Source organism: Acinonyx jubatus, chromosome B4, assembly GCF_027475565.1.
Source record: "Acinonyx jubatus isolate Ajub_Pintada_27869175 chromosome B4, VMU_Ajub_asm_v1.0, whole genome shotgun sequence".
NCBI classification, from domain to species: domain Eukaryota; kingdom Metazoa; phylum Chordata; class Mammalia; order Carnivora; family Felidae; genus Acinonyx; species Acinonyx jubatus.
Genome location: NC_069387.1, coordinates 76,507,570 through 77,076,440, shown reverse-complemented (window position 1 = coordinate 77,076,440; position 568,871 = coordinate 76,507,570). Strand labels below are relative to the sequence as shown.

At 49.6% G+C, this 568,871-nt stretch overlaps 11 protein-coding genes, 7 long non-coding RNA genes and 1 pseudogene across 41 annotated transcripts; 7 read left to right on the top strand and 12 right to left on the bottom strand.

Annotated features, from left to right (window-relative positions):
- The first annotated feature begins 22,471 nt into the window (after positions 1–22,471).
- Positions 22,472–23,816, top strand: LOC113592961 (uncharacterized). Its single transcript, XR_003412957.2, has 2 exons — positions 22,472–22,564; positions 22,735–23,816. It is a non-coding gene; the product is annotated as an uncharacterized LOC113592961 (long non-coding RNA).
- A 4,224-nt stretch (positions 23,817–28,040) lies between these two features.
- KRT80 (keratin 80) lies at positions 28,041–50,493 on the top strand. 2 transcript variants are annotated; one of them, XM_027036216.2, is made up of 9 exons: positions 28,041–28,645; positions 34,499–34,707; positions 39,293–39,353; positions 39,616–39,711; positions 46,342–46,506; positions 46,958–47,083; positions 47,725–47,945; positions 48,415–48,470; positions 48,561–50,493. In XM_027036216.2, exons 1-9 carry the CDS (start codon positions 28,211–28,213, stop codon positions 48,593–48,595), a joined length of 1,404 nt encoding a protein of 467 aa, XP_026892017.1. In that variant the 5' UTR covers positions 28,041–28,210; the 3' UTR covers positions 48,596–50,493. The 2 variants fall into 2 exon arrangements, with proteins under 2 accessions (XP_026892017.1, XP_026892016.1); XM_027036215.2 differs by having other exon boundaries at positions 28,042–28,645; positions 48,596–50,493.
- LOC113593068 (uncharacterized) lies at positions 37,097–41,441 on the bottom strand. Its single transcript, XR_008300251.1, has 4 exons — positions 40,449–41,441; positions 39,598–40,237; positions 38,664–38,847; positions 37,097–37,974 (listed from the first exon to the last, which is right to left on the bottom strand). It is a non-coding gene; the product is annotated as an uncharacterized LOC113593068 (long non-coding RNA).
- Positions 50,494–55,332: 4,839 nt separating the features above from the next.
- On the bottom strand, positions 55,333–69,796 carry LOC113593067 (uncharacterized). Its single transcript, XR_008300253.1, has 4 exons — positions 66,289–69,796; positions 66,099–66,182; positions 55,602–55,663; positions 55,333–55,515 (listed from the first exon to the last, which is right to left on the bottom strand). It is a non-coding gene; the product is annotated as an uncharacterized LOC113593067 (long non-coding RNA).
- Positions 69,797–96,106: 26,310 nt separating this feature from the next.
- Positions 96,107–96,976, bottom strand: SMIM41 (small integral membrane protein 41). Its single transcript, XM_053226282.1, has one exon. It carries the CDS (start codon positions 96,637–96,639, stop codon positions 96,220–96,222), a length of 420 nt encoding a protein of 139 aa, XP_053082257.1. The 5' UTR covers positions 96,640–96,976; the 3' UTR covers positions 96,107–96,219.
- A 1,441-nt stretch (positions 96,977–98,417) lies between these two features.
- ATG101 (autophagy related 101) lies at positions 98,418–104,701 on the bottom strand. 2 transcript variants are annotated; one of them, XM_027036212.2, is made up of 4 exons: positions 104,550–104,701; positions 104,165–104,287; positions 100,830–101,157; positions 98,418–99,125 (listed from the first exon to the last, which is right to left on the bottom strand). In XM_027036212.2, the coding sequence occupies exons 3-4, from the start codon at positions 101,079–101,081 to the stop codon at positions 98,721–98,723; spliced, it is 657 nt and encodes a 218-aa protein (XP_026892013.1). In that variant the 5' UTR covers positions 101,082–101,157; positions 104,165–104,287; positions 104,550–104,701; the 3' UTR covers positions 98,418–98,720. The 2 variants fall into 2 exon arrangements, with proteins under 2 accessions (XP_026892013.1, XP_026892014.1); XM_027036213.2 differs by having other exon boundaries at positions 100,830–101,106.
- An 8,625-nt stretch (positions 104,702–113,326) lies between these two features.
- Positions 113,327–134,474, bottom strand: NR4A1 (nuclear receptor subfamily 4 group A member 1). 5 transcript variants are annotated; one of them, XM_027036208.2, is made up of 9 exons: positions 134,312–134,474; positions 130,623–130,744; positions 128,509–128,615; positions 117,453–118,330; positions 116,473–116,602; positions 116,035–116,186; positions 115,492–115,694; positions 115,227–115,405; positions 113,327–114,152 (listed from the first exon to the last, which is right to left on the bottom strand). In XM_027036208.2, the coding sequence occupies exons 4-9, from the start codon at positions 118,326–118,328 to the stop codon at positions 113,896–113,898; spliced, it is 1,797 nt and encodes a 598-aa protein (XP_026892009.1). In that variant the 5' UTR covers positions 118,329–118,330; positions 128,509–128,615; positions 130,623–130,744; positions 134,312–134,474; the 3' UTR covers positions 113,327–113,895. The 5 variants fall into 5 exon arrangements, with proteins under 5 accessions (XP_026892009.1, XP_026892010.1, XP_026892011.1 ...); XM_027036209.2 differs by lacking the exon at positions 128,509–128,615; XM_027036210.2 differs by lacking the exons at positions 130,623–130,744; positions 134,312–134,474 and having other exon boundaries at positions 128,509–130,137.
- LOC113593064 (uncharacterized) lies at positions 130,349–138,965 on the top strand. The gene is made up of 4 exons (XR_003413121.2): positions 130,349–131,673; positions 132,569–132,655; positions 135,396–135,518; positions 138,497–138,965. It is a non-coding gene; the product is annotated as an uncharacterized LOC113593064 (long non-coding RNA).
- Positions 138,966–145,341: 6,376 nt separating this feature from the next.
- Positions 145,342–161,101, top strand: LOC106986445 (uncharacterized). Its single transcript, XR_008300250.1, has 6 exons — positions 145,342–145,589; positions 145,744–145,861; positions 150,319–150,425; positions 152,760–152,844; positions 153,820–154,112; positions 159,052–161,101. It is a non-coding gene; the product is annotated as an uncharacterized LOC106986445 (long non-coding RNA).
- TAMALIN (trafficking regulator and scaffold protein tamalin) lies at positions 157,336–165,098 on the bottom strand. Of its 2 annotated transcripts, XM_053226278.1 has the most exons (8): positions 164,749–165,098; positions 162,572–162,621; positions 160,895–160,949; positions 160,688–160,790; positions 159,444–159,537; positions 159,273–159,339; positions 158,991–159,057; positions 157,336–158,549 (listed from the first exon to the last, which is right to left on the bottom strand). In XM_053226278.1, exons 1-8 carry the CDS (start codon positions 164,998–165,000, stop codon positions 158,041–158,043), a joined length of 1,197 nt encoding a protein of 398 aa, XP_053082253.1. In that variant the 5' UTR covers positions 165,001–165,098; the 3' UTR covers positions 157,336–158,040. The 2 variants fall into 2 exon arrangements, with proteins under 2 accessions (XP_053082253.1, XP_053082254.1); XM_053226279.1 differs by lacking the exons at positions 162,572–162,621; positions 164,749–165,098 and adding an exon at positions 161,073–161,203.
- Positions 163,822–175,353, top strand: LOC106969204 (uncharacterized). Of its 2 annotated transcripts, XR_008300252.1 has the most exons (4): positions 163,822–164,125; positions 171,091–171,294; positions 171,486–171,987; positions 173,253–175,353. It is a non-coding gene; the product is annotated as an uncharacterized LOC106969204 (long non-coding RNA). The 2 variants fall into 2 exon arrangements; XR_001429301.3 differs by lacking the exon at positions 163,822–164,125 and having other exon boundaries at positions 169,761–171,294.
- On the bottom strand, positions 173,806–208,774 carry ACVR1B (activin A receptor type 1B). Of its 3 annotated transcripts, XM_027036206.2 has the most exons (10): positions 208,584–208,774; positions 191,857–192,096; positions 190,811–191,059; positions 187,406–187,636; positions 186,060–186,182; positions 184,413–184,580; positions 183,203–183,359; positions 181,849–181,973; positions 178,517–178,647; positions 173,806–177,013 (listed from the first exon to the last, which is right to left on the bottom strand). In XM_027036206.2, the coding sequence occupies exons 1-10, from the start codon at positions 208,672–208,674 to the stop codon at positions 176,888–176,890; spliced, it is 1,641 nt and encodes a 546-aa protein (XP_026892007.1). In that variant the 5' UTR covers positions 208,675–208,774; the 3' UTR covers positions 173,806–176,887. The 3 variants fall into 3 exon arrangements, with proteins under 3 accessions (XP_026892007.1, XP_026892005.1, XP_053082250.1); XM_027036204.2 differs by lacking the exon at positions 186,060–186,182 and having other exon boundaries at positions 208,584–208,769; XM_053226275.1 differs by lacking the exons at positions 186,060–186,182; positions 208,584–208,774 and adding an exon at positions 207,203–207,351.
- Positions 208,775–210,013: 1,239 nt separating this feature from the next.
- On the bottom strand, positions 210,014–215,030 carry LOC113592960 (uncharacterized). The gene is made up of 3 exons (XR_008288968.1): positions 214,957–215,030; positions 211,880–211,987; positions 210,014–210,953 (listed from the first exon to the last, which is right to left on the bottom strand). It is a non-coding gene; the product is annotated as an uncharacterized LOC113592960 (long non-coding RNA).
- Positions 215,031–238,621: 23,591 nt separating this feature from the next.
- ACVRL1 (activin A receptor like type 1) lies at positions 238,622–254,852 on the bottom strand. Of its 5 annotated transcripts, XM_053226271.1 has the most exons (11): positions 254,362–254,852; positions 253,693–253,870; positions 248,566–248,634; positions 247,757–248,008; positions 247,348–247,562; positions 246,985–247,084; positions 246,481–246,627; positions 245,937–246,212; positions 245,136–245,333; positions 242,139–242,269; positions 238,622–240,937 (listed from the first exon to the last, which is right to left on the bottom strand). In XM_053226271.1, exons 3-11 carry the CDS (start codon positions 248,627–248,629, stop codon positions 240,803–240,805), a joined length of 1,518 nt encoding a protein of 505 aa, XP_053082246.1. In that variant the 5' UTR covers positions 248,630–248,634; positions 253,693–253,870; positions 254,362–254,852; the 3' UTR covers positions 238,622–240,802. The 5 variants fall into 5 exon arrangements, with proteins under 5 accessions (XP_053082246.1, XP_026892002.1, XP_053082247.1 ...); XM_027036201.2 differs by lacking the exon at positions 254,362–254,852 and having other exon boundaries at positions 253,693–253,963; XM_053226272.1 differs by lacking the exons at positions 253,693–253,870; positions 254,362–254,852 and adding an exon at positions 252,436–253,392.
- Positions 254,853–265,037: 10,185 nt separating this feature from the next.
- ANKRD33 (ankyrin repeat domain 33) lies at positions 265,038–307,814 on the bottom strand. 6 transcript variants are annotated; one of them, XM_053226266.1, is made up of 7 exons: positions 306,948–307,814; positions 306,254–306,752; positions 281,343–281,512; positions 269,179–269,431; positions 268,834–268,963; positions 268,510–268,650; positions 265,038–266,839 (listed from the first exon to the last, which is right to left on the bottom strand). In XM_053226266.1, the coding sequence occupies exons 4-7, from the start codon at positions 269,341–269,343 to the stop codon at positions 266,109–266,111; spliced, it is 1,167 nt and encodes a 388-aa protein (XP_053082241.1). In that variant the 5' UTR covers positions 269,344–269,431; positions 281,343–281,512; positions 306,254–306,752; positions 306,948–307,814; the 3' UTR covers positions 265,038–266,108. The 6 variants fall into 6 exon arrangements, with proteins under 6 accessions (XP_053082241.1, XP_026891998.1, XP_053082242.1 ...); XM_027036197.2 differs by lacking the exons at positions 306,254–306,752; positions 306,948–307,814 and adding an exon at positions 286,311–287,935; XM_053226267.1 differs by lacking the exons at positions 306,254–306,752; positions 306,948–307,814 and adding an exon at positions 285,685–286,122.
- On the top strand, positions 306,028–336,227 carry FIGNL2 (fidgetin like 2). Its single transcript, XM_027036195.2, has 2 exons — positions 306,028–306,277; positions 333,306–336,227. The coding sequence occupies exon 2, from the start codon at positions 333,317–333,319 to the stop codon at positions 335,294–335,296; it is 1,980 nt and encodes a 659-aa protein (XP_026891996.1). The 5' UTR covers positions 306,028–306,277; positions 333,306–333,316; the 3' UTR covers positions 335,297–336,227.
- A 141-nt stretch (positions 336,228–336,368) lies between these two features.
- Positions 336,369–341,330, top strand: TMDD1 (transmembrane and death domain 1). Its single transcript, XM_053226269.1, has one exon. It carries the CDS (start codon positions 340,327–340,329, stop codon positions 341,308–341,310), a length of 984 nt encoding a protein of 327 aa, XP_053082244.1. The 5' UTR covers positions 336,369–340,326; the 3' UTR covers positions 341,311–341,330.
- Positions 341,331–342,105: 775 nt separating this feature from the next.
- On the bottom strand, positions 342,106–517,695 carry SCN8A (sodium voltage-gated channel alpha subunit 8). 5 transcript variants are annotated; one of them, XM_053226263.1, is made up of 27 exons: positions 517,548–517,695; positions 462,798–463,127; positions 437,245–437,362; positions 435,253–435,343; positions 434,465–434,593; positions 432,541–432,632; positions 421,886–422,107; positions 420,489–420,552; positions 418,449–418,590; positions 416,284–416,490; positions 415,124–415,417; positions 403,432–403,794; positions 389,995–390,127; positions 384,038–384,276; positions 380,490–380,663; positions 378,198–378,554; positions 374,430–374,900; positions 373,781–373,898; positions 373,105–373,259; positions 370,672–370,845; positions 364,692–364,814; positions 358,634–358,918; positions 356,712–356,765; positions 356,093–356,230; positions 355,019–355,123; positions 352,333–352,603; positions 342,106–348,706 (listed from the first exon to the last, which is right to left on the bottom strand). In XM_053226263.1, exons 2-27 carry the CDS (start codon positions 463,071–463,073, stop codon positions 347,559–347,561), a joined length of 5,943 nt encoding a protein of 1,980 aa, XP_053082238.1. In that variant the 5' UTR covers positions 463,074–463,127; positions 517,548–517,695; the 3' UTR covers positions 342,106–347,558. The 5 variants fall into 5 exon arrangements, with proteins under 5 accessions (XP_053082238.1, XP_053082237.1, XP_053082236.1 ...); XM_053226262.1 differs by lacking the exons at positions 432,541–432,632; positions 517,548–517,695 and adding exons at positions 432,790–432,881; positions 517,221–517,379; XM_053226261.1 differs by lacking the exon at positions 517,548–517,695 and adding an exon at positions 517,221–517,379.
- Positions 496,082–515,017, bottom strand: LOC113592937 (cytoplasmic dynein 2 light intermediate chain 1-like; annotated as a pseudogene).
- Positions 517,696–568,871: the final 51,176 nt, after the last annotated feature.

Here is a 568,871-nt window from a genome sequence, read left to right as displayed (position 1 = left end):
AAGTATTTCTGTGGGGGCACATGGTTTTCAAGTTCTATTTGTTCCCTTCCCATTTTCCCCAGTAGGAGGCACTGACTCTGATTGTGCACATTGGCGTTGTCTCTTCAGGCTGGCAGTGAGGGGGCAGGTAGACATTTCTCCTCGCCTGAAAACTGGAGAGAGCTTCTAGGTTCTTCGGGGGCTCCGGGTATGAACAGATAAGGGCAGTTTTGTCCCAGCTCAGGCAGAGTGGGTCCTCGCTAGGGCGACCACTGTCAGTAGGTTGAGGGGGCTTCTCCCCAGATCTTTTGCACAGTGGCCAGGGCTGAGTCCTTTCCTTGCCCTGAAGGAGTGGATCTACTCACTGAGATGCCTCGGGGGTGGAGGGGGTCTTGGCCCTGCTGGGCAAATAAGCTTCTACCCGGCCTCTGGTTCCTCCTTTGCTTCCTGTGTAGCCCTCTTCTTTCCCACCACTGGCTCAACATTCAACTTGTTTGCCTTAATTAGTGTGTTTAAAAAACCTACAGTTCTCTTCCTGCGTGTCCCCTTTACTACTCACACAGAGCACTTCACTTCTGACACTTCCAGTCACAGGGAGTGGGAGTCTTTCCCATACAATGCAATTCTGTGACACCAGCTAGGTGTCCTGTGACCTAACTCCATTCTGACCCTATCTAGACTTGAGATGGTGTCAGCTCCCACAGGCTAAGGGCTCGGTCCTACCAGGCTGTCCCTCTTCAGAGATCTGAGGCTTCCACGGCCCCCTCCCTGGATTCAATTTGCCAGAATGGCTCACAGAACTAAAGGAAACACTTATGTTTACCAGGTTATTAAAGGATGTGATAGGGGCGCCTGGGTGGCTCAGTCAGTTAAACGTCCGACTTCGGCTCAGGTCATGATCTCACGGTTCGTGGGTTCAAGCCCCACATCGGGCTCTGTGCTGACAGCTCAGAGCCTGGAGCCTGCTTCGGATTCTGTGTCTCCCTCTCTCTCTGCCCCTCCCCCACTCGTGCTCTGTCTCCCTCTGTCTCAAAAATAAATAAAAACATTAAAAGAAAAAAAGGATGTGATAAAAGATACGTATGAACAACCAGATAGGGCAAAGGGCAAAGTCTGGGAGGGTCCTGAGTCCAGGAGCTTCTGTCCCTATAGGGTCGGGGTACGTCACTCCCCCAGTACGTGAATATGTCCACCAACCTGGGAGTCCCCCCAAAACCCCGACTATTAGGATTTTATGGAGGCTTCCTCACATAAACATGATCAATTATTAACTCCATTTCCAGCCCCTCTCCCCTCTCTGGAGGACAGAAACTTGAAAATTACAAGTTTCTAATCATGCTCAGTTTTGTGGTCGGCCCCCATCCAGCAGCCATCCGGGAGCCCATCCAGAGTCGCCTCAGTAGAATAAAAGATGCTCCCTAGTGCTCTTATCACTTAAGAATTTGGGGCGCCTGGGTGGCTCAGTCAGTTGAGTGTCCAACTTCGGCTCAGGTCATGATCTCATGATCTCATGGTTCATGGGTTCAAGCCCTGCTTCGGGCTCTGTGCTGACAGCTTGGAGCCTGGAGCCTGCTTTGGGTTCTGTGTCTCCCTCTCTCTCTGTCCCTCCCCCACTCGTGCTCTGTCTCTCTCTCTTTCTCTCTAAAAAATAAATAAACATTTTAAAAAATTTAAAAAAAAGAATTTACAAGGGCTTAGGAGCTGTCCTAATGTTCTTGTCCCTTAGGAATTTACAAGGGTTTTAGGAGTTCTGTGCTGGAAACTGGGATCAGAGAGCAATACACATTTTTTTTTGTGTGTTATCTCACAATTAATTACGATTTGTTCTACTTTCTAGCTTCCAGAAGCATTCTACAATCATCTCCTTTGCTGTTTTCTCGGTCTTATGTGTAATCGGTTCTGCTATAACACAACATAAGCATTCCTAAAAAACACCCCACCGTGCAAAACCCTGCAACACGACCACAGGGCTTATGAGGGAAAAAATAGGGTTCGGAGCACAATACTTAAAAACTTCATCAGTGACACGTTAAAAAAAGATAAGAACCTAATGAAAATGGTAGCACGGTTTTACACATACGAAATGGTTAAGAAACACATAAAGACTACAATAAATTAGGCATTTTACCTGGAAAGAGACTCAGTTGGCTTGTGGATGTGGGCGTGGGAAGGGCTGCAGCCTTGTTAGCTATGGTGAGGTTGCTGCAAGTTACCTGCGAGAGGAAGGTTATCTGAAGTCCAGTGAAGGGTGGTCCCGCCTGGTGTGGGTGGGCGGCACTGGATAGATGTTAGAGTTGTACGCATTTTGTTATTCCTACACGACCCAGTTAGACTGGGTGCAGTTTTCTGTGTTCATCCACGTTCCTCACAGACAAAATTGTGCGTGAGGAAACCTGAAATGCATACTACGCACGAATCGATCCATAATATATCGTGTCAAAACCAATTCTCATTTTCAAAACAACAACATCTAAATTTTTATTTGTTTTAATTATTTATGTTTATTTATTTACTTTGAGAGAGAGAGAGAGTGAACACAAGTGGGGGAGGGGCAGAGAAGAGAGACAGAATCCCAAGCAGGCTCCACGCCATCAGTGCAGAGCTCGATGCGGGGCTCGAACTCACGAACTGTGAGATCATGACCTAGGCTGAGATGAAAAGTCAAATGCTTACCAACGGAGCCACCCAGGTGCCCCTCAGTTTTTAAAATAAACAAACCTCACCTCAGTGTCGTGGGTTTCAGAAGGGAGCAGAGTTAAATATGTGTGTTCAATCTGCGAGATTTAACTGGAAGCTGTCATTTTTTTTACCTGAATGTCACCCACAAGTAGACAGCGGGATCTTAGGGCCTAAGGACTGGTGACTCTATCTGCACGTCCCCATTGTCTGGCACAGCATCTGACCTTCATTTGGTGCTCACTAATGTTTATTAAACACAATTGACAGGAGGAGAGCCTGGGTGGCTCAGTTGGTTAAGTGTCCAGCTCTTGGTTTCAGCTCAGGTCATGATCTCATGGTTCATGGATGGAGTCCTACTCGGGATTCTCGCCCTCTCCCTCTCTCTGCCTCTCCCCCACTCGTGTTCTCCCTCTCTCCCTCTCTATCTCTGTCAAACATAAACGTTTTATTTAAAATCTGTAAAAAAAAAAAAAAAGTTGACATGAAAGTTGTTGTGTAACCATTGAATGCATCAAACACAAAATATTTGTGTAAATTTATGAGGACAGACTCTTTTCGATAGATTCCTGTCTCCAGGAGATGCCCTTGACTTCAAGGAACATACAGCCGCCAAACGTTCCAGCTGGAATTTCTCCAGTCAACAGTCCTTCAGCCCAGCTAGACACTTCCTGTTTGAAACCTAACAAGAGAGACCCAGAATGCTCTGGAAGGGGCTGCCTTCTCTCGGCCAACATTGCAGCTCCCACAGGCCCACTGGCAGGGAGCTATCTCTTCCTGGTATCTCCACATACACTGACATGGGGAGAAAGTACGTAGGCACCCCATGAGCCTCTGCGCATCAGGGCTCAAGGCCCACCTCTGTCAGTCAGGCTCCAATAAAGAGACAGCAGTCACACTATTTGAACAGAGAGAACTCAATGTAAGGAATTGTTAACCCGGTGTAGAGTGTTGAGCGGGCACTTGAAAGGGTAAAAAGAGATATGATGGGATGGGCCCAAGGGGAAGCAGCTCCCATAACTAGGTCTGAGGGAACAAAGAAAAGAGATTAGGGTTGTGTTCCCAGCAGGAGCAGGCAGGGGCCCTGCTGGTGCAGTAGCCAGGGGAACCAGGAGAGGGCTTCCTTTCTTCCTGCCTAATCCAATTCCAAAGCTACTAGGTGGGAAAGCAGGCATCCAGGCCAAGGTTCCTTGGGGGAGTTTCTTGTCCCAACACAAAAGACATCTGTGCTGAGGACAGTGGCTGCAAGGGGAGATTGGTTGTACACAAAGGAATGCTGGAAGAGGGAAACTAGAATGAACCATGTGGTACTGAGATTCAGATTGAAGGTATAAGCGTGCTCATGACCTTCAAGATAGACAAATACATGACAATACATAGACTTTGGGGTGCCTAGGTGGCTCAGTTGGTTACGCGTCCGACATCGGCTCAGGTCAGGATCTCACAATTGGTGGGTTCGAGCCCCACGTTGGGATCTGCACTGACAGTGCAGAGCCTGCTTGGGATTCTCTCTCTCTGTCTTACTCTCTCTCTCTCTGCCCCTCCCCTGCTCTTCTTCTCTCTCAAAATAAATAAATACACTTAAAAAATTTTTTTAAATCACAATAGACTTAAAAAAAAGAAACTACATAGATTTAAACTGTATATGTGTATATACATATACACATATGCATATATATACATATAGTCCCTTACTTTCTCCATTGATGATGTTTTAGATTTTATAAAATATTATGTTTACTCTATATATCATATATTTCCATTAAGTCTCTTTATCAGTTGATGGGGGTGGGGGGGAGGGGAAAGTGGGTGATGGGCAACGAGGAGAGCACCTGTTGGGATGAGCACTGGGTGTTGTATGGAAACCAAGTTGACAATAAATTTCATTTTTTAAAAAAGTCTCTTTGTCTCCACATTGTCCACTACCTGAACAAGTTTAGAATCACTGATCTAGAATGTTGGTCTAGAATGTTGGAGCTTGAAGGCATACTCATTCCTGTCTTAAGGGTCAAAAACTCATGGACAAGATTTCAAAAGCCATCAGCCCAGATCATGATTTCTAAATACCATTCCCCCCATAAAAGAAACCAAAGTTCCTTGGAGAAATGGCTAATTCCAGTGCCGGCAGCAAAGATATCACAAAATGTTTCAAGATTATCTTCATCCAGAAAGTTAGGAAGTGTTTCAAGAATGGAGGGGATTAAAAAAAAAATTTTTTTTAGGGGCACCTGGGTGGTTCAGTCAGTTGAGCGTCTGACTTCAGCTCCAGTCATGATCTCATGGTCAGTGAGTTTGAGCCCCACATCAGGCTCTGTGCTGACAGCTCAGAGCCTAGAGCCTGCTTTGGATTCTCTCTCTCTCTCTCTCTCTCTCTCTCTCTCTCTGCCCCTCCTCCACTCACACTCTGTCTCTCTCTCTCTCAAAAATGAAATAAAAACATAAAAAAAATTTTATATTTATTTTTGAGACAGAGACAGAGTGCGAGCAGGGAAAGGGCAGAGAGAGAGGGAGACACAGAAAGAGGGAGACACAGAATCTGAAACAGACTCCAGGCTCTGAACTGTCAGCACAGAGCCTGACGCAGAGCTCAAACTCTGGAACAGTGAGATCATGACCTAGGCCAAAGTCAGACGCTTAACCAACTGAACCACCCAGGTGCCCCTTCACAAAGTGCATTTTAAATACAAAGAGGAAAAAAGTAACTTACAGTGGTGGAACCTGGAAGACAGTCATCAAAGTTAACATCACCAGGGAGGCCTCGGGTGGCTCAGTCAGTTAAGCGTCCAACTTCGGCTCAGGTCATAATCTTGGAGTTTGTGGGTTTGAGCCCCGCATCCGGCTCTATGCTGACAGCTCTGAGCCTGGAGCCTGCTTCGGATTCTGTGTCTCCTTCTCTCTCTGCCCCTCCCCTGCTCATGCTCTGTCTCTGTCTCTCAAAAATAAAAAAACATTTAAAAGGTTTTTTAATATTAAAAAAAAAAGCCAACATCACCAGAAATGGAATAAATTGAAATCGTGCACTGCGTGATAGAATTCAGCACCTGTCACTTCTGCGATACTCCTGCCAAAAAGGCATAACACAAGTCTAATCACGACAAGACATCAGACAAACCCAAACCAAGGGACCTTCTACAAAATAGCTGGCTTGTCATCCTCAGAAGTGTCAAGGTCATGAAAATCAAGACTCAGGAACTATTCCAGACTGAAGGGGACCAAGAAGACTGACAACCAAATACACTAAGGCCTGATTTTGAATGGCATCCTTTTGCTAAAAAGGACGTTATTGGGACAACTGGTAAAACTCGAATAGGGTCTCAGGATCAGATGGCAGTAATGTATCCATGTTAATCTCCTGATTTTGATGGCTGTAATGTGGCTAAGTGAGAGAGAGAGAATGTCCTTGTTTGTAGAAGATACACATTAAAGTAGTTGGGAGTAAGGAGACATCAGGTCAGCAACTAACTCTCAAATGACCAAAAAATTTTTTTCTTTGTACTATTCTTGCCACTTTTCCATACATTAAAAATGATTCCAAAGAAAATAAATGCAAAAGTTTATTTCCGCTGTGGCCAAAACTCTGACGCTTTATCTCGCGAAAAACAAAGACTGTAGCCAGTTTGATCGGCCAAACCTGTTCATCTTGACGGTCTGGGTCAGGCTGCCAGGCGTGGGCTGGGCAAACAGTTCTCTGTCCAGAGGATCAGACTGGAGGTAGGGCCGGGGAGGGCTGGAATGGCAGCTTGAGCCATGGCTTATGCAAGGAAACTCAGTACTGAGCATTCAGGAGGACGTTAGAAGCTATGGCCTCTAGGGTTTGGAATAGGAGAGGAAGCAAGCCAGGATTCTTTCCACACCCCACTAGGACTAAGCTCATCCTATCAAGCCCCAAAGGCTCAGAGAATGAGGAGCCCAAGGAAGAAAAGGGGAGATAGGGAGAGTGGAGAGAGAATATAACCTTTGATTTCTGGTATCGTCACACTGTTGACACATCAGTATGTATTTAATCCATAAAGTCATCAAATTCTGTTGTCCTTGGACCTCTGTGCCATTTCCCTGGGTTGTGTCCCCAGCAGGAGCAGGCAGGGGCCCTGCTGGTGCAGCAGCCAGGGGAACCAGGAGAAGGCTTCCCTGAAAGCAGGCATTCCAGACGCTAGTCACGCAGGGTTTAAGAGGGTTTTTTTCTTTCCACCAAGCAAAGCTGACACTTCATTTTTGCATGTCTTTAACAGGCTTGATAATTTCCCAGAAATAGTTCTGCAAATTTCATAAATGGGAAAGAAATACGTGTTTGTTGATGCGTACCTCTTCGGTGCAACTGAGAGCCACCGTAAGGCCAGAAGAATGCAAGGACAACCTCATGTTGCACTCTTCCCACTCCCTCCCAGTCCCTAACAAGGGCTGGTCCACAGCAGGTGCTCAAGGAATGATTTTTTTTTTCCTGCCTGTATGTGTTTTAACTGACTTTCTTCATGTTGGGGTGGCAGAGATCAGTCAAATCACTACACCACTTCCTACCATTTTTCTGCCTGTGAAGGCTCTCTAGAGCACCTCATGCCAATCCCACCGTGTATGTGAATGGCTAGAATGGTGTGTTTAATTACTGAGAGATGCAGCTGCAGCAATTTCTTACTTGACACATCCCCAAAGGCAAGGGAATTAAAAGCAAAAATGAACTATTGGAACCTCATAAAGATAAAAAGCTTCTGCACAACAAAGGAAGCAATCAACAAAACTGAAAGGCAACCAACGGAATGGGAAAAGGTATTTGCAAATGACATATCGGACAAAGGGCCAGTATCCAAAATCTATAAAGAGCCCACCAAACTCCACACCCGAAAAACAAATAATCCAGTGAAGAAATGGGCAGAAAACATGAATAGACACTTCTCTAAAGAAGACATCCGGATGGCCAACAGGCACATGAAAAGATGCTCAACGTCGCTCCTCATCAGGGAAATACAAATCAAAACCACACTCAGATATCACCTCACACCAGTCAGAGTGGCCAAAATGAACAAATCAGGAGACTATAGATGCTGGAGAGGATGTGGAGAAACGGGAACCCTCTTGCACTCTTGGTGGGAATGCAAACTGGTGCAGCCGCTCTGGAAAACAGTGTGGAGGTTCCTCAAAAAATTAAAAATATACCTACCCTATGACCCAGCAGTAGCACTGCTAGGAATTTACCCAAGGGATATAGGAGTACTGATGCATAGGGGCACTTGTACCCCAATGTTTATAGCAGCACTCTCAACAACAGCCAAATTATGGGAAGAGCCTAAATGTCCATCAACTGATGAATGGATAAAGAAATTGTGGTTTATATACACAATGGAGTACTACGTGGCAATGAGAAAATGAAATATGGCCCTTTGTAGCAACGTGGATGGAACTGGAGAGTGTGATGCTAAGTGAAATAAACCATACAGGGAAAGACAGATACCATATGTTTTCACTCTTATGTGGATCCTGAGAAACTTAACAGAAACCCATGGGGGAGGGGAAGAAAAAAAAAAAGAGGTTAGAGTGGGAGAGAGCCAAAGCATAAGAGACTCTTAAAAACTGAGAACAAACTGAGGGTTGATGGGGGGTGGGAGGGAGGGGAGGGTGGGTGATGGGTATTGAAGAGGGCACCTTTTGGGATGAGCACTGGGTGTTGTATGGAAACCAATTTGACAATAAATTTCATATATTAACAAAATAATAATAATAATAATAATAATTACTGAGAGATGGATAGTTAGCTGCCCTAAGAAACCAGTACGTTCTGGCTCTTGGAGATAAGAAGCTGACACTGGGGACAGAATAGTATGGCTAAAATATTGACTACTGCTAGGCTCACAGACCCTCCTCCCCACCATGGCCCACCCACGTGGGTCGCTGTCCGTTGTGCTGAATGGTCAGTTTGCTGCAACAAGGAAGGACAGATCCCCTGCCCAGAATCAGGAGTATAGGAGGGAGTTGAAAGTAGGCTTTCCCCATCATAGATATTCACGAAAGCCTGAAGAAAGCTCAATGGGCCCTGATTGGAAACTGCTGGAATCTAGATAAAGGAGAGAGGTTCTCAGGGAACCAAGATGGAGCTTCAGATCTGGCGAGCTGGATTTGGGAGCTCTGAGGGCAGTGAGGGAGTCCTCAGCCTGGGCCCATCCCCAGGGCTAGGGGTTCTGCCCCCGGGGAGCAGCAACAGCAACAATGAACACAATGCCTTCTAGGACTTGGCTGGGCCCTTTTCAGGCGGTTGTATCTGAAAAGCATCTGCATATCACAGAGCCCCAGTCAACAACACCATCAGCCCACAGAGGTAGGGGTGCTCAGTTCAGCCCCAGGACCTTACCCTCCCAGCCCTTGGGATCCAGTTACTGGCAACGGACATCACATATATCCCATCCCATCGTGATAAGGTGGCAGCCAGGCGCGTGTCTGCTCCTGCCTGGGTCCAGCATCTGACCCCAGTGTGACCTTTCTCCTCCCCAACCTGGGCCTGACTCATGCCTCCAGAATGGGAACCTGGGGATTCCTGCTGCCCAGCAGTAGCTGACTCATAGCTAGTCCAGGGGTAGCTGTGGAAGGGACTCAGGGCGGCTGTCGGCAATCAGGGAGGAGATCCCTGTCATGTCCTGAGTATGTACCATGTACCATATACTGCCACATTTCATTGGTATCCTGGGTGGGGGGGGGGATGGATTTCTGCCCGTTTTCTGCATGAATGAATGACATGTTATGCCCTGTGGTCCGCACACGATTCCCACACTCATGTGCACCCTGGACACACACGTATGGACTTCGGGATGCCTGGGTTGCGAACAGGAGGAGGGAAGGAGCTGAAGCTGGCAGGAAGCCGCGATCCCCAACCTCGCCTGCAGAGGCTGCTGCCGCAGACGGGAGCTCCAAAGGGGGAGAGCTGGCCTAGGGCACAGTCCTCCCGCTGGCCTGAGGCAGCAGGTGGCACCATGGGGCTGCAGGCGGCCTGCTAGTCTTCAGGAGAAGGGGGACATTCTGGAGAGAAGACAGCCTGATTCCCTGCATTATCTGGGATGACCTCCTGCCAAGATGGGCAGGGGGCTCCAAGAGAAAGGAATAGACAGCTTGAACTCGGGAAGGGGAGAGTGGGGGGGAGGGGAGGGCAAGCGAGTGGAATTGAGCCCGGGGGAACAAGGAGGAGGAGAAAGGGAAGAGGAGGAGGTGTGGAGGGGACGGAGGAGCCAGGGGAAGGATAAGGGGAAGAAGAGAGAAATAGAGGGAGCTAGAAAGGAAACCAGAGAGAGGAGTAAGGAGGGTTGTGGGAGAGAAGAGGAAGAAGAAAAGTGGAAAGAGGATTCGCAGAGATGGCACGAGGAGCCTGAGAGAGTGCCTTTTCCAGAACCAGGAGCTGTCCTGGCAGGCCTCCCTTTCCCCTCTCCTGAGCTAGTCAGACAAGACCACCGTCCACCTCGCCCCACCAGCAGCATCCCCCAGGGGCTGCACTCTGCCCCAGGCCCATGTGAGGACAACCTCCAAGGAAACACGGGTGGCAGATGCCCCAGGAGGGCAGAGGCGGGGGCACTGGGTCAGGGCATCTCTCGACCTCACTCACTCAGCAGCTCCCCCGGGGTGCGGAGAAAGCAGGGACCCCTGAGATGGAGCTGGAAGTTCTTCTTATCGTCCGAACACCATTGGTCTGCTCTGGGTGGGTCCCTTCCCTCCGATTTCTGCTTCTGCGGAGTCAGAAGACGAGCAGTAAATTGCAGAGATTTGGAGACTTTCGGAGCTAGGTGAGTCCAGGTGCCTAAACTGTCACCCCTTTGTGCCTAAACTGTCACCCCATCTTCCCCATCCTCCCAGCCCTGGGGGCCTGGGTAATGAGAGAGCAGTTGAGGCCACAGAGGAGAGAAGGAGGTCTCGGCCAGGACCGCGTCCACTGCTTTTCACTTTGGACGTGCCCCCGGCCCCTCCCAGGGCACTCCGAGAGCTTAGTGAGCATGCCCAGAGCCCACCCCCAGCCATTGTGTGGCTAGCGGAGGCCTGTATGTCCATGGGCTCTTCCCCTTCCGGTTTCTGTGCCCTGGAACCAGGCCCAGGTAGAGAAAGCGTGTTCTTAATGGGCTACTCCAAGTTGCAGGGAGAACGTTGCCCCACTCTCCATGTCTCAGATGAGAACACTGAGGTTTTGAGAAACGACCTGTCTTATCTAAGGGCCTGTGGAACAAACCAGTCTTTGAGGCTTACAGGGGAGAGGTGATAGAGCCAAGGCCATGGTGGGGACCCTGGCCTGCTCTTCCTCCAGCTCTGGCTCCCTGCCTCAGGGTCAGAGCCTGGCTCAGCCCCCACCCCCAGATCCATACCCGCTCCTCAATCCTCCCTCCCTGAAACCTGAAGTCGGATCACCCCATCCTTCCCCATTCACGTAGCACTGCAGACCCTGCATCTGACCACAGCTCTCCCCGGCCTAAAAAGCCTTCAGTGGCTCCCACCTACACTTGAGACACAGTACACACTCCTCAATGTGGTCGCCAAGACTGCTGGGTCACTTTCTGGCCTCATCTCTACCCACTCCCGGCCCAACTCCCCCCAGGGCCCTCCAGCCACACAAATGCTTTCAGGTCCCTCAGCTCAGTCTGCAGGGCTCCGCTAAGCCTTACTCCACACAGCCTCACATCACCATTCTGGGGGGTTCGAGGGCAGCCTTCACAGGTCCTGTAGCCCGTCGTGCTCCCCCTCTGAATGCCTTTCTGAGTCCCGCTCTATGCAGGCAGGACCCACCCAATCTTTGCCAAACGATTGTCCTCAGCCCCTGGCACACTGCTCAGCACTTAGTAGGTGTTTTATAAGTTTTGTGTAATAATGGTTAGACTCTGTTTCAATGATGGTGTGTGTGGCGCCCCTCTCCACCAGCGCAGGCCAAGGAGATGCTCAGGGGGGTGGGGTAACCGGCAGCCACTTTCCTCTTGCCCTCCCCCCCCCCATGCTCCCTCTCTGGGCACTAAGCCTGCCCCTCCTCACAGGCCCACTGCAGTGCCGGAGGCCCTGAGGTCTATGCCCGGGACAGTTGGCTGGACAATGAGAAAGTTGGGTGCACACCTCATCAACGCAAAGCTCCCTGCACACCTCGATCCTCTGGGACACTATGGTGGGTGGCCGAGACCGCCTGAGACTCCCCTCCCACCACCTGCTGGCAGGTCTCTGGGCCTCTGCAGAGCCCCCCCAGGGGCTCCAAAGGGCAACATCACCTTGTTCTCAAGAGCTCTCCCCCACTTCACTCCCTGGAGCCGCCAGAGCAGGGAGATGATGCACGCAGGCCCCACCCTTGGGAAGCTTCCTGGCTGGCAAATGAGGAATGAGCCCCTCACCCTGGGCCCAGACAGACCCAGCGACAAAGCCAGGCCAAGATGCGGGCAGACGGGTGCTGTTGGATGACGACAGCCCACAGTTCTAATGGCTACTTCTCATTAAGCACTTACTAAGTACAAGACTCCACGCTAAGCGATTTATAGATGTTTTTGCACCTACTCTTTCCCACAAGTCTATGGTGTAGGCATCCTCCTTATTTTTGCAGATTGGAAGAGGAAGCTGCGAGAGCTCTAGCAATCACCCTGGTTAGGCATCACACAGCTAACCAGTGGGAGGGCCGAAATTCAAATCTATGTCTGCCAACTCCAAAGCCTCTGTGCTTCCATCCACCCCAATTCATGGCCACCCCAAACTCTAGGTGATGGGGAGGGGGGTCCAGAAAAGCCTCAAGGACTCCTCACTGCCAATAGCATAACCTATCCCAGCCGAGGTGCCCCACAACCTGGCCCCTGCCTGCCTTTCCGCCATCACCCCGCCCACACCCACCACGCCTCAGATTTCTATCTGGACTTTTTCCAAGTCGAGCCCCCCAAGCTTGCTTCTGCTATTCACGCAAGCTCAAATGCCTGCCGCATTTTACATATGAGAAAACAGAGGATTAAGAAGGCTAAGTAACTAGCCCAAGGTCACACGGTTGCTTAGAACCCAGGTCATTACAGCATCAAGTAATAAAGCATTAATTTGTGTTACAGACAATTAGGGAATGGGAATTAGCAGGACGTGCTGCTAATGGGGCAGAAGAAAGTAGAGGAGAGAGATCAGGTGAATTCCAGAGTGGAGGGGACCAGGCCAGGCCTTGAGGAATGGCAGGAGACAGATGGGCTAACTTTAGAGAGAACAGTGTAAGAAAAGTATAAGGGCAAGAGAAAAAAGAGAGGGAGAGAGAGCGTCTGGGAGGCCCAGTCCGTTAAGCATCTGACTCTTGATTTCTGCTCAGGTCATGATCTCACGGTTCATGAGATCGAGCCCCACATGGGGCTCCGTGCTGACAGTGCAGAGCCTGCTGGGGATTCTTCTCTCTCTCTCTCTCTCTCTCTCTCTCTCTCTCTCTCTCTCTCTGCCTCTCCCCTCCTGGCATGCACATACACATGCACTCATGCTCTCTCTCTCTCTCTTCCTCTTTTTCAAAATAAATAAATAGACTTTTTAAAAAAGCTTTAAAAGAGAGAGAGAGGTAGAGTAAGGTGTGTCAAAATTAAGAAGGCAATGTGACATGGTGGCAAGAGTAGTGGCATGGGGGCGAGGACACCCAATGTGTCTCACAAACGACTCTGTGATGTTGGACAAGGCCCTTCCCTCTCTGGGAGATGCCTTCTCTATAAATGAAAGACTGATGAGCCTTGGTGGTCTCCAGAGTCCCACCAGGCCCAGTCATCCTAGGATTCGGACTGTGTGTGTTGCCACTGGGCCTCAAAACACAGGATCTAACCCCAGACTCACTGACGTGGGGCATAGATTTGGACACCAAGTTCAGGCAGGAGCCAGCAGCCAACATGGCACCTGAAAGGACACACCGGAGGGCTGGTCTCAGCTACACACCAGGAGCTGTCCCTGTATCCCCCTTCTCCATGAATGAATCCGTGCTCTAAGCATGTCTGGGCTCCCCACAGCGAGTCCAGTCCTGGAACAGAGGGGTGAATGAGTCAAGGCAGAATTGGGTGCTCTGCCCACCAGTAGCTAAAAGCCTGGACCCCAGTTTATCCTTAGGAAAGGGGAAGAAAATGGGGATCGTTGACGAAGGGACAGAGAAAATTTCCTGGGAGTAAGGGAGGGGGTATCAGGACTAGAATAAGCTGGAGGACATTTGGGGAACAAGAATGGTCCCCAGTCAAGACAGTGCTGCACTCAAGTACAGACTACGTTCCAGAACGCTCTTCCTTGAGTGTCTGCGGTAGAAGAGATGCCACTGGAGGGCTCCGAGTCAGCAGGGGCAGCAGGTGCATCACTAGAGACTGCGGACACGCACATGTGTGTACACACACACACACACAAGCATCTGCACTAAGACCCCCATGTCAGGTCGCCCATCTCCCCACCTCCAAACTGAGCCCTTCCGACTTCTCCCACTGTCCAGAGAACATGTCCCTCCTGTGCCGATGACAGGGAGCTCTGGAACCCAAAGATCTCGCTGCCTCGCCCTGCTCCCTAGAGCTGCAATTCTGATGCATTTGCTTCCTTTCTGACTCAAGAGGCGCCAAACAGAAACAGGCCCACCCACCTCTGCGTGGCTGACTTCCACCCTCTGGAATGTGCACTCACCTCTTATCTTTCCTGCCTGTTTGACCTCCCAGTCTTGCCCTCGAGAACCCCGTCTCACTCACCCCTGAACGCTCAGTGAAGAATGAATGAGCCCTCGGGAGCCCCGCTCCCTGGATGCTTGTGATTTATCAGAAGGTCAGAGACTTGAGTGCAAGTTCCAGCTCCTTCACTTACTGGCGGTGAAAGCTGTAGCCTGAGTTTCCAGGTCCTACGGTGTCATGGTGAAGGCCACCGTGCTGCCCACAAAGCACGTAGCGCAGAGCCCCCAAACAAGCGCAGAATGAGCCCCAAATGAAGAGTGCTACACTTATTGCTGACACGCGTCCTGAATTTGAACTCCTTCCCTTGTCCCACTTGCCCTGCTCTTGAATAGGAAGTCCTTCTTGAAGTCTAACCTCAAGCCTTCATGACAAGGCACAAGCCGATGTTCCGCCTCTGTTGGAGTCTGAGGACAGAGGCGGACGAGACTACACTGGCTGTTGGGAGAAGCCGCCTCCCTGCAAGGGGATGGGGCCAGGAGGGAGATTACGGAGGCGCCGGGCCCAGGGATCCGCCATGCACCTGCCACGGCTCCAGTGAAGATCAGGAACCTGCCAGCTTACCCCACCCCATGATCTCATGGCTGTGCCTGCCAGGCGCTGGCTCAGGGAGCAGGTGCTGATGGCAGGGCCTGGGCACAGAGCCCAAGGACAAGAAGGCGGGAAGGCTGCGAAGGCCAACAACAGGGCTGTCCCCGAAGGGCTCCAACGCCAGGTCCCTCCGACCTCCGTGTGCGGCAGTTGGCTAGTGACCCACCGTCCAGGCTCCTCCTCCCAAGCCCCCTCCCACTGCGCAATCCCCTAGACCAACGGATACGGGGAGGAGAGGCTCCCTCTTCTTCCCCAAGCGTCAGTGTCTCCCTTAGCATCTCTTTCAGCATCTCCCTGCGCCCAACTGCTGGCCCCCGGGCGGGATGCCACTGTTTTAAAGCATGGAGTTTGTTGGGTGGGAGATGAATGGCCAAATCCTATCATTCCTGAGGCTAAGTGCCAGTTTATAAAGTGACTATGAAGCCCCAAGTAGATGCCTCTGTCCCAGTTTCGGGGCGTCCTTAGAGGTGAGGACTGGGCAGGAGTCAACCTCAGTCCCGTGTTCTCCCGTGTCTTGATCCTCAGTCACTCCTTCCCCAAAGCTCCCCTCCACCCACCGCAAAATCCACAAAATCCATGACTGAGGTCGAGACGCCCTCCGCCCAGCCTCAGCTGGATAGGCGGCAGCCCGTGGAAGGCAGCAGGGGGACACCTGGTGGTAAGCCCAGGCCTTGGCCTTTCTGATTCCATCCCAGGGGTGAAGGGTCACCAGGGGCTCTGGACCACCAGAGGCTCCATTTGCCTCTTGATTCCAAGGTGAAGCCCTCAACCTGGGCCCAGAGCTCTATCCCTCAGGGTACTCGTTCTGTTCCCCACCTCACTGTCATCTCAGCCCGGCCCCCTGCCCATGCTTCCCTCCCCCCACCAGGGAGCTCCTACCCAGCCCCCCACCTTCCAGCAGCTCGGCCCTTCTTCTCTGCCCCATCTCCTCCAGGGTTTGCCCCTCCCCCTCCTCAAACACCACACCAGCGCCAGTGCCCAGCTGTACTGTGGCCCCCACCTTGGACTGTGGGCTGAGATGTGCCAGCCACCTTCCAGGGAATCCCCGAAAACCATGACAGCGCCCTCCCTCCAATCCTGGCTGTGTCCTCATCCCCCCTCCCCCCCCAACACACACACCAGTCCATCCTCCCCTCCCTACCCCTGCCCTCCAGTCCCTCTCTGTAAAGGAAGGGGCTGGACTGAGGGCCTCTCCTGCTCAGGAGCTCTGTGAACTTGGTACTTCTCTACACTGCCCCAGGCCCAGGCCCAGCCCCAAAGCAGCCGAGCATGGAGACAGGTTGACTGTGGGCCTGCTATCTCCCCATTAGCACCCTGGCCCCCCTGAGAAGGAGGCAGCAGGCCTGATTAAGCACCCCCTGCACTTCTCAGGATCCCCCTCCGCCTCCCCAGGGGCTCCATGCTTCCCCCTCATCTCTCTCCCCAGACATCCCAAGGGAAGACAGCCAGGCAGACCTGGGCCACACTCCCGGAGAGAGAACCTGGCTCAAGGCCGCACCATATTTCCACGTCATTTCCAAGTGGCCCCAGGTGGGCTGGGCAGGCGTGAGGCCGGACAATCCCCACCCAGGAGGCAGGGCAAATTCTCAGGGTAGCAGGTCACGGAGCCAAGGCTCTGGGGCACGGCTCCTAGGGACTGGCAGGTTCCAGAATAATGATGCTGCTGGGATGCGAGGCGCTTGCTGCTCCCCCTGCCTGTCCGCACCCCAAGGAAACCCTTGTCCCTCCCCAGCCTGGTCCACACACACCCCTCACTCCACTCTGGGAAGCTTTCCCCAGCCAACCCCACCCAGCTCTTACCACCGCTTATTCCGCGTCCCCTTGGCAATTAGACCAGAGTTTTCCCTGTGTTCAGTTGTCCTCGGTTTATGTGTTGCTTTGCAAACGTTCTCAGAAAGCTTCATATTCCACAGTCATCACTAGCTGTGAGTCCCTCTCTCTGTTAATGAAGCCCGTTTTGCCGGGATATGAGTCCCTGCCCTACAGAAGTACCAAGAAAAGCTCTGGAATCGAAGTCACATCTCTCTTCCTGCAACTTGTTTCTCTTGAGAAGCAACCCATCTCAGCAATGAAATTCTCAAAAATCAGCAGCTTCTCCCCAAGTCCAAGTTCCTGCCTTGATCGCCAGAGAGACCCCAGATAAGGTTGCATCAGAGCAGGAGTCTCCGGGGAGAACCTGGCAGGGGTCTGCTCTTCCTCAGGGGAAGCTTCTCCCTCCAGAGCACTGCAAACCTTCAGAGACCAGGTTCCCCCTTCCTGGCTGCTGGAGCCAAGCTGAGGGCTCATGCTGTGTCCCCACCACCACCACCCCTCGGTCTGCAGTAAGATGTAAGGACAGCCTGGCCTGGTATTGAATCTGCACCCTAGCACTTGCTAGTTGTGTGGACATGAGTGCTCTGGACCTCGGCTCCCTCCTCTATAAAATGGGCACAATAATAAGAACACTTGGAGAAGGTGGTCAAGACCGGAGTTGACATGCGTAAACCAGCCCGAAGCAGGCACCGTCGCGTCCCCATTTTGCAGAGGAGGATGCTGCGGGTCACTTCAAGGTGACACGGCCGGTTCAGGGGGGTGCATTCATTAACCTGGAAAACCGTCAGTGGGGCCCCACTGACCCCGGCAGAGTGCGAAGCTCATCTGCTTCTGCACAGAAACTTACGGCGGGAGGAGGCAGACGCGTAAGTTAGAACCCTCCGTAGGACGGAGCAGGTGCAAAGCTGGAGGAGAGTATGAACGAATTGTGGCGGGCTCGCAGAAAGCCACCAGCGGCCCCTCCCTGGCTCCCTCATCCATTCCAAAAGGCTATTTGAATTTCATTTCAACCATAGCAGATGGATCTGTGGGGTCAGCAAAGGAGGCTTCAGCCACCAGGGTGGCTTGCCCTGGACCCTGTGAACTCCTGGGCCGCCCAGCTCCCCTCACCCTCCAGGGGCGGCCCTGGACTGGAGCCTCTTGGGCACAGCCGAGCCCGCTCAGAGACACCATTCGCATTGGGGGAAGCGCGGAGGGTGTGGGGGTTGTGTGTGGGGAGGCAGACTCCCGTCTGTGGGAGCTGATGCAGGTCAGGCTGCCAGAGTTCCAGGGCACCTGGTGGGTGGGAGAGGGGCCGCGGGGAGCCGCCCAGCCCCGCCAGCGACAGAGGGCGGGGCCCAGACCTGGAGCTTCCCGCCCGCCCGGGAATGCCATCCGCCAGCCACAGGTCCCAGCCCACACTGGGCACCCAGAGGGCTGCGGGGGAGGGTGGGATGTGAGCTCCTCCCCACCCCCCGTGGACACCCAGTGGGGAATGTGTTGAGCTCGTCAACATCTCTCTGGCCACAGGCTGAGGGCTCCTGTGGCTCCTAAATGGTGGGGCAGAAGCCAGGTCATTAGACAGGGGAGACTGTCATTAGTGCGGGCGATGCCACCACCACACAGACAATGGCAAACAGTCATTAGTGGCTGTGTCACAGGGGTGAGGCAACGTTGGCGGGGTGCAGGGAGCTGGGCTGAGGGAGCACACACTCGCACACTCACACACTCACGCACACCCACGTGCGCGCACCCACACACCCACGTTCACTCACAAACGGAAGTGGGAGTAGATCCACTCACGCCCTCACGTGGGCGTGTGAGTAGACACACGTCCACACTCTTGCGTGGCCACACACTCACACGGAGGCATAGAGAGACACACTTGCATGATTGCACACTCACCCATTTACAAGGGACGTGAGCGGGTATGCGCTCGCACACGTACACGTCCACACGGGGACAGCTGGGTGCCATCGCACACTTACGCGTTCACTTGTTCGTGCGCGGGTGCGAGCAGACGCGCTCACACTCTCACAAGTCCACGCTCACGTGCGGAACGCGAGTAGGCACGCTCACACACTTGCACACTTACATGCTCACACCTGTTCCCACACCTCACATCAGTGTGATAGATACACTCATACGTTCACACCCTCCCACGGGGGCGCCAGAGACACATGTTCACACACTTGCACAGTCACACAATCGCTCACACACATGAGGTGTGAGGAGACACGCCCTCCCACCAGGGGCACGAGTACTTGCCCATTCCCACATTCACACACTCAAGGGCTGAACAGACATACTGCCCAGAAGGGCCCACAGGATCCAAGAGATGCCCCACACGCACCAGAGGGAAGGGCCATAGATCCTCCTACAGCCGGGTATCCAGACACACAGATATCTCCCCACTGCCTTGAGATAGATTCACAGACACCCCCTCTCACACACCCCCTCCCATGCCACCCACCCCTCGCTTCAAAGGACCAGCACCCAGGATGGAGAAGGCACACGAAGCAGAAGCAGAGAGGCTGGCTGTGCCCTAAGGGCAGAGACCAGGTCTGTTTTAACACCGTAGCCCCTGCACACCCCCATCCTCACGGCTAGCCGTGCCCTGCCTTACTCGACTCCCCCCCCACACACAAAATGGGCCACCGTAGGCATGTTTCTAAGAACTCCTGAGCCCCGCAGTCGGGGAGAGACAGGAAGAGGAGGCTGGGATCCAAGGAGGAGGAGAGCTCCTGAAATCCAGCCTCGGTCCCAGTTTTAACACTTCCCTCCCACCCACCCACCCCCCATCAGTGGTTTTCACGTGGCAAGTCGTGGGCCCAGCTTCCCGTTCAGAGCATGAGGGCGGGGGCGGGAGGGAAGAGAGGCGGCCTGGAGCTTACTCATCAGACGCGGAAGGTGGAAGGCAGTGGAGGCTGAGTCCTGGGTGCAGATCCTAGCTCGGCCACGAGTTGGGCGTGTTGGTTTCCTGTTGCTGCTGTAACAAATAAATCACCATGAATTTGATGGCTTCAAACAACAGAATTTCATCAGCTCACAGTTTGAAGGTCAGAGTTCCAAAATGGAACGAAATGGGCTAAAATCAAGGCGCCAAGAGGGCCGTGCCCCTGCAGAAAGTGCTAGAGGAAGAACATTTCTTCGTTCTTTTCTAGCCTCCACAGGCCACCCACTTCCTTGGCCCTTCCTCTCGAAGGCAATGGCCAGACGAGGCGGTCTCACTGCCCCATCCTTCTGCCCCCCCTCTTCGCATTAGAAAGACCCTTGTGATGACCCTGAGCCCACCCAGATAGTTCAGGATAATCTCCCCATCTCAAGCCCCTTGACTTAATCATGACAGCAAAGTCCGGAGGTTAGCGCAGACATATTTGGGGCGGAGCATCTTGCTGCCTGCCACACCAGGTGATCTTGGACAAGTCACTTCCCCTCCCAGAGCCTCAGCGTCGTCAACGCAATCTGGAAATCACTCCTACCACACGGGTGGTCATGGGGATTTAGAAAAGCCACGTGGATGAAGCACTGTGCCTCCCCGGTGTGGGGGGGGGGGGCGCGGGGAGGGAGGGCAGGGGGACTGGGTCCACGGTACCAGCCTTCCCTTTGCAGCTTCCTGAGCATAAAGGATTCAGCATGCTGCAGGAGAAGGGTGGCTGAGGGGCCGCAGAGACTAGCAAGGGGGTCTCTGTGGGCTTGGGCAGGGGCAAGAACTGGGAGGGGCTGTGGGTATCTGTGAGGGTCCCTGGATCTGGGCGGCCGCGAGCCCCTGACGTGAGGGGAGCCACCCCGCGAGGCTAGGGGCCCCCCCGCACCTGCAGTGACCTGAGCTAGGAAGCAGGGTGGGGCTGGGCCTGCCGCTCCTGCCTTCCTGCCCCTCATCTGCTGCCATCTGTTTGCAGGGCCCCGGGGCCAGCGGGTGGGCAGGAGCCCCAGCCCAGGCTGCTATTACCCTGCTAAGTGCAGACGGCAGAATGATGACCCAGGAAGATAAACCCCACATAGTGGAATCGCCCGCTCGAAAACACTCATTAGTCCCCACATCTGCCCTGTGCTGTTTGCCCGCTCAGGATGCAGCTGTGGCATCTCAGAGAGGAGCTGAGGTCATCGCATTCCCACTGGCCGCCCTGCTCCAGCCAGTGGCCCTGGCTGGGCACCCTGTCCGGAGTCCCCCCCCGCCACCCACCGCAGTCACCTCACTGGCCCAGCCCTGCACCCCGCTCCCTCTGCTCCTCCACCCACCCCCCTCCTCCCCCAGCTAACCATACAACCCCAGCTCTTCTCGCACCATCCCAGCCCCACCTCCTCCCAGCTTCCGCCACAACCTCAGGGTCTAACCCAGAGACTAAGACTCCAGTCAGCATGAAGACGCAATTGGGGGCACGTGGATGCTGAGTGCGTCAAGTTCAACCGCCGAGCTCCCACTGTGCTCAGTACGGGGGATACAGAGATGAATGAACCAACCACCATAGCTCAGGCTTCCGTTCTCAAGATCCCTCCTCCTGTGTGCCCTGAAAGGCCCTGAGGATCCCTGGATGAGCGGGCAGCCCCACATGTGGGGTGGTGTGCAAGCTGGTGGCTGGCTGGCCCAGCTGTGCCTTTCCAGGACTGGCTGGCCTGTGTCAGCGGGCACAGTGCCCAGCACCACCGTGAGCTGCCACCATCCTGGCAGGCTCACAGAGGCCGGGCACTGATCGCTCAACAGAGAGCCGGACACAGTTTCGGTCTATTATCAGGGCAGATAAAGCAGCCGCCGAAGCTCAGGGAGTAGTTCGGGCTCACAAATAGGCGGCTCCAGATGCCCTCCCCCCTCCCCCACCCTGCCTTTGTCAGCCACCCCAGCCTTCCAGTCCCTCTTTGTTCCTCTCTGAAAGCAGCCCCAGGGAGGGGGACACCTCCTAAATACTGCGTGCACGGTGCCAGGAATGAAAGGGTGAGGAGGCTGGAAACAGCCGGGCAGCAGGCCCAGAGGCAGGGGCTAAACGGAAAGAGATTCCAGAGTTCAGGAAAGAGATTCCAGAGTTCAGAAAGCACTAGACGGGGAGGCTGCAGGGACCCGGAATGTGGGGAGAACACCCAAGTCATCACCCTGCCTGTATTCGCCCCACTGCTCAGTAGAGACCCAGGCACCCAGGAGAGACGCAGAACGCATTCCCTGAGTGAAGGCACAGCAGGAGGGGTGGATAGAATTGGCTGGTTTCTTCAGTGGCCAAGACCTGGCGGGAGTTGGGGGGGGGGGGTGCAACACGGGGACAGAATAGAGAAGAGACAGGGTTCCAGACCCTGTCTAGTGGTGGTGGGGGCCTGGGGGAGGGAAGAAACCTTTACCTAAGTGAGCCGTAGAAACAAGTGCTAAAGAATAAGAGGGCACACTGTGTGTTAATTCAACAACTGTTTCTTGCACACCTATTATGTGCCGCTGATGCTAGAGCAATGAACAAAGCAAAGTCCTGCCATCATGAAGGCTGCTTTTGAGAGCTCCTGGCTCAGAGGGCAAGTGAGGGGGCCATTTGGGGAGACTTCCTACAGGGAGGGAGCAGGCGGACCTAGAGCTGGCTGGGTGGCTGAGCGAGGCTCAGAGCAGACAGGGTTGTTGGAAGGCCCAGGGCCAAGCACAGTGGGAGGCATGGAGAGCGAGGGGAGGCCACCAAGACCCCTGCTGCTGGGGGCAGCAGACAGCAGATGAGAAGGCGTGGTCTTTCCCAGGGAACCCAGGGGCCCCTTGGCCCTCCTTGGGAGGCAGTGAACCATGGAGGAAGCAGGGCCCTCCCACCAGCTTCCCTTTGTGCAATTCTTTTTCCTGCTCCTCTCCACCCAGAAGCAGGCCTGGCAACCAGGCTGAAACACCACTGGCAGAAACCCAGCACCCACACAGCCAGGCATGGGCTGGGGTTCCCCAGGTAGGCCGGGCCTATCCTACCTCTGGACCAGGGGAACCTCCCCCATATGTCCTACCCTCAGGTCCTACAGTGAGGGAGGGACTGGGGAGCTTATGGCTTGGTCCCAGCCCTGCCCCAAATGCATGCCTGACCAGCTCAGAGAGGCCTCTTCCTTCCTCTTTCTTTTGCAGGGAGGACCATCAATCTTCTCACCCACCTAAGGCATTTGGCTGCGGCAGGAGGGCCTCAGAGTTCCTACCCGATGCGGAGTGGGACCCAAAGGAACAGGATGCCAGGCCTCTGCGGGTCACCCGTGGTGGTATGTGTGAAACCCCCGGCAGAGAACCCAACGTGGGCCATGGGCCCATCCCCATCGGCCCAGCTCAGCCTGGCAAGGAGGCAGCCAGGTCCCGGAGAGCAGGGGCCCCAGAGCCAGCTTCCAGAATTGGGGGTGTCTCCCCATCCTGACTTTCCTCCACAACCCACCTGGGGTCTGTCACTCTACACCACCCAAAGCTCTTTACATCGTGCCCTGTGTTGCAATTCAGTACAAGTGCCCTGTGCAGAAGGGTGGCCTTTTACTCATTCCAGAAATAAATGGCCATCAAGCACCCACTACATGTGATGCACTGTGCCGGGCACTGGGACACCGAGGGACTAAACCACCACACCATCCCCGTGTTCACAGAGCTTCCCAGGAGAGGCACAGGTAAACAACCAACAACAAATAATTACAAATTGGGTTAAGTGCTATGAAGACAGGAAAGTGTAATTAGCCTGTGCTCACCTCTCTCTGGCCCCCGAGGCCTGCCCTCATTATGGAATACCCACAACTGCCTGACCTCTCCAGCACGCTGCTCGGCCGAGGACCTCGCTTACACCTGGCATAGCAAAGGATGTGACAACAGTTTAAGGAACATTTGCTGAGCCCAACTGGAGACAAAAACAATTTTTTTTAATTTTTTTAACGTGTATTTATTTATTTTTGAGAGAGAGAGAGAGAGAGAGAGAGACAGAGCATGAGTGGGGGAGGGGCAGAGAGCGAGGAAGACACAGAATCCGAAGCAAGGCTCCAGGCTCCGAGCTGTCAGCACCGAGCCCGACGCGGGGCTCGAACCCACGCACCGTGAGATCATGACCTGAGCCAGACACTTAACCGCCTGAGCCACCAGGTGCCCCCCAAATTTTTTTTAATTAAAAAAACAGCAAACTATATGCTAACTAATTTGGATGTAAATTTTAAAAAATAAAAAATAAAATTAAAAAAAAAAAACCCGGCAATCATGCAGGTGGATTGTACGATCGAAGTTTACAGCCACTGAAGCCCAGAGAGGCCGAACATTTGGCCCCGGAACCACACAGCTGGTGCGTGGTAGAGCCCAGACCGGAAACCAGGGTTGCCATCCCCGGGTCCAGAGGTCTGCCACCACCATGCGGCCCTGCTGGCATATCCCGAACCACCTCACAGCCTGCGGGAGCCTCACAGCCTCCTGGCCCGTCTCCGATGCCTACTTGGCAGGGCAGCAGGGTCCGGTGGCCTCACACGCGATGATGGAAGTGTTCCAAGCCTGTGCTCTCCAACACGGACTCATGACATCACTCAGCAGGTTCAGGGAAATAGGGCCAGAGTGGTGGAGTGGAAATCAGCAGGGGCTGTGGACAGAAGGAAGGTATGGAGGTGATGAGACCCCGAGAAGAAGGAGAGTAGGAGCAAAGGATCCCAAGGAATCTTCCAGACTTTATCCCATAACACACAGGAAGCCACTGAAACACTTTATGCAAAGTAATGAAACGCCTTGAATGCAGCTTCCCTGGGCCCCCAAGGCGGTCACTGCTCCTCTGAACTCCTCAGCGTCATTGATACCTGCCCCCTCTGGGGATGTATCCCTGTATCCCAGACGCCCTCAGCCAGCTCAGTGCCTCTCCCGGGTCCCCATGGCCTGCTTGGCATGTGGAGGAGGCTTACATGGTCGCCCCATTCCTGAGATGTGACCACTGGGCAGAGCCTCCTTCCTGCGGCCTCAGAGCAGGCCTGCTCAAAGGGAGAGCCCAGAGGAATTAGGTGGGAGTTTCTCACCTCATCGGGCCAGAGGGTCCTGACCCAGTGAGCCTAGATGTGGATGTGCATTTAGGAAAGAGGAAGAGAGATAGCAGGAACCTGAACAGGATCATCTGGGAAGTCTTCCTAGAGGGGTCGCCAGGCCTCCCATCATGCCCTGGAGTGAGACTAAGATTCTTCCCCACATGGAGAGTCCCTACCCGTCTCCCCAAGAGCCACATCCCGCCCCACAGCCCCAGCTGGGCTGAGGACTGGAACATTCATCCAGGAACTATGCATTGCTGTTCTGAGTGATCCCAGGCCCGCCTGCTCGACGGGCCAAGCCTCAGGCCAAGTGCGGAGCAGAGCACGTGGAGGAGACACTGAAACTGTGACACATGGATGCCATTCCCACAAGGCCACCTAGGCAGGCTGCGGGGGCTCCGAGAGGCGAAGGAGCCCTGGGCCCGGGCCCTGAGTGGGCAGGACGCTCTGAGTGCAATGGGTAGACAGGGAGGCAAGAGAGAAGAGGTGGATGAGAAAGAAGGAGACAGATCAGAGGTTGGGAGGGAGTGACATAGAGAAACAGAAGGAAAAGAAGAAGCAGAGAAAATGAGAAACTCCCCTTTGCTTCTTGGGGGACCGATTTCAGGGGCCTTTAGGACATTCAGACAGTCCCGCCCACACCTCCCCCACCCCCTCCCCCGAAGCCCCACCTCTGGCCAGACCGTGCCTCCCGCTTCTCTGCCTGGGGGGGGGGGGCGGGGGGGGCGGGGATCAGGATTGCATCCTGTCACCAGTTACAGGAGATCAGGGCGAAGGAGGGAGACACAGGTTGAGGGAGGGGCACTGAGATCTCCGTCCCTGGACCATGTAAGGACCAACCAGGACCGGACTCCAGAACCCCAGAGGCACAGTGTCCTGATGCTGTCTCCAGCTGGGGGTCACCCATGCTCGCACCCCACCTGAAACCCGAAGCGAGTTTGTTGTCAGTACCTCCAGGAGGGGTTTGGAGACTGCCCAGGTACCCGAACATCCCCAGAGAGAATGAAAATTCCGCCCACCTTCCGTCTTCCCTCTCCCAACCCCTGCCAGGCGTCCTGATTCCTGGGAGGCCTGAGCCCCTAGGTGGTTTGGCTCTGAATGGAGGCCAGGAAAGGGTCACATCGGGTCCTCTGTAAGGGTGGAGAAGCAGGGGACTGTGTAGTTGACCCCAAGGATGCCATCATGGAGGTAGAGGATGATGTGGGTGGAGCTTGGAGCTGGAAGTGGGAGGGGCAGGGGAGGAGGAGGGGCTGGGTGTTTGGAGGAGTTTTGTTTGTTTGGAGCTTTTTCCGCTGCTCTTCCTGTTTGGCAGCCAGAGCTGTGACGGCCAATGGCCACCGGGACCCACACCCACCTCCGGCCAGGGCCCCAGGCCAACATGCCCTCCATGCCTCCAAGAGGCCCAGCCGCCCCCAAGGAAAGCCATGCAACGCTCAGGCCCCAGAGACGGGCCAGCCAGGCCAGCCTGGAAGCCGGGGACTAGGCCATTAACTGTGCCTTGTTAAAAGCTCTGAGGCTGACAGAGGTCAGCACAAGTCAGCAAGAAACAGCAGACTTAAGTCAGGCAGAGGCATTTTTGAGAATTGGAGCACCCAGCTCAAAGAAAATTAGGAGGCACAGTAAGAAGGCCCTTCCTCTCATTATCACGCTGCCCTTTCCAGGGGTCACCAGGCCCAGAGGCCAAGAGAAGAGGGAGGGCTCATAACTCCAACTGTCTGGGCCCAAATCCATCCCTGCCAAGTTGTGTGACCTTAGACAGGTGCTGAACCCCTCTGAGCCTCAGTTTCATCCTCTGTAAATTGGGGCTGATGAGAACGAATTCCTCTACCTCAAATGTCACGAGGATTCAGGGAGCTAATCCGCGTGAAGCATTCGGGACATACCTGGCGTGTCGGCTGTCATTTTGGCAGAGCCCCCATGCCACTGCCTGCGTCCCCCGTCCCCACAGAGCACACAGGGGTGGCCAGCGTGGGGGAGGGCAGGCTGCTGAGGTGGACCACATGCCATATGGATACGAGGTCGGGGAGGCCGGGGTGGGCCATGCAGCGGGTGCCGAGTGGGGAATGGACAGCACGTGTCAGAAGTGGGGACACAGACACCATCACAGTGACCTGGTCACCCAGAAGTACCTTGCCGGCCTGCCTCCAACATCAGAGCTGGGAACTCAGCCTCGGGATAGTCGTGGCTTCGGAGCAGATTGCTGTGCCCTAGTGAGCCAGAAATGCCCAGTCTGTGGGAAGGAGGTCTGGCCTGGGAGGCGGGAGGCCTGGACGGGGCCGTGTCATCCGGGCACTGGCTCTCATCTCCAGCCCGTCTCTTCCTTCAGTCCCGGAGGGGCCGAGAGCTCTCCTACCCCTGACCCCCTGAGCCTCTCCTAGACACTCTCTCTGCTGGGGTCCCACGGCCCCAGAGTGGTACGCCAGGCCCAGGGAGGGCACACAGGGCCAGCCAGCCAGGGCAAGAGTGCCCAGGACCATCAGGCCAGGCAGGAAGGAAAAGCAGGCCCCAGAGAGCCAGCAACCCAGGAAGGGAAAGAGCAGGGTCTCTGGAACTGCAGCAGGGTGGCACGGAGGGGGCACTCTGGGCTGACTGAACTTTCTGCCACCCCACCAGAGGTTCTCTGGGAACCATGGGGCATCTTTTCTATAGATACTTCATTCTGAAGATGAAACAGGGGAAGGAGAAGGGAGGACGGAGGAAAGGAGAGGAGAGAAAGGGCAGGAGGCAGGGCCACATTCCCACAGCCCTTGAGGAAGAGCTGCATGTGACCCCTGCCATCTCCTCCATTAGACCCACCCCCCCCCCCCCGAAGGCAGGCCCTGGGTCTTAGCCACCATTTACTGAGGGCTTCGTGCCCTGCCCTCCGCTGAGTTCCGTGCATACACCGACTCCCGTGGCGGTGGTATTTTCATCCTCGACACAGAAGTCAAATGACCTGCCTGAGCTCACAGGGGCGGCGGGCAGCCAAGCTGAGTCTGGAGCCCAGGCCTCACTTGGCCTTGGCCATCTGTTTCCTCCCCAGCCCCTGAAGAGTAAGTTGTCCCAGTAGGTGCTCAATAAACGATAGATCAAAGGAGGGAAGGAGGGAGAGAGGGAGGATGACAGGAAGAGGCGATAAGCCGGGTCGACTCTCAGGCAGCTAGAAAACAAATAAGAGGGTGCTGTTTCCCAGTATCAGGATGGCACGCTGCCCGGAACGGCTGCCCTACACTCAGGGAGCGCAGGGCCCGCGCTTGCCTCATCTTTTCCAGAAGTATGTGAGCCCAGATACGTCAGCCTTCAGGTATGCAGTGAGGTCTGTGGTGAGAGGAGCGCTCTCTCTCTCTCTTTCTCTCTCTCTCCTCGCTCTCCTTCCTCCTCAAATCTGCCCTTCCCCTGCAGCCACCCCATCCCACCCAGCCGCCAGCCAGCCCAGCCAGCCCCAGCTCCATGGAGGGGGGGTGGGCGGCTGTGAACAGCCCCCTCAGGCAGGCAGGTCTCAGGCCCTGGGACGAGCTGGGTGCGTGGTGCCGGGGGAGGGGCGGAAGCATCGCATCATCTAACAGGTTGGTCGGGCTGGGAGGCGTCCCGCCCTCCCGGAGCTAATGAGCACTGTAGGACAGGTGTTTGCTCCTCAGTCCCCAGCCTGCCCTGCCTGCGACCAGAGCCAGCTGCCCGCCACCCCTCAAAGGCTCACTCACACCCCCGTGCCCTCCCGAGTCCCGGGCCCGGGGGCCGCGATGGCCTGCCGCTCCTGCGTCGTTGGCTTCAGCAGCCTTAGCAGCTGTGAGGTGACCCCTGCGGGCGGCCCCCGGCCTGGGACCTCGGGATGGGACAGCTGCGGAACCCCCGGGCCAGCCTTCAGCTCCCGCAGCCTCACAGGCTGTGGGCCGGCCGGCACCATCCCCAAGGTAACCGTGAACTCCAACCTGCTGGTGCCCCTGGACCTCAAAGTGGACCCAGCCATCCAGCAGCAGAAGAACCAGGAGAAGGAGGAGATGAAGGTCCTCAACGATAAATTTGCCTCCCTGATTGGCAAGGTGAGCAGATGTGGGGGGGGTCCCAAAAACTAAGGACCTTCAGACCTCGGCAGGTGGCTGAACTCTGTATTTCTGGAGCATCCTGCCCCACCCCTGACCCCAGCCAATGAGGAGCCAGCAAGCTAGGTCTGAGCAGAGAGATGGTGAGGGAAGTCCCTGAGCTATCCTAGCACTGGGGAAAAAGAGGCCCCAGGATGGTTCTAAGGGATGTCTGGATAATGATGTGCTTCATGGCTTGGGGTCACTGACACCAGGGAGGAGCTCTAAGTGCGGCCAGAAGGATACCCTCTCATAGGAACAGCTGATGGAGGCATGCTTGGCCGTCCTACACCAAGGCAGGTGGACAGAGGAGATAAGTCCCCAAGTCCATGCTTCACACCGGGCCTTGGCCCTACTCAGCTCCTGGAGATGTGCCAGCAGGGCCAAAGGGGCATGTGCGGCCTCCAGAAGGAGGCTTCAGGGTAGGGATGCCGAGGTACCATGTCAGGAGATAAGAATGCAGAGATTGGGTGTTGCGAGTCAGAAGCAGACAGGCAGCCAAGCCTCCCCAGCACCCACGTGAGAGAGGGAGTGAGTCCCCAGCACCCAGACTTCCTAGACCCCACTGCCATGGCTGGTGTGCTGGTCCGGGGGCACTCCTGTCCATCTCTGCCCCAGGGCAAGGGCTTCAAGAGCTCTGAGAAAGTCCCGTCCACCTCCCAAGCCCACTCCTCATTCACCTCCTCCAGGAGACCTCTCCCGATCAGCCCTCCCTGGGCTCTGCACCCCCTGCCCTGCCCAGAAACGATGATCACAAAAGTAACAGCTGCATTCACCGCTTACTACAGGCCAGCCGCTGTGCTGGAGGCTTCACAGATTTATCTCAACTTCCCTCGACAACCTTATGAACGCAGTCATAATTTTAGGCCCATTTTACAGATGAGGAAAACTCAACGTCTCCTTCCTGCTCAGCAAACCAGAGCCCCATCCTTCTGCCCCTGCCTCCATCCTTCTCTGCACTTGGCCTCTCTGCTTCGGTGCTCCTCTGCACGTGGCTAGTGTCCCCCATCAGGTGGGCGTTTGCGGAGAGGGGCAGAGGGAAGAAAGTAACGGGCATGGAACGCCTGCTTGTGCCCAGCTCTCTGCGGGACCTTTGCAAATATGTGTCCTTTAGCCCACACAGCCACACTCCCCCGCGGCTATGTCCCCTGCTGTAAAGATGAGGAGACAGCCGCCCAGAGGTTAAGCCCTGTGCCCAAAGTCACATGACCACCTAGTGTACAGTCTGGACTCGGGTTTGTTTCCCGCCCCCCCCACCCCTCCCCCCACAGCTCATGTGCCCAGACCAGCATTCCCGTGCCCACAGCCGGGGTGGCTGCGGTGGGGGGGGGGGGGGGGTGGGATGAGGAGGGAAACGACAGCTGGAGAAGGACAACCATCCACTGAGGTGGCACATTCCCTCCCCCGGCCCCCGCCCGGCCGGTTGTGCAGAGTCCCGTGCTGCTGGGCCGTGTGCCCTAGGAAAACAGCCTGCTACCCTGGGGAGGCAGGTCCCTGCACAGCCACCTCCTCTCGAAACCCGCTCTAATCCCTTAAAAGGAATGCTTCATGAGCTATGTAATTTGGCTCAGATGGGTGGCTTTTCTCTCTGAACGCCAGGGCTGATATCACCTTATGCCTCTGCCATGGGGACAGGAAAGGTACATAGGCACAGGGAAGGGGCCCAAAGGGTTGGGGTCCTGTGCCCGGGGCCAGGGCGACGCCCTCTAAGGTCTTCAGCAGAACTGGAGCCTCCTAACCCGAGAGCCTTGGCCTTGAGATGGATGTTCTTCAGGGTAGGACGCAAGGAGCCATGGGTGCTAGCCTCTTGGGGACCCTGATCATTGGGGCCAAAAAGTCCCAGCTGGTCCACCGGCTCCCCAGAGAAGGTCTGTGAGCTCAGTCGGTTAGCTCGTGTCCCTTCCCATCTCCTTGTAAAGGCCTCCGGGGCCCAAGGGAAAGCCCCATTTCTGGATTTGAGTCCTGGTGCCACCTCTGACCAGCTGTTCAATCTCAGGCAAATTATTTAACCTCTCTGTTTCTCAGTACACATCTGTGCAGTCGTCTTGTCAGGATCAAATGGGGTAATTTTTGAAGAGCATTTATAAAGCACTTACCATGTGCCAGGTGGGTTCTGTGCATTAAATTAAAAATCACATAAATGGGCCCAACCCAGGGAGCTCTTGAACCCAGGTGGTGCCTTCTAGGCAGGAGCCTGAGGGAAGGAGTGGGGAGAGCTTCGTGGGTAGCAGCACAGCATAGGGCTAGAAGGAAACGTATGGGCCCAGCAGCGAGATGCCATAACCAATGCAGGGGTGGGGGCTCTAGGCAAGGAGCAGGAACGGGCAGAGACCCTCCAGCTTTACATCCCCTCTGGGCCCTCTGAGGCACCAAGAGAAATCAGAGAGCACCAAGGAAGAGAAGGAGGAAGAGGTTGGGGGGTGACCCCCAGGAGTCGGCCGGGGGTCCTTGGAGCAGTGTTATTCCTTCCATTTGCAGGCTCTGTTTCCTTGAGCAAGCTACTCGCCCTCTCTGAGCTTCAGATTCCCCTGCCTGCTCTGCTCCTGCTCTGAAAGTGGCCCTGAGCTGTGCCCAGCAGGACAGGGACAGATACAGCCCAGAGAGGAGGGGGAGTGGGCAGAGGCAGCAGGGGGGAGAGGAGGCTGAGGCAGGCAGGGAGAGGCATGCTGACCGCCAGCAGAGGCAGCCGGCCAGGAACTCTCACCCTCACATGCAGACAGCAGAGGGGATGGAGACAGGACAAGAGAAAGGACAGCCAGTAGTACCCCTGAGGGAACCTAAGAGGGGTGGTGAAGTGCCTGGAGACAGAGCCATGGGCACAATGTCTTCCCCAGGCCTGTGGGGCCTCTGGAAGCCTCTGGAGCCATCAACCTGCTTGCACACAGAAGGGCACGAGCCAGTGCTGCATGGAAGGCAGGGGATGTGACAGCCCCACCTCCCCACCACCACCACCCATGTGGGGAGAAGGACCTGCTAGCCCCAGAGTCACCTCTGTAAGCTCACCTGCTGGGACCGTGAGCTGGGGATCTGAATCCTCCCTCCCCAGAGGCCCCTAGCCGGGAGCCCCAGCCTGGCCTGTTCAGGTTCCTCTACCAACAGGACGTGTCTCCCCACCCTGGCTGGGCCTACTGCTCAGCCGGGCAGTGGAGTTGGGTCACAATGAGTTCTGTGCTGCCGGGCTTCAGTGTCTTCATCTGTAAAGTGGGACGCAGGCAGACCAGGGCTTTGCTCTCCGAGGCCTCTCCTAGAGCTGTCACCTGCGATCTAAGGGCGGGGGGGGGGGGGGTCATCCAGAATAGGAAGGAAGGGGAGTAAGAGGTGACTGCTCACCAACCTTGACAGGTTAGGGGCAATTAACTGGTTACCTGGCCCTCCCTAGGTCTTTGTGGCAGAAAGGGAGGAGCCTTTGGGCAGGGGAGATTCTGGATGGGGGATGAGTTTCCATCCCCTCCCACCAAGACAACGAGAAACCACCCCCCTCCGGAGGCAGCCTGCTCCATTTGTCACAACCAAAAGTGGCCTCTGACTGGCCTGCCTGGTCACATGTACAGCAAGCGTCTCCCAGCAGGCTCATAGCGAAGCATAGGAAATGGAGGTTAGGCTAAGGGAAGGACTTCCTGGTGTAAAGGGGGTTTTGCTGCTTATGGGTGGAGGAAGGAGCCTCACATCTCTGCTCTCACCTCACCCTCAGTGTAAACACAGGGCTCTGGCTTGTCAAAACAGACGGAAGGTGGAGTGAGCAAATAGCGCCCCCACCAGAGATCCCTTACACACACACACACACACACACACACACACACACACACACACACGAGTGGGACCGAAACCTTCTGCGCCTCCATCCCTCCTGCACCTGTTTGGCTGTGACAACAGCGGACGGCAGGCTCAGGTTGGCTGTAGGCAGAACTTGCCAGAACAAATGGGAGCTAAGAAAGGAAATGATGGCGCGGCCTACCGGGCCCCATGGCCCAGTAGCCCAGCTGGTGTTATCTAACACAAATGTCACAGGGGACTTCTCAAGGGTATTACGGTCTCTCAGAAAACCCAAGAAGGTGGGCAGGGCAGAAAGAAAGAGGAGGACCCACCCGGCACCCAAATTCAAAAGAAACAGGGAGTCCACGAAGGTCCAGAGTGGGCGGGGGCATCAGACGGGCCCGTCTGGGAAGCTTGACCACCAAGTCGCCACGTGATCCTGGACAAGTCGCTTGACCACCCTGGGCCCTCACCTCCTTCTTTATAGGTGACGAGCACAAACCAGCTGATCAAAAGGCTCCTGGCTATGATTCTGGCTCTTTCAGCTATGATTCTGAGAGCTGGTGCCAGCAGTGGTCAGGGGAGCGGCCAGCTACCTGCTTGCGGCTAGAGGGAACGTCACCGGGCTGGTTATCTATCACAGCATCCCCGTGACAACAGCCTGCCTGTCCAGGAGCCAGGCCCCTGCCGTCTCTCCCCGCTGCCCCTGTCGTGGGCACCAAGTGGTAGGGATCCCACGAAGGGACCAGGCATCTCCCAGTCTGACGGGGAGGGTGGTAGGTCTGGACAAGTAAGGAGCAGATGACCTGAGAACCTCGTAAGGAAAGGAAGGGGGGCGTCTTTTGAGCTGTGAGGCTTCCTGCAGGAGGGGTGCTGGGAGCGCATACAGGAGGGGCAGGGATGGTGGAAGAGGAGGGGCAGAGAAAAGCTGGAGCCCCGAGAGGACAGGCAGCCTGGGGGAAAGCCGGGGGCCCCCTCAGGCTGCGCTGGGCTGGACTGGGTGGAGGGAAGGACAGGAGTCAAGAGGGATCCCGACAGCACGCGGTGGCTGGGGTGGGAGCCGCGGGAAGCCCTGCATCAGTGTACGAAGGAGGCAGGATGGAGGCAGTTTGAGAGAGGCCGCTGTGCCCAGAGCCCGCCCAGTCGTCACCCTCTTGGCAAAACTGGCCCCAACTAGAGGCAGAAACCAGTCCGGGAAAGGCAGGTGGGTCCCAGGGCCCGCGGCGACTCCAGCAGCAGACAGGGGGCCGCATGTTGTAGGGGGTAAAAGATCCTAAACCCCAACCGCCTGGATTCCACACCTGGCTCTGCCGCTTGCCAATTTTGTGACCTTAACCTCTCTGTGAAGTGTGGCAGAAGATAACCGTACCCAGCCCGTCAGGTTGCTAATGAAGCAAAGATGCCAAGCACATAGAACAAGGTTCCAGCACACAGTAGGGGCCGCGGAAACATTAGCTAGTAGGACTGTTCCAAAGCGCCTCCCCGGCTTCCTCTCCCAAATAGCCCCGAGAGACGGCCAGGGCAGGCCATCGCATCCCCAACTTCTAGCTGGGGAAACTGAGGCTTGGAGAGGCTACAAGTCCAAAGTTGTCGAGAGGATTAGCATTTCAGTACTAACCAGGCCCTCCCCTGCTGAGTTTCCAAGGCAAGATGAGACTAGGCCTGTCAGGTGGGGGGGGGGGGGGGTGGGATGGCAGACAGGCCTCTGACACCCTACGTTCCCTGGGTCTCCCACCCAAGCCCCAGGCGGGCGTGGAGGGCCTCTCACATCATTGGCACATTCAGCCCCTTCCCTCCTCTCTCCGACCCCGCTCCTCCCCTAGGAAATCTTTTGCTAATTGGCCCCGCCTCTCTCTGATGCCTCACCTTATCTCTCCATCTTCTGTTGGAACCATCAGTAAGTGGAGATGTGATCTGAATGTGCCGAGTGGGGCGAGCACAGAGCAGATGAGCCACCACTGTGCAGGGAGGCCCCCATGCGGGCAGGCGAGCTGGCCCTGGGCGCCCGCGCACAGCCTGTCTGCACCCGACCCTCACACCGCTGCTCCCCTGTTCTTTCAGGTGCAGGCCCTGGAGCGGCGCAACCAGCTGCTGGAGACCCGCTGGCACTTCCTGCAGGGCCAGGACTCCGCCACCTTCGACCTCGGGCACCTCTATGAGGAGTACCAGGGCCGGCTGCAAGACGAAGCGCGCAAAGTGAGCCAGGAGCGGGCCCAGCTGGAGGCCAACCTGCTGCAGGTGCTGGAGAAAGTCGAGGAGTTTCGAATCAGGTAGGGCGCGCCTTACAGGGGCCGGGGGCAGGGACTGGGGTGGGGGGCAACCTGCACTCAGACGCAAAGGCCAGGGCACCAAGCCACGAAAAGAGAAGACTTCCTTGAAGAACATTCCCTTCCTAAGACTGACTGACCGAGGACGTACTATATGGCAGCCAGCATTCTAAATATTGGGAGGATATGACAGTGAACCCACAGCCACCTTTCCAAACGGTGGCCATGCAACAGAGTCAGTCTTGCACTGGCTGACAGCTAAGCACCCGGGCACCATCGCAGCCCCCGTCCCCTATCCCCTCCTCTTCTGCCCGTAAACACGCTCGCTCTCGCCCACACATCCCACTGGCAATGGGAAGTGGTCACCAGCTAGAGCGACAAATGGGCTCCTGCCTGGGATACGGTTTGGAAATTCGATCTCGGTGGGGGCTGGAAAGGGAAGCAGGTGCAGGCAGGAGGCAGACACGGCGGGGTTTGGTGGAATAAAGAAACAATCCCCGGGGCGCCTGGGTGGCTCAGTCGGTTAAGCGGCCGACTTCGGCTCAGGTCATGATCTCACGGTCCGTGAGTGCGAGCCCCGCGTCGGGCTCTGTGCTGACAGCTCAGAGCCTGGAGCCTGTTTCGGATTCTGTGTCTCCCTCTCTCTGACCCTCCCCTGTTCATGCTCTGTCTCTCCCTGTCTCAAAAATAAATAAAACGTTAAAAAAAATTAAAAAAAAAAAAAAAAGAAACAATCCCCTGTAGTGACACGTGCCTGACCTCAGTGGTCACCTTGCGATCTCAAGAGACGAGGGAGCCCCAGCCCCAGCCTGCAAGATGCTTATGGACCGAAAGGGGCTCCCTCTTTGCCTCCATCCCCTCACTAGGTCCGCGACCGCGGGCAAGTTGCTTAACGTCCACACCTCATTTCCCCCTGTCTGGAGGGGTGATGGTGATGCTGAGCCAGCCTGAGCCTGGTGTGAGAAGGCAGGGGGCTCATCATGGTGCCCGGCAGCCAGACATGCCAAGTCTTCTGTCCCCTAGAAAGAAGGCTAAAGTGGCCGTCACACGGTAGTGACCTTGACACAGGTTTGCTGAACCGAACTGGGCAGTCTGGAAAGGCAGACCAGGCGCTTGGGTAACTCGGAGGGGAGGTGACATCTTTGACCAGATAGTGGGCAGGGATTCCAGGACGAGGGAGGCTGAGACAGAGCAGAGAGGCACCCCTTCCTGTGGTGGTCTCCTCTGGAGGAGGGGGGGTGGGGCAGGAGGCTCCTGAACCCCTCCCCTCACCTCCTCCAGCACTTGGCCCAGCCCCAAAGCCTTGCCAACCCAAGGCGAGGCCTGCAGTCTTGGGAGAAGCCAGCCAGGTGGGGCTGGAGCATAGAGCACCCTATCGGGAGTCCAGGGGTCTGGACTGTGGCTCAGCTCTCCCACCACCTCTCTGTGTGACCTCCCCTGCTCAGGCCATATTCAGAGGAGATGCTCACATGGGAAGCTCTCCCCATTCTAGAGGCCTCAATTTCGTCATCTATCAATCTAGATGGAACTTGCTGGCCAACAGGCATGATCTGCAGGCCTGGCCAGGGCTCGTCCTCATGGTTGAGCCCCTTTGTGGCCTAGGGGCCACCTATCCCCAGCCCTGCCCTACCAGTTCCTATGGAAACCCATAGAAACCCTCACTGCCCATTCTGGGCTGCCTGGCTTCAATGCCTGACCATGATGAGGAGAACAGGGTCGGCAGACCAGAACCCAAGACTCTATTCACTGATATCCAGCCAGTCTTCGGCCCCCAGAGAATCAGAGAATGGCCGGATGGGGGCCTTGGATCTTCCCTTCATGGGGATGGAAACACAGGCCCAGAGAGGGCAGGGAGTTGTCCTCAGTCACACATGCATGTTAAGTCCCATGCATGCTAAGTCCCATGTCTAACCCCAGCCAGCCGCGGTACAAGGCCTGCTCCTGTGAGCCCAGCCAGATCACATCCATGGAGGCGCTTTGTAAGTGGAAGTTCTGTACAAACACTACTTGTTGTTTTAATCTGGCTCAGCCTCCTCGTTTGGCCCGCTGCCCGCCTTCCATCTGCTACCTGAGCTTTGCTGTTTGGGCTCAGGGCCTCTCTTCCCCTCTCTGGGTAGGGAACCCACCAGGGTTGAGGAAGATGAGTTTGGAGGGCTTCTCCGGATCCACAGGCCAGAGCCAGGGAAGCTCCAGCCTGGCTGTGCAGAGCCCGGGGGCCCCCAGGAGCCAGGAGATGCCAGGCCAAGCCCTAACAAGGAGGGGTGTGCCCTGCCTCTATAAGGCCGATGAGATCAGCTTCACTTCTGGAAATAAACAAGTTGCGGGGGGGGGGGGGGGGGGCGGGTGCCGGGGTGGGTGTGACAAGCTGAAAAGGGCTGAGAAGGGGTTTGGGAATTGGTGGCTGGCAGACTGGCAGGGGATTGGGAGTGCAGCGGGGGAGATGGCATTTACCCAAGTCTCCATGAGGATGGAGACCTCCAAAAGCTTTGATGTAGCCAGGACCCCAAGGATCAGGTAGCTAACTCTTCTATTTATTAAGGATGAAGCAGGGGCCGGGCAAAGCCTCTTGGGAAACCACTTGCCCAAGGCCACACAGCAAGTGACTCAGGGGTACCATGTACAATTGTGCAAGAGGTTCACTGCACAAAAGCATCTGGTTGAGGAGGTGATCTAGGGCTGAAATCCAATGGAGTTGGTGAAGAGGGAGGAGGGAAGCCTACACAAAAGGATGGAAAGGGCAGTGAGGAGTAAGGAGGAGGTTTGACACCTCAGAGAACCCCCACTGGACACCTCTCCCCATGGTCCTGCCCCCCAGGCAGGCAGAACTCTGCTATCCAGATGGGAGGAGAGAGAGAGAGAGCCTTGAGCACTGGGCTTATGTGGAGAGGGCCAGTCAATGAGGGGCTTCTCAGCTTGGGACTTCCTCAGTGGTCACCAAATTTCCAGTGGGAAGTCTAGGAAGGAAGTGCAGAGAACCACCCACACTCCCTCTGCAAAGAGGCCTCCCATGGTTTCTCTCCAGAAATGCTAGAGGCCAAGGCAGAAGGGTTGGAGGCCGGGGCCTGGCATTAGATAGAGCAGAGCTCCGGTAATAATAATAGCTTTAGCCGGTAACATGCACTTTGTAAACACTCCATGTATTAACTTATATAACCCTCGTGACATCACAATTATCACGACCGAGGCGCACGCAAGTAGCTTCTTCAAGGTCACGTGGCTAGGGAGCGAGGAGCCAGGATCTGAGCCCCAGTAGTGTGGCTCTGGAGCCCGCTTGCACAGGAAAGAGTGCAAGTAAACTTCCCGGGCTTCCCGGGCTCTGTTGGGCCCCAGACTGCAGGCCAGTCTCCCTGGCCCACCCTCCTCCCCACCCCCACGACCTGCATCCTAAGAGCCCCCCAGCCCTACAGACAGACTCTCGGAAGCCAGGGCAGTGTCTGGGGAGCCGGCGTGTGCTCAGCACACGGAGTTTCAGAGACCCCGTGCCCAGCGGGCTCTTGTCGGCTTGGGTCCACTCCCCTGGGTGTCTCAGGGAGGCTGGTGGAAAAGAGGGGGCCGTTCCAGCCAGCTGCTGTGTGCAATGGGTGACGCTGCCTCCGTGAGGTCAGGGACCTGGGAAGGCGGGCGGCTGTAATTAGAGCCGCCAGTGATTCAGGCATTCCCTGGGGAGGAGGGAAGAAAACAGGAAGCGCAGAATCCCCACATCCACCCATCACCCTCAGCCCCAGGGGCCAAGATTAGAGGCAGGGGTTAAGATCAGTGACCCAGAGATCCCGTCTCCCATCCAGCAACGTTCTTATTCCAAACACAAGGTGGGCCTGAGTAAGGAGGAGACAAATCTAAGAAGAGAGAGAAGTCACCTGTGTTGAGTTCTGACTCTGCAATATCTGTCATGCATCAGGGGTGGGCTTGGTCCAACCCCACCCCTGATAGACAGGCGAGCCGAGGAAGGAGGGCTTCACCTGCCCAAGAGCACACTGTGGGTCCCTCTGGCTGCAATGTCCACACTCTCCCCTCCAGAGGGACCATGATGGAATGGTGTCCTACCAGCGAGCAAAGCAGACGAGGTGGAGGGAGAGGGTGAGCGGTGAGTGGGCATCTTGGAGCAGACTTGACCGAAGGCACAGCTTGCTGGAAATGGAGGTTCTTGGGGGGAGGAGATAGGGAAAAGAGGAGAGAACAAAGTTAGGATGAAAGGGTGCTGTGCAATCCAGAGAGGCTTCCTGAAGGAGGCAGATATGAGGAAGAGCCAGGAAGGGGGACAGATGCCCCCAGGAGAGGAGTGGCTGATCATCTGGAAGGAGCGCGAGAATGGGGAGCAGATGTGCCTGCCTCCCCGGAGCCCGCACCACGTGTCTTGGGCCTAGAAGGGATGTGTCACAGAAGATGAGGGGCTACATCCACCTGAGGCAAGGGCCGCTTTTTTTTTCCAATTGGCACAAGGCACCAAATGGGACAGCAGAGGCCCTGAGCCCCACTGAGGAGAGTTCATCGTCCCCCGAGTTCCTGCCACATGCGGCTGAACGGCCTCTCTCTCTCTCTCTTTCTCTCTCTGCCGCTGCCTCGCCCCCCCACCCCAACCCCATCCCAGGTATGAGGACGAGATCTCCAAGCGCACAGACATGGAGTTCACCTTCGTCCAGCTGAAGAAGGTAGCCTACGCTGCATGTCCCAGGGGCTCCTTCCCCGTGGACCCTCTGCCCTTGTCCCCCGAGGATCCCCCAGCAAAGCCCTCAGAGGCTTGAGTCCCGGGACCATAGACAGACACCAATATCTGTCCTCACCCTGCTGCTTCTCCCCGGCACTGAGCCAGGGCCCCCCTGGGAACCACCCCCAGCTCCCTCAGGATGGGCACCGCTCTCCCGCCCTGGGACGCCGCCCTCCCGCATCACTCACCACTGCTCCCACCCTCAGGACCTGGATGCGGAGTGTCTCCGGCGGACCGAACTGGAGACCAAATTAAAAGGCTTGCAGAGCTTCGTGGAGCTGATGAGAAACATCTACGAGCAGGTGAGGAAAGGGGACCGGTGAGGAAAGGGGGCCAAGAGCTCGGGGGAGGGAAGGGCGGCCAGCAACAATTTCCTCAACCCCTTCCTGCACTGCGGTCAATAATCCCACGTGTCCCCACATCACTCATTTCGTGGAGCACAGGCAGGTTCCCAAGAGGCCTCTCTCTCAAGGAGAACCTGTTCCTTGGAGTGTGCTGGTGTGCGGAGGGCATGTGGGGGACCGGTGCATCCAGGCAAGGGTTGGGAAGTGGCCTTAGGGGCAGAGAATCAGGGGGCCTTGACCAGCTGTCCTTATGGAACTGATCTCTTCCCATCGCTGCAGCCTAAATGGTGGGCACCCCCAGGCCCGGGTCTGAGAGGCACGCACTTCCCCCTCCCCTGTTTTGGGCTGAGGCAGAGAAGACCTGTAGTCAGATCCTTTGGTTCCCAGACAATGCTAGCTTCTGCCGGAACAAAAATGACCCAGGAAATGCAGACAGGGGAGCCTCCAGATCCCTTCTGATTTGTTCCCAAGTCCTCAGCTGAGCCTGGGGAGAAAACGGCCCCGCAAGGCCGAGGGCACGGCCAGTGCGGTCAGCAGATGGGCCCTGCTGCTGGCCGGAGCCGCCGGCCCGTCCGCGCCACTCTGCCTCCAGGGCGTCCTCTGGGATAGATGTTCTTCTCCCCACCTGCCCAGCCCATGAGCCCGGCCCATGACTAGGAATACACCTGGGCGGTGCCAGAGGCACACCCACCCACCTTCTTGGTCCGTGCTCCATTTGGATTTAGCAGCTCTTGGACCCCAAATCCTGACTCTTCATTTTTCCCCCCATTCCTGTGCCTTTGGGCAAATTGTTTCTCCTCCCTCTGCCTCAGTTTTTTCATCTGTAAAATGGGCTGAGTCATAACACGGGGCCCATAAGGTTGTGCTGATTATTCAATGCAGTCATCCAGGTAACAAATGGCGTTGGCAAGCCTGCCGGGCCCCTAGCACCGATATCACAGCAGTGGGCACGATGGGCAAAGTCCACGCTCTCGGGGGCTACCTGAGAGCTAAGAGGGGACAGGTAACCCGCCAGTGAACGAACATGTGAGCGAGATCGTTTGGGAGGGTGAAAAGTGCCAGGCTGCAGAAAGCCAGATGTGGTAAAATGCTGGAGAGGGAGGGGAAGGTCAAGGATGGGAAGGGGGGGCGGGGTCTCAGCGGAGGTGTGAGTGAGCGAAGGCCCCCGCTGGGGAGGTCCGGCCCAGGGGAGAGCTCAGTGGGTTTCGTGCAGAAGATCTGTGTAAAGCACCGAAGACACGAGGGGTCTGGTGAGGAAGGGGAGAGGGAGAAGTGGCTGTGGCTAGGACGGAGCGGGCAGGGGTCGGCTCACACGGGGGCTCGGCCCCCCAGTCGGAGTTTGGAGCTCATTCTAAGAGCGCCGGGCGGCTCCCGGGGTGGGGGGGGGGGGGGCATTGGGAGGGGTGGTACAGAGCGGGGAGGGGTCTGGCCTGTGCCGTCACGAGACCGCCGTGCACGCGGGGGTGCTCAGTGCGCATGGCAAATGTTAGCGCGAGGTGCCTAGTCGGCGTCGGGTCGTAACGTCCGCGTGTCCACCGACTGCCGCAGGCTAAGAAGGCAACACTGACCCTGCGCTCCAAACTCTCCCCACGCCCGTGGGCCTCTAAGCTGGCACTCACAGAAATAGAACGCGAGCCACGTATGTGATTGTTTTTCCAGTAGCCACATTTAAAAAAAAAAAAAAGCAGAAAAATTTAATTTTTTCCCCTCCCGCCCCGAAAAATTTAATTTTAATAATACGATTCATTCGGCCCGTATATCCACAATGTGATTATTCAGCATGTAATCGATACAAAAAAGTAAGAGGCTGTTTTACATTCTCTTTCTCACGCAACAGCTCATCTCCGTTCTGACTAGCCACATTTCAAGGGCGGGCTACCACACGTGGCTAGTGGCTACCCCAAGGGGCCAGGCAGGTCTAAGCAAAGGGAGGTGCCAGCCACAGCTGGCTCAGGGGCCAGAGAAGCACAGTGGGACGTGAGTAACCCCAGGAGGGCTGGACGCTCTAGTTTTGACTTGGAGCAGACACCAGATCAGCAAAGCACGGCTACAGGGGCGCCTGGGTGGTTCAGTCGGTTAAGGGTCCGACTTCAGCCCAGGTCATGATCTCACGGTTCATGGGTTCGAGCCCCGCATCAGGCTCTGTGCTGACAGCCCAGAGCCTGGAGCTTGCTTCCGATTGTGTCTCCCTCTTTCTCTGCCCCTCCCCTGCTCACGCTGTCTCTCTCTGTCTCTTAAAAATAAATAAATGCAAAAAAAAAAAAAAAAAGCGTGGCTATGTAGCCCACCTCTGCATTTCAGAAAACAGGCCTTCCCTCTCCCAACACACACACACACACACACGCACACACACACACAGGCCAGGAAGCCTCAAAAGCGGATGACCAGGGGCTGCTCTGGGCCTCATCTATACACTACAGCTGCCTGGGCAGCCCTCTGCCCCTCACCTCCGGGGAGATTAGCCGAGGGATCTACTGACAACCCCCTGCAGGCAGGCGCCCCTCCTAAAATGCCGACAAAGAGAACCTGATGGGTCTAAGTTGATTTGGTTCCTGCCTGCCTGCCTTCATAGTGCCAGGGAGGCTGCTCCAGGAATATAGGCTGCTTTGCCTCCGGACATTTCACCCGGTTTCATCACCTATCACAACAACAGTATGGTTAGCTACTGTTTATTGAGTACCTACTATATCCCAGGCACTGTGCTAAGTGCTTTCCAGATGTAATCTCATTCACTCCTCACAGCAACCCTATAAAGGTAGGCATGATGATTAAGAGAGCACAAACTTTAGAGCAGCTTGGATTTGAATCCTGGCTCAGTAATTATGTGAGCTCCAGCACGTTCTTTTATCTCTCTCTAGACCCCAATTTCCCTATCTATAAAATGGGAAAATAATAGAGCCTAGCTTACTGGCCTGTTGTGAGGATCTATTTTGTTACTATACGCTAAAGCAGGGGCGCCTGGGTGTCTCAGTCGGTTAAGCGCTGACTTCAGCTCAGGTCGTGATCTCGCGGTTTGTGAGTTCGAGCCCCGCGTCGGGCTCTATGCTGACAGCTCCGAGCCTGGAGCCTGCTTCAGATTCTGTGTCTCCCTCTCTCTCTGCCCCGCCCCTGCTCACACTCTCTCTCTTTCTCTCTCTCTATCAAAAATAAATGAACATTTAAAACTCGCATATATATATATATATATATATGCTAAAGCAGTCAGAACAGTATCTGGTATATGGTAAATATTAAATGTTAGCTCGTTTTGGTTCTACAATTACACCCATTTTACAGATGAGAACATGGAGGCTCAGAGAGGTTTTTAAAAAACCTGGCCAGGATCGCACAGCTAGCAAGAGGTGGCAGCGTTCAGAGCCCAGTGCCATTAAGCACTCTATTTTACTGAGCGGCAGTCAATTACCCCCGCAGAGTCACCGCCTCCCCTGACGCGGGAACCACAAAGAGGGTCGTCACGCACGTGGCGGTCTCCTCTGGCTCTGGCTCCGAAGAGAAGCTCTAAACTGCACATTGGCTCATTTGTTGCCAACTTGGAGGTGCACATGCTCTGTAGGGCCCATCCCGTGGCGGCTGCCTGCACACAGCCTGCATTGTTATGTCCTCTGCAGCCCAGCAGGGCCCAGCGTGTCGCAACAGGTCTACAGATGTTCTGCACCCTCCGTTTCCTACTTCTGTTTACCGAGCTCATGCTTACTCTGCCTCTTTCCAGAAAGGGACTGAGTCTGCGCCATCGGCTCTATTTTGCCGATCCCTTTTCCCTCCCTCCCGACAGTGCGTTCTGACAGTGCCCTGGCCTTTTCCTGGCCTGTGACAAGGGCCAGCTCCTGCCTGGGCTAGAGGGCTTTACGTGAAACTTCCTATGCCCGCTGACCGGCCCCCCCCGCAACGTGTTGACCAAGGAAGCCCCAAAGCTGCATTCCCGAAACCATCCACAGCCAAGCCCTGGCTGGGATACTGGTTCCAGGTGGGAAATGTCAGCCTCCAGTGGTGACCTGGGAACAGCAGAGGTGGGACATGGGTCTGTAGGGACCATCAAGCTTATTCTGACAAAGGGGTGGGGCTTCCCCCTGCTTTTGCCCAGAGATCTTTGTTAAGTGCATTTGAAGAGCAGTGAAAATCCTTCATCAGGAGACTTCAAGGGGCAGCTGGCCACCAGGCTCAGGGTCCTGCCAGCTCCAGGATGGGGACAGGTTGCCCCCAGCGGGCCTTCTGTACACCCACCACTGCCTTAAGCTTCCTTCTGCACGTTCCTTGTCCCCCGGGAAACCGGCGGGTGAGGTTGGGCAGCCAGCAGACAGGGCGGGGGGGTGCCTTCCTCCTCTGGTCTCCAACCTCTCTGTGCATAAAGACAGACCGAGGCTCAGGAGGGGGCCCGAAGTCAGCAACGAAGGTCAAAATATGGTCACGAGACAAAAACTGAACGTGGATCCAAGCAGGCCTCACCAACTGCCAGTTTTCAGGAAATGCAGGGGGCACGGGAGCGGGTTTAACACCAGCACATGGAGCAATCAGTAAAATCCAGACTGCGGGGCTCGCTACAAGGCAAGCAACCCAATGTTTCCAATAAGAATAGCGAGGCGACTGGGTGGCTCAGTCGGCCAAGTGTCCGATTCTAGGTTTCAGCTCATGATCTCATGGTTCGTGAGTTCAGGCCCCACACCAGGTTCCATGTTGACAGTGCGGAGCCTGCTCAGGATTCTCTCTTTCTCTGCCCCTCCCCCACTTGCTCTCTCTGTCTCTCTCTCAATAAAAGTAAATAAATAAACTTAAAAATTTTTATTTAAATAAGAAAAATAGCAAAAGAGAGAGAGAGAGAGAGAGAGAGGAAGAGCAAAAGTTGGAAGGGTATCTATAGAATAAGAGAGACTTAGAGACATATGGCCCAGTTGCACTAGAGGGACCTTCTTTGGATCCTGATTCAAACAAGCGAGCAAGACAGAGAGAGGGAATATATATATCTCAGAAAAATGGGAACAGGGACCAAAATTTGCTGACTGAGGCAAAGGCCAAGAGTGAACTGTGAATGCCAGTAGGAGTAATTGTGCCGTCTGTGCCCCACGCCCTCCCTCCCCCCAAGTGAGCCCCACCCCTGCCTCCCAGGGGGCCCGCCCCCCTCCCTGCCACCTGACTCACTCTGTCTGTACAATGCTGGCCACGGACCCTCGCTCCTCCTTCCCGCACCAGCCCTGCCCAGGCCTGGGTTGTTCCGCACCTCCAGGGGAGGTGGCCCAGGGCCTGAAAGGTGACACCGTGCAGCCCCTTATGAAGACCCCTGTCCCCACCTGCCTCTCTCTACGTACCCCTGAGCATTCAGGCTGGAAGCTGTCAGGCTGCAGCCTGGGGCTAGAAAGAGAGACTGGCTTCCGCCCCTGTCCCTGCCTGCCTCTCTAGGGGAGCTTAGCTAGAGCAGCAAGGGCTCTTGGAAGGCGGTCTGCACCCACGGCTGTCTCCATAACCTCTCTGTGCCGCATTCTCTTTCCTGTCTGTGACCTGGGTCCCGCCAGCCTGGCGAGGATGAAATGTGAGGTCTGGAAAGCACTTAGCACACAGCCTGGCCCGTAATAAGCCCCCCGAGAGCTGTTACCACTTCCAGGGGTCTCTGAAGATGTGGGCTGGCGTTTCCTTTTTTTTTTTTTCTTCTCTGACAAAGTGAGGGAGCAAGGGCAGAGGGAGAGACAGAATCCCAAGCAGGCTCCACGTTCAGCGTGGAGCCCGACGGTGGGGCTCAGTCCCACGAACCGTGAGATCATGACCTGACCTGAGCCGAAATCAAGAGTCCGACACTCAACCAACCGCGCCGGGCTGGCGTTTTCGAAGCAGAGGAAAGGACAGAGAGGAGGAGGAAAGAAGGACCCTAAAAGATGGGGAGAAAATGAAAATATCGAGGCTAAATTGTGTTGTCGTGGGCAAGCTCCTCAGCCAGATTGGGGGGGGGGGCAGGTTGTGGCAAGTCCCTGGGGTGACTCTGAAGTCACCTCGGCCTCTGCCCCTGGCAGGGGAGCAAGGAAGACAGTTTTGTCAGCCTCCAGCCCCATTCCCGCCTCTCATCATTCACAGGCTCCCATTCCAATACTTATTCAACAGTGTTCACTTCCAGATGTGGGGGGGCAGGGAACAGAGAGGGCAGTGGCTCCCCAGGCCCTCAGGGAGCTCCCATCCAGAGGGGGAGGCCAGGCTGCATTACCACTGAGCCACGACAGAGTAGAGGGGCCACAGCCCCCCACCAGGCATCCCAGGCCTTTGCCCCATCAGCCAGGAGCAAAGTGTCCCACCCTGGGAGAGGTGGGGACACTGAAGAGAAATAGGCTTTCAGGATGAGCCTCTGGAGCCAGGGGTCCCTCACTGCCCCGTCCCCTCTACCCAGAGAGGAAGGCGATACTGGGTGAGCAGGGGCAGCGAGCTGCTTCCCAAGAGTCGGAGCTGGGGGCAAGTGGCCGAGAGGCGCCCATCACTGGGTCATCCCTCTAGGAGGCACAGAGCGTCACTCTCCACTCACCCTGGGGACGCAGGGACCACGGGGGACTATGGCTGGCTGCGGGTGTGGTCCACCTCCACCAGCCCTGAGCCCCCGCGTCTGTGCCCGGCCAGGAGCTGAAGGACCTGACAGCCCAAGTGAAGGACGTGTCGGTGACCGTGGGCATGGACAGCCGCTGCCACATTGACCTGAGCGGCATCGTGGAGGAGGTGAAGGTCCAGTATGATGCCATCGCGGCCCGCAGCCTGGAGGAAGCCGAGGCGTACTCCCGGAGACAGGTGCGGGGCTGACTGAGCCGGGCGGGGAGGGGCTGAAGTCACCATCAGCTCTGTGCGCTGACAGTCTGTGAGAGGGAGGTGGGGAGCACAGGGGCGGCGTGGGGAGCACAGAGGCGGCACAGCCGGTTCACGGGCAGGTGTGGACAATGTGAGAGCCCAGCACTCCAGCACTCCAGCACTGCCGGCCGAGAGCTGATGCGCTGGGGACAGGTCACGGTCGACGCCCTCCAGAAGCCACCCAGTAACACCAGGCCAGGGGTGGGTCCAGCCAGAGTCAGGCGTGGAGGGGGTAGGAGGGCGAGGCTGGCCTGGGAGTGGTGGCTGCAGAGGAAGTGGAGCTGGGGAGGGGGGCGCTGGTAAGAGAGAAAGGGAGCAGCAAGGGACAAGGGCAAGGGCACAGGGAGGGATGCAGTGAGCTGCCCCTCACTGCCACCTCCTCCGCGCCCTCCAGCTGGAGGAGCGAGCCGCCTGCTCAGCTGAGTTTGGGAACAGCCTCCAGAGCAGCCGCAGCGAGATCGCTGACCTCAACGTGCGCATCCAGAAGCTTCGATCCCAGATCCTCTCCATCAAGAGCCATGTGAGTATCTTGAGGCCCCTCCTGGGCGTGAGGCAGGGAGGAGTGCAGGGGCACACACGCTCTCACCCTCACGCACGGACACACGCAGACACACACTCACATGCTGAGAGCATGCAAAGCCCTGGGCAGGTCACTTAGCAACTCTGTGCCTCAGTATCCTCACCTGTCCTAAGATGGCTGTGAGGATCACGTGAGCATTGCATGTAAAGGTGCTCTGTAAACTGGCCAGCGCCGTGGGAACGGTGCAGAGCACCAGCACAAATACCCAGAACCCACCTCCTCCCTCCCAGGCCTCTGGCCAATGATACAGAGAAGAGAGCGGACGCCCAAGCCCAGCGACAAGGCTTAGAGCAAGTGCTGCCCTCTCAAGACAGCTGAGACCGGCTCCCGGGGGGGGGGGGGGGGGGGGGGGGGGGGAGGCTGCAGAACTTCCCTCTCTCGTGGCCTCCGGAAAGGGTCTCCTTAGGTCTAACTGGACTCCCTCTTGCCTCAGGGCAACCCGGCACCACACCCAAGAATAAACCGCCGCATAGCCCTCCCTGCCGTGCATACCTCCCCCTTGGACAGAGGTGGGCTCCCGGCCCACTCTCTCCTCCCGCCCAGTGCTCGCTAACCCCTTCCCTCTGTCGTCCTGGCTGCAGTGCCTGAAACTGGAGGAGAACATCAAGGTGGCCGAGGAGCAGGGGGAGCTGGCCTTCCAGGACGCCAAAGCCAAACTGGCCGAGCTGGAGGCCGCCCTGCACCAGGCCAAGAAGGACATGGCCCGGCAGCTGCGGGAGTACCAGGAGCTCATGAACACCAAGCTGGCCCTGGACATCGAGATCGCCACCTACCGCAAGCTGGTGGAGGGCGAGGAGTGCAGGTGAGGGCTGGGGCTGGCGGGGTGGGGCTGCAGGACGGACTGGACACGGGTCCCACGCAAAGCCAGCCTCCCCTTCCAGCAGGATACGTGAGCCGGGAAGACCTGGGGTCGTGTCCTGGCTCAGCCGCTTACAAACTGGGACCTTGGCCCGTTCGTTAAATCCTGTTTCCTTATCTGGAAAAGGAACTGACCGTAACACAGCCTGCGGTGGGGAGGATTGATAACGATTCTGCATGCAAATGTCTGTCGTAATTAAGTGCTCAGTAAATGTTAGGTACTTAGGCAGGGGAGAGGAAACAGAGGCCCGGAGAGGACAAACTGCCTAGCCAGGGCCACACAGCAGGCCAGCCCAGGACTGCGAATAACAGCCCAAGAACTGCCCTCCACTTGCCACTCCCCAGGGCCCCAGGCCCAAGGGGGCTTAAGCCACAGGCCCCCTTCACATCCTACCATTTCCCTCCTCCCCCAGGATGGACTTGCCTTCTACCGCCATGGTCAGCGTTGTGCAGTCCAGATCCAGAACCGGTGAGTCCACTTGCCCTAGGAGGTGGGGAAGGGGACACGGGAGGGGGGATGCCCTGAAGGCATCATTTTAAGTGGCTCCCAAACCTCCAGCCCCTTCCCTGCCCCACCCCTTATGTTCCCTGTAGCTGCCTCCAAGTCTGGCCTTTCAAGAGCCCCCTCCCGGATCAAGAAGAACAGAAAAGGCCCTGTGATCCAAATCACCGAAATGTCTGAGAAGTTCCTCTCGCAGGAGTCGGAGGCCTCAGAGTAAGGCAGCTGGACCCCGGGAGCCCAAGTCACCCCCCTGCAGCAGGAGGGACTTAAGCTAGGCTCAAGAAAGCAGCTTGGAGCCGCTAGGTTGGGAGGGGAGGCAAACCTGACTCTGAATGAGACAGAGAAGGGTTCACAGCAAGGCCTGCTTTTTCGTGGGCTGCCTGGGGTGGCACGGGACTGTCGCCGGCTCTTGGGAATCACGCCACTCCATCTCGGTATTGCAGTCCTGCCCTTCCCACCTCCTGGCCGGAGGCTTTCCCAACTGGGTAAACTGGTATCAGGGGTCAGTTTTATCACCATCTCCTTGCTCTTCTGAGGCTCCTCCGCAAACAGAGGGCTCTGACCGAGGAATCTTTGGCCCTTTCGCCCAACCCTTGCCCTAAACTCGCATCTCAAGCCTTGCCTTGCCTCTGCCCCAGGACTGAGGCGGGTGCCCTCGCTCACCCAGCCCCAACCAGCCATGAATCAGGGGCTGGTGTTCCTGGGTGCTGAGCACCCCCGGGGCCCCCAGAGACCTGACAGTATTAGGGAGTGAAAGGAGGAAGTTCCCCAGGTGTGTGGGCCCTGAGCCCGGGGGTCAGCCCAGACACCTGTGCCTCTTCCCTCCTCCTGTGGGTCCAGTCAGAACTGGACAGGCTGCCCAGCCTGCTCCCGGCTCCTTCTCCAGAAGCTATTCTTGCCATGATAAACCCCCCACGGGAGGGAAGCCCGATGGCAGCCTGGGACCAAGCAGGAGAATGTGGCCCTCCCCTCTCCTCCCTGACATCCGGCGGTTCACCATCCTGCCCAGGATCCAAGCTCTCTGCACCCCCATCTCCCGCCTAGGTGTTTCCAAGCCTGGAACTTGGCCCTGGTGTGCCAGGCCCTGGAGACCCCTAGGCCCACCCCTATCATGAAACCCTGGGCCATTTCCCATGAATCCCACCTCTCGGGGTCTCTGTTCTCTCCATCAGGCCGATCAGATTGACCCTTCCCTCCTTTGTATCACTGAGGGGCCCAGGAACACCCCCGCACCTGTGGGGTGAGAGCCCCCTCCTCCCACCACGCCCACTCCCCTGCCTACAGTGGGGCCATGAAGAAGGCACAGTCCAGGCAGGTCTGGGAGCTTCTGAGCCCTTCAGATTGGGCGGGGGAGCCCCAGCGACAACCAAAAGGAATTCCGCATCCAAAGAGAAGATCAGGGCTGGGAGGAGCGTTCTCTTTCCTCACCTTGGCTCTCACCTCTGGGGCTCACAGGGGGATCCTGGCAGCTCCAGCCCCCCGGGTCCACGAACCACCCTCTGTCCTTCCCTCCCTTCTCCCTACCTGCCCTTGCCTCTCTCCACTGCTAGCCTCAGTCTTCCTTTCCTTCATCTCAATTTCCAGGACATGGTCCCCCAAGGCCCCTGCGAGGCCTCAAGGTCCTCCAGCCTGCGGGGGGCGCTGAAGGGCCACTGACTCTCAGGCTGGAGGAAACTCAGACATAGACTCATCCCTGAAGTCCCCAAAGGGTGCTGATTGCTGCTCTTTCTCTGCCTATTTATTGGTTTCCAAGGGAGCAAGTCTTCAGTGGGGATGCAAGGTATATAAAGTATATATATTATTTTTCATAACTTATGTGGCTTTTAACTTATTGCTTCCCTTCCTGTTTCTGCATAGTCAGTGCTATATTTACTATCTGGATAAACAACACATATCCCAGCCACCCCGCTGGCTGGCAGACTATCTCGGGGCAGTGCCCCCTTCTCCCTCCAGGGGATGAATAAAATGCTGAGATTTGTCCGTGGAAAAAGCTGTGTGTCTGTTTTGATCTGTCCTCTCTGGATTGGCCAGTCACTCACTGATCACATAGGTTGACCACAGGACTTTGGGGATCCTCCAATTATGGGGAAAGGGGTCCAGGGACTTATACCTTCAGACCAATGCAAACGTGGACACAAAAAGGTCTCCTGCCCCACCACCCTATAATAAGACTTGCCCAGTGTCAACCTACGTTCCCGACACCTCCTGAGGTGTCTAGGCACCACGTGGCCACCTCAGCAAGCACAGACAATGGGGGATTCCCCCCAAGCTCTTCACTGCGACCGTGGGGGTTGGCACAGCCCAGAATATATTCTGATGGGTACAGGCCTAATCCTGTCAAATCAAATTTTAGATCAACAAACAAGGATTCAAGGACCTTCTCCAAGCCCAGCCCTGCACTAAGGCACCCACAATTGTTCCCCACCCCTCCATCTCAGGAAGCTCACAGTCAAGTCGAAAGATAAGCTATCTACCTAAGATAGCCAGCCCGAACTTCCTAACCAAGTGAGAAGTCCAAGGAACCAGAGAATCAGCACAGGCTTCTTGGAGGAAGAGGGGCTTTAAGTGAGCACGAAGGAGCTAGCTAGATAGAAGGAAGAGCAGGTGTCTCAATGACAGGACGCTTGAGAGCAAAGAAGGGACTTTGAAGCGTTCGTGTCCTGGCTCACCCACTCACTGAGACCCCAGACAAGTGGAGCTTCATTTTCCTCATCTGTGAAATGGAGCATAGACCTCCCCTACTCACCAGATAGGGTGTTTGAGGATCTGACAAGATAGCTGTGTTCTTTCCTATCAGGAATACCACATCCTTCATTTCCAGCACTCTGAACTATAACAGGATTGTGAGAAATGTCACTATTATTATAGCACGTGTTGTGGATTAAACCCACTAGTTTGAATACCAAATAACAGGCAAAAAATGGGCCTCGGGCTGGTCCTCTTGGGGCACAGTACAGCCAGTCCCCCGGACTGGAAGTTCTGAGACTTCTATTCAGGGTTGATCCATTCTTCTGAGGCCCCTGAGGTGTGGGCTCTGCTCTCGAAATTCAGCAGAAACTGCTGGATAATCCACATTCCCATCTAGGAGAGGTCTAGATCTGAGACTAACTCGCTCCTTACTCTATTCTATTACTTTCTGGATTATGAATTTCTAAATACTAATTTGAATTTCTGGATCTGAATATGAATTTCAGAGCCAAAAATTACACACACACTTGTTATTTCCTTCCTTCTGCTTTCTTTGAATTTATTATTTTTGTTAAGCCATCTCTGTGCCCAACTTGGGACTTGAATTCATGACCCTGAGATCAAGAGTCGCATGCTCTACCAACTGAGCCAGCCAGGTGCCCCTGAATTTGTTATTTTTACCATTTTCAATTTCTTGAGTTGAATGCTTTAGTTTCCCACCTTTCTTCTTTTTCAATATAAGATTCTTTGAAGACCATAAGTTTGCTTTTGAGAACCATTTTGACTGCTTCCTATTTTCCCATGTAGCATTTTTATCAGCATTTCATTAAAAGAACTTTACTCTTTAACTCATAAGTTATCTAGAAATTTCCCCACACCTGGGTCGCTCATCTCCAGACATTTATTGAGTGCATACTTAGTCTGTGCCTAGACCTACATGGATGCTGAGGGAGACATTAGATTCACCCAACACTTATCCCTAACTGTCTGCTTTAGCCATGTTTCACTTGCCTGCTTTGGTGCCTTTTATCTCCAGAAGACTCTCAACTCCTTGCGGGTGGGGATGGCATCTTATCACATCCCCAGGGCCTTGCACGGTGCCTGGCATGGGAGGTTTTCACTAAAAAGTGAAACTGATGACAGAATGAATGAACAGTGTACCTTCCCAACTGAGGCCTCCTGGCCTAAATGAGCCATGCAAGTGAGGGTGCGGCTCCTTGACCTTTGTATCTCCAGTGCTAATGCAATGCTTGGCACATTGAAGGAGCACAGTTAGTGCAGGGAGGGAGGGAAGAAAAAGAAGGAGGGAGGGAAGGAAAAGAAGGAGGGAGGAAAGGAAGGGAGGGAGGGGGGGAGAAAGAAAGAAAGAAAGAAAGAAAGAAAGAAAGAAAGAAAGAAAGAAGAAAGGAAAGAAAGAAAGAAGAAAAGGGAAAGAAGAAAGAGAACAAAATAAGAAAGGAAGAGAAAGAAGAAAGAAAGAAAGAAAGAAAGAAAGAAAGAAAGAAAGAAAGAAAAGGAAAGAAGAAGAGAACAAAATAAGAAAGGAAGAGAAAGAAGGAAAGAAAGAAAGAAGAGAAAGAAAGAAAGAAAAGGAAAGAAGAGAACAAAATAAGAAAGGAAGAAAAAGAAAGAAAGAAAGAAGGAAGAGGAAGAAACAAAGAAAGAAAGAAAGAAGAAAAGGGAAAGAAGAAAGAGAACAAAATAAGAAAGGAAGAGAAAGAAGGAAAGAAAGAAAGAAAGAAAGAAAAGGAAAGAAGAGAACAAAATAAGAAAGGAAGAAAAAAACAAACAAAGAAAGAAAGAAAGAAAGAAGAAAGGAAAGAAAGAAAGAAGAAAAGGGAAAGAAGAAAGAGAACAAAATAAGAAAGGAAGAGAAAGAAGAAAGAAAGAAAGAAAGAAAGAGAACAAAATAAGAAAGGAAGAGAAAGAAGGAAAGAAAGAAAGAAGAGAAAGAAAGAAAGAAAAGGAAAGAAGAGAACAAAATAAGAAAGGAAGAAAAAGAAACAAAGAAAGAAAGAAAGAAAGAGGGAAGGAAGGAAGAGGAAGAAAGAAAGAAAGAAAGAAAGAAAGAAAGAAAGAATTAAGTGCCGCTTTCCTAAAGGTGCATGGGAGAAGAATGAGACACAAACAAGTCAGCTGCAAGAGAAAGGGAGCAGGGGACGACAGTTTGGAAGGACGGTCACCGCGAGCAACTCCTTATTCTCATATTTATTGGGAAAATCATATCAATCACCAATAGACATCACTATTCATTATATTGTTTAAAGAGTGTTCTCGGGAGGAAAACAGAACTTGTTGAAGCATGTAGCGGGAGTAATCTATGGTTGAGCAAGCACAAAGAATCTGATTAGACCCATAACAGGTGGTCATGGTCTCTGAGAAAGTGGAGAAGTACGAAGAAACAGGCGGTGTTCCACCCTGAGCAGGCCAGGCGTTCCCAGCTGCTCAGCTTCAGCAACATAAATCAACCGCCTCCCTGGAGAGACATTTCAATAGATGTTTTTCTTAGAGCTATCTTGTGTATTGTACAGTTCTAGTTAATGTTTTCCTCCAGTATTATGTTTGAAGCATCACATTGTTCTGAGGGGCCATTACAAGGAGGGGAGAGGAAGGAAAGGAAAGGAAAGGAAAGGAAAGGAAAGGAAAGGAAAGGAAAGGAAAGGAAAGGAAAGGAAAGGAAAGGAAGAAAGATGAAAGAAAGAAAGAAAGAAAGAAAGAAAGAAAGAAAGAAAGAAAAGAAAGAGAAAGGAAGGAAGAAAGAAAAGAAGAAAGAAGGCAAGAAAGAAAGAAAGAAAGAAAGAAAGAAAGGGAAGGAGGAAAGAAAAAAAGAGAAAGGAAGGAAGGGAAGGAGGAAAGAAAGAAAGAAAGAAAGAAAGAAAGAAAGAAAAAGGAAGGAAGGAAGAAAGCAGGAAGGAAAGAAAATTATTATCTGCTGTACCTTTCTCACTCCCCCTCCCTGAGCAAGCCCCCTCCTTCCTCCTCCTTCCCACTCCCACCCTCTAGAGGGATTCACTGAACACTTGGCCAAGGATGGACCCCTGCTCTGAGTAGAACAAAACCAAGCCCCTGCTTGGGTTGGGCTCTTTCTTCTCCTTGATCTCTGGTCCTCCTAACTACCTGTGAGACGGACAGGACAGGTATCGTTAGCTGAGGCCCAGAGAGGCCAATCACTATAACTTTGGTCGTCCAGCAGGTGAAAAAAAAGCATTGTGGTTTCATGGAACCATTTTTTACCTGCAGACTGCGTGCCATAAGGGCATGAAAAATGACCAACCCCGGGAGCTGGTGAAATGGAGACTAAAGACCTCCACCTTCAAACATAAAGGGTGGTGAGGTTGAGCAGTTACCCAATGGCTGGTGCCCAGCCTAAGCCCCTGGGGCTCGGCGTGGATGATCAGAGCTCAGAGGTCTTGGGCCAGGACTAGCAAATCAGCACCCTGGTGGCAACAGGGGGTCACCCTTCCTCTAAGGGAGTCCTGGGGGCAGAACCCAAGAGAGGCCCGGTGTGCTAGGGATTGACAGCATGACCTCCCCTCCTGCCCCTTCTGCTGGTCTGTTTAGGCCTTAGAAAAAACAGCCAGAAGGCAGGTGATCCCTATACTTGGAAAACTCCAGAGGCTGATGGGGGGTAGGGGGTACCCACAAAGAAACAGAGAACAGGAGATGCCTGGGCAGAGCTCAAGACCTCCACACTGGGGTCTGCAGAGCAGCTGGGGGATATTAGTCAAAGAGGGCTTGGAGAAGGGGAAGGAAGCAGCTTGGAAGGAGGTAAGGAATAAGGAGCAGAAGTGGCCCGGAAGAGGGAAGTGGAACAGATTTGCTCAGCCTCCTGCGCGGGGAAAAGGGTAAAGTCACCAGACAGGAGCACAGGAAGCCCGCACTGAGAATGAGGAAAACCACAGAAGCGCATGTCATGAGGTGGGGGAACCCCTGAAATCCCCACCAGAAGGTGAGCCAGCTGTGCACCGTGTCATTCAGCTGTGCATCGCGCTGTCTCGCAGGGCGCCAAGCATACAAGCGGTGCTTACTAAATGCTGGATAAATGAATGGAGGCATGAATGGCAGGTGACTGCAGCTACTGCAGGACGGAAGATGTCCCCCCCCCCCAGGACTTCCGGAGCCCCTACTGTGAGCGGCCCCCGTAGGGAGGGAGGAGGGCATAAAGGGTAAAATGGAGTCCTTGTCCTCAAGGGGCTTCTGGCGTCCGGCCGGGATCGGGCTCAGGGTCTCCGGTTGTGCCGAAGGCCCCTCTGTCGTGATTGGCCGTGTGCTCGCTGCGGGACCTTGGGCAAGTCATGTCCCCTCTCTGGAGTTTTTTCTCTGTCTGCAAAATAAAGGAGTAAGCTGGGTGCTCCTTCAAGTCCCTTGGCTGTCAACACCTCAGCGCCCGCCCATCCCCTCCCTACCCACCTTGATTCCATGAGCACCTCACCCTCCTACAGAGGCAGAAATCAGAGCGGCTGAGACGTGGCCTGTAGAGAAAACTCGGGTTCTAGCTGTGTGGTCTTGGGCAACCTCCGGGAGATAAGAGCACCTGCCCCCTGGGTCTGTTGTGAAGCTTTAGAGAGATGACGGACGCACAATAAAAGACATTTAGCCCAGTGCCTGGCACATGCTCGGTGCTTTAAAACAGCAGTAACACAGCAAGCGTGAGAATTCTGAAAATCTCCCCCCTTATCCCGAGGGGAGTTGCAACCGGTCCCCTACCTGGCCCAGGTCCCCACCATCTGCCCAGCCTCACCCGCCCCATCCCCCCTCCAGGAGAGACCAGGGCTCAGAGCTGTGTTTGGGAGCAGCTGAGGATTGGAGGGGGCAGGGAAGGGGCCCGTGCCTCAGTCCCTCCGGTTGCCTGCCTGCGGGAGCGTCAGCCCACGTTGCGTTAGGGGAAGGTCAGCGCCAGCCGGCGAGCACCGCGATAACCACTGCCCCCTGCCGGCCGCGGCGAGACAAGCACTTCCCGGGAGCCAGGCCTCCTTGGGCTTCCCGACCAGACCGAGGGAGGAGGAGGCGGCAGGGCAGAAAGGAGGCGGGGCGGGGCACCTGGTGGCTCAACGGGTTAAGCATCCGACTTGCGCTCAGGTCGCGATCTCAGGGTTTGTGGGTTTGAGCCCCGCCTCAGGCTCTGTGTGCTGACAGCTCGGAGCCTGGAGCCTGCTTCGGATTCTGTGTACCCCTATCCCTGTGCCCCTCCCCTATTCACGCTGTCTCTCTCAAAAAAAAAAAATTTTTTTTTTTAAAGAAGGGAGGCGGGGCTGCGCTTCCCAGCGTTCAACCTGGATCTCCAGTCCCCACACACTTAGCTCAAACCCTCAGGCCTCAGTGGTCGGAGGCTCTCAGGGCTGAGCGAGCTCTCTGCCCACCTGTCAGGGGCAGGGGCAGCGCCCTGCCATGGGAGGGCGGCCACGGCCCGCGGGCCCCAGTGAGCCTGTGCCCACCAGAGATGTGGCTCCCTTCCCCCAGCTTTGGCTCCTCTCACTTGTTGATCTCTTTTTGTCCGTTCAGGTGTCGCCTCCTCAGAGAGAGACCCGCCCACCCGAACTAGCCCCTACTACCTCCAAACCACTTTTTCTTTCTGGCTCGGTTAGCGCCCCCCCATCTGGTGTTCTCACAGCACTTAGCACAACCTGCTTTTATTGATTTTTCTTTCTCTGGTCTATCAGTTGGTACCTCATCATTTCACACAGAAGGGATTCCATGCAAGTAGCTGATAGTGTGGGTACTGAAAGCTGCAAGGACAAAGGGGAGGTGGGTGCTGAGGAATTCTAGGAGGGTAAGCACAGGAGATAGTCCCATTTCTAGGGCGGAAAGAGGCGCCTTAACCAAACCCAGGGCCTCAGGTGAGGGCCCCAAGGAGCTCCTTCTTGGACACCGGGGCAGGGGCTTTGGACAGAGTAAAATGTTTTCCTTCTGAGGGAACAGCTGGGACTTAAAGCCTGGGCCACTGTTCTACCAAGACGGCTAAGGTTCCCTGGGCTTCCAGAAGGCAACCTGCACGTGTGCCCCAGCTGGAGAGAGTGTAACACCTGCAAATCCCCTACTACAACCCCTCTGTTCAGAAACGACCAACATCTCCCCAAAATCAACAAGTGGGGCCACATCAAACTAAAAAGTTTCTGCACGACAGGATCAACAAAATGAAAAGGCAACCCACAAAACGGGAGAAGATGTTTGCAAATCACGTATCTGATAAGGGGCTTATCCAAAATATATAAAGAATTCATACAAGTCAGTAGCAAAACACACACACACACACACACACACACACACAGCCAATTTTTAAAATGGGCAGAGATGGTCAACAGGAACATGAAAAGGTGCCCAACATCACTGATCATCAGGGAAGTTTAAATCAAAACCACAGTGAGGTATCACCTCACACACGTGTCAGAATGTCTAGTATGAAAAATACAAGAAATAACAAGTGTTGGGGAGGGTGTGAAGAAAGGGAACCCTCGTGAACGGTTGGTGGGAATATAAATTGGTACAGCCACTATGGAAAGTATGGAGGTTCCTCCAAAAATCAAGACTAGAACTTTCATATGACCTGGCAATTCCACTTCTGGGAATACATGCAAAGGAAATGAAATCACTACCTCAAAGAGATATCTGGACCCTCATTTTCACCGCAGCATTATTCACAGTAGCCAAGATATGGAAATAACCTAAGTGGCCATCTATGGATGGATGGCTAAAGAAATTGTGCTATACTGTACATATACAATGGAATACTATTTGGCCATAAAAAGAAGGAAATCCTGCCGTTGGTGAACATGGATGGACCTTGAGAGCATTGTGCTAAGTGAAATGTCAGACAGAAAGACAAATACTGTATGATCTCACTTATATGTGGAATCCAAACAAACAAAATCATAGAAGCAGAGAACAGAATGGTGGTTGTCAGAGATGGGGGGGGGGGGAAGGAGGGAATGAGAAAGGAGAAAAAGGAAAGGAAGGAAGGAAGGAAGGAAGAAGAAAAGAAAAGAAACAAGGAAAGAAAAGGAGGGAGAGAGAAGGAAAGGAAAGGAAATGAAAAAAGAAAGAGAAAGAAAGAAAGAAAGAAAGAAAGAAAGAAAGAAAGAGGAGGGAATAAAGAAGGAGGTTGGGGGAGGGAAGAAAAAGGGAGGGAGGGAGGGTGGAAGGATCACCTACCACCCTACTTTGATCGCTAGATTTTTTACATCTTTGATTTCTTTCAAAGGAAGAAACCTGCCTCTCAACTATGTCCCAACTAAGGCATGTGAGTTTGGGGGAGGTTACCACGGCCACTCAACTTCTGTCCCCAAAAGAGCAAGAAAGAACCAGAATGCTCCCGCCTTCTCCTCCCCATCCCCCAGTCCTCCAGCCCCTAACAGGTTTGTGCCAGTGGTGGCCCAGCTGCAGCTGCAAAGCCGGGCACCTCCCTCCAAGGAACGATGCTCCCAGCACCGAGGAACGCATGCCTCAGAACCAGCACTGAGCATTCCCTTGACAAATATTTGTTGATGCCTGCGACGCGCCAGGCACGTGTTAGGCTCTGATGACACAGCGAGAACAAATCTGCCCGAAGTCTGCCCTCACGCGGACTTTGCATTCTTGCGGGGGGAGGCAGATAAGAAAGAAATGTATTGTAAAAGAGATCGTTGGCCAGATGGCAATGAGAACCACTGCGGGGAAACATACAGGAGAAAGGAGCACGGGGAGTGTTGGAGGGAGGATCGCTTAATAGGGAGGGCAGGGAAAGCCTCGCTGAGAAGAGGACATTTCGTCAAAACCCAGGAGGGGAAGAAGCAAGCCACGTGGACGCCCTGGAAGAGCATTCCAGCAGAGGGGGCTGGCCGAGGGCAACAGCCCTGGGGCAGGACCCCGCCTAGCACGTTTGAGGACCTGCAAAGGAGGCCAGCGTGGCTGCAGCGGAGGGAGAGGGGAGCGCGGGAGGACACTGGCCAGAAGCAGGACTCCAGCTTGGACTGAGTGACGTGAGGATCTGCAGTGGGGAGTGGCTGGATCTGTCTCTGTGCCAAGAGGTAGAGGGCCAGAGCAGAACAGTACGATCTGGAATTTTCCCAGCCCTGCACTTGACAAGAAATAAAAGGGCCCTCTCTGCCAGTCTTTCTTTTAATCCACAATTTCCGTTTTAAAGCATCAAAACGAGGGGGTTAGTTTTCAGTTCAACAAGCCCTAGGACACCCCCTCCCATCAGAATGTTAGCTCCCAGAGGCAGGTGCTATGTGATTTGCTTATCACTGGACCCTCAGTGGTTCACTAAAGGGCCTGGCACTTAGCAGGTGCTCATTAAATATTTGTTGAAGGAAAGTGAGGACATCCCCGGGACAGCGTGCTCAGGCAACTTGTCATGACCCCCATGGCCACGTTGTGGGTCGAGGCCTGTGTGGGGCACTGAGCGCCCATCACCCCCATTTCAGGAGAGGTTGAGTGACTTGTGGCCGGCCACCCCCGGGCAGAGCTGGAATCTGACCTAAGCCTGCCTGACTCCAGGGCCGTTGCTGTCTCAAAGCTGTCACACTGTCACAAAGGCCCAGCACCCTTGCCAGGTCACTCCCAGCTCCACCCTGTTCACCCAGGGCCCTCTAACACCAGCCCAGAATGCTCCAGAGGGGGAGGGGGCTGTCCCTGTGCCTGTCCCTCTGAAGGTCTGAGAATCTGTTGGTGGAGGAATTAAGTCTGTCCCTCCGGGGTAGGGGCGTATATCTGTCCCTCTGGGAGTCTGCCCCAAGTGGTGGGAAGTCTGTGCTTCCACTCCTACCCCCACCCCACCTGCAGGTGGGTCTCTACCGTGGTTCAGCCCTGCCCTGCCCTGCCCTGCCCTGCCCATCCTGGTCCCGCTGCCTGCCTGCAACGCTTCTCCCCGCCATCCGCAGGTCCCGAGCGCCCCCTGCTGACCGCGGCTCCGCCTGCACCTCCTTGCCCCGCAGGAGCGGGAGAGCAACTGTGCCAAGAGCAGTGCGGTGGGCTACAATTTGGCTTCAGCCCTTCTCTCCCACACCCAAAGGATCCCTTCTTGGGTCCTCTCACCTCTCCATCCCCTCCGAGGCTGAGGGAGGATTACCTAGCACGAACAGAAAGGGGGACAGGACACAGCCAAGTCCCCCAGGGCCCCAGGACTCTCCCGCCGTCTCCCTGGGGAGCCTTGAGAGAGGCGGGTAGAAGAAGGGAGGCAGGATCAGGGTTCCCTGAGCCAGTCCTCTGCTCAAGGGCTGAAGAAAACCCAGGCCAGCCCAGCCCCAGCCTTAACCCCTCTCATTCTATGCACCCTCCTCTTATCCAACTCTGTGCCTGCCCATCCTATCTCTCCCCAAAATTACCTTCTTTCAAATCCTCCCAAGTCCCAGGGCTACCCACAAGGCCATCAGATGTCCTGTTGGGGCACTGACACCTGTGCCAAGGCAGGAGCCCAAGAAGGGGACGGAAGGTGGGTGAGCTGGAGAGGAGCACGTCTGCGCAGGCACATGGCTAGGCGTGGATGTGCACACACACACCATGCACAAGTGTGCACACAGGGATGCAGGTGCACTCTGCGCACACATGTGCTTGTGCACGCGAGCATGGAATATGTGTCACATGCTCATGCACGGGCATCGTGGGCACGCCTCCACGGATGGGCACGGGCGTCTACACCTAAGCAAGCATCCTTAGAAGCAGGCCAGTACGGGGCCGCCATCCAAGCACACATCTCCACACGCGTTGATGCTCCTGTGCACATGCGTCCACACACATCTGGGGGGGGAAACTACACTCCAGAGTCAGAGAGACCACAGTCTGAACCCTGTCTTTGCCTTTACCACTGAGTTGCTCTGTGGCCTTGCATGTGTGTTACCTTTCAGAGCCTCAGTTTCCCTGTCTCACAGACAGGTTAGAGGGGGTACCTGTGGGTTGTAAGGATCAAAGGAGCTAATGAATGGATGGGGCCGGTGCACGGTAAGCGCTCAGTGGGTGTCAGCAGGCGGAACCCCTGCCTCAGGCCTGCGTGTGACTGCAACTGTAAAGCGACAAGAAGGGCTCCCATCCGCAGTTTGAGGCCATGGGTCCCGGAGTCTGGAGGCCCCCCGGCACAGGCACACACATGTGCATGCACACAGGGGCTGCTCTGTGTGTCTCCGCTGTTTGCACGGGCTGCTTAGCTACCAGCCGAGTCGAAGGGCACATGGGCCCACTCGGAGCCCGGCCCTCCCACCCCGGCCTGTTGGGACAGGGCCTGGCCAGGATTCCTGCATTCCTGCTGCCTTCCCTCCTCCTCCTGGCCACAGATACGGGTACAAAATGGAAGACTCCGGGACCTACTCGTCCTCCAAGCCACCATAGGCTTTGCCCTGCCCACAGCAAGTTGGGGGTGTTTTAGGGGGCCTTCCCCGAGACTGGAAAACTTGAGGGTCCTCCTGGGGACTCTGCAGCCTGCCTAACAGCCCCCTCCCCAACTCCGTCACTTCCACAAGCAGGAGGTTTCTGAGACCATGCCTCAGGCAGGTGGGAGGTGGGAGGCCCGCAGGCCCATAGTGCCCTGCCCCCCACACAAGCTGCCCCCACGGCCTCCTGAAAAAAGGAAGCCAGCTGATACCCCTGTGACCTCCTCTCCCTAGGACCCAAATCCCCTCACAAAACTGTGTCCCACCAGGCCACCCCTCCATGGCCACCCCAGTGCCTGGGCCCAGAGGAAGAGGAGCTCCTCGTCCTGGGTCCCAAGCAGGGAACAACCTGGGCTGACAAGCTAATTTGAAGAACTTTCCAAGGGATCAGGGACAGCCACATGGCAGGCTACCCCTTAAAAGTGTCCCATTCAGTCCCCAAGCCCCCAGCCCATCAGGCCCCAAAAGAATGATCTAGGATCCTTCCCCTTGCCCATTCTTACCCCCAGGTGGTCAGGGAGCACCCAGCAGGACTGCTGCCATATTTAGTGGACAGTGAGAGCCACATTCTTTTGTCCTCTGGAAACTAAACTGGCCCAAAGGTAAGCAGTGCAACGCACTTAGGCCCTTCCCCTGCCGGGTCCCTCCAAAACAGCTCAGGGCCACCTCAGATGTGGGGGCATAGAGAGTAGCACAGGCATCCCAGGAGTGATATCCCAGCACGTAAATACAGCCTACTGCCCCGTTTTACATATAGATAAACGGAGGCCCAGAGAGAACAGGGGCCTTGCTAGAATCGCACAACGGAAGTGAACTTTAGGCAGGGAGCTGGGCCTCCTGATCCCTCCCCACACTCTCTGGAGACAGCCAGGGCTCCAGTGGATCTCTCACTCTGAGCTTTGCTCTGTGTGCTGGAACAGTCCAGCTGGTGGGGTAGAAAGGCACATGGGGGACACACACACCAAAATCAGTGGGTATTGTGCTGGGAGAAGGAACAGGCTGCAGGAGGCTTCTTCCCAGGGCCCAGCCTTAGAGCTGACAGCGTTAACACTGCCCGGAAAGGGTCCCTTCTGGAACTTCTGCAGCCTGGACTATGGCCAGAATGAGCAGGTCACTGGTGTGACCACAGACAGACCTGAGTTTGGGAAAGGGGACCCTGAAGATATTCGAGATCCACACCCTCTCCACTACTATGGCTGTGCAATTTTAAACCAACCAAAAAAAAAAAAAAAAGTGGTGATAAGGAAAGGGGAAAAGAGCCTCAGTATACCCATCTGTCAAATGGAAATGGGGTTTGTATTCTCCCTGACCCCTACCCCCACCCAACGCTGCCAGAGCCTGCCCTCCATGGTCTGAGCCTCTCCCTCTAAGCCAGGAATGTGCCTTCCCACTCCTCTGTTTCAGCCCTGCAGGCCAAGGGCAGAGTCAGCAGGACTTGAGGGACTGAGCCAATGTCCAGTCCCCTCCGGGCTCCATGCGTCTGGCTTCCACTCAGTGACACCAGACAGGAGAAGCCAGACCCAGGCTGTAACCAAAACAGGCCAAAGCTGGCATTTCTCTTTTCAGCTACTTTGTGCCCCCCGCCCCCCACCCACCCCCATCCACACCCAATCTGAGGACCACAGTTATGGGACAGGGTGGGAGTGCCGTGTCCCTATGGGGAGGACCATAGGGCTTTATTCTGGGGAGCCGCCTGGCCAACCTGCCAGTCTGCTGGGGGAGGTGAGGAGGGACCACCACCCTTTGGCACTGTCCTGGACCACCGTCCATGAACGTCTGGGATCATTGCCCACAACAGTCCTGCAAGATAGTGCCCTCGCTCTCTTTTAACAGATCAGGAAAACGATGCCCAGGACTCTAGCGCAGCTCCCGCTGCCTCCAGCAGGACAGGTAGAAGGCCGCCGAAAGGGTGCCGGGGACCTAGGTGGCCCGGAGCCACCCACCAACGGGGCAGGTGTGTGTGCCAGGCCGCTGTCCGACGAGGGTCCCCCGGACCCTGAAACTCAGTACCTCGGGGCCCGTGGCCCTGGCAGCCGCCCCAGCGCCAGTGCCCACCCCCTCGGCGCCCGGACGGGGGCTGGGCCGGGTGTGGCGCCAGGTCCCGGGGCGGGGCTCGGAAGCCTCTGTTCCCGCAGCGCCGACACCTGGTGTCCGCCCGCCCGCGGGCCGGCGTGCCCGGGCAGGGAGGCCGCTCCGGGCCGCCCGGACCGGACGGGACGGGACGCGGGCGGCGCCGCCACATCTGAGCCCCGCCGCATTCCGGGGCGCCCCGCCGGGGGCGGGGAAGGAGGAGCTTCCCAAAGCCTGTCGGGCACCGCCTCCTGCCGGCCGCCGCGGGCTACTGCAGGCCCCGAGCCGGTGGCCTTGAACACGTGACAAGGGGCCTCCACTGGAGGGGGGGCGGGGGGCAGCTCAGGGGCGCCTCCCATGGTCCCACCACCCCCACCAATCACTCACCAAACACTTCAAAGTGACAAAGCCAGAGCCTTGTGGAGGTCTTGCCCTCTACCCTCTTTGACTCTGCCAGGCTGAGCCACCCCCCCAACACCCAGTAATACCCCTGAGATCACACTAGCCACACACTCTGCACACAGCCCGACTCCAGAAGTGACCTCCAATTTCCAGACTCCCCTTACCTACGAAGAGACAGAGCTGGAGACTCCTTCTCTCCCTGACTCTGAGCGGCTCGGACATCTGCCAAAGCCCACCTGTCATGCTATCCTCGATGCCCACTCCGACGTCTGCCTAGCCTGCCCCCTGGGAGGCAGAAGAGACAGCCAGGGTTCTGACAGGCTGCTGTGTGGCCTTGGCTAAGTGATGGCTCCTTTCTGAGCCTGTTTCCTCTTCCATGCTCTGAGGGGGTGGGCTTGGGGCTGTGAATTCACATAAGGATCTTAAGCCCTGTGGAGCATCCCTTCACTTATAGACAATAAGATGAGGCCACGCCAGCCAACTTCTCCACCTGGAATGTCTGCCCAATCCTTACCTGGACACTCTAAGACCCCTCAATGTGTCAACAGCAAAATGCTTATACAGCAACCACTGTTCTTTCTGCTTTATAAGTACTCACATGTAGCAAATCTGCTCAGAACAGTCTGCATGGCCCATACCTCTCAATCTCTCTCTCTCTCTCTCTCTCTCTCTCTCTCTCTCTCTCTCTCTCTGTCTCTCTCTCTCTCCTTGGGTCTGTCAGTAAGCCTGAGTCTGGGCTTCCATGGATTTCGTGTCTGGGCCACCGCCAGGGGCCACAGTGTGTCAGAACACTGCACACCCTGTCTGTCCCTCAGCCGGAGCCCCCTTCCCTGCCATGGTGCCCACTACTCAGGCAGCACTGTGGGCAACAGGTGCTGGGGAAGGAACGTGGACTCTAGTCCCAGCCACAGTGGATGCCATGTGGCCCAGGGCAATGCATGAGTCTCTCTAAGCCCTGGGTTTCTGAGCTGGTTGGAAGAGGCCATTTCGAAAACCATGTTAGAGATGCCCATCTGGGATTCAGGGTGGCCCTGGGGGTGTTTGCTTCACAATGTGCTTTCCTCTCCTGGGGTCACGGTGCTTTGTACACAGGAAGTGCTCACTAAATGCATGAACTAACAGCTGTTCACAGACTGCGACCCTGCTCTCAACCCCACTCCGAGCCAGGGGAACTAGGAGGGGCTATACCCTCTGCCTTCCATGCCCTGGCCCTCCTGGCTTCTAGAATCTCCTCATGGATCAAGGTCCAGGCCCAAAGAAGTCAGTGACGGGGAGGTGCTAGGGCCAAGCACCAGCCTACAGGCCAGGAAAGAAAGCTAGCCCAAGTTCACACATGTTCAGATGCCCCCATTAGAGCACTCTGAACCAAAGGTCCCTGTGGGCAGAACCTACAGGGCTTACCCCGGAGCTTCCCATTTGGAAAGTCTGGGAGAGTCCACTGACCACAGTTTCAGCTGCCCTTAATAAGCCCGTTACAAACATTTATTGAGCACCAACCAGCATCAGCAACTGCCCAAGACACTGGGAATACAGGCTAGTTCAGAACACAGAGAAGATGCTGGAAACCAGCTCAGGTGCAGAGTCAAAGAAAAATCTGGGGCAGGAGGCAGCACTTCCTGGAGAGGGGCGTGTGTGCAAGGTGTGGGAAGCCAGGACAGGGCCAGCAGGCTGGGGAAGGGGCGTGGCGAAGGGCATTCCCCGTGGGAATTCAGAATGGAGCCTCAGGCTTCCCCAGACCCTGCAAGTGGAAGCGGGAATGAGGGTACTTGCAATCCTGACCTCCAAATTAAGGTGGCCTGAGCACTGGGCAGTCTGCATCCTCCAGTGGACATGGCAAGAAGAGAGGGGGTTCAACACACAGCAGGAGAGACTTGAGTCAGACAACAGGCAGAACTTCCTGCGAAAACTTCTGAATTCCAAACTGACAAGACACTGTGGGGTTCCCTGTCCCCCAGGGCCTTCAGGAACAGGTGCCACCCCGGGGGCTTCAGGAGGGGTCCTTTCTGCACCATGGCAGGGGGTTGGGGCAGGACTCTAAGGACTGCTCCACACAGGGGAGGCTGGGAATGGGAGAGGACAACTCAACCATTCTTACGTGTTTGGCCTGGTTTCCTTCACACAGAAGTTGCTTCGTCAGCTCCCTGAAAAAGCTCTGTGCAATCACTGTGCTGGGAAGCTCCTACACCAGAACGGAGGGAGGAAAGGAAGAGATGGGCGCAGGGCTCCTCCCTCAAGCCAGGCCCCCACCCCGTCCTCTCCCAGCAGGGCCATCTCAGTATACTCACCAAGCAGAACCTAGCGCCCCGCAAGGCCCAGGGCTAGACGGACAAAGAGGGAGAAGGCTCCCCCAGGAAACAGGCAGGACTGGGGGTCAGAAGCCCTGGGCTCTAGTCCCAGCTCTGGGGCTCAGTTGCCCAAGGTCCACGGTGAGGGGTTGGATTAGATAGCATCCAAGGACACTCCCAGCTCTGAAATTTCTAGGACCAACAGGAAGACACGCTCCCTTCCTTCACTGTGCCCACAGGGGGTCCATGGCTAGAGCATGGACTGACTCCAGGCCCGGCCCTGTCCCTACCATGAGGTCAAACCTCTCTGATAAACTCACCACCACGTGTCCTGGCAGAGGGCTGTTACCAGGGTCAAATTCAACAATGCTTGTAAAATGTAGAAATTTCGAGTCAGTGCTTTTATCTCCAGGGCGAAATTCCAAGACGGGGCACACACAGGATGACCATCGCCATGGAAGGATACAAAACACATTGCACCCGAGGGCTGGGGCGGGGTGGGGGCTTCTGGGGAAGGTCAGCTTCTAAGACAAGTATTACAGGCAGGAAGGCAGGTCTGTGGAGAGAGAGAGAGCGCCTGCTTCTTTGGGCTGTCTCCACTGGACCCCATTGCTGGCAAACAGGCAAACTGAGGTAGGCCACGTCACCTGGAGAACTGACCAGAACTGCCCCGGGAACCCCAGCTTCCTTGGAACAGAGAGGGTAGGCCTTTGCCTAGGGAGCCAAACAGTGCAGGAAAGGAGGATCCTGGGCTTGGGGAAAGTGGCTGGCATGGCCCGGTCTTATCAAGCGTCTATAAGTGAAGGGACCCTCCGTAGGGCTTAAGATCCTCATGTGACTTCACACCCCTAGCTCACCCCCTCACTGCACAGAAGAGAAAACAGGCTCAGAAAGGAGCAGTCACTTAGCCAAAGGTCATACAGCAGCCTCTCTGAGCTCTAGCTGCCTCTTCTGCCTCCCCGGGGGGCGGGCTAGGCCTCCCCATGCCAGAGGCCCTCACCTGAGTCTGGGCTGGTAGCAGATGCCCCCTGAGGTAAGGAGGTGGGGGCAGGGGGACACTGTAAGGCACAGGGCCAGAACTGGGATACCACCCCAGCCTAAGCTGCTGTCCTGCCTGGGTAGGGCGGGGAGGCCTGGAGGCAGGGAGGTACCTCTCCTCTCACCTGGCGGACAGCATTTGTTACCTTATAAGGTGCTTTCTCCTCTCCCTCGAACAGCTTCTGACAAAGAACCAGGTGGGGTTGTGGGTGGAGGGGGGGTGAGGCCAGCTCTTTGAACTGCACCCTGTTCACCTACCCGATGGCACCCCGGTAACCAGCTACCCAGGCAGCCCCTGGTCTGTTGGAGAACATCCACTAACCTACAGGTAGTCTCTGAGCCCCAAGCCTGGCCTGGAAACAGGACCCGTGGGCTCTCCTGCCCCCTCACATTCACACAGGAACATACACACACTTGTGGGGAAGGCTGGCGGTCATGTAGAAGCCACACTTCCTGTCCTTCCCCGGGAACAGTGAAGCCTGGCTCCCCAAAGAGGGAGCTGGCCCTCCTACCCCTTCCCCCAGAGAAGACAGATGGGGACGGTCCAGGACTCCAGCAGGTCCGTGTCTGTCTCCATCCTCAGAGGTCTAGAAGGGCCTGGGACCCAGGCCCAGTGGCTGGGAGGGGCTGCTTCCTCGCCCTAACCCTATGGGACGCCTGCCTGACTCTGAGTGAGAGGGGCTGTTGAGGGGGTCCCAGTGATGAGCTACCCTGAAGCAGAGGCCGGGGGGGGGGGGGGGGGGCAGGCCGCTACCGCAGTACCCGCACACGTGGCAAGGAGGTTGAAGGCAGGCTGGCCACTCACTAGCATCTCTAAGCCCCAGGTCCTTCATCTGTAGTGGGAATGATAGTTTCCTCCTCTCAGAGTTGTTTTCGGGGTCCCGTGGGTTGACACTTTGGAGAGGAGTGCATAGTGGCCTTTATCGGGCAGCTGGGGGAAGGGTCAGCACCCCCTCAGGGTCTGGTTGTGTCTGTGGGGCCCAAACCCTGTTCCAGCTCCTCTAAGCCTCTAATTGGAGGTCACAGAGCCGTTGGTCACCGAGGAACACCTTGGAAAGTGCTCACAGCACCACTGTGCCCCAGGTTGCCGAGTCCTGGCCTCAGCGCTGGCTGTGCATGTGGCTCTGTGTGTGTGTGTGTGTGTGTGTGTGTGTGTGTGTGTGTGTGTCTGGGGTGCCGCCAGGCCGGCTGGGCCACACCCTGGTGATTCAGGGCTGCAGCATGCACCCTACCCGGCTAGTGGGAGAACAAAGCCACCAGCTCAAGTCCCCGGCATCCAGCCTGAGTCACACTCAGACACACCCAGCCAGGTACCCCTTGCCTCCTGAGCCAGACCCACCCCAAGGGATCTGCGGTGCAGCAGAGGCAGCCCCTCACCCTGCCGACCAGGGCCACGCCTGGGTGCAGCCGGCTGAGACAGGAGCCACGCCCAGGGAAGCCCGGAGGTCTCTGGCCCAGACCAGGACCACCAGCCCACCGCTAGGGCCCCCAGACTCCAACTCATTCCAGGTGGCAGAGTACAGCCCCTGTGGAAGCCCAGGCCTGAGGTTCAGGAGGCTAGCTCTTTAGGAGGCTAGACTCAGGGAGGGTAATGGAGGACAGGGGAGAGGCCGTCTATGAGGGCCGTGGGCCCTGGTCAGTCTGGGTTGGGGGCATATGCTGCGGACACAGCCTTAATCCTGGGCCCCCAAGTTGGGCCCTGAAATGTGTGGGGGATCATGACAAGGTGAGACAGCCAGGCCTTCCGGGTACCACTGTGGTGAAGGCCAAGTGGAGAGCAGGCCCGGTTTCCCCACCAGGGCCTGGGAGTGAGGGTTGTCAGGAGAGGGGCTAGAACTCACCCTATGAAGCCCCCCACCCTCAGCCAGCAGTGGCTCAAAGAAGCCAAGGTCCCAAGACAAGCATCCTGGGTAAGAGAGGAGGCCCGGGCAGGAGGCCAGGTAGCCAGCCGGTGGGGCAGGGGACTGCATTCACTGGCAGGGTGTAGCCCCAAACCCAGGCTCTGTTCCGTGTGAAATGGGGCCCCTGCTTCAGCTGATACCCAGGCTCCTGAGTTCAGGGCTCAGCTGCAGAACGCTGCTTCTTCTGGCCCCAGCCTGGGCTCAGAGGCCAGAGGGGGTCCTGCCACCATGAGGGCCATAGCACCTGGTCTCCAGCCAAGGCCATGGCTGAGAGCACCCCACCGAAGAGGGCAGGGACGCCACAGGGCAGACAACCAGATCCCCAAGACCCTCAACAGGTTCCAGGCGCACCTAACCTTAACATGTCAGCCTGACCCTGACCCTGACCCAACCTGACCTGACCCCAAACTGCGCCTCAAGCTAACTTGTGTCTGCCCCACCTCACCCCTGAACCCATCTCCAGATCTGACGTTTCGCTAACCCCAACCCTATCGCCACATCAGAACCATACCCCAGCTCTCCCCTAAATCCCAACCTCGGTGTTTCCCTATGCCCAAACCCTAGCCCGTCCCAACCCCCCGATCTGATCGGCACCCACCATCAGTCCACACTTCTGCCCACGGTTCCCGCATCAGCCCTGCCCCTGCCCTAACCCCACAACAGCGCTCCAAACCCTGCCTTCCCAGGCCCTCCCTGATCCTAACCCCTCTTCCACATCCCAGCGGCACCCCACACCGGCCTCTGCCCTCACCCCAGCCCTACCCTCAGCCCCCCCACAGACCCACTTCCACCCCAGCTGTCCACGTGCACCCAGCGCATGGCCACGTCAGCCCATCTGACAGTCAGCGACCTCTGCCAGATCAGGCTTGCCTGCGTGCGTCAGGCCTGGCAGGGACCCAGAGCAGCAGGTCAGATCCCACACGGCCAGGCTGGGAGACGAGATGGAAGGACCTTCCCCCCGGGTACGAGCATCAGGCCCTCTGCCGACAGCACCAGCTCCTGCAGCTGGGGCTCCTGGAGGCCCCGTGCTAAGACTTCTGTGGGGGATCACTCAGACCCCGGGCCTACCCTGGCCCTCCTCCCCTCCTGGCAGTGAGGGGGTTGGGGGGCAACTGAGAGAAGTCCAGTGCCTACCCGGGTCAGAAACCCGCTGCAGCACCGCCCCTGCCCCACTGAGGTTGGGGTCAGGGTACCAGCACCTCAAGGAAGAGGGTCAAAGCCAGCCCCTGGAACTTGTGCCAGCATCCCCCCGAGTGCCACAGCCCCTCTCCCAGCACCCCCAGCCTCTGCCCCTGGACCTTAGGCCCAGCAGGCTGAGCTCAAGGCCGTCCTGTGCCATCTGCGGAAGGAGGAGCGGGGCTGGCTGGTGTCAGCACCCCCTCCTTCCCCTGGGCCCAGGCTGCATTCCCGGCAAGCCAGGACCTGCCACTCGGATAAACAAGCGAGCTCAGCACCCTCCTCCGCCTGTCCCCCGAGCCGCCTCCGAGCCTTGAGCCTCCACAGCGGCAGCTGCTACAGCCAGCTGCGATCTGTCCCTCAGCTCTAGCCTGAGGCCCTCATGCTGCATTCCAAGACTCCCCATGACCCCTCTCGGCCAGGCCCACGTCCCCCAAATCATCAGGCCTACACAGCCCCTCTCACTCCCAGATGCCTTGCACCCACAGCAGCAAGATGATCCCGGGGAGTTCTTTCCTTAGCCCGTCCCCTTCCTACCAGAAGTAGGAGTGGAGTGGGAGAGTCAGAGCCACAGCTCCACAGTGGGCAAGGGTGGCCCAGAGAGGTCACAGCCAATCACATATCACCCCGCACTGTTAGGGCCTAGACTCCCTTGCCCCACCTCAGGCCTCAGCCGGTCCAGGGCTCACCCCAGAAGCCTGGATAAGCAAATGGGGCCTCTGGAGGGAGGCTAGGGAGAGGCGGGGGACTCAGGGGATGGTTATGCAGGGTCAGGCCCCTAGACCAGGGCTTCCCCAGACAAGGGCCGTCTCACCAGCCATCTAACCTGATTCCTTGCAGTCCACAGGGAGAAGTTTTTCCTCCTCGCCATCCATCTAGGCACCAGCCACGTCAAGGAGGCCCAGGCACCTGTGGCCCGGGGACCACTCCGTGCCACCCCAGCTGGTCTCCTGGCTCTGGCCCTGTCCCTCCGCTCCAGCCCCGTGCCGAGCACAGCAACCTCCCTGCTCCGGCAGCCCAGAGTCTTCCCGAAGCTCAGTTCTATCATGGGGCCACGGCCCCCCACCCCAGACACTTCTCATTGCCTGCTGCCTATGGAATTCGCTGCAGGCCTCATCACCAGCAGCCAAGGACCCCCACAACAGGCCAACCCACCGTGGCAACCTGACCCTGCTGCTCTCCAGCCACCCCCTGCCCTGGCCACACAGGGCCCCCCAGCCTAGAGCCCTCCCCTCTGAGAGAAGCTCCCCTTCTCCAAAGCCCAGACCACTGTATTCTGTCTCTGATGGCATCCCCATGTCCCCTGTCCTGTGGCTTGATGGTAGGTCTTTGCTACCCCCTGACCTCCAGCTTCCTGAGGGCTGGAAGATGGTCTGGACACAATTCTTGCTCTCTGGTGCATCATCTTGGCAGGAGACGGGGCTGTGATCTCACAGTGGTCTTGTCTGATACCTCCATCCCTCCCCAGTCGGCTGCGGACCACTGGGGGTCAGCCAGGGGCTGGGCGCCTAATGCCAGTTCTCACGACAGCCTTAGATGACATTGGTGTTATTGTCCCCATCTTACTTATAAGGACAGTAAGGCCGCAGCAGAGTGAGTTATTGACCGTGTGGCAGAATGGGGATTAGAGGTCAAGGCCCACCCTCCAAAGAATGGAGGACCTGCCCCAGGTGGCTGTGGAGGTGGAGTCCCCTGGGGAAGGGCCAAGAGGGGTGGCAGGGCCAAGGCCAGACTTTCACCTAAGTCCTTATAACCATATCATGGGGTCCCCCAGGCCTGCAGGGACAGCCAGGAACCTCCACTGCAAGCCATAAGGCACAAACCCAGCCCTCAAAGTCCCACGTGCCCTCATCCCTGCCCCCACTCCTGGCCTCCGCCCTCAACACCCAGACCAGCCAGACCAGCCTGGCCAGCCCAGGCTGAGAGAGGCTCCAGAGGCTCCCCGCATCCACCTGGAGCCAGGATACAAGGATTCCATGGGGCAGGAGCGCCCCCAGCTGACCAGTGTGGGACAGGCAGGGGACAAGGACCCAATCCAGGCCCTGGGACAGAAAGGAGTCCTGAGTGCCCCCGGACCTGTGCATGCCCACCATTTCTTGACCTTCTTGAGCACCCAGGGCCAAACCAGAGGAGGTGACCCAGGAGCAGAGGAGAGGGAAGAGTCGACCTGGGAAGCACACAAGCACAAACATTCAGGAGAGAAACAGCAGGGCGCAGGGCCAGAGGCAGATGGGGGTGTCTGGAGCGTGGTTTTCAGCCTTGGACTTGGTGATGCAATAGGCTGGACTGGAAGAGTCAAATACAACTCCTAGATTTCTGGGACTGGGTGGGTAGAGAGACTGAAGGACTTGCCTTGAACATGTTGGCCTTGAGGGACCAGAGCAGCATCAGGTACGGACCCGCAGGAGTTGGACCAAAGCTCTGGAGAGTACTTGGACGGGGCAGGGAAGCAGCCTTCCCTTCCAGCACTGTTCCCCTCTCTGGCTTCTGACCTCAGGCTTGGGCAAGTCTATTCTCAAAATGGGCTTGGTGTGGATAAGCCGCCCCTAAGGACCCTTCCCGCCCTGGACTTGCCATTCCCTGGGCCTCAGTCCCCTGCAGAGGCCTCCTGAAAACACACCGAGGACACAGATCATGTCAACTCCCATCCACTGAGCACACACCAAGTTTATTGAGCACATGCTAAGGCAATGTGCTAGGGTGGCCTCACCAGCCTGTGTGGAAAAGTGACCACTTTAACATCAGTGCCAAAATCAGAGGGGCTCCTGGACCACCACCCTTCCCCCCCCCCCCCGCTGTGTGTTGCAGGACCTCATGCTGTCCCCTGAAAGTCCCCCCAGTTACTTCCAGGCCCAGCCAAGGTCAAGGGTTCACGCACAGATACCCACACCCCACCCCACCTCGAGCTCGTCCATTCCTAAGTATTGACGGGGAGGGTAAAGGCTGCCTCTCCCTTGCTGTCCCTCTGTCTCTTCCTACCCACCTCCACCCTTGATGAGGGGGCCTTCCTCTCCTATTCCCTTCTGGCCTTCCCAGCCCCTCTTGCCCCTCTCACCACGTCAGGGAGGTGACGGCCCCAGCAATAGTTGATCAGCGTTCCACTTAGAAATACAGCCAGCAGACAGGGCTACCCAGACCCAGTCCCGCCTTGAACCAGCACCCTGCAGCATCCTGACGAGCAGGTGCTCTCCCCTTGCACACATCCGGTACCCTCTTACCAGAAAGCCCATACCATGTGGGGACAGCGCAGACTGTCGACCAGCCCCTCACCTACCCTCCCTGTCGGTCCCCACCTGCTCTTCTCTGAAGCCACACGGAACACAGAGGCTTGCTCCTCCGCGTGATGGGGGCAGCCGGGGAGACAACTATCTTACTAAGCACCTGCTATTGGCCAGGCACTTGGGGTGCAGAGGTGAGCAGCAAGCTGTGGCCCCTGCCCTCACAGGATGTGACAGGTCCCTGCAATACAAATCGAAACGGAAACGAAAAAGAGCAAATCTTATTGGGCATTTGCTATGTACCAGACACAAATTATCCCCAAAGCCCTCTTTTTATCTTCACATATGCTGTTAGCCCCAAGTCCCGCAGACACGACGGTGAGCCAGGATTCCAGTCAAAGGGGCTAGCAGCTAGAATTAGCAACTAACTCTGCGTGTTTTAAGTGTTGGCTAGAGTTTCACCTCTCAATTTAAAGCGTTCTTCTCTTCCATCATGTCCAAAACACTAAATTTGCCTGTGCTCCCCAGAATGGCCCGGGGGCCATTGGAAAGCGGCACCGTCCAGCGGTGCCATCTAGGGGCAGAAATGTGCGTTGCAGAGGTTTCAGTGCAGTAGAGCTGGCCGGTGGTGCAGGAACCCAAAGGACCAAGTGCAGAAAAAGATCCTGTTAGAATGCCAAGCACCAACCACCACCCCCACCATGTATGTGCTGTGTGTGCCGTTCGGAGTTGTGATCAGGTGTGCGGTTCCCAATCAGGAGGCAGTTCACTGTACAACTGCGTCTCTAAAACCGTCATTTCTTCAGGGGTCCCAAGTTCTTTTTAGTATGAACCCAGGTGACTTCAAGAGTTCTGAAAGCTGGGGCGCCTGGGTGGCTCAGTCAGTTAAGCATCCAACTCTTGATTTCAGCTCAGGTCATCATCTCCCGGTTCGTGAGATCGAACCCCACGTTGGGCTCCATGCTGACATCGCAGAGCCTGCTTGGGATTCTCTCCCCCTCTCTCTGCCCCTCCCCCCCTCTCAAAATAAATCAATAAATAAACTTTTTTTAAAAAGAGAGAGAGAGAGTTCTGAGAGTGAATTATCTGACCAAGGACTTCATACAGTCCCTGAGCAATGTACAGTTGTACCTGTTTCTGGAGTTAGGTAGACTGGAAACAGTGACCTTACTGGGGGATGTTAGGGAAGGGACATCACTCACAATACTGGCAGTGTTCCTTTCCTTAGGCTGGGTGGTGGGTATATGGATGTTCATTTTATTATCCATTAAGCTTTTTATATATTTTTATAGATATGAAATATTTTTTTAAATGGATTAAGTCTTGGGGCACCTGGGTGGCTCAGGCAGTTAAGTGACCGACTTTGGCTCAAGTCATGATCTCACAGTTCATGAGTTCGAGCCCCGTGTCAGTCTCTGTGCTGAATGCTTGCTCGGAGCCTGGAGCCTGCTTCGGATTCTGTGTCTCCTTCTCTCTCTGCCCCTCCCCCGCTCGTGCTTTGTCTCAATCTGTCTCTCAAAAATAAATAAATGTAAAAAAAAATTTTTTGTTTTGATGTATTAAGTCTTGGGGCACCGGGTGGCTCAATCGGCTGAGTGTCCAACTTCAGGCTCAGGTCATGATCTTGCGGTTTGTGAGTTTGAGCCCAGCATCGGGCTCTGTGTTGACAGCTCAGAGCCAGGAGACTGCTTCGGATTCTGTGTCTCCCTCTGTCTCTGGGCTTGGTGTGGATAAGCCGCCCTAAGGACCCTTCCCACCCTGGACTTGCCATTGCCTGGGCCTCCCTTCCCCCACTCATGCTCTCTCTCTCTCTCTCTCTCTCAAAAATGAATAAATGTTAAAAAGAATTTTTTTAATGTAGTAAGTCTTTAGGACAAACTTCCCAACATTTGAGACCAACTCAGTATCACCCCAGTGTTTGTGATGAGAGGTCTACAGGGAAATCTCAGCACGTAACCCAGCACTGGCCATCCAGAGAAGAAAACCAAGCCCCAAGGTCAGGAAGCTATGTGCAGCTCCGTCCTGAGAACACAGCCCCTTCAGCTCCTGAAGTCTAACGGACAAGAACTACAACGGATATCTTACTCATTTGAAAAACAGTAAGTACTTACGATGTGCTCAGCACCCCGTGCGGTGCTGGGAATCCAAAAGTAAGCTAGATGGGGCTCCTTCCAACACAGAAGTGGCTTCATACTGGAAATGAGTCCTGACCAGAAACAATGGGACAAGACAGAGGGTGGGAGGTGTCATCAGAGGAACACTGGGGACCAAATGAGCACCTGCACCTGGAATTGGCTGCTTGGAGGAAGGGGCACAAAGCTGGGCCTTTCAGAAGATTTGCTGGAAGGAAGAGACCTGTCCCAGAAGGAGAGAACAGTGCCAGGAAACAGCAGAAGGTGAGGCTCCAGGGATAGGTTTGGGGAAGAGCAAGCAGAAGATAGATTTTGGAAAAGGAATCCTGGATTCTCAAGTCAGAGAAGGAGCTGAGGCCCCCTGGCGGCAGGCCTGGGAGAAGTTTAGACTTGACTCCGCCAGGATGGGGAGCCATGGCAGGTGTCTGAGCAGGAGAGGGCCCATCGGCATTACTGCGGTGTACTGGTGGTCAGGACAGGGAGCAGCTTGAGGCAGGGAGACCTCTAGGCCCGACCAGCAAGTCAGCAGTGTGGGCCTGTGCCAGGAGGGGCGAGCGGAGGAGGAAAGGGGTCCCATCTTGGGTCTGTCTCTGTCAGGGAGTCCACATGTCCTGGGTGAGGAGTCAGCTGGCAGACTCTCCCCGCCGCCAGAGGAGATACAAGTTTAGCAGCCCAAAGTCAAGCACACCCATCCCTTTCCCACCTTCTCCGTTCAGCCCCACTTCTCGACGCCTTCTTATACCCTCAGGCTCGTGCGTCCCCCGCCCCATCCTCCGAGCACCCTCAGACATTTCCACAAGCACTGAGCACCTGGTGTGTGCACAGCACCCACTGGGCCCTGAGGGGGTCGCAAGAGAGGCTCAAGCCCCGCCCTTCGGAGCTTACATCTGCACACACCAGAGGGACAGCCGGAGTCTGTAAGGTGGAGCCTCTATGGTGCCCCTTCCTCCCACCAAAAGAAAATCCCCCCACCTATCTGCCCACTAAGGACCCACCAGGAGAGATGTATTGCTTAGATCCCAAACTTGAGTCCTTGTAGTAGATGGAATGGTGGCCCCAAAAAGAGATGCCCACATCCCAGAATCTGTGAACGTGAGCTTATTTGGCAAAAGCGTCTCTGCGGACGCAATTCAGTTAAGGTCCTTGAAGTGAGATCATCCTGGATTATCCAGGTGGGCCTCAAATCCAACGACAAGTGTCCTTATAAGATACAGAAGAGGAGATGTGGACACAAGGAGGAGGAGGCGATATGAAGACCGAAGAAGGAGAGACTGCAGTGATGCAGCCACGGGCCAGCAGTTATCATTACTTCCCTGATACACAGAGAGGTTAAGCGGCCCACCCAGGGTCACACAGCTTCTGAGTGGTGGAGCTGGGATCAGTGCCCTCACCCTGAACAATTGCAGGGGCCCCTCTCGCCAGCTAAGGGCTCTTGGAACATTGCTCTGCTTTCTTCTTTCTGAGGACAGCCTTGTAAGCACCCTTTCTGCCCCAGCTGCTGCGAAACTCAAGTCAACACTGACCCTCAAGGACAGCAATGGGACTACCCCTCGTGGCCACCCGTTTTGTTTCCTTGTCGATTCAGGGCCTCTGGCTTGCTATCTCATCATTAGTGACAGCCTGCTTCTTTCTAGAGAGGATGCGGGAGGCAACACGTGTCAAAGGCACAAGAGTGAGACCAACACGTGGAACTGAGGCCGGACCCACAGAACACAGAGATTGTACAGGCGGCCTGGAGCGGCAGCAGGTGCTGTGATATAGCCTCAAGGCCGCCAGGGTGGAAGAGGAAATCTGATCTGTTACTATCTGCACGAAGCAGACTATTTTCTCTGTGGTAACAAAGTGCTCCCCTTATAATAAATTCTGATGAAAACTGCTCCCATGGGCCTTAATATAGGGAATGCTGAGCAAGGCAGGGGGCCGCCCGTGTCCTGAAAAACCTTTGTTTGCTGCAAAGGGAAAGTCTTCTTCCGTGTTTCCCTTTGTTTGCTGCAAAGGGAAAGTCTTCTTCCGTGTGACTGTTGACCAATGCCGAGGGCGTGGCACCAAAGGACACTTGGGGAAGGAGAGTCCTCTAGGAGGGCGACCAACATCATCCAAGGACAGACTCTCCCGGGGCAGGACAGTCCAGTCAGGACCAGGACTCGGAGACCTAGCCTGGCTGGACAGCACGGCCCTTCAAAGCCATGCCCTAAACACCCTGCCCCGGCTTTGGTTTGTGAGGAACTGACTGTTCCCTGAGGGCAGGGTCCGGGCCTTCCCGCGGCAGCCTTCTGGCTCAGCGACCTCAACCGCTGAGCTGGTTGGAAAAGTGGGCAGATGGATGGTTGAGGCCAGCCGCCCGCGCCCCCTTGCCTACTGTGGCAGACCCTTCCTTTGTCCCCTAATCTCTGCTGTCCCTTCGGTAGAAGTAGTGAAACTTCTAGTCTGTAGTTTATAGCTGGGCCCGCGGGCGCCCGTGGTGTTGCCCAGCACCCCAGGCAGCTGGGTGTAGCCTTGTGACTGACTACAGGCGACAAGATGTGAGTGGAGGTCATGAGTTCAGCCCTACACTGGGGGCACGCTTTCCCCCGGCCCTGTCCCCTCCTGTTGGCTGGAACCCAGAGGTGGTGGTGACAGCCAGCTTAGATCAAACTTGCCTGTCAGCCTGTGAAGGAACAAGACAGAAAAAGCCCAAGACCTGGTTCTGGGGAGCTGCCATTCCAGTCCGGGAACGCTCCCGCCAGGACGGTTAGGGGAGAGGAAACCGAGCTCCCCTCTTAAGCCACTGTTGCTTTGAGTCTCTGATGCACTAGGAGAATAGACAGGCTGCCTATATCCCAGTGAACCCAGGAACTGCCATGAAGAGCCACCGCCTTCCGTCCCTGGGCACTCCTTTCCACTACATGGTCTCCTGGCTGCTCGGTTCCACTATCTACACTTCCAAGTCGGGGGCTCGCTGGTCCCACCGGGGCCATCACTGCGCCTGAGGCTTTTCACAGCAACCCTGCAAGAGACTTTCTATTCCTGTTTTACAGATGGGGAAAACTGAGGCTCGGAGACACGACCAAAACTGTGAGAGCTCAGAGGCAAGAAGAACTGGTAGAGGGGGCGTCTGGGTGGCTCCATCGGTTAAACAGCCGACTTCGGCTCAGGTCATGATCTCGCGGTCTACGAGTTCGAGCTCCGCGTCGGGCTCTGTGCTGACGGCTCGGAGCCTGGAGCCTGCTTCGGATTCTGTGTCTCCCTCTCTCTCTGCCTCTACCCTGCTCGCACTGTGTCTCTCTCTCAAAAATAAATAAACATTAAAAAATAATAATAAATAAATAAACAAACATTAAAAGAAAGAAAGAAGGAAAGGAAGAAAGGAAGGAAGGAAGAAATTGGTGGAACCAGTCTCAAATCCAGGTCTGGCTGCTCCCAAGGCTCTGCTCTCTCTGACAGAAAGAAGGATTGTTCACCCAACTCGGCCAAATGTCCAGTGGTTGTTTTCGTATCGGGAGAGAGGGTGTCTGTGGGAGAGGTCCTGGTGAACCTGTCCAGAGGCTAAGCTCAGTCCCCCACGAGCTAGGGAGCTTGTGATAAGATTTCAGAGGGAAGCTATTCTGTATCAAACAGGGAGAAGACTGGGACCAGGAGGAGGCTGGAGGGAGAGAGGAAGATCAGGGCGGGGGGGGGGGGGTTGCAGGGAGGGCTGGGCAGACCTCCAAGAGCTGTGACAGGGTGCTGCCCACCACCCAGTAAAATCTCAGTAGGACCCTCCAAAAGTCACAGAACACTGGAAGGAGGTGGCTTTCTCGTGCAAACGGGGTAAGACACCAGCCCTGGGCCAGGGTTGAGGCCTCAGCTGCCACGTCGTGAGAGGGACACGTGGTGGAGGGAGGGCCTGCGTTCTGCTGTGTGGCCATGACCTTCCCAGCCGGCCAGCTGGCAGATCCCACCAAGTGCACGGGGACTTTGCGACCCTGAAAGGACCTCATTCCACAACAGCCCATGGCGCGTAGGACCTGGCAGAAGCCCCCTTGCCCTCCGGAAGGGCCCTGCGTGAACCAGGTTGCAGTTAGCTACTGCAATGTTTCAAACCTCCTCCAACCTAGCGGCGTGAGCAGCCCCCCTTGTGTCATGCTCACAGAGTCTGGGGGTCAGGGCTTTGGGACAGGGTGTGTGTCAGGGACGGAGCCTGGAGCCTCAGTTTGGGAGGGCTCGACGGGGTGGGGGCGACTCGGACGTCTGGGGCTGGAACCCTTCTTCCGGCTTCTTCACGCACATCTCTTTCCAGAGAGCACCTGTGGCTAGGACTGGGGGAGTGAGCCCCCGGGTCACTGCGCTTCCCCAAGAGTCCGTCCTGACTAGATGCCTGGGAAGAGAAACGGAAGGAAAGAAGGGGCGATGTCTAAGGTCCTGAAGGTGAACTTGGCCGGTGCCGCCACCGTTTCACCAGTCTGGTCCTCCCATGAGCTTCTGCTTCACCGCCACCTCCACTTTCCCGGCTCCCCATGCCCCTGGCCTCTGAAACAGGACTCCGGTCCAGCCCTGTACCCCTGCGGGGTCCCTCCACCTCCTGTCCTCCAGCCTGCTGGGGCTCTCTCTCTTGTTTAGAACCAACGGGCCCAAAGATCTGTTTTAGGAGTTGATTCAACGTTCTATTTTCGTCCATTCCAACCAGCCTCATCTGCGTGCCTACTGCACAGCCAGTGCAGGAAACAAACCATTCTAGGGAAAAGAGGGGATTCAGTTCAAGGGAATTCGGTGCTTGTAAAATCGCGGGGTGGAGGTGGCAGGCGTCAGGAGGCGTCCCAGGGAATCGCTGAGTTCAAGGACACACCAACAGACCCCCAGGTCACCATCCACAGATCCGGAATCACCACCACCAGAGCTACCACCGGACGCCCAAGGCAGTCGTGCGCGGACCCCGGAGTCTCCGTCGCACAACCTTGCTGGTGGGCAGAGGACGGCCCCCGCCAAACCTGCAACTCACAAGCCCTGCACAAGTGCATCTATCTGACGGCACGTTGCTGCAAGGGAGCCTGAGGAGCATGGTGTCTGATTTCCTGGCCCCCGCAGGACACATTGGGGATGAGGACACATTGAAGGATGAGGGAATGGATGCTGAGATCCAGTGCACAGTCCCCAGCCCAGACGAGAAGGCAGGAGTTCGCCGGACCCCTCTCTCAGGGGTGGGGGTGACAGGACTCTCTGTTCCCTGGGCACCATCTGAACGTTGGGGCTCATCTCCCCAGTACCTGACTTCTGGTCTATTTTTCCTGCCGTTGCTTTGGTACCTCTAGAGCCCTCCATCACCCATGGACCTCTTGCCTCAATAGACTGACGTCCTCTCTGCTGGAAAGTGTAAAGAGGCGGGTGGAAAGCGCAAAGAGGCGGGTGATACTGGCTCCTTTTGCCACCAGGTCCCTTTAATCTCCCCCAAAGGCACATCTACTCCATATGCAAATGTCTTTACCGAGGTACTTGCATGAAAGGGAATTACCCCTTCTGAGAGGAAACATTAAAGCCCCAGCTGACTTGGAGTTTCCCTTGAGTTTCACTAAGAAATGCACTTAAAAACAAGGGCGTTTCCAAGGCAGGGACTCCTCACACGGAGTTTCCCAGTCTGGGCTGCCCTCCTGCCTCCAACACCCCCCTCTCCTTCCCTCTCCCTCGGACATCCACCCCTTCCCGCCATGGGCCCCTCACCTGCCTTCAGAACAGGCCTCAAGTCTGGCTCCTGCAGCCTTAAATAGATTCCAAGCCTGGAGGGCGGCTTGGAGGAGGTGGGGAGCAGTCCCCAGGGGACAAGGACAGCAAACCTCCCATAAATTTCCTAGTCCCACTAAGGGAACTAGAGACACCCCGTTCCTTCTCAGGTGGCTCCAGGCTACATGAACGTGGAAGCAACTCCCAGGGACAAGAAGGTCAGACGAATGTGACTGCAAGAACAACTCCACACTTGCAAGGCGCCTGTCCTGCTCCAGAGGTCATCAGGGCCCCGTTACCCTGTCCGGGATCCTTCAGGGCCTCCTGGCATCAGAACAGGGCCCTGGCCTGGGTTACCTTCTTTAATCCAGAGCCTTCCCTATGCAGAAATGAAGGGTGCCTCCACTCCCCTAGCACACTCTCAAGGTGCCTTGGGAGCTCATTCAAGGGAGTTGAGGCTGAGACAGTGGCCCTCCCCTCCCTCACCCCTACTTACTTACTGCATAAGTAAGGGGGTGTGGGCAGGGGTGGGGTATGCCAGGGGAAGTGCTGTGGGCAAGAGCACAGCCTTGAGGCTGGCAAGGGCTGGAAGGAAGGCTCAGAGGAAGAGATAGTGGCCGGTGTGGCTGGAGTCGAGAGGGAGGAGTGGGCAGGGAGCCTCTAAAACGAACTCCTTAGGCACGACCTCCCCAGACTTCTCCATCAAGTAGCGGTGGACCGAGGCTGTCCCTCTCTGAGGCTTGGGGAGGGGAAGAATGGGGTGGCCATCCCGTTTTCACCCACTCCTGCATGGGAAGCTGCTGCTGCCCTCTGGCTAACAACCAAGGCGAGAGCCTGCTGGGCTGCGGTGGCCCTCCGATGCCTCCCCAGCGACCATTCCCCTTTTCTTGGTAATGTTTTCCTAATATTCTGTCCACACTGCCCCCAACAACGCATTGTGCTTTGTGGGGAACTGACGCCCCCATGGGTTCTAGGGTGGGCGTGCAAGACCATGCCTGCTCCCCACCAGTTATGGGCTCAGGATGGGAATATGACCCATGTGGGTCAAGTGGGCTGCTTGGAAAGTCGCTTCCTCACCCTCTCAGGAGAGCCTCCCAAAGCCGCCCTCCCTCTCGACCTGGACCTGAACCAGGGAGCCGCAAGTGCGGGAGCTGCTGTACCCCTTTGGGCCACACGAGGGCACCAATCTCAGGTGGCTGCCACGTTCACGCCCGGCTGTAGAGAGACTGACTATCCAGACTTTGCCCATCTGAGCTACAGACTACCCCGGTCTTGACTGGCGGAGCCTGAGTCAAACCAGCCCTGAGGTCCATCTTCCTCTGTACTAGCCAGTTGGCTGAGCTCCTAAACCTTTTTTACTGCTTAGCCCAGTGTGAGTGAGGTGCGTGTGTCCTTGCAAAGGAAAGCCTTCTGCTAACTCCACGGTGCTTCTCAAGCTGCAAAAAGCAAGTGTGCCCAGGCATGAAGCAGGAGAGAATCGACATAGGCAGGGAGCTGCCGAGAGTTTGGTGGCCGGAACAAAGGATGCATGTGGGAACAAGGGGGCTGGGTGCACCCAGGCGACATGGAGGTGTAAGCTAGGTTAAGGGGACACAGAGAAACGGGCAACCAGGGAGGTTTGAGGCAGTAATGTGATGACAGAGCAACACTGTCCCATAAAATTTTCTGCAGTGACGAAAATGTTCTGTACCTTCACTGTCCGATATGGAAGCCATGAGCCACACATGGCGACTGAGTACTTGGAATAGGACTTGAACTAGGACTGAGGGACTGAATTTTTAAATTGTATTTCATTTTAATTAATTTAAATTTAAGCAGCCACAGATGGCTAGCGGCTACAACATTGGACAGCGCCGCTCTCAAGGAAGGGCCGGAAGGCAGAAGATTTGGAGGCAGGGACCCCTGTGGAAATGGTCCAGGAAAGAGAGGGAAGACACTGGCAAAGACACGGAGAGGACAGGACGGATGCCAGAGGTTGTTAATAACTAGAACCAGGAAGCAAGTCATGATGATGAACTGAGAGTGGGGAGGAGGGAGGGAGAGCCTCGGGGGTTCCCAGGCAGGATGCTTGCTATAGCATCACTAGGAGCAGGTGTAGAGATGATGAGCTCCATTTCGGACATGGGGAAACCGACATGCTTTGGGACATACAGGTGGGGGCATCTGGTGGGCACTTCTGTATGCGGCTCTGGTGCTCAGGAGAGAATCAGAGCTGGAGAGAGATTTGTCAATCCCTAGTGCTCACGAACTGACAGCCCACAGGCCACGTGAGACCACACGTGGAAGTTTGGACTGGCTCACATTGTTTTCGAATGGAAGCTACTCTTCAAATTCATGGTATTTGAAAATCTGTATTTCCATCTCTTCTTGAAAAACCGAAAGATCTGACACCATCAGGCCTGATCCCTCCTGCAAGAGCCACCTCTGGTTGCCTAGCGGCCCCTCCCTTAGAGGGACACCCTCCCTTGCCCACCTAGCCCTGTGGGCACTGTCTTTGATCACCCCTGATAGAATATTTGGTAGTTGTGGTAGATTGTTTCAAAAGACTCACAAGGCTTCCTCTTCCATCCTACAGGCCCCTTTGCAAAGTGACTTGCTCACTACTGTCCTCAAGAGGTGCCATCTAGGGGCACCTGGGTAGCTCAGGCCATAAAGGTTGAGCGTCTGACTCTTGATTTCAGCTCGGGTCATGATCTCATGTTTCGTGAGATCGAGCCCTGCGTGGGGCTCTGCGCTGACAGCTCGGAGCCTGCGTGGGGTTATCTGTCTCTCCCTCTCTATCTCTCTGCCCTTCCCCTGCTCGCTCACATGTGCATGCATACACTCTCTCAAAATAAATAAATAAATAAATAAATAAATAAATAAATAAATAAATACTTTTTTAAAAGGCCACCTATGTCCTCCTCTTGAATCTGGGTTGACTTTATGACTTGCTTTGACCAAATGCAACAGAGGTGATATCAGGTAACTTCTCAGGACCCAGCACCATGTCAAAGAAGCTCAGGTTAGGGGCACCTGGGTGGCTCAGTCAGGTAAGCATCCAACTCTTGTTTCGGCTCAGGTAGTGATCTCGAGGTTTCGTGGGTTCGGGCTCCACATCAGGCTTCGTGCTGACAGTGTGGAGCCTGCTTGGATTCTCTGTCTCCCTCTCTCTCTGCCTCTCCCCAGCTTGCGCTGTAACTGTCTCTCTCAAAATAAATAAACTTAAAAAAAAAAAAACTCGGGCTAGATTACAAGAATGACAGATCAAGGGAAGAGAAAAGTGCCCCAGCCATTCCATTGCCCTCCCCCCATGTGGGGTACCAGTCATGGGGGTGAAAGCAGTGGAACTGCCCAGAATGCCTCTCGGAGCCCTGCAAAAAGTCCTAGAATCGTGAGCAAATAAGAAACGAGGGTGGTGGTCCTTTGAAGCCACTACAGTTTGGAGGAGTTTGTCCTGCAGCAACAGAAAGCTGAAACAGTAGTTAAACGCACCGGATGGACAAGATCAGGCAGGGAAAAGAGAGTGAGGACAATGCAGGATATGACCAGTATCCAGGGGTGGACAAAGGACAAGCTCCCGAGATGTGCTGGGGGAGAGGTCCCTCTCCGAGCGAAACTGAACTCAACAGAGAAAAAGTTTTGTGAGGAATTTTCCAGTTGAGCTCTTCCCCCCCAAAATTACGTGATTTTTAATAGTAAAATAGTTCCATAAAGAACCTGTGCATTTCCATTATTTTAGTACAGCAACAGAACCAACGTGACAGCTCCCAGCCATAACCACAGCAGCCAGAGTTATGGCTCAGAAATTAACGTGCAGAATGTATAATATGACAAAGCCTACCAAGGTACGCTCAGATTAGTCTAGTAAAACATTACCAATCTCTCAGCCGATGCAGTCAACTTCCCCACAGAGTGGGTAGGTCAGGCCCTCGGGCTTCCTCGGCATGGCGCCTGGGTCCCCACACCTCAGCCAACAGCCCCAGGCCACTGACGCCCGTCTGTGGGTCAGTTCACTTTAGGCAACACAGTGGCGGACCTGCTATAGAGATTGGTCAAACCAAGCCAACAAAAGTCCACTCGAGGAATGGACTTTCTTTGAGACAACCACGCTGCAGGAAAACCAGCCAAGATCTATTGCGTTGCAGGAACCGCAGAGCACAGTCAACTTTGGGTAAAATAGTTGTGGCAAAATTGAAGTTCTGGGATTACATTTACATCCTGTATAAAATTCTTGAACATATTTGGCCATTGCTCCCTGTAGAGGTTTGTTTCACATAAGGAGCAGTTCCGAAATGTGTTTTTTAAAACACTCTTTGGGGGAAACGTGAATTTAAATTTAGTAATGTGGCATTATAGTCCTTGGAAAGAAAATTAATTTTATACTGTTGTTCTGACAAAGTAAGGGAAATGCACTATCTGAAGTAATGTGATCTAATTTTTTCCAAAATGTTTCTTCTCTTCAAAAGGGAAGATTTTAAATGACGTTTCCAAAAGTCTGTTTGTTGGAATGGTGGTCCCATGAGATGCTCCTTAAAAAGAAAACAAGGGCAGGGGGGAGGGAGGACAAAGGAGAAAAAAGAATTCTTTGGTCACATCTACCTATTTAACTTTGCTTAACACAGTACTCCCAGATTGATTAGACCACAGAACCTTTGTTTTCAAGTACTGCCCATTAAAGTCCCTTGAAACTAAAGCAACCAACCGTGGAACCCACTTTAAGAAACACTGCCTGGGGTGCCTGGGTGGCTCAGTCAGTTAAGCGTTCAACTTTGACTCAGGTCATGATCTCACAGTTTGTGAGTTCAAGCCCAGACTTCAGATTCTATGTCTCCCTCTCCCTCTCTCTCTCCCCGTCTCCTGCTCACACTCTGTGTCTCTCTCTCAAAAACAAATAAACATTAAAAAATATTTTTTGGAAGGAAGGAAGGAAGGAAGGAAGGAAGGAAGGAAGGAAGGAAGGAAGATTGCCTTAGCCACTGGAGGAGGGATTCTGCCAAATGGTTTTGAAATATTCATCAATTAATTCATTTCGCCTACAATTCCTGTAACATTTGGTATCTGATAAAGAAATTTTAAACAAGAAGATACATTCAAAATTGGGAACCAACAGACAACAAACTGTCCCAGTCACCAGCCACCTGTGTGTTTAAAGTGACTGGTTCTGCTCCCACTGTTTCCGTAACTTCTGGAACACACCGCCTCTCCCCACCTCCGTACTGAAGTGTGTTGCTCAAATCTTCAACCAATCACACAGCTCTGCCCCTCTCTGCCCTGCTTGCTCACCGGGAAAAATGTGCTGATTTTTTCCACAAACCCATGCAGAGTAGTGTCTAAAAGAACGGACAGTGCTGAAAGCGTTTTGGAGTTATTTGATTTCCTCCACCAACTTCACTGTTCGTTGATTTGTTATTGCTAAATCCAACAGGTGAACATGACAATCGATAGCTGGAAGGCTGCCAACTGCCCCCCTTAAACTTTGCTGTCATTTCTCCAAAGCCTCTGTTCATGCCAGCAGCATAGCATATGATCAACTCCCGTGTGCCTCAGTTAGGTTCTAGTCCATTTCCGGAGTTAACACATCTTTTGCTAGAGAAAACTAAGGGGCTATGATGCATTTATAGTTTCTCCCTCCTCCCCACCCTGTGATTAAAGAAGTAATCTAAGAGACGATGTCATTTACTCAAAAATACATTTCCTACCGGCCCTCTATGTGCAGCGAACAAAGCAGCAAAAACCCCTCTCCTAATGGAGCTGACATTTGAGCAGATGGCTCAGGCAGAGAAGTTTCCAGCTAATATGGTGGCTCTTATCATGAAAAGCAGTCCAAGAAAGAGGCAAATCTGTGCCTTTAGCCAGGTTGTTGTTCTGCAAGGAAGGGGTCCAAAGTTAGGAGAATAGGAAGGTTCCCGTCGACTTTCAACTGCGAATGAAGAGCAGCTAGCTCTCACACGGGTGGGAGAGTCTAGGTGGCTCAGAAGGAGAAAGACCCCGGCAGAGAAATGGAGCTGGGGTTGAAGCCTCTGCCTGTGGAAACAACAGAAGCCCAGGCTGAGGGCACCCCCATGGACCGCCAGTGAAATGAAACCCTTAGGGACCCTCACGTGGTGCAAGGGAGTGAGGTAGTTAAGACGAGTCGCCTACACAGCTTTGGAATCCCAACCAGATCCTTCACTAAAATATATCTTGGGGACGCCTGGGTGGCTCAGTGAGTGGGTTGAGCGTCCAACTTCGGCTTGGGTCATGATCTCACCGTTCACGAGTTCGAGCCCCACGTTGGGCTGGGCCTGCTGCTGTCAGCAAAGAGCTTGGAGCCTGCTTCGGATCCTCTGTCCCCCTCTCTCTCTGCCCCTCCCCACTCGCGATCCCTCTCTCTCTCTCTCTCTCTCTCTCTCTCTCTCAAAACTAAACATTTAATTAATTAACTAACTAATTAAATACATCTTGGACCATCAGAGAAGCTCAGTGTGTTCTGGGCCAGGGGAGGGTGGCAGCCAGGGACAGGAACAGCTTCTTCTGTCCCACTCACTGGCCATCGGTGGGTTGTTGGCCAAGAAGAGTGCAGGCCCTCCGGCCTGAGAGCTCAGGAGATGACGCCCAGGCTTCCCTCTCTCCCAGAGTGTGTGACATGGTTTTGTGGCCATCATGTCTGGGTCACTCTTCGGTTTGGGTAGAAGAGCACGCTCCCTGCGCAGGGTAGGGAGGCTGGGGCTTCCGTGGCCCTGTCAGGACGCCTGCGCTCCCTGGGCCACCTTGCTGTGTCTTAACCACACAGGGGACACAGGGCCCCCCACGTGTCTCTATTGATTCTCTCCTTCAGGTCTTTGGCCAAATGTCTCCTCCTCGGTGACACCTTCCCTGATGACCCCGACTTAAAATGTCAGTCGTTCCCCACACTGCGCAGGCACCTCCCTCTTTTGTTCTCCTAGGCGCTTATTACCAACTGTTACCAGTTGAGTTGTGACCCGCCCCCCTCACCCCGCCGCCAAAAGACATGTTGGAGTCCTAACCCCTAGCACCTCAGAATGGGAACTTATTAGGAAACAGGGTCAGGGCAGACATAATTAAATTAAAATGAGGTCATGCTGGATTAGGGTGGGCCCCCTAATCCAACCTGACTGGTATTTTTCTAAGAAGAAAGAAATTTGGAAACAGAGACACGTGGCAGGAGAACGCCGCGCCCCATGACCACGGAGGCAGCTGACATTTCAGAGCCTGGCAGAGAGGTGGCGATTTCAGCTCCAGAAGGTGGGGGGAGCACCCCAGGCGAGAGGGCAGGGGAAGGGGAAGGCCAAGGACAGAGTCCTGAGGAACTGAGCACGCAGGGCTGGGAGGGGCAGGAGGAGGGGCTGGCACAGGGATCTGCCAGAGAGGTGAGCCGGGGCAGGGGTAAAGCAAGACTCCCCCAGGGGCACGCAGCCGGGAGCTGGGGGGCCCAGGTTCCACCCAGGCTGGCGCCCCCACACTCTGGACCACATCGTCTGGCAGCTTCCCTCAGTGGGTGTTAGCATTATCCAATTTTACCGGTGAGAGAGAGGATTTCCATTACTAAGTGATGGACCCAGGGGGAGCCCAGAGTCACAGCCTCCTCTCTCCAAGGCCCGGAGCTTCCTGTAGAAGCTGGCATGGGGGAGGGGAGGGAGGGGGCAGCAGTCCCCTGCAAGTGGCCAGGTGGGCCGCTGAGATAAGAACTACGAGGCGGCCTCAACGACCAACCCCCCCCCCCCACCCACACACACACACCGCATCCCCCCAGGGCTTGGATCTCCTGCCGCCAGCTCGTACAGAGGCCAGGCTGGAGAGGAGCGAAGGGTGCACACGTGGGCGCAAGTGCGGGCCACTCTTTGGAAAAGTCTGCTTACAAAGATGAAGCGAGACGCGGGGTAGTAACTGGAGGAGCACTGGGTGAGGAGGAGGGCTATTTTAAGCTGGAAGAAACCTGAGTGTGTTTGGAAGCCAGAGTCAGTGGAGAAGAAGCCACTAAAGGAGCATTAAAGAACCGAGTGGAGCAGCAGAGGGCACTGAGCCGGAGGAGGGGGAGGGGTGCGCCGCGGCAGGAGCACATCCTCAGCACGGGGACAGTCCACAGGAAAGCCCCTGGTTCCCAGGAGGCGCGCTACAGATCTGGGGACAGAAGCGGAGGCAGAGGGCGTTGTCTGCTGGCGCCTCTGTTCCGTGAGAAGCAGGCGGCGGCGAGGACGTCGGAGCAGAGAGCAGAGCGCAGGGGGGAAGAGGGAGGGCAGGGCTTGAGAGTGGGGAAGTCTTGCCGAAATTCAGCTGGGAGACAGAGCCAGCCGCAGGGAGGGAGGGCCAGGCGTGGCAAGGGTCCACGGGGGGGGGGGGGGGGGGGGGCACTCTTGGTGCCTCCAGTCTGCCCCGGGCTGCGATGTTCTTTGGAGGCATGCAGCGGCCAGGTGCGAGTTCAAAGAACAGAGAGTTGCATCCATCCAGGGCTGAGGCTCTAGCAGGAGGGCTGCGTGGGAAGAGTGAAGTCAGGAGATGGGCAGGAGCAGGACTGAGGTAACCCACATGGACTCCAAACTGGAGAGGAGGGACGTGGGGGCCGGCTGGGGCTGCGCCACAGGGAGGGCCTAGAAAGGGAGAGGTCAAGGGACCATCGTGAAAATGTGTGAATGAGCAGGCTGAAGGAATAGAAAGCACAGCAGCATCTGAAGGGGTCTCAGAGGCGGAGTCACCCTGGGTCACCCGGCAGGATGCGGGACTCTCACCAGTGTGCCTGCTGCGCCTTGGAAGGGCGGCTCAGTAGCCGCGGAGTAGGATGAGGTGCCTTTGTGAGTGTTCGTTCTGTGTTGCTTTATTTCGCCCGGGTACGATGAGCGTGTGGTAAGCATTCACACGGTACCGGGAAGGGTGCTACAAAAAATAAACCCAACCTTTTCCTGACCGTGGGTCCACCGTTTCCACTTTGTTCTGGACGGGGGCTCCTTTTTCCCCCCCGAGGTTGAGGGTAGTGGCCCGGTGGCTCAGGCTGGCCACACGGCCTAGCAAGAAGCCCTCCCCACTCTGTCCCTGCAAGGTCTCAGGCCGAGGCCCCCTCCCAGGACACCAGAACTGCTGGGACGGACGCTCCTGGCCGCCCACTCGGTTCCGAAGTCTTTCCTTCCCTGACTGCCAAGATAGCAGTTGCCCTGGTTTCCCACCCACCTCCCCGGGATCTCCTCCTCTGCCTCCTTGACGGGCCCCTCTTCTGTCTTGCCTTTAAGTGGCGTCCTGCGGGGTGGCATGCCAAGTCTCCTCCCATCTTGCCCCAACCACTCCCCCAAAGCTGACCCGTTCCCACAGCTCCGCTTTCTGTCTCTAGCAGCACCGCGTCCAGAATGCACCGGAACTGGACACATCCGCGGTCCCCTCTGCAGCAGCCACAGGTTGGTTTATGGCCACCCTGCATCTGTTCACCCCAGGACTGAAACAGGCCTAGATCTGGTGAGGAGACATCCCTTCCTTTGGGCCCTGTGGTTTGTCAAGACACCCCACACACATACACTGTGAGTAGAGCATGGGACTGAGGCCTCCAACATTCTCTCCTTGCAGCACAGCGATTCAGGGTGAGCACAGAGTCAAACAGGCCCGGTCTCAGCTGCTCCAGGGGTTCGGCCTGGCTGACCTGGGAGATGACCCCCCCTCTTTCCTGATAGATTTGAACCTGAGAATAAAGCCAACATCCTGCCTTACACAGAGGCTGGGACTAATAACAGGCACACGGACTGTGCATTTGCTCCCTGCCAGGCACCCTGCATGCGTGAATCTCATCCATCCCAAAAATGCACTAGCGAGGCCCTGCCTCTCCCCGCTCTAGCCACCGAGGGATTGAGCCCCTTGCACAGATCACACGGCTGGCGAATGAGGTGCCAGAGTTCACATCCAGCTGTGTGATTCCAAGTCCTCGCTCTTAACACCAGACCACTCTGTCAGAGGCTGACAGCAGTGAGCAGACCAAGCCACGGAAGGAGGAGGAACCAACATTGACTGAGACCTGAGTCACAGCAGGCCTGAGGTGAGAGCTACCCCTGGGCTTTTCAGTTACATGGGCCAATAAATTCCCTCTGCTCAAGCCAGGTATCATTTGGGTTTCCAGTAAATGCAGACCAGCTGATAACATGTCACCTCAGTCGGTGGCAGGCATCTCCAACGGCCCAGGACTTCACAGCAGGACCCAGATCCCGCGTCCCTCACATCCAACTAGTGACCAAAGCTTGGGCCCCAAATACTGCTTGGATCTGTGCCCTTGCTTTCCCCCTCCTGGTCCAGGCCACTATTGCTTTGCCGGGTTTTGATCACAGCCTCCTTGCTGTCCAGCCTGCTCCCCCCTCCCCCAACACACAAACTTCTGTCACGACCCCCTGAGGTCCAGAGCTCACAGTGTCACCCGGCAGCCTGAAGCCCTCTGGATACCTCACCACCCCCAGGGTAAATTCCACTCCTCTTCAGCCGCCTTGCCTCTGGTCTCATCTCCCTTCACACCCTGCTCCTAGGGTACCCCCAGCCCCACGCCTCTCTGCGCCTCTGTCCAGAATGTTCCTTCGCCTTCTTCACCCCATACGTGTCCATTCTGCACACCACCTTCTCTATGAGCAGGTTACTCTCTGCTCTTGGCTCCGTTGACACTGGCCACTTCTTATTGTCTCTTTTAACTTCAGTTTTGTGAGCATGCCTGGCACAGAGCAGTCACTCAGTGAATACTCATGGAAAAGATGAATAAATGAAGTGTTCCCAGGAACCGGGTGGGTGGTTCTACACCTCTTCTCTGGGGATGGTCAGGTTCGGGGAGCGGGAAGTAACATCACATGATAATTACCGTGCAGAAAACCTTTCATCTATAGACAAGCACATTACCTGTTGGATCCTCACCATGACATTGCTGCCCCCATTTTATAGATGGAGAGACCGAGGTTCAGGACGGTTTTACCATCTAGAATTCAGTGCACACGCTCACAAACCCCCTCTCATTTCAAAGCACCTCAGGTTAACGCTGGCCTGTGTGTGATTAGACCCCAGTTCAGCGCTTGAAGGAAGTGGTGTTCTTGCCCACACTGGCCACAGGGGGGCAGTCGAGTGCTGGCACGAGAGCGGCCACCTGGCCGCACCTCCTACCCACCCTTAGATTTGGATCAGGGTGTTGACAGGGAATAGCCACCACTGAGGAGAGACCCGGGCAGAGGGGCCACCGCTGGAGCTGCTCTTTCAGCATCAGCCAGAAAATGTTCAAACTGCAGGGAGGGTGGGAGCAGGGTACCACAAATACCAAGAGTCTGGAGCTGGAAACACAGACTGTATATGCCAAAGTTGCATGACCAACGTGTTTAATAACAAGCCACAGGAAGTGATAGGGCCTTGCTGGGACACCCAAGATCTCCGAATGGGTGACAGTGACCACAGCCCTCAGCAGGGATGGGTCACCGGCCTGTCGGACCACAGCAGCCCTGTATCAGAGATGGGACAGGGACTGCACTCATGTCCTCAGAGGCCTGGAAGTCAGGAGGCACAGCCGGCATCGGCTGCATGGAGTATGCAGGGTATATGTCTGCTTCAGTGCCCTGGACGCGCGGTGGATGCTCAAGGGATTTGGTCATTCCGGGAGCCGCGCCCAGGCGGACTGCAGGAGGCTGAGTGGAGCACATCGGAGGCCGGGTTGAATGCGAGGATCCCGGTGGAGGCCTCACCCCAATCCAGATCTCTCCCGGGCTGCTGTCCGCAACACTCACGGCTCAAAGGAGCGGGAGCTCCCCAGCATGGCAGGCTGGCAGCTCTCCGGGAGACAGACCAACAGACCACGCAAGGCTCAGGATCTGTAACAGAGAGCGACCCCCACCTTCGCTGGAAAGGGAGTTGTACCGCATGGAAGGGGAGGAGAACCCGACACGGACCGGAAAAACCCGACAGCTTTTTCCAACTCAGGGTCAAACTCACAGGCGGCAGGAAGGGTGAGGGAAGATCACCCATCTCCGGCCCCAGCTTTTCCCTCAGGGACAGTGCAGGCTAATGGAGCATGCTGGGGGGGTCCAGATGCCCAGCCTCACTCCATGGCACTCAGCCCACACCCACTCCCCCCACCTGTCACTCCAAGTTGGAGCCTGACAGATGGGGGCGACAGTGGCACTCATTCCCCAGTTTTCTAAATCTTTTTCCTCCCCAGCCTTGACAGCCTTGGCCAGGGTCAGAGTTCCATAGGAAACATCTCAGTATCTTGCCCCAAGAACATCGAAGTCCCCGGCACATCCCACCATCTGGCTCTCCAAGCACTGAGTTGAACAGACAGCAAAGGCAGGAAGTTGGATGAAGAAAGCCTTTGCCAGTGCAGCCGGGTGGCTCAGTCCATTGAGCATCCGACTTCAGCTCAGGTCATGATCTCGCGGCTCTCAAGTTCGAGCCCCGTATCCGGCTCGGAGCTGTCAGCACAGAGCCCGGGGCCGGCTTCAGATTGTGTCTCCCTCTCTCTCTACCCCTCCCCCGCTCGCACTCTGTCTCCTTCTCAAAAATAAATAAACATTAAACATATAAAGCCTTTGCCTACCCCCTTGGCTTGCCCCCTCCAGCAGACACATGACGCTGGAGGCACAGCCCTTCCTTCCACTGGATCTCTCAGTACACCCCTACCACCACCCAGACTTGAATCCAAATGCCAGTCCAAAAGTCATGGCCCTCACCTCTGATCCCCCTGCTCTGCCCATCTGGATTGTTCTCCATAGATACATATTCCAGTTGACTCTCTGAGCCCACCCCCACCCTCAGGTTCAGGCCGGGAAAGCTGAGCCCAGCTGGCTGGGGAGCAGCTGCGGGTTCCTGGAAGGCTGTCCCCAGCAATGAACGGCTGTCTAACAAGGCCACTGGGGAAGAAGGGTCAGGAGCGAGGCAGTAACGTGGGGGTTTTGGGTTCCGGTCCCAGAAGCCATATGCCAAATGCGGGTGTGTATGTGAAGGTTCATTCCTTCACAGGCAGAGGTCCTATTCTGCACCAGCATCTCAAACAGTGGTGGGAAACGAAGGAGGACAGGGCAAGAGGAATAACCCAGGGATGGGCCTTCTCACTCAGGGATGCCGCCCCCAACCCCTAAGCTCGGAATCGGGAGCCCCCAGCGGTCAGTTCCAGCTCTGTCGTTCCCTTGAGCGCGTCACTCTCTTCTCTCCGAGCAGCCCCATTTGTAAAATACAGGGTTCACAGCACACGCGGGAATTCTACAATCCCAGCTAGGGAAGGAGGGGAGAGCACAGGGCACAGGAAGGGGAGAAAAACAGCAGGATGTGACCAGGCAAGGGGGGGGGGGGGGTGAAGGAACCTGGATACAATAAAAAGAGGGCATTCTCACCCCTCGTCCGGGACACAGCAAAGGGAGGTGGGAGGTGGGAGGTGTCCCCCAGGCCCAGCCTGCTGCCCTTGTGCCAGAGCAGACACACACACACACACACACACACACACCCCGCACTGCCCTGGCCAGCCCTCTCCCTCCAAGGGGGTGGCAGTGGTGTCCCTGAGGTGAGAAGTCCACAGCTCAGCAAGGCCAGCATGGCACAACTGCCTGGGATTAGCGCTAAACCCTGGGCTGCTCTGTCACAGATCACACGTCGTCAGCTTCACAGCTGCTCAGCCACACGCTGCCCATGCTGTCACCTTCCCCTCACCAGGCTCTCCTCACGTGCACCGACTGTCTTCTCAGAAGGAAGCTAGGACCCTGCCTCTGCCCGTGACAAGCTACAGGTCCGAGACACCCCCAAAGAACAGCCATACCCACAGAAACCTCCCAGGGGCCCATGGGTACAACACTGAGCAGAGGAGAGAGACAGTGAAGGCTTCCCTGCCCAACTCCTGGGGCTGTGTCCCAGGTGGCCTTGGCCTGGAATTACCTTGTCTTTAGGCCACCCAGGCCCTTCCTTCCAGATGGTTCTTGTCCTTGGAGAGCCAGATGGAGCCTCCACAGCTGGGAATCCTCAGCCCCAGCTTCCTGCAGCAACGTGCTCATGAGGCCCCCCAGCTGTCAGGAATCTTGCCATCCACCGCCTTCCCCACACATACCACAAAGCTCCTTGCTCAGGGCCACCTCTGTGCCCCAACAACCAGAAAAGGGACTGGGAGAGGGGGGACCCCGGCCATACCTCCCCATCCCCCAGAGACCTCCAGGCCCCTGGCTCTGCCATAAAACAGGACCCACACTCCCATCCCTGCCTGAAGAGGGGGGCCATAGCGAGGAATCTTACTCAAACCCCCTTCTGGGGACAAGGCTTCAGGAAGGAGAGGAGGAGGAAGCAGCAAAGGTCTGGGTTGTCCGAGTTTCCGTGACAGTGTCTCTCCTCAGCCTCCCAGCGGCATGGGCAGTGCTGGGGCACCCCTGAGTTGGGTCTCAGTTCCCTTGGGGCTAAGCAATGGCTGGGGGGGGGGGGGGGGGGGGTGGTGCGTGCAGGGTAGAAGAGCTCCAAAGCACACTGAGGCCCCTCTGTGATCCGCCCCGCCTCCCCCTCATGCAGGGTGACCCGCTCTTCTAGAAAAAGTACATGGGTGAGGCGCCGCTGGAGAGACACGAGATCGGGAGAAGAGAGGGTGGCAGCCTCTTCCCTCGGGTCCTAGCACGCTTGGGGTGCCTGCAGGCCCCACCCTGGGGACATGCAGAGCCCAGGCAGAGTCCCTGAAAAGCTGCCCCCCAACTCCGCCCCCGGCACTCACCTGCGCAGCGCCAGGCTCACGGAGGGTGGGGAGGGCGGGGTGGGCGCCGAGCCCTCCCACCCCCACCCCTCTCCGCAGCAGGGCCGAGTCGTGTGGGCCGCCCCGGAGGCCGCGACCCCCGCCCTCGAGCGCATGGGTGCCTAGGAGTTGTGGTCGCCTCGGCCGGCGCTGCTGGACTCGGCCTCGCGGGACGCGCGCCGCTCGCGGAGCACCATCGCCGTCAGGCCCTCCGCACGCAGGAGCAGGCCACCGCCCAGGAACAGGACCCCGCAGAGCACGAGCAGTGACAGCACGCCCAGCACCGCCGCCTGCACGACGGGCGGCCCCTCGGGGGGCTCGGGCAGCACCCCTGACTGGTTGCAGCAGGAGCTCAGCCAAGTGGCTGGGGCCGCGGCGCCCGTCCCAGAGCCGTTCATGCTAAGGCGCCGGCTGCCCAGATGTGCGCAGAAGGGCCAGATGTGCGGGAGCCCAAGCCAGCAGGCGGGCCTCGCTGGGCTGCGTAGGGGAGGTCCCCGAGGGGCGGATCCCAGGCGCTGTAGGCTCCCTCGGGCGCTGAGCATTCAATATCCTCCAGTGTGGACTATGGCCCAGACCCCCAGGGCCCAGGGTTGTTTCTTCTCGTCCCAAGGGCCTCTACACCCACGCGTGGGAATCCGGCCCATGCATTCAACCAAACCCAGGAGTCGGGTCCGCAAGGCTTTCCCTCTCTCCCTTGACAAAGGAAGTCAAGATAGCACCTCCCTCAGAACCCTGAAAAGTCCTTCCAGACCCCACCCCAGGTGCTGGCTGGGGTGCCACCGCACTAAGCAGGACACAAGACAAGCAAGCATTCCTGGCTGTCCTTGGGCCAAAGCTCAATACTGCTAGGTGACCCAGGGGGCCACTTGAACAGGAGGCAAATGAGCAGCCTCCAAGACCTGAGGGATGTGTATCCTTACTCCTCCATCATCACCTCTGGGAGCCTCTCAGAGCTGGACAAGCAGGCCAGTGCCTCCTTGGGCTGACAGCAAGTGGGGGGGGGGGGGGGGGGTTCAAGTCCTACTCCCATTCTTTTGCTCAGGTCCCAGAGATCAAGGAGTTACCAACCAATGAGAAAGCATATTTGAGTCACCAGGGCTCCTGCCCTGACCTTGAGTAAATCAGTCCCCTACATACAGGAAATTATAATGTCAAAAGGAATGGAAATGTTACTGTTCTGTCCACCAAAGGGAGTTCACTGCCAGCTGGGTGGCCCACAGCCAACCTGGAGCAGGGGTGGGCAGTGTGGAGCAGAGTCTCAGAGTCTGGCTGCAGACAAGTAGAAAGTCTCAAAAAGCCGGGATGGAGTCAAGACCCTTCTGCTCAGGTCTCCTGAAAGACAGCAACGCTATGCTTTTTAAAAACAAAGTCACGGCCAACAAACAGCTCTATCAGTCAACGAACCCCTCAGGAGGGATTAGCTAACGGCCAGCTAGGAGGAAAACAAGGTCTCGAGGGTTGCAGTGGGGCCAGGTGGGGATTACACACCATCAAGGACTTGCTAGGAAATGGCCTTCCCCATCTCCAAAGCCCCGAGAACCTCCTGAATTCTCCCAATGCTCCGGAGATCAAGGGCAAGACCGTACTAGATCTGTTGTGAAATATCACAGGGCTAAGGTGACTTGGAATGAGAAAAATGTGGTGAACGCTTCCTGGCCATCCTATCTACCGGCTCCAGGGGCAAGACCCCCACCCACCCACGCCATTTGGCCTAGCAGAACCGCCCATATACAACCAAAAAGCATTGTAAAATATAGACTAACTCAGTAAAAAGTACGAAATAAGGAGTTCACTGATCTTGAGTATGCTGATGTAGAAATGAGCGTGTTAACAAAGCAGTGTCCTAACAACCAGCCAGGGCCAGCCAGACCTGGAACACCTCTCAGACACCTGCCTCAAGCTGGCCGATCTCTCTCCAGGGAAAGAAACCCCAAATCAGATGAGCTTTCTGATGCACATGGGGACCTGTACGTGCTCTATGAAGACAGAAAAGGTACTTTTTGAGGCAATCATGAAATAAGACCAGATAATACAAAGGGCAGGGCTATCACCGCTTCCTTAAGGAGGGAGAAGAAACGGCACAGTCCTATCCAAAAGCAACAGATCCTGATCTGTGTCATCATTCATAGGACTGACGTGGTGACACCTGAATGGTTAACACCTGCTTACATGAATGTCCCACAAAGTACAAAATTGGTCAGTTTTAATCCCATCCCCCCATCACGCTGGAATAACACCCCCAACACACACCTGTATCCTCATAGGTCTGTCAGAAAGTGTGAATGTTTCCGGGCCGAACACAAGCCAAGGGAGCGATGGCTCAACCTGAACTCACATTCTCAACTTTATTCACCATCCTAGCGATGGCTCTTCCATACAGCAGAGAAGGAAGGGGAACCCCCACCAGGGGTGTGGAGAGACAGTGAAGGCCAGACTTGACCATCAGCCAAGGTTAAAAGAATGACCAGAGACTGGCAACCACAAAACAAGGAAGCCAGGGGTGGCCATTCCAAGTCTCATCAAGGACCTGGGGCAGGTTCCCGAGCCCCAAGGGGCCAACGGTACGATCCCCAGAAGCCAAGGTCTGCAAGCCATCAAGGAGAGCCCACGGCCCCAGTAAGGCCTAGAGGGCAAGGGTGTCTTTGATGAGCCTGCGCATGGTCGTGGTGACCGAGGTGCCCAGGGCATCAGTGATCTGGAAGGAAATCTTGTAGAGGTAGGGCTGCACGTCCCGCAAGCCTGTGTCAAACACGTTGTCCACCTCCGACTGCGTGGGCATCTTGGGCAGGTACTCGTGCCGGTTCATCACCTCCACGATGTTGATGATCTTCTCACAGAGCTTCTCACCCACCTTCTCCCGACAAATCTGCCGCTCCTGCTCTGTGGCCAGAGCTACCACATGCACCTTGACCGTCCACACCTCCCAGGGGATGCATTCGTCTGAGAAAGGCCAGCGAGACTTCTTCTTCTGGTAGAACTCCAGGGACATCTGCCCCAGCCCATCACCCCCAGAGTTGCGCAGTGCATCCTGGGGAAGGAGGGAGAACGGATGAGCAGGCCAAGACCTTGGAGGAGCTCTCACTGCGTGCTTTCTACACCCCAGGGAATTAGGCTCTCCTAGCTTTATTAGTCCTTCAGGGAGGGCGGGGAATGAGACCCACAGAGGGTAAAGGATTCGTGTGAAATGACACAGCGACCTGCCAGCCTAAACTTGAGTGCTCCAAGCAAATCAACAAAATCTGACGCTAAAGAAAAGCGGGAGGGGCACCTAGGTGGCTTAGTTGGTTGCGCGTCTGACTCCTGATTTCGGCTCAGGTCATGATCTCATGGTTTCGGGAGTTCGAGCCCCGCACCGGGCTCTGTGCTGGCAGCTCGGAGCCTGCTAGGGATTCTCTCTCTCTCCCTCTGTCTCTGCCCCTCCCCCATTCACACTGTCTCTGTCTCTCCCAAAATAAATAAACTTAAAAAAAAAAAAAAAAGAAACAAACACAAGGGGGAAGGGAAGGACATACCAGACCCAGCTTCTCCCTTTTCTCTTCTGAGAAGCAAATGAGACCATTTCATCCAATAATTCTGCCTATCCCCTACCTCCAGGGGCTGTGGTGGCCCCACACTCCTAAGGCAGGTGGGACCCTGAAGCACCCTTCCATCTGAATTTTAGGGCCAACTCGGAGGGTAAGGATGCTTCCCTCAAGTCCTGAACTGTCTATCAAGGAACCATTCTCTCCTTTGTGGACACACTGAGGTCACGTGACTTTGACTGGTAGTCGTAAGGGCTAACACTTCTACGATGCTTACTGGGGTGCCAGGCTGGTTCACCCACTTGACACATTCGATTCATTTAATCCTCATAGTGCGTAGTACCTGCCCCGTGAAGCAGGTACGACTGTCGTTCCAATTTTACATACAGGGGAACCGAGGGCGAGAGAAGCGGAGTCACCTGCCCAAGGTCACACGCTCGTTGGGTGGCAGAGCCTGGCTCCAGAATCCATGCTCTTAACCATTACGTTCCACGTGTCTCTTAGAGGCATCTGGAGGACAGTGACGACCACTGCCTCCCTTGACGAGGGACGGGGAAACTCATGAATTTGCCCTTTCTGGTCTCAGAGGGGCTGGGGAGTGAGGGTGGGGAGACACTGTGGCCTCCCGCCATGAGCATAGGCCATGGTGCCTGGCACAGTGTAGGGACCCTCCAAACATTTGTGGACTGGAAGTCAGACAGACAACCCTCCTCCACTGACCTCAGAGACGGCACCTTAAAAAAATTCCCTCTTACTTTAAAACCTAAAAAAAAATCACATCCCCATTCCCACCGCTGGCAGCCTGATGTGCCCTCCCACCTTTCTCCACGCCTACACAAGGCACATACAACCACAGGCCCGGGGCGCCCCACCCGAGCCCAGCAACCCTCCCTCCCAGGGAACTTCGCATAGGAAAGGCCCAGACTGCTGAAGGGAAAAGTACAAGCAAGAAGAGGCGTCTGCAGGGAGAGCCGGACAGTCAGATAGAAGGTCAAGACCATGCGGGCAGCGATCACCCCGTGGGACCTGACGCCTCCCTGCCGTCACTCCCTGCCCTCGCCCAAAGCCATCCTCCCCACAAGGAGCGCCGAACATGCCCGTCCCTTAGAACCTGGAAGAAGCTGACGTGAACACCCGGGAAGGGTCCAACAGCAAGCCAGGGTGGAGGGGCGTTCGAGGTCCACCTGCCACCCCCCGGGCCACACCCCTACCTTGAATTCCCCGACAACCTTGCGCAGGGCACGGTCCAGCTCCTCAGAGGAGACACGCACGTAGGTGAAGTCGATGAAGTCACAGTCCACATCCTGGGTGCCCACGGTGCCGATGGAGTAGGTGCCCTCCTTCTTGTAGTGGAACTTGCCCGTGCTGCGGTGCAGGAGCACGGTGTGCAGCACGGCCAGCATGGCCTCCTCCACCTGCCGCCCTTCCACCGACACCTCCAGCACCTCCGAGCGACAGTTCATCCTGCAGCCGGCAGCCCACACCGCGCTGGGGGACAAGAATAAAGACGGGGGAGCTTCACCCCAGCCAGGGGCCACCCTGCAAGAGCAGCCAGGTCAGAAAGCGGACACCTTCTCGATGACCTGCATGTCACCTGTCACGTCCTTTCTGGCCCAGCCAGCCTCCGCCTACGTGGCCCTCCTCTGCATTTCAAAGACACATACCATCAAAAAGACTCTTGGGATCAGAAAGGGAGGGAGCCTCAAAGTCACAGTCCAAACAACCAGCCAAGGCTTGACTTCAGTACAGCGTCCAGCGCAGTTTATGGCAAATGTTCACTGTGCGACAGGTGTCAGGCACTGGCCGTTCAAAGGCAAGAACAGCCCCTGCCCTTGACAGGCCACAGGAATGTGAGAGAGAAAGGCAGGTAAATGTTACCTGAGTGGCAAGAGTACAAGGTGGGAGTAAAAAGAAGAGATTGAGGTCTGACTGCCTGGGACCTTGAACGACCAGGTTAAGGCATCTGGATGGTGCTGAGGGCAGTGAAGAGTCGATGCATCACTGTGCCAAGGTCAAATCTGTGCATCAGAAAGTTAACTCTGGGGCCCCTGGGTGGTTCAGTCAGTTAAGTGTCCGACTTCGGCTCAGGTCATGATATCACGGTTTGTGAGTTCGAGCCCCGCGTCGGGCTCTGTGCTGAACAGCTCGGAACCTGGAGCCTGCTTCGGATTCTGTGTCTCCCTCTCTCTGTGCCTCTCCCCCACTTGTGCTCTCTGTCTCTCTCGGTCTCTCTCTCAAAAATAAATAAAATGTAAAAAAAAAAAAAAAAAATTTAGGAACTTAACTCTGGATAAAAACCAAAGGATGGCTCTGAACTATTTTGTGGTCAGAAACTACTCTGAGAAAGCAGTAAAAACTATGAAGACTGGGCTTTAACACCTGACTCACACACACACACACACCCCAAATCTCACCTAGTTCCAGAGCCATCCACAGACTCTGAAGTAGAAACTCTCAGATTTAAAGCAGAAAGGCTGGGCAAGAAGTCCAGTTAGAGGCCACAACAGCAGGGACGGTTACAAGGGCAGCACCATAGGATGTGGGGGAGTGAAGTGCAAAGTGTGGGAGTTTTCATGTCCACCAGTCCTGGTTTGGACCCCAGCTCTCCTCTACCTTGCTCTGTGGTCTTACGCAAATCACTCAACCTCTCTGAGGGTGTTTTATCCGTCAATTGGATTCTTGTGAGGATCAAATAAAATTGTATACGTAAAACGCAGTAGAACAGTGGTTAAGAACAATGCCAGACAGCCCAGGTTGGAACCCCAGCCGTGCCACCTGCTCACCGCGTGATCTCAGGCAAGCTGCTTAACCCCACTGTGCCTCAGTTTCCCAAATCTATATAAAGGGGCTATTAATAAAAGCTACCTCGCAAGGACTGTCTCAGGGACTGGATGAGTTAGCATCTGTAAAGCACTTAAAGCAGTACCTGCCAAGGAGTAAACAGTAAGTGTTAGCCACTATAATTCGTTATAGTATCATTTCCGCTGAGAGAGGACACACGCTACAATACAGCACCGGGGGACAGACTGGAAAGGGAAGAACAGACTGGAGAACCAGACCTTGGGAAGTAACTGAACAGGAGCCCTGAAGGAGAAGGAAGTGTCAAGTTCCCTCCTGCGGGTTCGGCTTAACACACCTCTCCTGACAGGGAGCTCGGCCACCCCTCACAGCAGACCATTCCATCTTCAGACAGCTCTACCCAGTTGTTCCTTCTACAGAAAGGATCTGCCCCTTACTGCTTCAAACCACTGGCCACAGTGTTTTTTGTTTTGGTTTTAAGTAATCTTTACACCCAACCCGGGCCTCAAACTCACAACCCTGAGATCAAGAGTCATGTGCTCTACCGACTGAGCCAGCCAGGCGCCCCTAACCACCGGTCATAGACTGGATGTCAGGAGCCACACAGAGTAAGTCTCACCCCTTTTCCACTAATGTGCCTTTCTGATACCTGGAAGCGACTCTTTCAAATCACCCCTTACCCCAACCACGGGTTAAGGGTCCCCAGTCCCCATAACACGCCAGCTGGACATGACATCTTATCTGGCGGCTCTCTTCTAAGTGTATTTGTCTCAATCCCCATAATACAGCAGTGCTCAGCAGTGAACACGAGGCAGTCTGTGGACAGCTCAGAGATCAAGCTGGTTCTGCCTCTCACTCGGCTATCAGCCCAGGTCTACCTGTCCTAGCAGGCATCTCTTCACGAGATGTTATACAGTCTTGTCTCTCCCACTAGACCTTTCCTGGACGGCAGGGACCCGATCATACTCGAAACTGGAAACTCAGTACTCAGAAAGTACTTACAAAGTAACTGCTCAATTCACCCTGACCCAGGAGCTCCAGGTCCTTCCGAGGGCTACTGAATTGGCTTCTACACTCAGGAGGAGGGGGGTTCTCCCGCTCATTCCTGCCCTCTATTCACACCCTTCCATTCATACTCCCAGTTCTGGTCCAGCTCCCCCTTCTTCCGCCACTTCCCCCTCTTGCGTCCCCCACAAACCTCCAAACAGGCCACTGGAGCGCCTGGGTGGCTCAGTCAGTCGAGCGTGGGACTTCGGCTCAGGTCATGATCTCGGCGCTGGTGGGTTTGAGCCCCACATCCGGCTCTGTGCTGACAGCTCAGAGCCTGGAGCCTGCTTCGCGTTCTGTGTTTCCCTCTCTCTCTGCCCCTCCCCCCCCCTTGTGTTCGTTCGTTCTCTCTCTCTCTCAAAAATAAACAAACATTTTTTAAAACTTAAAAAAAAAAAAAAAATACAGGCCACTTTTTTCTTTTGCCCCACGCCCAGGCTCTTCCCTCATTCTAAGCACTGTTGTAGGAAACACTCCTGCAGGAGGCCAGTTCTGACCAACTCCAGCCTCCTTCCCACAGCAAGCCACCTCTGGTCTGTGATGAGCCTGTCTGTCCCCTTCCCCTCACCCCCGCCTCCGGTGAGCAGCGAGCCCTCCAGAGCAGGGCGCGAGAAGTCGCCTCCCTCTGGTCCCCCTCCAGGCCCAGGTCTGCAGAGCACTGGGCCATGCTGGAGCCCCAGGCACCCCCATGCCCACTTACGTGTACAGGCTGGAGCGCGGGTGACTCAGGCTCTGCCCATGCCCTTCCTCCTCCCCACGCGCAGGCGCCCGCTCCGCAGGTGAGCTCCGACCTCCGCGCCTGCGGCTGAGCGCTAGGAATGGACTAAAAGCAAAAACAAGGCTCGGTGTCAAGACACTCTGGCGGGTCGCAGGAAGGACCCTCCTCCCGGGTCCCGTTTCTCCCACCGCCACTACTCCAAGGTCCAGGGTCCGGGGAGGAGCTGCCTCCTGAGGTCCCGGGGGCGGCGCCCCGCGCCCACCCCGGCCGCGCTCTGGAGTTCGAGGCGCGCCGTCCCTCCCGCCGGCCTGGGGAGTGCCCGCGCTTGCACCCGGGAAGGGGGCAGACGGTTAAAACGGTGCCCCACCTCCGGAGCCCGCGTCCGAGAGCCCACGACGGTTCGGTCCCCTAGCCGCGGGCGCCAGACCACCGCGGCAGGAGGCGGCGCCGGCGGCGGAAGTTCGCGCCTCGGCACCCCCCCCCTCCCAGCGGGGCGGGTTCCACCGGCTCCATCGGCCTCCGGCGGGGGCGCGAACTCCCGTCCGGCCGGGCCCCGCAGCCAGCGCAGCCGCTCGGTCCGCCTTACAGTCACGCCGGCGGACACAGGGAGCCACATAGTGCTCCGCAAAAACATGCTACTTTTTTTTTCATTACCTCTCGCGTTTTAAGATTTGAGGGTGAGAAGTATCCCCCTCTTTTGGACGAGTCCATTCACTCCCACCACCGAGAATGTTGTTGTGTTTCGGCTGGGACCACGCACTTCCGCCATAGAGATGAGAGGGAAGGAGAGGCCAGTGAGCTCTGTGCCGCCTCCCAAGGCGGAGAGGAGTCATCGGCGGCGAGCCAATCCCCAACTCTGGGCGCAGAGCCCTGACGGGGCGTCTATCCCCTAAGATGAAGGGGGTGCCATTTGGAGAGGTGGCCTGGAGATGAGTCCAAGCCAGGGCGCTGCATGATGCTGAATGGATGGCAAAACTTTAGCTTGGCCAGTGTGCACAATACACAGGATCCCTTGCCCCACAATGCTGGAGAAAGAGGCTTAACCTTAGTCTGTTATCTCCATCCAGGGGCATTACTTAATGCTCTACCGTGACCGATCTGGTAACAATTGTAAGGCTCGTAATTCTGCCATCGCCCCCTGTGTCAGCATCTTGACATCACTCATCTTTTCTGTATCACTCATTTTCTCCTGTATAAGGGAGGCGCTGTTGTGACGATCACAAGAAATAATTCATATGAAAGACCTCTGTGGAATGTAAAGTGTTATGCGAATAAGAGTGCGTTTTTAGTGCTCTGTAACTTCTGGGAGCATATCTGGTATTCCATGTAGATTGTAAGCCCAGGGCAGGCAGAAGTTTGTCTGTTGTTTTGTTAGTGGTCACAGAACCTGGCATGCCGCAAAGGAGACACTCCTGAGTTGTTTACCTGAGGATTAGGATGCTCATTTTCCTAACACACATTTACTCTCCCCAAATCATAATAGATAACGTTTATTGAGTGGAATGTGAAGAGTATAATTCTAAGTGTTTTGTATATATTAATTAATGTAAGCCTGATATCAATCAATCCTAGAAGGCCGATAAAGAAATGGACACTGGGAAAGGTTACGTAACTTGCCCAAATTCACCCAGTAAGCAGCAGAGCCTGGGATTCAAATGCAGGAGTCCTCACGACTACCAAAGTTCTCTTTCTGGTTTCTCCACCCTAACCCTCCCCATACACTACCATTCTCCAATACACCCCATCCAAAGCCTGCTCTCTAGTGGGAAAATGCCTTCATTAGTAACGTTTGCCAGTGATGGCTGATTTGAAGCTACAGGACATCACTGAATGCAGAGTCCAGAATGAATGAAGGATCACATTTTGATCATCAGAGATAAAATGGGCTCTCGAGTAGTAGTACCAGCACCAGCTGGCTCCAGCACACCACTACCACCACCTACCCCCACCACCCCCCACGCACTTAAGGCTTCCCCTCTCCCATCCAGTTTTTCTAAACTCCTTTTCTGGCTGACCTTTACCCCCTCCTCATCTGTTCCCTATCCCTTCCCCCATCGCCCCCTAGTTGTGCCCTTGTGAAGCCTTGGTCTCTGGTTTGTCTCTGTCCCAGGTGCAGCTACCTCTCCCCAGGCAGCCTGGGAGTACCTCCAGGGCCTCAGCAAGAAGAAAGCTGCCTGCCTTACAGACCAGCAACCTCTTCCAGAGCATGGTCTTAACCAGGAGGGAATCAGCATAAAATATTGGGAGGGGAGAGTGTGTGAAGAGCCAAAAGAGGGGGGACCCAAGGAGGTTAGAACCAGCCCTGGGTGGGTGGGGGGATCAGAGCTTAACTCCCAGAGGCTGCCAGTCAGTGAAGGGAGTGGCTGATCTCTCCTCTACCCTTGAGACCCTCCATCTCAGGGCCCTTTAAGGCCACTGTCCTGACTTCACAATCATCCCTGGTACCAATACTGATCCTTACGAGGCACACTGCCAGCAGTTCAAATGCACTACTGTGTTGATTTCTCCAGCTACCTTTGAAGGTAAATACAATTTGCTCCCAATTTACAGATAATGAAACTGAAGCTCAATGATAAGTAGTAACTTACTTTGATAGCTAATTTTATGTGTCAACGTGACTGTGCCTCAGAGTGCCCAGATATGTGGTCAAACATTCTGGATGTGTCTGTGCAAGGGTGTTTTCTAAATGAGATTAACATTTGAATCTAGTAGACTTGAGTAAATCAGACTACTGCCTCCCCTAATGAGAGTGGGCCGTATGAAATCAGTTGAAGGCCCGACTAGCATAAAAGGGCTGACCCTGCCATGAGTAAAGAGAACTCCTGTCTGGCTGCTTTCAAGTTCAAGTTGGGACATTGTTTTTGGGGTTTTTTTGTGTTTTTTTTGGGGGGGGGTTGTTTTTTTTTTCTACTTTCACACTTGAGCTGTAGCTGCTCTTCCTGGGTCTCCCACTTGTCAGCATCTGGAACTATACCCTCAGCTCTCCTGAGTCTCCAGCTTGCTAGCTGCAGATCTTGGGACTTGTCATCCTCCATAATTACATCAGCCAATTCCTCATAATAAATCTCTTCCTATAGATCTGCATTCTATTAATTCTGTTTCCCTGTAGAACCCTGACTTATACACTTGCCAAGGCTGCATGCTTCTCCGGCCTCATTCCACTCACTCTTGTCCCTCCTCCAAAACTCATCCTGTCCCTGGAGCCTTCCCTGCCTGAGGATGAAGCCCTCCTCAGGGCCCTATGCCCATGTGGGCGATCCTGTCAGGGAGAGAGGGTCTTGGCTCAAAAAGTGAGTCGTGTGGAATGAATTATCCCACCCTGTGCCACTCCTTTGATGAGCAAGATGTAATCTTTTTTTTTTTTTTTAAGATTTTATTTTTAAGCAATGTCTACACCTAACCACGGGACTGGAACTTACAACCCCGAGATCAAGAGCCGCATGCTCTACCGACTGAGCCAGCCAGGTGCTTCTTCAAGATGTAATCGTTTATTCGTTCACTCGTTCGTTCATTCATACCACACACAGGTAACTGTCCACACGCTGTGCCCATGCCATACCAAGGTGGACAAATCCCAACGTGGCCCTCTGGGAGCTCAAAGTCTTGCAGAGGAAATGGACCAAGGGATACACCTGAGCAAGAGAACACAAGACACAGTATAAAAGAAGCGGCAGCTGTCTCTACCGGGACCAGAGGGGCCCAAGATTGAGACTACTGCTGTCAATCTCCGAGGGATGCCTGTGGGAGAGAAAGTGACTCACTGAGAGTGGAGAAGAAGCCGAAGCACTGCTCTCGGCAAGGTGGGAGGTGACTGGACACCAGAAGAAAAATGGAAAGGCTGCGCTCCAGAGAGCACAGGATAGCAATGTGAAGGGACAGGCAAGAAGGAGGGACGGGTTCCAGAAAGAAGTGGAGCTACAGGGCATTATGGGAGGGGGGGGCTTCCTGGAGAAGGGGAAACACAAAGGCTTGGGGAGAGAGGTCTCATTGAGAGCGGAGGGTGGAAACTGAGGCTTCTGAGGCAGGAGAGACAAAGACAGAGAGAGCAGACTTCTCGGTCAGAGCCCAGCACCATGGCCAGCCAGGGAGCCGGGTGACTGGCTGAGGCCCTCGGAGCCAGGACGGCAGCAAAGGCCTGTGGAGGGCCCTTGAAGGCCAACCCAAGACCTTGGGAGTAAGCAGCTGGCTTTGCGCGGTGAGTGTGGCCTTGGATGGCCCCACCCCATTCTAGCATGTGCCCAGGGGAGAGCTGAGCCCTGAAGCTGGCCCTGCAGGCCACCCCCAGTCGCTCCGGAGCTGACCCCAGTGGCGTCACAGGGAGTGACTCAAGCCCCAGCAACAACAATGAGTGGGACTGACGTCAGGCCGGGGGCTCCTGACGGTGCCTAGCCTGGCCGGGTAGCCAGCACCCTGTCTGCTGACCCTGTAACCCTGGCCAGGCTGTGGGGCTGAGGAGAATCAGCTGTCGGACTTCTGACATCTGCCCCCTGGGATTCTGGGCAGGGGCTCCAACACCTCCCACCCCCAACACCCCCTCCTCCGAGGCAGAGGAAATGGCTGGGCTTCCGACAGAGTGGCAAAGAGCGTGAGAAAGAGGCACCTCCCAGCCCCGACCTCATCAGGCAGCCTCTAGACCTGGCCCCGGCTCGGAGTTACCATGTCCGCAGCCTATTCTGGAGGCTGCGGGGATCTGTCCCTCGTGTTGGGGAAGGGTGGTGGGTGTCTTTCTCCGGGAAGGTCTCTGTGTTTGTCTCTCTGGCCAAGTTCGGGTGGGGATGGGGCTTTATTTCTGTGTCTGTCCTCAGGGCTAAGGGGCCTGTCATCTCTCTGTCCTGCAAGGTCTATGCATCTGTCTCTTTGGGAGGCATGTGTGTATCTGTTCTTTGGGCCAGAGGATGCTGTGTGACTGTCTTTGCAAAAGGAGAGGGCTATTTACCGCCGCCCCCACCCCCAGTAAGGGGATCTCTCTATGTACCCCCTGGTTTCTTGTCAGGCCAGGGGCATCTATCTATCCTCATGGTACCCCAGTTTACCTAGATTGGGGTCCAGGTCTCCAAGGCTGGGCTGGGTGGGGGCCTCGTCCCTCTGATGTGCCAGACCAGGAGGGCAGCTACAGTCAGCACGTTGCCTGCCTGGCTTGCAGCTGGGCACCGCTCCCTGCTAACACAGCATGAACCAGAACAGCGCCCCACCCTTCCCCCACTGCCTCCCCTCCTGGCCCCGCTGGTGCCTCCAGGTGCCTGAGTAGGGGCTGGACAGTGCCAGTGCCTGGGTCAGACCTTGAGGAGGCCTCGAGTGGCCCCCCAGCCTGGCAGGATCAGGGCCCAGCAGGCGGCAGAGGGGAGCCAGGGTGGTAGGGAGAACAACGGGCACATGGGGTGGAGGAAAGGAGGCAGAAACCCAGGCCGAGGCCTCCAGGGCCCCCTAGTCCTCAGACCCACTCTGAGTCTAGCTGGGGACCCTGGAATAGGCCACCTGCCCTCGGAATGTCCCTGGCTGTGTGGGGAAGGAGATATTGGGGTGGGGGAGTGCTTTTGCTCAGCCTCGCACTAACTCCTTCCTGCCCTCATAACTGGAGCCTGGAGGTTTTAAAGTCCCACTGGCCAGCCTAGGCCTTACCCAAACGGCCCCTAACCTGGGGCCAGCCTGGAGCAGGGGTGAAGGCAGAGGTTTGGGGCTGGGCTCTGGCTGCTCCCGGGAGGACCGGGGAGGGGGGCAGTGGGGACGCTGCAAGGAAGGCCAGGCCTGGACAGGGCTGGAAGGTGGAGTCACAGAAGCTCACCCCATTAGCCTTATCTTCTGAGGAGGCCCAGTGGTTCTGGGGTCTCCACTGGCATCAGAGACTCTGGTGGGGGCTGGGGCTAGTTCAGATTTAAGCTAAAACTCCCTGGGGATCCCTAGGCCTGGCTAGTACAGAAGGACATGCCTAACACAGCTGCCTCAGGTCTGTGAAAGGACATCACTAACAACCTGCTGACTGTCCAGCCACCACACGTGGCCTCCCACCTCTGATGGGCTCTCACAGGCTCCCCTCCGCGGCCGCACAACAGCTACCTCACAGCTTGGCACACTGGGAACTCGGAGCCGACCATGTGGCACAATACGCCTGGAGCACAGGGTGGTTGCCCGTGACCTTCAGAAGCTTCTCAGCTTCCTTGAGGCCAATGTTTTGCCACCTCCCTCCATAACCAAGTCCTGGTGACCAGAGCCCAGGGATGAAGCAGTTTCCTCCATTCCAGGCCCCAGAGGAGGGTCGTTAGGCACAGACTCTGGGGTATAGAGCACCCACTCAGATCCTAGACCTCAGAGCCACCCAACCCCAGTCACAATGGCACTTCAGGGCTGGGGAGGGGGCCAGGGCCTCTGGGCACAGGGCCCAGCGTGGGTGGGGTGGGGGGAGACAGGGAGGCAGGCTTCCTGGGTCTCCATGTGAGGACAAACGGCAGGCTTTGAGGCCTCGGAAAATCCCGCCTGGGATTCCAGGCCCTGCCAGCGTCACTGCCTTTTGACTATTGTCCCCGTCGGAAATGGGCCCAGCCCCCGGCTAGCTGGGACAGAGCAGCCATTGTGAGGCCCCACCAGGCTCAATGCCCCCTTGTTTGCCCTCCCAGCCCCTAGCAAGACTCGGAGGCCAGTTCTTCCAGTTGCTCAGTGGAAAGAAAGGGCCTGCCTCCAGGCTCCAGCCCTTGGGCGGGGCAGGGTGGGGCAGGGCGGGGCTGGAGAAATCAGCCTCCCACCGTGCACCCCAATCCCCCAGCGCTGGAAAGTAGCCACCGTCCCTGATGGAGTGTCTTTTCATTTACAAGGCCCTGGGCAGGGAGACCTAGCGGGTTAGCGGTTAGGTAGTTAGACACACCCTGCTCAGCCACTTCGAAGCCAAGTGACCTTGGCAAAGTCATTTCCTTTCCTCCTCTTTTGTAAAAGCAGCAGCTATCATTTCTTGGGTGTTTGCTTCACACCAGGCACTGTTTGAAACACTTTGCATGCATGCTTTCCTGTGATCGTTATAGTAACTTTATGAAATAGATACAATTACTTCCCCCTTTATAGCTGAAGGTACTAAGGCACAGAAAGGTTAAGTAACTTACCCAAAATTCTACAGCTAGGAAGAGCTGGAGCCAAGATTTAAAGCCAGGCAGTCCGGTTCCAGGCTCCTTGCTCTGTAGAACTTTGCTGCCCTCATAGGGTGGTAGTGAGGGCTAGAAATAACAAATATCATATGAAAGAACTTAGTGGGTGATGGAACATTGTACGGGGTAGCTATTTTCACTTTGGGGCTTAGATATCCATACAGACCAAGATTCTCCATTGCCCGCCCCCTGCCCAACCCCTGCCAGAGTTCAAGCACCTAAGTGGCCCTTTTGCCTTCCTCCCAGGGCCTGCCTTGTGCTCCACATCTATCTTTGCTAAAGTCAGGGATATAGAAGAGAGTGACCCAAAGGGAGAAGAGTCAGTTCAGTCCCACAACTGGTGGGAGATTTCCCAGCAAGCTCTGCTCCCAGCCAGAGTACTGCCCGACCCACCTTCCCACTGCGCAAACGGGAAAACCAAGGCTCAGGGAGGAAGAGGGGCTTTTCAGAGAGCAGCATGGAGTTGGAGGCAGGGCTAAGAATAAAATCAGATCTCCTCACTGAAACTGAACCCCCACCCCGCACCTTGTGAAGTGCTGTGCTTTAACAAAGGCTCACTCAGGGACTCGGGCGCGGGGCACTAGGAACACATGCTTCCAGAAGTCCACCCACTGTTGGAGGTGGTGGTCACCATGCACAGAGCCAAGGGCTCCCCACCCCAACCACATGTGGACTCTTCAGAAGGCCTGGGGTTAGACTGTCTTCCTGGATCCCAAGTGAGAGCATGTGGTTGAAGGCTTCTTGGGGAACCTGCAGGCTATGGCTAGAGCACTGGGAAAGGCACCTGATTCTAGCTTTGGAAGAAAAGCCCTATTTTGTATGACTTCTATCCAGCCAGGGGCCCCAAGGTGGAGAGTCAAGAGTCCCGGGGCAAGTGTTGTGAGAAACAGGTGTAAGGGGCTTTGCTTTCAGGTCTCTTGCCAAGTCCTCGAGAAGGAATCAATGCAGCTAGACTGAGCTCAGTGAAGGGGGCTAGACGCTGCCAGCAACCTTGGGCCTCAGGTTGGGGTTGATCTAGGTTCATGTTTCTCAAAAAAGTGGCCCTGAGACCACTTGCATCACAAGCACTGTGGCTGCTTAGTGAAAGTGTAGATTTGTAGGCCCTACCCCTCACCAAATCTGAATTTATGACATAGATCCTAGGAATCTGGGAGCCCCTGGGTGGCTCCATCAGGCGACCAACTTCGGCTCAGGTCATGATCTCATGGTTTGTGAGTTCAGGCCCTGAGTCAGGCTTTGTGCTGATGGCTCGGAGCCTGGAGCCTGCTTCAGATTCTGTCTCCCTCTCTTTCTCTGCCTCTCCCCTGCTTGGGCTCTCTCAAAAATAAATAAATGCACATTTTAAAAACTTAAAAAAAAAAAAAAAAGCTCCTAGGAATCTTCATTTTAGGCCAGCTCTAAGCAACTGATGAGCTTGGGAGTTGGGAGGACCTCACAGGGGCACTTGGGCACAGATAGGAACCCTCTTCTTACCAAGAGGGCAAGGGCCACCAGCAACCTGGATCTTCTTGCTAGGGCACTAGGCTGGGTCAGAGAAATGTCAAAAACACAGAGGGAAAACAACATCTTGTACTCACAACAGCTAACGGCATCCCAGGCTGCCCTGTACCCAGCCCCCCACCCACGCTCCTGTAGCCCCAGCAGCAACATGAGGTTGGCTCTGCCCCTCATCCTGTTTTACACACATAGAAGCCAAATCAGAGACCACGCCCCGGGTGAGGAACTGACAGCCAGAGCCGTGCTCCCTCCCCTCAGCCAGTCAGACTCCACCACAGGCCCCCTCCACATGGGCTCATCACAGGCTTTCCACACCTCCCAAACCAGTCTGAGTGCTTTGTGTCACCATCCCAAGAAGCAGGTGCCATCATTATCTGTGTCTTACAAAAGAGTAAACTGAGGCCTGTTAGCTCAGGTGGATAACGTCCGAGATTTATCCAGTCACTTCTGTCTCTTAAGTAATTACAGGGCACGTGTGGTGTCGGGGAGGACGTCAGAGAGACAGACGGGGTCCCAGTTTCAGCTACATGTCTATTTTTTATTCAATATATTAAATATATTAATCAGAAAAGTCACATACTATAAATCCAGGAAAATACACAAATATAAATGTCAGAATCTGTCATTTGTCTTCTTCCTAGAGTAAGTTTCTGTACATGTGGAAAAGAGGGCGAGGAGAGAGAGCAGGTGCAAGGAGGCAGGAAAGGGCTCGCCCAGGCTGGTGGGGGCCACCGCTCCCTCCCGAACCCCCTCTCCCAACGCAGCCTCTTCCTTCCTGTATTTACAGCAGCATTCGGCTTATTTACAGCACAGCGGTGTGTGTTAAAAACGGTTTATCTTACAAAAACATGAAGGCCGGGGCTGGGCTAGGGGGTAAGACAAATAGTAGGGGTCACCCCCGTGAGTGCATCCCCCTCCCCCAGGGCATCAGCTCCCTGCCAACCACCCAGAGCGAGTGGGGAGGCCGGCCAGTCTGCAGCTCAAGGCCAGGCCAGGGTGGGGGTGCTCCGAGGGTCCGTGGGCTAAAGGCACGTGGGGTGGTGTAGGAGGGCGCACACACGGTGCACGCGTGTTCCTGGGCTGGGGTCAGAAGGGCAGCGTGTCCATAAAGATCTTGTCGACGATAGGTGGAGGGGGCACCAGGTCCTCCAGCTTGAGGTAGAAGATGCGTTGCAGGCCCTGGGTGCACAGGGTCCGAAGCTCGGGCAGCTTGCCCAGCAGGCGTGACAGGCAGCTGGCTGGCTGGGGCTCGCCCGCCACGGCCGAGACGTGCTCCTTCAGGCAGCTGGCAATGCGGTTCTGAAGTTCCTCCACCCGCCGGGGCTCCTGCAGCCCGTGCCGGTCTGCGAGGAAGGCGAAGGCTTAGGGATTAGCTGTCCATCCAAGGCTCAGAGCCCTGCCCCGAGCCCCGGCCGCCCCCACTTGCCCCCTGCTCTAGACCTGTCGCCACTGACCATCCCCCACACTCTGCTGGCACCTTGCAAAAGCAAGTTCACGCGCGAACCCCATTGGAAGTCTAGTGGTAGCCTCAGGAATACTCATTATCCTCATCTTCCAAATGACAAACTGAGGCCCAGAGAGATTAAATGACTTGCCCAAGGTCACAAAAACGAAATAAAACCCTAACCGGATTTTCAGACGAGGCCAGTAGCTTTTTTTGCACCCCCCCCCCCCAGACGGTTCCAAGAAGCCCTGGAATTGAGCACTATGTTTTAGAGGCCACCTCCAGGGAAAGCTGGTTTCAAAACCACCACCCCTTCAGCCCAAAGTGCCTTGGATTCTGTCCTATATGGCTGGGCCCCCTGTGAAATTTAAGCACAAAGGGGGATGGGGGCAGACTAGTGCTTTAAAAAGTAAGAAAAGAGATCTGAAGACCTCCACATTCAACTCCAAAACATCCATCCCGAATAACCATACTTACACAAAGTAGACAACAAGCACACTTAATCTATGCTGATAGAAACCAGGGTAGTAGTTACCCTCAGGGGAGCAGATGACCACAGGGGACCCAAGACCCCTTGGGTAGTGACCCCGTCTGCTTCCTGATCTAGGTAACGTTTACATGAGTGTGCTTGGTGCGTGAAAGTATGTCATTTGCGTGCCTTCCTGCACGTGACATCATTCAGGAAGATTTTAAAAACAAACCAGAACCCTAGGCCATACACGATGACCTACACGAGTCTGCATCTTGGGTAGTATGGGATTAGTTCACAGACTGCCTTGGGCTCTGCCTCGGGCACAGCGGGGCCCGAACCCCGGCTCTGCCGCCCACCAGCTGGGTCACTCTGAGCAAATGCTTGCCCCTCTCTGCATCTAGGTCCCCTCACTTCACCATATGGGGGCCCACCAAGTGCCAGATGCCAGCCCACCCAGGGCCAGGCCCTCAAGCCCACCCCAGCTCCCCGCTGGCCACTCACCCGTGATGAGGACGAGTGCAGAGAGGCAGGCGAAGGCAGGGACGTCGACCACCAAGCCGTGCAGGGACCGAGAGAAGGCCAGGATACTGTCGATCCAGTCGCCAAAGCCAGGGGCGCACTGGAGCCGGTGCAGCACCAGGCCTGAGCAGAAGATGAGTTTCCCCTCGGCAGGCTTGGACCTGGTGGGCAGGGATGCAGACGTTGGTCAGGGGGCGCTTGAGGACAGGGCAGCAGAGAAGGAGCTGAGGGGGCAACGGCAACTCACCGGTAGGCCAGGCGGAGGATGAAGAGTTCCAGGAAGGCTGACTCCAGCAGCAGGTCCTGGTCGCCCGGGGACAGCTCAGCAAAGCCGGGGATCTTCTCAGCCCACTTGCGGATAACCTCCAGGGAACTCGAAAGCAGGTCATAGAACTGCTGCACGTCCCCAGCATCCTCCTTCCCAAAGTGGGGCAGCACCAGCTCCTGGAACTGAGGGTGGTCCGCTGGGGTCAGCACCCCACGAAGGGCCCCGCACTGGGGCCACAACCACACACGGCCATGTCACGCACTCGGATGACGGCCAGATCCCGGGGGCGAGGGAGGAACTGCGATTCTGCCCGTGGTCCTACTCGCCAATCCTCCCATGTTAACCCAGGGCTGAGGCTGCTGGAAGGAGCACATTTTTTTCTAATTGGCCGCCCACCCGAGGGGGTACATTTTTCCATCTGGTCAGCCCAAAAGGGGCTCCTCTTTTTTCAGTACGTCCAACTGGGGAGGAGCCTTATGCGGTGTTCACAAAGCCACTGAATGTGGAGTGGGCGGGGCTCACCTTGGAGTAATCCAGTTTGGCCGTGCTGGGCCCCGAGTCCAGGTGCGCCCTGACCAGGGAGGTGAGGAGATTGGCAGGAGAGGCATCTGGGGGCTGCTTGGGCTTTGAAGGGAGCCGCCCCCGCCGTCCCTTCAGGCTGTCTGTCCGGACAACTGCAGAGAAACGGGGAGGGCTGAGGAAGGGAGGAAGGGGTCCAGGGAAGGGACTCTCAGCCCAAGCTGTGCATGTCATGCTGGGAAGTACCCTGGAGTCTAAGGACCTAGAGCCCCTGAGACCCTACAGAGAGCACCCCTCCATGAGCCAGGCAGGTGGACCCGAGGTGCAGTGGAGATAAGCCATCTGTGGGGGCCCACCAGGACAGATGTCTGGGGACACTCTGTCTGCCCCACCCCACTCAGGCCTGCCTCTCTCTCCCACAAGCCCATCCCAGCCACCCACCTTCCTTCACCATGCCTACGGCCAGGCACTTCTGGAAGCGGCAGAACTGGCAGCGGTTTCGCCGCCTCTTGTCCACAGGGCAGTCCTTGTTAGCCAGGCAGATGTACTTGGCGTTTTTCTGCACTGTGCGCTGGATGGGGGGGCAACACGGAACAGGCTGTCAGAGCCGGGCGGGGTGAAGGGGGGGGGGGAGACCAGGGGAGGGGACCGTCCAGATCGTGCTGCCATCACAGACAAAAGCACTCTCTGTTCACAGCTATTTTTCTAACATTTGGGTGGCAGGGGAGGGAGAGATGGCAGGGGGGTTGGGGGGGGGGGGAGAGGAAGAAGAAAATCTTGGGGACACTGGGAGAGGTTTTTGCCTAAGGAGGGAGACCCCCCCCCCAGGACACAAGATTAGGGGCCAGGGGTTTGGGGCTCCCAGGTAGCCCAGGTACCTGTACATGTAAATGTGCCTCCCTGGGGCAGACAAGAGAGAGTGGAGGAGGGATGGGGGGTGGGGACGGGAAGCTGAGCAGGCACCCAGAGCTGGGACAAACACACAGCCTGTTCCCCAGTCCGCCCCCAGCCCTCAAGCATCAAGCCCTCTTCCCAGATCCTTTTATCTCACGCCAAGAACATGAGTGCCTGGGGCCCCCGTCCCACTAAGACCTTGAGTTGGGAGAGGACAGGCAGAGGAAACCAGAGGCTGGCCATTAGTACACGCCCTCCTGGAGGCACCCCTGCAGCCTGCACCCTCGCCCATATCTCACCGTCCCTTCACCCCTCAGCAGGCAGCCCCAATGGTGCACGAAGGTCCCAGCCCCCGGCCATCTGTGGGTCCCCAGGAGGGCGGCCCACCTGCAGATCAGACCCCTTCCTGAAGGGCAGAATGGGTTGGGAAGAGAACCCCAGGGAGGCTACCGCACAGAGCCTACTGGGAAGAGAGACCAGCCTCGCCCACTTCCCATAAAAAGCTGCACCCAGGGGCAGCCCAGTACCTTGAAGAAGCCCTTGCAGCCCTCGCAGGTGCGGACACCATAATGCTGGCACGAAGCATTGTCCCCACACACGGCACAGCGGCCCTCGCTTCCACCTGGAGCCCCGCTCCGGGCCTTGGCAGAGGGCACAGGTACATCCAGCATCCCTGGGCCATCCAGGTGTGGAGAAGTGGGCGCCAGGCCTGGGAAAGCCGCCGACATGGAATAACTCTCTCTCTCCCCCAGCTGGCAGGGGGCCTGTGTGGGGAATAGCTTCAAGGGGCTTTGGACAAGGCTGGGGCTGGGGCCGGCGGGGGGGCTGAAGGAAAAGAAGGCCGGTGGCTGGGGGTGCCCAGAAGCCTTGGGCAGCTGCTCTGTCCATGCCCGCAGGCCTTCATACGTCTGGCTGGGTGAGAAGGGGCCGAATGAGCCATCCCAGGGAGACAGCTGGGGCGGCTGGAAGCTGGGCGTGGACGGTGACGGTGCTGAGCAGGGGCTGCCATAGTAGTCGGAGCCACTGGAGGACAGGGTCTCATCCAGGGGGGCGCTCAACGGGCCAGGATAGCAGCCGTACACCTGGAAGTCCTCAAACTTGAAAGAAGCAGAGGCAGGGGAGGTGGCCGAGGATGAGGATGTGGAGGAGGCCGAAGAGGAGGCCGAGGAACATGGCTGGGCTGTTCCCGGCAGCTGGTAGAGGAAGGTGTCAAACTCTCCTGTGTAGCCATCCATGAAGGTGCTGAAGCTAGGCAGGGCAGTGGGGGCAGTGGGGGCTGCCTCAGGGCTGGCCAGGTCCATGGTGGGCTTGCTGAGCTCGGGGGTCAGGGGGTCGCTTGCCAGATGGTCACGGGATCCTGGGCTCGGTGCTGGTGTCCCATATTGGGCTTGGATACAGGGCATCTCTGAAGTGGGGGGAGACCAAGATTGAAGAGGTGAGAGTCAGTGAAGGAAGTCTGAAGCCTGACCTCTAAATAAGTGTAGGTCTCTAAGCAGCCAGGTGGCAGGAATCCCGGCCAGACACAGGACACTGAGGCGCTGGCACCATGGGCCACCACAGAACCCAGGAATCCTGGTCCCCGGCTGGAGTACCATCTCAACCCCCATGTCACAAAGTCCCCGGGCAGTGGCCCAGCAAGAGTGGGCTCAGTTGGAAAGCCAGCCACACCCCAGGCAGCCTGGGAACCCTAGGGAAGGCACCCAGCCAGCATTTCTCTGCTGGAACAGGGGGAGGCTGTGTTCCTCCAGCCCCCTGCCCTCCCGCATCGGGTAAGGCATGGGTGGGGGCTGGGAGAAGGGTGAGGAGGAGAGGCAGACAGGCAAAGCCTTACTTAGCCCATTCTCTGGGTGCAGAGATGTTGTTTCCCTAACCTGGCACTTCTGGGAATATTCCCAGGCACGGCCCAGCCTTTGCAAAACCCCCTCTCCTCCTCCCCGCACAGTGCCTGGGAAGGACATCCTCAAAATGGAAGAGGAGCTAGGAATGAAGGCCCAGCTGCCTAAGAAACAGGCCTAAGCAGCCATGAGCCTGTCCCCCATCCCTGCCCCCACCCTACACATTGAACAAAGGCTGCAGCTCCCACGCGCACCCCAGTCCTGCCATCTGGGGATGGGCGCCCGCTCTGCGCTGCCTGGGATGCTCTCAAAAGCATAAAGGAAGGGAGCCCAGACCTCCTCACCCAGTTCCCCACTCCCTGGGGGATCAAGTAACCGGGCTCCAGACCTTTAAAGGCCAAATGCTAGCGGGAGGCCCAGTGGGGATAGGAGGGAGGAGAGAACAGCCCCCCTGGACTTCCAGGAGAAGGGACAGTCCCTAAGAAGAATTTTTCTGCTATCCCCAAAGCATTTCCCCTTGTTATTTTTATAAGAGAACACTCGGAGCCCAGCAGACTTGAGGTGGCTTTACAAGGAAGAGGAGGCTGTCGGCGGGCAGAGGGAAGACAGTCCGTCCTTGCCTGAGTCCCTCAACTAAGGGATGTCTATGCCCTGACGAACCCAGGAGCTCAGGCAAAGAGGGCTACACCCTCACTCCTGAGAAGCCTGAAGGAGCAGAGATGGCACCATGTAGGGGGAATCTGTAAGTTTGCAGACTAACACAGAGAAGGCTCTGGGGCAGTTTGCCACCCCACATCCATGCCTGGGGTCTGCACAGCTCCGGCCCACCCAGTTAGGGTGGGTACGAAAGCAAACTGGAACAGAGAGTGCCACAATCAAGGAAACAGTGAGGGGGGCAAAGGCTGGCACCACTTCCTGGCCAGGAGCCCAGGGGGTCCTCTGGTTATAGCCTTTCCCCCCACCTCCATGGGCCCTGGACAGGGCAGCTCCACCCCTGGCCTGTCACTCCCACAGCCAGCCCTGGCACCGAAGCCCCTTGGAGCTCTGGCACCGCCCACCCAGCGGTGCGCATCCACATGCACATATAGCACCTGCAGGATATGAGGGTGGCCACGTCTCCCTGCACTAGGACGGTCTAGGTAGGGATGGGTTTAGGGTGGCAGCCACACGGGGCTGGGCGTTCCAGCCTTATTCAAATCCTGTTTCTCCACCTGGACGTCCCACATCCGGATCAACCCCCACCAACTTATAACCCCCCCCCCCCTTTGTGCAGGTACTTAACTACACCAGATATGGACCTACATCTAGCCTCAGGGGGGAGGCGGGGAAGCAGTCCCACAGGGAGGAGGAAGAGGCGGGGTTGAAGGAGGGAGCAGGGAGAATCCGGCTTCAGGCAGGTCCTGGCAACAATGTGGTTTGCACCTGTTATGCTGAACAAGCTACAGGCTGCACCCTACCTGTATGATCCAACAGGGACTGGGGGAGGGGGGTACAGATGTGATCAGCATGTGAGGCTAGGACGGTGAGTAGGGGGGATATCCTTCAGGTACCACACCAGAGATTCCAACGTTAGCAACTCCCACACAGGATCCCCAAGGACCAATGTTTCCACATCTCCCCCCCCCACCCCCCGCGCTCACACACACACACACACACACACACACACACACGCTCCAAGCTACAGCTAAAACAATCTTCCCTGTACTTCCAGAGATCCTGCCCCTAGGAAGACTCGTTTAATCCAACACAAGCAGTACCCCTCCGCAGTTCAGCCACCAATCCTGGCCATTTCCTTCAGCAATCCAGAAGTCTCCTGACACAGTTCAGGCAGCAACTTCGGGCTGGGGACCCTGGCAAACTAAGCCATGGCCTCTACAGTGTTAAGAAAACAACTAAGGGAATAGGGAAGGAGGCGAACAAGCGGGAGGAAGAAGACCCTTTTAGAAATCCAATCCTGACAGGAGTTGGATGGATCCCAGCAGTTAAAGCTCTGCGTATCTTTTCCTCTACTGTACTGAGACTCCATCAGCACCCCAGTCCAGGGCGCACTTTGCCACTTGGACACCCTGGAGGCTGAACTACAGCCAGCCTCCTACTAAACAAGTCCCCACTCCTGGCCCCGACTCTAACCCCCTGCGGTTTCCACCTTCCACCTTGCACGGACACTCCCCCCCCCAACCCCCACCCCCACCCCCGGCCCAGCAGACTGAAGTCCGACCCGGGTCCTCATCCCATTCCAACCGGCCCCCTCCCACGTCAGAGCTGCACCCTACACCCGCCCTCCTGCATGCTGACCCCACAACATCCTTTCTGCCCGCGCGTACGCCCATCTCCTTCATGCAACACCGCTAATAACCAAAGCAGAGAGCGCTGCTGAGATGCACGCTCCTCGCGGGGGCACCTACCCGGCTGGCTCCTGCTCCCCCTGCCCGGGACCGGCACCCCGAGTCGCAGTCTGGTCCCTCGTGCGCTCCCGCGGTCCTGCACACTCCCCCAAGTTCCGCAGTCTCTGCCACTGGGGCTCCCCGGCCCGGCCCGACCCTCCTCTTAAGTGCTCCGTGACGCACGGAGAGGGGCGGGGGCGCCACTGACGCACGCGGCCCGGCGAGCTATGGCCATACAAGGGCGCGGGGGGCGGCGCGGTTCCGGCGGGAGGCGGCCAGGGGGAGGCGCGGGACGGGGAGCCCGAGGGGGCGGGGCGAGAGGGGGCCTGGAATGTCTGCGCGCGTGACGCACGCGGGGTTCCATTGACGCAGGGAGCGCGGATTGTTTGATCTATAAATAGCCCCCTCGCGCCCGCCGGGCCGGCTAAAAATAGCTGCTCGCGGACTCCCGAGGCTCCCCCCGCCGGACCCAGGACCCGACCCGGGTCCCCCAGGTCCGAAATAACCGGCCCAGAGGGCCAGAGCCCGAGAAGGGGGCGCTCTAGAGCCTCAGCCGCAGGGCTTCCCCGGACTAGGCTGTCCTCAGCCTCCGGCTGCCCCGGGGAGCCACGGCCGCGCCCGCTCCCTCCGGCTCCCTCCACACCCGGCTCCGCCTTTGCACTCACTCTCCCAGCCCTTCCTGGACGCCTGAGGCGGGGGGTGGGGGGGTGGGCACCCACTGCCGCAACTGGGCTGCTGGAGCAGGCAACTAAGGAACCCACCCCGGGCAACCTGCGCCCCCACTGAAGCCCAAGGCACAGCCAAGTGCACTTGACCCGTCTTCCCCAGCAGGGTCGATGGCCGAGAGTTTGGCCCAGGGACATCAGAGCCCACCGCTTATTTCCGCCCCCTACTCTCCCATGCAAAGTACCTTCCAAGGGCAAGGGTTCGCCAGGCCCAAAATGGGCTGATAGGCTCCGCTCCACACGCTGAACTTGATTTCTCACCAGTCCCCTTCCCAGTCCCTTGCAGAGTGGGTGCACTATAGTTGGGAAATTACCGAATTTCAGAACCGGGTGGAGCCTGAGAAATCTTGTCAAATTTGTGGCGACTCTTCCCCATTTTATAAATAAACAAGCTCAGAGAAATAATGGCACTTGCTCAAGGTCACACGGCGAGGTGGTGACACACTGGGGTGGAACCCGGGACCTCTGATAGCATCTCTAGGGGATTTTTCCACGACCTCCCCTGTCCATGACTCCCACCTCACCTCCAGCACCTGTGGAGAGAGCAGCTCTGACCTGCCCCACCGAGCAGGAAGGGACTGCCAGGGCTGTATCTGGACACAGACCACGCTGCAGCCACCGGAGACTTCTCTGGTCTGGCTGTCACCCTTCCACCCCCATTCTATCCCAGACCTGGGGAGGCCTGCACCTGCTAGGTCAGAGAGAGGGGAAGTAGGCCTAACGTTTACAAGGAGGAGAAATGCCCCCACCAACACTTGGGTCCCAGCCAGCCAGCCAGCCCCCTTCTCCCCTGTAAGTCAGTTTGAAGGGTTTCTGCTAACACTTTCACTGCGCCTTAGCCTTAGCCTGCTGGGGCAGCCCAACTCTCACCTCATCTGGTCATCCCACAGCACTTCCCCTACCCTTGAGCCACTTCCTGTTCCTCACCTCCCATCTCGGATTTCCCACGCCCTTGTCCCCTGCCCCCACTTCTGCCCACTCAAAGGTCCTGCCAGCATTTCAAACTTTACCCGTTGCAGACGGAGCTCGTCGTCGCTGTACTCCGGGCCCACCACCCCATCTCTGCTCCTGATGCCCCCCATGCAACTTCTCATTTTTTCTTGAAATTCTATTTTGGGACATCTCTTGGATCCCCTGTTTCTACTCCAACCACACGCAGCCCAGCCTCACTGGTGCAGGAAGACAGCAGACCAGCTGAGTGAGGCCAGTGACCTCTGCTTCTCCTTGCCCACACCCAATAAGGAAACTGCCCCTTAACCAGCTTGTCTCCTCTTCCCAAATCCTCCTGCTCACCAGTGGAGTAGTCTTCATGCAACACGGATCTCATTCAGTGATCCGGTCACAACCTGCCGTAGCTCCCCCACCTCAGCATATAATCTCAATGTGGACCAGTCTTCAGAGAGCTCTGGTTTTCCCCAAACCATCTTCCAGAGACCCTTCAAGGCCACCCGGGGGAAGGTGAAGCATGGGTAGAGTAATGCAAGGGGACCCATACAAGATCCCCATCCCACCTCAAGCCAAAGTTTTGTGTTCCTTTGTGTTGGGCTCTTGCATAGGGTTTGCTTGGAAAAAAGAGATTCCACAGGAAAAAGTGGGGGGGGGGGGAGGGGGCTTTAAAACTGCTAATATAATTCACATCCTCCCATTTTACAGATTAGGACCCAAGAGTTCCCAGAGGAGCTGCACCTTGCTCAGAAGTGCACGGCAAGTTTGGGTTGGTGAAGCCAGTCCCAGGCACATCAAGGGCTGGCTTGCCACCTAGCCTGTCACCCCAACCTGGAATGCCTCCCTCCACCCCAACAGGGCCTTCCTCAAAAACTAAAAACAATTTGGGGCACCTGGGAAGCTCAGTCAGTTGAGCGACTGGTTTTGGCTCAGGTCATGATCTCGTGGTTTGTGAGTTTGAGCCCCACATCGGGTTCTGTGCTAACAGCTCAGAGCCTGGAGTCTGCTTCAGATTCTGTGTCTCCCTCTCTCTGCCTCTCCCATGCTCGTGCCCTGTCTCTGTCTCTCAATAAGAAGTAAACGTTAAAAAAAATTAAAAAAAAAAAAACAATTTTAATGTTAGCAAAAGATGATTAGCCAAGTCAATGTTCCCCTAAACAGGTGTATTAGCTGCAGCTTGACCAATCTGTGCTCAAGCCCAGCCTTACCAGTCCTCTGCAAGCTGAGCCAGCCTTGAGCCCTGGCACCTCCCTGTCCTCCCCACCACTTTCCATTTGTGAAACGCAACACAGACCCATCCCTACCCTGGGGGGGTAGGCATCAGTCCACCCAGGAGCCTCAGGGAACTGAGTGTGGTGAGGAGCTGCCCCAGGCCCTGGACTACACCTCCAAATCTCATCATTTAGCCTCCAGATGTGTGCCTGCAGCCCAGGCCCCACTTCCCCGGGGTCCCAATAATGGAGGGGAAGACAACCACAGCCGCCATTTGGCCACGCATGTGGAGGCAAGGATGCCAGGGGGTCTGAATCTACTATGCACTGAAAGTAAGTAAATAAGGAGAAAAAGGCAGAGTCCCTCTGTGGGAACACAGCCAGGGCCACCCATTCAGGCACCCATGTGGAGCATCAAGCTTAAGGCACAGGGGAGAGGGAAGAGGGGCTTGGGGACCCCAGACCTTATCCCTGCTGGCCAGAGGCCCTCCAGGGAGGGTATCCTGGGGCTCTGAGGAGGGTAGAATCTAAGGTGGAACTCTGGGGAAAGGCATACTTCATGCAGACTTTGGGAGGCCTAGAGCATAAGCTGGTCCCAGGCTCCCAAGGGATCCCCAAATCCAGTCCCCAAGAGCAAGGTCAGAGTGAGCAGCCCCTTATGGGAGAAGGGGTGGGATGGGAGGGGGAGGGGTAACGATGAAGGAGGTAATGACGGGAGAGATGTCCAAAACTACAGGCGAGGACCAGAAGGTAAAGCAGGACCACGATAACAACACAGGAAGCGCAGGGAGAGAAGAGGTCATGTTGGGAATGAGACAACAGTCCGCACGGGGCTCCCACAGCATGGCCTGGCTCAGCCCACCAATCTGCCCTCATTACCCACCACCACCACTCTCCACTGCTCCCATAAAGGACCTCAGGCTAAACTTCCCACCACTCAGTGGGCATAGTGCCCCTCTTCCTCCCTTCTGCTCTGATCCTGCTCGTCCCCCAAGACTTCTGGCCATTGCCCTCCCCCTGCCTGACTCTTAATGCTAAGCACCTTCTCATAGGTCGAGGGAGTCATGGGGAGTACCAACCAAGGGTCAGACCTCGGTCCACGGCACTTCACGTGGATTCCTTCACTAAACCCTCCACTCAACCGTCCAAGTTTAGAATTGTGACCCAAATTTTATAAACGAGGAAATGGAAGTTGGGGGGGCAAGACTCAAATGCAAGTCCAGGAACTCCCAGTTTGGGGCTGGACCCACCACCTTTGACTCTGAACTGCGAAGACTGTGGCTTTGGACCTTGATTGTTCTAAGTACACCACAGAACCAGGTGTACGCACGCGCGCGCGCACACACACACACACACACACACACACAGCCTGTAAACTGAAAACAGCAGTTCCTATGGGCGGGGGGTGGGGGTGGGTGTTGGGGGTGTCTTTGGTGGGACTGGATGAAGTCCGGCTCCCAATCTCACAACAATCACGCAGGTCTGTTTGCTGTGGAAAAGTCATCAAACTACATACTCTCAAGGTTTCACACCCATGATTTGTGCACTTTTCTGCATGTACATTTTCAAAAACAAAAAGTTTATTTTAAAAATAACCACCCCTACTCAGTCGGTTGAGTGTCTGACTTCGGCTCAGGTCATGATCTCGCGGTTTGTGGGTTCGAGCCCTGCGTCGGGCTCTGCGCTGACAGCTGGGAGCCTAGAGCCTGCTTCGGATTCTGTGTCTCCTTCTCTCTCTGCCCCTCCCCTACTCATGCTCTGTGTCTCTCTCTCTGTCTCTCTCTCTCTCAAAAATAAATAAATGTAAAAAAAAAAAATTTTTTTTTTAAATAACCACCCCTAAATGGGAGAGACTTATTTATTCACAGGGACACAGATGCCGATGCAATTTACCGAGTACACGTTCATTCAAGTGTGTGTTACTGAAATCAGAGAAACAGTGGCTGCTTCTCATTATATATTTGTTCTACCGACTACTCAGGGCACCGCTACAGTTAGAAGAGGTTACAATGTCTAGCATTAGAAAGGGATCTTCACACAGTGTGTTTTCTGTCCACCCAGCAGGTTTTCTGAAACACTCACTAGGCCCTGGCCCCTCCTAGTCAAATCTTATGGGGCCTGGGGACTTATGTGCTGACTCACCCCCTCCTTCACCTGTGTGTGAACATGAGGGGAAGGCCCTGTCTCCCTGACCTTGGCAGGGGGTAGCCTTCATGCATCTTTAATAGTAACCGGCCCAGGGCAGGCCCCAAACGGGCAGCCGATGTCCACCATCGTTCATCGGCCAGAACGGTTGGTGTCAGTTTGGGTAAACAGGGATGGAAAAAGTAGAAGTATACAGCCCCTTTCCCACACTGCCCCCCACCCCCAGCCTTGGACTGTGCCACCCCTCCCCACCCCCCAGCAGAGGGCAGGAGCTTGCCCTACTTTCTTCAAGACCATCGCCACCCACATACCTCCACACGCTTCCCGAGTGGTGGGCAGAGGGAGTGAGCTTTGCCTCCTCTCGCTGAGAAGTGGCCACGAGAGCTTCCCCTCCTCAGCCCCAGGACCTACTGCCAGCCCTGACCTAGCCACTTCCTTTTCCTGCCTTGGCAATGGGTAGGGGGATTTGTGCCGTGGGCACAGAAGCAGTGCCTGCTGCCCCAGGGGGCTTCTGGAAACTGGGGGGTGCAGGGTGAGGCCCTGGCGTCTGGTCTCCCGGCCCTTACCCAGGCCCTGCCACAACCACGCATGTTGTTACCTCTGAACAGAGCCCGCCAAGGATGTGAGCAGGTAAGCCACGGTCTGCCACCTCTCACCCCAGCCCCCAGCAGGGACAAAAGATGGAGGGACTCTCAGAAGCATCTGTGACCAGGAGCCAGCAAGCCTGGTGTCTCACCTGGGGCCAGTCCCTCGCCCTCTCCAAGACTGTTCTTCCTCTGCCCAGTGTAGACAACATCACGCTCTGGGGCCATGAGAACTCAGTTCATTAGGGGAAGGGAGAAGCACAACAGTGAAATGGAGCACTGCCTGAGGGCCTAGACTCTAGGAACCTGCAGTAGGACCCTCGGGGGGTGGGGGGCAGGCAGGGAAAGGAGATATAAGGGTCTTCAGCTGGACTGGGGAGCCAGCACCCCCTTCTTCAAGAATTAGAGAACAGTAACCCCATCCACACCTCTCCCCCTCCACGGCTGAGTGAGAGGAAATGAGTGTGCGCCCAGAGATGGGGCTCCACCTAGCACCGGGAAGATTTCAGACTCTGCATGCAGCAAGTGCTCAACTAATACTCTGGAGGAAAGCTTGTGAGTTAAGGAGGTCAGGCCTCTCTCCACAGAGGCTATCTTTAGTCCAGTGACTTCTCGACCCTCACCTCCTTCTCAGGCTAGGAGGAATTAACATACAGCACAAAAAAAGAAGATCAGACTTTGGGAAGAAGAGCCAGACAGTGCTGGAAAAACGCAAAGATCGTGGAGTGCCTTCGGGAAAGGTCGGCCCACGCCTCATCTGCGCCCTCCCCAAGCCTCCTTCCGTGCCCCTCAGTCTGCTCAGCTCCTGGCCAGCTCCTCTCCTCCACCCTTGGAGGGGCTCCCACCAACTTGCAGAACATCACCACCACCCACCAAATTCTCGTGCCCCTGCCCAAGGTCTCCACCCAGCCTCCTTGGGCAAAATTTCAAATTCCAAAATAAAAACCCTCTGATAACGAGCCCCAGCCGGAAAGACTGATGCATTTTCCTATTGTTAAAGTATTTTTAGTCGCAGGCTCTGGATTCGTTTAGAGACTCACGTTCAGAAAGGAGGAGGGGGATTCTTTTTTTTTTTTTTTTTTTTTGAGAACTGAGAAGGAAGGCCCAAGAGCCTCCCACGTAAGGAGCTGCCACTTCTTCCAGGCCGGGCTGCAGCCCCTGGCCCGGGGCCCGGGGAGCGTGTTTGTGGCAAGATGGTTGGTGCAGTTGCCAGACCTCGTTCCAGCCGTGCTTCGCAGGCACCAAGACCAGCTGGGAGGCCAAGAAAGGAGAGCGGGGCAGGGGCTCAGGGCTCAGGGAAGCCGAGCCCCCCCCCCCCCCCGTCCCAACCAGTTGTGGCAGAGAGGTGGGGACCCTACTCAGGGACCGATGCCGAGGCTCCCCGATGGACACCTAGCTCATTCCAGCGTCCCTCCCCAGCCCGAGCAGACTAGTACCTCACCCAGGCTGGGTCAACAGGACAGGAGGACTGAGATCGTACTGGAAGTCTCCAAGGAAGGAGAGAGACAGAAGCAGCACCTGTCTATTTCCACACCTCCCAGTGCCAGGTCACAGCGTGCTCCCAAGTACAGCTCCCACCACCATCCAACTCAGGTCTAGCTTTACTTTTACTCCTCGGGAAGGCCTGCCACCCTTGCTTCCTCCTTCACACCCCTCCTCTCAGGGCCGAAGAAACCGCAGTGTAGATCGTCACAATGGAAAGAGACCAAACAGCCCAGCTCCCGTGCCTCAGTTTCCCCATCCCTACGACTCACCAGCTATCTCTTCACGATCTGCTTAGACTCTCAGAGGTCCTGGACAACTGCACCAGGCGAGAATCCTGGGGTTGGTTAGGGGCTCTTCCTGGCGGCCTCAGGGAGCCCTGCGGGAAGAGACGGGACTGCCCAGTCAGCCCGGCCTGCCCGGCCAAGGCTATGCACCAGCTGAGCGGACTTAGGACGTAGAGCTGTCTCCAAGCCAGCTTGTCCTCCTCTGTTTATATAGCCGAAACCAGAGCCGGCCTCTGGGGACAGAGGGAGCTGCCTCGGGGCCCTCTTGGCTGAAGCCTGACTTTGGCCCAGGTCAGCAAGAGCCCAAAATAGTCAGCTGACGGGAGCCCCGGCGTGAGCGTGACCCTGGGCCCATGCCCGGGCCTGGCAGACAGGTGCCCACGTCACAAGACCAGCGGCTCTAGCACTCATGGGGCCCCGGCTGGCAGCCCCTCAGGGTGGCCCTGGCATTGTATTAGGCATGGGGGTTCCACCCAGTCACCACCCAGTCACCACCATCACCCCGACAACAAGGTGAACACGAGGAATTCTGCCCATGGGGGCCGCTCTGTACCCATGGGAAGGCCAGGCGCTCAGGAGGCAGTCTGAGCTGATGGTAGAGGTGGGGGCCGGGTTGGGGGAAGCCATCTGGCCCGCTGCTGTCATCATCACTCACGTGCCTCCCCGGTCCAGATCCCTGGCTGACCAGGGACACCTGCCTCTCCCACTTACAGTAATTCCTCTCCCTGCCCCCAGCCCAAGGTTGGTGGCACAGAGCCTGCGGCCAGTAGACGGCCAGGTGCACACCCAGCTCAGCCTCTGGAACAGGAGGCCCTGCTTCCTAGGGCTTCCCCTCCTTCCACCCAGGCTCAGGCTGGACACCTCCTCCTCCCCTGTCGCAGCCACCTCTGTGGGACTCCCTGTGCCCTGAACACGAACTCCACATGAGGCAACAGTGTTTGGGGGGTTGGGGGAGATATGAAACCAGCTCCTACTTCATCCAGGGATCCCTCAAGTCCTGAAGGGGGCTGTGGCCTGGAGATAGCCCCCTGTTCTGGGGAAGGAAGAAGGGCATCACAGATCCCTGGCCAGGGTGCCAGGCTGAATTTCAGCTCTCCCAAGTAAACATGGTAACCAGGCCCATGGTGCCCTTGGCCCCATCCTAGTATCTGAGATCCCCAGGGAAAGGCCTGGTGGAAATTTCATTCCCACACTCCATTCTTCACCCCTAGATCTGCTTGTACCTTCTCCAGAAGTGTCCTCAGGCAAGGAAAGTAGGTCCTCCACCAGCCAACCAGACCTCTGGGCTCGCCCAGACTCCAGGAGACCTTGATTCTAAGTTTGGCTCTATATGCCCTCACTATAGGATCTTGAAAAGTCGCTTCTTGCCTCCGTGACTCCGTTTCTTCATCCATAAGGGGAGGAGGTGAACTAGATGGCCTAGAATCCCTCTGGCCATGGCCACAAGTCTGAGATTTTCCCCCTTGGGGATGCTGTCTGAATAGCGGAGGGCCCGTCCTTGCCCTTTGCCAGTAAGATCTTCCCCATTCATAGAAGCACCTTCCCATACCAGACCCCACAGGCCTGCCATACAGGCCTGCCATAGTAGGAAGGGTGTGGTCATCCCCTTTTGCGGGGGAGATGATCCCAGGCTTCCCTTTGTGCATTCCAGTGTGCATGCCCTAGAAACAAGCCAGCTTCCCATCCCCCATGCCTGCCCCGCCCCCCAACCCCCATGCTCCTAGCCTGGCCTTGAGCTGGCCAATCCCACCCCATCAGCTTCCTGGAACCAGAACGTGTTGCCTTGGCAACGGCGGCCATCTACCCACATCCCTGCCCCTCTCCTCCCACACCAGCCCATGCCCCCAGGCCCAGAGCCCCGAAGCCTATCCTGCTGAGAAAGCTAGGCTTCCCCCTTCCCCACCCCCACATTGCCCCCATCACTGAAGAAATCGGATCTCCCCAAGCAGAGCAGAACCTCACCCGCCACCTCTGCAGGGCTTCCCCCTCCATCCCCCAAACCACATCCACTTAGGGCAGCTCCACACCCACCTCTGTCCCCCAACCTCACCTGCTTGAAGGCCCCAGGGGTGTACAAAGGACAACAGTAGAGCACTTACCAATCTGGATGAACCAACAGACCTCAGACAACACTCAACCATCCCTTGTGCCTTCAGGGCCTGGCAGGCGGAGCTGGGATGCCTGAGAGGGGCCAGGGCTGGCCTCTGTCCATGGTGGAAGCCTACGGAGGGAGAGTCCGTGTGAGTGAGGAATAACCAGCCAGTAGGGACACTCCCTGGAGGCAGCACAGCCAGGAAACACAGAAGTGGGAATAGAGGCAGGACCCGGGCCGTGAGAGCTGACAAGCCAGCCCAAGGATTTTCCTGGGCTGGGCATCAGAACCTGGGGGCACACACCCTAGGCAAACAGCTCTTGGGGATGTGAGGTGTGACCAGGAACAGCTGATATTGTGTGGGACATCTCAGGACCATGGAGACACATGCCAGCACCCAGCCCCTCAGCCTCATGCCTCACTCCTGGATTGGGGTGGGGGGGTGGCTTTAGTCCAGCACTCAGCCCTGATGTGCACAAAAGGGCACTTCGTAGGCAGAGAAAAGAGAGCTATTGTGAGGATAGAGTAAAATAACCTCTCTCTCCTTAAGGGGCTCCAACTTGGCCCCCAAAGCCTCAGACAACCCCACAGGGCAGGGGCTCCATCACTCCATCTCCAGGCAGCCAGCCTTCCAACCAGAGCAGTGGGGACTCCCAGGAAATATTCTGTGAAGGCACTCCAGTCCCCAGACAGGAAGGCCCAGCCTGGAGCAAAGAGGTTAAGGGCCCAGATGCCAGATCCCAGATGCCTGTGTTCAAATCATGGCTCTATCACTTATGATCTTGGGCAGGTTACATAACCTCTCTGTGCCTCCTGTTCTTCAACTGTGAGAATGACACTCCGTAGTTGTCTCTGATATTAACAACCACAAGGCTATCACAGAGCTTAAAATGAGTTCATACGTGTACAGGACATAGAACAATGCTGGATACGTATACACATGTATGTGCTATCACTGTTAGGAAAAATCAAACGAGGACGAATCAAAGCCAGCCCCAGACTCTGCTTCCTACTCCAAGCCACTTCTGGGCACCTGGCCTCCACTTCCAGAGCCAACTGTGAGTACCACCCTTCCAGCCTCTTTAAGCTCTTGCCTGCCCCCTCACTGGTGCCAAAGCCTCCCTCAACCAGGGTACCCCAGACCCCACTTCTTTTTCCACCCTAATTCAGCTTTCTCCTCTCTCAACTGAGTCCCAGAGTGAGAGTAGGACCAGGTGCTTCAGGCCAAGATGAGGTCTGGGAGAAAGGAAGTAAATGTCTCCATGATGGGAGGTGGAGGGAGTAAGGAGGAGGAGGGCCCAGAGGGTGGACAATGGGCTTCCTGGCCTTCCTGACCTCTGCCCCAGGGTCCACGGGCTAAAAGGAGCTACTCTGGACCATGGTACTCAGATTCTCCTCTTACAGAGCTACTAGAACTCCCATGTTCCTGTGGGTAATGGAGACCAGGCTGCAGGAAAGAGAGGGGGGCAGTCTAGAAGTCTGGAGGGCTTCCAACCCCATACTGAAAGCAAAATCAGGCTTAAAATCAGGCAGTGAGCCACGAGCCACAGAAGGTCCAAGAAGGAGCAAACCAACATCTCTGGACCCCAGGAGGTTCCTCTGGGGGAACAGATCAAAGTCCATTACACTCAACACAGAGCAGAGGGCAAACCTCTGAGTATGCCATAGGACTGGGCAGGTGTGGAGAAGAGAGGGATGTCCCCTTAAGGGAGTGGGAGCATCAGGCCACACCGCAGGACCCAGCCCTTGCTCCCCCTCCTTGCTGTGCTCTAAGCACCTGGGCTTTCTTTCCCCAGTCAGGGCCTTTGCACTGGCTGCCTCCTCTTCCAGGAAAGTCACTGCCCCGGTATGTCTGCCCCTTGTCACCAGTCAGGTTTCCAGTCCCATTCCATCTCCTTGGAGAGCCTCCACCCCCACCCCCACCGCATTAACCTGTTCGTATTATCACCATAGGGCTAATGCTGTTCATCTGTTCACGTGTCTATCTCGATCCCGCAGTCTGCAGTCTCCAAAACAGAGCTCAGCACTAGTAGGTACTCGGTAAGTATTTGTGGAATGCAGGAGAAAAGGATTCACACAGGCCTGCACCAGAGCTGGGCTGGGAGAAGGGGCCAGCTAGCTTGGAAGGAGGTGAGGAGAACACTGTCGCTAAGGAACTGCCCTTTCCACTTGAGGGCGGATCCAAAGTCTGAGGGCTCTTCCCAATGCTGAGCTACAACCTGGACTCCAAGAGCCCCAGCCCTGGATCCCAGCTCTGCCCGGGCCCATCCAAAACCTCCTTCTCCTCCTTCCTATCAAGTATTTCAGTCTGCTAACTAAACTCCTCCTTGCCCCCAGGACACGGCTGACACACCAAGCCGTGCATTGGCCAAGTCCCCACCCAGAAATGGGCACATTGCTCATTATCAACAAGAACAATGGCAGACAATATTTACTGAACACCATGTGCTAGATATATCACCAAGCCTTTTACATGCATTTTCTCACTTCAGCCTCCTCACTACGAGGAGGAGATTATTGTAGGGAACATTTTACCAGTGGAGAAACTAAGGCACAGAAATGTCAAGTAACTTGCCAAAGGTCACACAGCTAGGAAGTGGCAAAACTGGGATTAGAAAGAATCCAGGGAGCCCAACCAGCGAGCCCAGGGCCAGGCATCCGTCTTCCCACCTTGGGATTCCTCTGGTGGGTAGAGGCCTTAGATTGCACAAAGCAGTTTGGCAGCCAACATCGGAAAGCAAGTGAGAAGCTCCCGGCCCTGGGTTGCTGGGCCTCGGAGCCAGGTGCTAGGCCTGAACCCCTGAGCTCATTTTTTTCACTCCAGCACAGGCCCCAACATTTATAATCAGTCCTGTTCATCTTGTCAGTCTTGGGCCATCCTTCAGCCTGGCTGCCATCATTCCGAATCTTGATTTTATCTTGCTGTGCACTTGTCATTCCCCTGGGCCCTAGGGCTTTCCAGTCAGCCGGCTCCCCTTTTAAGTCTCCATCCCTCGCTGATCTAAACATTCGCTTGAAGTGGGTGTTGGACCACTGCTGTAGCCGCCACTGGAGGCCCTGCCCGGGCTGTTATCTGCCCCCTAATCGATCGGCACCCTTTGGGCACAACGGTTGCTTAGCCACCTACCTCTGCCCAGTCTTCCTTTTCCCCCGGCATGCCCAGAACTCTAGCCCCCCACCCAAATGAAGCCTCCACCGTAAGCCATTGTAAATGCCACTTCTGCACCACTTCTAATCCCAGGTCCTGGCGCCTGACTCGAGGAGACCCTCTCCGGCCTCGATTTCTTCACTCGGTCCCACAAAGGGGCCGCCCCGGGCATTTCTGGTCCCGGTCCCTCCCCTCCCGAACTCCTGGAACCCATTCCCCGCAGCCGGGGGCGGGGAGGGGGGGGGGATTGGAAGGAATTTCTCCGGCCCGGCCATCTCCAGCGCCCCTCACGGGCCAAACCCCACCCTTGGCGGGCCAGGGAGAAAAAGCGTTGGCCGCCGCACTCGGGGGGGGGGGGGGGGGGGGGGGCTGAGTCTGGGTCAGCAGGTTCCGCAGGGAATCCAGTCCCTCCCCGCCCCACACTCCCACGATCCCCAGCAGGACTCCCAGCGTGGCTCCCAGGCCACTCCACCGCATAGGCGGAGACCCCATTCTCCACGGGCAGCTCCCGGAGACCCCCTCATCGCTCCCCACCCGGGCCCCCTCACCTGGCCGGTCGAGCTCTGCTCGCCTCTGCACCCCCGCCTTCCGGGGTCGCGCACCGGCCAGCGGGGAGCTGCTCCGCACCGCAAGGCGCAGGGGCGCCCATGCCTGGAGGCCGGGGGGTCGCGGGCGCCGCGCGGGGCCCCCTACCAGTTCCGCCGCCGCCGCTGCGAGCTCCTGCAGCCACGCGGCCGCGGCTCCGCGCCCCCCACCCCGGGAAGCCCCCCGCCCCGCAGTTCCGGCCGCGGCCGCGCCCCCCGCCCCCGCAGCCCGCGGCCGCCAGCGCAGCCTTCCCGGCCCCGGGCGCGCCTCCCCCGGTGGGCGGGCGGGGACCGTGACGCGCGCCCACTGACGTCTCCGGAATCCCGGCGGCGGCGGCCGACGCAGCCTCATCAATGGGGCTAAAAATAGCGGCGCCCGGAATAGCCGTGAGCGCCCCGCCCCGCGCCCCCGCCCCCCCCCCCCCAACTCGCCGCACACCCAGTTACATAATCCGCCTCGCTGTGGCTGGGGTGGGGGAGCCGTTTTGCAGGTGAGGGTTCTGCGGCCTCGCTAACACCTTCCGAGGCAGCAAACCTGGAGCTGGGTTATAAATAAATTACCCAGGGGCTTCCCCGGAAACAGAGGTGGGAAAAGTGAGGCCCAGAGAGGCCCCGCGGCGGCCCAAAGTCACACAGCCATTAGGCTGGCTTAAGAGGTCAGGGCCCCCGCCCTCTGAGCCTTGGGCACCCTCACCAGCATCGACTGGTTGGCCTGCATGCCACCCCAAGGGCAAGGAATCCGACTAGCAGGACGCCCCAGCTTCCACACGGGAGGGCAGTTTAGAGAGGGAGAGCTTGGGAGGGTAAAATTTCTCCTGAAGAGAAGCGTTTCCAGAGGCGGTGGGAGTGCGAGGCCAAGGCTGGTGGTGGATTCACTGATCAGGCTGTTCCTGTACTATGGGGTGACAGAGGGCAAGTCACTTCACCTCTCTGAGCCTGGGTTTCCTTACCTATTAAATGAGGGTGATCATATTGTCCACCTTCTCTGGTTATCAGGAGACTGAGCAGCAGTGGAGAGGCCTTATACTTTCTTCTTACTCTCCTCTAGGAATCCGACTTCCCCCCAGTCCACTGGAGTGCTCCCTGCGGGAAGTACACGAAGGCTCACCTCAGTGGCCAGGAAGCCCTGAGTGGCCCACCCTCTTCTGGCCATAGTCTCCAAGTCTCCTCAGTTAGAACCTTCCTGGGGGTGGGAGTACTTGGAAGGTTTCTCTCTCACCCTGGACTGAGACATTCTTTGGAGATGGGAGAACCACCTTGTTCTGAACATATCCTTCTGCCCCAACAGCCCCCCGCTTTTGGAGTGGCTGGTGCAGGGAAGCCAGGCCAACGCTGGAGCAGTGGGACTGGGGGGCTGGCTGGGGGGTGTGGGGTGTGGGGTGTGTTATAATGTCTGTTCCTGTACTGCCAGGCAGGCGAAGCTCCTGGGGAGGAGCCATTAGGCGGGACCCAGTCCTGTGCTCTGCTACACCAGCCACCAGCGCCTGCTCATTTTTGGAACCACCTTAAATTACAAGCATGCTATCATATCCCCAGCACAGAGGCCAGGCCCCACGCAACAAAGAATCTCTTCTGCATTCAAAACTCTCCAAAAGAGGCCCCACACCCCCACTTAGCCCTCATTCCAGGGGCCACATTCTTGTCCCCACCGCCCTGCCCACCAGCAGAAATCCTTTTCTGGACCTGGTCCTTAACTGCTGCAACTCAGAAGCCCCTTTCTCTCCATCCTCATCATGATCCCAAGAATCGTTGCTTTGTCTCAAAATCAAGGTTCTTCTCAGACCCTTTACATTCCTTTCCCAGATTCGACATGGAATCTGGTGGACGCAGAAATAAAGAAACCGAGACTTCAAAATGGCAAGGTGGGAGGGGGGGAAGGCTTGGGACTAGTTCCCCCTTCTCCTTCCTACCCCATGAGCTCCTTCCAAATGGGCATTTTAAAGAAGCCACTACCCCCACCCTCTCTTTTTCTTTTTCCAGCAATCTAACTTTTGAAATACATTTTAAAAATATTTGCCTGTGTAGGAGAAATACATTTATTTGGACAGGAAAAATAAAAAAAAAATTAAAAAAAAGAAAGAAAGAAAAAGAAAAAGCTCAATTACCAGTTTTTCCATGAAGGCTTCCAGCCCACAGAGGTCTCTCCCTTCCATAAATACTTTAACACAACTTGGCTTTATATATCTTCTCCTGTTTTATAATCAAGTAAAACATATACTAAAATATGTAATGGCAAAACACACACACCTGTGTGGCTTATTATGGCAGCTTGAGGTGGGAGAAGGAACTTGGGCTCAAGAGGCCTGGGATTGACACTGGTCCCACCTGTGACCAACTGTGTGACTTCAAGGAAGTTACTCACCTGGACTGGGCTTCAGTTTCTTCATTTCTTCATTTGAAACAAGAAGATGAAAATGTACCCTTGTTGCGAAGAGTGTATCTTTGACGGTAGATACAAAGAATGTAGCAAGTAGGGGCCACCGGGGTGGCTCGGTCGGGTGTCCGACTTTGGTTCAGGTCATGATCTCACGGCTTATGACTTTGAGCCCCATGTTAGGCTCCGGGGCTCTGTGCTGACAGCTCTGAGCCTGCTTGGGATTCTGTGTCTCCCTCTCTCTGCCCCTCCCCTCCTCTCGCTTGCTCACTCTCTCTCAAAAAAAAAAAAAAAAAAAAAAAAAAGAATGTAGCAAGTAGTCTGGCACATAGTAGCAGACCTGCTATTTCTATACAGGAGGCCTTAGGGGAAGGCAGGCCTGGGGACCCTATCTTGAATCTTCAGATGCAGACTACTGACCATAGCTTTGCCAAGCTGGTATGTTTATTTGGGGGGCTTGAAGAGCTGCACAGGTGACCGAGGCAATACCACCTTTTAGTGTCATTACAGATGTCCAGTAAATTCCGGCCCCCTTGTTGCCTCTTTGACCCAGCTGGCTCAGCTAGCAATGTCCAAGCCAGGATCAGAGCCCGGGTCTTCTGACCAGTGCTCTAGTTTCTACTCACCATCTTGTTCCTTCATGCCTAGCCCCTCTTCTTTCTACACAAACTCCAGGAACACAAGCCCCTTTCACAGATGGGAAAATTGACGAGAGAGAAGTTCAACCACTTGCATGGCTCAGGAGCTAGGACCAGAGGGGGGAAACAGGTGCTCTGGTCAGTTGCTGTGACACATTCTGGGAAATTCCTAAGGGAGAAGGACAAGATCTTGCTACAGAAAGTTGCTTCCTAGTCTGATGGGGAGGTAGAACACGAGAACAGTTATGAACACATTGCCAGAAGACCCAAAAGGTAGCCTCCAAGAGGCCTCCAGCCGACATTGGGGTGGGAATCCAGAAGGTTAATCTGAGAGGCCTCCCTTGAAGAAGAGAACATGGGGCACTGTGTGAAGGTAAAGAGAGGACCAGGCAAGACACAGAGAAGGGAGCACATGCACATCGTATGGAGGAAAAGGCTGACTTCAGAGTTCTTAGATATGGGGTGGGGGCAGGGTTGAGACCCAGAACAACCAGCCAGACCTCTAGTGGTGTTCCCCACATGCCCCTCCAATCTCACAGTAGCAAAAAACGTTGATGCAACTCCACCCAGTCAGGGAGACACTATTCCACCTCACCTCCACCCTGGCCCAATGGGGTTGCCAGTAAAAGTATGTCAAGGGGGTTCCCCAGCCCTTTTGTGCCCGGAAGGGGCTCCCCTGCCCAGGGCCTAGCCCTGAGTGAGGAGAGGGGTTGTGGAGGGGATTCCCTTCGTGGTTCCTTTTCTCATCTGAGGATGGAGAAATACTTTGCAGGGGTCTTCCCACCCTTCCCCAGTTTTAGGAGCAATTAAAGGGGGAAATGGGGGTACAAAGACAGAGCAGGGCCTTCCTGGGGTTGTCCCAGGGATCAGGGTCCTTCCAGGGACACCACCCGGATGGGGTTACCTGCTCTGAATTACATAAGGATGAGGAGGCCTCGTACTTTAGACGGTACCTCCACATTTTCTATTCCCTGGTTGCCATGAGAGGCCATCAGGGCTAGCAAGAAAAAGTGACCAAGTTCACCAGGCTGGAAGTGACAGAGCTAGAATTAATGCCAAGCTTTCCCCTAAATCCAAGCCAGGCTCTGTATTAAAAACAAGCAGAAAACCTCTATAACTTTATTTTTTTAATTACAGAATCAAACAGGCTCGTTGTAAACAAAGGCAAAACGTTACAGAACTACGTGATTTATGAAGCGAGAGGCTGGTAATCAACTCCCCAAGGAGTAGAGTTTGGTAATCCTCCGGTGTCCGCTTCCAGATTTCTCTCCACGTCGCCGGAGATCAGGTCTGGCCCGGCGGGCCCTCCCCCAGGGGCCGGGACCGGAACGCCAGGCCGGAAGGAACAGGGCCGGGCCCCGCCGCAGCAGTGCAGCCTCGGCCGTGCCCCACGCCACCGTCCCGGGGGCGGCCGCGCTGCCCCGCGCCTGGCCCGGCTGGGCCGGGTGGGGCCCGGGGAAGCCGCTACGTCAGGAGGCGGACGGGAGGGAGCCCGCGCCGCCCCAGCCAGGCTTCCATTACATCACTCGGCGGCTCGGAGCCGCGCCGGGGTAAACACCGCTGCAAACCATTGGCTACCTTGCGGCCCTTCCAACCAATTACACGATTGTATGCAAATCAGCCGTTGGGCGTTTGCTTCCTTCTCGTCGGGTGCATGCAAATAGACGCCTTGGCGAAGGCGGGGGCGGGGCCGGGGCCGAGGCCGGGGCGCGGGGGCGGGGCGCGCGCGGGGTGGGGGGCGCCCCGGGAGGAGGCAGAAGAGAGGTCCCGGAGTTGGCTGGGGCTGGTTTGCGATTTGCCATCCCAGACCTGGTCCAGCCAGTCCTGTGGGGAATGGAGTGGAATTAAGGGCAAGCGCCCTTAAATCTTGAGCTGCCTTCCCAGTTAGACCCCGTTTCCTGCAGATTCAGTGAACCTGAGAAAAGATGCAAAAAATTATTGAGGTCAATATAGAGATGAGGAAAAGGAAGAAATAAGAAATAAAGAGATACAGAAAGCTAGGACGTACTTTGGGGAACACCTAAGCCAAACTCTCTTCGCTTGTGACATCGCAAAGAACAAAACGGACACAGCCCCTGTCCTGGCCCACTGATTCTTAGAGCCCGGGAGGGGAGACTAATGTTAAACCGTCTGGAGAATAGATAAGTGCCATAAAGAGAAAACGGGAGGGCTGCCCCTCCAGAGGGCAGGATGGGTAAGAAGCAGTGTGCAGTAAATCATTTGAGGAGGCCCGGAAAAAAAAAAAAAGAGAAAAAGAGAGAGAGAACAAAATGCTGGATGCCAGTGAGCTATTTAATGGGGAGCTGTAATTCAGAAGGGGTGGTGGGTGAGGGAATGCTTCTCCAAGGAAATCATTTTTCAACTGAGGAGTATTTCTCAAGTGGGGGGAAGGGCCGAGTATTCCAGGGAAAGGAAACAATATTCAAGAGAGCCCCGAGTCGGGGAGAAAGTTTGGTCCACAGCAGGGGAGTAAGGCAAGTGCAGAGCCCAGTGACTAAGGGAGGGTGCTGGACAGGAGGCCAGAGAGGAGGGCCTGGCCAAATCATGTGGAGGCCCGTGCCAGGCAGGCACTAGGCCAAGCACTTTCCTTACTTTGTCTCTTCTTTCCACAGCCCTCTAAGGGGGGTACTATTTAGTATTGAGGGAACTGAGGCTCCCAGGGGTTAAATAACATGCTGGATGTCTCACAGCTGAAAAATGGGCTGTGGATTAGCATCCAGGCCCTTGTGGCCTCAAAGGCCATGCACTGAACCAGTGGCTGTTGCCTCCCAGATTGGAGTGTAAGGTTCAGACAGGCGAACAGATTTGCCTCTAATTTCATGACTTGCAACAGAGCCTGAGATCCCCAGAGAAGTCTGTAGATTTTTCACCATGCTGTGAAGGGAGCTAGGGCTCAAGAAAATGGATAGGGACAGAAGGGTAGGGAAGATGGGGAGATAAAGTGTCCTCCCTGCCCAGACCTTGGGGTTTGCTAGAACTTGCCTAGAAGTTGGGGGTTGCTGAAGTGGAAATAGGTAGAAGTTTTTAAGCATCTGTCTCCGGGGGGGGGGGGGGGGGGGGCTGCTGCTAGCCAGCAGGCAGCTGCCTGCCCTGCTGGGGCAACCCAGATTAGCTGGATCTTGTGTGCCGTCCTTGTTACCAAGCGACACCTCCTCCAGCTTGCACCAGCTTCGGTTACCGGGGACGACTCCCAGGGGAGCACTGGGAGAGACATGGAGGCAGACAGGAGAACAGGAGAGGCCCAGCCCTTCTCCCACACAGGTTTCCTGGGCAGTGGCGTGGGTATTCCCTAGCCCCCAGGTGTACCTTTGGGGCTCGTCTCTTCTTTGCCCCCTCCACGGGCTCAGAAGTCCCAGACCCACAGGCACGCAAGGAGGGTGGCCGAGACAGGGGCACTACCTGGGCACAGGCAGAGCTTTCCAGAGAGTGCTCCTATAGGGGTTTGGAGGGGAGTCCTGGCCCCACACCTGAGCACCAACAAGAGTGGCTCTGTGTCTGTGCGACCATCTGATCACTGAGCAGGGAACCTCTCTCAGCAGGAAGGTTGTTGGGCGGCTCACCTGCCTTCCGTTGCTTTTGTAAAATTCCCCACACTTCTCCAATTGGGAGGTTCCTACCCGTCAGAGGGCTCTGGAGTCATGGAGCAAAAGAGGTCCTCACTCCCTGGGATGGGAGTACCCATTCCACCCAAGGATTTGGGGGCGAATAATTAGGTGATTTAACTGGTGTAGGTGATACAAAGCATTAATTTGATATTTTTTAGGAGGAAGGTTTTTATTTTTGGTTTGGGGTGGGTTTTTGGTGGTGGTTTTTGTTTTGGAGGGGTAGGTATCTCAAAGGCACAGAATTGGAAGAGCCATAATCATAATTCTTACCATGTGATCACTGTGCACTGGGAGAACAGCCTCCTGTGCCCCGGGGAGGGAGGGCTGGCAGGGCGGGGGGGGGGGGGGGGGGGGAGGGGGAGGGGCGGGCATCTGGGAAAGTCTGCCCAAGTTGCTTTCGGGAGTAGGGGTGTATACCTGGCGACTGGAGGGGTCTTGTGGCTCTGCCCTTTCCAGTGGGCATCAGAGCATATGGGCACCTCCTTGGATCAAGGGGCCCTTAGTGCAGTGTCAGGGTGTGCTGCAAACTGGGAGGCAAGGGGATGGGGTGGAGTGGGCAGCCCTGGAATAAGGCAGCCTGTGGCCTCCAGCAGCCCCCACGCCCCACCCCTGATTTCTCAATCTCCTCTTGCTCTCTGCTGGTGCCCTTAGTGGAGGACCCAGAGGAGCAGAGCTCCAGCTGTCTCTGGTGCTGGCTCCAGGGATCCCGAAGCACTTTCTCTGGGCAAGGCTCTGGCACCCAGCATCCGGGGGTGGGGGTTGGGGGGGGGGGTGTTGCAGCGGCCCAGTGTGGCTGTGAACTGCCTTAGCCACTCAGGCTTGTGAGTAGGATGATCCCTCAGACACTCACACCATAAATGTCCAGATGCAGAGTCACTTTGGAACTGTCCTCTGCAAGCCTCCTCCCAGGGAGGGCTAGGTAACTTGAGCTGCCGGCAGGCCCTCAGGTCACTTAGGGAGCAGTCAGCTGATGCTCCTGGGGACCATTCATCATGCCCCCGGCCCAGCCCGTCACTGCCATGGCTATTTCCAGTCCCTGGGTATGGAGCAGCTTATGTAACAGGCTGGGAGCCAGGGGCTGGGTTGGGGGCTCTTGTGGCAAGGGATGGGGCTGTTCCCACCTCGCCCTATCAAGACAGCCACTCAGTGCCCCTTTTCTCCCTGTGTGTGTGGGGGGGGGGTGGGAGGGTTGCAGGAGGGAGACCATAGGCCTGGGTGGGATCACTGTGGATGGTGTCTACCAAAACACTTTGTACTTCCTTCCTTCCCTCCCATCCTGGCCCACAAGGTGGCCCAGCCTCCTTCCTTCCACGAATCTGAGACCACCAAGCAGCCTCTCTTTCAGCCACGCAGCCCTACGCAGCCTGTGTTCTCTCACCCGGCCCTGACCCTCAGAGGAAGAAGCAGGCGTGCCAGCTGCGAGCCCCGCCTGAGAGCACCCTGTCCCTGTCTCCGCAGCCCCTTTCCTGACTCCATGGGGACTGGCAGGTATCATCTGGTCGTTAAGCAGGGCTCAAATACACTTATTTGCCTCGTGGCCTTAGCAGCCTTTGTGAGCTCGCTGAGCCTCAGTTTCCCCCCGGGGAACGAGAACAAGAATACCTTCTTTTCAGAGTGGTTGTGACCACGAGGGCTTGGGGAGCACATTCCAGGGGGCAGATTGCTTAGGTCTGAATCCCAGCCCTGTCTGTGTGGTTTGGGGCAAGTTCCTCAAGCTATTTGGTTAATTTTCCTCATGCATAGAATGGACACAGAGATCCCAAGGACCCAGCTCCCCGAGTGGTGAGGATCCGATGAGTGTGTGTGCACAAAGCGCTTGAACAGTGCCTGGCACAGGTCAGCACCATCTAAGTGTCAGCTATAATTAGACAATGTTTGGAGGTCGCTTTCCTCAGCCTTGGCTCCTAATAAGCTCTTGGTGAAAGGTACTTGTTATTTTTAACTTCTTCATTCTCCTTCACTGTCTTGAGCTTCTTCACAAGCCCACCTTCATTTAGCCTGGCAATTCCCTTGAAGAGCTCTCTGGTCTCTCCTCTTCGATTGCCCATCTGCCTCCGCCACCAGTAAAAGCGTGTCTAAATTACATCCGCCTTGGCGTTCACACTCACAAAACATTTCACACGCACTTCTGTCTGGGCCTTGCAGCACACCCGGGAACAAGCAATGCGCCTCATGGTACTGGTCTCATTTTTGCACAGCCCAGGGCAGGGTGTGATCCACCCAGAAGCATCAGCTGCCAAGGGACGTGTGTCCAGCAGTCAGGGCACCGGAGCGCGCTGGAGGATGTGGCCGGGGCTTGCCAGCTCCACGCTGCCAAGACAGATGAGTGCAGGGGGCCCTCTTTCTTCCAATCCCAGCCCCCACGGAGCGCCCACAGGGTGGGAGGCCCACGGGCTTTATAAATGTCTCCCATCCTAGCGCCAGCCCAGACTTCCAAACGCTGTGTGGTGGCGCCCTCTGCTGGACACAAGTGGCCTCTAGGAAACTGTTGCCTCTGAAGGGAGAATGGTGAGTGGTGGATTTATTCATATTCACACAACAATCTATCCAGGGCCTACTACGTGCCAGGCAGTCTTGTAGGAACCGCAGAGATGGGCGAGAAATAAACTCAGAAGCTCTCTACTTTCCTTGGACATATATCGGCGGGGAAAGGGGAGATACTGATAAAAACATATATAACATAATGCCTCATACTGAGAAGTGCTATGAAGACAGACAGGGCAGGTAAGTGGCTAGAAAATGACTAAGGCTGTCGATTTTAAAGGAACAGTCAGAGAGGCTTCTCTGCCGAGGCAACAGATAGTAGGAACCCCAGGGAAGGGAGGGAAGGAGCCCTAACCTGGGGAAAAGGCCAGCGAGGCAGAGGGCAGTTGCAGTTCACTAAGAAGGGGAATTCTGAGTGTGCTTGAAGGATAACGAGACCCATGTGTCCAAGAGCAGTGCTGGGGTGGGGGCAAGCTCAGAGATGGAGATCTCCCTTTCTTACCGTGATGGCACCTGTAGAAGGGAGAACGTCTCGCACACTGAGAATCACGGGGCTGGAGAAGAGTCTTGCTCAAAATACAAGCCACGACGGACGCCTGGGTGGCTCAGTCGGTTAAGCGTCCGACTCTTGATTTCTGCTCAGGTCATGATGTCACGGCTTGTGGGATCCAGCCCCGTGTCCGGTTCTGTGCTGATAGTGCAGACCCTGCTTGGGATTCTCTGTTTCCCTCTCCCTCTGCCCCTCCCCCACTGTGCACTCATGGACCCATGCACTCACTCTCTTTCAAAATAAATAAATAAACATTGAAAACAAAACAAAATCCAAGCATGAGATAACACCTGCTAACACATGCTGAGCTGGAAATGCCCAGGGGCTGTGAAGTGTGTATTCCCCACATTAGCACCATTTTGTGTTTTTATTTATTACAAAATTTTTTTTAACCTTTATTTATTTTTGAGAGAGAGACAGCATGTGAGCAGGGGAATAGCAGCGAGAGAGGGAGACACAGAATCGGAAGCAGGCTCTAGGCTCTGAGCTGTCAGCACAGAGCCTGACGTGGGGCTCGAACCCACAAACTGTGAAATCATGATCTGAGCCGAAGTTGGACGCTCAACCGACTGAGCCACCCAGGTGCCCCAGCACCACTTTGTAGATGAGGAGACTGAGGCTGAGAAGGGTAGAGGTTATGTGGTTTGCCTAAGGACAGGGAGACTTGAATCCAGGTTTGTCTGACTTCAGAATCCAGGCTTTTAACCATGACTTGTGCACTTGAAGGGGGGGGGGGGGACCAGACATAAAACTGCATGTAGAGTATGGTCACATTTGTATTTAAAAAAAAAAAAAAATATATATATATATATATATATATATATATATATATATATATATATATTTGCTTCTCTATATGGGGGAAAAGACGGGAAGGCAATATATCAAAATGTGATGATCCCTAGAGATTTGTGCCTCTAGTTCCACTGTGGGCCAAGGACGGGGGGGGGAAATGCCCCCCCCCCCGGATCCACACCCCAGAAAGTATGAGAGACTGCCCTTAGCATTAACAACAGCCACACCTCTTACCCAGATGCTCCCTATCGGTTTACAAAGTGTCTTCTTTCACTGTCCTGCATTTGGTCTTCATGACTGCTATCACCAGGAAGAAACCCGAGCCTAGCCTGTGACAGAGCCGGGACTAGGACCGACACCTACATATTCGAAGTTCTCCAGGGGTCAGGTCAAGGAAAGAAGAGAGATGGCAGAGAGGTCAAGGAAGGTCCGAAACCAGGTGGCCAAGGGGGGCAGGAAAAATACGACAGAGAGGTGAAGCAATTCCCAAGTCTTCCCAGCAGAGGGCGATAGTACCCCAGAGCTCCGCAAACCTGCCCAGGCCACGCCCCCTGCCCGGCCCGGCCCGGCCCGGCCCGGCCCCTCCCGGGACCCGGGAGCCACAGGGACCCTTCCCGGGTTTCTAAAGGGTCTGAAGGGCGAGAGGATGGGCGGCGGGTGGGGTGTGGCAAGAGAAAAAGGGAGGATCCGCCGGAGAGGTTGCCCGGGGCACGGTGTGGGTGTCTGCAACGGGGTCAAGTGTGCTGGGGCGCCGCGCGTCTGCGCCGGAAGAGCAAGCGCGTAAAGCGAGCTGGAGGTGCGGAGCTCGGGTGGGCGTTTGCCAGGAGAAGGTCCCGGCGTGGGCGGGGGGAGGGGGTGCAGAATGTCTGTGGGACTTCCTGGGGCGGCAAGATTTGCTGCTCTGGGGAGGCGGTTACTCACTCAAGCTTTGCCACCTGCTTCCCTTCCAGCTTCCAGCCAAACACAACCCAGAGTCCCCGTCTCCACCCCCACCCCAGCTAATGATGGCTGCACCCCCAAGCTGGAACCTGCCTCTGCAAAATCAGCCCTCAGCCTCTCAGCTTCAGGGTAGGCGAGGGTGGGGAGGGGGGCGCCCCGCTGATTCCAGTTGGTGCACTGAAGTGGCACCCAGCTCACGGTCTGATCTTCCCCCTGCCAACCCCCAACTATTGGTCTAGACCAGAACCTTTGAGGAGCAGCTGCAGGGAAGACCTAGCCTGCCAGCTTCTCAGGCTGGGGTCTCCGCTCCCCTCCCCTTCCCCATTGAGCTCTGGCCACACACAGCCAGCAGGTCCCGGATACCTCTGTTGTGTGCCAACGGCCGCTGCAGCCAAGATGGGGACACACGGGTCTCCAACGGGATCTCCCTGCCCTCCAAGAGCTCGGAGTCAATGGGGGAGCCGCCACCACACCACGGGCCAGAAAGTGCCAGTGGGAGGCACAGGTCATCAGCTCCCTGTGGATGATAGGACCTCAGGGGAACCAGAGTTCTGTCCGTGATTGGAGTGCCAAGGTTCTAGCTGGGAGGGAGCTCAGAGGTCTCTAGAGTCGACTTCAGTCAACTTGTGTTCAGTAATTCTTTATTGAACATAAAGATCGTTTTTAAAATATGGAAGCTCCAGCCTGCCACAGAACGCCTGAATCAGAACCTTAAGGGAAGGAGCAGGGTCCTGGCTACTTTTAAATGTCTCGCCGGTGATTTGTTGCTGTAGTTGGTAATCACTGGCCTTACATTCACTTAACCAGAGACGAGTTTCCCAGAAAGTGGGGTTAGCGCCAGGCTTTCAATCAGAGTGAGATTTGGAGAGAGCTGAATATGCTAGTGTGCTGGGACCTAGGTGGCCTGTCACTCTGGTGGGGGGGGGGGGGGCGGTGCTGCATGGACTTCACCAGCTGTGAGGGGGGTGGCTTTCAAGTGACTCTGCAGGGGAGTATGGGGGAAAGAGGCCCAGAGGGCCAGAATTTGCCTAATTTTTACTTTGTAGGAAGAGTTTTGTTTAACTTATTTAAACTAAAAAAAAAAAAAAAGAAAAAACAGTCACCCATTTCTCCCACCTCCCATCTCCTGCCTCTTGCAACCACCAGTTATCGGTACCTGTGAGCTTGGGTTGTTTTTGTTTTTGCTTGGGATTCCATATCTAAGAGAGATCCTACCACATTTGTCTCTCCCTGTATGACTTAACTTCATTTAGCATAATGCCCTTGACCTTCATCCATGTTGTCGCAAATGGCAAGATTTCGTTCTTTTTTACGGCTGAGCAATACATATGTGTACCACAATTTCTTTATCCATTCAGCCATTGATGGATACTTTAGAGTGTTTCCCTATCTTGGCTGTTGTAAATAACGCTGCAGGGAACGCGGGGGTGCAAATAGCTTTTCGAATGGCCGTTTTCATTTTCTTTGGATAAATACCCAGCAGTAGAATTACTGGGTCATATGGTATTTCTACTTTTAATTTCTTTGAGGAACCTCATACTGTTTTCCACTGTGACTGCGCCAGGTTACATTCCCACTGACAGTGCGTGAGAGTTCCCTTTTCTGCACACCCTTGCCAACACTTGTTATTTCTTGTTTTTTCTGATACTGGCCATGCTGACAGGTGTGAGGTGATACCTCACTGTGGTTTTGATTTGCATTTCCCTGAGGAGTCGTGCTGTTGCGCATGTCTTCATGTGTCTGTAGGCCATCTGCGTGTCTTTTTTGGAAAAATGTCTGTTCAGATCCTCTGCCCGTTTTTAAACTGGATTTCGGGGGGTTTTTTTTGCTATTGGATTATATGAGTTCTGTATATAGTTTGGATATTAGCCCGTCGTTAGATACATGATTTGTAACTATTTTCTCCCATTTCGTAGGTTGTCTTTTCATGTTGTTAATGGTTTCCTTCGTGGGCAGAAGCTTCTCAGTTTGATGTGGCCAGCCCCACGTATTTATTTTTGCTTTTGTCGCTTTTGTTTTCGGTGTCAGATCCTCGCCAAGAGCTATGTCAGGGAGCTTAGCGCCTAAGTTTTCTTCTAGGAGTGTTGTGGTTTCAGGTCTTATGCTCATATCTTAGTCCATTCTGAGTTAATGTTTGTGTACAGTGTAAGAGAGAGGTCCATTTTTAGTTTTTTACATGTGGCTTTCCAGTTTTTCCCAGCACCATTTTTGAAACAGCTGTCCTTTCTCCGCTGAAAAACATTCTTGGCTCCTTTGTAGTAAACTAATTAACCACCTATGCGTGGACTTATGCCTCGAGCTCTCCATTCTGTTCTGTTGATCCATGTGTCTGTTTTTATGTCAGTACCGCACTATTTGCGTTCCTATTGCTTTGTAATATAGTTTGAAATCAGGGAGAGTGATGCCTCCAACTTTGTTCTTTCTCAAGATTGCTTTGGCTATTTGGGGTCTTTTGTGATTCCGTACAGATTTTAGGAGTGTTCCATTTCTGTGAAAAACACCGTTGGAATTTTGATAACGGATTCACTGAATCTGTACGTTGTTTGGGGCCGTACAGACCTTTTACCAATATAATTCTCCCAATCCATGAGTGTGGAATATCTTTCCATTTACTCGTCTTTTTCAGTTTCTTTCATTCATGTCTCGTGGGTTTCAACATACAGATCTTTCACTTCCTTGGTTAGATTTATTCTCAGGCACTTTATTCTTTTTGATGAAATTGCAAACGGGATTATTTTCTTAATTTCTCTTTCTGACAGTTCATTAGTGTTTAGAAGCACAACAGATTTTTGTGTCTTCGTTTTGTATCCTGCAACCTCACTGAATCTATTTATTAGTTCTGACACTTTGGGGATGGAGTCTTTTGGGTTTCTGTGTGTAATACCGTGTCATCCACAGGTACTGAGAGTTTTTATCCCTTCCTTTCCAATTGGATACATTTTTCATTATTTTGCTGAATTGCTCTTGACGAGGACTTCCAATAATATGTTAAGTCAAAGGGGCAAGAGTAGATATCTTTGTCATATTCCTGATCTCAGGGGAAAAGCTTTCAGCTTTTCACTGTTGAGCATGATGTTACCTGTGGGTTTTTTTCATACGTGGCCTTTACTGTGTTGAGGTACTGATCGTGTTCACAGTTTTTATCATAAATGGATGTTGAGCTTTGTCAAATGCTCTTTCTGCATCTATCTGTTGAGACAATCAGGTGATTTCTGTCCCCCATTGTGTTTATGTGGTGTATTGCGTTCACTAATTTGTGGATGTTGAGCCATCCTTGCATCCCTGGAATAAATCCCACGTAATCATGGTGTATGACTCTTTTTAACGTACTGTTGCATTCAGTTTGCTAATATTTTGTTGAGGATTTTTGCCTCTGTATTCATCAGGGATATTGGCCTGGAATCTCCTTGTTTTGTGGCATTTACGTCTGGTTTGGCATCAGGGTAAGGCTGGCCTTGTAAACTGTGCTCAGAATTCCCCTCTTGTATTTTCTGGAAGAATTTGAGAAAGATTGATACTAATTCTTTGAATGCTGGGTACTTTTCACCAGTGAGGGTTTCTGGTCCCGGACTTTTGTTTGTTGGCAGGTTTTGGATGACTGGTTTAATCCCTTTGCTGGTAATCAGTGTGTTCAGATTTTCTGTTTCACCATGACTCAGTCTGGGTAGGTTGTGAGTTTCTAGGAATGTGACCACTTCTTCTAGGTTGTCTAGTTCATTGCATAGAATTGTTCATAGTAGTCCCTTCTGAGCCTTGGCATTTCTGTGGGGTCACTTGTAACATCTCTTCTTTCATTTCTGTTTCCATTTATTGGACTCCTCTCTTTTTACTGTCTTGGTGAGTCTAGCTAAAGGTTTGTCCGTATTATGTTTTTAATGTTTGTTTATTTTCGAGAGAAAGCGAGAGAGAGAGAGGGAGAGAAAGCATGAGCAGGGAAGGGGCAGAGAGAGAGGAAGAGAGAAAAAATCCTAAGCAGGCTCCACACTGTCAGCACAGAGCCTGCCAGGGGGCTCGAATTCATGAACCAGGAGATCATGACCCGAGTCAAGAGCTAGAGTTGGACGCTTAACCGACTGAGCCACCCAGGGGGCCCCAATGTTGTTTTTTTTAACGTTTACTTATTTTTGAGAGAGGGAGCATGAGCAAGTGGGGGAGGGGCACAGAGATAAGGAGACAGAGGACCTGAAGCGGGCTCTGCGATGACAGCAGAGAGCCCAGTGTCGGGCTCAGACCCACGAACCATGAAATCATGACCTGAGCCAAAGTCAGAGACTTAAGGAACTGAACCCCCCGGGCGCCTGTCAATATTATCTTTTCAAAGAACCAGCTCTTGATCTTTTCTATGGGGTTTTTTGTCTCTATTTCCTTTATTTCTTCTCTAGTCTTTGTTATTTCCTTTCTTTACTAAATTTGGGCTTCATTTGTTCTTTTTTAAGGTCCTTGAGGTATCAAGGTAGGTTATTTATTTGAGGCTTTTCTTGTTTCTTGAGGTAGGCATTTATCACTATGAACTTCCCTCTTAGAATTGCTTTGGCTGCATCCCATAAATTTTGGTATATTCTATTTCCATTTTCATTTGTCTCTAGGTATTTTTTGTTAAGTAAGCTCCACACCCAGCGTGAGGCTTGAACGCATGACCCTGAGATCAAGAGTCACAAGCTCTACCAAAGGAGCCAGCCAGCTGCCCCTCGAGGTATTTTTTTTTTTTTTGTATTTCTCCTTTTTCAAGTTTATTTATTTATTTATTTAGTAATCTCTGGACCCAACGTGGGGCTCAAACCCACAACCCCAAGATCAAGAGTTGCACGCTCTTCCAACTGAGCCAGTCAGGCACCCCTATTTCTCCTTTGACTTTTTCTTTGGCCCGCTGGTTGTTCAGTAGCATGTTGTTTGATCTCCACATAGCTGTGAATCTTTAAGCTTTCTTCATGTAATTAATTTTTAATTTCATACCATCATGGTCACAAAAGACGCTTGATATGATTTTAGTTCTCTTCAACTTATTAAGATTTGTTTTGTGGTCTAACATATCTGTCCTAGAGAATGTTCCTTGTGCGTTTGAGACGATGTGTATTCTGTTGCTTTTGGGTGGAATGTTCTGTAAATATCCATTAAGTTCATCTGGTCTAACGTATCATTTAAGGCCATTGTTTCCTTATTGATTTTATATCTGGATTATCTACCCATTGATGTAAATGAGGTATTAAAACCCCTACTAGGGGCGCCTGGGTGGCTCGGTTGGTTGGGCGTCTGACTTCGGCTCAGGTCATGATCTCGCGGTCCATGAGTTCGAGCCCCGCGTCGGGCTCTGTGCTGACAGCTCAGAGCCTGGAGCCTGTTTCAGATTCTGTGTCTCCCTCTCTCTCTGCCCCTCCCCTGTTCATGCTCTGTCTCTCTCTGTCTCAAAAATAAATAAACGTTAAAGAAAAAAAAAAACCCTACTATTATTATATTGCTGTCAATTTCTCCCTTTAGGTCTATTAATATTTGCTTTATACATTTAGGTGCTTCTGTGTTGGGTGCGTTAATATTTACAATTGTTACATCCTCTTGTTGGACTGATGCCTTTATCATGGTGTAACAGCCTTCTTTATGTCTTATTACAGTCTTTGTTTTAAAGTCTATTTTGGGCGCCTGGGTGGCTCAGTCATTTAAGCATCTGACTTCGGTTCAGGTCATGATCTCGCAGTGCACAAGTTCGAGCCCTGTGTCAGGCTCTGACAGCTCAGAGCCAGGAGTCTGTTTCAGATTCTGTGCCTCCCTCTCTCTCTGCCCCTCCCCTGCTCATACTCTGTATCTCTCTCTTTCTCTCAAAAATAAATAAAACATTAAAAAATTTTTAATAAAAAAATACAGTCTATTTTGTCTTATATAAGCATAGCTGCTCCAGCTTTCTTTTGGTTTCCATTTGCCTGAAATATCTTTTTCCATTCCTTCACTTTCAGCCTGTGTTGTTCTTATATCTAAAGTATGTCTCTTGATGGGGCACCTGGGTGGCTCAGTTGGTTTGGCAACCGACTTTGGCTCAGGTCATGATCTTGTGGTTTGTGAGTTCGAGCCCCACATCCAGCTCTGTGCTGACACCTCAGAGCCTGGAGCTTGCTTCAGATTCTGTGTCTCCCCCTCTCTCTGCCCCTCTCCTGCTCATGCTCTGTCTCTCTGTCTCTCTCTCAATAGTAAATAAACGTTAAAAAACTTTTTTAAAGTATGTCTCTTGGGGTGCTTGGGTGCCTCAGTCAGTTGAGCGTCCCTCTCCCTGTGCCCTTCCCCCACTTGCAGGGACATGCATGCTCTCTCTCAAAAATTTTAAAATAAATAAATAAATAAAGTGTGTCTTTTGTGGGCAGAATATAGATGGGTCTTGTTTTTTTCTTAATTCATTCAGCCACTATATGTCTTTTGATTGGAGAATTTAGTCCATTTACATTTAAAGTCATTATGGATAGGTATGTGCTTCTTGCCATTTTGTTAATTGTTTTCTGGCTGTTTTTGTAATTCCTCTCTGTTCCTTTCTTCTTCTCTTGATCTTATCCTTTGTGGTTTAATGACTTTCTTTATGGTATGCTTATGTTCCCTTTTCTTTATTTTTTGTGTATTTACTATAGTTTTTTGCTTTGTGGTTACCATGAGGCTTACGTATCACAACATTCTAAAGAGATAACTTAAGCTGGATCCCATTCTAATGCTCAAAATGTTTACTCTCCCCCCACCTACACTTTGTTTTTGATGCCTCGTTTTACATCTTTTTACCTTTGTGTCCCTTACCTGATTATTGTAATCATAGTTATTGTTACTACTGTTGTCTTTTAACCTTCACACTAGCTTTATAATTAATCTACTACCTGTAGTATATATTTACTTTTCCAATGAGATTTATTCTTACGTGTCTTCTTGTTACTAATTAGCACCCCTTCTTTTCCATAATTTTTACTTTTTGCATAAATGTGTGTGTTCTATAAATTCCAGGAACGAAACAGTCACTGAAGTTTAGGAGGTCTCCCTTATGGAAAAATTCTGTGTCTTGCAGGTTAGCAGATGTGATTCCTCCCCACTTCCCCCACTCCAGCCCAGTCTCTAAGCCTTCAGACTAAGTGGGGTTCCACGCAGAGAAGGTATGTTGGTTGAAATAAATTCAGTTTGATCATGTATAAGTTCCGAATGCATTATTCATTCATTCAGAACACACGTGCCTTCAGTCGATGTTGTTTGAATGCATACTCAGTGCTGGGCAAATTCAGATGGCAGAGAGCTTCAGATGGGTTGTGTGATTCAGAGGAGACTCTGCTTTGTGAGAGTGTGGGGCAGGGCACTAGGCTGATGGGGCACCCCCCTTCTGCCAGATCTGGTGCCTGTTAAGGTCAGGGCCAAGAGAGATGCAGTGTTCTGAGGCCACCACCAGGGGTCAGGCACACCTCTACTCTGGCCATTTCATTGCAAGGAGGAGCCCTCCTTGGTCCCCTGCCTTCTCAACCTCAAGGTCTTTTCTCTCACTTCCCTCAGCCCATTCCTCCTTCCTCTAGGCCATCCCATCCCGCCGTCACTACAGGGCCAAGCAGCCTCCCAACTAGACAGCCTGGCATTTCTCCTGACCCTTGGGGAGTCCCACAGCCTCTCACTTCCCCAATTTTAGGAGTGACTGACTGACTGGTGAGCAGAGAGTGCCTTCTACTATCTTATCTCTTCTTATCCTGCCGCCATTCAGCTCAAGTTCTCTGGTTTTGTCTCCGAGCAAAATGGGAGTGTTTATGGATTACTCCTAATAAGTTTTCTTATGTGTGTCAACAAAGCTCTTCTCCAAGCCCAAGCCCCTTTTGTGGCCCCCAGAATCCAGTGTCAAGAGCCCCTCGATGTTTTGATGGGAATGTTCTCACCTCACTCCAGCACAGCACCCACATCCATGGAGCCTTGATCCCTCTGGACCTGATCTCCTTCTGCTGTCTGGCACATATCAGACCCTGCTCCCTCAGGTCCCCCCTTTCATCCACCCTCCATGCTCCCACTTTCCCTTCCCACACATGAGTTGCACAGCCTTAGAGGTTTAGCTCCTCTAACCGGTTTCTTACCATCTTTTTTTTGTTTGTTTTTAGTGTTTACTTATTTTTGAGAGAGAGAGCGGGGAAGGAGCAGAGAGAGGGGTACAGAGGATCTGAAGCAAGCACTGTGCTGATAGCAGAAAGCCTGATGCAGGGCTTGAACTCATGAATTGAACCGTGAGATCATGACCTGAGCCGACGTTGGACGCTTAACCGACTGAACCACCCAGGCTCCCTGGTTCCTTACCATCTTGACATCCTGTCCTCATACTCCCTCGGGACGCCTTCCCTCTGCCCAGTCCGGGCCCTTCAGACGAACATAGATGAGGGAATGCTGTCTCTTCCAGGTACCACCTATGTTCCCTTAACCTCTCCACTTCTTAGTTTCTTCATCTGTGAAACAGGGACAGTGGCGAATGGCTCTCGGATATGCGGTGAGGCCTAAGCGGCCGATGGCTCTGGAAGCGTTCAGTACAGTACCAGTACGTAGAGGTGCTCTGGGATAGGGTCCCTCATCCTTTCCTTCAGGTACAGCTCCTGCCTCCACTGCCACCCCCCACTCCACCCGCCAGTGGAAACCTTCCCTTGTCTCTGTGCACTGGCTACTCCTGCCCCATCCCCCCACTTCTGAGCAGAGCGGTGGCCCCGGGCAGAGTGGGAGGAGAACCAGGGGACTCTGGGGCACGCCGCCACCATGCTGAGGAGATGGGGGCAGACGCAGAGAGCTCTGCAGGGACCTCAGACCAGAACTCCCATCTGCAGGGCTGGCGTCCACTCTTGTCCCTGGGGTTATTGGGGACCGCTCTTCTGGCCTGGGGATGGGGAAGGGCTCCCACAGAGTCCCCCGAGGCACCGAAAGGACCAGAAGACTGGTGGGAGATGAAGGAGGGGAGGCAGGGCAGGGGAATACCAACCACACACTATTCCCCGTCCCTGCTCCCTTCCCATCCACCCCCATCCTCCACCAAACACGATCCCTGGGTTAATTTTTAGCATCGCAGCTCGTACATTAGTCACTCCCTGTCACCCACCTACACGGCAGGAGGCTGCTGTGCTGGTGCCGTCATCCCATCATCTGTGAGGTGGGATCCAGCCCCGCTCTGGGCACCCCCTCAGCCTCCTCCAGGAGCCCCTTCAGCCTGGGTGAGGGGTACCGACATCACCCCCAAGACTAGCCGCAGGGGAGGAGGGGAGGAACAGGCTGGTCAGAGAGAGGCTGGGTGTCCCTGCTAGGAGGCAAAAGCCGGGGAGGCCCCTGCAGACCCCGCCCCCAGTAAGGTGCTAGGCTCTGCCCAGGCAGCTGGTCTTCTGGCAGTCCCAGGCTCTGGGAACAAAGGTATGAGAGGGCCCCTCCCTTAGACCTGAGCCTCTAAGAGCTGCTGTTTGTCATGGCTGCAGAGCAGCTGCTCAAACAGGGAGCTTAGGGAGGCTCCATTTGCTTAATCAAATGTCTTCCCTTCCCCGGAACGAGGGAGGGCAGCGCGGCCAGGTGCAGGGACCCTGGCTGGAGCTGATACCCAGCCCCAAAGGGACAGCAGGAGAGGGGCTCACAGTTGCCAGCATCAGCTGGAGCAGAGGTGGGGCCTCCTCACCACCCCTACCCCAGGGCTGAGAGCTGGGGAGGTGGCCAGTCAACCCTCTGCTGGCCTGGCCCCAAGGAAGCATTCCTGTTTATTGAGCACCTGCTGTGTACCACACCAGTGTTAGGCCCTGGAGGCACAATGTCAACAGGGCTGAGTTTCCTGCCTTAGGAAGGCAAAAGATCTATACAAAGGAAGTCAGTGTAATCACCAACGGGGAGTTAAGTGTGGTAAAGAAAAGAAAATTAAATAAATAAGTAAATAACTAGAGGGCTCAAGATAAAGAATAATGAGGACAGGGGAACTACTGATCTGATCTGGGAAAGCTGAGGAAGTGTTTAAGCTGAAGTCACTATGGAGGAATCAGTCTTGTGAAGAAGAGTGTCCAGGCAGAGAGCACAGCATAGGCAAAGGGCAGAGACAGGAAAGAGTTGGGCATATTTGAGGATTAGGACTAGGAAGAACAGTGTGGCTTACGCATGAGAAGTGACATGGAAGGAGAAACAACTTGAGCTTGAAGAGAGAGATAGGGACCTGACCCCCGAGGGCCTCCTACAAGGCATCCCAATACAATTGCAGAGGTTGTGCACTGCACAAAGGCTCCCAGTTGCCAAATTCTGGGACCTGCGTGGCTGCTGTCAACTCAGAGGAAGGGATGCCTTGTTGTAATTTGTCTGCCCAGAGGGACAACATGTTATGGATAAGCATAGGAAGTAGTTTGGAATTTATTCTTTTATTCCAGGGGAAGCCATGATGGATTTTAAGTGAGGAGGGTTGTGATCCGATTTCCTTTTTGGAAAGATCACCCTAATACTAGGTGAAGGGATGGTCCAGGGGCAAGAGAGGAAGCAGGGGGCACATTCAAGTGCAGTGGGGCAGGAGGGGGAGGGTAGGAGGTGGCCTGGCGGGGGGAGGGTGCCACTTAGACCTCTTGAAGCCACCCTTTGCGTGCTGGTTACTGCCAGGGAGGAACACTGGCATGGAGCCTCAAGTCTCAGGCCTAGCTCTGCTACTTACTCTCTGACCCTAGACAGGTCACTTGCCCTGGGTCACTTCAAAGAAAGGTGGCGTCCACCTCTGCTGTGAGCACACATTATAGTTCTTGAGCTATAGTTCTTGAGCTAGCATCTACTATGAGCTAGTATCAGGCATGAAATAAAGCAGCAGAGGAGACAGGAAAGGTCCCTGGGCTCTGCTACAAGGAGTGTATGTCGTAATGGAGAGGGGAGCCAGGCAAACACCAAAATCCCCCAAAGTCGAGACAGTTGTGGCTGGTCAGGAGTAGTATGTCAGAAAAAGCCAGTGGAAGGTGTGACTGCATTTTGGACTGGGTGAGGAGGCCTTTGGGAGGCAGAGCGGAGTACTGAAGGGGCCGATTAGAAGAGTGAATGCAGAGGCCTCCAGTGGATGGGGTCTGAAACATACCAGGTACAGCAAGGGAGCCAGAGCAGAAAGCGAGAAGGGAGACAAAATGAGGCAGGCAAGGGTCAGAGAACCCAGCATAGGAGTTAGAATCTTCTTGTAGGAATGCTGGGGAACCGGTGAGGAGTCCTAGAACAATGGAATAGTCCCTGGTTAGGCCTGTCACAGGTTGGGTGGCTGGTTGCTAAGGTCTCTGTGGGAGACCCAGGCCCTGAGGGTTCCAGGCACCGGTTATTTATTTGCACAGGGATAGTTAAGGACTTTAGACAAGCCTTGGGCACCACCTGTTGTGGGTATTTGGGAAGGGAGGCTCCAGATACATTTAAACAAGAGGCCCAAGTTCTGAAGAGGGTGTGGGGCCTCTAGTTCAGGTTCATACATGTAAGTTAAAATCCACCAGACTGTTTCCCTGGCTGCAGGCTCCAAGCAAATAAGATGTAAAATATAGTGTGTGTGTGTGTGTGTGTGTGTGTGTGTGTGTGTTGGGGGAGGTGTTGGGGGGCAGGGAGTCAGAGCATGCGGGACCCCAATCCTGCCCCCCACCAGGCAGTCACCACGCTGACACAGATGCAAAAAACCATCAATTTTATACAGTTTGTGGTTCAGAAGCAACAATATGCAAAATGCTGGAACAGTCTGTGCTGCCCCCACCCAACTGGACATGCCCATTCCTGTCCCCCAAGGGTTAGAGAACCCAGGACCCCTGCCCGGCAGGACCCAACTTAGTTATAGGCCCCTGGGAGGGGGCCAAGCCCTTAGGGGTCAAGGCCGGGAAGGAGGGGGACCAGCACCTTTGGCCGGTTAACTGGAACTCTGTATGTGTGTGGAGGGTGGGCGAGCGACCGGCCATCGGCCATTGCCGCCCCAGGCCAAGGGTGAGGAGCAAGTAAAGCTGAGGAGAGGGCTTCGTGGGACAGGGTTCCTCCCCTCCAGGGGAGTTGTTTCCCTGGACACCCCACAAGGCACTACTGACCCAGATGTAGGATGAACGCCCCCAAACCTCTCCCAACCCAAGCTCGCCTGGTTCTCCCTGCCCCGCCTCCCACTGTGGTTTAGGGGAGGAGGAGTAAAGGGTACTGGGGCCTGGGGTCAGCGGTCCGCAGAGGCAGCCAGGCACCGGCAGGCCAGCTGGGGCTGGCAAGGACCCTCTCCCGCTGCTGCGCTGGGCTCCTGGGGTCCCCTCGGACCCAGCCCCCCGCCCCTTCCCCCCGCCCCCTTTTTGCACTGGCTGGAACGAATAAATAAATAAATACCTCCCCCGCCCGCCCCGCCCCTACAGCTGGCTCTCCTCCTCCTCCAGGGAGCGATTGAGTCCGGGGATGAACTTGAGCAGCCGCCGGCGGAAGCTGCGGTACTTGGCTTTGCGCAGGCCGGGGCCGCACAGGGCCTGCTCGCGGGCCTCAGTCCAGAGCGCGCCCGGCGCCCCGCCGCCGCCGCCGCCGCCGCCGCCGCCCCCGGGGCCCGCGCACCGCACGCTGGCGCTGCGGCTCAGCGCGGCCCGGGGCGCGGACGCCAGAGCCTCGGCGGGGCCCCGGCCCGGCGCGCGGGTGGGGGGCGGGGGCGGCGGCGGCGGGGCGGGCGGCTCCGCGCCCCCGAAGAAGCACGTGTGGTAGACGGCGTCGTCCGCGTCGCGCCCAGCCCGCCGCGCGCCCCCGCGGGGACCCCCGGGCGCGGCCAGCAGGGGGCCGAAGGGCAGCGAGCCCGGGAGCAGGCCCGCGCCGTACAGGCAGGAGCGCACGGACTCCAATGTATCATAAATGCTCGGGTCCTTCACCACCAGGCCTGCAGGGGCAGAAAAGACACGAGGAAGCGTTGTCAGAGGGCATGGAGAGGGGACCTCAGCTCCTTCCTGCTGAGCATCCGTGTGGCCCCTGGCCTAAGCCCCGCTTCCCTCCTCTGTAAAACAGGAATTATACACTCGAGTCCTTATGAGGACCACTGTGACACAAGAGCCCCGGAAGGCATTTGAAACGAGCTCACGGAGCCTCGCTGTTCCTACGGGTAAAATGGAGAAGATACTAACGCTCGCCTTCAGAAAGCTGTTGGGAGAAGGAACTAAAAATGTGTGTGCAGCGGCCCAGGGCAATATTGTACCCATAGCAGTAGCTCAACAAACTTTTCTTCACTTTGGAGAGGGAAGTAACCCACGAGTGCTGAGGGGGGAGCATGCATAGGGACATCAGTAGGGGTGAAAGGGACCCTTTGCACCCCCAATCTACTCACCGTGCACCAGCCGCTGCTCTTGGACCATTAGGGACCTGTATTCTCCCCACTTCTCATACAGGGTTTGCTGCAAGAGACACCCCCCGCCTCACTGTCAGGAGCTAAGCAAGAAACAAGCAGGAGGTGGGTATAGACGGAGGGATCAGGCAGTGCACAGAAGAAATCTGAAGGTTAAAAGCATATTCGGACAGGTAAATGAGCCCCTAAAAAAAGAGTGAGGGCCAGAGGGGCAGGAGCTTGGAAGAAGAGGGTGGAGGCTGGACGTTAACTGGGCTGCCCTACCTTTAGGTACTGCAGACGTGCCTCCAATTCAGCCTTCCGGATTGACGTCCCATACAGAGTTTCCAGCCTGAGGAGGGAGAGTGAATTAAAGGCTAAGTGAGCCCATAGGGTGCGGACACACTGAGAGAAGCTGGGCTCAGGAGCCCTCAGGATGGCAGCGTCCAGACATACCTGAGAACATTGCCAGACGCCTTAATGATGTCAACAATCTCTCGATGCCGGATACCTTCCACGTTCAGGCCATTAACGCTGGCGATGGTGTCCCCTGCCAGGCAGAGAGGGGGTGAGCTTGTGTTCCACGGGGCAGGATGGAAGGATTGCAGCCCCCTACCCTAGCCAGGAAGGGTAGGGGTAATACACAGAACGCTCCTGAATTGCCTCCTTCCACTCCTGATGGCTGTGTGGAAACCTTGTCCTGGCCCAGCAACCCCAGCATAGGGCCCTCATAGACCCAACACCTCCACTCCCCCCTCAGGAAACTGTCCCCAAAGGCTGAGCCCTCTCAGCAACCCTGGGTTGCCTGCCCCCAGAGTTGGTTGTTTCTGTCTGGCCCACAGGCTATCATGAGACCCAGCCGAGACAGGAAGGGGTCAGGGTGAGCAGCACCACGCTGAGAGCTAACAGTGGCCGCAGGCATGAGAGGCCTCAGCTTCTGACACCCTGTGCCGCTGCGGAACCTTCTGACTTCAGACAGGGCAAGCCACATTCTCTACGGGTCCATTTCCCGTCTATAAAAAGGGCGTGTGATCCCTACTGTGGCTACTTCAGGGATCAGGAGGGAGAGTGAATATGAAACTATTTTGCAAAGTTGCAACATACCACTTGGCTACCGGGGGCTGCTGGTAAGTGGGCAAGGAGGTGAGGGCTTAGGGAAGAAAGTGGTGCTAGAAGGGGGCTTAGCTCTTGCATTCTCAATCCCCTTCCTGGGGCCTGGGGACTCTAGATTTGGCTAATCCCAAGGGCCCCCAGTGGAGGCATCATTTCCTTGTTAGAGGACGTCACGCAGGTACCCCAGAGTTGGGCCGGGTCGGCACAGGAGAGGCCCTGATGTCCAGTATCTGAGCAGATTTAAGGGAATGTCTCCCCCTCCCCGGCTCCTGCACGGGCTGGGTCGCCAGACGGCCAGGAGACAAAACAGCAGCAGCGACATCTGCCATTTACCAGGTCCTGGCTCTGTGCCTAGGGAACCCCTAGGCATGTTAGTGCCCCCATTTCGCAGATGGGACTGCTCCATGTCACACAGTCAATGGCAAGTTTGCCTGGATCCCAAGCCCGCACTCTATCCATTCTTCTTGGCCTTCTCAAAACAGGAGGAGGAAAGGAAATGGGTTTCAGAAGCAATTTCTCACCCCCTCTGCTTGGGAGCAAGGTCCTACCCTCTCCCCAGGGCCCTGTATCCCAGGCTCGGGCCTCACCTGGTGTGAGCCCAGCCAGCTGGGCAGGGCTGGAGTCATGAACCCGGCAGACAAAGGTCACCATCTCCACCCGCTGCTCCTCCCGGTGGTGAAGGCCGTAAGTCTGTAACAGACAAGGGGCCCATCAGCCAGGGGTGTGGCAGGGCCCGGCCATCTGTCAGAGTGGCCTTCCAACCCTGCGCTCCCTCTGTGCCCAGCTTCTCCCACCTGGATCTCAAAGCCGAAGGTCTGGTTCTCCTCCTTCTCCAAAGTCAGCACTTTCCTGCAAAGGGACACAGGGGCCATCTCATCAAGACTGTCAGGACTAAGAGGAGCTTGGCTGTCCCACAGCGTGGTCTTCCGCTGACGCTGGAGGTCTGCTCCAGAACATCCAGGCAGGGCTCACCGTCTCCAGCGCCAATTCAACTCTCCTCGCGGGTTGTCGGAATGCCCGTCCCGATCCCCTTCTGACCTCCGCCCCACGGAGCCGTGGAGACTCAATCTCGCCTCCAGTGGAGGCAGGCTCTGGAAATGGCTGGCCCCCGGAGGGAATGGGCTTCCCGAGTTTTTCAGCCACACCTCCAGCTTTCTAGTGAGCCCGAGAGACTAGCCGACTAGCCGAGGCCCCACATTCGGCCCCAGCCCTGAGCCTCTCGGCTCCACAGCCTTGGGGAGAGGGCTGGCCCCACCCCCAGAGGCCAGTCACGAGGCTCGACCACAGCTGCTCCTCCCAGCTGCGACGGGCCAGCCCACCAGATGTGAGGCTGGGGGGGGGGGGGGGCGGGGGGGGGGGAGCCTCGAGGCCGCCCCTTCCCGCACTGAAGGCCTGCCCACTGGACACAATGGTCTGGAGCGCCTCCAGATCCCCGCCTGCTGGGGGAGCCCAGAGTTTCCTCTGCCCACCCCCACCCCCTTCCTTCCCGCCCTGCCAGGGGCAGAGTGAAAGCAGCCTCCAAAGGCCCCTTCAAGTCTCGGCCGCTGAAAGGCCCTGGAGACCCAGGCCCGCAGCGCCCAGCCTGACCCAGATGCCCCTCAAATGCCGCACAGCAACTCCGTGCCCTGACTCCTCCCCACTGTAAACGCAGGCCTTTCCCCCCTCTGTGTGAGCTGGGGCGGGGAAGAGGGTGACCCAAGTGCTGTGTTACCCCGGCGCGCTCTCGGGGTTTTCTGCAAGTGTTGGCGAACTTTTTCTGTAAAGGGCCAGAGAGTAAATATTTTGGGCTTTCTTTGTGGGCTCCATTCGGCCTCTGTCATACATTGTTCTGTTTTTATTTTTACAACCCTTTAGAAATATAAAAACAACTCTTAGCTCAAGGGCCAAACAGGCCAATCCGGCTGGCAGGCTGCAGTCAGCTGATCTATTTTAGAAGCCAGGCCCAAGTCTGCATGGGCCAGGGCCAGGGCCAGCACGAGGCCCGAGGTCAGGGCCTACTTCTTCCCCTCACCTCCGATGCTTCCTCAGAGGGCCGCCACAGGCTGGGACCAGCATAGGACTGGACTTCTGCAGGCAGGGCAGCCAGACTCAAGCAGCTGGACCCAGCTGGGCTGTGGTCTGGGCCCCCGGGGCTTGCTGGGGCTGGGAGAACTCAGGGGAGCCCGAAGGCTTCTGCTTCCTCCACCTCCCAGATCCAGATCTCCCCAGGGAGGGCTAACTGGCAGGGACTGCGGGTGGCATGAGGAACACCTGATGACTCAAAAGTCCCTACCTCCTTTCTCTGCCACCCCCTTAGCACAGCCCACACCCCCACCTGCCCCTCACTCCTAGCAAGGGAGCCGTGCAGAAAGGGTGGGAGAGTGACGCCCCCTGGGCTGACAGCGGTGTCGTGCTGCCCCCCCACCCCCATCCCCACCCCAGCACCTCACACTTTTGGACCAGGGCAGGGGCTGGGGGTGCTGGTGACTTACCTCTGCTGTTCGGGACTCTGGCTGAGATTCTTCCAGCGGAATCCTGAGCCCTGCGGGGGAAGACAGAGGAAGGAGCAGGTGAGAGGGGAACTGTTCTTGAGCAGGTACTGAGAATCCTATTCTGGAAGGTCCCTCCCCTGGGCTCCAGCCCTGGACCGTGCACCTCACTTCCTGCTGCCTGCCTGTCGGGTCCCAGTTCCACACCTGCTTTGCTGCCAGTGTAACTGTTTGCCCAGTACCACTCCAGCATCACTCCACAGTTCTCCCTAGGGCTCCACCCCATAACTGAGACTGTGGGGACACAACAGTCCTACCAGTTTCCAGATGCATGAACTTTAATGGTTCTGTGCTAGCTCCCAGGTTGGGAGGCAAGGGGGACTCATTAATCTGGATAGAATAGTCTCTGTCCTCAGGGCGTACGTCTGCAGGGCTCAGGCCTCCCAAACCCGGCAAGCTGAGGCAGGGGCTCTTTCCAGAGGTTCCCCAAGAAGGGCTGGGGTCTCCTGGGCTTGCCTGTCAAGGGACTCCAGAGACCCGTGCCAGTCGGGCATGTCCTCCTAATGTCTCAGCCACAGACAGTAACTTGGGGGAGCTGCGGTCAGAGGCCCAAGCGTGGAGGGGCAGGCAATCCCAGCCTGAACATGGAAAGGCAGGGGACAGTGGGGCCAAGGCTGTTTCAGGGAGCAACTGTGGATCCCAGCTGTAGGTGGCCAGCTACACCCACCTCCACCTGTGTCTCTCGACATTGCCATATATTTTGTTGCTCTCTGGGACAAAAGCAAAAAACACAGATCTCAAACTTGTCCTTAAGTCTCACTATACTTAGGAGAGAGATTAGGAGGTTTTGTTTGGTTGGCTGGGGGTGGGTGGGGGGGGTGGTGACAGGGAATGTCAGAGCTGAGGGTTCCTGCCTCCCTAGGGCCCTTGAGAAACTAGTCTCTCTCCCTCCCTAAATTATTGGTCTTTGGGAGAAGCCATCCCAGGCCAGCCCTTGTCCTGTGTGCCCTCAACAGCCCAGGGCCTTCCTGGTCTGTGCCCTAGTTAACCCTCCCCCCAGGCTGCTCCAAGGCTAGGAAGTGAAGTGAGCCCTCTTTTCTCCAGAACCAAAGACCAGCCTCAGGGGTGAGGGGAGTTCCCAAATGGGCCAGGGTGGAAGGACTGGGCAGCATAGAGAGACCCCTTTGTCTTTCAACCCGATTTTCATAAAATGCAAATTCTCAACAAGCTGTTCATTGTGTGTGGTGGGGGGAAGCCAAGGGCCAGGGGAGGGGGGAACTGAGCGGGGAAGGCCACCCCCCCCCCCTTAACCTGGGTCTTCTGTCCCTCTTTCTGAGCGCTCAGGTCCCCCCAGGCCAAAGGAAGAGTCTCGCGGAGGGGGAGACTCAGAGGGCGGGCGCGGCTCGCATCCTTCCTGCCCCGCGGGCGCCCTGCGACCCCTCCCACTGCGTCCGGTCCCAGCGAAGTCCCCGGAGCGGTAGCCTCGCGCCCCGCACCTCCGACGCAGGGCCAGGCGGCAGGCCCGGAGCCTAGCAATCCGAGCGTCCCCTCCGAAGGGTGAGCTCTCGGGAGTCCGCGGCGCTACACACTTTGTCGTCCACCCGCCTCTCCCCCCCCCCCCCCCGGGGCTCTCGGACCCTCAACTCGTCCGGGAGAGCGGCGGGACCCCAGCTCTAGGCCTTCACGTTCCAAATGGAGAAGCCCAGGCTGGGGGCCTGGGGGCCTAGAGACACCTGAGCGGGGGGCGGGGGGGGGGGGAGTAAGGGGCGGGGCACAGGGGTGTTGAGGGCAGCTGGAGCGAGTAGGAGAAGGGGGTTCTGGGGAGGAGTCGGGAAGGAGAGGAGCGAGACGCGACGGCGGCGCGTGGGGAGTGGGGAGCCGCCGAGATTGGGGGCGGCGTGGAGGCGGGGGCCGCGGCGCGGGGAGGCTTGCGCCTTCGGAGGAGGGGGCCCGGGAGACTGGCCGAAGGACAGCAGGTTCTGAAACGTGTCGGTGGGGAAGAGCGGGCTGGGGGGGGGGGCGGGGAAAATGGGGGACCCGGTGGCTCCCGAGGAATATATTGTGGGGTCAGCGGGCATAGATGCGGGATGTTGAGGGGCTGAGCAGGTCTCGGGGCAGGGAGGGACACCGGAGGGTACCTAGAGCTGGGGGGGCACGGGAATTGGGGGGTGGGGACGCACCTTTCGGCGGGGCAGGGTGCCCCCGGACACGGCGAGCGCGCGATACAGCTCGGCCGGGTGATAGTCCTCCAGCGCCGCGTACAGCTCGTCCCCGGGGGCTCCGGGGCTGGCGGCTGCAGCACGGGGACCGGAGGCCGGGGTCGGGGCCGGAGCGGCGGGAGCGACTTCCGAGTCGGGAGCCCTGGCGGCGGGGTCCGGGGCGGCCGCCGCCTCCTCCTTCTGCTGCAGCTTCCTGAGTCGGCGTAGGGTCATGGCTCCGGCGACCGGCGACCCTCGGTGGCGGCGCTCGCTCCGCGCGGCGGGAATACCAGCGGCTCGGAGACGCCAGCCGGGCGGGCGGCAGGTCGCTTCCCTTTATAGGATCGGCGAGCTGGGCGGGCTGGGGGGCGGGCTGGGGGGCGGGCTGGGGGGCGGGCGGGGAGCGGCCTCGGGTGGCCTCGCCCCTGGAGCGGCAGGCCCCGCCCCCAGGGGGGGGGCTGCTGCCCTGGAGCCCCGCCCACAGCGTCCGACACCCTGCCAGGCTGGGGAAAGTCTTGACCCGAATACCCGCTAGGGGAAAACCTAGCCAAGGAGGAGTGGGGCAGGGCATCCTGGGGCGGGGCCAGGGGTCTCCCGGATACCTGAAGAGGGGATGAGTGTGTGTGTGTGTGTGTGTGTGTGTGTGTGTGTGTGTGTGTATCTGTGAAGGGGCTTGTGCACGAGATTTGAAATGTAGAGATGGATGGCTTTGGAGATTCATGGAGGATCTGGTGGTGAGGGTACAGAAAGGGATCACTGTAAGGAGGTTGGGAGGCTCAGGGAAAGATTCTAAGAGATCCAGGGATCTGCAGGAGGCTTTAGGCAAGGGAAGAGTGGTGGCTGCGCTTTGCAGGGGGAAAAGGATGTACAGGGGGAAGGGTGAGATCCCTGAAGGAGGTTAGAGATAACCCTGAGCTGACTGTGCAGAACCCCCCCAGGAAGTGAGGGCCCGGGATCTCCCCTCTACACCGCTGCCCCAGAAGAGGTGAAAGGCTGCCTCCCCTTCTCTGTCAAGGGGAGAGGGAAGCGGTGGAAACCCGGGATCCCGTGGGCGTAGTTCTGGCGTGTCCCCTGGGAGAGTCTGGAGAGTGGTCCCTCCTAGATAAACTTTCCCCCAGCTCCTGATGTTGGAGCTCAGATACCCCTTTTCCCAGCAGAAAGATCTTAACTGTGTGTTGACTCATGGAGAGGGGAATGTGCCTGAGCTGAGTGGGTGCTCAGGGTTGGGGGATGTGCTCAACCATTCTCTGACCCTGTCTTCGGGACCATCCCCCCCACCCCCCACCCCCGCCCTGTGTTACCGTGGATGCCAGGCAGTGGGAGAGACTGGAACAGCCCAGCTGAAGTCTCTGTCGTCAGTGGTGCCCAAATAAGAAGTGAGAGGAGGAAGTGGAAGGCCAGTCTTGGCGTCTAAAGAGCAGCTAGCCACCACAAGGCGTCAGCATCACAAGCTGGGGGCCTCCGCATCCCACCATTGGCCACTAAACAGAGGCTGGGGAGGTACAGTCCCCATCTGTCCCCTTCTCCTCCAGTCTTCCCAAATCTGTGTTATGCCTTTACAGCTGACATTTATTGAGCATTTACCATGGGCCGTGCACACCGTTCTGTGGGTGCTGTTACATACATGTATTAACTCATTTGGCCTTCGTAACAACCCTAGGAAATCGGTACCTCACGGATGAGGAAACTGAGGCCCAGGGAGGTTAAATAACGTGCTCTAGGCCACTGAGTGCCAGAACGGAGGCTCAAAGCCAGGCAGCCCGGCACCGGAGCCTGCCATCCTAACCCCTATGTGATGCTGTCTTCTTCAGTTTCTCCTTCCCCCTACATTTATGCCCTGATCCATGCCGGGTACCGGCTGGGCACTGGGGCTACAGAGTCTATGGTCTGGTTATATATACATGCGCTGTGTTAGACGGGTGGCATGAACGGTCCAGAGAGGCAAGTGGCCACATCCGACAGGAAGGAAAGGCTGTCTCCTGTCTCGGTGCCCTGGTCTGTCTCAGTCGCTGTCCTTCCTTGTCTCCTTGACTCTGTCTTTCCCTCAGCCCCCCATCCCTGGGGCCCCAGCTCCTGCAGGAGCTATGGGTGGGAGCGGTCTGTGCCACCCCTCAGTAATTACACAAGTCCAGATGGCAGGATGCTTGTTGGGTGGGGGGCAGAGGGTAGACTGGGGGCTGCTGGGAGCCAAGAGCTGAGTCCCTTCGTCTCCCTCCTGCCACCTCCCCCTGGGCACCACCAAGTGGCCATCGGCTGAGGGGCCGAGGGGGTGTTGGTGGGGAAACATGGGACTCTATTGTGAAGCATCAGCACAGATGGACCCCTGGACCGTCTGCTGCCTGCTCCTGACAGACGGCATCTGGGGTGGGGGTGGGGGTGGGGGTGGGGATGGGGATGGGGAGGAGAGCAAAGGCAGGGGAGGCAGTGGTTTGGTTTCTTTTCTCTTCACTCCTGTGCGTATCCCTGAAGAGACCAGCAAAAGGGCACCCTGTAGGATCCCTTGTGCGAAGGACCACCACCTTACCTATCCCAGGGATGACCTAAAGGACACCTCCTTGCCTGAAAGCTGGACAAGTGAACACCACGGGTGTCACGGCACCCGCGTCTAACAGCCCTGTTGACACATTCCTCCTTCAGGGGCGCCTGCGTGGCTCCGTTGGTTAAGCGTCCAGCTCTTGATTTCAGCTCAGGTCACGATCTCACAGTTCATGTGATTGAGCCGCGTGTCAGGCTCTGTGCCGTCAGCGCAGCGGCTGCTTGGGATTCTCTTTCTCCTCCCACCTCTCTGCCCCTCCACCTGCTGGCATGTGTGGTCTCTCTCTCGAAATAAATAAACATTAAAAAAAAAAAAATAGACATTCGTCCTTCAGGTTTCCCCCTCTTCCAGGCAGAGCTCCAGAGAACCAAAGAGTAAGTGTGGGCCCAGGAAATGCAATTTCTGGGAGGCACGTGGCATGATTTCTTCCAGTCCTGGAATCCAAGAGCTGGAAAAGAAGGGCCTGCCCTGTGGCCTGGCAACGATACGACGTGGTCCAAGCACTCATTGAACACAGGAGGCAAACTGAGACCCGTGGGGGGGTAAGGATGGAGGCAGGACAGGCCCTAGTACCCACTAGACCCAAGGTCTCCGGCCTCCAGAGACTATTTAATTCAGCTGCTAGTTGCTCCCCTGAGAATTCAGAGAGTTCAGAGATATGTGTGTGTGCCTGCTTCCTTCTCCCAATCTCCTCAGTACCTCCAGGGAGGGGATGGGGGGCCCAGGATGCCACACTATGGGGTGGTGATGCCCTCTGCTGGCCGTGGGTCTCTGGGTGGAAAATCTTCAAACCAGAGCGAAGGGCTGTCTGGCTAGTGCCTGGCTCCACTCAGGATCTGAGTGGGGTTTAGGGAATCCCCCACATCTCCTCTCCTGCGCAAGAGGGTCCGTGTCCCACTGAGATGCCAAGCTCCCCTTCGGCCACAGAGTTCCGGAGTCTCACCGCTGGCCCAGTTAGGAAGTTGCGTTTTTGATCTCCACCAGGGCTGCCGGGCTGCAGGTGAAGTTCAACAAGGAGAGGGCGGACAGCTGGAGGGGCCTCCTCTGTGCAAGAGTCTCCACACGCCAGACACGTGAGGTCGCTGGCGCTTTGCCTTTTCCCACCCTCCGCGACTTCCTCCTAAGCTCTTGCATGGCATCTGCTCCCCCCATCCTATCTTCCGCGGCTCCTTAAACCTCGGGGGTGGAGGGGAGGGTGGGGAGGAGCCTGCTGCACACGCTGCCTGCCTGCTGGGACACCTCTCTCTGGGAGGCCTCCTTGCAAAAGCCCCATGACTCTGGCCCCTCAGACATCTGCACTCAATCTGTGGCTCATCCCGAGCCAGTCTGTGTTTGAGAAGAGCTCCCCAGCTTTTCCTCCGTTCGCTCCAGTTGCCCTGGCTCTTAGCTCTTGGGATAGGGCTCGCTGCGGCGTGGGCTCGCCTAATGGACAAGGTCTGCGGAAGACCCCTCCCCTTTGGGACGAGCCCCGGCCTGGATACCTAACAGTCAACAGTGCCCGGTGGAGGAAGTGGGGAGAGCCGACTCTTGTCCCCACCGTCGTGCTCCGTGTGCTCGAGCTCTAGGGTGCCATCAGGAAGCCGGGGCACTTAGGGCGAGAGCTCCGGCAGCTCAGGCCGCTCTGCAGTCTAGCTCGATGTCCGCTCCAGCATCATCGTTTGCTTCCAGAACGGGGAGAATGAATAATAAATAGCGTGCTGGGATTCCCCTCTGGGTACTGCTGCTGCTCCTAAGCTGGGGAACTGGGAGAGAGAGGGCCTGGGACTCAGCTGGCGCTCTGGTCAGGAATGAGGGGCTGGGCCCCCAGTTGCATGACACAGAGGGAGGCACAGACAGCCGGTGGGCAGCTGACTGGGCAGGGAGTGGTTGTTTTTCCTAATGGCGCCTATTGCCCAACAGTTTCCACTGGATAGTGTCTGTGTGTGGCACTGGGGCCCAGGGGAGCCTGGCAGCAGGATCTGGCACAGCCCAAAGAGCCGATTCTAGGGGGTCTGGGAGTAAGGGCGAAGCAGATATGGTAGTTTGTTTATGTTGGAGACGGGTGGCCTCTGGGCCTAGTGTGGCCCAGAGGCCTGGGACCACCTTGCCTCTTGGGTGGGGAGGACGGGGTGTCCCCAGCTATGTAAACAGGAGAGATAGAAGAAGGGAGGGTTAGCCCCCCAGCCTGCCTCACAGCACCCATGTGCTACTTACTCCTAGGACACAGGGCACGTGTTATTTTACCTGCCTTGCTCGTTTCAGAGCACGTACAGTGAGAAACAGAAAACAACTGTTCTTGGGGAGCCTGGGTGGCTCAGCGGGTTGAGCGTCGGACTCGGCTCAGGTCATGATCTCACAGCTCATGGGTGCGAGCCCCGCATCCGGCTCTGTGCTGACAGCTCAGAGCCTGGAGCCTGCTTCCGATTCTGTGTCTCCCTCTCTCTCTGCCCCACCCGCAACAGCGCGCACGGGCATGCTCTCAAAAATAAACATTAAAAAAAATTTTTTTTTTAAGGGAAGAAAAAAACACACGCACAACAGTTCTTAGGGCCCCAGATACCCCAGTCCTCCGCCCTCTTGGCAAACACAGTTGCTCTGGTGGCTCGTCCCTGGTTCCCTCCCCAGGAGACAGGGTTGTGCACCCAACTATGGTTCTCCCATCGACTCCAAACTGAAGCTGGCTCCCCTCTTTCCCTGCCTGTTCACATGTGATCATGCCCCAAATTTGTGCGTTCTCCCATGGTCTCTCCCTGCCCTCCAGCTGTCCCTGCGCCACCACCACAGCGGTTGCCTCCCACAGTCTGCACTGTGATCATCCCGAACACAAACAGGATCTCTTCCCCCGCCTCCCCGCCCCGCCCCTGCTAAAACCCACCAATGGCCTATTCCCTCCATCGCGAATCAGGAACCCCACAGAGGTTTTAACTTAAGGGCGGCTCCACATACTCATGCTATAGAGGACAATTTGGAGATCAAGTCCAGACTCAAGAGGAAAAAGTGCTGATTTGCACAGGCTGAGGCAGCTGTCACAGGACAAGTGATGGCACTGGTGGCCCCCAGGATGAAGTCTTATTTCCTCAGCACGTGACAGCCCCAACGGACTCCCTCATTGCGGCTCTGGCCTTGCCTCTAGCCTTAGCTGAGGACATCTGTGGTTCTTGAAGGGTGACACACGTTTTGATTAAAACCCTCTCCTCCTCTCCTCTGCCAGCAGGCCAACGCCTACAACAAAATAGAGATGTCACCTCCCTTGACCCCAACCCACTGGCAGTCCTATGCTCGCAGGACGTCCTGTATCTGCCCCTATCCTAGCATGTACTTCACCCCATTGTGGTTATCTACATGCCAGTCCGTTCTGCTAGTTTGGGAGCCCCTGGAGGGCAGGGGTGCCTCCTTTCTTTCCCCAGGCACCTGGTGTAGGCTTCCATGATACGTTACGTATAATTCTATAACGGGACTTGCCAGAATCTGCCTTATTGTCCTCTCTGTACAAACCCTCTCTCTGTCTTGAAGGGCAAGGCCACAGACTGCATTCTGCCTGCTTTATACTTTTAGGGTTGCTCAACAAATTAAAGAGAGCCTAGGCCATCCAATTGTTCCTTAAACCTTCCCACCCCATTAGCACCCATCCTTGGTTCCCAAGGAGCATTCCTAGAGGGACCCACGGCTCTCTGCCATATTCCTGAAGTCCCATCCTGTCGGACCAGGGGATGCTCAACGACTTCCGGCTCATGGTGCTGTTTGAGTAAACACGTCTAGATGTTGCTATGAGGGTATGTTTTAGATGTGATTAACATTTCAATCAGCAGATTCTGAGGAAAGCAGATTACCCTCGGTAACACAGATGGGCCTCATCCAATCAGTTGAAGGCCCTAAAAAACCCTGCAGTTCTCTGAGGAAGAAGGAATTCTGCCTCCAGACTGCCTTTGGACTCAAGACTGCACCATCAACTCTTCCCTGCATCTCTAGCTGTCGGCTTGATTTGAAACTTGCCAGCCTCCACAGTCAAGTGAGTCAATTCCTTGAACGATCCCTCCATCCGTCCACCCTATTGGTTCTGCTCCTCGGGAGAACCCCAGTACACCACTCCAGGCTTGACCCAAAGCCTCCCCCCTTCAGGCCACCTTCATTATGCATCCCTCCTAAGTTCCTGAGTGCCTCCTCAATTCTACTTTACCCTTCATTCTGTTTTGGTCCTATTTAGCAAGCACGTTCTCCAGACTGTAAACCTCAGAAGACACGACCTGCCAGGGACAAAAATTTAAGAGTTGTGAAAAAAACCCCAAGTGAGACATTATTCCAAAGAATTCAGGTCTCCTGTGTCACAGGGGCCTTGCAAAGGTGAAACAGTGTCGGTAACCTTCAAGGCACACAAAGAGGTACCAGCAAAGTTGCCCTTCTGATGTTCAGAATGGTGCAGGTGAAGCTGCAATCCATAGCCTGGTGGATTTTCGATCCACGCCTGGCAAGATGACTGATCCGTCACAGGATGGCTTTTTAACGGGGTTGAGATTCACTACGAGCCACCACATCTTTTTCAACAGAGAGCTTCAACAGCCACAATACCTTGTCACTTCAGAGACACCTGGATTTCTGCAGCTATCTTTGTCCATAAATGAATTATGGCTAGGGCACAAGGACAATTTAATTAGCAGCTGATCCGGGTTATTGGGCTATGTGCCAAACTTCAAGCCAACTTCTTAGAGGTGAGTTACTTGATTTTCTCCAGCCCGACAGTCTCAGATGAGAGAACAATGGAAAACTGTGGATAACCGTCAGAATGTTTTTTAGATTATTTATTATTAAATTTATTTATTTATTGAGAGAGAGAGGTGGGGAGGGGCAGTGAGAGGCAGAGAGGGGGGGAGGGGGAGAGAGAGAGACAGAGAGAGAGAGAGAGAGAGAGAGAGAGAGAGAGAAAGCCCAAGCAGGCTCCACACTGTCAGTGCAGAGCCCGACACAGGACTTGAACCCACGAACTGAGATTGTGACCTGAGCCGAAATCAAGAGTCGGACGCTTAACTGACTGAGCCACCCAGGTGCCCCTAGATTTTAAGTAATCTCTACACTCAGTGCGGAGCTCGACCTTGTAACCCCAGGAGTCACATGCTCTACCGACTGAGCCAGCCAGGTGCCCCAACAGTCAGAATTTTTAAATACTGACAGGCTGGGAGCAACGAGCACACTCTCTGATAAATTTAACAGGGTAAACATAGAAGGTCTTGCACTTGAGTTCAAAATACCAACTTCCCATACATGGGCTGAAGGACAAGGCGGCTGGGCTTTCCTCAGCCCATGAGATGCAGTCCTGGGGTCCTCGGATGTGACCCGCAGGAGTCAGGCACAGTCTGGGATTCGTATCCCAGCCTGTGCTTTCAGTTACTGCCTGGATGGAATGTCGTGTGCCCTCCTGGCCCCAGGCTCTAGCTGGGTTCAGTGGGGAGCAGCTGGCCCGGGGGGAGGGGGGGGGGGAGGGACATGGGACCGTGCAGGCGGGAAGGTGCAGACGGCTTAGGGGCTGCAGCCTGGGATGAGACACCCTGGACCCAAGGTCTTTTCCACCCTGTGAGCTACACTGACAATTTATCAACTTTCCGACCCTCCTCCGTTCCTAATCTGTGAAGACAGGATAATAATGCTGTTTGAGGATTGGAGCAGTTAATATACACAGATCAACTCTGGGTTCATTGCTTAGCCACACAGTAAGTTTTCAATAATGCTAACTAATGTTAACTGAAGGGACCTTATATGGAAGAGAAAGGGACCGCTCTCAACCACCTGAGGAGAAGTCACCTGGAGGCTTCCGGTTCCACAGAGGAGGGGCCTGCTACTGAGCAGATGGCCTGCGGGTGAAGGCGTGGGCCTGCCAGCACGGGGAGGATGCTGCAGGGGAGTCCAGTGCCCGATGCCGATGCCGAGGGACTAGGCGGCCTCTAGGGTCCCGGCTAAACTCGAGCTTCTGCGCCTCTAGGACTCGCTATCCTGGGTTCCCGCGGCCGCCGAGAGGAGGAAAGATCTGCCCCGCCACCCACACACTGAAAAGACGACGAAGCACGGGAAGACTCCCACCTCAAATCACCCGAGTCCCCCGAGATTCGCATTTATTCTCCAATCTACAAGGGGAGAAGCACAATCTGAGCAGGGCTCTTAGGCAGCCTTCAAGGCTAGGTGGCTGCTGACACACCAGGATCGAGATCCTCTTTTGTACAGAGAAAAAAATGCTGAAAGACAAAGGCAGACACAGACAAAGCCCAAGAAAACGTGTGTGGTTTGCGCCACCCCACCCTCCACCCCCCTGCCCTGCACACTCCAGGCCAGGCCGCTCCCGGTGTTTCAGGGAGGGGAGACCCTGCACTCAGACTGGCTCCTCTTCTGATGCGACCTGCTTCGACATGCTGTCGTCATTCCGGCCAACGAGGAAGGCAGCAAGGCCACCTCAGCACGCGTCTGCTCCCTTCCCCGCTCCCCTGACAAGAACTGGGCGGTCAGTCTACACACATGGAAGACACAGGGCACCAAAAAGCTCTGTGAATAAAACTTTAATAATGTACAGCAGAAATTGGACAGGCTCATTCTTATATTAAAACAAAAGATTTCCTATATTACAACTTATTTACATTTGCATACTGAAGAGGTAAAGTGTCTAAGTGGCTATTTTACAGTCCTTTCTAATAAAATGTACAAAAACAAACAGAAGTACCGAGAATGCCGTTCGGGGGCCTTGATGGCGACGTAAGAACGGGCTTTGACTTGGTCTGTGAATCCAGAATCCAGAGGTGTAGGTAGCCCTACGGATCAGGGTTAGTTAGCCCCAGGGGCCAAACACCACGGCTTTAGGCTTTAGTTTCTCCCCAACTCTCTAACTCCTAACCCTTGGTGTTAAGAGCGATGGGGACAGGGGTGGGAGCTTCCCAAAAAACTGCTCAGTCTTCCCCGAGGTGTGGTGAGGCCAGGAGGTCCCCCTGGGGAGAGGGCTAGAGGCTTGGGAGTCCCTGGGTCGAGGAGTGTTGGCAGATCCCAGAGGCTGGTTGTGACCGGGGCACAGGAGTCTAAGTTCCATTACTACCCACACCCTGCCTGGGTCTGCTGCAGAGCAGGTAGGTGGGGGGTCAGCAGGGCTGGGGAAAGAAGGTCCCCCTAATGACACCATTGGTATTCAAGGGAAATTAGTCAGTAGCCAGCAAACTGGCCCAAAGGGTGAGGCGAAGATCTCCTTTAACGCAAGGGAAGAAGCAACACATCAGGAAAATAAATAGGAAGACCGGGAGCATCTGGGAGACCCGTGTAAGCAGGGAGAGGCGTGCCCCTCCTCCACAAGCTTTGGCAGAGAATCACTGGGCTGGAGGCAGGCATGCTCTCAGGCTGCAGACATCATATGCCTCCCCTGGGGGCAGGAAGGGGGCTCAGAATGAATGCAGTAATTTAGGGTCTCACTGCCCACTGCAGGGCTCTTTGGGGGTATGGAGGGATCCTGGTCCTTGGTGGTCTTTTCTAAGAGCAATCATTCCAGGCTCAAAAGGCTCTCAGAACCAACGGTACAAACTTCTGGTCTTGAAACAGGCACCCACTAACTTGAATCGGCAACTTCTTCAGTGTTCCAAGAGTAGGACCCAAGCCTGTCTTGCTCACATACGTATTCCAAGTGCCCAGCACAGTGCCTGACACACAACAGGTACGCAGCAAACATCTGTTGAGTAAATGCCTGGAGGAGAAGGTGCAACCGGCTGGACAATGCACAAAAGGCCAGGGCCCTGAAGCAAAAACCACTCACAGAATTGAGGGGTGGGGGGCACAGTGCAAGAGAGACTAACCTCCAGGGCAAAGAGGGAGGGACTCTCGCTGCTCGGTGGGAACAGGCTCAGGTGCAAGGACAAACATTTCCAGTGTGACTGAGCTATGTGCGCTTGATTGGAGCATTTTTTTTTTTTTGTGGTTGTTTTGTAGCAATTTCTTTAAAAACAAAGAGGTAATCATCACATAGAGATGGTTTTCCTTTTATAAAAACTTAACAATATTAAAAAAAGTTAAAATTCAGACCCTTCCAATAAAATTAAAAAAAAGAAAAAAGAAAAGAAGAGAAAAGGAAAAAGAAAAAAGAAAAGAAAAGAAAAGAAAAGAAAAGAAAAGAAAAGAAAAACAAACTACTCCAGTTAAAAGTTATGGCTTCAAAGTTATTATATACCTAAGATACGCTGACCAAACCACCACCCATAAACGTGCTTCTAGACATCATTAAATACTATACTCAGGTTAAAATAACAGGTTTGGCTCGGGCTTTTCCCTTTCACAGGCCCCTGAAGTGGGTACGTGTCTCCCATCTCCCCTCCACCGCGATCAGATAATCCAGTAAAAGACCCATGCAGATGCCTCCCTCCCACCCCGACTCCCCCGCCACTGCTTGCCCCCCCTTCCCCTTCCCCACCCTAAACCCATCACCACCAAAAATATACACTGCTGTTTCCAGAATCTGGGATATGAAAGACAGATGTGACATTCCAATGTGAGTCCCAGGATCAGGGCCTCAAGTCCCTTGGCCCTTCTTGATGCTGTTGAGGATGATGCCCTTGGGCTGGCTCATTTCCCACGGTTGCCGCTGACCACAACACCCGAGACTTCCACCGAGATTCTTTCCCTGCCCACCCCCGCCTGTCCCTGCCTCACATTTGGACCCCAAAATCTCCCCCACCTGCCACGGACAACCGGGCCAGCTTTGGTTCCACGGTCTGAAATGGAGGTGCCGACACATGGGCAGGCGGAGCAGCCTGCTGGGAAGGGGGTCCCACCGTGGCGTGGGGGTTCTGGGGGGAAGGGGCCAGGAGAGAGACCTTCGGGAAGGGCACCAGGGAGACTAGACGCTGCTCACTACCAAACAGAGGCACCAGCACGCAGAGACGGCATGACAACCACACCCCCGACCTGCACATGCACAGAAAGCTCAAGCAGGTAAGTGCGCACCTACAGACACACACATACACACACACGTGTAAGGGCGTGGCACGGACCAGGCACAACAGGGGACGCACCTCGGCACATGCACACACGGCTGGACAGACAGGCGGCAGGCCCCGCCTCCACCGGCGGTCCCTCCGGAGGCCTGCGTGAGACAGGAGGGGAGCCCAGGGCCCAGAGCTGCCCGTGTCAGGGGCTGTACTCGTGGCTCCTCTGGGCCACCGCAGAGCGCCGCCCGCCTCGGCGGAGCTGGTCCCTGGAGGACACTGTCGGTGCTGTTCAGCAATGGCGACACGCGGCTCCCCCGGGGTCCTCTCGGGGGGGGGGGGGGGGGGGCCCGTCGCCACCCTGGCTATCCGCCAGACGCACCGGGTTTTGCGGGACTTCCCACTACAGCCAGTTCGAGTTGTGGCATCGAGTTCTCCACACCATCCGCTCTCAGAGTCTCCGTGCCGTTAGGAGGTAAATATAAAAGGTGTCTGTGTCTCAAACCCAACATGGGAGTGAGGGAGTCTCCCGGGCTCTGTCCCTCTTTGGGACCAGGGCTCCTGGCCACCGAGGGCTGGGCAGAAACGAGAGGTAGGCCTCCGTCGTACGCTCAACGCGGCAGCTGTGTGTAGTTCCCGCTGCCAGGGCTGCGTGTGGGGAGGGAGAGGCTTAGATCTTCACGTCTTCCTGCACGCTGAGCTGTGAGAGGGTCTTCTTAATGCGCAGGGCAGTCAGGCGGGCCGCGCCGTTGGCGTACCAGCACTCTCGCATCATCTTCCCCATGACCCGCAGTGCCTGCATGGAGACCCGGAGACCGGAGGCCGCGTCAGCCAGACCCCGCCCCGGGAGGCCCTCCTGGCCTCGCTCCACCTCGCCTCTCAGCAGAGCCTGGCACCATCTCCCCTCCCCTCTGAGCCCGGGGAGCGCTCTGCGAGCCTCTGTTTCCCCTCGGCCCTCCCTTCCTCGGGGACCAGGAGAAAGGGGAGGACTGGCCCGCGAGTGCAGCCAGCCGGCCCACCATCGGGGTACTCCGGACGGGGGTACCCGAAGTAGCCTGTGCTCCGAAAATCACTTCTCTCAGGTCTGAGAATCCGTTTGTACGCTTCCGTACTAACTGTGTTCTTTGAAGGAGCGCGTGAAGCAGGCACACCAGGAACGCGCCTGGGTGCAAGCAAGCACACGGCCGGAATCCCGGGGCTCATGTGCACGGACGGGATGGGGGTGGGGAAGAAGCAGGACAGGAGCCCCTAAAAAGCAATCCTGTCAGAGGCGGAAAGCCACACTGCCACCGCCTGGACCACACGGGCGACCACTGTGGTCAGGCCAAGAGATGGGTTTGGAAGGCCGCCTATGGACCTCTACCGGTGACCAAGGGTGACAAAGGTCCCTGACTGCTGTCCTAGGCCAGTGATTTTCAAAATTTCAAAAACTGACTGAAGAGGTTGTGGGATGGGGGAAGCTGAAGACCGGTTCTCTCAGCCTCACCCTCATCCTCTGAAACCCTGACCTGAGGGCTCCAAGGAACATTTTGGAAAATGCTGCTCTATTATGCGACGAGAAGACACCACCTAAAATGTGAGCTCAGCGATTCTGTTCTAAAATGCAGAAATGCCCTCTAGTGGTTAGAGTCCTTTCTAAAAGCAGAGCCACGAGGGCCCTGAAGACTCTAAGACCCCAGAATGCCATGTTTATTTGGAACCTGTATCATGAATTTGTCCTCATTTCAATTATTTCCCCCAAATGCTGTCCCTGACCCACTCCATCTGTATCTCCCCCAAATTCCAATCCTCCACACCCTCCTCCCTTCTGAGTTTTTAGAAAGGCCACCTCCCTCACAGACATGCCTTCTAAGTCCTGTCCTGCCATTCTTCTATGCCCAGTCTGAGCTTCGCTTCTTTTCTGGATGCCTCTATTTGATTCTTCCACAGAGCTCAGCTCGTCCCTGTGGTTCCAGAGCCATCTTTCTAGCTAGACCGGTCTAACGGTTCCCACCCAGTTTTTATTTCTGTCTTTTGCTGACCACCTCTTATCTGTGTCCTGGGGACCAAGCCTTTTCTTCTACTAGGCTGTCCATTCCCAAGAGGACCCTACAGTGCCCAGGACAAGGCACTGTGGCCCCTCTGGGATTCGTAGACAACAGCACATAACAGTATATAAGTGACACAGGGGGTACCTCTGGGCATGGCCTCATTGGCAAGCTCTTTCTCTCTCTCTTTTTTTTTTACTTGGGAAACCCTTTTTCTAAAGTAGAGAAATCAGGCAGATGGAAAAGCCACAGGAGGCAGGGAAGCTTCCTACCTCGTAACTCTGCCACCAGTTGGGGATGTTGGGACGTAGCTTCTGGTCACATACGACCTTTCGCATTTCCTCAATGGAAGGGTCAGAGGGCACTAAGTCATAATATGGTAGCTGATACTCTTCATGGACTCCTGGGAGAAAAGAAAATACCCACCTGAGTTATCAACAGAAGGAGGGCATTACTCAAAAACCTGTAACAACACTCACACCATGATCTGTAAATACCACTTCCCACTAAGAAGAGCTAGGGCTCTTGGAAAGGTTGGTGGGTTCCAGGAATGGGATTAAGAGACACACGAGATTAGTAAGGAACATCTCTGTCATACCAAAAGCAAGCAAACTATCAAAGACTACTGAGGTCATGTTAAAAGGCACCAACTTGAAAAGCTCCCACTGGCCAAAGATGAGAATATTTAAGCAGAAGTAAGACTAATCACTTCAATGGAAGCAAATATTTTAAGTCCACCAGTTCATTATACTTAAAGAAAAAAAAAAAAAGGACACCCAAATCCTTAGTCACCTTTGTAAGACGAGAGGTAACAAGTTCACTGTTTTGAAAAATGGTAAATAAATGGGAAGAATCAAGTATTTTTCCTGGTTTCCCTATTCAAACTACATATCTTGGTAACCAAATGGGACAATTACGGGAAGTTTCTCTTTAGAGAAGAAATCTAGCTAATACATGACGATTGACAGTATCAGAATATTGGCATTTTTCAACCTCTAATGAATATGCTCATGAACAATGATCACTGGTGGCTGTTAACATCACAAAAAGAGAAATGACTGGTATTATGTGCCTTGTAACAGAACTCTGGGGGAAAAACATACATGATCCTAGTCATTAGATGCAACTATCATAGGAAAGTCACAGGACAAGAACACGTGAATGCCATAAAAATGTAGTTGCCAAAATCTAGACAGGAAAACTTTACAGGACAAATGACCTGGCTTCTCAACTAAACTGCAGAAGAAAAACAGTGGAGGGGGAAACTATACACTACAAGAAACTTAAGATGTGTATCAATCAACTGCAGTGGATGGACATGATTTGAACCCTGATTTGAAGAAACCGTTTTAAAAAAATTATGAGACAGCTGGGGAAATCCCAACACTAACTGATGTTAAATGATATTAATGTTCAGTTTTTAAAGTGTGATAACTGTATTGTATTTAAGTCCTTATCTTTTAGAGCTACAAACTGAAACAGTTTCCATAATAAGCTAATTTGAAAAATCCAACATAACTTTCCCATGCCTTTTTCCAGGAAAAATTCTGCTGTTCTGAGCTACTAGGACAGATATTTTTTTAAAATGCTTATTTATTTTGAGAGACAGAGACAGAGCACGAGCAGGGGAGGGGCAGAGACAGAGAGCGAGAGAGTGAGAGAGTGAGAGAGCGAGCGAGCGAGCGAGAGAGAGAGAGAGAATCCCAAGCAAGGGGCTCAATCTCATGACCTGAGCCAAAACCAAGAGTCAGACGCTTAACCAACGGAGCCACCCAGGTGTCCTGCAGTAGGGCAGATTTTTAAATAGAGTCTTGGTAAACATCTAAGGGATGCTTTAGAACCTATGCTCTGGCCTCAGTCTGCCGGAGTTTGAATCCGAGTTTACTAGCCGTGTGACCTTGGACAAATTACCTATCTCTGTGACTCATTTTCTTCATCTGAAAAATTATGACAGTAATAGTCCCCACCTCTTAGGTTTGTAGTACAGATTAAGTGAGCTTATACACAGTGAATGGTGAATAAATGTTAGTATTATTTAGGGGTGCCTGGGTGGCTCAGTCGGTTAAGCATCCGACTTCAGCTCAGGTCATGATCTCACAGTTTGTGAGTTTGAGCCCCGTGTCGGGCTCTGTGCTGACCGCTCAGGGCCTGGAGCCTGCTTCCGATTCTGTGTCTCCCTCTCTCTGCCCCCCTCCCTGCTCACACTCTATCTCAAAAATAAATAAATATTAAAAAAATTTTTTAATCTATTATTATAATACTTAGCCCCAATTTCTGAATGGTGTAAGAAGGAAAAAAATTAACTTATTGACAGTTTAAGACCTGTATGACCAGATTTTTCTTAATCTGTTTTATCTGCATAGAATGATCAAAGTTTTAGGGTGGCCTGGCTGGCTTAGTCAGTAGAGGATGTGACTCTTAATCTCAGAGTTTTGAGTTCAATCCCCACATTTGGGGTAAAGCTCACCTAAGAAAATAAATTTTATTTTTTTAAATTTTTAATGTTTATTTATTTTTAAGAGAGAGAGAGAGTGTGAGCAGGGGAGGGGCAGAGAGAGGGAGACACAGAATCTGAAGCTGGCTGCAGGCTCTGAACTGTCAGCACAGAGCCCAATGAGGGGCTCGAACCCACGAACCGTGAGATCATGACCTGAGCCGAAGTCGGATGCCCCACCGACTGAGCCACCCAGGTGCCCCAGAAAATAAATTAAAAAAAAATTTTTAATGTACAATTCCATGAGTAATACCTGTGTGGCTACTCCATAATTTGGATCTTCCCAAACACATCAGAGATGGAAAAGGGCAGTAATACAGAAGAGGGTTCTGCTGGAAGACTTGTCAGTTTTAATTCATTTAATTTAAATTTAATTTATTTCATTTCCAATGACCTGGAATCTCTTACATCAAAGATAAATAGCTGAGGGAAAGGTTCTAGTGGTTCCTGAACACATTCACATGGCAGAATACTTGGAAGTCGCTGTAAAGTACTGATGTGCTAAGTTAATGATAAAAACTGTTTCCTGCTAGGTCTGATACTACCTTTTACTAGATTCTGGCATGGGTTAACAGGTGCAAATGCCAAAAATGTAAGAAAAAATTACAGGAAGAAAAAACCTCATTTTGAGAAAATTCTACGTATAAGAAACTTTCTGCTCCAGATTCAGAAATTACCACTATTATTTTATCAACGAACCCCCACATTTCCCAGCACTGTGGCTAGAGAGCCATGTCAGAACACACTTAGTGCCTCTTGTGTAAAGGAGACCCCCTGAATTAGTCTGGAACTATTCCTGCCCAGGGCTTTCCCAACCTCTTAAGGATCAATAAGGACGATGTGTTTTTTTTTAAAAAAAAAAAAAAGCCAGACAAGCCTCCGGAATGGTTACTTCTATGCAAAACACTATCCAACAGAGTCAACACACCCTTGTACAACCCCCTCCAACGTTCCCTCATCTTTGAGAGAACTCTGAGTTGTGACAGGCTCTGGCACTAGGCATCCAACAGGTTGTAAAAAGAAAGGAGGCAGTAAGGCACCAGCACCCTCAGGTGATCTGGCATTCTAGACTGGGAGGTAGGAGCAAGAGAAGGCCAAAAAGAAAGGTACCTCCAGAATTGCATCTTCGAGCAATCTCCCAATACACAAGGCCGAGCGCATAGATATCGGCGCATTTGAAGGAGTCAAAGTGCTTCATATTAATGGTCTCATCGAGTACTTCGGGGGCCATGTATCTGCAATAGCAAAGGAAACAAGATCATGCACAGAAAAGGATTTCGTTACTTAAATCAAAGTCATGATTCAGGGGCCCTCTGAACTTGGGAATGCATCCCCCCAAGAATGGCCCTTGGGGAGGAGCAAGTGATCGAATTTCTTTATTGCAAACTCCCATGTTTTGGATTAGAATCTAAATACTTCAGCACAGGTTAGGTGATACCAGGCTGCTCTTATTTGTACCTCTATTTTTCAGCCACCGGGATTTATTTTAATCATGTCTTGATTTCTTGGCAGAGGGATCTGTACTGCGGGTCACAGGGCAATAACAGTGCCCAGTATCTGGTTGCCACTAGGGTCCTGGACTTTATTAAATGTAGCCAGTGATGGGTTGAGTTTAAATTTCATTTTGAACCTCTTTTGTTATCTTACCTAATTACACATATATGAAAATTAATTCTAGCTGATCATCAAAGTCTCCCTCAGTTAATTAGTACTACTCAAGCCACTCCCCTCCCCCCCCACCCTCCCCAACACACAGAGTAAGGCAAATCAGGGGATCACCTCAGGCCTCACACTTTGGGGCCTGGGTAGCTGCACTCATTCATGTCAAAAGGGGAAAACCAGCAGCACAATTTAGTGAAGTTCATGGAGATTTGACAGGTAAACAGATCTCCTCTTCTGTCCCATTACAAGACAGTTCCATTTTCAGCTCACAAAGTCAGTCTGCCATCACAATTCCTTACTTCTTACTTCACTTCTGTATGAAGTGGGAAGTAGGCCCATCATCCTAAAGGTGCCCCCAAACTCCACCCTAAGATCACCTCTGCTCTGGCTTGGCAGACTTGCTCTCTAACCCCCAAGCAAGACACAATCCCTACCTCCTCGGGGTCTCCACACAAGTACCCCTTTGGACTGCACATGCTTCCTCTTGTCCTAGCCAAGCCGGGTGCCTGTCCCCCCTCCAAATCTTCTTCTAGATTCTCTTTCTCTGCTGCCTCCCCCTGCCCAGGAACAGCTATGTGTATATAGTTCTACGAAGCTGTGCTCATGGCACTCGTATCTGTTAGATGCAACCAGTTCAGCTTTCCACTGTGGGGAGTGGGGCTTCAGTTCAGCTTTCAGTTGTCTGAGAGCAAGGGCCACACCTCCTTTTCTATGCTTCTTTCTCCCGTGCACATGGGAAAGGGCACACAGGTGCTACTCAGTACAAGGGTATGACAATGGCAGAGGCCCAGGGCCTTCCTACCGTTTGGTTCCCACCCTCTGATTTGGGGCAATGTCAATGGTGTCAGTGACCGCATCATGGCGGACAGCCAGGCCCAGGTCTGCAATGGCGCACATGCCATTTTTCTTCACCAGGATGTTCTTTGATTTTAAGTCTCGATGAGCAATTCCAGGCTTCCCTGACAGAGAAAAACATAGGGATCTTTACAGAGAGATAGTATAAATGTTAAAAGCATAGTCTCTGCAGCCAGATTATGTGGGTTCGAGTCCTGGCTTTGCCTCCCACTAATCCAGTAACCCTAAAAAAGCGACTTAACCCATCTGCACCTCTGCCTTCTCATCCATAAGGCTACCCCAGTCCTTACTTCATGGTAATGTGAGGATTAAACGCATTAGTGTAGGTAAGTGAAGAGCTTAGAAGGGCATGTGTATTAGCTGTTACCACTATCACTACCCCCGCCCCCGCTTTCCCTGAACGGATATGCTCCAGGATAGAACGGCTAAGGAATTCCAAGGAAAGCTGCTGCACTGGCTAGGTTCTCACCGTCAAACAGGTGAAGATCAGGACTACTATTACTACATTCACGGGAGCTAGGAACAGGATCAAACATCAATGGTTGGCTTTCTGTCAGGGCCAGCACACGCTGTTGCCCTGGTCAACCAGGAATCAGGGAGCACACCACACCTGCTACCTTGACGAGAACCACGATCCCCCAGAGAACTGATGCTACAGTCAACAAACGAGGAAGCCTGAGGTCTTCTTCCTCCAGGAGAACCCTCCCAGGTCAGTAAAGACCAGTGTCTAATCCATCATGCAGTCCGTAAGCCAGCTGCTTCCAACGGTGAACGCTGAAATTACCAAACCGGTGCTCCTTTGCACTAGCTTGTTTCATCTTCTGGGTTCCGTGCTTTTACCCATGTACTGTGGGCTCCTGAGAGGGCAACTCAGAACACTAGCTCACCAACCAACACCCGTGCCAGGCCATCAAATGACAGACAACGGAATCTTTATGTTCTAGAGCCCCTGAGGGCATTCTAAAGACAGAGGTGAAGGGACCCCAATGGAAATACCTCTTGTTCTCATGTAGAACTCAGACCTCTCTCCCTTAGATTAGGCCACAGTTCCTGAGGCTCACCTCCAACTTCCTCAGTAAAGGCGAATTCTGGGAACTAAATCAGGATGGTACAGGCTTTTAAAGTCTACTCAACTTCACTCACCAGGGTTCACTCACCTTGGGTACCCACAATCTCCATGTGCAGGTGGGCTAACCCACTAGCCGCAGACAAGGCCAGCTTAATCATCCCCTCGATTGTCACCGTGTACCGGTTAAGATAATCAAACAGGGAGCCATGCTCATGGTAGTCTGAGACGAGCCACAGCTGTGTCCAGGTGCCATTATCTGCAGAGAACCACAGAGGAGTTCTGGAACAGGCACAACTACCAGCAAAAAGGTTAAAGCAGGAAAAAAAGAATATGTAAACGACACAAACTCCAACTAGACTCCTGAATTCACGCTTCCAGTCTCCACACTTCCTGAGGCCCCCCTCTATACCCGTTTCATCTACACTTGTCCACCAACGTGGGGCTCCGGGAAGGACAGAAGAGCAACATTCTTAGACCTGCTCCCTTATTTCTTGCAGGTGGCTGTCTTAGTCTGAAAAAGATCTACTCATCTACACGTTAGACCATGACTGGCTGCACCCACCACTGCCAAGGAGGAGGGCTTCACAGACCCTCGCAGTGTGCTCCGGGACCCTGTGAGCACAACCTAGCCCCAGCAGCTGTCTCATCTGTAATGTCTGCTTTCAGTCCACTGCTCCCAGTAGGCAATGAACTCTCTGGGAGAAGAGCAAAGAGCTCCTCTATGCGTTACTGTATTCCAAACAACAACAACAACAAAATGCTTAATTTATTTATTTTGAGAGACAGCATGTGCATGCACACGCATATATGCAGGAGAGGGGCAGAGAGAGAGAGACAGAGAGGGAGAGAGGGAGAGAGGGAGGGAGGGAGAGAGAGGGAGGGAAGGAAAGAGAGAGAGAGAGAGAGAGAGAGAAAGAGAGAAAGAGAGAAAGAGAAAGAAAGAAAGAAAGAAAGAAAGAAAGAAAGAAAGAAAGAAAGAAAGAAAGAAAGAAAGAAAGAAAGAAAGAAAATCCCAAGCAGGCTCTGAGCAGTCAGCACAGAGTCCAACATGGAGCTCGATCTCACAAACCATGAGATCATGACCTGAGCGGAAATCAAGAGTCAGATGCTCAAGTGACTGAGCCACCCAAGTGCCCCCCAAAATGTTTTTCAATGCAGGAAGGGCACACTTCCAAGTATTCCAGAGAGGTCATCTTATCCTCAGAAGAGCAATGGAAGGTGGACACCATGCACTTTTATATGAGGTGACAGGTAGGAGGCGGCGTGTGGTGGGAAGGAGGAAGGAGAAAAAGAAAAACCCAAAACTGGTAATCTAATTAGGTTATGCTTCTGTCAACAGGAAGATTGGAAATTGGATTGAGATCTCCCAATTCCAGGCTGGTGCTAGTTCCAGGACACTATACTATATATATCATGCTAAAAAGGCAGAAACGAAGGAGTCCGATTTTTCTTCTCCCTTGGCCCTGATGTGAGTTTTTACGGCCAGATCCCTACTCACACAAGCTGCCAGAATCAATAAAGGGAGTGGCTCTTGGAAGAGCACCAACCTTGGTTTCTCTGATTACAAACAAGGGTTCCACCCAACACACCATTCCTGCACTCCAATCAGCCCTGAAGTCGTGAGGACCCTGGCAGTTAAGTTAAAGTTAAGGGAAGACGTCTTCTGATCCTTGAAGCTACATGTAAAATTGAAACGTTATCAAAGGTGCTGCTGTTTTTAAAAAGCACAGCTTACGCAGAGGGAGTATACAATTCTCTCTTCCCCTTCTTCCCTTGTGTTTAAGTCTGAGCCTCTTCAGCCTGGGGGCAGCTGAGGCCGTTACAAAGCCCCACAGCAATATGAGGAACCAGCAGTCCGATGTCGTTTTTGGAAAGAAAAATAAATACTTAGCATCTTCCATAGGCTTTGTAGACACTAACTTCTAAAAATTGCCATGTCACGGGAGCAGACTGTGTCACAAGGGCCAGAGAGACTCTTCTAAAATGTAAACACAAACATCTCAGGGTCTTTCTGACTCCACACACACCACCTGCCCATGTGTCTGCTGTCCCCTCTATCTGGAAGCTGCGAGGGCAAGGACTGTGTCCGGTTCTCGTGTGTGGTGATCGGAGCAGCGGGAAGTAGTCAATAAACGTTAGTGAATCAAAGAACGAAATGCCAATTACTACCCACTACCTCAGAATAAGATGTAATCCTCTCAAAAAGGTCCTTCATAATCTGGTGTCTACCTCTCCACCCACACAGCCAACCCACGTTACTTGTAGGGTCCCAAACACACCTTCCCTCTACACGTGTGTCTCAAGTGCCCTTCCCACTGATTTTTCTTCCTGACCAACTCCTGATACTTCCTGATGCCTCAATGAAGTTCAGGTATGACCTCCCTGACGCCCATCTCAGCCCCAATTTGTGCTCACCAGAACAGTGTGCTGTTTGACTACTTCCTATAATCAACTGTTAGTTTGCTTCTCGCTTTGCTAGTCAGTGAGGTTCTCCAAAACGAGGAATGCTCCTGGCCATACAAGAGACTCAAAAAGTAAAAAATCAGAAGGTAGAGGAAGGAGGAGCTCAGGGACTCAGATACAAACAGACCAAACACTGAGCTGGAAAGACCATCGGGGAGCAACGTTCTGGGTAGCCAGGTCATCCCTGCCGTGCCTGCTCCACTGCAAGGGTGGACGATGCTGATTATGTCACAGAACATGGACCGCATGCTTTTCCGGGCTATCCCTCCCTGGCGGGGCAGAGACCACGGTTCTTCATTCTAGCGGTTTTCAAGGTAAATTAACTGGAACCCCTACAGGGACTCCACTAGGGGGGAGGGGAAGGGCGCAGGCGGGCTAAGGGGTTCATCTTGTTTATCTGCTTAGTAACTGCTTGCTTAATAGCCTGGCTTTCTGTATAAGCTTTGCATAGAAGAAAAGTTGGAAGGACTCGCAGCTTATTCAGATTCTCTTTCTACTGGTAACAACCACGAAGGCAAACAGAGCAGTGCAGTCCCACAGCTGTTCAACTTCCCCAGTCACCCCCTGCATCTGGGACTACTGTTGGCTTTGGGACACGCTCCCAGCCCAGCTCTTTACCTTTATTGTCAGCAGCAATAAATCCAAGGATGTTTTCGTGGCGCAGCATGACTGTCTGGTAGATCTCTGCTTCCCGGAACCAAGACCGTTCTTCACGAGAAGAGAAAATCTTCACCGCGACATCGCCACCCCTCCAGCGGCCACGCCACACTTCCCCAAACCGGCCCTTGCCAATAATCTCCTGCAAAACGATGGTTCGGGCCACTGTGCGCTGGACAAAAAGGGGCAACCCTGGGGACCAAAGAATGGAAAGAAAGCAGATGCCGTAAATTCGCTAAACTCTGCAACTCCCACCCTCACTGCCACACTGGAAAGGCCGGTACCACACAGTGCCCCCGCTCTACCCTGGCCCGCTGACCGTGGAGAGCTGAGGGTGCCCCACACCACATCCAGGTAAGCCAGCAGGGGCGAAGCCAGGCAGAGACTGGGGGTGAATGAACACAGAAAGGGAAACATATGCGATCAGCTGTGCCTCATTTAAACAATTTCTCTTTTCAGTTAGTACGGACGACAGACTTGCACCCAACCCCTGATCAGATTTATCAACTCTGCAGCCGGCCTCTTGTGGGCCAGTCCACCCACATCTGCTTTATGCAGACTGAAGAGGAAAGAGGGCAGAGAGGATGAGAGAGACGGGGCTTGAGCCCCAGGGGTGCCTCCGGCCATTCTGCTCAGTGGCCACTAGAGGGCGGTGCCATGTGGCCCATGAGAACCAAACTGGGCCTACGAGGCTCCCACCTCTTTCCTAAGAGATCAAAGCTCTGCTCACAGGTCAAGCTCCAGACACAGAATTCAAGACTACCCATGCTTATCCTAAGATTAATTTTACTGTCTTTGTAGGGCTCATTTATTGCTTCATGCAATCTATCCAATCACACTTACTATCATGACTGACTCTGAATTCTCACTTCCTCTCCCAGACCAAATAAACATGTTATTAATCCCTAAGTCCTGTGGATGTGGATGCTTACTACACACTAGGCACTATGATAAAAGCTTTAGATAAATTATCTCCTTTCCTCACAACCACCTATATAAGTTAGATGGTGTTATTATCCCCATTTCACAGATGAGAAAACTAAGGCTCGAAAGGGAAAGTTAAGGGGTGCCTGGGTGGCTCAGTCGGTTGAACGTCTGATTTCAGCTCAGGTCATGATCTCATGGTTCGTGAGTTTGAGCCTCGCATCAGGCTCTCTGCTGTCAGCACAGAGCCTGGAGCCTGCTTCGGATCCTTTGTCCCCTTCTCTCTCTACCCCTCCCCTACTTGCTCTCTCTCTCCCCTTCAAAAATAAACAAACATTAAAAAAAAAAGGGGGGGGGAAGTTAAGTAACTCATTTGAATTCACACAAGCTGCAAGAGGCAAAGAAGGGATTAAAACCTAGACCTACAGAACTGTCTGACTCCAAAGTTGATGCTTTTAACTACAACAGTATAGAATCACCAAAATGTCTCCCATCAGACCCTTCCTCTCCATCCCCGCTGTGCCCGTCCAAGTTCTGACCCTTCTTTAAAAGATTCCCAACTGGTCTCTCCACCTCCCTCGTCACCCTGCTCCTGCCCTGCATACCCACAGACAGCCCTGCCTCACCCTACCCTCCCTAACAGGAGGTTGGTAAATGAGTGAATTCACCCTCCACACCACTGCCAGAATTCCTTCCACAGGAAAATACGAACATTTACTTTGCCACATGAAAACTTCCAGTGGATGCCTCTCACCTTACTGGATAAAGCACAGCACCCAAGGTCCTTCCCACCTGGCCTGGCCTGCCAGTCCCCATCCTCCAGTTGGACAGGCCATGCCTAAACACACAGTGAACTTTCGTGCCTTTTTGTCCTTTTGCTCAAGGGGTTTTCCTTGGTCTGGAACGTTCCCTGTCCTCTTACTTCCTTAAACCTCCAACTCAGTCTTCAAGACCCCTTTAAGTGCATCCTCCCCCATGAGGCCCTTCCCAGCAATCCCTATCTCTTCTACCCAATTCTGGGTCAGCTTTTTTCATCTTTGTTTACCCTGTATCACCTGGAGGGTATTCAGCATATATTTGTTAAAGGGAATCGAAAGTCACATAAGCAGCATGGACTTATTGCTTTAAAAACCACAGTATTAAAACTCCAGCACCTTGGAAACTCTGCATATTTGGGATTGATAACGGACTATACCATCCAGGGAGAAATAGTTATTAATCATTTTACTCCGGATGACTAAGTAACCACCATGGACCTTCGCTAGCTTCAGCTAGTTCTGATCTTAAAAAAGACCCCAGAAAACCTGAGGTACCCTCCTGTGACAGCAAATCAAGTCACAGAGTCAGTCAGGCAGTTCTAACCACTGCCCTACCTCTTTCAGCAAAGAACAAGACATATATTTTCTCTCTTCCTAAAAATATGCAGCTTTTAAATATATCCATCATTTTGGCACTCTCTACTGCAGAGCTTAATAAAGGCAAAACCACTGAAATTCAGGAGATGTCACAGCTCAAAGTATTCCTTGTGTTCAAGGAGGAATGTCTGCCCATGACTGATGGCATAATTTCCCTACAGAACAATAGTCTTGTCACATGGCAAGGAAACCTACATAAACACGTACAAAATCCTCACAATATAATTCTGTGTGTTTTAGCTAGAATGGCGATAGTGACCTTTGCAAATGACTTTTTTTTTTTACAAGAACAGAATACCACCATCACTAAAATAATTGTTTATTTTCATAAAAAGACTCTTTTGTAGTCATTTCACATCTAATAGCCAGCTGAGGTATACCCTGAGACGTGAGCGACCCCAGCCCCTTTATCCTGAATTCTGGGCTCACATCAAGGTCCAGGGTTCGGTTCAATTCTCTCATCTGACAAAGACTCGGTTACCAACAGGCAGTACAGGAAATGGTGCTGATAGCCTGCTGCAAGCCCAAGTTGCCTTTATTTAACCTCCCCCAAAAACCCTTGGGCAACTGGTACAAGTCAATGATTCACCAAATCCCAGCTCTCAGCTTTACTCAATGTCCTTAAACTCCCCTTGTGGTTGCTCGGAGATCAATGATTAGCTGTCACCACACCAAGAGAAACCCGGCACACTCCTGTTTCTCAAAAGGGGCCCTTAAATTGAGCACTCCACTGCTCAGGTGGAACCAGGTGAATTTTAATAGACATACAGTTACAAGACTTGAAAAGAGGCACGATTTCTGGAGTGGAGAGTTTTGCACTTGACCTTTGGAATCCCAGGGAATGAAAGATTTTCTGTGAACCCTTTATCTTATTACATATCAGACTCTAAAAGAAGGGGAATTATGAAACCAAACGCCTCAGTGCTGGCAGAAACAAGGGCAAGGCCCAGTCTTCAGAAATGCTCTATCCTGCTGGGGAACAGTGACGAAAACCAACAACACACACAACCGCTGGAGAACTCAGTACCTGAACCAGACCCTGATGTGGAGAGATCGTAGACAAGATCCTGGAGCGTCTTGTCTTTGGAGAGACACATCTCACACGAGGGATCTTCCATATCCAGTCTCTGGCGGTTGTGATAGACACGCTGATGATAGTTAATGACAAGGAAAACAATGATGATGATGAGAAACAGGAGGAACACTGGGCCAGCAATAATGCCTACCAGCTCCACGGGGCCCCACATGGAAGGGTGCTCAGACTCCTTGAGGTGACCTGGGTCAAGTGAGAGAGGAGAGGGAAAGAATACAGTAAAAACATGGGAAAGCTCTGGCCTTATTTGTCCCCGACACCTCCCTCCACGTGCGAATACCCTTTCCCTCTCCCTGCATTCAAGGTGCCCTCGATCTCCCAGGTCTCACTGGGCTATGTGTCTGCCTGATGTTCTCAAATGCAAACCTCTCCAGTGAAGGGGCCCTTTTCAGCAATCACGCTCACAAGGCACTGTGTCACCGCCTGCCTTTCACGGGCCTATCCCGCCTCAGTGTCCCAGACAGACACCAGGTTCTGTGCCTCCACTCGTGACAGCTGTGCTAAGCTCTGCAGCCTTAAGTACCCCCTCCTCCGATCTCCCCAGTAATGCCTTCTAAATGGCACATTTGCAAAGGGGTGCCACCTAAAACTTCCCAGCCTGGATCGCTGTCCTTCTCTTCCAACTCCAGCCTCTCTTCCCATCCCGCCATCACCCTCACCCAGCAGCTGCCTTCACATACCTTTCCATGGGGATCCCTGCCTGGCTCTCCCACCCCTCACCAGCTGCCCATGGCTGCTCAGCCAGTCTCCAAAGCGCAGCTTCCACCTCTGGGACAACCTTGACAGTCTGCCTCCCTCAACCTCTTATCTACAAATCTGACCTGGGAAGAATCCTATCCCCTTGTCACCTTAGGGAACATCAAAAAGGTACCTTTACCTATCATCAAACAAAGGGATTAGGGAAGAGTAGAGAAGGACGAAATGACAGGGGTGCCCTACCTCCAGGATGAGCCAATAGTCCAACAAGGGTGTCCACTCACCACTGGGCACCCTAAGGTCAATCCTGTTGCAGAAGTCAGTATAGCAGCAGTGGGTGTTGCGGAGGTCCTCAGAGCTGAGGCAGTAGAAGGGTTTCCCGGCGGGGACCAGCTCCACTTTGGGGATGCAGGTGCGCACGTGGTGCTCCATCCCATCCAGGTTGAAAATGGAAACCATGCAGGCCCCATCTGTTTCACACGTGTAGTTGGCCTGGAGGCAGCTGGTACATGCACACTGCAGAGCTGCAGGAAATTTGGGAATACGGTGACATTAACGGTGAGATCCTATCCTAGGTCCCTTTCCAGACTTAGAACATAATCCTTTAGCATACTGGATGTTCCCAAATAAGGAGCTTTTATAGAGAGAGGGCCAGAAAGAGGACACCGTCAACAGGAGCTCAAACTTTTCACCTGTTTATTCAGTGCAGAAAGCAGGCTTGCAAGCCCTACCATTTTCTTCTAAGTGTCCTCCCTATCTTATGCCTGTGAGAAACAGAGAAAGGACCTTTTGAACTTTGCCTTAGACTTATCACACATTATTTTGTGGCTGGGAAAGAAGCTTTCCTTTAAATAGACGCCTGAGGACTAGAGGAAGGTACCTTCCCCTTGGAAGACACAGGCCACCACCTCCTGCCCCACCCCAAACCATCCAGGCTTCCTCACTTGACAATGGCTCACCGACCCCATCTCCTTTCTCCAGCATTAGGCATGCCCACCGTTTTCTGAATGCAGTATGCATGCTCTCACACATTCTTTTGCTGCAATGCTTTTTTTCCTGGCTACTTCTCACAAATCCTCTAAAATTCAGCTTAACCATCACTTCCTTTGAAACGCTTCCCGCCCACTAGTCCAACATCCTCCTCTTCCCTTTAGTCCATGGCAGGTGCACCTCTCATGAGGGACAAAAAGAATAACCTCCAAAGACGATATTAATGCCCTCCTCATCAAGTTATTGTGAGGATGAAATGAGCTAATATATAAAATGTGTTCAATAAATTCAACCTACTCTGGAAGGCCCCTGGATATCACATTTAAAATATAATATCCATCCATCCATCCATCCATCCATCCACCCACCCACCCATCCATCTTTCCAAATAGGCAGTGTATGCAATCATCTCTGGGACTAATGAGTTCTGCTGGGTGTGTTTTATACATAAGTGTGCCCTGTTGACAGGAAATTACTGTAAATGAATTTGGCGCCTCTGAAAGCCAGTTCAGCAGCCCTGGAATCTGAAATCCTTTATTTATCCATCTAACAAGAATAGCACAGACAGCAGCAGTTGGTTCTCCCCAACACTGTCTCTCATGGGCCTAACCTAGCCCTGACCTCTTGGAACCAGCGGGAGTGCGGCTGTGGCCACTAGGACACTTAGGTTGGGACTTAGTGCCGAATGAAGTGCCCACCCATCAGGGAATGGAGGTGGCAGAGCCCACCCAAGTCTTGGACTGGACACTCAGTGAATAATATCTGGCTACCAGGTGGGAATATATTCAAACCGAAGCCCCTAGAGAAGAGACATTTACGACCAATCCCATGAAAAACTAGCCTGTTGTAACTTACCCCTTCAGGCTGTAAACAGTCTATCTTTGTCTCTTCCTGCAATACACTAGAAGGCATCTCTCGGCTTTTCAGTTCCAAAGACCGATTCTAAATATCTCAGTGTCCAAGCCCCCTTCCCCAGGCTTTCTATAAATGACGCGATACCTCGCCATTCCCACCCAAGGAAACAAAGCAGAGCGCACCCACACACTGACAGGTAAACGGCCGCTGTGGATCCTCTACCGTAAGGCCTTCGATCAAAGCCCTTTCTTCTGGGAGGAATTCCAAAGCACGCAGCTACCTGCTGAAGGGTAAGAGTAGCGTTCTATTTTAAGGGCAGGAAGTTTAAAGCAGGTACCCTTTAGACTAGGATCCAAATCATAAAAGGAATTTTAAAAGTAAGTTCTTCCTAAACTTCGATTCCAACCCTTTTTAGACACAGGAAAGACGAAGAACTCTCCTCGTTTTCCCCCAAATGCCTTTATTTGCTTCCCCTTTTATTCTTGCCAGCTGAAATTTACTTCCGCAACTCTCTGAATACTCGAGCCAAACCTCTTCTACTCACACCGGAGTCCTGACCGGTAATCCAAGAAAGCTACTGCCCCTCCCCTTGGTGTGGACATTCAGGCACAACGGGGTTCCCCGTGGAGCGCACACCTCTCAATACATGTGCCGTGACATCCAGCACAGAGAACAGCATTGGGCTATTTTGGGAAGCAAGAAGGGAAAACGAACAACTCCAAGAGGGCTATTCTGAGCACAGTGGGACACACAGGCCAGACCCGTAGCCGCCTTTTGAAAAAAAGCTCACTTCTGAGTCTGTCAATTAGACAGGAGAGCCAAGAGTCTCTGATTCCAGATATTTATTCTCCCTTCGTTGGTTCACGGCCTCTTTCACAGTGATTCATTCTGGAGAACGAACACACCCACACGTGGCTCATTATTTTTGGGAAGTACTTAAACAATCTTGGTGTAAGACAGGAAAGAACAAAAGTGGTGAAATCTATGTGAGACGGGACGAAGAACGGAACTGGGAGCGGGGCCATGCGGGTTCGTGATAAGGACTTAGGCAAGTCCCTGAATCTATCTGAGCCTCAGCTGCCTAACCAGAAAATACCATTTATCTTACAGAGATGGTATGAAGATTAGCCAAACATCCGCTAAGTGCTGTGAGTATTCTGAGAAAGACTCTCCCTGCGCACATCTGTGTACATCTATACATTTTACAGAGTGAGGGAGAAGTCTGAAAAAGATGGATTTTAAGATAACCATCACTACTGCCCACACCCCTGAAAAGGTTTCAGTTACTATCAGTAGAGCCACAGCAGGGTATCATGGCAGGCACAGGTCAGAAAGAGCCAAGCTCAAATACCAGCGCTAACATTAATCACATGACCTGGAGCACCCTGGTTTCCTAATCTGTAAAGTGGGCTGTTAATAATTATTTTACAGGACTATGTAGAACTATATGAAATAATACATTTCAAAAGTGCTTAGCAAATAGGCGTTCAGTAAATTTTAATCTCTCCTCTCAATGTAAAAGTCAAACACACACACACGCACAAACGTGTCTCTTTAACCACTAATTAGGAAGTGGCAAGTTACATACAGTAAGACCACAGCAGGCAAAGCAAGAAACTGCTGTTCTGGTCTCAGCTCTGCCAGTAACTAGTCGTGTGGCATTGGGCAAGTCATTTAACCTCCCTGAACCTCACTTTCCTCATGACTGACCAGAAAGAAGGGAGTGAACTAGATGACCTCTACATCCTCCAGCTGAAATCTGAATCCAGTTTGTTTTTAAATTCACACTGTCTGAATCACTGATTCAACAATGGGAAGTGGTGCTTTAAATGTTATATACTTTTTCCTGAACTTTAAAGACAGACATTAGGGCTAGTCTTGCGTTAATGTTCGTTTTTCAAAATAAGTGATAATAAAATTATAAAAATACCTGAATTTACTGTAAACGTACAGTACACTAAATCACAAACCTAATCATGATTTCTTTGAAAAGCTAAATCTGGACTAATGAATGCTAATAGCCCTTTATAACCTACTTCACAGTGACTCATCAGGTTAAATCAGTCTACACGCGCGCATATAAACAATACATACATACCTAAAACTCTTCCGTATTCCATAACCAAAGAGTTATGTAGTAGGAATGACACAATTTGGAAAACCAATCACAGAGGAGTATCAAAATCACTCTAGACACAACCAAGTTAAAAAGTGGTCAGAACGACAGTCTCACTAGCCCAGCATTTTGTTATAAACAAGTCAGTCAAACCGGAACTAAAGACAAAACCACCTAAGCGAGATTTGAACGTGGCTCTAAAATATGATGAGAAGGTGGTATGTGGGAGGATGTAGATGCAAATTTGATTCATGAGAGAGGCTGTGTTTGGCGGAAGACCAACAAGTCCCAACTTGAGCAGCCTCTGTCTAGGTGCATGTTATAGAGACACTGACATGGCCAGCTCTCAGCAAAGACAATCCCACCGCAGGCAGGACACTGGGGTTGGGTCTTCTCTCTCTGACCCGCTGGCCTACACGGGGAGGACACGCAGCAAGGGTGTGGCTCATGGGAATTCCCAAGCGCCACCATACAGGCATGGACTCACGGCCACTCAGCCCGCTATTCTGCCCTAGACTGCATCTCCAGGGGACAGGGTAGGGGGGCGTGCAGGGTGGTACCACCAACCTCAAAAGGTAAGAAGTGAGCCACAAAACGGCCACATTTGTCCAGGTAGATAAAGGTCCACAAATGTTCTAAAATGCTTTAAAGCGACAGGATTTATGATTTTTAGCTTATATCAACTGCTCCTTGGGGAATTATAATAAGCTTCATCAATTTTGTACTAGAATGGAGCACTGCCCTGTTTGGGCACACTAAGCTTGCCTCTTTCAAACCTCACTGGGCTCACCTTCTACTTTTATAGTAGCCAACATAGTGCCGAAATCAGCTGGCATAGCCCTTTCTCTTCATGATCTTGCGACTTGATCATAAACTGCCTCTTGGCCCTCCTCCTTCCAGATGACAGCATCCGTCAGACAGACCAAACTGATAAGAATAGCCTATTACAACCCATGATTATTTTAATTAATCTTCTCTGGACCTTATCCAAATCCTCCAACAGCCTCCTTAGGATAGAACAAAGACTACAACTCTGTGATCCTAAATAGCCAAAATGATCTTGGGGGGAATAAAAAGAACAAAGTTGGAGGACTCACACTTCCTGATTTCCAAACTTACTACAAAGCCACAGCAACCAAAACAGTGTGGTACTGTCATTAAGTATAGACACGCAAGGGGCGCCTGAGGGGCTCAGTCGGGTAAGCATCTGACTCTTGATTTCAGTTCATATCATGATCTCACGGTTCATGGGATCGGGCTGCAGGTGCAGCTCCACACTGACGGCACGGAGCCTGCTTGGGATTCTCTCTCTTCCTCTCTCTGCCCCTCCCCCACTTGCATGCTGCACGCAACCGTGCACTCTCTCACAAAATAAATACACTTAAAAAAAAAAAAAGGTATAGATACAAATCAAAGAAATAGAACTAAGAGTCCAGAAACAAACCTATACATCTGTGATCGGCTGATTTTTGATAAGAATGTCTGGAACATTTAAGAGGAAAAACTAGTCTTCAACACTTGGTGCTGGACAACTGGATACCCACATGCAGAAGAATGATGTCGGCCCTTTCTTCACACTGGACACAAAAATTAACTCCAAATGGATCAACAACTTAAATATACAAACTATAACTTACATTCTAAAACTTCTAAAACTTTATAAAGGAAAACAGGGGTAAACTTCATGACTTTGGATTTAGCAACGGTACCTTCGATAGGACACCAACTGCACAAGCAACAAAAGAAAACCAGATAAACTGGCCTTCATCAAAATTAAAAACTGTAAATCAAAGGAAACTATCAAGAGAATGTAAAGACAGCTATGGAATGGGAAAAAATATTTGTAAATCACATATCTAATAATGGTCTAGTATTCAGAATGATTACAAAAAGAACTCATAACAACACAGAATAAAAAATGGGCAAAGGACTTAAATAGACAATTCTCCAAAAAAGATACACAAATAGCCAAAAAGCACATGAAAAGATGTTCAACATCATCTCAGACGCAAATGAATTTTAAATGAAAATGAAAATCAAAACCACAGTGAGACACCACTGCACGCCCACTAGGAAGGCCGTTAAGAAAAGGAAAAATAACAAGTGTTGGTGAAGATTCCGAGAAACCAGAACCCTTATATCATACTTTGCCAGTAGGATCATAAGACGGTGTAGTCACTGTGGAAAAGTTTGATGGTTCCTCCGTCAATTAAACACTCAATTACCATATAACCCAGCAATTCCAACCCTAGGTATATCACCAAAAGACTGAAAACAAGTGTTCAAATAAAAACTTATACATGAATGTTCATAATAGCACTGTGCATATAGTCAAAAGGTGGAAACAACCCAGATGTCTGTCAATGAGCGAAAAAACAAAACGTGGTGTATCATCCAGCCATAAAAATGCATAAACTATTGATATACACTACAATATGAACTTTCTTTTTTTATTTATTTTTAAAATTTTATTTATTTTTATTTTATTTCTTTCCTTTCTTTCTTTCTTTCTTTCTTTAGTTACTTATTACTTGTTTGTTTTTGAGCGGGCACGCACAGGCGCACGTCCAAGAGGGGGAGGGGCAAGAGAAAGGGAGAGAGAACCCCAAGTGGGCTCCACAGTGTTACCCCAGAGACCAGTGTGGGCCCAACTTCAGGAACAGCGAAGTCATGACCTGAGCTGAAATCAAGAGTCGGATGCTTAACCAACTCAGACACCCAAGTGCCCCAATATGAATGAACTTTGAAAACACTACGTTAAGTGAAAGCAGCCCCATACCGTACGGTTTCAATGATATTAAATATCCAGAAAGGACATTAGTGGTTGACAGGGGCTGGGGGTAGTATGGAAAGGAGGAAGGGAAGTTACTGCTTAATGGGTTACCGGGTTTCCTTTGGGGTAAAAAGTTCCAGAACCAGATAGTGGTCACGGCTTGCAGAAGGTTATGAGGTTACTTAACAGCACTGATGATGGTCGTACTCTGTCTCTTTCTCTCAAGAATAAATAAATGTTAAAAACATATATATTAAAATGGTTAAAAGTGGGGGCGCCTGGCTGGCTCAGTCAGTAGAGCATGCAATGGCTGATCTTGGAGTCATGAGTTTGAGCCCCACATTTGGTGCAAAGATTAAACAAATTTAAAAAAAAGAAAAGAAAAAGAAAACTGGAGGTATAGTGTTCTTCAGATTGTATCCTTCCTGAGCCCCCATGCTCTCCAAGATGTACCAGCAACCTCTGAGCTCCACGAGGGAGGAAGCACTGTCCTGCTTTGCTTCGCCTTTTCTCACTGGCGTCTAGCAAATAGCACTGGGCTTAATAAATCTCAGCCTAATAATCTGAGAGGGAAGGGGGGGGCTCTGCCACAGTGGCTTTTACCATCCACATACATACGTTTCTACGTGTGTACTCTTTTTTTTTTTTAATTTTTTTTTTCAACATTTATTTATTTTTGGGACAGAGAGAGACAGAGCATGAAGGGGGGAGGGGCAGAGAGAGAGGGAGACACAGAATCGGAAACAGGCTCCAGGCTCTGAGCCATCAGCCCAGAGCCTGACGCGGGGCTCGAACTCACGGACCGCGAGATCGTGACCTGGCTGAAGTCGGACGCTTAACCGACTGCGCCACCCAGGTGCCCCTCTACGTGTGTACTCTTAAAAGAACTCCACTGCTTGAAAAAAACAAAGGAAAAAGACAAAGAAAGAAGAAAACCGGTGTTTAGTAACTTCTGATCTAGTCAACTGCCCAAATGTTTGGGAAAATCCTGAATCAGGTTAAAAAAATGGAGGTGTCTGGCACTAAACTGTCACAAAATCGAGATAACGTTTGGTTCTCCTGGCAGGGAGTGACGGGGGACAACAACTGGGAACTGACAACATACCAGCAGCCACAACTCTAACCTAAGTAGAAAAATCTTGCAGTGTTGAAGTAAAGCAATCAGCTGCTGCTACTGGTTGGTAAAAAAGACCCAAGTTACACTTTCACCCTTCACCATCATCAAAATTAGATTTAAAAACACATTAAAGCAAAACAAAAACTCTCAAGTATCCAAGAGCCAAAACAAAGTCAAGTTTTACATGTGTAGTTGGGTAGTACCTAAAAAAAAACAAAACATATACTGGTAAAAAGCACTTATGAAAAAAATGTAACTGACTTAATAAAGGAAGTCATTTGTAGGAGGAGGGAAAAAACCCAGAGATTTAACAATAAGACACTTGATAAGCTTGGTATTTAATTCCAATCTGGGAAAGGTCTCAGAATGGGGTTTGCATAAGAGAAAGGTGTTTGAAAAGCCAGCTCCACACTATATCTATTCTACCAACTGCCTTGCTGACATTCTACTTGGAGACAAACCCAACCTTAGAGAGCTGTTTAAACAAGTTCACCCCTAAGCCTCAGGTCTAGAGAATGAAAGCTTTGTTCTCACTCAAAAGAGACGTTTGATGTTTATGCTAAGGAGACCTGTCATTGCAGCTTAATTTATGGCTGACTGTAAATACCTGAGTATCTACAAGGGCCCACCTGCTGCCCAGGAAAATGTCAAGGTAAAACTGGATTGAGTGGCATCGTTACTACAGAGCGTGCCCGGTGTTCCTAGGAGCGAAGCGTATGGACTCAGCTGTCATGTTCAGAATATCTACTAGTAACTGGATACTTCTCCTTCACCTACAGTTTATAACAAACATACAAAATCATTCTGTTTTCTTTCCTTGTTGTACTGAAATAGACGTACATGTGGCTCATTAGGGCAGGGGAGGATATTTATGAGTGTTTTGTATTTGCTCCCTGACCTATTTCCTATACTATGGATGAGTGGAGAGGAGACAGTGCACGTCACAGTTCTGAGCGAGAAGAGGGATAGGAATGGTTTCAGGCAACTGGGACAATGAAGGAGAAAAAAATCAGCCAGAGCTGAGAATAAAACTAATGAGGCTGAGATCAAGTGCATTTGGCTGGCATAAAACGGGTAGGTGGTAGAATAAAACAAAGATGAAAGAGGTGAGGTAGGAAGAGAGCTTATCATGTTCCAAGTAACTCACAAATGTCTGTAGCATTTTTAAGTGACTAGGATAAAAACTGTACATATAGGAGATACTAGAAGTACAGCAGGGAAGAACTGGAATATTTTACCTAGGATATTGCTGAGAGGATGGAAAAGAACCGAATGGATTCACTTCAACAAACTTATTAACTACTTAAAATGTGCAAGGCTCTGTGACAGGATAAAGCCACATAAAGAATAAGCCAGTTCCGGGGCACCTGGGTGACTCAGTCGGTTAAGCATCTGACTTTGGCTCAGGTCATGATCTCGCGCTTTGTGAGTTCAAGCCCCACATCAGGCTCTGTGCTGACAGCTCACAGCTTAGAGTCTGCTTCAGATTCTGTGTCTCCCTCTCTCTCTGCCCTTCCCCTGCTCATGCTCTGTCTCTCAAAAATAAATAAACATTAAAAAAATTTTCTTTCAAGAATAAGCCAGTTCCTAGCATCAATTTTTAGGGGGCAGAGTCTGGGAGGTTGGGAGGAGCAGGATGGACAAAAGAGGAGGATGGACTCATCGACCAGGGGAAGGCAAGAGGACAAAGATCCCACACTGGAGGATGGGTCGATTTGGCTAAGAAGAGAAGGCCAAGGCCAAGGAAAGCACAAGGCATATTAGGTCCACAGCGAACAGACCGGCGCAAGGTTCCAGCCAGAGACAAGGATGGTAAGGGAGACCAGGCCAGATCAGATGCACTGTGATACTCGGCTAAGGGTCTGGGGGTTATCCTGGAGGCCACATACAAGCAGTAGAACCATGAGATACAGAGGGCATGCTCTCCAAAGTTAAACCCAGCAATAGCATGGAGGACAAGTGGGAGACTGGAGGCAGAGACTGGTTAGCCAATTACTTTCACAGTCCTCGTAGTATATGGTAGAGTACAGGATGCAGAGCATACGCTTTGGAGTCTGACAGACCTCAAGCTCAGCACTGAACCTCTCCATGCCCCAGTCCCTTCATCTGCAGAACAGGGATAAGAGCGCTCAGAGAGCAGCTGTACAGAGTAAGTGTACAAGTCCTTAGCGTAACCCTTGAGTATATGGTAAATGGTCAGTAAACCAGATGCCCTTATCACTTCTGCCGTCCCGGTGCGTGACAAGGGTCTAAACTCTTCCTAGTTTTGTGGTTGTTCCAACAAGAAGAAGAAGGAAAGTCAATTTGTGTGTCAACCTCTAAAGGGCAAGCACAGACTCTTCAGTACCCCTCTCACCATTCAGCTTCATCCTGGATATTAGAAATGAATGCTTATTACAATTCAATTTTATCGACCACAAATATAAAATGTGATATACAAATGTACACCAAGACAACACATGATGATCTAGGGCAAGGCAGGTTCACCACAACTGCTTAATAAAAAAAGACATGCTTCAGTTCAGATTCCTCAACTCGAACATTGCAACCACCTAAAAAACTTATCTCCAAAGCACCCATAATCTCCTCTCTCCTCCACTCACTCACTCACTCACAAATATCTAGGAAAAGGTAACTGGCAGTAGACGAAAGCCACATGCAGTCAAAGAATTTTTCACACGCAAGGTCCATCACCAGCATGGCTGGGCACCAGGTCTCAAGTCCCCTCGAACCCATCCTGGCTAGCTAGTTCCCTTCCTGCTTTCCTTCCCCTCACATATCCATTTAAGCCACCACATGCACACATTTTTGCAAACACCACTTATTTACTATCTCACAGATTCTGTAGGTCACAAGTCCAGACACAGCGTGACTGGTGTTGGCCAGGGCTGCCTTCTCATTCAGGGCTGGGACCTCTTTCAAGCTCACTGGTTGTTGGCAAACTCCACTGCCCTGTGGATGGAAGCCTGAAGTCCTTATTTCCCTCCTCGCTGATAGCCAGGGACCACTCTTAGTTCTGGGAGTTGGCCCGCAGTTCCTGGCCACGTGGCCCCCATGGGCAGTTCACACATGGATGTTTACTTTCTTCCAAACCAGCCAGATCACTTCCGACTTCCTCTTCTGCAATCAGCTGAGAAAAGTGCTTCCAAAGGGCCAGCATGGTTAGGTCAGGTCTACCACGACAGTCTCCCTAGTTGAAGATCAACTGATTTGGGACCTTAATTACATCTACAAAATCCTTTCAAAGCAGTGCCTAGATTCATGTTTAATAACTGGAAGGTGGTATATTCCAAAGGCAGGAAATCTTGGGGGGAGGGGGCAGAGGGTGGAGCATGGTAGGCAGAATCACCTTATACAGTATCTTTATTTATCGTCCACGTGACCTGCCAGAAGGTAAGCTTCATGAAGGAAGGCATTTTTATTTCCTTAGTCTACTGTTGTACCTCTAGCACCTATGATAGTGCCTGGCATATGGTAGGTGCTCAATAAGTATGTGTTAAAGGCATCTTCAGATCACTAGAGTAGTACTCTCTCTATATTTATTTAGCTTATTTACAGGCTGTAAATGGGACTTCTGTCTATATTCAATTCTGGTTCAGTGAAACCATTTAGGAATTCTTGGAACTCCACACGATATAATTTTATCTCTGCCACAATTATCTGTATGGCTCTCACGAAATACAGGTCATCCATAGGTTCCATACTCATTAAAATTTATTTGTAACCTCAAAATCAATACTCTCGGCGTTCTCACTGGCATTCACACACATGTGCAGAGTGGTAAAAAACGTGAGTCGTCCGACACACGTGTTCCCGGCTGACGGTGAACAAGGGGACGACGCTCTGTCTTTTTGCTCCAGCTTTCATACGGTAAATATATATGCGTCCTTTTCATAGTATACTCTGTGCCACACTTTTCCCCTTTCTGCCATTTTTTTCTGTTGGTGATTTCACCACTTAAAACGGCCCCCAAGGGTAGTGCTAAGATGCTGTCCAGCGTTCCTAAGTTCAAGACGACGGCGGTGTGCCTTACGGAGACAATATGTGTATCAGATAAGCACTGCTCAGGCTTGCATTGTGGTACTGTTGGCCTCAAGTTCAAGGCTAATGAACCAACACTATATATTGAATAAGATGTCTTTAAACAGAAACACACACATTAGCAAGGTTATGCACTGACTGTCTGATGAAAATGTGGTGACCAGTGGCTCACGGGAACCTAACGCCATCTTTCCCCTAGGAGCAGTAGTTCAGTATTGGCTAATCCGGTGTTCCAGTCAACTTTACACAACATAAGTACCATGAATAAAGACACTGGGCTACATTAGCCTTGTTTTACAGATGAAACCATGAAGTTGAGAGAGACGTGAAATGGTAGCTCACAGCACACTCTATCTGGCACATCATTCAGTTTTATTTTCTCCGGAGCACTCATGACTGAGAACTGTGTTTACTTATTTATTTTCAGTCTCAGCCACTGCTACTGTCATGACAGTTAGGGATTCGGGGATTTTTATCTCTCTTGTTCTCTTGGGATCATCTCCCCAAGCCAAGAACCATTCCACACACATACCCAACCTAATGAATAAAGAAATCTCCCATATGTAATTGTGTAAACATCAGGGGTGATTGATACTTTTAAAGGGAAGAGCAGTTACTTTCATCACACTAAGTTCAAGGTATTCAGCAAGACAAGCGCAGGCTTGGGATGAAGTGGAGAGAGAAGAAAACCGAAAAGAACACCAGAGCTGCCCGAGGAGGCACTGTCTCTGAAACCCAGAGAGCAGGTAAGATGGTCTGGGATGGAAACTTCACAGCTCAACCAAATGCTGGCGGCTCTACCGAGTAAGGGAAAGAGAGATACGCTCCGAAATAGCATTTTTGCTTGGTGTTACATTTATACTTGGCGGAGAAGCCAGCAGGCAGAGAGAACAGGCAAGAGCAGGGATGGTGCCTCTGGAAGCCTAAGCGCAGGTCAAACCAAGTGCATGAGAGAGAAACTGAGGAGAGCGAACCCCAGGAGCAGGCAGGTAGGTAGGTATTTGAACGTGTCCATGAGGCAGTGCCTACAGAGTGGGAGAGGTGTGGGTCACACTGCGGGTCTGAGGGGCTGATTCCGACCAAGGCTTTGGCATTCCCAGGCCGGGCCGAGCTGATGGGCTACCAATGCCAGCAGCACTTCCGGCGTCGGAGGGACCGGCGAGAAAGGGGACTCCAGGATTTGCTTTTTAGAAATACGGAGAGGAAAATGAGATAAGACCCCCTTACATCAACTCCTCCTGTAACAGACCAGTAACACAAGAATTCAAGACAAAGAGGCGGGATTCCAGAATTCATGTTCACCGCTGCTCTGAGCAAAAACTGAACAGTAAACAATAAGGATTTCAAAATTAAAACAAAAGAGCCACTTCAGTATTCTAATTTAACCTTCACAAATAAAGAAGATCTAAAGCACCATGGACTGAGAATTCCATTCCACCTCAACACCCTGTACTCCTGAGTTATTATGAGAACAGACTGCAACACAATTCAACTCATGTTCCAAAATGCAACAAGCAGCTTCAACAGGACATGCCGAAAGCAGCAGCACGTCTCCTCGTTTACTGATTCATATTTTGGTAGCAAGGTTACAATTAGCTCACCGGTGGAGAATAAACCTATTTATAACACAGGAGTCCACCTGAAAGACACAATCATCTAAAAAGGTTTTTAGAGGAAAATGAAGTGCAGCTTCTTCCTGTACTGACTGCAGATTCCCAAGGTCCTTTCGGATGAAGTCCTCAGTCTAACCTTCCTGTGTTCACAGGCACCATTCCAGCCACCTCTCAGCCTCCATGTTCTTATGTAACATTTACATAGTGCCATAAACATACCCAGAGTTGCGTAAGAATTAAAACGTTGCCAAACCAATAAAACCTAAAGCAGGTCGCTCCCTCCAGACTGTCTTTGATTAGCACAGGTACGCTGCCCGGGATACGATGTAAGAGCCTGTCAAAAGACAGAAATTAACTTGAGGAAATCTGAAACGGTCCACAAAAATATGCACGAATCAGAAGAAATCAACCACGCAGTGGCATGTGGTGCCCCTATCAATCCCAAGAGTATGTTATTCTGCTCCGTAAGATAAAAAGTAGCCCAACATTGCTCCTTCACTGAAGTCAGAAACTGTGTCTAAAAATACCTCCCAGCCAACTGGCTATCGGCAAGTTAGTCTCACAAATGTCCCAAGAAGAACTACACACACCATTTCCTTACTTTACAGAGGGAAAACTGAGGCAGTCACGGAAAGGTTAAGCAAGTGACTTGTTCAAGGACAACCTGTAAGGGAGCAAAGTTCTAGGGCTGAGACCTGGCCTCCTCCCTCCATCTGGTTCCAACCTTTAGCCAGCGTAGCCATTTTATTATGTTTTAATCACATCTGTTCCAGGAGCTCTTTTAACAAAAGTAACCAGAGATTCTCTTTTTCTCTACAAGAGTTCGCTCTCACTGTACTTCAAATCCATGTCCCCTCAACAAAATTCTAAGACTTGGCCTGAAATTAGATGAAGTCTGCTCACAGAAATTCAAAATATTCCTATCAGAACCTCAAATGACTCCCTCGTTGCTTGGGTCTTAAGAAACGAATGTCATGTTCTCCCACCACTAACAAATGCAATTGTACATTTTTAAAGACTGTTGTGGAAATTCCAAAAGTAGGCCTTAAAACCTGCTATACCCATCAAGTGGTTGCTGTTTACAACCTGGAACTCATTCTCCTTGTCACTGGCCTTTTACAAAGTCGCAGTTCATGCCCTAACAGAAACACCTATCCCTTTCTGCCCTCATGCCACGTCCAAGTACCAGGCATCAAGGCTCCCTGGCTCTGCCACTCCTCCAGCCCACCTAGGGGAGCACACGGAGGAAATGCAGGGGAGGAAAGCAATCAACTTCTTGTTATCCCACAGCCTCTATTTTCCCAGAACTGACGTTTTACTTTCAGCCTTTTGCAACAGTGGTCTCTGTAGCATGCACTATTGGCAACTAGATGTGTCCCGGAAAAAACTGTAGTGTCTGGCCAAGAAGTTTAAAGGCCTTCGAGAATGTTTGCTGGACACACAACCTAATTTCCAATTTACCAAAAAAAGAAACTAACTCCCTATTATGCCCACCCATCCTCATCCCAACAAACATCCATTTTAGGAAGGTTACAAAAAATGAACTCTGCCCTATTCAGAACCAGTTGGATTACCAATTAAACATTCTTAACTAGGCTCACCACAAGAAAAACCCCACAGATATTACACCAAATCAACAGGGAAATGGCTGTTAAAAAATCTTACATATATTAGGGCCAGGATAAAAAAATTCTATGGACAGAACTGAAAAGATTTACTCAGACACATACAAAATGACAAACCTGAAGGCTGAGCCTCCTTATTTACTATCCTACTAGAGAAATAACATCATGTTACACATTCCCAGAACATGGCCCATAAGAAGGCCCGGCAAACATTATTCACGAAAACCATGATCCTACCACAACCGACGGCCTGTGTTCATACACCTTCACCATGTTTATCAGATCCCACAGCATGTTACCCATACACAGAGCAGCGAGACCCAGGAACACACACGAGGTGCTTAACAGAAGCATTAGCCAGTGAACAAAGACCCCACTGCACAGGCTACACCACTGGGAGCAAATATCAAAGCTGGAGATAATGAACTTGTTTTTGAGACTCCAAAGTAGGATGATGTCTTTTCTTGTTTGTCTGGTTTATTAAAGAAGCCTGAACCCACCTGAGAATCATTATTTTTAGTAGAGAGGAGAGCCACAGTGCACACACTTGATCTCCCATAGCTGGAAGGTTAGGGGCTGCTGAGAAGTCAAAGCACAGGCTTTGTACATCGGGAGCTAATACAATCCTGATCGTCTCTCCCAGATCCATCTGCGGGTCAATAATCACTTCAATATAACTGCCAAATATAACCTTCATCTGCTACCCCGATGCCAAAACACATTTAAGAGGAGTCTCTTAAGTTAAATATTTTAGGGTTTCATCTGCTCTTTTCTGCCCCCAAAGCCTCATAAACAACACACCCAGCCGGGTGTCCCACAGAAAAGGTGCCCACCTCTAGAGTGGGAAGGGTGGGGGTTGGAAGGTAAGGGGCGTGTGAGGGTGGGGGAGTGCGTGGGGGGCAGGGCTGGGAAAAGGGATTGTGTGGGAAGGTAAATAAGTACTGACCAAGGGAGTCGGTCCAGTGGTGGGATCTTTAAATAATCTTGGGGGTTGGAGGTAGGTTCTAGGATTTCACCTGAAAGGCATCCACAAAGTGATTAACTGAATGGGCCCCCTGGGGTGGGGTGGGGGAGGCGAGGCGGAAAGCAAATACACCTAGATGCAGATTAACCGTTCGGGAACTAGGTTTCCTAGGGTTAAAGAGATTCCACAGCCAAGCTACAAAAACGTTTAGGGGCCTGTTGGTCTCGCTTCCTCCCAACAGCTTCCACGGGGCATGTGTATGTGGGGGGTTTTGCCCCACTGAACTCAAAGGGGTTGTGCGCAAGGTAAATGTGACTCCCTTTCCCAGAACATTAGGGAGGAAGGGGAGGGAGTGGAGGGAGGGGAAGAGACACCCCAAGTGCAGGTCCTGAAGGAAAGGTTAGAGACCCCTTCCCCTGTCATCTGAGGTGCGCAAGGGCTCGCACCATCAGGGTACCTCGGAGAAGCAAAGACCCATCGCCCGAGCCCCTCAATCTTGGCGGGAGAAAAGACGCCCCCCCAAGAGCATCTGGTGGGAGGGAAGGAAGACCCCCGCCCCTGGACACGCTGAGAGGCAGAAGCACGGCTCTCCAAATCTTAGGGAAGGGATCCCGCTCTCCCCTCTATGGAACAAGGGGGTGCTGGGAGCGCGACCCCGAGAGCTCCCCGAAACCAGTTCCGTCTGGAAGGGGGCTCGGGTCCCCAGGGGCCCCGCGTGAGCTCGGTCCTGGCAGGGCAGCCACGCCTCGGGGGTCTGGGGACGCCGACCGAGGGTCACCCCGACTCCTCCGCGCCCCCCACCCGGCCATATTGTGCGCGTGGGGAGGGGGCGCGCTGTAGCTAGGGGCCGCGGCGCGAGGCCTCGCCCTCGCCCGGCCTTCTCCATCCCGGCCCCCGCCCCCCGGCCCGGGACTCACCCTGGATCCCCCGGGGCCCGGACCCGCCGCTGCCGGCGAGCAGGAGGAGGACAACGGGGAAAAAGGAGGAGGCTCCGGCCGACTCCGCCATAGTAACCGCCGCCGCCGCCGCCGCCGCCGCCGCAGCCCAGCAGCGCCCAGCGCGCGCGCGCGCGCCCCCGGCGCCTCCCCTCCTCCCTCAGCCCCGCTCCCGCCTCCCTCTCCTCCGCCCGGCGCCGGCACGTGCGCTCCCGGCCAAGCCGGCGCCGCGGCCGCCGCGCGCGCCCCCGAAGGGCGGGGCCGGGTGCGCGCGGGCGCCCGCCTTAAAGGGGAGTGTCCCTGTTAAAGGGGTGGGAGGGGCCCGCGCCTCGGCCACCTCACGGGTGGGTGCGGAGCGCTCCGCGGAGAGGCCCGCGCCTGACACGCGGCCTCCACCCTGGCCTGCGCCCCGCCCAGCGTGCAGTTATCAGCACCGACCCCCTCCCCCGCATCGAATGTTCGGCGAGTCGCGTGCGTGTTCCCGTTCCCTCCATCCCCACTGCCTAGCCTTAAGCCCCCATCGCGTCCCGCGTCCTGCCCGGGTCCTCGCAACCGGCCTCTGGCTGGGTTCCCTGTCCCGCGCGGCCGCCTGCCATCCGCCGGACGCAGGCAACCTGTGTGATCGCAGTCTGGGGGGCCCCTTTGCAGGACAGAGCCAGGTTTTTAACGCTACCGCTCAGTCTTGGTGAGGGTACTTCGGGACGCACTCCCATTCTGCCCGGAAGGTAGAACCCTCACTTGATAGAACCCTTTTGGGTTTGACATTATATATCAAACGCCTTAAAATATCTATACCTGTGGACTGCTATTATTCCTTATCTGGCTTCAAGAAATGATAGAGATGAGGACAAATATGTACGAAAAATGTTAACAGTTGCATGTTTATCATTGTAAAAAGCTGGAAACTTAAGTAGGCAATAATAGAAGACAAATAAATGCTGGCCCATCAATATGATGGAGCATTATTTAGTAACTAAAAAATTACAGAAACGAATAAGGTGAGATATTTGTGAGATAATGTTAAATCAGCAAGCAAAATACCAAACTATTTACAGCATTATTCTAGTTTTGTTGGTAATGTATAACTGTACAGAAAAAAGACTGGAAAGGAATTACCCGATATTATCAGTAAGTATTGCCAGAATATTTTTTTTTTTTACTTTTTCTTGAAACATTTCAATATTTTCTAAATATTTTACAAATATACAAGTGTTGGGGCACCTGGGTGACTTAATTGATTGAGCATCCGACTTCAGCTCAGGCCATCATGATCTCACGGTTTGTGAGTCTGACTTCGGCTCAAGCCGTGATCTCATGGTTTGTGAGTTCGAGCCCTGGCTGGGCTCTGTGCTGACAGCTCAGAGCCTGGAACCTGCTTGGTATTCTCTCTCCCTCTCCCTCTCTCTCTCTGCCCCTCCCCCACTCATGCTCTGTCTCTCTCTTAAAAATAAACAAAAAAATTAAAAAACAAGTGTTACTTACAAATTTAGAAAGAAGTGCTTATAGAAAGCAAACTGAATCGCCCATACCTTTTTGAAAAGAGTTTACTTTCTTTAGCTTGAGAGTTTGAACTCATGAAGAAGGCAGGGTCTTTGGAACCAGACTTCTGGATCTGAATTTTCCTTTTCTAACTAACTGGCATGAACACTCGGGCAAGTTTCTTAATCTAAGTACAGTATGTCATCATGTGAGATCTAGGGGTGGACAGGGTGACTGGAGGTAGGGGGCAGAGTTTCCCAAATGGAATCCTTACCTTTTAAGTTGTCACCAATCTGAAGAATGCCCCTCCTCACCAAAAAAAAAAAAAAAAAAAAAGACTGCAGCCACACCCCCCAGACACAACTGACATGCAAACACACACGTGCAAAGTTACGCAGAGACACTGTCTACAAGTGGGTCAGTGGCTGGATGAGTAAACACCTTATTTTTATACTGCTCTCCCTCACCACCCCAAAATGGGCACACACACCCCAGTCCATCTAACTGGTCTCTCAAACCCTGCTCCACCCATACTTAGGGGACCCAGCTGTGATGTGCACAGCACTGGGTTACTGTGTTAGTTTCCTAAGGCTCCCTTAACAAAGTATCACAAATTGGGGGGCTTAAAATAACAGAAATTTATTCTCTCACAGTTCTGGAGGCTAGAAATCTGAAACCAGGGTGTCAGCAGGCCCATACTCTCTCTCTAAAGCCTCTAGGGAAGAATCCTTCCTTGTCTCTTCTGGCTTCTGGTGGTTCCCAGAATCCTTGGTGTTCCTTGGCTTGTGGAAGCATTATTTCATTCTCTGCCTCCAACTTCACATGGCCATCTTCTCTCTGTGTCTGTATGTCTGTGTCCAAATTTCTCTCTTCCTATAAAGACACCAGTCGTTGGATCAGGGCCAACCCGAATCCAGTATGAGTTCAACTAATTTTAACTTGATTACATCTGCGAAGATCCTGTTTCCAAATACGATCACAGGTTCTGGGTGGACATGAATTGTGTGTGTGTGGGGGGGTCATTATTCAATACAGTTACCTTCACCAAACCCTGCAGTTGAGGAGAGAAAACTAACCCCCCAGGAGCACATTGCTGAGGCCAAGGAGAAGGAACTGTGCTTCCCCTAAACCTTGCTGAGTGCTGCCACTGTGGCTGCAAGACCCAGGAGGAACCAGTAGCTGCTTTTCTCCCAGACAGCATGGTCGGCTAGATACCTGAATATACAGCCTGGAGAACCAGAACCCTGGGGCAATAGCCCAAAAGCCAGCTCCACCATCTCACTTGATAGCATTTGACTTTGGGCAAGATACTTTACCTCCCTAAACCTTGATTCTCTCATCTGGAAAACGGAGCCGATGATAGTTCTATGTCGCAGAGATGTTGCGAGGATATTGCATGCAAAGCACTTAGCATAGCCTCTGACACACAGGAAGGGACGTGAAAAGAATAGCTGTGATGAGGATGAGGATGATTTGACCTTTACTGCAATCCTGTGAAGTGGCTGAGGCATGTCAGTGTGTGTGCAGTTTACAGGTGAGGCAGTTGAGAGCTAGGGAAGGGAAGCACCTTGCCCAAGCTCACATATAATTAAGCGCTGGAGCCACAGCCTACTTACGGGTCCTGTGCTCCTTTGACATCATAGCATCTCATGCTTTCCCAGGAACTGGTCTCCAAGAGCCAGCTGAAGGTGGGGAAATTAGACTGGCAGGGGTGTGGGACGGGTTGGATCGTTCACACCCTATTCCTGAGAATTTGGCACACCCCCTCAAATTAGAGCTTTCCTAGATGATGTGCCTACCTTCCCTTTTAGGTCCTGAGCCGAGCACTAGAGAGCCCAATCTATCGGTGTCCCACTCACAGATCGGCTCTCTGACCGTCCCTGAAAGTTTCAGCAAGGTGTCCGTTTCTGTAAAAAAAAAAAAAAAAAATCTTCTGTGAAGATTTCTCCTTCATCTTAGGACTGGACCCACATCACACTCTTTAAACTCCCTGTCTGCCCTGTCTCTGGACTTTGTCATGGGATTCCCTGGAGCTCCCCAGCCTCCACTGAGTGGACCATCCAGTGTTACAGCTGCCATCTTAGTCACAACGCACCAAGACGTTGTCATCTTAGGGGATTTGGCATAGTTTGCCTTGGTGGATAGCAGGGTCATTAACCTCAAGAAAGTAATGGCTCATCTTCATTCATCCATTCTACAAGCACGCGTGGAGCATCTATGGTATACAAGGTGCAACATGTAAACTTGGAGAAGTCGTGCTCCTTGCCTTCATGGAACTTACAATAATCGAGACAAGCATTTCTAAAAAGGCAACATGTGATATATGCTATAACACACACCAGTAAAGGGGCAGTGGGGGCACTCAGGAGGGTCTGGATGCTTCAACGCTGCAGGGACAAGCTGAGTTGGTGGGAAAGGTTTCACGGAGAGGCCATGCTACAGTTGACTCTTGGAAGATCGATGAGTGTCCCCTAGATAGATAGGAGGCTTGTGGAGGCAAGAGAAAGCAGGAGGTTGTTCCCCGCAGAGGGCGCGGCACAAGCAAGATACTGAAGTAAAACTGCCTGGCATTTAGGGGAACTATGAGCAGCATGGCAGCACACCCAAAGGGTGCAAGGTGAAGGGGGCCGGTGGTGGAGCTGACAGGTAATGTTGAAGAGCTAGACAGATGTGGAAACATACTTTGGAAACATAGTTTTCTTAGCAGGGTTCTAAGCAGATGGGTTGTTGTTTTGTGTGTGTGTGTGTGTGTGTGTGTGTGTGTGTGTTATTATATTTGTGTTTTAGAAAGACCACTTTGCTGAACCAAATGAACTTGAACTTTGTGCTGGTGGTTGGAGGAAGGCAAGGCTCGTAGTAAGGTAAACCAAAAAGGAGACAATTCCAGCAGTCCAGTCAAGATAGGGGGACCTGACTCTAGGCAGCAACACTGGAGATGGGAAAGAAATGTGAGGGCACCGGGTTGGCTCAGTTGGTGGAGCATGCAACTCTTGATCTTTGGGTTGTGAGTTCAAGCCCCGCACTGGGTGTAGAGATTACTTAAAAATAAAATCTTTTTTAAAATGTTTATTTATTGGGGCACCTGGGTGGCTCAGTTGGTTAAGCAACCAACTTCGGCTCAGGTCATGATCTCACAGTTTGTGAGTTCAAGCCCCGCTTCGGGCTCTGTGCTGACAGCTCAGAGCCTGGAGCCTACTTCAGATTCTATGTCTCTCCCTCTCTCTACTCCTCCCCTGCTCACATTCTGTGTCTCTCAATAATAAATAAATGTTAAAAAATAAAAAATAAATTAAATGTTTATTTATTTATTTTGGAGAGAGAGAGCACATGCAAGCAGGGGAGGGGCAGAGAGAGAAGGAGAGAGAGAACCCCAAGAAGGCTCCATGCTGTCAGCGCAGACCCAACACAGGGCTAGATCTCATGAATCATGAGATCATGACCTGGACCAAAATCAAGAGTCAGCTGCCTAACCAACTGAGCCACCCAGGCACCTACTTAAAAATAAAATCTTTAAAAAAAAAAAAAAAGAAATATAGGTTCAAGAGATTTGAAAGAGGTGGAAGCTATAAGATTAATTGGATGTGGGAAGTGAGGAAGAGGAAGGAAATGGGGATGGCCCATATGATTCCAGGATAATCTGGCTTGGTTGACTGGATGCTTGGTGGCTCCATTCAGCAGATTAGCAAGAGCAGGTCTGGGAGAAAGATGAGCTCCCCATTGGGTGTACAGAGTTTGAAAGGCCTCCTGTAGGCACCTGAAGCCATGGAGATATGGATTTGGAAGCATATCATAATTGTTCAAATAGCTCAGGGGTGTTGCTGGAAGTACAGCAACACTGGCAGGAAAGAGGAGACAGAGAAAGAACAGTCAGAGAAACAGGAAAAGAACTTGGAAAGAATAGACTCATGGAAACCAAGGCAGGAAAGGGTTTCAAGAGATCAGTGGTTTCTTTTTTTTTTTTTAATTTTTTAATTTATTTTTGAGAGAGAGAGAGACATAGCATAAGTGGGGGAGAGGCAGAGAAAGAGGGAGACACAGAATCAGAAGCAGGCTCGAAGCTCTGAGCTATCAGCACTAGACCCTGATGGAGGGCTTGAACTTGCGAACTGTGAGATCATGACCTGAGCTGAAGTTGGACGCTTAACCAACTGAGTCACCCAGGCACTCTTAGGTCAGTGGTTTCTAATGTTGAGAAGAGGTAAAATAGGATGAGGAACAAAGAACGTCTAAGATTTGATTACTTGAAGCCCATTGGTGATGCTTACCTGAGCAGGTTTGGTGGAACACGGATGGGGTGGAGGCCTAACCTCAGGGGGCTACAGGTGAAGGCGAAGTGAAGGCTTAGAAAGACTGTCATCTGTTCTTTAAAGAACTTGGCTGTGACAGGAGAGGGAGGTTTGGATTTCTTTCAGAATGACTGACCAGTTTCCCTGAGCAAACCTTCTGCTAAAGAAGCAACTCAAAATGCTTAGTAAACTACCAAGAAAGTATAGAATACTTGAGTCAAAAATGAAGGAACAAAAAGAGGGGAAAGTAGAGCAGCAAAGCTGGCTTTCACCTTGAGAGCATTTGCTTACCAGGTGAACTTGAACTTTGGTTTTCAAAGGCAAGCGGATACAGGAAACAGAAGACAAAGCCCAAGTGCCCAAGGTGAGGAGACTAATAAGCAACTATCTGCACAAAGGTGACCCACAATGGGTAATAATATACTAGGTTGAAGGATGAACTAGAAATAATTGACTCCCCCAGGAGATAGGCAAGGAAAATTGTTGGACTTGAACCTTGGCTCTGAGTGAGAATGGGGGAAAATCTTCCCTGAGAATTCTCAACCACAAGCTGGCCTGTGTGATTGAATTTCATTCCAGATTCCCCCTACCTGGGTGATGTGAAAAACTGCACACTATTTGGATTCAAGTAGTCCTGTGCTGGTGGTACCTCCAGATTGTACCTGGAAGAAAGAAGAGCAGATCATCTCTAGAGGAAGCCACCTTCATCTCAAGCTACAACAAATTCTCACAGACAAAATTGCAAGAAATATAAGCTCTGTAGTCAAAAATCCAAAAAGCAACTAAATAGGGCCAAGAGAAAACTAGGAGCTGACTTAGAATTGCATACAATAGTTCCCCCTGTCCACAGGGGATGTGTTCCAAGACCCCCAGTGGATGCCAGAAACTGAAGATAGTACTAAACCCTTTATATACTATGTTTTTTTTCCTATACATATCTATGATAAAGTTTAATTTATAAATTAGACACAGTGAGGCATTAACAACAATAACCAACAATAAGAGAGCAATTTATAAAAATATACTGTGATAAAAGTTATGTAAATGTGGTCTCTCAAAATATCCTATTGTACTGTACTCACCTTTCTCCTTGTGATGATGTGAGATGATAAAATGCCTACAAGATGAGATGAATGAGGTGAATGATGTAGGCTTGTAATGTAGTGTTAGGCTACTACTGACTTTCTGACAATATGTCAGGAGGATTGCTTGCTTCTGAACCATGGCTGACCAAGGGTAACTAAAACTGTGGAAAGGGAAACCATAGATTAGGGGGGCTACTATACTCATAGAAAACATCTTTCAAAAATGAAGGCTAAATAAAAAAATGTATAAATTATATATAATTCATGAGTACTTTATTAACTGTCAGGTATTTGCTAATAGAAGAGAAATAGATTATATAACTTCCAGGTTAAGAGAAGGAAGAAAATAGAATGAGAAAAATAATCAATCCGAAAGGAGGCAAGAAAGGAAAGCAAAAAAATAATTTTAAGGTAGGATGAATAGAAAACATAAACAAAATGGTGAAAATAAATTCAAATATATCCATGATTACAATAAATATGAATGGGCTAAATAATCCAATGTAAAGACACAGATTTCCAGCCTGGACAAGAGAGAGAAAAGGAGATTTCCAGAAGGATACAGAAGGTCACAGGAGTGTTTGCTGTGTTTTGTTGGTTTAGTAAGAAGGGAGAGATTGCAACTTAGACTGCGGTAAAGGAGCCAAGATGAGTTCAAAGATACTGTGGAAGAAGAAGGAGTAAGTGATGGATCCAGAACCTACGGTGTATGGGGAACACAGGATCAAGATCCAGAGTAGCCTTGGACAGAGGCTGGAGGAAGAAGGTGAACTAAGGGAGTTTATAGGCATGAGAGGGCCACCTGGGTGTTCTCAGCCAAACTGCAGTCATGGCCCTCTGTTGTGGTACAATATGGTCAGGAGGCAGGATGGCATATCATGGTGGGTGTGCTTAAATAGAGTGGTGAGCATTTGTAAAAGCCACTGTGGAGAATGGGAGTGGCATGCAGGGACATGGAAAAGCAGAAAGGGATCACCAGAGTGGCACTGGGGCCCGACCAGGGTTTCAGAACCTAAAACTGTGTTCATAACAAACTTTGGTACAGTTTCCTCTGGAAATACTTAGCAGTCCTGGGTGGGCACAAGAGGGGACATTTGGAGGATGAAAGGTGAGAAGTAGGATGATAGGTATTGGTAGATGAAAGATGGGACAGAGAGTTGAGAGAAGCAGAGGGAGGGCAGTGTAGGAATGGAAGGCACCTGAATGTGATATGGCTGGTGGGTGAGGATGGGAGTCTGGCCAGAGGGGCCAGCCTGAAAGCCCCAGACAACATCAGATACCCGATGCCATCAACCATGTGCAATGGTCCCAGAGGATGATGCTGACCTCTGGTGTACTGGAGAGAAACTCTCCCCTGGGTTTTCTCACTCGCTGCTCCAGAGGCCATTGCATGATTTTAGAGTTTTTTCTTTAACCCTCACACTGACCTGTTCCACTCCAGTGCCTCCTTGGTAAACAGGCCTGGTGCCCTCAGCCTTGATGATTCATGCTTCAATTTCTATGTGAGCATGCCCAATGGCCAAACAGGATGGTTCTCCTGGTCATTCTCCTTTTGTTGGGGACCTCTGAGCTTTGGCCTGTCTGGCCCCCTCTTCTCCACACCCTTAATGAGACTCCGGTTCAGAGCCTCATACCACACATCCCTGGTACTGCTAGTGCCACAACCTCTCTGCCGCCTGGCCACCCTCCCTGTGGTCACCAGGCACACCGCTGCACATCCATGTCCAAGAAAGCCCCTTTCACTTTGTCATCTACCTTCCTGACAGCATATAGGCTCCCTATTGCCCAAAACACCAAGCCAAACCCATGACATTCTGAATCTGGAGGAGATTTTAGAACTTATTTTAGTCTGATCTCATTTTACAGGTGGAGGAATTGAGGCTCAGAGAAGATAAATGACTTGTCCAGGATGGAACCAAAACTGGCAGTCAAGCCCTCTACCTGAGGAGAACTTAATATCCATCCAGACTTACTTAAAAGTAGAGCACAGAAAGCGACCACTTATTCTCCTAAGAGCTTTAGATGGATGATTTGTTTTATTTATTTATTTTAGTAATCTCTACACGCAACACAGGGCTCAAACGCACGACCCCAAGATCAAGAGTCCCATGCTCCACCAACTGAGGCAGCCAGGCGCCCCCCAGGTCTTCAGATGGAGTCATCAGTCTTCACAAGCACTCCATTGTAGAGATGAGGAACTGAGGCATAGAGAGCTTCAATAACCTGTCCAAGGTCACTCAACTGATTAATCCCCACCCTGATAGCTCTCCTATTGTCCTGGCTTCTGTCTCCCTCTCCCTCGCTCTCTCCCTGTCTTGTATACACACACCCACACACACCCCTCCACCACCCCACCCACACACCAAATCCTCACTCATAGTCTTCCCCCTGCCTAGACAGCTCTTGATCCCTCTTTTCCATCTGGATGATGAGAATCAATGCCCCCTTCTCCTGGGTGAGTACATGGGTCTGCCCTCCATCCACAGATGATTGCACCAGGGTTGGGCATCTGAACCATGGAAAAGCAATAAGTAGACTGACTGAACTATTTAATTTTTCTCTGGTGGGCTTCGAACTAAGGAGACGCAATAACTGAGTTACTTAGATGGTGGCATGAGCTAGAGTAGTACTCTCGGCCATGAGGCATCAGGGTGAGCTGGGAGAGGAGAGTGGAGTGGAGCAGAGGCAGGGAAAGGGGGGGGAGAGAGAGAGAGAGAGAGAGAGAGAGATTACTGAGATGTGCCTGTGGGTATGTACATGTGCACACACGCCCTCCAGACTTACCCATTCAAACAATATCCAGCCCAGTGTCTTCTCAGATCCCATGAGATCTGGCTGTATTTTCCAGTCCCAGTTTCTCCGAGATTCCCATGTCTTTCCAGAGAATTCTCTTTTCACTTCCATTGGTTTGAGTGTACTGGTCCTTGTAGCCTGCAAGCCTTAGCTAGAACACCAGTTCAAGGAATTGTAATGATTCAGAACGAGCTCAGGGCCTGACTCCTCCAGGAAGCCTTTCCCTTCCTGGCTGTGTTCCTCTCTCCTTCCCCAGACAGACCCTAAACCCTACCCCTTCCCTTTCCCTCCCGATGTTTAGTAAATACCCACTCATTGACTGGACCTTCTAACTTTGGGGCACCCATTTATAATTTTGCCATCTGCAGTTGGACTATCTTTATTGCTATCATTTTATGTTCTAGCAAATCCATGCATCCATCCATCATATATTTATCCCGGGAACATGTCTTGAGTGCTACGTGCCAGGCACCGGGCTAGGCCTTGGGAATGGTTGAGATGAAAGTCCTAGTTCTTGCTCTACAGAAGTTTATAGTTCAGGAGAGAAATCCAGAGTCTCATCACCAAACTGGTCATACCAATAACACCAATACAGCCTCTGGTTTCATGATCCCAGACACACACACACACGCACACACACACACACACACACACACACACGGGCTCTGTCTTATTTTCTCCTCCCCGTTCCTTCAGCCCCATCCTCACACCAAGTGACCACCCCGTCCCCTGCTTGACCTCACACTAACACTGCTCTCTGCTCAGGAAGATGCCCTGGAGTTCTCTACCCTCCACGGTCTCTCCTTTCTGATCATTCTGTGGTACAGGAATTGACACTATAGTCTAGAGAGTGCGTGTGTCTTTATGCTATTTTAAGACCCCAGCACTTTGCAAAAACCTGGTGGAGAATACTGCCAAAGCCAAAGGGTGGGGGAGGGGGCTGAGCAACCTGAGCCTGGGGCCGAGCGGGTGTCTGCGAGCCAGGTTAGCGGAGCCAGCTGCCGAGACTCTGCTCCAACCTCCCGGTTAACTGCTGGCGTCCCGGCGGACCTGCTGGCCCGGCCCAACTCCAGCTCCACGTTCTCGTTGCCGAGCCCGGCCCTCATCCCTCCCCAGGAATCGCTTAGGAGTTTGCACACCAGGCAGCATGTAAAATTGTTGTGTTTCTGGAAACACACACACGCAGAGAAGCCTTGAAATTCTTCTTGGAACAGGTCCAGGGATTTATTTATGAAATTCCCAGGGGGCGGGAGAGACAGAAGTCTGGACTTTGCAGACTGAGTGCTGTGCCGCCATCCCATCAACATCACCACCAGCTCTAGGGTAAACTTACTAAATGCCCACCACATGCCTGGGCCAGCCTGCAGGGGGCTGTGGTTGGGCAGGAGGCATGCTCAGGTGCGCAATACTCAGTGGGGACCGTCTCCCCCGCCCTCTCCACGAGAGGAGAAAAACAAACATGATACTGACGCAATTTGGCCATACTCCCCCGGTCTGCAGCCTCTCTCCCCCTTGCTCACTACACTTCGGAGTCCATGCTGTCCTGTGGATGGACGTGCGGGGCCCCTAATAAAGGCTCATGGCTAGTTCTACACAAGTGAGAAACTGGGAGCTGGCTGTAGTATGCTGAATCTTCTACTCCCACCCTTGGCAATTTGGCATGGAACAGAAACGGGGTTTATGCCGAGGCAGGGCAGGGTCTGCCGGCTGCACAAGAGAGCCGAATAGGGGGCGCCTCGGTAGCTCAGTCGGTTAAGTGTCAACTTTGGCTCAGGTCATGATCTCATGGTTCACGAGTTCGAGTACCGCATCAGGCTCTGTGCTGACAGCTCAGAGCCTGGAGCCTGCTTCGTGGATTCTGTGCACCGCCCCCCCACCCCTCCCCTGCTCGTACTCTCTCTCTCTCTCAAAAATAAATTAAGCCTTAAAAAAATTTAAAAGCCACTTAGGATGGTTTCCAGGTCATCCCCAATGATGTCCTGTGGGTGCTTCAGAGGGGAACTGGATAGAAGCAAATGGTCAGGCTGATGGAGATAACGAGAGAACCTTAACTCTGCTTCCAGGAGAAAAGTGTGTAGAAACTTCTTGGTATAAACAAGCCTTCAGATCTCTGCCCCTTATCCAGCCCACTATCTAAGCGTCCACTTGGCAGAAGAGGCTTCTGTTGCCTCCCTTGACTCGGTAGAGGTGGGAAGGGATGGACCTAAATGTCTTTTGTTTCCCATATATACCCTGTCTTTCAAGGGGAACGCATAGGATCAACATCTGTATAATGACTAATCTTATGCAAATGTGGTGATTTTACTTCAAGAACTTTGAGGTAAGGTCCCAGACGAAAACAAGGAATAGTCTTTCAGAGATAAGATAGAATGATAGAATTAAAGACCTCAGTATGAAACCTGAAACCATAAAAGTCCTAGAAGAGAGCATAGGCAGTAATCTCTCTGACATTGGCCCTAGCAACATTTTTCTAGACACCTCTCTGGAGGCAAGGGAAATAGAAGCAGAAATAAACTATTGGGAGTTCATCAAAATAAAAAGCTTTTGCACAGCAAAGGAGACAATCAACAAAACTAAAAGACAATGTATAGGATGGGAGGGGTTATTTGCAAATGGCATTTCTGATAAAGGGTTAATATCCAGGGGTGCCGTGGCTCAGTTGGTTGGGCGTCTGACTTCGGCTCAGGTCATGATCTCACAGTTCGTGGGTTCGAGCCCCGTGTCGGGCTCTGTACTGACAGCTCAGAGCCTGGAGCCTGCTTCGGATTCTGTGTCTCCTTCTCGCTGCCCCTCCCCTGCTTGCCCTCTGTCTCTCTGTCTCTCTCTCTCAAAAATAAATACAGGTTAAAAAAAAATTTTTTTAAGGGTTAATATCTAAAATAGGGGTGCCTGGGTGGGTCAGTCCGCTGAATATCTGACTATTGATTTAGGCTCATGTCATGATCCTACGGGTTCATGGGAATGAGCCCCAAGTTGGGCTCTGAGCTGATAGCACAGAGCCTACTTGGGATTCTCTCTCTCCCTCTCTCTCTGCCCCTTTCTTGCTTCTGCTCTCTCTCTCTCTCAAAAGTAAATAAACATCAAAAAATAAATAAGCAAACATTTTTTAAAACGGTGTAGTATCCAAAATATATAAAGAACTTATACAACTCAACATGCCAAATCCAAATAATCCAATTAAAAATGGGCAGAAAACACAAACTGACATTTCTCCAGCAGACACATGAAAAGATGCTCAACATCTCTCATCATCAGGGAAATGCAAATCAAAACCACAGTGAGCTATCACCTCACACCTGTCAGAATGGCTAAAACTAAAAACACAGGACATAGGGGTGCGTGAGCGGCTCAGTCGGTTAAGCATCCAACTCTTCAGCTCAGGTCATGATTTCATGGTTCATGTGTTTGAGCCCCACAGCGGGCTCCACACTGACAGTGCACAGCCTGCTTGGGATTTGATCTCTCTCCCTCTCTCTCTTCCCCTCCACCAGTCGTGCTCTCTTTCTCTCTAAAAATAAATAAACTTAAAAAAAAAATAAAACAACCAAAACCACAATGAGATACCATCCCACACCTGTCAGAATGGCTAACATGAAAAACTCGGGCAACAACAGACATTGGCGAGGATGCAGAGAAAGAGGAGCTCTTTTGCATTGTTGGTGAGAATGCAGGCTGGTGCAGCCACTCTGGAAAACAGTATGGAGGTTCCTCAAAAAGCTAAAAATAGAACTACCCTATGATCCAGTGATTACATTACTATGTATTTACCCAAAGAATACAAAAACACTAATTCAAAGGGATATATGTACCCCTATGCTTTTGCCACATTATTTACAATAGCCAAATTATGGAAGCAACCCAAGTGTTCATCGAGAGACGAATGGATAAAGGAATATTTAAAAAGCCATAAAAAAGAATGAAATCTTGGGGGTGGGGTGGGGTGGGGAAAATGGGGGATGGGCATTAAGGAGGGCTTGTTGGGATGAGCACTGAGTGTTATATGTAAGTGATGAATCAATGGGTTTTACTCCTGAAGTCAAGACTACACTGTATATTAGCTAACTTGAGAATTAAAAAAAAAAAAAAAGAACGAAATCTTGCCATTTGCAACAACATGGATGGAGCTAGTGAGTATAATGCTAAGCAAAATAAGTCAGAAAGAGACAAATACCATATAATTTCATTCGTATGTGGAAGCTAGGAAACCAAAGAAAGTTAAGAAAGCAAAGAAAGAAAGAAAGAGAGAGAGAGAGAGAGAGAGAGAGAGAGAGAAACAAACCAAGAACCAGACTCTTAACTACAGAGAGCAAACTGATAGTTCCCAGAGGGAAGGTGGGTGAGGGGATGGGTGAACTAGATGAAGGGGATTAAAAAGAGCATTTATCATAATGAGCACGGAGTAATGTATCGAATTATTGGATCACTATATTGTACACCTGAAACTAATATAACACTGTAGGTTAACTACACCAAAATTAAAATTTAAAAACTTAGAAATACAGAAGCACCTGAGTGGCTTAAAGGGTTAAGCAGTTGACTTCAGCTCATGGTTCGTGAGTCTGAGCCCCGCATCAGGCTCTGCACTGGCAGTGGGGAGCCTGCTTGGGATTCTCTCTATCCCTCTCTCTCTGCCCCTTTCCCACTTGTGTGTGCTGTCTCTCTCTCTCTCTCTCAAAATAAATAAATAAATTTTTTAAAAAACTTAAAAATATTTAGAGAATGACAGAAAGAAGGCCACTGCACTTACCACAGGGATTGTACGACTTTTAAAAATCAAAAGCGAGAGGCGCCTGGATGGCTCAGTCGGTTAAGCGCCCGACTTCGGCTCAGGTCATGATCTTGCAGTTTGGGAGTTCGAGCCTGCGTCGGGCTCTGTGCTGACAGCTCAGACCCTGGAGCCTGCTTCGGATTCTGTATCTCCCTCTCTCTCTGTCCCTCCCCTGCTCTCTCTCTCTCTCTCTCTCTCTCTCTCAAAAATAAATAAACATTAAATTTTTTTTTTAAAATCAAAGGCCACATCCAGAAAAGAATTAAATCAGGGTACAGGTAATTGAATATATCACGTAAAAAATGGATACTGGAAGAACAATAGAGACAGTTTTCCTTTTGGAATGACAGAACCTTCCCTACCCTAACTTTGCAGCAACTGAAGCTCCAAACGCTGAAGTTTTTAAGCTCCCCATTCTATTTAGAAAAAACATCCCCCAAAGTTCTAGTGGCCTCACAGACCTCTGGAAGTTTCTCTCTCCCTTGGGAAGCCCCAGCCTGGTTTCACAGAATGGGTTGGGGTGGGGAGATGTGCCTTCTAGCAGCCTCTCCCAGGTGAAGCAAGCAGGTGTGGGCAGGCTCACCTGCCTGGGAAGTGTGTTATGAGTAGGCGGGCCCATTCCTGGCTGGGAGGAAGATGGCGTCAGCCTGCCAGGGCTTGTGTGCACATGTGTGCATGCGTCCGTGCGTGCGTGCGTGTGTGTGTGTGTTTGTGTGTCTTGGGAAAGCGTTGGCACAGTGCTAAAGGCACAGCAACACTCCCCCCACACACCCCTAAAGGTACATTAAACAACCATGACTTGCCTCCTCAGGCTTACAGGCAAATACCTACGTGCAGATGTGAAATTCCAGATTTGCTTCTAGGCACCTTAGTAGAAGAAAGGCCATGGATTTTGTGTTCAGACAGATCTGAGTTCAAATCCCAGCTCTGTTATTGACCAGCGGTGTGATCTGGGACCCAACACTCAACCTCTCTGACCTTTGGGTTCCTCACTGGTAATACAGGAATAATAATTTTTATCTTGCAACCCTTTTGTGAGGAGAGAGGAAGAAACCGTCCTTTATCAAGTGCCAGAGGCCGTAGAGAGGAGAGCTACGACTTCCTAGATGTCCGTAATACAATCACTCAATTCAGACTGCCAGTTTTTAACCTCACCGTACTGCTCTTGTCACCTGTAAAACAGGGACAGTAATGGTCCCACCTCAAAGGTTAGTTGGGAGGGTCAAACAAGTCAGTATACATATACGGCACGTTGGATGATGTCTGGCCATAGCAAGTGCTCAAAACATGTCAGCTATTGTTCTCTGCGGAGCCTGCACTCACACCCGCATGGTCTGTGCCCTCAGGACCCAGCCCCACTAGCCCTGTCTCAGCTTGCCCTGCCTGTGGCTTCTGGCTACTTTTCCTTACAGTAAAATCTGGGTTTTTTTCCCCCCAAGCTGGTCTTTCCCAGGCGGTGCTGTTGTCATGGGAACCGACAGGGGCTGCCCGGGTTTGGGGGGAGAAGGGGTTGTAGATTAAAGCCAGAGAATCCCACCACTGCTGTTGGAGGTACTACAACAGTAGGCTGGCCACCGTCCTTGCCCTGGAGGGGCAGACAGTGGGGGCCAGAGGGAGGAGTTTATGGGAGCTTACTCCTGCCCGTCCTGCCGCTGGGCAGGTAGGTGAAATCCCATGATTCAAAACTATCTGCCACCGTATCTCCATCATCTTGTCAGAAACACAACCCGGTACTGAATGCCATTGCTGCCTTGTGAGGCTGAACAAATGCACGGCTTAGAACAGGGATTCATAGTCGATGTGTTATTGCTCTTCACCTTTGAGAAAACTATGCTACTCCAGAGTAGGTATAATTAGCCTCACTTAACAGATGGGGAAACTGAGGCCTCAGAGACATCTAAGTGAGTTGCCTGAGTCACTTGGTAACGTGTGGAAACAGCCGTGGGAATCCAAGCCTTTTGATCTTTGCCATTATCCTGAATCGCCTGGGAGCAGAGGAGGAGGGGTGAATGGACAAGAGCTGGTCCCCATAATCCAGTGATTCTGGGAGGACGAAAAAGCACTCTTCCCTCCTCCCCCACGAAAATTCCACTTTTGAAAATTAAGGCAACCTTTTTAAAGAGCAAAATGGCCACACATCAAGAGCCTTAAAGAACTTCTAAACTTGAACCTCATAATTTCACTCCTAAGAAATTATTCCAAGCATATCCCTAATTCCTGACCCCACAATTCCAGTTGTGGGAGTTTATCCTGAAGAAATACTGGAATCAGACACATGCCTAAAGACTTGACTGGGGAATGTCATCACGGTTTCAGCTGAGATAGTAAAATACTGGTACAAATGGATATTCAAAAATAGAGAATTGTTCATATAAGATACAAAAGGCTGTAGAAAAGTATTTAATGACACAGAAAGATGTTGCTGATATACAGTTAAAGTGGGGAAAAGCAGGTTATAAAATATGTACAGTGTAATCTAATATTTATTTTTAAATTATGCATAAAAAAGAGCTGGAAAGATATTTAGCAAAATGTTTATGAGGCTTATCTCTGGGTGGTGAAATTACAAATATTGTCCTCTTGATTATCTGTACCATCAAAATTTTCAAAGATGACTAACTGTTGTAACTAAAACAATCAATGTAAGCTAATATAAAATAGCCTATCCACAAAAATATACATTGAAGCATGATTTAAGGTAGAAAAAAACAAAAACAAAACAAATATATATATGTATGGAATAACATACATAATATATATGTAGAGACATTTATTAAATTTAATAAATTAAATTTAGTAATAAATTAAATAATTTAATAAATTAAATTCATTAAATAAAATTATTAATATCATTAAAATTATTATAAAGCCCGTGTAGAAATATTAAAATGTTAATGACATAGTAAGTGAAAATCATATACTAAGTGAAAAATGACACAAAACGGAGTGTGCACCATGATTAGAGGTGTGTAATGTATGTATGCAATGAAATATTTGTTTCAATTTGATAGGGCGAGGGATTAGGTGTAATTTTGTCCTTTCTTTCAAAATTACCAAAATTATGATAATTTTGGTAATTAATTAAATTAAATTAATTAATTTCAATTAAAAAAAAACTTACTCATGGGATGATATGGTGCTAAGCATCAGGCCGTATTTCTAAAACCATTCAAAGAGTTCTGACGTCTCTTCTTCCAACCTCACCTCATTCATATTCATATTATTGTTATCGTTCATTGAATACCCACCACATGTATACTTACCTCGTTTCCATCTTCCACAATGAACTCTGTAAGATAGGTAAATTACTTAAGATTTTGTTGGTTCCAAGTAATAGAAATCCAGTCTACCACTCAAGAAAAACCTTTTTTTTTTTTTTCTTTTTCAGTTTAAGGATGCAGGAGTTTCTCCCAGACTCAGTGCAGTGAGTGTGTCTCAATCAGTCACTGGGAGGAGGAGGTCAAATGCACAAGATTCTTTCTCTTCACCCTTTCTTCCTCTCTGGGCCTTTGCTTCTGTGCACCTGTTTCCAGCTTCTTTGATGCAAACCAGCTTTCTCGGCTTCCTGTCCACATAGGAACACACGGCTCCTGACAGCCTTTGGGTATATGCTCAGTCCGGCCGCACAGAAAAGTCTCCAGCGTGACTCTCTCTGGGTCTCAACTCCTCCTTCAGGAGGTAGGGACTGATGGTCCAGCTTGGGTCAGGTCCCAACCTCGGGCCCCATCATCATGTTATATGAACATGGCTGCCAGGAATCACCACTGTTCCTACACGAATAGGATGAGGGAGCAATTCCTAAAAAAAAAAAAAAAAAAGCATTTGAGAGTGGATAGGAGGAGGTGGGTTGGGTAGTTGGAAAGGAAAACCAGTATATGTCACACATTTTTCCTCTTTCTACAGATGAGGACACCAAGGCTCAGAGAGGTTAGTGGACAGGCTTCAGGTCATACATATGGAGCTGGAATTCAGACCCAGGTCTGCGTCTCTCAGAAGTCCACTGCATCACATCACCACACACATTTATTGACAGCAAGTTAGTCAGACCTAAGAGTGTCCTAGACGGAGGAGACAAGATATGCAAAGGCCCGGAGGCAGAAAAGGAACTGTGGGCCTAAGGGGCTGAAGAGAAGTCCAGGGTGACTGGACCACGCAAAGAGAGAAGAGGGCTGAGGAAAGAGATGGGCCAAAGTTGCAGGATGGTTCAGATCAAGCGATAGGGGCCTTCTGATAAGGAGTCTGGACTTGAACCTGAGGGCAGTGACACACAGCAGGGAACATTATGGAATATCCATTTGCATTTTAGAGGAGCTTCTTCAGCTTCAGTAAAAAGGATGAACTGGATTGACTAGATGGGTGCAGGACAGAAAGAGGAGTTTTTCCACTAACCTCGGGGAGAGATGTCGGTGGCTGGGACCAAGGTGGGGATGGAGGTAGGCGGAGTTGGGAGAGATAATCGGGATGTGGAAAGGACAAGGGTTTCGGTTTGATTTCTCGACTGATGGCGGGGGTGATAGGTAGAAGGAGGTCACGAACAAATCTCATGCAGAGTCATACCATTCTCTGAACATCAGGGACAGAACAGGTTTGGGGTGATAGATAACAAGTTCCGTTTGGGACATGATGAATTTGAGAAGCTTGGGAGACATCTAAGAAGTCATCCAGAAGCAACTGGGTGTTTAGGGACACCAGCACTCATGGGAGAGGCAAAGAAGAGAAGCCCACAGAGAAGTCTGAGAAGGAGCCCCCACTCAGGCAGGAGGGAGACCATCAGCGGGAGGCAGGAAAGCCAAGAAGTGGGATGGTTAGCAGTCAAATGTTGCCCAGAGGACGAGTTAAATAAGGAAGGACTGATAAGGGGCCACTGGATTTCGCAACAAGGAGGCCAGCGGTAACCACCAAGAGATCAGTTTCCATGGCAGAGCTGGAAAGTGGTGGGCCAAGAGTGGGAAGTGAGGAAGCAGAGACTTTTCCAATAAATGTGACTATGAAGGGGAAGGGTGGTTGAGAGAGACTGGGGTGGTTGGAAGGTGGGGGGTGAGTGTTCTTTGTTTGCAGCAAGCTTCACCCTGATGGAAAGGACCCACAGAGAAGGGCAAATTGAGGATTCATTCCGAAGCCTGAAGGGTCACTGAGAGAAGAGGAAACTGAGGCCCCAAGCCAGCTGCCTGTTTTTATAAATAAAGTTTTATTCAAACAGAAAAGAGACAGAGACAGAGGAACCTGAAAGGGGGACCGGATATGGATGCAGGCGAGTTTATAGGTGTGGTGTCAGCAGTGAGAGCGCCCCGGGCTTTCATTTTCTACGAGAAGGCAAAATCAGGGAAATCTGAGATTCACCACCACCTCATTTAGACAAGTGTGATCAATCTGTTTTTGTGGTTTTACCTCAATACTGTGGGATCAAATTCTCAAATTCACACCTGAAACACAATAAAAATGCAAGTCTGGGAGAAGTACAGAAAGGCCAGTTTTAATGAGTGAATATTGTTTTTTAAGAAAGAGGTAATTTTATTCACTTCAGGTACATACAGTAACACCAAATATTACCTAGCGATTGGGAAAGAATCACTTGTAATTAGCATAGAAATTGTTTGGCATGTAAATTAGTTTTTCTGAAGTACTTGCCTATGCTTAAAAACAGTACTTTAGTATTTTAAGAATTCCCCTTGTGGGGTGAAACCACTTTATATCTATTTTAAGACCTTGTTAAGTCTGCTTAAATGTAGTTAATTTTTTTTTTTTTTCTGGAAAAGATACCGGCTGCATCAGAAAACTGTTTCTGGCAAAGGTAAGATTGTATAAGTGTGCACCACACAGGCGCTTTCCAAAGGCCATTTCCACCAGAGCGCAGATCTGATTGCCGGAGATTGTTACTAAGGGAACAGTGGGGTGCGAATATAAATTTCACTTCACAAAAGACCTAACGAAAGTATTGATCCAAAGAGATCAGCCAGTGAGTACAGGATAAGAAGCCTGTGTCTGATTGAAATAAACACGCATATAGACTAGCATATATATGTATATATGCAATCTTAGGTTTTTACCTTGTCCTGCAAATCTCTCCTGTTTAGCTGCTGCCCAGATAAGGAAACCAGGGAGATTAGAGAGCCAGGGGCTGGGGAGAGGGACTGGACTGCCTTTCTCCCCTCTCACTTGAGAGAGGAGCAAAGCTAGAAGCATTGACCCCAAGCCAGCCTCTAGCTCCACGGAACAGAAGCTGTAAACACTATCCGTGAGGATAGTACACTATTGTTGGTATTGGTAGTGTTATTTGTTGAACAATTTTGGCCTGGCCCTTTGCCCAACCTGCTCACAACCACCTTATGTATTATCCCCATTTCAAGATGGGGAAGCTGAGTATCCGTGCTGATCTGTGTCCGGGATCGCAGGCTCATGAAGGGCCGTCAGAACCCCAAAGCTCCGTGGTTGTGGGTTTTGTTTCCTTACCACCCCCGCAACCCCCCACAACGGGCCTCAGGTTAGTCACACGGTCACATGTTATCATCTGTGCAAGCGGCCTGTGCAAGGCCGCAAGGCACCTCTCGGATTTTGTTTTCTATCTCTTTCTCCACTCCCTTTTCCAATCTCCATCCACCTGCTCCCCTCACCCCCCAGGCACTGTGGTGAACTTGTTCATGTCCTTAAACACATGCACATCTTTGTGAAGGCTGTGGCGTTGTTTTGAATATGCATGCATTCTATTATTATTGTGGGGGGGGGATAGAAACACTTGACATAAGGTCTACCCTCTTAGCATATTTTTAAGTATACAACACAGTATTGTTAACAATAGGCTGTATACTGCACAGAGCTCTAGAACTTTATCTTGTAGAAATGAAACTCTGTATCTTTGACTACTCACATCCTATTTCCACCTCCCCCCAGCCCTGATAACCACCACTCTACTCTCTGCTTCTATGAGTTTGACTATTTTAGATTCCTCAAAAAGTGATACCTTGTCATATTTGTCCTTCCATATCTGGCTTATTTCACTTAGCATAACGTCCTCCAGATCCATCTATGTTGTTGCAAATGGTAGGATTCCCTCCTTTTTTTTTTTTTTTTAATGTTTATTCAGTTTTGAGAGAGAGCAACAGAGAGTGAGCAGGGGAGGGGCAGAGAGAGAGGGAGACACAGAACTCGAAGCAGGCTCCAGGCTCCATACTGTCAGCACGGAGCCCGACATGGGGCTCAAACCCGGGAACCGTGACATCATGACCTGAGCTGAAGTCGGACACTTAACTGACTAACCCACCCAGGCACCCCATGGAGTCCCTCCTTTTTAAATATTAACATTCATTAATGGGTGAATAATATTCCATTGAGTGTACATACCGTGTTTTCTTTTTCTAAATATTTTTAAAGTTTATTTATTTTGAGAGAGACAGAGACAGAGAGAGCAGGGGAGAGGCAGAAAGAGGGGTGGAGAGAGAATCCCACGCAGACTCCGAGCTGACAGTGCAGAGCCCAACATGGGGTTTGAACTCACGAACCATGAGATCATGACCTGAGCTGAGATCAAGAGCTGGATGCTTAACCGACTAAGCCACCAATCTTTTTTTATTTATTTAGACAGAGACAGAGACAGCAAGAGCGGGGGAGAGACAGAGAGAGAGAGAGAGAGAGAGAGAGAGAGAGAGAGAGAGAATCCCAAGCAGGCTCTGTACCATGAGCACAGACCCCGATCCCAACGTGGGGCTCAAACTCACAAAACCAGGAGATCATGACCTAAGCAGAAACTGAGAGTCGCTTAACCGAATGAGCCACCCTGGCGCCCCTCGTCTTTTTTTTTTTTTAGGAGAGCTTATTTTTAAGTAATCTCTACACACAACGTGGGGCTTGAACTTACAACTCCAAGATCAAGAGTCGCATGCTCCACCAGCTGAGTCACCCAGGCGCCCCAATATACCACATGTTCTTTATCCATTTGTCTGTCGATGGACAGCTGGGTTGCTTCATGGTCTTGGCTATCATGAATAATGCTGCAATGAACATGGGAGTGCAGAAATATCTTTGGGATCCTGATTTCAGTTCCTTTGGGTATATACCCAGAAGTGGGATTGCTGGATCATCTGGTGGTTCTCTTACTCATTCTAAATTTATATGAAAGGCATTGTGCTATGACTTTCATTCTCTTTTTGCCCGTCAGTTCTGTGTTCTCTAGATCTATCCATGTAGCAGGGTGCCTGGGGGCTCAGTTGAGCGGCCGACTCTTGATTTCAGCTCAGGTCATGATCTCATGGTTCGTGAGTTTGAGCCCTGCATTGGGCTCCATGCTATCACAGCATGGAGTCTGCTTGGGATTCTCTCTCTCTGCCCCTCCCATGCCCTCTCTCTCTCTCTCTCTCTCTCTCAAAATAAATAAATAAATAAACTTGAAAAAAATTTTTAAAAGATCTATCCATGTTACTGTATGTATATTTGGTTCATTGGATGACATAATATTCTGAAATATTCATTTATAACATTTCACTTAGCCATTCCCCCAGGGATGGACACCAAGGTTGGCTCTAGCTCCCTGCTACCACAAACAACACTGGGTTGAACTCCCTCACGCGTGTCCCCTCATGGACTTGTATGAGTACTTTACTGACGTATGGGTGCAGACATGGTATCACAAGGCCAAATGGGACAGACACACCCATTTTCAGTAACACTAAAAAGGCTATACCAATTTACATTTCTATAAGAATTACACAAGAGTTTCTATCTCCCCACATCGTTGCCAACACTGGGCATTATTCACTTTTTTAAATTTTGCCATTTTGATAGATGTCAGTTGTTGTGTCATTTAAGTGTGCATTTCTTGCCTCACTAGTGAGTTTGAGTTGTATTGTTAGTCTTTTGGGCTTCTTTTTTGGCGAACTGACTCTTCACATCTTTGCCCACTTTTTATTGGGTCTTGCTGATTTCCAGGAATTTCTCACATATTATAGACAATAATGCCTTAAAGTTTTAGGGATTGCAAATATCTTTTTTTTTTTTCTCTGTATTTAAGAGTCTCTTAAATACAGAGAAAATCTTTTTTTTTTTCAATTGGGGGGGCGGGGAAAGGCAGAGGGAGAGAGAGAGAGAGAGAGAGAGAGAGAGAGAGAGAGAGAGAGAGAATCTTAAGCAGGATCCATGCTCAGAGTAGAGCCTGACTTGGGGCTTGATCCCACGAACCAGGAGATCATGACCTGAGCCGAAATCAAGAGTCTGACACTCAACTGACTGAGCCGCCCAGGTGCCCCTCATTAATTTTTGATGTCACCTTTATTAGGTATTAGTTCTTAGGTGTCTATGATTCTGTTTCTGAGCTCTTTATTGTGTTCCACTGGTCCATTTGTCTATCTGTCCACTTGTCTGGTCTTATTCTACTTCTCTTACTATGGCTTATCATCTGCTAGAGCAAGTCTATCCTCTTCTCACTTCATCAGAATTGACTTGGCCAGATTCACATATCCTTTGATCTAGGAATTTCACTTTTTCAAATTTATCCTACACATACACTTGAATGAAGCAAAATGATGTACACACCAGTTTACTCGCTGCAGCATTGTTTGTAACAGCCCCACATTAGGAACAACCAAACCTCCAAACAGAGGGGACTGGGTCTGGAAAACAGTGTGGAGGTTCCTCAAAAAATTAAAAAGAGACCTACCCTATGACCCAGCAACAGCACTGCTAGGAATTTACCCAAAAGACACAGGAGTGCTGATGCATAGGGGCACATGTACCCCAACGTTTATAGCAGCACTTTCAACAACAGCCAAATTATGGGAAGAGCCCAAATGTCCCTCAACGGATAGATGGATAAAGAAGATGTGGTTTATACATACAATGGGATACTACATGGCAATGAGAAAGAACGAAATCATGCCATTTGCAGCAACGTGGATGGAACTGGAAGGTATCATGCTGAGTGAAATAAGTCAGGCAGAGAAAGACAGGTATCATATGTTTTCCCTCATATGTGGAAACTTAGCAGAAGACCACGGGGGAAGGGAGGGGAAAAAAATAGTTACAAACAGAGAGGGAGGGAGGCAAACCATAAGAGACTCTTAAATACAGAGAACAAAGGGTGGATGGGGGCAGGGGAGAGAGGAAAAGGGGTGATGGGCACTGAGGTGTGCACTTGTTGGGATGAGCACTGGGTATTGTATGTAAGCCAATTTGACAATAAATTATATTAAAACATTTTTAATAAAAAAAAGAAAAAAGAGAGAGGGGCCTGGTTTAAATAAGGTGCATTTAAACAGCAGAATAGGGGCGCCAGGGTGGCTCAGTCGGTTAAGCGGCCGACTTCAGCTCAGGTCATGATCTCGTGGTCCGTGAGTTCGAGCCCCGTGTCGGGCTCTGTGCTGCCAGCTCAGAGCCTGGAGCCTGTTTCAGATTCTGTGTCTCCCTCTCTCTGACCCTCCCCGTTCATGCTCTGTCTCAAAAATAAATAAACGTTAAAAAAAATTTTTTAATAAAAAAAATAAATAAACAGCAGAATAAAATGAATACAGAAAAGGAAAGAAAAAAGGAAAGAAGGAAAGAAAAGAAAAAAGAAAAGAAAAGAAAGAAAAGTCAAGGAAGAAAAAGAAAGCTCTCTATCTGCCGATATGGAAAAATTTCCAAGATATATTATTAAGTGAAAAAAATAAGGTATAGAATAGTGTATATAATATGCTACTTTTGGGGGCGCCTGGGTGGCTCAGTTTGTTAACAGTCCGACTCTTGATCTTGGCTCAGGTCATGATCTCACAGTTCATGGTTTGAGCCCTGCATCAGGCTCCACGCTGACAGCACAGAGCCTGCTTGGGATTCTGTCTACCTCTCTTTCTGCCCCTCGCCCGCTTGTGCTTTCTCTCTCTCAAAATAAATAAACTTAAAAAAATATATGCTACTTTTGTATAAAAGGTAGGGTGGGACAGGCTCCATATTAAATTCACATATATATATCTATATAGATATATATATGTAAATATTAAAAATATAGGGGCGCCTGGGTGGTGCAATCAGTTGGGCGTTCCACTTCGGCTCAGGTCGTGATCTCGCAATTTGTGAGTTCGAGCCCCCCATCGGGCTCTGTGCTGACAGCTTAGAGTCTGGAACCTGCTTGGGATTCCGTGTCTCCCTCTCTCTCTGCCCCTCCCCCGCTCATGCTCGCTCTCTCTCTCTCTCTCTCTCAAAAAAAAAAAAATAAACATTAAAAAAAATAAAGTACTCTTTGCTTAATTTAAATATATATATATAGATATAGATATATATATATAAAATACATACGTTACATATATAAACTCTGAAGGGACAGAAGCATAAAAACCTAAGACTGGTGATTTCTCTGGGGGTCAGGGAATGGGAGACAAGGATGGAAGGGAGACTTTTGGCACTTTTGATTTTGAACCATGTGAACATATAAACTATTCCAAAAGTCACCTAAAATAAGGGGGAAATTGATACAGCTTGTTAGGAATTTATATTCTTCCAGTCAAAATTAAGAATAAATTTGTTGAATTACTAAAAAGAAATTCAGCTGGAATCTTGACTAGTATGAAAACCGTTGCTCCTCACTACTCTGCTCCTTCCTCAGGTATCAGAAATGCAACGAAAGATATGAGGGACCGAAGCCAGGGGAAGACCCTGGTCAGGTGGGAACAAGGACCGGAAACGGTCCAGAATTCAGGAGAAAGTCACCAAGTGGCACGTGGCTGTGGTTTTCCTTTTAAACTCCGGCCATTCAGAGAACCATCTATTCCACTCCTATGTTTGCCTGTTTTATTAAGGAATTACATCTCAGTCGGTTAAGCACCGACTTCGGCTCAAGTCATGATCTCGCGGTTCGTGAGTTCGAGCCCCATGTCGGGCTCTGTGCTGACGGCTCAGAGCCTGAAGCCTGCTTCGGATTCTGTGTCTCCCTCTCTCTCTGCTCCTTCCCCACTCAGGCTCCGTCTCTCTCTGTCTCTCAAAAATAAATAAACGTTAAAAAAAAAAAAAACTAAAAAAAAAAAAAAAGGAATTACATCTCTGGGGAGGAAGAAAAGAGAAGCATTGAACAGAAGTCTTTAGAACACCTCTGTCCGTGAGCAACCCCTACTTGAAGCCTAAGTGGTGGATAAAAACCTCATCACCCACCTGGCGAAAGGTCATCTTAACTGTGGGCAGGGGCGCTCGAGAAAAACTGCCTTGGTCCAGCTGAGTTTACAAATCCAGACCCAAAGAGGGCAGACTGGCATGCTTTGCAAGCTTGTTTGCTTTCATTTTTCTGAACATCAGTCCGGCTTCTTGTCCTGAAGGATCACAGATTCCAAATTGGTAGAGTCAAAATTAATGAGATTTCCCAGTAATGAGCCTAAGACTAAAATTATGGAAAATCCACTAATTATAGACTACGCAGCCACCTATAACCACTACTTGGAGCCAGGCCTCTGTGGGGAGGAGGGAGAGGAAGGTCACAGATGCAACCTGTGCCTGACCGTCCTTCCTTCCTGCTGCCCCTGCCCTTCTCCCTAGGCTAGGGGGCCTCACAGCACCCAGTGCTTCCTGCCTCTGAGCTCTGACCCTGCCCCCACCCCCACCAGGTCAAGCTAGGTCCTGCTTCTAAGGGCTCTGTAAGGCCAAATTCCTGGAAACTACAAAATAGGGCCCAGAGTGGAGGTGGGGGGCATGTTTTCCCCCTCAGTTCTGGGAAGCAGTGGGGGAGGAACACCGGGAGAAGGAATAAGGTAGAAAAGGCAGACGAAATGCCCATTATACCCAAGCCCGTCAATTTCCTTTTTTCATCTCTTTATCAGTGTTTGTGACTGAGCTTCTTATCAACAGGAAACGCCTGCCTAAGGGGACAGGGCAGGTCCAGGGGGACTGGACGCCAGGGATTGGGAATTCTGGGTAATGCACTGCTGCTGTCCAGCCTGACCAAACGGCCTCATGATTGCCAGGACCCAGTAAGGCTCTTGGCCTTGGCATCTGGTGAATCCTTAGGTCTACACAGTAAGACAGCACACCAGACCGGCCCTGAGGCCAAAGGTCTGCAGGAGGGTGGGGCTCCACCTCTAGCCCTCCATGACCGAGGACAAGTCACCAAACAGCTCAAGCCATGAAGTAAGAATTGCCCTTATCCCTAAAACCCACAAACCCCCTCCTTTCTAGCTGAGGAGAGGCCAAATGACCTACCAAGGTCACAGACGACTTAATGACAATCGCCCCAGTTGGCCCTTCTACTGTGTTTGCCTTCAGCCCTCAGAGGATGGCACCTGTGCTGGGCCTCCAGGCCTGGGACAATTAGGTACTTGGCACGACTTCTAGATGAAGGGAGGAGAGGGGCTCGAGCACTGATTAACCTCCTACTATGTGCCAGGGGCTTTAAAAACACGGATCCTCACTCCAGGCTACTGGTTTCCCAGACGGGGCTCCCAGGAGAGGGACAGACTGAGGGTCAGGTTTCACGGGACGCTAAGATCAAATCTTGGTGCTGAAAATAAATGCCCAAGAGGGATATCTGGGCCAAGCAAAGCTTTATGGGTGGCTCAGAGGAACAGGTTTATCTAGACGTCTTTCTTCAGACTGGCAGACGACTGAACCAAGAGTATGAGAACTGGCTGTTCCCCTGGTGAGGAGAGACAGGAAAGGTTTCTGTAGAACAGAGCTTGGGCCACCTTGCTGCCCACTTCCTGGCCCTCTTGCCTACCAGTTGCTCTTGAGAGGCCACACTCTGCTTTTGGAAATTCCAGCGTGCCTCTTGCCCTGTCCTTGTGTCTCCCCGGACAACCCCACTCTTCCCTCTCACCTCACCACTTGCGCCTCCAGTTGGGATCTAGGTCAGTAAGAGTGGGTGGGTGAGAAAGAACAGAGAAGAGACTCATCCAGACGTGACACCCCGCAGGGCAGCAGTGACAACACTTTAACCTGAAATCTGCCTGAAAATAGACTGTGTCTATGACATTATGCAAATTATATGCAAAGTCAAGAAGCCCTCTGTCTCTATTTCTAGCAAACTGAATGTGGCCCTGGTGTTAGCAGCTCCTTCCAAGAGTCGCCCACCTAGAGTGACGACGGCAGTTCGCATCAGTCCCCAACCTGGGAGACTGGACTCAGGACGGGCACCCCTCCACTCCAGCCCCAGGCCTGGGTCTTTTACACATGAGGACTGTTACGTCTTGGTCTGTTAATCTTGATGCAAGTGAGGAGTTGGAGAAGCACAGCACCCTCCTTGAAGGTGATGTGGGGTGGGCCTGAGGGACATTGGTGACTGGGAGGAAGGGAGAATTGTCCTTGAAGGCCTGGGTACCGCGAGGCCCTGGCAGGGGAAGGTTGGTCCTCAGCCTCAAAGCCCATGCTCTAGAGACCACCTTCACCCCCCACTTGGGCACGTTACAGGCACTCATCACCCCTAGGGAGGGTCCTTGTTACACAGACAATCCTCTCCCTCTTCGCACAGGTAAGGACATTAGAGTTTGGGGTCCCCCAGGAAAGTAGAGCAAAACACTAAAGAAGTCAATGGGTTTCTTTCTTCCACAGGCAGGCAGGTTCCCTAGGCTCTACATGGCACCTCCCAAGGGCACGGTGACCTCCCAAGGACTCTTCTACCCCTGGAGGGCAATGAGCCAATTCTCCTTTGTCCCACCCCAGCCATAGCCAACCACAGTGTGGCCATCAGGGTGGAGATGTAAGGACCAGGTCGGGTGGCCACAGGGAGGGGAAAGGCTGCCTTTGTGGGACACCAGGAACGCTCCAATTTCCACAAAGCTGGTCTGAGAGGTCCTCTGGGGAGGAGGGCACTGTCTGTTGTGGGGAGCTCCATGGACACAAGCACCGGGAGGCTGTAGCAGGCTCTAGGCATAAGGCCAACTGGGGGGGCCGCAGGACATAGGGTCGGTCCTCTGTGATACAATCAGGGCACCCTTTCTGCGGTTCCCTAACAGGGCCTCTGATACAAAGGCACAGATTTTTCTGGGCTGAGAAGTCAGATGGACGAGTCCCTTCTCTACTTCTTGCAGTACCTTTCTCCCACATGGAACGTCCTTGCCCCCACTGTCCCGGGGTTGGGGGTGGTGGGAGGTGTTTTCCAAGCCCAGGACGCCAAGATGGGTCTCTGAGGATGGTGAGGTCCTTACCAGTCCAGGGGTGAGGGCCGACTCCCGGCAAGGTGGGGGCCCCATTTGGGGAGGGACTTGAGAACAGAGAAAAATCGAGGCAGACGGGTCCAAGCTGCCTCTGAGTGAAGACACAAAAGAGCGCCTTCCTAGGTTTTCGGGGGACAGTCCCTGCAGACTGAGACCCGGCGCAGTTCACGCACGTGCACGCCGGACGCGCAGAAGGCGGTCCAGCCTTGGGAAGGGCCCGCGGGTGCCTGCGCAGGGGCGGGGCGGGGCGGGGCGGGCGGCGGCCGCCCGGCAGCCTTTGGCCAGCAGAGGGCGATGTGGCGGACGCCTCGATCTGTCTGCTCAGGGGCAGAACTGAGATTTGGGCCGCGGGCGGGCGTGGGGGGAAATGATCCTGCGCGAACTTGTGACTTGTGCGTGAAGGGCAAAGACCGGGCATGATACTCAGGGACCCGCTCCTTCCCTGTCCCTTCTGGTTCCCTCTGCGACGAGCCACTGCAGAGGAACCAGCTTAGCAAGACTCAGCAGGAGCTCGAGATTGGACCATGGTTTATTGAGGACCTACTGTGTGCTGAGCAGGAGCTGAGTGCTCCCACAAGCAGGATCTCCAGGTAAGAGGCTGTAATTTGGGCCCTGGCACTCAGACGGAAGCACCGGGTGCTCTGCTCTCACCAAAGCCTCTTTCCATCCCTGACCACTGGCCGTTAGCCGGCCCCTGTCACTCCACTTCCCGCCTCAGACCTTCACCCCCTCAGGCATTTTCCAGCCTCTGGACAGCTGCTGCCTTTGGAGTCCCAGGAGGAGCCTCTTTGCTCCCAAATCCAGCAGAGATAAAATCTGTCATGGGGAGGACTGACTCCTGGGCTGAGCGGGTTCCAGTAACCAGAAGACGCAAAACTGCCCGGAAGTAAACTGCCCTGTGATCATCTGAGAACCTAACAGGTCCCTCTCACTTTCTGTTTTCACCAGTTTCACTTCCTGGTTCTCCTTCGGGCCTTGCACAACTCAGGGAGCCAGGCCTGGGAAAATGCCACGGTGCACGCAAGCCGCCCCTGGGTGGGGGCTGAGGGGAGGGGGGGGGGGTGCTGGGTCATTTGCAGCGGGAGGGAAGGAGGCTGTATTTTTGTCACCTCCTGTGGAGAATGGTGGGTCCTTCCCTGCCCCAAGGGCTGAGAGGCCAGGTCTTCTGAGCTTGGGACTGTTCTCATCCCTAGCCTGAGCCCTCCCACCCCACAAACCTGAGGCTCTACCTCCCATCCACCAGCCCAGGCTTTGGGGTAACCTCTCCATCACATGGACATACACCCTTGACGTTGCCAAATGCTGAATATTCCACGTGTTTCTCCACAGCCATCAGGTTCTCCTTAGACACACACGGTCTGGGGTCTGGCCAAGACTGTGGGCCTGGGCCAGGGACCAGTGGAGAGCAGGAACCTGGGTGCTGGAGGCTTGCTGGCTGGAGCCAAATTTCTTCTGAGCCTCAGAGGCCCTGCAGGAAGCCGGCCCTCAGCCCTTCTCAGTCCTGGACAGAGAAGGCTAAGCCACAGTGGGGTGAGCGGCCGGCTTGCCTGCCCAAAGGCCCAGGGTTGTCTGGGCCCAAGGATGGCGGCTGGTTTGAGTTAAAGCAGGAACTGGAGCTTGCAGAATTAGTCTAGGAGGCCCTTCAGGCACTCCTGGCCTCAGATAAAGTTCTTTTCAAATCCCCATCTGGAGGCAAATTGCCAGGGGCTGGGGGGCAAAAGGAGCAGAAGGGACTGATGAACTGAGCTCTGACACCGGCTGAAATTTCAAAGAAACCTCAGAGGACATCAGGACTGTGGGACAGTGAAGGTCCTGGGACAGTGAAGGCCTCATTCTTGTCACGTAGAGCAATTACCTGGGACCAGAACCTGAGTCTCCTGACTCCCAGCTGAGTCTTTCCCCAGCTGCGCTGGGCTTCTGAAAGCCAAGCTTTCAGTTAGTCCGAAAGTCCTGGGCCTCACCCGTCTGACCTGCTACCTCTGCACTGTCCTCTGACCCTGCCACACCTGCAGCAGGACTCCCTGGGTGGAACGGCCTAATAAGGCAGCTAGGATGGAGGTGGGGGAGGGGCCCAGGATCCGGGCCCCAGCTCTCCCAGATGGATGGCGGCTGGTGCTCAGCTGGTGGGGTCTTGTCCCGGAGACAGAGGCCCCAGGCCTCATAGAGCGGAGATAGAAACCCACACAGAGAAAATGACGGGCCCTGGGTGTCTGTCGGGCTTGTGCCAGAGGCTGAGACCTGGCAGGGCAGGATGTCTACTGAAGGCTGGACAAGGCCCTGTGTCACCCGGGCAGGTCTGGTGGGGCAGTGGGGTTAACTGAGGGCAGGGGGTAAAGTGCAGGCCTAGGCTCTGGGCCCGGGGACTGGGATTCCCTGGCCTGGCCACCCTGGCTCTGGGGCCTCTTTTGCATCCTATCCTGGGGGTGGTAGGGGCTGTGCCCCAGGGCGTGAGGGTGGGGAGAGAGCCAGGCGTCAGGGAGCCTGCTTCTCTGCGCGGGCCAGACGGCGGGGGATCGGGTTTCAGCCCAGCTGTATTTTTGGCTGGATGAGCCGGCAGGCGGGCACAGCGGCCCAGAGAGGGGCACCCTCCTCCCCAGCACGCGTACTCACGCCCCCTCTACCCAGACAGGGCACCCACCGTCTGCCACCCACCCCACACGCACTGCAGGTACAGGGGAGTCAGGCTTCAGGCCTGTGGCTAGCGAATCACTTTGGGCTTCTCGAGACCGTTGCTGAGTTTCTGTAGTGTCTTCTTGATCCGCAGAGCCGTGAGGCGGGCAGAAGGGTTGGGGTACCAGCACTCCCGCATCATCTGAGCCAGGCCTGAGAGGACCTGTGGGGGGAGGGGGGGCAGGGAGAGGCAGAGGGGAGGAATCAGAGACACAGATCAGGGAAGATGAAAAGGAGGTGGTGAAAAGGGGGCGGCGCCCAAATGGGGGGACATTAACCAGTACAGAAAGGACCGGATGGGGGAGATAAGAGCATGGAGGAAGGGCAGAGGAAAGACAGAGTGGTAAGAAAGGGAACAGAGGGCAGGAGAGGAGAAAGACGAAAGATGGAAGGGGAAGACAGTGGAGTGACGAAGGGTGGAAGGTGGCAGGCGGGACAGAAAGAGAGCTATAACTCAGCCCTTCGGGGGCACTCAGGCCCCCTTCGGTGAAGAGTGTCTGGGGAACACCTTACCCTCACCCACCCCCCACCTCCGCCAAGATCCGAGGAAGGGGAGACATGCAAGCCTCGGAGCCTCCACGTGTCCCGTGCGGCTGGACTCCAGTGCAGAGGGAGGGACTCCCTGGCAGGGCCCCGTGGATACTGGAGGAGGGTCCAGGAGGAGCCTGTCCCAGGAAGCTGAGTGGTCTGAGACTGAACGAGCAGCACCTCTGCCTCAGAACTCAAGCTGGTTCCCGACAGGGAGTGTATGTGATGTGTGTGTGCACAGCACTGCCTATGCGTGGCTTTTTATGGATATGCATGTTGTGCAGAAACACGTGTCTATGTACATGTATGTATATACATGCATATTCATTCCTTCAATAAACATTTGTTGGGCATTCTGAGCCAGGCACTGTGATAGCTGGGATACAAGGCAGCGAAGGAGACATGTTCTTTGTCTTCACAGGGCCAACCGTCTGGCATATATGTGCATGCATATGTATCTGTGAGTATATGTTTATGTAGAAGCATGTGCATGCCTGTATGTGTTTACATACACATGTGCCTGTGTCTTATATATGTATGTGGAGTGTTTAGAGAAAAAAATGAAAACAAACAGCAACAACAAAAAAACTCCATAGCAAGAAACGTGGCAGAGAGACTCTGCCTTTTCAGGCAAAATGGAGGGTTCTGAAAATCCAACATCTCAGGGGTCCACAGGCCACGGATGTGGGAGGTCAGAGTACCCCCGGACAGACCCTGGAATCCACCCTCCAGAATCGATCCAGGTGAACAGACACCTGAGGCACAAGTTCCCGGGGCCAGAAGTCCTAGCCGTGAGCCACTGCCCCGTGCCATCCCAGCCCCCGGGGAGGCCTCACCGGGTCTGCGGTCAGCCGGTTGGGGATGGTGGGGGTCTGCTGATCAACACACACCACCTTCTTCATGTCCTCAAAGCTGGGATCATTGGGCACCACGTCATAGAAGGGTGGCCGGTAGTCCTCCACGATGCCTGAGGATGGGGGGTGGGGGGTGGGACAGTCACTGGGCACCCCAAGAAGGCCCCACGCCACCCTGAGGAGAGGCTTGCCCATCCTCTGTTCCACGGTCCGGAAAACCAGGTGTCTTGACCCATGCTATCCTGAGAGGGATGCTATGACATAATCGATACGTGCACCAATAATGATAATTACTGCTAATTTTGCACTCGCCATGTGCCAGGCATTGTGCTATAAACACTTCAATGCTTCCTTTTGTTAGCCTTCACGACAACCCAACGCGATGGGTATTATCGTTACCCCTATTTTACAGATAAAGAAACAGATGCTCAGAGGCGTTGAGCCCCAAGTGACACAGCTAGTAAGGGTAGAGTCAAGATTTAAACTCACCTTGGGGCACCTGGGTGGCTCACTCAGTTAAGTGTCTGACATCGGCTCGGGTCACGATCTCATGGTTTGTGAGTTCCAGCCCCCGAATCAGGCTTCACGCAGACAGTGTGGAGCCTGCTTGAGACGGTCTCTTTATCCCTCTCGCTCTCTGCCCCTCCCCCGCTCATGTTTGCCCTCTCTCTCAAAATAAATACATAAACTATATAAAAGTATTTTAAAAAGAAAAAGACTTGAACTCATCTCATTGGATTGCCAGGCCAGACCTTGTTTCAGTCTTTCCGTGGCTGCCTCCTGCCCGGGGTCTGGGCACTGCTCCCAGGCCCCAACCATCACAGATGCCCGATAAAAACGTTTACTGGGCACGTTCCCTGTGCCAGGCCTGGTCCTAACTGCACTGCATTAAATCTTCACAACAACCCTCTGAGTAAGTCATGCTATTAGCTCCACTTTATGAACGATGTAATTGAGGCCAGAGAGGTTAAGACACTTGTCTGAGATCACACAGGTAGTGAGTGACCGAGCTAAGATTCAAGCCCAGGAAGTCTAACCAAAGCCTGTGCTCTTGACCTCCAAGCTATACTTAAGAGAGAGAAGCTGGCCTGCTGCGGGGTGCGGAGGGACGTGGCACAAGGAGAAAGGGATCTTCACCCGGCTCCAAGTAACACCCACCCACTCTGAGACACGGCACAGGCCTCGCTGACCCCTTAGCAGGCAGTACTACCTCTCCTCACTGTCCCTGAGGAGAAGCCTTCTGAAAATGATGCCTGTGGAGCTGCAGACAGCGCAGGCAGAAGAGGCCAGACCTAGACAAGGCGCCCCGAGCCCCCCTGCTTCCCAGCCTGAGCCTGGGGGCCGTGGCCACACAGCCGCAACCTCAGGAGGGCCCGCGCCAGCTGTTCTCCCCGTGGCGGGCTTCCAGGCCGGCCCCTGCGCCTCTCGAGCCCTAATCAGTGCTGCGCAGAGGCCTGAGCGTGTCTAATGGGCCTTTAATCAGTGCCGGGGCTGACACCAGATTACAGTGTTTATAATGCGCCACGAATCTGTGTGGGGCTGACAGAGCTTCCCTCCGCTCCAGGAGCCTGCGGTCAGCCTCCCCTGCGGCCCTGGCCGGTCCAGCCTTCTCGTCCTGCCTGCAGCCTGGCCCAGGGGGTCTCGGCTCCTTCCAGGTGCCCCCTTCCCCAACCCTAGTGTTCAGAGCCTACTCTGGGAGTGTACGTCTGAAGGGGCAGGAATCTGAGCCCCTCCAGAGTCTCCCAGAGGGACTGGCTCCACTCTGGCCTCTCTCTACCAGTCAGCGCTGAGGGTAAAAGAAGGCTGGCATGGGGCTGGCTCCTAGCGGATGCTCAGGAAATGAGAATGTCCCTGTCCCCAAGGAACGGAGCTCCAGTTATATCCTGAGGTTGGCCCCAACCTGTCAGGACCTCCGGCAATCCCTCCCCACAGACAGCCTCCACAAAGACTGACAAGCCTCCCCACCTGGTCCAGGGCTGCAGGGCACCAGCCACAGGTCTGCCCCAGCAAGGCTGAAGTCCCTCCAACTGTTCCTAGCCCCTCCAAAGGCGCCCATGTGTAATAATGAGGCAGTGATAAGCAGGCAGTGCAGACACTATTATATCCTGCATTTTTATAGCAAAGAAACCAAGGACCAAAGAGGTTTAAGTAGCCCAGTGATAAAGAGCACTAGCCCCAGAGTCATATTGGCCTGGTTTCAGAACCCGATACTGCCTCTAGCCAGCTGAGATTCTGTACCTCAGTACCCTCATCTGTGAAATGGGGATGATACCATGTCAGGTATTCGTTATTACAATAAATTGCTGCTAATATTTACTGAGCCCCAGAATACCTCCAGATACTGTCCTAGGATTATCTCAATTAGAAACTATTAAAAAAATTGTTTTAATGTTTACTTATTTAGAGAGAGAAAGAGTACGTGAGCAGGGGGAGGGGCAGAGAGAGAGACTCCCAAGCAGGGCACAGAGCCGGCTCGGGGCTTGAACTCATGAACCGTGAGATCATGACCTGAGCCGAAAACAAAAGTCGGGCGCCTAACCGACTGAGCCACCCGGACGCCAATACTAGAAACTATTTTTATTCTCATCTCCAAATGAAATGGAGGCACAGAGAGGTTAAGTAACCTGCCCATGGTCATAATCAGGAACTGAACCCAGGCAGTCTGATTCCCAGCCCATGCCCTTAACCGCTAAGTGATACCACCTCCTGCCAACACACGATGATTAAAGAACATCATCCGTGCATATAGCAAGGCACGTGGCACATGTTTAAGCTCAATAAAAGTTAGCTGCTATCACTTATCCAAGATTTCACAGCCAGACTCATAGATTTGCAGAGCCACACCTTAAACGGTCACTCAACTCGACCCTCATGCCACGGGCACCAGCCATGGCAGGAAGCCCCTGTCTCCTGCCTGTCTGCTTGTCTATCCACCTGCCCCATCCCTCTTTCTCCACCCTGTGCGGGGTGGGCCCTCACCATTGACAATGGTCCGACGGGCGATCTCCCACAGCACCAGGCCAAAGGCCCAGATGTCTGTCCACTTGTAGGACTCGAAGCAGTCGGTGCGGATCTGCTCTTCCAGCACCTCGGGGGCCATGTACCGCTTGGTGCCCACTCGTGGGTTGTTTCCGATGTCCAGGTAATCACTACCCTGGGAGTGCATCACAGCCAGGCCTGTGGGTACCAGGCCTGTCACTCCTGCCGCTCGCCCAAGCCCACAGAGTGGCCCTGGAGGCTGGGGTGCGGGGGGCAAGGTGGGGATGGAGAGAGATGGTGAGACATAGAGTAGCAGGCGAATGGAGACCTGCCCTGCGGTGGGCTGGGAGACAGCAGGCACCGGGAGAACCACCTGCCCCAGTTATATTCTGCTCGTGTAGCTCTCCTAGGTGCCCAAGGACCCGGAGAGACGTGAGTAGGCAAGGCAGGTGTAATTATGCCCATTTCACAGAGCAGAACCCCAAGGCCCGGTGAGGGGAGCCATGCAGTCAGTGAAGCCAGGATGAGAACCCAGGTTCTTGGAGCCCTGCCCCTTTCTCCCAACTCCTGGAGCCAGAGCGGTATGCCGGAAGGAGTCTGGGCTTGCAAAGCGTCAAGGCAGCTTGTGGGGCTCTCGCAGAGGTGAAATGAGACAACACACATGCCTGGAGGGATTAAAGCGCCCATCAGTAGTTGAGTCGTCGCCACACTCAGGAACAGGCAAAGGCAGAGAACCTAGTGAGGGGGAGAGTGCTCGAACCCCGCGCCCCGCGAAGGGCCCGCCCTACCCGGGCGGCTCACCCAGGTCGGCGATGCAGCACTGGAGGTTGCTCTTGACCAACACGTTGCGGCTTTTGAGGTCCCGGTGGGCGATGGCCGGTTTGCCCTGCGTGCCGAAGATCTCCACGTGCAAGTGTGCCAGGCCGCAGGCGGCCGATACAGCCAGCCTCAGGGCCAGCTGGGGCTCCAGCGTCTGCCTCTGCAGAAAGTCATAGAGTGACCCATGCTCGTGGTAGTGCGTGATGAGCCACAGCTGCGTGCTCGAATTGCGGGAAGTCATGTCCGAGGCGATAAAGCCTGTGGGCAGAGGGTCGGGTGGCTCAGGCAAGGGGCTAGGGATAAGGGAGGCCAGACTGATCGGGTCAGGGCAAAGCTGGGGCTGGGGCTGGGGTGGAGGCAGGTCTGGCTTAGGTCAGAGAGGAAGCTGGGGTCAGCGGTTGAAGCTGAGGGCTGACGGGAGTCCTTCAGGACTAGGTCAGTTGTCCCGAGGCCCGGGGACTCCATCCTGGAGTCGGGGGCGGGGGGGCACTGAGAACCCCGGCCTGGCTTAGCATTCCCCGCTTGCCTAGAATGTTGTCGTGTCTGAGCAGCACCGTGTTGTAGATCTCCGTCTCCCGGAACCAGGACTGTTCATCCCTTGAAGAGAAGATCTTGATGGCCACGCTCTCACCATGCCACAGGCCGCGCCACACCTCGCCGTAGCGGCCCTTTCCTGATCCGATGGCCAGAGGGGTGGGAGAGGGTCACATACTGGGCACACACAGCCCCTGGGCATGGGAATCCCCAGAAGAGCCCCCATCTTCATTCTTCACTGACCCCAATTGCAGAACCTCTAATGTTTATGTTTAACTTAATCCGGGCCCACCCTCGTTAGCCTTGTTCCTGCCAACACCTGCAGAAGGATCTAGCCCTGACCCATCTCCAAGCCACTCCCTGCCCAGCAGAATTCCCATTCGGACCCAGGCCTGGTCCTGCCTCAGAGGTCCAGACTCAGAGGCCAAGAGCTTGCCCACTCCTGTGCGCTCATGGGAGCCCTCGGTCCAATCGCCCAGGCTCACCCACTGCTCACCTACACACTCCACCAGGGCCACCTGCCGCGCCACTGTCCTCTGCACCAGGAAGGGCAGTCCTGAGCCACTGCCCGTGGTGCAGTCACTGTCCAGGAGATCCTGGGGGTACAGAGAGGCCACTGAGAGGCTGCCCCCACCTGGCCCAGCCCATTTCTTCCTCCTTAAGCTGGGCCCCCGCTGCTGTGTCCCTACAGGCTCCTCCCTTGCCCAGCGGCATCTCCCCCCCACCCCCCACCCCGACTCAGATCTCTGGGTGTCTGTGACTGAGTCTTTCTCAGCTCCTGTCTGGCTCCTATCTGATTCTCTGGCTCCCGTCTACCCAACCCCCACCCCTGAGGTCCCAGACACCCCCAGGCTTGTACCCCCAGCATGCTGTCCCCCTGCTCCGACGCCTTCAGGATGAGGCTGGACTCGCCCAGATCGCTGTGCAGACCCCTCTGCTTCTCCCGCCTCCGCCGCCGGACATGCCACAGGCCCAGGGCAGCCAGGGCCACCAGGACCAATAAGGCCAGCACAGGGCCCAGGATCAGAGGCAGCTGGCCGTCTACTTTCGGCTGTTCTGGAGGAGTCTGGGTGTCTGGTGGAGGGGGCGGGGAGGACACTGAGGCCCAGCTTCCACCAAGCCGGATTCCCCCCCATTTGGCCACTCTGCCAGGTATATCCCAGGGTCCTTCCTCCCCCGCCCTCCTGGCCAGAGCAGGGGCTGGAGGCAGGGCAGGGGGGACAGGGACTAAGAAGACAGGGAAGGGTTGCTGAGGTGGCCACACGTACCATCCAGTGCCAGAGACACGTTTTGGTTGCACAGGGGGCTGTAGCAGCAGTAGTGGTTGACGAACTCGGTGGGACGCCCCTTGCATAGCTCCTCGTGCAGGCTCCCACAGCCCCGATGCTCCTGGGGTTGTCCGCCCTCCTCCCGCACCAGCACTACTATGCACCAGGCCCCCTGGCAGGTGGACCCCCTGCAGGTTGGACCCTCACACGTGCAGGTCACCAGCGGGCCCCGGGAGGGCTTCACAGGGTCTCCTGAGAGACACAGCAGAGGCTCAGCCACTCTGGGCCCAACTCCTAGGCAGAGACTAACAGCCATGCCTGTCCCACTGCCCCTCCCTTCTGACCTCTCAAACACACCCACTGAGACCTTGGTCCTCCAGTCCCATCCTTAGATTATCCTCCCCTCCAGAACCTGACCCCCCCAGACACTAGGAGAACCAGGCTTCTGTCCCCTCCCTGATCCTAAGACCTTCCCTCCCAGTTCTAGGCCCAGCCCTGGCCCCCAGCCCCAACCCTGAGGGGTCTCCCAGGTGCCCCCTGCCAATGTCCTCACCCTCTGCACCCCCAGGTGGAGGTTCCCACCGTGGAGGCTGGTAGAGCACCAACCTGTGGGTTTGGATCAGGAGGACAGCAAAGAAGGGTTGGGGTAGCTGGGCATTTAGTCTAATTGAGCCTGCCTCCCACTCTCCAGCCAAGCTCCTAGGTGCCCCCCTCTCCCCAGCTCCTCAAATTCAGCCCCAGCAAGAGCAAGAGCAAGGTCCTTTCTCTATCCAGGACCCTGTCCCCTACCTGCTTCCCTAAGTACTTACCCTGGGTCAAGCCCAAGGCCATCAGTAGCATCAGAAAGCCTCTCCTGAGGGAGTCCAAGGTCATGGTCCCTGGAGAAGAGAGGGGGTACAGCAACATCTATGAAATGTGATCCCTTTGGTGTTCTCAGCCGCTAACTGTGGGTCCCTCCCACCTAGAGGAAATCACTGGGAGTTTTGGGGGGGGGCACAGGGAGGCCTCCTCCCTACTCCCTGTGTCTGGCTTTGGGGCGGGGCCTGCAGGGGAAGTCCTGGTTCACTTCCCCATGGAAACCATCCTGTTAGGGGTAAAGGGTAGAGAGCCATATTTAAGTGACAGAGAGCTTGGGGGACTCCTAGCTATTTATCCCTACTCCTGAGTTCAGATGGGAGGGCACAGAGGGCACAGGGCCAGGGTGGAAGGAGAGTGTTTTTAGCAGTACCCCCCCCACTCCTGTCCTCTGCCTCTTACCCACCCCTTTCCCGGTGCCGCCATCCCCCTAGCCCTGGCTGCCTCAAACATAAACAGGCTCCTGTCTTCACTTCCTGCCATTCAGGGTCCCGCCAAACTGGGAACAGGAATCAAGATTGTTTAGATTGGGGTCTGGATAGAACAGGCAGGAGTCACGCACAGCAGGGAGGGAGCTCAGGGCTATTCTCAGGGCAGGCTGGGGTGGCTACAAGGTCTGGAGGAGCCACACGGGGCTGGGACACCCCGTGACAGAATTCTAGGGGGATACCTTGTGAACCACAAAACCCAGCTCCTTATTTTAGAGAAGATGGAGATTAGGCCTCAGACAGGGCAGGAGACTTGTCCAAGGTCAGACAGGACTCAGTGGCAGCACCAGGAGTGCGACCCAAGTGCCCAGACTCCCAGTCCAGTGCTTTCCCCACTCTGTCTCCCAATCCAGGCGACAGCCGAGGTCTGAGCCCTCAGGGCGGTAACAACCATACAAACTTGGACAGCGCTGGCTCAGGCCAGGTATGAGGAAACCTCTCTACAATTTCACCAGAGCAGAAGATGCCCTCTCTGAGCCATTCCCTGGCCGTCTTCCTCCTCTCTCCTTGCTGTCCTGGGAAAGGGTGGGGGTAGGGCCATTGATGTGGGAGGGGAAGTGAAACATACTTAGACACTGAATGTTTGACCTTCCACAGCCAGTTAAGGTTGAACTTTTCCAGAAGTTTGGTAGAGAATGTTAAGGAAGTAATTCTGATTGGGGCGCCTGGGTGGCTCAGTCGGTTAAGTGTCCGACTTCAGCTCAGGTCATGATCTCGCGGTCCATGAGTTCAAGCCCCTCACTGGGCTCTGTGCTGACAGCTCGGAGCCTGGAGCCTGCTTCCGATTCTGTGTCTCCCTCTCTCTCTCTCTGCCCCTCCCCCGCTCACACTCTGTTTCTCTCACGCGCAAAAACGAATAAATGTTAAAAATATTAAAAAAAAAAAAAAGGAAGTAATTCTGATCTATGATAGTCCCCAACTCAGGTCCCAAACCAACTTGTGCTTCAGAAGCCACCCCCTTCTTCATTTCTCAAAGGCTTAGAACTAGAAGAGAAGGATGGATGCTGCAGCAAGAAGGACTGAAGTCAGACAGCAAGAAGGACTTCCTGAGTGGTGGAGAGTGTGCAGGTGTGTGCCTGGGGATCCAGTCCCCAGGAGCAGCTACCACCAGGCTGGGGCGGGTGGGGGGGGGGGGAGCTGGGGCGGAGGGGGTCTTTTGGCATAACACAGTGAGGCTGGTAGGGCTGGATGTATGGCCACATGGGCTTCAGAAGGGCCATAGTCTAAGAATGGTACCAAATGAAGATCCATGGTACTGAGGCTCCCAGGGCAGGATGGCTGGGGACCGGGGCGGGGGGGAGGGGGGGGGTTCATGGGCCTCTCTGGCTGGTGGCAGCTCTAGCCTTCCTGCCTGGGCTTCCTCTGCCCCAGAGGCCCAGGGCCGGGGGAGGAAACGGAGCCCTGGGCTGCTGCAGCTGTGTCCCCAGCCTCTGCCTGACCTCCCGTCTCTTGCCCCTCCCGGCAGGCAGTGAGGACTCTGGCAAGCACTCGGCAGGGGGACCGGTGGCTGGAGAAGGACCCCCAGACAAGCTGAATTTGCCCACTGGGGCAGGGGTGGGAAGCCATCTGTGGAAGCCTTTGCTTGCCCAAAAAGCAGCTAAGGACAAGGTACGGGGGAGGAAGGAAAGGGTGGATAGCGATCAGGATAAAATCTCTCCCGAAGCTTCCACTTCTCTGACAGTGCCCCACAGTACCCTCTTACCTACTTGATTATGCATCAGGACCCCCTGGAAGTGCACATTCTTTGGTCACACCCACACTCCAAATTCTGATTCAGTCCATCCCGGGACCAGCAAGAAACTTGCATTGTAAAACGTCTCCAGGTAATTCTGACCCGTTTGCATGGGTCTACCCCTTGAGAAATGTGTCCTACACAGTGCTAAACCTGCTGTATGTGTTTTCATTTCTCTGTGCAGGGAGGGCCCTGCTGGGTGAGTGGGAGCAGGGTGCAGAGGACAGAGACTCTCAGTCCCACCAGGCACTCCCCCCCCACCAACTAGAGAAGGGACAGACTAGTGAAACCTCAAAGCCAGGGACTTGGAGACGCTGCAGAGGGAGGGTGGAGTGAGGGCTTTGTTCTCAAGCCTTCCAGGCTCAACAATGGTACAGGGAGGGCCTGACAACATTTGCAGACTCCGCTTCTGGTCTTATCCTGGGAATGTAGTGGAGTAGAATTGTGACTCTCTAGCTTTGGTTTTGTTTTTTGTTTCTTTAACGCCTCCTTTTAATTTTTTCTTTTCTTTTATGTTACAGACAGAGCACAAGCAGGGCAGAGGGGCAGAGGGAGAAAAAGAATCTTCAGCAGGCTCCACACTCAGCGTGGAGCGGGACACGGGGCTCGATTCCACAACCCTGGGAGCACAGCCTGAGCCGAAATCAAGAGTTGGACGCTCAACTGAATGAGCCACCCTGTGACTCTCTAGCTTTAAACTGGGCCCGCCACAAAGCTAAGTACAGAGAGTGCTGAGTCCTGCCAGTCCAAACTCAGAGTGACCCTGATTGCCCAGAGACCTGACTCTAGCACAGACAGACTCCTGGGGACTCGTAGTATCCCTTCACTTCTTTTTTTTTTTTTTTTAATTTTTTTATTTTTGAGAGAGAGAGAGCACAAAGGGAGGAGGGACAGAAAGAGAGGGAGACACAGGCTCTGAAGTAGACTCCACGCTCTGAGCTGTCAGCACAGAGCCCGACATGGGGCTTGAACTCACGAACCATAAGATCGTGACCCCAGCCGAAGTCCGATGCCCAACCCACTAGGCCACCCAGGCGCCCCTCCCTTCACTTCGAAGCAAAACTTCCTGAAAGATCTCCTGCTGACAGAAGCATCACTGTTGTTGGCCAGAAATCACAAATGCCAAACTAACTTCAAACATTAACTGCCCACTGTGAAATCTTTAATAATAAGAACTAATCTTCTCTGAGTGCTGCTAAGTACTCAACTTTGACGGTTAATCTAATTTAACCCTCACAATGATCCAGGGGGGAAACTGAGGTTCAGGGATGGATGCTAAGTTTCTTGCTCATCATCACCACGGGTATCCCGATCATCTTGAGGACAGGAACATATTGCACGCTGCTGTTGTTACCACGGGGTGCCCGATGAGGGTTTGTTTAGACGGGAAGACAGAAATCATCTGCTTGCTGCAGGCTCAGTCTTAAGTTGGAGAACCAGAGAAGGGGTGTGCTCAGAAGGTGGTTATCGATCTGTTTCTCAGCGGCAGGACTGGCTCCGCACAGCGACAATTGTAACAGGGCTGGAAGAGCCTCACTCTGCGAATCAACAGGTCTTACCCACACAGCAGAGGGCTGAGCTACTCATACCAGGCTGCCCCTTACCGTACACAAAACACTTTCATCTGCATCATTTCACTGGCCCTTCACCGCAGCGTGATGTAGCATCACGCCTGGATTTTAGGGTCTCAGACAGAAAGCACAGGCAGCACAGTACAGCACCAGGGTCAGGATCAGGCAGACCTGGGTTCAAACCCTGCCTCTCCCACTTAGAACTACGAAGTTTGGGGCAAGTTACTTAAACCTTCTGAGGCTTAGGCTTCCCTACAAAAAAGGAAAATAACAAGTGTTCATTTCATAGGTATCATGTAGTAGAATTATTCAGCCGAGTACTAAGTGGCACACAGTGAGCATTTAACAAATGTTACCAAAAACCCAACAGCACCATTTACACCATCCACGGAGCTTTGGACAAGCGACTCAGGTCTGAACCTCTTTAGTTTTCAGTAGGATGGGCGTAATAAACCTCTTCTGCTAAACTGTGGCCAGGATTCCATGAGAAAAATATAGCTAAGCGTACATCTAAGAGCACTCAAATAAATGGTATCTATTTTTGACAACCCCATGAGATGAGAGGACAGGCACTAGGACAAATGGGACCGTGAGAGATCAGAGAGGACAGACCCCGACTCAGCCAGAAGCTGCCACTAATAGAGAAGGTGAGTGCTATAGTCCACTATGCCCCTGTCCTTCAAGAAGAAATGGCGGGGGGGGGGGGGGGGGGCAGCCCAGAGATGCTCTTAACAGCACTGGCCTCCAGGGCAGACTGGAAGTCTGGGGTCCCAGCCTACAGGGAGAAAGGGAAACCCTCTGGCCTGGATCTCCAGGGAAGGCCATGGCATGGGGATTATCTGACCCTACAGGGTTGGAGGTGAGGTCTGCAGGATGGAATTATCCTTAAGCAAGAACCGCAAAGGCTGGCCTGGGAAAGGTGGGCTTCAAGGGGAGGCTCAACACGGTTGCAAGTAGACACTCCCTCCCAGGTCAAGGCAGCTGCCTGGAGGGACACGCGACCCCTTCCCTGTGAAGCAGAGCAGGAATCCTTCTGCCCCTTTTACAGATGAGGAGAGGAGACAGAGAAGTGACTGGCCCAGGGGCCAGAAGTTTTCTGATTCCCAGCCCAGGTTTGGCCCAGCCCGCTCCAGGGTCGTGGGCAGATGTGCGGGGAAGGCCAGGGGCAGCTTGCCCTGGTGGGGAGCTGGGACTGACCCTACGGCGACCTCTGTGAGGCGTCCTCTGGGATCCGCCCCGAGAAGGGCCCGTTCGGGCTCGGGGTCGGGCCGCCCGCGGACCTGGACTCACCTCTGGACCCGCCCTGCGGGCGGCGGGCCGGGCGCCTCCCCTCCCGGCGGCGGCCGCGGTGGCACGGCGAGCGCTGGACGGCGGGCCCGGGTCGTGCGCGGCCCCGGACGGCGCTGGGGCCCGGGCGGGGCTCGCTCGGCGCGGACGGCGCGGCGGCCTCCCGGGACTGGGAAAGGGGCTGGAGCAAAAAATGTTTCTTATTCCAGCGTCTTCCTGCCTGGCCCGGCTCCACCACTCCCTCCTAATAAACCGTTTCCTATTGCCCAGCTAGCCGACGGGCCGCCCGCTCGCCCCTCGCTGGGGCCGCAGGACCCGGACCCTCCCCCGCGCGGCTCCCAGACCCCGAGGGCAACCGCCCGCTTCGCCCGCCTCGGCCGCCCCCGCCCCGAGATCGTGGCGGCGCCCCCGCCCCGAGCCTCCCACATCCGCCTCCCCGAGGGGGCGGGCCTTGGACTCGGGCCGCGGGGGGTCTCGCGGGGTGGCCAGGCCAGGAGCCGCGGGGGGCCAGAGTCGAGGCGGGAGGCACGGTCTGAGGGCCGGTAGCGGAGACGATGGACGGAGCGGCGCCCTCTCCCGCTCCGAGCCGCGGAGGGGGCGACCTGGAATCGGGACTGGAAGGGGGGCACCGAGGGAAGAACCGCGAGGAGAGGGGAAGAGGAGGTAACTTACCTGTCCTTCACCCACCCTCGGCCCCTAGTCCTCGGCCTACTAGGCTCAGAGCAGCGAGGGCAGGGTTTGGGGCTGGCAGGGTCCGAAATATTTTGGCCCCTCCCTCTCCACCCTCGACCCCCCGCCCTCGAGGACTCCCGACTCGGTCCGAATCCTTCAGCCTCCTCCCTCTGGCCCCTTCACCCCCTCTTGTTCACTCCCCTCTTCCGCAGCCTCTCTCCGCTCAGCACAGGGTAAAGAGGCCCAGCTCGGGCTGCTCTGGGTCAGCGGCGGGAAGAGTGAGGCCCTCCGGCCACAGCACAGCCCAGTGACAAGCACTCCTCTCCCCACAATGTCAGGCCAGAATTGGAAGGAGAGGCTGGGAACTGCCTTCGACTGCCCCCTTCCAGGCAGGCCCCTCACCCCACCAAATGGAGATGGGGACTGGAGCCTAGTCGGGGCACTGATGGGACAAGGCAGACAAAGAGTTGCAGAGGGGAGCAGAATGGCTTCTCCCCCAGAGAGAAACTTGCTCTCTGTCCTGATTCCCTCGCATAGGCCCAGAGTACTGACGTCATCGCCTTGCTTTGCTCCAACCACTGTGAGCACCCTGAAGGCAGGACTTCATTTCTAGCCTCCTAGTTACCCACAAAGACCCTGCAGTCTGGGAATCCAGGCTAGCTGCGTACCTCTCCGTGCCTCACTCCCCCATCTGCTAAATGGGCACAGTCAACAGTGCCACAGCCTCATAGGGTTGTTGTGAGAATGAAGGCAAATGATGCTTATCTCAGTGCACAGCAAAAAATGCTGGCTGGCTGTGCCTGCCACAGGGTGGACCCTCAGTGACAGTGTTCAATGAATAAATGAAAAGGCTGGGGAGACAGTAGCCTGGGGGCCAAGGTGGAAAGAGTAGGTATTGGAAGCAGAAGCGGACCTCTAAGGTGCCTTCCTCTGTGAAGATTGTGTAAAATGGGCCAGGGACCCTCCCCCCCACCCCACCCCACCCCACCCCGGGGGCTCCCACCCCAGCTTTTGCTGGGAATAGAGGCTGGGGGAGACATCAGCTCAAGGCTTGGACGACATCGGTTGTTGACTGACCTCACTTCCTCTGCTGAAACCCTCCCCAGCCCCCACCCCACAGCTGCTTCACAACTTGTGAGCATTGTGAATTGCAGAGCCAAGGCACACCCAGATTTCAGTGTCAGGACCAAGCTGAGTCCTGCAGCCAATAGGAAGTACTATGGGATTACGGTATCTGCTCTTTCAGATTATAGCGGCCACTTCGGAGCGTGGCCTCGTGTCCATCTATCATACCCACTCTCCCCGCCACCCCCCCCGCCCCGTCCCTGCCCTGCATTGGCTTCTGATAAACTTCTGCCAACCCCAGCCCCTGGATTTCTGTTCTGGGTGGTGGAAATGGGGGCTTCCCTGAGGGAAGCATTTGGTCTGAGACACTCAGCGGGACGGAAACAGTGAGATGGCTAGGGCTGAGTCGCTGGTGAGAGCCGCTGGGGATGGGGGCCGGGCGGGGCGGGGAGGGGGGGGTGTTATCTAGGAAGGGGTCAAGTTTGGAGGAGGAGGACGGGTGCCCAATGGGGCACTGGGGAACGGGCTGTCAGTCTGTGCTAGAGTCCCCCAACCTCTCCAGAGCACTGAGCCCTCTGGCCCCTGCCTGGTGCTCACTAGAGCTTCTTGTGAACCCACCCATGCCATAGCACACGGAAAACCTGGGGAAGGCATCGGAGGAGGGACACAGAGTTGGAGAAAGCCCTGGAGAATAGGCCCAATGAGGAAAGGGAAAAGGAATTACAAACTGTGTCCAAGTCTACAAAATTAATTACTCAGAAGGACCAGCTGTTCCCCATATTCAGTGAGGACAGAACAAGAGGAAACAGGCTGAAAGGGCTGAGATCTGAATTTAGATATTTGGAAGGATTTCCCGATAGTGTGTGAAGCAGAGAGAGAGGCCTGGAGATCCTAGGAAGGCTATGTGGGGTGAATCTCAAGGAGATTCTCACCTGTGGAAGGCAGGTGACGTGGAGTCCAGCAGGCAGGCAGGAGATCGGACAACCTGCATTTTCAGAACCATGTACGAGTGTTGAGTTCACGTATCGCTTTTGACATGAAGGCAGGGCCAACTTCATGGGTATTCAACCTGTGCAGATACATAGGACCCCATGCTTGGCTTAATGCTCTGCTGTTGCCATCTTGAAACTCTTAGTAATGTTTGAACAAAGGGCCCCCGCGTTTTCATTTTGCACTGGGCCCCACAAATTATGTAGCCAGTTCTGCTTGGGATGAGTAGGAAGAAAAAGCAAGGGGGAGGGGGAGGAGGAGGGGGAGGGTGGAATTAGCAGAGGGTGAGCTGGGCTTTGTTTCATTCAAATTGCAGAGTGGGAGAGCGAGAGGAGCCAACCTAGGGAATCTTTCTAATGTAAGAGACATGGAAACAGCAGAACAGGGTTACACTACCTGAGGAGGAAGAACTGTGGGTCTCCTTTAGGAGGGAAGAGGGGCAGATACCTGTGAAGTCTGTGCATCAATTCAACACGGAGAAGGGAGTCTGAGCTTTGCGGGCTGGATGAAGCCCGAGTTTTGCCTGGAGTGGGAGGGAAAAGTGATCTCTCTAGGTCTCCTTCAGCTCTGAGCAGAAACACCATGTTGTCCTAAAAATAGCAGTAAACCGGGGACCTTCTCTGGGCCTCAGTTTCCTCCTCTGTACACTGAGGGGTTTAAACTGGGTACTTCCAAAGGTCCTGCCCAGCTTCATATTATCTTGTTTGGCTCTGAGATTCAGAAAATGGTCTGATCTAAGGCCCGGTCATTACAGCTCAGGTAAAAAACGCCATGTGGCTGGTGTTAAGGTTGGGGGAGGGGAGGGCAGCTAGGGCCTACCCACCCAGCACCTCAGGAAGAGGCTGGCAGACAGGGGCCAGATTGCCAGACTCAGAGGGACAGAGTCACCTTCCTTTTCCTTCCCACCTCCTCCAGGATGTCCCATAGATGGGTTCATCCGCTCCTTGCCTATCCCTGAACCGTCAGGATGACTCATCTCAGGATGGAACCTCTTAAGAAAGGGTTGGCATGTCAGGGCAGTCTGAGATCAGGCGGTGCCCACACAATGCCTCAGGGGCAGTTGTCCTGCAGCCTGGGCTCTGCTGGGAAGCCGTTCCAGCACCACCTCCACCTCGGCAGACCGGCAACCTCTGGACTGCCCCTCCCCACTTGCGTCCTCAATGCTCTGACCGTTCCAGAAAACCGGCCCCACCACCTCGGGAAAAGAGTCCAGACTTGGACTTGGAGTCTGCATGCGAGCCTTTGTCTCCACAACCCAGGCAAGGCGCGGACTGTTCCTCCTCTACCACATTCTCAGCATAAAAGCAAACACTCTGCGAGGGTCCCCTACCAGCTCTAAAACCCGCACAGATGTCCGGTTTGTGCGCTAGAGGGGGGCCGAGCTGTGCGGGAGGAGAAAGAGCGCAAACCGGAAGTCAGGAGATCAGAGGCTTGGCTGTGCGACGGGGGCCTCTGCTTCCCCACCTGCTCAAAGATGAGTAGGATGTGTTGCCTCGTCTACTGATAGGTACCTGAGGGCTTGTTATCCAGATGAATGTATAGCCACTGCAGATGACTTTGAACTATGAGGCCACCATTCTGAAAAAAAAAAGAAAAATTCAAAAAATTCCAAATAAGCACGGGGTGACATAAAGAAATGAGATCCTGGCAGAGGGACTTGATAACGAGAAGCAACTGTGCCCACCCCCGGCCCCTCTTGCTGGGGCTGACCCCCTTCCCAGAGTCTCCACTACTCCCTTCTCTGATGTTTACTGGGTAACTCTAAATGATACATTCGCACTGAGCTCTCTCCATCTTTCCTCAGTTTTATTGAGGTATAATTGACAAGTCAAATTGTAAGGTATTTAAAGTGTTTATCAAAATGATTTCATACACGTATACATGGTGCAAGGATTCTTCCCATCAAAATAACACATCAGGGGGCACCTGGGTGACTCAGCCGGTTGAGTCCGACTTGGGAGGCTGAGCGCACGATCTCGCTGTTCGTGGGTTCAAGCCCCGCGTCGGGCTCTGTGCTGGCAACTAGCTCAGAGCCTGGAGACTGTCTTTGGATTCTCTCTTTCTCTCAAAAATAAATAAAACATTAAAAAAATTAAATAAAAATAAATAAATATTCAAAAAATAATAACACATCTATTACCCCCTCATAGTTATCTCTTGTTGTTGTTGTTGTTGTTGTTTGGGTGAATAGAACTTAAGTTCCATACTCTCCACTAATTTTATGTAATACGGTATTATCAACTGTAGTCACCATATTGTACGTTAGGTCCTCAGACCTCATTCATCTTCTAGCTGAAAGTTGTACCCTTTTACCAACCTCTCCCAATGTCTCCCTCCCCTCATCCCCGGCAACCACTTTTCTACCTGCAGTTTCTATGAGTTTGTCTTTGTTTTTGGATTTCACACGTAAGTGACACCATGTGGTATTTGTCTTTCTGCTGTCTCTAAACTCAAAAGCGTTGGGCATTTTTTTTTTTAAGATTGTATTTTTAAGTAATCTCTACACCCACGGTGGGACTTGAACTCACAACCCTGAGATCAAGAGTCGCACCCTCTACCGGCAGAGCCAGGCAGGCATTATCTTAAAGCTTCAGAATTTAGGCCATTTAGATTCTTTTCTTTTTCTCACTCTTCTAACTATTGATCATTATGTTATTATTTTGTAAATTTAAATAATTCAACTTTAGTTCCTATTCTATCGGTATCAGATAGTGTCTTTTTTTTCCCTACATGGTATCTCTTTTTTCTTTTTTTTAAATTTTTTTTTTTTTTGGAGTTTATTCATTTTTGAGAGAGAGAGAGAGAGAGCAAGCAGAGGAGGGGCAGAGAGAGCAGGAAACACAGAATCTGAAGCAGGCTGAGCTGTCAGCACAGAGCCCAATGCAGGGCTCGAACCCACGAACCGTGAGATCATGACCTGAGCCGAAGCCGGATGCTTCACTGACTGAGTCACCCAGACTCCCCCACATACAGTATCTCTTGACTCTTCACTAATTAAGACTCTTCACCCTTTCCTAAAGCTGCAATTTTGCTGCCATAAAGGAAGATACATCGTGCTGAGGTGAACATCTTATTATTGGGGAATGCCAGGTTGAAAGATCACTGGAGGTGTCCTGAAGGTCTGGCTGAGCATTTGGAATGGCAGCGGAGTTCCTAGAATCATTGAGACTTTTGCCCACCCTAAAGGAAAGCAGATCCCAAATTTGTGGGGTGAGGGTGGGCAGAGTTGCCCGGCAAGGGGATGGGGGCCTGGTAGGCTCTTGGGTGGTGCTGAGGGGACTCTTGCTGCCTGAGGAGAGAGTCTGAGGGGTTAAGGGGACCATCCCCAATGGGGAGGGCTTAGTATTTGAACAAGGAGGGGGTCCCCAGGATTTGAGAGCTGGTAATGGCCCCAGCTGGGAGAGATTGTTTGAAAGAGGGTCTGAGTGGCTGGGTGAGGCCACAGGCCAGCGGGATTTCCTTCAGCTCCAGCCACGCGGGTGGGTGGGACCAGATTGCTGGAACTGGACACAGGAATCTGCCTTTGTTTCCAGCTGGAGGGGAAATACCATAAATCCTGCCCCTTTCCCACCCCTCTGGCATCCGTGCCCAGGCGCTGTCCTTGCAAGAGCAGACAGCCTAGTATGGAGGGCCCTCAGCAAGCCCGGATTCCAGGGCCCCCCATCCACAGGCCCCTGCCCCAAATTGCCCCACAGCAGGTCACGGGCATGGATGTAGGAAATAGTGGCTGGGAGGTATCCAAGGCTCGTCTCGGGTAAATAGCCACAAAGCAGGGTTTAGGTTTTGGCCTGCTCGCCTCTCTCCTTTACCTCAGAGGGACTGTGGCTTTTCAGTTAGGTCTAAGGGTGAACTCAGGGGTAAGGTTTTGTCCTGCCCCTCCCTGTCCCCCACCAACTCCCACTCCAAATAGTTGGACAGGCTACAACTAGGAGGATAGTCACATGGGCAAAGCACGGAGCTGGACGGCTGGAGAATGTAGAATGCTGGGGCACAGAGGGGCTAAGAGGGGGAGACGGGACCCCAGGAAGGGGGGACCCCGTCTTGATTTTTCCCTTTGCCAGTGTGTCCGTGTGTTTGTGTGCCTGTGTGACAGGGTGTGTTTACGTGTGCTTGGTGGAGGGCGGTGGTGGGTAGGGAGCCTGTGTGTAGGGTAGAGAGCCCTCCCCTATTCAAAGTGCCTGCCAGCCTGCAGGTCCCTGTGGCACCTGGCTGACTGTTGTGTGTTGGCACGTGACACTGCCTGTGTGACCGATCCACGTTGCAGAGTCCCTCTGACCCCAAGCCTTGCCATCCAGTCCTCCCTCCAGATGTCATACCTTCCTTAACCATGAAAAGCCAGGTTCCCTCTGAGGAAGAGGAGAGAGGTGAGCAGGTCTGAAAGTCTGCTGACCAGGTGGGTTTCTCGGTGGGGCCAGCTGAAATCTGGGGGGAGAACGGTCCTTGGGGGTCAGGGTGAGGGACGGGTAAGGGATGGGGGGAAGTATAGGGAGGGAAGCAGCAGGCCTGGTGCTTGGTGTGGTGGGAGATGCGTAGCTGTTTCCAACTATTTGCAACCATTGCATTTCCCAGTTTGGAAAAAAAGGCACATCAATGAATGAGTCCCCACCTGTCCCTCTGTCCTCCCTACATATATGTACTCCCTTGCCTTTTCCTGACCCAGCAGGGCTTCCCTGGGGCATGCCCTGGGATGACTGGGGACACTTGGCTCCTGGACCAGAACAGCTCCTAAGAGGAGGAAGGAGACGGTAAAGGGCCCTCTAAGCATCCCGGACCTTGGTGGAGTCTGAACGCAGTTCGTTGCTACACACGTTTATTCAGCCTGTATGGGCTAGGCACAGAGCCAGGGAGTAGGGAGACGGGCTGAGGTTCTGTCCATGCAGGACTGAGGGAAGGGCGTCCCCACAAGCCTGGCTGATACCCCAGTGTGTCCGGAAAGCCAACTTTCCAGTCCCTTCCGTAGGAGCCCCTATTGGGCAGGGTGAGGGTGGACCTGTGCACATGCTGGGAACAAGTGGTCTGGCCATCAGTGCTATGGGGATGAAAAGTGAGCTGGGGGCACTCCGGGCCTGGGGGGTCTGAGAAGCTGGTCTGAGAAGGCTGTCTGGGCTGAGCAGGTGTTTCCACTTCAGGGCTCGCCAGAGTAGTATTCTAGAATCATGGGGGAGGCCATGGGGTTCCAAGGACATGTCCGCTGGCCTTCTCCACGGGGCTGCCCCCCTTGGCCTCACTCCTTGCCAATCGGCACAGTAACAAAACCTGTTGTTTACCAGGCACTGATGGTTGGCCGGGCCCTTCTCAGTGCCTGGCATGCCTCTCCCTGTTTAGGCTGCACGACAACCCTGGGAAGTACAGATTCTATATTGTCACCATTTGCTGTTACAAATGAGGAGCTGGAGGCTGGGAGCACTCCCTGGTGGCAGAGACGGTAGGAGTCAAGGCCGGGATTCAAGCCCAGGTGTTGGTCTTTGCAGGGCACTTTTGCCAGGGGCGTGTTCTGCACAGCCAGGGACCTTGTTCAGAGTTCCTTGGCCTCTGCTGACAGGGACTCCATTTGGAAGGCTCGGGAGCTGGGCTGGCGTGGGAAGAAGCTGGGATGTTAGCGGAGAGGTTGACTCGGGGCAGCACAGGCAGAGTGAGCCACGTGGGCTTCTTTCCTCCCCGGCAGCCTGAAAGGCTGTCAGAAGCAGTTAGAGGATTAGAGAGAAATGGCCTGGGAGGAGGACTGGCAGGGCGCAGGCCCGGGACTCCCAGCTGCCCCGAGATGGCCATCGATAGAGGGTGGGTCTCCGAGGTGGAGAGGCTCCCCCTGCTGGAAGATCGCTGCCCGCTCGTCGAGCTCCCCAGCATGCTAGACGGGAGAGAGAGCGCGACAGTGGGCTAGTTCTCTGGTTCTGAAGATGCGGTGGTCACCCCCACGCCCTAGTACAACTCAGGCTGGTTAGAAGTGGGAGGGAGAGGGGAGCCTGGGTGGCTCAGTCGGTTAGGCGGCCGACTTCAGCTCAGGTCATGATCTCGCGGTCCGTGAGTTCAAGCCCCGCGTCGGGCTCTGTGCTGACAGCTCAGAGCCTGGAGCCTGTTTCAGATTCTGTGTCTCCTTCTCTCTGACCCTCCCCCGTTCATGCTCTGTCTCTCTCTGTCTCAAAAATAAATAAACTTTAAAAAAAAAATTTTTTAAAAAATTAAAAAAAAAAAAAAAGAAGTGGGAGGGAGGGCGCCGGTCGGCTCAGTCGGTTAAGCAGCCAACTTTGGATTTCGGCTCAGGTCATGATCTCATAGTTCATGAGTTCGAGTCCCACGTGGGGCTCTGCGCTAAAGCATGAAGCCTGCTTCAGATTCTCTGTCTCCTTCTCTTTCTGCCTCTCTCTCTCTGTCTGTCTCTCAAAAATAAATAAATGAACCTTAAAAAAAGAAAAGTGGGAGGGAGAGACTCAGAGGACCAGGGAACTCGGGCTGTGGCAGGTGCCGTGTGTCACAGTGGAAAGGACACAGGCTTCAGAGTCCACAGACTTGAAGTCCAAGTGCCACTTGGCCACTTAGCAGCTGGTGACCTTGGGCAAGTCGCTTAACCGTCATAGCCTCAGTTTCCTCAACTATGAAATAGGAAGGTTGTGGAGGTTAAATAGGATAATGGTGATGTCAAGGCCAGGACAGTGCCAAGTGCTGCATCAGCTCAGTGAGTTCTGCCAACAGCCCCACGGTGACATGTTATCATTACCTCCACTTGATGCGTGAGAGCCTCGAGGCTCGGAGAGGTTCAATGATTTGCCCAAGGCCAGCTCCCAAGCCCAAGCATGTAACTAGCATGCTGTTCCAAACCCGCAGATGGTAGTTTCATTCCCTGTTTTCATTGGGAGGAAAGAACTCTAGCTCCCGGAGGCCCAGACACAGCTCAGCCAAACTCGGTTCCCGAAGGGCCCTTCCATAGCACCTCAAGTCTTGGTGGCACTTTGCAGTTTACAGCACCTTTTAACCCACATTATGTAATGGATCTTTCAAAAAAAACCTTGTCTTCCCCCCATTAGCAGATGAGAAAACGGAGACCAGGGGCACTTAAGTCCCTTATTCACACAGGTAGGACAGGACACGGTAAATTAGCCTTGAAGCCATTCCAGTGCTCTCTAGTCACCTCCGGAACCCCCTGGGAGAGAGGACACACTATCTAACTCTAATGGTCGCTGTCGCCTCGGGGTGTGTGTGTGTGTGTGTGTGTGGTCTCCCCTATTCAAAGAGCAGATTTATTTTTTAATTTTCCAAGATTCAGTAATACATGACTAAAAAGTCAAAACGTTCTGGGTAGAGTAATTCCAAGTAATTTATGTAGATACTCCACCCCCAGGAAGATGGGACCTTAACTCCCCGCTCCTTCAGTGTGGGCTTCCTAGACTGACTCCCTTCCAAAGAGCACAGTATAGAAAGGGGGAGAAAAGAGTAGCATCTCAGGAAGAAACCTGACGAATATTACTTCAGTCAGGCGATCGAGGTTCCCTCAACCGTGATGAGTCATGTTCTCGGTATATAACCTTCACATGAAGTAACGAGAGTGGCGTGTCACCTCCGTGGTCTTCCTCCTGCCAGCCTATAACCCCAGTCTCCTCATGACAAGAACAGTCCACAAAATACCCGATCAGGACTCCTCAAAATTGTCAAGGTCATCAGAAACAAGAAAAATCTGAGAAGGTGTCACAGTGGAGGGACATCGGCAGAGACGTGACAGCTAAATGTAATGCGGTGTCCTGGCTGGAATTCTGAACAGAAAAGGGACATTAGGAAAAAACTAAGGAAACCTGAATAAAGTTTAGACTTTTGTAAATCATAATGTATTAATATTGGTTCATTAATTGTAACAAATGTACTACATTCATGGTAATCATAGAGGTCACCGAGTGTGGGGTATATGGGAGCCCTGTACCAGCTTTACAACTCTTCTGTAAATCTAAAACTGTTCTAAAAAATAAAGCTCATTTTTTAAAAAGTCAAAAGTTTCAAAAAGGTATTCAGTGACAAGTTTCCCTTCTACCCTTGGTCAGTTGTTCAGTCATCTTCCTGAGCGAACTGCCATGTTTCTTCCCAGGGAGGTTCCAGTGAGGGAGTCTGGCTTCCACAACTAGATGGCTGGCTCTGAATCTTGAAAGAGAGGAAGAAAAAATACCCAGGGGTGCCTGGCTGGCTCATTCAGTGGAGCATGAGACTCTTTCTTGATCTCGGGGTTGTGAGTTTGAGCCCTATGTTGGGTGTGGAGAGTACTTAAAAAGAAAATATTTTAAAAAAGGAAAACCTGAGGGGCACCTAGGTGGCTCAGTCAGTTGAGCGCCCGACTCTGGATTTTGGCTCAGATCATGATCCTAGGGTAGCGGGATGATGGTGCCCCCTGCCCGGCTTTGTGCTAAGAGTGCTGGGATTCTCTCTCTCTCTCTCTCTCTGCCCTTCTCCCACTCATGCTCTCTCTCTCTCAAATAAAAAATTAAAAACATTTTTAACTGATGAAAGACAATTTTAAATAAGGTACACATGAAAAATTACTAAGTGCCTTTCAAGATATTAAAACATTTTTTCTTAAATTTTTTAACATTTATTTATTTTTGAGACAGAGAGCATGAATGGCGGAGGGTCAGAGAGAGAGGGAGACACAGAATCCGAAACAGGCTCCAGGCTCTGAGCTGTCAGCACAGAGCCCCATGCGGGGCTTGAACTCATGGACTGCGAGATCATGACCTGAGCTGAAGTCGGACGCTTAACCGACTGAGCCACCCAGGCGCCCCAAAACAAACATTTTTTTTAACGTTTATTCAGTTTTTTAGAGACAGAAAGCGAGCAGGGGAGAGGCAAAGAAAGAGGGAGACACAGAATCCAAAGCAGGCTCCAGGCTCTGAGACGTCAGCACAGAGCCCTCATGAACCAAACCTGTGATATCGACCTGAGCTGAAGTCAGACACTTAACCGACTGAGCCACCCAGGCGCCCCTTTTCAAGATGTTTTAGATCATTGGCTAATAACCCCACCTATGGGTCATCCAGGGGAAGTAATTTTGTCTGACATAGTATTTACTATTGCTTAGGGCCCAGATTTTCTATAGGAAGTTAAGAGGTTAACCTGTAGAAGACTGATAAGTAGCAATTTATTTTTGTCTGGCAGAAAAAAAAAAGTTATGGTGTTATTGCCGGGTAAGAATTAACTTTTTCGTACCTAACTTTTCAATCTCATTCCGGGATTCGTATTTCCACTGTCAGTAATGGTTTTTCGTTTCCTCCTTTGATCCTTCATTCATCAAGTACTTAAATATATCTTGGTACTCCCTATATATTTGTATTGGTCAAGTTTATCTTGGTGCAGATTTTACATGGACGAGTAGTAGCATGCCATACACGCTGTTCCACCCCTTGATGACTTTCACTTAATACCTCTTAGAGCTAGTTTCATATCAGAACGTAAAGAGCTTCCTTACTCGTTTTACCACTGTATAAAATACATCATATGGATGTATACTTATCACAGCCATAAGCAATTTAGCTAGTCCCCTGCTGATGGACACTTAGGTTGTTTCCACTCTTAGTATCGCAAATAGCGCTGTGTGGACAACCTCCTAAGTAGATTAGAGTAGAATCATTTGTACAGATCTGGATGGGAGAGCAGAAGGGGCTCCAGAGGGCAAAGGAGCCTTAGGGAGGGACCTGATCACCTGCTCCCAGCCTGGCCTAGCCCATCTTTCCCTGACTTTGTGCCTGCCTGGCCTCCTCCTCCTGCTTCCTCCTCTCCATCCTGAGCTCCTGATATCTCCAGATAGGAAGGGCCAACCTTCGATTCTCTCCAGGCCTGGACTCTGGCTTGTGCTGTCTGGGCGATGAAGGTGCCTTGGAGAGGCGGATCTTGGGGGCTTGGGGCCTGGGGCTGCTATTGTCCCTGGGCTGTAGCCACTGAGGGCACATACTCAACACGCCCTGAGGGCTCTGGTAGGGGATGAGGGCCCGGGGGCCAGGGGCTACCTGGGGGGGCTGGGGATCTGGGGGCGGGGGAGGGGCAGTGCCTAGCAGCTCTGGCACAGACTTGCTTCGGGTGCCCAGTGCAGGTGGGTGCTCAGGGCACAGGGTGTGGCAGGCAGTGGTGAGGAAGGGACTGGCCAGGCTGGTCGTGATGGTCACAAGGTGGTCCAGGACACCCCCCTCCTGAGGAAACCGGGCAAAGGGGAGGCTCAAGGTGGCCTGGAGTCGCTCTAGAAGAGATGGGGCAGCCTGGGCCTGGGCCTGGGCCTGGGCCACGAGCCCAGGCAGGGCTGGCCACTCGGGCTGGTAATGCTGGCTGAGCTGCTCTATCTGGGGGCGCCGCAGCAGCTTCCGGATCCTTTGCACGGTGTCGAAGCTGTCAGTCAGCACTGCCCACTCTAGGGCCGTCTTGCCCCGGACAGGATCCACCGCTGTCAGCTCAGCACCTGGGAGGGGGCACAGGAGTGGCGTGCGATGGGACAGGGATTGGTGAGTTGCAGAAGGGCAGACTCTTTAGCAGCAGGCCTGATTGGTCTCAGATGAAAAACCAGAGTCCCACCCCGTCGCAGCTGGAATCCGGGAGCCATCAGTGGCTATAGCCTAGGGACAGTACCAGTCCCGGATCCCAACTTCCCAGTATAATGAAGGTGTTGGCTTTCTCTGGGATGCCTTCCTTCTCTGACAAGGCAGGGTTCCAGGGACACGATGATGTGTAGTTGGGGCATGTGGCTGCGTGGGACACGCAGGGACCCTGGGTGGCTCAGTCAGTTAAGTGTCCAGCTCTTGATTTTGGCTCAGGTCGCCATCTTGCGGTTCGTGGGATCGAGCCCCCAGTTGGGGCTCCATGCTGACAGTGCAGAGGCCGCTTGGGATTCTGTCTCTCCCTCTCTCTCTCTCTCTCTCTGCCCCTCCCCTGCTCATGCTCTCTCTCTCTCTCTTTCCCTGTCTCTCTCTCTCAAAATAAATAAATAAACTTAAAAAAAAAAAAAAAAAGACTAAAGAAGAAAACTGAAGTCCAGAGAAGGGAAAAGACTTCAGAGGGACCTGTTGGGGGTCTCCGAACCTGGAATAGAATAAGATCTCCTGGGGCGCCTGGGTGGCTCAGTCAGTTAGGCATCTGACTTCAGCTCAGGTCATGATCTCATGGTTTGTGAGTTCGAGCCCCCAGTCGGGCTCTGTGCTGACAGCTCAGAGCCCGGATCCTGCTTTGGATTCTTTGTCTCTTTCTCTCTCTGCCCCTCCCCCACTTGTGCTCTGTCTCTCTCTGTGTCTCAAAAATAAATAAATGTAAAAAATAAAAAAATTAAAAAAAAAAAAAAAAGACTAGAGATCTCCTGAGCCAATAAAGGGGTGGTGTGCAGGTTGCTCAGGACAGGGGGAGGCCCGAGCTGCACCTTCTGGGCAGGTGGAGTGGGGCCCTGCTGGTTCCCACTCCCCATTCTTCTGTTCATCAGCACACCCCTCGAATCCAGGTGGGGGGAGAGCAGTCAACTTGGGACAAAAGAGGGGTGTGGAGTTTCCTCCTTTCGCACCCCAGACACAGTTAGATGGCTTGGGGAAGGGAAGAGCTGGAGGCAGGGGTCCCCCAGGGTGATACACAGAGGGCAGCCCCACCTCAGGAAGAGTGAAGGCCCAAGACCGCACGAACAGTGTGAACTTCACTCCAGAACAACCCCACGCAGCCACATGCCCCAACTACACATCATCGTGTCCCTGGAACCCTGCCTTGTCAGAGAAGGAAGGCATCCCAGAGAAAGCCAACACCTTCATTATACTGGTAAGGCCCAGAGAGGGAAGCCATCTGTCCCGGGTCACTCAGCTAGTGACAGAGCCCAGACCAGAACCCAAGTCTGGTTCCAGATAGCAGCCTTTCTTGTTTTTCCAGCTGGTCTAGGTTATCCTCCCTAGACCAACATTCACCATGGAAATAGAGCTATCCAAGAGCTAGACTTTGTTGATTGTGAGAAGCTCAAGCACACTCCCCTCCTCCAGGAAGTTGGCCTAGATTGATCCTCCATCTCCACTTCTCTCTGCGACTATACAGCTGACTTAGTGTCAGGCTGGAGAGCTTGGGGAGGGACCGGAGGTCACAAATCCCGGTCCAGACCCCACGCACCTGCCAGGAGGAGGGCCACCACACATTCCGAACGGTTCCGAATGGCGGCCTTCATCAGTGCCGTTAGCCCCCGCTGGTCCCGGCGCTCCAGGTCCAGGCCTGGGTAGTAGTTGAGCAGGAGACTCACCAGAGGCACATGACCTGCGAGGCACCAAGGACAGAGCTTAGCTGTCCCGGAAAGAGAGTGATGAAGCCCCAAACACACCCTCCACCAAGCACAACAGTGTCCATGGTGGGAGAAACTTATACAAAAAGTGTGGGGTTGTGGCTCCATCTGAAGTGGGGGGGGGGGGATGGTAGGAGGTAAGGTCAACAGTCTGTCACCTGCTTGGGCAGCCAGCATGAGGGCTGTGTCCCCTTCCTTATCCTGCTGGTTCACATCGAGGAAAGGGCAGCGGCTGAGCAAGGCCACAACATTCTCAAAACCGCGGTAGCAGGCGACCATAAGACCTGTCTGGGGGAGGGGCAGCTCAGCTCCTGCTCTCTTTTCCAGGATCTCCTTGGGGCCCCTGTGCCCTCTAAATCCACACCATTCCCAGAGATGTCCCAGCCTCCAGGAAGACGCACCCTGGCTCCCTCCCTCCGTCCCAAGGATGCAGGCACTGAATGAGCGGCGCTGGGGACTCAGAGTTGCACCAGCTGCCCTGGGGAGCACCTAGGGTGGCTCACCCTCCCATTGCCATCCACCTGGACGGCCTCCTCCGGGGAGACCCCACCATCCAATGCCGCTTGGAGCTGGACAGGATCATTGCGGACACAGGCCCAGTACAAGGCCCCCAGACTGCAGCCTGGGGCAGGGGTCTCGCTGCCAGGGCAGGACGATGCCTCCGACATGTCCGGCCCTCCCCGGCACAACGGCTGCTCTTCCTCTTCCAGCCCGGGGGGCAAGAAGACCCGTCGCTCCGCCTCACGCGGGTGCCATCTAGAACACAGAATGGAGGGGAGCAGTGTCTCCCTGTATCCCAGGGTGGGGTCCCAGCACCCCACCCACCTTATGAGAAGACAAATTGTGGGCCGGGGCCCTAAGAGGGCAGCAGCGTTCGCTGGGAGGATCCCAGCGAGAGTCAAGGAGAGGGGTGGTCTTCCCTTTCCCGCAGGACCTTACCCGGCGGCGTGTGGAGGTTCCCCGGGAGGCAGCCATTGCCGGGGGCTCACAGCATCCCGCAGACTCCCGGGAGCACACTCCCCGGGTCTCCGGGCCGGCCCGACGGGGACTCTCTGTCCCCAGAAAGCAGCGCAAGTAACAGATGGCTGGACTTACGGAACGAGCTGCTGCAAACACCCCAGGGCTGAGCTGGATCAAGCTGGGTTAGTAGGGGATGGGGGGTCGGAAGGGGCGGGTGCTCTCCTACCCCAGCGATCCGGACCCGCCCTGGAGCCGGCCCCGAGTGGGCGGGGCCCGAGTCACGGTGGCTCCTCCCCCAGCTCCTCCTGCACCAAAAACACACCCTTCGGAGGCTGGGGCGGGGGGAGAGGGGTCGCGAGGTGTCCCCCACCCAACCCCGGAAAGCCCGAAGTCCCTTTCCCTTCCGCCAAGCGGGGGTGCTGGAAGGAGAGGGTGCAGGGCAGATGTCTCCCTGAATAGGGGCTGGGACTGGGGGACGTGGGGCTCCGGGGGTCCCCCGGACCTATTCTTTTGAGGTTCTGGGGAAATTAAAACGTAAAGAATTGCCTAATTAGGAGTACATAAATTATGATGGGGGCTCCTGGGTGGCTCAGTCAGTTAAGCATCCTACTCTTGATTTGGGCTCAGGTCATGATCTCACAGTTTGTGAGATCCAGCCCCCTTCCAGCTCCAGGCTGACAGGATGGAGCCTGCTTGGGGTTCTCTCTCTTTGCCCCTCCTCTGCTCGCTCTCTCTCAAAGGAAAGAAATAAACTTAAAAAAAAAAAAAAAGAAACCATGACATAGTAAGTTTCATGGACTAGTTTTGGTATGGTAAATTAAATACAAAATATTTAAATTGCATTAATATTAGATAACTGAATGAAATTAGTTATAATTATTTATCAATAATTATTAAATCATTCTTTAAAGTAATACTAAATATTAAATTTAATCGGTCAGTTTTGGACCTCAGTTGTAGAAAATTGAGCCAACCATATTCCTCTGTTTATATCACTCCCACGATCAGCATGTACAAGATCTTTTTTTACATTTTAGTTTATTTGAGGGGTGCCTGGGTAGCTCAGGCTGGTGGGCGTCCGACTTTGGCTCAGGTCATGATGTCACAGTCTGTGAGTTCAAGTCCCGCGTCAGGCTCTGTGCTGGTCTCCGTGCTGTCAGTGCCGAGCCTGAAGCCTGCTTCGGGTTCTGTGTCTCCCTCTCTCTCTGCCCCTCCCCCACTCAAGCTCTCTCCCTCTCTCTCTCTCTCTCTCTCTATCAAAAAATGAATAAATGTTAAAAAAAAATAAATTTTAGTTTGTTTGGTTTTTCTCTTTCATCCCTGATCCCTACAGCCGATTCTTCTCATCCTTCCGTTTACCAACTGGTACTTATATATCCTTGAAAATGTACATTGCATTAGAAAAAGTAGTGTTGGGGGCTCCTGTGTGACTCAGTCTGTTAAGCGTCTGACTTCGGCTCGGTCATGATCTCACAGTTTGTGAGCTCGAGCCCATGTGGGGCTCTGTGCTGACAGCTCAGAGCCTGGAGCCTGCTTTGGATTCTGTGTCTCCCTCTCTCTGCCCCTCCCCCGCTCATGCTCTGTCTGTCTCTCTCTGTCAAAAATAAATAAAACATTAAAAAAAAAATTTTTTTTAAAAAGTAGTGTTGGGGGGCGCCTGGGTGGCTCAGTCGGCTGAGCGTCCAACTTCAGCGCAGGTCACGATCTCGTGGTTCACAGGTTCCAGCCCCGCGTCAGGCTCTGTGCTGACAGCTCAGAGCCTGGAGCCTGCTTCAGACTCTGTCTCCCTTTCTCTCTGCTCCTAACCCACTCGCGCGCTCTCTCTCTCTCTCTCTCACAAATAAATAAACATTAAAAAAAAATTTTTTTTTTTAAGTAGTGTTGGGGCGCTTGGGTGGCTCAGTCAGCTGAGTGTCAGACTCTTGATTTCCCTTCAGGTCATGATCCCAGGATCCTGGGACCCAGCCCCGTGTCTGAGCTGAGCACGGAGCCTGCTTGGGATTCTCTCTGTCTCTCCCTCTGCCCCTCTCCCACGATCGTGTCCTCTCTCTCTCTGTAAAATAAAAAATAAAAAAGGTAGTGCTGATGTATGAATGTTTTAACCAACACCTTAGAACTGTGTGACAGAGCTCATTCTGTTTTTTTTTTTTTTTTTTCACCCCACGCTGTTTTTGAGATCCACTCCTCCTTGCTTTCTGTGCTGTGTGCTAGTTAGGAATGTCTTGGGTTGTAAGTAACCAAAAGCTGGCCTCCGGGTGTGGTAGGCACTAACATCGATTCCAAACTCCTTTTTAGTGTTTCTCCTGAACTACCCAAGGGAAAAAAACTAAAACGACACTTCCTCGATTCCCTCGCGTTAGGAATCTGTGATTTAGTTTCTGCTCTTGTGCAAGACATAAATTTGGAACAGAGCTAAATACCATGGGACATCTGTTTTGCTGTCACAGATCAGGACAGATGCAGTAGGGCTCTGGTGAGCAGCTTCCTGATTCATCGGCTTCCTGTAGCAGTGACTGCTGCTTCCCGATCACCGATCACCGGCAGAGGTCATGTGCTTGTCGAAGCTGGGAGTTGTTTCTGAACCTAGAACGTGTTTCTCCATTCCTTTATGTTGCCAGCAGCCAGATTTATTTCTGTTGTCTACGGCTGAGCCCTAACTGACACAAATGGCTTAACTAAATAGGGGTTTATTCTTCACACAAGATTAAGAAGTTCAGGGATAAGCTGTTGGTGTTGATATAAACTAATGATGGCAGGGGCCTTCTCTGGGAGTCTCTTGACTTTTCCTCACGGTCACAAGATGGCTGTGTACTTCCAGCCACGACAGTAAAATGTGGTGAACGCACACCATGGAATTCTATGCAGCAGCTGAAAGAAATCTAGTAGATTATGTGTTAGACATCACTCATCAGAGGGCACAATCCCCATCTCTCACCCCCGTCTCTCTAATCACTTTTTAGTTAAATGTGACCACGTAACACAGTTTTGGCCGGCAAAATACAAGCAGCGGTCTGATGGGTGACGCTCCTGGGAAAATCTTTGCTCTCTTGCTAAAAGATATGGGGCATACTTTTTATCTCGGTCTTTCTCCCCTCTTCTTCCCGCTGCATAAAATTGCACCGTTGTGGGGAGCCTGGGTGGCTCAGTCGGTGGAGTGTCCGACTTCAGCTCAGGTCATGATCTCACGGCTTGTGGGTCTGAGCCCTGCGTCAGGCTTTGCGCTGACAGTGCAGAGCCTGCGTCAGATTCTCTGTTCCTTCCCTGCTCCCGCTCTCTCTCTCAAAAATAAATAAACATTAAAAAAAATTGTTTTTAATTCCACAGTGTGCATCCATCAGATTTGACTTCTCTGTTCTTCCAGTGTTGAACACCCAGTTGCCTCCAACTTCTTGCCACTACAAATAACGCTGCATGGGGCGCCTGGGTGGCTCAGTCGGTTAAGCGGCTGACTTCAGCTGGGGTCGTGATCTTGCAGTCCGTGAGTTCAAGCCTAGCGTCAGGCTCTGTGCTGACAGCTCAGAGCCTGGAGCCTGTTTCAGATTCTGTGTCTCCCTCTCTCTGACCCTCCCCCGTTCATGCTCTGTCTCTCTCTGTCTCAAAAATAAATAAAGGTTAAAAAAAAATTAAAAAAAACAAATAACGCTGCATGAACATCCCGGAACGCATCTAGTAGGCCTGTGAGAGAGAGTGTCTCTGAGACTGCTAGGTCACAGGGCACATATATGCTTAATGACCAGGTATTGTCAGATTGCGCCCTATTTCTGAAGTGTGCCCACCAGCGATGCAGAAAAGCCTCCCTACATCCTTGGCCACGCTCGTAATTATCCAGCCTTCTAATTTTTGTCAATCGGATGGTACAGAACTAGAAGGTAGTATCACAATTTTACACCGGATTTTTCTGGTTATCGACAAGGTGAGCATCTTTCCAAATACCTGAGAGCCATGCTTGTGTCCCCTGCTGCAAAACGCCTGTTCCTAGCCTTTGTCCGATACTCTGTTGAGTTTTCTTATCTTTTTCTTATTGCTGTTTCAGGAATTCCTTTTAATATTCTAGATAATAAACCCATTTTTAAATGGGTTTAATGGGTTTTTAAATGGGTTAAATGGGTTTAATGGGTTTTTTTTTTTAGTGTATTTATTTATTTATTTATTTTGAGAGAAAGAGAGGGAATGAGTGGGGGAAGGGCAGGGAGAGGAGAGAAACAATCCCAGGTAGGCTCCACGAGCCCAATGAGGGGATGGATCCCACGACCCTGGGATCATGACCTGAGCCCAAATCAAGAGTTAGACACTCAACCGACTGAGCCATCCAGACGCCTCCATTGTCAAATGGGTTTTTAAGTGTCCCGACTGTACCACATACATTTTTGGAAAGTCATCAAAATTTCTCCTTATGCTTTGTGCCGTTGGGTCTTTGTTTAAGAACTTTCCACTCCAAGATCACAAAGATCTTCATTTCTTTTATTAATCTTGCAGTTTTATTCGTTTTTACTTTCCTGTTTTGGGGGGATAGAGAGAGAGAGTGCGTGGGCATGGGGACACAAGCGGGGGAGGGTCAGAGAGTGAGCGGGAGAGAGAGAATCTTAAGCAGGTTCCAGGCTCAGCATGGAGCACCCTACTTGGAGAATGATCTCATAACCCTGAGATCATGACCTGAGCTGAAACCAAGAGTCAGACGCTCAACTGACTGAGCCACCTAGGTGCCCCTGCAATCTTTTTTAAAAATTTTTTTAATGTTTATTTATTTATTTATTTAAAAAAATGTTTAATGTTTATTTATTTTTGAGAGAGACAGAGAGAGTGACAGAGCACAAGCAGGGGAGGGGCAGAGAGAGAGGGAGACCCAGAATCCAAAACAGACTCCAGGCTCTGAGCTGTCAGCACAGAGCCCGATGTGGGGCTCGAACTCAGGAACCATGAGATCATGACCTGAGCCAAAGCTGGACACTTAACTGACTGAGCCACCCAGGTGCCCCTGCTATTTTGTTTTTAATAGTTAGTCTTTAATCCATCTGAATTTATTCTCATATACAGTGTGAAGAAGGGATCTGTTATGAATTGTGTGCCTGCTAAAATTCGTATGTGGAAACCCTAACCCTCAATGTAACTGTATTTGAAGACAGGGCCTTTGTGGACGTCCTTAAAATTAAATGGGGGGGGGGGGGGAACCCTACCCCTCCCCCGCTTGTACTCTGTCTCTGAAAAATAAATAAATGTAAAAAAAATTTTTTTTTAATTAAATGAGGTCATGGATTGGGGTCCAAATCCAATAGGGTTGCTGTCCTTTCAAGAAAAGGAAGAGACACCAAAGGTCCCTCTTTTTCTCTCTGTTCCTTTTTTCTTTTTATAATTAATTGATTAATTTTGAGAGGGGTGGGGGGGGGGCAGAGAAAGAGAAAGAATCCCAAGCAGGCTCTGCAGTGACAGCGCATGACCCCTACGCAGGGCTCGAATTCATGAACCATGAGATCATGACCTGAGCCGAATTTGGATGCTTAACTGACTGAGCCCCCCAGGCGCCCCTCTCTGTCCCTTTCTTTCTCTCTCCCCACTGCCCCTGTCCCGTGTGAGATAGTGGAAAGGCCAAGTGAGGGCACAGTGAGAAATCTATGGTATATAAGCCAAGGAGAGGGTTCTCACCAGAAGCCAACCCTGTTGGCACTTTGGTCTTGGACGTCCAGCCTCCAGAACCGTGAGGAGATACATGTCTGTTGTTTAAGCCATCCAGTCTGTGCTAATTGTTGGGGCAGCACAAGCAGCCTAATGTACAATCCAGCTTCGTTTCTCTCCAGTTAGTGAGATGACCCCATCTATGAGACAGTTCTCTCTCCCTTGATGTCTAATATCACCTCTATGGTATACGAACTGCGAATTCTCTTTAATGTTTCATGCTGTGTTTGAGTTCTCTGACGTCACCTTTTTAGACTGCTCTTCCGCGAAGGCCACCTTGATTGTATTACTCTAGCTTTGGGGTCTGTCTGACTGCCTGACAGTGGGGTTCTCCATGTTCGAGTTTCTTTTTCAAAACCGATTTTTATTCTTTCATATAAACTTGCAAACAAGTTTGCTTTCCTTTAAAGCTTGCCTTTTTGCTCTTGCTGCCTTTAAAATCTTCTGTCTGTGGTGTTCTAAAGTTTTACTCTTGGGGCGCCTGGGTGGCTCAGTCACTTAAGCATCTGATTCTTGGTTTTGGCTCAGGTCATGATCTCACAGTTCCCGGTCTGAGGCCCACCTTGGGCTCTGTGCTGACAGCATGGATCCTGCTTGGGATTCTCGCTCTCTCCCCTCCCTCTTCCCCTCCCTGACTCACGCTCCAGCTCAAGCGCATGCATACGCGCACTCCCTCTCTCTCTCTCTCAAAACAAATAAACTTAAAAAAAAATTTTAAATAAAGTTTTACTCTTACGTGTAGGCATGAATTTCTTATTGTTTATCTTTCTTCAGATGTTGTATCTATCCTGCTTTTGGATCTGTAAATTGTCCTTCATCAATGCTGGAAAATTCTGAACATCTCCCATTAAGTTCACCTTGCCTCTGTCAAAGATAGACTGTGGATATTGTGGGGTGGCTGGCTGGCTCAGTGGAAAGAGCATGAGCCCCTTGATCTCCAGGTTGTGAGTTCAAGCCCCATGTTGGGTATAGAGATTACTTGAATAAATAAAATTCAAGGGGTGCCTGGGTAACTCAGTCAGTTGAGCATCCGACTTCGGCCCAGGTCATGATCCCATGTTTCATGGGTTTGAGCCCTGCATCAGGCTACGTGCTGACAGCTCAGGGCCTGGAGCTTGCTTCGGATTCTGTGTCTCCCTCACTCTCTGCCCCTCCCCCACTCTGTCTCTCTGTCTCCCAAAAATAAACATTAAAATAAACAAATACATACATAAATAAAATAAAACTTAAAAAAAAAGAAAAAGACTGGAAATTGAAGCTCAAGTTTGCCTAATTCAACAAATATTTTCAAAAATGTTTTTTAATTTATTTTCGACAGTGAGAGAGAGAGAGAGAGAGAGACAGAGCATGAGCAGGGGAGGGGCAGAGAAAGAGAAGGAGACACAGAGTCCAAAGCAGGCTCCAGGCTCCAAGCTGTCAGCATAGAACCCGACATGGGGCTTGCACTCGTGAACCCCAAGATCATGACCTGAACTGAAGTGGACCGCTTAACCAACTGAGCCACCCAGGCGCCCCCAACAAATATTTTCAGACTAAAGTAGATTCCATGTTTTGTTTTCTTGTCTGGGTTCCTGCCTTCCCTTAGATTTTAACCTAATAAATTCTTGCTATCTGGCCAGCTCTTCTAAGCTTTTAAAATAATTTGTATTTGTATTTTAACTAGCATTTTTAAAATAAATTTTTAAGTTTGTTTATTTATTTATTTATTCATTTATTTAGAGAGCACAAGCAGGGGAGGGGGCAGAGAGAAGGAAAGACAGAATCCCAATCAGGCTCCATGCCACCTGCACAGAGCCCGATGCGGGACACGAACTCACGAACATTGAGATCATGACCTAAGCCAAGATCAAGAGCTTAACTGACTACACCAGCAGGCAGCCCTTAACTGGCATTTTTGCTGTTTTACTTGGGAATATCAGTCCAGAGTCTAGGCAGTCATGCTATTGGAAATAAAATTTCCTCTAATCCTAATTAATTAAGAAACAATCTAATAGGAATATGGGCAAAAGACATAATTAATTCATAGAAGAAATACAAACGGCCAATAAACATTTGTAAAGATGCTTAATCTCACAAGTAAGCAGGAAAAGGCAAATTAAAACAATAATGAAATATTATTTTGGGTCCACAGCTTAGCAAAAATTAAACATTAATAATATTAAGTGCTTGTACTGTTGGGGGGAATGTAAATTAGTGAAGTATTTTTGGAAAGCATTTTGACAGCATCTTTCAAAATAACAAATGTACATACACATGAACCCAGAAATTTTGCGTTTAGAAATCTTTCCAAAACAGTACTTGCATATGTGAACAAAGATATACTGTATATACTTTGCAGCATTGTTTCTAATTGTAAAAAAAAATTTTCTAACTTATATGTTCATTAGTAGAGGAAGGGCTTGAAAAAATATGAGATATATCACATGAGATTATGTATGCCTCCATTAAAAAATAATTAGATCCATATGGACTACTCTGAAAATATCCCTGAGACATGTTGTTAATTGAAGAGGAAAAAAAAACGTGTGTGTGTGTGTCTGTGTGCACGTGAGATTGGCTACTTACATGTATGCAAATGCATACAGAGGCCTGGAACAGTAGTTGTAAACATTGGCTGTACCCTGTACTCATTTAGTCACTTTAAAAACAATAGTATGAGGGGCGGGTGCCTGGGTGGCTCAGTCAGTGAAGCGTCCAGCTTTGGCTCAGGTTGTGATCTTGAAGTTAGTGAGTTCCAGCCCGGCATCGGGCTCTCTGCTGTCAGCACAGAGCCTGCCTCGGATCCTCTGTCCCCCGCTCTCTCTGTACCTCCCCCACTTGTGCTCTCTCTCTCTCAAAAATAAATAATTAAATAATTAACAAACAAACAGACAAACATTAAAAAAATACTGATGCCTGGCACCCACTCCAGAGATTCTGAGGTAATTAGTCTGAGCACAACTTGGATGATGGGATTCTAAAATCTCCCCATGTGGGGCGCCTGGGTGGCTCAGTTGGAAGAACATGTGACTCTTGGACTCAGGGTTATGAGTTTGAGTCCCATGTTGGGTATAGAGAGTACTTAAAATAAATAAATACATTTTTTTAATTAAAATAAAAAAGGGGCGCCTGAGTGGCTCAGTCAGTTCAGCGTCTGGCTTCAGCTCAGGTCGTGATCTCATGGTTTGTGAGTTCGAGCCCCAAAGCGGCCTCTGTGCTGTCCGTGCGAAACCTGCTTTGGATCCTCTGTCTCCCTCTCTCTGCCTCTTCCTTGCTTGTGCTCTCTTTCTCTCAAAAATAAACATTAAAGAAAAAATTAAAATAAAAAATAAAATATCTCCATGGGATTCTAACATGTAGCCAAGTCCCAGGACTCTTGTAAATGACCTGTGTTAAAGCATCGCCGGGGTGCCTGGGAGGCTCAGTCGGTTAAGCCTCCGACTTCGGCTCAGGTTGTGATCTCACAGTTTGTGAGTACGAGCCCTCCATGGGGCTCTGCGCTGACAGCGCAGATTCTGTGTCTCCCCCTCTCTCTGCCCCTCCCCCACTCGCTCTCTTTCTCTCTCCCTCTCTCAAAAATAAATAAACATTGAGAAAAAAAATTTTTTAAAGCATTGCCAGTGGTTAATTTGAGGGAGAATAGGAATGAGGTGAAAGGAAACCCCATGTTTTCCTTTTTCAACTTCTATGATGTTTGAATCTCTCACCAAGATGATTACTACTTCAGGGCGCCTGGGTGGCTCAGTCAGTTGAGCATCCAACTTTGGCTCGGTCATGATCTCACTGTTTGTGGGTTTGAGTCCTGCCCTGGGCTCTGCGCTGACAGCTCAGAGCCTGGAGCCTGCTTCAGATTCTGTGTTTTCCTCTCTCTCTGCCCCTCCCCTGCTTGTGCTCTTTCTCTCAAAAATAAATAAACATAAAAAAAAAAATCATTATTACTTCATAACAAAAGGGGAAAAAGAATCACAAAGATTTCCCTGATTATTTCCTCCTCTTCCTCCCCAACTGCCTATATGTATGTATATATATTTTAAAGTAATCTCTACACCAAACCTGGGGCTCGAACTCCTGCCCCCAAGATCCAGAATCATGTTCCACAGCCTGAGCCAACCAGGCACCCCTCCCCAATCTCTCTTGTACACAGAGTTCATCGCTTCTCAGTGCTGCCTCTAAATGGCACCCATTCATTCATTCATTCATTCAATAACTATTAACTGAAACCTGCTTTGTGTCAGACACATACTTTGGCTCTTCACACGAGTTATCATTAATCTTGCTCTTGGCTGTTTCCCTCACCTTGGTCGTCCTTGTCTCCTGTATCTAGCACAGTGTTAGCCACTCAGGAAATGCAAGTTCCCTGACAGTCTCTCCTCTGGCCTGAAGAGCCTCCCCCTCCCCACCTCCAGTGCTGTTCAGCAATGACTGTAAAGGCATAGGAGACTTTGATCTGTGCTGAGAGGCTCCAAGGACATCTAACTAGGTAAAAGGGAACTTCATTTCACATTTTGCTTTTCCAATTATCTTCCTCCAAGCCTAGAGAAGCTACCTCTGGTTCAGCACAGAGCACCCCCAGCCTCGGCAAGGGTCTTGTTCTACAAGGCCACTCTCAGCCAGCAGGTGGCAGCCCTGGGCAGGAATTAGGGGAACATCCTCAAACCAGCGTTGAGGTTATAGCATAGGGTCCTGGGGTTGGGTGTAGGGGCAAGGTCTTGGCAGGGCAGGTGCACAGGAGGAGGGAGATGGGGTCCCATTTGGGGTCCCAAAGCATGGTAGACAGGGGATTTATTTTTGTAGATCAGCTTTAGCCAAGCTGACTGGATACCCAGAAGGTTTGTGAGGTTTCTTTTACCTTCTGCCTGCAGCAAAGCTGTTCCATGGTGCCCTGTCCAAGCTTCTGTCCTCAGGAGGACTGTATGCTTGTCCCTTCCTAACCCCCTTTCCGGTTCCCCAGGCTGGGTGTTGACCCTCCTCGTGCATGTCTTTGCTGTTAGGGATGATTGTGGTAGAGGGGGACTGGAGGTTGCTGGTTAAGGCGTAAAATATGATGACATCCTGGGTGTTACAGGTACATTTCAGTCAGGGCCTCAGTGTAGCAGTGTCGAGGATTAACCATGAGGGAACAGTACAGGCTATCAGGTTATCTTCCTTCTGATCTCTTAGCTGCTGGGGTCTTCTGATGGGGGTACACTAGAATGCTCTTTTCTTGCCACTCGAACTTCCTTCCCTTCAGTCTTGATCTCTTCACTGCCTTCTGTCTGTCCATCTTCTTTCTGCCTGCCTGACTTCACCTCTTCTCCATCTTTTCAGTTTTGATCTTTCTCATCTCATCGTCTGGATCTTTCCATCCTCTATCCTTCTAACACTCTCTTAAGCCCTGATCACATACATTGTCTGGAGCAGTGGCTTGAGTCGCTATCTGGTCCCTAACCATCATGCCATATCTCCAACCATCTAATCCTTTGGGCCAGGGTTTGCAGGAGTCTTGACTTGTGGAATTCAATCAGAAGGGAAGGGGAAGATTTGGGGAAAGTGTAGTGGCACATCTATAGAGAAAGAGCTCAGCAAACTCTCGAGTTAAGTTTGGAGCACAGGCCAATCACTGGGAGGGAACCAAATGTACTGTCATCTCAACCTCTGGCTTTCTTCCAGGGTCTTTTTCCAGCACAAGCTCCCTATTCCCACCCTACAGGCCTGGTGGCAGGTATAGCGGGGGCCGGCAGTCAGTAGGGAAATGGCCTACCCCAGCTTAGGAACTAGACACGGGATAGGACCCAACATGGTGGGATAGAGAATGGAAGAGATGACCTCTGACCGCAGCTCTGGCCCCTTCTGGGGGTCCCTTGTGACCTGCCATAGGTCATGCCCCCTCCTCCCTTACCATATCTACATCACAAAACCCACAGCTCGTAACTCAATGCCAGCCAGGGAAGTCTGGGATTGATTTAGGGTCCCTTCTGACCAGTTCACCACCACTGGACTATGGCCCCTGGGGTGGAGGTGGGGATGAGGGTCATGGGTGAAGTTCAGGCAGGGGGTCCTGACGACCACTACATCATACCTGTTGCACTCTTAGTGGATGTGTTGGAGGGAAGGGTACAAGCACAGGAGTTCAAGGTTCTCACTGACCAGCCCCTTCCTGGCTCAGCTCAGGGCCATGCCGAGGGAGCAGTGGCCATGGCCTAGTAAGGATTCAGGGACAGTGTCCTCAGGATTCAGAGCCAAGGCATCCTACAAAACAGAGATTCTTGTTACCCACCAAGAGGGCGCTCCGATGGGTCCTAAGTGCCCCACCCCCAATCTCAGTTAAGCTGAGTTACTCAAAGCCAGGTCTCCCCACCAGGAATGCTATAGCCCAAGGCCCACCACATTCCTCATTTATATTTCTCCTGGTGCATTTCTTATTGTTCGTTTCCCTTCATCCACCTTTCCATTCTGGAGATACCACTGAAGAATTTCCTCTACTTGGAATATTTCAAACGTTTTTGACCATCACCCACAGTAAAATACATCTACCTCTGGCCCCAGGACACATGAACATCCACAGAACTAAAAGCAAAAGTTTTATACAACATTGTACATGATGTTTTCTACTCTATTCCATTTTGTTGTTTAAAAAATGATTTCACAGGGGGGTGGTGCCTGGGTGACTCAGTCAGTCAGTTAAGCGTCTGACTCTTGATTTCTCTCTTGCATGATCTCTTGGTTTGTGAGATCAAGCCCCACGTTGGGCTCTGGCAGCGAAGAGCCTGCTTGGGATTCTCTCTCTCTGCCCCTCCCCCCCCCCCCCCCCCCCCCCCCGCTCAAGTGCTCTTTCTCTCTCAAAATAAATAAATAAACTTAAAAAAAATGATTTCACTGGGGCGCCTGAGTGGCTCAGTCAGTTGAGCATTCGACTCTTGGTTTCAGCTCAGGGCATGATCTTGGGGTTCATGGGTTCGAGCCCCCCATGGGGCTCTGCGCTGATAGTGCGGAGCCTGCTTGGAATTCTGTCTGTCCCCTGCTGTCTCTCAAAATAAATAAACTTAAAAAAATGATTTCACAAACAACTAAGGGGCTGGCACTTACAGTTTATAAGTAACCTCTTATATTTTGACATCTTCACAAGCAGTAAAGCCCATTTTATAAAGAGAAAAATCCCCATTATCTTCATAAAAGCCAGTGAGAAGGTAAGGCAGGGTTTTTCATCAACCCATTTTATAGATGAGAAACACAGACACTGAGCGGGTTAGTGGACCTGCTTGAAATCCCCCCTCTCCGCACCCCCCCCCCCCCCGCGGTGATTTTCTGAGATGGGATTCCAAGCCAGGTCGTCCATGTGCTGGTTTGCAGTTCCCTGTGCCCCCAAAGCTGCTCTCCCTCCCTCTCATCGCCAGCCCTCCCAATTGACTTCATTGTCTCTTTCCAGTTTGAAGGCCATCCCCTTCCAGGAACACGAGGGACAGAGCAGCTGAGTAATTCTGTTTTCTTGTCATCTGTTAACACTGCACCATCTGCCAGCTCTACCCTGGGCTCCTACGGTCTCCGTGAGATGCCGGACGGCAGGGGGAGGTGGGGGGGGCGGTAAGGCTCCTGCCGTCCTGGAGTCTGGACCTCCAGGCCCCCCTTCACCAGGGAACTCCGAATACCCACACAAGGCTCATTTTTCTGCTCAGCCCCAACAGCAGCGGGCTAGAATTACAGGGATAAGCAAGGGAGCGGAGCGGGATGGGAGGAAGGACTTCCTGACGTCACTGGCATAAAACAATAGGATCCACCCCTCCCCCACTCTCAGGGTCTTGTCTTCAGGCCTCCACACCTCCACGGTGGAGACGGTGATGCTTCAGAGCTGTGAGGGTGACCTGATCCCAAGCAGCAGAAGCCCTGCAAGCCACTCGGGGTGAGGGCAAAGCAAGTCCATCTCACAGGGAGCCCAGGAAGATTTATGGGGCCTCGGGTGTGGCTGGCTGTTACTCAGCCTCTGACTTTTTAATTCCCCAGTCTCCTCACCCACCCCGCCTCCTCCCCAAGAGGGCCTTTGTGCAGGACAATGAGGAATCTATAAATTCCGGGGGACAGGGATGTGGGGGAGGGGAGCACTGGTCATTTTAGCTCAGCATCTACAGCAAAGGGTGGCCTCCATGGACCGGCCACGTCTCATCAGATCTGCACTAGAGCCCAGAGAGAAGGGTGGGCCACGCCTTACCACGGTCTTTTACAGATAAAGAAACTGAGGCTCCGAGGCAAAAGGTATCTCTAGTCCCTTCATTTATTCCACCTTTCACTCATGTATTTATTCTCCTCTCTTACTCTTCCCTGGGGCCTTCCCTCACTCGGGCATTCACTCAACAAACACATGTGTTCACTCAACGAAAGCCCACTGAGAACAAACTCGGTACCAGGGCAAGTCCAGAAGACACAACAACTGGTAAACCCTGGCCCACCCTGGAGGGGCACGCAGCAGTGGACTGTGACTCAAGAAGGGCCAAAGTATGGCTCCAACCCCCAGCTTCTCAGGCTAGCAGCCTGCATCCTTGTCCTATTCCTTTCCAGCAACAACCCTCTGCGGCTGATGAAGTGCTTTCATGAGCGTTTTTAAATTTAATCCCAGTGCTGGCTCTGGCAGTTAGGTAGTATGTAAGCCTTCCCCAGTCTTTTGCTAATGTGGCCCCAAGAGGACAAGTGGTAGCCCAAGATCACTCCTCTGGTGGGGGGCAGAATACCAGGACCCAGGCCCTTGCCACTGCCCCACGGCTGTGGCTATACTCCTGGGTGCTGTGGGGATCCAGAGCACGGGCCTGGACTGTGGCCCTACACTTCCTCTTCTACCCACTTGCCCAAACTAGCCGTGTGTCCCCCACCCCCACCCCCCATGCTGATCCTTCCCTAATGTTCTGTCCTCCTGTTCCATTCTGCCTTCCTGCTCCACTTATTAAATGCCCCGGGTGCACCTGTGTATTTATTTACTCAACTCACCCATCTGTTGTACAATAATAACCAACTCAGTGCTTATGATGCATGCATGTGTTTGCAGACTGACCACACATTCTTGTGTGTGTCCTAGTATGTCTCTGCTGAGGATATTAGTATCTACTTTGTTGTACAAATTAAATTAGTTAAACTATGTAAAGCACTTAGAATAATGCCTGGCACATCGTAAATGCTCAATGAGTCTTGGCTGCTAAGTTTACTGATACTGGAAACCACAGGCCTGCCCTAATCTATGAGGCATTTAGGTGAAACATAGGTGAATACAGGGATTTGCCGCTGGCTTCTCCCAGGGAGGGGCCCCCTTCCTTCGAAGTGACCAAATGGATTAGTATCCAGTTCATTCCCCAGGGACTCCTGCATTCCTTAAATGCGTGAAGTATGTTCAGCACCTCCTAGGTCTGTGCCAGGCATCGTGCTAGCAGAGAATAAGAAAGACACCTGCTGTCATTCTGGTAAGTGAAACAAACCACAAACCAAGTGAATAAAGAAGATAATTACAGAAAGCAGTTAAGTCCTGAAGAAATAGATACAGTTAAGTGACACAGTACACCAGGCAGTTGGTTGTGGGGCTGCTGTAGCATTGTGGTCAGGATTGATGGGGAGCTGACAACCCTGTGAAGGATCTGGGCAGAATGTTCCAGGCAAAGGGAACAGCAAGACCGAAGCCAGAGGTGGGGAAAAGCTTGTCAAGTTCAAGGAATAAAAAAGGCAGCCAGTGTGAGTGGCATCTGGGCAGAGGGGAGAGTGAACTAGGAGAGGTCAGAATAGGCAGGGGCAGTGTTAAGAAATTAGGGCTTTCCTCCAAGGGAAGCTACGCAAGGTTGTTAAACAGGGAGTGACATCCTCTTTTTTTTTTTTTTTTTTTTTTTCTGATTGGTATTTTTAACGTCCCCCTGGAAGCTGTGTGAATTGACGGTCAGGGTCCAAGAGAGCAGACAGATGACTTTGCAGTTGTGCAAGGAGGTGATAGGGGCTGAGACACAGGAGGTGGGGAGCTGGGACTGATCCAAGATACATCTTAGAGACAGAAGGGACAAAATTTGCTAGTGGACTGGACAACAGGGGAACGATGGGCGAGGAACTCAGGAAGAAAGAACCAGGGAAGCTCAATTGGTAGAGTCATCTCTGCCCTGAGCCACGAGTGTCCTCCAGCTCTCTTTGGCCCTGCCCCCAGAGCCCCAGAAGCCTACTCTAGCCATTTACTCTCCCCCCTGTCTACAGTCAGCAGTCCTAAAACAGGGGCAGTCCAGACCCGCTCATCGGGACCCTTTGTAAGAAAAAGCCCCTTGCCTTCCTCCAGAAAGAGCAGCACCTGCCAAGACCCAAGGCTTGGACTTCAGACCCCTTTTAACCTCTCCACCCGGCCCTCGTTTAGATCACAACCCGCACAATCTTACAGCTCCCCTCTCCCCAGCCTGGACCACTGGCCCAACCTGAAAATCCTAGGAGCTTTGAGACCTGCGGGCGCTGGGCTTGTCGGGACACGGGCCTGCAAGCATTCTGGGGCCGGGAACGGGAAGGTGGGGCTTGGCTTTCCATAAGGGAATCTCCCAGCCGGTTCCCCGGGGGAAGGAAGTCCCCTCCCGGGCCGGCGCCCCGGCCCCGCCCCGCCCCCCGCCGGCTAGCTGGCCGCGGAGGCGGCCGCCCCTCCCGCCCTGGAAAGCGCTCGCAGCCGGTCTTCCGGCCTCGGGCTACGGTCGGGGGAGGGTCCGAGCCGTAATTGCTGCCATCTGCTCCCTCCCCTCCCCCACCCCCGCCTGGGGGAGGGGCCGGGGCGCGCACCGCACGCCCCTCTGACGCCCGGCCCCCAAGGGGCGGGGGCTTCGGGTGCCTCGCGAACCCTCCTAGGGGCGAGTGCTGCGGGTGGCGGTGGGGGGGGGGGGGGGGTGGCGGCGGTGGGCATGGGGAGCGCGCCCGCAGCCTTTCGTGGGGAGGGGCCGAGGGGTCCCGAGCTGAAGGCACAGCGCTTTACCAGACACCGAAAACCAGCGTTCGGGTTCTGCCCCTCGCGGGGTCGGGACTCCAAAGGGTCCTGGGGGGCCCGCCCGCCTCTATTCACACGCGCGACGTCCGCACCGGTCTGTGGTTAAGGCCGGCGTTGGGACATTGACGCATCGATCTCTGTCTGAACAGGACGGATGTGACTGTGGGCGGGGAGGGGCAACCCAAGGCCGGGGCCTGGAGCCCGCGGGGCGGGCGAGCCAGGGCGGCTGGAGACAGAACTTGGCCCTCAGACACCAGAGGCCGGGCTGAAAATCCTCCCAGTTACTACCCACTCCCCACTCGGAGGAGCTTGAGTCCGTTACTTCGAGCCTCAGAGCCCTCAGAGTCCATTTCCTTGTCCGTAAAAACGGGATCCCCAGGTCCTACCTCTCAGGTGATTCCAAGGAGGGCGAGTTGCTAGTTCTGGGGAGATGGGGGTGGGTGGGTATCGGGCCTTGCGTCTGGCCTGGCGGAGTCCCCGGGGCAGTGGGAGTGGGCCCTGTGGAAGGTGCTTGGCAGCTGAGAGCCTTGAGGGGGCAGGCAGAGGGAGGGTGGGCTAGGGACAGGAAGCCAGGGAAAAGATCTTGGGAGCAGCCTCGCTGGTTTCAAGCCCATCTCTGGTGACTTCTCTGCAACGTCAGCCTCAGGAGGTGAGGATATTGTCTGGCCTCTTTATCCAGCACTGATGATAGCTCTGGGGGCATTGGGGGTGCTCACAGGGCAGAGGAGAGTACCCTACTGCCCAGGTGCCGGGACCCACTTGCCTGAACACATCTTCACACACACCCAGGGGTCTACATAATCCCCCAAGTGCAGAAGCCCACGTGATCCCCAGCGAGGCCTCCCTCCTTCTTGCCAGGGCCACAAGACCTCACCTTACATCACACAATGTCTGCTGCCTTCCCCTCCCACAACCTTGCCAACTCTAACAAACCTGTGTTTGTCCCAAGAGCCGCTTCCAGAGGGGCTGACCACAGCCCCTCCCCCCCCCAACCATTCCCACCACCAACCTGAGGGCCCATTCCTCCACACAGGTGAGCCCCAGGGATGCCAGGCGGTCTACTCCCAGCCCCTGGAGAGGCTCTCACTTACAGGGAGGGGAGGCAGCTTGAGACATTTGGGAATCACAACAACCATCAAGACAACCCAGGGGACTGCCCCCGGGGAGGGGTCCAGAAGATGCTAGGAGTCAGTGGCTTCTGCGGTGGGGCTTCAAGGAGAAACAGAAGTTCACCGGGGGTAGAAGAGGAAATGTGGTGTTCCAGGCAGAAGGAACAGCATGTGCAAAGGCTTGGGAGTGTGAAAATCTGACGGGTCTGGGGACGAGTGAGAAGTTTGATGTGCTTGGACCAAGAGTATTGGAGGGGAGCTGACAGGGATGGGAGGGACAGGGTGTGAAGGGTGGATGAAGTGACATATCACTAGGCCAAAGGACTTAGACTTGGGTTTGTTGTAGCAAGCTACAGTGTCTGCGCAGAAAGAGACAGACAAGAACATAAATGGCTAGAAGGAGTGAAGCTGACAGGAAGTGAGATAAAAAGGTCAGTGCCAGCCCAGTGATAAAAAGGCCATTCACCCATCTCCTGGGGACTGGGGCACACGCAAGCCCCAGGGATCCCTTCTGAAGGGCACAATTGTTACTCGCCCCCAGCCAGTTATTGTCATACTGGCTTGTGAGCTTAGTGTGGTCAGAGATTTTCAAGAAAAGAAATGCAGATGTTTATGTGTTGCCTGCAGGTTTTTCAATGTTGACAACCTTAAAACGGTGTGTGTGTGTGTGTGTGTGTGTCCAAAACACACCTAACACAGATGTACGTGCAACCGCTGCAGAGTTGCTGGGAAGCTGTTGGAAGTTTTGTAAGGAGGGAAATGATCTGAATAGCAGGCCTGGATTTTAGGATGCCCACTCGGGGGCAGTATGGAGGAGTGGCCTGGTAGGGGGGGACAGTTGCAAGTGTCTGGACCAAAGGGGCTGAGGCCTGAACAAAGGCAGCTGACCTGGAGAGGAGGGAGGGCTCCCAGACACAGTGTAGGGGTCTTCGGGGATTAGCCCTTCCTGGGGGCGTTAAGGGTTTAAGTCTCCTATCCCTTTGTCCCCTTTAAGAGATTGCAAAAACATCATCTAGTGGGTGGGGAGGCCTATTTGGAGTGGGATGCCCCTGAAAATCCTGCAAGTTGCACCGTGGCAGGCCACCCCGAAGGAGGGAAAGACGGGGTAAGACATTCCAAGCAGCCCGAAGAGGGAGGGGCCGTGTTGGGGGAGGGGCTCAGGAATCCGCCTGGCCTTCAGGAAGACCCCAGCCAGCCCTAATGGGAACCACACGTGGGGTGAGCTGGAATCCCGGATTGCCTGCGACGTTTGGCTTTGGAATTGGACACTTGGCTCAGGTCACTCCTGACCCGCTCAAGTCTGAGGCCTCCCAGCCCAGCTCCCCTCCTAATTGCTGCCAGACACATTCGGCCCTGTACCCAGCTCTGGGGCCGGCCTGGGTCCCCCATCTCTCACTAGAAGAGCACCTACATTCTGAGGCAGTAGAGGGTTTTCAGACAAGAATTCTAAAACGCTTGATGCTCTCAGAATAGCAGGACAAGAAGTCCTTTCCAGTGTCTCCCCAAACAAGATCCCCTGAACTTCACACAGCTCCCAGAGCCCTGAGCTGCTTCTGGCTTTGCAGAAACTGGCGCCCTGGACCTCCAATCCTCCACTGCGGCATCTGTAGGGTGCTCTATGGCTCTGGCAGTCTTAGCCTCCTCCATACCCCGCAGGGTTAATTTCCTGCAGGCCCTCAGGCAGTAGGGGCAGGGAGCAGTCCAAAGGGCAAGGGAAGAGCCCTGGGAGCAGGTGGTTTGCTCCTGAAGATTTGCTGTAAAAAACGGAAGGGGAACAGGTCTCTCCTAACATATTTCCTGGTGTTTCTCTTCCCCTCATTCATACACCCCCTGGCCCAGGGGACAAAGCTGAAGTTGCATTACAAGATGTCTCAATACAACATGGAAGGCCTAGGAAAACTCCCAGTCTTTATTTGAGGGGCTCACTCCAGCCTCTGGGCCATGGCTGTCTTTACACCTGCTAAACCCTCTTCATAACCCTGCAACTATAATGTGTATGAATGGGGGGGGGGGGTGCTTCCTGCTTAAGTCCCAGACACTGCCAGTGGCTGCCTCCAGGCCATCAGGCCCAGCTCCCTCCCCTGGGGTTCCCTCCTTGAGAACTTCCAGGCAGCCTGCTCAACATCAAGCTAGGGGCCCAGGAGCTTGGACAGACTGCATTCCTGGGTGAAGGGTAGAGGAGAGGAGGGCTGCACAGAGCCCCCCTCCTCCCTTCCAGCACAGACTCCATGTTGCCCAGCCTGAAACTCTCTCTAGCTTACTGAAGATGGCCAATGTAATGCCAACAAAACCCTTGGCAAAGTTAGCAGAGCCAGGGACCTAGGGGCCTCTCTTGAGGATGATGCCATCTCTGCCTTGGAGCTATTCCATTGCTAGTGGGACCTAAGGACTCAGCATTGAAGAGGGGCCCACGGTGGGCACTAAGAGGTCTGTGGAGTGAGGCCACCAGGCACAGAAGGGATGCGGGCAGAGGACTGGGGAAGCCCTTGTCGTAACTCAGCACCACACTTCTGCAGGCAGCTCAATCTCCCAAGAGTCTCTAGAGAGGGCTTAGGGACTTCCAAAGAGAAATCTGCCTCAGCAGAATGGAAATCAGGCGGCAGTAGCAGAAGATGAGAGTGTTGGGGAGGAGCCGCGAGGGGGGCCTCCGCTGAAGCTGGGGATTCAGGTAGTCCCTCCAACCCAATCCACCCCCATCCCCCAGCCTGGTTTCGGGAAGCTCTCAGAATGAATATTTAATAGCTCAGCGCTGGGCCTGATTGAATTTTAATGCGGGCGACCCGAGCCCGGAGCCCGAGTCCAGGCAATTAGTCAGGAGCCATTAACGCTGACGGAGCTGATTTATGGGCGGGACCAGGCCCTGTGCGGGGGTCCCGCCCTGTGCGGGGGAGCCCAGGCTGCCCGAGGCCCCGGATTGGGCGGACAAAGTCTCCCGCGTCAGCCAATCCCTGCGGCTGTCTCGACTTGCTTTGCATCTCTTTTGCATAACACTCCCAAAGGGCCGACCTGGGCGGTGGCCCAGGAGAAAACCCGGGGGTGGGTGGATAATAGGGGGGGTCCGGCTGAGACCGGGATCCAAGCTTTGCCTTCCTCTCGGCCTGACCACAGGACATTTATGACTGGGAAAATCTCTATGTTTTGCACGTGGGATTCCATCGGACATCCAGCTATTCAACAATCTCCTCCCCTTACCACCCCCCCCCCCCCCCCCCCTGCAAATCAGTAGAGCCCAGTTCTGGGGAAATTCCAAAGGAGGAGGAGAGGAGCAGAGACTAGGGCCGACCTGGGAACTCAGGGCAAAGTTGCTGGGTCTCAGGACCTAGCAAAGGGCTCTGCGGTTAATGGAGACAGGAGCCGTATTGAGCCCTCGCTATGTGACCGGCACTGTGATTCCATGCCCTCCACCGCTCTCCCGGCTCCCCCACTTGTCCCCTCTCCCACTCCCCACTCGCCTTTCAGAGGAATTGGGGTGGGGGGGGCGGTGTTCTTCACTGATGGGGATGGGAGTTGCAGGCATTCGGGATGCTGGATTATGCCTCAGAGGGCTGGGAATGAATCCAAGGGACTCTTGGAGGAGACGGCCCCCCTCCCCTCCCTGCCCCTCATCCCTCATGACCTGTGCGAATGAGCTGGGACTCAGCCTGGAGTGCTCTATTGAACTATGCCCGACCCCTTAAATCGTAGGTCAAGGATTTAGCTGGCCTGTCTGCTGCCACTCTGGCAGGTGGCCTCCTCCTCACCAGCCCCCACCGCTTTCAGAGCCCTCATCCACTAGAGATGTGGAGAGCGGGCATCCTTCCCTTACTGGACAAGCATCCCCATGGGTCCAGGCCTTATCTGAAATGGAGTGGTCTTTATTGAGGGTTGGGCAATGAAAGGGAGTGGATAGAGCTCTGGGCTGGGAGGCCAGCCCCTACAGGGAGGCTAGTGGAGAGGTTGGCAGGGAAAGGGGAGGCATTAGTCAAGGAAGGCTTCCTGGAAGAGGGAGGTCAGAGTAGACACTGGAAGGAAGGGAGGGACAGGGTCAAAGAAAAGGGGAGGAAATCCTCTGCAGGGAACACCCTGTTTGAGGCAGTAGAAGATGAAGTGTATGCTCAAAACTCTCCGTACAGGACTGTAGCAGCAACTCAGCACGTTGCCTGCCTAGGCAGTGGAGACAAGACTTGAAAGGATGATGAAAATTATTATGACTATTTAAAAAAATTTTTTTAACATTTATTCATTTTTGAGAGACAGAGCGTGAGTGGGGGAGGGGCAGAGAGAGAGGGAGACAGAATCCAGCAGCTCCAGGCTCCGAGCTGTCAGCACAGAGCCCAACGCGGGGCTCGAACTCGCGGGCCACGAGATCATGACCTGGGGTGATGTCTGACGCTTAACAGACTGAGCCACCCAGGAGCCCTATTGTGGACAATTTTATAAGCACCTACTATGTACCAGCACAATGCTAAGCACTCGAAATATAGTGTTTCAAACCACAAGAGACTCTTCACAATAGAGAACAAACTGAGGGTTGATGGAGGGAGGTGGGTAGGGGATGGGCTAGATGGGCACTAAGGAAGGCACTTGGGTGTTGAGCACTGGGTGTTGTATGTAAGTGATGAATCGCTGAATTCTACTCCTTTTAAAAAAAAAATGTTTATTTTTGAGAGAGAGAGGGAGCAGGCAAGCAGGGGAGGGGGAGGGGCAGAGAGAGAGGGAGAAAGGGGATCCAAAGTAGGCTCCACAATGTCAGCCCAAAGCCTCATGCGGGGCTCGAGCTCATGAACCGAACTGCGAGATCATGACCTGAGCCAAAGTCCAATATTTAGCTGACTGAGCCACCCAAGTGCCTGCCCCAAATGAATTCTACTCCTGAAACCAATATTGCACTGTATGTTAACTAACTGAAATATAAAGTTATATATATATTATAATATATATAGTTATATATATAATAATATATATTATAATATATATAGTTATATATATAATAATATATATTATATTATATATAGTTATATATATAATAATATATATTATATTATATATAGTTATATATAGTTATATATATAATATATATTATATATGGTTATATATAATAATATATTACATATTATAATATATATAAAATATATATTAAAAGTTATATATATTATATATATATATATTCCTTGACTGGTTTCATCTAATCTTTATAGCAACCTAATGGAGAAAGTATTCTCAGAACTCCCATTTCACAGGTGAGGACACTGAGGGGCTTGGAGAGAGGCAGTAACTTGCCCCAAATCACATACTAGTTGGTGGCAGACCCCTTGTTCTGGTCCACTATTCCATGCTGCTCAACTTACACTCTTGGTTTCACTCTCCAAATGTGCCCCTCCTCCCATGTTTCTTATGTCCATTTACCAGCATCTTCCTGGTGCTCAGAACAGATTCTGCTCATAATCTCTGCCAAAAGCTTGAGAAACAATCCTGTCTATATTGTCACCCAAGCCTGAGTCCTGGTGTCATCAATAAATTATAGTCTTGAGATCTGTTTCCTAAAGGTTTCTGAATTCTGTTCCCTCCTCTCTGCTGACCTCTGCTTGGTTCAGGCCAGGTGAGGCAGGACAGGAGCCTTATGGAGCCCTTACTAGATGCCTGGCACTGTGCTGAGAGCTTTCCTGAGTGTTCTCTTAATTAATCTTCACCAGAAGCTTGAGAGTCGGTCCTTTGATTGCTAGGGTCCCCATTTTCCAGATGGGGGTGGGGAAGGTCAGGGAAGGGTAGGAAGAAACCCCCAGCTGTACTGGGCTCTCTATGGTGGTGGGGCAAGGAGCAGACTCCATCGGATGAAACAGAGCTTCAAAGTCTCCTGCTCTTTTCAGCTGTTCCTCGGAGCCCACAGTTTCCCGGCGCTGGATCTAGGCCCTGACCTCTGAGTGCCTTTCCCTTCTTTTAACCAGAGGGATTAGGCTTCAAGTTACAGAAGACCCAACTTTAAAATACCCTAAACAGTAAGGACAATTGTTTATTATGTTACCAAACAAGAAGTCCCAAGGTGAGGCTGTTGATTAATTCAGTGACTCAACAATGTTATCAAAGACCTAGGTTCCTTCCTTCCTTCTGATTTGTTTGTTTCTTCTTCCTTTCTTTCTGTCTCTCACCAATTTGATTGAAATATAATTTACATGTGGCAGAATGCACACATTTTAAAAGTACAGTCTGGTGAGTGTTGATGAATGAACAGCTGGTAGCCACCATTCCAATCAAGATATAAAACACTGAAGGGCCACCTGACTGGCTCAGTCGAAAGAGCATGGGACTCATGATCCTGGGGTCATGAGTTCGAGCCCCACGTTGGGTGTAGAGATTACTTATATGTAAAGCTTTAGAAAAAAAGAAAAGAAAAGAAAAAGAAAAAAGATATAGAACACTGGCATCATTCCAGAAAGTTCTCTAGTGTCTGTATGTGGTCAATCCCCCCCTCATCCCCTGCCACAGGTAACCACTGATTCGATTTCTACTTCAGGAGATCAGTTTTGTACATTCTAGGCCTTCCTGTGAATGGAATCATATTGTATATACTCTTGTGTCTGTCTTTTTTGCTTCAGGCAATGTTTTTGAAATTCACCTGTTTTGTGGTCTGTATCAGTAGTTGCCAGGCAGGATTCCATCCTGTGAGCATTCTGCTACATTGCTTTCTCTTTTCTCTGCCCCTTATCATGTTGTTTATGTCCTTGTACCCTGACTTCTCTTAAAGCCACAAGGTGGCTGCTGCAGTTCTGGACATCACATGCAGACAACATTCAGAGGCAAAGAAAAACTGTTTTTCTCCTTCAGCCTCTGAAAAACCTTTCCAGAAGTCTCCTCACAAAAATCCCCTCATGTGTCGTAGACCAAAATCATATTACATGTCCATCCTTAAGCCAAACACAGGCAGAGGGAATGGAATTCACACAGGTGTCTAAGACTAATCAAGATTCACCCCCTGGAGCTGGAGAGGGGCTCAGCCTCCCTTGAAGAACATGGCAGTCTAGTCCCTGAGCAAAATCAAGGTTCTGTTCACAGTCAAGGAGGGCAATGGTTGTTGGTAAATAACTAATAGTGATTGCTTCATCTGCTTCCTCCTTATTAACAGAATTCAGATTTTGTTCAGGGATGCACCTCTCAAGGAACGTAACCCCATGCCCACCCCGCAAATAAATACTACATCAATCTACGTCAATCCCAGTAATCCTGTGCCCCTGACCAGGGGTTAGTTTAAGCATGAAGACAGTGGGAGACTCTGATTGTGGCCACCTACCATCCATTCTCCTCTCTTCTTCCTTAGTAATAAAGAGTCAAATCTTATTTAAGTGACACAGTGCCCAGCTAAAAAACGTTTTTAGCTTTTCATGCAGCTAGATGTGGCCATGTGACCAACTTCTGACCAATAAGATGTAAGTAGAAATGTTCTGTGGGATATCTGAGAAGGTTGCCTAAAGGAGCTGACTCTGTTGAGGAACAACTTTTTGTTCTTCTGCTTTTGCCCTTTCTGGTCTACAATATGGATCTGATGGCTGGAACTCCAGCAGCCATTTGGGAACACGAGGCAAATCTGAGAATGAAATCCCAGGAGATGGGTGGCACCTGAATTCCCGGTGACACTGAAACTATGGAGCCAGCACAACAGCATTGCGTATCTTCAGACTTCTTTTATGAGAAAGAATAAACTTCAATATTATTTAAACTACTCTTGAGTTTTGCTAACATATGCAACGAAACCTAATCCTGACTCACATAGGCAGTAACAATTTCAGGTCAATGAGACAAGGGGGAAATCTTCTGAATGTCTCTGAGAAAGGTTTCTTTGCTCTTAAAAGGATACACCCGAGAGGAATCGTTAGGTCCACACGGGATGATTGCTACCATATCTGCCATTTTGTGATTTGAGGGGAACCATCCAGAGACACAGCATTTATGCTAAAGGTGTTAGATGTGAAGATGGAAGGAACCTGGGTCCCTGAAGAAGGTGTTGAGTCTGAATTAATCAGCTCTGGAGCTACCGTTTCTCCTTATTATGTAAAATATCACATTTGATCAATTCTAAAATGCACATTTGGTCACGTTTTTAACATTTCTGAAATAATTAGGCATCTTTCGATCAATAGCATTTTAATCTGCTGTCAGCCAGACAGCAGTTGTGCTCAGCTGTCCTTCCTGGGCATGTGCAAATTTTGGTGACTTCCCTGATGTCCTGACAGGACAATGACAATCCTATGATGTTTTATTATTGTTTTATTATTCTTTTAATGTTTATTTATTTTTGAGAATGGGGGGAGGGGCATAGAGCGAGAGGGAGACACAGAATCCAAAGCAGACTCCAGGCTCTGAGCTGTCAGCATAGAACCCGACGTGGGGCTTGAACTCACCAACTGTGAGATCATTACCTGAATCAAAGTCCGATGCTTAACTGACTGAGCCCCCCAGGCATGCCAATCCTGTGATGTTTTAGTCCACAAGCCATTCAAGGACTTTTTGAGTCTTGAACGATACCTAGAAACTTTTATTGGGTATCTGGCAAGATCATCTGCCAGCCATAAACACTTCTAGAACGGATGTCAGTGGCTTGGAAGGAAATCCTGGAGGGTGGTACTGGATGTGGTAGTCAATCTGCAAAATGCCCCCAATGATCCTCACCTCCTGCTACTCAAACTCTTGTGTCGTTTCTTCCCACAGCGTTCTGGGCTGGTCTTTACGACTAGGAGTATAGGGCAGAAATCACGCCATGTCTCTTCTGATATCAGCTTATAAAAAGGCTGTGGCTTCTGTATTGAATGCTTAATTGTGCTCTCTCTTGGATCACTTGTCAGTGAGGCCAGCTGCCATGTCATGAAGACAGTCAGGCAGCCTACTGAGGCCTATGTGGCGAGGAACTGCGGTATCCAGACAACACTCAGGTAGGAACTGAGATCTGCCGTGTCAGTGAGCTTGGAAGTGGATTCTCCAGCCCCACAGGACGGCAGTCCCCTGCCAATAGCTTGAGTGCTAGCTCAGGAGAGACCCTGAGCCAGAACCTCCCGGCTAAACCACTCCCGGATTCCTGACCCACAGAAACTATAAGGTAATAAATGTTTGTGGGCCGCGTGGGTGGCTCAGTCGGTTAAGCATCGGACTCTTGATGGCAGCTCAGGTCTTGATCTCAGGGCATGAGTCCAAGCCTCGTGTGGAGCCTACTTTAAAAAAAAAGGGGGGGGGAGGGGATAAATGTATGCTGCTTTTAGCTGCTAAGATTTGGGGTAATTTTTTACACAGCGAGAGATAATTAATCCAGTGGAGCAGTTTTAAAGAAATGCTGTGTCACCAAAACTTGTGATGGCCCAGATGATGAGTCTATCTGTGTAAAAACACAGACACCAATAGCTCCAAGATGAAAAGTGATTCCAGGAAACAGGCTTGGGATGTGATAAAGTTTAAAGAAAACCTTAGCCAATCTATTTCACCTGTGTTTTCCTTGTTCTGTAGGTGCGAGAGTAATTTACGTTAAAAAATATATGTTTCTGGGGCGCCTGGGTGGCTCAGTTAAGCACCTGACTTTGGCTCAGGTCGTGATCTCACAGTTTGAGCCCCGCATTGGGCTCTTGGCTGTCAGCACAGAGCCTGCTTCAGATCCTCTGTCCCCCTCTCTCTGCCCCTCTCTCTGCCTCTACCCTGCTGGAGCTATCTCTTTCAAAACTAAATAAGCATTAATATATATATTATATATATATAAATCTAAAAGAGTTTTCTAAATCTAAAATAAAAGCTCAAAGTGATAAGAAATCCTTGTGTCAGGGGGCGCCTGGGTGGCGCAGTCGGTTAAGCGTCTGACTTCAACCAGGTCACGATCTCGCGGTCCGGGAGTTCGAGCCCTGTGTCAGGCTCTGGGCTGATGGCTGATGGCTCAGAGCCTGGAGCCTGTTTCTGATTCTGTGTCTCCCTCTCTCTCTCTGCCCCTCCCCTGTTCATGCTCTGTCTCTGTCCCAAAAATAAATAAACGTTGAAAAAAAATTAAAAAAAAAAAAAGAAATCCTTGTGTCAGTTTAATTGGCAGTGTTTTTTCTTTCTAATGGTATTTTTATAAAGTAACAGTGCTTTTTTTTGTTTGTTTATGTATTTTGAGGGGGGGGGCAGGAGAGAACACAAGCGGGGTAGGGGCAGAGAGAGACAGGGAGAATCCCAAGCAGGCTCCATGCTGTCAGTGCAGAGCCCAATGCAGGACTCTATCCCACAAACCGTGAGATCATGACCTGAGCTGACATCAAGAGTTGGTTGCTTAAGGGACTGAGCCACCCAGGTGCCCTCGGTAATGGTGTTTCTTAACATCAGTGGCATCTAAACTGGATGAAATGTGATCACACGTTTTCCTATTGCATAAACCACCGTGAGGGGAGTTTTCTGGTACTTGCAGCAGGGATTTGAATTCACCAGAGTATAGGACTAGGGTTGAGGTGGTAAGAAGGAGGAAACAAGGATATGAGGGACAGCAGGAGGAGGTTGAGTCAGGGTTTGTGGCAAACTGCTCAAAAATATGTACAGGAGAGGCACCTGGGTGGCTCAGTCGATTAACAATCTGACTCTTGATTCTGACTCAGGGCATGATCTCACAGTTCGTGGGTTTGAGCCCTGCACCAGGCTCCGAGCTGACAGCACGGAGCCTGCTTGGATTTTCTGACTCCCTCTCTCTCTCTCTCTCTCTGCCCCTCCCCTGCTCACACTCTGTCTCTCTCTCAAAAATAAATAAATAAACATAAAAAAAAATATGTACGGGAAACCCATGTTGCTCACTGCTGAAGCGTGTCACTCCTAAACCTCCAGTGCGTTATTAAAAGCCTGGAACCAATGTCACCCATGGCGCCTTAGCAATGGCTGGCTGCACTGGAAAGCCTGCATTTCCCAGACAAAAATGAAGAAATATGATCTGACAGGAGTTTTCCTGTATTTTGAATTTCATTTTCCCTCCAAAGCTTTAGGGCTCCTATACGGGGAAATGGGCCCGTGGAAGAGGAATACTTCCCTGGGACATCAGCTGCCCCTCATCTCCCACAGGTGTGGCCAATTGTTGGGCAAATGTCCAGGGGCCCAAATCTAGACCGGACATGAGATCTAGACTGGGTTGGGGATCCAGTCGGCGTCAGCATTAAGCCTGAATCATGATTCCACTTGTCTCACCAGCATCGTTTCATCCTTCCTCAAGAGAGCACCAGGAGGGAGTGGGTGTCAATCATCAACCCTCATTACAGACTGGAAAGCTGTACCCGGTTCAGCTCACAGGGTAAAGGACAGGCCAGAATTTGAACTCAGGCCATCTGGCTCCAAAGCCAGTGCTCGTCTTAGCCAATGCGCGAAGGCATTTTAGATCTGTGGGGAATTTGGCAACCAGGGAAGCCCAAGCCCCTGATGTTACAGTTGAGAAAACAGGGGCTTTCCAGAGAGCAGGACCTGCCCGAGATCCACCGGGAGGGGGTGGCGGGGCAGGCCTGATTAGGCTTGTGGATCTGAGCTGGTAAAAGGAGGGGGCGGGGCTGTAGGCACAGAAGTACTGCCGTCCCCACCCTGCCCCCAATACAAAGTGCCCCTTCGTTCCATTTTGGGAACGGGTACAACTTGCTGGGGGCGGGTGGGGAGCGCTCGGAAAACCACCAGCCTTCTTCATTCTCGGGATTCCCGAAGCAGCCATTTTCGGGGAAGGAATGTTCGTCCAGCAGCCCCCAGGGGCGGGGCCCCTTTCCGGGCACCAGACAAGCCTGCTTTGTGCTCTCCACCCAGGGCCCCTCCCAGGCCGGCTGTCACTAGCCAGGCTTTCTGAGCATCTTACGGGCTTCCAGGCCAGGTCACTAAGGGATGAAGCGAGTAGGAGAGGCGTGGGCCTTGTGGGAAGCACTGAAAGGCCAGTCTGGGAGGACTGCCGGGAGGAGGTATGAGAGCATCACCCAGAGGTCTGGACTAGTGGATCCTCAAAGTTAAAAATACGCATTCCTGGGGCGCCTGGGTGGCTCAGTCGGTTAAGTGCCCGACTTGGGCTCAGGTCACGATCTCACGGTTCATGGGTTCGAGCCCCGCGTCGGGCTCTATGCTGACAGCTCGGAGCCTGGAGCCTGCTTTGGATTCTGTGTGTGTGTGTCTCTCTCACTGGTCCTCCCCTGCTCGTGCTCTGTCTCTGTCTCTTTCTCTTTCAAAAATAAATGAACATTAAAAAAAATTTTTTTAGTAAGCATTCCTAGCTTCCCATTACTAGAAATTTATCCTAACCAGACATGCACAAAGGTGGATGTTGTAAGTCTGTTCATCAAGCTTTTGTTTGTGAAAATAACAACAAAATCCCACAACAAAAGAAACTTGTTAATTCTTGTATGTCCACAGGATGGAATATTAAGCTGTCATTAAAAATTATGTGGTATAGGGGCACCTGCCTGTCATGTGCAACATGTGACTCATGATCTTGGGGTTGTAAATTAAAGCCCCACACTGGGTGGAGAGATTACTTAAAATAAAATCTTTGGGGCGCCTGGGTGGCGCAGACGGTTAAGCGTCCGACTTCAGCCAGGTCATGATCTCGCGGTTCGGGAGTTCGAGCCCCGCATCAGACTCTGGGCTGACGGCTCGGAGCCTGGAGCCTGTTTCCGATTCTGTGTCTCCCTCTCTCTCTGCCCCTCCCCCGTTCATGCTCTGTCTCTCTCTGTCCCAAAAATAAATTAAAAAAAAAAAAAAAAAAAACGTTGAAAAAAAAAAAATCTTTAAGGGGCACCTGGCTGGCTCACTGGGTTGAACATCTAACTCTTGATTTTGGCTCAGGTCATGGTTGTGGGATGGCCGCACTCTGTGCTGACAGCATTGAGCCTGCTTGGGATTCTCTCTTTGTCAATCTCTCTCTCTCTCTCAAAATAAATCAAATTATTAAAACATTATTAAAACATTAAAACAAATTTAAAAATAAAAGTTAAATAATTACGTGTAATAAATTTATTTATAGATAGGAACAGATATTCAAAATATTTGTCTATTGAGAAAAGCAGATTACAAAATAGTGTAGAGACCTGTCTATATATACATATATCGGTATCTAGAATAATATCTGAACTGCTCCAGAGTCTAACCAGTGGTTATCTCTGGGTTGTGGGATTAAGGGTATATGCTTTAAAAAAAAAAAAAAAAAATTTATTTATTTATTTATTTTTGAGAGACAGCGCGAGTGGGGGAGGGGCAGAGAGCCAGGACAGGATCCGAAGCGAAGCAGGCTCCAGGATGACAGTACAGAGCTCGATGCAAGGATTGAACTCACAAACTTTGAGATCATGACCTGAACCAAAGTCAGCCGCTTAGGTTTAACCCACTGAGCCACCCAGGCCCCCCCTATTTGATTTTTTAAAAAACTTTTTGTTTTGTGCTTTTCTCCGTATGTTCTAATTTTTGTGAAAAGGGGTTTCAGTTGTGTAACAGAAGCGTGGATGCGTGTGTGTGTGCGGACCAACGCTGCCTGCTGCTCTGGACTGGGCGTCCCCCACCAGAGAAGTTTCTCCAACATGGCTCCTGCCCTCCGAGGAGGGGGCAGAGACAGCTGTGGAAGCATCAGAACGAGAGCCGGAGCGCCGGACAGGCAACGTTTGAACCTAATGACAATGGCAACCGCTCACCGAGCACCGCACAAAGTGCCTCCCACACACATTATCTTATTTGAATCCCACCACAACCCTCCCAGGTCGCGTCATCCCGCTTTTACAGGCGAGGACACAAGCTCCGGAAGGTGAAGTGGCCCCCCCTAGGGGCGGGAAAGTGGGGAGCCGCGTTTGGAACCAAAGTCTCTGGTCTTCCGCGCCCCCCTCGTGTCCATCCCGGCATCTTGCCTCTATTCGTCCACTGTCCTTCTCCTCCACTGACTGTGACTCTGTCTTGGTAGCACTGGGGTTTTGTTCAAGGTCTCTCTTCCCAGAACTTAGGGTCCTTAGGCATCGGTACCCGCTCTCGAATGAATGAATGAACATCCAACCCGGCTGAAGAAGGTCATCCACGAGCCTGTTCTTTGCCGCCCGTGTCTTTTATTTTATTTTATTTTATTTTATTTTATTTTATTTTATTTTATTTTTAAATTTAAATCCAAGTTAGTTAACAGATAGTGTAATACGTAGCCTGTGTCTTTGGATACTTGTATTGTCTGCCTTTATTTCCCTTTGGTTCTTTAATATTAGCAACGCCTTTTGGAAAATGGCCGACAGCAAGGGTTGTCGTGGGAACAGCTCTCTGTCTGGATCTGAACCAAAACTTTAAAAAAGGCAGAAACGCTCCCACTCCTTGTGACACACACAAGAGAAACTGGAGGCAGCCACCCTGGAGGCTGACTGACGGTGGCAGAGGAGGGGCCCTTGGTCAGCTTTCCTCCCTGCCTCGGGGAAAGGTTTGTATTGAGGACCAGTGCTTGGAAAGGATGGGGATTCCACACACTGAGCCACACGGAGCACACACCCTCCTGGACCCTGGACCCTGGACCCCAGAACCATAGAGATGGAGAGTTCAAGGGATGGGCCAATCAAGGAAGGCATCCTGGAGGAGAGAACCAGGAGGTTTAGGAAGGGGAGGAGGCCGGGACAGAGGGGAGAAGAGCAGGGGACATGCCTGGGCAGTTAGTTGGGCGCTGGGTGATTTAAGTACAACCAGATGTGCTGGGAGTCTCCTGTCAGGCCCAGCCCCAGTGAGGGCAGGCAGAGTGGGGGTGGGGAGACCTCTGAGCCACTTGGATTTCCACTTCCCCATTCTGCCCTGGGTTTGTAAGCTTTAGGGAAAGGAGAAACCCAGTGGGAGTCCAGAGGAGATGGCACGTGAAAGATTGAGCCAGTCAGGCCTGGATTAGTCTTCTGCCTTTGAAGAAGGAGGGAAGGGCTCCTCTAGGAAGCAGGGTATTGGCTCAACTCCTGGAACCTAGGAAAAAGGATTGGGAGAGCTTTGGGGTAGGGGCTACCAGCTCTCCTGGGGGTGGGGGATAGCTAGGGAAGGCTTTACAGAAGAAGGAATATCTGAGTTGGGTTTTGAAGGATGAATAGGATCTCCCCAGGCATAATAGGGGAAAAGATAACTCCAGTGAGAGAGACTCGGGTATTAAACTGGTGTGGATTCTTAGTGAAAGGTTCTGCAAGGCTGTATTATAAAGGTAAATGGGGAGATGATGGTTCAGCTTGGGGTGCTGGCTCAAGGTCTGTGCTGCGGGGGAGGGGGGGTGCTTCTGTTCACAGAACAAATGGTAGAGCCAGATATGTGATGAGGGTTTAGAAGTGGCCACCAGGATCCCCAAGAGTTGGGCCCCTAAGGGAAAGGAGGGGACCGATGGCCAGCCCCAGCTCCTCCTCCTAAGTCTTGTGTGGTCGGGCACAGAGCTGTGTCTGCCCAGAAGGACAGTTTTTCTGGTTCTTATGGAGGCTCTTTAAGAGCCCCTGGCCAGGAGTGCCTGGCTGGCTGAGTCGGTAAAGCATGTAACTCCTGATCTCAGGGTGGTGAGTTCAAGTCCCACCTTGGGTGTAGAGATTACTGAAAAGAAAAAAAAAAAAAAAAAGCACCCCTGGCTGTGGCTGTGGTGGGGATTGGCCCCGGACTCACTGGGAAGGTAAATCTGGTATGAGCGCACAAACAGAGAGTATGGGGCTGGAGCAGCATTGAGGAGGCACTGAGAGATGAATCTTAAAAGCCAAGGGGGTAGAAAGAGAAGATCTGGGGCCCCACAAAGCAGGGGGGAGGGGGGAGCAGCCCCAGCCCTGGCTAGCAGGCAGCACTAAATGAGCTGGGTGTGGTGTTTCTGGGCGCACCCCAATCCCCCAGCCCCAGGACCAGCCCCAGGACGCACTTCCTTCCTTTCCAGCTTCTTAATGATTCCTGAGTGGCCCATGCAGAGGACCACAAAGAGAGCTCTCTCCGCCCTTTCCTCTTCCTCTCTTCCATTTCTTTCTCCCTTCCTCCCCCCCACCCCCATCCTTGCCCGGGGCCCTTTTCTTTCCTTCCTCCCCACCCCACCTGCTCCTCCCTCCCTCCCTCTTGGCTTTCCACATCTTCCCTCTAACTCTCCTCTCTCTCTTTGAAACTCTCAACGCTGGTTCTCCCGGGTCAGCTGGGTTAGTTTCCTTCATGTTTTCAGAAAGGCCTTGTTACAAGTCTGGACCCCGATGATCACACACTTGCACACGCCCTGTGCATATACACATGCTCCGTATACACACACCCAAACATAGCACCTGCCTTCCCTGGCAGTGGGGTTGGGGGGGGTGGGATTCTCCACTTTGAATGTGATACGAGCAAAAGGACTAGGAAAGAATGGAGGGCCCTCTGCAGAAGACAAGCATTACTGCCATCATCACCACTATTATTATCCAATCCACTGCTGCGCACTTGACCTACCCCTGAGCTGATCACAAGACCAGCCTGACTCCTGTCCGCAGCAGGGGGCTCTCAAGGGCACAGATCCCTTGACTAGGGACAGTCAGGAGAGGGGTGAGCAGGGAGTCCTCAGAGATTAGACCCCCAGCACCCTGCCCAGGAGAGCAGAGGCAGAGACATGATGAAGGGCCATTTGCTAGGATTGAGTATTTGTCAGCCCAGGAGGCTGGATGATGTATTAACAGGACTTTAATGAGCTTGGGAGGGGGAGCCACACTTCATTGCCTGAGCACTGGTGCAGGATGGGGGGCAGTGGGGTGAAGAGGCCAGCCGCACCCCCAACTGCTAACTAACCCCCTTAATGTGACCCATGCTAGTTTGCTCATCGGAAATAACTCAGCACCTCCAAGATGCGGAACATTCCCTCCTGGAGGCCAGTGAAGGCCTTCTCAGCATGCTGGCCAGTCCTGCTATCTTACTGGGAAGGACTTCCCTAGGTCTAACCTTGTCCTTCCTAGTAGCACTGGAGGGTTCTGGGGGAAGAGGAAGAACTGAACACTTGCTCCAGGGGAGTGCATTATTAATTCTTTCCTCTGGCCTTACTCCTGTCATCCGCCCCCACCCTGAAGCCTGGTGGAGAATGGCCCCCAGTGACACCCAGCCACAGTGCCCTGGCAATGCCAGGCTTGGCCTCCCGGCACTAGTCCTGCTGGTTGAGATCGCTCAGCTCCTGTGGACATTGGCTTCTCTCTTAACTCTTGCCTCTGACCCTTGGGGAACAGGACAGGTGGGGTGGAAATTCTACAGTGGATTCTAGATCCAGTTTTGCTGTGCGACCCCAAGAATGTCACTTCTCCAGGCTGCAGATGCTCCATCAGTAAAGAAACACCCAACGAGTTTCTTCCACCTCTGTTACCCTGGGATTGTCCCTTCAGCAGGGAGTTGAGGCCCCCCCCTAGGGTGGTGGCTGTGGCTCCCTTTATCCTGCTGGTCTGATTCTGAAGCCAGGGCTGCCCCAGCATAGTGAGCCTTGACACATGTGTCCTTCCTGCCAGGCTGTGGTCCTGGGGGTGTGACGTGGAGAGGAGGAGAGGATTCTGGGGGTGGAGAAGTTCCTCATCTTGGTGAGTTCCAGAACCTGCTTGGGTGCTAGTCTTGCCTCCACATGCGGGACACTGGGTACTCAGTATCTCCCCCAGGAAACGTATCCTGACCCTCCAATCTAAGCCCAACTCCATCTCAGACAACCTCCTTGGGCGCTTTTGCTGCAGCCTCCCTTTTCCACCTGGACCAGCGCTCAAGCCCTGAGCCTGGGCCGGTAGAATCCTGGCTACCCTTGGACCAGGAGCTCCACGGGGACAGGGATGTGCCTTGGAGACTCTTCTCAGGTGTCTCCAGCGTCTAGCTCAAAGCTTGGCGCAGAGTCGGCGCACCCAGCCCTGAACGCCTTAGGCTACCTCGCAGCGGACCACAGGTCTGGAATCCATCCTCCCTCTTCGCCTTCCACCATTCAGCCTGCTTGGCCCAGCGTGAACGCCGCCTCCTTGGGGAAGCCCTCCAGTGAGCCCAGCCTTTTAGAACTCACACCCTCCCCTCCGCTGTCTAGGTCTAGGGCTTAACCACGGCCGCCACTCGGAGAGGCGGACTTGCGCGGCTGTGTGTGTCCCACCCTCTGCATCCTGGGCTGGGGCGGTCTCCTAAGCAGTAGGAGCTCAGGTCACCTGGGGGCGGGAGGATGAGAGCATGAGTCAACAAGGCTTTGGCCAAGGGGCTTAAGGCTGTACTGGGCGAGGGGGTCTAGGGAGGCAAGCTGACGGGGCGGGCCGGGCTGGCTGCCTTCCCCTTTAGCTGCCTTCCCCTTTGCCCTTCGACCCAGGAAGCCTCTCACACCCGGCGGACACGCTCGGTGGCCCCCACTCAATCCCGGCCTCCCCCCTCGGGGGACCGCTCCGCCACCCTCACCGGCCTGCCCGGCCTCCACCCCCACCCCAACTTCCCGCTCGACTGCTCGGGAGAGGCCGGGGCGCGCCGGAGAGTGGCGCAAGGACACTATCCACACCAAGGGTCATTTGCTCTTTTCTCCCCCTCTGTGGCTAATTTATTTTAGAGCTAGGGGAGGGAGGGGGCGGGGCCAAGCCGGGAGGGTTGAGAGGAGGGGCCGGGCGAGCCCAGGGGAGGTGGGGGCGGGGCGGGGGCGAGGTGGGGGAGGGCGGGGAAGGAGCCCGGGGTGGAGAGGGCCAGAGAAGGGGCGGGAGTTGGGGGGAAGGGAGGGGCATTAGGGGAGGGAGGAGCAGGGAAAGGGGAGGGGAGCAAAGGCCTGCGAGGGAGGGCGCTGGGGGCGGGCGAGGGTAGGCGGGGGTGGGGGTGGGGGTCCTGCCTGCGGGGGGAGCCGGGGCGGCCCCTTGTCCGGCCACCCCCACTGCCCAGTCCCGCTCCCGGCCGCGGCGGCCGCAGCAGCCGCAGCAGTAGCGGCTCCAGGATGGTGAGCGCCGCTGCCCCCCAGCCCCGGCCTGTCGCCCCCGGCCCGCGCCCCGGCCCCGGGGCCGGACGCCCCCCCAGGCCGCGCACACTCACCTAGGACCCGGCCGGGATGCCGAGGTACGGGGCCGCGGGCCCGGGCGGGGGCAGACACGGGAACGCGCGGGCGGGCCGGGGTCAGGGGGTGGTGACCGTTCGGTCGGGGTGTCCGGAGCTTTGTCCGCGGGCGCGGGGCAGTGTGAGGGCCAGAGAGGGCGGGGGCTGCGGGGCGCGGGGTTCAACTAGGCGAGGGTCGAAGGGCAAGGCCAGCCAGAGACCCGGGAGGGTGCGTGGGAGCCGAGGGTCACTTCCCGGGGGGAGGGGGAGGGCCGACAAGGGGGCTCTCGTCTCCGCCGCCGACGGGCACCCTCTTCGCCGCCCCCTTTGGTGCGCAGGCTGCAGCAATAGCGAGCGTCCGGCTCTGGGGGGAGCCTGCGGGATTGGGGGGTGGGGAGCCAGGATCTGCGGGTTCGGGTCCCCGAAGGATCCTGTGTCCGGAGCCCGAGGGCCGGCCCGCAGGCCCCTCCCACTCCGTCAGGTCTTTGTCCAGCGGCCCCTGTGTGTGTGGGAGGGGGTGGGGGCTGGGTTCCTGGCCCGGAGATTCCCCAGCATCGTGACGGGGCAGTGACAGGAGACCGAGGCCACTTAGGGCCCTGCGCCCCTAACGCCCACCCCCTTCCTTTCTTTTCTTCTGGCCGGGGAGAGCATAGCCCCATCTCAGAGTCAGGGCGTTGCAAAAAGCTGCACTTACCTTCACCCGTGAGCTACTGGCTACAAGGGGGACCCTCTGAGCTCTCGGCTCTCTAGAGAGCGCCCCTTAAACTTGCCCACTCCAGGAGCCCTCTCGGTCTGCACAGAGCTTCCCTTGCTGGGAACCCACTCTGTCGAGGGACCTCCGCAGAAAGATGGGCACACAGTAGGTGCTTAGCAAATGTGGGCCCCCCCCCTTCCCCAGCGCCCGCGGTCCCGGAGCGGCTCCAAGGGCGGAGGAGGCCTGGGAAGGGTCTGCGCGGGGAGCGAGCGAGCGGCCTGGAGCCTGCGCCCAGCAGCGGCCTGGAGCGCAGGGGTGGGTGGACGGGTGGGTGGGCTGTTAAAGGGACGGTCACTAAATCAGGATTAGGCCGTGGGGCTGTCAGGCTGCCTGGCCCTGTCTCCATGGATACCTAATTTGGAGGAGAATAGAGGACGGAAGAATGTTTGTGTTGTGGTCCGCACGGGCTGCCGCGGCTGAGCGGGCTCTTGCCCTGGGCCAGGCAGCGGGGAGCCGGGCTCTGGTTCCCAGCCCACTCTGGACTTCTGTAGGGGGGCGCTTCTCGGTGCTCGGGGCCCAGAGCCTTCCCTGTGGAGTCTTTAGAGTGGGAGGGATGGTGTCGGGGTCCAAAGCCCCCTGACCTGCACAGGGAGCCCCAGAACCTCCGGAATCCAGCCTGAATGCCCTGTGCACCCCCCTGGACACCGCCGCGCTGAGGTTCCCCTCCCCAGACCTCCTGGCCGGGAGCAACCGTCATTCTCCGCTGAGCTTTGGCCCCGGAGGACCCACGCGCTGGGCGGCTGGGTGCTGCGGCTCTGCCGGGACCCGGCCGCGGAGCGCGGACCCCGAGGCCGCTGGGCAGCGGGCAGGAGGCGGGGCGCGACTTCCTGGGGTGGGCGAGAAAGGGGCGGGGCTTGCCGGCTGGCTGCGCAGGACGCGGTGACAGGCCTCGTAAATCCCCCTTTCCCATATTTAACACCATTTCATTTATTTCCACTTCAATCTATTGGTGTCCGCAGCAGCAACCCCAGTGAGGAGCGCCCCTCGCCCTGGCTGTAATACCTTCTGGGGGAAAGTGCTCTTGGGCCAAAGGGAATTTAGCTCTGTAGGGCAGTGGAGTTGCCCCTGGTGAGTCCCAGATAACCTAATTCCTCCGAGGGGGGCGGGGGGGGGGACCTCCATCTTCCCAGGAGAAGTGGGGGCTGAGAGGCACAGGATGGAGTTTGGCCTCTGAGGCCCTTTGGGATTTTCTGGCTGTGGTCTAAGAGTAGGTTGGGCTGAGGATCCCATGGGTGGATAATTCCAGCACACAGCGTGGAGCGGGGTAGGGGAGAGGGACCGGACCAGTGTGTGTTGTTCCAAGGGCCCTTTCCTGCCTTCCTCCTGGTCATCCATGGCCACAGCTTTTTATGGAGCAAGGGTCCCTTCCCCTCCCCTGCCTGGGCTGCAGCTTTATTGCTGAGATCTCAGACTCTCCACGCAATTTCACGCTTCTCTGCCTTTGCTCTTGCTGTTCCCTCAGCCAAATGCCTTCCCCATTGTCCCTGTCTCTCCACAACCTCCTCATTCTTCAAGGCCCAGCTCAGATGCCATACTTCCTCCCTGTAGCCTCCCCAGAGCCCCTAGCTCTTGTCACTTGCTCCTCCTGCCATGTTCTCCAAGCCCTGCACCTGTGCCTCCCTTCAGCTTTTGTGGCTGAGTCCACACTAGGCTTTGCCTCCTGGAGGATAGGGATGGAGCCCACACTTCCCTGCACCCTGCCCACGCCGGGCCTGGCACAGAGCCTGGCACCTTATGGTTGCTCTGTGAATATCTGTTGGCCGAATACAACGGATTTTGTGAGGGCAGCCTGCAAAGCATGGAATCTGGCCACTCTGGCAAATAGCTTTGCACTCCTGGGTGGGTGGAGACCCCTGGGTGGGTTTCCTCCTCCTCCTCCTCCTCCCCTTCTCCTCCTCCTCATTGCTGACCCTCCCCCACCCCCCCCAAGTTGGGGAGGACTTTGCCCCTTCCTTTCCCCACAGACCAGCATTCTTTCCCTGCCATTATCATCCTGTTAAACAGAGAGGCCAGTCAGGATCCATATGGATCACATTAACAATTGCTTATTATCTGGGCCACGACTGCCCCCACTCTCCACCCCCAGCTCCTGCTGCTGCAGTTGTTGGGCCCTTAGGAGCCCAGCCTCCCTGCCTCCCCCTCCCCCCACCATCGGTCAGCCAGGGAGGGCAGGGGACAGGCTGGTCTCCCTCACCCTCCCCATGCCTTCTAGCAGAACTTCGCTTCTTCTTGACTTGGCTGGCAGTTAATGACTCCTTTCCCTGATTTAATGAAAACCAGGCTCCCCGTAGAAAGTGTGGCTCAGTAAATTTCCAGGACTGCAGCAGGGAGAGGTGGACCTAAGTTCCGGGTGCACCTGTGGTCCGCAGCACTGACAGCCCCCGCCTTCCAGTGGACAGAAGCTGTGGGTTGGGGCCAGCCACACTGGGCCGGCCATGGGGCCCTTGGCTGGCCCTCCTCCCTTCTGGGAGCTGGTAGGCTAGTGAGGGGGATCAAAACAGGAGAGACCTTGCATAGCCTTGGGTCCCAAGCCTTCTGCTGCAAAGAAGCAGGAAACCTGAGAGTTTCCCAGAGCTGCAGCGGAGACAGCCTTGAAGGATGGGGAGTGGGTTTCTGCTGAAATGCATATAGCCGAAGAGCACTAGGGATGGAAGGGGGTCTTCAAGATCCCCAACAATTCTTCTGATTTACGGGCCCCTCAGAGGGATTGATGAAAGCTGTTCCCCCAAAATGCACTTTCAGTTGACCCTAGCCTTTGCATTCTGCCTCCAAGGGTTCTTGGGCCCTCTGAAGCCCACGGGGACCCTGCATGAAGACCTCCCTCTAGTCCGGTCCCCCTCTGATATGCAGAGGGCCAAGGTAGGCTGGTAGCCCAGGACTCCTGACCTCCACACTCAGCGCTGTCTTCATGGCCTTATTCCTGGGCCAAGGGACCAGGGTGGCGATTGAGGTGCTGGGCCAGCCTTCAACTGGGAAGGGTTCACGCTGCCTGTGTTGGGGTAAGGGCTGGTCATGTCGTCTCTGAGTGTGTTGCCTGGAGAGAGGACGTTCAGGGGTTTTTTGTTTTGTTTTGTTCTGTTTTGGAGTCTACTCGTCCCCAGGAACATGGTCGATTGGCAAGAAAGTCTAACTCTTTTCTGAGCATTTTCATAAGTGTCTCGAGTCGTAATGAACACTTAAGTAGCACGTATTGAACACTCCATATCTCACCTGCGAAATGGTGCTCTCCTGAGTGTAATCGTGAGGATTAAATGAGGCAACAGGCGGGAGCCGGGAGCCCCGAGTTCCAGTCTTGAATGACTGTGTGCTGCGAGGGCTGCTCAGGAATGCAGGTGACAGGGCTCAGGGCTGTCATTGCTGTCGATTACCCAGCCAAAGAGAGGGGACTGCATGGGAGCCACCAGGGTGCCTTGCTTTCTTTTCCTTTTGAGCTGAGGTGTTGGCAGGGTCGGCCTTTGCAATTCATCTTGGGGACTGGAGGTGGGGTGGGGTGTTCTCAGGGAATGGGAGAACGCGGCTCTGGTCACGGGCCAGTCTCCCACAGGGTTGTGACACTGACCCCATTTTATTTTATTCTTTTTTAATTAAAAAATTTTTTTGAAGTAAGCTCTATGCCCATCGTGGGGCTGGAACTCACGAACTCGAGCTCACAGTCGCATGCTCTACTGACTGAGCCAGCCAGGCACCCCAACCTGGCCCCGTTTAAAATGACTAATCATGGGGGCACCTGGGTGGCTCAGTCGGTTAAGCGTCTGACTTCGGCTCAGGTCATGATCTCGTGGTTCATGAGTTCGAGCCCCGCATCGGGCTCTGTGCTGACGGCTCAGAGCCTGGAGCCTGTTTCAGATTCTGTGCCTCCCTCTCTCTCTGCCCCTCCCCTGCTTCTACTCTGCCTCCTTATCTGTCTCTCAAAAATAAATAAACATTAACAAACAAACAAAATAAAAGACCAGTCATGGTCCCCACCCTAGGGGCCAAGCCCTGGGCTGCAATGACCCCGACACTAATTACAGATAATTGCCCTAGATGAGTCACTCTGTTTGGGTCTCAAATTCTCATCTGTAAAATGGGGATAAGGACACTAGTGAGTTCATAGGTGACAGAGGCCCTGATTTTAAATAGTGTGCCCTTTTGTCTCTGAAGTACATGCCTGCCTCTGGTGAGCTGCTCAGTAACTCAGAACCCAGGGACTCTGGAGAACCACCTCCTGTGTAGGTGCAAGGAGAAAGAGAGGGCGTGTGTGTGAAAGTTCTGGGCCATCTTTGAAAGCTCCCTCCAAAGTTGAGTCAGAGCGGGGGCGGGGGGGGGGGGTTCAGGAGGTGGGCGAGAGGAGAGGCAGCTTGGCTACCTCAGGAATCTGGGAGGTGAAAGCACACCTTCCTTTATCTCCCCTCACGGCCCAGGCAGGCTCAGGCCACCTGGTCCCTAGCCCCATGCTGGGATTAATCAGGGATGGGTCGGGAGATGTGAGGACAAGGAGGCATTTTACCCTTAGTAACGCGGTGTTGAGCACCTGCCGTGTCCTGCGGTTCTGGGGATACCTTAGCCAAGGTCCAGAGGGGGCCCAGCCAGGGTTGGGATTCCTGGGCCCCTGAGACTTGCCGCACACTCACTGGGCACCTAAGCACCAGGCCCTGAGCAGGGCAGATCTCCCATAACCGCCTTCGGCCTCCCACGTGGCCAGGGAGGACCAGAGGACATTCCCCAGCCCTGGCATTGTTTGCTCTGCCCCAAGCACCTAGCAGGAAGCGTGGCCAGGCTCGTGGCCCTCTTGGCAAGGCCGTGTGCCAGACCCCGGAGATGTTTGTCCGGGTAGCTCTTCACCAACATCCATGATTGTCTGATGCAGTCCCACTTTCTAACGTTTATTTATTTTTGAGACAGAGAGAGACAGAGCATGAACGGGGGAGGGTCAGAGAGAGGGAGACACAGAATCTGAAACAGGCTCCAGGCTCTGAGCGGTCAGCACAGAGCCCGATGCGGGGCTTGAACTCACAGACCGTGAGATCATGACCTGAGCCGAAGTCGGCCGCTTAACCGACTGAGCCACCCAGGCGCCCCCAGTCCCACTTTCAAGGAGCTTACCGGACAGTTGGGCACCAGAGAAGAGGCAAAGAGACAGGCTGGGCTTTCAGGGACTGCGTTCTTGGTGCTTCCCTGTGCGGATGGGGGTCAGTGACTGCAGAGTGGTGCTGCTGCTTAGGGCTGTGGAGAGAGCACCAGAAGGGCTGGAGAGGAGGGACTCGGGGAAGGGACCAGCTACCTGACCGCAGGGCTCTGCATCACTGGTGGCATCCGAAGGAGACTGAGTTTCCCCGGGGGAGGCTGTTCATAGGTGACAGAAGGCCCAACTCAGTGAGAATTAGGAGGAAGCTGGGAATGTCCCCCTGCAGCTGACTGGCCTATTTGGCCCGTGGACGCTCAAGAGGCTGGGGCTATCTGTCCTTTCTAGGCTAGTGAGGAAAGAAAGCTGGTGGGATTCAGGTTATACTGAAGAAAGACTCCCCGCCCCGCCCCTTGCATCGTGCGCTCCACAGCTACCCGGTCTGCCAGTCGGTTTCTTTGGGGGCAGAGGGGCTCCCTGGAAACACTGGCCATGGGGGCACTCACCCCTTCCACCCAGCTCTGTAGACGGCATCCATCAGTGGCCTGACCCGTACTCTTCTTTTTCCAGACTGACTGTGTCCTGTGTGGGGTGGCCATTCTTAGGTCATATCTTCCATCCTGGAGGATGAAGGATATTTGGGGCCAGAGAACATAGGCTCACCCAGTCTTTAAAGCTTAAGCTTTTTGGAGGTCACATGCCACCCAAACGGACTCATCTTAAACCTGGCTGAGGGGAAGGGTGGTGGGGCCGGAGAGAGGGGTTCTATCCAGTCTTTTGGGCTGAGACTTGTGGTCTACGACCCCTGAGGAGTTCACGGGTAAAACCGTATTCTAATGTTATTAGTTCCTTTTGTAGCCTCGTGTATTTTTAATTTTTGTTAAAGTTTTTATTGCTTATCTTTATTTTAAAAATTTTATTTTTTCAGGCTGGAGTTTTAGGGATGTGAGCCCCTTGTTGAAAACGATGGACGCGCCTCGATGGGGTGGGGACGGCAGCTGGAGGGTGGGGGTGGGGTGGCTGGGAGTTCAGTCCCGTGGCTTGTTGGCTTTGGCCTATTAGATATGCAAGTGGGGAGGCCCCAGAAAACCTGCACAGAGGAAGGAGGAGCCCTTCAGCCTGCCCGGAGTGCCCCTCTCAGGACAGAGAGCCTCTCATGCTGAATGCCTCTATGGATGGGGAGCTCGTTCAGACAGCTAACACGAAGCCAAACCTCTTTCTTGAAGGGTTCACCTCGTTCGAGGAGGGTGGGGAGTGGAGTGGTCGTGCACAGGCACATGGCCAGCCGCCCGATAGTCACAGTCGGTCAGGGATTTGGAGACACGGGTCCTCGGAAATCTTTCTTTCCCGAGCAAACACTCCCCACCTCCCGCCGTGGCTGTCCTGCTCCTCTCTGATCACTCCCCTGAGGGCTGGGGGCTCAGACCTGCAAGGGTGCAGGGTCCCACGGGAACCGCTTTGGAATGTGCTGAGCTCTGGGGTCTGTGGCTGCGGATGGGGGCACCAAGGGAAGAGGGCTACAGGGGGGCAGGGGAGGTCGATGAGGATGGTGGGAACCAACTGATACCTCCGTTTTCTTAGCTGTGAAATGGGAACATTAACAACTGCTTCTGGCAGGAGAGGCAGAGAAGCCTCTGGGCTGAAAAGCCTCCGTGGGTGTCACCACGCCCTAGCTTGGTGACTGAGCCGAGCGGACTGTGCCTCAGTTTCCTCCTCTATAACACGGGACTAACAGCTGTACCTGCTTCCCAGCGTCGTTCTGTGGATTCAGTGAACTACTCTGCAGAGGTCCCTTAGAACTGTGCTTGGAGAGTGTGCTAGGATCCCGTACAGGAGCAGACAGACAGAAGGAGCTGTCGTGGTGGGTCAGTCTTTGCCTAGCACCCTCTCCCCGGTTTCTCTTTCCACCTCTGTTCCTGTGGCCTTGCGGGTATGGGGGGGCCACTCCCCTGAGGATGTAGCCCTGCCCACTCAAGCCCAGGTAGACCGGCCAGGCCGCATAGCTGGAGTTACTCAGCTCAGCACCCCCAGGGCTGGGAAGGGCCTACGAGGGGGGCAGGGGTGGCTACTGGGGAAGCCTGGGTGGGCGGCCTAGGCCTGCTTCCTCTGCTCAGCCTGGTTCTGTGTCTCCCACCCACCCCCGTGCATGGCGGGTGTGGGGGGGGGGGCGGCATATTTGGGGCCCTAGGAACATAGGATCACACCCAGTCCTTAAAGCTTAAGGATCACACCCCCTTTTTGGAGGTCACATGCCACCCAAATTGACTCAAGTCAACTTTGGATCTTAAACCTGGCCGAGGGGAGGGGTGGTGGGTGGAGAGGGGGTTCTATCCGGTCTTTTGGGCTGAGACTTGTGGTTTTCGACCCCTGGGGAGTTCATGGGTGAAACTGTATTCTAATGTTATTAATTCCTTTTGTAGCCTCATGTCTTTTTAATTTTTATTGTGATTGTTACATTTTTTTATTTTTTATTTTTGTTTCTTAGTGTTTATTTTGTGTGTGTGTGAGAGACAGAGTGCATGCAAACACAGATGTGGGGGAAGGGCAGAGAAAGAGGGAGAGAGACTCCAAGTGGGCTCCTGGGCTATAGGGGGATAGGGGAGGGGGGCAGCTAAGATCTGCACTTGGTGTCAGTGCAGACCCCAGAGCCCAATGCAGCCCATGAACGGTGAGATCATGACCTGAGCCAAAATCAAGTCAGACACTCAACTGGCTGAGACACCCAGGTGCCCCTAAATTTTTTATTTTATTTTTTAAATGTTTCTTTTTTAATTTAATTTTATTATTATTTTTTAAATTTTAAATGTTTATTTTTTTGAGAGAGACAGAGTGCGAGCAGGGGAGGGGCAGAGAGAGTGAGACACAGAATCTGAATCAGGATCCAGGCTGTGAGCTGTGAGGCACAGAGCCCAACGTGAGGCTTGAACTCACGTACCGTGAGATCATGACCTGAGCTTAAGTCAGACGCTTAACCAACTGAGCCATCCAGGAGCCCCTACAATGTTTATTTTTGGGAAAGAGAAAGACAGAGTGCGAGTGGGGGAGGGGCAGAGAGAGAGGGAGACAGAATGGGAAGCAGGCTCCAGGCTCTGAGCTGTCAGCAAAGAGCCTGATGTGGGGCTCGAACTCACCAACTGGAAGATCATGACCTGAGCCAAAGTTGGATGCTTAACTAACTGAGCCACCCAGGCACGCTGAAAAAGTGGTTTTGAACAGACCACAGGTTTACCAGACGGCAAAAGGGGTGGATGACTGGGGTGCCTTGCTGGCACCATTGGTAGAGCGTGCTGCTCTTTTTTTTTTTTTTTTTTTTTAATGTTTATTTATTTATTTTGAGAGAGAGAGAGAGAGAGACAGAGGCCGTGAGCAGAGGAGGAACAGAGAGACACAGAATCTGAAGGAGACTCCAGGCTCTGAGCTGTCAGCACAGAGCCCGATGCAGGGTTCGAACTTGCAAATTGCAAGATCGTGACTTGAGCCAAAGTTGGACACTTAACCCCGATTGAGCCAGCCAGGCACCCCGGAGCATGTGACTCCTGATCTTGGGGTCGTGAGTTCAAGCCCTACACTGGGCATAAAGCTTACTTAAAAACATTTTTTTTAGGGTCGCCTGGGTGGTTCAGTCAGTTGGGTGACCGACTTCACTCAGGTCGTGATCTCACAGCTCCTGAGTTCGAGCCCCGCGTCGGGCTCTGTGCTGACAGCTCAGAGCCTGGAGCCTGCTTCGGATTCTGTGCCTCCCTCTCTCTCTGCCCCTCCCCCACTCACGTTCTATCTCTCTCCTTCAAGAGTAAACGTTAAAAAAAATTAAAAACAAATTTTTTTAAAGGGGCTCATGACTGAACACTGATCAGGAGCCCTGACTTCACCCTCCAACCCACACCCACCCAGGGCCCAGTCCCCAGGGAGGAGGGCCCCCAGATACAGACCCATGAGGAGACAGACTCTGGGAGGGTCTCACCCAACCCTGATGGCCTTGGGGCCACGGCCTCCTCCGACCACAAGCTCGATGCATCCAAGTGTCTGCACATTGAAGCCCTCACAAGCTTTGTGCGTACAAGGCCGGTACTGTCTTCATACTGTGGTGAGAAGCTGAGTGGCTCAGAGAGGGACTGACTCTAGCGGCAGTGGGGTGGGTGGGGAAGCACACCCCTGCAAACCACTGTGCTTAAGTGAATAATCTTTATTTTATTTTTTTAATGTTTATTTTTGAGAGAGAGAGAGAGAGAACGAGCAGGGGAGGGGCAGAGAAAGAGAGACACACACAGAATCCACAGCAGGCTCCAGGCTCTGAGCTGTCAGCACAGAGCCTGACCCGGGTCTTGAACCCACGCATCGTGAGATCATGAGCTGAGCCAAAGTTGGACACTTAACTCACTGAGCCACCCAGGCGTCCCAGTAAATAATCTTTAAAAAGAGGAATTATTGGGGCGCCTGGGTGGCTCAGTCGGTTAAACGTCTGATTCTTGATTTCAGCTGCGGTCATGATCTCACAGTTCATGAGTTTGAGTTCCACGTCCGGCTCCTCACGGAGTGTGGGGCCGGCTTCGGATTCTCTCCCTCCCTCTCTCTCTGTCCCCCTTCCCCCCCACCCCCCACCTCCACGCAGAAATAAGTAAACTTTAAAAAAAATAATAAAAAATTTTAAAAAAAGAAAAGAGGAATTATCTAGAACAAGTACTTACTGTAGGAAGAACGCCACAGGCCCTGCTCTTCCCACGGCCATTGTATCAGGGAAGGTTTTCTGGGGAAAGGACTTTGGGAGGGAGAGGACAGGGCAGGCAGGGAACGGTTGGGCTGCTGGACTAGAAAAGTGCTGTGCAAAGGCCCAGGGGCAGGGGTATCTGAGCAGGGAGGAAATGGGGAGCCCATTTTAACCAGTGACAACTGCAAATAAGGCCTTTGAGTGGCAAGACAGAAGTGCAGGGCACTTGCTCGGGGCACCCAAGAAGGAGCCAGCAACAGTATCGAAGTGACATAATAGGGGTGCCCGGCTCTCTCAGTTGGTAGAGCATGTGATTTTCAGGTTGTGAGTTCAAGGCCCATATTAGGCATGGAGCCTAGTTAAAAAAAAAAAAAAAAAAGCAAAGCAAAAACAAAACCAAAGTGACATAACAGTGTGGGAGCACCCCCACTGCAGAACTGGGAAGAAGGCATTTTGGAACATGGAGCAAAGGCTTAGAAGTATGAGTGTGTATTGCCCAGAGAATGGACCCATGTGGCCGGAGGGGTCCAGAATGGCAGAGCCTGAGGCTGGAGGAAGGACACACTGAGCCACCTCTGGCGCTGGGCTAAGGGGTTTGAGGCCCCCTCTCAGGTCAGGGGAGGGTTGAGTCTGTAGAAACCCCTGGCGGCCGTCCAAAAGAAGGGTTAGGGGGGAGAGACAGGGAGTCCAGACGTGGGGCCAGCCATGGTGGGAGGCGGGGGAGCTGCAGGTCATTTCAGACAGTGTGAAGGGGACTCAATGACCAGCTAGATGCAAGGAGGCTGCAAGAGGTAGAGAGACACGAGGACTCCAGGGTGTCCAGGCTGGGTGAATGGATTCTGGGGAGAGAAGACAGATGTTTTCTCTGGGCACATGGAGTCTGAGGTCTTGGTGGGCATCCATGAGGCCCGAAAGCGTCTCATCTATCCTCTAGATTCTCAGGCGCGATGAAAAGTGTGGCTCAGGTTGAAGTTGGGTCTGCTGTGGGGGGCCCTCAGGATGGACGTGAAGAGGCATGTGACCTTGGCCGGGCAGTTTCGGAGTGGTGGGGTGGGGGTGGGAGGTGTGGCAGGGCCCTGGGGCTCCTGCCTCTATCAGCAGGAGAGGAGCTGGTGAGAGCTGGCCCAGAACACAGGTCAGAGGGGCCAGGAGCCAGGCTAGGATGTCTTAGGAAGCTGTGGCTTCAGTGACGTTGAGCTCAGGTCCCCCACAGCTTCTTCAGACCCACCTGAAGGCCAGTGAGGGGCAGGACAGGGACTTCACCCTGCCGGTCGGTGCTCTCCACTCAGGGCACAACTTCTCTCCTTGGGGTCCCTCACGTCTGTTGGGTTGTTTTGGCCTCAGAGAGCATCTGCCCCCTCCCCTACTCTACCCAGCCTGAAGCACCTGGCCAAGTCAGAGCCTGCCCTAGGTCCTGCCCCAAGCCCTGGTCCCATTCTAGAGAGTCTTAAAAGTACCACTCTTCCTTCCTTGCCCTCAGGGCAGCCCGTGAGGGAGATGCTGGGCGCCCCCACCCCCACCCTATTTCACACCAGAGGAAACAGAGATTGACACTTGACTCCTGCACCATCTGAACCACGGGAGGGAGGTGGGACCTGGACCCCCAGATGGACACCCCAGACCTGACAGGGTGGGCGCAGAGACCCCGCCTTGGGTCAGCCTTTCAGACACCTGCCTGACTCCAGCTGCTAATGGGTCCAGGCTGCATTCGAGGGTCCATGGAGGCAGCCCATGAAGGTGAGGAAAGCAGGGCGGGGAGGGGTTAAGGGAAGGGAAGGAGTGAGTCCTGCTGTAGAACTGACTTGCACCACACTCCTTGTCTAGCAGCCTGTTGCCAGGGCTGACGGACATCGTGGAGATCTAGCCCCAGCCCAGCATGCAGGGGCCCCTGGGAGACAGCCTGACCTCCTGAGCCCTCTGGAAAGCACTCCATAGGGTGACCCCTCCCTCCCTTCCTGTCCCATCCCCTGGGCTCAGAAGTTGAAGTCCAGTCCACACCCAATGTACGCAGGCGGTGAGAAGGGGGCGTGGCAGAGCGGGCTGCGCTGCCTTTAAAGCAATTCCCTGCCCTAAAGACTTACTGTCAAATGTGCTGAAAATTGTACTTGCTCAGTGCAGCTCATCTCAAGCAGGCGGTAGGCAGAGCCAATCAGCCTTGCTAACCTTCACGAGGGTTGAGTGGCTGATGGCCAGCAAGCTCCCAGGGGTGCGCGTGGTTTAAAAGAGGATGTTTGTGGGGCGCCTGGGTGGCTCAATCGGTTAAGCGCCCGACTCTTGATTTCGGCTCAGGTCATGACCTCCCGGTTCATGAGATCGAGCCCCACATCCGGCTCCGCGGTGACAGTGTGGAGCGTGCTTGGGATTCTCTCTCTTTCCCTCTCTCTCTGCTTCTCCCCTGCTCTTTCTCTCTCTAAAAAACAAATGAATAAACTTAAAAAAATAAATAAATCAAAGAGGATGTTTGTGAATGAGAATGGTCTTCTGTTGCTGAAATCCCAGGCAGCCTTAGCTAAGTGAAGCAAACAAAATTTAGGCGGGTGAAGACAAATTGTGTTTATTTTGGGGGAAGGGGCAAGGGTAACAACTAGGCTAGTTCTCCCTACCTGGTGTGTCCAGGGAGGTGGGTTAGGGATAGAGAACCGGTACCCACCCCGCCGCCAGCGGTGTTCCTAGCCAGGGGGAGGGGAGAGGTGTGGCGGTGTAAGGAAGGAATCAGAGCATGCCCCAGCAGCGACGGCACCAGAAGTAGGGCCAAGAGGAAACATGGAGGGGCTGTTGGAAAGAAAGGGGCGGGGAGGAGAGTTTCAGAGCTGGAAAAGTGATTAGCAGCTCTGATGAAACTGATGTCAGCCCTGGCAGCCCCGGGGCAGCCCCAGAGAGAAATAGCCATTATTCGCGGAGGGCAGACAAAGATGGCCGCCAGGCGAGCCTCCTCCTCCAGAGGCCGCCGGATCACAGCGGGTCCAGGCTGGTCCAGGCCCTAGGACGGATGCCCCTCTAGGAGCTTGGGGGTGGGACCGAGTCTGCAGATAAAACGCTGGGAACCTGTGTCCCGGGTCCAGGCTCCCCAGGACCTTCTGCAAGAGTGGGGGAAGCCCAGCAGCCACCCCCAACCTCCTGGGGTGGTAGATGGGCCGTTTGATCAGTGAGTGTGTAAATTGGGATTTTATGGATCGCTTATTCACTGCTGGAGCTGGGGCCCCCAAATTCCTCTGTGCCCCAGAATGCTTAATCTACTCCTGAGCTTTCCCCTGGGAGAGGGGGGAGGAAAGCTCCCCACAGGCCCCCCCCCCTCCTGCTGTGTCTCCTCCCAAGGCCCCAGGCTTTGTCATTGCAGGTTGAGCGGTTCAAATGTGCTAATACACTCCCTGGGGGCTGCTGGGCAATGGGACTTACCCTTCAGTGCTGTGATTGGCCAGAGAGACCATGGGAGGGGGGGGTTCATGGCAGCAGCTGGGAGTGTGTGTGTGTGTGTGTGTGTGTGTGTGTGTGTGTGTGTGTGCATGCGCGTGCATGTGCGCCTGTTTGAAGGGAGGGGGTTGGGGGGTGTCCATCCTGCTCAGACCACTGGGCAGAGACAAAGGATCTTCATCTAGCCTGAACAGAGGATTAAGTCCAGAACAAGCTACCTGGTCAAGCTGGTTGGGGAGCCCACCTGTCCATCTTTCCATCCTCTTATTACATCTTGACGTGGTGGGGACTTACTCAGGGTGTGTTGAATGGCTGGATGGATGAGTGACCACATGAGTGACTGCATTTTTAACTGGGGCTGTGTCTGCTGGAATAATCCAGCACCTACAGACTCCTAAACCTCCCCCTAAGATTCCTGACTACCCTCCCCCTTCCCTGAAATTCGCTTTAGCCCAGTCCCAGCCCACAGAGGCCGGACAGGAGGGACAGGCCAGGCCTCGGGGGACACAACTGTGACCCCCAGACTCTGTTGCCATTTGAGAGTGCTTTCACTGTGGTCACGTTTCCTGCAGCCGGCCCCCATCTGTCCTTGGGATTTGATGAGGATGAGGATGGTAGGCAAAGGGGAGGGGTGTTGAGCAGCTGAGGGGGTGTGGAGGGAAGGAAGCGCAGCCCGAAGGGCCAGATGACAAACTGTCCTGTCCTACCGTCCTCTCTTCTTCAGCCTGCCCCTCCTCTCCTGCCCTGAGCTTGAGGACAGGGTGGGCTGGTGGGGAGGGGCCGGTCCAGCTAGTCAGCCCTCCCTTCCTGGCCCCTGGAGCCCTGCCTAGCCAGAAAACTTCCCAGAAATCCTAAGGAAAGGAGTCTGAGTCCCAGCAAAGTCTACCTGGAGACCCTAGGAAGGGAGGCTCCATTCAAGTTCAAGAGAAAGCTTTGGAGGCTCCGGTTGTAGTGGGAAGCACCCTGGCTGCAGAATGGAGCCCTGGCTGGGATTAGAGCAGAGCATCGCTGTCCAATAGAACTTTCTGCAGTGGCGGGAATGTGCTGTGTCTGCACTGTCCGAAATGGCAGCCACTACCACACATGACTGTGGAGCGCTTGGGGTGTGGCAAGAGCCGTTGAGAAACTGAAATTTAAATTTAACTTCACTTTCATAATACGTTTTTTATTTTGGTAATTAAATGATAATAAATGACTTACATTTAAAAGTAATTCATACATTGTAACGCATTTGAATTTGAATAGCCACCTGTGGCTAGTGGCTGTGATTTGGACAGCACAGGACTCAGGGCTCTGATCAGGGGTGAAGCCAAGCTCTTGGGTGCAAATCCCTTCCTGGCTGTGCGACCTTGGGTAGGGCTCCTCCCAGCATGAGATGCTCTCTCCCCAGACCCAGGGTGGACCCCAAGAGGTTAGGGAATCATCTGTTCCTGTGTATGGCTGCACTGCCCTTAAGAGGTCCTCGGACATGAGGGGGTCAAACCAACAGATCAGCAGACAGATCAATAGCCCAGGGTGGGAAAGGAGTGGCTGTACAGAGCTCTATACTTAGAGGCATCTTCAGAACTTCCTTGGTGGTGTCGGTCCTAAAGGTTTTCTGGAAGAGGGGGCTACGGGGCAAGCCGGAGCTGGAGCTGAACAGTGAGCCAGGGATGGATGGAAGGGCTACGCCTGAGTGTTTGGTGCCCAGGCACCTTGGTCAAGGCTGGGGTAGGGAGGGGCTGACAGAATGGGCTGAGAGTCCCAGCTTCCTCTCTTACTAGCTATTATGACCTTGAGAGAATCACTCCTTTTCTCTGAGCCTGCATTTCACCTTATGTAAAATGGGGAGACTACGCTTAGCTGGCAGGCAAGATGTGAGGGTGAAAGCAAATGGTAACTGTGAAAGTTCTCTGCAAACATTAGAAGGCCGGGGGAAAGCGATGGTTTATCCTCAAGGACGCTAGGCCCCTGGACTGGCCTCTCAAGAAGACAACAGATGGTCGCAGCTTGTCTGTGGCCCTGACCGCGGACACAGGCAGGGATTTCTACACTCTCCCCTCCCCCCAGCGCGTGTGTGCGCACACACACAGCCCAGATGGGGGCTGCTTGGCCAGCCCTGCTCAGGCTGACCTCCTGCTGTTTGGCATTTGACATATGAGGAGTCCAGGGCCACAGCACACCCCCCTACACACCTCCCACCCCAGAGAGGAGCCAGACTGGCGGGGAGGCCTCACTACCTCGAGGAAGCAGGATCCCAAGGGTCCTGATCTCTTTACCATGTGTCCAGTGGCCTTTGATGGGAATTCCAGTGCCCCTTTTGTCCTCTCCCAGAGGCCTAACTTCGGGAAGAGAGAAGGAGGAAGATTTTTCTTAAAAAGGCTAGGTGGGGTCCTGGGGGGCTCAGCTGGGTGCCCTTCAACTCCAGCCAGATCGCTCTGGACACCCTTTCCCTATCCACTCCTGAAGGAGTCTCCCCTGGCTTTGCCTCCTGCCACCCTCACCATTTCATGCGGCTCAGATGGAGTTACCCTTTCACTCTTTCTTTGGACACAGAGGTGATTTCCGGCCTCTTTGCTCATCTATTGGCTCAAACATCCATCCATACATTGTATAGTCTATTAAAAACTTATTGTGTAGGGTGCCTGGGTGGCTGAGTCGGTTGAGTGTCTGAATTCGGCTCAGGTCGTACATGATCTTGTGGTTCGTGGGTTCTGTGCTGACAGCTCAGAGCCTGGAGCCTGCTTCAGATTCTGTGTCTCCCTTTCTCTCTGGCCCTTCCTGGCTCGTGCTCTGTCTCTCACTTTCTCTCTCCAAAATAAACAAACATTAAAAAAAAAACAACCAAAACTTAATGTGTGCCCAGCGCTGTTCTAGGTGCTTGGGGGCAGAGGATGGAAGAGAAGGAAACAAATAGCAACACAGGAACTTTTAAACCATTGTTTCCCTGATCTCAAGGAACTTTCTAGTGGGTGCAGCAGAGTAACCAGTAGGGCGGATTATGGTGAGTGCTACAAGGAACAACAGGTTGAGGCGGCCAGTGTGTGATGAAGTGGCAACCGTACAGAGACCTGAGGGTATGAGCGAGTACAGGTGGGAGCAGGCCTGTGTGGGGAGGCCAGTGTGGCCGGAGTGGAGGAGCTGGGGGAGAATGGCAGGAGGGGGAGAGCTAAGGGGACGTGATGGGGCCCTGTGAAGACGCTGGCTTATTTTTTTGGGGGGGGGTAAATTCTACCCCCAATGTGGGGGCTCAAACTCACAACCCTGAGATCAACCCCAAGATCAAGGGTCGCATGCTCTACAGACTGTGCCAGCCAGGGCCCAGGGACATGGGCTTTTATTCCGAGAACGCAGAGAACGGAGAGACAAGGCTAGAAATAGGAGGTGGGATAGGAGGCTGCTGCAGGCATCCGGGTGAGAGCTGGTTGCATTCTGGATAGATTTTGAAGCAAGGGCCAATCTGATTGGCTGGTCTGAGGCGTGAGGGAGAGAAGTTACAGATGGTCCCAGGTTTTCTGGCCTGAGCAACTGGTAAGGATGAAGCTGCCATTTCCTGAGACAGGGAAGACAGGGAAGGGTAAATCGACCAGGGCGGGGCTGGGAAGCTAGGGAGCGGTGAGGAAGTGAGAGGTCTGATTTCTAGACATGCTGTTATGCCAATTAAGTGTCAGGAAGTAGGTTGAATGTGCCAGTGGGGAGTGCAGGGGAGAAATCTAGGCGGAAGCATCATGTTTAGGAATCCTCAATGTACCGACACTGGTCAAGGCCATGGGACTGAATGGGGTCTCCAAGGAGTTAATGTGTAAAGAAGGCTTGGAGGACAGAAAGGAGGGCAATGAAATAGGCTGAAGAGGAGAGGGGGTGGGCAGCCCAGTAAAGAATTTTCCAGAAGGAGGGATGATCTGCTGAGGCTCCTGTTGCTGAGGTGAGGACTGATCACCAATTTACTTATTTTTAAATTCTTTTCTTAAAGTTTATTTTTGAGACAGAGAGAGAGAGAGAGAGAGAATGAGTGGGGGAGGGGCAGAGAGAGAGGGGGACACAGAATCCGAAGCAAGTTTCAGGCTCTGAGCTGTCAGCACAGAGCCTGACACAGGGCTCGAACTCACCAACTGTGAGATCATGACCTGAGCCAAAGTCGGACGTTAACCGGCTGAGCCACCCAGGCACCCCTGGACTGATCACCAATTTAACAACGTGGCCTGCACGCAGGTGGCTGCAGTGCTGGGTGTGAAAGCCTGGAGGGAGGGCATTCAAGAGAGAACCCAAGGGGAGGAACCAGAAATAGTTGTGCGGACAACTCTTAAACTGTTTTGGTAAAAAAGGAAGCAGAGAGCAATGGGATGTAGCTGGGGGGGGGGGGGGTCAAGAGATTATTTTGAGCTTTCTTCCCCCCCCCGCCTTAAAATGGGAGAAATAACAGTATGTTTGTAGGCTGATGAGAGGATCCTCTAGCGGGGAAAGGATTAAGGGGACAGTGGCCTAGAGCATTGACAGGGGATGGAATCAGTGCACAGGAGCAGGACCGTCCTCTGTTCTTGCTGCCCAGAGGGGCTTCAAGCAGGGCTTCAAGAGGGGCTTTGTCCAGCTTACCCAAGAAGGCAAAGCGTCCCTAGGACTGGAGTAGCCAGGAAAGATGTATGGAAGTGGAGGCCCCGCCATGGCCCTGAGGATGGGAGAGGGTTGGTTGGCAGAGGGAGGGCATTTCTGACAGGTACAACTGTGTGGGCAACAGTCTGGAGGCCTGAATGAGCAGTGCTGATTTTTTCTAGATTTCTTTAGGTCCTGTGCGTGGAGAGAAAATCTGGCTTCAGAGAGGCCTGTGATGTTCACCAACAGTAAACGGGGAGGACAGGAACTTGCCCTGAGCCACAAAGGGAATCATCCTGACAGTAACATACCTGTCCAGACCATTCCCACTCCTCGAGCTCATGGCAGGTGCTCCAGTCCTCATCTTTCCGTGGACCTCCCCTTGCCATCACCAGCTACAAGTTCTTTACCATTCTCCAGCCCAAGATTGAGCTTGGGGACAGGGAGAGTTCAGATCTCAAGAGCTGATCCTTGATCTCCAATTTACATCCTTGCCTGACCACAGTCTGTAGAGGTGGGAAAACACCAACCAGAGGGAGGAAGCCCCTTCGGACCTTGGCAGGCTACATCTCCTCCCCGGGACTCAGTGTCATCTATAAATACTATCTACTTAGGTGGGGCCTTGTGGGCAGTGATGGCTGAACCCATGTTGTCAGCGTTTCCTCTTCTCACTGGCCTCAAGTCCATGCACAGACCCCAAGCCTTCCATCCTCACACACGCGTTTTAAGTGCTGCCCTGAGGGGTGCCTGGGTGGCTCAGCTGGCTGAGCATCCAACTTGGGCTCAGGTCATGACCTCATGGTTCGTGGGTTTGAGCCCTGCATTGGGCTCGTTGCTGTCAGTGCAGAGCTGGCTTTGGATCCTCTGTCCCCCTCTCTGCCCCTCCACTGCTCGTGCTCTATCAAAAACAAATAAAACATTTAAGTGCTGCCGTGATCCCCCGGCCCACCAAAGATAGCCTGAACTGTCTATGAACCACCAGAATTCATTCTTTTCTTTTCTCTCTTCCTCCCTTCTTCCTTCCCTCCCTTTCTTTCTTTTGGCCATGGCCGCTTTTACCTTCTCTCTCCTGTTAGAGGATAGAGTCCCTGAGGGTGGGTCACAGTTTGCCCCAATTTTGCATCTCTAACAGCCAGTTTGGCCCTCTGGTGTCATGAGAGTGTCTGCTGGCTCCGTGAGACTGCAGATCTGTGGACAACAGGCTGCAGCCCTAGCGACATGAAGTCTGGCAGCCACCTCTCTGGCCTCCTTTGGCTCATCCCCTAAACACATATTGAGCCCTGCCCATGCTAGGCCCTGTGCCGGGACCCAGGGGGACTCCCCAGGCAGGGTTCTGGCGGTCCGGCTGCTAGGGGCTGCTCTCTGGCAGAGGTTCCTGTGTGGCGTGTGCAAGGCTGTGGCAGGTGACCAGTCCTCGGTTCCCCTCGTCGCCCCTCCCTCTCCTCTCCTGTTGAAGTAACTGGGGTTGGCACGAACGGGCAGGGGCAGGGCCCAGTAGTTGGGGGGAGGGAGGGGACAGCCCAGTTCAGAGTTCTGCCAGGCGGACAGAGACCCCCGGGGCACCAGTTGTGAGCAGGAGACAAAAAGCCTGGGACAAAAGGCCTGTGGGAGCCGTGGTGAATAGATTAATGAGATTTCCAGAGGAGGCCCAACAATGGGATTCTCCACTCCAGCCTCTTTGTCCCAGGCTGAGATAATGGAGCCCGAGGAGCTTGCCCAGGAGGACGGCCTTGTGCCTGCTCCACTCAGGTCTGGAGCAGCCACACAGCTGCCCCTCCTCCCCTGTCCTGCCCCCAGCCCTGTCCATGGGTAATGGCATTTGGAATCAGAGAATTTCTGTAAGATGCAGAGGGGTGTCAGGAGCCTCCTCAGGGAGTCGGAGGGGGCTGCTGGCACTGCGTGGTTGGGGTCCCCTCCCATGGCATCTTGTATAAAATTGGCTTGGAAGGGTTCCTAGTGGGAGAAAAGTTTGCTGTCCGCTACCTCAATCAACTGTCCTTTGACGCCTGAAGAAAAGGAGGCTTAAAGAGGCTAGGTGTCTTGCCCTCGGTCACAGCAACCGTGGAGGGTGTCCGCGGGCCTGGGATGCCAGGGTAGGGGTGGAAGAGGAGGGTCTACAGGCCTGTGTGAGGGAAAACACGCCCTCCCTGCACATCTCTCCTTTATTCGCACCCTACGTTGCCACATGCTCCACTTCCGACACCCACGTAGGGGTTTCCACATGGCAACCAGTTCCGTCACACCAGCTGGACGTCCTACAAACTGCACTCAACATCTACCTGGAGATAGCATCAGATCCTATCGGGTCAGGGCTCAGTCCCACGAGACTGCGCCACTTCAGATGCCAGTCGACAGTCCAGACTGTCACCTGTGCTTCTGACCTGTGGCTCTAAATCCCATGGCCCCCTCCCTCCTTGGGTCCGATTAATTTGCTAGAGGGGCTGAAAGAACGCAAGACACCAGTTTACTCACTAGGCCACCGGTTTATTATCACAGGGTGTGACTCAGGAACGGCCGGATGGAAGAGAGGCAAGCGGCAAGGTGTGGGAAGGGGTGTGGGGCTTCCAGGCCCTTCCAGCACGTCCATGTGTTCACCACCCTGAAGGGATCCAAACCCCATCCTTTTGGGGTCTTGTGGAGGCTTCCTCACATAGCCACGATTGAATAAATCATTGGCTGTTGGGGACTGAGCTCCACCTCTAGCCCCTCGCCCTTGGGTGGGGAGATGTGGGGTGTGATCCAACGTTATAACCCCCTAACCAAGGCTTGTTCTTCGGGCAACCGGCCTCCATCCTTAGGTTACCTTGGGGCTTTGAATACCCCACCCACTTTGCCTTCATGGCTCTGAAGCAATTCCAGCGACTGAGGACAAGACCATTCCATAAGGAAAGGTGCTACCATCGCTCTTACACTTAGGACATCGCAAGGGGTTTTGGAACTGTGAACCAGAACAGTGGACACAGACCAAATATATGTTTCTTATTATAAATCACACTCACTATCGCAGCCTGTGTCAGGCCTAATGCACCAGTGTCCTGGGCAACGGCCCATAGGGACTGAGACTGGTGCACTGGTTTGGCCATTTGTGAAGGCCCAGTCTCTCATCCATCCTGGAAGACTTCCTAAAACCAAGGGGGAGGAGTTTAAGGGATTCTTCACTTACCCTTCCATCCAGTAATTCTTGCCATTGCTATCAGTCACCTGTGAGTTTGAAGGCCGCACTCTCTGGGTGGAGTCCAATGGTGTTCCACCCTCCTGCGTGGAAGAGGGCCCCGGCGTCTTCAGGGGTCTGCAGAGATAGAGCTTCGTGACCTTACTTCTCAAACAGTGCAGCCACAGGGAGTTCTTTTTCACTAGGGTCCTAGCCAGTCCCGGGGGAGGTCACAGACCCAAAGAAAGACCTGTCCGCCCAGCCTAGGGGTGTGACCCCTAGGACCACACCTTCCGGGCTGTTTTGCGGTGAGGACATGAATCCTCTCCTGCTTGGGGAGCACAGGAGACTTGGGACCCCCCAGCAGGCAGGTGCTTCCAGCTGGATTTGAAGGATAAATGCAAAGCACGTGAGGCACAGCCACATTCCCAGGCAAACACAGAAACGTGCTTCCACAGGAACAAGATGAGCATGATAAAGGCCATGACAGGGTCAGGTTCTTCTCTGGCTGGGAGAACCAAGGGCTAGACCAGGGAGGCAGTGCAGTCAAGAGTAAGGGCCTGGGCTCTATGGTCAGACTGCTGGGGTCTGAATCCCGCTCCGCTATGTAACAGCTGTGTGACCTTGGGATGTATTAATCTCCCTGCACCTCAGTCTCCTCATCTGTAAAGTGGGGACAGTGACAATAGTAGTAGTCTCATAGGGCCATTGTGGGGGCTACATAAGACAATGCACGGAAGCCACAGAAAAGGGGCTGGCTCTCTGAGCCTAGTGCTGGAGTGCTCTGGTGCTGATGATGGCACGAGGACTAATCTGTCATATCAAAGCTGGAAGGAATTTCCCTCACAGAACATTTTCCAAGTTCCTCCAACCCCCAGGGGAGTTATTCAGAGTCACTCAGCAAGGTTAGGCCACTGCTTGGGTTCTTAACTGTACCATTTATCACACAATTTTGTATCCTACACGGGACATATATATTTTATATACTTTACTTATTTATTATTCATTTTTAAAATTTTTACTTTTTTATTTTTTAGACAGAGAGAGACAGAGCATGAGCAGGGGAGGGGCAAAGAGTGGGGGAGACACAGAATCTGAAGCGGGCTCCAGGCTCTGAGCTGTCAGCACAGAGCCCGACGCGGGGCTCGAACTCACGGAGTGTGAGATCATGACCTGAGCCGAAGTCGGATGCTCAACCGAGCCACCCAGGCGCCCTGATACATTACTTTTTAAAAAAATGTTCATTTATTTTGAGAGAGCGAGAGAGAGCGAGTGAGCACATGAGCTGGGGAGGGGCAGAGAGAGAGAGAGAGACAGAATCCCAAGCAGGCTCTGCACTGTGAGCGTGAAGCCCAATTCAGGCCTTGACCCGTGAACCATAAGATCCTGACCTGAGCCAAAACCAAGAGCTGGACACCAAACTGACTGAGCCACCCAGGCGCCCCTATACATTACCTTTTTAAATCTTGTGGCCACCCTTCAAAGGATATGTTATGCATTTTAACAGATGGAGAGGTTCAGTGAGGTCAGGTAATCTGCTCAGGGTCACATAGTGTCTGAGCGTGGATTAAAACCCAGGTCTCATGGAGTCAGAGCGCACACTTACCCTAAGTCCCCAGGGCCTCTCCTTACTTCCAGCTCAGCTGATGCAGGCATTGGAGTGTGGCCTATGAACCTGGAAGGAGACCACTCCAGGTGCAGGAGGCTGAATGGCAGGAGCTTGTGGGCTGGGCCACAGGCAGGCCCAGGGTCACTGTGAGAAGAGGAGGGCTGTAACTGGCCTGGGGGGGGGGGGGGCGGGAAGGAGACAGCATGGTCTCCCCCCTATCCTCCCCCACCCCACCCTTCTGAGTCAGGAAGGGGCGGAAGTCAAGACTGTTGTGGGCGTGGGTGTGTCAGGAGGCACCCAACTGATACTGCCCCTAAAGCTTGAGACTGTGTGTCTATACACGTGAGCCTGTGGCTGTGTGCATCTGTGGGTGTTCCCAGCGGTACGTGTGTGCATGCGGGTATGTCCTCAGGCTCACATAGACCAGCACTCAGCCTATGTGCAGGTCAGGCAATGTCACCTCCTTCCCTTCCCTGCAAATTTCTGTCCTCTCATTTTCCTTGGGTTGGTTGATTGAGCTTACTCCTTGGGCAGTTTGTGGCCAGACCTTTGTTCTTTCCCTTGGAAGAGGTGAGAGGAAGTCTCCAGATGCAGTCTATGTGACTAAGTTCAGCAGAATCTGCTGACTCGGTCCTTTGCTCCCCAATGAGTGGTCTAAAGGACCTCTAGTAGAGGCCGTATGGTGAAAGAGAAGGGGCAGAGGGATGGGCTGGTAGCTAGTGGGGGACTTGGGGTCCAGGAGGTCTTTTTGAAGGTGGGAAAGAATTAAGCTTGCTATGGGGAGGGAGCCAAGGGGTGGAGTAGTTCATTGATGGTGGCAAGGTCCCTTCCAGACCGCAAAGTGGATGTAGATGTAGATAAAGGTGGAAACGGAAGGCCAGAGGTGAGGGAGCTGTGCCCTTGGCTAAAATGAGAACAGAATTACCTGGAATGGAAGGGCCATTATCTGAGGGGATGGAGGGGAGAGACCAGGTAGGTGGCATGAGCTGCCAGGGAAAGTTTCCCTCTAGAGAGGGACTAGGAGCTGCCTAAAAGGGGCGAAGCCCAGAATAGGATAGTAGGTGTGAGGCTGGGAGGACAGGTTTGGAGAACTGGAGGTGGGTTCCCTGAGTCCACAATTGCTGAGATGGAGAGGTTCAGTGATGACCAGGGCCTGAGTATGCTGGTCTTGAGGGTAAGGCCTTGAGTGGAGATTGCTGCAGGCCAGGGCAGGAGCTGAGTGAGAGGGGCAGGGAGGACACCATTGTGACAGGAGAGGCGGGGAGCAGAGGGTTTGGGAAGGGGCAAAGGAAGTTTTTCATAAGTCCAGATCCAGAGCTTTCCTTGCTGTGTCTCTGTCCTTCTGAGAGGGGCCCTGCTTTTTCCCCAGCATGCTGGGGCGGGGGGGGGGGGGGGGGTAAGTGTGATCAAGGTCAAGTCTCCTTTTCCATATTAAGAAGACAAAGCACAGCTAACAGAGAATAGAAAAACAAAGAGGTTTGGGGTCCATGTCACAACATAGTATTTGCATTGGTAGAACCTTGAGTTTCCATCCTTGTATAACCCTGCAAACCAGAACCACTTGTGATTTCTGATGTCCCAGGACATTACCCCCTCTGGCACTAGGTAATGCCTCTGTTCTCCAGAGACCCCGCTCAGCAGGGGCTGGAGAGATGCGTATCTGCCCTCCAGGGACCTCATACTCAGTTCTGCCGACTCTGCTCTGAACCTCTTGCCACTGGTGGCCAGGCTCTCCTCTCCACCTCAAAGAGGTCTACTTCCCTTTTTAGCTTTAGTACCTACGGCTCATGCCTCCCTTAGGGCGGTGGGAATGAGAATGGGAATGAGAATACAGTTTTACTTTCAAACAGTGTCCTGCTGACAGCAGGTCCTAGCCGTAGGAGGTGGTGACATCAACAGAGGTCGTGCTGCCAACAAGCAGCTGCAAGAAAGGGCAACTGAAGAGAACCCCAGAGCTACCTGACGATCTGCCGCCTTTTCTACCACTCCCCCCCCACACCCACTTACAAGGCTCTGGTGACCCAACTTTCCTTGGTACCCCCTCCAGGCTTGCAGTGTAGAGAGTTATGCAGGCTGCACATTGAACACAAGCCTTTCTCAAGGGGCAGGATTCACCCCATGGACACAGATTTGTAGATTATGACAACTTTCCGGAAGGTGGCAGTAGAGTGTCTTGAGGAAGGGAATAGGGCGAGTAAGCTAACAGAGCCCTGGCTTTCTGAATGCATTGTGCTGGAACCTTCTGGCCTGCCTGGCCAACTTGGTCCCTCACCCTTCAAGGTCCAGTAAAGACACCTCCTCCCTGCTGAGGTCTTGTTAGCCAGGCGTGGCACATTTCCCTGAGCCCCAGAGCCCCTGGCATACACCTCTGTTTTCCCACCTCATAAAGGATGTGGTCTACTTGTCTAAACCTTTCATTCTGCCCCTTTGCCTGGCACAACACTTAGTATTCGCTCAATAAAAATTTGAAGACAGAATATTGAACCTGTAAGTTTAACATGTCTTATCAAAAGCTTAGGTTTGAGAAATAATCATTATCAAAACGGTCTCTGGCATGCCATGGGCCCATTTCACCTTTGAAATTAAATCCTCAGATCAGGCCAGCCCATTGGAGACATGTGCCTGGGAAGAGTTGTTCCCCCGGCCCCGAATCCTTTACCAACCAGTGTTTGGCTCATGCCTTGACTGGTGCTCAGGACTAGGGTAAGAAACTTGTGGGGGACATTTGTGCCATGTTTATGGCATGGCTAAGAGGACACTATTTATTACATCTCGCAGGTCTGCTTCCTGAGGTCCGTGAAAAAATGTTCCAAGATTTCCATGCCAGCAACGTTTTTGCTTCTTTTGAGTATGGTTGGTGCTCTTTGTTTTGAAACGTGTTTTCCGTTGCTGGGAAGCTCAGAAACAAATCTGTGACACACTTTCCATGACGTGTACTGTCCCCCCTCTTCTCTGGAATGTGATTTGTCTATTCTAAATAACGCTTCTGCATTGTGGTGAAACACATTTTGGGAATGAGGCAGATGGCAGTGCCTGCCTGGGCACACAGCGAGCGTGTGCAGGGATGGGTCTGGAACCCAGGTGCTCTGACTTCATGAAGCAGAGACTGAAACTAAGCGGAAAGGAAGTGAACGCTTCTGGGTCAGCCACTGGGGTTTCCTAAGGACCATGAGGCACTGCCTACAGACGCTGGAATCTCTGACTTCCGGCCCAAAGAGGGCCCTGGAACCTCGGGGAGGGCTGAGGTGCACAGAGTACCCAACGGCGGGGCCACTCATCTTTATACAAACCTAGTGTTTCTGCAATGCCTAGCGCCTGTAACATGTATTACTTGAGCCCCACCTGGATTTGACTATTCCCAGGGGTGGGGTGTCTCACCCATCAACTGACCATTGACTCCATTAGGGCTGGAAGTAAGGACCAGGTGTTCTAGAGGGCAGCGCTCCCGTGGCTGGGACAAAATCATCATCATATTGCCTTTAAGGTGAAGTTAGGGTCAAACATATCGTTTCCAGATCTCTCTGAGGAAAGTATTTTCAGAGAACTTTAATCCTGGAACGTGCCGGGCAAGGCAAGTACTGTGTAGCTGGTGCCTGGAGAAGGGTGGCCCGGGAGGGTGCAACGGTGGGTGGTGGAGAGCAGCCCGTTCCAAGCTGCCATCCAAGGCGCCTGGCCTGTGGCTGGCGGGTGGTGGGTCCTCAGAGGCTCTGCGGAACCTCTCTAGGCGCTTCTCTCCCTCTCGCCCGCAGCTCTGTCGAAGATGCACTGGACACCGGAACACGCCCAGCCCCTCAACCAGTGGCCAGAGCAGCACCTGGACGTCTCCTCCACTACCCCGTCGCCGGCCCACAAGTTGGAGCTGCCCCCTGGGGGTCGCCAGCGCTGCCACTATGCTTGGGCACACGACGACATCTCTGCCCTCACGGCCTCCAACCTCCTCAAGCGCTACGCGGAGAAGTACTCAGGGGTCCTGGACTCGCCTTACGAGCGCCCCGCGCTGGGCGGCTATGGCGACGCCGCCTTCCTCAATGGCGCCAAGGGGGACCCCGAGCCCTGGCCAGGGCCCGAGCCCCCCTACCCCTTGGCCTCACTCCACGAGGGCCTCCCGGGAACGAAATCGGCCAGTGGGGGCGGCTCCGGGGGCCTCGGGGGCTCGCCGGTTTTATCCGGGAACCTAGCTGATCCCCTCTACGCCGGCAATGCGTGCGGGGGCCCGTCGGCGGCGCCCGAGTACGCGGCGGGCTACGGCGGGGGGTACCTGGCCCCCGGCTACTGCGCGCAGACTGGCGCCGCGCTGCCCCCGCCGCCCCCCGCCGCGCTACTGCAGCCCCCGCCTCCGCCGGGTTACGGCCCGTCGGGGCCTCTGTACAACTACCCTGCGGGGGGCTACGCCGCTCAGCCCGGATACGGGGCTCTTCCGCCGCCCCCGGCCCCGCCCCCAGCCCCCTACCTGACCTCCGGCCTGGCGGCGCCCACGCCCCTGCCCGCGCCCGCTCCGCCCCGGCCGGCGCCCACCTCCTACAGCTTCCAGGCGGCCGCTCCCGGCGCCGAGGCCGGCGTGTCGCTGAAGCGCAAGGCGGCCGACGAGGGCGCGGAGGGCCGCTACCGCAAGTACGTCTACGAGCCGGCCAAGGCCCCGGCGGCCGACGGCGCCTCCTATCCCGCAACGGACAACGGCGACTGTCGGGGCAACGGGTTCCGGCCGAAGCCGCCGGGCGCCGCGGAGGAGGCGTCTGTCAAGTACGGTGGCGGCGTCCCCCTCAAGGTCTTGGGTTCTCCCGTCTACGGCCCGCAACTCGAGCCCTTTGAAAAGTTCCCGGAGCGCGCTCCGGCGCCGGCTCCCCGCGGGGTCTTCGGAGTGCCGTCGGGAGAGCCCCCCAAAGGCGTGGACCCGGGGGCCCTGGAGCTGGTGACGAGCAAGATGGTGGACTGCGGGCCCCCGGTGCAGTGGGCAGATGTGGCAGGCCAAGGCGCGCTCAAGGCGGCGCTGGAGGAGGAGCTGGTGTGGCCGCTGCTCAGGCCGCCCGCCTACCCTGGCAGCCCGCGCCCGCCGCGGACCGTGCTGCTCTTCGGACCGCGGGGCGCGGGCAAAGCGCTGTTGAGCCGCTGCCTGGCCACGCAGCTGGGCGCCACGCTGCTGCGCCTGCGCGGAGCGACGCTGGCCGCGCCCGGCGCCGCCGAGGGCGCGCACCTCCTCCAGGCCGCCTTCGCGGCTGCGCGCTGCCGCCCGCCCGCCGTGCTCCTCATCAGCGAGCTGGACGCGCTGCTCTCGGCTCGGGACGACGGCGCCGCCACCGCGGGCGCGCTGCAGGCGCCGCTCCTGGCTTGCCTGGACGGCGGCTGCGGCGCGGGGGCGGACGGCGTGCTGGTCGTGGGCACCACCTCGCGGCCCGCGGCTCTGGACGAGGCCACCCGCAGGCGCTTCGCTCTCCGATTCTACGTGGCGCTGCCCGACGGTCCTGCCCGCGGGCAGATCCTGCAGCGGGCGCTGGCCCAGCAGGGCTGCGCGCTGAACGAGCGGGAGCTCGCGGCCCTGGTGCAGGGCACCCAGGGCTTCTCCGGGGGCGAGCTGGGGCAGCTGTGCCAGCAGGCGGCGGCCGGGGCGGGCCTCCCGGGGCTGCAGCGGCCCCTCTCCTACAAGGACTTGGAGGCAGCGCTCGCCAAGGTGGGCCCTAGGGCCTCCCCCAAGGACCTGGACTCGTACGTGGAATGGGACAAAATGTACGGCTCCGGACACTGACGGCGCGCCGGGAGGTCGCGGGAGCAGCCGCCCCTTCCTCCCAGCCCTTCCGTCCGGGAGGGGGATGTCTTTAACCAAACCGGGCTGGGAGGGTGCCGGAGTGATGAATGTGGGCTGGGGGAGGGGCGGGGCTGCCGGTGGATTTTTTTTTTCGTAGGAAGGAAAATGCTTCTGCTAGGCAGATAGATGCCATATGCGCTGTGTACTCAGGTTTTTCCTATTTATTGTGGACGGGAAGCTCGCCATCTCTGCCCAGCCGACGGGCCGACCCGGGATGGGCTGGCACCCGGGGCCTAAGGAACTCCTGCGCCCTCTCCACAATCCTTTTGTCTCCTCGCGCTCTGAATGCGCCCCCCCCCCCCCACCTTTCTCTGCATTCGCGTAGTTTTTTCTCTCCGTGACTTTGTCACTACTGACCTGTCCCTCATATGCTGGCCCTGTTTCTCTTTTGCTCCTCCCTCCCCTATCTCTCCATCTATCACCCTCTGTGCTTCTGTCTCCATCCCTTGCTCTCTAGCCTGTTTTCCCTTGGTCCTTCTCATTCAAAGAATGCAGTGTCCCTTTGCAGGAGATCTGGAAGTCCGGGGCTGAGGAGGAGGGTGTGGGGAGTTCCCTCCCACCCCATTATCCCTCACCCAGTTGTATCCTTGGGCCTTGGGGGGTGGGGGAAGGCAAGCAAAACAAACAAAACAAAACAAAACAAAAACAAAACACCCAAAGAAGGGTTTTTGTTTGTTTGTTTGTTTTTGAGGGGGAAGTCCCAGAAATGTAGCTTGTTTAATATTTTAGGCCTCTTATTTTTGTAAGATGTGTAGAATTTGCTGTTTTTCGTTTTATTTTGACAACTCAGGAAGAAACTGACCTCAGAAAGAATGTTAGACTTTGGCTGCTCTCCTGTGTGTTCCCTGCCCCCCCACCCCTCCCGAGGAACAGATTCTCCCAGAAGACTCAGAAAGTGAAACTTGTGGGTAACGGGAGAGGAAGGCCCAGAGCCCCACGGACACCCCTGCTCTTCCTGGGACAGAAGCGGAATGTATTTCTAGGGCTTCCTCCCCAGGTCCAAGGTTGTAGGCAGGGGTGTGGGGGAGTGGGTTGTGGGATTTGAGAGGAGGTAGGTCCTGTTGCTCTCCCCCTGAGCCCCACTCTCCAGCTTAGTGTTTTTTTCTTTAGGGTTATCCAGAGGGAGGCCCTTGCCCCCTCCCTGTCCCAGATCCAGAAAGAGAGGACCCAAATGGGAAGGCGTCCGAGGCAGAAAGTCCCCAGAGTGGTCATCTCACCTGGCCCTTCCCTAGGCAGAGATCTTCTATAACTTAGGATTCCCTCGGGAGAGAAGACCGTGTGGCCACGAGTCTGGCTGGGCACAAAACAGACTACAGACTCAGCTTCCCTGTATGTTGGGAGGCTCCAAGGAGGAAGTAGCACCAATTACAGAAGGTTCTGTTGGGAAGCGGGCCTGTCCCGTTCTCCTAGGGTCCTCGGTTGGGAGCCCCAGGGGCTTCCAGAGGGTGAAGGGGATGGGCAAGCTGGTTTTCCCTGATGCTAGGGTGGGAGTCCCACCCAAACTTTCCACCAGAAGCCAGCCTCGGGGAGGGGGCGGGTGCGGGGGCTTCCTTGTGAGAAGAATATGCCTGTCCTTCCCAGCAACTTTCCCTTGATCGGGCTTCTCTCCCTCAGGGAGCCCATTTCACCACTCTGACCTTTGGTCCAAAGCAGGAGGCAAGCCCTCACCCTACCTCTTCTCTCTCCCACCCCAGCCTCCCTCCCTGTTCCCTGCTCACCCTTCCAGCTCCTCCAGTCTCTGTACCATCTCCCACTCTGCTGGAAGGGTGTCCACAGGGGACATTTCAGGTGCCAAGGTGCCGAGGGCCTGTGCTGGCCTAGGGCTGCTAACAGGAAAGCTGCTCTGTTTCTCCCCCACCCCCCGCTTTTCATCCTTGGTCTTTCTGGCCCTCCTCTCCTTGGAGCTGGCTGACTGCAGGGCTTTGGTGCCTCAGCAGCAGTGGGTTGCACTGCTGTAAAGGGCCCTTTGGAGGGTGCAGGGCGTGAGAAGTTTCTCTCAGGTGTGTGTATGTATATGGGGGTGGGGGTGGAGGGCCCCGGGGAGTGGGGTTGGGATCTCAGCCTTCCCTTCAAGAGGCAGGCAGCTGGGGGTGGGGGGAGGAACTCACTGAGACCCAGGGCCACCACTGCCTCCTCCACTGGCCTTGGGGAGCTTTGCACAAGGAGACAGCCCCCAGTCTACTAGCACCTACCTCATGGGCACTGGGGCAGGTGGGGGGAAGGGCAGGTCCAGCTCTGGCAATGTTGGGGGGGGCATACCAAAGAATCCAGGGGCATGGATGTGGGGAGGACAGACTTGGCAAGCTGGTCCTCCTCTTTCTCTACCCAGACTGGGGTTGGGTTCCTCTCCTCCAGCTGTAACCATTTCTACCTCATTTTGCTGCGTGTTGTACATGGACGTATTTATCTCCTGTCTGATGATGCTCTGCAGTTGTGGTCTGTCTACCTCAGAAGAGACTGTATTTTAAAAGAAAGTATTACACAGTATTAAAGCGATGACATGTGGCTTCCAGAGAATTTCTTGGGGGCAGCAGGATGTGGGGAGCCCTTGGGGAATGCTTGGGCATCCAGGGCTGCCGGGCATGTGGTCCTGTGGGCGTTTCTAGTCCTTCAGCAAACCATTACTGTGGGTCTCCCGTTCCTCATTTTGGCACAGCAAGTGCCTACCAAGTATTGGGCGCTAAGGGCACCAGGTGAAAAGCCCCTGGATAGGGAAGGCCCTCCTGTAGTTATGAGCTCCCAGAGGCTCAGAATTGGGGCTGACTCCTATCTGCAGAGCCCCAAGGTATGAGGAGAAAGAAGGGCTCACACGTTTGGTGAACGAGTGAATGGATGAATAAATGAATGCTTGGAGAAAAGGGGGCAGCTTGAAGAAGAAGGTGCACCCAGAATGTGGACAGCGGCCCTCATTGGCTTGAGCTAAGATCAGACTTTGTTCTTGGAGGGAGGGAAAGGGTGCAGAGGGCAGGCTATGGAAAGGGCCTAGTTCCAGTCTTCAGGGTCACGTGGGACCCTTTGTCCACCACCATCTGTCAATTCCCAAACTCTGTCTTTGCCAGCTTATCATAAACAGAGCCTGAGAAAACTAGGAAGGAAGGAAGACCTTGCTGAAAAAGTTGTACGTAGATACCTGTCAGAGGTGCGGACCTACAGTTTCCTGAGGTCCTTGAATGCTCTAAACAATATTATTGAAAATGCACCAAAGTGCAAGGATTACAGTACATGTGCACAGGGGCTCAGGGCTCAGGGCCACCCTGGGCTTTCAGGAGGCAAAGCAAGCCCGAGGGGAGAGCCTGCAAAGCAGTTTCCCCCGTAAGAGAAACAATTGTGTGCCTGGATAAGGGGGGCTCTAGGGCATTGCCCCAGGACTCAGAGACCAACCTGTCTTGGCCCCTGGAGGCCTAGACACTGTGCAGACACTGTGTAGCCCTGAGGATACAGAAATGGTTAAGCACAGCTGCTGTTCTGGAGAGCCCACAATACAGGGTGAGAAAAGCTCAAAAATGGATTGATTATTATTATTTTTTAAGTAGACTCCACACCCAATGTGGGGCTCGGACTCAGGACTCTGAGATCAACAGTCACACACTCTACTGACTGAGCCAGCCAGGCGCCCCCACAATGGATCATCTGAAAATACAACTGGAAAAAGCTGCTGGGAAGGGATCATATGAAAATCGTATATTCTCACGTTTGGTACAGTATTTGGTACGTGGAAGACACTAAACAAATGCTGGATAAGTCCTTCAATTAATGATTTTCCAGATTAAGTGTCCCAATGGAGGATGCACAGGCTGTCTCAATGCCCAGAAGAGATTCTAACCTGCGGTGGTGGTGGTGTGTCAGAAAAACTTCCTGGAGGGGGTACAGCCCAACGAAACTGGAGGCTGGAACCCACCATGGGTGTGATTTGTTACAAGAGCATCAAGTGAGGGCAGGAGTGGGGGGAGTGGGGGTTCGGGGGAGAAATGAGGCTGGATGGATCCTTGGGACTGTACCACCTTAGCAGGAGGAACTTTTCATGCCCTGTGAAGAGCCCAGGATCTGAGATGAAGGTCATGGGTGCGTGTTTGGACAGGGACTGATTTGCAAGTCATGAATTCACACACACACTGATTGAAAACATCTTTCCTGAACACCTACTCTGCACTAGTTGCTATAGGGACAACAAAAGGACCTTACAGCCGAATGGAGGAGACAGTAAAACGGCAGAACTGCGGTGTGTTGCAGGAGAGAATAAGAGGGATTCCTAGTGGAGACGGGCAAAGGGTGTGTGCTGGGGTCAGAGAGGGCTTCCCAGAAAGGACCCACTCTGGCTGAGGAGTGACTAGGGCAGAAGCGTGTGGGCCAAGAGCCAAAGGGGAGCCAGACCCGAGGTTGCTCAGGAAACAAGGCCAGTGACTGGGGCCCCAGCGTGTGTGCAGTGGGAGTGGGCACTTGAATAGCTCACCTTATCTAGACAAGAGGAGATGAGGGTCTGGAGGTACCTGTGGGAGGGTGGGAATTGGTAGAGTCTATAAATATTTGGTAGTCCGAGAATTCGGGATTGGATATTGGATAATGGGGAGCAAGGGGTCTAGGGCTTGTGCTGGAGGCTGAGGGGTTACAAATGGGTTATTAGAGATGTGGGAGACTTGCTAAGTTTGAGGCATTAGTGGGATGGCTGGGAGTCAGGCGTTGGGCAGGCATTTTAATAGAAGGGCCCAGGATTCTATCCTATCCTAGGGGACTGGGTCTCCCTCCCTCCCCCCGCTACCCTTGGGTGCTGAACTCCCTCCAATTCCTTTTGATTCCTAGTTTCTGGGTGCTGGGAGATTCCCACGAAGCCCCGAGTATCAGCTGCCCCCTGGCCCCCGGTCCCGGCCGGCGGAAGCCCCGCCCTCTCCCCTCCCCCGCCGCCAGTGTCAGGCTCCCCTCCCCCACCATGGGTGTTCTGAGCTCCTCCCCGCCCAGTCGGGTCACAGACGGCGATGGCAACGGGGACGGCGACGGCCGCGCGGGCCCAGGCCCTGGCGTTGGCGCTCTGGGGCTGGGCGCTGGCCCCGGCGGGGGCCTTGGACGCTATGGGCCCCCACGCGGCCGTCCGTCTGGCCGAGCTGCTGACCCCGGAGGAGTGCGACCATTTCCAGTCGCTCCTGAAGGTGCCCGAGCCGGACGTCGAGGCCGAGCTGGCCCGGCTCTCTGAGGACCGGCTGGCCCGCGCGGAGACGCCGGGGCCCACGTCCAAGCCGCCGGGCAGGCTGTGGCGGCTGTGGCGGCGGCGGCGGAAGCGGGCGGCGGCCGAGTCCGCGGAGGTGTCGGACGGCTGCCGGGAGAGGCTGGCGGACTGGCTGGCGGCCGAAGCCTCGACCCTCTCTTGGGACCGCGTGGCCCGGGCGCTGCGGCGCTGCGGCCGGCCGGACGTGGCCCGGGAGCTGGGCAAGAACCTCCACCAGCAGGCGACGCTGCAGCTGCGCAAGTTCGGCCAGGCCTACCTGCGCCCGCCGGCCGCCCCCGCCCCCGGCCCCGCCCCCGCCGCGCCCCCGGCCTCGGCCCCGCCCCCGCGCCCCCGCCGCGCCGCCCTCCCGGAGCCCGACTGGGACCAGCTGCAGCTGATCGTGGAGCGTCTGCCCCAGGCACCGTACGAGCGCAACCCCGCCGGCTGGGTCGGGCCGCTGGCGCTCGGCCTCCTCACCGGCTTCGTGGGGGCGTTGGGCGCCGGGGCGCTGTTCATCACGCTCACGCTGTGGCTCACGGGCGGCGACGGCTACGGCCCGGGCCCCGGCCCCGGCCCTCCCCGGCGCAGGCCCGCCCAGGCGCGCGGCGGGCGGCCACCCAGGCCGCCCCTGTCTGCAGGGCAGCTCGAGCCGTCGAGGGCCCGGGCTGCACGCGGGCCGGTCCCCCCTCGCCTCAGTGCCCCCGGCCGTAAAACGGGAGCGCAGCCCCGGCAGAGTGCCGTCTTCCCCGTATTATAAACGTTACCAAATACGCAAAGGAGGGAGCATTCGTTGGTTTGTTGGCAATGGCCGCACACCCGGCGGGACTGCCGGTGGGAGAGGAGGGGCTGGGGTGCTAGGGTACCGGGGTGGGAGGCAGGCCCTCCCTCTTGTCAGCCTTAGAGCCTTCTTATCTCGCAGTAGCTCTTGCACCGAGAGCTACCATTTATTGAGTGCCAACTGTATGCCAGGCCCTGTGCTAAGCGGGTTGCATACGTTATTTGATAAAATCTTCAGAACCCAAGAAAAGCAGGTATGATCTCCATTACACATAAAGAAACTGGCCACAACTAGTCGGTGGCATAGTCAGGGTTTTGAACCCAGAGCTGCCTGAGCTGAGAGTTTGAATCCCAGAGGGAGTGATCTGTGACTCCCCAGAGGGAGCTTGACAAACCAGGTGCGACCTGAACAAGAGGTGGGGTTTCTGTTTACTCTGAGGCCCTGCAGGAGTGTGCAGGGGGGGGTGGGGGTGGCACAGCTAGAGGTGGTGTCCCCACTTTCAGGGGCTGCTGCCTCCAAGCTGCTCTTCTACTCAGACCCCTGAAGGTCCACCTGGAGCCCCAAAGCTTTCCCACCCACCTGAGTGGCCGGGGCCCTGCCAGCCCATCTAAGGAGCTGAGCCTGGGTGAGCCCTTAGACTCTGTCCCCTGTCACGGGGGAGGGCAAAGAGGACAGCTGTGGGGTCTTGCTGGGTGGGAGGGTCTGTCCACCCCCCTGGGGGGCCGAGGGGCTTTGCTGTGAGAGCAGTGACAGAATGACAGGCCAGTCCAAGAGGAGAGTGGAAAACAAGATTGACGTAACCCTTTATTGCAAATTCTAAAGTAAAAAGATGTACAGTACAAAGTAAAATTGAAATTTCAGACTATAAACTTCCAATCCACTTATGCATTCTCATTTCTCAAGCATTTCTGCCATTTCCGCGTAAACGGAACAGGGAACAAGTCGAGGTGGTGAGGGAAGGAGATACAGCGAGGGAAAAAAAGTAAGTGTCTAGAATAATCACAAACCCCAGAAGCAAGTGAAAGGAAAGACATTTTCTCGACCTGCTGTCCTGGTGATGAGAAGCGGGGGTGATTGGAGCAGTGCAGTTTAAAATGGCTCTCAGAATAGCAGCATTTATGGTACCATTTCATCTTCCTTAAGTCCAAATAATTCTTTGCCCTTCCCTAGTGCCTTTGCCTCTGTATCTCAAAACACTTTACAAAACATTTAGTTAAAGCCTCACAACACCCCTGTGAGGTAGGTCAGTATTATTATCCCCATTTTACAGATGAGGAAACTGAGGCACAGAGAGGTTAAGTGACTTGCCCAAGGCCACACAGCGAGCCAGTGGTTGAGCTGGGGATGGAACACAGGAGTTCTGCCCCTTTTCTGGAACCACTGGACCACGCTCCCCTTTACCTATATACATTCTTCACACACACACATCACACGTGCACACCCGCCCACCCCACCCCACTTAGCCTCTATGTACAGCAAACAGCAGTGGGGGGCAGGGGCAGGGGGTGCCTCAGGAGCATTTTAATGGAGGAAATCTTGGAAAAGGAATCCAAGAAGGCACAGAGCTGAGCCACAAAGCAGACTCTGTGCAAACCTTGGGCCCCTCCCGACCCAGACTTCCTCCTCTCTTCTGATGTCCCCCTGGCTGGCTAGTTGCAGCCAATTCTTTAGGGGGTGGGGGTACCTGAAAATGAACGAAGCTTTTTGCAAGACTTTGGGCAACATCTGAGAAAAGAAATAGGCATCATTGCAGAAGACGCCCAGGACTCAAGTCACAAAGTCCTAACCCATGGCGATCTCACCTCCACAGCAGGCCTGGAGGCTGGGGCCGAGGGGAGGAGGATGGGGACTGACCTACCAGCCAGACTAGAGTGGGCACTTCAGAATCCTCCTGAGAGTGTTCCTGGACCAGGAGACATGGCCTAGAGAGGGATGTCCCCAAAGCAGGGCAGGGTGAGGGAGGGGAGCGGTGCCCCTCTCCCCTGCACGGATGTGAACGAGACCAGCCGTAGTCTGCTGGTGTATGTGTTGGGGTGATGGAGGGCAGGGCCCAGCGTTAGCTAGCAGAGCGGAGGCTGTTGGGCATCGTGCTCGCCCGAGCTTTGGGGCATCGGCATAGCTCTTTCCTTAACGTACTGGTGAGAAAGGCAGAAGTGAGGCCAGCCCAGCTGGGTTGGCTGACATCATCTTGGGGGGCTCTGCCAGGTGGACTGGTGAAGAAGGGGTTTTGTGGACGGTTAAGCACTGGCCCGGGAGTGGGGAGAACATCACATGCAATGGGTGAGTGGGGGTCTGGGGGGGGCGGTGGGGGGTTGGTGGGCAGGACCTTGCTTTTCTCTCCAATCTCTACTTCTCAGCCAGAACTTAGCGAGAGACCCTGATCTCTCTCCCTTCCGTTCCCCTCCTTTCCCCACACGTGCTAAGGTCCCAATTCCCAGACCCCTCCCAGGACTCAAGAATCGGGAGAGTCAAGCAACAGACGGACACCAAGACAGGCTTCCCTTGTACAGTAAAAAGGGTCATTTTTATTTTGTTTCCTCTTGGCTTATAGTAGTGATGTACTTTGTATCACGTCTCATTTAGAGCAGTGTTGGCCTCCATGCATTCACTAATACACTCATCTTCACTAGTGGTCTTTTACAAATTTACACGGGTTGCGGCGGAAAAGAAAAGAACTCTGGGCACTGTCGTTCCAGGGGCTTTGACCGGGAGCTTCTGCTTACTTCTCCCCAGTCAACTTCCGACACCGAAAGTGGCTCATTTAGAGAAGTGGGAGTAGGTCACGTTGACTCGGGAAGGTTTCGCTGCTCTCGCCCTCTGAATTACGGAGTCTCCTCAGCCTGAGCAGCAAGGAGGTTAAGGGAAGAAGAGGGGAAGGTGTTTTGCACACACAAACCAGCAACCGTGTCAGCTGCTGCTCAGTGGCTTTGGCTCTGCATTTTAAGTTAACAGCATCACACGTCTTTTTGCTTTTTGTCCTTTTTTAAAGGTGAATTGTGGAGTATAAATACTGCACCAAGGACCTGGCTACAAAAAATAAATATTTATATTATATTTATATATCTATATATATATATGTGCAGTGATACTGTGGCTGCTGCTGCTTTTTGATTGGCTTCGTTAATATTTGGCAAAGCGTTGCCACTTACCCACCCGGCGAGGGCGTACAAAAACGTCCTCACTGGTTCTTTCAGTTCAATGCCTGTTAACTGCGGGTGTAGACTGCTGGTGATGGTGTCACTTACTACCGAAGAAGTGTGGAGCAGGGCGGGTGAGTGAGAGAGTGAGTGAGCGAGTGGGCGGAGGGGCGGCGGGTGAGGGACAAGAAGGTAGGAAAAGTTAAAAAAAAAAAAAAAAGTTGAAACATCAAGTTAAGAGTGGAGGTGGCTTCTTCCCTGTGAAGCTGGCTGATGGGTGTCAGATACCAAGGCCCATGTGTGTGTTACTGAGGAGATAGCTGCTGGGGGTCTGGGGGAGGGAAAAGGGCAGATCTTAGAAAAAAATCTCATTAATATGCTCTAGTAGCTTAATGACATCACTAGCACGAGCACTTGGGGTACCGAGCGGGGTCTTCTAGCTCTGTTGCCCATCTCAAGACCTAAGAACAATGATGAAGTGTAGCCAAATCTTGCATAGAAGTGGTTAGAATTTATTGCACATTGGAACAAAAATATATATATTTTTTTGTTGTTTTGGAAAAGACCATTAGCAATAAAAAATTTTTTGTCTGTCTGTCTGGTTTGGGGATGTACATTGGCTGACAGCATCTAAGTTCTAAGAAGAAAGAAAAGTATAAAAAATAAAAATAAACATGACAATGGCATAAGCCAGAAGCCATTTCCTATTTAATAAGTTGTTAATTTGTATTTACAAAAAGGCATGCCGATAAAATAAAATGATATATTACAGTATTTATAATTCTCTTAAAAAGAATAGCCACACACGTCAGCTTCTGTTTTGTGCTGTTGACGACGTCGCCTGTACATGTTACTATACATTCGTCCTAGCGGTTAGCAGGGTCACTGAGAGAAATGCTTTTCCAACCTGGGTCGCGTGTAGTACGAAAGTTCTACGGAGGAGGCCGCAGAAGCAGGCTTAGGAGAGCCGGGCAGAGTTTCTAATGGTCCAAGAAGACAGAAAGCTCGGCTTACTGCCTCGCTGTGTTGGTCGTATGCAAAACTAGTCGGGTGGGTGGTGCGGTCCCACCGAGTGCTTCTGCTACAAGGCAGACTGGTGTGTCTGATCGCGGGGGGTCTTTAGCCCCCCCCTCTACTTTATGGTGCAGGAGGAATTTTAGTTTGGTTTAGTTCGCATGCTAAAGTCTCTCCTCATTCTTTGTATCGACTTCCTGAGACACTCAACTGCAGCATCCTGGCTTTGAGATCTAGTCCTCGGATGAGAAGCCCCTGGACTAAAAACCGTCTTCCCTAAAGCGGGAGAGGGGACGGAAGACAGGACGCTACCCCCAGAGCCACCCTCCGATGACAGCGGGCAGGTCGCTAAGCAGGCGGCACGACGGGCTAGAAAGGGGACGTGCCGGGTGGGGGAAGCTGCAACAGCTTAGGAATTAGTACTGAATCGCTTTCTCATGAGAATCGGTGCGATAAAGAAACCACGTGGGCTTGGTTCATCGCTGCCTCGGGTCCCACCAGTGACTATGTGTTCGCTAGAACGTGAAAGGAACCACAGCCGTTAGCCCCAGCGCGGCCGCCCTCACCCGCCTCTGCAAGTAAGGGAAGCCCTGCTTGGTGGAAAGACGAGATGGAGACAAGAGGCATCATGCGGTGTGTGAGCTTGTGACAACCCCTCTGCCGAGGGAGAGGCCCGTTCAGGATATCCGAACCCCTCTCCGGCTGGACCCAAGCCCGGAGAGAGCCACGGTGCAGCAGGACGTGATACTACCTGAAGCGAGCACCCCAGACCCCCCCGTGAAAGCTTAAGTTCCCCAAATTACCCCCTAGAGATGCCATGCCACTTTGAACAGCGCTTGTACCTCTGCCCCAAACAAGTGTCAGTTCTCCAGCAGGAAGGCTAAACAATCATCATAAATATTGCAATACAAATGAACTGGGTTTTGTTGTTGTTGTTTTGATTTTTGTTTTTAGCCCTAGGATTTGGTTTTACAGTGACATTATTAATACAAAGCCATTCGAGATCGAAGTTTCCCCGTGGACGGGACACCGAGCAGCATTAAATAGTTCGTCTTTCAAAACGGGCAACAGCGGCTGTATGTTAGAGATGTCTGTTAAACATATACACACAACGGATCCATCTGCTTGTTGGACTGGGTCTGTTTTCTGTTGGTAGTGGTGGTGGGGTCAATCGGTTGGTTGTGTTTCCCTACCCAGAAGATGTATGAAAGACTTCTACGAATTCGTAAGGAATTGCAGTGGAATGGAACGCTTACCATTTTGTTCTCCGAATACAGTGAACGGTGCAGGGCTGGGTCCTGTCCAAAGGCTGACCCAGGGCAGGGGACAGGGTTAGTAGTGTCCTGTGGTGTATGGTTCTCATGCATGACTTCTGATCACGGCATGCCATCATGCAAATCATTTCTACGCAGTGAACGAGCACAATGTTTGGAATCGGCCTGAGCAAGTCCTCCTCAGCCTGAAGAAACCTGATTGTTTTCCCCCACCCATCTCCAAACCACGTGAAGCCATGTGGAGAAGATGCGGTTTATGTCAAAGAAACGGACAATTAAACAATTAAATGACACGGGCTAGATGGGAGTGTGTGTGTGTGTGTGTGTGTGTGTGTGTGTGTGTTTCCTGTGTGCTGCTTAGCTTAACTAATGTAAGAATGCAAATACAGTTTGCACGAACAAACAAACTTTTAAAGTGATGCTTTCTGCTTCTGAGAATCACCAAAATGAAAAAATAAAATCCATTTGGCTGCAACGGAAATATGCTGGTCCCGGCAGCCTCTCCTCTGGTTTTCGTATCCTGTTGGTTTTGTCCTAAGTTGCATTGACTGATGTGGAACATGCAGTAACCACCTGCCCAAGCATTAGAAAATCTGTGAGTCCAGGGAGCAGGGTCCTTTGCCCTCGGCAGGTCACTGCTCAAGATGCAACCGTGTTACATGGTAAGCCGACTACGTTTGGTATAGATCTTCGGGTTAAAGTGTCTCCACAGCTGTCCTGCATTGATAATACTCAGGAAGTTTGTAAACAATCTTTCGCTTGCAAGTTTTACATCTGTACAATGTTTAATTTTTGCTTTCCTCTAACACTTGGATTCTCTGACCTCTTTTTGTCTTTTGGCTCTTTCCCTTCTTCCTTCCTCTGCCCGTTGTTGCTTCTCCTTCTCGGGTTTCGTTACACTGTCATAGGACGGGAGGGAGGCTGTGGACGGGGTGCTCTCTTTTTTCTCCCGGTGTGTGCCTCCGTTCTCCAGCTTATTGGAAGTGGTCTTTTTGCAAACGAAACCCCGTCTTGCTAAATGTCCCCGGTAGGCACGCTGCAGGACCACCGCCGACACCTCCTCCTGCTTGCGCCGCAGTGTGGTCGTGATGGGCTCGTAAGACACTTTGGAAGGATTGGATGCCACGAACCGCTCCTCCATCTGCTGCCGGAGGATGTCCAACTCCCCGCTGTCCCCCAGGACCCGCTTGGTGAAGGCAAAAAGGATGTCCAAGCAGTGGATGCGATCCCCGCTGACCATCGGCAGATCCATGGCAATGAGCTCGATGGTGTTCGGCTTGGGCACTCGGAGAGGGTGCTCCAAGGCGTCTGCAAAGTCTGCCAGCTTACAGTACTCGATGAACTGGGTGGCGTCGGGGTCAAACTTCTCCCAGATCTCGTAGAAGGTCTCAAAGTCGTCCTCGCTCAGAGGGTCCGCGCTCTCCTCTGTGGCCACACTGAAGTTCTCCAAGATGATGGCGATGTACATGTTCACAACAATCAGGAAGGAGATGATGATGTAGCTTACGAAGAAGAAGATGCCCACCGAGGGGTTCCCGCAGTCTCCCTTGAAGCCACTCCCCGGGTGCTCCTTATCCAGGCTGCAGTCAGGGGGGCGGTTCAGGATGGGCAGCAGGAGGCCATCCCAACCGGCCGACGTCGTGATCTGAAACAGGCAGATCATGCTGTTGCCAAATGTCTCAAAGTTGAACATGTCGTCGATGCCGGCCTCGTGCTTCACGTATGCGAAATTGGACATCCCAAAGATGGAGAAGATGAACATGACCAGGAAGAGCAGAAGGCCAATGTTGAACAGAGCAGGCAAGGACATCATTAAGGCAAAGAGCAGGGTACGGATCCCTTTGGCGCCTTTGATCAGACGCAAGATGCGCCCAATACGGGCCAACCGGATGACTCGGAATAGGGTTGGGGACACAAAGTATTTCTCAATGATATCAGCCAGGAACATTCCTAAGAGGGCAGAAGAAGAAATGTTACTGAGATTGGAGACCCTTTCTCGTTACTTATGTCACCTGGCACTGGAGCCCTTAAGCTCAAAGGACTTCACAGAGTCAGTGCCTAACGATTCAATCTGAACTCTCAGGATGACAAAAGAAAGTCACGTGCTTCAAACGTACGGAAAAGCAGAGGAAACACTAAAACGCCTGGATGCGCCAGGCATCCAGATTTAACAAACGCTAGTATTTTACCAAATTTGCTTTCTCCCTTCATCCCCGAAAGCAACCGCAATCCTGGAGATGGTGCGTATGTACCATTCCAGTTTCTTCATTTCGCTGTGTATGAATCTGTAACTACTATACATATGGACAGACAGCATCCCGGCAGCCTATCGTGCTGAAAGAATTCTACAGTATCTATCTTTTTAGAACAAGTTTTTTAGATCCCTGACTTGGTCTTCAGACTTCGCGCTATGTTTGTGAGACTGATCTCTGGCGTTAAGAGAATTTTGGATTGTTCATTTTCACTGGTGAACCGTACTCCATTTCATGCATAGGTCCTCATTTATCTGTTTTCTTATTCAAGGACAACGAGTTTTCCTTGGGTTTGTGCGTGTGTGGCTTTCCAAGGTGTTACTGATTCCTCTCCAAAATGCTAGCAAATTTCCATATCCACAGACAATGGATGAGAGGTCCTGGCGCCACCCATGACTTCATGACCCTTTGGCTGCGATGTCTTAGTTACTTCGCTGTGATGCCAATTTTCCAAGTATCTTCTGCCTGGCTCTGAAAAGACATTTTTGGTTTCTTATTGTCCCATGTCCCTATCCTTTCTATGCCAAAGTAGCCTAGAAAACCAAAGGGACCTCTCAGAAGTGGCTTTTAACTCAGAGCTTCTAGACTTGTGCTTACAGCCACAGATCAGAAACAGCATTGGCAGACAAAAAGGTCAAGGCGTAAGTGGGATGTGAAAGTCAAAATGAGAGGGCCTTTCTCTGTTTATGTTTAGTCAGGAGTCCACTCAGCTGGACCACTTGCCTTTAACACTACACAGCAATAATGGGAGCCCAGAGAGGGACCACAGAAGGAAGGGGACGCGCAAAGGTTGCGACACGGCAGCTGAAGGGATGGCAATGACATGCTGTCTTTCTTCAGTGCCTTCTCTTGCTGTCAAGGCCCTGATGAGACAACACGAGTTTCTACTGACAGGAAGGATTTACTCTGAATAAGGAAACATCTTTCAACCCTAAGGATTCATAAATACTGGTGAAGTGAACTACAGAAGCCTATGTAATCCCCTTATTTGAACCCTTTTCTTTTTTTTTTTTTAAAGTAGGCTCCCGTGCCCAGTGCGGGGCTTGAACTCACAACCCCGAGACAGAGTTATATGCTCTACCGACTGAGCCAGCCAAGCACGCCACCTGCTCCCCACCCCCAACTCTTATCTGAGTTTTTTAAGTTGGGACAGAATCTTAACTTTCAGGAAGGGATGAGATGCAGGAAGTTTGGACAGCCTCTTGGGGCCTCTTCTGGAGTTCGTATTCCATGAGGTATTCGAGCTTTCAAGAACATCTCTACCTCAGCCAGGATCCAAGATGAATTCTCAACTCTCTTCTTTTTAATGTCTCAATTAAGTCATAACCGGTGACTGTAAGAAGTCAGGTGACATCTGTAAAACTTGCATTCCATGTCCGGTGGGCAAGTGAGGCTTCAGAAAGAAGATGCCACCCTTTGATTTTATATGCTGAATGTATACTTGTCCCCAGAGAAGAAGGGAGAAGGATGGGTGGGCGGCACTCCAGGCAGCAGGAACATCACTTAAGGCGGCTTCTAGGAGGTTCCAGGGCTAGTTTTATCCCAATTCCTCTTACTTTAAAACGATAATTTCTATTCTTTTGTTTCTGAACAAATGAATACTATTTAATAAAAAATCCCAATCATCAAAACCAAAACTATTCTCCCTCTTTATTTTTGAGTATCATCTGAGGATAGGATGCATGGTTTGGTCTGTGGGTTTCCCATCGCACTCAACGATGGGTGGGCAGAAAACATTCTGGGCGACAGGGCGACACTGTCCAAAGTAGGTTGCGGGGGAGGTTAGGAGTGGGGGTTTGAGGCCGGGGGCTGGACCTGAACCCCTGCTCACTGGCTTACTAGCTTCACGTCTTGGTCACTGCTCTGTGCCTCAGCTCCTCATGACGCTCAGACGGTTGCCATGAGGACTATAGGTGTGAAAACAAGTAAAGCACTTAGAAAGATGACCGGCACAGGGGCACCTGGGTGGCTAGGTTGGTTGAGCGTCCGACTTCAGCTCAGGTCATGATCTCACCATTCGTGAGTTCGAGCCCCACATCGGGCTCTGTGTTGACAGCTCGAAGCCCGGAGCCTGCTTCGGAGTCTGTGCCCGCCCCCACCCCGACTCCCCAAAATAGATAAACATTAAAAAAATTTTAAAAAAAGGTGACTGGCACATAGTAGTTCCATTAAAACATGAGATACCGTTCACATTACTTGAAAAGAGGGTGTTGTGGTTAAATACAGGTAGGATGGTGTGTTCAACAATTCCTTACTACAGGGCTTCGAAAACCTTCTAAAGGCTAACGTGCTCTGTGACGTTCCGAGGGGAAATTCAGCGTACAGTGTTGCCCAAAGTAATTTCATCATGGGGTTCTTTTCTTGCAGGGGAGAAGAATGGGGCTAATGCTTCATGCAACAGCACGCTTTTGGACGTGCTGCTGCAGAGGACAGAACTAGAAACTGACACGGGCCAAGGGGAAGGCCGGCTGCCTTCGGGAGCCCACAGTGGCCACCTTGCTAAGCCAGACTGGCCACCAGCTCTGGGGCTGGGTCCCGCAGGCCTCGGGCACTCTCTCTCTGCCAGCCTATGCCAGTTAAACCTACCTGGAAGCAAGCCAGTGTTTCACCATTTGAGATGCCTCTTAGGAAGGCAAGGAAACGTTCTGGGAGGCCAATGAATAGGATACCGTTTCCTCTGCCTGCCAGGGTATCACCCCTTCCATGCCTTTAGGTTGAAGCGAAATGTCACACAGTTGCTGTTAAGATCCGGCCTCTTAAGTTCTGAGTTACATCTTTAGAGAAGATTAAAAAATAGGCTGCTTCTTGGGCCGTCATAAGGATCAAATGAGATAATCATGCCAGTGACGAAACTCTCAAACTATACCCGCACACAGGAAAACCTCAGTAAAATGAGCACCGCCATCACCACCAGAATGCCCTCAGGCCATTTTCAATACTATTCAGCCTCACAATCTCTTGCCATTCCTTTTTCCACTGCTATTGCAGCCACGGTTCTTTTCTTTCTTTTTTTTTTTTTTACGTTTCTTTTACCTCCCCTGTTGACTTTAAACTCCTTGAAAGCAAACCGCCAAATCGAAATCAATCGTCTCCCTGCCTTCAACCAGGGAATTTATAATCCAAGACTACTACAAACACAGAAGAGACTCACTGACCACGTGACCCACTGGGCAGGCCCACGGGATGACTTAGGGGTGCACACGGGCTCCAGCCCTGAGAGTAGGGGGCCCGCACTTCACACCCGTGGAGGCGGCTGCTCTCCCAGGAACCTCATGCTCAAGGCCAGTCAGGTCCCCTTCCCCTTCCCTCTCCCGTCCCACTTACCCACAATGGAGAGAATGACTACCACAAAGTCAAAGATGTTCCAGCCAATGGTGAAGTAGTAGTGCCTCAAGGCAAACATTTTGAGCACACACTCACAGGTGAAAAAGATGACGAAGACCAGGTTAATCCAGTAGAGAATGTTTTCCATCTGTTTGCTCTGTGTATCTGTCTCCACCATCATTGTCACCATGTTAAGGCAGATGAGCATCATGATAACAATATCGAAGGCTTGCTGGGTGACAAAATCGAAGATGATACCTTGGATTTTGTTCTGGGGGCAGGGGGAGGAAAGATACAAGAGCATTCGTGAGAACCTTTCTGAGCGGACCGTGGAAGCCGCCATCCTGTTCGTCAGAGGAGTCGCCTTTCTGGCCAGCTCTATCCCGCTGCTCTGTCAGGAAATCAGGAGCACGGACGGACCCCGACATCAGTCTTCACCTCCCCAAGAGTTTTCTAAAACTGTCACTCTCTGTTCTGTGTCATGTCTACGCCATCACACACTTCTAGGTGTCTTCCTGCCTCGCCGACTGCTCCTGTTCAGCCCGTTTTGCCGGCCATGTCTTCCCTGACTTCGACTCTTCTTTCTCTACTCTCCCCAGGAGAGCTCATCTATTCCTACTGCGTACATAGCACCTTTGTACGTCGTTTTCTTAAATCCTTTCCTCTGAATTCCTGTGTTGCTTTCTCGACATCTCAAACCTAACAAGTCCTTCCCTTGCCCCTCACCCAACCCACTCCTCTCTTCTCCCATCTCAATCGTGTACCCAGTCTCCAAGCCAGAAACCCGAGGGTCCCCCTTGTCGCTTTCCTCTCCCTCTCCCCTTGCCTGATGCGCTGCAGGTCCTACTGATTCTCCTGAGTCCACCCACGTCACCCCGCTTCTGTCGGCCCTTCTCCGGCCCAAGCACCGGTACCTTCTGTCTGGACTTCTGGAAGTTTCCTGACTAGTCTCCCTGCTTCCTCTCTTGCCTTCATCCAACACGGTCTTCACACAGTAGCAAGTGTGATTATTTAAAAACATAAACGCACCACATCCCTCTTGACTTAAAACCTTTCAACGGTTTCCCATTGGGCTTGCAACGAAATTCCTATTGTTAGCCTGGCTGAGAGATGCCTCTCACAGCCTCATCCAGCTAATCGCATGCCCCCTCCTCTCGGCCATTACCACTTGGCCATACTGATGCTTTCTGCTTTTAGAACCTCATTTGCTTTTCCAGGTTCTCCTCCCCTAACATTCTGGCTCCTTCTCATCTATCCAAGTAGTCCTTCCCTACTTCCCTTTCTCTGACTACTCTGTTCAAGTAGATCCCCCACCCCAAGCCTCCACATTCTCTGTCACGGCCCTCCAGGGAATGTTGTTTTTCTCCCAACATTCCACACTGTATTGTAGCTGTTCGCTTACTTACTACCTCTAGCCCCTCTGTATCATAAGCTCCATTGACAACAGGGTCTGAATTTTGTTCATCGCTTTGGGCCTAGTGCCTGGAACGCAGGAGGGGATCTAAAACTATTTGCTGAATGAGGGCTGATCACTCTTTATTAATGTCTCCTACCATATTTTAGAGTGGACGAAAATATACTCAAGTTCCCGTGTGCAAGGGACTGAATGGAACTTCAGAAATGTTAACCCTCTCCCTTCCCCTTAGTCTCATTTCCATCATAGGATGGAAACTCTGACATCAGGGAAAAAATATAAAAAACATTCGCTTTTTTAAGATCGCCCTGATTTTGTCAACTAACTTGAATTTCAATAAATAAATTTTCAAAAAATCTCCCTGATTTTTTTTTTTTTTTTTCTGAAAGAGCCTAGGCACTTAAACTGATGCTTACTTTCAGGATCACTTTAACGTGTCGGTTTTCAAACCAAGGGTTTCCTTTCCCTTGGAAGTCGGTGAGGCAAGTAAGTCAGGCACAGGGTGTGGGGCTACGCAGGGAAAATGCTCTGGGACTCCCACTCTTGATTCAAAGGAGCTCTACTTTTATTGCCAGATAAGCTTTTATTTTAGGGTTGTGCCGTTTTTAAATAAAAAGTTACTTTATATGAAAGTTACAGAAGATGGAACTTTGAGCCTGGGGCTTATGTCCCACCCCGCTGGGTATATGGCTTCAGGAGCAGTTATCTGCTCTGAAGCAAGGGAACGGCCACCACCAGAAGGGCAAAGCGGAATCCCAGTGCCCGAGTCTGTTTTACAAAAGGCTCGGTTCGAGACAGAAAATCAGGACATCAGACCCCTAGTTTCACCCTCTTCTGCTCCCACAAATAGCCAGAGTATTACTTTCTCTTGGGAAGACTTCCTTGTTGGGTAGAGAACTGAGAAGACAGTGACCACGCCCTATCTTGTACTGGTAGGAAAGAGGTCAGCTTTCATTTTCACTGTCCTTTGTTAATTTTTAGTTGTCTCTTAAAACATCTCTCTACCAGTGCCAGAGCCAATGTGGCTATATAACATGCTGATTCTCTGCTGCCGCCCAAGGAAGTCTCAGAGGAAAGGTCGAGCACAAATATCAAAGGCATCCCGTACCTTTATCTCTGTTCTGCTGTTTTCCCCAGGTCCTCTGGGCGGAGCAGCTGGGAGAGGATCAGAGGGCACAGGCGGCTCCTCACTTACCCCTTTGTTTCCTTTGCAATAACCCTACCAGTGTCTTTTCCGTATGGGGTCTCACTCGGCCCTTGGCCTGCACTCACCAGGGGGCGGGGAATGGGTTTCTGTGGTTTCTTTGAGCCCAGCTTTTTCATGGCATTGTAGTACTTCTTCTGTTCTTCAGTCATGAAGATGTCCTGACCTCCAAAGTAAAGGAAGAAAGAGAACGAACTGTTACAATAGGCTCTCACATGCTGTGGTTTGGACCTAAGGTTCAACCCTAAGCACTAAGGGGGGGCCTTACCCCCTTACCTCTCCAGACGTCAGTTTGGCTAGTAGCCCCCTAATGAGGTAGACCTGGGACAACTATTCTAATTCAAAGGACCACCAGCCTCTGTCCTCGGCTTGGGATTCCTGAGACCTGCCAGTGGCCGGGCACGAGGGAGATGGACTATCCAGCTGTGGGCCCGCAGGCAGGGGACACCCGAGGGCAGAGATGCTTGCACCTCACTGGTTCGTCCATATCTTTTGGACCTGCTTTCCTGATAAAATTGTAAAAAAAAAAAAAGCATTTTAAAATGAAAGGATTTTCCAGTCCCGGTTACTAGCCCGGGACTAGTTTATTTCCGACAATATTAAACCTTCAGAAATCCGGGTGCAAAAAAGCAACGTGGGGAGTTCCTTGACACAGTCTTGTTTCGTAAAATGGACGACAGGAGTCAGTGCTTCAGTTTGTTTTGGAAAATCGTTAACCATCTGGAGCAGTAAGTAAGTGAACTTTCCGAGGACGGGCTCTCAAACCCCAGTTTGCTAGGGGTGCCCAGGGATTACCACAGGTGATTACGAGTCCAGACACTCTCCATTTCTTGCTATTCACCTGTCACTTTCCTCTTCACCCGTCACTAGACCCTCTCTGACCTTGCTTCCCTCTGGTTGAATGCCAAACCCAGTAAAGGCTTCAACAATCGCGAGTAAGTGTGGTAAACCACATACTGTGAAATCAGGCCCCCGAGAGAAAAAGTTGGGGACGGGGGCTAACGTCTAGGGGGCCGGAGCCACAGTGAGGTGATGATGTGCATTTTAGAGAAAGAGAGGCATTTTCTTTCTAGAGATAGGGACAGAAGTGCCTCTCATCTGAGTTGACCTCTGGCCACTGGTAATGAGGGGAGGAGACCTATCTTTTTCTTTTGTTGATTGAAGTTATCAATGATGACACCAATGAACAGGTTCAGGGTGAAGAAGGAGCCGAAGATGATGAAGATGACAAAGTAGATGTACATGTAGATGTTGTCCTCATACTTAGGCTGCTGGTCAGGCTGGCAAAGGACAGGAGGGAAAAAGCAGAGCATCAGTTCCTGGAGTGGGATTAGGTGGGGGATTCCGACATGCCAACGCCATCGGCCATAACTGACCACCTGAGCTGCTGTACAAGCTGCGGAGAGGGCGCTCTACATTCTCTCTGCCTGTTCCCTCTGCCACACTGGCAGGCCCTGCCCTGGGGAGCACTGGTGGGGTGAATATGCAAATCGTGAGGCGAGGGGGCGGGGGAGGGCTGTCCCCCAGGAGCCACATTTCTGTCAGCGGGAGATGGCGCCACCGGAGCCAGGTAAAAGGCAACAGCCTGATCATCCAGAGCCAGTGTAAGGGAGTGATGACTGACTGAGAGGAGGAGAGCAATCCGCAATCGGTCAAACAAGCAAATACGTGTCCCGACCCGCTCTCTCTTGGTAAGCGCCACCATGCTGCCTGCTTTCTAACCGCCTAAGAAGGCTGTGGTTTCAGCAGGTGTATCCTTACCTTTCGGGAGTCTACAGCTGCATACATGATGTCCATCCAGCCTTTGAAGGTTGCCTGGCAAACAGAGTCAGTCATTAGACTGTGCCTGTTAGGGGGTAGGTGGGAGTCTAGGCAGGGGTCCCAGAGGCCAGGCTCAGGTTCAGCAGAACACAAGACGGAGTTTGGGCACAGCCTCACAGGGACATAGAATTTCCTATTTGTTAACACGGGTCCCCAGGGGGCTTTGTCTAAGTCCCTGAAAATAACATCAAAGTCCGGCAGAGAAACACGCTGATAATGGTAATTGGATGAATACTTTCACAAAAGGTCTTTAAAATGGGTCTGAGAAGGTCGCCTAGAGCTGGGGCAAACTCACATTTATGAATGAGTGGCGGGACTCCACTTGAGGGTCCTGAGAACTTAGCCTAACACTGCGGAGTCATTTTTCACGATGGTGTTAAATAAGCAAGGGGGGTCTGAAAACCTCAAAGTTGCATTAACATAAAGATAAAATAAACACAAAAACAAGGCCAGAACTTCCCCCCTACTACTATACACATTTAGCCTATGGCAATGGCAATCCTGGCTTCCTCCCGACCAGCCCTTCCTAACCCACTCTCCTTCAATCTACTCTACCTAGCCTCATTCTGGAAACAAATACGGCTAAGCGATCCAGTATTCTCTATGCTTTCTTATTGTTCTATTTGCTTTATATATTCAACCAGATTCAAAGCTTTTTGCAGGGCACGGGCGGTTCTTTATTGATCAGATGGCCTGAGTCGTGCCATGCGCAGCACCTTGCACCTGGTGGGACTCTAAATACAATGTCTGACTGGCTGACCAATGTGTACTGCTCTCCTGGAGCTGCTCCAATTCAGATTCAATTTGTGGGTCCAATTTCTCCAACTGGGATAAAACAACAAAAGCCTCTGGATAAAGCACTGCTTATTCTATTAACTTTGCCTCCTAATACTAGCTAACAGTAAGTGTTCACTATCTGTAAGGTCAAGTTGAAGGCTTCACCTGCATTATCCCATTTAATACTCCCAACGGCTATATGATGTAGGCACCGTTGTGACAGTAACAAAAATACCCAATAGCAAATGCCATTAATTAAGCACTGCTATGTGCCAGGCATTCTGCTGAGAAATTCTAATAAATTATCATGAATCCTCTTAACAGCGGTGCAAGGTATTATTCCCGACATTTAAAAGAAAAAGAAACAGCCCCAGGGAAGTCGAGTATTTCGTCCAAGGTTACATATCCAGTAAACATCAGAGTGGGGCTCAAACCTATTATCTGTCTGACTCCAAAGCCTAGGGGCTTTCCCTGCATCATACGGTCTTGTCAAACATTCCAAAAAAGACTGGTAAGGGTGGAAGAGAAAACTAGACATGATGGCACGCTACATAATTAAAATAAATCCTTTCTTACCGCGATAAACATTAATTTGAGACTTTTCTCTCGGGATTGAGCGGACATGGGCGGCAGCATCCTAGCACTGCCCCCATCCTTTTCTTTAGTTAGTTTAGTGTAGCTGTTATACAGGAATATCCTGCTAAATCAAAATTGGTTTTGTTTTTGTTTTTGTTTGTTTTGGTGGTGGGCTGTGTCTATGTACTTACCTTCTTTTCTTGTTTTTCCTTTCTCCTTAAATACATACTCCGTCCTGGAGAGAGAAGCTGATCTCTCTGCAGTAATCTGTTTGCTGTTGAGCAGGAGTCTGCTCTCGAGCACAGTGAAAGATCCCCTTTGAGTGAGGCCTTGGGGAAGTCAGAATTCTCAGGAAAGGTATCTCCCTGGAACTGGTGTGGGAAAGGGCACTGTTGTCTGTGACCTACTGAGAGTAATCTTGATTCTGAATGTCGAACTGAGAAGGAGCCAAATGCGATTTCTGCTAGCTGTCTGAATTTCACAGGACTGAAGAAAAGAGCAACACTTACCACTTGAAGAAGTGCCAGATATCCCGCCCCAACGTTGTCGAAGTTGATCTTCACGTTCTTCCACCTGATTTCGGTGTTGTTCCCCTCCATGAGCTTTTCACAATCGGTTTTATTGTTGACCTCTTCAATTTCAAATCGGATTTCAGAAGTCTCATTAAAGCAGTAGTGATACTTTCCCGCAAACAGGTTAACTCCCATGATGCTGAAAATCAGCCAGAAGATGAGACACACCAGTAGCACATTCATGATGGAGGGGATGGCGCCCACCAAGGCATTCACCACCACCTGCATTGGAAGGGGGAGGTCGCTGAGTGTTGGAAGTAAGAGCAAGCACATTCTTTTGATTTCCAGGAGGGGAATGATACTGTGTGGCTTGTTCTGACTACAAAAACATCGTGTTCCCTTTGGAGTCAGGGTAACAGGACAGATCCACAAGTAGGACCAGAATTTTCTAAATCTGTAAGATGTAGTTTGACGAATTCCAGTAAATTACGTATTTATTTCACCTAACGCGAATTCCCCTGCCCGAGTTGACCTAGGTCTTCTCTCCCAGGCTCCGGCCTGGGACCGAAAAAATTATTTCTCAGTCTAGTCTCCCTTCTTGCCAACTTGTAAAATATGCCCCCGTGGGGAATCTGATTTCAAGCTCACCAGTTGCCTTTCAACAGACATTCCCCCTCTGCAAAACAAGGTAGAATTGTTCAAAATCACAGAGAACTACTCTTTGGGGTTAGCAGGGAATCAGTCAATGGTACATAAAGTCTCTTTTATGCAAGGCCAGTTATCTTAGTTCAGGCAATAGCTGAGCATGCATATTTTGCAGGCTCAAGAAAAAAAAAAAAGCTATATTCCCTCTACCAAACAGAATAAAATAAAATCTGAACAGATCTATTTTTCACTCAAGGTTCACTATTCTTCTTCAGTTTTTTTCCTGAATTGGTAGGCTTCGAAATCTAAGAGTCACCCCTGTTTGGCTAATGCTGATTGATCTCTCTCTGCTCAATCCAGGGCCGGACTCAAACTCTTCACAATGTATACGAAATAGGAATGACTCATGTTTTCTGGACAGTTTTGGGTTAGATCGCTGCTCTTGAAACCCCAAAACCAGCATATTGCTAAAAATCACTGACTGCAGTTAAGCTCAGGAATGAAAAAAAGCAAAGGGAAAAAACTCTTCAGGAATCAAAGTTTCTGGGTTGTTTTTAACTTTGATTTTGATTCACACTATGGGTGAGACTAACTAGACAACACTCCTACTGTGCGGCAGATTTCACTAGGGGAGTTCAGAGGGGCGTCCAAAAATAGCACTTCAGCAGGCTGGGACAGAAAACAAGGCTGGTGTTCATTCTGCCCTGATTCTTACTTGCTGTTGTCTTAAGCGGGACTGCTAAGGCCCAGAATAGGCGACCCTGAAATGGGAAGAATGTGTCTTTTTTTTTCTAATATCCTAGGAAAATTAAAATGGAGTTAAAATAAAACCAGTGGATATAAACGCAGCTTTCTAATGTTTGTTAGAAGGAGGTGAGAAGTGTCACCATGTTGCGCCATCAGCAGGGAAGAGGCAAGGGCACTCTGCCAATAAGCACAGCATCAAAAGGGCCAAAAGGGCTGTGCTGCAGAAGGAACGGCAGGGGGCAGCTCTGGGCTCTATTTGACTTGGGTTCGGGTTTTCCTTCTCGTCTGTTCTTGCCTTACATTGCAATGTCACTCACAGGAATGTGTGGCTGGAAGAGCTGTTCTGTCCTATATAAAAAAGGCAAAGATATTCTACTGAGGAGTCACTCTCCTTTGGATTAAAATGTTAGTTTTGTGTTTCTCCAATTCACAGATGAAGGCCTTTAGATTGAGAGGTAGTTATTTCTTAATTCTTAGACCAAGAAATCTCTTTTAGATTTAATAGCTCTGTCATTAGTATAAAATGGTGATCCTTCCACTGTTCGTTACTTTGAGGGAGGCAAGCCAGAATATCTGAAATCTGGAAAATCCCCAATGTTATTTTGGAGAATGATATTCATATTTATTTATTTATGTTACCAAAGTTGGCGGGTGGTCAGATCTGAATTTTACCTCATTCTATAGTTGCTCTCACCCATTGGTGGAGCACCAGAAAGCAATGAAATGTGCGAATGAATAGGCAAGAGGAGGATGATCTATAAACGGAATAATCATTTCTTGAACGGTAAGCGAGTAGATTATCAAGAATTCAGAAGCTCAACGTCTATGCGATAGCATTTTGCAAGAGAGCTTAGGTGAGAGATCATGACCTATTAGACCATCATGAGTGTACAGCAGGGAAGTAGCTCCAAAAGATTTGAAACCTAGAAATGCTGCATTTTATCTCAATTCAGAATCCACCTCCTCTACGAAGTCTTCTATCTTAACCCAGTCTAACCTGTCCTACAGTGTTAAAGTTACAAAGCGTTACAGTTAAATATGCAGTAATAGTTATAGCAGGGAAGAATAATCAGCTAATTAACAAAGTGACCTCTTCCCACTTTTATACTCATAGGTCGGATTAAAAGAATCAATAGATGGAAGTATTTATGGAGCCTTGTTCTCGGATACATAGGACATAAACATCCTATAAAATCCAATAAAACCCATTTACACGATGTAAATGTACTTTCAATTGTTCATTATAAACAAAGAAAAACTTCTTAGATTAGTTGTAGGAATTGAATAGTAAACAGTTGATGAAATTTACTAATAATTCTTCCTGGCTGTAGACATTAGCTAGTAGTGGGAACTGGTGAACTGTGCTCCACATAAAATTGTCCTTGTGCTGATATTCTCAGCAACCAAAGGGCAAGAAACCACGCTTTCTTGAACTCTCACACTATAGGTAAATGTAAATGACAATTCAAGTTTCCATGGGCAGTCACTTCATAAATGGGTCCTTAATAACTCCCACGTTATTCTACATTGCTTTTAATTATGACGGACTTCATTGTTAAAAACTAGGTACAGAAACATTACTCAAAGCTTGGTTCTAGCAATCTGCAGAGTTATTTTTTCCAATGGAAATTTATACTTAATGATTGATTCAAATCTCACTCGACTGACGAAAAAAATTCCTACGGATACTAATTCTTACAGCATTGGTGTCTTCTCATAATGCCTAGAACACTGTTGTTCATTAAATACTATAAAAATCTGTCAAACGGCTTTTAATATCTGGCAGAGGGAACATGGCTTTAATGGACAACTATGTACTGACAATCAACAAAAATGCATGCATGTTTCATAGCATTATGTACCCTCAAAAATTTAGCAGCACAGCACAGTCTTTAAATGGAGATTACTATGGAGGAGAGAAAAGCAAAGAACTACATTAAGTATTCCTTTGCCAATAGCACGAGTGCTTCAATTTTCTGGTGTTTGGTTTGAGGAAGGAGAGAGGAAAGACTGTCCCAGGACAGGCTAGGGCTGTATGTTTCCTCCCAAAGGAAGGTCTGAGCCGATCATTGGAGCAGCACAGTGACAGTGGAGCCCACCTGCATTGATGGTATTTGGTTTGAGAAGATTTCTTATTTAAGATTTCTTACTTTCTAAGGATAATCTCTCAGTGTTGGTACGGAAGAACCCACACCGAAGAATGGAAAACATACGGCCCCATAGAAAAGTAACTTTCATATAAAACGTATACACCTAACTCTGTTTATCGCTGGGACACTTACTATAAGCTCAGGCAGATTCAATCTTTTCTTCTTGCAGTTACTCTTCTGCAGAAGGGCCGGGAAACTGCAGGGCAGGATGGGATCCCGAGCCCTCTCCGCCACCCAACCAGAGGTGGACAGTGCTGGAGGCTGACCGGGGTCAACCAAACCAAATGACGATCCTGTACCAGAACTGCCCTTACTGAACACTCATTGTTGGAAACCCTGGCTTTGGGTTCAAACTGGTCTTTGCTCAAATTATCTTACTCGAAAAAACCTTGAGGTAGAGGTTGCACTCTCAAATGCTTTTTCAAAGAAAACTTTCTGCTCTTCTGATCACCGCTTCTGGACCTCTGGGTTGCTAAACGACTTGAAGGTTGGCAACCGAAAGTTTGGAAGGAATAAAAACTGTGAGTCCAGGGAAGGGGGAGGGGCTAGAGGGAAGAGGTGTGGCCAGCAAAAGGGCTCCCTCGACCAGATTATTGGAATAAATTCCTCCTGAGCACACTGGCACCAGCTGGTCAACGCGGACTACTTCTGCCATGGGCTAGGACTGGCAGTGATGAGCATCCAGATGGAGAAAGTAGCAAGGGTCAGTTGGGGACTTTTTTTCTTGGGCTTCCTTCAGGTATTACCGGTCTGGTTTTAGGAGGCCCAGGATCACTGCTGGGGGCTGTGGAGGGGCACAGGCTACTGGGCTCGGCTGCCATGGGGCAAGTACTGTCTGCAACAAACAGCCTTCTTCAGGTCCTCAGTATCCCGGTCACCGAAACAGATTATCAACACTCTAACGAAACTGATGGGACTTATTTAAAAAATGTAACCAGCCCTTTCTGAAAAAAGTGGGAAGGCAGGGGAGGAGGGGAGAGCACTGCAATCCTATGTCTGAAGACTTGGACACTTTGAACTATACTCTCTCTCCCTAAACCTGGCCTGAACATAACAAAGACCTTACTGCACACATTCTGAAATCTCTCTTATCGGTGGGAGAAAGACACTCCCAAACTCTGGTTTGTTTTTTTAAGTTAAAGTAAGTCTGTGTGGCTGTGGAACTGACCTCCCTGCGGATGCTTTCAGGCGGGCTGCAGAAAGCTTATACCCAGTAAAGCACACTGTGACTGTGCTACCGAAGAAACACAATTTGTTGTGAGAAGCATTTGACTGAACAAACAGAATAAAACCCCCAAATCGCAGCAAAATTTCCACCTTCCTGGACGACCGTGGGTGGCTCTGTGGAACGGTGGCCAGGGATCACAGATGAGGAGCACTGTCCTGGTACCTAGTTTCTCCAATTAGCCTTGCTCCCTGGGGACCACGGGAACCATTTAATTTTTATTCCTACATTTTGAGATTCCGTCATTTAAAAACACATCCTCTGGTTTGCTCTCCTGCATGTATTCAACATCTGAATCGAAACGAGTTTTCTTGGTCTCGTTAAGTATAACAGACCTCTCTGATTACCACAGGACAACTATCACCACCAAAAGCCAGTTGCCCACTTGATTTTAGGAAGTTGACTTTTTAAGGTGTGCGTGCGTGTGCGCATGCACACGCACGCACAGTGTTTCTGAACCAAGAGAGACAGCAAGAGGGAGCCTCGTTCCTAAGTTGGCAGGGTGACAGCACCTTGCCCTGTTGGGATTCGGGTGGAGTATCACCAAAGCAGGAATAGCAGAAATTTCAGGAGAACTAGCTGATGGTCATCTGGTGTCGTACCTGATTGTCCTTTTGACTGTGTCAGGATAGGGGACCACAGAGCGTGGACAGAGGGGTGGGGGGGTGAGGAGGAAAGCTTTGCTATCAGACAGAGGCTGCCAGTCCTTATGGGACTGGGCTGAGAACAACAAGGTGCAATAAGAGGAATCAGAATAGAAAGAAAAGCATTTCTTTTCCCAGGGCTATGCCAAATTCCGCTCCATTCCCAATTCCAGGCCTGCCGTCATGCCTTCCAGCCCCTTCTCAGATGCTTTCTCAGCGACTGCAAGGCCACAGTCCCCACCTGGCTGATGCCCCTACATGGCACTCACCCTGCCTGCAGCCTCTGCTTTTCAGTGGGTCTGTGGGTTACAATTCCCCTTCTTTGCACCTGGTGATTCTCCCTATTAAAACCAACAGCCCAGAAAGCCGCCCCGAGTGCTACAGGTAAGCCAGGCCGAGTGAGAACAGCCAGCGTTAACATGTTCTGCAATGGCACGTTGTTGGGGTGGGGCCCATATTAATGTGATGAGGCAGCTTGATGCGACCCCCTCGCACAGGGCAGGTGCGGGGAGAGAGTGGAGGATCAAATCAGCAGCTGCATCACAGTTCGTGTCTGAATGATCTTCCCACCATGTGATCAGTTCTAGCATGCGTAAACAGTTTCCATCAGCATGCAGAAGGATCAGCTGCTCTTAGTTTCTTACCCTCATCCCTTCAAATCGTGATAAGGCTCTTAAGGGTCTCAAAGCTCTTAGGGTCCTAAGGGACTTTATGGCACCTAGTTCCGAGTAGCCCAGGGCATTAGCTATAAGGCTGACTAAAGAGACCTACACGGAAACAGAAGAGAAAAACAAAAAACAAAAAAGGAAACAAAACAAAACAAAGGAAAAAAAAAAAAAAGAAAAAAAGAAAAGAGGTTCCAGAGTGTTAGAATAAAGCCCCTAGCACTGATTACACAGATTGGGCCCCCCCGCCCCAGGTAGAGAGAGTGGGTAACACCAGCTGCCTACTTCAACTTGGACTCAAACGACCTGAAAGGAAAGGAGGTTGAGAGGCAGAAGAAAAAACACAAGGGGAAGAGAAACTCGAGAGGAGGCAGTAGAACATACATACAGGTTGGCAAAGGGAGGAGGCTGAAGGGAGAGGGGGAATGAGGACGTTCCATTGGAAGGAGAGGAGCCTGAACAGATGACAAAAACCTTACCCTCGCCCTTTACAGCCTCTGCAGCTCCCAGAAGTTGCCATTAAATTAAGCCAGACAAACTTAATGGTACCTATGGAAAAGAATACAGATAAATACACACACTCCACACAAGCTGCCCCCGCCTCAGCTCATTCACCGCGGATTTCCAACAGGGACAAGCTCTCTTGCTGCTGGTTGGCGAGAAACCATTTGCTGGAGAACGTGACGAGTTACCACATCAACAAAGGAAACATGTCCAGTAAGCGCCACGGCTGGCTTGGCAGTTCCCGGGACGAAAAGAACCAAAGGAAGCGATTTCTAGACAGAGTTTTGGCCCCACGAGAACTCACTTAAGCAATTTTTTTCTCTCTCACTTTCAACTATCATAATCCCTCCGTCTTTGAACTACAACCATGACTCCTTTGCGGCCGTGAGGACTTGGGCAGGGGGTGGGGAGGCTGGCGGTCTGAAAACTGAACCCATGCTTTTCCTTGTGATCCCCATTCTTTCTCTCCAGAACAGCTCCAAAGGAACTGGCCTCGGGTCTGTCCTTTCCAGGACAATCTTCTGCTCTCATCATTAGAAAAATGGCTGGTAGGATTCTTGGAAGAATTTAAAACATTTACGGGTGAGGAAATTGAGACCCATACACTAGTGTCACATGGGCAGTTCTGGAGCCAGGAACAGGGAGGGACCCACTCTCCTGCTTCCCAGGCCAGAGCCCCTTCCTCCACAGAGAGGTCACCCCTCCCCCTGGCAGGTAAAATGAAGTTATCTCAAGAGAGGACTGTTGGAATCTGAATAATATGGAGTTGACTAAATTGCCGGGCTGGGGAGAAGTCTGCAGGTCTCCAGGCCTGCAGTCGTGACGGTCAAATGCCCTCCTGCTCTTCCAGAGACACACTCACCGTGTTCTACCAGGGAGCTCAGAGCTGTTAGCACGTGGTCCCGGAACACTGGATGCCAAGCATACTAGGGCTGCCTAGGCCTGAACTGGGAGGCCTGACTCAACCTCCCACCAAAGGAAGCTACCTTTAGCTGATCAAATCCTAAAACGTCTGGCCTCTGCATTTCTTGGAATAGTCTTTTCCTTGTCCTGCACCACCCAATTCTAGGATAGGTTCAGATGTTCCCATCCATCATTCTTAAGTTCCCTCTCCTGGGAAATGGTGGTTACAACCCTGCTCAGCCTAAATTGGTACGTGAAAGCAGAGTTAGAGGAGAAAAATGGAAACAAATGATAACTGGGTTTCGGTTGTTGATTTTTCTCTCTAGCCAAGGGCTTTCATTCTGGATCTCGGAACTGTACAGAACCCTTTTAAAAATAATTCCTTCCTTCCTTCCTTCCTTCCTTCCTTCCTTCCTTCCTTCCTTCCTTCCTTCCTTCCTTCCTTCCTTCCTCCCTCCCTCCCTCCCTCCCTCCCTCCCTTCCTCCTTTCTTTATAATTAAGCAGCAGGACTGGCAGGAGGCAGAAGTAGGACGTCAGTGACCTAGGGAGGGAAAGGGTGAGCAGGCTCAAAGATTTGTTTTTAAAAAGGGGTGTGGCCCTTTATCTATGCACAGACTCATAATTCATCAGTGTAGGGATCTTCCCTGGAGCCCTGGGCAGTACCCAAAGCAAATCTGGGTACTATTAAAGGCTACTTCCTCATGTTCTTTGAAGCGTACATGGTTCGCAGTTCAATTTCTGTCTAAAGCAAGGGCCTCAAAAGCTTTATCTAGAACACAGTAGCACCAAACAATCATTTTGCCTCCATTTATCATTATCACTAAGAATCTACATGGAGGTATCTTTTGCCAATTATTGCCAGGTGCAGCCGACTCTTAACCCCAAACAATCTAAAATCACCAGATTCTTAGCCCTTAACAGGTACATCTGAAGGTGAGCTATCCCATCCCGGCCAAGTGTCTTGAGTTCAAAATACCCGAGTCGACCTCATCCTGAGAAACTATGCCACATAAAGAGTGCAAAACACTGAGGTTTGAGGGGCGTTGGGCCCCACACACGGCAGGAAGACCCCGGCTCTTCAAGGGGGTGGTTACTCTGATAACAAAGAGGCCTGAGGTGGGGAGAAGGATGGAGGTACAGATGCCAGTCTGGAGGTTGGCTCCAAACAGTGCTGAGATGATGTGCTGCTCAACTGATTAATCTAGCTAAGATCTCCCAAGGCAGGGTCAGCAAGGGTCCTATCTGGACTATTCCTTAGCTGCTGAGGGTGCTCTGACAATCCTTCGAGTCCCCATGTTCAACTCTCACTGGAGGTAATCAGATCATTGCTGAAAGTATACTTTGAGGAAAGAATCAAACCTGCAAAAAAGAAAGGAGTTGAGGGGAAGTCGAAATTCAGGGTGGCTGCAGGAATGGAAAAAAAGGGGACACTGGGTGACTTTTTCCAAATGATGTGGACATTTTCAAACGGAGAAGGTTTGTAATAGTCTGAATTCAGGACGAGTGGTCTCTGAAAGTTCCCATCCCTGGAACTGATATGCTGGCTAGCCTCCGGATATGATGTGGCAAATTTCCCTGGGGGAAAGATGACAAAATTCTTCTACCAGACAAGATCTCCAGTGCAGCCAAGGACCTGAGCAAAATAAAATACTATCTCTGTTTGGGAACTCACATGGCTTATAACCAAAGAGAATTAACCTTGAAAGTTGTCCGGATTATCCCTGTGATTCTAAAAAGTACTCTTAGCAGGTTTAAGGAGCAACACAGAGGAATGAGACTCCATTAGGGACACAGACATAGTGTTGAGTAACAGATTCGGACATCTAGTCATTGGGGGATGACATGGGAGGAAGAGAGTCTCTCATAGATGGTGCTAGAGTAGGACCTAAAATTTATGTCTGCTGGATGTTCTAGAATGCCACAGCATTAGACAGCAAAAACCCTGATCGTTCCAGCTGTGCAGGTGTCCTCTGGGCCTCATTGTGCATTTCCAAGTCGAACTCAGGAGTGGCAAACAGGGCAGCCACAGTATGGACTGGGGCTGCTCCCACTCAGCACATGTGGCTTCGTGCGTGGTTATTTGTGTTTTCAGGCCCTTAGAGAGAAGTAGTCATATCTTCTGCTCTCTGTATCCTCCACAGTACCTGGCGGGAGGCTTTGCACGTTGTGTGTGCTCAATAAACGTTTGGTACTAAATGCGCCGTCCTGCCCAAGAGAAGTCAGTAGGTGGGAGGGTCCTGAGAGAGCCTTGTTCTCAGAATGCTGGATTCCCATAAGCCTGGAATGAGGCCAGAGTGGTCCTGCGAGCTGGTGTGAGCGCCTGAGAGGCGGGGGCCATGCCTGCCTGCCCCTCGTGACCCACTCTGGCTTCTGGGACAACTCTACACAGCGAATGGTATTTGGCTTACATTTGTACAGAGATGTTCTCAGGAACCGCTGTCAGGTCTCAGGGCAATGTAAGAATCCGGCAACTCCCTAAAGCTGGGTAGTTTATGGACTGCTGTCAATTGGCTACATGTCTGTCCATTTCTCTGCCACCCAGTATAAAAAGTGATAAAAGTGTGCTCTCTCACTCTCTATAAAATCAATAAATATTAAAAAAAAATTTTTTTTTAAGTGGAGGGGCGCCTGGGTGGCTCAGTTGGTTGAGCATCCGACTTCGACTCAGGTCATGATCTCACGGTTCGTGAGTTCGAGACCCGCGTCCGGCTCTGTGCTGACAGCTCGGCGCCTGGAGCCTGCTTCCCATTCTGTGTCTCCCTCTCTCTCTGCCCCTTCCCTATTCACGCTCTGTCTCTCACTCTCTCTAAAATAAATAAACATTAAAAAAAAGAGTGCTTACTAAATAAATGGTGATGTGCAGGACCATCAATGCTTTTACCAGCTTATTTGGGTTCCAGAGGAAAGCGGGACACCTGATCAATAGCCTTGGCTTCTGGGGTTGTGCACCCCAGAGAGAAGAGAATCAGTAGCTCAGGTTGGGGCAGAGGCAAGAGGTAAAGGTCGTGGTGGGGAAGATCTGTTCTAAATCACAGCTTCCTGAGGGCTATTGGAAGTGTGGTAGTGGTTTATCTATCTGAATTCTTGGAAGGCCCAGAAGATAAGGGGCTTTCTAGGACTCCCACAGGTGTCCCACCCGACTCCAAGTGGTCCTGTTCTGTGGAAAGAGAGCTGGCCCAGTGTCACTTTAGTTCTCTGGGCCGTATCTCAAGCCCCTTCCTTAATTCTTAGAACCTAAGCTTTCTGTCTGTGGGGGGAAGAACCCTTCCATTGGAAGGGGTCTCATGTTGGCACCCTCCGGGGCAGTACCCGCTTGGCTGCCTTCAAGGGCAGAGGGTGACTTCCTCACCTCATTTGGGCATCTTCCCAAAGGTTTGATTTCTGAAAAGGGAATGCAAATGGGAGCAGAGTGACAGCTCCTGGAAGGAGTCCTTAACCATGGAAGCTGCAGACACCGTGTGGGAACAGGAATGCGTTTATAGAGCAGGGATCTCTAGTGCTGAGTGCTGGGCTCCTGCTTTCTGAGAGAGAGACTTCCATGCTGCTCTATTGTGGATCCCAGAGCCACTCTACAGGTAGTTTACTAGACAGCTGAGAAAACCTATATTCTAAATGTGCCAAGCCAGCCTCCAAACACTCCACTTTCTTGGCACTTAGCCCTCAGCAGGAAGTGAATTCTCCATAGGCCCTGGTCCTGAAATTCCCATTCACCCTTTCTTTCAAATGCTGATTGGCTAGAAGAAAAGAGCTTCAGTGATTACACAGAATAAGAAGCATTTATCATGGTTAGAAGCGCCAACAAGGAACAAGGGCTGGGGAGGAGGGGGTGAGAAATAGTTACAGATGATGCAGCTCCCACCCTGAAAAACAACACAGGAGGTAATGGGCACCAAGCCTTGCAGATGATCAGAGGCCACCAAGCCTTGGAGAGACGGTCTTGGAACCTGGAGGAAAAAAGGATTCTTTTAAGTTTGAGCACCACTGTGGAAATGGCAACGTGTGGGAAGAGGGCGGGGTATTCTGGTGTGAACTCTGTCTCTTCTGGATAGACTGACTGGTTCAGAGGAGTCTGGTACAAGCCTTGAGTTGACGGGAGCGTCCATAGGAATGGTGAGTGGGAGAGCCTGCCGAGATCCTCCCCCCGACCCCGCCGACCTGTACCCCAGCAGCACCCGCCTCATCCTCACCCCTCTCCTGCACCAGAAAGAGGACATCCTGCTGGTGTGGGGCAAGAACCTTCCTGTTCCCGGCCTAACAGCAAGGGGCGCGGACACCAGTGATTCCTCCCCCCATTCCTAATCTCTGACCCTCTGAAGCCAAACCACCGGAGCAAAGAGCTGGGTGGTTAGTCCCTGGAGCAAACGTAGGGGCTTCAGCGCTCCCTCTCCCAAAGTTAAGATCTGAGTGCCCTGAAAGGAACTGTACCCAAACCTACGTCTACCTCCTGTCCGACATCTACGTCCCCAGGCAACCGTGGCCATTGGAGGGAGGAGCATCCCTGTTTTTGTTTTCCTGCTGGGAGGGGTGGGAAGTAGAAAGCAGGACACGTACAGCCACGATGAGGAAGTCCAGCCAGCACCAGGCGTTGGTGAAGAACTTGACGAAGCCGTAGGCCGTCCACTTGAGCAACATCTCCAGGATGAAGATGTAGGTGAAGACTTTGTCGGCATACTCCAGGATGGTACGGATGGTCTTTCTCTGCTCAATGTAGATGTCCTCGAAGGCCTGAAAGAGAAGCAGCAGCTGCCTGACGTGCCTGAAGGCTGCACATGACACCGGAAGTCCCCCCCACTGCCCCGGCAGCTCCTCCGCCTGAGGCTGGCCTGTCGTCCTCATCATCGCCTTCCTGTCTCTCTCGCCCCACTGCCCGGCCCCACGGGGCTTCTTAAAAGAAACCCCACACCCTCCCGCTGCCACCTTCTAGCCTCCCTGTCTCCCGCTAGTCCAAGCAGCCACTAGGCTACCTTCTCTCTTCAGATCTGCCCATTCCAGACACTTCACATGGACGGAGTCATACGATATGTGGCCCTGGTGACAGGCTTCTTACGCCACGCGCAGCGGCCTCCAAGGTCCTCCGCGCTGCAGCAGGCGTCACGACTGCAATTCTTGTCGTGGATGGAGAATACCCCATGGTGTGGCTCTATCGTGCTTTGTCTACCATCACCGAGGGACGCCATGTGTCTGCTTTCTGGCTATTGTGCGTTGTGCTGCTGTGAACGTGCATGCGTTAAGTTTTTATGTGGCCCTGTCTTCGTTTCTCTAGGGTACAAGGCCCAGGTGTGGAACTTCCGGCTGACAGGGGACCGGAGGTGTCAGGTTTTGAGGGACTGCCAACCAGCTTTCCAGAGTGGCCGCGCCGTTCTAGGTTTCCTTGGGCAGCGTATGCGGGTTCTGGCTTCTCTGTGTCCTTGCCAATGCTCTCTCTGTCTGTATGACAAAATCTTTTCTCCTTTCAGCCCTGGATGCCACCGATACAGGGGGAAGGTCACAGGGCTGGGAGACGCCCAGGCGAAGAAAATCTTTCTCCCTGGAGTCCCTGAACGAGGGAATTCCCTGACATGAAGGTATGAGCATTCCCACGAGTGGGGTGGTGGGCTGCGGAGAGGGGGAAGAGGGAGTCCTGAAGCACGAGAGAAAGCTACAAGTGGCACAAAAGTCCCGTGTCGTGCAACGGGAGGTCCTGCTCCAGACAGTTCTGGAAGGAAGGACAGAATCGGGCTGCCTGCAGATACATTTCTAACATGGAGGCACAAGGACATCAGATATTCCAGTTTCTTTACGGGGCAGTGGGGGCAGTGGTCAGGGGCCCAAAGTCCTTTTCAGGGTCTGGGTACAAATAGACCCCGTCTGCTCTATGAAAACCTCAAAGGCTTCCGTGTCAACGTCCCCCTCACCTCCCTGTGCAGAGATCCGTTCTGTCACCCAGTACACGAGAGATGTACAAGACTGACCTTCCTGTCACTGGAGGCTCTAGGCCCTCCCTCTGAAGTCCCACTTTAACCCCATTCTTGTCTTTTCTCAGACATTTTAGCTGTGGCTTCACTTTGCTATGTTTTTTTTTTTTTTCTTCCAGTTTATTTTGAGAGAGAGAAAGAGAGGTAGGGGGAGGGGCAGAGAGCGAGGGAGAGAGAATCTCAAGCAGGCTCTGCACTGGCAGCACAGGGCCTGACGCGGGGCTCGAACTCACGAACCGTGAGATCATGACCTGAGCCGAAGTTGGATGCTTAACTGACTGAGCCACCCAGGTGCCCTGTGCCTGCCTTCTTTCAAAGCACTTCAAAGTTCTATATTTTTCAGCTTTCCCTTAACTCAAAGAAGGAAAATGTGTAGCGTCTCTAAGTCCTTACTGTCCTCAAATCTACCCAACTGGGAAATGGCTCTCTCACACCGGACCCTGTCCAGGTCTCCACAGTTATAATCCAGCTAAAATGAAAGCAAAGGCCAAGATAATTAGTTCCAGCAGGGGAGGAACCTGTGTGTGTCCCGGATTAATGATGAGCACTTACAGCGACGGGAATATAAATATCCTTTATACCAGAGACCTGGCTCCTTCAGGTATTTGCTAATGCCAGGGTTCTCCAGATCCAGCTGGGTGTGAGGGAAGACGGGCGACTGGAAAGTCAAGAACAAGACAGTTGGGGTGTAAGGTGAAAAGGGGAAGTTCAATTTTAGGAAGCCGCTCAGAATGGGGCAAACGAAGCAGTGAAGATACTTGGCAGTTTGTGCTCTCATCCTGATAGAGAGGGGGTCTTAGATGTGAGAGGGATCGTGCGGAGTGTAAAGAAGATGAAGACGTGGACAAGTGAATTCTAATCCCAACGGCTCAAAACACCAGCCCAAAGCACTCTGGCAGACCCTTATCCTTGGGGCCACAGCTGTCGGTGCTCCCAGAGGAACCGGGCCTGGGCCCCTTTCGGTCTGGTCCGCTAGTCCCTACGAAGCCTTCCCCAGCCCGTCCCTCCCTGCCTTCCCCCCTGGACTCACCAGGGCACCACTGCTGAGCAGAATCATGAAGATGATGAAGGTCTCAAACCAGTTGTGCTCCACAATGAGAAAGCAGGTTTTCCGCAGGATCCACCAAGACTTGCCCAGCCCCTCTTCGATGTTGACCTGGCAGCATTTGAATCGTTGGACGCAACCTGTCACCAGCGGGAGAGGTGGGTCAGACCGTGGGAACGAGCCCCGCCCAGACCTGCCCCCCTGCTCGGTCTCCCAGGCCCCTACCACACAGCTAGGAGTACTGGGGCTGAACCAGAATGTCTGATTCAGACATGGAGGGTGGCAGGGCTGGGGCTATGCCGCAAGGCTAGCAGGGCAGGGCCCTCTGGAGTTGGGAAGATGTCCTATAAAGAAGCAGTGGGAAGGAGGAGAAAAGGGGAATCAGGAGGCACGCACAGCCGTGACGGAACATACCTTTCTAATGGAAGTTTTTGGGCTGGTGCCGAGAGAAAATGGACAATTCAGTGCTTGAGAAAAGAAACTTGAGAATAGGTAAGAATCAAGGGAAACAATCTCAACTTCCCTCAAGATGATGAAGCGGGGAACAAAGTTCTTGAAAATGGCCACAGAGTCCCCACCCTTACCCAACCACCGACCCTGGCAGAAATCTGGGACCAGCACGAAGTGCCACATGCCCACTGCTGCCCTTGCCCCCTTTCACCTTCTGTGAAGCAGGCGTCTGGATCCAAGTATTCCTCGGGCTGTTCCACTGGGACTTCTTCTACTTCAGGTTTGATATCGATGGTGCTTCCTTCAGAGGAGCTGGTATCATCCAGTTTCTAGATTTGCAAAGGAAAGAGAGCTGGAGAACGCTGCAGCAATGCTTCCACTCCACACTGACTGCTCCAGACTGAACCAGCTGGAATTCTTCCCAATTCTTACTACAGACTCTGCATCATCCCGCTCACGGGGGGCACACAATTACCAGATGGCCCTCAAAACTTCTGTCAGGATTGGGTAGAACATTAAAGCCGCTCACAAATTACAGTGATCTGCCCTCAACAAAATGTGACTATTGGTTGGTCTCAGTGCTACAGCTCAGATTAATGGCAGGGACGTCCTCCAGGGTTTGCTCCAGCCACTGACCGAGATGATCCAGCAGCAATGGAGACAGATCTAGGAGCATCTCAGGGACCTAGGTCACTTAGGGAAGGACTCGAATGACACTGGGCATTAGGGTTGGTTCTCAAACCTACTTGGCCATTCCACAATCTCTCTCCCAAGCCCACATCCGAGCCAGTCCTGGGAGCTGACAGAACCCTGCTGGTTCTCACACGGAGTCAAGGTTGGGTTTTAGGCTGGGACCTTACATCTTTGCTGCCTTCAGGATCCGACTCGCTGCTCACATCCTCTGTGTTGAGGTTCTCAAAATCAGACTCGCCCACAGCAATGGGCACCCGCACGGTCAAGTTGGGATTGTTGATGAAGGACATGTGGTCCTCGTCAATGATATACTTCTCCACGCTGCTGCCAATGCCACTGGTTGTGCCATTGCCATTCTTCTGGAAGTCACCATTCCGGTGGATGTCTGCACCGGTGTGGTTGGCGATGCAGTTGGCCTTCTTTTCATACAGCTCGTCCAGGGGCTTCACTTCATCGGCCTCACGCTGCTTAAAGTGGGCCTGCATGAAGGCGTGCACTTTGAGTTTGGCCCAAGCCACACCCTTCTTGATCCGGATTACTGAGATCTGTAGGTTGTTCATTTCCCCGTCGTCGTCTGTGGCTGCCAGATTGTCTGCGCTGAAGGAGCTCAGGAGCAAGGCCAGAAACAGGTTCAGCACCTGTACCAGTGGCATTAGGGAAAAGGAGAGTGAATGCAGATGGTATTAGGTAAAGTTATCTACTAGACTAGGATTACAGACTGGAAGCCCACAGACTCATGTGACAGGCACAAAGAGTTTCTGTTGTGTTCAGTTTGACCCACTTACTGTTTTAAACGCTCATGTCAACTAAGTGGGCATTTAAAAAAGTTTTTTTACTGAAGTGTAATTAACATAGTATTATATTAGTTGCAGGTGTACTATTCAACAATTCTACACGTTACTCAGTGCTCATCACAATAAGCGTACCCTCAATCCTCTTTATTTCACCCATTCCCCCCACCTCCCTGCCGGCAATAGTTGTCTCTATTTAAGAGCCTGTTGTGTTTTCTCGTCTGTTCATTTGTTTTGTCTCTTAAATTCCACCTATGAGTGAAATTAAATGGTATTTATCTTTCTCTGACTTGTTTCGTTTAGCATAATCCTCTCTGGCTCCATCCATGTTGTTGCAAATGGCAAGATTTCATTCTCTTTTTACGGCTGAGTAATATTCCATTGTATACAAATACAACATCTTTATCCATTCATCTATGGATGGATACTTGGGTTATTTCTGTATCTTGACTATTGTAAATAATGCTGCAATAAACATAGGGGTGAAGGTATCTTTTCTAATTAGTGTTTTTGTTTTCTTTGGGTAAATACCCAGCAGTAGAACTACTGGATCATATGGTAGATCTATTTTTAATTTTTTGAGGACCCTCCATACTCTTTTCCACCAAGTGGGCAGTTTGTTTCGTTTTGATTGTAATGCAAGTTTAGCACCTCTTCTCTTGGTTCTTTTATAGTTTTACATACATACCTATGTACCCCCAAATATAAGACTTTTCTTATAATCAGAAAAAGCAAAAGCTGTACCCATTTTGGAAGAAAATTCCCCCAAACAGAAGAAAAAAAATGGACATGGCTTATTGGGAGGATCAAGGAGGGCACAGGTGCTATGTATTCACCTGCAGAACCCACATTAGAAAAACAGCTAGGTTTGGAGAGCCTAGCTTAGTTTCCTAACATTTATCAAAATAAAATACTTTAATAAGACAGTGATGGTGACTTCTGCATTCTGTTGGATATCTAAGTGCCCAGCCCTCAGATGCAAGCTTTTATTTATGTTTGAATATCCTATTTTACCACACTGGATATTAAGATTAATTAATTTATTTTTATTAAGACTTACTTTAAATATTGGGAGAGGTGTTCACTTCTTGATTTAGACTTGGCCCTTACTCTGTCATACTTCTGAAGAAGAGTAAGGCATACATTTTAGGTGGAGATGACAATACGTGTAGAGTGGGAGGGATGGAAACAATAAATGAATTATATGTATGCAAATTATTTGGGCCATTTGTAGAATTACAAAGGAATATGGTTGGTAAAATGGGGGTGATTTGGAGGGGGCTTTGAAGGCCAGCCTGAGGGATCTGAATTTTATTTAACTGGATCCCCTACTGGTCTTTGAGTAAAGGAATAAAAATGACAGAAATCTGAGCAAACCATTCCTACCAGCAACATATGGGAGTGGGGGTGGGGATGGACCAGGCGTTACAGTGTCACTTGTATGAGTTAATAAGGGTCTGGATTAGGCTATCGTAATCTCAAACCTTAGCACGCATGAAAATCTCCTGGGGTGGGATGCATGAAAAAATACATATTTCCTTGGCCTCGCCTGAAAGATTCTGATTCAGGAGATCTGGTGTAGGGCCTGGGACTCAAGTCTTTTTTAATGAGTGAAACCTGGGTGGCTGTGATCTTCAGACTTTTAGAAATATTGAACGGGCTACAGGAATGGAATGGAAAGGATGGGTCAGATCTTGGAAATACCAGGAAGAGAGATGTATGAAAGGCATCAGATAATTACTGGGAAGGGAGAGAAGAGAGTCAGAAGAGACTTACAGTTATAGATTCCTAGAGACTAGGTGGGCAGAAGGCCTGAGCAAAGGGGAACCTGGAAAGGTGTCATCAGAAGCAGAAATAATACTGGATTTGGTCATGTGCTCAGGTATCTGTAGAGAGTCACGGGGAGATGGTGTTGAGACAACTGAGAATAGGAGGAGGGAGAAAGGGCAGCGAGGTCAGCACTGACAAATGTGGATTCCACTATGGATCAGGAGGCAACAGCTGAGTTCACTGAAGGAGTGGGAAGGCCAGAGGGAGCAGGAATGAGGGAAAGGTGGTCGGGAGTGAGGAAAGGGAGGGATTACAGACACACCATGGTGTCCGCTGTCACATGTCATAGGAAGGAATAGGGTGGCACGGCTGGTTCAGAGGCTGCTGAGCAGGAAGCCTCTACTGGCACGCTTCTCTGTGGCATAAGAAGGGAGAGCTGCTCTGGATGAGCCGACGGGGGATCATCCGGGTCTGCCTTCTTTCGGTCCCTCTCGCTCTATACTCGCGAGTGGGATTGGGCCTGATCTGCAAGATCAGTACTTCTTAAACTTTAGTGAGCAGGTGAATCACCTGGGGAAATCACGTGTTAGAAATGCAGATTCTGATTCAGTAGTTCTGGGGTGGGGCCTAAGCGTCTGCATTTCTAACATACTCTAAAGTGATCTCACTGCGGCTAGTCCTCAGATCATTCTTGGAGAAAGATGGTGTCAAAATCTCTGTTGGTGAATACTCTATATACAGACAGCAACAAGACAGCAGACAGATCAGATCAGAATAAGGCAAAAACGTGACTTGCCATTTATACAAGTGAGATAAAACCCTCAGTTGTTTTAGATCAGTGGTTCACAGGGGAGGGTAATTTTGCCTCCAAGGGGACAGCTGGCAATGTCTGGAGACATTTTTGGTTGTCACCGCTTAGGCTGTGGGGCGCTACGGGCCGGTGGAAGGTAGAGGTCAGGGATGCTGCTAAACATCGACAATCTATGGGACAATCCCACAACAAAGAATGATCTAACCCAAAGTGTCAACAGTGTCAAGCTGAGAAATTCTAATTTAAGTGAGGGAAACTTTTGTAGTAGAAAGAGCAAAGACTTTGTAGTCTAGGATCTAATACAAGCCCTGACATTTACCAGTTGTGTGACTTTGGAAAAGTCACCTAACTTTGCTGAGTTTGGTTTCCACAACTATGAAAAAGGGTTGACAGGTTGTGGGGCTTATGACTCAGGAGCAGTCTCCTTTCCTTCATTTGCACCTTAGGGTTCTTGGGCCAAGAAAGAATAAAAACTAGCACAGATATGGAATGTAGTAGGACCAAGCCCACTGGCGTAAGATGCTCGGGGCAAAAAACGAAAAATTCTACAAGTTAGTACTAACCACCAAGTTGCCAATAACCATGACCATCATGAAGACAATCAGGCACATGGCCTGGCCTGCCACTTCCATGCAGTCCCACATGGTCTCGATCCACTCCCCGCACAACACTCGAAAGACAATGAGGAAGGAATGGAAAAAGTCATTCATGTGCCAGCGAGGGAGCTGACAGTCCTGGTTGATCTTGCAGACACACTCTTTGTAGCTCTTTCCAAACAGTTGCATCCCCACCACGGCGAAGATGAAGACAATGATGGCCAGCACCAGGGTCAGGTTGCCCAGGGCACCCACTGAATTTCCAATGATCTTGATCAGCATGTTCAGGGTGGGCCAGGATTTGGCCAGTTTGAACACTCGGAGCTAAGGGGGAAAGAACCCAAACAAAAATCAGATGATACTGAATCCATTTTCTTACCACATGGCTAAAATAAGAACATATAACGTCAGTAAGATCAGCTTCAATTTATTGAGCACCCTTGGGAAGTTCCCAGGACTTTCTGTTTTAGACTACAGTGGGAGAACATGAGGCATAGATGGGGAAAACGGATGAACTTCAGAGTAAGTGAAAGATTTAGAGCTAGGAACCAAGAATACTGCCTCTAGCCCCCTGTGTTGGTCCCTGGGTCAGTCCACTTTTAAAAAACCCATACATGAACATATCCTTTTCCTACTGATTTTGCCTTGACTTCTCAAGGAACATATCAAGGAAAATGTGATTTTTAGTGAAGCAAAAGATCAAAATAGTAGGCACAGTGGAAATAAGTCATCTGTCTCTTTTTAAAAAGCACGTATTTAAAAATTCTAAAATCTCTCTTTTTGTCTGCCAAAAAATAACAAATAACCAATGGCTGATATGAAACTTTGTGATATACTTGGAATAATTTGGAGGAAAAGCACAACACCCGAGTAGGGGCAGTTCCACATATATCAAACATCTTATGAGAACGGACTCTAATGATATTAATTCAGAGGACAGAACTTTTGTTATCTGCAATCATGAAGTTTCTGTGTTTTATAAGGAATGATTTACAAGTCTTAGCTAATAGTCTGAGAAGTATAATGAAGAAAGGCCATGAATGAAATGATAATAATGAGATCATTTCCAGACATCATGAGTTAATGACTAACACATGAGATAAGAGGAATTCTGGTAGAAGGCAACTGTGCTGATTGGAACATTTTTTTTTTTTTTCCTTTCAAAGCTTGAGTCTTATCTGAGAGCTCAAGAGCTACCAGGTGTTTCTCTGTGTGACTATCTGGGTCATTCACATTTCTTCCCTTTCTGACTGGCTTTTTAATTATTAGGAATATTAGTGCTAAGGTGGCTTCTAACTCTTATTCCGTCATCTCATATTCCAGATAATAAGAACTATTTTCAAAAAGTCTACTGTGGGCTGGATCCTAACCAAAGACTAGTAAGCAGAGGTTCCAGAAACCGGGCAGATGCTATGTGTGACCTGGACTGAGTGAGACCTGTTTTATAAATAGTTCCATTTTATTCCAACTTCCTTCTTAAATATGCTGAGTATCCTGATGAAAAAACCTGAAATCCTTTCAGTTACAGGTGCTTAGGTAATTTTTTCCAATGGGAAGAGAAAAACCTAAGCCCCCCACCCAGTTCTGATGCTTTGTTTGAGTGGGATACCCTCAAAGTAACTCAGCTTCTTAAGGGACTTAATCAGGACATCACTTATGCCTATGTTTATGGGAAGCTCTTTCGAGGACATCATTAACTATTCTGTCAGAGTCATTTTAGTAATTTTAACATTAACTTCTTCAAATATATTACAGAATCCTTCTCAGCTAGTGTTAAGGAAAAAACCTGAATGTTCAACCATTAATTTCAATATAGTTTTAAAAATTATTATTTCATTCTCATTTTCTGGAAGGGGTCACCATGATAGAAGAAATGAGACACATCTCTGAACAAGGAGAAATCCTTGCCATTTCGGGGAGAGTTCAGACGAAGAAACAGATTTATTACCAAATCCAACTTAGACTTCAGAATAGTCCTTGAGAGTCTTTCTTTTTCATCTGTCAGATTAACCATTATTTTCTGAGGAACTTCCTAAAATGGATTTCTGTTTGTTAATTGAAATTAAAAACTAACTTCTATATTAGGCGTTTAGCAGAAAAATTTTCAAGATTTTAGTATCTAAGCCAATAAATCGCCAACTGGAATTGTGAGCGGAATATAGCTAAGGATTCTTTTAATCATCAGACTAACGTGTGCAAAATTTTTTTAGTAGGTACAAGACAGGAAATGTAAAAAGAAGTTGGAGAAACATGGAATACCAATCGGAAAGATCGCAGCACCGAGAGCCCCTCCACGTCTGCTAGACTCAGTTCCATTAAACTGAGGGACACAATAAATCCGTCAAAAATGTTCCAACCTTCTTGGAAATAATAGTAGGGATCCATGGCTATGAGCTTCAGGAACATTTCCGCTGTGAAAATTCCAGTGAAAACCTAAAGAGGGGGAAGGCAGGGGGTAAGAAAAAGAAATAATAGAAAGAGAATGCCTTTATCATTATCTTTGAATACATGTCCAAGAAGCCTCAAGACCCAGCCTTGCTAAATTGTGCATCTGAGGACACCAACCCTTCAATGTCCCAGGGCTATACCACACGATAAAGGATAGTCTTGTCTCCCTCGTGAATCAAGCACTCAGTCCCAATGTTTACATCGTCATTGCCACAACCACCCAAATTACACTGTACAAGAATGCATTTAAAAAACGATTTTAAGCAGGGGTGCCTGGGTGGCTCAGTCAGTTAAGGGTCCAACTTCAGCACCGGTCACGATCTCGCAGTTTGTGAGTTCAAGCCCCACATCGGGCTCTGTGCTGACAGCTTGGAGCCTGGAGCTTGCTTCAGATTCTGTGTCTCCCTCTCTTTCTGTCACTCTCCCGCTCGCACTCTGTCTCTCTCTCTCTCTCAAAAATAAACATTAAAAAAACAAAATGATTTTAAGTAATAGGAATACCACATAGGGGACTCCTTCTAAAGGGTCAGCAGTCATTTTGAATGTTTGTGCTTGGGACATTTGCCTTAAAAAAAAAATCATTGAGTTATAATTATATTAAAAAATACAGTATCCCTGATTTGATATTATGTGTCTTATCAAACTTAGACACACGCTGCAGGGTTTCTTATTTTAAATTGTAAAAGCAACAGAACATTGTCACAAGTGTGCAAAATACAGGAAAAAACCAGAGTCTCCATCTTGCACACAACTATCAGTTTTATGTATTCCCTTTCTGTGTGTTTTTTTTTTTTCCCCAATGTGTGTATATTTTGACAGAATTGCAAAATCGTAGAGTACATAATACCTTGGGTCTTGTTTTTCACTTACCACAACTCAGTCCATGTTGCTACGAAGTTGCATAAAATTCTATTGGGTGAATGTATCCTCAAGGAATATATCCTTGCCGGACAGTTTCGTGCTTCCTTTTGATTTTTTAAATGTGATAATCAATGACGTAATAACTGGATTGAGAGCTTACTGGGTACGAGAACGACTTGTTCCCTGAGTTACCTGACTCCCACTTTTCTACCCTTCAGAGCACCCTGTGTTTCCCAGTGCCTTCGGCCTCCCACAGGACTCAGTAACATCACACGTGGTAAGAAAGTAAAATCCCATGAATGCCAGTCTCGACAAGAGCTGTACCCTCATTCTAAGCTAACCATGTAACACCCCACTCTTACTGAATATTATGATTTTAGAGGAGGACTTTAACGTAATGGGTTTTAAACTCGTAATAAATTAGTCCTTGCAACTACCTGGTTACCAATTTTACAAACGAAGGAGTTTAAGGAAAACTTTGAAGATGTAGTCTGAAGACAGAATTGAAAATAGTGAAAAATACTTAGATTACAGATGCTGTTGGGAAAGAGACTCAATGAATGTATAGCAATAACAAAACAGAATGGCGTGATAGAAATCAAAATGGATGCATGGCCCGCAAGGTTTTACGTCCCTGTACTTTTCCACGGTTCCCCGCTTTTCTAAATTGAAGATGCGGTATTCTAAAACTGAGAGAGAATCTTCCCTGAAGAGATCCAGCGAAGCAAAAATCAAAGTTCACAGTGCGCGCTAAGTATCTACAGAGGGAACATCACTCTAAGTGAGGGCAGCTAATCGATCCCTGACATACGTTTTACCCTCGGCATAAACCCATGGAAGGTTTCTCTACATAGAAATGGCAGCCTGCTTCACACGCTAAATAGAGACTGAATTCACCACTGGTTCTGGTGAACACACGGGAAATGCTCAACAGTAAGCACTGGCTAACTGACCATGGAATATTTATACTGTGGGAACTCTGGTTCCTAAGAGAAAATCAACAACGACACATTGCTGCCTTTCAATGGGATGAATGGCATCCAGAGGCCTGGGGGAAATGCCCGTGACAGAGGTCGGCAAGCATGTTATGTCAACCTAGTGTACTGCCAATATTTGGGGTTTGGGTAAAAATAAATTGTAACTATTTGAGGTATGAAGAATTACTTTTTTTTATTTTTTAAATTTTATTTGCTTTTATTATTTATTTTGAGAGAGAGACAGAGAGAGAGAGGAGAGAGAGAGGGAGGGAGCACGAGCAGGGAAGGGACAGAGAGAGAGAGGGAGAGAGAGAGAATCCTAAGCAGGCTCTACGCCCAGTGCAGAGCCTGATGCAAGGATCCCTAACTCAGACATGCAGAGTGGAAAGACCACAGAATTATCTTGGATGTGTACCAGGGAACATGATGGGCTGCAAGGACTAACCAGATAAAGGGTCTCCTTTGTCACATGTGTTTTCATCATCAGAACTCAAAATGATTTTATAACACTTTAATAGCTTATTTGGACTTAATGTAAAAACTGTGTGTGTGTGTGTGTGTGTGTGTGTGTGTGAGAGACAGAGAGACAGAGAGACAGAGAGAGACACAGACAGACAGACATCAGGCAGAGATCATACTCAAGTTAAATGGCAACAATTAGATTTGACTTGCTTGTGGTGAAACTCCTAAGGAATAATGAAGCCCAGGAGATCTAGAGGATCCTTTCCAACTAATTCTTTCCCATCTATCAAAATTCAATCAACTCCTGATTTTTGGACTAAAGAAATAAAACAGACAATCCCCAAATCACAACTATTTGACTTTAGAATACACTGTGTCACCTATTAAAAAACAAAAAACAAAAAACAAAAAACAACCAACTCATTCTTATCTTCTAAATAATGTAATAAGTTAAATATATGACTTAAGCTAACATGAAAGTAAATCTGGCACAGATCAACTAACGGTAGAAACTGGACTAGAGCCCAGAAGTTGGGCAGGAGGGGAAAACCAGCCTGGAATTAAAAGTTTCCCCGAGATGGGCCCCATATGGATAATTAAGGTATGACAGTGCAGACAAATTTATAGTTACGTTTAATGCACCAAAAGAGCTCCCCTATACTTTGTGGCGCCTGCTACTGAAGGTGAAAGGGGAAATGGTGTGCTGGAACACTGCAGGCAGCAATGTGAGAAAGGGAATGAGAAAAAAACTCCCCAAGTCCTTGGCTCAGGTTGCCAAAACCAACCCACTGCACCATGCCTCCCATTCTGTCACCATGCCTGGGTTTCTGCCAACAGCTCCTAAATGACGTCTTGAAAGTTCTGCAGAAAGAGGAAACAGCCACGGGATCACAACAGTGAGCAGAAGTGGCTGGGGCTGCGCCATATGTGGAAGCATTTGTCTTCCAATTAACTATTACTTTCTTTTCAACTAAGCTCCAGCTTCCAGTATCAGAAAAAGATGTCCTACAGGCAAAACATGTTCAGATCATAAAATCAGGAGAGAATGTTCCATCTTACCAGGTTTCCTACAGCCAAGACGTGTTCAAATTGCGGTGTCATAGGATGATGCTCCATTGCCATAAACAGGGTATTCAGGACAATGCAGATGGTGATGGCCAAGTCCACAAAAGGGTCCATAACGATCAAGTTCACAATCTCTTTCAGTTTTATCCAGTAGGGGTGGCACTCCCAGATGAGGAAAGTATTGGCGAATTTATACCAGCACGGTGGGCACTTTCTCTGAGACTCTTCCAGTTCTGTAGTGTGTAAAGAACAAAGGCGGCCCTCGATCACGGTGAGAAAACAAAGAGGGTTTCAAAGAGCCACTACTCCTCCTCACTGAGTCATTAAGGTAATCGCTGCTATGAACCACGAGAAGATGGTTTGAGTGCTGACTGTCCTAACTGTGCGGTCCTCCCGCTTCCATTTCATTTCTCTTGAAGGCAAAGAGGAGGCATGGGAAATACCGGGTCATTTCGTTGTTAACAACATCTAGCTGTAAATTAGAGTGTGATCCATCCATTTGGGGAGCACAGCATTCTGGTTAGGGGCTTGGCCTTTGGAGTCTGACTCCCTGGTCCAACTGGCTTCAACACTCACAACGTGTGATGTCAGGCAAGTTACCGATTCCTCTGTTCTTCTGTTGCCTCATCTGAAATGACACTTACTATACAGGCTATAGGACGACACGAGTCCTGTAATCCTCATCTACTGACTGCATGATTTGATGGACGTAAAGCAGGCAGCACAGTGCCTGGCACAAGGCAAGTCCTCAATAAATGGCAGGTATTACACTATACGTTGTATCACTAAATTATTATCAGAGAAGCAATCAAAAGCATAGACTCTGAAACCAGACATACCTGGGTGCAAATACCAGCTCAGACACTGCTAACTGTGGGAACCTGAGTACATTACTTCAATCTGCTGAATTAAATGAGCTAAGATATATATAAAGTGCCTTGGAACACCCTGGCATACAGTGAGAAGCATTTGCTATTATTATTATCTTTGCAGCAGAAAAGAAGCAGCACTGGCCGCCGGGCTACTATGTGCAGTGTGTCTCTTACGTTCCCGCAGAAGTGCAAGTCAATGAGTTCACAATTCACGACCGAGTTGGGCATGGGATTCCCACTCCTTTCCCCACTTCCCTCCCTTCCTCTCTCTCGTCCCCCCTCTCTTCTTTTCTCCTTCTCACTGGCCCTTTTGTCCTTTCTCACCCTCATCATTCCCTTCTCTGTTTTCGTCCTTCCTTCCTCCATCTCTTTCCCCTTTCCTTTTTCTTGTCTTCTTTCTCTTTTAGAAACAGAACTGGTTGGTCTCAAACAAGATCTTATGTGGCCCCCAATATATGACACAGATAAACCAGGAACTCCTCTAGTTGAAGCTCAGCCCCATGGACTTCTTCCTTCCCTGAGGCACTTCCCCAGGATCCTGGGACTCTGATAGACACGGACGGAATATCACCAGACCAAGATGACCTCTAGGGTCATCACAAAATGAAGATGAAAAAGGACCATCAGACATAAAGGCAGAGAGCCATTCGGCTGGCAGCCACAACATTCTAGGCAGGAGGCCCTGGGTAACAAAGCCCTCCTCAAGCTAAGTAGGAATTAGAACAGCTTGGATTACAATAGCCCAAGGACCTTGATCTAGGAGGATGTTCTTTAAGAGATGTAGTTTTGAAAACCCATCAGCATGATAATGCTTAGAGGCCAGGTCTTGGTTCCACGGGTTGGATATAACTGCATCCATCCCACACCCCAACGCAATTCTGCTGACCAAATCGAATCACTCAGGGAATGAATAAAAGTTTCCCAACATTTCACCAAGAACAAGATGGCTGCCTGAAATTAGTCTACTTTCCCTTTTGCCAACCAGCTGGATGGTACCCATGGTGATGGCTTTATTTCAGATGGGGTGCTTGGGTTGGGTTTTTGATTGGCTCCCTGGTTGCTAAGAAAATGGTTGCCTTGGTTTTTCAGATTTAAGGGCCACAGTAAGCGCCACGTGGGAGTCTGCGTGGGAAAGGAAGTCTGTGAAGAAAATTTGCTTTGGCTTCTTCCTCATAGAACTCCCTCCCTTCCCAAGGTAAATTTAGTTTTCTAACCAAAAAAAGAAAATGAAAAGGTTCTCTTATTTCCATAAATTCTTATAGGACATATTTGGAAATTTGGTTCCGTTCCTTTTTTTAATCTCCTCCCTTCTCCAAATGTCTGCTGTTCACTGGCACGTGGAGGTTGAGGCAGCGACTGTTCACGTTTCTGACAGGAGATACAATTGTACTGTTGTAGAGTGCACTAGGCTCCCAGTCTTTGCCAGATACTGAAGAGGGGTTTCCCTACCTTACGGGGCACGAAGGAGATTCCTACAGGGATACTAGGGATCATATCCACATTGTCTCAAGTAAGATCTCAGGATGATCTTTTCCGTTCCACAAACAGTAAGACAACGTGGAACTTTACGAGCTAGAAAAGATCAGGTAGGTGAACGTAAAGGTTTAGAGAGTGACGTGCAACCTTGTAAACTGTTACTGGCCCCACGTGCCCGACATGGCTAAGAATCTGGTCTGGGGGAAGACGAGATAGCCAAAGGTTTGTGGGGTTTCCCGTACTTTGCTGCTGTACATTTTCAGAGGGGTTACCGTAGTCTCAACCTCAGGCGCACTGGGAGGTGTTTTCAGAGAGGGCCTCGCAATTCCACCAAGATGGTGGGGTTAGCAGACTGTGAGGTTTCTGAAGGCAGGGCTTCTCTCAGTCCAATTCAACAATGTTTCAGCACCTACAGTGTACGAGGCACTGGGAATTCGCTGGTGAACTAGAGCCCCCGTCCTCACAGAGCTTACAGCCACACCAGGAAAGGCGGATAGCAAATAAGCAATCGTATGGATGCTGCCTGTCAGTTGAACAAAAGAGTGAATCAACGAATCATGGCAGCAACAGCTATGGCCAGTTGCCTCTATAAGGAGTTTCTGAACCTGTTTTACCTGAGAACCAAGAATGCCAACTATCATCACGTCTTCATTCTTACTTCGCCAACGGTCTCCCCACCTCCCACAGCCTCGCTGCTTTGAGAAGTGAGACAGTACTGCTCTCTGCCCACACCCTACCCCCAGTCCTCTGAAATATCCCCATGCTGATGGCTCTGCTGACTGAATTCTGCTGACTTTACTGGATCCGCGTGAGCATGTCTGCCAACGGGCTAGGTGTGACACACAGCAGGCAGGATTTTCTCATTATTTACATGATTCTGGAGTGCTCCACTGTGGTTTCTAAGCCATCGGTAGGTACAAGCCTGCTTCTTTGGTTTGGTAATCCAAAAATTAAAATAATGTCAGAGTTTCCGAACTGAAGGTCTGAGAAGCAGGAGCAATTGTTCATTCAACGCTGGCTTTTAATGCTGTAGCAATCATTAAACACAGAGGGGCCAGCGGTGAAATAGGAACAGAGTTTCTTAATGCCCTTCAACTCCCTCTCAAATTCTTCAGTTCCAGCCATTCATTGTTCTTTGCTTATAGCAGTTCTGTCTCCTCGGCTTTAACAAAGCGAGTTGAATACTAGGGGAGGGGACAGTGGAATGTCTGAGCAGTGAAAGGCTATGTGAGCATTAGGACTTAGAAAAGGGAGAAAAAGCCGGGACAGCTTCCTACTCAGGAACACAACTATGACTGTCTCTCTCCCCTGAGCTACCCCTGCGTCTATTTTTTATCATGTGTGTGCTGGTGGGTGGAGGGTGGAGAATGAGTATAGCAGAACAGGAAGGGAAGGAAGAGCACAGGGAGAAGAGGAAGAAAAAGGAGAAGAGAAAGGAAGAGCTACCACTCCAGTGTTTCTATCCAACGCAGTAGAGGAATGGAAGCACCAAGGCCTCTGACAGGAAGCCCGCAGCACCGACCAGGCACAGCAAGGTTCAGCCCCACAAACATTTCTTTTTTTTTTTTTTTTTTTTTATTTAAAAAAAAATTTCTTTTTCAACGTTTTTTATTTATTTTGGGGACAGAGAGAGACAGAGCATGAACGGGGGAGGGGCGGAGAGAGAGGGAGACACAGCATCGGAAACAGGCTCCAGGCTCCGAGCCGTCAGCCCAGAGCCCGACGCGGAGCCCGACGCGGGGCTCGAACTCACGGAGCGCGAGATCGTGACCTGGCTGAAGTCGGACGCTTAACCGACTGCGCCACCCAGGCGCCCCCCCACAAACATTTCTTAAGCATTGCCCTTGACTAGACCCTGCGCTAGGCCACTGTAGTAATCAACTACAGAATTGTTGCTCTACACCAACAGTTCTGCTGTTCTGACGTCTTTGCCAGTAATAAAATATGCCTGTTGGAGGGGGTTCATTTGTCTTTCTCAACTTCCACAGATTCCCAGAGAAATCCCATTCTTGTTTCCAAGTGAAGAATAAAATTAGCCAAGGTTCTTAAGCTAGTGTTTCTTAGATTGGAATTTTTTTTTAAGTTTATTTACTTATTTTGGCGGGGGGGGGAGGGAGGGAGGGAGGGAGAGAGAGAGATTCCCAAGCAGGCTCCATGCTGTCAGTGCAGAGCCTGACGTGGGGCTTGATCTCATGAAGTGTGAAATCATGACTTGAGCTGAAATCAAGAGTCAGACGCTTAACAGACTGAGCCACCCAGGAGGAGCCCCTTAGCTTGCAATTCTTATGCTCTGCAGTTATTTACCTATAATCTCAAAGTATAAACCACAAAGTTTAAAGATGCTCTCTCAGACAACGACCTCAATGAGAATTAAAGAAAACAGACATAAATGAAGTGTGGAGGCAGCTGGTAATAGTTAATTCAATACTCTTTTTGGCTTGATACAGTCTCAAGATTAGTCCAGGTATAGTCTAACTCCTTGCTCACATGTGAGAAGGGAAACACTCGAAGGGTTTTTCTTTCTGGGGGTTCTCCCTTTACCACAGACGCCCCTGCTGAACTCTTTTTCTCTGAGTAGAAGTGGTATCCGGCTTAAATGACTCAAAAAATGACTTGTTCCAAGGACCCCAGGACAATTCTGACTCTCCTTACAAAAGGAGGGGCTCTGGGTATTGTGGGGTTAGCCTGGGGTTTGAACTCTGAAGAACAGCAGTCTGAGGCTTCAAGAATATTCTGGATCTACAGTGGGACATCTCAGCTAAAGCAACATGAATCAAGAGAAGAGGCTTCATGCAGGATCAGTCAGAATCTTGTAGGAGAAAACCCAGTTATGGAATCTACGTCTGACGAAAGAAAGGGGAGCCTAGAATACAGACCACAACCGGACAGATGGGACACCCGCTGGGGGGCTGTGGTGTAATGGAAAATCCTGACACTCCTCAGCGGGCCAGGCTGTGTCACGGAGGAGCCACCTAATACGAAGTTCAGGCACTGACAGCAACACTCCTGCAGATAGGCTATGATTCAACAGCGGCTGCTCTTTTCTTGTGGCACAGAGCGCCGGAATAAGAGGGGTTTCAGCTTACCTATTCACACATCAGATATATTTATGGGTATGTGGGGGTGTTTGATGAGAGGCAGAATTAGGTGCAATCAAAATGCACAGTACATTAGTCCTTCAGGGAAAAGCAAAAGGGTTGTAGGGTGCTAAAAAGGAAAAGAGGAAGGTATGTTTTGGGGTAGAGGGCAGGAGGGGGGTTCCATTATTTCGTATCTTCACACTTCAGTCTATATCCTTCGTGCCTCATATCACCCTGCTGGCCCCTCGTGACAACTACAGTCTTCTTGAGATCTGCTAGCTCACTCTTAAATGCCATTCCTTCATACTTCTTATCTATCTGTATACAATGCTGGCAGCAGCTTTGAAGTCCTTATTTGATTCTCTGCATGCAGACATGGATGCTGGTTTCTATAACAAGTAGACTATTCCTAAAGTTCAGAGTCAATTTTTGCAAAAGTCAGGCCAAGGGACAGGGATTATATTTATCGTGCACAGGACGTATTTTTATCTTGGTGGTCTGGGCTGACATCAAGGGCACATACCTTCTACTAGTGTATTTGTAACAACACTCAATATACTGTTGATTCTGTCCTTCCGTCCATAGGAGGCCAGTTGGTCCATGGAAACTAAGAGAGATCCAGGGCCTTTCTTCTTAATTTCCACCTCAGTTGTAGCCTGAAAACAAGAGTAAATCAGGTGAGTAAAGTCTTATAAAGGTTAAAGCTGGGTCATACTGGACAAATTGTCCAGAGTGTGAGCACAAACATATGCTCCTTGTAACATCTTTTTACTTTGATCCTACAATCCTATTAACCTCAAGAAGTAGAGTGAAACATGACCACGGATCATCCTTAGCGCTACAGATGAGATGACCAGGTTAAGTTTGTACAAACCTACAGTTAACCAAAGAATCTGGCTGGGACCCAAACACCTCGTCTGGTCAACTCCATGCACCCGGTGCAAAGACCACATCTTCCGGGGCAATGACATCAGAAGGAGAACCTGAGTTTTCCCATCTCAGTCTCATATCCACAGCATTTGGCTAGAATTTGACCACATGATAAAATAAGTCGAATTCACCTCTATTCGACATTTCATTAAAGGGCCAAGTCCCTGATCACACCGAATGCTGTAGATGTTGCTTCCTTCATGGGCAGGGGCACCATCACTCTCTCAAACTGTCACCTCTAAATGTCAAACCTGGGCCTAACTGAATGGGGTTGAAGTTCTACCCCAAATCTCCCCCAAGCCCCGGTAAAGAAATATGGTAAGGGTTTTGCTATTTTATTAAAAAAATTTTTTAACGTTTATTTACTTCTGAGAGAGAGAGAGAGACAGAGAGAGAGAGGGAGAGAGAGAGAGAAACACAAGTGAGGGAGGGGCAGAGAAAGGGAGACACAGAATCTGAAGCAGGCTTCAGGCTCTGGGCTGTCAGGAGAGCCTGACACAGGGCTCTAACCCACAAACTGTAAGATTACGACCTGAGCTAAAGTTAGACACTTAATCAACTGAGCCACCCAGGCATCCCTCACTATTTTAACTAAATATATAGCGCTACATATGTTTATCTTGCCCTTGTTACAGTCTACTTTGTAAGTTAACCTGCAATGTCCAAATTCCCAAACAAAAAGGGGCAGAAAACACCATCAGTGTGTCATACAAACTGTTTTTTACAAGTTCCATTGTGGGGAATGCTGGTAGGGGAGATTATAGCACAGCGTTTCTTAATGTCCCTTGCCCGTGCTCTCTGTGCCAACCTGCATATGCTACATTAGGTCAGGCTCAATGCAGTGGATTAAAAGCTAGCTTTCAAGTAACCATGCCGTCCACTATAACACATCATCCAGGTAATGTTGGCTGTCCCTTCCACTGTGAAGGCAAGAAGACAGACACTCACCATTTCTCAGAGGACAGAGAGGATACATGTTTATACGAAGCTAGAAAAGTCAGTCTGATCAGTACCAGAATGACACTAGCTGTTTCAAAAAGAAAATAATGGTCTCTGGAGAGCTACATCCGAAAGGCTTTCTGTCCTTAGGTATGTTTCGATTTTAAGAACCGTACAGAAGAAAGTATCTGGCACATCATAATTTATCTTATTACAGCGTTTCACCAAGCTGTTTCACGGATTCAGACATTTGGTTTACCACTGGGTTTTGTTCTGTTCGTCTGACAGAGCTACAGAAGAAATGGAAAAGAAAAAGAACTGATTTCCTTGGGAATCCCTGGCTGTATTACTATACAAACAACCGCGAATGTAACAACTTGTTGACCATTATGTCAGGTCATAATAAGATACATTTCTCTGGTGAGCCACTTTCTGCTCCAATTCCCAGCCTGATACTCATGACACCTAATAAATCCGATTAGACTCCTACATTTTAAAAATGACAATCGTCTAAAAATGAACACAGAAAGGCCCCATACGGTGGATATTCTTGTTTCTGGCATTTATTCATTCTAAATTTTTACTGAGCTGCTCTCTGTGGATCTACAGTACATGGTAGGTAATTTTCATAATGCTGACTCTTAAGGTACTGTAAGATCTACTGGACTGGCTGATTCATCAAGGAAGGATGAAACTGCATTTCAAAACTGCTTTCGTTCTCCTCTTGCACTGTTGGTGGGAATGCACACTGGTGCAGCCGCTCTGGAAAACAGTGTGGAGGTTCCTCAAAACATTAAAAATAGATCTACCCTATGACCCAGCAATAGCACTGCTAGGAATCTACCCAAGGGATACAGGAGTGCTGATGCATAGGGGCACTTGTACCCCAATGTTTATAGCAGCACTCTCAACAATTGCCAAATTATGGAAAGAGCCTAAATGTCCATCAACTGATGGATGGATAAAGAAATTGTGGTTTACATACACAACGGAATACTATGTGGCAATGAGAAAGAATGAAATACGGCCCTTTGTAGCAACGTGGATGGAACTGGGGAGTGCGATGCTAAGTGAAATAAGCCATACAGAGAAAGACAGATACCATATGTTTTCACTCTTATGTGGATCCTGAGAAACTTAACAGAAACCCATGGGGGAGGGGAAGGAAAAAAAAAAGAGAGAGAGGTTAGAGAGGGAGAGAGCCAAAGCATAAGAGACTCTTAAAAACTGAGAACAAACTGAGGGCTGATGGGGGGTGGGAGGGAGGGGAGGGTAGGTGATGGGCATTGAAGAGGGCATCTTTTGGGATGAGCACTGGGTGTTGTATGGAAACCAATTTGACAATAAATTTCATATATTTAAAAAAATTGCTTTGGTTCTAAGTATATCTTACTGTTTTCTGGACTTGCTGGATATAACAAGAGATAAATTCTTGAGACTTTAGTAACATTAACCTTAAACAAAGTTAATAAAAATGCTGTCTAAAGGAACTAGTCAAATCATTAGATTATTATTTAGTGGTATCTATTTGAAAGCTAAAATAATTTTCAGCTTGGATTAAAAACTCCACATAAAGAGAAGTTTATCCCCAAACTTAGTATTAAGATGGAACAATGATTATTTATATCCTTCTACGTAAAATGAAAATAAACTGTAACAGGGATATGTGGTGACAACCTCTATAACAACATTAAAATTAGTTCCATACTAAGACATGTTATAGAACATATCTTAAGTTTCAAAAAAGAAATAAAGAAGACACCAAGAAAAGGAAGTTTCAAAGATCGTACTTAGGGAACCTTACAGGGTAAAAAGAGAATTCATTATGTCACCTTTTTACACAGGCCACAGCATCTACCACAGATCCAAGGAACTGGTTCCACTGAAAAGTCTTGTGGTAACAGTAAGACATCCAGAAAAATCTCCTTAGGTTTATAAAACAACAGACTTCTAAAAGTCCACAGATCAAAGCTAAAATCACAAAGGAAATTAGAAAATACTTTGATGATAATGAAAATAATCCATTAAGATTTATGGGATGCAGCTAACACCATGGTTTGAGAAAATTTTACAGCACTAACTGCTATAAAAGATGTAAAATCAATGCTCTAAATTTCCACCTTAAGAAATAAGAAAAAGATCAAATTAAACTGTGGGTAAGTAGAGGAGAGAATATAATAAAAGTAAGAGTGGAGATTAATGAATTAGTAAATGGACAAACAATAGACGATTACAAAGGGCAAATGTTTTTTAAAAATAGATTAATAGAATTGATAATTCTCTAGCAAGACTGATGAAGAAAAAAGATAGAAAACACAAATTATCATTTTCAGGAATAGTAATGGGGACATTACTACAACTCCTACAGGCATTATTGGGATAATAAGAATATATCGTAATTTTAAGTTGAACCATCATAAGAAAGGAGGCTTCTGTAAAATATTTGTAGTAGTCAGAGTATAATAAGATAGAGTATCATAATAAATAAACCCAAAAATTTAAGTGGGCTAACCTAACCAAAAAAAAAAAAAAAAAAAAAAAGAAAAGAAAAGAAAAGGAAGAATAATTGCCAACAACTTCAAGTCATATCACCTTGGATAAAACGAACAAACTTATCAAAATACAACTTATCAAAACTGATAGAAGAAGCAACAGAAAATCTAAATAGCCCACATTAGAAATTGTTAATAAAAAAAAACCTTACAATAAAGAGAACTCTAGTCCAGATATCTCTACAAGTGAATTCTATCAAACATTTACAGAAGAAATAATACCAATACTAATACCAATTCTTTCAGAAAATAGAGACAGGAATACTTCTCAACCTGTTTTATAAAGTTAACATAACCCTGATATTAAACCTAACAAAAAACATTACAACAAAAGAAAATCAGAGACCAATATTCCTCATGAACGGTGATGTGAAATCCTTAACAAAACTTAAGAAAATACAACCCGTCAATATATACGAAGATAATACATCATGACCAACAGGATTTATCCCAGGAAAGCTAGTTTCACATTAGAAAAAAAAAGTCAATGTCATTCATCACTTTAGCAGAATAAAAGAGAAAAAAATATCTGATTATCTCAAATGCAGTAAAAGAACATTTGATAAAATTCAACACCTCTGCATAATAAAATTTCTTAGCAAGCCACAAATAGAACATGGCAGTTCCAATCTGATAAAGAACATCTATGAAAACCTATAGCCAACATTATAATTCTTGCTGAAACATTAAATCTTTTCCCAAGAATAATGGAAACAAGGAAGAATATCTGCTTTCATCATCTCTATGCATTTTGTATCTGAAGTCCTAGCTAGTGCAATAAAGCAAGAAAAATAAATAAAAAGCATAAAGGTTGCAGTTGCTGTTAGTCACAGAAAATATTACTGTGCATGTAAAATCCCTATGAAATCTGCAACAAAAAGACCTAATAGAACTGAGATCTTAATTTATAAGGTCATAGCATTCAAAAACTAACTGTATTTCTATGTTCTGACAACAAATACCTGAAAATAAAAAGGTTTTAAATTATACCTTTTACAACAGTATCAAATACTACAAATACCAAGGAATAAATCTAATGGAAGATGGGTAAGACCTCCACTACAAATTATACAACTTTGCTGAGAGAAACTTGAGAAGACTTTAATAAACGAGAATAAAACCACATTCACAGATTGAAAGATTCAATATAATTAAGATGCCCATTATTCCCAAATTGACCTATAGATTCAGTGCAATCACTATAAAAATTCTAGGCTCTTCCGAAGAAACTGACCAAAAAAAAAAAAAAAAAAAGACTCTAAAATATATAAAGACACGTGAAGAATCTAGAAAAATAGCAAAATAATAGCAAAAAATAGCAAAATAATCTTTTTAAAAAGATCTGAAAAGCAAATTAATCTCTTAAGAGATTGTTTCATGATCTTTAAAATATTTTTTATTTGGAAGGCTTATGCTATCTCATTTCAAGACTATAAAGTTACAGTAATTAGACAAGCATAGTATTGTTATAAGCATAAACAAATAGATCAAGGGAACAGAATAGAATCCAGAAACAGACCCAAACATGTACATCAGTTGATTTTTGACCAAGATGCCAAGTCAGTTCAGTGAAGGAAGGAAAGTCTTTTTTTTGTATTAATACATTTTCTTAATGTTTTACTTTTTGAGAGAGAAGAAAGGGAGAGAGTGCACACACACAGAGGAAGAGCAGAGAGAGGGCGTCAGAGGATCCGAAGCGGGCTGTGTGCTGACAGCAGAGAGCCCGATGAGGGGCTCAAACTCACGAACCATGAGATCATGACCTGAGCTGAAGTTGGACGCTTAATGAACCGAGCCACCCAGGCGTCCCAAAAAGTCTTTTTAACAAACAGTACTGAAAAACTAGATATTCATCCAAGTCAACTCCTTCTAATTTCATACACAAAAATTAACTTGAGCTGAATCAGAGACCTGAATGTAAAACCCAGAATTGTGAAATTTAGAGAAGAAAATAACTTCACAATTTGGGGTAATGGCAAATTTTCCTAGAAGAAAAAAAAAACCCTGATACATTGGATGTCATCAAAATTAAAAGGTTATGTATCTGATAAAGGACTTGTATCCATAACATATAAAAAAATCAAAATGGGCGAAAGATTTAAATAAGCAACTTAATGAAAGATCTATGAGAAGCCAGTAAATACATGAAAAGATGCACACCATCATTAATCAGGGAAATGCAAATTAAAAGCATAGTAAGGCAACAGTTTATGCCTACTCAAATGCTAAAACAAAGACTAATATCACCAAATGTTGGCTAGGATGGGGGGCAATTGGAACTCTAATATGCTGTTGGTAGGAGTATTAAAAACAAATAGTGTAACTGTTTTGGAGAGCTGTTTGGCAGTTTCTCGCAAAGCTGGACATACATTTACCATACGACCCAGGAATTTCATTCTGAGGTAGTTATCCAATATAAATGAAAACATTTATCTGCCAAGAGTTGCACGAGAATGCTCTCAGCAAGCTTCTTCATACTACTGAAAACTGGAAACAACATGAACGTCCATCAACAGGAACATGGACTAACAATTTGGAGTGTGCTTATACAATGAAGGACCCAATCAATCAATACTCATCAATAACAAGAAATGAACTACTGATACCCAACATGCACGTAGCTCAAAAAAACATCTTGTTGAGTGAAAGAAGCCAAATAAAAAAAGACCTACTGCACGAGTCCTCGAAAATGAAAGCAAACTAATCTATGTTGATACATGTCAGAAGAGGCTGCTCCGAGCGGTGAGGGGATTGAGTAGGAAAATGTACTTTTCTGGGAGAGTCTTGTGGTACAAAGGGGCTTAGGGGACAATTCTCAGCTGGCCAGACAGCTCCTGCTCCACCACCTTTGTTCCCACACCTTTGGTAACTCTTGGGTGGGGGTTACCCAGTGTACTATTGCGATATTGATCGTGCAGAATTCCTTTGAGAAGAATACGAAAGAGTGTGTAAATGCGTAGAAAATGTTATTTGTGTTATGGAAATAAAGGAAGATCAACCAAATGAGAAAAGCAAAGGCTATTTATTCTGAGCTTAAGATGGGGAGTCAGCCACCATCACATGCGTTTCGCCAGAGGCGCAAAGGCAGGCAGGGGAGTGGGAAAGCTTTCGCGTGGAAAAAAGGGAAGGCTTCAGGTGTGCCTGGACTTCAAGGCTGTTGGCATGAGGGCGCTGCAGCTGGGCTAACTAGAAGCAAGGCATCCTAGGTGACTGATTAGGGGTGCATATTTGGCTTTCTCGGGTGGGTCCGAAGGTGAACACAGAAACAAAAATTAGGGAACTCATCAGTTATTAATCAAGCCCTGACCACCTGGGGCTGATTGTTATAGAAGGTATCATACCTTCCTGGATTGTCACAAGAGATAGCAGACTGGCTTCCTTACTAGTGTGACTTACGGCAGGCTGGCTGCCTGGGTTGTTTACCAAAGATAAGGGGGCTGGTTTCTCGGGCACGTCGTGGGTGAAAGTCCTATTTTATATATGGCCTGGTCATCGTCAGAACACGCAGTCTCTCTGTATTCATCAGATGTGACTGATTAATGGAGAGAGAGGGAGCAAACATGTGTTCATTACTGTTAGCTGCCTGAGATGATACAAACTAAAACTACTTATGAAGAACATTACTTCAAAGTGCTAAGCACTAACTGGGGGCTAAGACAGTATCCAGAGAAAAATAAATCCGGAGTAAGTAAACCAGGGTACACAGGAATCCAAGACGGATGGGTAGTTCCTGAAATCCCTCCTCCCCAGGGGAGGTTTTGAAAGCTGGGACTGAAAGTCTGGGCTGTTGTTTCTCTTTTCAACTTTTACAACATTGAGATAAAATGCACATTACAATAAAATTCGCCATTTTAATGGTTTCAAAGTGTGCAATTCAGTGGCTTTTAGTATATTTACAGTATATTCCAGAACATTTCCATCATACCAAAGAAAAACACAGTACCTGTTTGCAGCCAATCCCCCTATTTTCTGTCTCTATAGATCTATCTCTTCTAGACATTTCATATAAATGGAACCATGTGGGGGCACCTGGGTGGCTCAGTTGGTTAAGCATCTGACTTTGGCTCAGGTCATGATCTTGCAGTTCGTGGGTTCAAGCCCCACACGGGGCTCTGCACTGACAGCTCAGAGCCTGGAGCCTGCTTCCCATTCTGTGTCCCTCTCTCTGCCCCTCCCCTGCTCATGCTCTCTCAGTCTCTCTCAAAAATAAATAAAAACATTACAAAAAAACTGAAATGGAACCATATACAGTAATATGTGGCCTTTTGTGCCTGGCTTTTCACTGAGCATAACGTTTTCAAGGTTCATTCGTGCTGTGGCATGTATCTATACCTCGTTCCCTTTTATGGCTGAATAATATTCCATAATAGGGACATGCCACATTTTATTTATCCATCCCTCAGTTGATGGGCACTTACTTGGGTTGCTTCCACTTTTTGGCTATTATGAATAATGGTTTTATGAATATTCATGTACAAGTTTTTGTGTGAACACCTGTTTTCAGTTTTACCTAGGATCATATGGTAACTCTATGTTTAATTTTTTTGAGAATCCGCCACTGTTTTCCAAAGCAGTCACACCATTTTACATTCCCATCAGCGCTGTTGGCTATTGTTTCTTGTGCCAGATTCTAGCCAACTGAAGGCTCTCCCATGTACAGCAGCTTCAGAGTAACCCTCCCTCCAGAATCTCCTTGGGATAGTGGGAGGTGGGGGGTGGGGAGGGTATAGCTCAGTGGCAGAGCATTTGACTGCAGAATCTCCTCGGGATTCTGTCAGGGATGTCTCTGCTCTTGGCTTAGCTACTCAGTTCTTATCACTTGGGAGGTAGGGAGAGGGCTTCCTCCTTCAACCATGCTGAGACCCGAGGACCAGAGGAGAGATCACATACTCTTTCCTTCCCCTTCTCTATCTCCTCAGGTCATTTTTTATTCCTGTAAGTGGAGGTGTTTATTTCTTTTGTTTGTTTGGTCTCACTTTGTTGGGGAGGAAAAGAGGAGAATTCACAACGTTTTAAAGTCAGGAGCTTCTGCCTTTATAGAACTCAGCCTCTAAGGAGGTTTCATGTAAAACTATCAGTAACAGAGGAAGCAACAGAGAGCCTCAATTACATTCTTTGAAAGTGAAACTCAGTGCAAATTTGTTCCATTTCTCTCAACCCAAATGCAACGTTTATTATGACAGTTAGCCACTGACTTCCAGCCTCCTCAACTGTAGCTGTACTTCTCAAAGAGATATCCTATAACATCTGCAGATAGAAGATTTTGCCCACATTTCTACGATCTGCCCAAGGAAGCACAACCAAATCGCCTTCCCATGGAAATACATGAATGGAAATTTATCAGGTAGTTACCTTTTTCTTGGAACTAAAATTTAGAGCGCTTTATTTTTTTAATGTTTGTTCATTTTGAGAGAAAGAGCAAGGGCGCGAGCAGGGGAAGGACAGAGAGAGGGAGAGAGAGAGAATCCCAAGCAGGCCCCACGCCATCAGCTTAACCGACTAAGCCACCCAGGCACCCCTGTAGTAATCTGCTTTAAAATAGTTGTACAATAATTTATTCTTCTCAGACAAAGGATCTTTAAGGTATTCCTTAGAAGGAATACAACCCTCTCCAAGTCAAGCAATTCAGTAGAAATCCTAACGTCCACGTCTCAGGACTAAAAAGGCCAAAAGAGTGGAGGGAAAGAAATGGAAACTGGCTTCTGAACACCAAGAATGGACCAAATAATATGCTTCACATTTTATAAATGTTATTGCATTTAATCTTTATGATTGCCCTTTAGCAAAGGTCCTTTTATCTCTTTTTCACAGATAAGGAAATGGGCTTAGAGAGGTTATGTTAATTTCCCAGGATCACATCAGTAAATAAACTGAAGGACTCAGGCTTTAGAGCTGGTGCAGCGCACTGGTTACTGGCCAGTGCTCCGGAGCCAGACTGCCTGCACTCAAGCCCTAATTCTGTCTGCCGCTTACTGTGTGATCTTGGACAAGCCACGTTATTTCTCTAAGCCTTGGTTACCTCCTCAGTGAAATGCAGACAACAGTAGTGTCTATCAGCTGTGGGCGTTAAATGAGATAATACTTATATATTTGCAAGCTAATACAACGGGGTTTCTGAGTTACGTCTGATTTTTGGATTGTCAGCAGCACCTGCTTTCTCTCTGAGTGGTGAGATTCTCACCTACTTTTCCAGCTTAGAGATGAAGGCATGGGAAAAGTCCCCTCATCCTCTGCTTCAGCAGAAAGCAAAAGTGAAAACTCCCAAACCATTGAAATTTTGGGCCTCAGCGGCTCCTGCAATGTTCCACAAAGCATGAGCACACACTGGGAAGCACTCTCGTGGTTCAGGCGCAGGCAAATCAATCCATGGCTAGAGTCACATCCCAAACGTGATTCTCCCCCCGCCCCCCCCGCCACCATATAAAACATCTTAGTTTATTAATCCTCTCATGAAAAATCCGCACAATCACCAGACAGTCACTGCAGAATTTTTACTCCTTGACAGTAAGAATTGCTACATCTTAGCCTAAGGAGGTATTTGTGGCTCATGTGGCCTGGGCTGCATACAACATTAGTAATATATTGCATTCCTCTAAGATAAATGATAAATGTTTTTTTTTTCCCCACTTCCCAAAGGAGCTAATATTTAAGTGGCCAGGAAGGTCTCATTGGCATCAGGAAGACCTTGGTTCAAGCTCCACTGCCACGAGTCACTAAGGCTTTGAACCTCATCTGTTTACTAGGATAAAGCCACCTACCAAATAGGATGGTTATAAGAATTAAATGAGATCGTGCATATATTTAAGTGCTTAGCATACTATAGCAAGAACCCATATGGTAGCTATAATTATTATGTCATTGTAGAAAGCCGTAAAGAACACAAAAGAGTAAGGAAAAAAAAAAGCCACCGATAATTTCCCCTCCTAAAGGCAACTACGGTTAACTTCTGATTAGTCATCCTCTTTCTGTGTGTAGTTTGTCTTTCTATAGATCTGATATCATACCACACGCGGTCTATGCAGTCTGGGTTTGTTTTATTGTGTCTTTTTGGCCTATTATTATAACTTACACATATCCCCACGCCATCAACAGCTGAGAAGCACTTCTTTATGGCTTCTAACAATACAGCTTTTCCTGGTTATGAAGCCTTTGGGAATGAAATAGTTGTGCCTATCTTATCTTCCTGCCTCTTTGAGATCTGCCCTCCTGGCCTTGGGAATCCTCAAATCTGTCACCATCATCGCTTGGGACCACAGCAAAGAATCTCCTAAGGGCCTACAGGGGGTGGAGTGTGCAGGCCCCCCAAAACTCCAAAGGCAGCACTCTGTGGAGGCCACAACGTAAGGCAGTGCACAGAGCCTTGCTTCCACAGCCATCTGCTCAACTGCCTCTCAAGTTTTTTTCCCACACAGTCTAACAGAAGCTGCCAGAAAACCAAAAACAAAACCCCCAAATCTGCTCATGTGCCTTCAGCTTGAAGTTCAATCTCCTCCTTCCTGGATACCTTTTCTATACCTTCTTTTCAACGAAAAAGCAAGATGTATGATTTGGCTTAAATATATAAAAAAAAAAAAAGCCAGGATATCAGAAATAAATTTGGTTTTTAACATTTGAGTTGCCAGAACTGTACTGTCCATGCTGACACAACCCTTGTTATCTGTTGACATATTACCTTGTTTTTTTCAGATAATGTAACTGTCTAATAACAGACCGTAAATATTTACTTCTAGATATAGAATTAGGGACAATCAAAAATTACATTTAAAGGAAAGATAATCACGTCTATAATATTTATTTCGGCCAACTACCTGGTTTTGGGGGAATTCTGGAACCACTGTTTGTTATTATTATTGTTCCTACCATAGTTGATATTAAATAAACAGTTTTCTTGAAGAAAAATGGCCATGTGGCTATATAGAGAAGACACTAAAATGAACTGAGAAATGGAAGATTGAGTTTTCCCTAAGACTCTGGCTCTATCAATAATGAGCTACGTGACCTTAAGGAGCCCAAATTCTCTGAAACTACCCCCCGTCTAAAACCAGGGATAATGAGCTCCACTTTGCCAGCCTTATAGAATTTTTATTCAGAGCAAATTAAATGAATGTAAAAGTAATTTGTCACTTCTAAAGAGCTATACAAACGTGTGTGTGTGTGTGTGTGTGTGTGTGTGTGTGTGTGTAGCACGGGCAGTTATTTTACTATGAAATGAAAAGGCAGGAGAGAAAAGACAGTGTCAAACACATCCTAACTGCTTTTTGAATTTTTATCTGTACGGTCAACAGGCATCCAGAAACGTTAAAAACAGATCACTGTGGATAATTCCACTTTGTCCACTTTTCCTCCACACATGCATCATGCTAATTAAAGGACCGGCTGTCTCCGTGCTGTGTTAGAGGAAACTGAAGTGTTAGGACAAGACGGACTGGCATGCCATCTCAAGGAGTCTATGCCAGCTAAGGAAGGACTGAGGGAGGTTAAGGAGTTAGAGGTACAGAGGATTGGGATCGCTGAGGCTATAAGAATTTAAAACTAGAAAGAAGGTATAAACAGCTTAGAATTTAAAGGAATGTTAGGAGATGGCTTTTCCCAAAGAGGGAAGCCATTATCCAAACCCCTCGACAAGTGATTTTCTGAAGCTATTATATGCAGCTCCTCCAGAGCCTGACATTTGATTACATTTAAAATTCATCTTTTGCTTCCCTTTTTCTTCCTCCCCCATGCACCATGTGTTCTTGCCCCAACCTCCCACTTTCCCCCTCCTTTGATTTCTTTCCATTTCAAATGCTTTTGAATGTCTAGCTCCAGTTCTGCACTGGCTTCCCTAACCTCTCCTTGCCTGGTTCTCCCCGGTGCGAACCTCCTGCCGACAGCATCATGTATGCACATTCCTCTTTGGAAAAATCACACCTCATTCTTACAGAGGAGACTTGGAAAATTATTCTGAACTATATTGCTTTTTTTTTTTTTTAATAGAAAGATAAAAGCTTTAAATTCCAGGCTGTTTCCCTATAAGGAGAGGACATGGGAGGGAGAAAAGCGATGGTAGTTCCAAACCGGCTCAGACTTGGTCATTGGTGGTGGCAGGATGCCATTCTCATTCCATCCGGGCAGGATCCGCTGGCCAGAGGCATTCAGTCAAAGCAGGTGGGGGGGTGGGGGCGGGGGAAGGAATACAGGTAGGCTGACAGAGACTTGCAAAGATGGAGAGAAAGAGAAAGAGGTAAAGCCAAGAGGGGATGGGGAAGGGCAGTAGTCCGAAACAAGGAGGGAGGGGATGGGTGGGGGGAAACAGAGCAGGGAATAAAGTAAAAGGGAGAAGGAGGGGCGGAAGAGAACAACAGAAACAAAGCAGGTGGCAGAAGACAGAAACGGTGGGGGGCAGTGGGGACAGGAGTCGAGAGAGTGGGGACAGCGCGTGGGAGCGAGCCGCCGGACCGCAGAGGAGAGGAGGGCGCGGGAAAGACTGCCATGCCTAGCCTCGGTCTATGTGTTTACTTCCTTACACTGTCATCGGTAGCTGCCTTATCTATTTTCACCTCTGGCAGGAGCCGCCCGCCGATGTGGGAGCCGGGGCCGCCGATGAGGGACACCACGCCGTTGCAGTCGACCGTGCTGTTGCGCTTGACGCTGCGCCGCAGGCTGGGGAAGATGCGCGACGAGCGGCTGCCCTGGCTGTAGCCGCTGTAGCCGCTGTAGCTGCTGCGGCGCTCGCGGGCCCGGATCGGGATGAAGAGTGAGTCCCGGCGGCCCTCGCTCTCCTCCACCGTGCTGTGCTCGTCGTCCGCGAACTCGTTCTCCGAGCCCGGGTCGCGGAACCGCCCGGGCCCTCGGAAGCTGAAGATGCTGCTTTTGCTGTTGTGGCGGGAGAGGAACGGCGAGCCCGGGATGCTGAGCAGTGACTGCAGGGGCGGGGAGAGAGAGAGAGACACAAGAGACGGCGTGAGACGGGAGGCTGACCCCGTACAGGCCCAGCAAGGGCGGTTTGCCTCCCCCTCCCGGCCCTACCCTTGCATTCCTGGTATGAGAACACACGTGTTTCCAGAGAGCACTTCTGGAGGTTGCGTTTATACCACTGTCCACATCCATAATCACTCACTTCTTGCCCCATACCCTTGAGATGCATCTGGCTTTGAGCAGGTAGCCATACACAAATTCTACTCCTGTTTGCCCGTGCATTACAACGATGCTTTTACCCCGTGCTCTATGTAGCTAACCACGGGTAAAGACATCGGTGTGTCTATTTCGCAGTACTATGAGCTCACCTGAAGTGTGTGCCTTTACTCAAGTTAGACTCCAAGCCACACGTGGCAAAAAGGAGAGAATTTAAAAGAGCTCTATCATTATTAAAAGTGCTATTCTCTCAATGAGTACATGCCCCGGAGATAAGTAGTATGCCAACAATAGTCTTGAAGTAGCTTTTGTTCAGTTGAATATTATGTATGTTTCCTTCTACTCCATTTTAAACTTAAAAGTTTATTTATTTTGAGAGAGAGAGAAAGAGAGAGAGAGAGAATGTGAGCAGGGGAGGGGCAGAGAGAGAATCCCAAGCAGGCTCTGCGCTGGGGGGGGGGACTGGGGGGGGGTGGAGCTGGGGGGGGGGGCAGGTGGGGATTGATTCCATCATCTTTAAAATCATGACCTGAGCCAAAATCAAGAGTCAGCTTAACTGACTGACCCACCTAGGGGCTCTCCTCTATTCCATTTTAAAGTCAACATTTTTTTTTATCACAAGTTTAAATATTTGTAAATTATATAATTCCCAGCGCTGACATTTTGAAATGAAACTTTTATTTACCACTTACAAATTCTTCCTCATTTCTTTTTCTCCTTCATCTCATACTTCCCTTCCATATTCCCTAGAGAATTGTGTGCTAATGCATATTGTTATGCTTTACCGCATTTTACTGATCACCTTTGAATACTTTTCTGCAACAAAAAATTATAAATAACTGCACTTAAAATTTTAAAATTTTTCTGTGATCCTGAGTCTCTAAGAATTTTTAAAAATTCTCCTGGATTGGAGCACCTGGGTAGCTCAGTACGTTAAACATCTGACTCTTGATTTCAGCTCAGGTCATGATCTCACAGTTGGTGAGTTCGAGCCCAGAGTCCAGTTCGCCCAGAGTCCAGCTCTGCTCTGGCAGCATGGAGCCTGCTTGGGATTCTTTCTCTCTTTCCCTCTCTCTCTCTTCCCCTCCCCTCTTAGCATATACTCTCTCTCTCGAAATAAACATAAAAAAATTCTCCTGGATTGATTTTTTATTATAATTCTTATTAATAAAATTGATTGAGATATATAAATATAGGGCGCCTGGGTGGTTCAGCGGTTGAGCATCCAACTTCAGCTCAGGTCATGATCTCGCGGTCCATGGGTTTGAGTCCCATGTCGGACTCTGTGCTGACAGCTCATAAATATACATTTTATAAGTAATTATTAAGCTTAAAAAGGGTATTTTATTAAAATGTATCTCCTAACGAGTTTTTAAAATTGGTTTTTTGGGGGTTGAAATATTTGTATTATTTATTACTAGAATCAAACATGGCTCAACATCAACCCTCCCTTCCCTTTCTAATATTAGATTTTAAGAGCTCAAAAACCTTATTCACACAAATAGTATCTGGGAACAGAAGAATTTTATTGTAGCAATGTCACTCAATTCTTTGAACTCCTTACAAATTATATGCCAAAATCACATAGTAAGCTGTTAGCAAAATTTATCTTAATCAGCTGACAGTCAAATTAGGTAGTCTTTCAACTTTATTGGAAGCAAAGAACTATAAACCAACCAACTTGCCAAATTTGTTACCTAGTTGTTAGAAATATTCCATGTCTTGTTTTCTGAGGATACCAAAAAAGGCTTAAGTTTTTATTAATAATTATATGGGTTACTCTTACAGGGGTTATTCTTTTTCTTAAAGGAACCTTATCTAACCCAAAAGAAAAAGGTGGAATAATCAAAATATCATTACTTTCTTTTTTTTTTTAATTTTTTTATTTTTGAGACAGAGGGAGACAGAGCATGAATGGAGGAGGGTCAGAGAGAGGGAGACACAGACTCTGGAACAGGCTCCAGGCTCTGAGCTGTCAGCACAGAGCCCGACGTGGGGCTTGAACCCACGGACTGCGAGATCATGACCTGAGCCGAAGTCGGCCGCTCAACCGACTGAGCCACCCAGGCGCCCCAAAATATCATTACTTTCAATATATCACTGCCAACATTAATTTTTCCAACATTAGTTTTTTAATAAAATAATTTTATCTTATCACATGCCTTCAAGATATTTTCATCAAAACCTTAAAGCCACAGATTTAGCTTGTTTCATTTATAAAAATATCCACTGTATGATACAATTAGCAAAGCCAGTCCTTACTGTCAAACCACTTGACCAACTCAGACTTTTTTTTAATTTGAAAATTATGACCTTATTTTTCCATTTTAAAATTAAAAAAATTTTTTTAATGTTTATCCATTTATTTTTGAGAGAGAGAGCAAGCAGGGGAGGGGCAGAGAAAGAGGGAGACAGAATCCCAAGCAGGCTCCATGCTGTCAGCACAGAGCCCAATGCCGGGCTTGAACCCACAAACGTGAGATCATGATCTGAGCCGAAACCAAGAGCCGGACACTTAACCGACTAAGTTTCCTAGGCACCCCAGACCTTATTTTTCCTTTTATTTAAAAAAAAATTTTTTTTTTTAACGTTTATTTATTTTTGAGACAGAGAGAGACAGAGCATGAACAGGGGAGGGTCAGAGAGAGGGAGACACAGAATCTGAAACAGGCTCCAGGCTCTGAGCTGTCAGCACAGAGCCCGACGCGGGGCTCGAACTCATGGACCGCGAGATCATGACCTGAGCCGAAGTTGGCTGCTTAACCGACTGAGCCACCCAGGTGCCCCCTTATTTTTCCTCTTAAATAAATGTAGTAATATATATCCCAGTGACATCCATCCAATTCCTGATTTTAAAACACCTCAACAGCCCTGAGTATAAGACAGATAAATTCAGAAAGCCTTACAATGGATTTAAATTTCCTTGGTTAAAGAAAACTTAAAGACCCAAATATTTTCATTGTCTCTTTGTTTGGCATCCCCCCTGCCCCTCAATTTTTATACCTCAGGGCAATGTTCTACGCCAAAGGCAGTGCCTTCCTATTGTACATATGATTTTGTTCTAATGAAAAACGGTAAGGTGACAGACACAGAGACAACTGCCTTTGGAAGAGTCTATTAGTCACAGCTCCCACGAGAAGGGGGCATGCCACGCCATGCCATGCCATGCAGGGCCTCCTGGGGAGGTAGCAGGTCAGTTAGGAGGCAGAAGAGCAAGGGAAAAGCATGGTTCAGAGCCTGGATGGTGGTCTCCCTAGCAGGAACAGGTGAGGCAGAGCAGGCACATCTGAGAAGTCCAGGATTGGTCAGTTTGAATAATTTCAATAGGCTCTGGGCTACAGGACTGGTCCTAGCTGCCCAATGCCTGGCCCTTGGAGTGATTTAGGGCAGGGGAGACACTGGTGTGGTATATCTTGGCATGTGAGCTTTAGATAAAGTTGGAGATGAGGGTTTGGATTGATCCATTTGCATATGAAAGGCACACTCCCAGGCAAGTTGTTCAGTGTCCAGGAATTAAGTCTGCACTGGGAGGGGCAGTCTCTCCCCAGCTAGCAAGGCTCCTAAAATGTCAAAGCATCATAAAATACAGAAAATAAAAACCATAAGTACTACAGTAGGATCCCAAGATTGGATTGAGGGAGGGATGGGAAATATCTTTGAGCTTCTACCCACATGTTCAGTTCAGTGGAACACAGAACTCTGAGGTTCTGTGTTAGATGTTGACAAACAGTGTCTTCGGAGTGTGTATCTCCTTGTAAGGCTCACTAGAGAGAAATAAGGCCAGAACTCTTGGGCTCCTTTGTTAAATCCCATGATCACACTTAATTTCATCAATTCTCCCAGCTTTGACTCTAATTTACTTTTTCCATTTTATCTTTTACCCTTTCCCTTCACAGACCTTACCATTGAGCCACGCTGCTTCCAGGTCTTTATTTTCTATACCTCCAGCTGTGGAGATTCTCTCTACTGTCCATGGTCCAGCCCTTCACCTTCTTCCTCAACAAACTTCCTTCACCCTTCAACAGCATGGAGCCTCTCTTTCACAGTACTTGCGCTCTACTTTTTGCTACAGTTCTTTGTATATATGCTTTTAGCTCTCTCTCTCTCTCTCTCTCTCTGTCTGTCTCTCTCTCTCTTTTTTTAATTTTTAGAGGGAGTGTGCATGCAAATGGGGGAAGGGCAGAGGGAGAGAGGGAGAGAATCTTAAGCAGGCTCCATGCTCAGCACGGAGCCCAATGTGGGGCTCAATCCCGCGACCCTGGGTTCACAACCTGAGCCGACATCAAGAGCCGGACACTCCACCGACTGGGCCACCCAGGCGCCCCTAGCTCTCCTTTTTGACGAACTACAAGCTCTTCAGAGGGTCACACTGCCTGATTCATCTTTGTATCTCTTGGTGTGCTTTGTACATCGTAGGTGCAGTGCTTAATTTAATGAACAGGTACTTAGGTTGTATACTGTAAATTAGCCACCCACACCTTAGCATTATCCCACACCTGCACTGGGTCACTGCTTCGCTTCTCATAGCAAGCTTCCCTGGACTAAATCTGTGATTTTGCTCACACTACACGGTACATTAGGTCTCCACATTAGGAAAGAGGTTTCATTTCTTCGACGAATGATCATTAAATACCTATTGTGTACTAAGTGATGTGGATACAGTTGTAAAGAAGACATATAGCATGGTCCCTGTCCTCTCAAACCTTGCAGCCTAGTAGGAAATATATACTACAGGAGATCTATTCTTAACCGGTAGGAAAGTGATAAGATAATGATCAATTTAGTGACCTACAAACACATAGAAATCAGGATCCCGAGACAGTACACACTAAAAGAAAATAATTTATGTCTTACTGTTTAGTTCCCTGTTCCATTCTTGGCAAAAGAGCTGATGGTAATAAATGTGGAAGGGGAAAAGAGAACCCAATATTCAATCCTGCTCTAGCCCATTCTCTAAGGAGATACATCCTGAGGGTAGCCAGCCCAGCCCGTCACTGGTCTCAGTTTCCCTGGGCTAGAGGGCTGCAATGATGACCCAGGACTCTTGGCTCTATTAATTCCTGGGATCCAGGCTACTTTATGAAATGGGTGGGCCTTACCTTCCTTCTGTTTTCAAAATCTTTCTTGTCCACCGACCAAGAGCTTCACACATCACAGCTCACTAGAAATACTACCTTAGGTCTAGGTGTTTGCTCGGCAGAATGGCTATGGGGTGTTCTCGATTTGAGGAGGTGGCCCTCATATCCCATGGAAAAACTGAGGATTTTAGGGTATCCATGCCAGCTGTCTGTTGGGACCAGGCTTAACAATGACTGGGATCCTTAGGATGTGATAAGTTAGTGATTTAAATGTTCTATGTCCATGCCATATTTCACTTTTTCCAGAACTGGACCCACAAAAGTATGGCCAACTCATCTTTGACAAAGTAGGAAAGACTATCCAATGGAAAAAAGACAGTCTCTCTCACAAACGGTGCTGGGAGAACTGGGCAGCAACATGCAGAAGGATGAAACTAGACCACTTTCTTACACCATTCACCAAAATAAACTCAAAATGGATAAAGGACCTGAATGTGAGACAGGAAACCATCAAAACCCTAGAGGAGAAAGCAGTGAAAAACAGCTCGTTCTTAAAGTGTGGTCTAGGGACTCCTGGGGGTCCTGTGACCCTCTTAAGGGGGATCAAGAGGTCAAAACTATTTCATAACAATACTATGATCATATCTTCCTTTATCACTTTCATTTTCTCACAAGTATAGAGTGGACTCTGGAAGCATGACAGTTTCACAGTATTTAGACTTTTCTTATGGGCTGTTAGTGATAATAATGTATGTGATTTTTAAAACTTGTGTGTGGCAGTACTTGGAAGATGCGTGTAACTCAATGAACAGATATTCCCTAAATGATCAATGCATGATGCTACTAATCAGTCATGAGTTAATGATCTATGGTGATAAATACAGCAAAGGATTTTTAATGTAACAGACTTACAGTTTCAAATTCTATACTGCAACTAATCACTGAAAAAACAATAATTGCGCTGAGTTTTGGAATAGCATCAAAGATGAATATTCATAATTATCTGAAAAGGCTTTTAAATTTTCCACCCTTTTTTTGTCATTTTTAAAAAAATGTTTATCTTTGAGAGAGTGAGTGAGAAGGGGAAGGACAGAGAGAGAGGGGGACAGAGGGCCCGAAGCAGACTCCAGGCTCCGTGCTGACAACAGAGAGACCAACATGGGGCTCGAACCTATGAACTGTGAGATCATAACCTGAGCTGAAGTCGGACGCTTAACCGACTGAACTACGCTGGCACCCCTATTCCTCCCTTTTCTTTTTCTTTTCTTTTTATTAAATTTTTTTAACATTTATTTATTATTGAGAGACAGAGAGAGAGCATGAGCATGGGAGGGGCAGAGAGGAGAGACACAGAATCTGAAGGAGGTTCCAGGCTCTGAGCTATCAGCACAGAGCCCGACACGGGGCTAGAACTCACAGACAGCGAGATCATGACCTGAACCGAAGTCAGACACTCAACCGACTGAGCCACCCAGGCGCCCCATCCCTTTTCTAATTACATCCGTACGAAACTAGATTTCCTTCAAATATGTCAACCCCCCCAATTTTTTTAACATAGCCTTTTTTTTAATGTTTATCTATTTCTGAGAGAGAGAGAGAGAGAGAGAGAGAGAGAGAGAGAGAGAGAGGTGTGTGTGTGTGTGTGTGTGTGTGTGTGTGTGAGTGGGGGAGGGGCAAAGAGAGGGAGACACCCCATCAGAAGCAGGCTCCAGGTCCAAACTGTCAGCACACAGCCTGACGGGGAGCTCAAACCCATGAACTGTGAGATCATGACCTGAGCTGAAGTTGGATGTGCAACCCATTGAGCCACCCAGGCGCCCCTATCATTATTATTTTTAGGTAAATCAGTAAATAAACGTTTAATATTTTTAAAGTTCTTAATTTAATAGCAATTATTAAATTACATATTGTAGATATTTAATTATTAAATTTCTTAATTTCTAATATAGATTAAAAGCACACTTAAAAAAAGCACTTTGAGGTCTTCAATTTTTAAGAATATTAAGGGGTCCTAGGGGCAGCTGGATAGCTCAGTCAGTTAAGCATCCAACTCTTGATTTCAGCTCAGGTCAATCACTTCTCAACCTTTTGGCTAAGATCAAGTGTAGCTCAGGTCAAGATCTTGGGGTCTAAGATTGAGCCAGGTATGGGGTTCCACACTGGGCATAGGGCCTGCTTAGGATTTTATTCTCTTCCTCTCCCTCTATCCCTCACTCTTTCTCTCTCTCTCTAAAAAAAAAAAAAAAAAAGAATATCAAGGGGTCTTAAGACCAAAAAGCTTGAGGCACACTGTAATAGAAAAATTAAAACACCGTGCAAAATTGAACTCAACTTAATATTTATAAACTGTCCTAAGCCCTAAAACCAGAGCAGTAATTTTATAGAGAAATGAGTAGGAGATTGGGTGGGCAGATGCCTTAAGGGCTCTCTACAGATCTGGCGACACAGGAAACTGAACGGAAGCCATGTTCACTGGTGAGCCAACAGAAGAGATGACCATGGATGTGTGGAGGTGAGTGGGGAGGGAGTGGCTGCACACGGTCATGTACAGGAATACAAGCTCTGTGGTCCAAAGGACCTGGTTCAAATCTTGACTGAAACACCTACTAGCCATATAACCTTAGATAAGTTAACGACTCTAGGCCTCAGTTTTAGTCTTTCTTCCAGATAAAATCAGAGGAACTGCAGAAGAGTCCTGGGACAAAGACTATTACTTCCATGTAGGGTTTCTAAGCAAGCCTTGGCAGACAGCCACGGCCTCTAGGAATCTACAATTTTTTTTCAGATGGGGAAATTAGAGGAAGTGAACATTTTCATGCAAAGCAGGACATTTCAGAAGCCCAGTTTTATTTTTTGAGCTAGGGAGCAATCAGTGCAACTCTGTGCTAAAGCCAATAGATTAATCAGAGACCATTCAATAACAGCACTAAGGTATTCATTAACCAGCTCAGTGATGGCTCTCAAGACAAGGGTTGGATTACAATGAAGCTGCAATCATACTTTTCCCCAAAAGAGGCAGAACTAGGAGAAAGGTGAGGTGAAGGTGAGACCAAGATGGCTCTAGGCCACAAAGAAGTCCCAGAAGGGGTGAAATCAGATTTATAAAAGTCCCCCATTCATCTGTCCAACAAATATCTGAACACTAGCCATATGCATGCCTTGCCTTTAGCACTTTCTCTAAGAGAGGAAAGAATAGTAGGAGTAAAAAGCAACACATAAAGAGATACGTAGGAAACATAATGGAAAGATAAAATGGTAATCCCCACTGAGGTGTGGAGTCGGGGAGGGCTGGGAAGGTTTTTGGAGATAAGGATGTGAAGAGGAAGTATGATGTGGACCCTGAGAGCAAGAAAAATAGGGCATCTTAGAGAGGGGGTTCCTGGAGCAAATCTGAGGGTAGGAAACAAACCTCGTAGATGAAAAGCATCTAGTAGTTCATTCTGGCCTAAGTGCAGGGTGGCTGACAGGGCACAGTGACTGGCATTGAAAAGGCCAGGAGTGGGGAGCACTATAATTTCCAACTAGGGGCTGGCACTTGGTTGGTAAATAGACTGAATCTGTTTAGGGTAATTTCCTCTCCTATTCTTTGTTAATAACTATTCTACACTGTCAATATTTTCTTTAAACACCCCTCTCATTTCTTTAAACTCAACCTCTTGGGGCGCCTGGGTGGCTCAATTGGTTAAGCATCTGACTCTTGATCTCGGCTCAGGTCATGATCTCCTGGGTCCAGGTCATGATCTCATGGTTCATAGGTTTGTGCCCCAAGTCGGGTTCCGTGCTGAGAGTGCCCCTCTCTCTGCCCCTCCCCTGTTTGTGTGCATATTCTCTCTTGAAAATAAATAAACTTTAAACTCAACCTCTCATTCCCTTCAATAGGACTTTGAATTTCCTACATTACTGCAAACTACAGACGTTCCAGTGTCATCTTCTTCAACTTCCTACTCCCTATCTACAAACTTATCCACACCCGCATGTCCTGACATTTTCAGGTAAAAGGTAGCCCCTTCCTGTTAGAGACTCTATCTAGTTTCACGTCTTCCAAGACTGTGCTCCAGTTTCTTTTCTATTCGACTCCGTTTTCGACCTCTACTTCCCCTTCTTCGGGGCTCCCCCACTGCAGATTATAAAAAATACTTACCTTCCACCCATATCTTTCAAGAAGCTTTTACGAGATGTCTACACTCATCGTCTCCAGTTCTCACTTAATATGGCATCCATCCTTACCCTGGACTGAAGTGTGTCTTTAAAGTGCTCAGTGACTTACATTGCCAAATCCAGTGCTTATTTCCAATTCTGATCTCATGAAGCATTTCTGTTAACTTTCAATCCACTGACCACTCGCCTGCTTTCTCCAATCTTTGTGCTCTCCTGGTTTCACTGAACTGGTCCTCTCAGCACCTCTCATGACTGTTCATTTGTTTTTCTTCATGAGCTCCATCTGCGATGCCCATGAACATCAGAGGTGGAGCCCCTAGCCCACTGTTCCTTCACCTGACACAACCTCTTTGAGCACCTCATCAAGTCTCACGGTTCCAGTCACCAGGTCTCGGCTCAGGACCTCTTCCCAAAGACGTCATTTGATTATCTGTGTGTCTAAAAGACCTCTCTACTTGGTTATAGGGTGTCCAAACTGGAACATACTTTTCTTCCCCACCTGGAATGTCCTTTCTTCCGCCCTATTACTCCCTCATCAACACACACACACACACACACACACACACACACACACACACACACACACTACCTAACTCCTGTTTATCCTTTATTTACTTTCCCGAGAAAGTCTTTGCCAAACCTCCAGGTTGCGGTAGATCCCGTGACCTCTAAAACATTCCAGCCTATTTCAATTACAGAAAAACATGGAACCATCCATGGTATTATAGAAATAAGTTTTGGTGGCCGCTCCACTACACTGTTAAGTTCCTTAGGAGAGGGACAGTGTTTTAATCACCGTGAATCTCTGGGAGTCAGCATAATCCCTGATGCATGGTAGGCACTCTGTAACTGCTTGGTGGTGAATAATGAGAGCTCTGTTTTAGGAAGTGCTCTGTTGACAGTATATACAACATAAAGGAGAGGGAGAATGATCAGAGGAAACAAACCCGCAGTGGATATAACTGAGGTAGAACGGACTAATACACATGAACTAAGATACAGTTAATAGGATGGGAAGCGGGGGATGGACATGAGAGATTCTGCTGTGATCAAGTGAACAGGACTGGCAGAGGCTGAACTGGGAGGGGAGAGGTGTTAGGGAGAGGCACAATGGTCACCTCTCGGAAACAAGCAAAGACACAGGGTACGCTGCCAGAAGACCAGTAACTGTCATCTATTTCATACCGGACTAACTTTGTAGCATTTCCTTAAAATTGGGAATTTAATGGCCTCAGGATTGGATTTTGGTGGTGTTCTTTGAAATCCAAAAATAGGTGTTATATGGTGATATTTATAGTAATAGAATGCTCGGTAATTACCCGTAAGTCCTCTCCTCTCTCTTTCTCTTAGTTTCCCCATTTATCAAAGTTGGGTACAACTGGAGGCTTTTAACCTACCATAGGCTAATTTATCAGCATGACATTATATATCTAGAATAATTAATTACTAGAATTTGCCACACTCAAATAAGGTGACCTAGAGTTTCAGGACTCTTTTTTTCTTTAACCTACAATTACATGCAATTCTTAAACAGAGATGTTTGAAAGCTAAATTCTGATGTTCCAACATTTAAGGAGAGGGGTAGAATGGAAGGCCTACTGGTGTGAAAGGGACTTTATGGCTGCAGTAAGGCTGCCAGAGGTGATCGCAGGGTCCTAGGGCTGGCCCAGAGCAGAGAGGGGAGGGCAGGACTGGAGCAGAGGACAGCCCTAACACGCCCACAATGCTCCCTCTAGAGGATAGTACGGACCATGGAGAGACAGGCCTGAGGACGCAGGGAAGGGGCTGGAAAATGTAGAGCAAAAGGGGGGAATGTGAGAATCAAGTGAGATTAGGAAAAGGAGATTTCTTAGGCTTATTTGACCCAGTGCAAATAGCTTACCTGATTCATGATGGAAAACTTCCTTCCTATTCTGTTGTCTGGCAGCCGAAAGCCCTTCCTCCTCATCCCGTCTTCTGACTCTGACTTAAAGACCTTTTCAGGATCCCCTTTTTCCTCTCCTTCAGAGAGCTCCTTCTGCTTCCTCTTCTTTCTCCTGTTACGTCTTTCTTTGGCGCTCTTGGAGCTGAGTTTGGATACTTCAGAGGAACTCCGAGGAGAGCCTACCCCTTCTTCACCTTCTTCCTCTATGGCATCTTCTGAGACCGTGCCGGCGGAGGTGGCCATCGCTGCTGCCTGGAGGGGGAAGCCACAGTGACAGGCCAGTCAGAAGCAGTTAACTGGAGCTGCAAGGAGCCAAGCAATCAGGGCAGTTCATTTCCTTTCCCACGGATAGGGGAAGCAGGGAAAAAGGAGGAGGGCGAACCAGCCCGGAGAGGAGACTGCGGCCAGGACTTGGCTATCTCCATTTTCTGGTTGATCTGTATGATGGCACACAGCCACACACACTGTGGCACACACTGTGTAATCAGAGCAGAACCCAGGGGGAAGAACTCAGGGATTTATTCTCTGAAGTATCTCTGACAAGAACGTGGCCGCCTTCTTGGTACCAAAAGATTTCTTCTGGACAACTCCGAAAATGAATGCTAAGAAACCAAATTATACACATTATGGGCCCAACGGTGTAAAAACGCATGTATGTTTGGACAAGAATCAGAAAGCAAAGCGTTAGGGTGGTGGGATCACTAGACTGGTTTTCAAATTTTATTTGACTCTTTTACCTGTATCTTCTTTTCAATTACAACTAATATTTTCATGATCGCAGAGAATGTATGAAGGAGATCCTACTGATGGCCTCAACAAAAAGGCTATGCTTATAGGAAGCACTATATATACTGCTCTGGCCACTTGCTTCCCCCGCCCACCCACCCTAGCAGTTGAACACTAAACAGCTGAGAAATTCAAGTAGAGATCATGTTAACAAACTATTGGCCGTTAAGACAAATGGAATAATTGGGCCAGCCATCTGCGGTTGTCACTTGGGTTATGTTAATCAGATCAATGGCTTCTATTTGACAACATGCTTCGAAAAGATGAGATAGGGCCTTAGTCACAGTGATCTGGCAGGAAGGACTGTATATCGCAAAGCACCGATCACCAACCTGTGCCTCTTCCTGTTGCTTTTTCAGTTGCTCCAACATTGCTTTGAATTCAGCCTCTTTTTGCTCTGCTTCCTCCAGGGTTGCCTGATTCTGTTCTTCATAAGCCATGGCCACCACAGCCAAGATCAAGTTCACCAGATAGAAAGAACCCACAAAGATGACCAAGACGAAGAAGATCATGTACGTTTTCCCAGCAGCTCGCAGGGTCTGTGAAGACGAAGACCATTTTCTGAGTCCTATGCATCAAATGAACCAGGCTGAAACTACCTCATGGGATAATGTTCGTCTGCAGGGGCACCACTGCAGTTTTGACAGAACAGTCCTTTGTTGTGCGGTGTGCCTTCAATACTGCAGAGTACTTAGCATCCCCAGTGGCCAAATGGCTTCCTCCAGCCTCAATTCAGAGTAAATGTCGCTAGTACCTCCAATGCCTTGTGACAGAAAAAGTCCGCTTCCCTTTCCGAGTACTCCTGAAATACTCCTTTCATGGAAAAATACTTGATTGTTTTTAAAGGGAAAAATGCTCCGAGCTAAGAATTATATTTGCCTTTGTTAGCTGATTCTAAAACAAGTATAAAGAAATGAATACAAGACTTCAGCTCATTTATCTACTGGTCCTCAAAGAGCATTAACAGATAAATTCCATCTTAGGGATCGGGTCCAAGTCATAGGAAGTCCCCATCTTGAGTGACATCCTTCCTTTCCTTCTGCAATAGGGTGGGTTTTTAAAGAGAGATGTGGCATAAATAACAGTGGAGAAAACAGTAGGAAAGAGGATCCTAGGACTAGTCCTTTCACTAGCTGTGAGCAAATGGACATCAAAGAACACTTGGGTTTTAGTTTATGTATATGCGACTTACTCTTACTTAGTTTTCATCATTATTTAAAAAAAATTTTTTTTAAACGTTTATTTATTTTTGAGAGGCGGGGGAGGGGCAGAGAGAGGGAGACACAGAATTCGAAGTAGGCTCCAGTCTCTGAGGTGTCAGCATAGAGCCCAACGTGGGGCTTGAACTCTCACCGGTGAGATCATGACCTGAGCTGAAGTCTGACGCTTAACTGACTGAGCCACCCAGACGCCCCCATTGTTATTCTTTTCAACTACAAATAGTAAATAGAACTTAGCATCAACCACAAATATTTCACAAGAAAGATTTGAACCTGAGAGAACTCTAGGCTGTCCTACGGGATCTGAATTGGAAGATTCCCTTCAAGGGGTACCTGGGTGGCTCAGTCAGTTAAGAGTCCAACTTTGGCTCAGGTCATGATCTCATGGTTCGTGGGTTTGAGTCCCCTGTGGGGCTCTGTGTTGATGGCTCACAGCCTGAAGCTGCTTCAGATTCTGTGTCTCCCTCTCTCTCTGCCCCTCCTCTGCTTGCACTCTGGCTCTCTCACTCTCAAAAATAAATAAACATTAAAAAAATTAAAAAGAAAAAAGAAGCTTCCCTTCGAGACATTCCTTCAGGCCTGAAGGAGACATATTCCTTACTCTTGAACTGGCATCACCAAACACCAGAGTCAAATAGAAAACAATGAATTATCACGGAATTTCCAAGCTGGCAGACCCTTAGCAATCACCTAGACTTACTTCTCCGTCACCACCAGCAAAGTTAAATGACTTGCCTAGTCACCAATATAGCCCAACAGAATGGCAGACCTTTTTGTTTAATCTGTCACAACCTGTCTGTATAACATATGTCCACATATGTTACAAATCTCAAAAATGTTATGTTTAGAATCCAAGGTCTTCGTGGATAGAAATCTCATCTTTCTAATGTCTAGCATGGTGCTTTGTAGAGTATGTTTAATTGATATGCCTTAAAAAGACACCCTAAGCCAAAAATCTGAGCAGAGAAACACTGCAGATGGTCTGGTGAAACAACAGGAAGTAAACCGAGATAGCAGATTCCCAGGCCAGGCAAAAGGCTGTCAAGGCTGTGAGCCTCTACAAGCTTTACATGACTGGGCACTAAAGAAACAGGGGCAAGAGCTGGGAGAATTCACTTAATTTTGTAAGTCAGCTGACTCCGAGAAATAATATCCTAAGATCCTGTACAATGCCTTCCCTGAAGGTCTCTTACACAGAATGTCCCCAACCCCATACCCTCATACAAATCCTGTCACCAAAGAGAAAAAGCACTCAAAAGAGAGGTAGTACTACTTACCAGCTGATACAAATTTTCCCAGTAGTCCTGGGTCATAAGGCGAAATAATGCCAAGAAGGCCCAGCTGAACGTGTCAAAACTTGTGTAACCGTAGTTGGGGTTCCTTCCTGCTTTCATACACTGGTACCCCTCTGGGCATTGTCTGAGAAAAGAAAAGGAATTTCAGGGCTTTTCAACATCATTCTACCCAGTCATCAACTGTAAGTCATCTCTAGGACTATGGAGATAACAAATAACCATCTAGAAAGTCAGGCCAAAATATAGGCGTTAAAAAAAGAAAAGGTCAACGTTTCAAAAAACGATGTCTTGGGGACAGCCTAGGATCAGAATCGCCAGGTTTCCCTCTTGAAAATGCTGATTCCTATGTCCTACCCAGACCTAGGTATAAAAGCTCTAGATATGGGAGCCACGAATCTGCATTAAAAAAAAAATGTTTATTTATTTTTGAGACAGTGCAAGTCGAGAAGGGGCAGAGAGAGGGGGACAGAGGATCCGAGGATCTGAAGCGGGCTTTGCACTGGGCCGCACAGAGCCCGATGCGGGGCTCAAACTCACAAACCGTGAGATCATGACCTGAGCCAAAGTCAACGCTCAACTGACTGAGCCACCCAGGCACCCTCCCGGATCTGCATTTTAAAGAGGCACGCCAGGTGATTCGTATGCACACCAAAATTTGAGAACCACTGTCCCAGATTCATACCAATGTGCAATTCAAGCAAATTCCTCTTGGCTATGATCCCAAATGACAAATGGCTAGCTAGAAGTTCCTCTTCATCACCTTTGTTCTCTTAATACTCACCAAGACAACCTATGTCACACTGGGAATCTCAGTGACCTCGTTTTTACCAGTTCTCCTGCTTTTAGACTCACCTGATATGTATTTCAATGGAACTTCTGGTATTGACTTAGATACAGAAATTAAATGGACATCTAGTTGTCACGGTCATCTTAAAACACCAATTCCTAGAGGGCCAATACACCCTGGATAACGATGTGACACCCTCACATTTATGTGACTTTCTGTTTCCAAAGCACTTTCATGTATGTCATCTAATTGCATCATTGCAATAGCCCTTGAAGGAAGCGAGCACAGGACTTATTGATTCCGTGTTATGGATGAAGAAATTGAGGCTCACCTAAGTGAAATGGCTTGCCAAAAGTCTTAGAGCTGAAAGTAGCAGAATCAAGATTTGCATTATGTTGGTGGCAACTTGTGTTCACAGTAGCATTACTCACAATAACTAAAATATGGGAGCAACCTGAGTGTCCGCCGACAGACGAATGGATAAACGAAATGTGGTTTTTAAAGACAATGGAATATCACTCAACATGAAAAAGGAAAGAAATTCTGACACATGCAATAACATGGGTAAACCTTGAGGACATCCTGCCAAGCGAAAAAAGCCAGTCACAAAAAGACAACTGCTGCATGATTCCTCTGACATGAGAGGCTCAGAGTGGTCGAAATAATAGGGGCAGAAAGCGGAATGGGAGGGGAAGGGGAAATGGGGTGTTAGTAGTTAACGGGTACTTAATGCCACTGAACTGTACACGTAAAAATGGTTATGAGGGTAAATTTTATGTTCTGTGTACTTTCCCACAATTTTTAAAAAATGGCAAAAAAAAGACTATGTTGCTACTCTTTTCCCTCCCCACGCTGTCAGGCCTAGTATGTTTTAGGTCATCCTTGGTACTAATCTGTCACCAAGACAGTGTCCCTTCTATAGATGTTCTTAATTGTGGCATAAGACAATGAGGGGAAATCTACAAGAGACAGGCAAGATATCTGGTGTTGCAGACTCTATCCTTCTCAGCCTTTTACATTTCTTATTTTGGCTTGAGACTATAGGCACATTCACCTCCTAGTGAAATGCCAATTTTGGATGGACAAATACGAAACAGAAAGAAAATCTGAGTCAACCAATACGTCAGACCTAGTTAGGATCTACTCTATGAGCACAAAGAAAAGTGAAAATATTGCCCATTTTCATCTGATACATTATTTCAAGGGACAAGAACAAAATGAGGTGAGCTACTTACCCAGCATCAGAACTGTTCCCACAGAGTAAAGGTTCCAGCATGCCAGGAACCGTGTAAAAATTTGCTAGAAAAGTTTGAAGAGGCAGGAAATGAATAAGGCAGATACAAGTGAATGAGAGAATAAAGTTTCACTGTTCCTAATTAGCCCCAGCAGAAACAGTTATTGATTTTAGCTCATATAAATCTTTTCTGACAGAGGAAAACCTGATAAAAATTCTTTCCCATTAATCATTTTCATATATATACTTAAAAATGAAAAATGCTACTAGGAGTCCTAATACAATGTTCTTTTCACAGACACTTGACTTCCCCTCATATCTCCAATCTTCATGCTAGTTTCTGGGACTTGAAATTAAGGGGTCTAGAAGTGAGTCTTCTGAGTTCTTTATTCCTTTGTACAACTTTGGCCTTCCATCCTTCTTCTGTACCCAAGACAAATGAAAATCTTCACTGATCACATTACCATGTCCTATATTAAATTAGCAGGCATGTTTCCCTTTCCTGTATGCGTTCCTGAAATTCCCTTTGCAACATTTTCTTACAGCTACTTAACTGCCTTTATTTCTCAGGAGTGACTAATAGTGGTATTGTTAACTTTTCCCCATTTTATTTTACTAAAAATTTTTTTCATGTTTATTTATTTTTGAGAGAGAGAGAGAGAGAGAGAGAGAGAGAGAGAGAGAGAAAGGGAGAGAACGAGTGAGCAGGGGAGGGGCAGAGAGAGAGGGAGACAAAGGATCTGAAGGAGGCTCTGTACTGACAGTAGAGAGCCCAATGTGGGGCTCAAACTCATGAACCACAAGATCATGACCTGAGCCGAAGTGAGACACTCAACCGACTGAGCCACCCAGGTGCCCCACTCCCCATTTTATAGAAATACCATCACACCAAATGTTCCTTAGTGTAAGACCCAAGTGCTTTGGTTCCTGAAATGAAATTATTAAAACTCCTTAACTATAATAGGCTCAAATGGTTACTTACAGATTACCTGACTCCCCACACCAGACCAACTATGACAGTCTTAGTAATATTAAGAGAGCTTACTACGCATATTCTGAACTAAATGTTTAAATATCTGAGGTTTTACTGAACTAGAGCAAATGGTATTTTTATCAAACTCGTGAGCCTGATTTTCAAAGCAAAAGTTTAGGGGTGCCTGCAAAAAAGCTATAGTTTCATTTTCAGTTTTAAAAGGAGAGAAAAAAAAAAACAAACAAACCAGAGCGCGTTTCTGAACACAGTCCTACCCCGAGGAAAGGGAATAACTTCCTCAGGTTGCTTCAGTAGCACTGGATTCCTTTCCAGCCCAACTACGTTTAAAGCCCAGTGATGGCTTTGAACCACATAAACTACAGAAAGACTGGTCTTTCACTTCTTGCAGGAAAAGGGCCACCTACTTTTATTATTGATATACTCTTCCCAATCAAAGCCTCTGGTGCCATTTTCCAGATAGCTCTCATTGAAGTTTATGGGCCACACAACACACTTGTTTCGCAGGTTTCCCATGAAAAGCTGCAGTCCAATCAAGGCAAAAACGCTCAGGCAGAACACTGTCAGAATCATCACGTCTGACAGCTTCTTCACTGACTGGATTAGGGCACCCACAATGGTCTTCAGGCCTGTGGAGACAGAAGCCTCAGAATCAGAGTCACCCCATACCCCTCCCCACCTCCCCCAGCCTCCCTCTTGGCTACTGGCTTCTACTCCTCCCCACAGCACCACCCTTTATCTCTTATGCCATGGGAATAACAATGGGTCAACAATCAGTCATTCCAGAAGTATCAATTCTTGAGTCAATTAATTTTTAAAAAGAAAAAGAAAGTTCCTTCTCCAACACGCGACTCTTTTCTTCCTATACTTTCCTGAGTCTGACTGCTGCTTACCTCCTCGAATGAATCCGGCTCTTACTTGCCTCATAGTCTTCCTACAGGCTGTTCCCTATGCCTGGAATGCTTCCTTCCATTCCCCTGTCCTACCCGCCTAACTCCTATTCATCCTTTGGGCTCAGCTTAAATATCAATTCCCCCAGAAAGCCTTCCCGGACTTTACAATTCTTCTCCCTCCTCCATTATTATTAATAATTTAATAATACCTCATACTTTGCTCTGTAGCATTTATCACGGTTATAATTAATCATTTATGTCTGTCTCACTCACAGCTGTATCTAGACTGCCTAGCTCATGGCAGATACTGAGTAAATATTTGCTGAATAAACAAATGGGAAAGACAGGGATGGAGGAGGGTTCCTGGTTGGACAGAGAACTACTGGAAAGTTTAAAAGCCAAGTAGTAAGAAAGTACGATAAATATTTTCCCAAGAGCTCTGGTAAGGCCAATATATTGAAAAGGTTATTGTCAACCCAGTATTTATGGTTCGTCTTTCCATTTACGAATATACCTTCTCTGTATCACACATATGCCCTGTTCTCTACAACTGACTTTTTCTATCCTAGCTTGAAAACAAAATAAAAAACATATAACCCACTTGAATTTGAGGTTTAACTGCAAGCCACTGGTTCAAATTTAAACCTGCAGGTAGCTTTCTTAACTGCACATGGAGTTATTAATGATAGGAGACACAGGAGAACATGGTTGTGGGTTCATGATGTTTGGGTCAAAATGGATTCTGTGTGAGGCTCTCCCGGGCACGTCTAGGCATCGGGGCATCCATAGGACAGAGCCAAAAATATACTGAGCACTCCAGGGATGCCAGTGTACCAGGACAGATGGGAGGCAAACCCAGTGCCTTGACACATAGGCCTTGAGAGGGATCATACTCCTGATCCACTTCCGAAGGCAGGAAACCAGACTGAAATTCAAGAGAAATCCTAATCTTGGCTGTGGAGTGGGAAGCGAGGTATATAATTACTGCTCTTGACTAAGTTATACCACTACTTGTGTGACCTGAGTAATATACCTAACCTTTTGGAATCTTAGGTTTTTCATCTTTAAAATGGGAATAATTATAGTTGAACCTCTAGGGCTGTTGTGAGGATTGAGCATAATTCATTTAAGTACTTAACATAGCACCTGGCACACGGCAAAGATGCAAATGTTAACTATTTTTGTCTGAACCTCAGTTTACTCATCTATAAAAAGGTATTGCCAAAACGCTTCACTGGGCTGTTGTGAGGTTTAAATAGGAAAATGAATGTAAAATACCAAGTACAGTGCCTGGCACTTGACACTGGCAAGCTATCGCTGTTACACATGCGGGGCCCTCCTCAAAGAGATATGATTGGGATAATGACACTACGTGGCTAACCTCGTACAGTGATCGAATGGGGGGGGAGGATGAACATGATTGGGTTTTTCTGCTGTATTTTGCAAGTAACCACCTGGAATTTTTAAAGTTGGATTTGATAGAATTTTCTATACAAGTCCAGTAATAGTTATGCATGCTGTGCAAAGCACAGGACCTGGCATGAAGCATACACTATATATATATATAAAATATATAATATATACACATATTTTTTAAGTTCACTTATTTTTGAGAGAGAGAGAGAGAGAGAGATAGAGCGCAAGTGGAGGAGGGGCAGAGAGAGAGGGAGACCGAGGATCCAAAGTGCGCTCTGCACTGACAGCAGAGAGCCTGACGCAAGGCCCGAACACACGAACCATGAGATCATAACCTGAGCTGAAGTTGGACATTTAACTGACTGAGCCATCCAGGCACCCCTCAGTTAATATATTTTCATTGAAAGAGCAAATGAATAAGTTTTCTTTCCTCTCACACAGATAACCTGAAAGGATTCTAAGAGATATTAAAGAAAAAAGAGCTACAAATTAAGATTGCAGAGATACAAAAGCGTGCAGAGGCCTGTGCTTTCTTACGGAACAGACCTTCCATGAAGACTGTGGCCACCAAAAGGATTAGGAAAAGCTTGTCTGCATTCAAGGCACAGGACACAGGACATTTCTAACCTGATTGTTTTCTCCTCATAAGGCTGTGCAAAAAGAGCACCAGATAGGGAATCAGAAAGCAGGAATTTTGGTCCTGGCTTAGCCACTAGTTATAACCCACTGTACATCAGAGCAAGTTCAAGGTTCCACCTCAGTCTCATTTTTCCATACACAGTATGTGGCAGTGGGCAGTGGAGGAAAAACTGAAGAATCTTCTTGAAAAGTCTTTCAGAATAGGGGAGAGATATTTATTCTTTCAGACTAAGTAGCTGAAATTTCAACCTTTTATTTGAAGGCCCTAAGAAACTGTATCATAGTCACACAGGCAAGTAAGAAGATACTGGTGGTATAAAATAGAAGGCAACCATCAAGATGTAAAAGTTGCTGCAGTATTATGGGTCTTATTTTCATAAGTTGCTGAGGAATAGAAAAGTCCTTCACTGCATTTGGCTTGGTTGAGGTGGGTCTATACTGGGTCAATAATTCAATTCTAGGTTCTTAAAATTATAAAGCTCTGTTTTCAAAGTCAAAGCATGATTAAAAAAAAAAAACAGTTGAATAAGTCACTGAAGAATGGTTGTAGTTTCTCTTCCTGGACTTCTTTAAGAAGAGCTTAATATCATTCAGAATATCTCCCCTGAATGGTTCAGACAAACACTTATGTGAACATGGGATGATTGTTCAAAGTCATTTCTATTTCCATTTTAAATGAATTGAGAAAAGAGCTGTAAGCTGTCATTCATATTAGTGACATGAGTAAATACTACAAAAAGAGTCAAACCAATGCATTTGTGATGTAAATACATACATAAAATTAAATAAAATTTTAAAACCCATAAAATTTTAGCATGAGTCTAATTTGATTTTCCTGGGCTGGGAACTCTCGATGAATGAGTGAATGAATGAATGAGTGAATGAATGAATAAAATAAAATAAAAATTTAAAAACCATACAATTTAGCATGAGTCTAATCTGATCTTCCTGGGCTGGGGCTCTCTGGACAGTTCCAGGCCTGTTTAATAGGAAATTCCAGGCCACGAGGCTCAAACAATCCCCTGTTTCTAAATCTGGGCTCTCAGCAACCTTGTATGTAGGAAGTGATCTTCTGTTAGTAGTTTGTAGATGTCAGGGTGGACATCTGATCTAAATCCCAATCGTTTTCTCCAGGATTGATTGATTGATTTCTCTATTTATTCATTCATTTATTTTTAATTTCAATCAGTTTTAAGTTTATTTTTGAGGGGGTTGGGAAGGGCAGAGAGAGAGAGAGAGAGAGAGAGACAGAGTATCCCAAGCAGGCTCAGAGCTGACAGCAGAGAGCCTGATCCGGGGCTCGAACTCACGAACTGTGAGATTATGACCTGAGACGAAGTTGGATGCTTAACTGACTGAGCCACCCAGGCACCGCTCCTCCTGGAATTTAGAATGGGACAAGAGACAGTCCAGTAGCCTTTTCAAGTACAAGGAATGATAACATAAATTTGGGAACTAAGTGGTAGCCTTATTCTGTCATTATGTTAGGATATGCCCAAGAAGTAAAGGCAGTTAGTAAGCTAAGAGATAGAAAAAGGAAATGGACACACGGAGAGAAAAAGACATTAAGACAAAGTACTTCCTGGTATCTGGAGCTTTCTGACTGCATTCTGGTTTCACGGGCTTCCAGAAGCCCAAAAGCATTCCAACCCTTAGATTCCCTGAAGTACTCATATATCCTTTCATTTGCAACCAAAGATGTTCAACTAATACACCAACCATACGTGGAACTCATCACTTTCCTGGGAATAGACCTACATGCTCTCACTCAGCTGGTTTCAAATCTTTTCTCCATAAACCAGATGTCATTGCTGAAGAAGTCTGTAAACATGAGTCAAGAAAGCAAAAAAGAAAAAAAAAATTCAAGTGTTTTGTTTTGAAGTCTGAGGTTTAGATCAACTCCTTGGTAAGAGTTCTTTCAGCTTTCAAGAAGTTTCAAGTAGAAACTCAAGTTGGAAATGGCATTCAGGTATACAGGGGATCAGAGAAACAAATCTTAATTAAGCAACAATAATCACTAAATAACACTACCGATGGCCGTCTAAAAAGTTTACTCTCCAAGATTCTCATCCAGGTCCCATAGGAAGAAAGGTGATTTAGTGTGATGTTAGCATCCCGAGGCAGACACACAATTACACAGCAATATTAAATGTAAATCGTCACTGGATCATCTGGCCTCAGCCAAGACTCTTCTTCCTTCCATTAGGGTTGATGACTGTGAATGACCATATTTGCAGAAATCAGTGCCAAGTTAGGGAGATGATGCTGTCAATGCATTTCTTTTTCTTTTTCCAATTTTATTGAGAAATAACTGACATATATCACTGTAGAAATTTAAGGCGTACATCATGATGTGAAATGATTACCATAGTAGGTTCAGCTCACATCTATCTTCTCATATAGGTACAATAAAAAGAGGGGGGGGGAAGAAAAAAAGGAAAAACATTTTTCCTTGTGGTGAGAACTCTTAGCAGTTACTCTGTTAACAACTTTCCTATATATCACACAGCAGTGTTAGCTATCCTCATCATGTTACACTTTCCATCCCTAGTACTTACCTTTCTCTTATAACTGGAAGTCGTACCTTTTGGCCACCTTCCTCCAATTCCTCCTCCTCCCACACTCTGCCTCTGGTACCCACAAATCTGATCTCTTTTTCTATGAGTTTGTTTTTAGGTTCCACACATAAGTGAGATCATACATTTCTCTGTCCAACTTATCTTACTGAGCATAATACTTCAAGGTCCATCCATGTTGTCACAAATGGTACGGTTTCCTCATTTTTTATACCTGAATAATATTCCATTGTGTGTGTGTGTATGTATACATGTATGTGTGTGTGTGTATGTGTGTGTGTGTGTGTGTGTGTGTGTGTGTGTGTGTGTATCTCACAACATTATCTATTGATCCATCCATGGACACTTTGGCTGTTTCCATGTCTTGGCTATTGTAAATAATGCTGCTATGAGCATGGGGTGCAGATATCTTTTTTGAGTTAGTGTTTTCGTTTCCTTTGGATGTATTCCCAGAAATGGAAATGCTGGATCATATGGTAGTTCTATTTTTAAGTTTTGAGGATACTTCATACCGTTTCCCATAGTGGCTGCACCACTTTACTAATCCCAACAATGTGCAAGGGTTCCCTTTTTTCCATATCCATGCCGAGTGTTTGCTAACTCTTGTCTCTTTGACGATGGCCATTCTAATCTGTGTGAGGTGATATCTCATTATGGTTCTAACTTGCATTTCCCTAATGATTAGTGATATTGAGCGTCTTTTCATGTACCCGACAGTCTTTTGCAGAATGCATTCCTTGAACTCAAGCTCTACAGTCTTGCCAGCAGTGACTGATATGCTCTAGTAAATGCAGTCAGGCAAAAATGCGTCCTGCTATCACCAATGCAGGTCACTGAAGTAAGAAGCTGCTGGTGGAATTTCTAACCTGATGCATGTAAGAATGGAAAATGCCACTGTGCTGGCTGTGAGGAGAAGTTGCTTTGCTTCTTCTACTGGCTCACAACACCACATACCAGAACAAGCAAGATACTGACTGAAAACTGATTATCCAAAACAGAGCAGAATGCTCCTTCAAACAACTCCCACACAACAGAGTGCACAACAGAAGCCACGTGGGGGCAAATTGGACAGCGAGAACTCTTGGAAAAGGCTAACATTAACTAGCACTGGGATGTGTTTGAGCAGAAGCAGTTAATACATTTACTGTAAACCAGGAAAAGACAGCTGGACCCAATGTACAGAAATGTCAGCTATCAGAGAGGAAGTTGGGCCATTTAAAGAATTTTGAGGAGAAGCTGAAGCCTCTATGTCCAAAGGCACCGCTGAACCTCCTGTCACCTTTCATGACGTCCAGCCATCTCCTGAACAAGTGAACAAAGCCTGCTTACGTGCCAAGTCCAGAGAAATCAGCCATGCATGCTGGGATCAAAATCTTCCACCATGGTGATGCCAGATTGTAAATAAAGTAAATTTCTATTTCCTGGTTTGTGGCTCAGGTTGAAAAATCTATCTGGTTTGAAGCAACGCGAGCTAATTTTACAAAATTCACACCGGCACGGGTCTCTAGAGCGGTAACGAGGAGTTCTCACTCCACGGGAAGTAAGTTTCCCCAATTCCTGAAGTCTGGCTTGGTCCAGACAAGTCCTAGGGTAAATTTGTGCCAGGTCAGTTTTCTTGCCGCAGGTTCAAGCCTTACAATGATATTATTGAAGGTTCTGTAGATCAGGAATAAATTGGGAGAGATTTAGAGGCAGTAGATTTATTTACTCAACACCAGATTTATATCACAAGTTCTCAACAAAACTTAAACTAGCTCCCAAAGGTGGATCGGTGGGATCCTATGAGACTTCAGTGTTTCCCCACTTAGGGCCACTATGTTAAACTTCAGCTATTTTTTCTGAGAAGCAATGTGGGAAAAGGAGAAACATAAAAGCAACTGGATTAATAACTAGAATACTGTAAAGGAAACAATGAGGCTAAATATAGTCTGAAAACACTTTCCCCCTTCACTGTGCAGCAGAAATTGCCATATTCATAATGCATACACTTAAAGAAAATGGTTTCTTTGTGAATACTGGGGTGGGAGGAAAAAGGGCCCATCATTTTTCCTACTTCTTCTCTGATACCACAGGTAAGGAGAGAAAGTAACAGAAACGAAAGCACAGAAATGAAAAATCAAAAAGAAAAGTAATCAAGAAATTACAACTCTAAAGAAAGCAAAATGATATTAAACCAGTGTGGGCAAATAGGGACGTAGTGCTTTTCAGGAGTCACTGAAATGATGCTAGAAATGAGAAGCAACTGGTAAATAAGGCCATCCCAACCCATTTTATTTACACCACTAAATGCTACTCTGTAGGCAAAACCTCAGAAGCCTGCTTTGAGATGGCCACCCTGTCTTTGGGCAGGTCAGTCCTGTGGCACACGGTCAAAGAATGGAGAAGATGAAACTTCTGACAAAGTCACTCAGAAGCTCATTCTTCCGCCTGGGCCCCAAATGAATATAGAGCAAAAACAAAGTTTTAAGACATAAATTTCTACATAGTATACTTCAATGTCAAGTTGCATGTGGCAAATTCCAGACCAAAGGAAATGTAGAAAGGAAGGATCTCTTCCTGTAACTGACTGTTCCAGCATGCAGTTTGCAAGCACTGTTCTTGAAGCCAAGCTCTCTGAAGCAAAAGGCGAACCATGTGTGATGCATGTCTAGATCTTGAGTCAGCAAATAAAAAGGGTGAGAATGTGGGTTTGGTGTTTTCTAAGCCACGAAAAGGCTCTAAATCAAAGCACCTCTTATCCAAAAGGCTGGAGCTAACTGAGGCAGTGCACTGCCCCATCTCCTGGGAGTCCTGACTGCTCTGACGCAGTCAGAATATCTACCAAAGGTGCTAAGAGGGAAGGCAGTGGCAGCCCAGGGGAGTGGGTGAGTTCTCCAGGAAAACTCTCGTGAAGGGAGCCAGGGGCTTTGGGGGATCTTGCAGACCCCACATCAGTTCTGTGGTTGCTCTTGCTGCTGTTTCTGGCAGCTTCAGCAAAAGCCTACAGTCAAACTGGGAACAGGAACAGGCAAAAATATCAGCAGTCCCACTGAAGTGATCCCAGAGAAGACTTGGTGTGCAGGACGATGGCTTTCACAAAGAGGGAACTGAGGCCTGGCTCTACAATAGAGTAAAAAATGACTGAGATTTCCAGTCAAGAAATGGTGTCAGGTCTACTAACTCATACAATGGTATTCCCACCTTGAAAGGAGACCTGGGTAACAGGCAGGTAGGAACAGGACAATAGTCCTCGATAAGTAGTATAGGGAACGAAAGGATTTGGGATAAAAAGCACACTTTAATTCAAGTATCAGTTATACCACTCACTGACAGAGACCTATTACTGGCTTTATTATCCCTTAAAGTTCTTCTCCATCCCAGTTAACTTCACAAAGCCAGCTTGAGTGGTGGTGCTTCTAGAAACAGGAATTGGGAATCTATTTCAAACCATCAAGCTGAGGTCTAAACGCTGACACAAGCTCTTTCTTTGAGTTTAGGTTTCTTCTTTAAATAATAATCGTTACACAAAATCATTTATGGAGCCCTACCAGTACTTATAAACACTATAGAAATGTGCTTATAAATATATTTTATAGATAGACTGATTAATAGTGAGGATAAATAATGTGAGGCCAGTCAAGAGTTATCTTGCAGAAATGCTGTGGTCAGAAGCTACCCATACAGCAGAGACAGAAGCTACGAGCTAGACCAGAGATAGCATCTGCTGCCCTAGTTAGTGAACAGAATGCAGCTTTCCAATTTAATTCTGGAAGAGAAGTTTTGAGATCACAAGAACATAAAGAGACAGATGCCTTGCAGAGTACGTTGGGGGAAGTGAGCAGAAAACATGGGATCATATTTAAAAGAGGCCAGAGACGAAAGAGAGCAAAGGAAAAATGAAAGTAAAGATTTGGTGCTCCAGATGCCTTAAAAAATAAGACAAGGCCTGCCGAAGGGTTAAACCACCATCAATGAGCTTCATGAGGCTGCCCACAGAATGAACTGCGCTTTCTGTCGCAGGCTAGGAACCGAACCTTGACTAAGTCGGGGTTGTGGTTTTTTGCCACGAAGAATATACTCTCATGGACACCCAGCCTCTAGTTGATAAGGAGAAAGCTCCCATTGCTAAATACAAAGGTATTCATTTTTAGTAGGGCCCGAATTTACCGGCCCACTTCATGGCCCAAGTTTGTAAATGGGGAAACTGAGGTTTACCTTCCTTGAGGTTCTCAGAAAGCCACATTCCAAGTCAGCCTTCTCCAGGATTCTACCTTTGTGCTTCCCTCTCTCTGTGTCTGATATTTAGATAAAGTTGAAAAGGGGAAGAGAGGAATATTTCTGAGTCAGCCACAAGAAAAGCCATGGGACATCAGGAATGGGACGCCTCTGTTCTTCACGTCCCTGTTCCTACAAAGCTGCACTAAAAAGCTTGGTCTCTTGGGAATCTTCCCTGAAAACCCCTGGACACAACCAAAATCCAATCAGCAACCATTCAGTCTTGATTTCTGCCGTGTTACTGCCAGTATATCGCAGGCTTGCAAGACTAACTAAAATATCTTTCCTTCCAGGCAAAACCAGTCTTTAGAAAAAACAGTTAAGTGCTACTCGGTAATAAGGATTTATATTAAATGAAGGACCTTAGCTTGGGGTCCACAGATGGGTTTCAGAGGGGCCTGCAAACTTTCCCCTGATTCTCAAAAGGATCCAAACCCTTCCAAAGGTTAAGAACCACTGGGCCAGCGCAAACAGCACCAAAAAGAAAAAGGCAAAAATTATAAAAAGACTGTCGATTAACTACCTCTCAACCACCCACTGATTCCTTTTTTTTTCTTCTCAAGTTTCTGTCCTTTTTGTTTGCCCAGACATTCAGATGTATGTATCTTATCTTACCTTGGATTGTTTTTAACAGCATCTGCACAAGCATTCATGGGGATCTGTGTTTGAAAATGGTCTCTGAATATATATATATTCACTGGTTCTTACTCCAGTGAAACAGACAGCGACAGAATGTGATAGACAGTGATTATTAAAGTTCAGTTCCCTAACTCCAAGGCTCTTTAATTTGGCTATAATACTGGACTAGTCAACGGGTAAGTCTCTTCTGGGGTTAAATAATTCCATTAACACAGTGACAGTAAAAGTATAGTTCATTGAAGAACATCCCATCAGCAAACCATGCGACAGGAAGCCTAGAAATCACAAGCAATGGGATGACAGTGAATGTTAAATTACTGTAATTCCATGAGGCCAGGAAGCACATGATTTATGTTCAAAGAGACAGCTAGCTCTGTGACAATTTTTTCACATATTGTAAGATCCAAATGATGTCGAAGCACGTGCTTTTTCAAAGCATGGAATGGGGGCTGCATGCCTGGCAAAGCGTCATCACTGAAACTGCCTTACGACCAAAGGGCCATCCCAGAGAACGTCTCCCAGGAGAAACATGCGGAGTGCAAGGCCATACCAATTGTGCTGACGCCAGCTTTAGAATGTGGTGGACAAATGAATGGAGGGGAAAGAGGAGATGAGGCAGTCAGTCTTGTGTGTAAATTTTCTCACCTGGAATTACAGAGATAGTTTTCAAAGCTCGCAGAACCCTGAATGTTCTCAGCGCTGAGACATTGCCCAGGTCCACAAACTCTGTCACATATCTGTAGCAAGGGAGGTCACACACGGACACAAATGACAAACACAGACACGAACACAAAACACCGAAGGAAAAAAACAAAACCACAACAAAACAAAAAGTACAATACGTCACGTCAGGGCCCTAACCCCACACCTAACACCAACCCCGGGCCATCTTACCTGGGATTACCGAAATAGTTTTCAAAGCCCTCAGTACCCTGAAAGTGCGTAGAGCTGAAACATTGCCTAGGTTTACAAACTCTGTTATATACCTGCAGAATCAAACCAAAGTTAACTTGTAATGGTACCACTGGGCGAGGGGTTGACAATGGGGGGGAAGAAAGGGTCTTACACACAAGCTATGATTTCATTTTTTGTTGTTGTTGAAAAAGAAAATTTCAAAATATAAACACTTAAAGAACACATTTTTTTTTTCCAGTTGGCAAGGAGAATTCAAAAGAATATTTGAAAGAACCGATACAACCGGGAGGTTCCGGGGGGCTTACTCTCTTAATCAGCATCGGGCTGTGTAGATCCCAATCAGAATGACTACTCTCAGTCCACTCATTATGTTTAGCAAAAAGGAAGGCCAGGAGGTATCAAAGGCTTATGTCCCCAAGCTTTGCGAACAATTTCTTAGAAAAAGGAGACAAATTTCTGCAGCAGAATCCCCATAAAAACAAATTTACATTCAAATAACTCCCTCGACAACGGCAAAAGTGCCTGTCTATATATATGACTTATCCAAGAGTTGTATGCATTATCTTTGCAGTCATGCCTACAGATGAAGTTATAGCCTGTGACATACAAAAGCAGGGCTCAGGATCATGGGATCAAAGCAAAGAGTGTGTTAAGTGCCCGTTTTGTCACCAGCTCTGTGCCTAGCAAAAGACACTTAAATTTTAAATGAACACCAAGGTGTACTCATAATGTTGGAAAGCTAGAAGTTGCCTTAAAATATCAGAAAGTCAAAGTTCCAGTTTCAAATATTCAATGCACACCATTCATTCATTCATTCATTCATTCATTCATTCACATTTTCCAGGTGAAATACATCTTTCTGATGCTCAGGCCCGTATATATACAAACACACTCAACCTTTCACACATTTGCATACACACACACAGCCTATACAACACCCCTATTATACCCTACTCTACCAGAGAGTGCTTTCCCAATCTGAAGATAGAAATAATAAAGTCTGTTATAACTCTTCTATCATCAGCTAAGTTTCCCAAAGAGATACGTGTTCATTGTTAAAACAACAGTGAACAAGTTACCAAGAGCAGCTAGCATACTAATGGGGAATTATACTATTATCTCGCAATAGTTTGAAGTTCTGGTCAGTACTTCCTTAGGAAGTGACCAGTTTGGATACCTTGGCTCATGTTTTAACTCTAAAATGTGCTCTGAAGTCTCCAACATCTGGGTCAGCCTCACGAAATTACATGCGATATAACATACCCAGGAAATGGATTTTCAGCTTAATTAAGGTTTACACCTAAAACATTTCAAGTCTTCACTAAGGCCCCATAGTGATCAGCGTGCAAACCTTGGTCAGTGTTATAAGGGGGAAGAAAATACGAGAGCATGTCAATGGAAAAATCACTTCCTACTTCCTTTCCTAGCTGTAAAGCCTTGGCTTACCTTCTTCCATATAGACATGCTGTCACTGCCTAGACTGCCCAGCCCTCACAAGCAAGAATCCCAGGCATAAGCCTGTGTGGCCTTGCATGGTTACCCATTAACTCTGCTTGTAGCTGGCCACAAACGTGCCCTTATACAACCACGCATACAACCACATAGACATAATCACACCCTGAATGTCAGTCAATAAAGTAAGCAGACAACTTACGCCATCATGATGACGCTGAAATCTAACCAGTTCCACGGATCCCGTAAAAAGGTAAAGCCATCTATGCAGAAACCTCTTGCAATGATTTTCACTAGTGATTCAAATGTATAAATCCCTGTGAATGTGTACCTGTCAAAGAAACGGATAGCTCGAGGTAAGTTCTGAACAGACAGAAACTTTGAATGAATCTTTTAAGGTAACGGTGCCTGAAGTGCAGCTTCGACCGACAGAGACAAAACAGAACGGGCACGGCCAGTGCAGCAGAAAGAATGGCAGGAAGGGGAAGGGGTGCTTTGACGGAAACTTACTGAAACACAAAACCAAGAATTTTGGAATGTTGTGGGTACCATCTAGTAGGTGATAATTTTTAACCAGGTGAGGAGGCCCCAGAGCTATTTTTAGCTTTAGACAAGTCAAAAAAAAAAAAAAAAAAGGAGACCTCATGTTGGAGAAGAAGACAGTGCCACGAGGGACTAACTGAGGGCACAAGATGGCACTGGGGCAGCAGGTCAAAGGCTCTGGCCAGCACAGCAGGGGGTGGAGGTGAAGGGCAGTAACTTCCAGAGCACACTTTCTCTTCTTTCTCTTTCTAGAGTTTGCCTCTAAGGGTAGTTCCTAAATTCCACATGAAGCCTCCCCCCTCTCTGTGAAGTAAAGAGTGGGGGGAGAAAAAAAAAAACAGCAACAACAATTTTTTTCCCTTGACGTTTAACCTGTGCAAAGCAAGATTCGGTGAGTAGAAATCCTTGAAACAAGCAGGCAGACAAATTAATAAATGAGCTACTTACTCCACATTCTTCGACCATTCAGGAGGGTTACTAAAAGTCATGAATACACAGTTGGTCAAAATAGTGCACATAATGATCATGCTAAATACTGTAGAAAAGAGTCAAGGGAGAATGTACAAAATCTGGCCTGTTTTCTTCCTCAGAAAGCAAACACGTTTCACACTGGGTATCATGAGAATTAAATCAGTAACCTGAAAGGAGAATGCCACCATATGTATCTACACCTGACCAGAGAACTGTGGGTGGACACAGCAGGAAGGCCACTTTCAAAAAGCCTGTCACTGCTCTACCCCTTTTGGATAAAACATTCCCCCCTCTTGCCACTTTAGCCTCAGCTATGGAATAAGCCTCCAAATACCTTTATACACAGTAACCTGAAATCTACCCGTCTACTGGATGCCAAAGTCATCAGGTGACAAAGTAAATTGAATCGAACCTGTATTATTCAGTACTCATGTATTAATTTACCTTATGTAACTACTTACTTGAAAATCTACATGCAATTAATGGTTTACTTTTAATTTTAATTGAAGTATAGTCGATATATACAATGTTACGTTAGCTTGGGTTTAGAACGTAACAGTTCACTTTTCTCCCTAGTTCTCCAAAGGGCTGAGTTGTCCTTGGAGGGCAATGCTACAGCCACTATGTGTGGCATTTGCACAATTTGGGAAACCAGTTATGGCCTGTTGGGCAAGGATTTCAAGGACATCTGTACCGCTGTACCCCTAAAATTAGATAATGGGGTAAATTCATCTGATCATTTTGAAAGTGCCCAGGAATGCTTATGGATAACAAACCACTTTGATGTCTTTTCAGTCTACCCAAGATTTTTCTCAGCCCTTTCTGTTCTTGTCTACTGAGAAAAAAATAAACTCCTTTAGGTCAGCATGGGAGTTATTCAAACTCAAACTGTCACTTTACCCAGCAGAGAAGCCATATCTCATTTGTTGCTAACTCACTCTCTCTTGCTAATGGCATTCACCATCTTCATTCTACTAATGGAGTTTCAAAAACAAAAAATACTTCTCATGGCTGGGTTTTTCTTCCGGGAATCATAACAGAAGACATTGTCTTCTGAACCAGCAAAAAGGGAAGAAGTCCATTGTGAATTATTTATTCCTTATAAACCTTTAGATTTCAGAACTACGTTACTTGCAAACCACTGATTTCAGAATCAAGCTACTAAATTCTTAGAGTTAATAAAATGTGGCAAAAGCTTATTAGCAAACCAATCTGCCCAAGTTGCAACTGCTGCTTCCTCATCTTACCTGGAGGATACACTATCCTTGGAAGCACAGGACTAAGCACTGACAGATTCAACACCAACCATAAAATTTTAAAGTTATGCAAAGTAGCTAAACCCATCACATAATTTTTTATCTGTCATATGCTCTCCTATATTAATAAGATAAAAAAAAAAAAGGCAGGCCACATGAGTAAATTGGCATTTTCTATTTAAGGGCAGTAAAAATACCAGAAAGATGCATATCAGTCTTACAATCTAGATCTAAACCTCTGTACCGAGGAGGCCATTTAATCTGAGACTATCTCAGAAACTTTCCATACCCACTGCTCAAGAGATCAGAAATATACAAGGCCGATCTCTAAAGCATTCATTCAACTATTTGCGCTCAACGAAGCAGCCTTCCCAAAAATTCTAATATCGGACTTACGCTAAAGAACTGAATCATATGCTCAGGATAAAATTACTGAAGCCTGAGCGCTTTAAAAAGTTATAGGTTATCATCTTAATTTGTCTCTCTTCACGATACCAACGAAATTCCAGATTCCCATGATATCATCCTAGGAAAAAAGAATTTGCTGAAGCTCAGCTCAGGATCCGGAAGAAGTTCACTCACACTTCTGACTGGTGGGATAGTCAAGTACACTATTGATAAAATACTTAATATACAATTCGACTGTCAAAGTTCAGAAACGTGTAGCAGTGAGCATGCAACTTGTGCACTCCACATTTGTGAAAAGGATATGAATGTATCAAAATTTTAATAGCTATTCTTCTTATCAGGTTAAAAGGACTTAAAATGTACAAGGCAGGCGTGGCACTGAATCTGAAGAGAGTTTTCCCTCTGTTTAATACTACAAAGGTCTGTGGAGAAAGAAAAAGAGAAATTATTAAAGCATGGGAATTAATCACCACATTAAACAACATTTTTTCTAGGCAAGAAATAAATAAACTCAAATATACTTATACTTTTGACTTCCCAATTTGGTTTCTAAGGCAAGAAACCCTAAAGCTCCATGTCTCTCTTACCTTCACCTCCCTCCCCTGCCCTGCCCCAGATTATGTACATAATACACAGTGGGCACTATCTTAGCAGTTTCATACATTTCTGTAAACTTCTTTCCTTCTTTCAGAAATAAGCCATTTGAACTGTACCGGGGCCGTTATCTCGGCCAGCTCTGGACAAGGTGCTGAAGTTCATTAATATAGGATTTATTTACTCCACGAATGTTTCCTAAGTCCCTACTACATTCCAGGCAACGATCTAGGGGCTTGGGAAACAGCAGGGAACAAGGCTACCATGGTGTGGGGAGCTTATATTCCAATGGGGAAGACAGACTACAAATAAACACAATGAACAAGTAAATTATATACAAGTGCAAGTGCTATGGAAGAAGGAGGAAGATGAAGAACGGGGAGTGCTGGGGTCAGGGGACGAGGGAACACAGAGGTGACAGTTTGAAAGGGCATGGTCAGGGTACGCCTACTGAGAAAAAAGATGTAAGCAAAGACTTGAAGTTAAGTGAGAAGAGTTCTTCATTCCATCAATATATACCTACCAAGTCTGCTCTATCTGCCTTTTTTATTTTTATTTTTTAACGTTTATTCATTTTTTGGGAGACAGAGACAGCATGAGCAGGGGAGGGGCAGAGAGAAGGGGAGACACAGAATCTGAAACAGGCTCCAGGCTCTGAGCTGTCAGCACAGAGCCCGACGCGGGGCTCGGACTCACGAACTGTGAGATTACCACTTGGGCCAAAGTAGGACGTTAACTGACTGAGCCACCCGGGTGCCCCAATTCCATCTGCCTTTGAAGAGCCTCTATTATCACCCTTATCAAATTCATTCAACCATATTTTCCACCACGAATCTTCCTGTCTGGCCAAATGAGTACACGTTACAATAACTCGAAATGTTGGCCTCTGCTCACGTTGCTTGTCCGACCCAGAATGCTTTTCTAGTCTCACGAATTCAATTCAATCAAAATACTTTTGAGCATCTATTTTGTGTGAAACTGTATAAAGTTGTACTTTTAGAGAAGACATACATGTGAGCTAGTAATTATGATGCAGGGTAAACACAAAGTTCAATAACAAAAATACATGTAATGTATGAGAGGCAGCAGGAGGGAGAGTTTTCTCTCCCTTCGGGTAGGGAATGAAAGGGACGAGAGTGAGCTGGAGGGTGGTCACAAAGGAAGGTAACTAGTATTTGGAAAGTTCTTTTTTTTTTTTTTTCAACGTTTATTTATTTTTGGGACAGAGAGAGACAGAGCATTAATGGGGGAGGGGCAGAGAGAGAGGGAGACACAGAATCGGAAACAGGCTCCAGGCTCTGAGCCATCAGCCCAGAGCCCAACGCGGGGCTCGAACTCACGGACCGCGAGATCGTGACCTGGCTGAAGTCGGACGCTTAACCGACTGCGCCACCCAGTCGCCCCCCCCCCTTTTTTTTTTTAAGTTCATTTACTTAATTTGAGACAGAGAGTGCAAGCGGGGGAGGGGCAGAGAAAAAGGGAGAGGGAGAATCCCAAGCAGGCTCCATGCTCAGCACTGAGCCCGATGTGGGGCTCAATCTCTGGAACTGGAATGACCTGAGCTGACAGCAAGAGTCAGATGCTTAACTGACTGAGCCACCCAGGAGCTCCTGGAAGGGGTTTTAAAGGATAACAGGGGAAGGGCTGGCAGATAAAGGGCGAAAGGTTGGCAGGGAAAGGGAACAGCATAGTATGTATGGAGGCATAGTAGCACACAACCGCGGGCTGTTTTGGGGGGACTGACAAGTAATTCGGGGTTGCAGGAGGATAAACAGAGAAGGGGTGCAGCAGATTGTGAAGCTGGAGGTTCAGGGGCCCCACCAGACTGAGTTTCTAAGGAGACAAGGCCGGGGGCAAGTACACAGCACCAACACCTTACTAGCAGATGAAAGGGCAGATGGTCAAATGTTGGCCATGTTAAGTAGGCTTTTTAAAAAACGTAGAGCAGTCCATGCTTGTAATTACATACAAGGCACAAGACTTAAGTTCTATCTCATTACCCAAAGATAAGCTTTGCTGCTTATATATCTTTTTTTGTATGTCTTTTCAGAACTTTTCTGTGTAAATACAAGCACACAGATACAGCCTTAAAAAGACTCTCTCTCTCTTGGATGGGATTGTACTATAAATACTCTTCTGCACCTTGCATTAAAAAAATGATCCCCCACAAAGAAAAGCCCAGGACCAGATGGCTTCACTGATGAATTCCACCAAATGTTTAAAGAATTAATACCAATCCTTCGCAAACTCTTCCAAAAAAACAGAAGATGACACACTTCCCAACTCATTCTGTAAGGCCAGTATTGCCTTGATACAAAATTAGACAAAGATACCATAAGAAAAAAAAAATAAAACTAAAGACTAATATCCCTTGTGAATATAGATACAAAAGCCTCAACAAAATACCAGCAAACTGAATCCTGCCGCATATAAACAGGATTACAGGGGGTGCCTGGATGGCTCAGTCGGTTCAGTATCTGACTCAGTCTCAGCTCAGGTCATGATCTCATGGTTTGTGAGACTGAGCCCTGTGTCGGACTCTGAGCTGACAGTGCAGAGCCTGCTTGGGATTCTCTCACTGCCCCTCCCTGACTTGTGCTCATACATTCTCTCTCAAAATAAATAAATAAACATTAAAAAAAGTATTATACACCATGATCAAGTGGGATTTATCCCAGAAATACAAAGACGGTTTAACGTGTGAAAAATCAATGTAATGCAACACGTTAATAAAATAAAGGACAATAACTGCATGATCATCTCAACAGATGCAGAAAAAGCATTCAACAAAATCCAACACTCTTTCATTTTTTTTAATGTTTACTTTATTTTTGAGAGAGAGAAAGAGAGACAGAGTGCAAGAAGGGGAGGAGCTAAGAGAGAGGGAGACACAGAATCCGAAGCAGGCTCCAGGCTCTGAGCTGTCAGCACAGAGCTTGACGCAGGGCTTGGACCCACGAACCATGAGACCACGACTGGAGTTGAAGTCAGATGTTTAACTGACTGAGTCACCCAGGTGCCCCCCCCCCCAATGCTCTTTCATAATAAAAACACCCAATAAACTAGAAATAGAAGGGAACTTCCTTAACCTGATAAAGAGCATCTATGAAAAAACCACAGCTAACATCACATTTAATGACAAGACTGAAAGCTTCCTCCCAAAGAGCAGGAACAAGACAAGGATGTCCCTCTCACCACTTCTATTCCATATTGTACTGGATGTTCTAGGCAAGGCAAGTAAGCAAGTAAAACAATTTCTATTTTCAGATGAAATGGTCTTGTATACAGTTAACTCTAAGGAATACACAGACACAAAACTAAAAACAAGAACAAAACACAAAACTATTAGAGCTCATAAACAAGTTCAGCACGGATTCAAGATACAAGATAAATACATAAAAGTAAGTTGTATTTCTATACACTAGCAATAGACAATCCAGAAATTAAGAAAACAACTCCATTTACAAGAGCATCCAAAAGAACAAAATACCTAGGAATACGTTTAATAAAAGAAGTATAAGATTTGTACACTGAAAACTACAAAACATCATTCAAAGAAATTTTTTAAAAAGACCCAAACCAGTGGAAAGACACCTTGTGTTCAGGGATTAGAAGACATAATGTTGTTAAGATGGCAATCCTCCCCAAACTAATCTACAAATTCAATGCAACGCCAATCAAAATTTCAACTGGTTTTTTTTTGGGCAGAAATTAACAAGTTGAAAATTCATATTCAATTCATATAGAAATGCAAGGGAACCAAAATAGCCAAAACAATTTCGAAAAATAAGAACAAAGTTGAGGACTCACACTTCCCTGTTACAAAGCTCACTACAAAGCTATAGTAATCAAGACCGTGGTACTAGCAGGGTACCTGGGTGGCTCAGTCAGTTAAGCGTCTGACTTTGACTCAGGTCATGATCTCACGGTCCGTGAGTTCAAGCCCTGTGTTGAGCTCTGTGCTGACAGCTCAGAGCCTGAAGCTTGCTTCAGAGATTATGTGTCTCTCTCTCACTGTCTCTGCCCCTCCCTGCTTGCATTCTATCTCTCTCTTTCTCTCTCACAAAAATAATAAACATTAAAAAAAAAAAAAAAGACTGTGGTGCTAGCATAAGGATAGACATATCTATCAACAGAACAGAACTGAGAATTCAGAAATGAGCCCATACATCTACGTTAATTGATTTTTTTTAAGGGTGCCGAGGTAATTCAAAGGGAAAGAGTAGCCTTCAATAATTAGCGCTCAGACAATTGGGTAACCACATGCAAAAGAATTGAATCCGGACCTGTACTTCACATCTTATACAAACATTAACTCAAAATGGAATGAAAACCTGAATGTAAGAGCTAAAATGATAAAACTCTTAGAAGAAAACAAAAGTGTAAATCTTCACATCTTTGGATTAGGCAATGGTGTCATATTTGTGACACCTAAGGCACAAGCAACCAAACTGAAAAGAGATAAATTGGACTTCATTAAAATTCAAAATTTTGTGCAAAATGACACTATCAAGAAAGTTAAAAAAAAACCCCACATAATGGGAGAAAATATTTGCAAATTGTGAATCTAATAAGGATCTAGCAGCCAAAATAGAAAAGGACTCTTAGAGCTCAGCAGCAGTAAAAAGACAATCTAGTTTTAAAACAGATTAGAAAAAGCAGACAAATGGCCAATAGGCACACGAGAAGATGTTCAACATCAAAAGTTTTTAAGGAAATGAAAATAAAACCACATGAGACAGCACTTCACACCTACCAGGATGAATATAATGAACAACAACAACAACATGGAAAAGAAAAAGTGCTGGCAAGGATATAGAGAAATTAGAACCCTCACACATTACTGGCGGGACTGTAAAATGGTACAGCCATCTTGGAAAACAGTTTGCCAGTTCTTTAAAAGTTAAACACAAAGTTACCGTAGGACCCAGCAATTCCTCTCCTAGGTGTATGACCAGAAGAACTGGAAACAGGTATTCACACAAAAACTCACACACGAATGTTCATTAATACATTATTCAAAATACTACTAAGCAGAAAGGACCCTGATGTCCATCAATGATGAATGAATAAACAAGATGTGGTCTATCATTATATAATGGGATGTCAGTCAGTCTTTAAAAGGAGTAAGATTCATACACATGTTACAACACAGATAAACCCTGAAGACATCATGCTAAGTGAAATAAGACAGACACAAAAGGACAGATATAGGATATAGGATTCCACTTCTACGAGGAACCTGGAATAGGCAAATTCACAGAGAAAGAAAGTAGAATGGAGTTTACCAGGGGCTGGAGGAGGGGAAATGGAGAGTGACCATTTAATGGATACAAGTTTCTCTCTGGGATGTTGAAAAAGTTCTGGAGATGGATGGTGGTGATGATTGTACAACATGGTGGATATATTTAATATCACTGAACTGGGTACTTAAAAATGGTTAAGGGGTGCCTGGGTGGCTCAATTGGTTAAGCATCTGACTTGTGCTTTCGGCTTAGGTAATAATCTGACTCTTGGTTTCATGAGTTCAAGCCCCGCGTCAGGCTCTGTGTTGGCAGCACGGAGCCTGCTTGGGCTTCTCTCCCATTTCCTCTCTCTCTCTGCCTTTCCCCAACTCGTGCTCTCTCTCTCTCAAAATAAACTTTATTATTACTTTTTTAACGTTTATTTTTGAGAGAGAGACACACACACACACACACACAGAGTGTGAGCGGGGAGAGGCACAGAGAGAGAGACGGAGACACAAAATCTGAAGTGGGCTCCAGGCTTTTAGCTGTCAGCACAGAGCCCGATGTGGGGCTCGAACTCACGAATGGTGAGATCATGACCTGAGCTGAAGTCAGACGCTTAACTAACTGAGCCAGCCAGGTGCCCCAATAAAGAAACTTTAAAAAATTTTAATACAAAATAGTTAAAATGATACATTTTATGTTACATCTATTTTACCACAATAAAAATACATACATTATTACCTGAAGAGTGTCTAGTAAGGTGTTATTGATAAACTTTTAAAAATTAGCTTTATTCCAAGCCAAATAGTAGAATTAAGAATAGTAATAACTAAAAGTGGTTCCTAACCCATTCTGAACTTCAGAGTGATTTGAGGAGCTTTTTGGAAACTAAACACATCTGGACCCAGAAAAAGGGAAAGAAAGAAAGAAATTAAGGATTATACATGCCACAACATGGGTGAACCTTGAAAATCCTGAAAAGAATTCAGACACAAAAGGTCACATATTGTAGGATTCTACTTATATGAAAGGCCCAGTATAGGCAGATCTATGACAAAAAGTTGGTCAGTGGCTGCCTAGGGCTGGATGGAGAGGGGAATGGGGGAGTCACTGCTAATGGATCTCACTGGGGTGACAAGAATGTTCTGGAATTAGATAGTGGTGACAACTGCACGACCCGTGAACAAGAAACCAATGAAAAGCACACTTGAAAATGGCGAACTGTCTAGCTTGTGAATGATATCTCAGTAAAAAACACACCACAGCAACAAAACAAAACAGTGAACCATTTTAAGAAGTGTAAGACATATAAAAAGGTCTAAAGAATGATACCACTAACATCTATCTATGTACCCATCAGGAGCTGAAGAGCTAAGGCCTTACAGATACTGCTCCTTCCGGCACACGCTCCAAATATACCCCCTCTTCCCAGAAAGGAGGTGTGATTTTGAATTTCACCCTGAGGTCCCATTTTTTAATGAAATATCCCCAATGACTCTGACCTCTCCCTTTTCTGAACTTTTTTTTTTAAGAGTATTTATTTTGAGAGAGAGCAAAAGAGCACGCAAGTGGGGGAAGGGCAGAGAGAGGAGGAGAGAAGTCTAAGCAGGCTCTGCACGGTCAGTGTGGAGCCTGATGTGGGGCTCGAACTCATGAACCATGAGATCATGACCTGAGCTAAATTCGAACTGACTTAACTGACTGGGCCGCCTTTTTTTTTTTTTTTTTTTTTTAAACCCTTCTTTCCCGGCGCCTCCCCCCAACAGTTACCCCTGAAACTAGAGGGCAGGAATCAATCTCATACTTCCTCCCACGGTTCCAGGAGAAGGCTCAACCCATGCCACACACTCCCAATAAACAGCTGCTGACAGATTATTATTTTTTAAAAGATCCTTTCCTCTCATCTTCTGTTCTTTCCTTTGGTAATCTGGCAGTCACGTCTTTCTCTCCCAAGTAGAAAAGCAGTGCTGGTATTGAGCCACGTACACTCTGGAAATGCTCAATTCACTATCCCTAGAGACTGCAGTGCGAAATCGTTCTTCCTGTTACTAGAGGGTATTGGCTCCGGCAGGGCATGCTGCAGGGAAGCCGAATCCTAAAAGCAAGAGGGAGCGGTAGACCCAGGGTTAGGCTGAAAACAGGTCAGAGGCCGGGTCTTCCACATTTTGGCTACCCAAAGAAACAAAGACCCCGGGGCCTTTCCCGAAACCCCCTCTCTGAAGTACTTGTAGGCCTCTGTTTCTATAGCAACTCCCTCTATGAAAATGCCAAGCCTTTCAAATAACCTCCCCATTCAACCTCATAATATTCCTGTGAAGTATGGTTGAGGAGGGATTGTTATCCTCTATGCATTTTACAAAAGCTCAGGAGAGGGACACCACCTATTGAAGGTCACGCAGCCCAGAGCAGCATGTTATGCCAAGTTGAGAGCCTCTTTACAGCTTCTACTGTGCCAGATTGAGAGGCAGTTTAGCGGCAATCTGGCAGAGAATGAAACTGGTGTGGGGGATGGATTCTCTGGTGAATGAGAAATGTGAGCCCCTGGGGTACACTACAGAAAAGCCTAAGCAACAATGAAAGAAGTGCTGGCCCATGTCCCAGGATCTCAAAACCACCAGGCCGGGCCTTGACAACATCACCCACCTGCCTTAGAAGAAGACAGGGAAGAGGACTTTTAAAAGTAACGTCCCCTGCACCTTCCGTTCCTCTTATCTTTTAGTTTGATCATGGTGGAAAGACAGGTCTCGAGGTGCCACCGAGGGGACTTCCTATCGCAGAGTCAGCATCTGCGCATTAATAAATCTCTGCTGCCTGATTAATGAACAAATGCTTGTATGTGCGAGGTGAGCGACAAGAAGGAAAGGCAAAAGAAAAGGAAGACAGTAAGACACTGAAACTGTTAGCTTTGGTTGAAGAAAAACCAGGAGGCAGCTAAGATCCTGAATTAGTAAGAGCTGGCGAGGAAAGTAGGGATCTTCAGTGAATTTTAAAACTACAGCTTTATAGGTATATGGGCTTTATTAAGAATGTTTTAAATGTGAAGTAGAAATTTCATAATGAATCGTACTGAACACTGCACACAGAATAAATAGTTTATCAGCACTCCTTTCTAAATATTTCCATCCTAGATCTTCATCAAGTAGAAAAACAAGGTATTTTTTTCTATTCAAAGAGAAACAAACATATAAGCCACACTAAATTTCCTGAAATGAAGAGGAATCCTCCATACTTCAAGTAGCGAGTTGTATTACAATAAAACACACTTTTTGTTAAAATAATTATTTACAGGGGCGCCTGGGTGGCTCAGTCGGTTAAGCGTCCGACCTCAGCTCAGGTCACGATCTCACGGTCCGTGAGTTCGAGCCCCGCGTCGGGCTCTGGGCTGATAGCTCAGAGCCTGGAGCCTGCTTCCGATTCTGTGTCTCCCTCTCTCTCTGCCCCTCCCCCGTTCATGCTCTGTCTCTCTCTGTCTCAAAAAATAAATAAACGTTAAAAAAATTTTTAAAAAATTATTATTTACATATACTTAATTTATATGCAGTTTTTCATAACTGCATATTTAGCATAAAACAAGATGGTGTTTGAACTAACACAAGTTCTCGAAGCTTAGGAATCTCCCTTTTGACGCTGGTCCGTGTGGTGCTTATATGAGAAATATAATAGTATATATCAGGAGTCAGCAAATTTGACTTGTAAAGAGCCACACAGTAAATACCGTAGGCTCTGTGGGCCACACAGTCAACTCAACCCTGTCCCTGTGGTGCAAAAGTAACCTCAGACAATATGTAAACAAGTAAGAGTGGCTGTGTTTCAATAAAACTTTATTTATGGACAAGGAAATTTAAACTTCATGTAATTTTCACACATCACAATATATTGTGACTTTTGACTTTTCCGTAACCATTTACAAATGTACAAACCCTTGTGAACTCACAGGCCACACAACAACAAATGGCAGAGATGACCTGACCCATGGGACATAGGCGATTGATCCCTGTTATACACTAACACCAATTCCAGACCTAGGCCAGACTGGCTGCATAGGAATTATGTGAGTAGCTTTTTAAAAAAATGCAAATTCACAAGTCCCACCCCAGAGGTTCTGATGCAATAAGCTGCAGAGGAATCTGTGCTCACCAGGATTTTGGGAACCACCAGGTCACCTCCCAGGTCCCTAAAACAGTGGGGTTTCAAAACACTTGTCTTAAAACACTTAAGTTCTCCTGCTTCAACTGCTTCTACCTTGCTGTACGGCCTGGACTGCATCTCTCTGGATCCGATTTTCCTTGTCTATAATATGAGAGAGAGGGCTGCCTGATGGGCGTGCCCAGGTCCTTTCCTGCTCTGACATCTGTGACTCTGATTTAGAAAATACGCAGAAGCATCCAAGATTAAGTATAACAAAGCAGCAAACCATACTTTGGAGGAGAAAGCCTATTATTATTTATTCTTTCACATTACATCTTGGTGGAACTCTCCTGAATTGGTTATTTTGCTCCTTCATGGGATACTCTGTCAAGTTCAGGGTCAACAGCATTTGATACTATCTTGAGAACTACACTTATGTGGGCAGGGGGCAGCAGGGAGCAGCCCCACGGCACAGCTGCCCACAGGCCGCATTCCCCTGCCCTATCTGCCAGGCTTTTAGGCCCTCTTCTCAGCAGGACAGAGCATACAAGAGAGAAAATGAAGCGGCCTGACTGGTGATGGGCTAACTAAAACAATATGTATATTTAAAGCATGCCCCATGCGTGGCTAATAAAATCTCAGTAATCATCATTAAACTGCTGATGAGAATCCAGAAAAGGAGATTCGTCCCTTGTTCAAACACTGGATTCTTCAAAGCCCAGGATGAGTGGAAAGGAAAAGCAGGCATTGGATTCTTACAAGAATACTTCTTAAGCAAGAATAACTTGGTGTCCATGCAGTCCAATAATATTTTACCTAATCTGTCTTAAATTAGATCTTTGTGAAGTAAACGAGTTAAAAGGAAAACTGAAATTGAATTGTGGTTTACTGCCCAAGGGGAAATATCAGTTTATAAAAACAGCCACTGAACGCATTTGAACACAAGGCCCATTAAGAGCAGTGGAACAGCTCTTAACGAGTTATGGCATGGAGAATTAATAAATATGTCATTCGGGCATAAAATGAACCTTTTGAAAAGCACAGGCTTTTCATTTCCAATTAGCAACGTGGGGCTTGGAGCGCAGGATGGAGGAGCTTCACCACTGCTAATTCAGGGTAAGATGTATCCTCTTCCGGGTCTACGATAAGGGAAAGGGACACTGTGTAAGACCAGGTACGAGCCCATTCCTACACATGCCACACAAATCCTAGCATACTGCAAATGCAATACAATAAATCTACACAGTTACCAAAGCACTGCAGTGCAGCCAACTTATTAGCATTTCCTCACCCTCACCCCAGGATCAGATTAACTTTTTTAATCACACAAAAAGTATAGATTGAAAGGACATTACAGAGAAGAGTGCTCAACACAGGGTGGACTATATCACAGAACAGAAAGCTTCTTAGAGAGACAGGTTTATTACCCAGCCCCTGGTTTGCTGTGGGACACACGGCTCAGGAGAGTGGCTCTCCACTCAACCAAGTTCTCCCTCTCCTGTGAGGTCATCATCTCAATTAAGGCAAAGGTAACCTGCAGGTACCTGATGACCTTCTGGCTGTAATGAACACTGAGGGGCCCAACAAGAAGGTAGCTGAAAACCAATGTCCTCTGAGTCTATCTAGCTATAGCTGTTACTGACACTGACTTATGACTGTCTCCCAGAGTTTGGGCCATAGATCTTAACTGTTTTGATCTCTGGCACTGCCCAACCCTCTTGTTTTTAGCTGCCTTCTCTAGCCTTCAATTCTTGCCTGCCTAAACCTAACATATATACCTTATTCTCCCAGACCTATGTACCTCTTCTGTACCAGGCAAGTGGCCAGTTTGACTTACAGTAGTTGTTAGCTCTTCCTGCCTAACTCAAACTGTTAATTCCGGTAACTTCTACCAGGGGCAAATCCTCTCTGCCTATTGCTTTCAGAGTGTGCATGCACAGAGTGGTCTTCTATCCAATAATAATACAAATACAGCTGATCTGCAGGGCAGCTACAGCAGTAGTAAGGGCAGGAGTCAGGTATCCGCTGGTCAACGGTGGTTTGGCATTTGACTTCTAGCTATAGAGCCAATATGGCAGGCAACAAGCAAATGTCCTCTCAAAGTTTCCCTGCTTTAATAAAGGAAATTATAATGCTGAATCTAAATAGGTTCTAGGGGCGCCTGGGTGGCTCAGTCGGTTAAGCATCCGACTCTGGCTCAGGTCATGATCTCACAGTTCGTGGGTTCGAGCCCCACGTCGGGCTCTGTGCTGACAGCTTGGAGCCTGGAGCCTGCTTCTGTGTCTCCCTCTCTCTCTGCCCCTCCCCTGCTCGTTTCCTGTTTCTCTCTCTCTCTCTCTCTCTCTCAAAAATAAACAAATAATCTTTAAAAAAATAAAAAAATAAACAGATTCTACTTCAGACCAGGAAGGTGTTCAGAAGTAAATGGCCTGTACTGTCAAAACAACTACCTCATGTTGAAAAGAGTCCAGATGCCTTTCTTTTTTTTTTTTTAATTTTTTTTTTTTAACGTTTATTTATTTTGAGACAGAGAGAGACAGAGCATGAACGGGGGAGGGGCAGAGAGAGAGGGAGGGAGACACAGAACCGGAAGCAGGCTCCAGGCTCTGAGCCATCAGCCCAGAGCCCGACGCGGGGCTCGAACTCACGGAACGTGAGATCGTGACCTGAGCTGAAGTCGGACGCTTAACCGACTAAGCCACCCAGGCGCTCCCAGATGCCTTTCTTAATCCCAATCTGCTTAGTGGGCCCCTCAGGTGAAATCACAACTTTAGTCCCAGTATGCCTCAGGAAAGGCTCCAGCAAAGGCACAGCTGGCCTGAATTTCTTCAGTACCTGTGTCCTGGTACTAAGCCACCTTTAGAAATACTGAACTCAAGCAGGACATGAGACACGGACAAATTCTGATTAGGCTTGTACTTCTGTTTGAACTATGAATATTTAGAGCCCTCATCTTCCAAGTCTCTATTCCACTACCCTGAGGATTGAGCAAGAGAGACCTCTAAATCTCAAATTTATGTTTTTATTGCTTTGGGTCATTGATAACTATACCATGAACTTACCTGAAGAGTAACAGTGAATATGCATTAAGCATTTACTATGTGGCAGGCACCCTACTAAGATGCCTATACAATATCTGTCACCCAGCAATGGGTAGGTACTATTTTACAGATGATGAAATTGAGGTGGAAAGGTCAAGTAACTTTCCCAAGACCGCACAATTATTAAGTGGCAAAACTTAAAATCAAACTGCGGCGATCTGACTCCAGAGTCTCTGATCTTAATTGTCATACCATACGGCAATTTTAAAAAGCTTCAAAAAAATCTAACTCCTCACTTTACAGACAAGAAAGCAAGCAGGGAGAGCTCTGTGCACACTGACATCACAGAGCTGAGGTTTACCAGGTCCCAGGTCTCCCGGCGTCTGGTCCTGAATGCTTTTCACCACCCCAAGTCATCTAGTCCAATCCTTGGGTCAACGAAGGAATCTCTCTTGCTTAATACCTTTAACTCCGGCAAAAAGCAAAGCCCCTGCATGTGCCTCAGAGATCACAGCAGCTGGTTATGGTCTTTCCCCCAAATTAAGCCGGATGAAGGCAATGCTGGTGCCACATCTATCTGTGGCTTTGCTGTTTTCCAGGTGCTTCTGTATACACTTTCTCATTCGGTTTGACCTTGTAACCTCGTGCCCTCCAACCCACACTGGGAGCAGCTGACACCCTTCCTGCCCATATCCTGGTCGCAGGAAGCCATACCTGGCACTACAGCAGTGCTGTGTACCTGCTCCAGCGCTGAGCCAGCATGATGCTGCTCCCCAAGGCCGGGCAGCTCCGAACCTCCTACATGGCCTCTCTTCCTCACTGCCCTTCAAGAGGAGGTGGCCTTTGATCTTCTTCCCCCTTACCCTCTTAGGGAACACAGACTGCAGCTGCTATGGGGTAAAGCAAAATGCATGCTTATTATGTAAAGTGTATTAACCCCTCTAGTCACTGTATTCGTATTCCAGAATATTCTATATTCTCGCTCTCTTCTTTCTTAGAAAGCAGCAGAGAGGTTTTTTATAGAGGCTTTGATACAACAAAGACCTGGATTCAAGACCTAGCTCTGTTGCTTATTAGCTGTCAGGGCCTTTGTCAACTTATTTAGGTTGTTAAGACTCAGGTTTCTCACCGATAAAACAGGGATAATGACCAACACTAGCTACTTTATCAGGTTGTGAGAATGAAATACAGAGTCACAAAAAGTACTTACTACCGTACCCGGCACAGAATAAACACACAATAAACGTGACTATGATGCTGCCACTGCCACTGCCACTGCCACTCCTGCTCCTCTGCTACAAACACAGGCTGGCTGTCAGGAGACTTGAAGGGCATGGGGCGCCTGGGGGGCTCCGTCAGCTAAGCATCTGACTCTTGATTCTGGCTCAGGTCGTGATCTCACAGTTCACAAGTTCGAGCCCCACACTGAGCTCCGCACCGTCAGCGCACAGCCTCCTTGAGATTTTCTCTCTACCTCTCCCTCTGCTCCTTCCCCATGCTAGTGTGTGCACGCACATGCACACGCACGTTCTCTCTCAAGTAAATACATAAACTTTAAAAAAAAGGAGAGGGGTGCCTGGGTGGCTCAGTCGGTTAAGCGTCCAGCCTCAGCTCAGGTCACGATCTCATGCTTCGTGGGTTCGAGCCCCATGCCAGGCTCTGTGCTGTCAGCACAGAGCCTGCTTCGGATTCTGTGTCTCCCTCTCTCTCTACCCTATCCTGCTCCCACTCTGTCTTGCTCTCTCTCGCTCTCTCTCTCAAAAATAAACATTTAAAAAAAAAAAAGGAGAGTCTAAGGACTAACATTCACATTAGTTGCTATTCACACACCTGGCAGAAGCCAGTAGGACAAGGTAGAGCAATTCTCCAGAGTCACTAGGAGACACCTGTATGGTTGCACTGGTTCAAAACAGGCCCCAGAGCTTATGTCAAACCTAGGAACTCTGGAAGGAGGAGAAAATAAAAGCTGCCTAGTATGCACACACTGGGATCCAACTTGCCTTTCCACCTTTGGCTCCTGTCATAGCCAAAGTAGTGCTCTAGTCACAAGTAAACTCACGGTGTGAAACAATTCAGCCTTTCCTATGCCTCTCTGCCTTTTCAGGCACCGGTCTTTATACCCAAACTTACTCTTTCTTCTCTTTTCCAACAGTGGATTTTTTAAAACCATATTTTATGTGGTATACGTTAAGGTCCAGCTTAACTATCACCTCCTCTCTGAAGATGGCCCCATTCCACTGTCTCAAACAGAATTATCCTTCCTTCCTGTGTGTCTCCACTCCGCACCTACTCCTGTTAGAGCAGTTAATGTGGTACTGTCGCTTTTGTTTACACATCTCTGTCTCTCGCTGGACCCTGAGATCCTTAAAGGCAGGGCTATAGCTTCCAACTACCGTTTCTCAGCTCAGCAAGCAGAGTGCAGAATACGATGCCCATCTGGCATAAGGTAGAGAGCTCACATGTGTTTACTGAGCATATGAATGAATCTCTTAGACTTGAGGAAAGGATACCATACTAACTATACAACAAACCTATAACTTTACACAACTTTCTGCTAGGTGCCTAATTGACCTTTTCCACCCTTTAGCTCATCCTCCCGTAAGAATTGTTTTAGTTTGAAAAGTCTTCTCATCTTTTCTATGTCTTTAGATACCATGCTAAAGATATAGCATGAAGTAAACAAATACACTTTAAAAAACGCCCAAAACACCACATACTAGCTTCATATTGTGGCAATGTAAAATGACAGAAAATTATCTCAAAATGATAGTAGAAAACAAAAACTCAGTCTGTAATATACTCCACAGAGACAGCATGGTATGGTAGAAAGACCGTGAATATTAAATCCTACATCCCTGGAACTTAAATCTGGCTCTGCCACACACCAGCTGAGGAAATGTGAACAATTACGATTTCTGAGCCACGATGTTGTCTTACTTACAAAAATATGCAACATTCTACTGACAGCTCCCTAACACTGGTCACCCTTAAGGACTGCAGAAAATTGGGGAATCAATAATGATATCCAGAATTTAGCTGGTGTCATCCACTAAAATAGCAGATGAAAGCAGCGGGTTTAAGGAGAGAAAGGAGTTCAATTTTGAACACACTGAGTTACCTGCAGGAAATCCAGAGAGAGATGCCTGGCAAGGTGTTGAATATTAAGGCGCGTTCTAGGCTGGAAATACAGTTTCAGGAGTACTGAGAGTATAGGTGACATCACCCAGGGAGAGTGTGCCAGGAACATGGGCCAGGTACGGAACCCGGGAGGACACCAACATTTAAGGGAGAGGAGGGGGAAATGGGAGAGAAGGAGTAGTCTGAGATACAAGGAGAATGCAGCCAGGAATGCAGGAAGTAAAGAAAAGAGCTGCAAGAATTGGGGAGCAATCAACAGTATCAAACACAGCACAGAGCTCCGGTGGGATAAGAAGTGAAACAACATCCGATAAATTTGGCAATTTGACATCACAGAGGATCTTATCTTGAGAATGCCAGCGGAGAGGGAGGATGCGGGTGAAGAAGCGGGTGGGAGGTTTGTAGGTGGTGATGCTGAGTAAAGGCTACTCTTTGAAAGTTTCAATGGCAGGAGAAGAGTGGTTAGACTAGCTGGGGATGTGGGGTCAAGTAAGGGCTCATTACAGTGTGAGAGGCTTTGACAGTGTTTAAAGCTGAGGGGAAGGAGCATGTGTGAAAACGGAAAGACTGACAGAACAGTGTCACAGCACAGAACAGTGAGAGGAAAACTGAGAGAGGGAAGTTCTAGAGAAAGTTCTAGAGAAAGTCCCCTGGATGGGGACTGACCCTGAACAGCAGACAGGAGATTTCATCCTCTGAAATTGGAGGAATGTTTTATTTAAACTTGAATCCATAGGCCAAAGTCTGTAGCCCCAACAAAGTCTCTGGAACAGGAGTGCCTCTCCAGAGCTTATATTGAACATTCTACTGCTAGATTCAGAAGTGGCAGAAATTGTCCTATAAGGGGGCAATCCTAATCTTGAATGGTGTCAAACAGGGTTATATGTAACGAACAATATGTAAAGAATTTACAACTCATATGAATTTGGAAGCAATGAGTAAGAGAAGCGTTCCTCTGTATAAGGACTTTACGGGCTTACTCTCTGACGAAGAAAGGATTTAAAATATGGTTAATTATCATCAGAAGATGATCGATATCACCTTGATTTTGAAACATCCTCCAACATTTCAATGGTCATTACTAAATAAGTCATTCGACAGGTCAATTTTTATTAAAACAAAAATGTTTCACACCCTGGAAAAAACTATCAGAGACTAATCCCTCTGATAGTGGAATCAATCAATCACGTGGAATTTTATGACTAAGGTGATTAGCTAATAACACACATTCCAGAATTCAGGTAAAAGGTGTCTTTCTCACTAATGTGGCTACTGGTGCAAGGACTTGAGAAGACCTGAGGCTCTTTTCTGGAGAAAATGCTAGGTTCTATCTGCAGATGGCCCGGTGACTCACACTGATGCTGAAATGTACTGGACCCCTGCCTATGTAAAAATCGAAGACTGGCAAAATGTCTCAACAGAGTGACAATCCTGGCTTTTAAGTAACTCAGAAGATCGGCATTATGGGTCCTTTTAAAGATTATAATTTAGTGCTTGCTAAAGGCCTATTTAAGACACCGAGTATTTAGACAGCATGTAGCCTTTGATTCTTCTGGATTCTCCAAGTTTAGTCTCCATACCAAGTTAGAGCACTACAACCTCTCAAGTACCTGGACCGTATTATCTTTAATGCACTCACCATTATATGTAATGATGAATTTCTTTACCTGTTTATTATCTGTCTCCCCAACAAAAACTAAGTTTCCGGAGTAGCATAAAGAGATCATCTGTTTTGTTCCCAAGGGCATGGAGCAGAGCCTGGGCATATAGAAAACGCTCAATAACAATGTATCAGATTATCAAATGAATGACTGAATGCTAGACTCTTCCTTAGCCCTCCACAGTCAATCACAAAATCCTATCAACTTATCTCTGTAACACCTCTTGACTTCATCCACTCCCTTTACTTTTCACTTCCACCATCACACTTTGGACCCTAACTACCCCACGGCTGGTCTCTGTCCCAGTTCTCTTTCCATCTGGTCCACCGTACATACCACGGCCACATTCACCTCCCCCAAGCACAGCTTCAATCACATCTCCTCAGTCCCCGACACCGTCAGTAGTTCTCCACTATTTGTCAAGTAAAGACCAAAGTTCCTGGTCTCACACTAAGTCCACCATGATTTGGCTCCAGCTCTCCCCTCCCAGCCTCATCTCCCAAGGCTCCTCACTCATTTCCCCACATTCCAGCCCAATCAGACCCCTCAGCTTTCTCCTCCACTGTCCTACACCCTGGTCTCTGAGCCTTTGCTCATATTGTTCTTTCTGCCTACAATGTTTCAGTCTACTCTTCTTTTCTAAACTCCGAAGCCTGATTCAAATACTACAATTACAATGAGGTAAGTAAGGCCCTTTCTGGGCTCCCTTATCAAAAATAGTATATTATACACTACCATGTTATAAGCTGCTTCAGGGTAAAGAGTGGACTTCATGAATCTTTGTTTCCCCAACAGAATCGAACAGACTGCTCCACCCCTGCAATGCCTCCCATATAGGAATGCTCAAGAAGTATTTGTTGAATAAGCGGGTTGTTCTTTTATGAGGCAACCCAAACTAGTATATATTCCAATGTCAGCTTCTCTCATTTCCTTTATAGTCAGTGAATACACGGAGGGTGACACAAGTCACCCAGCCAAGAAAGAAGCAAGAACACTTAGTAAAGGCAGACGTGACAGGACAACTTAGAATATTCAGGAAGTGGCATCCTTTGTATAATACATACTTGATACCAACAAACCAAGAAGAGATTCAAGCACTAGGAGGAGGCTATCAACCCATGACCTTTGATAAAGTTCCTTCCAATTCTAAGTTTCTACAAGAGGAGAGATAAGACTGGTGGCGCTGAACAATAGTCATCCAGCCCTTTGAAAATCTCTAAAATGTCAGGATCTACTTCCTCAGCCCCTAAAGGAAACTAATTCTTTGGGAAAGGAAAAGATGCACTGGTATCAGCCTCTTCTCCCTATAGAGTTCAATTCATTTTGGTAGATGGGAAAATTTTCATTAGAGAAAACATCATAATGTCACCTTTCATGTTCAAAGCACTCAGAAAAGTACATAGTGTTTTCGTAGGCATATTTCCTAAGATTAATTTATTCAACAGATAGGGATTGAGCACTTACGACAGTGCAGGCACTGCTCCAGCCGATGAGCAGACAAGAGGATGAACAACAAACAAATAAACATATGGCTGGTGTTGCTGAGTGCTACAGAGAAAACTGATGCGGGGTAGGAGCAACAGGCTGTTTCATTTTGTAAAGGGTAGTCAAGATCATCACAACAACCTGGCAAAATAGGTGCAATACTATAATCTTAATTTCCAGGATTAGGGAAACTGATTCCCTGAGTGGTTAAGTTACATACATGTTAACCTGGAATTAGACGGGCAGGGGGTCAGAAATAAGATTTCCCAACACTGGGTCTATTGCTAAGGGTTTTTTTAAAAAAATAATAAAATAAATAAACCTTATTTATTTATTGTGGGGGGGGGGGGAGGACAGAGAGCGAGAGCTAGAGAGAATCCCAAATAGGTTCTGTGCTGTTAGTGTGGAGCCTGACACGGGGCTCGAACTCAAGAATGGTGAGATCATGACCTGAGCCGAAATCAAGAGTTGGATGTTTAAAGGACTGAGCCACTCAGGCGCCCCTATTGCTAAAGTTTTAAAGAGGACCTAGAGTTGGGAATGTTCAACTAAATTCCTTCCCCTCTAGAGAATGTTGCTTGGAGAGTGGAAAAGAGCCCCATACATGCACATCATTAACCCATCACCCTGAGAATGGCCTGCCTCCCACTGGTGCATAAGCATTTGCCTCCCTTTGGTCCAGTGAATAAAATAACAGAAACACCATTTTGGTTTTTTTTTAATATTGTTGCAAAATGGTTTTTTTGAGCAAAATAAAGTTTGAAAACATGCAGTTTTTATTTAGAATGGAAAGGTGCATCTAGCCTTATTGTGCAAGAGCAGGCAATGCAACACTTCATTAGCAAAATTTCAAACCACACCTAATGGACGTAAACTCTCCTTTAGCGGCCTGTCTCTGCTCTGCACACCTGTTGAAAAGTGTGTGAAAATAGATTCAGCAAGGATTTTCTGCCAAGAGCACATGGGACTGCGCGCACGCGCGCGCGCGCGCGCGTGTGTGTGTGTGTGTGTGTATGCGCGCACATGTGCATGTGCCTGTGTGTGTGTGGGTAAGGAGAAAATTGTAAACATTGCTGGGAACAGGATGCCCTCCTATATCTAACCTGAATTAAATCTAAAAGCCACTTCTTAGTAAAGGTAGGGCTAAAGATCTTAATGTAGCACAGGAATTCAGAAGGTAGAATCAGTTCTGGTAGAGAGAATCAAGTCAGGCTGTAAGGAAGAAGAGGGCCTTGGACGAATGGGTCGAGGGTCAAAAGTTTCATGAAGTTAAAGGACATTCTGAGAGGAGGGAATGGAGACCACATTCTGAGTCCCACATTCTGAGAGGAGGGAATGGAGACCAGGAGGCAGGGGGCACTAGGGAAACAGAAAGCAGTCTGCTCCAGCTAAAACGTAACAGTGACAGACACATGTGTGAAACACAATGAGAAGGATATAGATATAGGCCTAACTCTTATCTTGTATTTATTATAGGTAAGGAAACTGAAGCCCCAGAGATTTTAAGTGGTTTACCCAAAGGCAAACAAGGGGCAAAGAAAGAACTAAAATGGAAGTTTTTATGTTTCCAGCTAGGTGCTCTTTTCATTGTCCCATTCTGTCATTGGGGACGGGTGGGAGATCTTCTTCCCTTTAAAAGTAAACATATACAGAGAGGTTAAATGAGTTGCCTTTAGATTACATGTCCAGCTGAATAGTGGCAGCAGTGCTGATACTGAGCCCGAGTCTCTGGAACAGCTTGTGGAGGGCCGCTGCACGACTTAGCAACTTCACTGGAGAAGGTAAAATCCTGGAGCTAATACAAAGGCCATCCTTCCCCTCAGAAGCACTGTACCTGTCAGGACCCATCCTGAAAAAGGTTATAAAACCACAGGGACGATCAGGGATGTGGGTGAAAAAGCAGGTTCTTCTTCCTGTCTCTAAATTTGCCTACCTAGCTCCAGAAGGACTCAGCCAATGGAGTGGAGTATTGATGAACAAAACATGAGAAAAGCGGAGAACTCGAAACGTGTTGTAATAAACTGAGAGTTAGGAGGCATGGGTTTTAGTTTTGACTCTACCACCAACACGGGTGCTGGCTTTTGACAAGAACTTTACCCCATTAAATTTATAAGAGGAGGATGATGAACCAGCCTATATCTAAGGCTACAATATTCTAATTTTCTATGATTCTTGGTAGACTCCAATTTGCAGGAAGAGACAGGAAGAGTTGAAGGTACACTGAACTCTGAGAAACAACATGTAATTTAATGCAATAGGAATGAGCCCTATTTAAAGGCACATCAATCCATCCTATAATTTCGATTTTTGTTTACATTTATATTTCTGAACAGAAAAGGACACACAGAGCAATTACCAATTTTAAGAAATGGGAAAAGGAGTAGGAGTCAACTCTGAAGGCCTTTTTCAACTTAATCCATAGACTTTCTTGCTGCCCCACTTAAGATGGTTATTGGAATAGATGTGGCCATTTGAAATTCACTAAGTTACTATTAAGAACTGGAGAGAGGCATCAGGGTGGCTCAGTCGGTTAAGCGTCCGACTCTTGATTTCAGCTCGGGCTCACGTTCATGACGTGGAGCCCCATGTCGGGCTCTGTGCTGGCCGTGGAGCCTGCTTAAGATGCTCTCTCTCCCTCTGCCCCTCCCCTGTTCACTTGTGTGCTTCCCTCTCTCTCTCTCTCTCTCTAAAAAAACAAAACAAAACAAAACAAAAACAACAAAGAAAGACTTCAACAGGCTTAAGAAAATAGAAAGAAAACCAAGAACAAAGACATGTTGGCGAGTTCAAGCTTCTTAGAGTACCTATTTGGTTTTGAATATACATATATAAAGAAACTCGGGAAGATCCTACTAAAACAGTGGTCACCTGTTCAGGGAGACAGAAGTGAGCAGATGAGGGAGAGATGTAAAGGGGAGACTTTTTACCAAATAACTTTAATTGACTTTTTAACCATGTAGGTAAATAACTAATTTTTATTTAAAAATCAAATAAATAAATAAATATAAACATCCCCGAAATTCTATTTTTTGCAAGCAACTGTTGAAAAACAAGAAAGCCAAACAAAGGACACATTAGAACAAAGTCCCAAGAGGCAAAGAAAATGTTGTAACACTGGGAGGTCTGAGGAAACCCAAAGAGAGAATCATCTAGACTGTTTTCAGGGACCAGCTGGGAAAGTCAGTGAAATGCAACATGCACAACACTGTTGAGGGCCTGAAGTAGCTTATGATAGCTCAAACCAGCACCAGCTGGTACAAGAGTGTCTTAAAAAATACGACACACAGGTTTATGTCCCCTTGTCCCTGGAAGAGTGTGAAATCCACAAGGGGGTAAAAATGAGAACTCTACCAATGGGGAAGTAGTTTTCCTTCACCCTCTAAAACAGAGGGAAGGAAATGAGACACCGTGTCAATGAGAGCCATAAAAGTGATTAATTAGGTAGAAAAGGAGACCTATAAGGAAACGGGAAAGAAATCCACTTTTGTCATTTAGCAAAGAAATTGTATTTGGGAAGAATTATTTAAGGCAGCCCATGAAACACAAACATAAGGGAATGTCCTCTTAAAGTCATTTCTACTCTCAGGATTTTTTGATTTGTGGGTTAGTTCCCAGTGTGCTTCCTTGTAGAGGAGACCTTGCTAATTTGGCCTAGTGAAAGGCCTAGTTAAGTAAGAAGTATTAGTAATGCCAGGGAAGACCTGCAAATAAACTTGAGCCAGCACATTATTAATCAACTAAAAAATCCCTCGCGGGGCGCCTGCGTGGCGCAGTCGGTTAAGCGTCCGACTTCAGCTCAGGTCACGATCTCACGGTCCGTGAGTTCGAGCCCCGCATCAGGCTCTGGGCTGATGGCTCAGAGCCTGGAGCCTGTTTCCGATTCTGTGTCTCCCTCTCTCTCTGCCCCTCCCCCATTCATGCTCTGTCTCTCTCTGTCCCAAAAATAAATTAAAAAAAAAAAAAAATCCCTCGCTTTGGGGCGCCTGGCTGGCGCAGTCGGTAGAGCACGCGACTCTTGATCTTGGGGTTGTAAGTTTGAGCCCCTTGTTGGGTATGGAGAATACTTAAAAATAAAATCTTAAACAAAACATCCCTTGCTTATAAGGACAATTAATACTTCCGAAGTGCTACTAATGTTCTTTCTTGTCACAAGTGTTAGTTTGCTTCATAACAATCATTAAGCTATGCATTTATGTTTTATGAACTTTTCTGCATGGCGGTATATTTCACAATAAAAAAAATGATCACCAAAAAAAAAAAAAAAAACAATTAAAGTTATCCTTTCCACAAACTATATACCCTTGTGGTGAGGCCAAAGGCTGAAGTCATCCTGTCTATCATGAAGAACCAGTCTCCTGATGGAGCTCCACCAACACTCCTACCCAAGGAATGACACCCAATCAGGGCCAGAGATCTGCCCTCTCTGAGGCCTCACTCCCAATCCAGGGTCACTGAAATCTGAGGCATTAGGAGAAAAGAGGCTACCTATAGGGCAGACACCAGGGGAAAAGGCATGCAAAGGAAAACTGGGCCCTGTTGATGTGTATTCTTCATATATTAAGTCGGGTTTAAGAAAAGGAGATTGAATCTGCATTTGACTTGGAAAGATAAACAGTTCAAATAAAAGCAAAACAGTTCTGGCTGCCTGAAAGGCCAGGGTCCAAAGGGCTTTACATATCTACTTATTGCACTAAGAGTACTTTCTGAAAAAGTCACACCATTGGCCAACTCACCTAAATAGGCACAACCTAAACCCTGTGATTTGTCATTGCTTTGTACCTCTACTAAGATCATGGATGCAAGGATAGGAAAGTGTAAGAAGACATTTCTAAAAATATTTCAAAATTTTACAATGGGATGAAATGTTCTTCTAAAAATAGCCCAAGATTCCACGTTCCCTTGTTCACTAACCCAGAAAGTTAAAGCCTGCCTCCTCCCTCACCCATCTACCCCACTCGGCAAAGGCCCACATTACAAAGCCAGACTTTAAAGAAGGGAAGAGTAACTGAGCAAATCAATGAAAGTTTATGAAAACTACTCAGCTCCAGAACTTGAGATGTGAAGAAGTCCTTAGAAAGTCTGTCCAACTTCTCAGTTCTAGATGAGAAAATTTAGGCCCAAAGAGGTGACACATCTTGCTAAAAGGACATGAACTAGTTTTGGGAAGTTGTTTTATTTATAACTTGCTTTTCCCATAAACTATTTGAGGCATCTTGAACAATACACATATGAGAAAAGAGAAATATAGATCAGAAACATGGTGCATTATGGTAGAGTCAGGATTTCTTACTTCTGGTTGACTGTTATTCACATCACTTCATGCTTCGTTTCTTAAACTTTCTATATTTCCCAGTGGAGGATACAGGCCACTGTGGCACTTATATCCTGAGTTGCAAGAGAAGTGAGTGAAGGACCATCTTGTGTAGACAACGTCATAACTGCCTTTGCCATCCTGAGCCAAAAACGCCTTCATGACTACAGCTGGGTCAAGAGATCAACTGGTCTCATCTTACTTCTGTCTCGTTATTAAGCCAAGAAACTAAAATTTCTTCCAAATTATGAGCCTGAAGGACAATTTAGTTAAGGGAAGCTTATGGGGCAGTTTTGTTAATATAGATAGTTGAGTTAAGCTTTATATTTGTGAATATGTTATCACACACAGCCTTTTCTCCCCTCATCTGGAAACACCTCTCAATCTAATTCTTTAAATGACCTTTGTCAAATGGGGGATCCCTAGAATGGTGTTTGGCGTCAGTCCTCAGTATGCAATGGCTAAGTAGTTGGCTGGCGGATTAGCCAGGGGGCTTTGCTTCTCCACCTGTTGCCTTGCTGCAAAAGAGAATCATGAGAAAGAAGCCCACGGTTGGGTCAAATGTTTGTTAGAGGAGTTTGAAACTCTTGGCCAAATGAAGACAAGTATTTATTTCACTTGTGCTTCTTACGGGCAAGAGTAACAGAACTGACTCTAATGTAAGAATGAGTGTTGGCTCAAGCCGGACAACTGAGTAACAAGGCCAAAGACCTGGTCTCCTCACGGGCCCAGTTTGGTTTACCCTCTACTATTCCTGTCCCCAGCAGCTAAGATCTAATGTCACCAAGGGACAGAGGAAGTTCCGATAGAGTACAAATCCATCATCTCCTTCAAAACAGTAGGCTTTGCTGATGTTGTAACAGTTACATCATCTTTATATGTAAAGATGGAATTCTGAGTGGGTGTGGGAGACAGATTCTACCTGGCTGCATCATCTTTCGGTACGCCATCTTTCTTGGACTCTATTAAATAGTCCCGTTTCATTTATGTTCTCTTTTGTTTTTGTTTTCGAATCTGTTTTCATCTTTTTCTGATCTGGCCTGGAGCCAAAAACTGAAGCCTTATTAACAGACTCGAGGAGCGTCAAGGCCCACAAATGAGCCTGAGCAGCAATGACACTGAAAAACAAACCCCATTAACCAGAACCGAAACAAAGGATTAACTACTTATCCAAACTCTGGCAAAGGGACAGTTCTTCCTCCCCCGTCTCCCCTAAGCCTGTTAGGAAAGGGGTGTCTGAAGCCGCACTGCCGTCTCCTCCAACTCACTTTCTGCGTCAAATAGTATGGGTCAAAGTCCTCCAGGGGAACTGCAACCAGGCCTTGTGGGATGTCCCCATAGATGAAAGGCAAACTCTTCCCCGCTTCCAGGTCACTGTTCGGCTTGGGCTTGCTGTCCTCATCGTCTTCCCGATGACTGCCTTCGGCCTTTGGCGGTTTCTTGAGCTTGCTCTCGGCAATGCGCCTCTCGATGTTTGCCAGTGACTCAGGGGTGAAAGGCTTGAAACTATCAGGGCCTGGTGGTGCGAGCAGCCGCGCTGCCATCTTCTCATCCTGCAGCAGCTTCGTTAGTTATGCTGCGTCCGGGACAGGTCAGCTCTGGAAGAAACAGCAACACAGACAGCAGTAATCAATCGCTGCTCTAAAAAGAGGCCAGACCAAACCATCTCACTCTCGACCTTTATTCACAACCTCCGCAACACATAGTTTCTTCTGTGACACAGGTGTTTTGCTCTTCAGAAAATCTGTGGCGGGAATGGGCGAGATGATGCTCATAAACCCCTCTCAGGGGAATGGTCAGCCAGGGAGATCCAAAGATGGGAGGCTCCTAAATTGCTTGTGTTTGTTACTTACATGCAACTCACTGTTTGTAAACCACACACAACCACAAACATACATCCCATACCCTCAACGGACTTCTATTCTAAACTAGTAAGGCATATTTGACATTACCCAGGGGGACGTTGTCAGCTTTGGAATCCTCCTATGATGCTCAAGTCACCCTCCTGTCCTGGAAGTCTACTCCCTACAGAGATACTCTTTCTTCCAAAGACAACGCAAGGGCAAACTGTCACTCTTTCCAGATTCCGGGTTCTGAAAACACTAAACCCTTCAAAACTTTGGAGGCACAACAAAATACAGACAAAATAGCTCCCATTTGCTTTGGCTCTTCCATTTCGAGTTATTTTTCAATCCACCAAGTTGTGTAAAATCCATCTGGTACAGAAATCCAGAAGTGCGTGCTTTGCTGACCAAGATCCTGCCAGGGACAACCGGGGGCCGGGGGTGGGGGTGAGGGGAGCAATTGGTGGAGGAATCTCAGAGAACTTCCTCTGAAACAATAGCACCACACTGCCACAGGGTGAATGATGGCTGAAAGGCCTGCACGCAGCCCAGAGGGGCTCAAGCCAGGAAGGACAGAAGTAAGAACAGAACAAACCAAGTTTTTCTTCTAAAAGGAAAAACGAAGTAATGCCACACGAGAGCCAGTGATTTCGAAGCACAGGATCTGAAAAGCCCGTTTCCATGTTTACACAGAGTCTTGGGTCATTTAAAACATGCCCTGAAACAGGGGAATCCCTAACATCAAAAGCATGCATGCTTGGTGCCTGTCACAAAAGGACCTGAGCAGGTGAGTCTTACCACGAAGGCTTTAGGGTTGCACCGGCATCTCATCTGGTGTTCCTGGTGCTGCTTTCTCCCTTTAGTTTTGTGAGCTCCACAGAGACAATCGGGGAACTTCTTTTAGAAAGGCTAAAGATTGTTCTCTCCCTCCTACTTAGCCCTCAGGGTCCACTTCAAGGCAAGTACCCATAAAACTCAAGGCTCCTCAAGAGGATGGTAGTAGAGTTAACTCTAAATAATTTGGGAGTGAAATACCCCAGGGCTCCTTTCATAAATACACCCGCAGAGATCCCAGATTTCTCTAGTGGTGGTGATTGCTAAGTGTTGCAAAGGCAGTGTGTAGCGTCTATATATGGGCTGGTCAGCTCACTCCCTTACAGCATGGGACTAATGAGGCCAGAACCACAAGTCCGCCCTCACACACACCAGAGAGCCTCACACTGTGCTGAAAAAAACCCCACTATTCCATAGACCATGGGGTCAAATAAATCATTCTCACGTGTGAAGCACAGGATTCCTGAGATGCAAAGGATTTTAGAGATACAGTCCATTTCATTTTATAGATTAGGAACCCTGGGGTCCTAAGAGATGAGACAACTTGCTCAAAGTCACAGGGCCAGGATAGAAATCACAGCCAAAGAGCTCTGACTCTCCGGCTCCCACTTTTATTATGACCAGTGTCAGTCACCCACCCTCCTGTCCTACTCCAATCCCAGCGGGAACGGTCTGGATCATGGAGTAAATCACGCGCAAATGCCAATGCTTTTGCTGCTCTAAGACTTTATTCGCAATGTTTCCCTCAAACTAGAATTCCTTTTCTCTCATTCCTTCCCTCCTCTCTATTCCTGAATTGTCTCCACACGAATTTTCCTCCTTGACTGCTATAGCTTTACCATGATCTTAGCTAACCTTTATCCACTACTTACGATGTTGCAGGCACTGTTCCAAGCACCTTACTTATATTAACTCATTTAATCTCCAGAACAACATACGAGGTAGATATCATATTCTCCCCTTTTAATAGATGAGAAAAGAGACACAGAGACCTGCCCATAGTTACATAGCTAGAAACGGGTAAATCAGGATTCAAAACATCCTATTCATACTTGTTTGGGCTCTTAGTCATTGTTGAACTGCACCATATAAATTCCCAGAGGGCATGGAGGGTGCCTTAAACTACTTTTGTATCCCTTTCACAAAAAATGGGACTATGCTTGAAACCCATAATTAGGTTAAATACCTGGGACCTCTTGGCTCCCACAGTCACACTCATTCTGAACTCTGGTTCCTACCTGGAGGACAAATATTGCAATAGTTGCTCCCAAATGGAAAGTGTCCATCGAAAGATGAATGGATACAGAAGTTGATATATATATATATATATATATATATATATACACACACATATATATACATATATACATATTCTGATATATATAATATACGTATTATATATATAATGTAATGTTAGCCCTAAGAAAGAATGATACCTTGCCATTTGCAATAACATGGGTGGACCCAAAAGGCTTAATGCTAAGTGAGATTAAGTCAGACAGAAAAAGGCAAATACCATATGATTTCACTCATATATAGAATCTAAAGAAACAGCGGAAACAGACCTATAGAGAACAAACTGATGGTTGCCAGAGGGGAGGAGAATGGGGGGATGGGCAAGGTGGATGAAAAGGAGGGGGAGATACAGGCTTCCAGCTACGGAATGAATACATCATGGGGATGAAAGGCACAGCATAGGGAATATAGTCAGTGACATTGTGATAGCATCGCATGGTGAGATAGTAGCTACACTTATGGTGAGCATATAGATTTGTCCAATCACTATGTTGTACACCTGAAACTAATGTTAACATTGCAAATCAACTATTCTTCAGTTGAAAACAAATACGCAAGAAGTGACTGAAGATGCTGACAATTTCTGTGACCGCATTGCACAACCTGGGTTCTTCACCGCTCACCCTATCCAAGGCTAAGTTCTCCACCTTTCTTCCTGGCTTCTCCAACACCATGGTCCCTCAATGATCCCAGCTCCCCCTCACATTCTCAATCTTCACTTTTCCTCTCCTACTTCTGTATCTTCTCCCTTTATACCTCCTGCCCTGCTCTCTCTCCATTTGGTTTAAGTGATCTTCATTGTACGTTATCTTGGTTCTACCCACAACTACAGTCTCTTCTCTCAGGGCTAGCCTTCTGCAATCTCTCTGCAACACTCTTTCAGGGATCTCATCTACTCCAAATAATCTGTACCTGGGTGATTTTCAGATTTCTAGCACCAGTCCTAATTGCTCTGTTGACCCCCACAGCTGCCTGTCACCACTTCAAAATTAAAGTATATAAAACCACTGATCTCTTGACTTCCCAAACTGATTCTTTCTCCTGGCTTTCTTAATTCTGTTATGAGAAGCATCGTTTTAAAGAGCAAAACAAGAGGGGCCGAGTGGCTCAGTCAGGTAAGCATCTGAGTCTTGATCTCAGCTCAGGTCATGATCTCACTGAGGGTTTGTGAAATCGAGCCCTGCGTTGGGCTCTGCGCTGACAGTGCAGACCCTGCCTGGGGTTCTCTCTCACGCATATGTCTCTGCCCCTCTTCCACTTGGTGTGCACTTTCTTCTCTCTCAAAATAAAAAAAAATAAATTAAAAAGATGTTTATAAAAACAAATCAGAAACAAACAAACAAAAAAGAACCATCGTTTTTCCAGCCATCTAGCATGGAATCTGTCATTTCTGCTCTGTCACCCTTTGCTGTCCTTGCCCAACCAGTCACCAGCCTTACTAATCCTTCTTTCTTCTGAGTTTCCATTTTCAACAGCATCACCCTCACCGGGGTCCTAATGCAACAGCCTCACTTGTAGACCAGGCCTCAGTCCAACAGGCACATCTCTGCTTCCATTATGTCATTTCCCTCCCTCAGGCCTCAGGTTGTCAGAGGAGACAACCCACACATGCCACTCCACCGCCATTCAAGGTCTTCTACAACCTTATGCTTCTCAAACATTCTCTTCTACTGCTTCCCCGCAAGAACATCTACACTGGTGACTGGTTTTTGTTTTGATTTTCTAGGGTTTTTTTAAAGGTGGAACATAATAAAGTATATAGATCTCTAGTGCACGGATTGGTTACTTTGTACAGATGTATACATCTGTGTAACCACCATGCAGCTTAAGTAATAGAAGATTTATTCCAGCATCCCAGACAGCTCTCTTGAACTCCCTTGTCAATAACCACCATCACCACCCACGCCCAGTAAAGCCTGTTCTGACATCTATCTCCATAGATTAGTTTGGCCTGTTCTTGAACTTCATATAAGTAGAATATAAAATACTCTTCAGGGTCTGCCTTCTTTCACTTAACATTTCTGTGAAATTTATCTTCGTTGTGTATGTACCAGTGGTTCATTCTTTTTATTGCTGGGTAGTATTCCACATATGAACACAGCATGGTTTATTTATCCATTTTACCTTGATAGACAGTTAGGTTGTTTATGGTTTTAGGCTATTATGGACAAAAGCTGCTAAGGATGTTTTTGTGCATGTCTTCTGGTGGCCATATGTGTTCATTTCTTTTTAGTGTATAAACAGGAGTAGAATGCTGGGGTCAGAAGAGGCCATGTGTGTGTCTAGCTTTGGTGATACTCCCAATAGAAATATAAGAGGGTGAGGTGCCTGGGTGGCTCAGTCGGTTAAGCATCCAACTTCAGCTCAGGTCATGATCTCATGGTTCGTGAGTTCAAGCCCCATGTCAGGATCTCTGCTGTCAGCACACAGCCGGCTTGGATCCTCTGTGCCCATCTCTGCCCCTCCCATGTGTGCGCGCTCTCTCTCGCTCTCTCTCAAAAATAAATAAACATTAAAAAAAAAATCACAGTCTTCTTTATTTCCACCCATTCTAATGTGTATATATAGAGGTACTGCAGTTTTGTAAAAAATAATTTACTGAGGTGAAATTTATATAACATAAAATTAACCATTTCAGAGTGAACAACTCAGTGGCAATTAATACACTCACAGTGTAGTGCAATTAACAAGTCTATTTAGTTCCAAAACATTTCCATCAATCCAGAGTAAAACGCTTTATCCTATTAGTTTCTCTTCATTTCTCTCCCTGTCCACCCCCCCCACCCCCACCCCTGTCCTGAGCTCCTGGTAACAGGAGCTGTCTGTCTGTGTTCTGTCTCTGTTGATCTTTTCTGGATATTCATACAAATGGGAATTATATAATAAGTAACCTTTTGGGTCTGGCTTCTTTCACTTAGCATCATGTTTTTGAAGTGCATCCACACTGTAGCATGTGTCAGGACTTCAACTCCTTTCTATGGGTGAGTAATGTTTCGTTACATGTATCATAATTTGTTTATTCATTCATCCATTGATGGACATTTGCGGTCTTTCCATTTTTTGACTATTGTGAATAGTGTGTACATATGTACTTCTTTTAGTTCCTGTTTTCAACTCTTATGGGTATACACCTAGGAGTAGACTTACAGGGTCATATGGTGACGGTATATTTAATTTTTTGAGGAAATGCCAAACTTTTCCTACAGTGGCTGAGCCATTCTGCATTCTCATCAGCAATGTAAGGATCCAATTTCTCCATATCCTAGCCAGCACTTGTTATTTTCCTTTTTAAATTCTTTTCTAAATTTTTTTTATTACAGCCATCTTAGTGGGTGTGAGTGGTGTCTGATTACGGGTTTTGACTTGCATTTCCCTAATGACTAAAGAGGTTGAGCATTTTTTTCATGTTTGTTGGCTCAGTGGAGTTTTAATTTGCTTTTCTCTGATGGTATTGAGCACCTTTTCATATGTTTATTGACCATTCAGACATCCTCCTTTGTGAAATGAAGTCTTTGGCCACTTTTTTCTATTGGATCATCTGTATTTTCTCATTGATTTGTGGGAGTTCTTTGGATATTTTCCATACAAGTCATTTGTCAGATATATTTCAAATGCTTTTCTCCTTTTTACTTTCTTAATGGTGTCTTTTGATCAACAGTAGTTCTTAATTTTGCTAAAATCCAACCTATCAATCTTCTCTTTCATGTTTTCTTTGTTCTGAGAAATCTTTGCCTATCCCAAGGTCATGCAGTTATTAGCCTATGTTTTCTTCTGGAAGCTTCACTGTTTCACCTTTCTTATTTAGATTTCAAATAATTTGGAATTGATTTTTTGTATATATAAGCTAGAGGTCAAGGTTCTTTTTTTTTTTTTTTTTTTCCTACATGGATATCTCATTGACCCAGTATCACTCAATAAAAGGCTAGTCACTGGGGAGCCTGGGTGGCTTAGTTGAGCGTCCAACTCTTGGTTTCAGCTCAGGTCATGATCTCTTGAGTCCCAGGACAGGCTCTGTGCTGGCAGTGCAGAGGAGCCTGCTTGGGATTTTCTCTCTCCCTCTCTCTCTGCCCTTCCCCTGCTCACACACCCTCAAAATAAATAAACATTAAAAAAAAAAAAAAAAAAAGAAAGAAAGGACTGGTCACTTATTTTCATTGACTCCTAAATATACTTTTCATTTTCTTGTTTTAAATCTCCTGAAGTCATTCTTTCCTCCTCTTCAAGGTTCTAGCTGTCCCTTAAAACCAGCTTAAATTCCTTCTCCTGAGGAAACTGTCTTGCAAAAAGTAAAAATAAACTTTTTGGATTTAGAAGGAACCTTAGAGACGAGCGAGTCCAACTTTCCTTACTTTACAGATAAGAGAACTTTGCAAGAAGCAAGAAAGGCTGAGTTATCTAACTGCTAATTAGTGACAGATGTAGGGCTAGGACTCAGGTCTCTTGGCCTCCAACACAACACTCTTCTCACCATAGCACACAGTCTCCTGGGTAGCACGCCTTGCCCATCAGACCACCCCAGCCTCAGCTTTCTTCGTCCGGCAGTGATGCAATGAGACAGCCAGCCCAGATGACAAAGGAACAAGAAAAGCCACTTTTAACCCTAAGAATTCTGAAAGAGACTGAACTGGACTCAAAGTTGGGAGAAAGAGATGGTTAGGATTCCCTTCTCTTGGTCATCCAGTAGGATTAAGATCTTAAAACATTAGCTGTGGTCTGTAACTACAAATAGAAATGAATCTAAATTAAGGGGAGAAGGATATAGGAGAGGGAGAGAAAACTGGCTTTGGAGTGGTTGTGACAGGGATGAAGGAAGAGAAGTCATGCAGGAGGAGTTGCTAATGGAAACATCACAGGCAAGGGTACACAAGAAAAAAATGTTAGGAGGAGGGCCAAATAGCAAATAGTATTAAACACTTGTCTGACTTGAAAGAAAAGAACGAAGTTGGGAGACTTATAATTTCTGATAGCAAAAATTACTACAAAGATACAGTTACCAAAGCAGTGTGGTACTGATGAGGGATAAAAGCAGAAAAATGTTCATCTTTAGCCCTGAAGGCTGACTTACAGCCTGCACAGTTCTGATAAGGATCACATATATGCTGGTTGCTACATTCTTAAAGGGTCTCATGACAGCCTGTAAATCTCACTGATAGCTGATACTGAACTGAACGATAAGCACCAGAGAAATCTTGTGAAAGTAGTTTTATGAGTAGAAATTCGAAGAAGACATTTATGATCTAATACTCCCTGCGTGTCCCCATCCGCTTGAGCATGAAGCGTCACAGAGCCTCGTGAGCAAAGCCTCACTGAGCAAAAGTGCAGCTCTTTCTGTCCAAGGGACTCTTGTCCCCATGCTACTTAAACAAACTAAGTTGCACCATACAACATCGCAAGAATTCTTTCTTGGCCACTGCAGGGGTGATCCTGCAACAGTAGTGGCATAAGACAGACATATAGGCCAATGAAATATACAGCCCAGAAACAAACACTTATATATATATCGTCAAATGATTTTCAACAAGGGTGACAAGACCCTTCAATGAGGAAAAGGAGAGGTTTTTCAAAAAATGGTGCTGGGAAAACTAGATACCCACATGAAGAAGAATGAAGTTGCACCCTTATCTTACATCACATACAAAAATTAACTCAAAATGGATCAAATATCTAAATGTAAGAGCTAACCCTATAAAACTCTTGGCAGAAAATGTAGAGGGAAAGCTTCATGACATTGGGTTTGGCAAGGATTTCTTGCATAGGACACCACAAGCACAGCAACAACAACAAAACAGATACAATGGACTGCATCAAATAAAAACCTTTGTGCATCAAAGGGCACTCAAGAGAGTGAAAAGGCAACCCACAGAATGGAAGAAAGTATTTGCAAACCATATATCTCATAAGAGATTAATACTCAGACTTTATTAAAAAAAAAACCCTACAACTCAACAACAAAGCAACCAACCTGGTTAAAAAAATGGACAGAGCACTGGAATAGAAATTTCTGCAAAGCAGACATACAAACAGTCAATAACCACATGCAAAGATGCACAACATCACTAATCATTACAGAAATGCAAATCAAAACCACAATGAGAATGAGATACCACCTCACATTCACTAGAATGGCTGTTCTAAAACAAAACAAAACAAAACAAAACAAAACAAAACAAAACAGAAACTAACAAGAATTGGCAAGAACATAGAAAAACTGGAAACCTTGTGGAAAACAGTACGGCAGTGCCTCAAACAATTAGATATAGAATCACCACAAGATTCAGCAATTCCACTTGTAGGATTATACCCAGAGAATTGAAAGCAGGGACTCAAATAGTTTTCTTCTTTCTGTGACCCATGGTCACAGTGGCATTACTCACAATAGCCAAAAGGTGGAAGCAACCCAAATGTCCATGGATAGATGAATGGACAGAAAAGATGTGCCATATTCGTACAATAGAATATTATTCAGCCTTAAAAAGGGAGGGAATTCTGGCACATGCTACAACATGAATGAACCTTGAAGACATCATGCTAAGTGAAATAAACCAGACTCAAAAAGACAAATATTGTATGATTCCACTTATATAAGGTACCTACAGTCAAATACATAGAGACAAAGTAGAATAGTGGTTACCAGGGGCAACGGGGAGGGGGCAATGGGAAATCATGTAAATGGGTTCAGAGTTTCAGTTTGGGATGATGAAAAAGTTCTGCAGATGGATAGTGGTGATGGTCGTACAATGTAAATGTACTTAACACCGATGAATTGTACATTTGAGGTGGTAAATTTCATATTATATGTATTTACCACAACTTTTTATTTTTATTTTTTTTTTAAGTTTATTTATTCATTTTGAGAGAGAGAGAGAAAGAGAGTGCAAGCAGGGGAGGGACAGAGAGAAAGGGAGAGAGAGAGAATCCCAAGCAGGCTCCGCACTGCCAGCATAGAGCCCGACTCAGGGCTCGAACTCACAAACTGTGAGATCCTGACCTGGGCCGCAATCAAGAGTTGGACACTTAACCAACTGAGCCACCCAGACACCCCATTATCACAACTTTTTAAAAAAGAAAAAAAAAGCAAATGATAATTTACTGTGCTCCCTACCATATGCCAGAAACTGTACTGATGATCAGTGTAGCTCCCTGCCTTTAGGGACCTTTAAAGTCTTCTGGGGGTGGTAGACAAGTAAACAGGCAAAGTACCATATGATAAATCCAATAAAGTAAAGCAGGTTCTTATAGACACACACAAGCGAGACCCCTAATCTAGTTTGGAGAGATGAGGGAAGGCTGTCTGGAGAAAGTGATATCTCAGCTAAAGCCTGAAGGATGGCTTGTGGAGTAGGGGGTGACAGGAAAATGGAGAAGCTTTGCAGGAAGAAGAAACAGCATGTACCGGAGACCTCAGACAAGGGAGAGCAAGTCACTTGGGTACTGCAAACAGTTCAGTGTAAGCCGACTTCAGAAAATTAACAGATAAGCAGGTGCCACATCAGGAAGGCAAAGACGTTATCATGGGAAGGAGTTCTGATTTTATCCTGAAGGCAATATGGAGATGCTGAAGGTTTTAAAATGGGGAATGACTTGATCAAAGTTGCATTTCAGAAAGATTATTCCAGCTACAGTGTATAGAATGAGGTGGGCAGTGGGGAGGTGGGTGGGGGAGGAGCATGATCCGAGTGAAGAAGACCACGTAGACTGCTGTAGTGATTCCGCTGAGAGACAACGGCAGCCTGAATCAGGCAGCAGCAGTAGGGAGGATACGCCACACTCCTGTCGACTACTTGCAGTGGGAAGTGAAGGAGAAGGAAAATCAAGAAAGAGGCCCAGAGTTTTGTCATGGGCAAATGGAGGGAAGGTAGTAAAATTCAGTGAGACGGGGAATAAGACGTGACGCACACCTTGGGGGGTGAGATGATGATTTGACTCTTAAAAGAGTTGAGTCTGCGTTGCTTTGGTACATCCAAATGGAGCCACACTGATAGGCTGTTGATATGCAGTTCTGAAGTTCAAGGGAAAGACTTAACCCCATGAACTAAAAGAAGAGAAGTGTGGTGGAGAACACGAGCTAGCCCCCGAGGACTGCCAGCCAACTCTCCGCATGTTGATGCATGGTGCAGGTGGGATCAGCCAGAGGAGCACTGCAGTGCTGCACTGGGAGGAAGGTGGGCGGCTCTAACCACCCAAGAGAAAAATGCAGCCAGATGGATGGAGTTTACACTGTCCCCACTCCCTAGGCCCCTCCTTCCTCAAGTGACAACTAGACGCTAGGCTGCCAATTTTCTTTGTCACTTACAGATTTCATTTTGGGAACTCATATAACAGTTCTAGAAATTGAAATAAAAACAGTTTGGTCAAACCTTCATTTTACTCATTTGAAACATAAAAAATGGCAGCCCCAACCCTCTCTTGATGGCATCAAAATCTGGCTCTCCCTCCTACAAGATCTCAACAGCCCAGGCTCACCCTGGTGACTGTCAGCACCCATGCTAACGGAGAGCAGCCCTGAGCATTCTGTCACACTGGCTTTCCACCTCATGAGGCCACTCTGAGGTTTGTTCTTCCTAAGCCTCACACTCGTCAAACTCTCCCAAAGCTGACCTATTTCTGCCTCTGATTCTCAATAATTGGTGTCTTCCTAATCCCTTTAAGACAGTCACCCTTCTGTGATTTGCATCTATGTCTTCCAGCAGATACCCTTTGAACGGTCTGTTTATAGAATATTTTGAAAGAGGCCTAATATGGATACAAACATAAAATTGACCATGATAAATACATCCAGGATTCATAAATAACTCTACCAGGAAAGGCTTGTGAAGCACTTACACTTTGAGTACTTGAATATCTTGATGTAAAAAGGCATTTAAATAAGGTCAAAACCAATTATTACCATGATTGTAAGTGGATCCAAATGTTTCTCGGAGCAGGTCCCATCAGCCCAAAATGAAGACAGGATTCTGCCATGTCTATAGATCCATACAACCATAAAGCCTACTCTTCTCTCTGCTTCTCAAGCTGTGGCCCAATCAAGAGGTCATTAGACTTCACCCCTCTGGCCCTGTAGACACTACAAGTCAAAACTTTCCTCAATTTCATCACTTATCCCCTATCGCCAATTTTCTTTTCTTTCCTTTTTTTTTTTTTTCCAAATTTAACTGGCTTTCCATGTTTCCTTTATTTCTTCCACAAGGCACAGGAGCCTTTTCCCTTTATACCCCACACACTAAACCCTTTGTAGATTGTGGTTGTTGCCCCCACATCTATCGCCATTCCCTTCACTAGTCTCCTGATTCAAGTGACGGTGCAAACAATTTTTTTCTTGTTCATGGCATTACAATTGAAATTTGCGATCGGTGGCTCTCTACTTCTTTTGGTCTCAATTCCAACATGCACGTTAGATTTTAACCTCAATTTCCTATGCCTTCCTTTCATAGTCATATTGAGACTCTCCTCTCCACTCACTTGGTCCTTCCTCCCATCCCCAGTGGTCTAAAGAAAGAGCAGATGTTGTCTTATTTTCCACTGGATTGCTTCCATGTTTTTCAGAGAACTAAACTATCGATACTTGTTAAGCATCTAGAAAAGAAATGTCACTTAAAAGGTGCTCATACTTCTAAGGAAGACCAAAACATTTGGGAAGCTGTATTTCATTCCAAGTGTCTTAGGTTTCCAGTACAACTCTAGAGCCCAGATAAGAAACTCACTTTACACACTCTCCCATCAGCATTTATTGGGCCATGTGGGAACAGGAAAAATCCTTCCATATGAAGAAATACGGTTGGGGGTGGAGGGAGAAAGTAGCTGTACACACAAAAAGATTATTATTTTTAAAAATTATTATATAACTGAGGATAAGAAATCAACACATCTCATGGTTCATGTTGTTCTTTTCCTTTACAACTGGACAGAGTTCATCAGCTCAAGTCCACTGAATATACGATTTGGGTTAGGGATTCACGGCCTCTGACCCAAAATCCAATGGTTTTAAGCTCTATCTCTACTACATAATGACTATCAGCCCTACTAAAATGACAAAGAAAGTACAGGGATAAACACAGTGTCTAACAAGTAAAAGGTGCACAGTAAATATTAGTTAATACCACCTGTATCATCAGTTTAATTTTTTTCTCACTTTGTTCAATCTTCATAAAATAAATAAAAAGCCAAAACAATGTCTGAAAAATCATTGCCTAAATCTTGCTGAACAAAGATGGCATCACTGTGGAAATAAATTTTTGGTGGGCAGTCAGTGACACAAAATACTATTCATAAATGTTCATTTTTCAGTTGATACCAAAAAAAGGCAAAAGTGTATAATAAAAAGGTGGCTAAGGAGGATCAATATGTAGGCATATCTATACTCCGTTATAGATTATATACAGCCAGAGGCATGCCTGCCAAGGTCAGCTGAGGGACGAAGAGGACTTCACTCTCAACAGAGAAAGGAGATGGTAGAAATGCTTGAGGGACTTGGCAACAACTTTGACAAGTGAGGATGAAGGTACGGACTAGGGTAACATCGGCTTCGTAGGGGTGTGGTGCTTTTGTCTGCATATACTTTTTTGTTATACAGATTTTAGAAGTCACAATATTTCACAGCTGGCCTTATCTTTGCCATCTTCAAAACTAGGGCATCTGAATATAATAAGGGTTATGAGGTTTCTGCTCTCCATGATTGGTTAAGACCCTCGCCCACATGCTTCTATAGCGCTTGACAATTTCCAATCATACTACTTCTGGACAGCTAACGTTACCTTTGCTATAGAGATTTTTTTTTTAATTATGACATCAGATCAAGACCTCTACTACACCCCCAAAAGAGAAACAATCTTAGGCCAAGAGTGAGAAACTGAGATTACAGTTTGGATATTGTCACTGACCAGCTGTATGACCCTTAATAATTCAATTCACCTATCCAAGCCTTGGTCTTATTTACAAAAGGAGGGAGGTAAGTAAGAGGGTTCATAGAGCCAGTGCTGTAGTTTGTCAACTAATTGACCTTGGGCAAATTACATAATCTTAGGGAGCCTCCAGTTCCTCATTTAAGGGTTAAATGAGATAATACATGTGAAATAGGCCACAATAAATAAATAATGATGATCATAATACTACTGATAATTATAGTTAACACGGAGCATTTACTACATCCTCTAGGCACAGTTCTAAGAGCTTTTATACCCTTTTCATCCTTCCAACAACTCTGTGAAGTACTTATTGTTATCATTCCACATTATCTTTTTAAGTTTATTTTTTATGTTTATTTTGAGAGATGGTGAGCGAGCGGGGAAGGGGCAGAGAGAGGGAGAGAGAGAGAATCCCAAGCAGGCTCCGCACCATCAGTACAGATGCTGATGTGGGGCTCAAACCCATGTACTGTGAGATCATGACCTCATGACCTGAGCCAAAATCAAGAGTTGGGACGCTTAACCAACTGAGCCACCCAGGCGCCCCCAATCCCACATTATTGACGAGGAAACTGAAATGGAGAGGTTCAGAAACTTGCCCAAGATCACAGAGTGGGACTCAAACCCAAGCTGCTTGGCTTCAGAGTCTGTGTTCTTAACCATTTCACCATGCTACTTCTTATCAGCACTCTTCTCCCTTCACTGAACCTGTTCGAAGATCCCTTTCAGTTCTATGATTCCATAAACATAAATTAATTAGCTGCTGTAGACTCTGACAGGCTAAGCAAAGCTGGCTTCTCTGAGAGAATTACTGAGATTCTGAACATATAGGCTTCAATCAGAAAGAACTGTGTCCTGACTCACCTAGCATCAAATAACTATATGTCGAATAAAGGAATGAACATGGAGGCTAAGAAGAGGTCTAGTGCTATTCGGTTGATCCTTGACACAACAATGACCCAGAATTCACTCCTTCAATTAAGCACTTCTTGAGTGTCTACTATGTGGCACTGGAAAGCTTAGAACGTAGAAAACTGGTATCACAACACATTCTCCCAAGTCACTATCTGTCATTCCTGTCGTAAAGGAGATTCCTGCACCGGATGGTAGAAAGTTGGATTAAAATGTTAAAGCTTTTCGCTTTCAATCATTGGAAGTCTTCTTCAAATAAAATCTCAGATGAAACATCAATAACACAGACAAAAGTATCTCTGCTCTAACTGATGCAGGGAGTGGGCACAAGGTCCACCTCACTCGTCTCGGATCACCCCTGCAGAGTGTCAGGATGGCCCCAAAACCATTACTCAAAATAATCACTGGGTGTCTTTCAAATCCAGAGCTCACTGGACAACAAGCACAATGAATCTGGGACTATTCACTAATAAAGCTCACTTGATACGGACATACAAAAATGTATGAAAGTGGTTATGTGCAAAGCTGCAAAGCTGGTGTAGTAGCTATAAAGATTGGGATAATATATATTGCCAGGCACTTTATGAACACTACCTTTAATCGTCACAACAATCTAGTAATGCAAATATTGTCAACTTCATTTTACCACTGAGGAAAGAGAAACTCAAAGGAGAAAGAAAAAGTAATTCCCAAGGTCACACAGGAAGTAGCCTCCCTCCAAAGCCCACATGCTTTCCCCAGTACCATGGTGCCTCTGACAACGACTAAGGTCAAGCACTCGCCTACTCCAAAGAGCTCTACAAACAAGAGGAAGACTTTTAACGAAACCATGAGAATTGACAGCTTCCACGCAGCTTTGCTACTCAGGCAACACACAGGTTGCTTCACTGGCCAAAAAGGGTGACACCCAAACTGGGTCACACCGTATGGCATTCAAAAGGCACAGAGCGCCAAGGCCTTGGCTGTGGCTAAGAGGTCGGAGTATAGGCACCACAGACATCTTGCCGAGCTCCTATGGTTTTTGCTCTTCACTTGCTGCATCAGTCACTAGTGGAGAGCAGGGTAGATCCGCTACATGGTTATCAGAAGACAGGGTGCTGACCAAACTCAGAAGCATCGCTCACTCTTCTTCGAGGCTGTCAGGGGAAGGGAAGATGGGCCACTCAAGCAGCCACTTTGGCACTCACACATGGTGACTACATGGGAGACACAGGGAGACACAGACAACGGGATGGCCATGGGGATAATAAAATCATCCTCCTCACACAGGGTTACCGCAAGGAGCAGAAGAGAGAATATCAGGAGCTCGCGGTGTCGTACAAATGACAATACAGTAATACGCTGCAGCCTGGCTGTGAGCTGTGAGGAAATCATCGCAACAAACAAGCCAACGTGGTCAGCCATGATTAAAAACAGGATAGATCTTTCCTGAACGAGGTTTCAGACTTGTTAGGAGTCTCAGGAGACCGGGCTGACAGCGATAAACTGTCAAACAGTTGCTGAGGCTACAAACGAATGCCACCTCTTATCTGCATAGCGCTCTAACATCTATAGAGCACTTTCTCATCTTTACCTCATCTCATCCTCGCTTGTGAGGTTCAAGGAGAAACGAATGCTAGACCCCACTTCCCAGAAAAAGGTATCTGGGGTTAGAGAGGTTAACTGACTTGCTTTGTATCCAACAGCCAGTGGCCAGGGACAAAATAGCAAATGGTCCCCTGTCCATCTTCCAAGGAGGGAGAATTTCTTTCCTGTTGAGACTAGCTATCTTCCTCGCTGCTGAACAGAACAAGGAGTAAGAAGGGAAAGGGGGAAACTACATAATAATTATAATGGTGGTGATGATAAAGAGGCCAGGCAGGAAAGCTCTGGGAATACAGCTGATGCGGGAGATGGGTTTCAGCTGGGGCTGGGACGTTTGCAGACAGAACGAAAAGGAGAAAGCAGGAGACAGGACAGCGATTATATGGAGTGGCTAATGAATATCTTTTAGCAAGTCTAGTGAATTAATGTCTGATACATCCTGCTAATCTTTAAAAAAAAATTTTTTTTTTCTTTTGAGAGAGAGCGCACCCGTGCAGGGTGGAGCAGAGGGGGAAAGAGAGAATCTTAGGCTCCATGCTCAGGGAGGAGCTGGACACAGAACTGGATCCAGCAATCCTGGGATCATGACCCGAGCCGAAAACAAGAGTTGGACGCTCAGCCAACTGAGCCACCCAGGCACCTCTTTCTTCCTGCTCATCTCTTTAAGAATCATCTGGTAAACATGCGCATTACTCATGAAGTCTTTTGGAATTGAGTGTTTTGTTTCTGTTGTTTTGCGGTTGTATGGTTTAGTTTTTTGGGTGCCTTAAGACGAACGCAGGGTAGCTTACAAAAGCAGGCAGTTACATCCGAGGGACATGGGCAAACGGCAGGGCATGGCCTGGCACTGGGCGCTTCTTTCTGCCCCACTGCTTTTCCCCTGGGATAACACACTGCCACTAGGCACTGTGGACACCACGTGGGCGGGGACTTCACAGAAGCATCCACGAACACAGCCCGCATGAAACATCACCTCCAAATAGAAAGCACAGCAGCTCGCCGTGTTAGGAATACTGTTAGTAAATGCTTTCACAGCCACTTTCCAACTGGACTTTCACAACCGCCCTATGGCAGCCCCACAGAGGTGAAGTGACTTGCTCAGGGTCACAAAGACGGCACGTAGCACAGTCAGGACTTAAACTCATGGTGCGGCCCTTCATCTAGTTGCGTTCTTCTGTAGTGCGACGTTTCGGGAAAAGAACGTTATAATGGGACAAGCACAGTGGTAGCAAGATGAGAAATCTATTTCTAATCTCATTTCTAATAACATTAACAAAATTTAATCTTACACTTTTCCCTGAGATGTCCCAAGTTCTCTCTATCTACTCAGAGGAGGTGGGACTAACCAACATCCTGTAGGAGACATTAAAACAGAAAATTGTTCATAACTGTTATGATACCCTGACTATTGTTAACCACTTCACGAACGACAAATGAACTGACTAATCCTCACAGCTGTTGGCACAACCCAGGCAGCCTCAGGGACAGTACAGTCGTTCTAAACTGGAGACGCAATCGGAAACTGAAATGAAATTTAGCTTTGATGGCCGTGGCTCCCTTCTGCTCAAAAATCTTCAGACTCTCCACTGCTTTTTGATTAAAATTTAAATCTTTAAATGAGCAGTCAGGGCCCTTTTCAGCCTATTAATAGCTATTCTCTGCTTGTAGCTTCTGCTTCACGAAACCACCCCTCGCTCCTACTGTACTTTTCCATTGCCACACCTTTGCTTGCGCTGTCCCCTCTGCCTAGAATGCTATCATGCCTAACCTTGCTGGGGACAGCGGTTCATATTCCCCCTACTCAAGACAACTTCTCCTGCCCCTCAGTATTTTATATCCCCTCCTCAAATAGTATTTTGTGTGTCTGTGTTTCATTTTCCTTAATTATACGTGCCTCAAGGGCAAAGGTCATGCTTATTAACCACGGCATCCTCTCAATGCCTTGCCTGGCACTGGGCTTTGTCCACAAAGAATAGAGTAGGACATGGGATAAGCGTTTGCGGCATAAATGGAAGAATGGTATTCAGCTTTTGTCTTAAGGTAGACAACAGCTATATTAGAAGGCAAACTGACTTTGATACCCCTTAAATAACGCATCTAACAGTTTTGAGATCTTCAGTAATCAAGGGAACCACAGCTCAAATCAACTATTGAACTAAATTTCTGCTAGTCACACCATAGTCAATGATCTCTGTGCTAAAAGTTAAGTGATAATTTGGGAATATGACTTGTGGTCAATAAAACGAAGCATCTACTCGGGCTAAAGTTACCATGCCTTCATTCAGACCACCAGGTGGAAGATGGCAACAATTTGAACTGAGTCCTCGTATTAACAGGACTATGATAGGTTGAGGCATTCTACAAAAACTGTGTGAAAAAATGAATACTCGGGATAGTAGTTCCCTTGGAGAAAGGTAGTAAGTGATCAGGAGAGGCAGGAGGAGACTACTGGGTTGCTGGGTACACAGGTGTACTCACCAAAACTTGATCAGCATACACCCATGATTTCTGCATTCTTCTGTATGCATCTTGTATTTCAATAAGAAGTATTTATAAAATGAATACTGATAAAACAACTGACCTATATTAAGAAATCAGACCATTTAAAGCAAGAGTTAAAAACTGCACTTAAAATCCGATAAGAGGAAGGAACAACCAATTTAACAATTTTTTAATTGTTAATTATCTCAATCCTGGGTGCACTTTCATCATTTCCCTACTTCCTCCTTTGTTATTTTCTAGTAAGGTGCTGGCATTTAAAACTCTGGCTTTTCATTTCTCTACTTAGAGATTCCAGGGAGAATTCTGAAATTCTTATTACTCAATTATTTCTCTTGTACCTATGAGCAAAAAAACCTACTTTAAAGTTTTCCATCAAATGGGTCAGTTTCCAGAAGGTCCCCCTCAGCTGTGACCTTTCCATCCATTTGTTCATTCAAGAATTATCTACCGGTGCTTTCTTCTATGTGCCGGACGCTGTGCTGGATCCCAAGGAATGATTCGATAATGAACAAAATCCCTGCATCCTATCCTGTGGAACTCACACTGCAGTAGAGACAGATGGATTACCAGCCAATTACAATGCAGGGACACAACAGCATTAAAATACCAGGTACCTTAGGTACCAAAGATTCACATAACCCAGAATGAGGGGCAGAGGGGGATGGGATGGGGTGGATTGTTCCACGAACGTGTGAAATGGGTGACAGGGACAAGGAAAACGGAAAAGTTTAACATTGAGTTTATTTCTCTGGTTTGATTCAGCCTATCTCTAACCCCATGAGACTTTCTTCCCACTAGGAAGTGGTTAGCTTGTTAACCATGCTGTCTGTCTTGGAGAATCATTATTTGTCTTAACATGATTGTATACAATGCTAAATAGCATCCTTTGGCTTTAAAAATCCTAGCAGTTTTTTCCTCTAAACCTAATTCCTTAAAAACAAAAACTTTTTAAAGCAAAGAGAGCAGGAAAACACTCATCACATGAAAGTGTGTGAAAATTATGCAGCCAGTTAAAGTCACTGTAAAATGCTTTCAGGTCCAGACTGGAGCAAAAGCTCTGAGCAGCTGTCAGTTCTACTTTACTGTCTTATGCTGATATCCTGTGACCTCTTTTTTAAAAAATAACACTTATTGTTATTTTCCTGGTTATACAAATAATACAGATTTCACTGCAGAAAACTAGGAAAATATAAAAAACAAAAACCATCTATGAGCCTCATACCCAGAGAACTACCGTTAAATCTTTCCTTTGCTTATAATTTTACAAAGCTGGGGCCATACTCTTTATACATTGCTATAGATTGAATATGTCCCCCCACCCCACCCCAATTCATTATAAAAGACAGAGGCTCCTGTAAAAGAGAGCCCAGAGGGCTCCCTGGCCCCTTCCACCGTGTGAGGTCACAGCAAAAAGATGGCCTTTTACCAAAGGAAGGAGACCCTCACCACACACTCATCTATGGATTTCCTAGCCTCCAAAACCGAGAAACACATGTCTGTTGTCTTTAAGCCACCCAGTCTGGGGCGTTTTTATTATAGGAACCTAAATGAGATAAGACGTACATTTTGAATTCTTTTTATTACAGTTGACTCGTTTTATGAAATATTTCAGGCATTAAAAAAACATACAGATGGTAATAGAACTTTACGGATAACTTTAATCTTACTCCTTTGTGTTCTTTTTTTTTAACTTTATTTTTTTATTTTTTAAAATTTACATCCAAATTAGCATATAGTGAAGCAAGGATTTCAGTAGACTCCTTAAAATTCCCCTTACCCATTTAGCCCATCCCCCCTCCCACAACCCCTCCAGCAACCCTCAGTTTGTTTTCTGTATTTAAGAGTCTCTTATGTTTTGTCTCCCTCCCTGTTTTTATATGATTTTTGCTTCCCTTTCCTTATGTTCATCTGTTTTGTATCTTAAATTCCACATATGAGTGAAGTCATGAGATTTGTCTTTCTCTGACTAATTTTGTTTAGCATAATACCCTCTAGTTCATCCATGTAGTTGCAAATGGTAAGATTTCATTCTTTTTGATTGCTGAGTAATACTCTATTGTATATATATGCCACATCTTCTTTATCCATTCATCCATCAATGGACATTTGGGCTCTTTCCATACTTTGGCTATTGTTGATAGTGCTGCTATAAACATGGGGGTGCATGTGTCCCTTCGAAACAGCACACCTGTATCCCATGGGTAAATGCCTAGTAGTGCAATTGCTGGGTTACCCCTTTGTATTCTTATCCGTACAATTCCTCTCTACCCTCCTCAAAGGCAACCACGATCCTGAATTAGGTGTTTCTCACTCTTGCACTTCTTACATTATTTTATATTATTGCCCTCTAAACAATGTATCCCTTATAATATATTGTTTTGCATGTTCTGATATTTTGTATAAATGCAAAATATTGATATTCTAAAACTTGCATGTTTCCACCTCACATTATGACACATTCCTTTTGACATATTTCCCTAATTCATGCATTTTCATGGCTTCACAGTTGTAGTTCACTGTTTGACGATATTACAACTTATCCTCCTTACTGTTGCTGAACCTTTGTTTTCAACAATTGCATGGTATTGTCAACAATGTTACCATAAACATTCTTGTCCAGGTGACCATGTGCTCAAATGAGGAAATTCCTTTCATGTATACACCTAGGAGTTCAATTACTGGGTTCCAGAGCACAAGCATGTTTAATTTCCACACTTGAATCTTAACATTCACAAATTTTTTTTTAATGTTTATGTATTATTGAGAGACAAAGAGAGACAGAGCATGAGCATGGGAGGGGCAGAGAGATGAGGAGACACAGAATCCGAAGCAGGCTCCAGGCTCTGAGCTGTCAGCACAGAGCCCGATGCGGGGCTCAAACTCACAAGCCACGAGATCATGACCTGGGCTGAGGTCGGATACTTCACCTACTGAGCCACCCAGGGGCCCCTTAAACATTTTAAATAATAAAACTGAAATTATTACTACAGTTATACAGGAATATCTTCACCTATGTACCCCTTCTCTACCTTGGGCCAGAGTACCATAATTAAATAAAATCAAATGATTAAGTAAATATGGAAGACTGAGAGACAATGACCAGCAAGAAGGATCTATTAAGAAACCTACACACAGTGGCACAGAAATGATCAGACAGTAATTACACCTGACTGTCTTCTGCTTAATGTGCTATAAAGGAACTGTTGAGGCATCCTTAACTCTTGCACAGCAGGAGAGCCCTCTTCAGACTCCATTCAGTAGAAGAGACAGAGCACAAGGGAGAGAAAGACATATTCCAGGGTAATAAAGAATTGTTGGCAGAAATTTTGCAAAGCATGCTGGTGAAAGCAAACCTCTGTAGCCAAACAGCTGATGAAGATTCTTATTGAAAATTTGAACTTTCAGCAGAGGCAGACTAAGACATTGATTTTTTTTAAATGGCCATTCCAGTGCAAAACAACGTGGGAGATAGGTCAGAAAATAACAGAGAAGCTTGTAAATAATAGAAGAAAGGAGTCCAGATAGAGAGGATTTCCCCTGGCCCGCACCTTCAAAGTATTTCCAATGATATGTACATGTGCATATGTGCGTGTATACACATACAAGTGAAAGGCAGATGTGTCATAGTTTGGAAAAGCCCCTGGGGATCCTGATCCATCCCTTCCCTTGGCCATCTCCCTCCCCCCACCACCCTTTCCCACAGCCTTGGAAAACACTGCTGTAGGTACTCCATATGGACGACTGACGCCACATGTAAAACATGGTGCTTTACAAACCACTTCTACATACGTTACCACACTCGACTCTCAAAATAACTTGGAAAAGGCAGGCGCTGCTATTATTCTCACTTTATAGATGAGAAATATAATAGAAAGCTCACAGAGGTACAGCAATTTACCCAAGGTCACAGTGAGCGGGGGAGGGAAGCTGTGAAAACACTTGAGGAGACAGAATACTGAATATAGGTCGCAGAAGCCAGGCCTCCTCCAGGGACGCCAAGCACTCTGCGCTGTGCCTTAGACAAAAAAGTTGGGACTGGGGGTGAACATGGTGCTTCTGGGGCTTCAAATGAATCCATGGTGATTTCTTACATTGCAAAAAAGAGCAAAAGCAAATATTCTATTATTCTCTATATTTTTCTGTATGCCGAAACTATTTCATATTAAAAATAAAAATTCTTTTGGCAGAGTTTAGAGATGCCATCATATTGAGGTTAGGATCCCAAGGAGTGGATAACACCCGAGGCCTAAGGAGAAAAGAGTTTACTTTTCCAGGGATCAGAAGAGGTGAGAGACAGAATTATGCCGGGACTGCCAGACACAAGAGCACACCCGCATGGGGGAAGAGTGCCGTGGAAACGCCAGACCTATGGGAGAACTAGGGAGCCCCCAGAGAAACCGACGTACCTTACACCGGGTGGATCTGATCTTGGTAACCTGAGACCACACACCTGAGGCCTGATTCGTTCTATACATTGTCTGAAGTAATTCCCCCACTTAACAGAAAAATCGTTTTTGCTTTTTAAAACAGATGAATGTACCCAAGCACAATGCAGTGAGTACTATGGGAAACAGGCATTATGGGTTTGAAAAAGAACAAAGACTAGGAATGCTGGGGCTTATCTTTGGAGGTGAAATTCCTCTTTATCTTACAAGCAGAGGCTGTGTGTGGCAAGTTACTTGAGCAAACAGTGGTGACACAACTCGGCCAACCAGGGAGTCATGGGTTTGTGGGCCATACCTCCTTACAATCTCTCTGGGAAAACCATTAGAAACAACTCTGTTCTTATCTGCCTTGTTGGTTTTATTTCCCTGATCCCCACACTGGGGTAGGGAGAGGGATGTATCTTGCTGAAGGTGCATAGCTGGGCCAAGAATAGAACTCCAGCATCCTGTCTCTCGGCTCACTTCTGGACCATGCTACCTCAGGAAGGAACATTTGAAAATAGTAATTCTCTCCCACCTTGCAACCAAGCTGTGCACAAGCACATGATCGATGAATGAAGTTGGCTAAGTGACTCAGCACTGGGCTGGCTCCCCTGTGAGTCAGGCCCAGAATCTTGAGTGGTTGGAAGCACAATCTCTTTAAATAAGACTTTAAAACCAAGGTCTTTACCACCCAAGATCCCTGAAAGATTTCAGGGGTATTTTATTTTGTTTGGACAAGGATCAGGATGTCACCTCTAGCCCCTTAGACATGAATCAGCTTGAGTAATTATATCACCCATAATTTTCATGGATGTTTCTTTCATTGTACACTGTAGGCTGCGCAGGTAGTAGTCTTAGAGTCCAGAACCAGTTGAGGTAGATAGAGGCAAGAGCATAGACCAGATGGACAAGCGGCTGGACCACAGGAATTAACTAACAACTTAGGATCACATCTGCATCTCTTCTTCTTTAATGCAGAAAAAGACCACAAAGTAAGACCTTCTCGTATTCCTCTGAAGGATAACGGCTATACACACAGCTTTGGGTAATATTGGTAAGATGGCCCAACCTGACCCTGTCAATAGCCGTGGGTTTTGACCACCTGCTCCCGCAGGGAAGAAGCTAGCCTCTGAGCAATGACCCCTGTGACAGATGGCACAGCACAGACAGAAAAGGGCCAGCCAAAAATATTCCTTCCCACAGAGGGAGGGAGCCTGGGTGTTTAAAAGCAGGAGTCAAAAGAACAAAGCAATGAAATTCACCAAGTGTATCTAAAACTCGCCCTCAGGATATCAATAGTCTTTTGAATGACAAATGAATCAAAACCCTTGATGAAGGGACCTCAGGACCCTGGGCACAGCAAGCTGTCATTAGCAAGGTTTTGGAACAAATTATCTTAGGGAAAAAGTGTGACAATGAGTTTAATGAAGGACTCTCAGAGCCATTTAAAAAAACCTGAACTCTTAAGGCAACCTTAGAATCAAATTTCCAGAGATTCACTAGTCTTGCAATAACACAAACGGTTCAGAGAATATTGATTGCAAAATGTCAGTACGAGAAAGGACTTTAACTGGCAGGAAAAAAAATCCATTAGCCCCTGTTTTGGTTTGGTTACCAGTACTGGGTGGGGGGACATGAAAGGAGCAGAAGCGAAAAAGTTGCATAAAAAAGGGTGAGGAAGGAAAGTTCCACTTATCACGTGCTAATGTCCGGCACTCTGCAGGGAACCTTTACAGAGAGCTGCCATGATTCTACGAAGGAAGCGCTTTTTGCCGTTTTTAAATGAAAACAATAACAACAACAAAAAGACAAAAACAACCCCCACAGCAGCATTATTCACAGTAGCCAAAAAGGAGAAACAACGCAAGTGTCCACTGACAGATGAATGGATAAACACACTGTGGCACGTACAGACAGTGGAATATTGTTCGGCCTTAGAAAGGAAATTCTGACGCAAGCTACTGGGGCTGCAGCTTGAAAAGATTATGCTCAAATATGCCAGGCACAAGAGGGTCAATACGGTCTGCTACTTCTTGTAAGAGGCACCTAGAGGAGTCAGAGAGTAGAATGGTGGTCACCAGCGGCCGGAGGCAAGGAGGAGAGAAAGTTTTCGTGATGGGGGTGCTGATGGCAGCTCCACAACGTGAATATGCTTAATACCACTGAAGCGTATACTTACAATGGTCAATTGTACGTTATGTATTTTACCACGATTTTTAAAAATGAAAAAAAGGCACCGTGAGATTTTAAAACTTGGCCAGGTCAAAGCTAGTAAAGGGAGGAGACAAGAGTCAAGCCAAGCTGGGTGGCTCAGTTGGTTAAGTGTCTGGCTCAGGTCACGATCCCGCGCTTTGTGCATTCGAATCCCGCGTCGGGCTCTGTGCTGACAGCTCAGAGCCTGGAGCCTGCTTCGGATTCTGTCTCCCCCTCTCCGCCCTTCCTCTGCCTGTGTGCTCTCTCTCTCTCTCTCTGTCTCTCAAAAATAAATAAATATTTAAAAAAAAAGAAAGAAAGAGTGGGACACTTAACCAACTTAACCCAGGAGCCCCTGTCTGAAGACATTTTTGACTGTCGCGCTTGGGGGAGGGGGTACAGCTGGCATCTAGCGGTAGGCCAGCGATGCTGCTAAACACCCTATAATGCGAACAGCCCACCATGCCAAAGAGTATTCCGTTCAAAATGTCAAGAGTGCTGGGGTGCCTGGGTGGCTCACTGAGTCAAGCATCAGACTCTTGGTTTCGGCCAGGTCATGACCTCACGGTTCACGGGTTCGAGCCCCATGTTGGGCTCCACACTGGCAGTGTGCAGAGCCTGAACTGCTTGCGATTCTCTCTTTCTCTCTGCTTCTCCCCTGCTCGCACTCTCTCTCTCTCTCTCTCTCTCTCTCAAAATAAATACCTAAACTTAAAAATAAAAGTCAACGGTGCCAAAGCTGAGACATCCTGGCAGCCCAGCCACTCACATGACACTTGCGCTTCCTTTACAAACTACCAAGAGAAGACAGCCTCTGCTATGATACCTACGATGGACAGAGGACTGTGATCTGAGGCAGTTAACATCTGTTAACAAGTAAGCGGATGCCTCAAATTCGATCACCATTTGCCTCTGCGAGCTTCCGCCCATCAGTCCTCACGCTAATTCTGAGGTCCAACAACAGTCGAATATCCCTGTTGTACGAGACACCTCTTCAAAATCAGAAGACAGCAACATCTTATGCTATGAACACAGGAGATGGGCATTTATAGAAATGTCTTGACATGCTTTTATATTTAGGTTTAAGAGCCCTGCACTGAAATTCTCAAGAGCAGGCAGCATTGCCTACATTGCGTTGCCCAGACTGCCAGCAAAAATGTCATCCAGACTAGTACTTAATAGCATATAACTAGTACTTACTAACATAGAACTAGGTTGATGGTGAACATGAAGGAGATGGGCACCTGCCAACCTGCTGTAGTGTCCGGATAAGAATAGAACATTTTCTTTAGGGCAGAAGTGCCATCACTATTCCACACAAACAAGTCTGCTGATACCAATACTCAGCTCTTCTTTCCACTTAATTATTTTTTTAATGTTTTATTTATTTTTGAAAGAGAGAGAGAGTGTGTACTAGTGGGAGAGGGGCAGAGACAGGGGGAGACATAGAATCAGAAGCAGGCTCCAGGCTCTGAGCTGTCAGCACGGAGCCTGACGCAGGGCTGGAACTCACGAGCTGTGAGATCATGACCTTAGCTGAAGTCAGATGCTTAACCGACTGAGCCACCCAGGTGCCCCTTCTTTCCACTTTAAATGGTCTCTACCTGCCACCTATAGATGGGGGCCAGCGTGCCGTCTCTGTCTCTGTCTCTGTCTCTGTCTCTGTCTCTCTCTCTCTCTCACACACACACACACACACACACACACACACACACACACACACACACCAGCTGGTGAGAATCCCTACACAGTAAGAATCCTCTTTATCCTCTAGAAGGAAAGTAACCCAAACTTTGGCACAGCTCCATAAAAGGATGCTAATTCCTGGCCTAGGTGCTTAGCTGGGCTACGAAGCTGCTAAAAACTTCTGACGTTCTGCATACAGTATTAATGACATCAGCAGCCTAAGAGACTGGCTCTACAGAAGAAAGATGCTTTGTAAGCATTAAGTCTCAACCTTGCAGAGTTAGTCTACACAGTGACAAGGACTCACTTCAGAACAAAGCTGGAAGGTTGCTTGACTCTGATAAATGTATAGCCCCAGGGAATAAATACAATTTAAAAATTATTCTAACAACTCACCAGTTTGGCCTTCACTCCTGTTCTACCAGTTCATTCACTTTCTCGTGTGCCATTCTCATTCCTCTCCGTAATCCTATCCAGGCATATCTTCCTTCTTTCCTTTCCCAAGCAAAACCTACTGTGACTTTAAGCTGAACATCAGGACCTCTCTCAAACCTTCTATCAAGTCTTTTTTATTAACTCCATTCCATGATGATCTCTCCCAGTCTGTATACCAACTCCTCAGTCCCCTTATATATATTCTACTTTAGAATGAATCCCCAAAGGTTTCATTTAGATATGCAAAACATTCAACAAGTATCAATCAATCAACAAATATGTACTGAGTTCTTACAATGTACTCTTGGTTCTGCAGGAGATAGAAAATACGGATACTCTTTTGTTATGCTCCGTGAAGTGCCAAGACTAACCCATTCAAAACCATCACTAAACTTAAAGCATGTATTTACTAAGTTACGGCTATAGATGTTAAATACTACACAAGTTCAGAAAATAAGTTCAAGATCTCTCCCTGTTCTCATTTCTTAGAGTGAAATGTCAGAAACAAACAAAAAGGGATATTTTCATTCATTCTCTCCATATTTTGAGGCTTTTTATGTATGAGACATTACAACATACACTACATTTGTTTTTTTGTTTTGTTTTTAATGTTTATTTATTTTTGAGACAGAGACAGAGCATGAACGGGGGAGGGTCAGAGAGAGAGGGAGACACAGAATCCAAAGCAGGCTCCAGGCTCCCAGCTGTCAGTACAGAGCCCGACACGGGGCTGGAACCCACGAACTGCGAGATCATGACCTGAGCTGAAGTTGGATGCTTAACCCACCGAGCCACCCAGGCACACCACAGCCCACAGCTTCTAACTCTCTTCCCACAGCCCCTCCTCCCGCCTCCTTTAGCCACACATATGACTGTGCAACCTTGCCCATTACTGCTTTTGAGACACAGCAGTATAAAGTCAAGACAACTACCTAAACAAAGCTTTGCATTTTTATTCTTTTTTTTAACGGTAGGCTCCACACCCAACATGGAACTTGAACTCACAGCCCTGAAATCAAGGGTCACATCCTCTATTGACTGAGCCAGCTGAGCGCCCCCCAAAGTTTTGCATTTTTAAAATATCTGCTCCAGGAAAAAAAAATCTGCTCTAGGTCCTTAAAAGAACCTATCATATGCCTTTTCTTATACTTTTCATGAATGTAAGAACTCAAATCTATAATCTAAGTTCCTCTAAATCTAAATGTATGGTCTAGAAAACAACTGAAAAGTGGGGTGGGGGGGGTAAGAGGGAAATAGAAACAACAAAATGAGAATACGTATTTTGGTATTAAATATTAACATTTATAAGGGAGAGAAACCTGCTCTATTTGGTTAGGCACTTTCCATCTATTATATTAAACCCTGTATCTTCAGAGACTAGCAAGTGCTTGGCACACGGTAGATGTCCAATAATGCGTAGTGAATGAATGAATCTGTTTTCCCTGATATCATGAGTTCCTTGAGGGCAAAGACCTCATCTCACACATTTACATACCCATTTCAAAGTAGGCAGTCAGTACAGCACTGAATTAAAGTATTCAGCTGGAAAGCACAGAGAGCTCCATGTAGGAAGGTTGTCTTGGTATTCTGTGTTTTCTTAGATTCTGTATTTGTTTACTTGTCATCCATTAATCACAGGGCCAAACTAACAACCAGAGTTGTTTCTACCTCCCTGCCATCCAGAGCCCATACTCTGAGCTACATCCTTTATCAACTCACACACCAAGCCAGTATTCTCCTTGCCCTAAATCAACTCAGGTCCAGGTACCAGACAACGAGGAATGGCCCTTCTATCCCCAAGCCCATCAGAATTATTCAAACTAGCTAATCCAATGTCGCTTCCCCTGCTCTGCCTTGACTTTCCCACAGAAAACACAATAAAGGCTCTGGGCCATGCTTTCTCATCACTCTCTCCTCCTGACCAAACCCGGTGCTTCCCCCGCAGCCCTGTGTGGTGTGGCATCCCTCCACTTAGGAAGTGTTAATAAATTCTTCTTTTAATGGCATTTACCTCTCCGTGTTGTCAGTCACCTTTATAGATTAAGACCCAGACACAAATCAGTTGGATACCGTCATTATCATCACCACCAGACACAAAGAACTAGAACCCAGGCTAATCCTAAATGCTGCCTTATACCACTGCTTATAAAAACCTACCCTCCCTAGAAGATGGCAAACTCCTTTGAAGGCTTAAACAAGATCTTCTCTTGTATCATCTATTCACCAAATTTAATGCTATGTACACAGCAGTCACTTGATAAGCTGAGTGTTACAGATATCTGTGTGAACCTATGCTTAACTGCTTCACACACACACACACACACACAAATACACATGCACAGATGAATCAATTCAGGAATAATTATAAATACTATACATACATGGGTTGGTTATACACATGTGTATTTCCTAGCTCTATCCTCTGAGAGGACCTACTAGTGATACACACACCCTATCAGATCTCGCTTTCTCCAGTGAAAAGAACCAGCCCTCCTTTCTAAGATGCCGATTCTAGAGTAAGGACAGGGAAACTATAAGATGGGCCCGGAATCTCTTCTAGTTCCAGAAAGTAAGGAAGTGCTCAAGTAACAGAAGAATGAGGGCGTGTCAAAGGGACAGAAGCCAATCTGGAACAGACCCCAGTGGCCAAAACTGGACCAATTTGAGCAACCAAATACACAGCATGATTATAACCCAAAACATATACTAAATACGTGAGTCCGTGCTGATATAAATTAATGACAATAAAAAACAGGGGAAAAGGAATAAATCTTCCTTTACAGAAGAATTCCAAATAATGTATGTAGATACTACCTTCTCCAGGAAGTGGAGCTTAATTCTCATCCCTCCTCCCCCAAGTGCGGGCTGGACTTAGTGACTAATTTCCAAGGAATACAGTATGGAAAAACAGTCGCTTTATAGTGGAAAAACCTGGCAAACATTACCTTAACCAAATGACTATGGTTAACATCACCAGTGGTAAGGCATGTTAATACCATATACTGCCGATAGGATGTGATAAAGAGGACACTTCACCTTTACACTATTCTTCAAAACCCATAACCTTAAGTCTAATCCTAAAACTCCAGACAAACCCAAACTGAGGGATAAAATAGCTCACCAGTTACTCCTCAAAACTGCCAATGTCATACTAAATAAGGGAAGTCTGAGAAACTGAGGGAACCAGAGACTAAGAAGACATAATGAGTGAATACAATGTGATATGTTGGACTAGATCTTGCAAGAGAAAAAGGACGTTAATATAAAAACTGGTGAAATCCGGGGGCACTTGGGTGGCTCAGTTGGTTAAGCACCTGACTCTTGATTTTGGTTCAGGTTATGACCTCACAGTTCATGGGACTGAGCCCTGCATTGGGCTCCGCGCTGACAGAGCACAGCCTGCTTGGGAGTCTCTCTGCCTCTCCCCCACTTACCGGTGCTTTTTCTCTCTCTCTCAAAATAAGTAAATAATCATTTTTTTAAAAAAATTAAAAAATAAAAACTGTTAAAATCCAAAGAAAGTCCAGAATTTCACAATGATGCACCAGTCTTGGTTTCTTAGTTTTTCGATAATTATACCATGGTAATGTAAGGTGTTAACATTAGGGGAAACTGAGTAAGGCATATACAGAACTTTCTGTATTTGCAACTTTTTTGTGAATCTAAAATTATTCCAAAATAAAAAGTTGATTTTTTAATAATGCTGGTTTAAGGTCAAACTAGTGTGAAAACTAATTAATATTTTATCTGCAAAATTTCTGTGTGACAAAAGTATAGGATCACAGTATTAGGCACACCTGTTACAGAGAGGGAATAAAGTGCACTTGACCTACTATCTATTGTAAACTAAATTTGTTGTAATAATACTTCTGTTGATGAAGATAATGCATTCCCCTGGCACATTCCTGGTCAGATGCTTCTTTACCAGAGGTAGAATCCATAAAATACAGAACTACATGCTCTTTCTTTGATGAGGACTTCTTCCTTCCTTTCCATGCCTTCAGATGAGATTAACTGGGCTTCTCAGGCCTACATAGCAGAACTCTGGCCTCTCTTGGGACTCTCACCTTGTCTGGTCTGGACACTGGCCAGCCTTTAAAATGCCAAGGGCCATGGCTAAGACTCTGTCCCTTCCTTCTTACTTGCAATTGGCTCTGACATAGAACGAAAGAGATCTGAACCACCCCAGTATCTCCACTTCCAGATTAAATTATTCCAGAAGCAACACTGTGTATATGAACTGACAACAGCAATGTCCCAGTCTATAGCCAAATAACTGCACAGGCTCTTCATAAGATATCAGCCCTGGTGAGTAACACCTGACACTCATACTATTACTATCAGTGTTTTGAGAATTCACCATCTAAAAGAGGTCATCAATACAATGCACTTTGTATTCCTGGATGAAAATCAGCACTACATGTTTAAGGTAATGATGTAAAATTCTAAGAATTCAGGGCACCTGGGTGGCTCAGTCAGTCAAGCAATCAGCTCTTGGTTTCAGCTCAGGTCATGATCTCACGGTTTGTGGGTTCGAGCTCCTGAGTCAGGCTCCATGCTAAAAGCACAGAGCTTGCCTGGAGTTCTCTCTCTCTCTCCCTCTCTCTCTCTCTCTCTCTCTCTGCCCCTCCCCTGTGCACGCAAGAGCTCTCTCTCTCTGTCTCAAAATAAATAAATAAACTTTAAAAAAAAGAAAGAAAAAAGATACATTAGTAAATAAAATGAAATTCTAGGAATTAATTGGCTGCCCTCTGGGAAAGATGTATACTGGCTCTGATCTCTAATCCAAATTCAGAAAATAGCATTCAAAAGGGAATTTCTAGACCCAAAGACATATGATAAGTTTATAGTTGGCAAGGGCCACACTTGCTTAACTTGCTTTATATGCTAAACAGAGGTCACAGAACTTTATGAAGATAAAAATAAAAGATACAGCATTTAAGCAATAAAAAGTTTCTTGACAGTCTTTCCTCTGTCACATTACTCTATGAAACCACAATGTGAGATAAGACCAAGGATATCGTGCGTGAGTCCTTTCTTAGTGTCTTCCAGTAAGCCTGCTAGTCATTATAAGAACCATCGACTTTTCCTTCCCAGTCTGCCCCATGGTGGTGTCTGATCATAGAGAGTGGGTTTTTTGTTTTTTCTTTTTTTTTTTTTATTTGACTGATATGGAACAGATTCAGAAGGCAAATCAAACACAAAATTCCAACAATATTTTATGTAGTAATTGCTTTACTGTATTAAAGTGTACGGTCTCCCAAGATAACTGTTTTTGTTTTGTATTTTCTACTGCATTGTATTTCTTCAAATAATGAATACATGCTCATCCTTATCTCTCAGATAATATGAGGTTAAATACCTAAAAAATTAAAATAAGGTGACTATTTGAAGAGCCACCCAAACCAGTTTTATTGCTTAATAATTTACCCAAGTAGGGTCCCCACTTGGAAAGAACACACCATTCATTCCCTTTAAAAAGTCTTTTTTTTTCATATTAATGTTCTAGCTAATTTTATTATTTACTAAAATTAATTGAAGCAGATACTAACACAATTAAAGCTAAGTAAACATGAAAAATTTTAGGTATCTCATTGATCTGATTTTTAGTCTTACATACAAAGTCACAAAGACTGTTATTAGGAAAATGCTACACCTGAAACCCTTGTTTTCAAACCAACACCATAAACCATTAAAAAAACAAACCCTGGGGTGCCTGGGTGGCTCAGTCGGTTGGGCGTCTGACTTCGGCTCAGGTCATGATCTCGCGGTCCATGAGTTCGAGCCCTGCGTTGGGCTCTGTGCTGACAGCTCAGAGCCTGGAGCCTGTTTCAGATTCTGTGTCTCCCTCTCTCTCTGACCTTCCCCCATTCATGCTCTGTCTCTCTCTGTCTCAAAAAAATGAATAAACGTTAAAAAAAAAATTAAAAATAAATAAATAAAAATAAAAAAAATAAATGTACATTTATGGATGCAATAACACCCAATAATAAATGACTTAGTGATAAATCATATTATATTCACTCAACAGTATTCTTCACTACTGCTAAAAATAATGAGGCCTTCTACAGACACTGCTATGGAAAGGTCTCCAGGACATATCAAGTGAGAAAGCCAGGCATGGAGCAGTGTGTACAGAACATTTGTTAATATATGCACACTTATTCCCACTTTATGTTTGGTAATGTGTGGAATATCTCTGCAAGGATACAAAAGAAACTGGTCACTGGGTGTCTCCAGGGGAAGGGACTGGTGGCTAGAGTAAGTGAAGGAAACTTACCTCTCTCTCTTTGTTCCCCTGCAAATACATTATCTACTCAAAAAATTTTTTTTTAATTTTAAAATTAAAAAGACGGGGGAGAGAGCATACCACGCCCAAAATGCTGCAGTCTTACCCTGAGGCACCTCCTCTACCAGGGACCGTGAGGCCTGTTCACCCAGTCATTTGATCTTTTGGGACTGATAACCCTCCTTGAAGCCACCACCTTTCTCACCTCATCTCAGCATGTGTTTAATAAATAAGCCAAATTTCTGGTTCCAGTTAAGATGGAATAAAAGTCCATTCCACCCTTTCTCTCCCACTGAACTCAACTAAAATCCCTAGATACAGCTATTCCATGCTTTGTCTGAGGATTTAAAAGTCACTGATCGCCAGAGGACTGGGAAAAGAAACCAAAACTCAAAGTATCATGAAATCAACAGAGAGTTTTCCTTTTTTCTTCTTCTGGGACTTCCTGGACTGAACTCAAAGGCAGCCCAAACCCAGAACTGTATACCAGGTGCAGACAGAAAGAGCTCCAAGACCTCCGTTTTTGGTGCAAAACAAAACAAAAAACAAAAACAACAACAGGAAAGGGAGCCCCTAAAGGTCAAAAGAAATAGAGGAAATCCCGATTTTGTTCCTCTCTTTTGTTTGCTCCTGCTTTACCCCAAACAAACAGGCAGTGATGGCAATGACAACAGCAGCCGAATAGGAAAAGCTTTTCTCTGACCAGAGAAACTGCAATCCCAAGAGCAAAGAGGGTATCTCCATTCTCTTGTTCTCTTTCTCTACCCCCTTGCCATTTGGTTCTCAAGGAAATGTAGTTCCAGGAAGTTCAAAGCAGAGCAGAAAGCTAAAGTTTCAGCTTTTTAGTGAGAGGAGCAAAAAGGAGAATGCTTTGGGTCTGGAAAGTTTGAGAGAACAGGAAGAGGAGGGAGCTCAATAAGGCTGGATGTGAACTCCAGGGCTCATCCCTAAGCTGCACATGGCATGTATCTGACCCTAAACACATACCAAAGGCTTTGACAACTCATCTATTAATAAATGGTATACGACTGCCCAGGCCTGAGAATGGCCACTGACTGGTACCCACATGGAACAGACACAAATAGCACTGCAAATACTTTGAAGATTGGACAGATACTGAACACCAGCCCATAGAAGACAGGTAAGTACTTATAGCCTGAACCTAACAAGACTGGTGGACTGCTCAAACAAGCAACAGAAACATTCTCTATAAAATTTACACAAGACTCAAAGTCTCACAACATAATATTCAAAATATCCAAGATACAAATCCAAACTGATATAAAAAAATCTGAACATCTCACACAAGGGAAAAGACAATGAACAGACACCAACCCCAACCTATAAAATTATCAAAGACTTTAAAGCAGCTATTATAATCATACACCAGGAAATAAAGGCAAACACTCTTGAAGGAAATGGAAACATAATCTCAACGAAGGAATAGAACATACACACACATACACACACACACACACACACACACAGGAACCAAATTGGGGGGAAAAATTTTTTTGTTTGTTTTACAGTTTTGTTTTCACTGAGGTTTTATTAAATTGCTATAATTTTCCAGTGAACAAGTTCATCTACATCAACTGAATTTCCAATCACACATAAGAATCTAAGGAAGTTGTCTGTGATGTTATTATCTTTAACTACGTATGGAACTAAGAATTCCGGGAATAATTCCACCAGCAACTCATTGGATGGTCCTTCTGCATATTACTCCATATTTTCTGTCTCATTTCAGAAGCTGCTTTAGAATTTGTCTTCCTCGGTTTCATTATCACTTTATCTACGTGGCTTTTTGTGGCTTGCAACACATTTTCCGTGGTGGGCCAAAGGTCATTAGGTTTTGAAAGATCCAAAACAAGAACAATAGAAAACGTCCATAAAGTGTCACTTGTGATGAGTATGCTGATTAAGTCCTATAAGGAGGTTCCTCCACCTAGTTTCCAAAAGTGAGCAATATCTTTTGGTATATTATTCCCTTTTACTTTTCTTCCATATGTATATTTCAAAGCTAAGGTTGGTTTTAGTGGCTCATCCCTGTCAAGCCACCTCAGAATAATAGTAGCCTTTCCCTGGGTATCATGGCTTGACCACCCTAGTGTTGTGGGCTCAGCATTGGGACCAGCCTAAAATCAGGAGACCCATGAGCTCCAAGGTGGGCCGGATTTTCAGGAAAAAATTATTTATTTTGAGAGAGAGAGAGAGAGAGCAAGTGTACATGAGCAGGGTAGGGGCAGAGAGAGAGAAAGAGAGAGAATCCCAAGCAGGCTCCATGCCATCAGCATGGAGCCCAACATGGGGCTTGATCTCACAAACTGTGAGATCATGACCTGAGCTGAAATCAAGAGTTGAACACTAAACCAACTGAGCCACCCAGGTACCCCCAAATAGAACATTTTAAATTAGAAAATACAGTAACAGAAATTTTAAAATCTGCTGGGTGGGATCAAAAGTGGAATTAAGATGACAGAAGAGTCAGTGAACTTGAAGATGGAACCCACAAAAATTATCCAAGCTGAACAATACAGAAGACCTAACACTTAATCATCAAAGGCCCATAGGGAAAGGAGAAAGAGTGTGGTCCAGGAAAAATATTTGAAGAAATAATAGCCAAAAACTTCCCAAAGTTGGTAAAAGACATAAACTACATTCAAGAAACTCAGTGCATGGCAAATAGGATAAACTTAAAGACATTCTTGCCCGGTGAAAACTAAAACAAAGAAAAAAAATCTTGAAAATAATCATAAAAATTATGCATTACTTATACAGAAACAATAATGCGAATGATTCTGGATGTGTCATGGAGGACAGAAGGCAATGGAACAAGATTTTTAAGTGCTGGGAAAAAACAACTGTCAACCTAAAATTTTATATCCAGGGAAAATATCCTTCAAAAATGATGAAGGAATGAATTCTCACATGAAGAAAACCAACAGAAGACATTACCAGCACATCTGCCAAAAGAAAAGCTAAGGGGAATTCTTCAGGAAGGGAAATGATACTTAAGGAGAACTTAGAATTTCCGGAATGCATTAAAACAGAAATGATAAATATCTGAGTAAATGTCATAGACATTTTTACTCCTCTTTAGTTCTTTAAAATATAAATGATGGTAAAAAGCAAAAATTAAACAATATCTGATGGTGCTTTCAATGAATGTAGATGTAATACATATGACAATTACAACATAAAAGGAAGAGGGTAAAGAGGTAAATCTAATGGTGCTAAAGTTTCTACATTCCACTGTAAGTAGTTAATACCTATTCTAAGTAGAATGAATAAGTATGTATATTGTAATCCTCAGTCAAAACTAAAATAACTATACAAGATAGTAAAAAAACTTAATAAGTAAACTAAAATAGAGTACTAAAAAAAATATTCAAATAATCCAAAAGAACAGAAGGGAAGTAAATACAAAACAGAAGGAGCAAACAAAATAAATAATAAAATGGCAGACTTGAATCGAAAGCAATAATTATGTTAAATGCAAATGGTCTAAACACATCAATTAGAAGAGAGATTGTCAGGGGCAACTGGGTGGCTCAGCTGGTTAAGCGTCCAACTCTTGGTTTCGGCTCAGGTCATGATCTCACAGTTCATTAGTTTGAGTACCATGTCGTGCTCTGCACTGGCAATGCAGAGCCTGCTTGGGATTCTCTCTCCCTCTCTCTCTGCCCCTCCCTCATGCTCTCTTTCTCTCTCAAAAAAAGAAAAAGGATGCTAAATGCAATATGAATTGGATTATGGGAACAGAAAAGGGACATTACTAGAAAATCTGGCGAAATCCAAATAAAATCCTGAGGTTACTTAATAGAGTACTAATACTAATGCTAATTTCTCAGTTTTGATAAATGTACTAAGGCTATATAAGAGGTTAATATTAGGGAAAGCTAAGTGAAGGACACATAGGAACTCTGTACTACTTTTGAAACTCTTTTAATAATTTGAAATTATTTCAAAATTAAAAAATGTTTAAGAGAGGAAAATATATACATGAAAATATGATCAACAGGAATCTGGAGTGGCTATATTAATATCAGACAAAGTGGACTTCAAAGCAAGGAAAATCACCAGGAATGAAAGAACATGAAATAATGATAAAAGGGTCAATTCACTAAATGTATATACACCCAACAAAAGAGACTCAAAATATATGAAACAAAACTTGACAGAACTAAGGGAAAAAATGGACAGATCTACAATTACAGTTGGAGATCTGAATCTTCCTTTCTCAGTAATCAACTGGACAACTAAATAAAAACCAATCAAGGATATCAAAACATAAAGTTGTATACCTTAAATATACACAATTCCTATTGGTCAATTATACTTCAAAAAACTAAAAAAAATAAAAAGGTAGAATATAATGTTTCAATTAAATAATCAAATCACCATTTTAGAAAAAGAGAGAGAGGAGGGAAAAAATTAAGGATACAGAAGAAATGAACAGCACCATCAATCAATTGATATAATTGACATTTATAGAACATTCCACCAAACAACAGCAGAATATACATTCTTTTCAAGTGCACATGGAACATTCACCAAGATAGACCATATCTTGGCTGGTAAAACAAATCTCAACAGTTGTAAAAGTACTGAAATCATACAAAGTATGTTCTCTGACAATAATGGAATTAAACTAGAAATCAATGAATGAAAGACTCTGGACTACCTCACATCAACACACTTCCAAATAATTAACTGCTCAAAAAGGAAGTCTCAAGGGAAATAAAATTTCAACATACCAAAATTTGTAAAATATAGTCACAGCAGTGTTTACAGAGAAATTAGGAAAATTTATAGTATTAAAAACTTCTATTAGAAAAGAAAGTCTCGGGGCGCCTGGGTGGCGCAGTCGGTTAAGTGTCCGACTTCAGCCAGGTCACGATCTCGCGGTCTGGGAGTTCGAGCCCCGCGTCAGGCTCTGGGCTGATGGCTCAGAGCCTGGAGCCTGTTTCCGATTCTGTGTCTCCCTCTCTCTCTGCCCCTCCCCCGTTCATGCTCTGTCTCTCTCTGTCCCAAAAATAAATAAATGTTGAAAAAAAAAAAAAAAAGAAAGAAAAGAAAGTCTAACAATCTAAACTTCCATCTTAAAAAAAAAAAAAAAAAAACAGAAGGGGGTGGCCAGGTGGCTCAGTCGGTTAAGTATCCGACTTTTGATTTTGGCTCAGGTCTTGATCTCATGTGAGATCAAGCCCCGGGTCGGGCTCTGCATTGGGCATGGAGCCTGCTTGGGATTCTCTCTCTCCCTCTCTCTGCCACACCACCCCTTGCACTCTCTCTTTCTCAAAACAAAAACAAAAACAAAAAACAAAACAAAAAAACTTATAAACAAACACAGAAGAGTAAATTAAAGCATACAGAAAGAAGAAAAGAAATATAAGAAAAACAATATAAACAGAAAACAATGTAAAGAAAAACAGTAGAGAAAAATCAATAAAATTAAAAGCTGGTTTTCTGGGGGCGCCTGGGTGGTTCAGTTGGTTAAGTGTCCGACTTCGGCTCAGGTCATGATCTCACAGATCATGAGTTCAAGCCCCTCATCAGGCTCTGTGCTGACAGCTCAGAGCCTGGAGCCTACTTCAGATTCTGTGTCTCCCTCTGTCTCTGCCCCTCCTCAACTCGCACATGCTCATGAACACACACACTCTCTCTCTCTCTCTCAAAAATAAACATTTTTTTTTAAAAAGCTGGTCCTTTGAATAGGTGGATAAAATTGATAAGCCTCTACTCAAAGAAAAAAAGAAAAGAATGAATACACAAAATTATCAGTATCAGGAAGGAAAGAAAGAATATCACTATAGACCCCCACACATTAAAAGGATAATAAGGGGGGTGCCTGGGTGGTTCAGTCAGTTGTGCATCTGACTTCGGCACAGGTCATAATCTCGAGATTTGTGAGTTCGAGCCCTGCTTCGGGCTTTGTGCTGATAGCTGGGAGCCTGGAGCCTAATCCGGATTCTGTGTCTCCCTCTCTCTCTGCCCCTCCCCCACTTGTGCTCTGTCTCTGTCTCTGTCTCTCAAAAATGAATAAATGTAAAAAAAAATTTTTTAAAGGGTAACAAGGGAACAGTACATGGAATGTACATTAATTTCACCAACTTATATGAAATGAAACAATTCTTTCAAAGTCACAAAGTATCAAAATTCACCCCAAAAGAAATATACAACCTGAGTTGTCTTATATCTAATAAAGAAATCTAGGGGCACCTGGGTGGCTCAGTCGGTTAAGCATCCGACTTCGGCTCAGGTCATGATCTCATGGTTCATGAGTTCAAGCCCTGCATTGGGCTCTGGGCTGACAGTTCAAGGTCTGGGGCCTGCTTCAGATTCTGTGTCTCCCTCTCTCTGCCCCTCCCCGCACACTGTCTCTCTCTCAAGTAAATAAACATTAAAAAAAAAAAAAAAAAAAAAAAGAAATCTAATTTGCAGTTAAAACCTTCACACACAAAAAATCCTAGGCACAAATGCCTTCACTAGAGAATCCTACCAAATACTTAAGAGAAGGAATTCTACACATTCTATTCCAAAAAATATCAACAGAAATACTTTCTAACTTATTTTGCAAGACCAGCATTATCCTGATACCAAAAACTAGACAAAGACAGCACAAGAAAAAAACAAAACTACGGACTGATAATATCCTCATGAACACAGATGTAAAACTCAACAAATTAGCAAATCAACATTATAGAAGAGTACCTCATCACAACCAAGTGATGTTTAACCTAAGAATGCAAGGCTGGTTCAATATTAAAAATCAATCAGTGTAATCTATTACATTAACAGATTAAAGAAGAAAAAAAATCCTATGATCATATCAATTGATACAGAAAAAGCATTTGACAAAACTCAACATCCATTCCTGAAAAAACTCTCAGCAACTAGGAATAGAGGGGAACCAAGCCTTATAAAGAACACCTACAAAAACCAACAGCTACCATCATACTTAATGGTGAAAGACTAAATGCTTTTTCCCTAAGAACAGGAAGAAAGCATGAATATCTACTCTCACTACTCTCATTCAATATCCTACTGGAAGCCCGTAAAGTCTATAATAAGGGTGGAAGAGAGAAAGAAATAAAAAGCATATACATTAGAAAGGAAAAAATTAAGCTGTCACTATTCATAGATGACATAATTGTCTATATAAAAGTCCCCATAATCTAAAAAAGGCTTCTAGAGCTATTAAGTGAGTTTAACAAGGTTGTAGAATACAGATTCAACATAAAAAATTCATCATATTTCTATACCCTAAGAATGAATTAGAAATTGAAGTCTAAAACAAAAACTTTAAAAATAGCTCAAAAAAAATACTTAAGAATAAATCTAACAAAATAATGTGCAAATCTGTATGCTCAAAACAATAAAATGCTGATTAATCAAATGCAACCTAAATAGATGAAGACATACATCATGTTCATTGATTGGAATATACAATATAGTTAAGGTATCAACTCTCAACTTATCTACAGATTTAATGCAGTTCTAATCAAAATGCAAGCAGGAGTTTTTGCAACATATAGACCAACTGATTCTAAAATTGATATGGAAAGACCAAAGGATTAGAATAGCCAAAGCAATTTTGAGTATCAGGTGTTTTTTTTTAATGTTTATTTATTTTTGAGACAGAGAGAGACAGAGCATGAACAGGGGAGGGGCAGAGAGAGAGGGAGACACAGAATCGGAAGCAGGCTCCAGGCTCTGAGCCATCAGCACAGAGCCCCAAGCAGGGCTCGAACTCACAGACCGCGAGATCGTGACCTGAGCTGAAGTCAGACGCTTAACCGACTGAGCCACCTAGGCGCCCCTGCCAAAGCAATTTTGAAAAAAAGAAGAAGAAAGTTAGAAAGCTCACACCACACAATTGTCAGTCTTGCTGTAAAGCTACAGTAGTCAGTTGGTATCAGCGAAAGGGACAGACACATAAATCAATGGAACAGAATAGAGAGTCCAGAAAAAGACCCACACAAATATAGCCAATTGACTTTTGACAAGGGTGCAAAACAAATTCAATGGAAAAAGAATAGTCTTTCCAATAGCAATGGTGCGGGAATAACCGCACATATATCCGCAAAAAGTAAATAAAAATGAACCTGGGTCTAAATTTCATACCTTATACAAAAATTAACTCATATGGATCATAGACCTAAATGAAAAACGGGAAACTATAAAACTTTTAGAAGAAAGCAAAGAACATCTTTGTGTCATATATAAGAATTCTTATGTATGATCTCAAAAACACGATCCATAAAAGAAATACACAAATTAGACTTAAAACTGAAAACTGTAGCTCTATAAAAGACACTGTTAAGAGAAGAAAAAGAAAAGCTACAAACTAGGAGAAAATATATCCAGGTAATTTATCCGATAAAAGACTTTCTATCCAGGATAGAAGTAATTTTTTTAAACTCTCAAAACACAGCAAGAAAATAAATAATCCAATTTGTTTAAATGTGCAAAAGATCTGAACAGATGCTTCATGAAAGACACCAAGTGCAAATGAGGACCTGGAGTAAATGAACTTTCATACATTGCTGGTGGGAATACAAAATGGTATAACCACTCTACAAAATATAGTTTCATAGTTTCTTATAAAGGTAAACACACACTCACTATATTACCTAGCAATCTCACTCTTAGAGATATCTTTGAGAAATATGAATTTGGGTTCAAAAACCTATACACGAATGTTTACAGCAGCACTATTCACAATTGCTTGGAATTGGAATCTCAAATCAAACACCGGTCATCAAATGAGTGGATAAACAAACTGTCACATAACCTACAGTAGGCTACTACTTAGCAATGAAAAAAATGAACTATTGATACACACAATATGGACAAATCTCCAAGGCACCATGTTAAGTGGAAGAAGCCAGTCTCAAAAGGCTATGTACTGTAGTAGGTAGGATTCCATTTACATGACATTCCAGAAAAGGCAAAACCCTAGGAATGGGGAACCAATCAGTGGCTGGCAAGGATTACGGGTTAAGGAGAGTGTGACTACAAAGGGACAGCAGTGGGGAGACTTTCTGAGGTGATGGAACTGTTCAGTAGGCTGAATGCGGAGGTGGTTACATATATGAATCCAGACATGTGTTAAAACTCACAGAACTATATACCAAATTTGTTTCAACTGTACTTCTTGTAAACTTTAAAAATAACAATAGAAGAAAAAAATAACTAAAGCTGCTAAAAATGTTAAAAGGAAAAAATTATATTTGCTATACATGAGCAAGAACCTCAAAAACTTTTCAAATACTAGTTTAAGTTTATTTATTTGTTTTGAGAGAGAGCGAGCGAGCAAGGGAAAGGCAGAGAAAGAGAGAGAAAAGGAGAGAGAATCCCAAGCAGGCTCTGCACTGTCAGTGAGGAGCCCGGTGGAGGGCTTGAACCCACAGACCACGAGATCATGACGTGAGCCAAAATCAAGAGTAGGATGCTTAACTGACTAAGCCACCCAGGTGCCCCAATATTAGTTCTATGGGACTTATTCTTGTGAAGGAAACAGGACCCTATTTGGTGACAGCACCCTAAGAGGAACACGTTTCCAAATAGGAAAAAAAGAACCCTGTTCATCCCAGGAGCACAGTGTATTAGTCCAAAGCCACAACTAGATCACAAGGGTTCTGGTACCTAAATTTTACACATGAAAACATCAGAGATACCCTCTTGCCCAAAATGGAGACTGGTGCCCATACTCTGACCTCTACAGATCCACAGTAGATTTTTATAATAACCACCAAAAGTTGGCAGTCAGTTCCCACAAATAAGAGTTCTTACTAGGTTCTGTGAGTAAACCATGGAAGGAAAACCAAACAAACAAACAAACAAACAAACCTGGAAAGGCCGTGACAAGTCAACACCTATAAACAGAAGCAGTACCTAAAAGGAGCTGATGGGTCTGCAATCCTGGCTAGAAAAGTGGCACTGCTTTCTGGGGAGGATTTCTTTTTCTTGAGATTTTGCAACGGATTGCACTGAGTGATAAATATATTGCGCTTAAAAAACAAACAAAAACCCTTTCTCTGAGCACTATCCTGAGCAAAGCTAGGGCTCCAGAGCAGAGTTCAAGCAGGCACAGAAGTCACACTCCCCCAGAGGACCGCTACGCCTTACCACTGGAAAGCCGGAAGGCAGCCAGATAAGGAGTGGGAGGTGAAGTTGTGGCAGCTCCCACAACCCACAGGGGACAGTACAAACCGAAGACTTACTAATGGTCAGGAAGGAGCATGTGGCTAGGAACAAAACCTAGCAGCCCCCAAAGGTCAGGCTGGATGTAGTCTAATTAAAATGAAAGATGGAAAACACTCGGATCTAATTAATAACATGTCTTCGATATCCATACATAACACAAAATGTACTTATTTTCTTTGACCTATAAAACCTTCCAGCAATTTCTAATGCCAAGAGTCTATATTAAGATCTCAAAATGAAAGAAGTCTTACCCGTCTGCACTCATGGCTGAACTTTTCTTATGAGTGAGGGGGAAAAAAAAGCTTATAAGGTAAGTGAAATAGTCACATGGTTGTTTACTTTGCTTCCCACTACACTTAATCACTCGTTTTGTGCCTTTCTTGGGTCTTACATACCCCTCCACTTCCTTTTCTAGAGATGTGGAAGAACTATTACAAAAGAAAGTGAAATAAAATAAAAATCTGTAAATCTACCAACACATTACTTGCTCTACAACAGCTAGATTAATAAAACAGGTTGCCAGCATTCAGTGAAGAGGTCTTTATGGACTTTCCTCATCCCAGACTGGCTTTTGTTTAACTTAATCACTTGCTTTGAGCAGTCAAACCAGGAAACAGGTACTAACTTACACTGTGATTGCACAGGGAACCTCCTGATGGGATTACTTACTGTAAGGATGCTTTGCATCCCTAAAAAGAGGGCTAAATGTACTAACATCGTGTACACGAACTCTGTCTGCTCTACTGGTTCCACACAAACCATGGGGACTTCTGCCAACTGTCTGAGTGCAAACTGTGGCAAATGTTAATGGAATTTGCAAGAACTCAGTAATTGTAGTGGCGAGAAGGAAAATAATATTAACAAATTAAATGAAAAATTGTATTGCATTAAATTGCTTTCCTCTTACATGTATGCCGTTATTTTCCATGCACATATTCTAATGTTCCAATCACCCTTTGTTTTTTTCTTATTCAAAGATCTTTGCTGAATACGAAAGGCTAGAACAGAACCTAAGCTTCCTGAGCACATCCTTTGCTCTGAAGTTGCATGGTAGGGCCCACTGGCCATTGTCTGGTACCCTAGATACACCAACAACGTTTCTGCAAGTCAAGTCTGACATTTTGTATCCACAGCTCAAGATTCAATACCTGAAATAAAAAGAAACACCACTGGCTGATAAAGTCTCTTTCCCTCTGCTTTTACCTATTAGAATCCTTTCAGTTGCAACCTTTAATTAAGCCTGCAGTTTCAAATGGTTTTCATGAAGCACACAGAACATAAGCAAATGATCAAAGAAAGAAAGCCACTGAGTTTCAGTAAAGATAAAACAGCCATCCCCCAGGTATATGAAAAGGTGCATAATTCTTATTTCTTTATATGCGAAACTAAAGGTTAGTTGAGAATATCAAGGAAAAAGACCACATGTTAAATTCTGCTTATAAATGGACAGAATTTAACACTCCAAAATTAGAAAAGGACAGAGATCTACAAAGGTTAAGTAATCTTTATCAGTGAGCGAGCATGGAGAATAAAGAAGTGGGGACACTTAAGTTTCCTTTAAAGAAAACTTTAAAAGCTCAAGGCGGGGAGGAGGTGGGTGGGGTGAGGAGCGGGCAAAACTCTCTACAGAGAAAGGATTAAAAATTAGAAATAGGGGCACCTGGCTGGCTCAGGCAGAAGAGAATCTGACTCCCAGGGTCCTGAGTTCAAGCCCCACACTGGGTGTAGAGTTTACTTAAATAAATAAATAAATAAATAAGAAATAAGGATAGCTTGCTAACCAACATGCTCTGGACTAGACTGCCAACATGTATTATAGAACATACTTCCCTAAATGTTCTAATTAGAAGACTCTATGTCTTTAAACTTTAAAACGGCAAAATAATCTTGAACTCCTCCTTTTCCCCTTTCCCCATGTAGTCTTTCATCAAGTCCTACTGAGTCTTCCTATAAACTATTTCTTACGTTAGGAAAATGTTAGTTAAACACACGTGACACACATATATAAAATTCTATTTCTTTTCCTTCCTATCTTTCTCACTACAATCCTAGTCCAAGCCCTCGTCACCATGCATCTAAGGCTAAACCAAATAGCCAATTAACTGGATGTCCATTTCTTGTTCCATTCTGTCCTATTACACATTGCTGCCCAATCCTCCTAACACATTATAGCACAGCTTTGATGATGGGTCATTCTGCGCTCCCTCTAAAATCTTCTTTGTTCTTCACTGTCTCTAAGGATAAATGCAACTTCAAAAAGTCCTTAATGTTTGGCTATCTCTACCCTATCTTTTGCAGGCTTTCCTGCCACTTGGGGGGCAGGGGTTCCTACCCCAGCCCAACTGATTTGTTTACTGCACTCCCAAAATACTTTGTGCATTCTCACCTTCTTACTTTGACTCACACTGTCTTACCGAACCATTCCATAAAGCCCAACTCAACTCAAATCATACTTCTTCTATCACCCTGTCTCTCATTATACCAGCTTAAAGCTCTCTCTTTCCAAAACAAAACAACACACAAAAAAAAAAACCCACCCAACTTACTTACATTCTATATCATTTATGTGCCAATTAAACCCTTTAAAGTTGTCATCATGAACCATTACGAAAACCTCTTATTTAACATTTTGTGTTTATAATGTATTTCACCAAATAAATACATTCCTGCAACATAAGGTCTATCTTTTCTCTATCTTTCAACCCTGTCACAATGCCTCACCCACAGTTGCTACTCATGAAAAATCTGTCGATTGGTGTAGTCAGGGTCTACAGTTCCCCACAGAAAGCAACAGACCAATAGTTCTCAAGGCCATGTCTTCCTCTATACTTTTTTCATAAGTAATTCTCAAATGGAAACCCTAAAAAGCAATGTCATTGGTAGGAAAAGGCTGTTTTGGTCCAAACTAACTTTTTTACTTTAAATAAGCCAAGAAATGTCACTAAGAAAAATAAAACATGAGGGATTAGCTACATCATAAGGAAAAGAAGGAAAAATTGATCTCAGATGATTTAAAATGAGAGTTCAAACGTGTAAACAAATACAAGAGAAACTGGTAATGCCTACTGCCTTCATGGAGTGCATACTAACTGATTGGGAGACAGTTACAAGAAGACTTAAATAACTTTGAATCTTCTGATTTTTGAACACTGTGCCTCCGTTAGCTACTCAAATGTAAAATATGTATTTTACAAAACAGAATGGAAGAGATAACTTCAACAGTGCCTTTTGAGAAAAAGTTTTGCTATTAAATGACTTAGAATCCTTTTTTAAAAAGGGGAAATAAAATAACATTTAAGAATGTCACTATATCTTTTGCTCCAAAGCGAGAAAACATTCTCCAGCTTTTCCAATCCAAGGATCAGACAGAGAAAGCTATTTGCAAGCAGGTTCTGGCAGAGCTAGGGATAAAACAACACTTAAAAACCAAACACCTTCCTAAGGCTCCAAGCCCCATCCAGAAAAGATCAGGAGCACTCTAGTTCAGTGGTACACAGAGATGTTTCCAAAAGAGTCTCCTTCTCCTAAGAAATGAGCCATTCCCCAAGTTCACATCCAAACTCCCTTGTCCATTTCACAGCAGTCGTACCCACCCTTTCCCGACCTCTGCTCTGATGAGTCCTCACACTCCTAATACTTTCCTCCCTATCACAATGTAAATCTTAAAAAAAAAAAAAAAAGCCTATTTTCTCCAAGGCCTCCTTCCTAGAAACAACACACTTTGCCTCTTTAGTCTTCGCCAAAATCTTAGGAAATCCAATTGAAGATTCTGCAGCAAATGGGGTTTCGGAGTATTCTGACTCGCAAGAAAGCTCTACTGGTCTCATTTGCAACCTGCTCAATTTTTCTCTGCAATTTAATAATAATACATCAATTTGTTTGCATTTGAAAGCATTTTATTCAGCTTCTTGCTAAGACAAAAAGACAATAGTGAATGTGAAGGAAAAGCCTGTTACATTATCCTTAATTGAAGAAGGTTTCCTCCTGAAACAAGAAACTAACCATGTAATAAATTAAGTCCTATTTATTTACAGGACTGTTGCTCAGTAAAATGAAGGAAAAATGGTATTTCACATTTGCTTCCAGGGAAGCTGGAAGCTTTTAGAGGTTCAGCCTTCAAAGAGTGGAACTATTAAAATAACAACAGAATAAGAACAGATGAAAAATGAACTGCCTTTTCATTGATAAAGTAGCTGTGATCTCTTCCTTTATCAATCACTACCTAAAAATTTAACATAACATTTTAATTTTGACTTTTTTCCCTTCCCAAGCTCATTCTAGTGGAAATGCTAATGATCGGTAAAATACCCAAAATGTAGGAAAAGGGAGGGAAATAAATGACATGTATTATTCACAGTCTAGATAATCCATCCCTGGGTAAATAAGCATTCATTTATATTTCTTTAATGTTCTTACTCTCCAGGAACTCAGAAGATTTTGCAGCATAAAAACAGCACTCATCATCCAAACATGAAAGGAGCCCATCAATGTGTCTTTTGGGGGATTTCAGTGCTTTCCACTTCCAGATCCCAGAACAAGCCCACTGAACATGGGAGGCCTCTCCCTACCACCAACAGTGAAATGCAAGTGCTTCAGACCCCTCCAGCTAACATTTCAGTTACCCTAACCCAACTGACTCCTTTCAGCATCAAGAGACCTTGAGTCCCAAACCTAGAGTACCTCTTAGGCAACCAGCTTTTATTTTGTTCCACTCTCCTCAATATGACACATCTCCAAGACCTAAGGGAAATCTTAACTATTATCCACTTTTACCTTTGCTGTTCTAGCCCAAGAGCCTCCCAGAACTTTTTCTGCTCCACCTCAAATACCCCTCCCAGCACCAATTCCCAGTATACAGTCCTACACCAATTTCAGCCTTACACATAAGCAAAGAAGTCAGGTGGTAGAAGCCATAATTCCTCTACAGTCCTGGTTATAACTTATGTTGGTGATACGAGAGCATTCATGAGTAGCCAAATGTGTGCATTTACGTGCAAGAGAAATGAAGAAAGATAAGCAGACACCACAAGACCTTTTAAAAAGTACCTCGGAGAGCTGCAGAAACAAAACAGGTATGTTACTTCAATACCTCTTATTTTCACCCATATTCTATTTATTGGTTAATCTTCTGTTCATTTCCCTCATCCTTCCTGCTTCCAAAATGCTCTCTACCAAAGGTACTCTTGCCCTCCCTCTGCCTATCCCAGAATCTTTCATTATGCCCACTCACTATGTTTAGCTACCTGGGATAATGATAATTTCTTAAAGCCAAAATTGTTCACTTTACTTGGTTATATGAACATCAGAATATAACACCACTTAATGGAAAAACATTTTTAAGCAAGAGTCAGTCAACCAACCTGGGTACCCATCTCCACTCCATGACTTAATGGTCCTGTAGCCCTGGACAATACACGTAAGCTGTGGGATACTCAGTTTCCTCAGCTATAAAACAGGTAGAACAATATCTACCTTATCTAACTCAATCAACTGATAGAAGGATTTTAAAAGTTCTGATAAACAGAAAAACAAAGAATAATAATTACCAAAGGTCAATGGTCAGCTGTCAGACCTAACTACATGAGACCCATTCAAATAAATCAGTGCAAATACTATGGGGAAACCCAGAATGGTTCTGAAGACGAAAGAAACTCCAAACTTGATAATCACTCATCGTAATTAAAATATCCAGCTAAAGGAAGAATAAAGGGGAGCCTCAGTCTTTGGTCCTATTCCACCTTCAGATCCCAGGCTGTAGCTAAAAACAGTCCGGTTGCCTGCCAGCTAGCTGGTCAGTGCCAGGGCATTTCTCTTGGGTAAAGAGTCCTATTCTAGAATAGTTCAGGAATGAATGAGAAAAGAGTTACTTTGGTAAATGCATTCTCACTGTCGTGGTGGAGATCAGTACTGCAATTGCACAGTAAAACTTTTCTCCTTTTACACTAACAATGTCCATCCAAATCAGGGTATCTGCAGATTCTATCCTCTATGCCAGACTGAAGATAAAGCAACCGTCTGCTTTTGAGACTACTGAAATTTAATACAGTACATAGATACTATATCAAATACACATATAAATACGCACTAAGCTGCTAAATCCCTAGAGGGAAAGGAGCAAATATATATTGAGCTCTGTGTGTCAGAAACCACAAGGTAACAGAGATTTCATTTAATCCCCACAAACACCCTGCAAGGTAGGTATTATTATTCCTATTTTTATCGATGAGAACACTGAAGCTCAAATATATTAAATAATTTGCCCAAAGCCACAAAGCTAGTAAGTAGCAGAGTCAGAACTTGAACTTAGTTTTGCCTAACTCCAGAGCCCATACTGCTTTTTTTCTCAATGGTGTTAACTGCGGCAACCTTCTTGTGTCTTCATTTCACCTTAATTCCTGAGATGGTACTGAACTCTGTGTCCTGCTTGTGTCTCTACGACCTCACAAAGAGAGAAAATTTTTCCAGAAGGCTTCTTCTTTGCCTTTTCTTTTCCTGCATTTACTTCCTATTCCTGTACAAACTGTTCTTTTTTAGGTTGGATTACCAGGCTAGACCTAACAGTCTGCCATGCCACATTTCAGCAATTAATGTACACCAAAAGCATGAAAGTTCTGTTTCATTCAACACTTTAACAGCCATAGTTTTTGAGCGTGGTATCATTTTCTAAGCTGTTCCTGCCACTTAAAGAGTGTTAGTGTCTAGTACGATGCCTCACACACAGTAGGTACAGAGAGAGAATATCTGTTGATTCACTGACTAAGAAAAGATTTCTTTGGGGCTCCTGGGTGGCTCAGTCAGTAAAGCATCTGACTCTTGATCTCAGGGTCGTGAGTTCAAGCCTCACATCCTCACACTGGGCATGAAGCCTACTTAAAAAAAATTTTTTTAAAAGACTTCTTTACTCCTCTAGTTATCTTGCTATATTTAAATCAAGAGATTTTACAGGAGTCCAATTCCGGGAATGAGTCCTTTCTCATTAAAGATAATTTTTTTGGAAAATATAAACATGATTCAGAAAAAAAGGTAAGTTAAATATAACAATCTTGTGTTTAAATCCCTAAATGACTAACTAGTGGACTATGAACTTAGGGTTTTAAAAGGCTTGGTTTAAAAATACTTTCATTCTGGATAACTTTTGCAAGAGCTTCTTGCCCTCTCTATGGAAAACAAAAGACTGAAAATATACAATGAAACACAGACAACTGTTTTGCTTAGGACAGTTAAGACTAAGGATGCCTTTTTTCCTGTTTTTTTTCTTACATATATTACATTTTTTCTGCCAGAAGTATGTGTTCTTTTCATAATTATGGAAACTAATCTCACTCTGGAAAAACTCTGCCTTTTTAACACTTTCCATACAGTGTGGGGTTATTTTCTTTCTCAGATATAATCAATAGGAATTAAGTATTCATTAATTCATGCCTGTGCCTCCAGAACTTGTTACATAACATCAGCAAGTTAAAGATAATTATTTTTCTCTCCATTCATAGAATGTTTTTCTTGCTTTAGGTGGATATGTCTCTACCTTTGAATGCTTTTTAAGCAGATGCAGATTTCTTGTATAATCTTTTCTTGGTAACGAACACAAGAATGACGTTTGGCCTTGATATAGCCCCAATCTATAGGTCTTTTAACTTTATACATGTTATCTTTTCAGTGACATTAAAGTACTCCAATCATAGTGGGACCTAAATGTAATGAGCTATTTTATGCAGTAGGAAGTTTCCTTCCACGGAAGTATTCAAAGCAAAGATCTCCCATAAGGGGATTCCTGCGCTGGGAGCTTATACGAGCTGAATGTTATGACCACCTTCCCTTTCTAGGATTTTAAAATAAATTTTTTTACAAGTCTACTTTAGCAATACAATGGATTGCACACTGGCGGCGTCTGCCATGTCAAGTCCTTTTCTTAGCTCACTGTTCAGATCAACCCAGAGAATATTCCCTTCTGATCCAGCTTAACTTAGCAAGCTATCTGATTACTTCTTGTGGAGACCAAATCTCCATAATTATTAACAGATCCTTGCTATGTGAAATTATTGAAATGTGCTGAAATAATGCAGTCAGCAAAATGTCACTGTATGTCTTACATATGGATCTGTTGCAGCCTGTAAAACACTGTCTCCATGAGGGACAGCCAAAATGAAGAGTTATGTGGGAGTAATAAAATATGATAACTAGGCCTGCAACCTCAAGAATAAACCCAGCTGCGCATGCACACACACATCTACAAGAAAGCCTGCTGATAACAAAAGCAAAGAAAAACCCAAATCATGTCCAGCGTGTGCGCACTTCCCCGCAGGGCTGGTCAGGGAACTGTCCTTTCAGCACCACAGCAAGAAACCCTGGTGCAAGTCTAAACACGGGCATCGCAAGCTGGATCGAGTGAGAAAAATTCGTTAAATCTCCTACAAAGAAAGCAACAAGCACTGTACCGGTGTTTGTTTTTAAGTATGCTATATGCTACCTCATAATCCCTTATTAATTCAATATAAAATCCTTTAATTACTTTGAGAAAGGTTGACAGAGCCCCAAATGAAAACCAAAGGTATATTAAGTCTGCCTCTCAAACTGAACCCAAGAAACCAACAATTGGCCTGCACTATCAAGAACTGCTTTGCAACATCCACTGCCAGCCCTAGTAAGAAACACAACACATTCACACATACCCTAAATCAGACGTTGAGAACATAGAACATGCTCAGAGTTCTCCCTAGGGACAGACTCAATTTCTAGGACAGATGATGCTTGCTGAATAGCAAACCATCACTACCACCCCCCTCCCAAGCAATCAAATTCTCTTTCAGGGAGAACTGAAGGCCTTATGGGTCATGAGTTCCAAAGAAAAAATGCTGCAGTATTTCAAGAACCAGGTTACAGGCAACGTGCTACAAAGCTTTCAGCAGTTTAAGTCTGATTCCCCCGAGATTCCTACCAGAATGGTACCGGATGTTAACGTTATCCAGCCATTTGCATTACACATCAAAAAAAATTTTTTTTTTGAGGAAAGAAAAAAAAGTCCCTCCACCCCCATTATCTTCTAATGCACGTGGAGAAAAGAGAAGTACAGAGAGATTGTGAAACAGTGAAAGCGTACCACACCCGAAATCTCCCTTGCAAAGCTAAAACATCCCCCAGCCCTAACACACCGCTACCTCTCTAAAGGCTCTCCAGGTTCAAACTTGAGAAAACAGTTATAAAAAGCACTATCCCCATTTGCTCCTGAAGCCCTCAACCACATTTCCTGCTTCCATTCCTGCTGCTCTGGTGCCCACTGTGCATTAAAAAGAATTTTCCTTGTATGGTAGAGCTTGCTCCATGGTAATTATTTCTCCCTCTCCCTGAGTTAGCCAGATGCAATGCCAAGTTTCTCCCCCCTCCCCAGACAGGTGACACCCTTTTATTATGATCATTGATGCCCCGAATCTTGGAATCTCCCCATATAAAACGTATTCCCCCGTGTTTCAAAAACTGCAGTGTAAGTGAGGGAGAGGGCACAGGGTGGAGTAGTTGGAAGGAATGCATGGCTTGAAGAATCATATTTGTCAGACTGGAAAATGATTCCCACTGCACCCCACCTCTAAGCTGGGGCCTCTGAGGGGGTCTGAAAGCCCTGTCTAACCCCGGAAAGTTAACTGCCAAGTCTCCACCGGTGGTTGCTGCAGGCACAGAGGGGATGGAGCTGAGCTCTGAGGCAAAATGCAGAGGCTTTGCGGTCCCCCAAATACCAGGAGAGAACTAGAGGAGGGGTCTGTGGAGCTGGGCAGTCCTGTAAGCCAAACGCTAAGCAACCCAGGGTGCTGCCGCTTGTGGTAAGGTGGGGGAGGGAAGGGAGAAAAGAGGAGAGGAACAGGCTCTGCATCGGGTGGCGTAGGGATGGGGGTGGGGGAAGGGGGATATTCTGAAAGTGATGTACTCCCTAATGCAGGAATCCTAGCCTGCCGAGGAAGGTCCCGGGGGCCCCCCAACACAGCCCCAGAGCACCCTGTCAGGAGGGGGACGGACGCATCCGAGTAAAGGGCAGAGGGAGTCCTGGCTGCCCTAAGAACCCAGGAGCTCCTGGTTTCTGCAGTTGGTAACGACCTGGAGCCGGCTGGGGGAGAAGGATGCAGTAAGACATGGGGGAGGGGGTAGAGCTGAGGGGCTGCTGGAGGAAGATCCCGACAGCGCTGCCCTTCCCAGTGCAACCCGGCGAGGGGCCCCGACTCTGTCCCGGCCCTCGGAGATGGGGGGAGGGGGGCTGCACCACGGAAGGGGCGCCGAGGGCAGGCCAGTGTCCCCCAACGCAGCCAAGAGACGAGAAGAGCGAGGGTGTATGGGGGTGGTGGCCGGTGGTCCTCAACTCTCCTCAGGGACCCCCGGTAAACACGGGAGAAGGAAGCGAGACTTCCAAACACCTGTCCAAAACAGGGAGGGCAGAAACCCAGCTCCACGGCCCCTCGAGCCCCGCCGCGCACTCTGCGGCAAAGCCCCCGACTGGAGATGGGCGAGCCCCGCTCCGGGGTCCCGAGGCGAGAAGGGGAAGTCGGCAGGCAAGGAGCGGCGCCGGGGCGGGGGCTCCGGGGCGACTTACGGCAGCGGCGGCGAGGGAGGCAACGGCGGCCCTAGCGCGGGGCCCGGGAGGCGCGGCCGGACTGCAGAGGCGCCGAGGTTGCGGCGGGCGGGACTGCGGTGGGCGCCATCTTGGAGCGCTCCCCGCGCCCGCCCCCCGCGCCGCCCGAGTCCTTGCATAATTGATGACTCGCGCCCGCCGCGCGCTGCCGCGCGCGCCCCCGCCGCCGGGCCCCCCGCCCGCTCCGCCCCCGCGCCGACCCCCGCCGCGCGCCCCCCGCCCGTCCGGGGCCCGCCCGCGCGCGCCGCCCGCGCCCTCCCGCTCGCCCGCGCCCGGCGGCCCACCTACCCCTGCAGGACGCGCCCGCTCGCCCGCAGCGCGCCGCGCCGCCCGCCCTCGCGCTCGCTGGCTCTCAGGCCGGAGTCCCCGCGCCGCCCGGACCGGATCCGGGGCGAGGGAGCAGGGCGCCGGCAGGGGGCGCCGCGCCGGAGCGCCTCGCGAGCGTCCCCGGGCCCGCCTCCCCGACGCCCCCGCGGAGCCGCGCGGGAGGGGCACCCGGCTGAGCGCCGGGACGCGGTAGCGGGACGGTGCCGGGCAGCCTGCCAGCACCTGAGCGCTGAAACCCGAGGTGTTACGTGGACTCCAGTGCCCCGTGACCCTGGTGAATGCCAAGTCTCACCTGTCTCCTGAACGGCAGCTGCGAAGGAAATGCCCAGCAATATCGCGCTGCCCCGTTGTCGGCAGTGCTGATACCTATAAGCACAAAGAACCCCATCTGCGTGATCTTCGGCCGACTGGAAGAAAAACCAAAACGCAGAAGTCTATAAACAGCAGTTGGAGCCTTGTGATTCAGTGGACAGGGCCCTGGTGTGAGGAGTAGGGACACATCGCTCTCCTGACCGCCCCCAGGTCTGAAGCTTGTGTAAAGGTCACCTTAATCTTTTTGAACCTCCGTTTGCATGTAAAGTAGGCGCGAACATTTGAACTGCTTACTCCACACTCTCCGACGAGGATGTACATAATGTGAGAACTCTTCGCACTTTCTACATATGCCTCTCTACCAGAAGTTCATAGTTAGGAGTGAGATAGTATGGTCAGGCTGCCACTTACTAACTGGGTAGCCTTGGAGCCTGAACAACCTCTCTAAACTTCGGTCAAAGGCTTACAGAGCCTCCCCTGTAACAGGGAGCAATCCTAGTACCAACCTGGTCGGTTTGTTGTGAGGATTGAAGAGAAGGCATTTCACCCATTTTACAACACAACTTGGCACACGGTTTGCCCGTCACTTAGTGTGCCCACTTCATACGTTTTTAAGTAGCTTTACTGAGGTATGTTTGACCTGCGATAAGCTATCCACGTTGAGAGTGCACAATTTGGACATGTATACACGCATGCAGTTACCACCTGCAGTTATCATCAACATACCCATGACCTCCAAAAGTTTCCCTCTGCCTCTTTTTAATGTGTCCATGTATCACTCTCCCACACTGGTCCCTCTCCAGGCAACCACCAATCTTCTTTCTATTACTGTACATTAGTTTGCATTTTTCAGAATTTTAAATACATGGAATCATACAGTATGTACTTTTTTTTTTTTTTTTGGTGTGGCTTCTTCCACACCCATAACTGTTTTGCAATTATCCTGTTGTTGACTATTCAGTTGTCTATAAATAGCTTATTCCTTTTTATTGCTGAGTAGTGTTCATTATAGGAGTGTATCACAATGTGTCTATCCAGTCACTTGTTGATGACATTTAGGTTATTTCCAGATTTGCCTATTAAAAATAAAACTGATAGGGGTGTTTGTGTGCAAGCCTTTGTATGAATATGCTTTGCATGTGTATGCTTTTATTTCTCTTGGGTATAAATATCTAGGAATAGAATAAGTCCAATTGTAGGTGTATACTTAACATATTAAGAAAGGGCCAACCTGCTTTCCAAAATGATTGTGCAATTTTATATTCCTACTAACAGCATATGAGAGTTTCAGTTACTCCACATCCTTGGCAACGTTACCTATGACCAGTCTTTTTTATTTTAGCCATTCTGACAGGTAAGTAATGGTATCTCGGTGTGGTTTTGATTGGCGTTTTCCTGATGACTAAGGTGTTGAGCATCTTTTCGTGGGCTTATTTGTTACCAGGAAATCCTCTTGGGTGAAGTGTATGTTCAAGTCCTTTGCCTATTTTTAAAGTTGGGCTGTTTGTTTTCTTATTATTGAGTTTTGAGAGGGATTTATATATTCTGAATAGGAGTCTCGTATCAGATATGTCATTTGTAAATATCGTCTCCCAGTCTGGGCATATCTTTACCCTCTTAATGGTGTCTTTCAAAGAGTAGAAATTCTTACTTTTTATGAAGTCTGATTTAGTATCTTCTCTTCTATGGATGATGTTTTTATAGTCATATCGGAGGTTTTTTGGGTTTTTTTTTACATGGATATCTAGTTGTTCCTACACTATCTGATTACACTTGCACCCTTGTTAGAAAACAAATCGTTCAGGTATGTTGAGGGTCTATTTCTGTACTCTCTATTCTGTTTTGTTGATCTATGTGTCTATCTTAACACTAATACCACACTGTCTTGATTACTTTGACTTTATAATAAATCTTTTTTTTTTTTTAATTTTTTTTCAACGTTTATTTATTTTTGGGACAGAGAGAGACAGAGCATGAACGGGGGAGGGGCAGAGAGAGAGGGAGACACAGAATCGGAAACAGGCTCCAGGCTCTGAGCCATCAGCCCAGAGCCCGACGCGGGGCTCGAACTCCCGGACCGCGAGATCGTGACCTGGCTGAAGTCGGACGCTTAACCGACTGCGCCACCCAGGCGCCCCGACTTTATAATAAATCTTGAAGTCAGATAGTGTAAGCCCTCTGATTTTGCTCTTCTTTTTTTCATATCGATTTTGCTATTTCAGATCCTTTGCATTTCCATACAAATTTAAGAATATTAGCTTATCAAATTCTGCAAAAAAAGCCCCCTGGGATTTTGATCAAGATTGCATTGAATCTATAAATCAATTTGGGGAGAACTGACATCATAACAATAACACACCGTATATCACTCAAGTTATTTCAGCTCTGTTTAATTACTCTCAACAGTGTTGTGTAGTTTTTAAAATACGAGTTTTGCCCACTTTTCTGAGATTTACTCCTGAATATTCGTATTTTTATGCTATTGAATAGTATTTTAATTTTCAATTTCTGATTGTTCCTTAGTAGTATATAGAAGTACAATTAATTTTTGTATATTAATCGTATGTGCTGCAACTTTGCTAAATTCGCTTATTGGCTCTAGCAGATTTTTTTTTGTGGATTCTACAACATTTTCTACAAAGACAATCATGTCATCTGCAAATAAACACAGTTTTGTTTCTTCCTTTCCAATATTAACGCCTTCTGTTCCTTTTTCTTGCCTTGTTGCACTGGCTAGGACCTCTAGTACAGTGTTGAATAGAAGTAGTAAGAGCAAACATCTTTGTCTTTCCTCATCTTAGGGGGGAAAACATTCGATCTTTCATCATTAGATATGATGCTAGCTGTAGGTTTTTCCTAGATGCCCTTTATCATGTTGAGGAAGGTCTTGTCTATTCTTACTCTCCTGAGAGTTTTTATCAGAATGGATATTGAACTTTGCAATCCTTTCTCTGCATGTGGCTTTTCTTTTTAGTCTGTTAATATGGTATATTACATTCATTGATTTTCACATGTTAAACCAACCTAGAATAATGTATTGATCGTGGAGAATTACACTTTTTATATATTGCTGGATTTGACTTACTAACACTTTGGTAAAAATTACTGCATCCGTGTTCACTAAGTATCGGTCTGTGGTTTTCTTGTAATCCCTTGTCTAGTTCTGGTATGCGGACCTCCTAGAAATGCAGACCTGCTAGAGTAATGTGGACCTCCTAGAAAGGGTTAGGAAATATTCTCTCTTCCTCAATTTTTCTGGAAGAGTTTGTGTAGAATTCATATTATTTCTTCCTTAAATGTTTGGCAGAATTGCTCAGTGAAATAATCTGGGCCTGGCGTTTTCTTTGAGGGAAAGTTTTATTTTTTTGTTTATTTAAAAAAGATTTTTTTTAATTTTTTTTTAACGTTTTTATTTATTTTTGAGACAGAGAGAGACAGAGCATGAACGGGGGAGGGGCAGAGAGAGAGGGAGACACAGAATCGGAGGCAGGCTCCAGGCTCTGAGCCGTCAGCCCAGAGCCCGACGCGGGGCTCGAACTCACGGACCGCGAGATCGTGACCTGAGCCGAAGTCGGACGCTTAACCGACGGAGCCACCCAGGCGCCCCATGGAGCTGACTTTAAAAAAAAAAAATTTTTTTTTTTCTGGGGCGCCTGGGTGGCGCAGTCGGTTGAGTGCTGACTTCGGCTCAGGTCACGATCTCGCGGTCCGTGAGTTCGAGCCCCGCGTCGGGCTCTGGGCTGACGGCTCAGAGCCTGGAGCCTGCCTCCGATTCTGTGTCTCCCTCTCTCTCTGCCCCTCCCCCGTTCATGCTCTGTCTCTCTCTGTCTCAAAAATAAATAAAAACGTTAAAAAATTAAAAAAAAATAAGTAAAGTCAGCTCCATGCCCAATGTGGGACTGGAACTCACAACACCAAGATCAAGTCACAGGCTCTACTGACTGAGCCAGCCAGGTACCCCCAGGGAAAGTTTTTAAACTACAAATTTAATTTCTTTAATAGATGTAGAGCTATTCTGATTTTTTCCCCCTTGGATGAACTTTGATAGTTTATGTTTCAAGGAATTTCTATTTCATATAAACTGTTGAATATATGGGCATAAGGTTGTTCATAGTATTTCCATATTAGTATTTTACTATCTACAGAATCTTTAATGCTAACTCTCTGATTCCTGAGATTGGGAATTTGTGTCTTCTCTCACTCTCTTTCTCTCTCTCTCTCTCTCTCTCTCTCTCTCTCTCTCCCCCTCTTTTCCTGATTAGTCTGGCTGGAAGTTTATTGGTCTTCTCAAAGAAGCACTTTTTGGTTACATTGGTTTTTCCCTACGAATTTTTTAAAGTTTATTTCTTTATTTTGAGAGAGAGAAAGAGAGAGAGATGAGGGACAGAAAGAGACGGGGGCGGGGAGAGAATCCCAAGCAGACTCTGTGCTGTCAACGAGGAGCCCAAGGCGGGGCTTGAACTCATGAACTGTGAGATTATGACCTGAGCCGAAATCAAGAGTCAGACGTTTAACTGACTGAGCAACCCAGGCACCCCTCTACTGATTTTTGTGTGTGTGTGTGTTCTATTTCACTGCTTTCCACTCTGATCTTTATTATTTCTTTTACTCTTCTTACTTTGAGTTTCATTTGCTCTTTTTTCCCTAGTTTCTCAAGTGGAAGCTGAGGTCATTCATTTGAGTCCTGCTTCTTTTCTAAAATAGGCATTTATTGCAATAAATTTGTCTCTAAACACTGCTTTAGCTGTATCCCACAAATTCTGATATGTTGGATTTTCACTATAATTCAGATAAGAAATTTTCTAATTTCCCCATTTGATTTCTTCTTTGCCTCATGGATTATTTTTAGTGTATTCTTTAGTTTTCAAATATTTGTGAATTTCCCATATATCTTTTTTTGTAATTGTTATTTTAGAGAGAGAGTGTGTAAATGGGGGAGAGGGGGAGTGGGAGAGAGAGAATCTTAAGCAGGCTCCACAGTGAGCTTGGAGCCCAACATAGGGCTTGATCCCACAACCCTGGGATCATGACCTGAGCCAAAATCAAGAGTCGGATGCTCAAGTGATTGAGCCACCAAGGCATTCCACATCTCTGGTTTTCAATTGAGGTGGTTAGACCATTTACAGTTCATGTGTGTATTAATATGGTTGAGGTTGAATCTCACATTGTGCTGTTTCCCATTAGTTCCTTCTGTTCTTTGTTTCTTCTCTTTTCTGCCTTGTTTTGATTAATTAGAATATATTTTGTCATTCCATTTTATCTATATTGCTGACTTCTTAGCGGTAATTCTTTGTTGTGCTATTTTGTCAATATGTGAATGTAAGTGTTTACCTTCACTTGGGTACTAAATTAAACTGTAAGTTCTCAGGCTACTTGAACTTTGCATCCTTTGTACACAGGAGGTTTTCAATACATACTCACTTAAAGAATGACCTTTTGTTTCTTCCCCTCTTACATCAGCAGACATTTGGTGATTGCCTGCTTAGGGGGCTCCAGGTAATTGAACCAGAAGTTGTTTTTCTTTGTTTGTTTGTTTTAAGTTCGTTTAAGTAATCTCTACACCCAACATGGGACTCAAACTCACAACCCCGAAACCAAGAGTCACACTCTCTTCCGACTGAACCAGCGAGGCACCCCTAGAAGTTGGTTTTAATTGCAGCAGGCCTCATACTACATGCAGAGATGAAACGCCAGTTTCCAATATGGTAGCTAAATCAGGCTGAGAAAAGAAAGAGAAATTCACAAAAAAATGATTAAAATTGGAATTACTGAAGCTTCATGTAGCATAATGTATAAGAAAGCCAATGTGTAAATACATTTGAAAAAGAAGTTTGAGGTCACCGATTTTTCAAAAATCCCATCTCATAACATAAAGAAACCCTTTTCTCATAATAGATGCTTTTGTAAATAGTTTATATTTTGCATTTTCCAAACCTCTGGTTGTTACAGAGTTCTCTATCCTTTCTCCAATGTGTTAACAAACGTGGAAATTCAGCCTTTGGGATCACATGGAGATCAAGTAATAGAATCTGTAACTTTTAAGCTTCAGGTAGGTAATCTTACAAACTTTTCAAAATATGAGAATATTTGCTGACTCCGTGAGAATCTTGGAAGTCATCAAAAATGTCAAGGATTTCCTTTAACAACTAAGCTCATATCAGGAAAGAGCTCAATATGCTGAGAAATGAGTTTCCATTTAGAAAGATGAAAAAGGGATTAGACTTACCCAGTGTTGCTCCAGAGGGCAAAACCAAAGGAATTCCTAGGAGACAGATGCCAGCTCACAACGAGGAAGAATGTTCTCACAGAGCTGATCAGCAACAACACAGACCGCCCCCGAGGAAAGGAGCCGAGGTGTTAGTTCAAGGAGATGCTGTAAGATCAGTTGTTCCGGATGTGTTTAGGGTCAAGGACTCCTTGCAAATCTGATGAGAGCTATAGGTTGTTCCTCGCAGATAAATTCGCAGACCCATGCACACTTATGGACATATACTCACGCACAATTTTACATTCGATTGTGAAGCCCATCCTTGAACCCCAGGTTAAGAATGTCTGGTGTACACAGATGTTTAAATTGTGAAGTGCGACGATGCCCCTTCCCCTCTCAGAGCCTATCACCCTCCGCTTCTATCCCCATCGGCGGCGCCACCACCTTGGAAGGTCGTCCAGAGTTCCCTGATGGAAATCCAGCAGAAGTACTTTGGGATGTTCTGTCCCACTTCTTCTTTTTACCCTTTGATCCAATAATAATTTACTTCATCTTCTATCTCTCATTCCAGACATTACTGCTTCCTCTAAATTTACTGCCCCCTTCAGTGGAAACAGGATTTAATTCCTTAGCTTGCTGCGATGCCAGCAGACTCCAGTCTGAAGATTTTATCTCTGAGATTACTCCTAATCTCCTCCCACAGTGGCAAGCCCTGCAGAAATATTGGCAATATGGAAGATATCACTCATTCTTCCTTTTCACTGCAGCCGGTGCGACATCCCCGGCAACAATGTGCCTCATGTGTTAGCCTGTGGACTTTCGGACTATCCTACTTTGGGTTTATCTTACTTTTGGCTTATCCTGCTTTTTACTATGGCTTTGCAAATAATTTACCAATGAGTTTGGTCAGACACTATCTACAGGAGCATACCTCATGCTTCAAGGTCAGCATCTGGACCCCACTGATGGTACTGCTATGCATGCTGTGCAGTAAGCCCACTCTTTGAAGGGCATGGTTGAGAGTCAGTAGTCATAGTGGTCAGCCACGTGGACTGTGGGGCCAGATGTCAGGGATTCAAATCTAAACATCATCAAGCTATGTAACTACCATGTGTTGGTTTCTTTATCTGTTAAGTGGAGACAATGATAGCTCCTGTCCCACAGGGTTGTTATGACAAGATTCTATTAGTGCACATAAACACTTAGAATGGTATCTAGCTCCTTCTAACCACTCTGTAACTCATAGTTTATTATACACATGCTCAAGATAGAAAACTCTTTATTTGCCTCATTTCTAGTGGACCCTAAGTCCTGGGAGCTCTTGCTCCTTAATGCTTTTGACTTTATATCCTCCTTCCCACTGACATCGTCCGAATCATTTCTTGCCGTTACTGCAGTGACAGGGGTATTGTTAGCAGAGTGTTATTAATTTTGCTTCCCTCAATGTAAACTGGTGCAACCACTGTGGACAGCAATATGGAGGTTCCTCAAAAATTTAAAAATAAAACTACCTACGATCCAGTAATCACACTACCGGGTGATTACCAAAAAAGTACATAAACACATATTCAGAGGGGACACAAACATCCCTATGTTTATTGCAGCATTATGTACAATAGCCAAATTATGGAGCAGCCCGTGTCCATTGATAGATGAATGGACAAAGAAGATGTGGTATGTATACACATACACAATGGAATATCATTTAGCCATAAAAAGAATGAAGTTTTGCCATTTACAGCAACATGGATGGAGCTACAGAGTATAATGCTAAGTGCAGTTAAGTCAGAGAAAGACAAATGCCATATGATGTCACTCATATGCAGACTTTAAGAAACAAAACAAATGAGCAAAGAAAAAAAAGAGAAACAAACCAAGAAACAGAGTATTTTTTGATGTTCTTAATTTATTTTTGAGGGAGAGACCGTGAGCAGGGAGGGGCAGAGAGAGAGGTTCCACCCTGACAGCCACGAGTCCAATGCAGGGCTCAAAATCATGAGCCGCGAGATCACGACCTGAGCTGAAGTTGGATGCCCAACCAACTGAGCCACCCAGGCATCCTGAGAAACAGAGTCTTAAACATAGAGAACAAACTGATGGTTACCAGAGGGGCGGGGGGAATGGGTGAAATAGGGGAACAGGGGTTAAAAGTACATTTACCATGATGAGCACTGAGTAATGTATAGAATTGTTCAATCACTATATTGTACACCTGAAACTAATATAACACTGTGTTAACTATTCTAGAATTAAAATTAAAACTTAAGTAAAAAAGGTTTTTTTGCTTCCCTCTCCCAGCCATATGACCTTGCAATGTCCTGGAGTAAACAGAGTTTATTTCCCTGCCTCAGTAACTTTGGATTGAGCTGTGTGAGTTGCTTAGTTCAATAGAAAGTTAGCACAACACAAGCCGAGCAGAGGCTTTACGTGTGCCTGTACACCATTTTGTTTGGTCTCTTGCACCAAGATCTACCCTGAGAAGAGAATGTCCCCAAGCAGTCTCCAGTCCAGGGCTAATGTAGAAACACATGCAGCAGAACTGGACCCCCTGCAGCCTCAAGCCTGGAATCCAGCCCACCCTGACTGAGATGTGGTCAAGCTACAGACCTGTGAGTGAGGAACACTTACTTTCGGAGTGGTTTGTTATGCAGCATGAATGCAGCAGTAGTTGACTAATACAACCATACACGTCCTGTGCTTTATGACACTTTCTCTAACTTCCTCCCAAGTCACAACCAATCATTTAGTATTATTTTTGTTAGACAAATAATCACAGTGTATTGCAGATATAATTTATATGAGCAGTCTATCTGCTCAGCTATAATGTGCATTTCCAGAGATTATGAGGATACATTCCCGGCACTCCACTGGGCCTGGATAAAGTGTAATGTGACAGACAATCCCATGCATAAGTTACTTGCTGCCTGGTAGCTTAGCTTCATTTCCTCTTACTCCCCCCCCCCCCCCCACACACACACAAACATGTCATCTCCTAGCAGTGCTGAGATGCTTTTAGTTCCCCCAAATGTCCACTGCCTGCAGCTTCTGAACTGTGTACCAAGGCACCCCAGGACACTTAACTCACCGGGGCGTTGGGAGATATTTTAACTTTTTTGAGGAAAATGCACCAATAATTAACATCCATCAGACACTGCACAAACTAGTAACTGAGGTAATTGACAATTTCAACATTAGATGACAAGCTTCCCTTGCGAGATGATCTCTTTGCAAAGCTGGGTTTTCAAGAGGTGCTATGACAAAAAGCAAACACCATGTGAAAATCAGCGTGGAGGAGGAAATTATGGTGCCGGTGTCCAGTCGGATTCCAACATCCGAGAAACTGTGTGTGCGCAACACATGCACACATCCCAATGTCCCACAGTGACGTCATTAGTAGGTCATTGTGATAACTTAAGAGTAGAATAGAAAGATTATTTTCTTTCAACTTATATGTATTATTTTTTCCAGCAGCTACTTAGTTGTTAGGACATAAATATTTATTAAGTTACTTGGACCTAGTTAGTCAATAATGGAACTGTTAGGCATTACTTTTGCCCAATGCCATGAAAAAGTCACCAGAACATCGAGGGTGCAGTGAACTGAGAAAGTTTAGAAATGTCGGCCCTGTGCCATTTCACTCTTCTAGACCTTTACTCATTCCATGTTTGTATTTGCAATGCCCGGGGTTCATCTGGCCAATTCTCACGTGTCCTTCAAAATACTAACTTGGGTTCAGCCTCCTCCAAGAAATCTGCTTTGGTTGTCATTGACAGAGGTGGTGGCGGATGAGTCTGGCCCAGTGCCTACGTCATATTGACGTTCTCTCCTCTCTTTGTCAGCATTCTATGTATAGTAATGCTCACCAAATAATAAAAAGTTTATTCCTTTTAAATGTCCCCAAGAAGAAACTCCAGAGTCACCCTTGATGACTGTCTTTCTCTCAACCCCCACATCTGACCTATCGGCAAATCCAGAGTCTACCTTCTCTCACCACATCTACCTCAGGTCCAAATCGCCATTCTCTTTGTCTTGACTTGTTTCAAAAGATTCTTAGCTGACCTCCCTGTTTCTACCTTGGCCCCCTTCAGTCTTTCTTTAACTCAGCATCTAGAAGGATCCTTTTATTTTATTTTATTTTATTTTATTTTATTTTATTAATGTTTATTTTTGAGAGAGAGAGAGAGAGAGAGAGAGAGACAGAGCATGAGCGGGGGAGGGGCAGAGAGAGGGAGACACAGAATCCGAAGCAGGCTCCAGGTTCCGAGCTGTCAGCACAGAGCTCCACACGGAGCTCGAACTCACAGACCGCGAGATCATGACCTGAGCTGAAGTCAGACACTCCACCGACGGAGCCACCCAGGCGCCTGTAGAAGGATCCTTTTAAATAGAAGTTAGATCCAGTTATCCCACTCAAAACCCTCTAGTAGCAGTGAAAGACACAATTACAAGGCCCCCCACGATTGGCCCCTGCTAGCTCTCTGACTCCATCGGCCTGTGGCTTCACTCATGCTGCACGCACTGGTCTCGCCCATCGCTCAAACACACCAGGCGCACCACATAAATTGCACTTGTTGATCCTTCTGCTTGGAACTCTCTTCCTCCAGAGAGCCACAGGGTGCTCCCTTATTCCTTTTAGATATGAACTTAACCGTGTCCTTCCCAAGGACCCCTTCCCTGGCCATCCTATCCAAACTTTCAGCCCCACCCCCAACACTTCCGATTCCCCTTGCCTGTTTTATTTTTCTCATTAACACGTACCGTTATCTAACATACTGTGTAATTCACTGATTTATCTGTTTATCATCTGACTCTCCCACCAGAACATGAACTCTGGCGGGGGGCAGGGGGTGAAGGGCAGGAATTTTTGTCTACTCTGTTCACTGCTTCATCCTCAGTATCTAGAACAGGATCTGTCAGATACTCAAAATAAAAGTGTTGAATGAATGACAAAAAGAAAACTGAAATGTGAAAAAACATATGGTATTGGCACAGAGTCGGACAAATAGGTGGAACAGAATAGAAACTCCAGAAACAGGGGTGCCTAGGTGGCTCAGTCTGTGGAGTGCGAGACTCTTGATCTCAGGGTTCTAAGTCTATGCCCCATGCTGGGTGTAGAGATTACTTAAAAATAATAAAATCTTGGGGCGCCTGGGTGGCTCAGTCAGTTAAGCATCTGCATCTGACTTTTGATTTCAGCTCAGGTCATGATCTCACATTCATGAGTTCTAGCCCTGTGTCCAGCTCTGCACTGACAGCATGGAGCCTGCTTGGGATTCTCTCTCTTTCTCTCGCCCCTCCCCTGATCTCTCTCTCTCTCTGTCTCCCTCTCTCAAAAACTAAATAAACATATAAAAAAGAAATCCCAGAAACAGACCTCCCATACATGAAACCTAGATGTATGATCACAGGAGACATTGCAGTTGAATGGGGAAATGACAGACTTTTCAATAAATGGTGGGGGAACAATTGAGTAACCACATGGAAAATAATAAAGTTAAGACCTCTACTTCTAGTTGAAATAAAGGTCTAAATGTGAAAGCCAGAACTATAAAAGCTTTGAATATAAAACTGGGGGGGGGGGGGCGGTGGTGGAAGAAAACCTCATGACGTCAAAGTTTAAAAGAAGGATTTCTTAAGCAAGACACAAAAATCACTACCTACAAAGGAAAAGGTAAATCCAGACCTGATCAAATTAAGAGTGTCTGTTCCAAAAGATTTCATAAAGAAACTGAAAAGATAAAGTGTTGGGTATGAAAAATATTTGAAACACAGACAACTGACAGGGGTCTAGGATTAAGAACTCCTGAAGTCAAGATTCAAACCATCAGGGCGCCATCGGGATAACCAAGCAGCATGCCGTAATCCAGTCAGATTGAAGATGGGCTATTCCGTGTCCTAGCAACTTTACTTTCAGGTGTCTCCCTTAGAGAAACACATGCTCATCTGCCACGGGACACGTCGATAAGAATGTTCACAAAAGCAATGCTTACAATAGTCAAATGTCATTCCTCTAGAGGTGACAGTCAGGACTGCTCTACAGCAATGAACATGAACTGACCAGCTCCGTAGGAAACATCATGTTGGACACAGAAGCAAGACGCAAAGTGCATGGAGACGATTACTCCCTTTAGACAAAGTTCAAAAACAGATCAACTGCATTGCAGCGTTTAGGGATCAGACACAGTGGTAAAACTCTAAGGAAACGCAATAGATGCATTATCACCAAGGTGAGGATAATGGCTTCGTCTGTGGGGGAAGGAAGGAAATCGTTTTTGGGAAAGGACGACTGGACGGCAGTGTTCTGTTTCTCGACTTGAGTGGCACTTTCCAGGTCTTCATTTCCTAATTTTTCTTAAAAACTCTGTTTTATGCCCTCTGCTGTATGTATGATGCATCTCACAATAAAATAAAATTAGAAAAAGTAGAAAAAGATGAGGAAAGACAGCAGCTGTTAACACACCAGAGACAGAGGCCGAAAGGTCTAAGAAAATATAGTTCTGGCAATAAAATGGAAATATTGGATTACTTAAAAAGTGAGCTGTCACACGTGCCGTTGGTGTAGCTCTGTGATTTGGGTGATCCTGCCATCAGTATCGGGTAAAAAGGCTCATCAGATAAGATAAATGAGTGAGAATCTGAAAGAGTCATTCAAAACGTTCAGTTGCTTTGTGAGCGGAAACCTCTATACTAGAATGGTGTATCGATGAAAGTGCTAGAAATTGCAATAATGGATCAACACTATCATCTCACTGGCTACACACAATAGACTTTCATTTCTCACGTGCAGCCCAGCGGCCGACGGCCAGGAAGGGGAATAAAGCAGGTCTGTCCCACATAGTCATTCAAGAACTTCCTGGATGTCACTATTCAGCCTGCAGATCCCACACGAAGTTTTCACGGCCAGGTCTAGGAGTGGTCACGTCACCTGGGCCTATGTTCCACGGGCCGGAATTTAATCGTATGGTCCCACATGCAAGGAAGGTTGGAACATATAATCCTTTGCCAGAAGCCACTTTAGAACAACAGCTCCACATTGTGGGAGGGGATCGTGAGACTTTTTTTTTTTAATTTTTTTTTAACCTTTATTTATTTTTTTGACACAGACAACGGACGGGAGAGGGTCAGAGAGAGCGGCAGACGCAGAATCCGAAACAGGCTCCCAGCGATGGGCATGGAGCCCGACGTGGGGCTCGAACTCACGGACCGCAAGATCTCGACCTGAGCCGGAGTCAGACGCGCCACCGACTAAGCCACCCAGGCGCCCCTCGTGAGACTTTAATAAACAGCTAGCCTTCGCTGCCATGATGGTCGTCATGATTTTAGGGATTTGTGAAGACTTCAAAATATATATTTTTTGAAGATCAAGATTCGATTGTTCACCAGTTACAGCGTTATAATAGTACATTGTATACACTGTGAACTTCATAATGACAAAGGCTGAATCTTTGGGGTGCCTGGCTGATTCAGTCGGTGGAACATGAGAATCCTGATCTTGGGGTTGTGGGCTGGAGCCCCACATTGGGTATAGAAATCCCTAAAAATAGAATCTTAAAAGAAAATCGCAAAGGCTACGTCTTTTATTTTAGCAGGTAAAAACACGCAGGAAAGTTATTAACCCCTCGTCATATTTTACACAAAAGGTGGCATAGTGAACAGTTTTCTGTACGTCGCTTTTATTCACTTAGTAATATCTCTTGGAAATCTTCCCACGTCCCTACATAAAGAGCCTCTCATTCTTTGTTATAACCGCATAGTATTCTACTATATGGATGTTTTGTCATTTCTTTAACCAAGGACTGGTCCTATGTCCCCAACGCCTGATATATGGGGAGAACACTTGGTAAATATTTGGTAAATGAATACCTTTGCCTTCAAGAAGATGGTACTATGATAAAGTGTAGAAACCTAGACGTGGAAAAGGCAAAGAACATGATATGTAACATCATACATGATACATAACATGAAACAAACAGAGGTAATTTATCTTAAAAGGCAATTATTTAGGGGGTGCCTGTATGGCTCAGTCGGTTAAGCGTCCAACTTCCGCTCAGGTCATGATTTCACAGTTTGTGAGTTCAAGTCCCGCTTCGGGCTCTCTGCTGTCAGCACAGAGCCCACTTCAGATCTTCTGTCCCCCTCTCTCTGCACCTCCCCCACTCTCTCTCTCTCTCTCTCAAAAAAAAAAAAGCAATTATTCAGGCAGTTATGTGGTACATGATATCTAAGAGCCCAAGTTCTGGAGTCAGACCCCCTGAGTTGCAATCCCAGCTCTACCATATACTAGTTGTATGACTTTGGGCAAATTATTCACTCTCCCTGTGCCTCTGTTTCTTCATCTCTAAATCGCACTAATGACCATAAAGCACTCTGCACGATTCCTGGCGTATGCCCTGCACTCAGTACAGGTTAGACGTTATTAGCAGCTGGGGCTAACAAAGGAAGTCTCATGGGGGTGTGCTTTGATGGGGAAGGAGGGCGGTGGTGCAGTGGTACATAGATCTCAGTGGGAAGAAATGCGGGGAACAGACGTGTGGAGATGGGATCCACAAGGACTATGGGGGAGATGTCAACAGATTTGCGGTTGGGGCACAGACAAGCTCCTGGGGAGTAATGAAAAACTGAGATTGGTGAGATGTGGGCTTTGATAGCAAATTGCAGTTTATGCTTAATGTCAGGGTCAGTCTGAAGGAGGCCATAGCAACCTCTCTGTTTTGGGAAGATCATTTTAATCAGCAGATGCATCAGACCAGAGAAAAAGCAAAGGAAGAGAAAAGAGTGACTACTGTGCTCCTACTCGGTGTTGACTTTGGCACTTCACAAACTTGATCTTGTGCCATCCTCAACAACTCGACTCCGTGATGTGGGTATCGTTAGTCCTATAGAGAAATAACTGGGCTTGGAGAGGCCAAGCACATTGTCCGTGGCTGGAGAACAAGGAACTGATAAAGTCAAATAAAAACCCGAAGTCGTCTGACTCGAAAGCAGAGGTGTGCCGGAGCTGACTCACAGAGGCTTGCAAGAGCTGATAGTCAAAATTTCAGGAAATTTGGGAGCTTGTTAAACACGGTCATTATTAAAAATTAAATGGGGGCACCCGGGTGGCTAAGCATCCGACTCCTGATTGCGGCTCAGGTCGGGATTTCACGGTTTGTGGGACAGAACTGACAGTGCAGAGCCTGCTTGGGATTTGCTCTCTCCTTCTCTCTCTGCCCTCCCTCGCTCACGTGCGCGCGCGCGCTCTCTCTCTCTCTCTCTCTCTCAGTCTCGCTCTCAAAATAAATCAAATAAACTTGAACAAAATTAAATGATGCACACTTATAACTAAATAAATTGTATTTAGATCAAGGTAATACATACTCAAAATTCATCCCTTCCCAATTACGATCGCTACCTTTTACTAGTGGCTGTGTCTTTAAGGTTATTTACAACTCTCACATCTGTAGGGTGGAAATGCAGCTGCCCACCTCTTCCCATCTCCACGTTGGTAAGATCACACTGACAGCCTGAAACTGGCCACGACGGGAGCGTTTGCAACTCAGCATTTGGCACGAAGTACAAATCAGGGCTTAATTTATCATCGTGTCAAGTGTCTAGACTTAAGCAGGTGGTGGGACGTGTTAATCACGTGGACTACACTCAGAATCGTGCGGTGTCTAGAGCTGTTGCATTTTCCACAACACAAACACGTCGAGGAAGGATTCTTTCAGCATTAGAAGACCGTTACCTGGTTCACCAAAGAAGTCACTTCTGTCGCTGACGGGTGAGGGAGGTTCCAACAAACGTCTTTGCGGCTTCACTTTGCCCTTATTCATTAACGTAAGCAAAAATAGCAACCAATATTCTTGTCAGAGCTGTGCTCCTTTGTCACTTGAAACCGCAGGTTGGCTCTGGATACAGAAAGAGGGAGAAATCCAGAAAAGTGTTCTGTGGGAGTCAGTCGGCTAATTGGCGATATGGTACTTTATAACAGAGTCCTATAGATTTAATATAATTTGTGAACTGTGTGCTATACATCCTTTATATCAGCAAAATTTATAATAAACACATACATGTGCCCATTTTTTCAGAGAGACAGTTGGTAAACATTTACTAACACCCCTTTGCTTTAATTTATCACACCACCTTGTCTCCCAAGGGGAGAGGGAGACCAGCCATGCTTCTCCATGTCAAGTTAATGAAGACCAGCCTCTATCAAGCATAGTATATTTATTTTAGGCAAACTCTGTTATTTTCTTTTGACCTCTTCCCTGATTTTCTTCTAGATCCTTGAAATACATCACTGCTTATTTTCAGCCCAAATTATGCAAGTATGTAAGACTTCCTCTCACTCTGTAAATAGTAATTTTCTGACTTTGCCTTTCCCTTCAACACACTGATTCATCAATTCTAAGATGCACATTTTTTCACATTTTAACATCTCTGAAATCGAGAAGCCTCTTATAGTCACTGTCAGCCAGGCAGCAGCTGTGTCACTGTCTTCACATGTGTGAACTTGGCCGTAGCTATTCCATTGGCATCACTGCGGATGAGTCTAATTGATGTTTAAAATATCTTTTAAAAGATTGCCCATTGAAACAAAAGATTATTATAGTAACAGGAAGGCAGAGAAACAAAGCAGTGGGGGCAGATTGGTGGTAATAAAGTAAAAATTCCACCCTGGAGGAATGGCCCAAATCTAAATTCTATTGTAAGGACTGGGGTGCCTGGGTGACTCAGTGGGCTAAGCATCCGACTTCCACTCAGGTCATGATCTCGCAGTTCATGAGTTGAAGTCCTGTGTCCGGCTCTGTGCTGACAGTTCAGAGCCTGGAGCCTGCTTAAGATTCTGTGTCTCCCTCTCTCTCTCTGCACCTGCCCCCCGCCCTCTCTCTCTCAAAAATAAATAAACTTAAAAAAAAAAACTCTTAAAAAAATTATCTTGTAAGGACCAACCAAGAGTTTTACCGGACTTAAGAAAAGAAGAGACAGACCCACAACTAGATGAGGTTGTGCTCAATTTTGTATCTGAAATATGTGCATAAGCAATGTCTATCATAATACCATAAGCCAAACAAGGCAACCAAAGGTAAGAAAACTGTCAAATCCCATGGAATAAACCAAAGAAATCTCAAAGCAATGAGAAGCTGATAGGACCATTTCATGTGTCACCCAGGACCATTGTTAAGGCATGGTTTCACATTTAATTAGCAACACTTTCCCCTTATAAGTGGTTTATTAAAATGATGGTACATTTATAGTCAGTGGTATTGGAGATTTGCTGAAATCTGACTACTAGCTTCATTTTCCTCTCCCACCCATCATTTTTAAAAAATATATTTAATTTTTATTTGGTTTTTAAAGTTTATTTATTTATTTTGAGAGAGAGTGTGGGCAGAGGTGGGGGGCAGAGAGAGAGAGGACAGAGAGAATCCCAAGAAGGCTCTGCACTACGAGCATGGAGCCCCACATGAGCCGTGAGATGACCTGAGCCAAATTCGGATGCCTTACCGACGGAGCCACCTAGGCACCCCAGAAGATTTTATTTTTAGGTAATGTCTACACCCAGCGTGGGACTTGAACTCACCACCCCAAGGTCAAGAGTCGTGTGCCCCACCAACTCAGCCAGCCAAGCACCCTGCTTCTAGCTATCATTTTATAGCAAACATTGCTTCGCACGTATATCAAACATCTTGTGTGTTTCCGTGCTTCACTGCAGAAATGCCAACAGCTACTCTACAACCAGAGCAGGCCACCTGGTTTGTCCTAGCTCCAGCCACCTCTCTTCAGCCTTACTTCCGGTAACATGCTGGCCAACTCCTTGAATAAAATAACTTTAGATTGAGGTATAATACAGATTTAAAAATTGCAAATATTAGAAACGTGCAGGTCAATGCGTTGTCAGCGAACACTGCCCAGATTAAGAAGTAGGACATTAGGGGTGCCTGGATGACTCTGTTGTTAAGCATCTGACGTGGGCTCAGGTCATGATCTCACAGTTGGTGAGTCGAGTCCCACATCGGGTGAGCACGAGCCCAACTTGGGGTAAAACACCCTGGGTGAGCCCTGGGTAAGTGCCACTTCTCTCTCTCTCTCTCTCTCTGCCCTTCGATCACTTGTGCCTTCTCTCTCTCTCAAAAAGAAATATATTTTCTCCCTGTTTCTCCCTCTGTTCCTCTTCCCCGCTTGTACTCTCTCTCTCTCTCAAAATAAATAAATAAACTTAAAAAAAAAAAGAAAGAAATGGGACATTAATAGCACCTCAGAAACCCTTCTCAGTACCCACCCCTGTTACTAACTCTATCTACTTCCCTCCCCAGAGGGAACCTGAGAGCACAGATAAGTTTTGCCTATTTTTAAACTTTATATAAACAGAATTGAGATAGCTTCTATCATTTTACTTTTGGCTTCTTTCCCTCAACATCTCTGTGAGATTTATCAGTTATTGTATATAGTTTAGCTCACTTGTTTTCACGGCTGAGTGCTATTTTATTGCATGAATATACCATGATTCCCTCATCCTACTGCTGATAGACATGTAGGCTGTTTTCATTTTAGGGCTGTTCTGGTTTGAGGTTGTGTTTTTTTTTTTTTAACCTTTAAAGAAATGGAAACATATTGGACACGTACCATTGTGCAAATTTAAGGTGTACAACATGTTAATTTAATTCCATGTTTAATTCCAATATTGTAATACGATTGCCTTTGTAGCGATAATTAGCATCTCTGTCACTTATATAATGATCCTTTCTATTTAGAGGTTGGAATCAGGAAATTCTAGTCTCTCAGCAAGTTTGATGATTTTAATGCAATAGGGTGGTCTACTGGGCTATTTAGAATAGTGCTGTTGTAAACATTCTCAAATCTGTCCTTTCATACTTACAGACGAATGCATGTCTATTCGCTGTATATCTAGAGCAGATTTACTGGATCAGAGGGTATTTGCAGGTTCTGTTTCAGTAAGAATTACCAGATACCTTTGATTTGTGACACAGTTATCCCTGTAGAGCAAAAGGAGAAAGATGGTTTCTAAAACAACTGAAACTTTGTCCTTACTTCCTACCCTACACAAACCCCAAAGCCAAGTGAATTTCAAGTCTGAATGTGAATACTAAATGCTCCTACATTGTGAATGCTAAAGCTTCTACAAAATAATTTGGGAAGCTATGCAGAAAACATTAGAGAATTTAAAGGCCTTCCAGTCATTAATGTAACAAGCACATTTTGCTTGACTCTACACAAACCCCAAAGCCAAGTGAATTTCAAGTCTGAATGTGAATACTAAATGCTCCTACATTGTGAATGCTAAAGCTTCTACAAAATAATTTGGGAAGCTATGCAGAAAACATTAGAGAATTTAAAGGCCTTCCAGTCATTAATGTAACAAGCACATTTTGCTTGACTCTCACATTGAGTAAACTGCAGGGAAAGAGGGAGAGTCTCTGCTTTTCAAAAATGCCAGCTAACCCCACCTTTTACAGACTTTGGGAGATGATTTTGGTGGCTCTCTTCTCTTCTTCCTCAGTGTGTAAACTACTGAAAACATTCCCCTGGCCTTACACTTTTTCCAGTCCCTACACTCTTTGAATTGGATTCTCTTCCCCACTATTTCCCAGTGCCAGCGGATACCACGTGTTCCAAGGAAGACCCCAGAAAGCGCTACCATTCAAAGCTGCTCCATCAGGGGAAGAGGTTTATTCCTGTCCTTGTCATAGTTGGACAGCAGTCCAGGGCTGGTATCGTGGCTCATAGGAATATATCCAGGATCCAGCCGGTTCCTTCTGGCTTGTCGCTCAGCCATCCGTATGGTGCCTCCTGGACCTCTTGTTCCACGATGGTGCACCACATCACCTACTTTGTGAGCAGCAGGATGGAGGAAGGGGATGGAAAAGGTCTGCCCCCTTTTTTAAGGGCACAACCTGGGAATTGTTCAGATTACTTCTTCTAATAACAGCCCATAGACCGGAGCTTTGTCTTATGGCCACATGGAACTGCGAGGAAAAATAAAATTATCTTATTTCTGAAAGACGTGAGCCCTGGCAAAGAAGAATGGCAGAATTGATGTTGGGTTCTTCTTGGTGCTTCTTACCCCGCCCCCTCCATCCTTCAAGGCTCAGCTGAAATTCCACCACCTTTACAAGGTCCCCCTGAAGCCCAGCCTCCAGAAGGACGGAAGCCCAACTTGCTCTGCCTTTTAGGGACCATGGCCTTCTGGGTATGCTCAGGGCCTTTTGTGCTCCTTGGCTTCTCTTATCATTCTGTCCACATGTCTTATGCCCCTACTAGAAGGGAAGCTCCATGAAGGCAGGATCCATGACAGGTTCAGTTTGCATTTCTCATACTAAGAACCGATTCTTGGGTTGAAAACTGGGTTCAAGCATTTATCCTGCCTTTCCTATGCAAATCATAAGTACAGATAATCAAATAGCTAATGAGAAGCCTCTCTTTGTAAAAATATTCCAGCTAATAAAGAAGGAATGGTAGAATTAAAATATCACCATCCTGCATTCCCTAAAGAACTAATAATGGGTTGAACATGGCTGCTGACATCTCAAAAGGAGAAACAACCAGACATTTTGTGCCTGTCTGAAAGAGTCTTGGAAAAATAAATAAAGAAAAATCTGCGTTTAAAAGAAATACAAGAGATAGAGGTATATTTTAAATACTACCATAGGCATGCAATCAGCAAAATCTTGAATGTGGGAAACTCCACAGCATAAATGACCTTGTTTCCTCAACATATAAGTCGAAAGGAAGAGCGTAGTCAGTGGTCAGGGGTGAGAAAGGGGAGAAGTTTTGGATTAAAAGAAACTTGAGAGACCTATCAATTACAGTGTATGGAAATTATTTGGACCTTGATTTGACCAAACTTGTAAAAACAAACGTGCGGGGCGCCTAGGTGGCACAGTCGGTTAAGCGTCTGACTTCAGCCAGGTCACGATCTCGCGGTCCGTGAGTTCGAGCCCCGCGTCGGGCTCTGGGCTGATGGCTCAGAGCCTGGAGCCTGCCTCCGATTCTGTGTCTCCCTCTCTCTCTGCCCCTCCCCCGTTCATGTTCTGTCTCTCTCTATACCCCCCAAAAAAAAATTAAAAAAAAAAAAAACGTTGAAAAAAAAAAACAAACAAACGTGCAAGCCTGAACTAAGTGAATATTTGCTAGTAAGCAATTATCATTAATTTTTAAGGTGTGATAAGGGTAATGTAGTTATGTTTTTATAGTTAGGAGTCCTTATCTTTTGAAAATTTGCGCTGAACTATTTGCACATGGAATGATGTAAAGCTGTGGGGAGGGGAGCACGTGGTTTACGGGTGAAAACAAAACTGGAAATGGGTTGATAGTTGTAGTTGGGTGATGGGTCCATGGAGTTTCATTATATGTTTTCTCTATTTTTGTTTACATTTGCAATGTTCCATAATATATTTATTTTTTTTTGATGTTTATTTATTTTTGAGAGAGACAGAGCATGAGCAGGGGAGGTACAGAGAGAGAGGGAGACACAAAATCTGAAGCAGGCTCTAGGCTCTGAGCTGTTAGCACAGAGCCCGACGTGGGACTCGAACTCACGAACCATGAGATCATGACCTGAGCCGAAGTCGGACGCTTAACTGAATGAGCCTCCCAGACGCCCCCCATAATGTATTTTTAATGAAAAAAAAAATGGTGTTTTCTGTGGTGCCTAGATCAGTACTTTACACATGGTAGTACTCAAAAAAAATATCAATTGAATGAAGGAATTGTCAGTAGCAGTCTTATCGGAAACGGGCATCGGGGCTCCAGCACAGATTTTCAGTACTGATCGTCACTCAGCATCTTTCATGCTTGTAGTGACTGCTCAATCCACACTCCCTTCTGAGAATTCCCTCAACCATCAAGCCCCTGTCATAGGACAGAGGAAGAGACCTAGGAAGAGACAGCTGATGAGAACTGGGTGCAAATTCACAGAGAGGTGGGCCGATCGTATTCCCTCTCAGTGGCTTGAAACAAAAGCCTCAGGCTTGGTCAGACAAGAAAGGTTTTGTAAGACGGGGGCAAGAGTGTGCACCCTACCCTTTGACATGAAAAGAAGTTCAACTTTGCTCATTCTAATAGAAATGCAAATTGAAGATACACTGAGACACCATTCCTCATCCTTCAAATTTAGCAAAAATTCAGAAGCTTAACGACATACATGGTTGGCAAGGTATGTGGGGATACAGACGCTCTCATACGCTGCTGGTTAAAATATGAAGTATAACGCTATGGAGAGGAGTTTGGCAATGTCTAACGTGTGCCTTTTGACCCAGCAATCCCACTTCTAGAAATTTAATTTCAAAAGACACCTCCAACAACGCAGAACTTTGCAGGCATGGGTTATTTATCAGAGCCTTACATGCAGCTGCAAAATACTGGAAACCACCTGTATGTCCCAAAGTAGGAGACTGGCTGAGTAAAGTATAGTCCAGTCACCCAGTGACATTGTATGCAGCTGAAAAAAGAAAGAAAACAAGCTCTATGAACGGAATTGGAGTGATTTCCTGGACATATTGTTAAGTGAGAAAAAGCAAATTGCAAAAAACAGCTTATATAGTGTGCTACATTTTATGTAAGAAAGAAAGGAAATAAGAAAACAAACACGTCGGGCACCTGGGTGGCTCAGTCGTTTAAGCGTCCGACTTCGGATCAGGTCATGATCTCGCGGTTCATGGGTTGGAGCCCCGCATCAGGCTCTGCGCTGACAGCTCAGAGCTGCCCCTCTCTCGCTCATGCTCTGTCTCCCTCTCTCTCAAAAATAAATAATAAACATTAAAAAATTAAAAAAAAGAAAACAAACATGTGTCTGTTGATTTTCATAGAAAGACACCAGTAGACAAAACCAGAAACCAACGCCATGAGTTATCTATGAGGTTGGAGAGTCAGTAAGACAGAGACAGCGGTGGGCTGGTAAATCAGTTCTCTGCAAATAAGTAAATGCGTAAATAAATAAAAACGAAAGCCCTGGTTTATACATTTGCCAGTTTCATCGGTGTAAATCCTCTTGTGGTCAATTTCAAACTTCCTACAGAGATTCACCGAATCATCGCTCCCAAGCAAGAACAAGTTAGCTCCAGCCCAAGACTCATTGAAAGAGGAAAGAAGTGATGCTTCTCTGAACATACTTTTTATATAGTTTTCTTTTCCTTATGATTCTCCTTCCCAGTTAAGCCCCACAACATGCTACCAGCTTCAAGCAGCCACTTACCTGCTTTTTATTTCCAAAGATTCGAGTTATCTCCTTTAGAGTTTCATACAAATGAAATTATACGGTATATACTCTTGTGTCTTCTTTGGCCCAGCATAATGTTTTTGAGGTTATTCTTTGTTGTTGTATGTATCCGTAGTTTATTTCTATTTGTTGCAAGGTAACAGTCCCCTGTATGGCTACACCACAATGCATTAATCCAGTCACCTGTTAATGGACATTTGCCTTGTTTCTAATTTCTTACTTTTATGAACAAAGTGACTCTGAACATTCATGTCAGGGCTTTACGTGGACATATATTTTCATTCTTCTTAGGTTAACACGTGGAGATAAAATTTCTAGGTCACATGGGAAATATAAAACTTTATAAGTGTAACTTTATTTGAAAATTGTCAACTTGTTTCCCAGAGTGATTCTAGCAGCAGATGAACGGGCGTTTTGGTCATCCACGTCTTTGCCAACGCTTTTTGTTGTCATTCTTTTATATTTAGCCATTCTAGTGAGTGTGTAGTGGTTTATCATTGTGGTTTTAATACCAATTTCTTTTTTTTTTAATCCTTCAACCACATGTTAATACAAATCTCTTGATGATTAATGTTGTTGAACATCCTTTTATGTGCTTCTTGGTTAATAGTATATCTTCTTTAGTCAATCAGGGGTCCTTGGAGAAATTGCTAAGTCCAGAGCTAGAGCAGGAAATGTACAAGATGAGCCTGGAATGCCTTGTTATGCCAGAAAGTAAGGAAGTGCTTTAAAAATATTATGGATGAAGGGGTGCCTGGGTGGCTCAGTCAGTTGGGCGTCCAACTTTGGCTCACGTCATGATCTTGCGGTTTGTGAGTTCGGGCCCCACGTCAGGCTCTGGTGACAGCTCAGAGCCTGGAGCCTGCTTCAGATTCTGTGTCCCCTTCTCTCTCTGCCCCTCCCCCACTCACGCTCTCTGTCTCTCTTTCTCTCAAAAATAAATAAACTTAAAAAAATATTATGGAGATGTGTGAAAAGACACAGGAATCAGCTTTTTGCGGCTTCCACTGGCAAAATCTGGGACGTCAAAATTTTAAGCATCAAAATACTCAAGGAGAGTTGTGTATTATATTCCATTGAATAAAATAAGAACCCATGAGTCCATAATGATTTTAAAAACTCAGATAAGCAGATAAATAAATCCTGACTAATAAATATGGAGACTCTTAACTATAGAGAACACACTGAAGGTTACCAGAGGGGAGGTCGTTCAGGGCTGGGTGAACTAGGTGAAGAAAATTAAGGAGTGCACTGGTCGTAATGAACACAGGGTGATGCATTGTAGTGTACACCTGAAACTAATACTCCATGTTAACTAACTGGAATTGACATAAAACGTTAAAAAAATACTAATCAATACGGAAGGAATGAAGTTTTAAAAGTAACCATCTTGTAACCACGATAGTAACAATGGATTCAGGCAAGCTTCGCCAACGCCTATGAAGTCAAGTGCAGACGGGTTGGAGGAACAACTGAATATTTAAATAGTCTCAAAATAGCTACCTCCATGTTACTTATTAATCACAAGAGAAAAAAAATCATCAAAATACACTGGAGACACTGGACAACACATGAAGTAAGGGGTCACAATCCATATCATCAATAAGGGGCAGATGAATTTCACAAACTTTCAGACGTGATTTTCCTAACAAGACTATCTAAGATATGTACAATTCTAGCCAAATATGCATAACCTACATCTAGTCATGAGGAAATATTGCAGAAACCCAAAGTGAAGGACATTCTATGGAATATCTGGCCTGTATCTTTTGTCTTCAAAAGTATGAATGACTAGAAAGACAAAGACAGACTGAGGGACTGTACCAGAATCAAGGTGACCAAGAAGGCAGGACAACGGAGTGTATTATCGATTCCTGGATTGGATCCTGCACAGGGGAAAAAATTGCTAAGAACAACATTATTGAATTCATTGTAGAAATTGGAATGTGTATTACGGATGAATCAAATTAATATGTCGACATTAAATTTCTTCAATTTGATCACTGTAATGTGCAAACAGAAAAGCACATTCAATATTTAGGAAATATACTGTGAAGTACTTAGGAGGAAAGGAGCATGATGTATGCAACCCCCTTTCAAAAATTGTTTAGAAAATACTACGTGTGTATACAATACATGTACATATGCATACATAGATGCCTATAATATAAAAATATCTATGGATAAAGAGAATGAGAAAACAAATACACACACTGGTAAAAGTTGGTGAACATGAATACAGCGTATTCTGAGTTTCCTGTATCCTTACAACTTTAATGTGAGTTTGAAATTGTTTCAGATAAATGTGTTTTCAGGCCTCAAAAAATAAGGTACCATGGCAAGCCAAGGCCACCGCAAACCCAAGTGACACGGGGGGCAGAAATTGGGGGCCAGCCAGGGGCTCGTCACAAAGATTGGTGTGGGCTCCTTGAGGGGATGAGGAGGCAAGCGGCTCTGAGAGCATAAGCCACCCCAGGAGGGCTGGGGACTGCTGGGGCTTGGGCTCCCCCCAGCGAGGCTGACCCTTTCTGCTTGTGTGGTGAAGGGTTAAGCGCCTGGACCTCGACAATATGGAAACAACTGTCTTGCTTTCTCTTTAGTTGCTGGGCTGGACACCGGGGAGTCTCAATCCAGGGCCTCGGTATTTGAATGGGAAAAAAATCTTTACTTTCACTGATTACTGCCTGAAAATTAGCAGTCTTTTTGTTTTCAGTTTTTAAGGTTTATTTACTTTTGAGAGAGAGAGAGAGACAGAGACAGAGCACAAGCGGGGGATGGGGAGGCAGAGAGAGGGAGACACAGAATCCGAAGCAGGCTCCAGGCTCCGAGCTGTCAGCACAGAGCCTGATGCGGGGCTCGAACTCATGGACCGCGAGATCGTGGCCTGAGTCAAAGTTGGAGACCTAACTGACTGAATCGCCCAGGCGCCCCAGCAGCATCTTTAAATATAAATGTAGGCAACAAATTCCAGTAGAATTAGCGGTACCTGATGGAAGCCACAGGTCATATCGCAGCTGCTGCAGATATCTTGCTATTCATTGCCACTGCAGGCCAGCCTTCTGGATCTGAACTGACCTCCTTGAGGGCTGGTGGTGTTTATTGCTTCATCCCTAATGCGTGTGCTGTGGCACTTAATAGGGGCTCAGAATTGTTTGTTGGAGTGAATTGATTTCCATATCTCTGTTAATGTCTCTTTACCTGGAAATCCAAAGACCCCCCCCAAAAAATATTAAAAACAAAAACAAAAACAAAAAGACTTCTTGGAGGGCTCCTGGGTGGCTCAGTTGGTTGAACACCCAGCTCTTGATTTTGGTTCAGGTCATGATCCCAGGGTTACGGGATGAGCCCCGCATTGGGCTCCATGCAGAGTGAGGACTCTGCTTGTGATTCTCTCTCCCTCCCTCTCTCTCTCTCTCTCTCCCCTTCTTTCTTTCTCTCTCTCTCTCTCTCTGTATCTCTCCCTCTCTCTCTCTCTCCCTCTGCCTCTCTCCCCTGGTTGCATACCCCTCTCTCTCTCTCTAAAATAAAAATTAAAAAAAAAAAAACATCTTGGAAACGGAAGTTATTCCGTTACTCTCTTGACTCCACAGAGAGGCCACCACTTGGCCTCTTCCATCTGCCATCGTGTCTCCCTTTGGCTTGCTAAATTCCCCCCAATATCAGACAGTGGGATACCAGCCACTGAAGAACACAGTTGCACGAGAAGTGATGTAAGCCACTCTCTGTTTTTCTTTGACAACTGTCATTTGGAAAAAGGGTCTAGTTTCCTGGCTTGGGCTGCTCATCCCCATGCTGGGCACGCATTCTTAGCAGCGGCATAGCTAGTTGCACAACAAGAAGGCTGGGCTCTTTCCCCCTACGGCTGGGGGCCCTAAGCTGGGGACACCTAGGGACAGAAGGGCAGTAGATAAGTATTCTACTATTGTAAGGGAAGAAAACCTCTGGGTGAGTGGAGAGCAAAAGCACTCAATAAAAGGACATCTTCCGTCAGTGTATCACTTATCTACTAGATAATAAACTACCCAAAACTTAGTAGCTTAAAACACCAACAGTTTATTATTTATCATTCTGTGAGTTTCAAGGGCAGTTTCTATGTTGGTGTTTCAGGGCCCCACTCATCCAGCTGCATGCCGGCTGGGGCCTCCGTGGAGACGATTGGAATGTCAGAGCTGGGCCTCTCTCTCCCTCCCCAGCTCTCCTACCCTGGACTTCCTCTCAGCACGATGGCCTCAGGGCAGAGTCCCAACAGTGACAGCTGCTAAGTCTCTTGAGCCTGGCTTAGAAGTCATCACCTCTGCCATGTTCTATTGGCCAAAGCAAATCAAAAGGCCAGCCCAGATTCAAGGGGTGGAGAAACAGACTCCATTTCTTGGTGGGAAAAGCAGCCAAGGGCCTGTGGTCATTTTTAATCCGCCACAAGAGGGGTAAGAAAGTAGCATCCCCAAACACTATGATACCAACGATAGAAGTGTCAGCAGAGAGATAAACAGTGGACAGGGAACAGGGATGACGAGCAAGTTGGCTTTGTTTTTCTGGTTGTGGGGCACCTGGGATTTTATTTCTTGAAAGAGAAGGTCAAGAGAAGAGACAGGAGGGAGTTCACATCACATACTGAAACACAACAGAAGGAGTGAGGGCTGTTGGTCTCTGTGAAGAGAGGGGTCTGAGCCACCAGGCGCCCCTGGGATGGGTATGCTTCTTGAGGCCCAGAGACGACAGACAACATTGACTCTTTTGTACTGTTCCGCTGTGGGGTCCTTAACTCCTTGGCAGGGTAGCATCCACCCCCTTTCACCTGGCGCCTGGCTCGGAAGTTACCACCAGAAGGACCCCTGCCCAAGGTATTGGGGCGCCTGGGTGGCTCAGTGGGTTAAGCGTCCGACTTCGGGCGGTCTGCTTTGTTGTGCTGGTGCGGTGTAAGAAAGACTCCTAGAAACAGAGAACAGGTTGGGGGACTCCCTCAGCTCAGCTGCTGGAAAGCCATTCCCTGACCCGGGTCCGGGTTCTTGCTGCTGCAGCTACTAGGAGCTGGCTGCCGTGGGCCTCGCCATCTGTTGGCCAGCAGGAAGGAGGAGGGGGACCCAGGGAGCTCATTCCTGTTCCATCCTTTTAAGGGCGAGAGTTTGAGAGTGGCTTACATCACTTCTCGTGCAAATCATTGACCAGGACGGTCAACAGGTACATCTGGCTGCAAAAGTCTAGCAGAGGTAGGTTTACTTGGGTGACCTCTGTAATTCGGGAGGAAGGGAAAATGGATATTGGGGGACAGCGAGAGTCTCCACCTCCTCACGTCCCCCTTTACAGCTCATGTCTAACGTAATGGTACAAATAGGCATTTTTTTTTTTTGCTGAGGAAAACAACAAAGTGGTACACTGCAGAGCAGGACTTTAAAAATATAAAGATCAGCCACTTGTAGTGCGAGAAAGTAAGGAAGTGCTAAAAAAAAAAAAAAGAAGAAAAAAAGAAAGAAAAAGAAAAGGCGCAGTGGGGTGGGGGGCACCTGGGTGGCTCAGTCCATTGAGCATCAGACTCCGGCTCAGGTCATGATCTCAGAGTTCATGAGTTCGAGCTCCATATAGGGCTCTCTGCTGTCAGTACAGAGCCTGCTTTGGGTCCTCTGTCCCCTTCTCTATCTGCCCTTCCCCGGCTTCCGCTGTCCCTAAAACAAACAAGTATATTTTTAAAAAGGATGTCAAAGACACCCAGGAACCAACCTGAAAAATCTCCCAATGGCCAAAGCTGGAACCATCTGAGCAACAAAATAAATACCCCCCAAGAGGATACGATAAGGAGGGCACTTGACCTCTGTGGGATTCTCCCTAAAAACTCAAAACAACAGGGCACCTGGGTGGCTCAGTCAGTTAAGCGGCTGACTCTTGATCTCAGCTCAGGTCTTGATCTCAGTTCAAGCCCCCTGCTGGGCTCTGCGGTGGATGTGAAGCCTAGTTAAAAACAAAAAAAGAAACATAACAACAAAAAACTCATAACAACACTCTGATCGTGAGAAAACCACTCTGATCATGAGAAAAAACCGCTGGAGGGTTTGTAGGTTGACGGACAGTCTACAAAACACCTTTTACCAATACTGCTTAAAATTGTCAAGGGCATGAAAACCAAGGAAAGCCCGGAACCATCACAGACCAGAGATGCTAAGGAGACACGATGACCCGATGCAATGCAGCATCCTGGATCGGATCCTGAATACGAAAAACTGCAAAAATGACTGAAATCCAAACGGAGACTTAGTTGGTAGTAACGTACCGATGTTAGTATCCAGTTTTAACGAATATACCACGGTAATAGAAGATGTTAACATTACGGGAAACTCGGTGAGAGGCATATGGGAACTGTCTCTATTTTATCTTTATACCTTTTCTATAAACCTAAAATTATCCAAAAACAAGAAGTTTATCACTGTACCTGTACAACTCACCCTTGAACAAAACGGGTTTGAACTGTGCCGGTATACTTATAAGCAAACTTTTTTAAAAATGTTTTTTATTTATTTTTGAGACAGAGAGAGACAGGGCATGAGCAGGGGAGGGGCAGAGAGAGAGAGGGAGACACAGAATCTGAAACAGGCTCCAGGTTCTGAGCTGTCAGCACAGGGCCCGACGCGGGGCTCGAACTCACGGACTGTGAGATCATGACCTGAGCTGAAGTCGGACGCTTAATTGACTGAGCCACCCAGGCGTCCCTATAAGCAAACTTATTTTGATAAATATAGTACATGCTATAAATGTATTTCCTATTCCTTGTGATTTTCTTAATATTTTGTTTTTTCTAGCTTACTTTATGGTAAGAATGCAGCATGTCATAAGTACGACGTATAAATATGTGTTAACTGACTGTTATCGGTAAGGTTTCTGGTCAACAGGTTATTAGTAGTTCGGTTTGAGGGGGAGTCAAAAGTTATACATAGATAGAGGTTGGCACTCCTAACCATGTTGTTCAAGGGCCAACTGTATATGGATGTTATACACATTACCGTGTGTGTGTGTGTGTGTGTGTGTGTAAAGATGATCCCAGTCCAGATTAAGCACCTTCGCATCAGTGGCCTTCATACTTTCTTCACTGGGACACCTAGTGTAGGAGATACTGTTTATGGGGCACCTGGGTGGCACAGTCGGTTAAGGGTCTGACTCTTGATTTCAGCTCAGGTCATGATCTCACAGTTCGTGAGTTCGAGCCCCGCATCACAGTGCAGAGCCTGCTTGGGATTCGATCTCTCTCTCCCTCTCTCTGCCCCTCCCCTACTCTCTCTCTCTCAAAATAAATAAACAAACCTTAAATTTTTTTTAAAAAGGACATACTGTTTATGTTATGACTTAATATATGTACACGTATATATTTGAAACAAATATTTCCCAGAACTATCCTTACTGTACCACGCACAATGCACTCTGATGTTTCCTTGCCTGTTGGATTTCACTTCATTTTTTCACATGTTGGTCTCACTGCACTACTGAGCCCGGGCCTCTGCTGACGTAACCAGCTCCCCAACCTCGTCCCCCTCCCCGCCCACTGCGCGGCAAAGTGCTATCACTACTCGGCAGGCTCATTATGCAGATACTAGAACAGTTCAGTCCCTTGCTTTCTGTGGGTCTCTGCCCAAACGCCACTGCACCCCCAAAGGCTCTCCCTGGGTACCCTGTCTAAAGTCACATCTCCCCCCATCATCCTGACGGTCTCTGCCCCCTCCCCCTGCTTTCTGTGTCCTTAAAGTACTGATCACAACCTGATATTATGTCACATAATTGCCACGCATTTGTGTGTGGTCTTTCTCCCTGACAAAGTCAGTGCTGTGGAACAGGGACTTGCGCACTGCTGGGCCCTCCTGCCTGATGATACACGGCCGCCCCTGAAGAAAAATCACTGTGTTGAATTCTCTAGGTTTTTAGATGCAAGTAGAGAAAACACGACCAAACCTTAGATTCTCTTCCTTTCCTCCCTTAACTAAGGACCCAAGCCCAGCTTCTCTGATCTCTTGATTAGTGTCGAGTTCTCCGCAGCTCTGCTACGACCAGGCCTCACCCCCTACCCAGTGTGTGCTCAGCTTTTGTTGAATAACTGGCCTCCCTTTGCTTCTAGGTGGCTATTCCTCCAGACTTCTTGGCAATCATTTTTATCTCTAGCAGGAACAAGACAGGGAAGAAAGGAGGAGGAAGACAACGGAGGGAGAGGAGAGAGATGTTCATCACCATTTCTCTTGCAAATGGAAAAATAGGACTCTGGCCATCAGGCTTCTCTAGGGCTCACTCATTTCATACACTCTGACGTTGGCATTCTCTGCATCTGGTAGTCTAAGTTGTGTCTGTAACATGACTTGTTTCCCTACCCCCTTTTATTTGAAAGAGAGAGACCAGGGGAGGCACAGAGGGAGAGAGAGAGAGAGAGAGAAAGAGAGAGAGAGAATCCCAAGTAGGATCCACACTCAGCATGGATTCTGATACGGGGCTTGATCCTCACAACCCTGGGATCGTGATCTGAGCTGAAATCAAGAGGCAGTTGCCCAACCAACTGAGTCACCCAGGCATCCTTTTCACTACATTCTGTAGCTCAGTGTTTGCTAACTAGACACAAACTGCTTCTGCCTTTTGAAGGGCTGTAAGTTTCTTCTCCTTCTGACCATTTGCGGGTGGGGGTGGGGGAAGCTACTAGTAGTTTCCTCACAGTTATGGGTTTTAAAAAGGGGATTCAGGGGGGCACCTGGGTGGCTCAGTCCGTTGAGCGTCCGACTTTGGCTCAGGTCATGCTCTCGCAGTTTGTGAGTTCGAGCCCCACATCGGGCTCACTGCTGTCAGCACAGAGCCCACCTCAGATCCTCTGTCCCCCTCTCTTTCTGCCTCTCCCCCACTCACACGCTTTCTCTCTCTCCCTCAAAAATAAATAAACATTAAAAAAATAAAAAGGGGATTCAACTGGTTAAGTAGAAAGGGCAAAGAACGTGGTAGTGTGAGAAATTAGGAGCTCTGTCGAAGGGGAAGGTGGAGAATATGTATTCAGTTTTTGTTTGTAAATGCATGGGAGGCTCAGGAAATATACACAAGAAATGAATTACACTTGAGAACAGGACGACTTTCCAGTTAGCTATTCCAAGCATTTAATGACTCAGTTAATTGTAAGGGATGGGCCCGTGCAGGTGGACGAGAAGATAAGTTTGCATTTCAGAGAAGGAAGCAGCTTGTCTGTGGCAGGTAAAGCCTGTGATGTCATCGAGGGGGGAATTGAGGGGACAGAGGAAATTGATCTTTGACAGGGCCGTTTAAAATTTTTGTAAGCTCCAGGGACTCCTATGTTTATTATGCTGAATATATTAAAATGTGCTCATATCCTACAACAAATGTAATTTTGCCCTGGAAATTTGCAAGGAGTTTTTATGAGTTTGCTTTGGAAATTATTTGGCTATGAGTAATATTTAATTTGCAATTGGCTACAATTTCTTAGGAGTCATTGTTTCTACTTGGGAATTCTACTCAGGAAGTGAGAAAGTCTAACCCACTAATTCTTTTTCAAATAGAATGAATATTTAAAATGCTAAATTTAGCGATTAATGAAGTTGTCACAATGTTATGCTTAACTGACAGTTATTTATTAATTCTGTTGTACTGTTTTCTTTTTGCATTTTAAGCCAATAATTTCATTTTGGGTCCTATAAGATGCAATGGCCTGTCTGATAATTGTCCCACACCTTTCTGGAACCTCTAACTCAGGGTAAATGAGTCCTGATACCTTTCGGCTTCCCTCCAATGCCCCAAACCTCTCCCCAGCCTTATCCAGGCACTGTCGTCAGAAGTGACCCATGCTCAACCCATTCCTCCTTTATTCCTTACCCCTTTTCTTTTCTCACCTCTCTTTGCCATCTAAAAACCTTTCCCGTTACACCCTGGCTCTGAGCGCTGGGCTCTGCTAATGTGCTAATGCCCCAAGTGGCTAATGACTCACAGAACAAAGAACTCGTTTCCAGCAGCAAGAATCAGGGGAGGCTTCCCGGGGGAGGTGACGTTTAAGTTGGACCCTGAAGGATGGGTGGGATTTGAGTAGAATTCTGGAACCTGCTTTTGGCTCTGTCCCTCCCGACTAGCCGCTGTTCATGAGTCACTCCAGCAGAGGGCGGGCTGAGCAAAGATAGGACAGAGAGTCTGCTTGTTTAGACACATTCTCGTGTTGGTCTCCTCGTCCCTGAACAGTCTGACCGCTTTCTAGGCTTGCTAACAAAGGTAAATCCTCTCTGTGTGAGTTTTGAAGTTATTTGCCCCAACTCTGGGCTCCAGATGTACATCCTTGGTTTTGCCTGGAATTGATACTGAGTTTGCATTTCAGTTTCCCATAGTTGACGGCAGTTTGAAGCCTGGTGCCTCCTGAAGCACTAGCAATGTCCTTTCTAGAGAAACCAGGCAAGGCAGGTTTGGCGGTCCAGGCTGGGGAAGCGGGGAGGAACGCTCCTCTGGGCTGCCATGGGAAGAGGTTCCGTTTTTCCACCTCACCCCTCATTTTGTCCCATCTCCTAAGAGCTGTGAGCCAGGGCACAGGCTGCTTTTGTGCTTGAATGAGACAAAGACGAGACAAAGCTTCACACGCAAGTGGTTTACTAAGAAATATTCCCACTCCGATGCGGGAAAGCAGAACAGGGACGGAGAAGCCAGTGTTCGATTCCAGGGGAAGTCCTAGCCTCTGCCTGATCCCGTGGGGAGCCCTGGAGAAGACGTTGTAGCAGAGTTTGTCCCAGCCGGGGGCACAGAGACCATTCTTTCTTGTCATAGTCCTGCACCAGGGGTCACTGGCACGACTGCCCGGGGGGGATGCGAACTCCAAGGCACTTGCAGATCTTGGTACCTTGGGGTGAAGCAGCTCCAGAACCCGCCTGTGTTTTGTCCTCCAAAGTCAGGAGCTGCCAGGAGCCGTCAGGGGTGAGCACTGATGCTGAGGGAGGGACACAGAGCGGGTGGAGGAGCTGTGAGGGGACCCGGGGCTGTACCACCGGCGTTTGCCACTTTCTCCAAGGCCCCTTCTATTTATCCAGCCTCGGTGGCCAGAGGCGCTGTCCCTTCAGGCAGGGCCACCTCTGAGAAAGCCTAGGAGGATTCAGAGCCCTCTTGCCTCCCCGGAGGAGACGTTTCCGGTGTTTTGGGGCCTCCTTTGTTGGCCTTGGGAACCTACGTTTTCATGGCAGTGCTCATCACTGTGCCCCAATCCCTCCTACCCTGGCTTCCCAGATGTGTCCCCGCAGAGTTCTCTACTCCCAGCAACTGTCAACTCAGAAAGCCCCGCGGAGGTATTAAATGGCAGAGAGATGCTCCAAAAGGCGTTATGCTTTTCCAGATACCCCTCTTTTTTTTCTTCTTTTAATACTTTCCGTTAAATTTATGGATTTATTTTGAGAGGGGGGATGGAAGGGGAAGAGAGGGAGAGAATCCAAGCAGGCGCCGCGCCGTCAGCAGGGAGCCCCGTGAGGGGCTGGAACTCACAAACCATGAGATCGTGACCTGAGCCAAGACCAAGAGTTGGATGCTTCACCGACCGAACCACCCAGGCGCCCCCAGATACCACTCTGTTTTTTTTTTTTTAATTTTTTTTAACGTTTATTTATTTTTGAGACAGAGACAGACAGAGCATGAACGGGGGAGGGGCAGAGAGAGAGGGAGACACAGAATCGGAAACAGGCTCCAGGCTCCGAGCCGTCAGCCCAGAGCCCGACGCGGGGCTCGAACTCACGGACCGCGAGATCGCGACCTGAGCTGAAGTCGGATGCCTAACCGACTGAGCCACCCAGGCGCCCCGATACCACTCGGTTTGACTGAAGAGGAAGTTCTTCAAGGGCAGGGGCTTGTCTTAGCCACCTTCGGGCGGCCTGCCGGGCTGTGTCTTCACCTGCAGTTCACAGACCTCCAGTGCCAGGCTCACCCGCAGTGCTTGTGAAAAATACGAATCCTCCTTCCCCCTCCACGCACACAAAAGGGGTCCGGGCGTCTGGTTTGTTCGCCAGCTCCCGCAGGGCTTATGGTGCTCGTTAAGTAATGAGAAGCGCTGGAGGGTCGGGGCCCGTCCTGCAGAGAACTGGCTTAGCCACCCACACAGCCAGCTCCCACGTCTCCAAGCCACGCCTGCCTTCCCAATGGGCTCCGCCTTCACCCCAGCACCCCTGAGCCCCTGTATCTGCTTGACCTTTTTTTTTTTTTTTTTTTTTGAGAGAGAGAGAGTGCACACGAGTGAGCAGAGGAGGGGCAGAGAAAAAGGGAGAGAGAGAGAGAGAGAGAGAGAGAGAGAGAATCCCAAGCAAGCTCCAAGCTGGGCTCGAACACACAAACCACAGGATCACCACCTGAGCCGAAATCAAGAGGTGGGTGCCTAACCGCCTGAGCCACCTGAGCATTTATTATCTTGTTTATTCTTTATTGCTTGTAGCTTCTCCCCCTGCTCCCACAAGAACCCTAGCTCCGTGAGGGCAGAGGTCTCTGTTTCACTGACTGGTGTTCTCCAGGCCTGGAATGGGACATCCACGCACGGTAGGTGTTCAAGAAACGTTTGTTGCATGAATGAAGTGTTTCTGTGAGGAGGCATTGGCGCCGCCAAAGGCAGATTCTTCTGCTTCTTTCGTCCCAGACCTCGTGCTGGGGGTCCCCAAGACCACCATCACGCTCGAAGGTTCTCTGGGAAGACTCAGCAGTGACTCAGAAAAACTCCCAGACCCACAGCTGTGGTTCATCAAAGCAGAAGGCTACAGATTAAAGTCAGCGAAGAGAACAAGGGTGTGGGGTGCAGTCGGGTAGAAATGAGGCTCAACTTCCCAGGGGTCCCCTCCCAGTAGAGTCGCACGAGGGTGCCCTTCATGCTGTCGGAAACTACGTGTGAGCACCCGTGCAAAAGTATTGTCAGCTAGAGAAGCACAGCCAAGCCTTGTGGTCCAGGGTTTTACTGGGAGTCTCCAGGGTTTTACAGGCGATACATCACAGGCGAGACTGATTTGAGCTACTCGGTTTCTAGCTCCCTGCCCTGCTAGAGGTCAGACTGATACCCATGGTCCTGGGCCTCATGCGTACAAAATGGGCATTACCATAGTGACTTTGTTGGCATAAACTGGTCAGGCTGACGAGTTATGACCCAAGTCCTCAAGCATGGGGAAAAAAAAATCTCCTATCAAGCAGGGTATTCTAAGGGCTCAAACGTCATCTCCAGGAGCTGATCAAGGACAGTCCGGAAGACGAGTCTTTCTCCAGAAGGCGTGCGGTTTGAGCTGCCGGGCCTGCCGGGTTGACCCTTTTCCACACAGACACCAGGAGGCAGACCCTTGCCGTGGACCCAGCTGAGCCTGTTCTGTGATTAATCTATTTGGTGTAGATCTGTCGTCTCTTTAAATGTCCTTGTGCCCCATTAGCATATAATTGCAGGTTAATGCTGCCTGGAGTTGGGCCATGTGTTCATTTTTTTTTTTAATGTTTATTTTTGAGAGAGAGAGAGCGTGAGCAGGGGAGGGGCAGGGAGAGAGAATCCCAAGCGGGCTCCGTGCTGTCAGTGCAGAGCCCGATATGGGGCTTGATCTTATGAACCATGAGGTCGTGACCTGAACGGAAATCAAGAGTCAGACCTTAACCGACTGAGCTGCCCAGGCACCCCGGGCCATGTGTTTATTTAACGGAGGGTTAATGAGCATCTTTTGCGTGCTCTCCTGGAAATGCAGAGATGAACACCATAGGTCTGGGCCCTGTCTTGAAGACTTTTATAGTCTAGTCTCCTTACAGACCAGTGTGGGGGCTTGGGCAGGTGCAGGATTCTTGTGAGACAACAACCTATTCCAAAAGGAGGCAAAGAGAGGACCATAGAGTAAAGATAATAAAGGTGTGGGCGAGAAAGCTCCCCTATATGGTCAGCTGTGCCCTTGGAACCTGCTGCTGCAGATCCTGAGGGACCACCTCCAGCTTGTCTGAGGCCCTGGGGATTTGCTTGGAGCAAGGCTGCCTTCTGAGAGAGAGGACATCCAGGGAATATCGATGCTCATGTCCTCCTCGGCCTCTCCCTAACCAGCCCCTTTGCTTATGTCCTTAGGAAACCCCTTTCTTTGGGGAACATGCTTCCCTATATTATTGAACTTTCCTACTGATGCTTCCGGCACTTGGCTTGCACAGAAACCAGGCTTTCCCCCAGATACACTGATTCTCAGCTCAGGTAATCAATGAGCCAGGGACAGAATCAGTCTGGAGTCTGAGGCTAGGGCAGTAACGAGGATGGAAACGGGGATTCAAGGGCAGGTCACAAGGTCCCAGTGTCACATGTCGGTGGGTGAGAAGAGGGGAGGAACTCTAAGACGTGCCAGGGATGATGGGCCAAGGCGGTGACAAGTGACAGGAACTGCAGGAGCTTGGGAAACCCAGAGCCACCGTCAGCCCAGAGGGTGTTTGTGCAGTTTTGAAAAAAGTGTTCTTTCTTCCACCAAGTGTCAGGTTGGTGAGTGCAGCGTGAGCTTGGTCCCAGCTCCCATTCTCCCTTTCGGCTGGGCACCTCTCAGGGCACATGAACACAGAGTGGCAACTCTGTCTCCACTCTCCTCCCCCGGAGAGACCAGCAGACCCTGTAAAGGGGGATTGGCAAACCCGTCTACCCCAAGCATTCCATTCCGAGGGGCGAGGCAGACTCAGCTGGGGAATCTGGGCTGCGGTGGTTTTCAGAGTCTGGCGGCCATCTGAGTGGTGCTCTGGATGGGCTCTACCATGAAAGAAAGACCTCGGGAACACATCCCAGACTAGGAATGAGGAAGGTGTAGGGCTCCAGCCTAATGCTGGGGGCCCATGGCTGCCGGGACTCAAGAATAAGGGAGCCAGGTTACTAGATCATGTTATTACTTTCTGTACCCCCCAGCCCACCCTCCCTGGGACCCAAGTCCCACAAAGCCAGCATCTCAGATTCTCTTACCCTACACCATTTCTTTTCACTAATTTTTTTTAATGTTTATTTATTTTGGGGAGCTAGAGAGGTAGAATGGGGGAGGGGCATAAAGAGAGGGAGATGCAGAATCTGAAGCAGGCTCCAGGCTCTGAGCTGTCAGCACAGAGCCCGACGCGGGACTCGAACCCAAAGAGTACAGGATCATGACCTGGGCCGAAGTCAGACACTCAACCGACTGAGCCACCCAGGTGTCCCTACATCATTTCCATATCTCTCAGCTTAGCATCAATCCTGCTCACACCCAATAAATGCTTGTGGACTAAATGCACAGATCCATTCCCTCTCTGAATGGCAATATGTGATATTTATGTGCCACAAAATAAACTATAAATACATAATATGTACATTGTGTTGTGGCAGAGTAATTTCAAATGTATTATAAAGTGATAGGGACGGAGGTGACCTTAAACTCACCGAAACTCAGCATCTTCTCTTTCCAGAGAAGGAAACTGATATGGAAAGTAGGGAAGTGTCTTAGCCAGGGTCACACAGCTAGTCAGGGGCAGAACGTGGATGAAGGGCTGGAGTAACAGCCAGATGGGGAGAGGAGTTTGGGCCCAGCAAGCAGGGAGAAGGCTTGCTAATGCCCGAGACCTTGCCTCGGCCCCTCTCCTGCGTGACTGGAGCACAAAGGGCAATCCTGAGTATGAAACAACAGAAAAAATATATATTGGTTTCTGCTCCCGGTTCTTGGCACAGAGCTCTTAAAACCCTTATCATTTTCTTAGTGGTGGAAGGCATTTGACACAGATCTCCTGAATCCGTTGGAATTTCCTGGGTGGTTGCTTCTAATGAGGTGACTCTGCGTGGGTCCTGGATGGCTCCTGGATGGGGGCTGGTTACCAGGAAGACCGAGCCATGATTAGAAACTTGGAAATTTCAGCCTCACCCCCCTCCCCATCCTCTAGAAAGGGGAGTGGGGCTAGAAATTGGGTTAATAATTGATCATGGTTGAATGATGAAGTCTCTATATAAAAATCCCAAAAGTACAGCTTCTAGGTTGTGGGAGGGTGGCACACCTCAAGTCCATGAGTACAGAAGCTCTTGTCGTCAAGACCCTTCCATACCCCGCCCTATATATCTCTTGACATGGCTATTCATTTGTATCCTTTAAAATATCCTTTGACTACTGGGACCTCATCAAGATAAAAAGCTTCTGCAAAGTGAAAGAAACAATCAGCAAAACTAAAAGGCAACCGGTGGAATGAGAGAAGATATTTGCAAATGACCTATCAGCTAAAGGGTTAGTATCCAAAATCTATAAAGAATTTATCAAACTCAACACCCAAAAAAACAAATAATCCAGTGAAGACATGGGCAAGAGACATGAATAGATGTTTCTCCAAAGAAGATATCCAGATGGCCAACCAGCACATGAAAAAGTGCTCCACATCACTCATCATCGGGGAGATACAAATCAAAACCACAATGAGATACCACCTCACACCTGTCAGAATGGCTAACATTAACAACTCAGGCAACAATAGAAGTTGGTGTTGTTGGTGGGAACACAACCACTCTGGAAACAGATGTTGGCGCTGTTAGTGGGTGCAGCCACTCTGGAAATCAGTATGGAGGTTCCTCAAAAAATTAAAACTAAAACTACCCTATGACCCAGCAATTGCACTATGAGGTGTTTATCCAAGGCATACAACTGTGCTGTTTCGAAGGGGCACATGCACCCCCATGTTTATAGCAGCACTAGCAACAATAGCCAAAGTATGGAAAGAGCCCAAATGTCCATTGATGGATGAATAGATAAAGAAGATGTGGTATATATATATACAATGGAGAATTACTCAGCAGTCAAAAAGAATGAAATCTTGCCATTTGCAACTACATGGATGGAACTAGAAGGTATTATGCTAAGCGAAATTAGAGAAAGACAAATATCATATGACTTCACTTATATGAGGAATTTAAGAGACAAAACAGATGAACATAAGGGAAGGGAAGCAAAAATAATATAAAAACAGGGAGGGGGCAAAACAGAAGAGACTCTTAAATAGAGAGCACAAACTGAGGGTTGCTGGAGGGGTTGTGGGAGGGGGGATGGCTAAATGGGTAAGGGGCATTAAGGAGGACACTTGCTGGGATGAGCACTGGGTGTTATACATAGGGGATGATCACTGGAAAACATTGTTGCACTATATGCATCCAACTAACTTGGATGTAAACTTAAAAATTCATTCATTCATTTAAAAACAAAATAAAACAAAAACAAAGATAAAATAAAATAAATAAAAATGTCCTTAAATAAAACACACACACACACACACACACACACACACAAATAAATAAAATAAAATATCCTTTGAAATAAATTGGCAATATAAGTAAACTGCTTCCCTGGGTTCTAGGGGCCACTCTAGTGAATCATCAAACCTAAAAGAGGAGGTCATGGGAACCTCTGGCTTGTAGCCAAGTTGGACAGAAGTTGTGAGTAATCTGGGGACCCACTGCTTGCAATTGGCTTCTAAAGTGTGTGGGGGGCAGTCCTGTGGGACACAGCCCTGAACCTGTGGTATCTACACTAACTGCAGGCAGTTAGAATTGTTGGTGTGGAAACCCCACGCGTCTGCTGTCGGAAGCATTGTGAATTTGAATTCAAAAATAGAAGAGTTTTCCCTATTCGCTGAACATGCTCGGTCCTGCAACAGAAAATATCCTCTCCTCTCCATCATGTGAATCTCAGCAGAGAAGGGGGAAGTTGTTCTCTAATAAACCAGTATGTGGGGGGGGGGGTCCCTGAAAAATCCCCCAGAGTCTGAGCACAGATCTTCTACATTTCAAAATATTTCTTGAACTTCCTCTCTTGAAAAGTGCACCTGTGCTGTGCTCAAACAGCAGGTAAAATGGAGACAGCTCTCAGTTTCTCCAAAGGAAGAGTTGTGTCATTCGCGAAAGATTCTGTTCAAATCGTGGAGGCTGATGAAGAATCTGGGCTACCCCTCCCTGGTTTAGAGGAGGTGGGGACGTTAACCTGGAGACCCTGTGGTCCTGCTCAGGGAGGCTCAACCATCTCAACGCGACCAAACCCAAGAAGTCCCAAACTATGACCTATGCAGTGGGTATGCGCACCCCCTGCTGGGGGAAGAGCAGTTGGCATTCTGGAGAAAGCCGTCAGGTGTATCAAGAGTCTTACAAATCGCTGTACTCTTTACGCTAATAATTTCCATGGTCAATACTATTCTACATATACTGTGACATGTAGAAAAAAAAAAAAACTATGCACAGAGATGTTTGTCACAGTGTTGATAAGATCAGGCAAACGATTAACAACATATACGTCCGACAAGAGGGAACTGGTTACCGAAATCATAATATATCCCTTGGTAGGATGTTATCCCGTCACTAATGATGTTTGCAATGACTTTCTCGTGGCCTGATAATGGTAAAACAACAACAACAAGAGATTCAAATTGTACATACAGCATGATTTTAGTAGTAGAAAAGAAATAGGCTCAGAAGGGACGGGCCGGCAATCTAACAGAATGCTAGCAAGGGTTCTCGTCAATGGCAGAATTACAGATCTATGGACTTGCGTCTTTTCATACTATTTCACACTACTTGTCTCTTCGTACTAATACTTGGTGGTAGTGAGCAGAATTATCAGTTGGCCCCTGTGGTTCCTGCCCCCTGGTCTCCACACCTTTTGCACAATCCCCTCTCCTTGAGAATGGGTGGAACCCGTGAGACTAGAAACAAGTGCTCGTGGCCAAGAGACTACAGCCAAGGTGATGTGACGTCACTCCATCCTGATGTTACATTGTATGGCAAAGGTCAGGACCTCTCTCAGACCTAATTAAAATTGGTTCATCGCTTGGCTCTAAGTTGATCAGAAGGGAGGGTGTCCTGGGTGGGCCTGAACTAATCAGGCGAGCCCTTTAAGAGCAGGTCTAGAGGTACCAGATGCTCCCCTGCTGGCCTTGAAGGAGCACTCCATCACGGTGCAAAGGGCCCGTGGAGCTCAGTGGCCTCTAGGAGCTGAGGGCCACAGTCCACAGCTGCAAGAGACTCAATTTTCTCAATGACCTGAATGATCTTGGAAGAAGGACTGAGCCTCAGACGAGACAGAAACCTTGGCTGACACTTTGATTACAGCCCGTGAGGGGCCCTGAGCCAAGGACCAGCCAAGCTGTGGCCAGACTCCCGACCCACGGAAAGTGTGAGATAGGAAGCCTGTTATATAAGTCACTAAGGTTGTAGTAACTCGTTACACCGCAATGGAAAATGAGTACATTTATACTCCTACGTGGCTTTATCATTTTCTGTATCTTCTAAGTATTTGGTACTAACTAGCACTGTCAAATAGAACTTTCTGCAACGATGGGAATATTCTCCTCTGTCTTGTCCAATACATGAGCCGTTAGCTGCCTGTGGCTGCAGAGCACTTGAAATGCGGCTGGTGTGACCGAGGAAGTGAATTTTTACATCTCTAATTTTAATTATGTTGAAATAGTCACACAAGGCTAGTGGACAGCATATTGGACAATACAGGTCTATAACTGACTTCTATGATAAAATTTTAAAATCTGCCCCAGGAAACAAACTGTAGGTAAATGTCCACTTTGAAAAGAAAGGGTGTGACATGTACCGACCTAGACAGGAGGCAGCAAGGGACGCAAGGGCAGCACTAACTGGCCCTGGAGCCCTGAATGTTCTTTTTTTTTAAATTTTTTTTTCAACGTTTATTTTATTTTTGGGACAGAGAGAGACAGTGCATGAACGGGCGAGGGGCAGAGAGAGAGGGAGACACAGAATCGGAAACAGGCTCCAGGCTCCGAGCCATCAGCCCAGAGCCCCACGCGGGGCTCGAACTCACGGACCGCGAGATCGTGACCTGGCTGAAGTCGGACGCTTAACCGACTGCGCCACCCAGGCGCCCCCTGAATGTTCTTATCTCTAAAAAGGAAATAAGAATAATTGCTCTCGGGCAGTTTCCAGGATCGAAGAAGATGCCATATGCAAAAAGGCTGCTGCGAAGAAAGAGGCCGGGTCCTGTCAGTCCCCTCCTGTTCGAGACAAACCGAATGGGAGAAGAGGTGCTTTCTGGGGAACCTGGGCTCTTTTTGACCCAGCTGGTCCAAGCGAAGGAGAAAGGAGGGACCGGCTGCTGTTCCTGCCGTGGGATCCCGAAGGCCTGTTCTTTTGCGCTTTGATTCCATCTCAGAGAAAACTGCGGTTCCCATTCTAAGGCACTGGCAGAAACCTTTCTTTCCGGATTCACGCTTCTGGCTGAGTCTAGGGGAATGTTGGCATCTCCCCAGATGGAATCCTGTCACTCTAAGGTAGCTCATGGCCCTCAGGAGCTGGGGTAAGAATGTCTTCCTGTGAAGATGCACCGCCTCCCTGGGGGGCAGTCAGGGGGCAGAATATAGAGTAGGAAAAAGCATGCTTAGTATTACGAAACAATTTCGTATTTGGATAAAAAGCGTCAGTTTAAAATACTTAAGAAAGCCTCCCTCAGAGGTTCTGGGAGATGAATTAATGAAACAGGAAGTGGAAAGTACTTCGGAGCCATATCTGCCACCTAATAGCTGTGTGACCTTGGGAAAATTCCTAAGCATCTCTGAGCCTTGGTTTCTTTATCTATAAAATAGGAATAATTATACCTACTATCCAGCGCTCCACAAAAGGTATGTTTTATTTGAAACCGTGTATAGCCCAACAGCATCCGTCTACCTCATCTGGTTCTGATTCTCTGGTGAGGGTGACAGGAGTAGGTAGATGGGAGAGATGTGGGGGGCAGGAGAGGGCCTTGCCGCACCTGTACCGTGAGGGTCAATGTGAGCAGGAACCAGGTTTGACCTGGAGCTGAGGGACGGAGAGCACAGGCCCCACGGTGTTCTCTGAGACATGACATCCCTTGGTACGTTTGTCCTGTGCGAGGGGAGAGGGGGATGCGAAGAAATCAGTGGGGAGAGTGGGGTTGGAGGAGCCGAGGACGGGAAGGACGGGACCGAATGCAGAATGATCAGCTTCCATCAAGTCTGCAGAGAAGCTGGTAAGATAACCAGCAGTGAGATATATTTGTCATGTAGATGGCGGAGGCCTGATCTAGAGGGTTAGACAGGTCACTCCTTCCTCCGAGGGGGTGCATTTCCACCCTTCCCGGTCACGCTGTTGCCAGCGGCATGAGGACTCCAGTCCCAGGGACTGATCTGCAAGGTCACAGGGTTGTCTGAGAGTGCGGCTATCACTCCAGGAACATATTGCAGCTTCCCTCTGGTTCGATTTTTCCAATAACTCATTAAAGGGTGTACAAAGCTGAGTGTATGACCTAGTGATGATCTGAATGGATCTGTGTTGCCTCCTCCAGGCAGGAGATCAGAGACCACAACCCCCACCCCCCCCGCAACGGGTTTGGACTTTCATCAATGTCAATAATGGCAGGGTCCACATATAAACATGGGCATGAGGCTGCCCCTGAGAGGGTCCCTGGGGGTCTAGGTCCTGCAAGGGACTCCTTTCTCCTGGTGCCACTACCTCAAGCTTTTGCCTCTTGGATTCCAGACTCCAGCCTGCTTGGACCCTCCTAGATGTCTCTGGTCGATTCCCCAGCCTCGTTGCTGTCCGGTCTTCCGGGTTTGCCCCGCCCTGTGGTTCCGGGTTTGCCCCGCCCTTGTGGCTCCCGGTTCACCACACCCAAAGTCCAGGATTCACCCTGCTGATCAATCCCTGCCCCCATTCTGGATTCAGGGGACATCGATCTCAGAAGAGAGTTAAGAAACTATCTAAATGTGACCCCGTGATTATACTGATGAAGAAACTGGAGACGGAGAAGGAAACTGAAGTTAGTGAAGAGCAGAGTCTGGACCAGAACCGCATCTCCTGACCTCCCCTTCCCCAGGGCCATGTAACGACCAGGAGACCGAGGTCCCTTCCAGAAGTTTTCCAAACTGCTCATCGTGTTGGTGAGATCAGCCTCCTTCTCAATGTAATGTGTTCACTTATGTCACCCCCTTCTAGACTGGGAACCTCCACCAGTTTGTTCACCATTGTGTCCTAAGCACTGGGGACGGCACCCTCATTATTTGTTGGCTCAGTAAGCAAGTCGGCATAGATACGGCCAAACCAAATTACTCGGCCCTCAAAAAAGTGGTCATTTGGCCCCAGACTGGACAAGGCTGAACCAGCGTGGTCAGAACAGTGAACAATGATGTGGTTTTTGAGCACGGATGCATTTTGGACTCAGAAAGATCTAGGTCTGAATCCTAGCTCTGCCATCTACGGACTGGCCATCATCAGGCAAATCACTTAACTTTCTTAACCTCAGTTTCCACACCTGTAAAAAAGGAATAACAATACTTACCTCAAAGTGTTGTTGTGAGAGTTAAGTGAATTATAAATTTAAAGCACTTGGCCCGGCATTTGACACACGCTAAGCCCTCAGGGTATGGTAATTTTTTTTTATATTGGGGATGCTCCATGAGCAATGAGGCCAGCTCTCCCCATACCTCCTTCTGGGAGCAAGCCCCACTCACGGCCTCCACTGCCCGCATGACCTTGATATTGGACACCACTGGTTGGACCAGGGTAGGGCATTAGTAGTAGAGGTCAGCCTGTTCCACCCCTTTGAAGAAAGGGGACATGGGCCCCCAGGCAATTGCCACCTTGTAGAGAACGCTCTTCCTTTGACACACCTGATGAACCAGGGCAACTAACCAGCTTTGGGAATCCAATGGCAGACGGGGCCTTGACGCTGGGAGGAAAGCCTCCTTTCCCTGGACCGGGAAGGACAGCTCAGCACTGCCATTGGCACGTGCGGTGTTGGCCCGGTACAGCATGTCCGCAGTGGGTGACAGAGGCAGCGGTGGCTCTCACTCGGCACAGGGCATGGCACCGAGAGCCGGAACCAAGGCCCAGATGGAGAGGTGGTCGTTGAGGTCACCAAGTTCATGAGCAGACATGAGTTGGCTCTGGGGTCTTTTAACAAGAGAGCCTGGAAGTCCTATGATAGGAGGTGGGGGGCAAGGGACAGCCAGGAAACTGCCCTCTTGTGTCCTTCTGGAGCCCTGCATTTTTTTTAACCTAGAGCCATGTAACCTGGGACCCACACAGCCCAAAGACCCAAGCCCCAGAGCACCGGGGACTCAGTGCGGAGGCCCCATCCTCACACTCGGCCTCAGAAGCAGACAACCTCATCCCACTCACTCTCTTCCCCGCACCGCTCGCTCCGTCTACTCGACTCAGACATCTGTTCCCCACCCACTCCTTCATCACCACCCTCCTGGGGCTCATCCTCCCCGCAGGTAACGTCGTCGTCTGTCCGCAGTTCCCACCCCGTCCCTGCCGCAGAGTCACGGGCCCTCCCACACCTGCGCTCTCCCGGCAGATGGCCTCCCTGCGCACCCCCAGGGGCACCTCCAGCGCTGGGCGCCCACAGGCTCCCGGGCCAGTGAATTCCCTTCTCGGACGGCTTTCGCCCGAGTGCCTAACACTGAGCCCAAATCTGCCTGTGCAGAGATGAGAGGTTGTCCCGGCTGTTGTCCTCTGAAGCTCCGTCAGATCAGTTCTCCTTTCTCGCAGACGTGTGACATTAGAGAGAGATTCGTGCCACCTGTGTTTCCCCCACACTCAATTTTGTTCCTTCAGTTCATCTTTCTTGTCTGCCCTCCCTCTTGGTCACCACTGCCCCGGCCCCGCACCGCGCCTGGCCACCCATTCCGGATTTCCCTCTTCCGGTGCTTCCTCGCTGCCACCACCAGAGCAAACGTACATTTCCCTTTTGACCGTGGCTTGGAGCTACAGGAACTCCTCACTCCTTCTTATCCTGGCATTCAAGGTCTTCTTTCCTCCGTCTCCAATCTTATGTAGAATTACTTCCTTACACAACACCTTTGACTGCAAGCAAACCACTCAAATTCACTGGCCTCAGAACATTCCATCAGTACTCCTGCCTCTGGGACCTGGTCCACACCTTCTTTTTTTCCCCTCCTCCAGACGGTCTCATCTTTGGAGGCCTGATTTCCGAGGCTCCGAAGGGATGCCCTCGCACACCCCACAGAACCCATGGTCCTCACCACTGTGCTTGACATAAGCCGTCTTATTTTTGATAGTCCAATTGGAGGTCCTCTGAGAACCCTTATTCCCACACACCCTTCACAGAGCGATGATGAGATAAACCAGCTGCCAGGGCTCCCTGAATGTCTTCCTCATTTTCTTCATCTGTTCCTCTCAAGGGCATTGCTTTGGACATCTCTCCACCAAACTTTGGGAGAGGGATGCAGTGACTTACGATGAGAGCATTCAACCACCATCGACTATTCACTCGGGTTCCCCAAATAGTTGATCAGTTCAAGTTCTTTGCATCTTACCAGTGCATCCTAAAGTTCTTCTTCTGGAGAAAACTTTCTCAGGATTGCTCAGGACTTGTTGTCACTGCCCTTGGTCATTCATTCAAATTGTTGCATACCTGGCCATATCTTAGGTACTTTCTGGAACACTGGGCTCGTTTCCTCAACTTCAGCCATTCACAAGCGATAAAACTGTTATGTTCTCTTATTTCGTATTTCTCTAATGCTTTTATTTTCAGTAAGTCTTCTTAATTATTTTCTGTGTACATGCAGGTGTGTGTTTTAGATGCAGACCCCATGGACAGGAACCTCATGCAGCTGGCGGAGTGGAAACTGAGGGCAACAGGACTCAAAATCGGCCCTGGAATCACATAGTCTGAAGTTACTAGAAAACTTACTATTCTGCCTGGATGGTCAAGGCCTGGGCATTTACTCCTTACCCATCGTGGCCATGAAGGAAATCAGGTGATTGTAATTCATTCTGTAATTTCTGAGAGTGGGGAGGGGCATTGGGGGCCATGGTAATAATGGAGCTTGGGTCACCCTGCCTCTCCCCCTGGACCTAGGAAGCATACACCTAAACAAAGACTGATAATCTTACTGGGCAAGCACCCCCAAACCCCACATTAAAGTCTCGGGTGGAAGCTGAGCTGGAGAACATGGCTTTGGCCAAGAAACCCTTGGCCAAAGTGACCTTTGGCCAAGTGACGCCTCTTCCTTCCTCGGAGTTAATACCCACAAACAGCCCAGACAAAGGTTGCAGTGCTGTGACTCCTTACCTTTGGCCCTAGCGCCCCATTTTACCACCCAGCCACAGAGCCAAGGACCGGGGTGGCAAGCAGGCTGCCGCTAGAGGGGGCACGGAGGGCACGCAAGGCCGGCCCCACCATGCTTGGTGATCCATTTAACCTTCCCCCTGGCCCTAGACGGTGGTGGTCCTAGCACTTCCACTGTGCAGTGTGGAAATGGGAGGCACAGATGAAGCACGTTACCCAAGGTCGCACAGCTGTCAAGGCAGAGCTGGGACTTGAACTCAGGCAGGCCTGTGCCTGGTTTACCTGTTATATTCACTGCTGCTTGCTGAGAGCCTCAGTCACACCCACTTTGCCTCCCGACAGAAGCTCCGTGCTCCCCTCCACTAGCGAGCACCGGACAGGTGAGATGCAGGCAAGTGTGCTCCATCAGGGACGTGTGGGGGGCAACGGCGGAAGAAGGGAGCAGCGCACCTAACCTGCACCTTTTTCTTGCAGGCGTATGCCCGTGTGTCCCTGTAAGCAAACACAACCAAGAGGTAAAAGGGGTGAGTCTGTGGCCAGGTCTGTGACCTGGGGATCAGCCTTTGGGCGTCACAAAGATAACCAGATGCGTCAGTTGCTGTGCCTCCCTGGCCCTTGTCTCCTTCCAAGAGGAACTGACAAGTGATGACAGCCTCTGCTGAAGGAACACCCCTTGACTGCCATAGTTTTTACTGCTTGAATTTACTGCTTGAATTTCAGCCAGTTGGCCCAGGAGTGGCCCGAGTCCCAACGGTCTGGTCGGGACCTCCAAGGTGACCTGCTGAGGGACCCATCACATCCTCAAACCTGGGAGTCTGATTTGGAGACACAGACCCAGTGAAGGTGAAAGAACGTGGGGGTGGTCAAGGCTGTGGTGGGTCAAAGAGACACTAATGTTGCCGAGGAGCTGGTGTGGACGAGCATTTACACAGTGAAGGCTGAGAAATCAGCTGGCCGGAAGTGAAACAGACGCCAAGAGCCGAGTGGGGCCAAGGCGAAGCATGATGTTCAACCCTGCCTTGTGTGTCAGAATCGTCTGGAGAGACTCTAACAGGTATGAGTGCCTGCACTCATACCCAGAGGTTCCATTTAACTGGTGTAGAGTGGGAACCAGGCACCATAGGTTCGAAATCTCCTCAGATGAATCTCAGGTCAAGTCAGGTGGAGAGCCACTGACCTTCAGTGAGGTTCCGGCTGCTCTGCGGGAGGCCCCTGCTTCGGGCACTCCTGCCTTCTGCAGCAGACGCTTCGGGATATTTAATCACTCCTAGCCCCTGCCTTATTCCCCGCAAGCAGAACCCTAATTCTGTACAGGTACTGGAGCACCAGCACGGTCAGGGAAGATGAGCCCAACCCCAGAGAATACAGCCTCAGTGGTCCAAGCTACACAAGGGAATCCCGTCCCTTTTCCCATCTGAGAGATGGCAGGTGGCTCAGTGCCGACCAATGACATGGTGGGGGGCTCTGGGGAAAATTTTCCCCTTTGAAAGAGAGAGAAGCTGGAGAAATGCCCTTCTCTCTTGCTGCATTTGGCTGATGTGATGCCTGGAAATTCTGGAGCCATCCCGGGATGACGATGAGGGGAGAGCCGAGAGAACACGACCAGAGTCCTGATGTGATTGCTGCTGCATTTACCACCAGGCACCGCCTCCCTCCAGATTTCTTGTTACTTAACTATGTGCTTACCATGGGCCGCGTGCCATTCCAAGCACTTTTCACGTATTACTTAATGGAACCCTTCCCAAGCCTGAGGCTAGTCCTTGGGACACGAGAAGGCTAAATGCTCCCCCCCCCACACCCCCCAAGCCCGCATCAGAGCCGGCCCCACGTCCTGCACAAGCAGCCTTCCCATCCGCTGCCCATTACTCGATGCAATTTAAGCATGGATCTCCGAGACAAAATGACATAGTGTGTAAACCGTCAGGATGTTTTTGAATAGCCAAAAGACAGCAAAAGCCCCCAGAGCTAGTGAGTTCTAGGTCCATCGTCCAACTTGGCCTCGTTCTCCTTAATATTCACACTGCGCTCTGTGCTCAGGGTGCCCTCACGTGGTGCCTTTCTAGGAACTCCATGGTGCTTGCTGACTGGCTCTCCCCACACCCTTGCCTTTCACCCACTCACTGGTCTCTCTGTTCTTACGCCATTGCCTCCCTCTTCCCCTTTTCTCCAACCTTCCAACGGTTGGATTTGAGAAGAAGATAAATGGGGCACCCCCCTTCCCCCCCAAACCCAGAACACTCCAAGTGATAGTGATTGTTAAAATCTTGATTTCTTTTTTTTTTTTTTGTTAAGGGAGGAGTAACTTCTTTTTTTTTTTTTTTAAAGTAATCTCCACACCCAATGTGGGGCTCGCACTCATGGCCCCGAGATCAAGAGTCACATGCTCTCCCAACTGAGCCAGCCAAGTGCCCCTAAAATCTGGATTTCTAGGCAGTAGAGTTCTTAAATATTAGCAGTCGCTCTCGTCAGCCCGGTTGTATCTCCAAGGTGGGCTATCTTTTCCTGCTCTCCTGTCCCCCACCCCAAACCTA

Excerpts from the sequence above, each read along its gene's own strand:
- NR4A1 (XM_027036208.2), bottom strand. The coding sequence starts at position 118,328 with ATGCCCTGTATCCAAGCCCAATATGGGACACCAGCACCGAGCCCAGGA. Across the intron at positions 116,603-117,452 it reads GCTGCAAGGGCTTCTTCAAG|CGCACAGTGCAGAAAAACGC; the intron begins GTACTGGGCTGC and ends CCCCCCATCCAG. Across the intron at positions 115,406-115,491 it reads ATCCTCCGCCTGGCCTACCG|GTCCAAGCCTGCCGAGGGGA; the intron begins GTGAGTTGCCGT and ends CCTGCCCACCAG.
- SMIM41 (XM_053226282.1), bottom strand. The coding sequence starts at position 96,639 with ATGCTCAGCGCCCGAGGGAGCCTACAGCGCCTGGGATCCGCCCCTCGG.
- FIGNL2 (XM_027036195.2), top strand. The coding sequence starts at position 333,317 with ATGCACTGGACACCGGAACACGCCCAGCCCCTCAACCAGTGGCCAGAG.
- ACVR1B (XM_027036206.2), bottom strand. The coding sequence starts at position 208,674 with ATGGCGGAGTCGGCCGGAGCCTCCTCCTTTTTCCCCGTTGTCCTCCTC. Across the intron at positions 181,974-183,202 it reads CAGAGGGTGGGAACCAAACG|ATACATGGCCCCCGAAGTAC; the intron begins GTAGGAAGGCCC and ends TTGCTATTGCAG. Across the intron at positions 177,014-178,516 it reads ACTGGTGGCAGAGTTACGAG|GCACTGCGGGTCATGGGGAA; the intron begins GTAGGAAGCTTC and ends GTCTCCATGCAG.
- ATG101 (XM_027036212.2), bottom strand. The coding sequence starts at position 101,081 with ATGAACTGTCGCTCGGAGGTGCTGGAGGTGTCGGTGGAAGGGCGGCAG. Across the intron at positions 99,126-100,829 it reads AGGTTGTCGGGGAATTCAAG|GATGCACTGCGCAACTCTGG; the intron begins GTAGGGGTGTGG and ends CTCCTTCCCCAG.
- ACVRL1 (XM_053226270.1), bottom strand. The coding sequence starts at position 248,662 with ATGTTGCTGTACCCCCTCTCTTCTCCAGGGACCATGACCTTGGACTCC. Across the intron at positions 246,628-246,984 it reads GGCCCTGGTGGAGTGTGTAG|GAAAGGGCCGCTACGGCGAG; the intron begins GTGAGCAGTGGG and ends CCATCGGATCAG. Across the intron at positions 246,213-246,480 it reads CAGACACGACAACATTCTAG|GCTTTATCGCCTCGGACATG; the intron begins GCAAGCGGGGAA and ends CTCTGCCCACAG.
- SCN8A (XM_053226263.1), bottom strand. The coding sequence starts at position 463,073 with ATGGCAGCGCGGCTGCTCGCACCACCAGGCCCTGATAGTTTCAAGCCT. Across the intron at positions 384,277-389,994 it reads TACAAATACACTAGTAGAAG|AACTGGAAGAGTCTCAGAGA; the intron begins GTATGTGCCCTT and ends TACACACTACAG. Across the intron at positions 374,901-378,197 it reads TGGTTATTGGCAACTTGGTG|GTGCTGAACCTGTTTCTGGC; the intron begins GTTAGTACTAAC and ends CCACTGGTACAG.
- ANKRD33 (XM_053226266.1), bottom strand. The coding sequence starts at position 269,343 with ATGTCGGAGGCATCGTCCTGCCCTGGCAGCGAGACCCCTGCCCCAGGC. Across the intron at positions 268,651-268,833 it reads CATGCTGGCTGCCCAAGCAG|GTCATGTGCCTCTGGTGAGT; the intron begins GTGACAGACTGT and ends GGTGCCTCGCAG. Across the intron at positions 266,840-268,509 it reads GGTGGCCCTCCTCCTGGCAG|GTGCTGAGCTGACAGCGGTG; the intron begins GTGCGTGGGGTC and ends GCCCCCTCCCAG.
- TMDD1 (XM_053226269.1), top strand. The coding sequence starts at position 340,327 with ATGGCAACGGGGACGGCGACGGCCGCGCGGGCCCAGGCCCTGGCGTTG.
- TAMALIN (XM_053226278.1), bottom strand. The coding sequence starts at position 165,000 with ATGACCCTACGCCGACTCAGGAAGCTGCAGCAGAAGGAGGAGGCGGCG. Across the intron at positions 160,791-160,894 it reads CCTTCGGCTTTGAGATCCAG|ACTTACGGCCTTCACCACCG; the intron begins GTGGGAGAAGCT and ends TGTCTGTTACAG. Across the intron at positions 159,538-160,687 it reads GCTGGCTGGGCTCACACCAG|GGGACACCATCGCCAGCGTT; the intron begins GTGAGGCCCGAG and ends TCTGCCTGGCAG.
- KRT80 (XM_027036215.2), top strand. The coding sequence starts at position 28,211 with ATGAGCACTGTAGGACAGGTGTTTGCTCCTCAGTCCCCAGCCTGCCCT. Across the intron at positions 28,646-34,498 it reads TTGCCTCCCTGATTGGCAAG|GTGCAGGCCCTGGAGCGGCG; the intron begins GTGAGCAGATGT and ends CTGTTCTTTCAG. Across the intron at positions 47,084-47,724 it reads TCCTCTCCATCAAGAGCCAT|TGCCTGAAACTGGAGGAGAA; the intron begins GTGAGTATCTTG and ends TCCTGGCTGCAG.